Here is a 576,716-nt window from a genome sequence, read left to right as displayed (position 1 = left end):
CACTGTATTTTCATTAGCTTGTGTTGGAATGCCTTGAATCTCTATTGTATTTACCCTTGAGTACTGTTCACAGTCTTCAATGCGCTGTTTTAGCTCCAGATTTTTGTTCTTGAGTTTTATATTCTCATCTTTCAAACTCTCGATCATCCCCAGGGCCTCTTGTAACACCTTATTATATTCTTGTTGCTGTGTGATACTGTGGTCCAACTTTTCATGACACACTTCTATAGATTTTCCTAGATCACGCTCAAGTTCTTTCTGAGAATTCTTCACCAATCCAATTCCCTGTTTCATTTCCACAAGTTCATACTTCATTTCTCCAAGAGCTGTTTCTAAAGATTTCTGTGTCTTCTCCATGGTTATTATATTTACCTGTATCTCACTTAATTTACTCATCATCAATTTTATTGAATAAAGGGTTTTATTACTACAACTCTCTCTTTCAGGTTGGTTACTGTCAACAGTGCCAGCAATATCCCCCTCATGCCCGATTGTTGGGAGACTGTTACTTTTGTCAGTGCAACTGTCACATGTCCAACAAGCAGCTGTACTTCCTAAACTGTCTATGTCCTCTTTTTGTAAATGTAGACACTTATTATGAAAGGCTTTATCACATAAACCACACGTAATCCTGTTAGTTTTGTCTGACCTACTAGATGTTTTATTTTTACAGATATTGCACATATCCATTGTTAGATGAGGTTGATAGTCGCTGAGCTCCGAGAATATAGATTGGCGACACGAAGAGAGATGATGGAGCTTGAAATATTTTACTATTCCTTGAGATTGACAGCAACTGATTATATAAATACTTTCTGCAAAGATTTCATATGTGCCTACACTGGAAATATTTTAGTATTCCTTGGGACTGACTACCACTGGTTATATAAATACTATTTGCACAGATTTCACAGTTGGATACACTGGAAGTAATTTACTATTCCTTGAGATTAACTGTCGCTGGTTCTATAAATACTCTTTGCCAAGATTCAACAGTTGGCTACACTGATCCAATGTTTATCCTTTGAGGTTATGATGAAAAAACATACGATATTATAGTTCAGTATTTGACGTATAGTATACAAGAACAAACAAAATAATTATCGAAGATGAATCAGTGTAACTTACAGTTTAAGAAGAGACCACTCTCACTCTTGTGTCGCCGATAAAACCATCACAATTTCATAATACTGCGGAGCTCCCACAACACACGTCTTACACTACCATCTTACCATCTTACAACCGAGCTCGATAGCTGCAGTCGCTTAAGTGCGACTAGTATCCAGTATTTGGGAGATAGTAGGTTCGAACCCCAACGTCGGCAGCCCTGAAAATGGTTTTCCGTGGTTTCCCATTTTCACACCAGGCAAATGGGGCTGTACCTTAATTAAGGCCACAGCCGCTTCCTTCCCACTCCTAGCCCTTTCCTGTCCCATCGCTGCCATAAGACCTATCTGTGTCGGTGCGACGTAAAGCAACTAGCAAAAAAAACCTCCTCCGAAAGGCAGGGGATACCGTGGGTGTATTCTTCGTCTGCGTCCCCCACCCACAGGGGGTTGTGTGTTTGGTCCGCGAGAGGTATTTTATTTCCCTCAAGACCGGCGACAAGCCGGTTAGGACGCCCCCCCCCCTATCCACCACCTGGGACGCGCCACGTGGGAGTATCACCTCTCCCCCTGCTACGCCCCCTGATTATTATTATTATTATTATTATTATTATTATTATTATTATTATTATTATTAATATTATTATTATTATTATTATTTATGGAAGATGAACATGGGCAATAACTAGGCCAGAAACAAAGAGAATAGAAGCTTTTGAAATGTGATATTCAGAAGAATGCTGAAAGTGGGATGGGTAGATTGATTCACGAAGGAAGTGATACTGAATCGAATTGGTGAGAGGAGATCGATTTGGCTAAATTTGACCAGAAGGAGAGATAGGACACATCTTAAGACACCCAGGACTTGTACAGTTGGTTTTTGAGGGAAGTGTAGGTGGTAATAACGGTAGGGGTAGACCAAGATACGAATATGACAATCAGATTAGAGCAGATGTAGGATGTAGTAGTCATGTAGAAATGAAAAGGTTAGCACAGGATAGGGTGGCACGGAGAGCTGTATCAAACCAGTCTATGGACTGATGACTCAAACAACATATTATTATTATTATTATTATTATTATTATTATTATTATTATTATTATTATTATTATTATTATTATTACACACAGGAAGTCAGAGATAAAAACATAAATACCCTTTTCACATCTCCATCTTCACTGAGAAATTTGCAAGTAAGTTCCGTTGAATAGCCTTTTGTTAATATTGATGCAGTCATTCCGGACTCTTCCTGACTGCAGTTATCTCCGTGACGAAACATGGTAATTTGTTTATATTATGCATTTTATTACGATCAGGAAGTAATCTTATTAAAGTGTTTATCTTACTTTAATAACCCTTTTAATAGCAGGTAGCGAGTCTTTTTTGCACCAATTAAAGTTACGTTCACAGGTTAAGATCTCATTTAAATACGTCCTGACAAGACAGACACACAGTAATTAGCATCCGCTGTTTCTTCACATCGTTCAGTTGTAAAACACAAGAATGCTGCCACATTTTTCCATTACTGTGTAATAATAATAATAATAATAATAATAATAATAATAATAATAATAATAATAATAATAATAATAATAATAATAATAATACCCGTGTGGGGATTTACCGGTTACCTCCGTCGGGCGCGTCCCGTTGGAATTGGGGAAGCTCGCTGGCTCTGCCGCCAGCAGAGTCAGAGGGTAGTAGGGAAATAAAATACCACCGTGAAAAAAGAACTGGTCCCTTGCCAGGGTTACGGCGAAGACTGGTAAATGACCAGAAGCCAGAAAACATATTGAGGCAACCTCTAGGGCTAACAACCCTAGTTGTAAAAGGATGGGTACCCGTCCAAAGCAAAGTCAAGTCAAAAAGCATGATCGACACAACATTTCAAGAAACATACCCCAGGGGGTAAATCTTCGGATAAATCCCTCGTCGTGAACGCCACGGCGCACGAGTCTCGTTCGGATTCTGGGGGAGACCCGACATCATGCAAGAGACGAGTCGGAGCGTCTCGGTGTACCCCGAAGAGTCAAAAAGTCAGGCCAAAGTCTAAAACCTTTCTAGCAACTTTCAACATAAATTCACTTACACAAACTGGCAAGCTGAAAACCCTCACCAAAGCTGTTCACGAAAATCAGATATCCATAATGGCCCTACAGGAAACAAGGTACCCAGATGAAGAGATTTTTGAATCCGAAGGCTACCGATTTTTCAAGAGCAAAGCGAAGAGGAATTCTCAATGGAGCTGTGATGCTTGGAACCGCGTTTGCTGTTAGAAACAAGATCCTTAAATCGGTTGCAAATTTCGAACCTGTGAATGACAGATTGTCTATACTTACAATTAAATGCGCGAACAAAACCTACGTCCTAGTTAACGCACATGTTCCTACAAACGATAAGAACTAGTCTGATCCAGACGAAGTTGATAATTCCTGGGACCTACTGGATGAAAAATTAAACAAAATCCCCAAACACCATGTCAAGCTTCTTTTGGGTGACTTCAATGAATGCTCAACTAGGTCGTGAACAGAAGTACAAGAAAGTTTCAAAAAAAGTAACAAATAACCACATGGCAGGTACAATTATCAATCTTGAAACAAGACTTGGAAAAATCCAAGATTCAGAACTTTAACCATTTTGGGCTTCAAGTCCCTAGTTTTACAACTTCTGAGCTAGCAGCTCAAGTTTACAATTCAAAATGAGAACTATTTATTCGAGGGCAGGAATCCCTTAATTCAAGAGCGCTTGCTCCCTAAATTACAATAACTGGCCTTCCAGAGGCACTCTTTACTGTTACAAAACTTTGAAAAGAGCTTACAGGCTCTCAGTTTCTTCCAGCCTACTCAAGGCAACATCAAAATCTTATACTCTATGGCCTTTGAAGGCCCAACTTACAAACTGAAACAGGGGTATCTAGTACCCAACCTATAGGGCCTTTGCGAAAAAGAACAGGTAAAATAAACGGCCCGAACACAAACTGAATGGAGGCGTACACTGCGCTCCCAGATAATGAAAAACAACCTACAGGGCTCTCGGCCGATGAAACTGGGGCTAGTTCAGAACTACTGAGGTGGCTCGCATGGAAATGACTTTAATGCATTACAACAGAAAACAGTTATCAAAACGTAGTCACCTCAAACCAAGATGAAGGGGAGCTCGGAAGGGTAATCACTCTATCCCCGATTTACAGTTAGAGCTTTATGAAATATTTATATTAGCCGAAATAAGATTTACATTTTAGAAAGGTTTGTTACATAATTAAAGATTCGGACCTTCCCCTCGGATTTCTTGGCGGATACAGCAAGAAAGATAGAATTTATGTGGCCATTACATTGGAGATGTTCTGGTGGCCGAAGAAAGAGGCGTCCCGCCTAACACACACACTTAGAAAGACAGAGATCGATTGACCAGGTAGCCCGAAAAGGCGCAATTTATATACCCTCAGGGAAGGTTCAAGAGAATTCAGGACTAATCCGGCCGCACCCTCACAATTTTTATTGGCAAATTCAAAGTGAACACGAAATGCGGGATTGGTAGAAAATTAATTACCAAGATTTATGATTGGCCAGATTCAAAACTGGCGGAAAGAAAAGGAAGTATTGCCAATCCAAAAATAAATGAACATAGGTTCAGTTATGCAAACCTAGAAATATGAAACTTCTTAAAGTTATAAGTTCTTCCACCTTGCACCAGAGTGCATGATCAGAGTTTTTCGGTAGTTACATCAGTGGAAAAATGTCCGAACTTCTTGATGTATAGCAAAACAAAAACAAGGAGAAATTCAATCAGTTCAGGAAATTTCAGAATAACACAGTTACTTAATATTTCAGTGGTGACATCTTCTGATTAAAGTCTCAACTTTATGTAGTAGCAATTTCACATTTTGGTCGGTAGAGGAGTTCATTAAGGCGCTTATTTTGAATGAGCGGCGTTGAGGTGTACCTCCCGGTACAATAATAATTGTACGGGAGGTGCACTTACTCCGTACATTTAAACTGAGCACCTTTTAGGAGGCCATATGTAATGTGAACCTTGAACTGTGTATCAGAAGATGTTTAGAACTTTATCTTCAGATGTCTCTACTGTCCCAGCTCTGGTGGGTGGATGGTCAATCAATTTTCAAGAGATCCTTAGTATTTATAAGTTTTCTGAACTAAAGCGTTCTTAGATTATTTTGTGTGTGTGTGTGTTCTAAGGTTACTAGGCCTTCTATATCTTCCTTATTAGCCAATCAGAAATATTCTGGATATTAATTCAATTATCCAATCAAAACTGAGGGCGTGTGCAGGCCTTTGGCCTAGAGAGTTTTGGAATCTCCCCCCACCACCCCGCTATAAAAGCTGGGACTTATTGGGCCATGTTGTCTAAACCTTAGAATGCGTACGTAATGAGGCAGGCGGAAAAGCCTTGCCCGTCATCGGAAAGCCTACCAGCTCCAGGTAATGGTAGACATCTTTTAAATATATGATAGCTTCTGATACCTGACTTGAATGAAAGGTTTCAAAATTCATTCTGATGATGATGATGGTGATGATGCTTGTTGTTTAAATGGGCCTAACATCGAGGTCATCGGCTCCTAATGGTACGAAATGAAATGACAACAAAAAGTTCAAAAATCCACTGACCAAAATAAATAAAAATGTCATGAAAAATGAATGGATGGACATGAACCAAAAGAAAACAACAACAAAAAACAAACAAACAAAAAACAGTGGATCCGACTAAAAAACGGTCATAAATATTAGTATTACTGTCCAAGGGACCACTCATAAAGCATAATGCTTGATGTCTAAAGGGGTCCAAAAACCAGGTCTAAGGCCCCTTAGGATGGTATTGTGCCCTACTGGACTCTAAAGTTCCGGCCAGGCGAAAGCCGGTCTCGAACCCAGAGTACAGTAGTGAAAGAACTCTCACAGACGTGAGCTGGTGCACATAGTCTTACCTGAACACATTCCTCTTCACTCAGCCGGATAAGCGCTCTTCTCAGGGATAACATGGGGATAACGGGGCAACAAAAGATAAACACTAGGATATGTGACTACTCAGGTAAGAATTCGCTAAATTAAAATAAAATAAAATATCTAACAGAAAACATCGCTGCATTCAAGGTTTAACAAATAGGGATTTATTACATAAAATCGAATTATATACAAATATAATAGCTTTCAGAATGCTTGGTCAAGATAATGCTGAGCCTATGACAACCAGTTCACTGCCTTCACGAAAAACAGCTGTGCTGTAACAAGCATGTTACAATAGTGTAAGTAACGAAGTCTAGAAAGATGGATATCTGCTGAAATACACATCAAACAGTGATTCCCATAAATTTTACTATGCCTCGTACCATCGAACCCCGGTGCTAACAAATATCAACACAGAATGTACAGTGACCTGACTCGGTCACGAACCCTAATCCCATGACGAGTAAGGCGTAAAAGAATCATATGCAAACTATATAAAAAGGACACAACCAACATATCCACGGGTGTCAATATCAAACGGGCCAGTGTTAAAGATTAACGTAGAACAAATAGGACATAAAAAAGATCTCTTCCTGCTTTCAAAACATCAAGGTCCTCCTCCCCTTCGCACACTTGACAAGCTGCAGACGGCAAAAACCAATTCTCAAGACTGTGACGTCAAGCACCGCACCCTCACCCCTGCAACCACTTCACCAGCGACAGTCCACCTAATTGATGAGCTCAGCTGACTGCCAGCAAAAACATCTCGCCTCTCAAAATACCTCACGTAACCTGGCTGCTAAAAAGTACTCTTTAAAATACACCTGGGCGATCCGCCCTCATCTCAATATCACCAGCGATATAACTAATCTTATTTCCGCCTCCCATGGGCTCAACCTTGATAAGACAAAGACACAAATCAATATGCGATAATCACATGGCCCTAATCAGGCTTCTCTCATGCAGCCAATATACTCTCAAACTGTGCTGGGCTTTCTCATCTCAAATACATACAGTCAGCTATCTGCATAATGCTCATATCTCTCAACATATTTGGACTCGCTCGCCCTGTCAGTGAAGCTGGGTGAATTACGGGTTCCATCCTGGTCTCAACTATACGTATCTACGTCTGCAGAAACAAATGACTAAATGCGATATAATAAAAAGTGCCTGTCTGTTAGACTAACCTATTATGACCAAAGGAGTTCGATCAGGCCCATAAAAATCACACGTACGTTAAAATAATACAATCGAAATGAAATATAAACACGCTAACAAGGAATCTACAAAATATCATCTACCCTAATGTACGGGGTTCGAGCTTGAGGCCTAGCTCATTATTACCAAGAAAATTTCCTACCATAACTAATCTGTTGACTGACGGCCCCCCATATTCCTATCTAAATTTAAATGACATGCTTGAAACAGAATTGGAAAGCTCTGACCTTATGTTATCGAGGACATGACGGAGCGCCCTTCCCTGTGGACCACTGAATTTACCACATCATGATAGACTGCGGCGCTTTCATCTGATACTGTTGACCACTTGGAGTCATTCTTTCTTGTGTGGCTCCTTCGTACAGCTCCCTATGTGGTTGGAAGATGTCCCATTCGGCGTCGCGCTGATCAGGTGCTCCCAACGTTCCTGGATCGATGCCCGTTGTCGTGTTGGCTTCAGCTCCTGGTTGTGGCTTCCTCGCAATGATGATGTCAAACACTCGTTCTGACTTGATGCTGGGGTAACTGAAAACAAATTCATTCATTACAGACTGTCCAAACTCGATGCCTGTTTCCACTACTATCGTGTCTCACACGTCACATTGACCAAGTCTCGTTCAGAGTTTTAAACCTGGTACACAGTTTCTTCACTACTTTAGGTCACTGTTATTTCATCCCTTCACTCGGACAACATGTCGTTTTGAATTACTATCCTGAGCCAATATTAATTCTAGCATTTCGTCAGTAAAACCTTGACCTCACAGAAATATGAAGCTACTAGTTCATTAGTCTCTTACAAGCAATACCTCATCTCCCCATAGCATATTCTCACAGGTAAAATCTTAAATTCAGCTGAATATTCAAGTTGATTACTTACTTCCTCGCAGATACAGCAGTACTAGTAGTATGTGCAGCTCGAAGACAAAGCGTTGTTCTCAGTACCAACACGCAGTATGACGACTCGTTCAAGCGGTCTTCTTGTCCAAGAATGAGACTGATATGCCAGGCGGCCTTATTTTTATAATCCCGTATAGCGTCATCACGCCGCTTGATCGCGTGCAAGAGACGCGCGCCCGCGAAGTTTTCCCGCACAAAGTACATCATGTGCTCTATTTAACGAATGCATTTATGAGTGCAGCCCTAATGCATATCAAAATTAAGCAGAAATTATGCAGGTTGCAATTCTTGTCTCAAATCCAATGCAACTCTTCCGTAACCAAAGATATTAATTTAATTCTTTCTTCCCTCCTAATATAAGTTTGGCCGGGATCCAGGGAGCGTCCCCAATCTTCATCAAGAGGCTTGGCTTGGGACATAACTCCCTTTAATGAGGTTCTGGAGATTTCTCATAATGACGCTCTAGCTCACTTCACACAAGAACGCTTCTTCTGGACTCCTTTATGAAATATACTATAAGACAATGGCTTCGTGGGTGGCCTTGTGTAATCCCAATATCCAATACTAAAATCAATACAATTGTCCCATGAATAGTATGGTTCAGTATATGTCGCGAGTAAAGTAGAACCATGATAATATTTCTCAAGCTGCGGTACTAATCAATGGTAGCGTAAACTCACGGTGTTCCAAACATTAAGGCACTACTCACAAGTATTGTACATCGTAAAGGTAACGCAGACCTATGGTGTTTCTCAAACAATGGCGCCACTCATAGCCAACGCAAACCGATGAGGTTCCTCACCTAGGTGTAGGCTACTAATCACGAGCGCCGGTATTCCCGTGGTGTTCCTCACATAGTCGATACTAATCACTGGCAACGCAGACCTACGGTGTCGCTCATATAGTGGTACAACTCACAGACAACGCCCAGACCCGTGGTGTTGCACACATGCGTACGACTCACGGGTACTGGAAACCCACACTGAACCCCGCTTGAGTGCTACGAATCACAAAACTATTCACTATCTAACAGTGTGGTACTACTCGTAAGTAAAAGTGACCCATGGTGTTCCGCGCGTGATGGTACTAATCAAAAGTAGTTTCATAGTTCTAATACAATCAGCCCTCGGTCGCCCCTTTTAGTAGACTCTCACGACAGGCAGGGGATACCGTGGGTGTATTATTCGTCTGCCTCCCCCACCCACAGGGGGTGTGTGTTTGGTCCGCGAGAGGTATTTTATTTCCCTCAAGTCCGCCGGCAAGCCGGTTAGGACCCCCCTATCCGCCACCTGGGACGCGCCACGTGGGAGTACCACCTCTCCCCCTGCTACGCCAGCGTAGCAGGTTCGTGGAAAATTCATTCTAATGTAAATTCCTATAGTTTATATCATCTTCTAAATGTAAATTTTCAAGCAAGTCTAAAGACTTTATTCAAGTCCCTGCGGGGCAATATTAAACTTAGGGAATAGAGAGTGTTCACCCTCTTTTAATTTCCATTCAACTTTGTTTTGGGGTGACTACGATTTTGTAAAGCTTTAAAATTTACCTCTTCTTTTGGAACTTAATATTTTTCTTCATCTAGTGACAATGTGTAGTATAGGCTTAGCCTCTCTGACTTAGGGCTATAAGCCCACATAGGATCTTAAGTGATTCAAGGTATATTTCAAAAGGAATGCAAGTGTTTCGTCTCCTATCCTTTTGTTTATGGCCGATATCTTAAACCTTTTCTGTTAACCATGAAGGCCACTTATTATGGGCACTTATTGCCCCTGGTTAATTTCTAACTACTCATTGTAAGGTGAAAATCAGACTGTCGAGCGGGTAAGACAGTAAAAACTGTTTGTAATGATCTAAATTTGGATTAGGAAATTGTGGCTTGGAGAGGATAGATTCTAAGAAGTTTGGAGCGCAGCCTGCTACAGTATTAAATGAATAGAGCAATAGAGCTCTTTAGAATAAATTAACTTTGGAGCTTCAAGCTCATTCTACAACTTATTGTGTACCTGAAGTTTGATCTTCCTGTCATTTGTGCCGACGAGCTCCTGAATTATTGTTGTTGTTTATCAAAGTTTTAAAGTAAAAAAGGGAAAGAAATAAAATTTCAAATTTTAGTGTTTTAAATTATGCTACGATCTTTTCTCTGTCCACCCATTCGCCCCAGCACCTGCTTACACCTCTCAATCCACGGTATCCCCATAATAATAATAATAATAATAATAATAATAATAATAATAATAATAATAATAATAATAATAATAATTGTTGCGGCTTTTGTGTTGGCAATTTGCCTGCCGCATTTCATTTGTAACTTTCACAGTTGGCAACGTGCTGCCGCGTCCATTATTATATGTGAGACTAAACCAAATACAGTAGAGACAATACGCGACACTGAGCGAGATATCGAGGGACAGCTATTGGAGCTCACTCTAGCGGATAGACCTGAACAGTACTGATTCTCTCGTAAGAGCACGTGTATTTTTGTGTGAAGTTTTTGGTGTTATTTATGCGTTTTCAGTGAGTTGATATAATTAAATAGTAGCGTGTGTTATTCCTTGATATCTCCTCTCAACATGAGGGGAAAGGTATGTGCTGTGTTTGGCTGCAGTAATTACGAAGTAGAGAAAAATGCGCGGTCGTTCTTCAGGTTCCCTCGTGACAAGAACATGTAAATAATATTGTGTTTGCATATATATTCTTCCAGTGACAGAGAGTTTTATAGTACTTCATAATCTTCTGACCTGCTCGACCCATATTTTAACTGGCATAAAATGTAATACGCATATTTTATTGTACAGTGCAGCAGTTAACCTTCAATACCGATGTGTTGTTGTAGGTATGATCTGTGGGTTTTGAAATGTCACAGAAGTGATTTGGATAAGGTGTACAAGAAAGAAGGGACGTTACGCTTATATAAGAATTATAAGATCTGTTCAGATAATTTCCAGGCCAGCGACTTTAAAAATCCTCGACTATACAGCCAAGGGTATGTTACATTTTTACTCTAATTGTACGTAAATATTCCTCAAAGCATCACTATCGACAACATTTTCATACTTTTCTTTCTTTAATCTCTCTTCTCAGATTAAAGCCGGAATTTTATAGATTTTCTTTCTGTTAAGAGGAAAATTGTCCAGCTTTTAAATGTTAATTCATTGCATCATGTGTGTAAGGAATGTGCCGATATTTTTATTGACAAGTGCCTTAATGTGATCATCCAATGTTTTTTAAATGAGAAAAAAGACAAATCCAACCGTAAAAGTTCAGGCAGGAATGCTAAAGCTAAAAAAGTAATGCATAAATGAAAGATCAAGCCATTTCACAGCAGCCCATTTCATATCTTGTTTATGTGTCTAATTTCAGTCTTTGAATAATAACCTTTTAAATAATTCTTCATTCATTTATCCAGAATAGCTTTAGCAACTTCGAAGTTAATATCTCAATACCACTTTCTTTCTAGACGTAATTTATTTATCCATTTCCGTATATACATTTCCATTGATATTTGAATTTAACGCGATTTGTTCTGGTCAAGTCACTAGGAACGCCACCGTCGAATTGTCTCCCATTTTAGCAAGGCGAAATCCGTAAGTGTCGCGTATTGTCTCTACTGTATTTGACTAAACATGGCGACCGGCAGCAGTAGTCGCCAAGCCGCATCTTGGTGTATCTCTACATTTTCTTTTGTATATTTGTGAAAATATGTGGTATTTATTCATGTGTAATAAATATGTTAAATCACCTTCTGAGTGATGTGTTGTGTCTGCTCGTTTTGGAGAGTCTGGTCCTCCATCTGACTTGTTTCAAGTTGTTTGTGCGCCTATGGAAATGAACGTTGTTATGTACGTCCGATATGTTGATTCGTCGGTCGCAATAATAATAATACTAATAATAGCCTAATTTTTTTATATTTGATTTACGTCGCACCGACACAGATAGGTCTCATGGCGGTGATGAGGCGTGAAGGGGCTAGGAGTGGGAAGGAAGCGGCCGTGGCCTTAATTAAGATACAGCCCCAGCATTTGCCTGGTGTGAAAATTGGAAACTACGGAAAACCATCTTCAGGGATTCGTAATTTAATTGAATATGTTGGTTAGGCCTACACGGTAAATTACATTCGGAAAATGATGATTTCGATCCAAAACTTGAAGCTCTGAAGATTGATGATATTTGTTGTACTGCTCTACTGCTATTTGCTTCAGTCGGACCGAAACAGGTAGGTCTTATGGCGACGATGGGATAGGAAAGGTCTAGGGATGGGAAGGAAGCGGCCTTGGCCTTAATTAAGGTACATCCCCAGCATTTGCCTGGTGTGCAAATGGGAAACCACGGAAAATATGTTTGTTGTTTAAAGGGGTCTAGTAGCTAGGTCATCGTCCCCTAATTCTACGAGGTGCAAAGAAATGACACGATAATTCAAAATATATCCACTGGTTAGAACGTGAAACGAGTGATGATGAATAAATTACCATCATCGAAAACGGTCAGTGGATTCAATTCACATTTTTTTTATTTTCAGAGATGATTCTTGTTGTCCAAAGGGGTCCAAAATCCAGGTCACCGGCCCCTCACAATAGCAATCATTAGTGAAGCAGAACCATGGTGTTCCTCCTACAGTGGTACTAATCACAGGTAACGTAGCCTCATAGTGTTTCTCGCATGGAGGTACTAATCACAAGTAATGTAGACCCATGGTATCCACACACAATGGCACCATCCACAGGTAACACAAAACCCATGGTGTTTCGCACACAAGGATACTACACACAATCAACGCAGACCTATGGTATCCTTCACATAGTGGGACGAATCACGGGCGCCGGTATTCCCGTGGTGTTCGTTACATAATGGAACTAATCGGAGGCCACGTATACACATGATGTTGCTCACATAGTGGTTCTAATCATAGGCAATGTAGGCCCACGGTGTATCACACATACAGCAACACCCACAGGCAACGAAAAACCCATGGTGATCTTCACAAAATGGTACTACTCTGATGTAAAGCAGACCCATGGTTTTCCTCGCAAGGTGGTATTAGTCGCAAGTAATGTCGACCCATGGTGCTTCGCACGTAATGGTACTAATCACAACTAGTCTCATGATTCTAATATCATCATTCCTTGGTCGCCCCATTTAGTGCCTCTGAGGACAGGTTGGAGATACTGTGGGTGTATTCTTCGTATGCGTTCCCCACCCACAGGGAGTGTTCTGATGATGATGATGATGATGCTTGTTGTTTAGAGGGGCCTAACATCTAGGTCATCGGCCCCTATGGTACGAAACTGATGATGATGATGATGATGCTTGTTGTTTAAACGGGCCTAACATAGAGGTCATCGGCCCCTAATGGTACGAAATGAAATAACAAAAAATTCAAATTCATCCACTGACCAAAATAAAATAAAAAAATGTCATGAAGAATGAATGGATGGACATGAACCCTACAAAAAAACAAAAACAAACTAACAAAAACAGTGGATCAGACTCAAAAGGAAGGTAGTTAATTAGAGTATTACTGACCAAGGGACCAGTTATAAAGCACAATGATGCTTGATGTCTGAAGGGGTGCTAAATTCACGTCTAAGGCCCTACAGAATGCTACATGTCGCGAGTAAAGTAGAACCATGGTATTTGTCATTTTGGGGTACTGATCAAAAGTAGCGAAGACTCACGGTGGTCCACACAAGATGGTATTACTCACAAGTATTGCAATTCGTACAGGGAACGCAGACCTATGGTGTTTCTAACACAATGGCGCCACTCATAGCCAACGCAAACCGGTAAGGTTCCTCACCTAGGTGTACTAACTACGGGCGCCGGTATTCCCGTGGTGTTCCTCACATAGTGGGTACCAATCACAGGCAACGCTGACCCAAGGTTCCGCTCATATAGCGGTACAACTCACGGGCTACGCCCAGACCCGCGGCGTTGCTCACATGGGTACATCGCACGGGTACTGGAATCCACCAGGCCAGGCTTTTTACTGCAACTAATCACAAACCTATTTCGTACCAATTTAGTGATACTACTCGCAAGTACATGCAACCCATGGTGTTCCCCGCATGATGGTACGAATCAAGAGTAGTTTCATGGTTCTAATTCAATCATCCCTTGGTCGCCCCTTGTAGTCGCCTCTTACGACAGGCAGGGGATACCGCGGGTGTATTGTACATGTGCGTCCCCCACCCACAGGGGGTTGTGTGTTTGGTCCGCGAGAGGTATTGTATTTCCCTCAAGTCCGCCGGCAAGCCGGTTAGGACCCCCCCCCCCCCTATCCGCCACCTGGGACGCGCCACGTGGGAGTATCACCTCTCCCCCTGCTACGCCTGCGTAGCAGGTTCGTGGTCGACTAAGCGGGATGTTCGGAGCTGTCAGATGAGATATGTGCAAAATGATATATACGTAGTCTATAAGCTTGAGTGGAGCTTTTAAAAGTAGGAAAGATCATACATCCTGTGACAATAAAGTTCGGTGAATAGTCCTGTACTATCAACATAGATGAACAATGCACGACAGTGACCTTACTGTCTTTCGAAATAGTCCCCACCCATGACTATGCACTGCTGAGATCAGCTATACATGTCCTGGAAACTTTGCAAGAAGGCTTTGCTGTTTTGTTTCAGAGTCGTACCTGAGAGACCAAGTTTCACCCTCAGTGACAATACAGTTCAGGAAATTTGGTGTCGCATCCGCCGTTTCGACAAAATCCTGTGAACCCTCTGAACGTGCCTGCTTCTGATCGTCAGTCAAGTGACGTGGTACGAAACGAGAACACGTTTTCCTCTTTCCTAACTTCTGGGTAACGATTATTCGCACGGATTCACGGTTAATCTGCATTTTATCCGCTATCATGCGCACAGTTATTCGCCGATCGTTCGTGATTAATGTCCTCCCCTTCTCAGTGTTTTCGTTACTGACGGCTGCCGGTCTCCGCTATGTGGGCTGTCAGAAACACTTTTCCGGCCTCCTCGAAAACGGGCAAACCACTCGTACACACACTTCATGGACAGTGCTTGATTTTCATAAACACGTACCAGCATCGCATGCGTTTCTTCCGGTGTCTTTCCAAGCTTAAAACAAAACTGTACATCGATCTTATGGTCGTTCATGTTCCTGTTCGCAGTTCAGACCCAATGCACTAAACACGCACGGTGTCAGACAGATCTTACACGGCACACCTACGATGCTTAGCTTAACAACGTTGGGAGCAGGTGGTCAAAACCTATTGCTATACACGTGCAGCGTTGTGTGTCGCCAGTGTTGCCGGATCGACCTTTCTGACTTAATTCACTTTACTTTCACAGGTTGTAAATGAATTTAAAGTTGGAATTTAAGAGAACATATTGTGGCCAATTCAATTTTAGGAAGAGGAATTACGGAATGGAATCTTTATCTTGGAAAATATTGCATACATTCCCCATGTTCTATTAAATTATTAAAGAAAGGCTAAGTAAACAGTTGATAGGGAATCTTTCACCTTGGCGACATCTCTAAATTCAGATCAACGATGATTGATTGATTGATTGATTGATTGATTGATTGATTGATTGATTGATTGATTGATTGATTGATTGATTGATTGATTGATTGATTGACCGGTTGCAAGAACGCCTCTACTTTCTCAGGTACATTCTATTGCAGACTTCTTAGGCTGACTCGATTCTTCAGATTTTCCTGTATCCTCCTCAACGCGATTTACCGTAGTTTCTTTTCAATTTCGACCGTATATATTTAGATATTTTGCAAATGTACTGTAATTTTCAAATTTTCATCTGAACTGATCACAAGTTATGGAAGTCAGGGCAACCAATCATATCTGGTGTGATAGAGTTGTGCGAGATAAATGTAGTGATATTACTTGCAACACACTATCATCCCGGAATCGCGAACTATAGACTACTAATTTCACTGCGTCGCAGCGATCTTGATTTCAACACAAAATGGCAGAAACTATGCTCATGTAGGATAATATTAACCTATCTAGCCGTAGATTTGTGCCTCCGTGGCCAAGGCCTCTCACCGCTGGGTTCCGTGGTTCAAATCCCGGTCACTCCATGCGAGATTTGTGAAGCAGAGCCGGGACAAGTTTTTCTCTGGGTACTCTAGTTTTTCCCTGTCATCCTTAATACCAGCGACACTCTACAATATCATTTCATTTCATCTGTCATTAATCATTGCCCCAAAGAAGTGTGACAGGCTTCGCCAGCCAGCAGAATTCCTATCCTCGCCGCTAGATGAGGGCTTCATTCAGTCCATTCTTGACCCGGTTAAAACTGAAAACAGGCTGTGGATTTTCATTTCCATTTCAACCGTAGATTTACAATTGAGATAACGTGTATAGTCCAAATGTATGAAACCGAGCTTACTAAACTTTCTCGTGTGACTTTTGAAATTCTACGCGGGGCACACTACACGAACGAAACGAAAGACGTATTCTACATAAAAATATATATAAAACGGAAGCCTTTGTAATGTAGTGTTGCCAAATCGTATTGAAGGAAAGATGGGTAGATTGATCACAAATGAAGAAATTTGAATCTACTATTGAAAGGAGGTCGACTTGGAGAATTTTCTCCAGAAGAAGCTAGAAATTGTTCACTCTGTTAGAGGGAATTATAATGGATAGGATTTGGAGAGGGAGTTGGGGGGGGGGGCGTGCACGAATACACAAAACATAGTAGAGTTGATGTAGAATGTAACAGTTACAAATAAATGAAGAGTTAAGTAGGAGATAGGATGGCATGGACAGCTGATGGAAACAGTCTATGGACTGCTGACTTAAATGCTAAAAATTGATTTTTAAAAATAATTAGCATGTTCCTTTTTTTTTTCTCACGGTAGGTCCCACAGAGATTCACAATGTAAGCTGTATTTCGAAAAAATGTGGCAGTTTGGGTTGATAAGATCTCAGGGTTACCCTAATAGGCATGCTGTCATGAAGTTTTTTTTTTTTTTTTTTTTTTTGTTTTAAGGGGCCTAACAGCGAAGGTCATCGGCCCCTAATGGTACGAAATGAAAGAACAAAAATTACAAAGGCATCCACTGACCAAAATAAAAATAAAAAATGTCATGAAGAATGAATGGATGGACAGGAACCCAACAAAACACAAAACAAACAAAAACAAAAACCAGTGGATCGGATTCAATAGAGAACGAAAAGAACAGTATTACCGACCAAGGAACCACTCATAAAGCACAATGATGCTTGGTGTCTAAAGGGGGTGCAAAATCCACGTCTAAGGCCCCACAGAATGGTACATGTCGCGAGTAAAATAGAACCATGGTAAGTGTCATGTTGGGGTATTAATCAGAAGTAGCGAGGACTCACGGTGTTCCACAAAAGATGGTACTACTCACAAGTATTGTACTTCGTACAGGTAACGCAGACCTATGGTGTTTCACTCACAATGGCGTCACTTACAGCCAACGCAAACCTATGAGTTTCCGCACCTAGGGTACTAGTCACGGGTGCCGGTCCCAAGGGCCCCGTGGTGTTCCGCACATAGTGAGTACTAATCACAGGCAACGCAGACCCACGGTGTCGCTCATATAGTGGTACAACTCACAGGCTACGCCCAGACCCGCGGTGTTGCCCACATGGGTACAACGCACGGGTACTGGAATCCACCAGGCCAGGCTTTTTACTGCAACGAATCACAAACATATTTCGTACCATATTAGTGATACTACTCGCAAGTACATGCAACCCATGGTGTTCCCCGCATGATGGTACGAATGAAGAGTAGTTTCATGGTTCTAATTAAATCATCCCTTGGTCGCCCCTTGTAGTCGCCTGTTACGACAGGCAGGGGATACCGCGGGTGTATTCTACATGTGCATCCCCCACCCGCAGGGGGTAGTGTGTTTGGTCCGCGAGAGGTATTTTATTTCCCTCAAGTCCGCCGGCAAGCCGGTTAGGACCCCCCTATCCGCCACCTGGGACGCGCCACGTGGGAGTGTCACCTCTCCCCCTGCTACGCCTGCGTAGCAGGTTCGTGGCTGTCATGAAGTCAGAAATATTTTAAAAAATACACAGATACAGTGTGGTTTGATTTTAATAAGTTTATTTGTAGAAATACAAAAATAAGCGTTACTTTACAAATTTGATGAGAGGAATTTCAAAGGCGTTTCAGGTAGAAGATAATAGGGGGAATACTGGTTGGGTCACACTCGTAGAGACAGCTGCAGGAGTTCACTGAAGTGTCGATTAGCCCCAGTGCCCGCCATAGCCTCCCCAACCACGGCTGTAACCTCCCCATCCTCGTCCGTAACCTCCATAACCTCCGCCGTGTCCGCCATATCCTCTGCCGTAGCCCCCATATCCTCCATATCCACCATATCCACCATAACCTCCATATCCTCCGTATCCACGACCATATCCTCCGTAGCCACGGCCGTATCCTCCGTAACCACCACCCCAGCCGCCCCAACCCGTCTCTGCCGTGCCGAGGGTCTCCTCAGAGTTGGCTGCCTCCTGGAGGTCTGCGGGCAGCGCCCACGCCACAGCTACTAGCGCCGCCACCGTCAGGAACTGGAACAAGCAACAGATTTTCTTAATATCTTAAGCATACCGTAGAACAAAGAAAACTCAACAGAGTTTTAAACTGATTGGCTAAAAGCATTGTTTACGCTGAATACAGAAATTGTTTTCATTATCACGTATGGATTTGTACATAATATGTGGTACGCTGTACTAGAGTTATTTGTGCGAAACTCTGTCGTGTAGTGGCATTAGAAATGATAAAAATTGAAATTTTTACATCGTTTAAATTCTTAAATATTTATTTGCAAATTTTTTTGTCAAATATCAATTTTTTTGAACAATGGTCAATTGTGGGATAAGAAGGAGATATATGATTTACATAGCACGTCCAAGTTGTAATAATAATAATAATAATAATAATAATAATAATAATAATAATAATAATAATAATAATAATAATAATGCTATTGGTTTTACGTCCCACTAACTACTTTTACGTTTTTCACAGACGCCGGGATGCCGGAATTTTGTCCCACAAGTTTTTTTACGTGCCGGTAAATCTACCGACACGAGACTGGCGTATTTGAGCACCTTCTAAACTCACGGCTTTCTACTTCCAGTTCTCCGCGCCTACGCTGATCTGCTATTGAGCGTTATCTTTTTCCATTCATTCATTCATTCATTCACTCATTCATTCTTTCTTTCTTTCTTTCCTTTATTTCTACTTTTACAAGAGGTCAGCTCTGCAGCTCACGTCTGCGACGCTCCCATAGTGATTTCATTGGTTCTGCAGCTGATACATATTTGGGCATGCATCTAAATTAGGTATGTAATGTAATGATTTGATATGGTTGTGTACCAACACTACTCTATATACCTATACATTCTTGCAATGCACCAGTAAGAGCCATGGTTCAAATAAATAAATAAATAAATAAATAAATAAATAAATAAATAAATAAATAAATAAATAAATAAATAAATCCTGTATATTATGATTCTTGTCTACGGTTAGCGTGCTGGCCTTTGGTCACAGGGGCCCCGAGTTCGATTGCCGGCAGGATCGCGAATTTTAACTATCACTGGTTAATTTCGCTGGCACGGGGCTGGATGTATGTGTCGTCTTCATAATCATTCCACCCTTATCGTGACGCGCAGGTTGCCTACGGGGGTCAAATCAAAAAGAACTGCACCTGGCGAGCCGAACATGTCCTCGGGCACTCCCGGCACTAAAAACCATACGCCATTTCATTTCACCTCATAAGTGCAATCTGAATAGCTTAAAAGAACAAAATTAATTTAAGTACTGGTTCTAATCTCACTGTAGGCAGCCCTGAAGATGGTTTTTCGTGGTTTCCCATTTTCGCACTAGGCAAATGGACCTTAATCAAGGCCACAGCCGCTTCCTTCCCACTCCTAGCCATTTTTCTATCCCATCGTCGCTATAAGACGTATTTGTATCGGTGCAACGTGAAGCAATTTGAAAAATTAAGAAATGAGGAAGTGGTAAGGTGGAACGAATTTTCAAGAAAGTTTAAGAGAGAACGTTTTTCAATGGTATGGGCACGTTATGAGAAGGTATGACGATTACCTTCATAATAGAATTGCGGGAATGAGTGTGGAAGGGAGCAAAGGAAGAGGTCGGCCTCAAACAAGACGGGTGCATTGCGTGCGAAGGGACTTGAGCAGAAAGGACTGACGGAAGACGACGTGTGCGCCCGAGGAAGATGGAAGCGGCTCTCTAAAAATGTCGACCCCACCTGAGCGGGAAAAGACGGAGAAGAAGGAGATGGTGATGATAATGATGATGATGATGATGATGAAGGGGTATGTAAGGAGACACAAAGAGGAATTGGATAATAAACTGTAGAAAAGTGCAAAGTGCCAAATTCATGAAAAATGTGATAAGTGGTTTGAAAGGTGCAGGATACCGAGGAAGATTACATGTGAAAAGGATTATGTCCGCTGAGAATTCCAAGCGGTCATAAATGCCGCCGCTAGATGGCTATAGTGCTAAGTTGCCTGATGATGATTTCTTAAAAATGGTGCAACGTACCATTCAATTGCTTTTGTTTCTCTTTCCTGGCGTGATAAGTGTAGCATAGATTTTTATTCTATCCTATTTTGTGAATAATTGCTCTTCAAATTATAAGATATATGTATAAATATTCCCTGTGACGACGAGTTTGCCTTCATAGACAGAAGGAAGTTAATGACGAAGGTATTTGTACCCAGTGACCTACGCAAAATGTTCGAGGAAGAGGATGATGATGATGCTTGTTGTTCAAAGGGGCCTAACATCTAGGACATTGGCCCCTAAGGGTACGAAATGAGACGAAATGTTATGACAATTTAAAAATCCATAATCCTCCACTGACCAGAATTCGAGAACATGAGGAAGAAGAATGAATGGATGGATGTAAAGTTAAAACAATCAGTGGATCCGACCCGCAATGCCCCACATTCCCACAAACTAGGGTTAAACAATAGTATTACTGACTAAGGGACTGCTTCTAAAGCACAATACTGAATCGATAATGCTTGTACTCGAAATGGGTCCAAAATCCAGGTCATCGGCCCCTCATAATGGTACTTATCGCTAGGAAAATAGAACCATGGTATTTGTGATGTTGCGGTACTAATCAAACGTAGCGCAGACTTGCGGTATTCCACACATTATGCTACTACTCACAGGTAAGGAAATTCGCACATGTAACACAGACCTATGTGTTTCGCACACTGCGGTGCTATTTAGAGGCAACGCAAACCTATGGCGTTCCTCACGTAAGTGGACTAACCACGGGGACCCGCACTATCCCGTGGTGTTCCTCGCGTAGTGGGTACTAAGCATAAGCAAGGCAGAACCATGGTGTCGCTCATCCCAAGGTGTTGTTCATATAGGGGTACGAATTACAGGTACTGTAAAATGCAACTTGAGCCACACACTGCCGTTACTGATCACAAACCTAGTTTGTACCTAACATAGTGGTCCTACGCGCAATTAAAGGCGACTCATGGTGTTCCCTGCGTGATGGTACTAATTACAAGTAGTCTCATGGTTCTAATTTGATCATCCCTTGGTCGTCCCTTTTAGTCGCCTCTTACGACAGGCAGGGGATACCGTGGGTGTATTCTTCGTCTGCGTCCCCCACCCACAGGGGGTGGTGTGTTTGGTCCGTGAGATGAATTTTATTTCCCTCAAGTCCGCCGGCAAGCCGGTTAGGACCCCCCTATCCGCCACCTGGGACGCGCCACGTGGGAGTATCACCTCTCCCCCTGCTACGCCAGCGTAGTAGGTTTTTGTGGTCGAGGACGCAACGGTTGTTAAACCTTTCAAAGTAGTTTCCATGAATAGGACGTAGTTCAATTTTTTAAACATTCAAGCTGTGGCAGACGACATAATCTCTACAAAAAATCTACATTTCAAAAGCTGCCAGCATCACATACGATTCATCAGACGTAAAAATTGTAGCAGTAAAAGAATGTTACACCGACATAGAAAGGGTCCGTAAGGTGAAGTCCTAAAAAGTGGGCGGGAGGGGCATACATGCAAGAAACATTCAATCTGAACTCAATTACAGAAGAAAAATGTATGATTCATGATCCCTTACCTGGAAAGGAATAAGCAAAAATAATATTGTATGCAGATCTGTGGAGAGTGAATTGAGAACGCAGAACCTAGAATAATTTGGTGGCACTTAGCACCTTTCATATTACTAAGTTTGAATTTCCTTCAGCACCAAAATATTCCAACTTTGTCATGAAACTACCAATAATCTATGATAAGAAACTCTCATTTATAACTTTGAAACGTTTGAGGAAGAAATAATTAAAACACTGCACGTAGACTGCTTTTTAGTATTAACTTCTGTTCATAAATTTGGCACTTGCACCTTAAGTATCCAATTAATCAGACGCTAAAATCCTGACCCGATCGGGGAAAGAACTCGCCCTCTGAATCGAAGGCCACGAAGCTAACCATTCAGCGAATGAGCTGGACACCTGAAAGCTTAGTTTGACAAGGAAAAAAAAAGGAGCTGCTACAGGCGAAAGCAATGGCACATGTCTTCATTGAGGAGTGCTAGTCACGACTGGTCGTACTGGGCACCAGCTGCCGGCCGACCTTGGCCTTGACCGGCCCACCAGAGCTGTCATCAGGAATTCCAGGAGAGAGAGAAAGTGGGCTCTTGCACTCGAGTGGCATCACTTGGTGCTGTACAAACGGGGCACTAAAAGGCCTCTCAAACCAATCAGTACTCTTAAGTGTCTATCGAAGTGCTCGCCAACACATCACAGAAAAACAGATTTCAACTTCACTGGGGAACGAGCCTACATTGCGAGATTTCTGCGCTTGAATTATGCGCCTCGGCAATGAAAGGCACTGCTTTTTAATGATTCCAATGCACTACCTGAGAAATACTTGATTAGATTGTATAGATTCAGGGATCGTTTGAGGCACTCACGCTCATTTTAGTTTTAGCCGGGTGACCCTTTCTGACATCACAGTCACGCGTCTTCATGGGAAAACTTCAATCCGAGATCGACCGAGATTCGAATCTCAGCCTTCCGGGTGGAAAGCCGGCAGCTAATCACGCCGACAATAATAATAATAATAATAATAATAATAATAATAATAATAATAATGAGCGAATTGGTATTGCGGTTAGGGACGTGCAGGGAGATAGTGGGTTCGAACCCCACTGTCGGCAGCCCTGAAGATAGTTTTCCGTGGTTTCCCATTTTCACACTAGGCATTCATTGAAAATATAACTTGGAAAATATTTTTTCTTTGCTAGTGTTTTAAGTTCGCGCTAACTGAAATAGGTTTCCGGCCTCTATGGAATAGGAAACAGGGAAAGAAGCTGTATCTTATTATTAAGGTCACGGTCGCTTCCTTTCCTAGCTCATCGTCGCCATAAAACCTATGTGTCGGTGCGACGTAAAGCCAACTGTAAATAACAATAATAATATAATAAAGAAGCTTATCATCTCAAAGAAGATTTCTTTTAGGAGGAAAGAGCTAAATAAAAGCGCTCTCGGAATTCGATCAAGAATTACCTATCCCTGGAATCGCCACGCTACAGAAATGAAAGGCTCGAGTTAGAGGTGGAAATCTAAAAAGTAAAACAAGGGTTGTTGCTTCCACTGTTCTTGGCCTAAATAATCGCATTTCCTGGAGCTTTTCTAACTCAGAAAATCGTTGGAAAACGACAGAATTCACCACAAGACTCACGTGAACTTCAGCAGACAATGGCGAGCAAGCACATAGAAAACCTTGTTCATATTAAAAACCAAGAATTTATTAGCGTTTCCAGCGAGTTATTCATAAAGAATTTTAGTGCGAGGAAGTAAAGTTTTTGTGAATAGAGGGATGTGTTTCCTGAAGCGCAAATGATGGTAATTACAACATTAGTGATGATGAATATTTACAATGAGTATGAAGATTTCAACATAGACTTATGTACTGTTGACTCACAGTTACGTCTTTGAAGGACGCGATTCGTTCTCCCGCTCAATAGGCGACACGTGTTGTACGTTACAAGTCGCGGGTTGTAGAGACTCTCTACTACGTTCTTTCTGCTTGTTTTTATTTCAGGGCGAGGCTGAGATAGCACAAATACTCTTATTAGCTGACGAGACTATTTCGCCATCTTGAGCCTAGGTGGCAAGCCCCTGACCCATTGCAATATCTTTCCTTCTACAATTTGTAGTCCATTGGACAGACATTATTTAGAGTATAAAAATACATATTTCATTAAGTTCAAGAAACAACACGCATATGTTGTAAAAAAATTACGAAAAATGGCATCCGAAAATAAAATTTATTTAATCGAGGTTTCGTATTTTTCAAAGATATAAGTGAAAATAGGACGTATATCTTGTAAAATATTTTTTCTTTCGCGCTAACCGGAATAGGTTTCCGGCGTCGATGGAATAGAAAACAGAGAAGGAAGCAGTCATGGCTGTAATTAAGGTACAGCTCCCAGCATTTGTCTGACGTGAAAGTGGGGAACTACAGAAAACCATGTTCAGGGCAGCAAGTAGTGAGCTTCGAACGTGCCATCTGCTGAATGCGAGCTTAAAGTTATGCGGCCCGTATCAAGCAGCCACCTCGCTTTTGTCTTTTTCATATTATACTCCATGCGCACATTCGCTACCTTCATTTTATTATTTTGGAAACCGCAGCAAAGTTGATATTGTTGATGATGATTGTTGTTGTTTAAGGAGTTCTAACATCTAGGTCATCGGCCCCTAATGGTACTCAATGAGACGAAATGGAATAATTACAAGATTAAAGTGATGATGATGATGCTTGTTGTTTAAAGGGACCTAACATCGAGGTCATCGGCCCCTAATGGTACGAAATGAAATGACAACAAAAAGTTCAAAAAATCCACTGACCAAAATAAATAAAAAATGTCATGAAAAATGAATGGATGGACACGAACCCAAAGAACATAAACAAACAAGAAACAAACAAACAACAAACAGTGGATCCGACTCAAAAACGGTCATAAATAATAGTATTACTGACCAAGGGACCACTTATAAAGCACAGTCATGAATCAATTATGCTTGATATCTAAAGGGGTCCAAAAACCAGGTCTAAGGCCCCTGAGTATGGTACATGTCGCGAATAAAGTAGAACCATAATATTTCTCAAGCTGCGGTAATAATCATAGGTAGCGTAAACAAACTGTGTTCCAAACACTAAGGTACTACTCACAAGTATTGTACTTCGTACAGTTAACGCAGACCTATGGTGTTTCTCACACAATGGCGCCACTCATAGCCAACGTAAACCGATGAGGTTCCTCACCTACGTGTACTAAGCACGAGCGCCGGCATTCCCGTAGTGTTCCTCACATAGTGGGTACTGAAATGAAATGGCGTATGGCTTTTAGTGACGGGAGTGTCCGAGGACACGTTCGGCTCGTCAGGTGCAGGTCTGTTCATTTGACTCCCGTAGGCGACCTGCGCGTCATGATGAGGATGAAATGATGATGAAGACGACACATACACCCAGCCCCCATGCCGGCGAAATTAACCAATTAAGGTTAAAATTCCCGACACTGCCGGGAATCGAACCCGGGACCCCTGTCACCAAAGGCCAGCACGCTAACCATTTAGCCATGGAGCCGGACATAGTGGGTACTAAGCACTGGCAACGCAGACCCACGGTGTCGCTCATATAGTGGTACAACTCACAGGCAACGCCCAGACCCGTGGTGTTGCTCACATGGGTACGACTCACGGGTACGGGAAAACCACACTGAACCCCGCTTGAGTGCTACGAATCACAAAACTATTCAGTACCTAACAGAGTGGTACTACTCGCAAGTAATAATAATAATAATGTTATTTGTTTTACGTCACACTAACTACTCTTTTACGGTTTTCGGAGACGCCGACGTGCCGGAATTTAGTCCCGCAGGAGTTCTTTACGTGCCAGCAAATCTACCGACACGAGGCTGACGTATTTGAGCACCTTCAAATACCACCGGACTGAGCCAGGATCGAACCTGCCAAGTTGGGGTCAGAAGGCCAGCGCCTTAACCGTCTGAGCCACTCAGCCCGGCACTCGCAAGTAAAAGCGACCCATGGTGTTCCCCGCATGATGGTACGAATCAAGAATAGTTTCATGGTTCTAATTCAATCATCCCTTGGTCGCCCCTTGTAGTCGCCTCTCACGACAGGCAGGGGATACCGCGGGTGTATTCTAGATGTGCGTCCCCCACCCGCAGGGGGTAGTGTGTTTGGTCCGCGAGAGGTATTCTATTTCCCTCAATTCCGCCGGCAAGCCGGTTAGGACCCCCTAACCGCCACGTGGGAGTATCACCTCTCCCCCTGCTACGCCTGCGTAGTAGGTTCGTGGCAAGGTTAAAGTGACCCACTGTCAATTATTTTAAAAAAGTGATGACGAAAATGACTATGAATATAATCTGTTGATTTATTTCACAATTTTACTATAAAAATATCCGGCCCCGTGGCTAAATGGTTAGCGTGCTGGCCTTTGGTCCAAAGGGCCCCGGATTCGATTCCCGGCCGGGTCGGGGATTTTAACCTTCATTGGTTAATTGCAATGGCTCGGGGGCTGGGTGGGTTCCGCATTAGAATTCATCACAGGTAGGGCCCCATTCTTATAGACGCGCAGGTCGCCTATGCGGCGTCAACGCGAAAGACCTGCATTCGGCCTCTTCGGAGGCCGCACGCCATTAATTAATACTGTAAAAAATATAAAATAGGCTCTAAAATATATAACTTACGGTATATAAATATAATATTGAATAAGGCATATCCATTGAAGTGAAATTGTGTGTTTCATTCAAATTGAAAGTTAAAGGAAAGAATATATTGAAAATACACAAAGATAGATGGAAACATAGTATAAAAAACGCGTTTAACAATTAAAATTAAAATTAAAATTAAAAACAAACAGAACACTTTTAAAGAAGATAAAATAGGTCACTATCTCTTATAAAACGGATGGTGATGTCTGCTGACCACTCATCTTCTCGTAGAATGAGGAGGATGGTACTCGGGAGTTCTAGACTACGACGCGGATCGGCCAGGTCTACGCACTCCGTAAAAATATATACTGTCAGATGACCGACGCAAGTACACACCCTTCAGTGAGGAGCAGTGCGTTGCTATACGATAGGCGATCCGAAGACGACATAATAACACTGCTGTTATTTCTTATCCAATCGCTCTTCTCGATTCAGAAATAATAATAATAATAATAATAATAATAATAATAATAATAATAATAATAATAATAATACTCTTAGTACTCATTAATCATAATTATATTCTGCACTTTACGTACGATTTATATTATATAGATGATATGATATTTTTTTTAAAGTGTGGTTACTTTTCTTAATGGTATTACTGTTACTATTGTCCATATTATCATATTATTGTCATCAGTAGTTATTATTAAGTGTTCTAGGTTATGACTGGTTAAGTGTAAGAAAGGGAGTACATCCCTAACTTTGCCAGGATAAATAAAACATATTACTTACTTACTTACTTACCACGCTTGGACAGTATGTACATACATTGAAAAAATCCAGTGCGCCATGAACTGGAATGAGAATGGTACACGCCTACCTGTCAAGTTTATCCACAGCATTCCCTGCCTGTCGTAACAGGTGACTGAAAGGAGAGCGGGCGCTCTCAACATAGGAGCGTGAGTGGGCAACCACGGGTCCTCTAGCTAAGTCTGGTATTTCTTCGACTTACTCGTGCTAGGTTTCTCATTTTAATCTTTCCTATCCGACCTCCCTTGTTCAACTCTTGTTCTCTTCCGATCATCAGATTTGCGAGACCTATGGAGTCTTTCGTTTTTACATCCTTCGTGGCCCTTTTCTTCTTTTGCCGATACCTTCATCTTTCGACGGATCGAAATCCTGCCGTTTCCCCCTCTGATTAGTAGTCTAACGATAGGTTGCAAGCCCAGCTGTAGGTGCTTGCTCTTAAGACAATAATCACCCCCACCGAGAACAAAGAGCTGTAACGGATTAATAAAAACAAATAAGTTTGAAGCTGTATATGAATCAAGATACGCAGTCATTGCCACAGGCTTTCCAGTTTAATGTTGAATTTGAACCACGGGGACGTAGCGATTTATTTCAATAATCGCACATGCATTAGCCGGTAATTCATCCACGGCCATCTTGGTAAGCCGGCCCCCGTGGTGTAGGGGTAGCGTGCCTGCCTCTTACCCGGAGGCCCCGGGTTCGATTCCCGGCCAGGTCAGGGATTTTTACCTGGACCTGAGGGCTGGTTCGAGGTCTACTCAGCCTACGTGATTAGAATTGAGGAGCTATCTGACGGTGAGATAGCGGCCCCGGTCTAGAAAGCCAAGAATAACGGCCGAGAGGATTCGTCGTGTTGACCACACGACACCTCGTAATCTGCAGGCTTTCGGGCTGAGCAGCGGTCGCTTGGTAGGCCAAGGCCCTTCAAGGGCTGTAGTGCCATGGGGTTTGGGTTTGGCCATCTTGGTAAGGAGACAGTTACTAGGTAATTTGGAGAACACGCCTCCACCTAACAAACTTAGTTTCTCAGTCAGCCACAAGTCAGCATGTTAGGTAAACCATATTTATACTGAAATTCGACACCTGAAGGTGTGGGATTAGATAATATCTGTCGTAAATGGCGACTACAGTAAAGGGAAAATCCGCAATGGAAGCTTTCTCTGTGGATCAGTTGTGAAGTGTCGACCTCTGGGTCCCCAGGTCGTGGGTTCAAACTCGGCAGAGACAGTCGCATTCCTTGAAGAGTCCAATCGATACTCGATATCTGTGTTTACCCAACAACATTAACTAAAACCTTAGTAATATATAGCCAGAGAGTGATCTAATGCACTCTTCCACCTGGAAGAATAAAACAGAATGTCAAATTGATGATGATGATGATGCTTATTGGTTAAAAGGGCCTAACATCTAGGTAGATAGTCGCATTCCTTGAAGAGTCCAATCGATACTCGATATCTGTGTTTACCCAACAACATTAACTAAAACCTCAGTAATATATAGCCAGAGAGTGATCTAATGCACTCTTCCACCTGGAAAGATAAAACAGAATGCCAAATTGATGATGATGATGATGATGATGATGATGATGATGATGTTGCTTATTGGTTAAAAGGGCCTAACATCTAGGTCTTCGGCGCCTAATGGTACGAAATGTAATGACAATTTAAAAGTCTAAAATTCATCCACTGACCAGAATTCAAGACTTGAAGATGAAGAATGAATGGATGAATATGAATTTAAAATAATCAGCGGAACCAACTCACAGTACTGAAAGTTAAAAGTAATTCCAAACTCGATCGACCGACTAGAATTCAACCAACTTAAAACAATGATCTTGGCTGAAGTATAGTGTATCCTCTGTTTGCTGGGATATCCGTAACACAGAGCTTAAGGTCCAGCAGCCAAGTGCCGTTGCTTACTTAGCACCACCCGAGAGACACGTGTAGGGTATTTTAAGGTTATACCTATGGACGTGAAGCAACGATTGTATGTTTCCTGTGTATCCTTATTTTTGCCATACGAAATAAATAAATAAATAAATAAATAAATAAATAAATAAATAAATAAATAAATAAATCTTAAAACAATCAATGGATCCGACTCGCAATGCCCCACATTCCCAGAAACCATCTTAAAGCAACAGTATTACTTACCAAGAGACAGCTTCCAAAGCACAATCCTGAATCGATGTTGCTTGTTATCTAAAGGGGTCCAAAATCTAGGCCAATGGCCCCTCATAATGGTACTAATCGCTAGAAAAGTAAGAACCATGGTATTTCTCAAGCTGCGGTACTAATCAAAAGTAGCGTAGACTCACGATGTTCCACACATTATGACACTACTCACAAGTACTGTACGTCACACAGGTAACGCAGACCTGTGGTGTTCCTTACATAATGGCGCCACTCATAGACAATGCAAACCCAGGGTGTTCCTCACATAGGTGTACTAATCACAGGGAGCCGTACCACCCCGTGGTGTTCCTCAAATAGTGGGTACTAATCACAGGCAACGCAGACCCCTCAGTGTCGCTCATATAGTGGTACTAAACACAAACCTATTGTGTACCTAACATACTGGTACTACTCGCAAATAAAGGCGATCCATGGTGTAACCCACGTGATGGTACTAATCAGAAGTAGTTTCATGGTTCTAATTCAACCATTCCTTGGTCCAACCATTTAGTCCCCTCTTACGACAGGCAGGGGACACCGTGGGTGTATTCTTCGTCTGTGTCACCCACCTATAGGGGTTGAGAGCAATTATAGGCCTATCTTTCCCGTAAATTGTGAAAAATTTCTAGTAACTTTACTGTACGAGGAATAATACATGAGGAGCTAATTTGCAAATAGGCAATCAACACTCAAACTGAATGATTTTAGAGTTTACACAATGCGCCTTCAAACATAAGTTAACTTGGGGGATGCACACGGCTTAATGTCCTTATACAAGTTGTTGAGTAAAAGTGACTCGTAAGACTCTTGTCTTACTCAATCGTAACTGAGCCAGAACATGATTGTGCACTAGCTGCGGGGATAAGAATGATGTTTCCAAGCCTGTTGATAAGAGTAAGGACATCCTACAAGGAGTGCGCTACTCGGCTTTAGCGGAACAAGTATTCATATTAAAAAAACTGTAGGCTTAGACGAAATACTATGGTTATGAAATAATTATTAACTACCGTTGGATCTATTAACAACTCTCACGTAAACTTCTTCTTCTATTTTCTACTGCTTTTCCCACACCTGTGGGGTCGCGGGTGCGAACTGTATAGCACATGTGGATTTGGCCCTGTTTTACGACCGGATGCCCTTCCTGACGCCAACCCTATGTGGAGGGATGTAATCACTATTGCGTGTTTCTGTGGTGGTTGGTAATGTAGTGCGTTGTGTGAATATGAAGAGGAAAGTGTTGGGAAAAACGTAAACACTCAGTCCGTTGGCCAGAAGAATTAATCAGAAGCAATCAAAATCCGCGAACCGGCCGGAAATTGAACCCGGGATTTTCTGAACCGAAGGCCTCAACACGGACCATTCAGCCAATGAGTCGGACAGACAGCTCTTGCATAATATCACATTTAAATGTTAATTCAAATCTAAGATCATTCTTTTAACATGGCATAAGTCGGCGGAAGCAAGTGGCCACGGTTGGTCCGTGATCCGACAGCTCTACACTTCGACCGGCCAACCGAGCAGAGGAGGGGTACCCGCGGCTCTGCCGTGGCACGACACCTCTGTATTGTGGAGCCGGATAGGGACTTATCCCCATCGTCGGCTGTCCTGAGGATTGTTTTCCGTGGTTTTTCATTTTCCTGCACTAAGGCGAATACAGGGGCAGTTCCTAATATAGTCCACGGTCGCCAACCCTCTGACCTTCTCCGCACATCTTCTTCTCCGATGCAAATCTCCTGGCCTGAGAGACGGCGACAACGTCTAGTAGGCCCGCCTCCCCATTCAGGGGAGGAATTAAAATATTTAGTAGTAGTTTTGAAATAAATGCTTACAATTTAGAAATACAAGTTAAATTAAATACTACACTACATCTTCACAATAGACTACTATGCCTTTAAGCGTTCAGTCTGCAAGCCTCTTGAGTATTTTCTAAACGCCACAACAATCATCTATTTACAACTACAGTAGTTCTGTGACCTCGTTTAGTTCTATATCTCTTATCTATAAATCATTAGAAACTGGTCTAACCATCGTCGTCTTGATCTCCCTCTACTTATCTTACCCTCCATGTCCGAATTTTTTATTCTCATAGGTAAACTGTCCTCCTTCAATCGCTTCACATGACTCCACCACCGAAGTCGGTTTAATCGTATAGCTTCATCTATCGAATTCATTCCAAAATTAGCCTTCACCGGGTGAGTTGGCCGTGCGATTAGAGGCGCGCGGCTGTGAGCTTGTATCCGGGAGATAGTGGGTTCGAATCCTACTGTCGGCAGCCCTGAAGATGGTTTTTCGTGGATTCCCATTTCCACACCAGGAAAATGCTGGGGCTGTACCTTACTGTAATTAAGGTCACGGCCGCTTCCTTCCAACTCCTAGGCCTTTCCTATCCCATCGTCGCCATAAGACCTGTCTGTGTCGGTGCGATGTAAAGCCACTAGCAAAACAGAAAACCTTCATCTCCACATTCTGAATACCCTTCTGCCATTGTTCCCGTCCGTTTGTATCAGAAATCATTCTCGCTACCTTCATGTCTGTTACTTGTAACTTATGAATAAGATCTCCTTGAGTCCACCCAGCTTTCACTCCTGTAAAGCAAACTTGGTCTGATGACAGACCGATGTACAGGTAGTTTCGTCTGGGAGCTGACTTCTTTCTTACAGAATACTGTTGATCGCGACTCTGAACTCACTGCATTAGCTTTCCTGCACATTCATTCAATCTCACTTACTATAGGTCTGCTATCATCCTGGGAGAATACACATCCTAAACACTTGAAACGATCTACCTGTTCCAGCTCTGTATTCCCAACATGACATTCAGTTCTCTTAGGTTTCTTACCTACTGACGTCACTTTAGTCTTGGAAAGGCTAATTTTCGCACCGTACTCATTGCACCTATTTTTAAGTTCCAAGATATTAGACGGGAGCTTTCAGCACAATATGACATTACGACCAAGTCTTACAACATTTCCACCTAACTAAATCCTTCCCTATATTTGTTGTATACATTGTTTTAATGAATAACCTGTTAATGATAAATAAATATATCTAATTATCTGTCACTTTATACCTTTCAGTAGATGATTCATGTACACTATGAATAACAAAGGTGAAAGATTACAGCATTGCCTAACATCTGCGAGGAGGGAACCACGAACTCATTCTACAATTAATTCTCACTGCAGCCAAATTGTCAACATAAATGCATTGCTAGTTTTTAATAATCTACCTTTAATCCCATAGTCGCCCAGTACGGCGAACAACCTTTCCTTCGGTACTCTAGATCTACGAAACATAAAAATAACTTTTTATTCCTCTCGCAGGATTTTTCAGTTACCTGGCACATAATGAAAAATCTGATCCTGGTCTGATACCACACTGGTTTTCATCCCACTTACTCTCAACCACTGATCGCACCCTCCCTTTCAACACGCCATTGAACACCTTCCTGGTATGCTGACCAATGAAATACCTGATAAAATAATCCACTATCACTAATAAACTGGATAAAGGAGTGTGCTAACTACGTTTCATCTCGAAATATGCAATACGTCGTTTAGATTACGGCGAGCGTAGATCGGCCATGTCCACGAACTCGTGAGGATTTGTAGTGCGGGTTGCAAGACGGGACCATGGACTTCATGTTAGGTGCTATAGAACATATTTTGGGAAATTCGCAACTTCCACCTTATAAATACATTTAGATTTACGAGAGGATTCGAATATGTGGTGACTGATAGATGATCTCCAAAACCAATTCAAAGGGAAAATTGGATTCTGGTTTTTGTTCCTTAGAAAGAAGCTTCTGGTTTTCCTCCTGGATGACTGAGATTCTAATTCCGATGCATTCTCGGCTGGAATTTTCGCCTAAAAGTTTCATAATATCAGAGAGGGCATCCAGCCAAAACTCTCTGTTGGAAACATAAAATGAGCCACAGAATCCAGCAATATGTTCTATAAGCTTAAGAAAATGGCGATAACGATTTTTTGTTTGGAAGGTGCTTAACGTTAAAGCCATCAGCCGCTGATGTCATGGTATGAAATGGAGGCTTAAAATGTACTCATTGACTAGGATACACACGCAGATGAATTTAAATAACCTGAGGATCTGAACCAACAAAGCTTTATTTTAATACAATTATTTTAATACAATACATAAATATTTTTTTCAAATCTTTGTACTTAGAATTAAAAGATTCTCATCGAGGGAGATGGTGTGATTAGGAGCGCACAGCTGTGACTTTGCATTCGGGAGATAGTGGGTTCGAAACACCCTGTCGGCAGCCCTGAAGATAGTTTTCCATGGTTTCCCATTTTCACACCAGGCAAATGATGAGTCTGTTCCTTATTTAAGGCCCAGGATGATTTTTTCCCACTCCTAGGCCTTCACTATCTCATCGTCACCATATGACCTATTTGCGTCGGCACGACGTAAAGCAAGTTGTAAAAAGTAGAAAAATAAATATGATTCTCCTGATAGCAATATATTGAATTATTTTGAAAGTGAGGAGAGTTACGGCCGAGGGTTAAGTTACTGGTTTTTCATCAAGACTGGCATGGTTCGAATCCCGGCCGATGTCAGTGGGATATTTGAAATAAAATGTTACGTTCCCTGTAGTTCTGATTCTTCATGAACACTGGAAATTTTGCGGCCAAGATCACGATAGCAAATCACATATCTATAATTATTGACCTTTTCTCGAGGTTCACTATAAAGTTCTTTATGCAAAGGTACCTATACACTATATTCATATCGACGGATGAAATCACTGTCCCTCAGCACATGAGTGAAGAAGCCTACTGCGCGCTCATCAGTTTTGAGAAAATGCGCTTGGAGCTCGTTTAGATCCATACACTCCGCGAGGACGTGAACTAAAGCCAGGAAATGAAGAGATTTACTAGTGCTCATGGACTAGGAAGAATAGTCATCAATTTCATGAACATCCTGCAAGTAGTATACATCCTCATCTTCGACGGAACAAGTCTTTGCAATGAAGAAAATAACTGAAAATTGTACAACGCGATGGGGAAGACTGGTACCTGCTGTGTTATAAAAAAATAGTTTAACTTAGAATATCATGCCGCATACATTAAAACAGAAAGATGAAAAGGTATTTAAAAAGAAGATAAAAATAGGGCGTATTATTTAAATTTGACTACGATAAAATACTAGCGTTCAAATCCTGATAGATTCCAAAACAGAACATTCACCTGAATAACCACAAAGTTGAAACCTGTGACTGTTGTTTGTGAACTAGGAACAACAGGGCTATTATTGACATCTTCATGAACTACATTAAGAAAACATTGCACGGTAACTGAATTATGACGGCCCAAGCAGCTGCAAAAAGGCCAGGAAGCGTGCACAGTAATAGATTTCAGAAAGAAATGTCTATGAGATGGAAGTAAACTTTATCTGGAATGATTAAGGAGATAATTAGCGAGTGTGGGTTCGAACTTTGGACCTAGAATAACATTCTAGTCATCTGTGCAGTAGTAAGATGTAAAATGAAATTCTATACAGAAAATAGCGTATTTAAGATAAATTTTGCAGAAAAATTCAGTTTACTTGAAAAGAGTCACGATGTATTTCTACCTCAAGGTAGAATTGCGTTTCGAATAAAAATAAGCACTTTGATTTGTAAGTCTGGCATTTTTTAGTGTGCGTATTGAAGTAAAACATGGAATTTGAGTTATTTGTGATAAAATATAACGTCTTTTAATATTATCAATGTGAAATTAATGTCCTATTTTCTTAGTGTTAACAGCAAAATAAAAATACATTAAGTAAATACAGTTTTACATTAATTTTAAATTGATACAGGTTGAAGAGTAACACACGAAAAAATAAGTTTATACCGATGAAAACTCACAATAATGAAAATAAAATATACAAAATTAACCAAATTCATGTCAAGGAATCACTGAAGCATAAAACACCGAGCGAGTTGGCCGTGTGGTCAGGGGCGTACAGCTGTGAGCTTGCATTCAAGAGATAGTGGGTTCGAACCCCACTGTCGGCAACCATGAAGATGGTTTTCCGTGGTTTCCCATTTTCACACCTGGCAAATGCCGGGGCTGCACCTTAATTAATGCCCCGGCCGCTTCTTTCCCACTCCTAGCCCTTTCTTATCCCATCGTCGCCATAAGAACTATCTGTGTCGGTTCGACGTAAAGCAAATAGTAAAAAACATAAAACATGCCTGATAATTCGTGTTTTCTTGTATAACTTGCAATTACATTGTTTTTAATGACACATCCTTTTAGCATCTACTGTATGTACAATCTTGCTAGGACCCCAAAATACATTTCTGAGTTGCTGGGGCAAACTTGGGATATTTGAACTTAACAGCCAACATAATTTTCAGGCCGTTCAAGAGGGTTCATACTCGTCGGTTCAAGTTTCTCGAAGAATAAAAATAAGAAATAAAGTTTCATTTGAAGAAAATCGTTGGTTTGGGATTTCTATCGCATTTCAATGAAAAATTCTTATTTTGCGAATATCTCGCATTTTATATCGTAGAAAGGCATTAAAATTGGTTTACAGGTGATCAGAAATTAAAATACAGAAGTACAAGCCTTCGTAAGCATTTTGTGTAATATCTCTATTGCGAAAAGTTTCCACCCCCATTTATAGAAAGAACGTCAGAGATTGGCTGGAAGAGCAAACGCTGAAACGAAGGGACCACAAAGAAGAACACGTGATTTATAAAATGAAGAAAAGTATATTGAAAGGCAGTATAATACTCACCAAAAGGCGATACATTCTGGATGTTGCTTGGAGAAGAGTTGTTGCCGGTATTCTGAGTGACCAGCGCTTCGACTTGTATTTAAAGTAGCGGCCGACAAGGGAATCACCGGTCGGGTTAGATGCGTGGCTTCCCCCTCCTTTCTTCCCTCTAAAGAAGAAGAGACCAGACAGAATTCCTCCCCACCAAGTGAACCGAGACCTTGAGCCAAACCATTTTATTTAGTTTGTAGTTGACAGCTAAAGCAGGTCAAAACCAGGCACTCACCACATCCTGTTTTACTCGTAATTGAAGTTGGTCATGGCAAAGCAAGGATGTTCTCTTATTTTACATTGTTCGTTAAGTCTGTACCAAGATAAGAAGGAATACACTCACACACTTTTTCAACACTTTCACTTTCCTCTGCGTGTCACACCAAGCTCGCCCTTACATCATCAATTCTTAAGGTTACGAGATCACAAAATTATTTTAGAAGCTACAATTTTCAGTATTAGCCAGCAACATTGTTGTCCAGGTAGTATTAATCTATATAGGCCTATTATTCATACATAAAGCTATCTTCCTGCGAGTACTTTTCAAATTTTCACCCAATATTTTTTTCTTATATTGTTTTCGTCTCGAAACTCCCGTGCCGTCAGGAAGGGCATCCGGACTTGAACCCCCGACCAGAACCAAAATGAAGCTAGGTGACTCTTGCGACCCCAGAAATGCCTGGGATGAGATGAACAGAGGTAGTATTAAATAAATCTTTTTTAATTTTTTTTTTTTTTTGCAAGCTGCTTTACGTCGCACCGACACAGATAGGTCTTATTGCGACGATGGGGTAGGAAAAGGCTAGGAGTGGGTAGGAAACGACCGTGGTCTTAATTACAATACAACCCCAGTATTTGCCTGGTGTAAAAATGGGAAACATGGAAAACCTCTTTGGGCTGTTGACAGTGGACTTCGAACCCACTATCTCATGAATGCAAGCTGATAGCTACGTGACCCAAACCGCACAGCCACTTGCTCGGTGTATTTCTTTCTAATTTTGGTGGTGATGATTATTATTTTGAGAGGAAGTATAACTAGGCAACCATCCTCTATTAACACTAATCAGAGAGAAAAAATCCCAGGGGTCCGACACTTTGAAAAATGAAGGTATTGGTCAAAGATGAAGATCCACGAAGGCCATGAAAATCAGAAAACAAGAGTTGACCAAGGAAGGTCGGTAGGATATATGAAAGTGAAGAGCCTGGCACAAGTATGTGAAACCAATGTCAGGACTCAGCTAAGGGCTCTGAGGTCATTAACTCGCGCTCCCAAATTAAAAGCCCCTGAGACAGCTTTTAGTCACTTCTTGCGACAGGCAGGGGATACCACGAGTGTTATTCTACATCCCTCACCCACAGTGGGGTCTTACCTTTGATGAAGTATATAATAATAATAATCGAATGGTCTGAGCTACGTGTGCACATTATTTATTTGATGACAGCTAGAATACCTGTATGTCAATTTCGACGTTCCTCTTTATTCTTCCAGACGGCAGAGAAATGGATCTCTGTTAGTCAATCTGTGACTGAGTTTTAATTTCGTCGGGTAAACATCAAAAGTGCGACCAGAGAATTTTCACACGACGACATCGTTCGACTAGGAGCGTTGACATGTAGTGCCGAATGGACTATTTCCACCCTTCGAAAATGTGAGTACCTCTAGCGAGTTTGATGATTATGCTGATCCTTGTTGATCAAAGGGGCCTAACATCTAGGTCATGGGCCCGTAATGGTACGTGATGATGATGATGATGATGATGATGATGATGATGATTGTTGTTTAAAGGGGCCTAACAGCTGGATCATCGGTCCCTAATGGTACGAAGTTGGACGAAATGAAATGATAATTTACAAGTTCAAAATCATCCAGTGACCAGAATAAAAACGTGATCATGAAGAATGAATAGAGAGATATGAATTTAAAACAATCAGTGGACCCGAACGAGAAACTATCATAAACAATAGTATTACTGACCAAGGGACTGCTTCTTAAAGCACAATGCTGAATCGAGTATAGTTGCTGTCTAAAGGGGTACAAAATCCAGGTCAACGACCGCTCATAATGATATTTATCGCTAGTTATGAAGAACCATGGTATTTATCATGTTGCGGTACTAATCAAAAAATGCGTAGACTCGCGGTGTTCCACACATTATGGTACTAATCACAAGTATTGTACTTCACACAGGTAACGCAGACCTAAAGAGTTTCTCACATAATGGTGCCACTCATAGGCAACGCAGACCCACGGTGTCGCTGATATACTGGTACTAATCACGGGTACTGGAAAACCCACACAGACTCACCTTCTGTTGCTACTAATCACAAACCTATTGTGTACCTAACATAGTGGTACTACTCGCAAGTAAAGGCGACCCATGGTGTTCCCCGCGTGATGGTACTAATCCCAAGTATTTTCATGGTCCTAATACAATCATCCCTTGATCGTCCCTTTTAGTCGCCTCTTACGACAGTCAGGGGATACCGTAGGTATATTCTTCGTCTGCGTCCCCCACCCACAGGGGGTAGACAGAGGGGGAAAAAGAGTTAAGGAGGGATCCGTCACTTAGAAAAATGAAATAACGGACGAAGAAAAGCAAGGGCCACGAAGGGCGTGAAAATGAAAGACTCCCTAGGCCTCGAATGCTCTAATACCATCGGGGTCGGAAAAGAACAAGTGTTGATCAATTGCGGTCGGACAGGAGAGATGAAAGTGAGGAGCCTGGCACAAGAAAATGTACGCAATTCCAGGACTCAGGTAAGGCCCCCGTGGTCGCCAACCTACGCTCGTAAGTTGAGAGCCCCTGGGGTCCATTTAAGTTGCCTCTTACGACAGACAGGGGATACCGCGGGTGTATTCTACATGTGTGTCCCCCACGTACGAAATGAGACAGAATGAAATATTGCTAAAAATTTCAATTTAGTCACTGATTAGGATTTTTTAAATGATTATGAAGAAAATGATCAATTTAAAATTATCAGAGAATCTTATTCGATGTGCCTTATTTCCTTATAAAATTATTTAAAAATTAGTTTAACATGTAAAGAAATTAAATAAGACCTTGTCCTTAAAGTGAAATCATATATTTCATTGGCATGAAAAGTTAAAAAAATGAACATACTAAAAATACACAAGGATTGATAAGAACATAGTCCAGAGAATAAAACGTAATTAACAGTAAAATAAAAACTAAAAGAAAATACCACTTTTATACGCAATAAAATAGGCCACTATCCCTCAATGACAATCTACTGACTGCTCGTCATCTCGTAGAATTAGGGAGATGGTAGTCGGAAGTTTTAGATTACGGCGCAGATCGAACAGGTCCACGTACTCCATAACGATGTGTACCGCGGTCAGATGACAGCCTCAAGTACTGCACACACAGAACGCCAGAACGGGTCTTCCCCTGCTTCTCTCCTGGAAACCCGAAAGGAAGTCTTCCCTATATTCGTAGTTCATTTGTTGGAATTGAACCCGTGATCTTGGGATCCAGAAACCGGCAGTGCACCACTGATACACAAAAGGATCAATGATGTAATAATAATAATAATAATAATAATAATAATAATAATAATAATAATAATAATGTATGGCGTAGGGATGTGGCGAACTCATCGCCCAGTGGTAAACCACTGCAATCAGCCACCCGAGTATTGGCGGGAAAACCATAACTATTCGGGTAAGGAGGAAATGCCTGCCTGCAGCCGGAGAACATCTTGAGGCCCTCCAGGGCTAACAACCTTGGTTGTATGTAGAATGAGCAATTTGCTCCAAGCTAAGCTAAAGCTTCTCAAGCATGATGGTAAAACAAAGACATGAAGTTAATACCCCAGGTGGCAACTTTTCAAAGAAATCCATCGTCGCCGACAAGCGACGCATGCATCCCGTTCGGATTCTGGGGGGGGGGGGGGGGATGCAACATCAAGCTAAAGACGAGTCGGAGCGTCTTGGAAATCCTGAACAGTCACGAAAGCTGAAACCCATATCTAAGACTTTTTTGGCAACGTTCAACATAAACAGTTTAATACAAACTGGTAAGATGAAACAGCTGACCAATGCCCTCCACGAAAATAAAATCGCAGTAATGGCTCTGCAAGAAAACCGCTTCACTGACGAAGATACGTTTGAGTCTGAAGGGTAGCGGTTCTTCAAGAGCAGATCCCATAAGAGAGTAATGAAAAACACCCCTATCTTCGGTACAGCTTTTGCTGTCAACACCAGAATTCTTAAGTCAGTCTCAAATTTTGAAGCTGTTAATGATAGGTTATGCCTACTATCCCTGCGTTGTGCAAATAAAACATATACGCTAGTCAATGCACATGCTCCAACTAATGAACAAAACAAAAAAGACCTGAAAGGCACAGATAGATTCTGGAACATTCTGGATGCCAGATTAGCAAAAATCCCAAAGCACCACGTCAAGATCATATTGGGTGATTTTAATGCACAGGTAGGACGTGAACGGAAACACAGGAAAGTTGTTGGGCTCTACCCAGCACACAAAAGAACCAACAAGAATGGAGAACGCCTCGTTGAACTATGTGATAACTACAACCTCCAACTGATGTCAACACACTTTCGTCACTTACCAAGAAAACAGATGACATGGAGATGCCCAAACAAAACAATAGGAGAATTCCAAATAGACCATGTTGCTATATCTCGAAGATACAGTCCGGAAATCATGAACGTTACCGTAAAAAAGGGAATAAACATAGACTCAGACCACTATGTATCAGTAATCAAGTTTCGGCCAATCCCTCCCAACAAAAATAAGAACGAACCTACCATAATTCGCTTTGACACAAAAAAGCTCAGAGAAAGAGAGAATGAATTCAAAGAACTTGCCCGACCAGTGGAAAAAGACTTCAACAGCACAAGAAAGCAGATGATACAAGCTGAAAAAGGAGTGGCGGAAATCAAGAAGAGGAAGAAGCACACGTGGTGGAACGATAACTGCGAGAAGACCTTAGGGGATCGTCTGAATGCCTGGAAAAAGTATTACACCTCGAAAAAAGAAGAAGATTGGAAGATGTACAAAACACAACAAGCACAAACAGCAAAAATAATACGCAGTGAGAAACGCAAGTATGAAAAGGAACTACTGGACAAGATTGAGCAAGACTTTCATAGAGTTGAGACCCGTGAATACTTCAGAAATTTTAATAAGAAGGTACAAGGATACAAGGCACCTTCCCTTTGCTTTCTAAGGAAAGATAGAACTCTTGCAACATCAAATGAAGAAAACTGCAAAATCTTAGCTAAGTATTTTAACGACCTTCTAAACTGTGAAAAACCAGCCAACCCCATCAAAACAAACAAACCAGTGAGCCAAAACCTGCCATCTTCTCCACCAAATCGCGATGAAATCAAACGCCACATAAAGAGACTGAAAAATAACAAGGCTCCTGGTGAAGACTCCATGATTGCAGAACTGTGGAAACATGCCCCGGAAGAAGCAATTGACATCCTACACCAAACCATTGTAGATATATGGGAAAAAGAACAACTACCAGAGGACTGGAAGCTAGCCTTGATCCATCCTTTAAACAAGAAAGGAAATATAAGAGATGTGAACAATTACCGTGGAATTTCTCTTCTGCCAGTAGCCTACAAAATCCTGTCACTATCCATCCTTGAAAGACTAGAACAGCAAATTGAGCACAAACTCGGGGAATACCAAGCAGGTTTTCGGAAAGGCCGATCAAGTGCAGAACAAATACTTAACCTACAAACCATAATAAGATACCATATGCTGAGAGGTCGAACCTATGTATCTACATTTGTAGACTTCAGGAAAGCATACGACTCCATCGACCGTGATGTGTTGCTTAATATCCTTGCAGAAATGGGAGTCGATGAGAAACTGCTGGCGATAATAAGGGCAACACTAACTAATACCAAATCCAAAGTAAAATTCCAAGGATGTCTCTCTGAACCCTTTGAGATCAAGACAGGCGTTCGACAGGGAGATGGGCTGTCACCTCTTTTGTTCAACTGCGTACTTGAGAAGGTAATACAGGAGTGGCGAAAGACGTTAAAAGAAAGAAACCTTTACAAACCCGTAAGGATTGGGACAAAGAAAAATGGAGTGGAAATAGATTGCTTAGTGTTCGCTGATGATATAGCCCTTATGGCAGAAAATTTCGAAAGTGCAACAGAACAGATCAATGTGTTGAAGGAAGTAGCAGAACAAACAGGTTTACAAATTTCCTTTCGAAAGACAGAAGTAATGTCAAATATCAAAGATGATACGGCACAACTAAACACCAAATATGGAATGATAAACCGTGTTAGTAAATTTAAATACCTTGGGGAATGGATTCAGCAAAATGGACTTGACAAAGAGGCCATAGCAGCAAGAATTAAGAAAATGGAAGTCACTTTCCAAACCACCCGCAACATTTACAACAAAAAGTGCTTTTCTCTGAACACAAAAATTCGTCACTACAACACTGTCATCAAACCAGTATCACTGTATGCATCTGAATGCCTTATCCTGTCCGAGAAATGTTTGCTTGCGGATTTAGAGAGGAAAGAAAGAAAGATCTTACACACCATACTTGGTCCAAACTACAAAAATGGCATCTACATTAGAAAATCCAGGCAAGAAATATACTCTAAGATAGAGAAGATCACGGACACAATGCGTAAAGGCAGAGTTCGCTTCTACGGTCATATACGACGGATGATCGACTCTCGATGGACGAAACGTATCTTCAGTATATTTGACGCAAAACCAAATACGGCAATGCCATGGTACGTTAATGTCAAGAAAGATCTGAAAGAACTGGGCCTACAAGCAGAAGATGCACAAGACCGAAATCTTTTCAGAGCAGCCATCAAGACTTTTGGGACTTTCCGGGACGAAAAACGGGCAACTGGTGCTAAATGGACAGAAGAACATCGTGTTAAACACAGTGAGCTAATGAAGACGATGTGGATCAAGCGAAAGACGAACAAATGTCAGAATGTAAAGTGAGGCTTATCGTGGTCCCTAGTTGGCCGATTAGCGAAGTTGAATGAATGAATGAATGAATGAATGAATGAATGAATGAATGAATAATAATAATAATGTTTTCTCGCTCACTATTATTACGGTTTTCGGAAACGTCGAAGAGTAGGCAGTGTGCCCTGTAGTTCCATTACGTGCTGATGATGATGATGATGCTTGTTGTTTAAAGGGCCTAACATGTAGGTCATCGGCCCCTCATGGTACGGAATAAAATGAAATGCAATGACAATTTCAAAGGCCAAAATTCATCCACTGACTAGAATTTAAAATGTAATGATGAAGAATGAATGGATAAATATGAATTTAAAATAATAAGCGGATTCAACTAACAACAGTGAAAGTTAAAATTAATTCTAAAATCGATCCACTGGCTAGAATTCAAAAATATGACGATGAACAATGATCAGGAACTTTAAACAATCAGTGGGTCCGAAACGCAATGCCTCACCGTCTCAGAAACTACCTTGAAAAATTAGTATTACTGACCAAGGAACTGCCTACAAGGCACCAAAATCCAGGTCAACGGCCCATCATATTGGTACTTATCCCTAGTAAAGTAGAACCATGGTATTTCTCAAGTTGCGGTACTAATCAAGAGTAGCGTAGACTCACGGTGTTCCAAAGATTATGGTACTACTCACAAGTATTGTATGTCGCACAGTTAACGCAGACCTATGGTGTTTCTCACATAATGGCGCCACTCGTAGGCAGCGCAAAACTATGGTGTTCCTCACTACGACCAATCACAGGCAACGTAAGCCCGTGGTTTTCCGCACATAGTGGTACTAATCACGGGCACTGTAAACCCATGGTGACCCACCCACTATTTCTACTGATCACAAACCTATTGTGTACCTAACATAGTGGTACCACTCGCAAGTAAAGGTGACGCATGGTTTTCCCCGCATGATGATATTAATAACAAGTAGTTTCATGGTTCTAATTCAATCATCCTTTGGTTGTCTCTTTCAGACGCCTCTTACGACAGGCAGGGGATACCGCGGGTGTATTATACATCTGCGTCCCCCACCCGCAGGGTGTAGTGTGTTTAATCCGCGAGAGTATTTTATTTCCCTCAAGTCCGCCGGCAAGCCGGTTAGGACCCCCCTATCCGCCACGTGGGAGTATCACCTCACCCCCTGCTACGCCAGCGTAGTAGGTTCGTGGCACTTCAGCAGTTGCACGTGAAATTAATATTTCGATGATGATGCTTGTTGTTTTAAGGGGCCTAACATCGAAGGTCATCGGCCCCTAATGGAACGTGATGGACGACATGATACATGATATTTAAAATTTTTAAAATGCATCCACTGACAAGAGTTAACAAATATGGTGATGAAAAAATGAGTATGAGATTAAAACAGCAGTGGATCTAATTCGCAATGCCTTATTTCTAATAAAATAAGAGAAAATACAGGGAGAAAAGGAATACGGCATTGCCTGGTGGTGCATATATATATACTTCATTTACATTAGGCGTTAAAATAACACATTCAAATACGCAACACAAACTAAAATTAACTCAATATATTAAAAGCGCAATTGAAACAAACACACGAAGACAAAGGACATCACTAGACACGGTAAAACAGACCACTATCCCTCATAAAGCGGATGACGAGGTCTGCTGACTGCTCGTCATCTCGCAAGCTAAGGGAGATGGTACTCGGAAGGTTAAGACTACGGCGAAGATCGACCAGGTCCATACACTCCGTAAGGATGTGTACCACGGTAAGATGGTCGCCGCAGGTAGACACCGGAGGGGGTTCTCCTTTCAAAAGATGCGAGTGACTCATGATACCGTGGCCGATCCGAAGACGACATAATACCACGGCTTCCCTTCGCGAAGCCCGAAGGGAAGTCCTCCATACCTTCGTTGTTCCTTTTATCGCTCTCAGCTTATTGGGAAGTGGAATGGCCTGCCACTCCATCTCCCAATGAGACATGACCAGATGTCTCAGCTGAGAGCGAATATCACTTGCTGGAACCTTGAAAGGCAACGGAGGCAGTGTAACTGCCTCCTTGGCAGCCCGATCTGCTAACTCGTTTCCCTCGATTCCCACGTGGCTTGGGAGCCACAGAAACGTAATTCTGGTGCCGGCATCCGAACACCCGGCCAGCAGGTCCTGGATCCGCTGCACCAGAGGGTGCCGAGGGAAACAGGTATCAATAGACTGGAGTGAACTCAAGGAGTCAGTACACGCAAGAAGGTGACGGCGTTCATTGTACAGTGCGTACCGCAAAGCTCTACAGATAGCATAGAGCTCTGCTGTGTACACACTACAGGTTTCCGGGAGAGCAAAAAGAAACCTATCATTGTCGACAAAGAACGCAGAGCCCACCTTCGTATCTGTCCTAGAACCATCCGTGTAAACGACGACTGAGCCTGGATAGCGGCCAACGACGGACAGGAAGAGCCTCCGATATATCGAAAGGTCCGCGTTCTCCTTCGGGTCAGTGTGTAGGGTGCAGGATTAATTCAGGTCGCCGTACTACCCACAGAGGTACCCCACTTGGTTGTCTGACAAGGCAAGGAACCGAAGGTACGTCAAACAATCTGTAACTGCTATCTAAACGTATTCCAACTGGCCGCCTTGCTCGGGGACGAGCGGCGTACAGCAAACGGCTGCCATTGTTGAAAACGCTAGAATAGCTTGGATGAAGTGGCATCTGTCGCAAATTAGCAGCATAGGTAAGAAGCAGTTGCTGGCGCCTCTGGTGGAAAGGCGGCACAACAGACTCAGCGAGCAGGCTAGCTATGGGTCTTGTACGAAAGGCTCCCGTCGCCAAGCGAACCACGCTGTGGTGAATGCTGTTTAGCTTCGCAAGAACGCTTGGTCTTGCTGAGCCATATGCTGCACTGCCATAGTCTAAGCGAGATAAAATATGTGCCCTATAGAATCGTAGGAGCACCGCGCGGTCAACCCCCCAAGAAGTGCTGCTAAAAAACTTCATGATATTAAGATTCTTAGCACATTGCACTTTCAACTGCCGCACATGTGGCTCCCACGATAATTTATTATCGAAAAGGATCCCAAGAAACTGGTAAGTGTCAACTACAGGGATAGCTACATTTCCTAAATAAAGTTCGGGAGGAGGGTGAAGAGAACGTTGGCGACAAAAGTGGACAACACAGGTCTTTGTGGTGGAAAAACAAAAGCCACGCTCTAAGGTCCACTGCTCTACCCCCCTAAAAGCTTGCTGTAACTGTCGCTCTGCGACTGCCGTACTGCACGAGCTATAGTGCAGAGCAAAATCATCCACATATAGGGACGGTATTACGGCTGGACCAGCAGCAGCGACAATACCGTGTATGGCAATCGCGAACAGAGTGACACTAAGAACCGATCCCTGTGGGACTCCATTTTCTTGAACGTGGTATTGCGAATATGTCCTCCCTACTCGGACACGGAATAGAAGGAGGGAGAAAAAATTCGCAATAAAGACCGGCAAGTTACCTCGGAATCTCCATTGATGCAGGACTGAAAGGATGCCATATCGCCAGGTGGTGTTGTAGGCCTTCTCCAAGTCAAAGAAGGCAGCTACCAAGTGCTGTTTGCGGAGAAACGCATCCTGGATAGAGATCTCCAGGCGTACCAAGTGGTCAGCGGAGGATCGAGCGGCTCGAAAACCACATTGGTACTTGGACAAGAGTCCTTGTTTCTCCAGACACCACACGAGTCGGCGATTTACCATCCTCTCAAATAGCTTACACAGGCAGTTTGTAAGACAAATCGGTCTGTAACTTCCTGCATACTTAGGATCTTTGTTAGGCTTGAGGACAGAGATGACTAAGCCCTCTCGCCACTGAGACGGAAAATCACCCTCTATCCAGATACGGTTGAACACACGAAGGAGATATATTAGACTATCATCACTAAGGTGTTTCAACACCTGGTTATGGATGTTGTCTGGTCCAGGAGACGTGTCCTTGCAAAGCGCTAAGGCGCTGCGGAGTTCCCACTCCATAAAGGGCACGTTGTAGTCCTCTGAAGCTTGAGAGGAAAACTAAGGTGATGACGTTCTGCCTCCCGCTTCAGAGGAAGGATATCAGGATACTAATTCCCGGTGCCAGAGACATCCGCGAAAAGACTAGCGAGATGGTTAGCAATCACAAGGGGATCAGTGGCGACACTGCCTGCAATGGAAATTCCCGGTACAGAAGATGATCCTTGAATACCCGAAATCCGTCGAAGTTTCTTCCACACTTGAGATGATGGACGACACATATCTCTCCCATGAAGTCTTCTTACTTTGTCGAATAAGAACTCGCGCCTTAGCGCGGAGTTTCCTGAATGTTACCAATTTGGCCACAGTAGGCTGTCGACAGTAACGTCTATGAGCACGGCGGCGTCCTTTGATGGCTGCTGCTATTTCATCGTTCCACCAAGGAACGAGTTTTCGACGAGGAGTCCCCGAGAAGAACGGAATGGACTCCTCAGCAGCAGCAAGAAAAATTTGGGTGACATAAGTTATTTCCTTGCCGACGCTCCGCCTGATATCGTCATTAAAGACAGCTAGTGATGTGTACTTTGACCAATCAGCATGTTTAAGTATCCATCGAGGGGCACCCTCGACGGATTTATGTTTCAACAAAGTAAGGATGATGGTAAAATGGTCACTGTCACAGAGATCTTCGTGTGTATGCCACCGAAACAATGGAACCAACGTTCGGCTGCATAGACTTACGACTATATGCGAGAATATGTGCCGTAACGCACACTAAAGTGAGTTGGTTCCCCCGTGTTCAAAATACAAAAATCCAGCTCTGTTTCTAATGTTTCCAGCTCTCTCCCTCTGGGCAAGGCGTCTCAGAGCCCCATATGTGGTGATGGGTGTTAAAATCGCCCAACAAGAGGAAGGGAGGTGGAAGCTGATCTATAAGATCAGTGACATCAGTTATGTTAAGAGCTTGACCTGGTGGGAAATAAACATTACACAGTGTTGTTATGACAGGCAGCGGAACACGAACAGCTACAGCCTCGAGGGGAGTTCTTAATGGAACCTCTTCGCTGTGGGTATCAGAACGTACAAAAATGCCAACACCACCGGAAGCCCGGTGAGCATAGTACCGTTCTGTCGAGTATAATCTGAAATTTCTCAAGACCGTATGATGATCAGGTCTGAAGTTGGTCTCCTGAATACAGACTATACTCGCTGCGTATTCATTAATGAGCTGACGTAACTCAGCAAGATGCCTGTCATAACCGTTACAATTCCACTGTAACAGTGCCATAGTTTGGACTATAAAAGGAGTGTTAGGTTATGAGCGACAAAATGCTCGTAAGCCTAAACACTATCTACTTCTACATCCGTAGATATAGAGGACAGCGCGACATCCATCCCGTCATCAAAAGATGGCAGGGGTGCCGCACAGAACTTCGACGCTTGTCGGGGGCGAGTAGTTCCCCTACGAGGAGAGCGCGCAGGTTTGGGAGCAGGAGTGCCTCCTGGGGCAGACTCATACCCCCAGATGGGGGGCATGACTTCTCCTTCGCAGGGGAAAGCCGAGTGCGCTCAGCACGGGCGCTCTTCTTCCCCTTATTTTTTCGAGTTTAGACGGGCTGGGAGATGGTTTCCCAGCCCTGGTTGACGATGCCGCCTCCGCCGGCTGGGGCACGACTTTCGTCGATCTCCTAGGCGGGGGAGAGACTTAGTGTTCCCCCCTTGCTGTGCCGTCTGGGAACTGCCAGCCTGCACAGACTTCTGGTTGGTCGAAGGTGGGGTGGTCCCCTCCTTCGAGCTTTGACTAGTTGCGACGTTGCTGGGAGCAGCAACAGTCGCCTTGGGCGCAGCGGTCTGGACAGGTGTCCATGTTGTATATGACAAACCTGGAAGACTTTGAGCTATCAAGCTATAGTCAAGTGTACGGGCAGGTGTATTCGTAGAATTAAACTTACGGCGCGCTTCCTGGTAGGAAAGACCAACGAGGGTCTTGATCTCCTGGATCTTCTTCTCAATCAGGTATGTCGGACAATTCCGATCCCGAGGAGAATGAAAACCGGAGCAGTTAGTGCACTTGTATAGAGTTGTGCACTCCTCCGCGCCGTGAGCTACTCGTCCACATGTACCACATACAGACTCATTCGAACAGCGAGATACCATATGTCCGAATCGCTGGCATTGATAGCATCGCATAGGAGGCGGGATGTACGGCCTCACATCGCAACGATAAGTTGTTACCTTGACTTTCTCTGGTAACACTGACAACTTGAAAGAGACAATGAAGGAACCAGTGGCAACGTCTTCACCGTTGACCTTGCGCGTAATGCGCCGGACGTTTGTAACGCCACGGTTCTTCATGTCTTCCATCAACTCGTCGTCAGTGTTCAAAATGATGTCGCGGTGAAAGATTACTCCGCGAATCAGGTTCAAGGACTTTTGCTCTTCCACTTTGACGGGGATTTCGCCAAAGTGCTCGCACTTAAGCAACGTATCAGCTTGCAGTGCTGTACGAGTCTTTAGAAGCAAACTACCGTTGCGCATTTTTTTTGTTCCTCCAGTTCGCCGTAGACGCCTTCGATGTGCCTACTAAAAAGGATCGACTTCACCAGCTTAAAATCGTGCCCATCGGTTCTGGTAGCAACCAGAAACCCAGGGAAGCTGGATCCCATTCCTTCACGCTGCGCATGTTCCCAGGGAGTTGAACCTCTCAGGGAGCAAAAGTTAAAGACTTAGGTGGGGGACCACCCTGAGAGAGCCGACTTCGTTTGGAAGCCATGCCCGATAGCTTCCTCTCCGAATGCCACCCACTCCGATCAGGGGTCTCCGTAGCCGAACCAAGCAGCCAAGGCAATACCCACCTGGTCGTAGCAGGTACTGCCCGGGGTCCGATTTGGACGATGCCTAATACGTGATGACTGAGGCAATGAGCACTAGGACTCCCTTCCTCCATTCACCCGCAATAGCATGTACCCCATAGCGTGTGCAGAGCACTAAATATAGAGAAAAAATAAAACATAATTAATAATAATATGTCCTTCTGGCATTCGGCTGTGCGGGGACCTGTGTTGTCAGGCGGATACTACTGCCAAGGTACATGGCGCTCCCACCACGCAATGGTCCTGGGTGGACAGTTGCGGACTTCTGGGCGTAATCGCACACGTAAGAGTCCCATCTCCGGGCAGCACGCACATCAAAATTTTGAAATGGTCTACATCTGACCCTCGGAAAAGCAATAAAAAATAAAGAGGGGACCATGGCCTTATGACCCTTTAAGTCGCCTTCTACGACAGGCAGGGATTACCTGTGAATGTACTCTACCCCTCCCATCCACCGGAGGTCCAACACATTATACCAAACCGCAATCCTTGTCCGCGTCTAGGTCGCACCTTTTAGTCGACTCATACGGCAGGCAGGGGGTACCGCGGGTGTATTCTACATGTGCTACGCCTTCGTAGCAGGTTCGTGGAATTAATATTTCGCATACGAGGGGCGAGTACTACGTGAAATTCAGCTACATCCCTGCCATCCACAGAAAGTGCAGAATCTGAATCCTGCTGAATTCGCACCTCGAGTCGTATTCAGCGAATGGGTCATTCGACACCTTGCAGTCAATCCTCACTTCCCTCTTCACAGATGAAGCCTGTTTCGCCAGAGACGGAATGCTAAATTTTCACAATAGTCACGTTTGAGCCGATGAGAATCCCCACGCTACAGTTGTGAAGAGCCATCAACACAAACGTCCAGTCAACGTGTGGGCAGGCATAGTCAATGATTACGTAATAAGCCCGTTTCTCCTTCCTCCCCGTCTAAATGCTGCAGTGTACACAGTGGTGCTCAGAGATGTACTACCCATGATCCTGGAACACACCCCACTTGCACTTCGTCAACGGATATGGTTCTAACATGATTGAGCTCCACCTCACTTTGGATTGATGGTCCGTGAACACCTGGATGAGACATTCCCTGCAAAGTGGATAGGAAGGGGAGGTCCTGTTTCATGGCCCACTCGTTCACCTGATCTCACCCCATTTGATTTCTTCTTGTGAGGTCGTGTGAAAAGCCTTGTATATCAGACACCTGTCGAGACTGAAGAGTATCTCTTGGCAATAATTCTCGTTGCCTGCGACGCTGATCAAGCAACACCGGAGATATTTGAACGCGTGCGACAGAATTGTGCGAGGATGCCATGCCTGCATTGACGCAGGGGAACGACATTTCGAACATATGTTGTAAATGGAGCAGCTTGTGAAACTTGTGCAGGTAAATGGAATTAAATGAGTAGAATTTTGCTTTTGACTCGATCGTTTCCGGAATACGGTTTCTTGTCTCAAATTGATCCATTTGTCGTCCTCCATCATCCCTGAAATTTTGTAACACCATCACGGATACATCATGTGTTATTCAGCTGAATTTATTGATGAAATCACAAATTATATTCTGAATATCCAACTCCTTCGTGGCTATGGACAGTAGTACCTTCAGGCCTATATTAATATAAATTATCGCTCAGTTATCATGCCTATTCAAATAAAATAAATTGCAGTGACTAATAACAGACCTTGCAAGATTCAATTAAAGACACAGTAGGGGTGTTGCTAAGCTTTTTCACAGGCAGCTGAAAATTGATAGATACATGAAGAGGTTGTATGTCATAATATGATGATGTTTTGAAGCATAAAGGCTATAATGAAGGTATAAAAGGACGACAGGAGTTCGTGCGTGCTTCAGGAAGATCCTGTACATGTGGGTAGGAAGGTAATCTTCTCTGCTCAGCAACAGATAATTACTTAAGCTGGATTGTGTGTTGCTCTTCACGACATTCTCATTCATCATCCTCAGATGAATGATTACCTGGTAGGTGATGTGATAACAAATATATTTTATATGTTCACAGTATAACATTGAATGTAGAAGACAGCAAGAGATGCTCCATGTCAAGGTTAAGGGCCACCTTTATGGAAACTACAAGAAGGTCTACGCAGAAATCAATTATTTATTGATTGATTGATGATTGTTGTTTAAAGGGGCCTAACATCTAGGTCATCGGCCCCTAATGGTACGAAATGAGTCGAAATGGAATGACATATTAAAAATCTAAAATTCCCCACTGACCAGAATTCAAAAACGTGAGAACGAAGAATGAATGGATGGACATGAATTTAAAACAATCAGTGGTTGCGACCCGCAATGTCTCACATTCACATAAACAGACGTGACAATATAGTATTACTGACCAAGGGACTACTGCTATAGCATAACACTGAATCGATTATGCGTGCAGTCAATAGGAGGTCCTAAATCGAAGTTATCGGCCCCTCATTACGGTACTGATCGCTATCAAAATAGAACCATGGTATTTGTTCTGTTGCGGTACTAATCAAAAGTAGCAGAGACTTGCGGCATTCCACACATTATTGTACTACTCAGAGCTTATGAAATTCGACCTATAATACAGACTTATGTTTTTCTCACTTTGCGGCGCCAATTACAGGCAACGCAAACCTATGGTGTTCATCACATAAGAGTACTAACCACAGGGACCTCTCCCTATCCCGTGGTGTTCCTCATATAGTGGGTACTAATCATAGGCAAGGCAGAACCATGGTAGCTATCATACCATGGTCCTGCTCATATGGTGGTACTAATCACAGGTACTGCAAAAGCCGACCGCGCGGTGCTCCTGTGTGCTACTGATCACAAACCAATTTCGTACCTAATGTAGTGGTATTACGCACAAGTAAAAGCAACCCTTGGTGTTCTCGGCGTGGTGGTACTAATCACAAGTAATTTCATGGTTCTAATACAATCAACCCTTGGTCGCCCCTTTTAGTCGCCTCTCACGACAGGCAGGGGATACCGTGGGTGTATTATTCGTCAGCCTCCCCCACCCACAGGGGGTGTGTGTTTGGTCCGCGAGAGGTATTTTATTTCCCTCAAGTCTGCCGGCAAGCCGGTTAGGACCCCCCTATCCGCCACCTGGGACGCGCCACGTGGGAGTATCACCTCTCCCCCTGCTACGCCTGCGTAGCAGGTTCGTGGAAATCAATTATTCATAACACAGATGCTGGGGGAAGATCAGTGGCGTTGTTGCGAACAGAGTGTCTGTTCCATGCCCCATTGAGAAACAACTATATAGAATGTGATGATGTTAACATGGATATGCTTTTGGGCTTGGGGTCTATACCCACTGTGGGTGGTCGTGGAAGAATAACACCCACGGTATCCCCTGCCTGTTGTAAGAGGCGACAAAAACGAGCTCTAGGGGCTCTCAACTTGAGATCGTGGGTTGGCGACCACGGGAGTATTAGCTGAGTCCTTTCATTGTTTCAACTTGCTTGTGCCAGGCTACTCAATTTCCTCTATAACCTCCGACTTCCCTTGGTCAACCCTTGTTCTTTTACGACCTCGACGGTATTAAGGCATTCGAGGTCTAGGGAGTCTTTCATTTCCACGCCCTTCGTGGCCATTGTCTTTCTCTGACCGATACCTTCATTAGTTTTCCGAAGGTTTAGTTTAGTTTTAGTTTTTCCATTTTATGATTGCCCAGTTGTATTTCCTCTTAAAACAATAATGACCACCAGGTGTTCTATCTAGAACTAACGTCATCAATTTCCCGAACACCATTGCAACCATGGAAACCAGCGTTCGAGATCAGTAGCGCCATCCCCTCACTGTGCGCTTCCTTCCTATAACGAAATCACCTGTGTGTAGAGGGGGGTAGAATAACATCCACGGTACCCCCTGCCTATCGTAAGATCCGACTGTAATTTCGAAGATCGCATTGCTTCCACTTACTTGTGCCAGGCTCCTGACTTTCATTTTATCCCTGAAGATGGTTTACCACGGTTTCCCATTTTCACACCAGGAAAATACTGGGGCTGTACCTAAATTAATGCGACGGTCGCTTTCTTTCCATTCCAAGCCATTTCCTATTCCATCACCGCCTTAAAACCTATCTGAGTTGGTGCGACATAAAGCAAATTATAACATAAAGAAAACAATGAATGATGATGCTTGTTGCTTAAAGGGCCCCAACATCTAGGTCATCGGCTCCTAATGGTACGAAATGTAATGACAATTAAAAAGTCCAAAATTCATCCACTGATCAGTATTCAATAAGTAGTGATGAAGAATGAAAGGATGAATATGAATTTAAAATAATTAAGGATCCAACTCACAATCTGAAATATAAAAATAACTACAAAACGATCCACTGACTAGAATTCAAAAAGATGACGATGAACGATGATTATGAACTTAAAACAATCAGTGGATCCGACCCGTAATGTCGCACCTTCCCACAAACTCTTAACAAATACGATTACTGACCAAGGGAATGCTTCCAAAGCACAATCCTGAATCGATGATGCTTGTTGTGCGAAGGGGGTCCAAAATCCCTCATAATGGTACTTTTCGCTAGTAAAGTAGAACCATGGTATTTCTCATGTTGCGGTACTAATCAAATGTAGCGTAGACTCACGGCTTTCCACGCATTATAGTAGTACTCACGGGTAATATACATTGCACAGGTAACGCAAACCTATGGTATTTCTCACATAATGGCGCCACTCTCAGGCAACGCAAAGGCATGGTGTTCCTCACGGGCGGCGGTATTCCCGTGGTGTTCTTCACATAGCGGGTATTAATCACAGGCAACGCAGACCCACTGCGTCGCTCATATTGTGGTACTAACCACAGGCAACGACCAGACCCGTGGTGCTTCTCACATAATACAGTAGTAATAATCATAGGCAACGTAAGCACTTGGTGTTCCGCATATAGTGGTACTAATCACAGGTACTGGAAACCCACAGTGAGCCACTCACTGCTGCTACTAATCACAAACGTATTGTGTATGTAACGTAGTGGTACTACACGCAAGTAATCGTGAGCAATGGTGTTCTCCGCGTGATGGTACTAATCGCAAGTAGTTTCATGGTTCTAAATCAATTATCCCTTGGTTTCCCCTTTTAATCGCCTCTTACGATAGGCAGGTGATAGCATGGGTGTATTCTTCATCTGGTTTTCTCCACCCACAAGGGGTACAGGGCGGAAGAGACAGAAAAGAAAAAATTAGGGATCCGTCACTTCGGAAAATGAAGTAACGGACAAAGGAAGGCAAGGGCCACGAAACGCGTGAAAATGAAAGGCTCCCTAGGCGTGGAATGCTCTAGTACCCTCAAGGTCGGAAAAGAACAACAGTTGACCCAAGGGAAGTCGGACAGGGTAGATGAATGTGAGGAGCCTGGCACAAGTAAATGAAAGCAATGCCAGGACTCAGCTAAAGGGCCCGCAGACGCCAACCCTCACTCCAAAGTCGAGAGGCCCAGGGGCCCCTTTCAGTCGCATCTTACGACAGGCACTAGAAACCGTGTGTGTATTCTTCGTCTGCGTCTCCCACTCACAGGGGGTAAATATATATATTTTAAATTCATTCTAAGAGATTGAGAACACTTCGTGTCAAGTGAACTCCGTTCCATAATTAAAATCCTTCAACTGGCCGGGAAACGAACCAGGTCCTGGGAACAAGAGACAAGCACGCTTTCTCAACAAGTAACACTTAGGTTAGTATCATATTTACGAGGTCTAGAAAGTCTTTCACCGGGCGAGTTGGTCGTGCGCGAAGAGGCGCGCGGCTGTGAGCTTGCATCCGGGAGATAGTAGGTTCGAATCCCACTATCGGCAGCCCTGAAGATGGTTTTCCGTGGTTTCCCATTTTCACACCAGGCAAATGCTGGGGCTGTACCTTAATTAAGGCCACGGCCGCTTCCTTCCAACTCCTAGGCCTTTCCTATCCCATCGTCGCCATAAGACCTATCTGTGTCGGTGCGACGTAAAGCCCCTAGCAAAAAAAAAAAAAAAAGAAACGTCTTTCACGTTCTCAAAATTCAAGAGCCTTAGCAATCTTTTGTGGAGACGCTCATTTTTCTTTCTATTTATCGGAACTTTTTATCTCTCCTGTGTGTGGAGTCATATGATGCATTATCTGTACTCTTGCACGTCGTAAGAGGCTTCAAAGTGGGGAACAACCAAAGAATATGTATTCGTTCTCTCGTCTTCTAAACCGAAAAAATATATCCATGATATAGCGGAGAATCTGTACGAGTGGGAAATTTGTACGGCGGCGTGGGAATAGAAACTAACGATGTTTTATCAAAAACCACACCAGTTAATTTGTTTTTTATTAAGGCAACCGGGAAGTGTGAAAGGTTCAAAAATGCATTTTTTTTTTACTTTATTAAATTCTCCTAAGTATTCTGAACAAAATGGTAAGCATTTGTATATTGTTTTGTGCACATTTCGTTCTTTAAAAATATTTAAAAGGACTGAGCGTCTCTGTAAGTTGGGTTACGCCACGCCCCTTCGCACTGGTATCTAAATTTGTCTAGTAAATTTTGTGAATTTGCTTTTATGTTGGCTAGTCTGCTGCAGTGTGTGTATACGCTGCCGCGTCTTCTTTTGTTTTATATAGTGTGTTTGTATGACTAAACAAGTTGTTCCATTTGAAGTTAAAAACTTTGTTGTTGTTATAAAATAGTGATTATGCCCAGAGTCGGTAGTGTGTTAAAAAAAACGTAAATTCCAAGGGAATAAATACGCTAAGGTAAACAATTGCGAACGTCGTGTTCATTGTAACTTGCAAGTACAAAGTAGTAAAAGTGAAAATGTGCGCCTAATTATCCCAAGTTCAAGTAGGAAACTGACGTATTTGGGTGAAGAAGTTGTTGACAGTGATTCTGTAAATATGGTGCTGGTAAGGGTAATATTATTGTTAAAGATGATGCTTTTTTTAAAGGGGCCTAACATCTAGGTCATCGGCCCCTAATGGTACAAAATGAGACGAAATATTATGATAATTTAAAAATCCATAATCCTCCACTGACATAATTCGAAAACGTGAGGACGAAGAATGAATGAATGGCTGGATATGAAGTTAAAACAATCGGTGGATCCGACCCGCAATGTCCCACATTCCCAGGAACTAGCGTTAAACAATAGTATTACTGACCAAGGGACTGCTTCTGATTATTGTTGTTTAAAGGGGCCTAACATCGAGGTCATCGGCCCCTAATGGTACGAAATGAAATAACAAAAAATTCAAATTTATCCACTGACCAAAATAAAAAAAAAATGTCATGACGAATGAATGGATGGACATGAACCCTACAAAAAACAAAAACAAACAAACAAAAACAGTGGATCAGACTCAAAAAGAAGGTTGTTAATTAGAGTATTACTGACCAAGGGACCATTTATAAAGCACAATGATGCTTGATGTCTGATGGGGTGCTAAACTCACGTCTAAGGCCCCACAGAATGGTACATGTCGCGAGTCAAGTAGAACCATGGTATTTGTCATGTTGGGGTACTAATCAAAGTAACGAAGACTCACGGTGTTCCACACAAGATGGTACTACTCACAGGTATTGTACATCGTACAAGTAACGCAGACCTATGGTGTTTCTAACACAATGGCGCCACTCATAGCCAACGCAAACCGATAAGGTTCCTCACCGAGTGTACTAACCACAGGGACTCGCACTATCCCGTGGTGTTCCTCAACATAGTGGGTACCAATCACAGGCAACGCTTACCCACGGCGCCGCTCATAGCCAACGCAAACCGATAAGGTTCCTCACCGAGTGTACTAACCACAGGAACTCTCAGTATCCCGTGATGTTCCTCAACATAGTGGGTACCGATCACAGGCAACGCAGACCCACGGTGCCGCTCTTATAGCGGTACAACTCACAGGCTACGCCCAGACCAGCGGTGTTGCTCACATGGGCACGACGCACGGGTACTGGAAACCACCCGAGCAGGCTCTTTACTGGTACTAATCACAAACCTACTTCGTACCAAATTTAGTGGTACTACTCGCATGGTGTTCCCCGCATGCTGGTACGAATCAAAAGGAGTTTCATGGTTCTAATTCAATCATCCCTTGGTAGCCCCTTTCAGTTGACTCTCACGACAGGCAGGGGATACCGTGGGTGAATTCTTCGTCTGCCTCCCCCACACACAGGGGGTGTGTGTTTGGTCCGCGAGAGGTATTTTGTTTGGTCGTCAATGTACATGGAATCCTACCTATGTTCTTCAGACTCCACAGACACGTCTGAAAACCGTACCTTCGATCACATTTTCTAAAGAAAAATGAGTGGAATCACTTCGTCTCATAAAACATCGAGTCTACAACGCTGGCGGGAATCTGTAATTTGCATGTGAATCTTAATACAGTCTTGAGATGTGGCGAACGTATTGTATGAATGTTCCAAACGCTTGACAGCCAAACAAACCCTCTCTCTAGGCTCAATTTTCTTTCGTACAAAGGAGACGTTAATATGTCACAGAGCAGTTGGCTGCTTAGTCAGCTGGGAGGAACCACTTTCACTCCCGTATCCATCCCCTGTGCGGAATTTCTCTTCTCACAACATTCGCCTTGTCCAGGCACACATTAGTATTATTATGATCAAATACCATTCATCAACGACCCGGCTTCTTTCAGGCTGACTATAATTGTAATATTCATCTTATTTCTTTAATATTTCGGGTCTGTCATTTCACACTGGCATACGAATCGTACCTCTCTCTCTCACAAATTAGTATCTCAAACCGCATTGCTCATTCATTTAGAAGATTCTATGTCACCAGGTACTTCAACTAACACCATAACAGTCGCATACTAATGAAATCATGGATCGCACCTCGCGTTACGTTTTCGCCATCATCTGGTCAGCAGCCTTAATATTACAAGGAGTAGTAATACCTCCATGATTTGTGAAGCATTAAAACAAATTAACTTGAAATATTCTGACGACTCATAAAGACTAATGGAACTTGTAGTGACTTAGAACGTTTGTTAAAATATTATTACCATAAAATTTTTCACACACACAACGAACACTAGGGCCTTATGCATTAATTTCAGGGGGGGAAAATGTGGTTACCCAAACACAGAAGACAAATCCATAAAAATAACCTACCGAGCTCGATAGCTGCAGTCGCTTAAGTGCGGCCAGTATCCAGTATTCGGGAGATAGTAGGTTCGAACCCCACTGTCGGCAGCCCTGAAAATGGTTTTCCGTGGTTTCCCATTTTCACATCAGGCAAATGCTGGGGCTGTACCTTAATTAAGGCCACGGCCACTTCCTTCCCCCTCCAAGCCCTTCTCTGTCCCATCGTCGCCATAAGACCTATCTGTGTCGTTGCGACGTAAAGCAACTAGCAAAATAAATAAATAAATAAATAACCTATTAATAAAAGGCTTCACTCCCTTCGAAACACGCCTATGGTGCTCACCTCTCCTTGAATCATTTATATGCTATAGAATAAAATTATCTACAAAAATGTTTACATTTTACGGGATATGAAATTCATGCTTAGTAAATGGCATGTACTTAACATCACTGCTTGAGTCGGTTGTATTCGAGAGGTACATCTGGGGTTGTTTAAGCTGCCATCACTACGGCTTCGTTAACGGAGAATCCTCGGTTCGTCTGCTTCTGAGTCCCGTTCATGATGTCTCGAACTGTGGTCTCCGGCAGTTTGGAAGTTCTGGATGTTGCCTGAAAATTGCAGGCACACTGGCGCGGTTCTCGTAGGGTCCTCTCTTGGACTAGACGAGTCCTCTCGTACATACAAGCACATGGGAAATTTGGTTAATCATGTACTGTTTTATGCCTCATCAATTAACCTGATATGGTTAGAAACACTCATGGGTTCAAGTGCACTAACCGAGTAACGATCGAGTCTCTGTAGCTCGCTACTTATTTCCCTCTTTATACACGTCACAGTTAGTAACTTCCGTGATTTATCTGAGAGTCACCCTTTCATTCAGAAACTATTTCCTTGGTACATTACCACTTCTTATTAGTTTAATTAGCGCCTCCCAACAATGCGCTTGTCCTAATCACGGCCATTACTCACTGGTAGGACATATCGACTTCTCACTATGTTCGAGTAACCAACAGACGCTGCCCGCTCTTTAATGTTACATACATGAGCCGCTGTTAAGTCTAACAGTCTGCACTCCCTGAATATGTTAATACGAAATTTCAGGCATTTTTTATTCGCACATAACAATTACTGTTTTACACCACAGACTAATGATGTCACATGTGTCTCAGTTGAGCACGGAATGCACTTCTCTCTGACCCACTTTAAGATCAGTACCACACAACATTCTTCAGTGTGACTGAGCTACACTTGGTTCATTATGAATAACGTCGTTCCACAACGAAAGTATAAAGACTGCTTTAGAATGGAATAATGAATAGTGGACCTGGTTTGGCAGTTTCTTATATAGTGAAAAATCTGGTAAGCCACGCCTACTTGCGAAAGATCGGTCCGTTAATAGTGACTTCTCAGAGTCGAGAGGGTAATCAACTTGTAGCCCTTGCATTATACTTTTCACTGTTCTAATTTGGTGTAGATCGCATCGCTGAAGCACCCGTAATCTTGTAAGCTTTCTTCTATAATTGCCGCTCAAGTCACTGTGTCGTGGGGAAACCCCTCGTCTCTGTATCGCGGTTGGAGCTTCAACATCTGTTAGCAATTACCTACACCTGTTTGAAGTGCGTCATCATCACTGATGCACTTGTTATGTATTTCATCTATTGACATCATTGATTAGCGTTAAATACTCCGGTTCAGATGAGTCCTTCCTCGTAAATATCGATCGCTTAGATTCAAACTTTTATTATTATTAACATTAACAAATGAATACTGTGCCTTGACACCAGTGAATATGCGGGGAAATCGCTGTGAGTTTCTATTTATCGCGTTAACACACCGTAATAGACTTCGCCTTCTGACCTAAATATCCTTCTGCGCCTTGCGTGCTATCATCTTTATCTGTCGGCGAAGTGAGAGCGTTATTTCAAGGACTCGCTGTACATAGCTCCTTTTCTCTCAGTGCGCGTAATTAGACCCCCGCTCTCCGAGCTGGCGCAGCGCCATTCGTGTCCCGGACGGGGCGAAAAATGTTCATTATGACACTATATGTCGCAGAATGTCGCGAAAAACGGCAAATAATATCAGCTGGACCTCATGATGTGCCTATGACGTGGTAATGAACGGTTGACAACACTAACGTTAATTTGTGAGAACTGAGAAGTATTTTATTCTCACAAACTTCGTGGCTTTTCACTTTATTTAGCCTATACCTTCAATTTTGATGGATTGTCTATTTTTTCTCTTTTTTGGATTAAAATTAAGGTTATCTGTTTGTATTTTCCCTTAAATTAATAATCGACACTATTGAAAGTGTGATAGAGACAAGCCCACAATAAGAAATAGGTGTTGCTATTTCCTACTGCTGTATCCGTACGTGTTTGTGACAGGAACAACTTTATTAGTAAAATCATTGTACTTGCTGGCAAAGTTTGAGGAGAATGTTTCCTCATAATCATTTGAATGAGTAAAGCAGTAGTCGACCTTTTAAGTGACGATGACACATAACAAATAGAGTTCCACCTGGTAGACTTGTCATAATTATGAAGATGTACTGCACAAATCTTTCATTCACGGAAAGTTGAATTGCAAGTTTAAATATAGTAATTACTCACCTCTGCAATTTTACACCGGTCCTGGAGGTGTGTTATTATCTACTTATTCACTTAGACGTGAAATCAGAAACAGCCACCTCTAGTACCACTCACGAATGGTTGTTTGCGCTATGTGCCTTTAAACTTATGGAATCAAAGTGAAAACTGGAATTCTGAAACTAAGAATATTTTTTCAGGTTGACTTGCTGCGTTGTAACTCCATTAATTGACGGGATTCATAACAGCCCATACATCTTCTCTGACGTTTCTCTCACGCAATAACTACGAAAATAATTTTGAAGTCTGCTTTTTTATATGTCGCACTGACATAGGTAGGTCTTATAGCGACGATGGGATAGGAAAAGCCTAGGAATGGTAAGGAAGCGGCCGTGGCCTTGATTAAGGTACGACCCCAGCATTTGCCTGGTGTGAAAATGGGAAACCACGGAAAACCGTCTTCATGGCTGCCGACAGTGGGATTCTAACCCAATATCTTCCGGATGCAAGCTCACAGCTGCGCGCCCCTAACCGCACGGCTAACTCGCTCGGTTGAAGTCTGTTTACGTTTTTGCTTTGTATTGTGATTTTAATAATGATGAAGATGATTGTGATGAGTGTAGCTTCAAGAAGCTGAGCTCAGTAGCCCTGACAGGTGGTAAGTTCTCCATCTATTCCCAAAAGAGCGGAGTTCCATTCAGGCTGAAATTGATGACATTTGAGCGTGTTTATGTGCGACAACTACCGGTACTGTACGTGTCAAGATTTCTGGCCCTTTAACTAACTTCTATGGGACAAAATGCTTACACCCCAGCTTCGTCTTAAGTATACAGGGACCGAACGAGTTTAGAGTCACGCAGCTGTGAGATTGGATTCGGGAGACAGTGGGTTCGAACGCCACTCTCGGCAGCCCTGAAGAAGTTTTTCCGTGGTTTCCCATTTTCTTGATGAAAATGCCTGTTGTTTGAAGGAGCCCAACATCGAGGTCATACACCCCTAATGGTACGAGATGATCAACAATGTAATGATAATTAACATTTACCCACTGATTAGAATTTATAACACATGATGCTGAAGAAAATGATCATGAATTTAAAATAATATGCGAATCTAATTACAATGCATTATTTTATTATAAACATATTTAAAATTAGATTAAAATGCATTAATCCTATTTCGATAGCTGCAGTCGCTTAAGTGCGGCCAGTATCCAGTATTCGGGAGATAGTAGGTTCACCCAGTACCTACTAATACTACAGGCCTCACAACAGATGTGTCGTGAGGTATGTGACGTCACGAGAATAGGCAGACGTGGCCAGTCGACGACTCAGCGTTTAGATAACAGCAAGGAGAGAGATTCCCTGGCGGTAAAAGGAGGAACTAAGCATAGTAGAGGTGCCAATGTCCATGATTTCACCCCACATATGGACTATTAATTCCACGCTCAGCATAGTAAATAAATTTGATTATGATGAACTACAAAGAACAACGAAGTTTATTGATGAAAAAAAAAACGGTTAAATGTACTTCGAACCAAATTATTTTCCCTTCCCTGCCTCTTCACCTGGAGAAAAAGTGAAGTTTCCATGTTGGCACCACTGCTGTAATGAGTATCATCAAACATGGCTGCTATGTTGAGGAACATGTGACTAAATAATGCTGTGCTGAATCTGTTTAATACTGGCGTAAGGTTGAAAAATGAGTGTAGTGTATTACAGTTCGTAGAAGAATGGTGTTTAAATGTTCCGTTCGGAAGATATGGGTTAACGCAATACGCCGAGATATTCCAGGCCACGCAGAATTCAAAGGTAAGCTCAGTACTGATATTTTAAAAATTTTGTTCGTTTTAGGTTGTGAGCTCTTATTTTTCACTTAAAGGTCTAGGACGCTTGTTATACCGTATTCATTATCTCTCAAACTGAACCACGTGATAAATGTGAACATTTCAGATTTATAATATTTGAGGCTAAGACCACCCTAATTTGAACCACACATATAAAGTTGCTGTCCTGTTCCACATTTCAACTGCCCACCTTGAGATGATTATCCGTAGTTAATTAATTACCTCACTGTTTTCTAAGGTACTGGCATAACAAATTAGACTTTTCTTTTTCTTTTTAAGGTCTGTGAACTGCATTTCAGTGAGGACCAAATCCTGAGACATAGTGACTGCTATGACAGTAAGACTGGAAATAAGTATTGTGTACCTCTTCAGAAACCTCATCTGAAACAGGAGCAGTGCCAACAATAATGCCCAACTGCCCCTCTTATCTCTGTGTAGATATCAGTGAAGACCAACTTTTATCCATTTAGGAATATTTTCCTGTTATCACATATTTGTCAGGATATTGTGTAAGAGCAGTTCTTCGAAGGTTGAAGTGTGAAATTTGTAAAACATCACTAATTTTGGATAGAACAGTATCATTAACAGATGATCAAGGTAATTATGAGCTTATAAAAAGTGTTGACAGGTAGGGGGGGGGGGTTCTGCATTGTCCCAACCTAGAAGTTGTTAATGCCATTATTTTCACTTACTTGACTGTCAAAATATGAATATATGTTTATGAAGCACCGATCACAGCAAAATTTAGTTGTAACATTGGCAATATCTGTGATTAGAAAATAAGTTGTACTTCTTGTGGAGTTGCCGTGTACTCAAGATGACCATACTCATGAGAACATTCTCTCTTACATTGTAAAAACAGGATGTAACATACTCCTTAATAATGTCCAGAGTTACATAAATACAAATAGGAGGAAACTTAACAGTCTCATAGGTTAAGAGTACTAAATTATCTTGTAATAGAGTGGTTCTACAGTAAGAAGACGAAATGTTATAATGTAGGTGTACCCTGTAAACTTGGCTATTATGTTGTCATATTCCAGCCTTTAGTCAATGATAAACTGGCTCAGACATTTTCATACATGCAGTGTAGTGTAATTCAAAAAGTGTCATATTTTCAAAGTGTTCTTCAATTAATATAAAGTGTTCATTGCTATCACAATGGCAACATAACCAAAAGATGTATGTGTTCCTGCAAAGGAAAAAATCTTAAAATTTTAAAGTACTGCCTTCGTGAAGAAATTACTAGTTCACTGTCGAGCTCTATGCCAAGGTTGAAATCGAAATTAAATCACAGGATGTTTTTAATGAACCTAAATCTTTGCACAGTTTCATTAATGGGTTTCCTCAAAAATATTAGGTGCTTGCATACCCTTTTTAATGTGTCTTGTAATTTTAAGAATTAATATCTTGCAGAGACTATGGTTTGGATGCAGGATTATTTCAACAATAAAGATGGTGTGTTGGGAAGGAGATGAAGGCAAAAGAGTTGTATGAATTTGCATAGAGTAGGTTATGAATTATGTGGAAATTTTAGAACAATACAAATTGGAGACTGGTGGTATCAAAGGTGCAGCCTTCAGAAATGAAATACCTCACTTAATGATTGGCTTTCTTTCCATATTACCATGTATGCTGTTAATTATTTCTTTAAAAATATACTCCAAACCTTCGTATATTTTTATTGGCAATGAAAAAGTATTTTTCAAACATTCTTAAAATATTTTCAAATAGATACTTTTAATTTTTGACATTTTGAGTTTGAGATTACATAATTCAGTAACAGTGCTTTCATGTAATCTGAATTAAATCAGGCATTTATGTGCTCTAATTTTGTGATAATATTGAGCCCATAAACTCATATTCTGAGTGTATTGTAGTTTATTCACTGTTTTAAAGTTAGTCTATTGCCATAAAAGTCTTTTCTTCCACCATCCTAACTGTATGCTAGTTTCTAAGTTAATTTGTCTTCAACAAAATATATTTAAAAATGTTGTTGTAATTTGAGCAAAATATGCACTTATTTGAAATTTTAAATTACTTATGCTAAGAATTTTTATCCATATTATGGTAGTTTCTTAGTTAGCCTAATTTGTCTTCCACATAAAACATATTTAACATTTTTCTTGTAATTTGAGCAAAATATGTTTAAACCAGTGTGTTGGAGAGAAAGAGAGCTTTTACGTTAATGGAATGTGATTGACGGGGTTTTACTTGAAAAGTCAAAAATTATATAAATTACTGCGTCTTACCAGTAATGGACAAAAGAAATACTGAACATCTAGGACAAATGTCAGATTATTTTACTGGAAGACTTAAGGAAAATCTCAGTGGATTTTCAGTAATGTTTGTGGATTTATTATATTATTTGTATTAAACTTTGAAAATTTTGAGGGTTTTATTTCATCTAAACAACAAATGAGTTTAAACAAGTTTCCATGAGAAAATTCCCCTTGATTAAGAATTAACAGTTCAGAAATTTGTATTGATGTAATTTTTATACAGAAGAATTAAGTTATTTAACTAAAACTATGTTGTTATTGTTAAATTGTTGTATTTCCCGTTATGAATTCCAGCATAATTTCATCATCCTCTGTGAATCATTCCCTCCTTTGTATTCTATTTTTCATTTGTAACTAATTATTTCCATTGTGTATAATCTCCGATTTGTTTCTAAGTCAACACTCAGAAATATTTACCAAAATAGTAAAAATAAAATGTTCTAAATAAGAAATAAAGGAAGGTTAAAGAGTCGTAAATGGGACGAAATTCTAGTTTACTTTGGCTTATCATTAGTAGTATATACGAAGGACCTTAATTATTAATTCACATAATTATTTTATTTTCCAGTAAAATGTTAATTGATTCTTCATGAGTAAAACGTAGGTTAATTACTAATCACCAAGGGTCATAAAATTATTATTAACTAAAAAATAGTAACAATCAAATTAAAACCCCTTGTTGCTATTTACTATCAATCTGAACTTTTACCATATTTCCAGAAAACGGAGTGCGCCATCTCTCCGTCTTTCTTCTGCTTTAATTGGTCTCTGTACAATTGAAATAAATGTATTACCAATATGCTTCAATACCCTGAAAGAGCATCTTTTGAAAACGTTTTGTAAAGCAGACAAGTTCTCATCAAAGTAATTCGTTCAACAACCATTGAAGTGCCGTTGCGCGCTTCACGAGTGACTGCCTATCCTTGTGACGTCATCAGCCGTGCTGTGAGGCCTGTAGTATTAGTAAGTACTGGTTCACCCCACTGTCGGCAGCCCTGAAGATGGTTTTCCGTGGTTTCCCATTTTCACACCAGGCAAATGCTGGGGCTGTACCTTAATTAAGGCCACGGCCGCTTCCTTCCCACTCCTAGCCCTTTCCTCTCCCATCGCCACAAGACCTATCTGTGTCGGTGCGACGTAAAGCAACTTGCAAATAAAAATGCATAAAAATGAAATAAGGCATTGCTTTTGAAATGATATATGTTATTTCCTCAAGTTGAAAGTTGTAAAAAAAACACTGAAAATACACGAATACTGATTAAAGGAAGACAGAATAAAAAAGCTGTCGACAATTAGCAATCAAAAAACAAATAAAATTCACTTTTGAACAGGATAAAACAGGCCATTATTCCTCGGATGACGATGTCAGCCGACTGCTAGTCATCTCGCAGAATGAGGGAGATGGTAATTGGAAGCTTTAGACTACGGCGCAGATCCGCCAGGTCCACGCACTCCGTAAGGATGAGTAGCCTACTACGATGATGATGATGATGCTTGTTGTTTAAAGGGGCCTAACATCAAGGTCATCGGCCCCTAATGGTACGAAATTAAATGATAACAAAAAATTCAAAATCATAAACTGACCAAAAGAAGAAAAAATCGTCATGAAGAAGGAATGGATGGACATGTAACAAAAAATAACAAAAAACAAGCAAACAAAAAAATTAGTGGATTCAACTTAAAAAAAAGGATCATATATAATTTATTACTGACCAAGAGACCACTCATAAAGCAGAATCCTGAATCGAGGATGCTTGATATCGAAAGGGGTGCAAAATCCACGTCTAAGGCCCCACAGAGTGGTACATGTCGCGAGTAAAGTAGAACCATGGTATTTGTCATGTTGGGGTACTAATCAAAAGTAGCGAAGACTTACAGTGTTCCACACAAGATGGTACTAATCACAAGTATTGTACTTCGTACAGGTAACGCAGACCTATGGTGTTTCTCACACAATGGCGCCACTCATAGCCAACGCAAACCGATGAGTTTCCTCACCTAGGTGTACTAGTCAAGGGTGCCGGTCCCACGGGCCCCGTGGTGTTCCTCACATAGGGGGTACTAATCACAGGCAACGCAGACCCACTGTGTCGCTCATATAGTGGTACAACTCACAGGCTACGCCCAGACTCGCGGTGTTGCTCACATGGGTACGACGCACGGGTACTGGAAACCCACAGGGGAACCACTCTCTGCTGTTACTAATCACAAACCTATTGTGTACCAAATATAGTGGTACTACTCGTAAGTAAAGGCGACCCATGGTGTTCCAGCGTGATGGTACTAATCAATAGTAGTTTCATGGTTCTAATACCAGCATCCCTTTGTCGCCCCTTGTAGTCGCCTCTTATGACAGGCAGGGGATAGCGCGGGTGTATTCTACATGTGCGTCCCCCACCCGCAGGGGGTAGTGTGTTTGGTACACGGCTGTTACCCCAGCCATTTACATAGAATCCGTGTGTTGAACTCTCCCATGTGTGATTGTGATCCGTCGTGTGTTGCAGATCTCAACCACATAATATTGACTTGTAAACTCCATCAAGTTGCTTAAAACCGCCTATATAAAAGTTTCCACGAACTTCGAATCACCCTCCCTACCAGTGTTACAGTGATATTATCCCTCTATGCCCATGTGGCTGGGGAGCCACACAAACGTGATTCTGGTGCCGGCATCCGAACACCCGGCCAGCAGGTCCTGGATCCGCTGCACCAGAGGGTGCCGCGTTTCTCATTTTCATAGCAGGCAAATGCTCGGGCTGTAGGGCCTACCATACTTACTGTAAGGCCACGGCCGCTTCCTCCCCACTCCTAGCCCATTGACGCTATTAATCCTATCTGTTTCGGTGCGACGTAAAGCAAATCGCAGAAGAAATAAATATTAACAGGGTGTTCTCAAACAAGTAGGAAGTAATCGGGTGGTGGACATTACACACTAACACTTCCTATGGTCATATGCACTACGGTCGATCGTTTACGAGCTACGCCTGTTTGAGTTATTAGGCTATCTATAATGGTGGGGACGGGGGAGTTCGTATCTAGGATTAAGTTTGGTGTCGGGCATGCCGTTATAGACACTGCATTACTTGCCAGCATGCGGAACAAGGTTGCCATAAAATACGTGCATTGCCTGGAGTCTTATACTCTGAGCATTATAGTTTCTAAATTGACGTTTTGTCCGACTTTGGCTCTATCTGGTGGTTGTGCGTGGAAACACAGACATCCATACAATACCAAGCTGCCATTCCTAACGATTTATATCGATTGAGCGCGATTTCGAAACCTATTTGACAACTGTATTGTGTACATTCACCACGAGGCTGTCCGACTCGTTGGCTAAATGGTCAGCGTACTGGCCTTCGGTTCAGAGGGTCCCGGGTTCGATTCCCGGCCGGGTCGGGGATTTTAACCTTAATTAGTTAATTCCAATGGCACGGGCACTGGGTGTATGCGTTGTCCTCATCATCATTTCATCCTCATCACAACGCGCATGTCGCCTACAGGTGTCAAATAGAAAGACCTGCACTTGGCGAGCCGAACCCGTCCTGGGATATCCCGGCACTAGCCCCAGGGGCTCTGAACTTTGGAGCGTGGGTTGGCGACCACGGGGCCCTCAGCTGAGTCCTGGCATTGCTTCCACTCACTTGTGCCAGGCTCCTCACTTTCATCTATCCTATCCGACCTCCCTTGGTCAACTCTTGTTCTTTTCCGACCCCGACGCTATTAGGTTTGCGAGGGCTAGGGAGTCTTTCATTTTCATCCCCTTCGTGGCCCTTGCCTTTCTTTGGCCGATACCTTCATTTTTCGAAGCGTCGGACCCCTTACATTTTTTTCTCTCTGATTAGTGTTATATAGAGGATGGTTGCCTAGTTGTACTTCCTCTTAAAACAATAATCACCACCACCACCACCACCACCACTATCCCGGCACTACAAGCCATACGACATTTCATTTTTACCACGAGGCTAAGCTACTTCACTCGGCGTGTTTGGTATTAGGTACATTTCGCGATCTTTTGCACTTTCTTCAGTAATATTTGTTTTTCTTTATCTCACCAGGATAGTACATTATAGCGTAATTTACAGTTTAGCATATCATAGATGATTAAAATAACCTATAGTTATTTTTATAGATTTAGTAGTTCGGTATAGCTGTGGTCACATTTTTTTTTTTTACATCAATTTGTTGGTTAGTTTGTAGCTCGCTGTGCATACCATGTCTCAGTGTATTTCGGGAAAGACAATCGGTAAGAATGTGATTCTGAGATCAGAGAACGTTCCTTTTGTAAGCCATAACGTACTTTCTGTAACATCCCTCGGCCGAGAGTAATTTTTTATTTCTTTTCTTCTTAATAATATATTCTTGATTTAGTGCTGGATGTTAGTAGGTGTATATAGAATCTTAAATGTTTTTTTTATTTGTTTTCACTCCTGATTCATTGCCTTTTCTGAGTACTGCATTACTACTTACGAGGACTGTGGGTTATGATCATATTGCATCAGCAATTCTTGCAGGAGTAGCAGAGCGCTAGTAAAATAGGCAAGGCAATGCTCAGGTGTTTTGCGAACTCTCAGTTTAGAATAATAATAATAATAATAATAATAATAATAATAATAATAATAATAATAATAATAATAATAATATGATGATGATGATGATGATTGTTGTTTAAAAGCGCCCTGCAGGTAGGTCATCGGCTCCTAATGGAATGAGGTAAACGAAATGAGAGTTAAATCTTCAAAATGCGTCCACTGACTAGAATATAAAATGAATTATGATGAGAAAATGATCGTGAAACCAAAACAATCAGTAGATCCAATTCACAATTTCTTAATTACTGAGATAATACTTATTATCTAAAGACGTCACCGGCCTCTCATAATGGTACAAATCACTAGTAAAGCAGAACTATGATGTTCCTCGCTGATATAGACCCATGGTATGCCACACACAGGCAACACAAACCCATGGTGTTCCTCATATAATGGTACTACTCTCAGGCAATGCAGACCCATGGTTTTCCTCACATAGTGGTACGAATCACGGACGATCGCCAAATCCGTGGTGTTTTTCACATACTGTACAGTACTTATCACAGGCTACGTAGAGCCATGGTGTTTCTCATAAAGTGGTAGTACTCACAGGCAACACTGACCCATTCTGAACACAGTGGAAATGACCGGAGGAATGCACACGATGTCAATTATCACTAACAACGCCCAGACCCGTAGAATTTATTGCATAAAGGTTCTGCTCCTGTGTAACGTAGATTACGTAGACCCATGGTGTTCCGCACGTAATGGTACCGATCACATGTAATCTGATGGTTCTAATGCCATCGCCTCTTGGGTCACCCCTTTTAGCCACCTCTTACGGTAGGTAGGGGATACGTTGGATGTGTTCTTCACCTGCGCCCCCCTCACATAGTGGGGAGAATGAGAGAGAGTGGGAGGGAGAAGAAGTGATCCAACACTTCGAAAAATGAAGTACCGGACAAAGAAAGACAAGAGCCACGGAGAGCGTGAAAATTAAAGACTTCATAGGCCTCGAATTCACAAATACTGTCGGCGTCGGAAAAGAACAAGAGTTGACCAAGTGAGGTCGGATGGGATATATAAAAGGGAGCAGCCTTGGAAGCAATGCCAGGACTCAGTTAAGGGCCCCGTGGTCACCACCTGGCCCCTTTTAGTCGTCTCTTACGACACGCAGGAGATACTGTGCGTGTTATTCTTCACCTGCGCACTCCATCCACGGGGGAATATCATACTGAACGGCTGAGAAAGAACGCGAATTATTAAAATTGTCAGTAAATGAAGAGTGGTTCAGATTGTGGCAGGGACCTCTCTTCGCGTTCTCCGAAACCAATTTCTTTGTTGAAAACTTGTTATTACGAGTGAAGTCATCAACCATGATGAAGTTGCAGAAATACGGCTACAAGCCACCGGATGAGTCCGGTCAGGTAGTCAATGGCTCACATCTGCTCTACAGTAGACTTACCAACACTTCAGCGATGTGAATAGTAATACAGATTAACAAAACCATTTATGAATACTTTGCAAATAAGAAAACCAAGCCAGCATTTGTAACAGACGACGAAGGATATTCGGAACTACTCAACATTAAAACAAAGAAAAAGAAAACGTGCAATTAGAAAGGGATTTAGGAAAGCAATAATTGATGGTAAATTTTCAGATGAAGCCAAGAAGATATCAGGCAGAATATGGAAAGTAGAAAGAAAACAACACCGAGAAAGGATGAAGTTTAGGGAAGGCGAGATGAAGAAAAAACTGTTTCGAGTGGTCATAAGATGGCAAAATCGAGTGAATAATAATAATAATAATAATAATAATAATAATAATAATAATAATAATAATAATAATAATAATAATAATAATAATAATGATAATAACAATTGCACCGCGAGGGTACACCCGCCCCATTCATTCAAATGAAGCGCCTTGAAAAACGCCATCTTAAATATAAACTTGCAGCAACTTGTGCAAGGAGTTTGACATTTTCTTCACAGGTGTCTCTATAAAAATCGGATGTTATGCCCTCTAGTGTGAAGAGGAGAGATTAAGACTGCAAAGTAATTTGTTATTTTAAGGCTTACTACACTGAGTTGATTGTTATTTTTTTTTGTTGCGTTAGAGTTGTCAACACTTCGATCTCGTTCCACAAAGTTCAAAATTATCCAATGGAAATTTTGTATGTGTATTTTTCCACCAATCAACGCTTTCTTCATATTTAATTATGCAATAAAAATTGGGGGTGTGTCGGGCCTTAGCCCAGATCTTTCTACAACCTTCTTCTCAGGTATAAAAGCTGGCGATTTTTTGAGCCACATTGTCTTCTTGATCGTTCAGTTCCCTGAGTGTGTGCTAATATTGGAGGCAGAGGCGTCTTGCCCTTCATCGAGCAGTCCAGCGCAGTAAGGTAATGGCAGCCATATAGTAACTAGGTTGTAGCCTCTGAAAGTTAGCTCGAGGGGAAGGTTTCTTATCTTCAATAATGTAACCTTAAATTTCCAATCTTCATATATGACGGAGGTGGTGATGAAGTGGTGATGGTAGTTGTGGTAGTGATTATTATTGTTTTAAGAGGAAGTACACCTGGGCAACTATCCTCTATTGACACTAATCAGAGGGAAAAAACTGGAAGGGACCGGACACACTGATATCGGCCAAAGAAAGTCGAAGACCAAGAAGGGCGTGAAAATGAAAGACACCGTCGGCCTCGAATGCTCTAATACCGTTGGGGTCGGAAAAGGATAAGAGTTGACCAAGGGAGGTCGGATAGGATAGATGAAAGTGAGGAGCCTGGCACAAGTAAGTGGAAGCAATGTGAGGACTCAGCCAAGGGCCCCATGGTCGCCAATCATCGCTCCCAAGTACGGAGCCCCTGGGGCGAGGATGATGAAGAATATTGTTTTAAGGCAAAGCACTGCTGGATAACCAACCCCTCTTAACACAAATCAGAGAAAGATATAGAGGATTTCCGATCCTTTGAAGAATAAAAGTATCGGTAAAAGAAAAGGAAAGGCCACAACAGACGTGAAAATGAAAAACTTCTTCTTCTACTTCTTCTTCTTCCTCTTCTTTTTGTACCATATCCTGATTGGATATCGGCTGTCATCAGGACGATCTGGTTCTTGTTCTCAGCGACTCGGATAAGAGCGGGGGTACTGAGCCCATACTATTCTCGTAGATTCCGTAGTCAAGATATTCTCCTTTTCCCGCTACTTCTCCTTCCTTCAATTTTACAATGTAAGATAAGCTGAATGAGTCTATATTTCTCATTTCGAATGATATGCCCAAAGTACTCAACTTTCTTCTTTTTCATGTTGTACATGACCTCTAGCTTCATGTTCAGGCATTGGAGTGTTTCAGTGTTACGTACTCTGTCAACACATGATATTCTGAGCAGGCGTCGGTAGCAATCTCAAAGATCGAAGTTTTTTGGTGGTGTTCTCTGTTAGGGTCCAAGTCTCGGCACCATCAAATAAGACAGAAAATACAAAACACCGAAGTAAACGCAGAAGAAGATAGATCTTAAAATTCCTGTTACAGAGAAATTTGCTCATTCTCTCGAATGCACTCCTTGCCTCCTCAATCCGGGGTCTAATTGCATCAGCACAGTTCCAGCTGTGATGATGATGATGATGATGCTTGTTATTTAATGGGGCCTAGCATGTAGGTCATTGGCCCCTAATGGTACGAAATGAGACGAAATATAATGACAATTTAAAAGACCAAAATCCTCCTCTGATCAGAATTCTAAACGTGACGACGAAAAATGAATGGAAGGATATGACATTAAAACAATCAGTGGATCCGACCCGTAATGCCTCACATTCCAAGAAACTAGCGTTAAACAATAGAATTACAGACCAAGGAACTGCTTCTAAAGCACAATACTGAATCGGTGATGCTTGTAGTCTGAAGGGATCCAAAATCCAGGTCATCGCTTGTAGTCTCAAGGGATCCAAAATCCAGGTCATCGGCCCCTCATAATGGTACTTATCGCTAGAAAAGCAGAACCATGGTATTTGTCATGTTGCGGTACTAATCAAAAGTAGTGTAGACTCGCGGTATTCCACACATTATGGTACTACTCACAGGTAATGTAATGCGCACATGTAACACAAACCTATGATGTTCCTCACATAAGTGTACTAACCACAGGGACTCGTACTATCCCGTGGTGTTCCTCACATAGTGGGTACTATCATAGGCAAGGCAGAACCATCGTGTCGCTCACCCATGGTGTCGCTCATATAGTGGTACTAATCAAAAGTACTGTAAAACCCAGCCGGAAACACACACGGTCGCTACTAATAACAAACCTATTGTGTACCTACCATAGTGGTACTACGCGCAAGTAAAAGCGACTCATGGTGTTCCCTGCGTGATGGTATTAATTAAAAGTAGTCTCATGTTTCTAATTCCATCATCCCTTGGTCGCATCTTTTAGTCGCCTCTTACAACAGGCACGGGATACCGTGGGTGTATTATTCGTCTGCGTCCCTCACCCACAGTGGGCGTTCCAGCTGTGATCAAGTACGCTCCGAAATACTTAAAGCGTTGGACTTGCTCCAGTGATGTGCCAGGCACTGTCAGGTTAACAGGTTGAATGACATGTTTGCTTAAGACCATAACTTTTCGTGTTTAAACGCAGACCTTCTGCAGCACTGTGTTCAACCAACACAGTTTAGTAATGTCTGCAGATCTTCAACACTTGTTTTTTTTTGTTGTTGTTGTTCTTTCCTTTTTTTTTGGTTGCTTTACGTCGCACCGAAATATATAGGTCTTATGGCGACGATGGGATAGGAAAGGGCTAGGAGTGGGAAGGAAGCGGCCGTGGCCTTAATTAAGGTACAGCCCCAGAATTTGCCTACTGTGAAAATGAGAAACCACGGAAAATCATCTTCAGGGCTGCCAACAGTGGGGTTTGAACCCACTATCTCCCGGATGCACAGCTGTGCGCCTCTAACTGCACGGCCAACTCGCCCGGTTTCAGCACTTGTTGGAAGCAGAAGTGTATCATCTGCATATCGCAGATTATTTATTGTTATCACAAACATCACAAACCCGGTATCATGATGGCGGAAGAGAACAAGTGTGTTTCAGTAGGAGATGATGGACTCAGATAGAGGTCCCGTCGTCAACAACACAGTTCTCAAGTAGGAAGGTGTCGGGTGGACGCGGTTACCTTTTTCAGTCGGCTTTTACGACAGGCAGGGGATACCGTCCGTGTAGTTTACCGCCCTACCCACAGGGAAGGAACTATACCGTCAGGTTTTAATAGTTTTCTCATGGAGATATGGTTGACTTGTGTTATGGATGACGGAGATACGTGTGGACAATAAACCACATTACGTATGCTGGCGATCGAGTTTCACTATTTCCCAGAAGTAGGCAAGTCAAGGTTCTCCAAGGTGACGTCAAGTGGAGTTTTAATTTTCAACCTTGTCTCTTCCTTTATTCCCTTTCGAAAGATGCACGGATGGTCCGGGAGGATTACATTGGTCTTCTACCAGGAAACAAGAATATCTTAAGAACCGTCACTAGAAATCTCTGAGCTTTAAAGGTAATTATAATAGCATGTGGCCTCCGAAGAGGCTTGTTGCAGGTCTTTCGATTTGATACCATTTGGGCGACCTGCGCGTCTATGAGGAGGGGGTCCTACCTGTGATAAATTCTAATGATGAAGACGGTGCACATACCCAGCCCCCGAGCCAGTGGAATTAACCATGAAGGGTAAAATTCCCCATCCGGCCGGGGATCGAACCTCGTACGACTAAGGCCAAAGTCCAGCACGCTAATCATTTAGCCATGGAGCCGGAGAGTTTTAAGGGTAAGCATTCTTTATTTAAGAAGACAAGGTATTGATTAGCCCGTTCGACTGGTGCAGTGCACTTGAAGGGAAACAGTACCCAGCACCGAATTCAGCGTTCTGACTAGTAGCAATCGTGGACTTCCTTTCACATACAAATAGCATTGATCGAGCGAGTTGGCTGCACGGTTAGGATCTGGTGGCTCTGAGCTTGCATTCGGGGGATGGTGGGTTCCAATCCAACCGCCAGTAGCCCTGAAAATGGTTTTCCATGCCTCTCCCATTTTTATACCACGTAACTGCTGGAGTTACACAGTAATTAATTTAATTAATGTCACGGATGCTTCCCTCTCGATCCTAGCTACATCTCCAAGACAGACGCACGCTGCATACCTTAACTTCACTGCCCAGAATCCTTACCTTATAATCCCCAATCTACTTGTATGTACGATTTTACAGCCTTTCCGAACACTGCGAGAAAAATACCAGTGCACCAAGCGCGACACTGCTCGTTATTCATAAGCATAAATCTCAACCTACAACAATTCCTTCACTGCTGCTGCTACCCGTGAAAGAACCTCATTATGCAAGAGGTCACAGGGCCGTCAAGCCACGGAAGTTTTACACGAATATGCTCAAAATATCTCTATGGGATTAGCTCATAAAATGGCAGCAGCTCTGCTTGACGATGATGATGATGTTTGTTCTTTAAAGCGGCCTAACAGCTGGGTTATCGGCCCCTAATGGAACGAGGTGCAACGAAATTACACGATAATTAAAAATTTCAAAATGCATCCACTGACTAAAATGTAAAACGAATGATGATGAAGAAATGGCCGTGAATCCAAAACAATCAGTGGATCCAATTCACAATGCCTTATATTCTGAGATAATGCCTGTTAGAAAAAGGGGTCCAAAATCCAGGTCACCGGCCGCTTATAATATTACTAATCACTGGTAAACTGCCGCTCTAAGAGAACAAGCCGTATCTCCGTCAGTTTTGATTTTCGAGAAATTGCAAAAATAGTTTTTTCCATAGAACGCTGTAATACCAATATACCGTAATTGGTCCGTTATTGGACATTATAAATCTTCCAGCTAACTCATTCCTGGTTGCCAGCGTTTCGCCCTAGTGTGCTAAGTTGGGCTCAGCAGCTGGTAAATAGCACACCTACCAAGACGCATGGCCAGTGCATACCGTGGAGGAATGAGTTGCCTGGAAGGTTTATAATGTCAATTACGGACCAACTATATTGGTACCGAGTTCGATAGCTGCAGTCGCTTAAGTGCGGCTAGTATCCAGTAATCGGGAGATAGTGGGTTCGAACCCCACTGTCGGCAGCTCTGAAGATGGTTTTCCGCGGTTTCTCATTTTCACGCCAGGAAAGTTCTGGGGCTGTACCTTAATTAAGGCCTCGGCCGCTTCTTCCCCATTCCTAGGCATTTCCTATCTCATCGTCAACATAAGACCGATCTGTGTCGGTGCGACGTAAAACAACATGTAAAAAAATATATTAACGTCATGAATATTCAGACGTTTGGTCAATGCAGCTTGTCATAATACCTTCGTTTCTACATCAAGAATCCAATTATGTTTTTGTGTAAAAAGTGCTTTACTGTATAAATTTTGTTAGCAGGTTATGGTATGCATTCTGGCCAAGACATACTACTGTCTACTGTCATTTTCGTCGTAGCTCAATTTTCAGTATATACTGACGGAATATCTCGGAGGGCTGGACGACATCCTTCTTGCTTGTTGAATCTGTATGTTGAACATTCGTGCGTCCAATCATTAAATCCGTGATAGCCATCACTTTAGCTGTCACTTTCCCACTTTCTTGATGCCTTCACAGAGTCTTCAAAGCCTTTAAAATCGTAAACCTTGCCCCTACGCTTCAGGTGATAGAAAGAGTCAACCGACATAAACGTGTGCACTAGCTCAAAGTAGTACAGATCAATTTGCTTAGCTTTGATTTCCAATGAATTACCGATAAAAATTTTAAAAAATGTTAATATGTTTTGAGAGGAACTACCCACAAGGTAACATGTTCAGCATCTCTATGATGCAAGAAGAAAGAATGGTAGAAACTGACTATGTCCTCTGATATACCCTCGTGCCACAGTACTCCGAAAGGGTTCCGGTTTTCAGTTGTAGGTCCTAGAGGAGTAAATGATTCATTAAATGCTCTAACACATTTTGTGAATACTAGGACCTTAAATTCATTTATTCTTGAAAGCATAATCAGTTCCTGCAAGTCTGCATAAAAATAAAGGTGGTCATTTGTGAATTCCTTGTCAGAATGCCCTTTATATTTTTTCTAGCTTCACTTGCTCTACTAATGTGCAATTCCCACTCGCTGCAAGTGCCGCATCAAATTTGCAGCTGATTAACTGTGTGTTTTGGATGCTGCCGACTGAAAATTTCACATTTTTCACACTCTACATTTCCAAGTTTTATAAAGGAAATATTCATTTCCCTTAAAAGTGATCGATACGGATCGTAAGAACATGTACCCGTTCATGGATGCTGCTGTGATATCGCTAGGAAGGCATCGTCTATTTGGAGCATGTTCCCTACGGTAATGTGAAATAGCATGATAGAATGTTTCAATGTGTGCCCTCAGGAGATCACGTTCAACTTGTTCCAAGTACTTTTGATTATTTTAGTGTTTGTTGTAGATGCAGGGGAGACTTCACTACAAACGGCCAGTACGAAAGTATCAATATTTTCAGAAAAACCTAGGGTAATGGAAAATTCTAAATTCCCATGGAGGGAGTTAGATATTTTTCACCAATAGAGCAATATAGCAATAGGGTAGTTAAGAAAAAACTCTGCATACCGAAGCTCTCTCCCCTTCGTCAGTTTTCAGAAAGTAATAAAAGGACATATTTCTTCTCCACTTCGTCTCCGTTTAACAAGTTGACGAACAGTATGGCTTAAAATGACAACTTCTTTCTCTGTTTTGCTAAGATTCCAAAACTTTTCATTAATTTTCTCTCTTTGAATACGACTAAAAATCTTACTAGACTTTTGATGATGCTTGTTGTTTAAAGGAGCCAAACATCTAGGTCATCGGCCCCTAGTGGTACGAAGTGAAAAGAAAAATTAAAAGTTCAAATTCATCCACTGACCAAAATAAAAATGTCATGAAGAATGAATGGATGGATATGAATTAAAAACAATCAGTGGATCCGACCACAAAACTATCATAAAAATAGTATTACTGACCAAGGGAACACTTCTAAAGCACAATCCTGAATCGAGGAAGCTTGCTGTCTAAAGGGGCCTAAAATCCAGGTCAACGGCCTCTCATAATGGTACTTGTCGCTAGTAAAGTAGAACAATGGTACTTGACATGTTGGGGTACTAATCAAAAGTAGCGTAGACTCACGGTGTCCCACACATTATGGTACTACTCACAAGTATTATACGTCGTACGGGTAACGCAGACCTATGGTGTTTCTCACATAATGGCGCCACTCATAGGCAACGCAAACCGAAGATTTTCCTCACCTAGAGGTGTACTAATCACGGGCGCCGGTATTCCAGTGGTGTTCCTCTTATAGTGGGTACAAATCACAGGCAACGCAGACTCATGGCGTCGCTCATATAGTGGTACCGTACTAATCACAGGCAACGCCCAGACCCGTGGCGTTTCTCACAATGGTTCTAATCACGGTTACTGGAAACCCACAGTGAACCACCCTCTGCTGCTACTAATCACAAACCTATTGTGTACCTTATATAGTGGTACTGCTCGCAAGTACAGGCGACCCATGGTGTTCCCCGCGTGATGATACTAATCAAAAGTAGTTTCATGGTTCGAATACAATCATCCCTTGGTCGTCCCTTTTAGTCGCCTCTCACGACAGGTAGGGGATACCATGGGTGTATCTTTCATCTGCGTCCCCCATCCACAGGGGGTTCGCTAGACTTTTTTCGACTACTAGTTCCACACAGTGATTTCAAAACATGCTTTTCTTGAATACTCTGCTGCTATTTAACCTTTCTTTCAGAAACACTTATGTCACATAGCTTTCGCTGCTGCGGTTTGCCTGATTTTGTCAGCCTTCATCTATCCATACAGGGGTGGACCCAGGCTCTTTTCTGACGTGTGACGTCGGTAGGTCTTCTGCTATTCGTGCATCCCATATCATAGTAATAAGTTCATGTGACTATTTCCGGCCGAGTGCAGCCCTTACAAGTGAGACCGTCCTATGAGGGTGAGCGGCATCTGCCATATGAAGGTAACTGCGTGTTATTGTGGTGGAGGATAGTGTTATGTGTGTTATATGAGTTGCAGGGATGTTGGGGACAGCACAAATACCCAGCCCCCGTGCCTCAGGAAATAAACGATGAAGCTTAAAATCCCCGACCCGACCGGGAATCGAACACGAGACCCTCTGAACTGAAGGCCAGTATGCTGACCATTCAGTCAACGAGTCGGACTTGTATCCCCTGATGTTTGTCACATATCAAGTGCACCGTTCCCGCGTCCAGGTGAGGATACATGAGATCCAGACTAGCTCTTGATAAATGATTCTATCTGATTAATATTGCTGGGTTGTGGGTTCCGCTCGAGAAAGTACGCCGATGGCCTATGGTAAATCTCAACCTACGCAGAAGGACGTCTCCAACACTCTATCAGTCGGATACCATACTCGCATGTCGCTAAAATTAATCGCAAATTCCAGGTTACTACGATATTTCAAGTGATTCATACATGTTGCTAACGAAATCGCAATCAGAAAATGAGTCATTACAGCCTTATATCTAGTTCTTATACTAAATAGGCAGTAAAAGAATTATATAGTTTCACTACTCAGCTTTTATTGACTATTCAATAAATTATCAAGTAAATGTCATGTAAGATATCGTTAAAAGATGCCTCGTATAACGTAGATAGCTTCATAATGCTATAAACATCTCCATCAATTGCAATTACGTTGAAATCTAGGCCTTAATCATCGATTCATTAACCCTGGCCTGTCGAAATACTAAGTCTTAGTTAAGTAATGTTCGCAGAAATCAATTGAAAAAGAAAAATTAAAATATATAAATCAAATGAAACATATTAAATATAGTTGAAATAATTAGATGCATCCAATTGGTTAAGAATCAAAAGAAAATTATACTCCCTACTATATACATCATTTCAGATTATAGTTTCAAAATAGAATGTAAAACGCAGTGAAAATAACCAAATAAATAATTCTTTAAGATCTGGAATCTCTTCTCACTGAGCTGAATTGCTCCTCAAAGTTACTTAAAATTCTATTATTTAACCTTTAATTCACATATGACTGGTGAAACGAAAGTCACTTTGTACTACTTAACATCTGTGTCCATACACAGTAGAAAATCGTACGGGAAAGCAATGTCTGTTTTCTGAGGACTTCAATTAACTCATATGTTTGAAAATTTGCATGCATATTTCATAGGGTCTGATCTCCATATAAGCAAATTCAGGTCCACTTTAAGTCGTAATTGTTTTCAAATTAATTCTATCATAAGGCTTATGTGGCTCATTCACTCAATTATTATCTTAATCCATGGTTAAAATTCAATTTAAGTGCGTATCTGGCTGAATGTAGCATTGCCAAGTGTATTTAATTAGCTTTCTGACAAATTATACCATAAGTGGAAAAATTGGCATATTAGAAGACTCTACCTTCATCTAAAAATCCATATATGAATGACTAAGTTACCAGTGATGTGTCAAACTGCTCCCATAAAATCATGAATTAGGTTACCGTGTGTGAGAATACTTGAAAATGGTCATAAATAACTCAGTGAAGGCCTAATTATTAACGTTATTAGCCTCTTTGCTCATCTGAAGATCCTACATACTCAAACAACTTTGTGTCGATGGCATTGAGATCGTATCCTAACCTACTTTGTGTATCTGGGAATAAAAACAGCAATTGAAAACAGTACACCTAAATATATACCTTAGCATGCATAATTTGCACGTACAATCATCTCTCAGAAGACTACTATGACCAACTTTTCAAATAAAAATAAATACCACCATCACAACTTAACATCCGCTTATATTATTACTTCATTCACCATTTATCACTTCAAATATCACGTAATATCCATATTAATGCATCTCAAGCACCCATCTTATTAAATACGCTGCATATTCACCATAACCTACACATATAAAAAACATTATCCTTACCGTCATAGTATCAAAGAAAAGTGTATCACCATACTAAGCTGTACTACTATACTTCGTCGTAAACATTCCCTAAATACGATCTCCAAGCTTGCTATTCCGATAAAGCCATCACACATGTATATTGACATTCATATTATACTCTAACACTTCACTGATATCGATTAAAAATATCTATTACTTTCTCTCACACCACATTGATAAATTTGCGAACGGCTTTCACTGGTATTTTACGCCTATATATGGGATTGACTGTAACTTCAGATGAATACCTACATCCCTGTAATTACACTTCAATATTATATACGCACGCACAATGTCACAAATCATATCACACATAGCCAAAAAGTAAAGGTTTCTACTTACGAAAAAACGACTCATAGGGGACTTAACTTTGCTTATTGGGCTCTGTCTGCCATCTCGCTGTTGTTCATCGGGAATGGTAGGCCTCGCTCCATGGTTCTGCTTTAGGTAATCGGGTCCATCTCGTCTTCTCAGCTGACTACCAATCCTCCTGGGTCATCAATCTCGTAAAGCGCCACCATAGTCGGAGTAGTCTCTGCCTTGATCTTTTAGAACATCATAGTGGTCTCTAGTAAGTTAGGAACAGAATAATACAATGTATTATTCAATGTTGTCATGTTGTAATTTATCTTCGTTTCGTACTGCCAATGATATTAGAATAAGTGTGCTCTGGGCCGTCTAGTTTCGCTATAACAGTTCTAACTGTGCTACTATTTGTCAACTCTCTCGCTTGCCGAGCGAATGCGATTTTTCCGTGCTTCTTAGAAATGCACTTGACAACTGGTTGGATTCTGCTCTCTACGATGTGCAGTATCAGACAAATATAAAACTTCCAAGTCCAGTCGTGACGTATTAGTTTACCAGACTTGACGATTCCTTTTTGCTGGTCTTTAAATTTCGCGCAGATATTTCAATCTGTGCAGTTGACGTTGAACGGGCTGCCGCGGATTTTATTCTCCGTCAATAGCTGATCTTAACAACAGATAAGTTGGCTTATTTCTATACTCGACTCCGTCTTTCTTGCCGTAGTGCTGAATTGTGTCGAATGTTCTAATGGAAGTCTCTTTTTTTCTAATAATCAGTTTAAATAATCCGCTTCTGTCATTCTTTTCTCACAGCCTTCTAAGAATGGTTCTTTCGGTGACTACCGGTTGAAAAGATTATCATTTCGGCTCGTACCGATGTTAGATGCTTTCACATTGACCTTTTAATGGAAATCAGTATATTCCACGATGACTGTGAAATCCCTAATGAATCAGGGTTATATAATGCTCCTGAAGATTCAGTTCAATGCTCTGGATATAAACTTGGAGAATCACTACTTCATCCGTTTCAAAAAGCTGAACAGCGTGATCACTCTGGTTTCCACTGAAGGTAATTTCCTCCAGAGTGGAATGTAGGTCAGCAATATGATGAAGTGAGTCCCTTACCAATGATGATGATGATGATGCTTGTTGTTTAAAGGGGCCTAACATTGAGGTCATCGGCCCCTAATGGTACGAAATGAAATAACAGAGAGTTCAAATTCATCCACTGACCAAAATAAAATAAAAAATGTCATGAAGAATGAATGGATGGACATGAACCCCACAAAAAACAAAGAAAAACAAACAAACAAAAACAGTGGATCAGACACACAAAAAAAGATCGTAAATAATAGTATTACTGACCAAGGGACCACTTATAAAGCACAATGATGCTTGATGTCTACATGGGTGCGAAATCCACGACTAAGGCCCCACAGAATGGTACATGTCGCGAGTAAAGTAGAACCATAGTATTTGTCATGTTGGGGTACTAATCAAAAGTAGCGAAACTCACGGTGTTCCACACAAGATGGTACTACTCAAAAGTATTGTACTTCGTACAGGGAACGCAGACCTATGGTGTTTCTCACACAATGGCGCCACTCACAGCCAACGCAAACCGATGAGGCTCCTCACCTAGGTGTACTAATCACGGGCGCCGGTATTCCCGTGGTATTCCTCACATAGTGGGCACCAATCACAGGCAACGCGGACCGACGGTGTCGCTCATATAGCGGTACAACTCACAGGCTACGCCCGGACCCGCGGTGTTGCTCACATGGGTACGACGCATGGGTACTCCTTACCAATGTGGCAGATTCAAGCACACTAGTACATGATGGTGATGATGATGATGATAATGCTTGTTGTTTAAAGGGGCCCAACATCTAGGTCATCAGCCCCTAATGGTACGAAATGAGACGAAATGAAATGACAAATTAAAAGCCCAAAAACATCCACTGACCACAATTCAAAACGTGAGGACGAAGAATGAATGGATGGATATGAATTTAAAACGATCAGTGGAACCGACGCACAGTGCCTCACATGCACAGAAGCTGGCGTAGAACAATATAGTATAGTATAGTATAGTATAGTATAGAATATAATAGAATAAAATAGAATAGAATAGTATTACTGACCAAGGGACTGCTTCTATCGCACAATACTGAATCGATGAAACTTGTAGCCGATTGGGGGCCAAAATCCAAGTCAGCGGCCCCTCACATTGATACTTATCGCTAGAAAAGTAGAACCATTGTATTTGTCATGTTGCTGTACTAACCAAGAGTAGCGAAGACCCACGGTATTCCACACATTATGGTACTACTCACAGGTAATTAAATTCACACATGTATTACAGACCTACGCTGTTTCGCACATTGCGGCGCCATTTACAGACAACGCAAATCTATGGTATTCATCACATAACGGTACTAACCACAGGGACTCGTACATTCCCGTGGTGTTCCTCATATAGTGGGTACTAATCATAGGCAAGCCAGAACCATGGGTTCCCTCATTCCATGATGTCGCTCATGTAGTGCTCCTAATCACAGGTACTGTAAAAGCCGTCGCGCTCTGGTTTGCTACTAATCTCAAACCTATTTGGTACCCAACATAGTGGTACTACGCGCAAGAAAAATCGACCGATGGTGTTCCCCGCGTGGTGGTACTAATTACAAGTAGTTTCATGGTTGTAATTTGATCATACCTTGGTCACCGCTTGTAGTCGCCTCTTACGACAGGCAGGGGATACCGTGGGTGAATTCTTCGTCTGCGTTCCCCACCCAGCTTAGTAGGTTCGTGGTACACTAGTACAATGTTCCGGGCAATGTTCATTCTGATGATACTCTGTAACGTCAGTATGTTACTGACTGGACTGATCTTGCCCAGATTACCAGAATTACTCCTGAAAAGATTAAAGTCTTCATTATATTGAACCATGGCCAACATCTTCGCCCCTCTGCTATTTTCCTCAGCTAACAACCAAGAACAAGGTATTCCAGGCATATTTCTATTAACCTGCAAAAGAAACGTTTGTCGTAGTTAAAGCATTAAGATAATAAACAATATGTCTTATAATAACAAAGAATTATACTACATTCTGCTTTCTCACATATCTGAATACCAGTTCTCGGCAGCATTGATCAGCAAATTATCAATTATGAATGCTGTAGAAAAAACCGTGCTTACTCTCATCTAATTAAAGCTGCGCGTCAGGCGAGTCTTGATGAATCGATGCAGAAATATATCCCTCCTATTAGTTGATATAATAAAATTTTATATCGATTTAGTCCCTGTTACAGTGTTACAGTGGTGAAACCTATAATGAGTTTATCTTAAGAAAGTAAGAATTTGTCAGTGAGAGTTACCGCGCTTTTGCTTCGTATTGGATATACGGTGTTCGGCCGATTGTAGTTCGATAGTAAGCGAATAAATCGTATCACCAGGCAACTGGTGTACTTGCGGTATTTCGGCTTAATATGTGGATTTACTGCTTATTTCCTACGGGTTGCTATCAATTTAGGTAATGCGCTTTTAAAAATAATTACGAATTTGGCACGAAAATATCCAATTTAAGCCATGCGTATGCACAGATCGGTTGTGATAGCGAGATTCAGTAGGCGTGAAAACCTCACTTTTCTCAGAATGAGGAGTTACCTGTTTTGTCGCCTAGTATCGCAGTAAAGCAGAACCATGGTGTTCCTCCTATATTGTTACTAATCACAGGTAACGTAGACTCATGGTGTTCCTCGCATGGTGGTATTAATCACAGGTAATGCGGATCCATGGTATGTCACACATAACGGCAGAACCCACAGGCAACACAGGCCCACGGTATTCTCCACATAACGGCACCACTCGCAAGTAAAGCAAACCGATGGTGTTCCTCACATAGTGGTACTATCCGACTCGTTGGCCGAATGGTCAGCGTACTGTCCTTGGGTTCAGAGGGTCCCGGGTTCGATTCCTGGCCGGGTCGGGGATTTTAACCTTCATTGGTTAATTCCAGTGGCTCGGGGGCTGGTTGTTTGTGCTGTCCCCAACATCCCTGCAACTCACACACCACACATAACACTACCCTCCACCACAATAACACGCAGTTACCTACAAATGGCAGATGCCGCCCACCCTCATTGGAGGGTCTGCCTTACAAGGGCTGCACTCGGCTAGAAATAGCCACACGAAATTATTATTAAACATAGTGGTACTGATCACAGACCACGTCACTTTTGGTGCCGCTCACCTGGTGGTAATAAATCATAGGCAATGCAAAACCCACGGCGTATCACACATCGTGGTCCCACCCACAGCCAACACAAACCCATGGTGCTCCTCACATAATGGTACTACTCCCAGGCAACGCAGACCTATGGTGTTCTTCACATAGTGGTACTAATCCCGGGCAACAGCCAAACCCGTGATGTTCTTCACATAGTGGTACTAATCAGAGGTAACATAGACCGGGGTGTTCTTCATATAGCGGTACTACTCATAGGTAACGCAGACCCATTCTGAGCACAGGGGAACCGACATATTCCAGCGCAGCGAACGGCATCTGGCATATACATTAGTCCACGCAGCCGAGTCGTCGCCCCCCCCCCCCGGCATCCTTGGTGGGATACACACGATGATGATGATGATAATGCTTGTTGTTTAAAGGGGTCTAATATTTAGGTGCCCATGCTCCTTCTCGCGTGATGGTAGTAATCACAAGTAGTTTCATCGTTCTAATTCAATCATCCCTTTGTCGCCACTTATAGTCGCCTTTTACGACAGGCAGGGGATACCGTGGGTGTATTTTTCATCTGCGCCCCCACCCACAGAATGTCAGGGAGAGAAAAAAAGGAAGAGATCAGACACTTCGAAAGATGAAGTACGGGACAATGAAAGGCAAGGGCCACGAAGGGCCTGGTGTGAAAATGGAAAACACGGAAAGCTATCTTCAGGGCTGTAAATGCTGTGATTTGAACCCAACACCTCCCGAATGCAACCTTAGGGCTTCGCGACCCGAACTCAAAGCCAACTCGCTCGGTTGTTCTGCATTTGTTTTAAATGTTGCCGGAAAGTCGACATTTCGTCCGGAAATGTATTCTATAACTTGACAGAATATCTACCCACACGGGACTCTTATGGACAGTGCCGGAGTTTACACCGCGAACTTGAATCGCCCTTCAGTTGGTCATATGAAATATTAGTTTGGCTTTTCATGAATTACTTATTTCAATAAAACGCATTAGATATAGATAACAACCTAAGCCACTTTTAATGCCTAGAAGAATAAGTTATTCATAGCAAAGAACAGACATGTAGGTGGTCAGACAAAAAAGACGTTAATCGTTACATGGATAGAAGAAAAAAGACTCTTCGTCCCAGTTCAGGACGGTAGAATGATATATTATTCCAGTCAGAAGAACGAGAATATCCTACACAGCATGGTCACTACGGGGCAATCGTGTGCTAGAAGACCTTCAAGACTCTACTCGGTTATTACTTCTAGAATTCCGTGTAATAGTTACAAGATATTCTTTCTGGCATTGTTTTTGTCTATAATTTATTGTTACCACGATATGTAAAGACTACTTATGTCGTCACCGCTTTCCTTTCTTTTGTGTTTCAGGGCTATGTGGCTCAGCTTCCCGGCATTTTGAGTTAAAGTTGGCAGTTTCATTTACACTTCACTCCGGTGGTACTGGAAGGTAGCATCGTGTCTAGGATAAATTAATTATTCCGCTCCTTGGCGTCTCCGAAACTCCCGAAAGGAATTAATGAGGCGTAAAGCTAAATGCATTGTTATTAGACATGTATTTTTTATTTTTTATTTTTTTATTTTTGGCTGAATGCTCAGCGTCGAGACCTTCGGTTCAGAGGGTCCCGGGTTCAATTCCCGACCAGGTCGAGGATTTTAAACTCGTTTGATTCACCCTTCTGGTTCGGGGACTGGGCGTTTGTGTTTGTCCCAAAACTCCCTTCTTCATATTCACACAACACACCACCACCATCAACCACCACAGAAATACGTAATAATGATTACATCCCTGTATATAGGGTTGGTGTAAGGAAGAGCATTCGGACGTAAAACAGGGCCAAATCCACACGTGCGACACAGCTCGCTCTCGCGACGTCACAAGTGTGGGAAAAAGTGATAGAAGAAGAAGGATAAGTATTTCCTGTTTGGACTTTTAGTTCTGCTGTAGTGGCTGGATACAGCAGGGAAACTGTTAAAGTGTGCGTTTACTTCTTCTCTAACTGAATCAGGTATTCTTCTTGTCCTTTCCTGATGCACACGATGATCTAAATCAATAGTTCCAGTTCCTGTAACCTTGTCGTAAGCAGTACTCAGTCGCTTTTCACTCACACCATGTATGTTGCGGAAAGCAACTGCGCAATTAACTCTTTGGGATGATACATATTATCACAAAAGGTCCAAAATTCAGATTACCGTCCCCCCACACACAGAGGGTTAGAGACACAGACAATAAAAATAAAACAGAAGGGATCCGGCACTTCGAAAAATGAAGTACCGGACAAAGAAAGGGGCGGAAAAATGAAAGACTCCCTAGGCCCCGAATGCTCTAATGCCGTCGGGGTCGGAAAAGAACAAGAGATGACCAAGGGAGGTCGGATAGGATAAATGAAAATGAGGTGCTTGGCACAAGTATGTGGAAGCAATGACAAGACTCAGGTAAGGGCACCGTGGTCGCTAACCCACGGTCCCAAGATCAGAGCCCCTGGGACCCCTTTCAGTCGCCTCTTACGACAGGCAGGGTATTCCGTGGGTGTACTCTTCATCTGCGCCCCTCCCCCCACCCACAGTTTAAAGTAATTCCAAAAGTTCGTTTAGACAGGTGGATGGATTCTCACTAAACTTCAAATACAAAAGTAATCCTCCTCAACACATGTCATTCACCTCTTAATGCGAAATTATTTTGAAAATGTACAAGAAAAATGGTACTGAAATTTATAATATTGTAGTTTCCTGCATACTGTGCTCTAAACATATGATCACGTTGTTTGTACATAATCTTAGCGTTCGTACAAGGAACTATCAAAGAAACTGTTCTTTAATAACTCCGTTTTGCAGGAAGGCTGAACATCCGTTGGGGATACAAACCGCTGGGTACATGAAGTGGAACGCCCTGCCCTTGGTAGCATCAGATGTGGATCTCGTTTACATCTGAATTTTAAATATGCCTCCATATCAGAACTAACAAGAGGAAGTATGTCGTCATGCATAATAGCAGCAGATTCAAGGTTCGTGTTGCCGAGATGTGAGTTCCAAAGTTTCTAAACCAAGAGTTTCCGTGTTTCCGCTACATCGACACATTTTAAGTTCTGCTTCCTAGAGACATATTAAAGAAAACTGTATTTTCTAGAGCAAAGATTCTCTTTCGTTACTTGATAATGTGGGTCACTACAAGATTCCAGGTGATGTTTCGAAGAAACAAACCAAAAGGAACAAAAATGGCGTGATCCCCAAAGAGTGAGAACAAGAAGGAAATAAAGTGGGCCCAAAAGAAAGAAAATTTACTGCTGACGTCGTGGTGAACTGTCGAATGTTTCGTCCACGTTCGATCCCCGGCTTCGTCATGATTTAAAACTAATTAAACTAGTTTAAAGGAGTGCGTTAGGTGGCATCCAGCTTCAGGAATGTAACTGAGGAAGTGGTGGCGGTGGTGATCATTGCTTTAAGAGGAAGTACAACTAGGCAACCATCTTCTATGAGAAAAAAATTGACGGCATCCGACACTTCGAAAAATGAAGATATCGCCCAAAGGAAGAAAAGGGCCCCGAAGGCCGTGAAAACGAAAGACTCCCTAGGCCTCGCAACCTAATACCGTGGGGGTTGAAAAAGAACAAGAGTTAACCAAGGGAGGTCGGACAAGATAGATGAAAGTGAGGAGCTTGGCATAAGTATGTGGAAGCAATGCCAGGAATCAGCTAAGGGCCCGTGGTCGACAACCCTAGCTCCCAAGTTAAGAACCCCCGGAGCCCCTTCTAGTCCCCTCTTACGGCAGGCAGAGGATACCGTGGGTGTATTCTTCATCTGCATCCCTCATCCACGAGGGGGTAGCAGATGTTGTTATAAACCCAAAACTCAAACACCATTGTGCTAGAGCCTTGATGGATTTTGGTCTACCAAGGGGCCCCTGCTCAGTTCAATAGATTACGAGATTTACGTGGTCAGAGCGGCAAATCCTTCCGCCCGTTATCCTCGGCTTTCTAGACCGGGCGCTATCCCACACCCAGATAGCTCCTCCATATTGTTTCAAGTATGTTGAGTGGACCTCGAATCAGCCCTCAAATCCAGGTAAAATTCCCTGACCTTGTCAGAAATAAAACCCGGGAATCCAGTGAGAGGCAGGCTAGCTACCCGTGGGCCGCGGAGTAGGGAAAATAATGTTACACCCTTTACAATTTTGAAGCAAAGGTAAAACTGATAACATTTTACTAAACCAAGATGTAGTACTCTATTTCAGCTTTTTCAACACTAATAATAATATTGTATTAGTATTTTTTTTTTTCTTCACAATTTGCTTTACTTCGCACTGACACTGATAGGTCTTATGGAGACGATGGGACAGAAAATGGCTAGGAGTGAGAAGGTAGCGACGTGGCCTTGATTAAGATAAAACCCCAACATTTGCATGGTGTGAAAAGGGGAAACCACGGAAATCCATCTTCCGGGCTGCCAACAGTGGGGTTCGAACCCACTATCTCCCGAATGCAAACTGACAATTATAATAATGTTATTCGCTCTTATGTCTCACTAACTACTTTTTAAGCTTTTCGGAGATGCCGAGGTGATGTAACTTTTCCTCGCAGAAGAAAAATATCATAACATCAGCTGCCAGTTTTTAGATTATCCACAGGGGAATCGATTATGCAGCCGGCGAACCAATTGCCACATTCTGAGAATGGCATATTTGAGCACTTTCAACTACCACCGGACTGAGCCGGGACTGAACCCGCCAACTTGAGCAGAGAAGACCAGCGCTCTACCTTATGAGCTACTCAGCCCGGCTTTTCATTCACTTGAATATTGGTTTCCGTAGAACATTGTGTTAAGCACACCCGGTGTGATCAGATTTGTAGATCTACAACTCAAGTGACGTCACTGTGCATTAGCTGACATAAACGTGCTCATAAATTGATCTACTTCAACATTGCTGTCATGATCTACGAAGTCAGATTAGAATACAGAACGGACAGGAGAGTGAGAAGAGAAGAGACGGGAAGAGAAAGTGAATAACTTTTGAGTAACGAAACGCACACAGAAACATGAAGGGAGCAAGCACGGCGTAAGTCAATACAACCAATACTGGACCTATCTTCGAGCCCCGAGTACAAGAAGTCAATCAGTCTAAGGTGCATTAGGTTAACTACATTTACTATTTTCTAGTCATTGCCATGCCAGGAAGGTATTGCCCTCCATGAGGCATGGCTAATTAAGTGAGAGAGTTGAACTGATGTCTGGACATACGGCAATAGTTTTTTCCATTGTCACTTTTGAAAAGCTACTGTCCGCCATAAAACACGGCTATTTGTGTTCATTTACACCTTTCAAAACATGGCCCTCACCTGAAGTCTGTTGAATAGCCGTTCCAAACAAAGAGCCCACGCTAACACACAGGGTCGAAAGGAGATGTTCGAAGGTTGTGGATGTAATTGAATGGCATTTCCCAAGTCAACAGGCGGAAAGAAGGCGGCGAAAAGTGCGTGCGAACAAAATGCTTTCATGACCTTGTGATCTGCTTTCAAAAGATACGTTCATTAAAGTGAATCATGCTGGAGAATAATATTAGGTGAAGGTTCTTAACTACGAGGATTGATATATCAATGTCCTCAAGTCATTGCTAGGTACGTGACTCAGTGGGACCGGCCGTCGCCTTCTATATTCAAGGTTGTGGTTCGAATCTCACCACAGTTTGCTGGCTTTAAGAGTACTTAATGTGAGAGACCCTTGTCCTTGGAGTTACAAGACCGTTAAAGAACCCCCTGTTAGGACACCTCTGGAGAAGTAAGTATAGCCACTAGTATGTGTTATATCTTGCTATTATTTGTGCCGGGCGAGTGGCTCATTCGGATAAGGCACTGACTTTCTGAGGCCAAGTTGGCTCAGTCCGACGGTATTTGAAGGTGCTCAAATACGTCAGCCCCAGGTCGGTAGATTTACCGCCTCGTAAAAGAACACTCGCGGGAAAACACTCAGGCATCTCGGCATCACCGAAAACCGTAAAAGTAGTTAGCGGGATGAAAAATGAACCCATTTAAAACCGTTTTATAATTATTTATCCTTGTACCTTACAGTCCAGTTCTTCACCTCGAAGGTCATTTTCCTTCCACTACTTATACAATTCTCCCAGTCAACAGAAAGTAGTCACTCATCCAAGTGCAGACCAATCCAAATATTGGTTAAATTCGAAGATATCACACACACACACACACACACACACAGAGAGAGAGCTTATATAACAAAGTACTGTAATAGAAGCTTCCCGTGCAGCTTGTCCTAGGTTCGATTACCGGCTCAGTTACTAATTTTAAGACTGGTTTGAGAGACTGAAAGTAGATGATGGTGGTGATGGCAATTATTAAACAATTATTGGACTTACGTTCCACTAATTAAATGTGCAGTTTTATAAACGCAATTGTGCCGTTTTTTGTTCCTCAGAAATTTGTTACTTACCGGGAGCTTTATTGTTTTGAGGCTGGGCGTAATTGAGCATCTACACTTTCACCGGAATTAGTCGGGAATAACTCCGCCCGCCAACTGCCATCTGAGCCATTCAGCCCAGCGATCTTGGTTCTTGACCCACGCCATGACGTCAAGCCGATTATGTGATTCTTCTTCTTCTCCTTCATGCAATGAAGATGCGCATGCTTCGCTGGTCACTTGGCCTGATTATGTCACCAAAAAAAAATCCGGAAAAACATTAGAGTTGCCCTGATTTTAGACAAGATGCGTAAGACCCGACTTCAGTGGTATGTCCACGTAATGTGTAGAGAAGGTACATCTATTGTATCGACGGCACTTCGCATCACGCCATTAGGAAATAGGCCACGTGGTTGGCCCAAGAGACGCTGGCTTGATCACCTTCAAGAAGACAAGCGCGATGTTCATCTTGTCCCAAACGAAGCGCTTCATAGAACCAAGTGGAGATTAGCTTGCAAAACAGGCACCCTTCTTCATTGCGCGACAAACACTGTATTATTACTGTACCGGGGTTTCACCTTCGCCGTCCAGTTAAACTGCGCGCCTTCTATGTTATTGAACTTGAACTAATGTTATACAAGATATTTGGATTGTCAACCGCTAGATGTCTCTATCCTCGGATTCTTTCCTCCCCCTAGTGGGTAAAACTCTAACTAATTTATTAAGAAATTTGTATTGTGATAGGTGGGAAACCTTAAGTTCGTGAAGATTGTTTTGTTCATGTATCAAAGTTGTCAACACTACTACTTCTTCCTTCTTCAATAGCCAGCAACCAATCAAAAATGTTGTGAATATTTTTTCTAGACAATTAAAATTGGGGGTGGGTACAGTTATCCAGCCTATCTGTAAAGAGTTCTGGAAACTTCCCCCTGAAATGCTATAAAAGCTGGGCGCTTTAGGGCCGTATTGCCATCTTCATCGCTCTGCTCTAGCGAGTGCGGCGTGTTATTCGGAGGAGGGGCCGCAGATCGGCGTTCGGAAGGGCCAACTACTCAAGGTAATGGCAGATATTTCTTAACACGTGATAGCTCCAGGCAGATAGCTTGAGGGGAAGGTTTCAAACTTCGTTTATACATACGTAGCCTTCGTTTCATGGGTTAAATGTAGATTTTCGGCAAGTCTGAGGAATCTGTTCAAATCCCCGCTGGGAAACATGTAAACTAAGGGAACAAAGTGTGATTACCCTCTATTGATACCCATTCAACTTGGTATGGGGTGACTAAAATTTTTAAACCTCTAAATTCTTAACACATTGTTGGCATTTGATATTTCTCATTTAGTCACACCTCTGTAGAATAGGCTTAGCCTCGGCAACTTCGGGCCGTAAGCCCTGGGATCTCAAGAGTTTTCTAGAAGGAGTGCAATTGTTTCCCCTCCTAGCCTTTTGTTCATGGCCGATCATTTTAAACCCTTTCTGTTTATAATAAGGCCATTTAGACAAGGCACTCATTGCCCCTGTTTATTTGGTAGTTGTTTGTAAAAAAACTTGCTTATCTGAGAGGCTGAACTATATTAACTTTTGGAGCTCAAACTCCTATACGATGTGAGTGGAGCAATCATCTTCTATATATATAAAAATGAATGTTTGTATGTTTGTATGTAAATGACACATCTCCTCCTAAACCACTGGAGCAATTTCAATCAAATTTTGAACACTTATTATTTGCTATCCGGAGACGAGCACTGTGGGGGTAAGACACCTCTAGCCCCCCTTAGGAGTGGGGGTTAGGGGGGTCAGGTAAAAAATAATCGAAAATGGTGTCGAATCCATAGTTTTTGGGGTCGCTGGGGGTGAATAGTGACACTCCCGATTTTTTAAAAGTCAAATTTCTGCTCCCATTTGGGTGGGAGGTGAGGGGGGACTGATGATGAATGTATGTGTGTAAATGACACATGTCCTCCTAAACCACTGGCGAAATTTCAATCAAATTTTGAACACTTATTATTTGCTATCTGGAGACGAGCACTGTGGGGGTAAGCCACCACTACCCCCCTTAGGTGTGGGGGGTTAGGGGGGTCAGGTAAAAACATAATATAAAATAGTGTCGAATCCATAGTTTTTGGGGTCGCTGAGGTGAATAGTGACACTCCCGATTTTTGAAAAGTCAAAATTCTGCTCCCATTTGGGTGGGGGGCGAGGGGAGACTGATGATAAATGTATGTGTGTAAATGACACATCTCCTAAACCACTGGAGCAATTTCAATCAAAATTTGGACACATATTATTTGCTATCTGGAGACGAGCACTGTGGGGGTAAGCCACCACTACCCCCCTTAGGGGTGGGGGTTAGGGGGTTCAGGTAAAACATAATCGAAAATAGTGTCGAATCCATAGTTTTTGGGGTTACTGAGGTGAATAGTGACACTCCCGATTGTTTAAAAGTCAAATTTCTGCTCCCATTTGGATGGGTGGCAAGCGGGGACTGATATATAAAATTAAACGAAAATAGTGTCGAATACATAGTTTTCGGGTTTGTCGAGGTGAATTGTACACTCCGGACTTTTAGTATCAGGAGACAAACCACGTGGGGTTAAGACAGCCAAGGAAAGCTTAGGGGCGGGGGGGGGGCAAGGGGGTCAGATATAAAAATTAACGAAAATAGTGTCGAATCAATACTTTTCAGGGTCGCTGAGATGAATAGTGACACTCCGGATTTTTTAAAGTCCGAGTTGAGCCCCCTTTGGGGTGGGGGTGAGGGGGAGTGATATATAAAAATAAACGAAAATCGTGTCGAATACATAGTTTTCGGGGTCGCCGAGGGGAATTGTACACTGCGGATTTTTAGTATCAGGAGATAAACCACGTGGGGGTAAGGCAGCACAGGAAACCTTAGGGGCGGGGGGGGGGTGAGGGAGTCAGATACACAAATGAACGAAAATAGTGTCGAATCCATCCTTTTCGGGGTCGCTGGGATGAATAGTGACACTCTGGATTTTTTAAAAGTCCAAGTTCAGTCCCCTTTCGGGTGGGGGCAAGGGGGGAGTAATATATAAAATTAAACGAAAATAGTGCCGAATATATAGTTTACGGGGTCGCCGATGGGAATTGTACAGTCCGCGTTTTTAGTATCAGGAGGCAAACCACGTGGGGGTTAGACAGCCCTGAAACTTTAAGGGCGGGGGGTGGGGCGAGGGCGGTGAGATATTAAAATAATCGGAAGTAGTGTCGAATACATACTTTTCGGGCTCGCTGAAACGAATAGTGATACTCCGGAATTTTCAAATGTCCAAGTTCAGCCCCTTTCGGGGTGGGGGGCGATGGGGGAGTAATATATAAAAATAATAGAAAATAGTGTCGAATCCACAGTTTTCGGGGTCGCTGGGATGAATAATGACACCCCGGATTTTTTGTATCAGAAGACAAACCACGTGGGGGTAATACACCCCAAGAAACCTTAGGGGCAGGGGGGCAAAAGGGCTCAGATAGAAAAATAATCAAAAGTAATGTTGAATCCATACTTTTCGTGGTCGCTGAGATGAATAGTCACGCTCCGGAATTTTTTTAAGTCCAAGTTCAGCCCCCTTCGTGGTATGAGGCGATGGGAGAGTGATATATAAAAATAATCGAAAAGAGTGTCGAATCCATAGTTGTCGGGGTCGCTCAGATGAATAGTGAGACTCCGGATATTTTATAAGTCTAAGTTTATCCCCCTTTGGTGTGGGGGGGAGGGAGGAGTGATATATAAAATTAATCGAAAATAGTGTCGAATACATAGTTTTCGGGGTCGCCGAGGTGAATGGTACGCTTCGCATTTTTAGTATCAGGAGACAAAAATACGTGGGGGTAGGACACCCCAGGAACGCTTAGGGGCGGGGGGGGCGAGGGGGTGAGACATATATATCATCGAAAGTAGTGTCGAATCAATACTTTTCGGGCTCCCTGAAATGAATAGCAACACTCCGGAATTTTTTAATGTCCAAGTTCAGCCCTCTTCGTTGGGGGGGGGGGGGGGGGAGGGATGGGGGATTGATATATAGAAATAATAGAAAATACTGTCGAATACGTAGGCTTCGGGTTCGCTGAGATGAATAGTGACACTCCGGAATTTTAGTATCAGGAAACAAACCACGTGGGGGTAATACACCCCAGGAAACATTAGGGGTGGGGGGCGAGTGGCTGAGATATACAAATCATCGAATGTAGTGTCGATTCCATATTTTTGGGGGTCGCTGAGATGAATAGAGACACTCCGGAATTTTTTAAAGTCCAATTTTAGCCCCCATCGTGGTGGGGGAGATGGGAGAATGTTATATAAAATTAATGGAAAATAGTGTCGAATCCATAGTTGTCGGGGTCGCTGAGATGAATAGTGAGAATCCGTTTATTTTATAAGTCCAAGTTTATCCCCCTTTGGGATCGGGGGCGAGGGGGTATTGATATATAAAAGTAATCGAAAATAGTGTCGAATACATAGTTTTCGATTTCGCCGAGGTGAATTGTACACTTCGAAATTTTAGTATCAGGAGACAAACCACGCGGGTGTAGGACACCCCAGGAACCCTTAGGCACCGATGAGCGAGGGGGCTGAGATATAAAAATCATCGAAAGTAGTGTAGAATCCATACTTTTCGGGGTCGCTGAAATGTATAATGGCACTCCGGAATTTTTTAAAGTTCAGCCTCCTTCGTGGTGGGTGGCAATTGGAGAGTGATATATAAAAATAAATTTAAATAATGTTGAATCCATAGTTGTCGGGGTCGCTGAGATGAATGGTGAGACCCCGGATATTTTACAAGTCCAAGTTCATCCCCCTTTCTGGTGGGGTTGAGGGGGATTCAGATTTAAAAATAATCGAAAATAGTGTCGAAGCCATACTTTTCGTGGTCGCTGAGATGAATAGTAACACTCCCGGTTTTTTAAAACTCAAAGCTTGACCCCCTTTAGGGGGGAGGGTAATGAGATATAATAATAATCGAATATAGTGCCTAATCCATAGTTTTCCGGGTCGCTGAGATGAATAGTAACATTCCGGATTTTTAAAGTCCAGCCTCACCCCCCTTTGGTATAGAGGGTGAGAAAGGGTGAAATAATAAATTGTCAAAAATGTCCCCCTTTGGCATAGAGGGTGAGAAAGGGTGAAAAAATATAGTGTCAAATATGCCCTAGGTAATAGACGTGTGTATGTTTCAGTATGACTTTCAAGTATGACTTACTACCTGGAAAACACACTGTGGGAGTAAGACGCCCCTAGAACCACTTCGGAAGCGGGTGAAATATAAAATCCATATTAATAAATAGAAGACAGTTTGGCGCGATCTATATATACTGTACGATACATATATAAATTAAGGCATAAAAATGAAAACAGACGTGAATTAATGAGACCATTCTAGGCATCCTAGAAACTTAAAACTTGGTACCAGACAACCTGATGACTTCAGGATCCCTAAAAAAATCTAAAATTCTCAAAATTCTCTAAGAGGGACACGTTGGGAGTTTTCAAATCTGCATAAGAACACAGTCGGTGATATTTATCCTGAAGGATGACCTATACGTTTCATGGGCTTAAAAGTTTCCTGAAAGTCCTAATATTTAACCCCCTCCCCCATATCAGGATGGCAGCACAATCTCCCAGACGAGTTAGAAAATAGAAATTTGGCAAAATTAAAGCTTTTTGCCTGTAATCGATGGAAGATTTACGAGATGTTTAAAAAATAATTTTTTACCCCCCAAAAATATCGAAATATGGAGGCAATTTTAATGACGGTGCAGACTTTCCTTTCGAGGTGTTTGGTGGCTAGACGGTAAGTCGTATCACAAAACGGATGGCACAATATCCGTTAAATTTAGAGTGATCTACAACTTTGATCCTATAACTTTTTGTTGTATCTCTATCCCTTATGTTAAATTTGGCTCTATTTCTGGAATTACCTAAATTTTGCACTTTGTACACGTAAATTGATGGTTTGAGTCACTTATAGGAAAGATGGGATCATCAAATTCTACACGAATATTGGCCCACCCAGCCAAATTCTATGTTTGAAGCTGTCGCATAAGTATTTGAAAAGTAATTCACTGTGTGAAAACCTTACACAAATTTCACCCTATTCAACGGTTCTAAAATAATCTTGCCTTTAAATAGATGAGATACGAGGAAATACCATAGGGCCAGCCATTTAGATAGCTAAATGAGGCCAGAGTCGTCTTTTAATACAATCCGTTTTTCAATATGAATGCACCGTTTAGCAGCAGTTATTCTGTAAACGAAGGTGAACATGCATATACTTCCGTATGCCGATCTACATTTATTAATTTAAGTCGATTTATAGCGATCTAGAAAGGGGTGTGTCTTACATTGTAATTAATACTTTACAAATCAAAAGTGACTCTCAGCAGGAGGGCGTCTGCTGTTGTAATCAGTACTCCCCACATCGACCTTAACTAGCAATAGGAATGGGGTAGTTCTCCAACCCCTGTGTACCGTTGTAATGTATAATTCCCTTCTTGATTTCACTAGCAGAAGGCAAGAGAGCGTGCATTTTTTAAACTCTTTTACCTGATTCTCTTTATCATTAGGTATAGGTGCACCTGATTATAAACAAATTTACCCATCAAAATGTGACTGACGTTACGCATAGTGAATTGCGGCAGACAAGTGGACCTGTCGTTATCATCACAACTCTGCAACTCGCACTTTACATTGGAAACAACGTCTGCGGACCTCCCTATGCTTTTTCTCGGATAACGCCAAGAGACACGCAATTACATTTTTTTATTCACTTCATGTACAGCAATTTACTTCGATCCGTATACATTGTAGAATACCGTAGCGAAGCACGGGTACATTTGCTAGTACTCTTATAAAATAGAATAGCAAGACTAAAATGGCAATGGGTAGGACACGTAGCTCTACAAGACTACAACAGGTGGACCTCTAGGACTGTTCACTGGAGACCATGGGAACACAAGAGAGGCACTGGAAGACCCCAGAAGAGATGGCTGGACGACATAAAGCTGTTGGCTGGAACACGCTGGTTCCAAGTGGCTCAAGACCGAAGACGATGGAAGCATATGGAAGAGGCGTATATCCATCAGTGGTCTGAAATAGGCTAGAAAAGAAGAAGAAGAAGAAGAAGAAGAAGAAGACCTGTTCAGAGCTATAATGGTCATCCCTTATATCTTATCTTGTTGACAATTCTCTTTAATTTTTATCTGATTTTGGACTTTAAGTCATTGTTGTTGTGGGAGCTGACGAGCACATTTGTTGTTGTTTATTCCGATTTTCTATGTATCAAATTTTAAACTAAATAAAGAGGAAAGAAGTAAAATTTCAAAATTAAGTGCTTTGACTTATGATCTGGTCATTTCCTTGTCCGCCCATTCACTCCGGCATTTTCTTGCACCTCTGCGCTCCATGATATTCCAGTAACAATTATTATTATTATTATTATTATTATTATTATTATTATTATTATTATTATTATTATTATTATTATTATTGTACCGTGAGGTACACCTCCACTCCGCTAATTTAAAATGTGCGCCAGTTGAAACTCCTCTGCTGGAGGAAGTCTGAACTTTATCTACGCTATTAATTCTTTACCATCTCAGAAGATGTCACCACGTGGAAAATTTTGAGTTTTTGAACTGTGTCATTTTTGATGTGTTTTTGTTTCGCTTGAAGTAAGAAGTGTGAACTTTCTCTTCTAGAGGACACTACTGAAGATCAACAATAGTGCACCCTAGTGCGGAGACAAAGAACTATTTTGTTGGAGAAATTTTTATTTCAAATGTTTGTTTCTTGCTAAATTTCTTTCTGTTATTGTTTAAGTTGGCTGTATACCCCTCTTTTCCCCCTTGTTTTAGATTTATCCAATCCCGAATTTCTTTTAGTAATTTCCGACCAATCCGATGTATCTTCCCCCATCTTGGATATGTTTCTGTACCCTAGCCAATAAAGTAATTGTGGGCGGGTGTTTTCATTCCCCTAACGCCTAGAAACTTCCGCGAGAGGATTTAAACTGCTGATTTTAGGGTCTCCGGGCCACTTCTGTTCCATCTTTCAGTGTATAAAGTACATAGCAGGAGGCGGGAAGCGCCTCTTTCCTCGGCAGCAGTCATCAATAAGGTAATGGCCGATTAATAAATTCTTTCTTTGCTAGCTCAGCAGTTTAACTCTCGGGGCGGGTGCGAAGCGTTCCACCATGTAACCTTTTCCTAAAATGTAACAATCTTTCTTCTATTCTCTTTTAAGCTACCTTCTGGGATAGAGAGTGCTAACCCTCTCGAGCTCCCACTCTTATTGTTTTGAGGTGAACTTATTTTCTCAACCTATTCTTCGTTAATGTAAAACAAATTGCTCTTTTCTAAAGTCACCTCGGTAGTATGGGATTAGCCCTTGCATTAGTGGCCTAGAGCCAGATTAGGTTTTTTTAAAAACAAGTGTATTAGGAGTGCAGATTGCCTCCTCTCAAATTGTTATTTTAGAGGTCACGTAATTGCCCCTTTTCATTTAATAGACCTCAGTAGGTTGGGTATTGTACCCCTGTGTCTATGTCCAGTGAGGACAACTTGAAGGTGGAGTTTGGTGTGGCGTGGGAGAGGCTTAAATTTAAAGAGCGAGTGGCTCTTTTGAAAATTAAGTGTTGTATGCCTCGTGGAGGCTTTTCTGTGTAATTTGGAGCAAGGGCTCCTAGGTATGAATGGGGTTTTCTGCCCCTCTGTTAAAACTCGTGTTTGGGGTAAAACTGAGCTGATTGCCCAAGCTGTGTAAAATCAGGGCGCGAAGCCCAATTCCTGTAAATATTGTAACTACCCTTTTTGACTTGCTACTTTGTACCTGCCGTGCTTGTTATTTTTTTGTTTTTGAAAAGAAAATATAACCTTGTTGAATTTTAAATTAATTTTGCTTTCGTAGCTGGAGACCTATTCACACCCGCACCTTCTTTCACCTCTACCTACCACGGAAAAACTCCGTAACAAGTGGTAGCAGAGCGTGGTTGAATGGGTCTCAATTTAGCCCCTTTTGACGGCTAAACATTGTTTGTTCCGAACTCTAACTATTTTCCCAGTTGCTGGAATTTTTTGAGTTTTTTAAAATTGTTCTGTCACCATGCCCGGCCCTCGCGATGTTCTCCATCTTAACTATTTGCGCAAGGAGGAGTTGATCTATGAATTGACTATTAGAAATGTACAATCTGGAGGCACGGTTGCAGTAGACACAAACAAGCTTAGAGAGTCCCTAGATTTGCCCATTTCCATCCCCAATTAGGGAGAGAAAGAAATTGATGACTCTCTTTCCACGATCACGGAGAATATTACTGGGCTAGCTTCTGTAGTTAGTTTTTTTGATGAAAATGATCCTTCTCCTAATCAAATTAAGCGTGTGCAAGCTAGGCTATATCATTTTTCGAATAGGGTTAACGATCTGTTGTCTCGAAAGTTGAATGACGTTCAGAAGAAGGAAGCTAGTACGCTGCTTGGAAATATGTCTGAATTATCTAGCAAGGTCACTCAATTGTTAACAGGGGAGGTTCCTCCCAAAAGCGATCTACCCACCACAGTGAATGCAGGTAGTGAGGAAGCGCCTCCCAAGGGAGAAGTTAATAGGATAACCGTTGCTGCTCAAACTATCCCTGCCCCATTGGACAACGAATCTGAACGTCGTGCATCATTGAGTAACATCCGTTCTGAATTAACTTCCTTGCCATTGAAACCTTTACCTACTATGTCACCCGGGTTTAGCAGCTTGCCTCATCCATTGGCAATGTTGCTCAGAGGCATCTCTAGGTTTTCCGTTAATACCACCAGTGATGTAATTTCATTTTTAAGATTTCTAGTTGAATTTCAGGATCATGCCCTTGTGTTTTCTCTTTCTCCATGTCAAATTTTTGCAAATTATCTATCCGTATGCTATCGGTATTCTCTCAGATAAAATCGTAAGAGCCATTGCCGAGCAATCATCTATTGAGGATTTCCATGCCCATTTGCTAGCTAACTTCATCCCGGCTAGGGCCAGGTCCTCCCTTATTCAGAAGTACTATTACCGTGTACAACGCTTGGATGAAAACTTGGCTGATTTCATACAGGACATTAAGTTTTATACTAGGGTGTTTGCTCTTCATTTCCCTGAGGATCAGATTGTACAAGCTATTGTGGAAGGGATTTCACCACCCTACAGGTCATATTTGTGTTTCGCGGCGTGCCCGCAAAATTTCTCTGAACTTGAAGCATTGGCCGTCTCAGCGGAAGGAGTTAGATACGCCGATTCTTTGCGTGTCGCGAAAGAACCCCCGCCTTCCTTTAGTAATACTCGGCCTCCACCTCGCCGACCAGTCAATCCCCGTAAATGTTATGCTTGCGGGTCACCTGACCATCTGCGCAACAAGTGTCCACTGATCAAGTCAAGTGGGACAAGGAATGGAGCCGGGTCATCACAAGGCTGTTTTAAATGTGGGGCTTTCTCACATATCGCCAAGAATTGTCCCAATTCGAATAGCACCCCCTCCTGCTCAACTTCTGGTGCAAATTCCACCTATGCCAATAATAAAAAGTGACTAGTGGCTTCGGCTGAGTCGACTAATCCATCTTCCCGAGACTCAGCCCCTGGTAAACAGGTTGTAAATTCAGGGAACGAGCAATTTTCAAATTCATCTTTTGAAGGTCCCAAAGAGTGTCTTAGGATTGCGGCGGATACCCCCGCACCGGTCCCCTTTCTCAAAATTGAGTTAAATAACGAGCCTATAACAGCTCTCTTAGATTCAGGTAGTGTTTGTTCTATTATTTCGGCTGATTGGTATTCAAAATTGAAATCTGTTTGTAAACTTCCTAACTATTGTTTGTCGGCGATCCAATACGTTTCGGCTAATTCCTCTCCATTAGAAATTCTCGGTTCCTTATATGTCAAAATTCGTATTTTTCAATTCACATGGAAAGTTAAATTGTTTGTGGCCAAGCACTTGTCTTGCCCCATTATATTGGGAGCGGACTTTATTTCTCACACTGGTCTTGTGCTCGATCTTCAGAGTAGGTCTTGCACTTTCAAATTTGCCTCTAATTGTAATATCCCTCTATTAAAGTGTAATTCTGCATCATGTTCTTCTATTTCGCCTACCCAGGATGAGATGTTGTTAGACCTTAGGCATCTACCTGAGGAGCAGGCTGATAGTATTCGCAAATTGTGTCAGTCGTTTCCCGAGGTGTTCTCTGATACTCTTGGTGTTACTGACCTTATTGAATACAAAATTGAGGTCACGGATTCGATTCCTGTCCGTTTTCCACCTTATAGGCTATCTCCACCTAAAATGAAGGCTCTAAAAGAAATCATCGATCAGATGTTGAAGGACGGTATTATTAGGCCCTCTAAGTCAGCGTATTCTTCGCCTATTTTTTTTAGTCCCGAAACCCCAAGGGGGCTTCAGGCCTGTCATTGATTACAGGGCTCTCAATCGGAAGGTGGTGTTACAATCTGTGCCCCTTCCCGACCTTCATTCTTGTTTTTCATGGTTTCGTAAGGCCAAGTTCTTTACTATCTTGGACTTGAATCAGGCCTATAATCAAATTCCCCTTGCCGAAGAGTCTAAACATCTTACAGCGTTTGCCACGGACTGGAATTTATACGAATACAACCGCGTGCCTTTCGGGCTCCCCACGGGAGCAGCTGTACTCACTAGGCTACTAGATAGGGTCTTCTCCGACATCAAATTTGAGTACTTATATCACTACTTGGACGATGTCGTCGTATTTTCAGAGACTTTTGAAGAACATCTAGATCATCTGCGAGAAGTTCTCGATCGCCTTCGTAAGGCTGGGTTAACTGTTAAGTTGTCCAAGGTTGCCTTTGCTAAGCCCTCTATGTCTTTCCTAGGGCATATTGTGTCACCGGATGGTGTAGCAGTCGATCATTCTAGAACACAGGCCATCCGTGATTTTAAACCTCCCAAAGACATTAAAGGTATCGCCAGGTTCATTGGTATGGTGAATTTCTTCAGGAAGTTTATTCCTAACTTCGCTAATAGAGCGGCGCCCTTAAACCTTCTTCGTAGGAAAGGCATCAAATTCGAGTGGGGACCTTCTCAACAAGCCGCTTTTGAAGACCTTAAATTAGCTCTTTGTAATGCCCCTGTACTTGCTATGCCTGATTTCTCGAAGAAATTCATTGTCCAAACCGACGCATCGTCGTCAGCGGTAGCTGCAGTCCTTCTTCAAGAGACTGAACTAGGGAGGCGCCCCATCGCCTATGCGTCTAGGACATTGTCGGCTCAAGAAGCCAAGTATTCCATCTATGAGCTCGAAGGTTTTGCAGTCTTATTCGCCTTAGAGAAGTTCCGTCTCTATCTGGAACATGTCAAATTCGACCTGGAGACAGATAATCAAGCCTTAAGCTGGGTCTTAGGTAGGCCGCGTCGTACTGGTCGTATAGCCCGCTGGGCCATCCGTATTTCTGCCTTCCAGTTTGATGTTAGACATATCGGAGGTACCGAAAATGTTGTTGCTGATGGACTCAGCCGTATGTTTTCTAACGACGTCGAGACCCACGAACCGGTCGACAGTTCATCACCTTCCGAGTCCATACTATCTAAGGTTAATGCCATCCTAACAGATGCTCCCATGCTCTTTAGGGATATCGAGAAATACCAACGTGAAGATCCGACGCTGGCTCCGATAATGGAAACCCTTTCTTCTGGGGAACATGTTGTCCCTTATGTTCTGAGGAATGGTGTTCTATGTTGCCCTTCGAGGCATGATAAGATGATGAAAGTTGTCGTTCCAGCTGTTCTTGTACCTATGATCTTCAAGTATTATCATGAGACCCCATTAGGAGGGCATCTTGGAATCTTTAAAACTCGTGAAAAGATTCGTGAAATGTTCATCTGGAAAGGTATGGACGGTGAAATCCGTGAACTAGTAAAGGCTTGTAAATCCTGTTTGCTTAGTAAACCGACCATGTCCACCAAGGTAGGCCTCTTGTCTTCTCAGCAAGCGTCGCGCCCCATGGAACGCCTGTATATTGATTATGTAGGACCATTCCCCCAGTCAAAGGGTAATGCCAACAAGTTCATCCTTGTGTGTGTAGATGGTTTTACCAGATTTTCTTGGTTATTTCCGACTAAGCTGGCTACCGCTCAGTCTACCATTACTTGCTTAAATTCTATTTTTGCTTCTTTTGGTCCGTGCCAATATATTGTATCTGATAATGCGAAGGCTTTTACATCTAACTTATTTCGTAAATTCTGTTTTGACTTATCCATCTCTCATGTAACTACTTCTGCTTATTACCCTCAACCATCTCTGGCTGAACGGGTTAATCGTAATCTCAGGTCCGCACTTATTGCCTATCATCATGAAGATCATTCCAGGTGGGACACGTCCCTGCATTGGTTAGCTTTTGCTTTGAATTCGGCGGTTCATGAATCTCATAAGTTCACTCCAGCTTCCTTGATGTTCAAGTTTGTTCCCAACACGCCGCTCTCTAACCTTTGGTCTCTGAGTGACATTCTACCCGAGACAATAGATCCGGATAATATTAAAGATCTTTGGAAGAAGGCTAAAGCCAATCTTAAGGTATCTCATGAAAAGGTTAGGGAAAAGTATGATCGTGGACGGAGACCCACCACTTTGAAGGTAGGTGACCAGGTGATGGTCAAGAATTTTGTTCCCGCGGGCAAGCTTGCCCCCAGATTTCATGGGCCATGCATCATTCTCGATTTTCTTACGCCGGTTACATTGTTAGTAAGCAATCCAGCCACCGAGAGGATATTTAGGATTCACCTGTCCCAGGTGAAACCGGTGTAAATTTTGTGTCAACTTGCTTCATATAATTTGATAGGAATATGAAGGTTATATTTTTTTTGAGTTCCACTCTGAAGGCATTCTGCTCCTTCTATTTTATTTTATATGTAAGCATTTCTGTAAAACCTCCCCCGATTTGTTAAACTGCCATCCTGTCCTTGCCACGGCCATTACCACGCTCCCGTCTCCTGCTCCACTACACACAGTGGCTGGCTTAGATGAAATGCCATGGATATCTGCACGCCGCTGGCCCCTCAATCTCTTTACATGCCTGTGCCCTCAAAAGAAACATGATGGTCCAACACAATTCTGCCGCCTAGCTTAAATGTTTCAGTGCCCCCGCAGCCGCGCGGCGCTGTGCCGCGGCTGGGTTCGAGGACGGGCCCCCTCGGCCCCAGCGAGGACGACATGTGCACGGCGAGCCGGAGCTCTCCTCCCGGCCTAGGCTGATGTGCGGCGCACGTCCTGCTACTTGCCCGCAGCCTGTATTCCTTCACCGCGGGCGCGGCGTGTTTCAACACCACTGCTCCCCTCATAGTGCGGGCGAACGGTATCTCAGGGTACTTGAGGGGTCCGAGCGGCCTCCTTTGGACGCAAGCTGCAACGGCCGGTCTGGCCATCCAACTTCATCAACCTCAACTACATGGACAGTTACGATAAGCAATGACTACACTCGGGAATTCAACAGCAATATTTGGTGGACATTGCAAAATTTTTCATCACTTTTAAGTATTAAAAGTTTATCCTCAGAATTCTACTTCTATAAACTTAAAAACCTATTCTTCATCTGCAACAACAAAATTTTGAAACTAAATCAAACCAAATTAAGAAAATCTTATAAATTTTTTTTTGGGCAATTAATCTCCATATCTACATCAAAACTTGGACCTTGTTTTCAAACAATTTCATGTGTCACCCCGGGAGGAACTTTTGGGGGGGGGAGGTCTGTACCGTGAGGTACACCTCCACTCCGCTAATTTAAAATGTGCGCCAGTTGAAACTCCTCTGCTGGAGGAAGTCTGAACTTTATCTACGCTATTAATTCTTTACCTTCTCAGAAGATGTCACCACGTGGAAAATTTTGAGTTTTTGAACTGTGTCATTTTTGATGTGTTTTTGTTTCGCTTGAAGTAAGAAGTGTGAACTTTCTCTTCTAGAGGACACTACTGAAGATCAACAATAGTGCACCCTAGTGCGGAGTCAAAGAACTATTTTGTTGGAGAAATTTTTATTTCAAATGTTTGTTTCTTGCTAAATTTCTTTCTGTTATTGTTTAAGTTGGCTGTATACCCCTCTTTTCCCCCTTGTTTTAGATTTATCCAATCCCGAATTTCTTTTAGTAATTTCCGACCAATCCGATGTATCTTCCCCCATCTTGGATATGTTTCTGTACCCTAGCCAATAAAGTAATTGTGGGCGGGTGTTTTCATTCCCCTAACGCCTAGAAACTTCCGCGAGAGGATTTAAACTGCTGATTTTAGGGTCTCCGGGCCACTTCTGTTCCATCTTTCAGTGTATAAAGTACATAGCAGGAGGCGGGAAGCGCCTCTTTCCTCGGCAGCGGTCATCAATAAGGTAATGGCCGATTAATAAATTCTTTCTTTGCTAGCTCAGCAGTTTAACTCTCGGGGCGGGTGCGAAGCGTTCCACCATGTAACCTTTTCCTAAAATGTAACAATCTTTCTTCTATTCTCTTTTAAGCTACCTTCTGGGATAGAGAGTGCTAACCCTCTCGAGCTCCCACTCTTATTGTTTTGAGGTGAACTTATTTTCTCAACCTATTCTTCGTTAATGTAAAACAAATTGCTCTTTTCTAAAGTCACCTCGGTAGTATGGGATTAGCCCTTGCATTAGTGGCCTAGAGCCAGATTAGGTTTTTTTAAAAACAAGTGTATTGGGAGTGCAGATTGCCTCCTCTCAAATTGTTATTTTAGAGGTCACGTAATTGCCCCTTTTCATTTAATAGACCTCAGTAGGTTGGGTATTGTACCCCTGTGTCTATGTCCAGTGAGGACAACTTGAAGGTGGAGTTTGGTGTGGCCTGGGAGAGGCTTAAATTTAAAGAGCGAGTGGCTCTTTTGAAAATTAAGTGTTGTATGCCTCGTGGAGGCTTTTCTGTGTAATTTGGAGCAAGGGCTCCTAGGTATGAATGGGGTTTTCTGCCCCTCTATTAAAACTCGTGTTTGGGGTAAAACTGAGCTAATTGCCCAAGCTGTGTAAAATCAGGGCGCGAAGCCCAATTCCTGTAAATATTGTAACTACCCTTTTTGACTTGCTACTTTGTACCTGCCGTGCTTGTTATTTTTTGTTTTTGAAAAGAAAATATAACCTTGTTGAATTTTAAATTAATTTTGCTTTCGTAGCTGGAGACCTATTCACACCCGCACCTTCTTTCACCTCTACCTACCACGGAAAAACTCCGTAACAATTATTATTATTATTATTATTATTATTATTATTATTATTATTATTATTATTATTATTATACTAGGGGTACACCTTCCCCAGCTAGTTAAAAGAGGCCATGTATGTCAATAGACTTGAACTTGTAAACTCCCAGAAACTTTCATCTTCTGCTGTTAGATGTATCTACCACAGATTTAGTGGTTTCCTTTATGGACTAAAGTTTAACTACTGGTTAGAGTAATATTTATTTTTGAAGTTTATAAACCTGGTTCTGAGGATTGGTTTGTTAATTTACTGAAGTTATCAACACTTCAGCTGGTTCCTTCTAGATTGTAATCAACCTAGACCCTATCATATTCTTGGAAATATCTTCTCTAGCCAATTACAACCGCGGGTGTGTACAGAAATCCAGCCTACCAGGAAATAGTTCTGGAAGCTTCCCCTTTATGGTGCTATAATTGTCTGAAGTTCTCCCGTGCTTGGAGAGTGCGATGCGACCTAGAGAAGCAAGGGCTAGGCCTTCGTGAGGAAGATCCAGTGGCACATGGTAATGGCAGACTTTAACTGGACATGTGGTAGCTCCTGCGGATAGCTTGAGGGGAAGGTTTCACCCTCTTTTCCTTCAATGTAATTTCGTAAATGGTGGTTTTAAATTTAGAATTTGCAGTGCGCCTGAGGACTCTGGTTCTATTCCCTGCTGGGAAACATGTAATGTAGGGGAACAAAGAGTCATGACCCTTTGTGGTTTCTCATTCAACCTTGCATAGGGCGACTAAAGCTTCCAAAATCTAATTTTAAAAAAATCTTGTCTTGGCATTAATGTTTCCTCTATAGTCACCCCCGCGTAGCGTGGGATTAGCTTCTGTATCTTCGGGCCGTAAGGAGTGCAAGTGTTTCGCCTCCTTGCATATAGTTTATGGCCAGTTATGTACAACCTTTTATTATTAAGGACTTTAAGTCAGGTAGTATGGGCAATTACGCCTCTGTGTTTCCTGTGTTATTCTTAGGGTGTCTGTTTCTTTGATTTCGGTTCCCTATTGTAACAGTAATCAATGCTGGTATGGATAAACTGATGAAAATTTTAAAGTGAGGTCACCCGATGTGATCTAGTGTAATTTCTGCGTATCAAAGGAAACTGATTGCCTCCGCGAGGCTAGACTAAGTTTTTTCAGAGTTAAGACTCGTGATCAATGTACCTTCTTGGAGCAAATCCTGCTCTTATAAAATATTTGTACATGTTAAGAGCAAGATTGCTCTTTCCTGATAATGATGATGATGATGATGATGATTGTTCCGAGGTATCTGTGGAACAGCAGAGGTGAAAGAAGGTGCGGGGGTGAACAGGTCTCAGGCTACGAAATTAAAGTTAATTTAAAATTTAACAAGGTTATATTTTCTTTGCAAAATCAAGAAATAACAAGCATGGCAGGTACAGAATAGCAAGGCAACAAAAGTACAATTGCAGTATTTACAGGATTTGGGCTTCGAGCCCCGAACTCACAATTCTTGAGCAATTAGCCCAGCTTTACCCCAACACAAGTTTCAACAGAGGGGCAGAAAACCCCATTCATGCCCAGGAGCACTTGTTCCAAATTACACAGTAAAGCCTCCTCGAGGCACGCAGAACCAAATTTCAAAAAAGAGCAAACCGCTCTCAACGTTCAAGCCTATAAAAGGCCACACCAAACTCCACCTTCAAGTTGTCCTCTACGGACATAAACACAGGGGTAAAATACCCAACCTACTGAGGCCTATTAAGTAAAAAAAGGTTAATTACATGGCCTCTAAAATACCAATTTGAGAGGAGGCGATCTGCACTCCTAATACATTTTGTTTAAAACCTAATCTGGCTCTAGGCCGCTAATGCAAGGGCTAATCCCATACTAAAGAGGTGACTTTAGAATGAAACAATTTACATTACGTTAAGGAAGAAACGGTTGAGAAAAAAAATAAGTTCACCTCAATGCAATATGAGTGGGAGCTCGAGAGGGTTAAGCACTCTCTATTCCAATATGCAGCTTAAGAGAGAATAGATACTAAGAGTCTTTACATTTTAGGAAAAGGTTACATGGTGGAAAAGCATCGGACCTGCCCCGAGAGTTAAACTGCTGAGCTAGCAAGAAAAGAAGTTATTAAACGGCCATTACCTTGTTGTTGAACTGCTGCCCGAAGAAAGAGGCGCTTCCCGCCCCCTGCTATGTACTTTACACACCAAAAGATGTTACTGGAGTGGCGCGGAGACCCGAAAATCAGCAGTTTATATACTCTCGCGGAAAGTTCGAGGCGTTTCAGGAATGAAAACACCCGCCCACAATCATTTTATTGGCTAGGGTTAAGCAACATATCCCCTTTGGGGAAGATACACCTGATTGGTCATAAATTAATTAAAGAAATTCGGGATTGGCTAAATTCAAAACAAGGGGAAAGAAAGGGTTAATATTGCCAACCTAAACCATGACTGCAAGAAATTTAACACAGAACAAACTTATGAATTCAAATTTTCTCCAAAAAACAGTTCTTTCACTTCGCACTAGGGTGCACCATTGTAGTTCTTCAGTAGTGTCCTCTAGAAGAGAAAGTTCACACTTCTTACTACAGGCAAAACAAAAATACATCGAAAACGACCCAGTTCAGAAACTTCAAAATTTCCAAGTAGTGACATCTTCTGAGAAACTTGAAAATTAACACCTTAGATAAAGTTCAGACTTCCTCCAGTAGGGGAGTTTCAACTGGCGCAAAGTTTGAATTAGCGACGTGGAGGTGTACCGCCCGGTACAATGATGATGATGATGATGATGATGATGATGATGATGCTTGTTGTCTAAAGGGGTCCAAAATCCAGGTCATTGAACCCACAAACTGGTACTTATCGCTAGGAAAGTAGAACCATGGTATTTGTCATGTCGCGGTATTAATCAAAAGTATAGTAGACTCGCGGTATTCCACACATTATGGCACTACTCACAGGTAGTGAAATACGCACACGTAACGCAGACCTATGGTGTTTCTCACATTGCGGCGCCACTTACAGGCAAACCATTGGTCTTTCTCACATAGGTGAGACCCACAACGCAACGCAGACCCACGGTGTCGTCCATATAGTGGTACTAATCACAGGCAACCCCAGGTTCGAGGAATTTCTCACATAATGGTACTAATTGCAGGCAACGTATGCCCATGGTGTTCCGCATATAGTAGTACTAATCACGGGAACTGTAAAACCCTTTCTGATTCACCCTCTGTTGCTACTAATCACAAATCTATTGTGTACGTAACATAGTGGTACTAGCCACAAGTAAAGGCGACCCATGGTTTTCCCCGCGTGATGGTACTAATTACAAGTAGTCTCAAGGTTCTAATTCGATCATCCCTTGGTCGCCCTTACGACAGACAGTGGATACCGTGCGTGTATTCTTTGTCTGAGTCTCCCACCCATAGGGGGGGATGTGTGCTTGGTGCACGAGAGCTATTTTATTTCGCTCAAGTTAGGGCCCCCTATCCGCCACCTTGGACGCTCCACGTGGGAGTATCACCTCTCCCCTGCTACGCTAACGTAGTAGGTTGTTGGATCAGAGACCCTGGTTATTGTTTGAGCTGACGATCTCATTAATAATCTGTTCTATTTACTTGCTATTCTATCAATTTTAAACTAGAAAAGGAAAAGAAAAATTCCAATTTTTTTGTATTAAGATCTGCTCTAGTTAATTCCTTGTCCAGCCATTCAACCCTGACGCTTCTTATCCATCTGTGAACCAAGGAAACCCCGTATCGATGATGATGATGATGATGAAGATGATGATGAAGCTTGCTGTTTAAAGGGGCCTAACATGTAGGTCATCGGCCCCTAATGGTACAAAATGAAATGACAACAAAAAATTCAAAATCATCCACTGACTAAAATAAAAAAATCGTCATGAAGAAGGAATGGATGGACATGAACCAAAAACAAAAAAAACGAGCAAAAAAATCGTGGATCCAACTCAAAAAAGATCATAAATAATTTTTTACTGACCAAGGGATCCCTCATAAAGCACAATCCCGAATCGAGGATGCTTGATGTTTAAAGGGGTCCAAAAACCAGGCCTAAGGCCCCTCAGAATGGTACATGTCACGAGTAAAGTAGAACCATGGTATTTTTCATGTTGGGGTACTAATCTAAAGTAGCGAAGACTCACGGTGTTCCACGCATGATGGTACTACTCACAAGTATTGCACTTCATACATGGAACGCAGACCTATGGTGTTTCTCACACAATGGCGCCACTCATAGCCAACGCAAACCGATGAGGTTCGTCACCTAGGTGTACTAATCACGGGCGCCGGCATTCCCGTGGTGTCGCTCATATAGTGGTACAACTCACAGGCAACGCCCAGACCCGTGGTGTTGATCAAATGGGTACGACTCACGGGTACTGGAAAACCACACTGAACCCCGCTTGAGTGCTACGAATCACAACACTATTCAGTACCTAACAGAATGGTACTACTCGCAAGTAAAAGCGACCCATGGTGTTCCGCTCGTGATGGTATAAATCAAAAGTAATTTCATGGTTCCAAGACAATCATCCCTTGGTCGCCCCTTTTAGTCGCCCCTTACGACAAGCAGGGGATACCATGAGTGTATTCTTCGTCGGCGTCCCCCAACCACAGGGGGTTGTGTGTTTGGTCCGCGAGAGGTATTTTATTTCCGTCAAGTCCGCCGGCTAGCCGGTTAGGACCCCGCTATCCGCCACCTGGGACGCACCACGTGGGAGTATCACCTCTCCCCCTGCTACGCCAGCGTAGTTTGTTCGTGGGTAAACCCCGTATCAATTATTATTAGTATTATTATTATTATTATTAGTAGTAGTAGTAGTAGTAGTAGTAGTACCGAGTGTAGTGGCCTCACGTGTTAACGCGCTACGGCTATGGAGTCGAGCTCTGCCGTCGGGCGGCGAGTGTTTTCGAATACCACCGTCAGCTGTTCCTGAGAATGGTTTTCTGTGGCTTTCCTTTTTCGTTTCCGCGCAAATGCCAGGACTATTCCTATTCATAGGCCACAGACGATTTCACAAAGCGCCTTACCCTATTTCATTCACGATCAGTCATTTCATCTTTATTTATCCCTCAACTGACCTTGCCAGTAAAAATATCCCACTTCGTCTCCGACCTCATATCATGAACTGGGACTAAGGGGCAGACATGATATTAGTTGTAATAATTAGAATTAACTTATTATTATTAATATTGTTATTATTATCCGGCTCCTTCGCTGAATGGTCAAAGTTGTTGCCTTCTGTTCAGAGAACCCTGTGTTAGCAGATTGTCTAAGGACTCCTACGGCAAGGCCCTATTGCCCAACCAACTCCGCTGTGGTGAACGCTATTTATTCCAGTTTATTAAGAATTGGTTGACGTGCTGAATCGTTTAATATCTGGTCCTATTAAGGTGGGATAAAATGCACCTTATGCCATGAAAGAAGAACCGTGCTGTCAGACTCAGAAGATGATGCTCGTTGTCCAAAAAGGCCCAAAGTCCAGGTCACCGGCCCCTCATAATTATACTAATCACTGGTAAAGCAGAACCATGGTGTTCCTTCTACAATTGTACTAATCACAGGTAACGTAAACTCATGGTGCTCCTCGCACGGTGTGCTAAATACGGGTAATGTTGACCCATAGTATGTCACACATAATGCCACTACTCACAGGTGACCCCGACCCATAGTGTTCCTCATAGAAAGGCACTATTCACAAGCAACGCAGACCCATAGTATTCCTCACTTAGTGGGACTAATCACGGGAGCCGCTATTACCGTGGTGATCCTCGCGTAGTGAATATATTCATAGGCCACGTATACTCATGGTGTTGCTCACATAATGGTACTAATCATAGGCAGTGTAGACCCACGGTCCATCACACATTAATGTACCACCGATAGGTAACATAGTGGTACTGATCACGGGCAATACACACTCTCGTGGTGTTCCACACATAGTAGCTCCAATCACAGGTAACAAAGAACCATGGTGCTCCTCATAGGTAACGCAGATCCGTTATAAATACAATGAATACAGGCGAACCAACGCAATTCAGCGTGGCGCACGGCAGCTCCTCCCGCACGTGCTTCAGTCCGTGATACCGCACGCCCGCTCCCCCCCTCGGTGGAATGCACACGATGGTACTAATCATAGGCAACGCCCAGAACCATGGTGTTCCTCACATAATGTTATTAATCGCAAGTACCATCGATACATGGTGTTCTTCACGTAATAGTACTAATCACAAGTAGTCTTATGATTCTAATTTAATCATCCTTTGCTCACCCCTTTTAGTTGCATCTTACGACAGGTAGGGTATACCGTGGGTGAATTCTTCGTCTGCGTCCCTCACCCACAGGGGGTAGGATCAGAAGAAACTTGAACATATTCTCTTTCGTAGTGCAATGTTTTTAATATCCAACCTGCGGTTGTAAATAATTTCCTATCAAAAACATCAACCTCATGAAGAAATGAGAGTAAGTGCACTCCATCCTAATTCCACAAAGTAGTCTCAAAATTTAGTATCAATTTCGCAGCGGCGGCTTGTGACCAAATTTTCAGGGGGTTCACAACAGAATTTGTGTTCACGACTCAAACATACCAAAATAGAATGCAAATAACTACAAAATCACTTACTTAAATCATTTCACTAAAAGTTTCTTGTATGGTTGATTCTCTACTCATAATATGGTGGAACCGTTATAACCGAGGATGCATTTTCTCGAGACTAATCTGTGAGTGTACAAGAAAACTAAAATTACGACTACTGGGCTGAGTCGCTCAGGCTTTGGCTGAGGCTCTGGCTTTCTGATGCCGTGATTACGAAAACCTGTTCAGAATTAGCTACTAGCGAAATCTTCCGGCGATGTTATGCAATGCTAACTTCTGGAAGCTGTGGCCAAATACTTTTGCTGCGGCCAACAGTAACAGGGGAGGTGGCAGACCCTTGTGGTCAACTGTACTATCTCTGATTTGAGGGTGGTTGTAGACGGAAAGGCACATTCCTTACCGTGCTCCTAGCTTATGGATATATCTGTGCATAAACCACGACGTCATCTCCATGCGCATGCTTATAGTCTTAAGGTTCGTAGCATAATCTCCAGTGTGCTTCCTGGCATTGTCAGTCGAATCCAACAGCTGTCAGTGTAACGGAGCTTCGATATAAATCGAATGCTTTCGATCGATTGACGAAATCAGGTCGAAAAAAGGAAACAATTTTGAATTACTCGTATCCATGAATTCGTGAATATGCGTTACAATTGGGTGTTCACGTGCTCATGTGCTCCTGAGGGTCGCCGGACATTTGCGGTCACTGAGATGAACTTGTGCCCACTCACAGAAATTCCCCAGTTGTCACAGGACATTTGCGGTTACTGCAGCAGGGGATGGCTCTCATTAGCTTAATCTCGGGGTATGGCTATAGACATCAAATGTAGGGTAAGGTACTCGAAAAATATTGCTTACAAGACTAATTAACGAATTACGAAAACAGTACAGGCTTCTCACCTTTCAACTTGAGCAAAATGGCAAGACGTCATACTGATGATTATGATGCTTCTGCCTGGTGAAGTGCTGTTGTCACCAATAGATACTTAAGAATGTTATTTACTGTGCTTTCAAAACGAGGTTAATATTAATAGCTACTTAGTAAACTTTCAGTGGTACTTCAGCCCAAGAGGCAAGGTAAATAAAAGTCCATTACTTCAATATGGAGTGGAATTACTCGACAGTAGCATGCTGTACGATGATAAGTTTAAGGATTTCTTTCGACATAACAGTTATTACTGCTACGACGACAATATTCCCATTCCCCAACAAGGCCCCTGTACAGCATAGCAGGTATAGTACTGGTACTCCTCCCCAGTTTCATCCTGCCGACCCAAAGTCTCACGTTCCAGAACACTGCACTTGAGGCGGTGGAGGTGGGATCCCTCGCTGAGTCCGAGGGAGAAACCAAACCTGGAGGATAAACGGACTAGAAAGAAAGAAAGAAAGAAAGAAAGAAAGAAAGAAAGAAAGAAAGAAAGAAAGAAACCTAATAAGACATAGACTTCTCTCATAAATATGCTAAAAAAATAAAGACAAAATAATAAAGCACACGTATATATAGCTAAAACACACAGTTAAAATATAAAATGACTAAAAGTGTTACTTAGCTTAAAAGAGGGTCAGGCGACAACGCCAGCTTTGCCGAACTGGACCTTGTGGGAGATAGGAGGAATGGCGTTGATGGTGATGATGCTTGTTGTAAAGAGGGGCCTAACATCTAGGTCATCGGTCTCTAATGATAGGAAATGAGACGAAATGTAATGACAATTTAAAATTCCAAACTTCATCCACTGACCAGAACTCAAAACGTGATGATGAAGAATGAATGGATGACTATGAATTTAAAATAATCAGCGGATGAAACTCACAATACTGAAAAATAAAAATAATTCCAAAATCGATAGAATTAAAAAAGACGACGATGAACGATGATTATGAACTTAAAACAAACAGTGGATCCGACTCGCAATGCCTCACCTTCCAGGAAACTATAGTAGTACTAACCAAGGGGCTGCTTCCAGAGCACAATCCTGAATCGATAATGCTTGTTGTCTAAAAGAGTCCAAAATCCAGGTCAACGGACCCTCATAATGGAACTTATCGCTAGTAAAGTAAAACCATGGTATTTCTCATGTTGCGGTACTGCTTAATTAGCGTAGACTCGTGTACTCATAGTACTGATGATGATGATGCTTGTTGTTCAAAGGAGCCTAACAGCTAAGTCATCGGCCCGTAATTGTACGAGACGGAACGAAAAGACATGATAATTAACATTTTAAAATACATCCGCTAGCTAGGATTTAAAACAAATGATGATGAAAAATTATTATGAAATTAAATTGTCAGAGGATCTGTTTCGCAATGCCTTATTTTCTTATACAATTATAGCAAATATAAATTACAATGGTCTAAGGCATTGCCGTGAAGTACAGTGATATAGATCATTCAAGTTAGAAGTTAAAATAACACATTAAAATACACTAACACAAACAAAAATGCACTAAATGAAATATAAGCATAGTTAATAAACAATATCGGCTATTGTAGCTGTCCAGTCAACGAGTATACACGTGTGATTCGGTGTTACAAGAGCCACGGCTTCAATCATTTTGCGAAAGAGTCCTTTAATCTGTTCTAATTTACATGAAACAAAATACTGCCCTAAAAGTGAAACTGAATGCATTAACTGCAAGAACATAAATCGGAAAATTACTTCTAGAACAAGGTACGGACACCTGAAGACTGATCATCCTGACTCAACAACTGACTGTCCCATTTATCAAAGAATAGTAAATATAATCAAATCGAAAATCAGTTATGGCTGAAATTAATATATATCAGCAAAACTTACATAAATCTGTTGTCCCAGCGCAGGAACTCATACAAAAATCGGACTTTAAACCGAAACATGTTATAAAACTTAAATGTGTACACGAAGCGATCACCAGAGGGAACAAAGTGATTGGATTTGGTCTAAACTGTACAGTTCTTATCAATAATAATGTGCAAAACGGCGATAGACTGCTTGTCGCTATCGTAACAACTTCAACGTCCGTTTTTCAGTTGATACAATACTGTTTCCCTGACAGAGTTGTAGTAGGTGTTGACTTAAATGTTAGGACTTTCTATATATGTAATACTAGTTGTAGTACCCGGCGTTGCCCGGATAGTTTTTGAATGTTTACTTTTAATATTTGTATTACCAGTTAGTTGAGTGTGAAGTGAATGCTTATAGAATTCTTTTTGAGATGTTGATTTTACGACTTATCATGTAGTATTATAGTTATTTAGATGTATCTGACTTCAAGTTTTAGATTATTTAATTATCGAGTGAACACTAATCTCGGTCATTTTATACTATTTACTTTTAAGCCCTTCTCAGCTCCTGCCTCGATGGAGGCCGAACGTGGACTTAAACGCTATCCACAGCGTCACAGGTCGTATCAGCGACACATAAACAATGGATTTCGACATTAACATTGGTTATTTTCCTTATTTTTGCACGTCAGCCCCTCTCATTCCCCAACACCAGCGGGGGCTAGGTGTATCTGACCTCCACAGTAATGTTTTCTATATAGTAAGTCATGTGTATACCAAGTTTGATTGAGAGATATGCTAAAACATACACACATCCTTAAACTCTGTCCCTTTGAACGTTCTCAATTTTTTGCCAGTTCTCATCCGCCTGCCGAGTAGGACTGAGATTTATCTTAAACGGCATCCAGAGTGTTACAGTTCATCTCAGCGACCCCGAAAACTATGGATTAGACACAAATTTCGGTCATTTTGGTTAATATTTACATTTCGCCCCTACTTTAGAGGCTAGGAGACTCTTACCCCTAGGGTATATTTCTCCAGACAGTAGGTCCAGTATACACACATGCATCCATTCTCTCGGTCATTTTCAAAATTTTGTTTTTCACCTTTTCTCACCGCTATGCGAAAGGAGGCAGAATTTTGACTTCTAAAATAATTGGAGCGTTACTATTCATCTCAGCGACCCCGAAAAGAATGGATTCGACACTATTTTCGATTATTTCTACATCTCATCCCGTCGTAGGTGTGCTAGAGTTGTCATACCTCCACGCACTTTGTCTCCTGATAATAAGTCATAAGTGACCAAGTTTGTTTGAAATTGTTCCCGTAGTCCCGAAACGTATGGATTCAACACTAATATCGGGCATTTTCAGTCTTAATTACATTTCGTACCCTTATCTAAGGCTTCAAGGGGTGTCTTTCCCCCTTAGTATTTTTTTCAGGTATTAGGTAATATTTGCATTAAGTTCTGCTGACAGTTATACTGGAACGTACAAAAACATCCTTAATCTCGGTCATTTGGATATTTTCTGTTCTTGACTCCTTCTCACCCGCCTGGCAATTGGGGATCAACTTGGACTTAAACGACAACCGGAGTGTCACTCCTCATTTAATCGACACCTAAAACCATGGATGTGACATTATTTTCGATTATTTTATATCTAACTCCCTTCCTAACCACTCACTACAAAAGGGGCCTTAATTTGGACTTTAAAAGTCCAGAGTGCCACTATTCACCTCAGCGACCCTAAAAACTGTGGATTCGACACTAATTACGATTATTTTTATATATCACCCCCCTTGCCCCCCACCCTAAAGGGGGCTGAACTTGAAATTAAGAATTTCCCGGGATGTCACTGTTCATCTAAGCGACCCTGAAAAGTATGGATTCGACTCTATTTTCGTTTATTTTTATATATGACCCCCCTTGCCACCCGCCCCTAATGGTTCCTGGGGTGTCTTATCCCCACGTGGTTTGTCTCCTGATACTAAAAATCCGGAGTGTCGCTATTCACTTTGGTGACCCCGAAAACTACGTATTCGACACAATTTTCGATTACATGTATATATCACTTCCCCCTCGCCCCAACGCCAAAGGGTCTGAACTTGGACTTTAAAAAATTGGAGTGTCACTGTTCATCTCAGCAACCCCAAAAAGTATGTATTCCACACTACTTTGATGATTTTCATATCTCAAGCCCCCCGCCCCCACCCCTAATGGTTCCTGGGGTGTCTTATTCCCACGTGGTTTGTCTCCCGATATTAAAATTCCGGAGTGTTACTATTCACCTCGGCGACCCCGAAAACTGTATATTTGACACTAAATACTATTATTTTTATATCTCACCCCCCTTGCTCCCCGCCCCAAAGGGGGATGAACTTGGACTTTAAAAAATCCCGGGGTGTCACTATTCATCTAACCGACCCCAAAAGGATGCATTCGACACTACTTTCGATGATTTTTATATCGCACCCCTTCGCCTCCCGCCCCTATAGGTTCCAGGGGTGCCCTACCCCCACGTGGTTTGTCTCCTGATAGTAAAAATCCGGAGTGTCAGTATTCATCTCAGCGACCCCGAAGAGTACTTGACATTCTTTTCGATTATTTTTATACATCACTCCCCCCTTGTCCCCCACCCTAAAGGGGGCTGAACTTGGAATTTAAAAATTCCCGGGTTGTCACTATTCACCTAAGCGACCACGAAAAGTATGGACTCGACACTATTTTCGATTATGTGTATATATCACTCCCCCCCTCGCCCCCACCACAAAGGGGGCTGAACTTGGACTTTTAAAAATTCGGAGTAGAACTATTCATCTCAGCGACCCCGAAAAGTATGGATTCGACACTATTTTCGTATTTTTATATATGACCCCCCTCACCCCCCGCCCCTAAGGGTTCCTGGGGTGTCTTACCCCCACGTGGTTTGTCTCCTGATACCAAAAATCCGGAGCGTCGCTATTCACTTTGGCGACCCCGAAAACTATGTATTTGACACTATTTTCGATTATTTGTATATATCACTCCCCCCTCGCCCCCACCCTAAAAGGGGGCTGAACTTGGACTTTTAAAAAAATCGGAGTGTCACTATTCAGCTCAGCGACCCCGAAAAGTGTGGAATCGACACTATTTTCATTAATTTTTTATATGACCCCCCTCGCCCCCCGCCGCTAAGGGTTCTTGGTGTGTCTTACCCCCACGTGGTTTGTCTCCTGATACTGAAAATCCTGAGTGTCGCTATTCACTTTGGCGACCCCGAAAACTATGTATTCGACATTATTTTCGATTATTTGTATATATCACTCCCCCCTCGCCCCCACCCCAAAGGGGCTGAACTTGGACTTTAAAAAAATTGAAGTGTCACTATTCATCTCAGCGACCCCGAAAAGTATGGATTCGACACTATTTTCATTTACTTTTATATATGATCCCCCTCGCCCCCCCCCCCCAGGGGTGTTTGGGATGTCTTACCTCCACGCGGTTTGTCTCCTGATACCAAAAATCCGGAGTGTCGCTATTCACTTTGACGGCCCCGAAAACTATGTATTCGACATTATTTTCGATTATTTATATATATCACTCCCCCCACGCCCCCACCCCAAAGGGGCTGAACTTGGACTGTAAAAAAATTGGAGTGTCACTATTCATCTCAGCGACCCCGAAAAGTATGGATTCGACACTATTTTCGTTTATTTTTATTTATGACCCCCCTCGCCCCCCGCCCCTAAGGGTTCCTGGCGTGTCTTACCCCCACGTGGTTTGTCTCCTGATACTGAAAATTCGGAGTGTCGCTATTCACTTTGGCGACCCCGAAAACTACGTATTCGACATTATTTTCGATTATTTGTATATATCACTCCCTCCTCGCCCCCACCACAAAGGGGGGCTGAACTTGGACTTTTAAAAAAATTGGAGTGTCACTATTCATCTCAGCGACCCCGAAAAGTATGGATTCGACACCATTTATTTTATATATGACCCCCCTCGCCTCCCCGCCCCCAGGGGTGTTTGGGATGTCTTACCCCTACGCGGTTTGTCTCCTGATACCAAGTCATAAGTGTATCAAATTTGGTTGAAATCGCTCCAATGGTTTGGGAGGAGATGTGGTACAAACCCACCCACCCACATACATACAATGACTTATATATATATATATAGATAGATTTACTGTGCTCACCTTCAATGGGGGTGTGCCTGAAAAGAGCTGCACCACCTCGGGATGAGGACACGAGATTGAATATTTACTGTGAATCCAAGGATGATTTAAGTGAAGTTTTAAATGACCTCAACGAACTCTGTGGTGATTTGAAAGGCAAGACTTTCTTAGTAATGGGAGATATTAATGCTAAACATAGTGCATGTGGAAGTCTTGTGACCGATAATGGTCGAAATCAGTTTTTCGAACATTGCTCCTCCAATAATCTAATAATACTTAATGATAGACGAATTCCAACTTTCAGTAGAATAGCAGTAATAGTTTTATAGATATTAGCGTCTGTTCACCTGCACTTTTAAAACATATTGTGGAATGGGAAGTGAGTGAAGCTCCTAGTCTTTTTGATTATAGACTTATTACTATAAAAATTAAAACAGACGTAAATACAGTTAGTGTTAACCCAGGTAATTTTAGAACAAAGAATATTCAGTGGACTCATTTTCAGATGGCTGCTCAGAAACTTGAAAGAATAGCGGGACAGGTTCTAAAAGTGACTACGGGCAAACAAACTTAATGATAATTAACCTTACGCAAACGATTTATAATATCTGTGAAGCGCATATTCCGAAATTGTCACAGAAACCTGTAAACAATTACTGGTGGAACTCTGAACTAGATTGTATGACAAAGAGGGTCTTAGCATCATACAGGAGATACAAGTGATCTTCTTGCGAAATACTTCATCGACAATATGAAGAGGCTTATAACAGAATTAAATCGGATTATAAAATAATTAAAACAAAAAATGAGGCATGGATAGCTTTTTGCTCTGCACAACTGGCCAGTAACCCTTGGAACATTATATATAAAATGATAGAAAGACCTGAAAATTTAAATAATACTATCACAATCTTACAAACAGCGAGTGGGTTCACAACCAACATTCAAGAAACAGCAGAGGTACTTTTGGAAAAATTCTTCCCCGAAGAATCACAAGATAATAACTTTCAGAAATACGTCAGAAATTCCACAAAAACTATATAAGACGAGATAAATCATTAATGATTCTCCTTTTACACTTGAAGAAGTTCAACGTGTAATCAACAAACAATGTGATAATAAATCCCCAGGAATAGATGGAATTTCAGCCAATATAATAACAAATATCCAAATGTGTTGCCCAAAATTATTTCTGAATATACTCAATATGCGCCTGAAGCTTGGTGTGTTCCCTGACTGTCGGAAAGTGGCTGAAGTGAAAATTATTTCAAAACCAAATTCTTCAAACAAGGCTAGTGCAAAAGCTTATAGGCCTGTATGTCTATTGCCAGTGTTAGGAAAAATATTAGAAAAGCTATTGATTGATCGAGTTCTGTACCACCTGCGCAGTAACAATCTTTTAAATGACAACCAGTTTGGGTTCACAGCACAGAAGTCAACAGAGGATGCAATACGACTGGTACTCGAATGGATAGAAGAGGTATTTTCAGAAAAGAAGAACGCTCTGCTGATCTCGCTAGATATTTCAGGAGCGTTTGACAATGCCTGGTGGCCAAAAATATTACATCAGCTGAAGAAAAACCTGTCCTAGAAACCTGTATATAATCAGACATTATTTTAATAATTGAAAGGCAAATCTCACAATGGGCAGTACTAATTTACCAAAAATGTCAATAAAGGCTGTCCTCAAGGTTCTCCATGTAGTCCAGCATTCTGGACAATTCTATATGATGACTTGCTGACTTTGGAATTACCTACTGACCGTCACATAACTGCTTATGCAGTGATAATGCTACAAATTAGACTCTTCGAGCTAATACAGCGAGACCCCAACTAGAGTATGGTTCCAGTGTATGGGACTCTCACCAGGATTACTTGACTCAGGAACTGGAAAAAATCCAAAGAAAAGCAGCTCGATTTGTTCTGGGTGATTTCCGACAAAAGAGTAGCGTTACAAAAATGTTGCAAAGTTTGGGCTGGGAAGACTTTGGAAAGAGGAGGCGAGCTGCTCGACTAAGTGGTATGTTCCGAGCTGTCAGTGGAGAGATGGCGTGGGAGGACATCAGTAGACGAATAAGTTTGAGTGGTGTCTTTAAAAGTAGGAAAGATCACAATATGAAGATAAAATTGGAATTCAAGAGGACGAATTGGGGCAAATATTCGTTTATAGGAAAGGGAGTTAGGGATTGGAATAACTTACCAAGGGAGATATTCAATGAATTTCCAATTTCTTTGCAATCATTTAGGAAACGGCTAGGAAAACAACAGATAGGGAATCTGCCACTTAGCGACTGCCCTAAATGCAGACCGGCATTGATTGATTGATTGATTGATTGATTGATTGATTGATTGATTGATTGATTGATTGATTGATCTGAATATAATTTACAACTGGGCATTTGAAAATAAGTTGGAGTTCAACATTCAAAAAACGAGCAGAATATTAATTACGAGGAAGAGGAAAGCTGATACACCTGTAGTAGCGCGGAGTTGGTATGAACATACGCCAATCAGCATGTTTAAGAATCCATCGAAGAAGAGACTCGACGGATTTTTGTTTCAACAATGTAAGAATAGTGGGAAAATGTTCATTGTCACAGAGATCATCGTGTGTATTCCATCGAAACAGCGGAACCAACGTTCGGCTGCATAGACTTACCTCTGTGCGAGAGTATTTTCCGTAACGTACACTGAAATGAGTTGATTCACCTGTGTTCAAAATACATAAATCCGGCTCTGTAACTAATGTTTCCGTCTCCCTTCCCCTGGGGCAAGGCGCTTCAAAGCCACATTTTGGGTGATGGGCATTAACATCGCCCAGTAAGGGGAAGGGAGGTGGAAGCTGATCTATAAGGCCAGTGCCATCATTTATCTTAAGAGGATGGCCTGGTGGAATATGAACATTACCGACTGTTGCTATTACAGGCAGCGGTACCCGCACCGCAACTGCTTCCAGTGGAGTTCTTACAGGAACCTCTTCGCGATAGGTATCAGAACGACAAAATTACCCACGCCACCGGACGCCCGGTGAGCATAGTATCGTTCTGTCGAGTATAGTCTGAAATTCCTCAAGACCGTATGATGGCCTGGTCTTAGGTTTGTCTCCTGAATACAGACTATACTCGCCGCGAACTCAGTAATGAGCTGACGCAGCTCAGCAAGATGCCTGATATAACGGTTACAATTGCACTGTAACAGTGCTATAGTATGGACTAAAGGAGAGAGTGTTAGGATATGAGCGGAAAGGTGCTCTTAAACCTAAACAACATCAATATCAACATCTACATCCTTAGATGTAGATAACAGCTCGACGTCCATCCCGTCATTGACAGACGGTGATACGGACGCCCCGAACTTCGATCCTTTCCGGAAGGCGGGAAGTTCCTCTTCGAACGGAGCGCGCAGGTTTTGGAACAGGCGTCCCTGCTGACATAGACTCAAACCCTCCGGATGGAGGGCATGATTTTCCCTTCGCAGCACAAGTGCGGGAGCGCTCGGTAAGGGCGTTCCTCTTCTCCGACTTCTTTTCTTGTTTTGACGGGCTGGGAGATAATTTCCCAGCCCTGGTCGACGATGCAGCCTCCCCTGATTTGGGCACGGCTTTCGCCGACCTCTTTGGTGGGGGGAGACTTGGCTTTCCCGTCCTCCCCACCCCCCACACCCTGCTATGCCGGCTTAGGTGTTGGTTGGGTGATCTCCCTTCGAGATTTTACTCTTTTCGACTTTGCTCTCAGGAGCAACAACCGCCTTGGGCGCAGCGATCTTCACGGGTAACGATGTCGTGAAAGACGAACCTGGAAGAATCTGAGTTATCATGCTGTAGTCGAGTGTACGGGCAGGTTTAATCGTGGAATTAAACTTATGGCGCGCTTCCTGGTAGGAATGACCACCCAGGTTCTTGATCTCCTGGATGTTCCTCTCACTCAGATATCTCGGACAGTTCCGATCTCCAGGAGAATGAAGACCAGAGCAGTTAATGCCCCTGTACGGAGTTGTGCACTCCTCCGCGCCGTGAGCTCCTCTTCCACATGTACCACACACAGACTGATTCGTACGGCGAGATACTGGATCCTTCTAGAGCTGCTTCGGTGTTGACTTGAAGTCCACTATAGCCACGGCTGCCCCTGGAAACAATATACTTACCCAAGCTTTGAGATCCATCTCAGTCGCGATCAGTCCCTGTCGTCGATTTAGGGATGCATAAGGTATAACTCAACTAGGGATAGTCACCTAACTAAATAAAATTCACGACACAGACTGATTTTAAAAATTGTTAATAAAATGTATTGATCATAATTAAAGAAAAATGAAGAATAATAATGAATCCATAACTAGTGAATGTGATGTAAATTCAGCCTCAAATTTTTACTACTACATTGCCACTATGTCCAAGAGCATTATTAATAAAATAAACTTGTTTTCACATCACTGATTGACTCTTATGATAAATAAATTATTAATTAAATCGTAAAATATTTTACAATTAATTACCAAATCTGTTACTTAAATTCATTAAATTATTGTGTAGATATACACATTTGCATGGTAATATGCTGATAGTCACCATGTATAAATGTAATAATAAGTGGACGGTCATAATAATAATAATAAATTCATAATAATGGTTCATGTTTGTGGGTTACTGTAGTCACGTCCTAGATCGTGAACCATGGGCAACGGCTGAGTGGCCTAGTAAGTGGTCCTGAGAGTCGGGATACCAGTTGCTATGGAATGGGAGTGGGAATCTCGGACATATTCTGAGTCATGGCCCTCCTTGTGCTCAAGCGGCTAGGACTATACAATTCACCGGTGGTCCATAACCCGTTAGAGGAGAGATCCTCACTTGGACTATGTGCAAGTAGGGAAGCATACTGCTTCATGAATTTACCGAGCTCAGAACATTTTAAGCTAGCCTCGGACCTATGGGAGAAACAGTCTCACTCCCATTTGATAGGCGAGGGACTCCTTGGAAACAACTTGGCGAACGAAATGGAATTCGATGGGGAGCTATCAATATTAATGGGGCTTATAGCAGGAAGAAAGTAGTGATGATGATGATTATGATGCTTGTTGTTTTAAGGGGCCTAACAACTAGGTCATCGGCCCCTGACGGTACGAAATGAGACGAAATGCAATGACAAAATAAAAATCCAAAATCCTCCACGGACCAGAATTCAAAGCGTGAGAACGAAAAATGAACGGATGGATGGATAAGAAGTGGAGCCGATCCGGAATGCCTCAGTCTCAGAAACTGACGGAGAACCATAGTATTACTGACCAAGGGACTGCTTCTAGAGCTCAATGCTGAATCGATGATGCTTGCAAGTTAAAGGGGTCCAAGGCAGTCTAACCTAGTCAGCGATCGGTGACAGACGTATTGAGTTGAGGTGCCGCGAGAGCCGGCGTGGAGTGTGAACGGTGTGTGGAAAAGTAAGACGAGAGGGAAGAGGAAGATGATAGGCGTGCATCAATATCGTGCAGCTATTGGAAGATGGCAGAGGAGATGGAAGAATGAAACAGCCAAAATTAAAGGAGGTAAAGTAGAAACAAGAATGATGAGCGAGATGATACTGGTGGCAGCTGTGATTATGGTACTTCTAACCATAGGAGGTGTAGAGGTTAACCCCGGCCCAACCCCCAGTGGCAACATGAACTGGGAAGACGTGGAGGTTATAAGAAGAGTGGTGAAAGAAGTGGTGGAAGAAGTATGTCCGTTTGAACAGATAAAAAATATGATGAAAGAACAAGTGAAGGAATTTGAACATATGAGGCGTTGGATACAGGGAAAGGCAGAAGAGACAATGAACAAAGTGGAAACCAGCGAGAGAGAAATATTACTCAAAGCAAAAATAAAGGAGATGGAGGAAGAGGTGGTGAAGCTCAAAGCAGAAATTGGAGACAGTAGCCGAGAACGTAGGAAGAAATGCTTATTTATATATGGAGTGCCGGAAGACAAAGGAGAAGATAAAGTGCTGACAACCTACAAAGTGGTGGAAGTCATCCAGAAAATGATGAGAATTAACTTCAGTGAAGTGGATATTGATGATGTAGAAAGGATAGGTAAAAAACGGGGTGATAGGCCGATAAAACTGAAGTTGTTTTCCACCCTGATGGCGGAAATAGGGTTAAGAGGCGCAGATAAGATACGGAATACAAAAATTTGGATTAAAAGGGGCATGGGAAGAGAAGGGGTAAAGAATATAAACACTCTGAAGAAGCATTTGGTCCGGGCTAAAATGCAAGGGTTGAGAGCCTATATTAAGGGCCAACAATTAGTAGTAACCAATGGACTTTGGACCAGAATGTGGACAACGAAGAAATTACGAGAAATGGAAGAGAATAGGAAGGACGAAGTGTAGTGGGGAAGATTGTGAAAAAAAGGCAAGTCAAAGTCAGTAAAATGGGCGGAAACGGTCATGGAGGCAAAGAAAGAACCACAGAAAACAAGGCACTGGATCTAAGCTCGCAGCAAGAAGTAATGAACTTGACAGATGAGATTTGCAAATCGATCGAAGAAGGAACCAGCGAATTCGTAAATGAGATGAGGAAGGAGATAAGGAAGGAGACCAGGGCCACAAGGGCACTAATTAAGGAGCTGACCTCGGAGTCCCATGTGAGAGAAGAAAGGAAGATACAGGGAGCCAATGTGGGGGCGGAAACTCAAGATGTGACAAGAGCGCACAAACCAAGTGAAAATATGGCTGGGAGACAGGAAGAAGAAGCAAGAGGTGCATTGGCGAAAGGGAGAAGTCTCAGCCTAAGAGAGATATGGGGTAAAAAGAACAAATTGGACGAAGGCATAGTGACAAGAAGCAAAAAAGGAAATTTGCAGTAGAAAGTAAAGTGCTGTACATATGAGAATAGCTGAGTGTGTGTGTGTTACGCATAACTATGTCAAGAGTGACTAAATGATAAGAGTGATTAAATAGGCAAATTAGCAGGCGGTAAAATGCGTAGTGAATGAGGAAGAGAGTGATTGTAAATTGGACAGGTGTTAAGGATATCGCTAATATGTGGGGATGGCTTGCATATGAGTTGAGGGTCCTAGTTAACTGTGAGTGAATATGGTTTCATTTAAGGTGGTGAGTTGTCTGGATTCTAAAGTTAATAAATATTGTGAAATAATAGAGGCTGAATAGTGCTCAACAGTAACGCAACGTAAGGTGAATAAATTGCACACCAGCACTACAATGGAGGTAATACGAAGCTAGGTTTGCAACTTAAGTAGGATGTAAGAGAGGACAGTGCTCAAGAAAGAATGCGCTGAGTGCGAACCCGGCCGGAAGTGACATACTCTCTGTCTAAAGTGCAGATACAGTCGGACACAGCATTGTACTCGGCTCAGTAATACGTTGCCAGTTTTTAGTTTATTATGTTGCCAGTTTTAGTTTCTTTCTCCATTACTGCCATATTGCCAACAGATGAGAATACCTTGTTGCAGTAGTTATATTTGTTTTCGTTCTATCCCTTTTCTTAATAGCAATATTGAGATTTTTTGAGGTTTTGTTTTATATCTGAAAAGATATCTCTGCACCATTGCCATTTGATTATTTACATTAATATTGCCTTTGTCCTTTGTTTGTTGTTAGTTATGTTTACTTTACGAGAGTTATTATATGTGCATGCCAGCTTATGCTGCCTAGGTTGGACATTATTATTTTTCTCCCTTAATAGATCAATAAGGCTTCATTGCTGTAGATCTGGAAGAAAAATAAAGACATCTATCTATCTATCTTAAAGGGGTCCAAATTACAGGTTATCGGCCTCTCATAATGGTACTTATCGCTTGGAAAGTAGAACCATGGTATTTGACATGGTGCGGTACTAATCAAAAGTATCGAAGACTCGCGGTATTCCACACATTATGGTACTACTCACAGGTAATGAAATTCGCACAGGTAATACAGACCTATGGTGTTTCACACACAGCGGCGCTATTTACAGGCAACGCAAACCTATGGTTTTCATCACATAATGTACTAACCACAGGGACTCTTACTATCCCGTGGTGTTCCTTAAATAGTGGGTACTATTCATAGGCAAGCCAGAACCCTGGTGTCGCTCATATAGTGTTACTAATCACAGGTACAGTAAAAGCCTGACCGCACGGTGCTCCTATTGCTACTAATCACAAAGCTATTTGGTACCTAACATAGTGGTACTACGTGCAAGTAATAGCAACCCATGGTGTTCCCCGTGTGGTGGTACTAATCACAAGTAGTTGCATGGTCCTAATCCAATCATCCCTTGGTCGCCCCTTTAAGTCGCCTCTCAAGACAGGCAGGGGATACCGTGGGTATATTCTTCGTCTGCGTTCCCCACCCACAGGGGGTTGTGTGTTTGGTCCGCGAGAGGTATTTTATTTCCCTCAAGTCCGCCGGCAAGCCGGTTAAGACCCCCATATCCGCCACCTGGGACGCGCCACGTGGGAGTATCACCTCTCCCCCTGCTACGCCAGCGTAGTAGGTTCGTGGAAGAAAGAAAGTAGAACTAGCTGAGTCAGCAAAGAGGATGCATCTGGATGTGCTAGGAGTAAGTGATATTCGGGTAAGGGAAGATAACGAGGAAGAGATAGGAGATTATAAAGTGTACTTGACGGGTGTTAGAAAGGGAAGGGCAGAGTCTGGGGTTGGCTCCTTATCAGGAATACCATTGCACGCAGCACAGTTTCTGTTAGGCACGTACATGAGTGAATGATGTGGGTAGATTTGTCAGTTGGAGGAATTAGAACAAGAATTGTCTCCGTGTATTCACCATGTGAGGGTGTAGATGAGGATGAAGTTGACAAGTTTTATGAAGCATTGAGTGACATCGTGGTCAGAGTCAAAAGCAAGGATAGAATAGTGCTAATGGGCGATTTCAATGCGAGAGTTGGGAATAGAACTGAAGGATACGAAATGGTGATTGGTAAATGTGGGGAAGATATGGAAGCTAATGGGAATGGGAAGCGTTTGCTGGACTTCTGTGCCAGTACGTGTTTAGCAGTTACGAATACATCTTCAATCATAAGGCTATTCACCGCTACACATGGGAGGCTAGGGGTACTGATTTCGAATTCAGGAAATTTGTTAGGAATGTGCGAGTATTCCGGGGATTTTTTGATGATACGGACCATTATCTGATCTGTAGTGAACTAAGTATCTCTAGGCCTAGGGTAGAGAAAGTGAAATCTGTCTGCAAACGAATAAGCGTAGAAAATCTGCAGGACGAGGAAATTAGACAGAAGTACATGGATATGATTAGTGAGAAGTTTCGAACAGTAGACAGTAAGCAGGTTCAGGATATAGAACGTGAATGGGTGGCATACAGGGATGCTGCAGTAGAAACAGCAAGGGAATGCCTAGGAACAACTGTGTGTAAAGATGGGAAAAGGCGAACATCTTGGTGGAATGATGAAGTGAGAGCAGCTTGTAAATGTAAAAAGAAGGCTTATCAGAAATGGCTCCAAACAAGGGCCGAGGCAGACAGGGATTTGTACGTAGATGAAAGAAACAGAGCGAAACAAATGGTTGTTGAATCCAAAAAGAAGTCGTGGGAAAATTTTAGTAATAACCTGGAAAGGCTAGGTCAAGCAGCAGGGAAACCTTTCTGGACAGTAATAAAGAATCTTAGGAAGGGAGCGAAAAATGAAATGAACAGTGTTTTGAGTAATTCAGGTGAACTCATAATAGATTCCAGGGAATCACTGGAGAGGTGGAGGGAATATTTTGAACATCTTCTCAATGTAAAAGGAAATCATCATGGTGGTGTTGCAAACAGTGAAGCTCATGGGGAGGAGGAAAATGATGTTGGTGAAATTATGCTTGAGGAAGTGGAAAGGATAGTAAATAAACTCCATTGTCATAAGGCAGCAGGAATAGATGAAATTAGACCTGAAATGGTGAAGTATAGTGGGAAGGCAGGGATGAAATGGCTTCATAGAGTAGTAAGATTATCATGGAGTGTTGGTAAGGTACCTTCAGATTGGACAAAAGCAGTAATTGCACCTATCTATAAGCAAGGGAACAAGAAGGATTGCAACAGCTATCGAGGTGTCGCTCATATAGTGTTACTAACCGCAGGCTATGCACAAACTCGTGATGTTTCTCACAATGGTACTAATCACGGGTACTGGGAAACCCACAGGCCTACTGATTCGCCCTCTGTTGGTACTAATCTCAAACCAATTGTATACCTAACATAGTGGTACTAGTATTCGCTAGTAAATGCTACCCATTATGTTTCCCGCATGGTGGTAGTAATCACAAGCAGTTTCATACCGGTAGTTATAATACAGTCATCCCTTTGTCACTCCTTTTAGTCACCTCTCACGGCAGGCAGCGGATACCGTGGGTGTATTCTTCGTCTGCGTCCCCCACTCACAGGGGTAGACAGAGAGAAAAAAGAGGAGACCCGTCACTTCGAAAAATGAAGTAGCGGACGAAGAAAGGCAAAGGCCACGAAGGGCGTAAAGAGAAAAACTCCCGAGGCCTCGAATGCTTTAATACCACCGGGGTCGGGAAAGAAAAAGATTTGACTAAGCTAAGGTATCCGTGGTCGCCAAAACACCCTCCGAAGTTGAGAGCCCCTGGGTCCCCTTTTAGTCGCCTCGTACGAGAGGCAGGCGATACCGCCAGTTTATTCTTTGTTCTGCGTCCGCCACTACAGAGGTTAGGGTACCGTTTATTAGTGCGACGTCGTTCTCTTATAACTTCTGCAATTTGTTCGTTCCACCAAGGAACGAGTTTTCGTCGACGAGTTCCTGAAAATAATGGAATGGACTCCTCAGCTGCAGCAAGAATAACTTGTGTTATATAAGTTATATAATCGTCTACACTCCGGCTATTCTCATCATTAAAGACAGTTCATGATGTAAACTATTTGCAATGAGCACGTTTAAGAATCCATCGGGTAGGAACCTCCATGGAATTCTGACACTTGTAGTTTAAAGGGGCCTAACATCGAGGTCATCGGTCCCTAATGGCACGAAATGAAATGGCAACAAAAAATCAAAATCATCCACTGAACAAAATAAGAAAATGGCATGAATAATGAATCGATGGACATGAACCGAAAAGGAAACCAAAAAACAATAAATACACAAACAAAAAGCAGTGGATCCAACGCAAAAAGGATCATAATTAATAGTATTACTGACCAAGGGACCACATATAAAGCATAATCCTGAATCGAGGATGCTTGATGTCGAAAGGGGTCCAAAATCCATGTCTAAGGCCCCACAGAATGGTACATGTTGCGAGTAAAGTAGAACCATGGTATTTGTCATTTTGGGGTACTAATCAAAAGTAGCGAAGACTCGCGGTGTTCCACACAAGATGGTACTACCCACAAGTATTGTACTTCGTACAGGTAACGCAGACCTATGTTGTTCCCAACACAATGGCGCCACACATAGCCAACGCAAACTGATAAGGTTCCTCACCGAGTGTACTAACCACAGGGACTTGCACTATCCCGTGGTGTTCCTCAACATAGTGGGGACCAATCACAGGCAACGCTGACCCACGGCGCCGCTCAGAGCCAACGCAAACCGAGAAGGCTCCTCACCGAGTGTACTAACCACAGGGACGCGCCATATCTCGTGGTGTTTCTCAACATAGTGGGGATCAATCAAAGGCAACGCTGACCCACGGGGCCGCTCATAGCCAACGCAAACCGAGAAGGCTCCTCAACGAGTGTACTAACCACAGGGACTCGCACTATCTCGTGCCGTTCCTCAACATAGTGGGTACCAATCACAGGCAACGCTGACCCACGGTGTCGCTCATATAGTGGTACAACGCACAGGCAACGCCCAGACCCGCGGTGTTGCTCACATGGGTACGACGCACGGGTACTGGAAACCCACAGGAGAACTCCCTCTTGCTGCTATTAATCACAAACCTATTTCGTACTAATATAGTGGTACTGCTCGAAAGTATAGGCAACCCATGGTGTTCTCCGCGTGATGGTACGAATCAAAAGTATTAGTATTAGTATTTATTAATGAACTAAACAGGCGTTCAGCCCCGAATACACGTTCACAATAATAATAAATAAATAAATAAATAAATAACTAATAATAAACGCAGTCCAACCCAAGCCACCACCCTTCACCACATACAAAATAAAATGAAATGAACACCTCATCAGCCTGTTCTATGTTTACAATCTGCTGCTGGTGTTGCAACTTGCTGCTTGTTATCACTCACACGTACCCACTCATCACGCGACCTTCTTGCTTCAGCAATTCCATCACCTCTATTGTTCTCTGACCTACTCCAAAATAAGCTACACCAGCAACATTACACTATTGCATACCAAACCAGCCATGACACTAACATTGCATTCAATCTTTCAGATTCCACCTCCTACAGTACAAGTCTAAATAATAACAACAATATTCCGTCATAACATTCCAATCCACCATACCACAGCTTTTACCAATCAGCGTTAACATTGTTTCATATCATTTCAATCCGCCATAACACTCCATAATAAAATTACCTCTCCATCTCCCAAAAATTTCGACCATGCATAACAAATACCAATCACGCCTATACCAACACCTCTCCAACATCATACTCCTTCCTCCTCTCCATACAAACAAACCACAATTTACAAAATTGTAATAAAATCACCTCCCTCCAGCTCCAAAAATTCAATACTCATACCAGACACCAATACAATAATACTCTCTCCCAACTTCCACGAATTCGGCCGTAAATAAACCATCTCAATACCATACCATACATCACCCAATCATACATACTAAGCCTCCAATGCTTCCGACACCATATCTCAGCAATACAACACATACCAACACCTCTCCAACATCATATTTCTTCCTCCTCTCCATACAAACAAACCAAAATTTACAAAATGACAATAAACTCACCTCTATCCAGCTCCAGAAATTAAATACTTATACCAGACATCAATACAATAATACCACCTCCCAACTCCCACGAAGTCAATCATAAATAAACCATCTCAGTACCAAACCATACATCACCTAAATACTAAACCTTCAATACTTCCCACACCACATTTCAGCAATACAGCACCAACTCCACATTATATACCACCTCTACTTATATCACCACTTCTCCCACACTACATTCCAACGATATAACACTTTTCCAACACCACATTTACCACCACTCCTCCAACTCCAAATATCACAATAAATATATCACTTCACCATTACCACATCTCAGCCTTCACCAATTATTTACCATCATAACCTAATGAAATTACAATGAATAACCAATACCAGTCACGCATATACCAACACCTTTCCAACATATTTCTTCCTCCTATACCACTTCTCCATTACCATATTTATACCACCACTCCTCCAACTCCACATATCAACAATAAATATACCACTTCACCATTGCCACCTTTCAGCCTTCACAAATAATTACCATCATAACCTAATAAAATTACAATGAATAACAATTACTAACATATCATAAAACAAACAGACCATGCAATCCTGCCCTCTTACCCAACTCCACCTAACTAAGTACTCAGTCCCTATCTTCCCTAATCCATTAGAATTTTAACATACTATCCCCTTCCCTTATACAGATAACTATTCCACCCCCCTATTCCCCTGCCCACCCTCTAACTCACTCTCCTTCATTTTACTCTCACAGGCCTTTTTTGTCGCACAAAAATACCTGTTCAATTCACCCCCTTTTTCCCATTGTTTAATAATCCATCTCAGTATTGCGTTCTCATCTCCTCTCCCCAGTATTTCCCGATGCTCGGCACTCAATAATCCATGTCTTAACCCCCTCGTTACCTCACAGTCTCTTAGCAAGTGAAACTCATCATTTACCTCTCCACAAAGTACACACCTTGTCTTATCCCTGCCTTGTAACCAGCCTTTATTCCTTGGCAGACCTAAAAGCCACCACATCATCCCATATCGTTTTGACCTATCGACGTATCTAATATTCAACCCTGCTATCTCCTCTATTTTCGTCAAAACAGTCAGCGAATTTCTTAGTCTGCTTTCCCCCAATAATTTCTGCCTATGGATATCTCTAATTCTCCTTTCCAGTATATTCATCCCTCTCACTTCTGTCTTTGACCAAACCTCCCCCCACAGGTGTCCTAATCCTATCCTCTCCAAATATCCCTTTATTTTTTCTAACCATCCACCCTTATACATGCTCTTAAATTGCTGTACATATGCTGCCTGTAAAACTCTCCCACCTTCCTGTCTCTTTAAATTCATCCAATATCTAACTATTCTTTTCACACCCTCTGATTCCAAATCCTCCCCACACATTAATTCCGCCCCTACATTTGCTGTACACCTCGGTAAGCCCATCACTAACTTGGCAAAACTACTAACAATCCTTCTTAGTTCCTCTCTTTTCTCATCCAGCCCCCAAACTTCTGCTCCGTATAATACCCTCCCCGCGATTACCGACCTGAACACGAGTCTCAGTGTTTTGTAACTGATCCCCGGGTACTTGAGTAGCAAATTTCTGACTGAGGCTAAGGCTGCAATCCTCTATATTTCATTCTTTTGATCTGGTCACTCCAAGTTCCTTTATCATTAAAAATAACTCCTAGATATTCCAGCTTCCTTACCTGTTCCAATCTTTCTCCCTGAATTACCCAATTCCCTTCTATCTTTCTTCTTTTGTTCACCTGTACTACCAATATTTTAGATTTATTTCCATTAATTTTCAATCCCCATTTCCTCGCAAATAGCGTCACTGACTCTAAGGCCCTATTCATCGCCCCTGAAGTTAACGTCATCAATAACACATCATCCGCAAATATCAGTCCTGGCACTTCCAAACCATTAATTACTGGTACAGCCCAATTTTCTGCCCCAAACCCCTCTAAAATATCGTTGATAAATAAAATAAACAGTATGGGCGATAACTTGCATCCTTGTTTTAAACCCACCTTGGACTCTAATGGTCCACTCATTCTCCCTTCTCCCAATTTTACACAAAACCTGACGTCCCTATATATTCCTTCCACTGCCCTCAACATCTTCTCCGAAATCCCTAACCTACCTAATTTCTCTAGTAGGGCCTCTCTATTTACCTTATCAAAAGCTTTCTCAAAATCTATTGCTGCTACATAAACCGTACTTCTATCCATATTCTTATACTTTTCTAAAATAGTCTTTACTATCATTATATTATCCACTGTTCTTTTCTTTTTCCTAAATCCCCCTTGGTAATCTGTCAAAATTTCATTTTCTTCCGCCCACCCGCTTATTCTGTTCGCTAGCACCCCAGTATATATTTTACTCAAAGAATCCAACAGAGATATACCTCTATAACTGTTCACATTGTTCCTACTACCCTTTCCCTTGTATATAGGGCATATAATTCCTGTTTCCCATTCCCTAGGGTAATTTCCTCCCTCGAATATCCTATTGAATAGTTTCACCATGCCCTCTATCATTATCTCATTTTTACTAATTTCCTTCCAAAACTTATTATTTATACCATTACACCCCCCGGCCGACTTCGCTCTGGCTCTGCTTATCACTCCCCGGATTTCCTCTCTTGTGATTTCTTTATCCAAGTCATAAATTGCCACTCCCCTATTCCTCCAAATTACTTCTTCTCCCGAACCTCTCCATCTATCACCCCCCTTTTTTCCTAGTAATTCATCGAAGTGCCTGACCCATTGCACTTCCTCAATACTCGTTCTCTCCATATTCCTTCCACCCTTCATAATTCTATTAATCTTATCCCAGACTCTCTCAAAATTGTTAGTCTTGCAGTCATTATTTATGGCTTCCATTTGTTCCTCTAACCACGTCTTTTTTGTCTCAGAGATTTTCTTTTTATACTCCTTCCTCAATCTACAGAAAAACTCCCTTTCTTGGCTCCCACCTTTCCTTCTATATTCTCCTAACGCGTCCATCACCTTTCTCCGCAATCCTTCACACTCCCTATTAAACCATTCTTCTCCCTCTTTCTTATTTCCTTTTCTAGCTTTCACCTTCTGCGCTATCATCTTTATTGGATGTAGCAACAATTCCAAGGCTTTATCAGTATCATTCTCTTCTAACGCCCCTTCCCACCCATATTTCAGAAGATGTAGCTCCTCCTTTACTACCCTATTCCAATCCCGGCCCACCTTCTCTGTCCATTTGTACTTATTATAACCCCTCCCTCGTTTATCCTTTGTCTCATTTTCCTTCATTGTACACTTCTCTTCCTCTCTTTTCAGCATAACCCTCACCGGGAAATGGTGTGACTCAATCCAATCTCCTATTTCCATACTTACAACTTCCTCAATCATCCCTTCCGAGCTCAAAACCATATCTATCACACTACCCCCTTTCTCCGTAACATATGTCAATTTCCCCGTCCTGTCGCCCTCTATCCACCCATTCAGAATATACAAGTTTCCCACAGCACACATCTCTAGGAGCTTCTCTCCATAACTATTTGTAATTTTGTCCTCACTCCTTCTGCTTTCTAACAAACACATTCCATCCTCCCTACTATAAACTGGGCTCTGTTCTCCTATTCTCGCGTTCCAATCCCCAAATAACAACATATCCTCCTCCCCTGGATACATTCCCCTTATCCTACCAATATCCACCAATAACTCTTCAAAAAAATATTTATTTGCATATTCTGAATTACTAGGGTGGCAGTAAACAAAAGCTAGATTTATTTTCTTCCTCCATCCCTCTCTCCCTCCCAAATTCAATCTCAGCCATATGGTTTCCATCATATCGGTCTCTATATCCTCTACTCTTTCACTAATTTCTTCCCTAATTAGAACTATCATCCCTCCTGGTGCTCGTCCCTTATTCCTCTCTTTTCTTCTATATTTATATTTTATCTCAAACCCCTTCCATGCAATCTCCCTCCCTGTTTCCAACCACGTCTCCAAGAGTGCCACAACATCGAAACTTTCAATTACTTCCCTAACTTTCTTGTTTCCTAATTTGCTCCTTACTCCTTCAATGTTCACACATCCTATCTTCCAATATTGTTATAACTTTCCCTCCCTCCCTTCTAGGTCTCCCCCTCTATTCTTACTTCTAGTATTTATCGACCTCTCTCCCTCTGTATCCTCCATCCCTTTACGTACTTTTCCCCATATGTCTTTTAAGCTCTTACTCCTGACTTTACTCATACTTTTTTTACCTTCTTGTCGATCTGTCTCCTCTTGACCTTTCTTGTTCACTACACCACTGCACCCTGCACTCACCCTTTCTTGCTGCTCACCCCCACTCTCCCCCTCACTATTTTGGACTTCTGAATCCACCTCCCTTTGTCCTTTCTTGCTCACTGCACCTCTACACTCTCCTCTCCCAGTTTCTTGCGGCCCACTCTCACCGTCCACTTCACTATCTTGGTCTTCTGTCTCCCGGCTGCACTGCCCATTCTCTTCCGAGATGCCCTGCTCTCCTGCCACGTCCCTCCTCCTCTTCTTTTCTTCTTTCTTCTTCCCATCTTGCCTTGTCCTCTCACCACTCTCAACCCTCTCGTTTTCGTCCATTTCCTTTAGCTTAGTCACTGAATGAACTCTGACCCATCGCCCGTTTGTCACCTCCAACCTCAGACCTCTTATTCGGGCCTTTAGCCCCTGGTTCCTCGCTCTCCATAGGTGCCTATTCAAGATCTTCGCGTTTTCACTTCCTTCTCTTCCCATGTCTCCTTTCACCCCTATTTTCCGCCCTTGTAAATTCTTGCTGTTCCTTAACACAGAATCTGCCATTAAGGTTGAGAACAATTTAACCCTAATTGGCCTCCGACCTTTGATTTTACCAACTCTCTCTACATCATCAATGTCTACCTCACTAAAGTTTATCTTCATAACATCACGTATAGCTTCCACCACCTTAAATATCAGCTCAAACTTGCTCTCTCTCGCCCCTTCCTCAATACCATATATAAATATGGCTTTTTTCAATCTCTCCTGCCTGTACCCCTCCGCTTCTTTCTTCAACTTCATCACCTCATCTTTCAGATATTTCACTTCCCCTCTCAATAACTCGATTTCTTTCTCGTTATTGACCACTCTCCTGCTCGATTCCTCTGTCTTCGTTTCAAGCCATTTCTTCATGTTCCCTATCTCCCTTCTCTGCTCCTCCATCATGTCCTTTATTTCCTGCACCTTATCCCATTGACACTTCTCCTGCATAACTTCACTTACAACCACCCTGAGTGCGGCCAAATCCTCCGTACTATATTTTCCACTGGTATTTGGGCCTGGGTTTACTTCCACCCCCCCAATAACCAGTAACACTGCTATCACTGTCACCACCAGCACCGCTTCACTCATTTTCAATCCGTCCGTCACCAATCCACTCCTGGCCTCCTTCTTCTGCCTTGCCTGCCATTTCCCAATAGCGGCCCGGTACTGTTCAATGCCGACCATGTTTACAGCACGCACTTCGCAACGCAACCTCTCTCCTCGACCGCTCGAGCTAGACTGGTACGAATCAAAAGTAGTTACATGGTTCTAATTCAACCGTCTCTTGGTCGCCCCTTTTAGTCGCCTCTCACGACAGGCAGGGTATACCGAGGGTGTATTATTCGTCTGGGTCCCCCACCTACAGGGGGTAGAGAGAGAGACAAAAGGAGAAAAAAGAAGGGATCCGTCACTTCGAAAAATGAAGTAACGGACGAAGAAAGGCAAGGGCCACGAAGGGCGTGAAAATGAAAACTCCCTAGGCCTCGCATTTTCGAATACCGTCGGAGTCGGAAAAGAACAAGAGTTGACCAAGGGAGGTCGGACAGGATAGACGAAAGTGAGGAGCCCGGCACAAGTAAGTGGAAGCAATGCCAGGACTCGGCTGAGGGCCCCGTGGTCGCCAATCCACACTCCCAAGTTGAGACCCCCTTGGGCCCCTGTTAGTCGCCTCTTACGACAGGCAGAGGATACCGCGGGTGTATTCTACATGTGCGTCCCCCATCCGCAGGGGGTCCATGGAATTCTGTTTCAATAAAATAAGATAATAGAGCAATGGTCACAGTCACAGAGATCGTCATATGTATCCCATTGAATCAGAGTAACGAGAGCTCGGCAGCAGATACTTACGTCAATGCACGAATAATTGCCGTACGCCGCCCTGAAATGCGTTCTTTCCCCTGTGTTCAAAATGTATAAATACAACTCCCGTAATAATCTCTTCAACTCCCTTCCTATGGGACTAGGCATTCTAGAGCCCCATAAAAGGTTGTGGGAGTTAAAATCAACCAAGAAGAGGAATGGAGTTGGGAGCTGATTTATAATGTCAATTACGTCACTGACGAGAAGCGGCCCACCTGGAAGAAAATACACATTGCACACTGTTGCTATGACAGGCAGCGGTACTCGTACCGCAACTGTTTCCAGTGGTGGTATTAGGGGAACCTCTTCGCTGTAGGAGCCAGAGCGAACAAAAATACCAACTCCACCGGAAGCCCGGTAGGCATAATGTCGTTCTGTCTAGTATAGTAGAAAATTTCTGAAGACCGTATGATGACCTGTTCTGAGATTGGTTTCTTGAATACAGACTATACTCGCCAAGAACTGACTAATTCACTGGCGCAGCTCAGTCCGATGTCTGTCATAACCGGTACAATTCCACTGTAACAATGCCATAGTGTGGACTTCTGAACTTTAGGTTAGAAGCATCGAGATGATACGAAACCTAAACTCACATCCCCATCCGAAGATGTAGATACATACTCCATGTGCATCACCTCATCACCAGACGTGGTGATGCACGCCTTGAACTTCCTCGACATATTCCGGGGGCGGAGTTTCGTCTTACGAGGTTTCCTATGAACAAAATCTGCTACCGCAGACTCAAACGTTTCGGGTGGAGAGCGCGAGATTCCAATCGTAGGAGCGGTGTAAGAACGCCTTGTATGGGCTTTCTCCTTTTCCGTCGTCGATACTTGTTTAGACCGACTGCGAAGTAAATTCCCAGCTCTGTTCGACGATGCCACCTCCGTCGATCTCTCCAGGGAAGGAGACGTTCTTGATCGAGGGCTGGGATGAACCCGCCTTCGAGATTTTTCTTGTTGCGCCGTTGCTCACAGGAGCAACTGCCGCCTTGGACGCGGCGATCTTCTCGGAAAGTGATTCAACTGTAAATGACGAACCTGGGTAAGACTGTGCTATCATGCTGAAGTCTAGTCTCTTGGCCGGGGCATTCAAAGAATTGAACTTTTGGGGCGCTTCCTGGTAGGAAAGACCATCCAGGTCTTGATCTCCTTGATATCTTCTCACTCAGGTATACCGGACAGTTCCGATCTCAAGGATAATAAAGACCAGGGCAGTTAACTCACCTATAAGGAGTTGTTCACTGTTCCGCGCCATGAGCTTCTGTTCCACATGTACCACACTTAGAAGGATTCAAACAACGAGGTACCATGTGTCCGAATCTCTGGCATTGATAGCACCGCATAGAAGGCGGAATGAATGGCCTCACGTCGCAACGATAGGTTGTAACCTTGACTTTCTCTGACAGCACTGACAATTTGAAGGAGACTATGAACCCACCCGTGGCAACGTCTTCACTGTTGTGATGATGATGCTTGTTGTGTAAAGGGGCCTAACATCGAGGTCATCGGCCCCTAATGGTACGAAATGAAAGAACAGAAATGTCAAATTCATCCACTGACCAAAAAAATTATAATGTCGTCATGAAGAATGAATGGATGGACATGAACCCAACAAAAAAAACCAAAGAAAGGAAACAAACAACCAAAATACAGTGGATCAGACTCAAAGATCATACATAATTGATTACTGACCAAGGGACCACTCATAAAGCACGATGATGCTTGATGTCGAAAGGGGTGCAAAATCCATGTCTAAGGCCCCACAGAATGGTACATGTCGCGAGTAAAGTAGAACCATGGTATTGGCATGTTGGGGTACTATTCAAAAGTAGCGGAACTCACGGTGTTCCACACAAGACGGTACTACTCACAAGTATTGTACTTCGTACAGGTAACGCAGACCTATGGTGTTTCTCACACAATGGCGCCACTCATAGCCAACGCAAACCAATGAGTTTCCTCACCTAGGTGTACTAGGCACGGATACCGGTCCCACGGGCCCTGTGGTGTTCCTCACAGAGTGGATACTAATCAAAGGCAACGCAGACCCACGGTGTCGCTCATATAGTGGTACAACTCACAGGCTACGCCCAGACCCGCGGTGGTGCTCACATGGGTGCGACGCTAGGGTACTGGAAACACCCAGGCCACGCTCATGACTACTACTAAACACAAACCCATTTCGTACCGAACATAGTGGTACAACTCGCAAGTACAGGCAACCCATGGTGTTCCCCGCGTGATGGTACGAATCAAAAGTAGTTTCATGGTTCTAATTCAATCATCCCTTGGTCGCCCCTTTTAGTCGCCTCTCACGACAGGAAGGGTATACCGTGGGTGTATTATTCGTCAGTCTCTCCCACCCACAGGGGGTTTGTGTTTGGTCCGCGAGAGGTATTTTATTTCCCTCAAGTCCGCCGGCAAGCCGGTTAGGACCCCCCTATCCGCCACCTGGGACGCGCCACGTGGGAGTATCACCTCTCCCCCTGATACGCCTGCGTAGCAGGTTCGTGGTCTTCACTGTTGGCTTTGCGCGTGATGCGCCGAACGTGTGTCACGCCACGGTACTTCATGTCGTCCATCAATTCATCGTCAGTGTTCAGAACGAGATCACGGTGGAAGATAAATCCACAATCGAGATTCAAGGTTTTGTGCTCTTCCACCTTGACGGGAATTTCGCCAAAGCGGTCTCACATAAGCAAACGATCTGCCTGGAGCGCAGTGCTTGTCTTAAGAAGCAAACCACAATTGCGCATTTTTATGAACCTCATATTCCTCATATTCACACTCGATGTGTCGACTGGGAAGCATCGATTTAACCAGATTGAAATATCGTTCATCGATTCTGATAGCAACCAAGAACCTAGGGAACATGGAACCCAAACTAACATGCTACTCCTGTTCCCAGGGATTTTCCCCATCAAGGAATTACATTTTAAAGACTTGGGTAGCGAATCACCCATGGCAGGCTGAAGATGTTTCGACGCAGTGCCCGAAATCATCCTCCCAGAATGCCTCCCACACCGACCAGGGGCTTCTGTAGCCGAACAAAGCAACCAAGGCAATACCCACCTGGTCGTAGCAGGTATTGTAGGCGGTCCGATGTTGGATGATGCCTAATACGCGATAACTAAGACAATAAGCACTAGGACACCCTTCCTCCAATCATCCGCAATAGCATGTACCCCATAGCGTGTACAGAGTAATAAATATAGAGTAAAATAACGTATAATAATATTCGGCTATGCGGGGACCTGTGTTGTCAGGCGGATATTACTGCCCGGGTACATGGCGCTAAGAACCGATCCCTATGGGACTCCATCTTCCTGAAGGTGTTATTACGAATATGCCCCTCCCACTAAGACACGGATAGACGGAGGGACAAAAAATTCGCAATAAATATCACCTCGGAAAATCCATTGATGCAGGACTGAACGGCTGCCGTATCGCCATGTGGTGACAAAGGCCTTTTCTAAGTCAAAGAAAACAGCCACCAAATGCTGCTTTCGGAGAAAAGCGTCCTGGCTAGAGCTATCCAGGTGTACCAAGTGGTCGGTGGTCGAGCGAGGGCTCAAAAACTACACTGGTATTCGGACAAAAGTCCTCTTTTATCCAGGCACCACACAAGTCGGCGATTCACTATCCTCATGTTCCTCACTTGGTGGAATAACACAGGTCACGTATAATCATAGCGTCGCTCACATAGTGGTACTAATAACAGCCAATGAAGACCCACGGTGTATCGCACATTATGTTAACGCTCACAGGCCCATGGTCTTCCTCAAACAATGGTACAACTCTCAGACAATGCAGACCTATGGTTTTCCTCAAATAGTGGTACTAATTACGGGGATGAGCCAAACCCATGGTGTTTCTCACATAGTAGTACTAACCGCAGGCAACGTAGACCCCATGGTGTTGCGCGTAAAGTGGTACTACTCATAGGTAACGCAGACCATAGTGATCACAGTGGAATGGACCAGTAGAATACCCACGACGACCTCTTTTACAGGCAACACTCAGACTCATAATGTTCCACTCAGAATGGTACTGCTCCTATATAACGTATACCCTAACAAGGTGGTCCTAGTCGCATGTAACGTCGATCCATGGTGTTCCGCACGTAATGGACCTATTCTCAAGTAATCTCTTGGTTCTAATATCATCATCCCTTGGTCACCCCTTTAAGTCGTCTCTTACAACAGGCAGGGGACACCGTGGGTGTATTCGTCTGCGTCCCCCACTCACAGGGGTTTGTGTCTTTGGTTTGCGAGAGCTATTTTATTTCGCTCAAGTCCGCCGGCAAGCTGGTTAGAATCAACTTATCCGCCACCTGGGACGCGCCACGTGGGAGTATCACCTCTCCCCCTGGTACGAAAGCGCAGTAGGTTCGTGGGGTTGGACCCTTGGCTATCACACCATCGACTCTTAACATGAGAAGCCCAGCGGCAGCAGTCCTCTTACTGAAAATCGTTTGAAATAAGCTAACAAAGTGAAATGCATAGTCATGGAAGCCGTGCGTCCACTGTGACATTCTGCACATTCATTGTTGTGATTTCCCAATCCTCTGCTGGTGCACTTGTGATCAGTGTAATACAATAAACAAAATTACAGAGGGGAATAACTTAGAGCAGTCGCCCACTCGGTATGACGGTGCAGTAACAGGCGATTAGCTCGTTATGGCACCTTTATTCTCTGTCGGTCTCTCTTTCTGGTAGTCCGTCATTTTACTAATTCATTTTTTAACTTCCGTATGCCCATTTTCTGTTTTACTTGCCTTCATAAAATACAGTATATTTTGATAAAAATATACAGGGGAATCCACGTGAACACTTCTCACTCCCATCCACAGGCTGATAAATTCTGATAGTGTAACGGTGATCACTGGACACGTAGTTGAGTTATTCACTACCTTCACTTACTGATGATGATGATAATTGCAATTTAAAGGGGCATAACAGCTAGATAATCGGCCCCTAATGGTACAAAGTGCCATTAACTGAAAATCGAAACTTCAAAATATATCCACTGATTAGAATCTAAAACAAATGATGATGGAAAAGCGATAGTAGAACAAAAACTATCTTTGGATCCAGTTCACCATGTCTTAATTACCAGGATGATGCTTATTATCTCAAAGGGTCCAAAATCCAGGTCACCGGCCCCTCACAATGGTACAAAGCACAGGTAACGCAGACTGATGGTGTCCCTCACATGGTGGTATTAATGGGAGGTAAAGTAGACCCACCGTATGCCAAACACAATGGCACCACTCACATGTAAAACAAGCCCATGGAGTTTTGCACATAAGGGTAGTACTCACAAGCAACGCAGACCCATGGCGTTCCTCACAAAGTGGGACTAACCACTGGCGCCGGTATTCCCGTGGACTTCTTCACGTAGCGGAATTAATCAAAGGCCACGTGTACTCGTGGTGTTGCTCACACAGTGATACTAATCATAGGTGATGATGATGATGCTTGTTGTTTAGAGGGGCCTAACATCTAGGTCATCGGCCCCTATGGTACGAAGTGAGAAGAAATGCGAATACAATTAACAGTTCAAAATTCATCCACTGACCAGAATTCAAAACGTGATGATGAGGAATGAACTGATGAATATGAATTTAAAACAATCAGTAGATAAGACGCGCAATGCCTCACATTCCCAGAAACAATATTACTGACCAAGGGACTGCTTCCAAAGCCCAATCCTGAATCGATGATGCTTGTCTAAATGGATCAATACCTTTGTCAACGAACCCGCATAATGGCACTTTTCGCTAGTAAAGGAGATTCATGGTATTTCTCAAGTTGCGGTACCAATCAAAGGTAGCGTAAACTCACGGTGTTCCAAATATTATGGTACGTCGTACAGGTAACGCAGACCTATGGTGTTTCTCACACAATGGCGCCACGCATAGTCAACGCAAGCCGATGACGTTCCTCACCTAGGTGTAATAATCACGGGCGATGGTAATCCCGTGGTGTTCCTCACATAGAAGGTAGTAATCACAGGCAACACAGACCTACGGTGTCGCTCATATAGAGGTACAACTCACAGGCTACGCCCAGACCCGTGGTGTTGCCCACATGGGTACGACTCACGGATACTGGAAACCCACAGTGATCCATACTCTGCTGCTACGGAGCACAAACCTATTGTGTACCTAATATAGTGGTACTACTCGCAAGTAATGGTGACCCATGGTGTTCCCCGCGTGATGGTACTAATCAAAAGTAGATTCATTGTTCTAAGGCAAACATCCTTTGGTCGCCCCTTTTAGTCGCCTCTCACGAGAAGCAGGGGATCCCGCGGGTGTATTCTACATGCGCGTCCCCCACCCGCAGGGGGTACTAATCGTAGGCAATGTAGACGCACGGTGTATGACACACGATTGTAACGGCCACAACTAACAAATCTCATGGTGTTGTTCACATAATGGTACTCTCAGATAACGCAGAGCCATGGTTTTATTCACGTGGTGGTTCTAATCACGGGCGTCAGCCTAACCCGTGATGTTTCCCACGTAGTGTTACTAATCATAGGCAACGTAGACCCATGGAGTTTCTCAGAAAGTGGTATTACTCATAGGTAGAATAGACCCATTCTGAACACAGAGGATGCGACACATTCCAGCGCAGCGTTACGGCACATTACATTAGTCCTCGCAGCCAGATGCCCGCTCCCAACTACCCCACCTAGATGGGTTACAGATGATGATGATGATGCTTGTTTTTTAAGGGGCCTAACATCTAGGTCATCGACCCCTAATGGTACATAATGGGACGAAATATTATGAAAATTTAAAAGTCCAAAATCATCCACTGATCAGAATTTTAAAAATAGGTGATGACGAAGAATGAATGGGTATATATGAATTTAAGACAATCAGTGGATCCGACCTGCATTGCCCCACATTCCAGAAAACTACCATAGAACAATAGTATTACTGACAAAGGGACTGCATCTAAAAGTCCTGAATCGATGAAGCTTGTTGTCAAATGAGTTCCGAAATCCAGATCATCGATTGATTGATTGATGATTGTTGTTTAAAGGGGCCTAACATCTAGGTCATCGGCCTCTAATGGTACGAAATGAGACGAAATGTAATGACATCTTAAAAGTCTAAAATTCTCCACTGACCAGAATTCAAAAGCGTGAGAAGGAAGAATGAATGGATGGACATGAATTTAAAACAATCAGTGGATGCGACCCGCAAGGTCTCACATTCACATAAACTGACGTGACAAAATAGTATTACTGACCAAGGGACTACTGCTATAGCATAACACAATCGATTATGCGTGCAGTCAACATGGCGTCCTAAATCGAAGTTATCGGCCCCTCATAACGGTACTGATCGCTAGCAAAATAGAACCGTGGTATTTGTTCTGTTGCGGTACTAATCAAAATTAGCAGAGACTTGCGGTATTCCACACACTATTGTACTACTCAGAGCTTATGAAATCCGACATAGAATACAGACCTACGATTTTCTCACTTTGCGGCGCCATTTACAGGCAACGCAAACCTATGGTGTTCATCACATAAGAATACTAACCACATGGACCTCTCCCTATCCAGTGGTGTTCCTCATATAGTGGGTACTAATCATAGGCAAGGCAGAACCATGGTAGCTATCATCCCAGGTTCCTGCTCATATGCTGGTACTAATCACAGGCACTGCAAAAGCCGACCGCACGGTGCTCCTGTGTGCTGCTAATCACAAACCAATTTCGTACCCAATGTAGGGGTACTACGCACAAGTAAAAGCAACCCTTGGTGTTCTCTGCGTAGTGGTACTAATCACAAGTAGTTTCATGGTTCTAATACAATCAACCCTTGGTCGCCCCTTTTAGTCGCCTCTCACGACAGGCAGGGGATACCGTGGGTGTATTATTCGCCAGCCTCCCCCACCCACAGGGGGTGTGTGTTTGGTCCGCGAGAGTATTTTATTTCCCTCAAGTCCGCCGGCAAGCCGGTTAGGACCCCCCTATTCGCCACCTGGGACGCGCCACGGGGGAGTATCACCTCTCCCCCTGCTACGCCTGCGTAGCAGGTTCGTGGAAATCCAGATCATCGGCCTCTCATAATGGTACTTATCGCTAGTAAAGTAGAACAACGGTATTTGTCATGTTCCGGTACTAATCAAAACTAGCGTAGAATCGCGGTATTCCACAATTATGGTACTACTCACAGGTAATGTAATATGCGCATGTAACGAAGAAATGTTGGTGTTTCTCACATTGCAGCGCCACTTACAGGCAACGCAAACCTATGGTGGTGTACTAATCACAGGAACTCGTACAATCCTGTAGTGTTCCTCGCATAGTGGGTACTAATCATAGGCAACGCAGACCCACGGTGTCACTCGTATAGTGGCTCTAATCACAGACAACGCCCAGACCCGTGGTGTTTCTCACATAATGGTACTAATTACAGGAAACGTAAGCCCGTGGTGTTCCGCATGTACTGGTAATAATGACGGGTACTGTAAATCTTAATCTGATACACACTCCGTTGCTACTATTCACAAACCTATTGTACACCAAACATTGTCGTATTACTCGCAAGAAAAGGCGACCCACGATGTTCACCGCGTGGTGGTACTTATTACAAGCAGTCTCATGGTTCTAATTCGATTTGGTCACCCCTTTTGACGATTATGATGATGCTTGTTGTTTAAAGGGGCCTAACGTCGATGTCATCGGCCCCTAATGGTACGAAATGAAACGACAAACAAAGAGTTAAAAAACATCCACTGAAGAAAATAAAAAATGTCGTGAAGAATTAATGGATGGACATGAACCAAAAAGCACCAAAAAGAAAATATCATAAATAATAGAATTACTGACCAAGGAACCACTTACAAAGCACAATGAATCGAGGATGCTTGATGTCTAAAGGGGTCCAAAATCCAAGTGTAAGGCCCCTCAGAATGGTACTTATCGCTAGTAAAGTAGAACCATGGTATTTGTCATGTTGGAGTACTAATCAAAAGTAGCGAAGACTCACGGTGTTCCACATACGATGGTACTACTCACAAGTATTGTACGTCGTACAGGTAACGCAAACCGATGGTGTTCCTCACCTAGGTATTCTAGTCACGGGTGCGGGTATTCCCGTGGTGTTCCTCACATAGTGGGAACTAATCACAGGCAACGCAGACCCACGGTGTCGCTCATATAGTGGTACAACTCACAGGCAACGCCCAGACCCTCGGTGTTGCACACATGGGTACGACTCACGGGTACAGGAAACCCACAGGGGAACCAACTCTCAGCTGCTACTAATCACAAACCTATTTCGTGCCTAATATAGCGGTACTACTTGCAAGTAAAGGCGACCCATGGTGTTCCTCGCGTGATGGTACGAATCAAAAGTAGTTTCATGGTTTTAAGACAATCATCCCTTTGTCGCCCCTTTTAGTCGCCTCTCACGACAGGCAGGGGATACGGTTGACTCCGCCCCTTTGTCAGCCTCGTCACAATTTACTCCACCCATCCTCTCCTCCCTTCCACACTCCCCTATTCCTTCCCCTCCGAGTTCACTGCCGCCTCTGCTGCACAGTTACAACACCAGACTCCGAGCCAACAGAAGGGCAGCAACCAACACAACAGTAGATAACAAATAACAACTTTCAACTAACATAAAACATTATTTCAGTATCTACTGACATTTCCTGGCAAGGTTTCAGCCAATAGTATTACCTGCCGTTGCTAAGGGCCACTTACACTTTTTCAACTGATGCTCCTGTCTCACTTCATGCTGACGAATTTCATCAGCGGCCTTGGACATATTGTATTTATGACAATCATGTTTATGCTTGTGTTCACGCCCTCATGTCGTTGGCTTTATATTATTACCACTTTGGTTTTCCACTAACATTTTAAATGAACTGTTTTAATTGGAATTTTAATGGAAGAAGTTTTAGTCTCCTTCAAGATTATAGTTTAATCATTGACAGTGTTTCCATTAGCATCTTTATATGTTGTATCATTTTTCACATTTTTATGTCCCGAATTTTAATAATTGGCTAAACTTTTAGCTTCCACTTTTAATATTAGTTGTACTCTTGATGATTGTTTTAGGCTGAAGATGCCCTTAATTGAGGGCGAAACATGTCCCATTTAACTGTGAGTCTATTTATGTAACAACTGTAAGTGAAAATAAAAGTATTGAATAGGTGGATTAAATTAAAACACTTTTATTGTTGTTGAACTGTGTCTTGATTATTCATGAAAAGTTTCGAAACTTCCCCGAGGGTTTATAAAATGCGGATTTTCACGTCTCTTGGCCATTTGATCAACATCCAACTCAGTGTGTGTGTCAAGCAGGAGGCGGGAGGTGCCTGTTTCTTCAGGCAGCAGGTCTTCAGCAAGGTAATGGCCAGTTAACATCTTATTTGTTGCTAGCTCCGCAGTTTAACCTGAGGGAAAGGTCCGAAACCTTAAATATGTAACCTACTTCTCTACAAAGGTAATTCTCTGCCGGCTTATATAAAAAGTTCGTAAAATCTTTAACTGTAAATCGGAGATAGAGAGCGATGCAACTTCTCGAGCTCCCCTTCATTTTGGTTTGAGGTGACTACGTTTTGTAACTGCTTTTCTTCCTTTCCGTAATTTGTTAAATTTCCTTATTATACGAGTCACCTCCATAGTTTGGGAATAGCCCCTGTTTCAACGGCCTAGTGCCTTTTAGGTTTTAGGAATGTATATTTAGGAGTGCAAGTACAGGCCTCCATTCAATTCGGTGTTTAGGACCATTTACTTAACCTGATCTTTTTCTGCTAAGGCCCAGTAGGTTGGGTACAAGATACCACCGTTCCATTTTTTTTTAAATTTGTGCCTTGATGGCAAGTAATTGTAAAGTCTGATATTGCCTTGAATAGGCTTGAAAAACTGAGAGCGTGTCAGCTCTTTTCAAGTGTGGTAACTGTGCCTCTGGGAAGCTTGATATTTGAAGTTGGGAGCAAGTACTCCAGGGACTTGGGGTTTTCTGCTCTTGTGTAAAATAGTAATCTTTTGTAAGGTCGAGCTGAGAGCTCAGATAATGTAAAGCGAGGGGCTGGAAGCCCGGATTGCTAAACTGTCACTAAATTTTGGATGTACTTGCCTTGTACAAACTTTGTAATGGTACCTGGTATGTTATTTTTATCTCACCTAGCGAAAAGTTGTTAAAGTTTTGTTGTTGTTGATTGTTGAAATTTAAAAAATATAACGTTTGTTAAAGTTTTAAATTAACTTTGATTTTGTAGTTAGACCCATTCACCCCGGCACCTTCCTTCATCACTGCTGGTCCACGGGTAACCCCGTAACACCTTATATGACCCACTCTCAACATGCATGAAATTTCGGCGTCTCTCTGTAAAGACCTGAAAGATGACGAGATATTGATGCTGATGATGCTTGTTGTTTCAAGAGGCATAACATCGAAGGTCATCGGCCCCTAATGGAACGAGATGAACGACATGAGATATGAACTTAAAATTTTAAAAACGTATCCACTGACTAGAGTTAATAAATGGTGATGAAGAAAAATGAGTATGAGAGTAAAGCAATCACTGGATCTAATTCGCAATGCCTTATTTTCTAACACAATAAGAAAAATACAGGAGACAAAGGAATAAGGCATTCCCTGGTAGTACAGGTATATATACAGAATTTACGTTAGACGTTAAAATAACACATTAAAATACGCAACACAAACTAAAATGAAGTCAATGGGATAAAAGCGCAATTGACACAAATACACTAACACAAAGAACATAATTACACACGATAAAACACACCACTATCCCCTATAAAGCGGATGACGAGGTCTGCTGACTGATCGTCATCTCGCATGATAAGGGAGATTGTACTACGGAGCAGATCGACCAGATCCACACACTCCGTAAGGATGTGTACCGCGGTAAGATGATCGCCGTAAGTACACACCGGAGGGGGTGCTCCTTTCAATAAATTGGAGTGCGTCAAGATACCGCGACCGATCCGAAGACGACATAGTACCACGGCTTCCCTCCACGAAGCCCGAAGGGAAGTCCTCCATACCTTCGTTGTTCCTTTTATCGCTCTCAGCTTGTGGCCTGCCACTCCATCTCCCAATGGGGCATAACCAGATGCCTCAGGTGACAGCGAATATCACTTCCTGGAACCTTGAAAGGCAACGGGGGCAGTGTAACTGCCTCCTTGGCAGCTTGATCTGCTAACTCGTTTCCCTCTACACCTATGTAGCTTGAGAGCCACATAAACGTGATTCTGGTGCCGGCATCCGAACACCCGGCCAGCAGGTTCTGGATCCGCTGCACCAGAGGGTGTAGAGGGAAAAAAGTATCAATAGACTGAAGCGATCTCAAGGAGTCAGTACACACAAGAATGTTTCGGCGGTGATCGAACAGTGCATACCGCAGAGCTCCACAGATAGCATAGAGCTCTGCTGTGTACACACTACGGGTTTCCGGGAGAGCAAATAGAAACCTATCACTGTCAACAACAAACGCACAGTCCACTTTAGTGTCTGTTCTCGAGCCATTCATGTAAACGACGACTGAGCCTGGATACCGGCCAACAACGGACAGAGAGAGCCTCCGATAAATCGAAGGGTCCGCGTTTTCCTTCGGGCAAGTGTGCAGATACAGGATTATTTCAGGTCGTCGTACTACCCACGGAGGTACTCCACTTGGTTGTCTGACAAGGCAAGGAACCGAAGGTACGTGAAACAATCTTTGAATGTTATCCAAGCGTATTCCAACCGGCCGCGTTGCTCGAGGACAAGCAGCGTACAGCAAACGGGTGCCATTGTTGAATACGCAAGGACAGCTTGAATGAAGTTGCATCTGTCGCAAATTAACAGCATACAAAAAAAGCATTTGCTGGCGCTTCAGATGTAAAGGCGGCACACCAGACTCAGCGAGGAGGCTAGTTATGGGGCTTGTACGTAAAACTCCCGTCACCGGGCGAGTTGGCCGTGCGCGTAGAGGCGCGCGGCTGTGAGCTTGCATCCGGGAGATAGTAGGTTCGAATCCCACTATCGGCAGCCCTGAAGATGGTTTTCCGTGGTTTCCCATTTTCACACCAGGCAAATGCTGGGGCTGTACCTTAATTAAGGCCACGGCCACTTCCTTACAACTCCTAGGCCTTTCCTATCCCATCGTTGCCATAAGACCTATCTGTGTCGGTGCGACGTAAAGCCCCTAGCAAAAAAGAAACTCCCGTCGCCAACCTAACTCCGCTGTGGTGAATGCTGTTCACCTTCCCAAGAACGCTTGGTCTTCCTGAGCCATATGCTGCACTGCCGTAGTCCAGCCGTGATAAAATATGTGCCCTATAGAATCGTAGGAGAACCGTGCGGTCAGAACCCCAATAGTGCTGCTAAAAAACTTCATGATATTGAGCTTCTTAGTGCACTGCACTTTTAACTGCCGCACGTGTTGCTCCGACGATAATTTGCTATCGAAAAGGAGCGCAGGAAATCGGTAAGTGTCAACTGAAAGAACGACATTTCGTAATAAAGCTCAGGTTGTGGGTGAAGAGTACGTTGACGATAGAAGTGGACAACAGAGGTCTTTGCGGTAGAAAACCGAAAGCCATGATCTAAGGTCCACTGCTCCACTCTCCTAATGGCTTGCTGTAACTGTCGCTCTGCGACTGCCATACTACTCAAGCTATAGTGCAGAGCGAAATCGTCCACATATAGCGATGGTATTATTGCTGAACCAGCAGTAGTGACAATAACGTTTATGGAAATCGCGAACAAAGTGACACTAAAAACCGATCCCTGTGGGACTCCATTTTCTTGAACGTGGTATTGCGAATATGCCCTCCCTACTCGGACACGGAATAGACGGAGCGACAAAAAATTCGCAATAAATGCCGGCAAGTTACCTCGGAATCTCCATTGATGCAGGCCTGAAAGGATACCATATCGCCATGTGGTGTCGTAGACCTTCTCTAAGTCATAGAAAACAGCTACCAAATGCTGTTTGCGGAGAAACGCATCCTGGATAGAGCTCTCCAGGCGTACCAAGTGGTTAGTGGTCGACCGAGCGGCTCGAAAACCACACTGGTACTCGGACAAGAGTCTTTGTTTATCCAGACAGCACACAAGTCTGCGATTTACCATCCTCTCAAATGGCTTACACAGGCAGTTTGTAAGACAAATCGGTCGGTAACTTACTGCATACTTAGGATCTTTGTCAGGCTTGAGGACAGGAATGACTATGCCCTCTCGCCACTGAGACGGAAAATCACGCTCTATCCAGATGCGGTTGAACACACGAAGGAGATATCGTAGACTATCATCACTAAGATGATTCAACATCTGGTTATGGATGTTGTCTGGTCCAGAAGACGTGTCCTTGCAAAACGTTAAGGCGCTGCGGAGTTCCCACTCCGTAAAGGGCACGGTGTAGTCCTCTGAAACTTGAGTTGCAAAAGTAAGCCAGTGTCGTTCTGCCTCCCGCTTTAGAGCGAGGAAATCATGACGGTAATTCCCGGAGCAAGGTACATCCGCGAAATGACCAGCAATCAAGAGAGGTTCAGTGACGACACTGCCTGCAATGGAAATTCACGGTTCAGAAAGTGATCCTTGGATACACGAAATATGTCGAAGTTTAGTCCACACTTGAGATGTTGGAGTATGTGAAGGCATAGACGACACATATCTCTCCCATGAAGCTTTCTCACTTTGGTGAATAAGAACTCGTGCCTTAGCGCGGAGTTTCTTGAATATTACCAAGTTGGCTACAGTAGGCTGCCTATGATAAAGTTTATGGGCACGACGGCGTTCTTTGATAGCTGCTGCTATTTCTTCGTTCCACCAACGACCGAATTTTCGGCGAGAAGGCCCTGTGAAGGAAGCAACGGACGCCTCAGCAGCAGCGGCAACAGCAAGGGTAACTTGCGTTGTACAAGTTATTTCGCCGTCTATGTACCGCGATATATCGGCGTTAAAGACAGCTAGTGATGTGAACTTTGGCCAATCACCATGTTTAAGGATCCATCGAGGGGGAGCCTCGTCGGATTTTTGTTTCATCAAAGTAAGGATGATGGGAAAATGGTCACTGTCACAAAGATCGGCGTGTGTATTCCCCCGAAACAGCGGAGCAAATGTTCGGCTGCAGGGACTTCATACGAGAATATGTGCCGTAACGTACACTAAAGTGAGTTGGTTCCCCTGTATTCAAAATACATAAATCCAGCTCTGTTACTAATGCTTCCTGCTCTCTTCCTCGGGTGCAAGTCATCTCAGGGCCCCATATGGGGTGATGGCCGTTAAAATTTCCCAATGAGAGGAAGGTGGTGGAAGCTGATCTAGAAGATCAGTAACATTATTTATGTTAAGAGGCTGGCTGGTGGAAAATAAACTTTACACACTCTTGCTATGACAGGCAGCGGAACGCGAACAGCTACAGCTTCCAGCGGGGTTCCTAATGGAACCTCTTCGCTGTAGGTATCTTAACGAACAAAAATATCAACGCCACCGGCAGCCCGGTGAGCATAATGTCGTTCTGTCGAGTATAGTCGAAAATTGCTCAAGACCGTATGATGACCTGGTCTAAAATTTGTTTCCTGAATACAGACTATACTCGCCGAATATTCGCTAATGTGCTGCCGCAGCTCAGCAAGATGACTATCATAACCGTAACAAATCCATTGTAACAGTGTCATATTGTGTGTATGGATTTCTGCGGTTTAGGTTAGGAGCAGCGTAATGGTACCTAACCTAACCTACACTCACATCCCCATCTGAAGATTGAGATAAATGCTCCATGTGCATGCTTTTAATTTCATCAACGAAATCTACGAGAGGAGCGCGCTGGTTTTCCGGGAGGAAGACCCGCTGGCGAAGAATCAGGCCCTCAAGGTGGACGGCGTGAGGCCCAATTTGTAGGAGATGTAGAATATCGCCTGGTAAGGGCGCTCTTGTTCCCCGCCGGCGATTCTTGTTTAGACGGACTGGGAGGTGATTTTCCAGCCCTAGTCGACGATGCCGCCTCCGCCGACTTAGGCGCGGCTTTCGCCGACCCCGTGGGGAAAGGGGAAATTGTCTTCTTGCGCTGCTGTGGCGGCGTAGTTTTCTTAGCTGGGAGAGGCTTTTTGGTGGTCGAGGGCCGAGAAGTACCCGCCTTCGAGCTCGTTCTCTTTGCGGCGTTGCTCAAAGGAGCAACTGCCTCCTTGGGCGCAGCAATCTTCTGGAAGGGTGTTGCAATGGAAAATGTCGAACCTGGGAGACACTGTGTTATCATGCTGAAGTCTAGTGTCTTGGCCGGAACATTCAGAGAATTAAACATACGGCGCGCTTCCTGATAGGAAAGAACATCCAGGGTCTTGATCTCCTGGATCTTCTCCTCACTCAGATAGGTCGGACAGTTCCGATCTCGAGGAGAATGAAGACCAGAGCAGTTAGTGCACTTGTACGAGGTGTGCACTCCACCGCACCGTGAGCTACTTTCCCACATGTACCACACACAGACTGATTCGAACAACGAGATACCATGTGGCGAATCTCTGGCATTGATAGCACCGCATAGGAGGCGGGATGAACGGCCTCACATCGCATCGATAAGTTGTTACCTTGACTTTCTCTGGCAACACTGACAATTTGAAGGAGACTATGAACGCACCCGTGGCAACGGTGTGCGTAATGCGCCGGACGTTTGTCACGTCACAATGCTTCATGTCTTCCATCAATAAATCGTCAGTGTTCAGAATAAGATCACGGTGGAAAATAACTCCACGAACCAGATTCAAGGTCTTGTGCTCCTCCAATTTGAAGGGGGTTGTCGACCTTGAACCACTGTGCAAGTCCTTCGAAACAAATCACTATTGCGCATTTTATTAACGTCCTCAAGTTCACCGTATACACTTTCAATGTGTCGACTGAATAGAATCGATTTCACCAGCTTGAAATCGTGCCCATCGTTTCTGGTAGCAACCAGGAACCTAAGGAATCTCGAACTCAGACTAATACGCTGCGCTTGTTCCCAAGGTGTGGCCCCTCTTACGCAATCAAAAGTTAAAGACTTGGGTAGCGAACTACCCTAGGTGGCAGGCGGAAGTGGTTTCGACGCCATGCCCGAAATCATCCTCCCCGAATGCCACCCTCTCCGATCAGGGGTCTCTGTAGCCGAACCAAGTAGCCAAGGCAATACCCACCTGGTCATAGCCGGTATTGCCCAGGGTCGGATGTTGGACGATGCCTAATACGGGAGGACTGAGGCAATGAGCTCGAGGACTTCCTTCCTCCAGTCACTCGCAAATGCATGTACCCCATAGCGTGTACAGAGCATTAATATAGGAAAAAATAAATAAAAATAATGAATAATTAAAAATTAATAATTAATAAGAATATGTCCTTCTAGTATTCGGCTGTGCGGCGACCTGTGTTGTCAGGCGGATACTTTTGCCGGGTACACGACATTCCCACCCGCTGCTTCCTGGGTGATTACTGACACGGGCTTTCGAACGTAGTCGCACACGTAGGAGCTCCACCGCCGAGCAGCAAGCACATCAAAAATTTTGAAGTGGTCTATAACTGACCCTCGGAAAAACAATAAAAAAAGTAAAGAGGGGATCATGGCCACATGACCCCTTTAGTCGCCTTTTATGACGGGCACGGATTACCTATCGATGTATTCAGCCTCTCCCATCCACAGGAGGTCCAACACATTATACCAAACCGCAATCCATGTCCGCGCCTTGGTCGTCCCTATTTGTCGCCTCTTACGTCAGGCAGGGGTACCGTGGGTGTATTCTACATGTGCGTCCCCCATCCGCAGGGGTAGTGTGTTTGGTCCGCGAGAGGTATTTTATTTTCCTCAAGTCCGCCGGCAGGCCGGTTAGGAACCCCCTATCAGCCACCTGGGACGCGCCACGTGGGAGTATCACCTCTCCCCCTGCTACGCCAGCGTAGCAAGTTCGTGGGGACGAAGATTTTGCGTGCCGCGTTGTCCGATACAGGGCCGTCCTCCTGACCATCTCCTTAGCCAATTAGTTTTTTTTTTGTTTTCGCCCTATCTCTCCATAATGTGACCGAAGAATTGCATATTCACTTGTACGCAACTCGTCATAGACTGCCTTGTATTCCAACTTCCTGAATGACGGAATCATTTGATCGCCTGGCCGTCCATGGTGTTGTCTGTTCCTCTAACTGAAGTGCTCACAAGGTCAGTTAGAAGTGTTCAATGAACAGAGTGTCTCCATAATCAAGGAAGGGAGACATTTATTTTCGCTATTACAAATGCTTGCGACACTCTATGGGGGGAAAAATCAGTGATGCGAAAGAAAAGTAGTGTTTTTTCGTGGCCTGTTCTTCTAAACATAGTAGTGAGATGTAGTGTTCGAAGTACCCACGCACACAGCTGACAACTGGGCAGTCATCCTCTATTAAAACCACCAGGAAGAATTGAGGATGTCCGATCTTCACAGAATTAAGGTATCGGCAAAAAGAAAGCGAATGCCACGAAGGGCATGGAGATTAAATACTATCTAGAATGATGATGATATTTCTTGTTTACAGAAGCCAAACACCTAGGTCATCGGCCCCTAATAGCACGAGGTGAAAAGAAATGGGGCAGTGGGAAACTGCGCCAACACTTCACTAATGACCCTGGTCATTAGCGTCAACATTCGAAAAGTGGCAGTGGAAGTGCGCCCATGGCTAGCGGTCAGATACAGTAGGTTCCTCCCTGCTATCCTTGACACAAGTGCGATAAAAGGATATAGCTTGAAAACAATATTCACTCACCCTTGTGTAAATAATGCAAGAGCGAGCTCGAATTATTATTGTTACGGAGTTTTTCCGTGGTAGTTAGAGGTGAAAGAAGGTGCGGGTGTGAATAGGTCTCCAGCTACGAAAGCAAAAGTAATTTAAAATTTAACAAGGTTATATTTTCTTTTCAAAAACAAGAAATAACAAGCATGGCAGGTACAAAGTAGCAAGTCAAAAAGGGTAGTTACAATATTTACAGGAATTGGGCTTCGCGCCCTGATTTTACACTGCTTGGGCAATCAGCTCAGTTTTACCCCAAACACGAGTTTTAACAGAGGGGCAGAAAACCCCATTCATACCTAGGAGCCCTTGCTCCAAATTACACAGAAAAGCCTCCACGAGGCATACAACACCTTTTTTTTTTTTTTTAAAGAGCCACTCGCTCTCAAAATTTAAGCCTCTCCCAGGCCACACCAAACTCCACCTTCAAGCTGTCCTCACTGGACATAGACACAGGGGTAAAATACCCAACCTACTGAGGTCTATTAAATAAAAAGGGGCAATTACATGACCTCTAAAATAACAATTTGAGAGGAGGCAATCTGCACTCCTAATACACTTGTTTTTTAAAAAAACCTAATCTGGCTCTAGGCCACTAATGCAAGGGCTAATCCCATACTACCGAGGTGACCTTAGAAAAGAGCAATTTGTTTTACATTAACGAAGAATAGGTTGAGAAAATAAGTTCACCTCAAAACAATGTGAGTGGGAGCTCGAGAGGGTTAGCACTCTCTATCCCAATATGCAGCTTAAAAGAAAATAGAAGAAAAGATCGTTACATTTTAGGAAAAGGTTACATGGAGGAACGCTTCGCACCCGCCCCGAGAGTTAAACTGCTGAGCTAGCAAAGAAAGAATTTATTAATCGGCCATTACCTTATTGATGACCGCTGCCGAGGAAAGAGGCGCTTCCCGCCTCCTGCTATGTACTTAATACACTGAAAGATGGAACAGAAGTGGCCCGGAGACCCTAAAATCAGCAGTTTATATCCTCTCGCGGAAGGTTCTAGGCGTTAGGGGAATGAAAACACCCTCCCACAAACTTTTTATTGGCTAGGGTACAGAAACATATCCAGGATGGGGGAAGATACATCGGATTGGTCGGAAATTACTAAAAGAAATTCGGGATTGGATAAATCTAAAACAAGGGGGAAAAGAGGGGTATACAGCCAACTTAAACAATAACAGAAAGAAATTTAGCAAGAAATAAACATTTGAAATAAAAATTTCTCCAACAAAATAGTTCTTTGACTCCGCACTAGGGTGCACTATTGTTGATCTTCAGTAGTGTCCTCTAGAAGAGAAAGTTCACACTTCTTACTTCAAGCGAAACAAAAACACATCAAAAATGACACAGTTCAAAAACTCAAAATTTTCCACGTGGTGGCATCTTCTGAGAAGGTAAAGAATTAATAGCGTAGATAAAGTTCAGACTTCCTCCAGCAGAGGAGTTTCAACAGGCGCACATTTTAAATTAGCGGAGTGGAGGTGTACCGCCCGGTACAGACCTCCCCCCCCCCAAAAGTTCCTCCCGGGGTGACACATGAAATTGTTTGAAAACAAGGTCCAAGTTTTGATGTAGATATGGAGATTAATTGCCAAAAAAATTTTATAAGATTTTCTTAATTTGGTTTGATTTAGTTTCAAAATTTTGTTGTTGCAGATGAAGAATAGTTTTTAAGTTTGTAGAAGTAGAATTCTGAGGATAAACTTTTAATACTTAAAAGTGATGAAAAATTTTGCAATGTCCACCAAATATTGCTGTTGAATTCCCGAGTGTAGTCATTGCTTATCGTAACTGTCCATGTAGTTGAGGTTGATGAAGTTGGATGGCCAGACCGGCCGTTGCAGCTTGCGTCCAAAGGAGGCCGCTCGGACCCCTCAAGTACCCTGAGATACCGCTCGCCCGCACTATGAGGGGAGCAGAGGTGTTGAAACACGCCGCGCCCGCGGTGAACATATACAGGCTGCGGGCCAGTAGCAGGTCGTGCGCCGCGCATCAGCCTTAGCCGGGAGGAGCGCTCCGGCTCGCCGTGCACCTGACGTCCTCGCTGGAGAAGAGGGGGCCCGTCCTCTGCCCCAGTTGCTGCACGGCGCCGCGCGGCTGCGGGGGCACTGAAACATTAAAGCTAGGCGGCAGAATTGTGTTGGACCATCATGTTTCTTTTGAGGGCACAGGCATGTAGAGAGATTGAGGGGCCAGCGGCGTGCAGATATCCATGGCATTTCATCTAAGCCAGCCACTGTGTGTAGTGGAGCAGGAGACGGGAGCGTGGTAATGGCCGTGGCAAGGACAGGATGGCAGTTTAACAAATCGGGGGAGGTTTTACAGAAATGCTTACATATAAAATAAAATAGAAGGAGCAGATTGCCTTAAGAGTGGAACTCAAAAAAAATATAACCTTCATATTCCTATCAAATTATGTGAAGCAAGTTGACACAAAATTTACACCGGATTCACCTGGGACAGGTGAACCCTAAATATCCTCTCGGTGGCTGGATTGCTTACTAACAATGTAACCGGCGTAAGAAAATCGAGAATGATGCATGGCCCATGAAATCTGGGGGCAAGCTTGCCCGCGGGAACAAAATTCTTGACCATCACCTGGTCACCTACCTTCAAAGTGGTGGGTCTCCGTCCACGATCATACTTTTCCCTAACCTTTTCATGAGATACCTTAAGATTGGCTTTAGCCTTCTTCCAAAGATCTTTAATATTATCCGGATCTATTGTCTCGGGTAGAATGTCACTCAGAGACCAAAGGTTAGAGAGCGGCGTGTTAGGAACAAACTTGAACATCAAGGAAGCTGGAGTGAACTTATGAGATTCATGAACCGCCGAATTCAAAGCAAAAGCTAACCAATGCAGGGACGTGTCCCACCTGGAATGATCTTCATGATGATAGGCAATAAGTGCGGACCTGAGATTACGATTAACCCGTTCAGCCAGAGATGGTTGAGGGTAATAAGCAGAAGTAGTTACATGAGAGATGGATAAGTCAAAACAGAATTTACGAAATAAGTTAGATGTAAAAGCCTTAGCATTATCAGATACAATATATTGGCACGGACCAAAAGAAGCAAAAATAGAATTTAAGCAAGTAATGGTAGACTGAGCGGTAGCCAGCTTAGTCGGAAATAACCAAGAAAATCTGGTAAAACCATCTACACACACAAGGATGAACTTGTTGGCATTACCCTTTGACTGGGGGAATGGTCCTACATAATCAATATACAGGCGTTCCATGGGGCGCGACGCTTGCTGAGAAGACAAGAGGCCTACCTTGGTGGACATGGTCGGTTTACTAAGCAAACAGGATTTACAAGCCTTTACTAGTTCACGGATTTCACCGTCCATACCTTTCCAGATGAACATTTCACGAATCTTTTCACGAGTTTTAAAGATACCAAGATGCCCTCCTAATGGGGTCTCATGATAATACTTGAAGATCATAGGTACAAGAACCGCTGGAACAACAACTTTCATCATCTTATCATGCCTCGAAGGGCAACATAGAACACCATTCCTCAGAACATAAGGGACAACATGTTCCCCAGAAGAAAGGGTTTCCATTATCGGAGCCAGCGTCGGATCTTCACGTTGGTATTTCTCGATATCCCTAAGGAGCATGGGAGCATCTGTTAGGATGGCATTAACCTTAGATAGTATGGACTCGGAAGGTGATGAACTGTCGACCGGTTCGTGGGTCTCGACGTCGTTAGAAAACATACGGCTGAGTCCATCAGCAACAACATTTTCGGTACCTCTGATATGTCTAACATCAAACTGGAAGGCAGAAATACGGATGGCCCAGCGGGCTATACGACCAGTACGACGCGGCCTACCTAAGACCCAGCTTAAGGCTTGATTATCTGTCTCCAGGTCGAATTTGACATGTTCCAGATAGAGACGGAACTTCTCTAAGGCGAATAAGACTGCCAAACCTTCGAGCTCATAGATGGAATACTTGGCTTCTTGAGCCGACAATGTCCTAGACGCATAGGCGGTGGGGCGCCTCCCTAATTCAGTCTCTTGAAGAAGGACTGCAGCTACCGCTGACGACGATGCGTCGGTTTGGACAATGAATTTCTTCGAGAAATCAGGCATAGCAAGTACAGGGGCATTACAAAGAGCTAATTTAAGGTCTTCAAAAGCGGCTTGTTGAGAAGGTCCCCACTCGAATTTGATGCCTTTCCTACGAAGAAGGTTTAAGGGCGCCGCTCTATTAGCGAAGTTAGGAATAAACTTCCTGAAGAAATTCACCATACCAATGAACCTGGCGATACCTTTAATGTCCTTGGGAGGTTTAAAATCACGGATGGCCTGTGTTCTAGAATGATCGACTGCTACACCATCAGGTGACACAATATGCCCTAGGAAAGACATAGAGGGCTTAGCGAAGGCAACCTTGGACAACTTAACAGTTAACCCAGCTTTACGAAGGCGATCGAGAACTTCTCGCAGATGATCTAGATGTTCTTCAAAAGTCTCTGAAAATACGACGACATCATCCAAGTAGTGATATAAGTACTCAAATTTGATGTCGGAGAAGACCCTATCTAGTAGCCTAGTGAGTACAGCTGCTCCCGTGGGGAGCCCGAAAGGCACGCGGTTGTATTCGTATAAATTCCAGTCCGTGGCAAACGCTGTAAGATGTTTAGACTCTTCGGCAAGGGGAATTTGATTATAGGCCTGATTCAAGTCCAAGATAGTAAAGAACTTGGCCTTACGAAACCATGAAAAACAAGAATGAAGGTCGGGAAGGGGCACAGATTGTAACACCACCTTCCGATTGAGAGCCCTGTAATCAATGACAGGCCTGAAGCCTCCTTGAGGTTTCGGGACTAAAAAAATAGGCGAAGAATACGCTGACTTAGAGGGCCTAATAATACCGTCCTTCAACATCTGATCGATGATTTCTTTTAGAGCCTTCATTTTAGGTGGAGATAGCCTATAAGGTGGAAAACGGACAGGAATCGAATCCGTGACCTCAATTTTGTATTCAATAAGGTCAGTAACACCAAGAGTATCAGAGAACACCTCGGGAAACGACTGACACAATTTGCGAATACTATCAGCCTGCTCCTCAGGTAGATGTCTAAGGTCTAACAACATCTCATCCTGGGTAGGCGAAATAGAAGAACATGATGCAGAATTACACTTTAATAGAGGGATATTACAATTAGAGGCAAATTTGAAAGTGCAAGACCTACTCTGAAGATCGAGCACAAGACCAGTGTGAGAAATAAAGTCCGCTCCCAATATAATGGGGCAAGACAAATGCTTGGCCACAAACAATTTAACTTTCCATGTGAATTGAAAAATACGAATTTTGACATATAAGGAACCGAGAATTTCTAATGGAGAGGAATTAGCCGAAACGTATTGGATCGCCGACAAACAATAGTTAGGAAGTTTACAAACAGATTTCAATTTTGAATACCAATCAGCCGAAATAATAGAACAAACACTACCTGAATCTAAGAGAGCTGTTATAGGCTCGTTATTTAACTCAATTTTGAGAAAGGGGACCGGTGCGGGGGAATCCGCCGCAATCCTAAGACACTCTTTGGGACCTTCAAAAGATGAATTTGAAAATTGCTCGTTCCCTGAATTTACAACCTGTTTACCCGGGGCTGAGTCTCGGGAAGATGGATTAGTCGACTCAGCCGAAGCCACTAGTCACTTTTTATTATTGGCATAGGTGGAATTTGCACCAGAAGTTGAGCAGGAGGGGGTGCTATTCGAATTTGGGCAATTCTTGGCGATATGTGAGAAAGCCCCACATTTAAAACAGCCTTGTGCTGAACCAGCTCCATTATTTGCCCTACTAGTTTTGACCAATGGACATTTATTGCGAAGATGGTCAGGCGACCCGCAAGCATAACATTTACGGGGTGTGACTGGTCGGCGAGGTGGAGGCCGAGTATTACTAAACGAAGGAGGGGGTTCTTTTGCCACACGCAAAGAATCGGCGTACCTAACTCCTTCCGCTGAAACGGCCAACGCTTCAAGTTCAGAGAAAGTTTGCGGGCACGCCGCGAAACACAAGTATGACCTATAAGATGGTGAAATACCTTCCACAATAGCTTGTACAATTTGATCCTCAGGGAAGTGAAGAGCAAACACCCGAGTATAAAACTTAATGTCTTGTATGAAGTCAGCCAAGTTCTCATCCAAGCGCTGTACACGATAATAGTACTTCTGAATAAGGGAAGACCTGGCCCTAGCCGGGATGAAGTTAGCTAGCAAATGGGCATGGAAATCCTCAATAGATGATTGCTCGGCAATGGCTCTTACGATTTTATCTGAGAGAATACCAATAGCATACGGATAGATAATTTGCAAAATTTGACATGGAGAAAGAGAAAACACAAGTGCATGATCCTGAAATTCAACCAGAAATCTTAAAAATGAAATTACTTCACTGGTGGTATTAACCGAAAACTTAGAGATACCTCTGAGCAACATTCCCAATGGGTGAGGGAAGCTGCTAAACCCGGGTGACATAGTAGGTAAAGGTTTCAATGGCAAGGAAGTTAATTCAGAACGGATGTTACTCAACGATGCACGGCGTTCAGATTCGTTGTCCAATGGGGCAGAGATAGTTTGAGCGGCGATGGTTTTCCTATTACTTCTCCCTTATGAGGTTCTTCCTCACTACCTACATTCACTATGGTGGGTTGATCAGATTTGGGAGGAACTTCCCCAGTTAACAATTGAGTGACCTTGCTAGATAATTCAGACATATTTTCAAGCAGCGTACTAGCTTCCTTCTTCTGAACGTCATTCAACTTTAGAGACAACAGATCGTTAACTCTATTTTAAAAGTGATATAGCCTAGCTTGCACACGCTTAATTTGATTAGGAGAAGGATCATTTTCATCAAAAAAACTAACTACAGAAGCTAGCCCAGTAATATTCTCCGTGATCGTGGAAAGAGAGTCGTCAATTTCTTTCTCTCCCAAATTGGGGATGGAAATGGGCAAATCTAGGGACTCTCTAAGCTTGTTTGTGTCTACTGCAACCGTGCCTCCAGATTGTACATTTCTAATAGTCAATTCATAGATCAACTCCTCCTTGCGCAAATAGTTAAGATGGAGAACATCGCGAGGGCCGGGCATGGTGACAGAACAATTTTGAAAAACTCAAAAAATTCCAGCAACTGGGAAAATAGTTAGAGTTCGGAACAAACGATGTTTAGCCGTCAAAAGGGGCTAAATTGAGACCCATTCAACCACGCTCTGCTACCACTTGTTACGGAGTTTTTCCGTGGTAGTTAGAGGTGAAAGAATGTGCGGGTGTGAATAGGTCTCCAGCTACGAAAGCAAAAGTAATTTAAAATTTAACAAGGTTATATTTTCTTTTCAAAAACAAGAAATAACAAGCATGGCATGTACAAAGTAGCAAGTCAAAAAGGGTAGTTACAATATTTACAGGAATTGGGCTTCGCGCCCTGATTTTACACTGCTTGGGCAATCAGCTCAGTTTTACCCCAAACACGAGTTTTAACAGAGGGGCAGAAAACCCCATTCATACCTAGGAGCCCTTGCTCCAAATTACACAGAAAAGCCTCCACGAGGCATACAACACCTTTTTTTTTTTTTAAAGAGCCACTCGCTCTCAAAATTTAAGCCTCTCCCAGGCCACACCAAACTCCACCTTCAAGCTGTCCTCACTGGACATAGACACAGGGGTAAAATACCCAACCTACTGAGGTCTATTAAATAAAAAGGGGCAATTACATGACCTCTAAAATAACAATTTGAGAGGAGGCAATCTGCACTCCTAATACACTTGTTTTAAAAAAAAACTAATCTGGCTCTAGGCCACTAATGCAAGGGCTAATCCCATACTACCGAGGTGACCTTAGAAAAGAGCAATTTGTTTTACATTAACGAAGAATAGGTTGAGAAAATAAGTTCACCTCAAAACAATGTGAGTGGGAGCTCGAGAGGGTTAGCACTCTCTATCCCAATATGCAGCTTAAAAGAAAATAGAAGAAAAGATCGTTACATTTTAGGAAAAGGTTACATGGAGGAACGCTTCGCACCCGCCCCGAGAGTTAAACTGCTGAGCTAGCAAAGAAAGAATTTATTAATCGGCCATTACCTTATTGATGACCGCTGCCGAGGAAAGAGGCGCTTCCCGCCTCCTGCTATGTACTTAATACACTGAAAGATGGAACAGAAGTGGCCCGGAGACCCTAAAATCAGCAGTTTATATCCTCTCGCGGAAGGTTCTAGGCGTTAGGGGAATGAAAACACCCTCCCACAAACTTTTTATTGGCTAGGGTACAGAAACATATCCAAGATGGGGGAAGATACATCGGATTGGTCGGAAATTACTAAAAGAAATTCGGGATTGGATAAATCTAAAACAAGGGGGAAAAGAGGGGTATACAGCCAACTTAAACAATAACAGAAAGAAATTTAGCAAGAAACAAACATTTGAAATAAAAATTTCTCCAACAAAATAGTTCTTTGACTCCGCACTAGGGTGCACTATTGTTGATCTTCAGTAGTGTCCTCTAGAAGAGAAAGTTCACACTTCTTACTTCAAGCGAAACAAAAACACATCAAAAATGACACAGTTCAAAAACTCAAAATTTTCCACGTGGTGACATCTTCTGAGAAGGTAAAGAATTAATAGCGTAGATAAAGTTCAGACTTCCTCCAGCAGAGGAGTTTCAACAGGCGCACATTGTAAATTAGCGGAGTGGAGGTGTACCGCCCGGTAGAATTATTATTATTATTATTATTATTATTATTATTATTATTATTATTATTATTATTATTATGACTTGAATATTTGGCTACGAAGTGTTATATCCAGTTAGTATTTGTATTAGTATTATTATGATGATACGATCGCGTTTTTTGTGTGGCTATGTCATGACACATGTGCTGTACATAAATATTTATATGCGTATACCTGTATATATATATATATATATTGTGACAATATATTGCTGGCGCCTCAGGTGTAAAGGCAGCACACCAGTCTCAGCGAAAAGCTCCCTTCGCCAACCTAATCCCGCCGTGGTGGATGCAAGAACGCTTGGTTTTACTGAGCCATATGCTGCACTACCGTAGTCTAGTCGAGATAAAATAAGTGCCCTATAGAATCGTAGGAACACCGCGCGGTCAGCTCCCCAAGAAGTGCTGCTAAGAAACTTCATGATATTAAGCTTCTTAGTGCATTGCACTTTTAACTGCCACACGTGTGGCTCCCACGATAAATTTACTGTCAAAAAGGAACCCAAGATATCGGTAAGTGTCAACAGCTGGAAGAACGACATTTCCTAAATAAAGCTCAGGATGGGGGTTAAAAGTACGTTGAGGACAAAAGTGGACAACACAGGTCTTTGCGGCAGTAAACCGAAAGGCATGTTCTAAGGTCCACTGCTCCACCCTCCTAATAGCTTGCTGTAACTGTCGATCTGCGATTGCCATACTGCACAAGCTATAGTGCAGAGCAAAATCGTCCACATATAGCGACGATATTATTGCTGGGCCAGCAGCAGCCACAATGCCGTTTATGGCAATCGCGAACAGAGTGACACTAAAGACCGATCCCTGTGGGACCCCATTTTCCTGAACGTGGTATTGCTAATATGTCCTCCCTACTCGGACACGGAATAGACGGAGGGACAAAAAATTCGCTATAAATGCCGGCAAGTTACCTCGGAATCTCCATTGATGCAGGACTGAAAAGATGCCATATCGCCATGTGGTACCGTAGGCCTTCTCCAAGTCAAAGAAAACAGCTACCAAGTGCTGTTTGCGGAGAAACGCATCCTGGATAGAGCTCCCAGGCGTACCAAGTGGTCAGTAGCCGAGCGAGCAGCTCGAAAACCACATTGGTAATCGGACATGAGTCCTTGTTTCTCCAGACACCACACGAGTCGGCGATTTACCATCCTCTCGAATAGCTTACACAGGCAGTTTGTAAGACAAATCGGTCCGTAACTTCCTGCATACTTAGGATCTTTGTCAGGTTTGAGGACAGGAATGACTATGCCCTCTCGCCACTGAGACGGAAAATCATCCTCTATCCAGATTCGGTTGAACACTCGAAGGAGATATAGTAGGCTATCATCACTAAACTGTTTCAACATCTGGTTATGGATGTTGTCCGGTCCAGGAGACGTGTCCTTGCAAAGCGCTAAGGCGCTGCGGAGTTCCTCCTCCGTAAAGGGCACGTTGAAGTCCTCTGAAGCTTGGGTGGGAAAACTAAGGTGATGACGTTCTGCCTCCCGCTTCAGAGCGAGGAAATCAGGATGATAATTTCCGGAGCCAGAGACATCCGTGAAATGACTAGCGAGATGGTTAGCAATCGCGAGAGAGTCACTTGGGACCCTGCCTGCAATGGAAATTCCAGGTACAGGAGATGATCCTTGGATACCCGAAATCCGTCGAAGCTTCGTCCACACTTGAGATGATGGAGTATGTGACGTCATACATGACACATATGTCTTTCATGAAGCCTTCTTACTTTGTCGAATAAGAACTCGCTCCTGAGCGCGGAGTTTCTTAAATGTCACCAAGTTGGCCAGAGTAGGCTGTCTACGGTAACGCTTATGAGCTCGACGGCGTTCTTTCATGGCTGCTGCTACTTCATCGTTCCACCAAGGAACGAGTTTTCGACGAGGAGCACACGAGAAGTATGGAATGGACTCCTCAGTGGCCGCAAGAATAACTTGGGTGACGTAAGTTATTTCCTCGTCGACGGTCCGCCTGATATCGTCATTAAAGACAGCTAGTTTTGTGTACTTTGGGGGAGCCTCGACGGATTTATTTTTCAACAAAGTAAGGATGAACGGAAAATGGTCACTCTCACAGAGATCATCGTGTGTATTCAACCGAAACAGTGGAACCAACGTTCGGCTGTATATGCGAGAATAAGTGCCGTAACGTAAACCAAAGTGAGTTGGTTCCCCTGTGTTCAAAATACATTAATCCAGCTCTGTTACTAAAGTTTCCAGTTCTCTTCCGCAGAGGCAAGGCGTCTTAGAGCCCCATATGGGGTGATGGGCGTTAAAATCCCCCAATAAAGGGAAGGGTGGTGGAAGATGATCTGTAAGATCAGCGACATCATTTATGTTCAGATGCTGGCCTGGTAGAAAATAAACATTACGCACTATTCCTATGACAGGCAGCGGAAAGCGAACAGCTACAACCTCTTCGCTGTACGTATCAGAACGTACAAAAATGCCAACACCATGCCAGCATAGTATCGTTCTGTAGAGTATAGTCTGAAATTTCTTAACACTGTATGATGATCAGGTCTGAAGCTGATCTCCTGAATGCAGATTATATTCGCTGCGTACTCACTAATGAGCTGACGTAACTCAGCAAGATGCCTGTCATAACAGTTAAAATTCCTCTGTAACAGTGCCATAGTGTGGACTATAAAAGGAGTGTTAGGTTATGAGCGACAAAATGCTCGCAAGCCTAAACACTATCAACATCTACATCCGTACATGTAGAGGACAGCGCGACATCCATCCCGTCATCAACAGACGGGGGGATGCCGCCCAGAACTTCGACGTTTTTCGGGGGCGAGTAGGTCCCCTACGAGGAGAGCGCGCAGGTTTGGGAACAGGAGAACCTCCTGGCGCAGACTCATACCCCCCAAATGGGGGGCATGACTTCTCCTTCGCAGGGGAAGTCCGAGAACGTACAGCAAGGGCGCTCTTCTTCGCCGCCTTCTTTTTTTCTGGTTTAGACGGGCTGGGAAGTGGTTTCCCAGCCCTGGTCGACGATGCTACCCCGCCGGTTGGGGAACGGCTTTCGCCGACCTCTTAGGGAGGGGAGACTTAGCGTTCCCCTCTTGCTGTGCGCCTGGGATTCCCAGCCGGCACAGACTTCTGGTTGGTCCAAGGTGGGGTGGTTCCACCCTTCGAGCTTCTACTCTTTGCGACGTTGCTGGGAGCACCAACAGTCACCTTGGGCGCAGCGATCAGCACAGGTGACAATGTTGTAAATGACGAACCTGGAAGACTCTGAGCTATCATGCTATAGTCGAGTGTACGGGCAGGTGTATTCGTAGAATTAAACTTACGGCGCGCTTCCTGGTAGAAAAGACCATCCAGGGTCTTGATCTCCTGGATCTTCTTCTCACTCAGGTATGTCGGACAGTTCCAATCCCGAGGAGAATGAAAACCGGAGCAGTTAGTGCACTTGTACGGAGGTGTGCACTCTTCCACGCCGTGAGCTACTAGTCCACTTGTACCATGTACATACTGATCCGAACAGCAAGATACCATATGTCCTAATCACTGGCAGTGATAGCATCGCATAGGGGACGGCATGTATGGCCTCACATCGCAACGATAAGTTGTTACCTTGACTTTCTCTGGTAACACTGACAACTTGAAAGAGACAAGGAAGGCACCAGTGGCAACGTTTTCACCGTTAACCTTGCGCGTAATGCGCCATACGTGTGTCACGCCACGGTTCTTCATATCTTCCATCAACTCTTCGTCAGTGTTCAAAATATGGTTGCGGTGAAAGATGACTCCGCGAACCAGATTCAAGGACTTATGCTCCTCCACTTTGATGGGATTTCGCCAAAGTGCTCGCACTTAAGCAACTGATCAGCTTGCAGTGCTGTACGAGTCTTCATAAGCAAACTACCGTTGCGCATTTTCTTGAGGTCCTCAAATTCGCCGTAGACGCCTTCAATGTGCCTGCTAAACAGTATCGGCTTTACCAGCTTAAAATCATGCCCATCTGTTCTGGTAGCGACCAGGAACCTAGGGAAGCTGGATCCCATTCCTTCAAGCTGCGCATGTTACCAGAGAGTTGAACTTCTCAGGGAAGCAAAAGTTAAAGACTTAGGTGGGGGACCACCTTGAGAGGGGCGACTTCGTTTGGAAGCCATGCCCGATAGCTTCCTCCCCGAATGCCACCCACTCCGATCAGGGGTCTCTGTAGCCGAACCAAGCAGCCAAGGCCATACACACCTGGTCATAGCAAGTACTGCCCGGGGTCCGATGTTGGACGATGCCTAATACGGGATGACTGAGCCAATGAGCACTAGGACTCCCTTCCTCCAGTCACCCGCAATAGCATGTACCCAATAGCGTGTACAGAGCACTAAAAATAAGATAAATAAAAATAATTAATAATAATATGTCCTTCTGGCATTGGGCTGTACGGGGACCTGTGTTGTCAGACAGATACTACTGCCAAGGTACATGGCGCTCCCATCCGCAATGTTCCTGGGTGGGCAATTGCGGGCAGCACGCACATCAAAATTTGGAAATGTTCTACATCTGACCCTCGGAAAAATAAAAAACAAATAAAGAGGGGACCATGGCCACATGACCCTTTAAGTCGCCTTCTACGACAGGCAGGGTTTACCGGTGGATGTATCCAACCTCTCCTACCCACAGGAGCTCCAACACATTATACCAAACCGCATTCCATGTCCGCGCCTAGGTCGCCCCTTTTAGTCGCCTCTTACGACAGGCAGGGGGTACCGCGGTTGTATTCTACATGTGCGTCCCCCACCCGCAGGGGGTAGTGTGTTTGGTCCGCGAGAGGTATTTTATTTCCCTCAAGTCCGCCGGCAAGCCGGTTACGGTCCCGCTATCCGCCACCTGGGACGCGCCACGTGGGAGTATCACCTCTCCCCCTGCTACGCCAGCGTAGTAGGTTCGTGGTATGTATATTATAATCTATGTATTAGGCCGTCTCGAATTTTTGAGATGGTACATTTTGTAATGTAGTTTTCTACAAGCCTGGCCAGGCACATATAGAAGGAGGTGATCTTGATGGTAACGGCGAGTTATTGTTCAGTAGAGTTATGGTGTAGCAAGAATATTTATCTCGTGTGACATGCAATAATTGAAGACTCCATATTGAAGTGACAGTCAGTTGTTTTCAAAATGGCGGCTTTGTGATGTGAGTGTTTTTCTGTGACAGGAGTGATTAAGGTTTTGTGTGTGTTTAATTTGTAAATAGATGTTAATAAAATAATTGCACCAACTGATAGCATCTCGTGTGCGTCTTTGTGGATACGTTAGTTATCCTCTACGAATTATGTTGCATTGAGTAATGTCCATTTTAAGTGACTCGTTTCAAATCTATATAAACTTGCTAGTGACAAATATAAAGCGAACCTGGAACGCTTGATGGTGCGCGTGTAATACACGCTTAAACGTACTGCAGAGAGGGTTTGCTAGCATGATGCTCTAGTATCTGAGTGGATATTATTTATATTTGGTATTTATGAAATTTTAATTCAATATTTTATTTCTGCGTAGTATCATACTACACATTTTCTTCAACCTTCAGGACGAATATTGTCTGTTGGGTTTCCCGTAGTACAGCTGCTTACTGAGACGGGCGACTACCTCTTTTTCTCATCAGTGCAGAAGCTAGTGGTGGGTGATAGTCCGTCACTTCCCCTTAAACTGACCCCAGGGTAACAACAGACTTGACTATATGCACAGTTCAGTTGGCTTAGTTAAAGGGTCTGGAAATACCCCTGGCCATAGACGCAGTTCCACATCCCTCACGAAATGACATGATTATTAAGATTTGAAAATGTATCCACTGACTAGAATTTAAAACAAACGAAGAAAAAAATTATTATTTTGAGTTTAAAATAATCAGTGGATCTCATTCGCAATGCCTTATTTTCCGATAAAACAATAGAAAATACAAATTACGGTAGAATAAAGCATTGCCTTGGCATGCAGTAATACATCCTATATTATCCAAACCAATATTTTAAAAACATATTAAAATATACAAACACAGACCAAAACAGTGTCAGTAGAATAAGACGTAGTAAACAACAATATAAAGAATAATGTTCATATACGATCCAACAGCCCACTACCATTCATAAAACGGATGACGAGGTCTGCTGACTGCTCGTCATCTCCCAGGATGAGGGAGATGGTACTCGGGAGTTTTAGTCTGCGCGCAAATCGGCCAGGTCCACACACTCCGTAAGGATGTGCACCACGGTAAGATGACCGCTGCAAGTGCACACCGGAGGGAGTTCTCCCTTCAGTGAAAACGAGTGCGTTGAAGTACTCTCTAGGCATCGCAAACCTAAAACCGTCGGAAGAGAACAAGAGCTGACCAAGAGAGGTCGGATAGGAAAGATTAAATTGAGGATACAGATACAAGTAAGTGGAAATAATGTCAGACTCAGCTTGGAGATCTGCGGTCTGCAATGCACGCTCCCAAGTTGAGAACTTCTCAGGTCAGCTTTTAGTCACCTCTTAAGACAGGTACAGTAGGAGACACCACGGATGTATTCTAATACCCTCACTCACCGGTATCATGGGCGTCTACTTGAGTAGCCGCGAAATATGGGAGTCTATTCCAATATCCCTAAATTGAGCCACCACGATTCATTGGACTTAAGCTTCACTTCCTTTACCAGAGAACGAGTTTCTCGACCTTGTGTTAAAGAATACTTCGCATCGAGGAAGATACCGTATTTGCATTAAACATTTCTTAAGCTGCTGCTGTTTTCTCAGATAGGTGAAAGATGTGTCCTTATCCGTCAGAATATGTGAATATGTGGCGCAAGACTCTATATGATATCTAGATGTGATAGTAGCGAATCTTGTAAAGTGCATCATAAATTGCCTACAAAAACAAATAGCTAGCCTTGAACTTTGCGAGGAACTACTACGTGAATTTAAAGTAAGAGCCTAACCCAACTCGTGATCATACCGTACATGATTATAACAATCTTTCCCATCAGTCACTGCTCGTCCTTCCTTCCATATTAATATGGTCTAGTATTACATAATATAGATCTATTTACTTACACCACGTTCATCAATCAAGACGGTGATGTTGATGAGGAAGAAGAGGAGAGTATGTTTTTCTTTCTTTCTTTCTTTCTTTCTTTCTTTCTTTCTTTCTTTCTTTCTTTCTTTCTTTCTTTCTTTTATCAACAACACTTAGAGGCACAGTATCCGACGTACAGAATATATCACCCAATATTACAGCTGTAATTTATTTTTCCAATTCCACGATAGTAAGAATGCTGCTGTCGGTTTTCCCAGATCGGTAAAAGATGCGTCCTTATACATTAGAGCATGTGCATGTTTCTTGTGTTATATAAATGAGTGAATTTCAACTCTTTATTGTTGTTTGTAAATTAACTTACATCTTCGCGGGCTGAGTGGCTCAGACGGTTGAGGCGCTGGCCTTCTAACCCCAACTTGGCAGGTTCAAACCTGACTCAGTGGACTGGTATTTGAAGGTGCTGAAATACGTCAGCGTCGTGTCGGTAGATTTACTGGTACGAAAAAGACTTCCCGCGGGACTAAATTTCGGCACCCAGCGTCTCCGAAGACCGTAAATGTAGTAAGCGAGACGTAAATCCAATAATACTGTAGTATTAACTCACCTCTCAACGACAGCAATCAGAAGAGATGGATTTGCAACAAATAATTGAAAAAATAAAAATAATTCCCAGAATCAATTATTTACCTTACAGTTATTCATATACAGAACTTGCTGCTACTACTGCTCCGTCTGAAAAATAATCTAAAAATAGAACGCAATTCTTGAAAGTCTGCCTCAGTTTTGTATGAGTAAATAAGGTCAGACGCATTACTTTAAACTCGTATAGCAACCACAACAAAAATAATACTGAAACTCGATATTTCCACTATTCTTCTTGTTCTGTGTGTTATTACTTGTGATCGGAACTAGGTGTGGACAGAGTCCAGATTTACGGACGAATGTCTTTTCAGAAATCAGTCCTATATTCACTATAGCGTGTTCCTGTCGCCAGTAGTGTGGTGTGTTGTACTGTATGTAAACAAAGGTGTGTAATTAGATGAACACAAATACACAGCCCACCGAGCGAGTTGACCATGCGGTCCGAGAAATAGTGGGTTCGAACCCCACTGTCGGCAGCCCTGAAGACGGTTTTCCGTGCTTTCCCATTTCCACACCAGGCAACTGCTGGGGCTGTACCTTAATTAAGGCCACGGCTGCTTCCTTCTCACTCCTGGGCTTTTCCTATTCTATCGTCGCTATAACACCTAGACCTGTATGTGTCCGTGCAACGTAAAGCAAAATTGTAAAAAAAAAAAAAGAAAAAAATCCCAGCACCAGATCAATGGAATAAACCAGACGTGGTTAAAGTCATCGTCCTCATCTTTATATTATTGTTGTTCATCCAGTTTTTCTAATTGACAAATTTTAAAATAGAAAAGGGAAAGAAATAAAATTTCAAAATTTAGTGCTTTAACTTATGCTCTGGTCATTTCGCTCTTCTTCTTCTTCTTATTATTATTATTATTGTACCGGGAGGTACACCTCTACGCCGCGCGTTCAAAATGAGCGCCTAAAAGAACTCCTCTATCTATCAAATGTGAAACAATAATACGTATACAAGTTAAAACTTTACTCTGAAGATGTCACCACTAAAATCTGATATAATTTTGTTTTTGTGAAGTTTCCTGTACTGTGTGTATTTCTACTTGTTTTGTATGCCCTTCATCAAGACGTTTGGACATTCTTCCATAGATGTAACTGCTGAAAAACTATGATCATGCACCCTGGTGCGAAGTGAATGAACTTTTGATTTAAAGAAGTTTTGTATCCATAAGGTTTTTCTTTACTAATTAATGCTAATTTATTTTTGGGTTGGCAATATTTTTCTTTTCTTTCCACCAGTTTTGAATCTAGCCAATCCCAAATTTCTGTAATTAATTTTCAACCTATCACAGCCTTCTTCTTCGATTTTGAGTGTAACCTTTAAATCAACCAATAAAACGAGAGGGCGTGGCTTGTTTAATCTTGAATGGTCTCGAACTTTCCCCGAGGGTTTATAAACTGCGGATTTTCACGTCTCTTGGCCAATTGATCCTCATCTGACCTAGTGCGGGTGTCAATGCAGGAGGCGGGAGGCGCCTCTTTCATCAGGCAGCAGTACACCGACAAGGTAATAGCCACATAACATCTTTATTTCTTGCTAGCTCCGCAGTTTAACCTGAGGGAAAGGTCCGAATCTTTAACTATGTAACCTAGTTTTCCTACAGATGTAACTTCTGCCGGCTAATGTAAAAACTTCATAAAATCTTTAACTGTAAATCGGGGATAGAGTGTGATGTACCCTTTCGAGCTCTCCTACATATTGGTTTGAGGTGACTACGCTTTGTAACCGTTTTTTTTTCCTTTCCGTAATGTCTTAATTTATTCTTATAAGAGTCACCTCCATAGTTTGGGAATAGCCCCTGTTTCATCAGCCTAGTGCCCTTTAGATTTTAAGTGTTCATATCTAGGAGTGCAAGTACACGCCTCCATTCAATTTGTGTTTCGGGCCATTTACTTCACCTGCTCTTTTCCGCAAAGGGCCTGTAGGTTGGATACTAGATACCTCTGTGTAATTGATTTCTATTTGTAAATAGTGCCTTGTAAGGCCGGAGATCATTAGAGTTTCAGGCTATGTTGCCGTGAGTAGGATTGGAAAAGTGCTATAAAAGTGTCCCTGGGAGGCTTAATATTGCAATTTTGGGAGGAAGTGCTCCAAGTATTAGGGGATTTATGATCTTTTGTAAATTTGTGCTCTGTTGTAAATTTGAGCTGGGAACTCAAAAATTGTAAAACTAGGGGCTTGTAGCCCAAGAGTGTCAAAATTCTGAAATATTGGATTTTCCTAAGTCTTGTTTCTAATTGCCATTTTGGACCTGAAATATGATTGTTATCTCACTAAGTGAAAAGTTGTTAAGTTTGTTGTTTTTCAAAAATATAACCTTCAGTTTAAGTTTTTTAAATATTTTCTTGACGTTGTAGTTAGACCCGTTCATCCCGGCACCTTCTTTCACCTCTGTTGGTCCACGAATGCCCCGAACAATTATTATTATTATTATTATTATTATTATTATTATTATTATTATTATTATTATTATTATTATTATTATTATTGTTGTTGTTGTTGTTGTACCGGCTGGTACAAACCTACGCCACGCATTCAAATTCAGCGCCTAAAGAACTCCTTTATTGGTGAAACAGTGAAACTGAAACCACACCAACTTTGAAATGTACCCAGAAGATGACACCACTAAAATTTGATATAATTTTGTTATTGTGAAGTTTCCTGAACTGACTTTATTTCTACTGGTTTTGTTCGCTATTCATCTAGAAGTGTGGACATTCTTCCACAGATGTCACTACTAAAAACTATGATCATGCATCCTGGTGCGAAGTGAAAGAACTTTAGATTTAAATAAGTTTTGTATTCATAAGTTTTTTTACTAATTGATGTTCATTTATTTTTGGGTTGGAAATATTTATCTTTTCTTTCCGTCAGTTTTAAATCTAGACAATCCTTAATTTCTGTAATTAATTTTCTACCAATCACAGCCTTCTTCTTCGATTTTGAGTGTAACTTTTAAATTAATAAAATTGAGAGGGTGTGGCTGGTTTATTCGTGAAAGATCTCGAACCTTCCCTGAGGGTTTATAAACTGCGGCTTTTCACGTCTCTTGGCCAATTGATCGTCATCTTACTGAGTGTGTGTGTCAAAGCAGGAAGCGGCCGGCCTCTTCGTCAGCTGCTAGAACTTCGACAAGGTAATGGCCACATAACATCTTTCTGTCTTTCTTGCTAGCTCCGCAGTTTAACCCGAGGGAAAAGTGTTGCTGGAATGAAAGATGACAGAGAAAACCGGAGTACCAAGAGAAAAACCTGTCCCGCCTCCGCTTTGTCCAGCAGAAATCTCAAATGGAGGGACCGGGATTTGAACCACGGTATCCAGCGGTGAGAGGCCGCGCGCTGCCGTCTGAGCCACGGAGGTTCCGCAAATAAGTTAATATGGGAAGGAAAGCTGATTCAGAAAGTAATGGAACCAACTAGAAGGAAGAATATCCTGAACGTGGTGTTGGTAGAACCAGATGAGCTCTATGGAGAAATACAGGTAATAGACGGTATTAGCGATCATGAAGCTGTTCTTGTGGTAGTTCAAAATAAATGTGATAGAAAGGAAGGTCTTAAAATTAGGACTACTAGGCAGTACCATATGGCTAAGAAAGAAGGCATGAGGGGGAGGGGAACAGTAAATAAAAATGTAAAATGTGAAAACCTTATTATAATAGAGAAATAAAGAGACTAAGAAGGAGGTGCAAACTAGAAAGAATAGAGTTATAAAATTGCACGGGAAGTAAGGAGAAACTGAAGGAATTTACCAGCGAAGAAGTCAGCTAAGAATAACATGATGACAAGCATTATTGGCAGTCATACAAATCTTAGTGAAAAATGGAAAGATACGTATAGGTACATCAGTTCAGAAACAGGTTCCAAGAAGGACATTCCTTGAATCATTAATGGACAAGGGGAGCGTGTATGTGAGGATCATTAAAAGACAGAAGTATTCAGTATTTTGTATTCAGTCAGCAGTATGTAAAGATTATTCGCTATAAGGATAATGTCCAGATAGAGGACGTGACTAACGCTAAAGAAGTATTGAAATTTAAATATGATTACAATGACATTTAAAATAAGATACAAAAGTTGAAAACTAGAAAAACGGCTGAAATTGATAAGATTTCTGGGGATATATTAAAAGACAATGGTTTGGGATATAGTACCATATCTGAGGTACTTATTTGATTATTGTTTGCATGAACGAGCTATACCAAATGAATGGAAAGTTGCTATAGTGGCTCCTGTGTACAAAGAAAAGGGTGATAGACATAAAGCTGAAAACTACAGGCCAGTCAGTTTGACATGCATTGCACGTAAGGTTTGGGAAAGCATTCTTTCTGATTATATTAGACATGTTTGCGAAATTAATAACTGGTTCTAATTTAGGAAAGGTTATTCTACTGAAGCTCAACTTGTATGATTCCAGCAATATATAGCAGATATCCTGGATTCAGGAGGTCAATTGGACTGTATCGCGATTGACCTATCTAAGGCATTTGATAGAGTAGAACATGGGAGACTACTGGCAAAAATGTGTGCAATTGGACTTGACAAAAGAGTGACTGAATGGGTGGCTATGTTTCTAGAAAATAGAACTCAGAGAATTAGAGTAGGTGAAGCTTTATTTGTCCCTTTCATAATGAAGAGGCGAATTCCTCAGGCAGTATTATTGGACCTTTACATTTTCTTATATAGTCGTATACATGATACGAGTAAAGAATTGGAATCAGAGATAAGGCTTTTTGCAAATGGTGTTATTCTGAATAGAGTAATAAATAAGTTGGAATATTGTGAGCAACTTCAAAGTGACCTCGATAATGTTGTGAGATGGACAGCAGGCAATAGTATGGTGATAAACAGGGTTAAAAGTCAGGTTGTGAGTTTCACATATAGGAAAAGCTCTCTCGGTTTTAATTACTGCGTTGATTCGGTGAAAGTTCCTTATGGGGATCACTATAAGTACGTAGGCATAAATATAAGGAAAGATCTTCATTTGTGTATTCACATAAATACGATTGCAAATGAACGGTACAGGTCTCTGCACATAGTTATGAGGGTGTTTAGGGGTTGTAGTAAGAATGTAGAGGAGAGCGTATATAAGTGTCTAGTAAGACCCCAACCAGAGTATGGTTCAAGTGTGTGGAACCCACACCAGGATTACTTGATTCGAAAACTGGAAAAAATCCAGAGAAGAAACAGCTTGATGTGTTCAGGGTGATTTCCGACAATGTTGCAAAGTTTGAGCTGGGAAGATTTGGGAGAAAGAAGACGAGCTGCTCGACTAAGTGGTATGTTCTGAACTGTGAGCGGAGAGATAACGTGGAATGACATTATTAGACGAACAAGTTTGAGTGGTGTCTCTCAAAGTTCGAAAGATCACAATATGAAGATAAAGTTTGAATTCAAGAGGATATATTGGGGCAAATATTCGTTTATAGGAAGGGGAGTTAGAGATTGGAATAACTTACCAAGGGAGATGTTCAATAAATTTCCAAATTCTTTGAAACCATTTAACAATCGCTAGAAAAACAGATAGGGATTCTGCCACCTGGGCGACTGCCCTAAGTGCAGATCAGTATAGATTGATTGAGTATGGAACTAGAATGAGGCTGCAGAGCTAGTTCAAAATTTAGGACTTTGAAAGGGTTTAGTAAATTCACAGAACGCTGTAGGACACAACAGTCTATATTGAAGATGTGTGTAAGTATGTATGCGGGCCTATCTATTATTAATATTAATTATTATTATTATTAACGCGATTCCGTGGCTCACAGAGGCATAGGAAGTGCCTAGGTCGAATGACTGGACAGGGGAGCACTTAGAGCAAACGTTTACATTAACAAATTTTGGAAATTTTATTTCTTTCCGTTTTTAAAATTCAGAGAGAGTAATTTAATGACATAACAATGGACATTGTTATGAAAGAGCATAGCTGCTCCGAACAGGTACTATGTTATGGGAGCCTCAGTTCCAAGATACAATAGAGGCTAGCCTCAATCAAGCAAATCAGATGCTATTTACAAACTCAATTATACTCGGTAAGCCTTACGGTGATCCCACTTCATAGTGTTCATACACCGGTTGCCCCATGGTAGGCTTATCTATAAAAAGCTTTACAAACAGTTTTAAATACTGTTCTTTAAGGGAACTTACACGTAGAATCGGTTATTCGAAGGACCATAAAGAATATAAAGGTGCTTAACTACCCTTACCACAAAGGCCTTAAGAGTAAAAAGAGAAGGTTACACAAAACAAGCCATTAACAAAAGGCAAGGAGGCGAAAAATCAGCACTCCTTAACGAACGTTCGGGAAGAGACAAAAAACCTGAGTGCGCGTAAGGTTCAATGATACAGAGGATAATCCCATACTAAAAAGGGTGTCTAAAGGGAGGAAAATTTAAAGCCGAGACAAGATTTCCAAAATTTAGAAGCTAAGGTCTTTAGTCACCCAGCACGAAGTTGAAGAGGAGAGATACGAGGGTAACCTCTCGTGCTCCCTTGCGATAAATGTTTTTCACCCCATACCAAGTTGAATAGGAATCAACAGAGGGGGATATTTATTTTTCCCCTTAATTTTCATGTTTCCCAGCAGGGATTTGAACAGTCCTCAGACTTGCGCAGAAGGTCCTATATTTCAGCCAAAAAAAAAAAAAGATTAGATATAAGATTTAAGAAAACTGCTGAATCCTTCCCCTCGAAATACCCGTCAGCACAATCACATGTTTTCTGCCATTACATTATCGCGCTGGATCTCCTTGAAGCCGGCCGCACCCTGCCTCCTGCCTTCTCTAACCTCCGTCAAGTCGCACTCTCAATCTTCTTCTTCTTTTTCTACCGCTCTTCCCACACAAGGTAATGGCAGAAATTTCTTAACATGTGATTGCTCTAGGCAGAGAACTTGATGGGATGATTTCAAATTTCTTTCCTTAATGTAAAGCCTAAGTCATAGTTTAAATGTAACTTTTCGGCAAGTCTGAGGACTGTTCAAATCCCTGCTGGGAAACATGAAAATTAAGGGGAAAAAGAAATATCCCCCTCTGTTGATTCCTATTCAACTTGGTATGGGGTGACTAAAATTTTCTAAACCTCTAAATTCTTAACACTCCTTCGGCAATTAATATTTTTCGTTTAGTTACCCTTCTGCAGTATAGGCTTAGCCACTGTAACTTCGGGCCATATGCCCATTTAGATTTTTAAGAATTTTTCCTAAAAGAAGTAGAAGTCTTTCTCCTCCTAGCCTTTTGTCCATGGCCGTTCGTGGTAAACCAAAGGCCACTTAAAATGAGCATTCATGCCCCTCTTTATTTGGTAATTGTTTATAGATGATTGTGTAACAGACTCTTGAGCATAAGTGACTGCAAACACAGTATTTGAAGTTTGTACGGCATAATTTTGCCTCCTAGAATGTAAATGAGTGGAGCAAACATGCTCTTGTTAAAGTGTACCTGTTTAGAGCCATATTGCTCATCCCTTGTAAATTATTACGTCGATAATTTTCTCTATTGTACCTGATTTTTGGACTTATAGTCCGCTATTGTTATCAGAGCTAACGAGCTGATTCGTTATGCTATTTAACTGTTATTTATTCCAAATCACATTTAAAAATTAAAAATGAAAAAGAAAAGGAAAGATAAAATTTTAAAATTTAGTTCTTCAACTTATGCTCTAGTCATTTACTTGTCCGCCCATTCCGCCCGGCACCTTCTTTCACCTCTCTGTTCCACGATATTCCCGTAATAATAATAATAATAATAATAATAATAATAATAATAATAATAATAATAATAATAATACTTCAAGGTTCCTTCTAATTGCTTTCATAAACGTGGCCACAGAACTAGTTACACATAAAAGAGTATGGCGGCGTTTAGTAAATTCACAGAGGTTTGCAGACTGAACGCTGAAAGGCATAAAAGTCTACACCGCTACACCGAAAATGTATGTATGATGTATAACAGAGAAAAATATGCCGGAAATTTCTCTAATGGGAAGTTTAACTTTCCAAAAGCCAACGAAACAAAATTATATTTAAGACCCTTAAAATGGACCTAAACTTGAGTCAAACCCATTATTTTGGGAACAGAAAGCCAACTAAACGACTACGCCGCCCAGGTCGACGATCCTGCACTCTGCATAACAGAAATGATATTTACCGACAGTTGATGAATTCTGATAGTGTCAAGTTACGAACTAGAAATGAGAGGTATTTTACACACAAATTTGAAAGTTTCCTGCAATTACAGATTTCTCTCGTTTTCTACTCTCTTTGGATAAGGAAGTACTTAGAGATATCCAGGCTCCAAACACGGAATCGTGGTGACCTTTTTGATGTTCCAGTCAAAAGACAATGGACTCAACATCCGGCTTGCTGGCATGTCCAATTACAGTAGCCTTCTCATGATACATGACACGAGCCAAGGACTACAGGATGGCTTGAACCAGCGGGGTTTCTATAATAAATTGTACCATCACGCAACAGTTGCAGAAAGCTATCAGGCACTAGTAGCGGTGCAGTCACATCATACACTATAATAACCGGCACATCCGCGTGGAATGGGATGAACTAATATCCTGGACAACGCAAACATACAGAAATAATCTCAATACTAACACTATTAAAAGAGAAACACTAAGAATTAGATTACTCATCCACAAATAGACATAACATTACAGACTTCCATAATTGGGTCTGTCAATCTCCCCAACGGGGTAAGGTCAAATGGTTCACAGGGGATGCATGAAAAAGGAGACGAAAAATTAATAGGGGACTGGAATGCTGTAGTTGGTCAAGGAATAGAAGGTAATGTAGGTGTAGAGCAGGGCCTCTCAAACGCCCAAAATCTCACGTGTGAAAATTGAGGCGCAAGAGCTCCGTGCACTGTGCATCGGTTCCACTCGGCTCGGCTAGGACCAACGCTTCGTTTCTGGGCTACTCGGCTAATCTCGGCTCAACTCGGCTCTACTCAGCTAATCTCGGCTCAACTCGGCTCGGATTTGGAGCGCTACGGAGCAAGTGAGGAAGAGGGAGACAGGGGGAGCGAGCGAGATAGGCGTGGGGAAAGAGAGAGACAGAGCTATTGCTCCAAATCGAGGAATGGGACTCTGCAATCTGGGCAACCAAGCGAAGTCGTCTTTTGCACCGTGCACAGTGCATGCACCAGGCGCATTCACCCTGATAGGTCCTGGTGTAGAGTATAGACTGCGGCAAAGAAATGAAAGAGGAGGCCGGATGGTAGAATTCTGCTGTAACCATAAATTAGTTTTGATTATACTTTGCTCACAAACGACAAAAAAGGCTGTGGAGAAGAAAACGGCCTGGAGAGACTTCAATATATCAAATAGACTTCACTTAATTAGGAAGAGATTCAGAATTTAGGTGCTGGATTTCAGTATCCTCCCAGGAGTAGGCGTACTCCGGTTACAACGTGCCGTTAATGAAGGAACGCCTTTCGTAAGAAATGTTCTGATCTCGAACTTAGACATGCACATTGGAAGCATGTCTCTGAAGACGATCATGTTGGGCGTGACACTGCATGGAAGAGACCTATGGACAATAATCGCCACAGGAGGAAAGATGATAGAATGCCTTGACAGAAGGCTGAAGTTGAGTTTAGTAGATCGGATCACGATTTAAGACACAGTGCAAGTTGTATCCGTGATCATAGCCATGGAATATCAAGTTTTACGTGGAATCCGAGCCACAGGAATGCAAATTTCAGTTCAAAAATATAATATGCATTCACCGAAATTAGGCCTGTGGCTGCCTTAATGAGCAGTCAGAGACGATATGATATACTCAGCCACTAGGCCTTTTTTTTTTTGCTAGTTGCTTTACGTCGCACCGACACACATAGGTCTTATGGCGACGATGGGACAGGGAAGGGCTAGCTAGGAGTGGGAAGGAAGCTGATGATGATGATGCTTGTTGTTTAAAGGGGCCTAACATCGAGGACATCGGCCCCTAATGGTACGAAATGAAACGACAAAGTAAAAGTTCAAAAGCATCCACTGACCAAAATAAAAATGTCATGAAGAATGAATGAATGAATGAATGAATGTATGAATGAATGAACATGAATTTAAAACAATCAGTGGATCCGATTCAAAAAACTATCGTAGTTAATAGTATTACTGACCAAGGGACCACTTCCAAAGCACAATCCTGAATCGAGGATGCTTGGTGTCTAAAATACAGGTCAAAGTCCCCTCAGAATGATACTTATCGCTAGTAACGTAGAACCATGGTATCTGTCCTGTTGCGGTACTAATCAAAAGTAGCAGAAACTTGCGGTATTCCACAAATTATTGTACTACTCAGAGGTTATGAAATTCGACGTATAATACAGACCTATGTTTTTCCCACTTTGCGGCGCCATTTACAGGCAACGCAAACCTATGGTGTTCATCACATAAGAGTACTTACCACAGGGACCTCTCCCTATCCCGTGGTGTTCCTCATATAGTGGGTACTAATCATAGGCAAGGCAGAACCATGGTAGCTATCATCCCATGGTTCTGCTCATAGGGTGGTACTAATCACAGGTACTGCAAAAGCCGACCGCGCGGTGCTCCTGTGTGCTACTAATCATAAACCTATTTCGTACCTAATATAGTGGTACTACGCACAAGTAAAAGCGACCCTTGGTGTTCTCATCGTGGTGGTACTAATCACATGTAGTTTCATGGTTCGAATGCAATCATCCCTTGGTCGCCCCTTTTAGTCGCCTCGCACGACAGGCAGGGGATACCGTGGGTGTATTATTCGTCTGCCTCCCCCACCCACAGGGAGTGTGTGTTTGGTCCGCGAGAGGTATTTTATTTCCCTCAAGTCCGCCGGCAAGCCGGTTAGGACCCCCCTATCCGCCACATGGGACGCGCCACGTGGGAGTATCACCTCTCCCCCTGCTACGCCTGCGTAGTAGGTTCGTGGGGGGAAGGAAGCGGCCGTGGCCTTAATTAAGGTACAGCCCCAGCATTTGCCTGGTGTGAAAATGGGAAACCACGGAAAACCATTTTCAGGGCTGCCGACAGTGGGGTTCGAACCTACTATCTCCCGAATACTGGATACTGGCCGCAGCTATCGAGCTATCGAGCTCGGTACCACTATGCCACTACGCCTATCGTGAAGATACGTATATTAAATGAAGCTGGAGAAATATTTCATGAAATACGATTGCATGAAGATATAGACTGACAGAACATATCTAGAGCCCCAGAGGACTTGTTTAGTTGGTATATTAGGTAAGTGGGGGGTAAGAATGGTAGGAGGCGGAAAAAACGTGATAATAATGATGATACTTGTTGTTTAGAGGGGCCTAACATCTAGGTCATGGACCCCTTATGGTACGAAATGGAACATGATGATAATGATGATAATGATGCTTGTTGTTTAGAGGGGCCTAACATCTACGTCATCGGCCCCTTTGGTACGAAATGAGACGAAATGTAATTACAATTTAAAAGTACAAAATTCATCCACTGACCCGAATTCAAAACGTGATGATGAGGAATGAATTGATGAATATGAATTTAGAACAATCAATGGATAAGACGCGCAATGCCTAACTTTCCCAGAAACAATATTACTGACCAAGGGACGGCTTCCAAAGCCCAATCCTGAATCGATTATGCTTGTCTGAATGGGTCAATATCTATGCCAACGATCCCGCATAATGGCACTTATCGCTAGTAAAGGAGAACCGTGGTATTTCTCAAGCTGCGGTACTAGTCAAAGGTAGCGTAAACTCACGGTGTTCCAAACATTAAGGTACTACTCACAAGTATTGTTCCTCGTACAGGTAACGCTATCAGTTCGGTAAGGAGGCTAGTATTATACTCGTTCAGTGTCATATTGTTAAATTTCCACCATACCAGACTGAAGTTCTTTGACGATCGCTCTGCTTTGTTATAATTCATTGTACTACGCCGAAACGTATTTATTTACTTATTTTGTTTATTTATTTACAGGTGTGATTCCCATTACCACGACCATGGATGCTGCTCCAGACCACCTCCTTAACATCATTCGCTGCAAATGTACTTCACCGAGCTCGTCGTTTAAGAGCAATCTGTGTTAGTGCGACGCAAAAGCAACTTGTATAAATGTACTACGGGACGTAGCACGAGGGCTTGAAGCTGCAACAAACGCAGGACTCCGGTGCTCTGCAATCTGCAAGAATTGCGTTTTTATCGCATGCGAAAATTCGCCAGAAAGAGACTTCAATGAAGAAGACACTGACGTTGAATGCGAAAAACAGGCCAACCTCATGGACGAAATTATTTCTCGGGAGAAAGAAAACGATGAGGACATCGACAACAACACACTATCAGCGCCGAAAGATCAAGGTGTACAAACCCTGGCGTTTATTTTTAAATTAATGATTTCCAATGTACCAGTGCAAGTCAATAAGTATCTGCATTTTTGCTCTATTTGTCCTTAGGTTGGCTCTATGGCGTTGTGTGCTCACCAGCCGCTAGATGGCACCGTTGTCTACGTCTGTGGTGGGTTTCAGTGTTATCAGATCAGTACAGGTTGCGCTGTTGCGACGTAAATGTGGCCGCACCACTCTCTGTTTGCACCAAGGAAGAACAGTCTTCCGTAATCCTTTTTTTGTAGTCTCATGGTGTACCAGGAGCGGAAATTCATAGAACGGTCACCCGTCTGTTATTCAGGATCATATCACGCACTTGTTCAATACTGGCATCAGTTACGCCCGGAACTTCCCTCATCCTTCACGCACGTGTGACCCTTTTGAAACTGTTCAATCCACAGGTAAACATTTCGCAGTGGTAAAACTTTGTCCCCGTATTTTTCTGAAAATATTCTATGAATTTCTGCTCCTGGTACACCCTCAGACCACAAAGCATGGATAACGGAACGCTGTTCTACCTACGTGCAAAGAGAGAGGGGCGCGGCCATCTGTACGTCACAACATCGCAAGCTGTACAGATCTGATGACGCTGAAACCTACAACAGACGTAGACAACGGTGCCATCTAGTGGCTGATGAGCACACAACGCTACGAAGCCAACATACAGACAATTAGAGCAAAATTGCAGATACTTATTGACTTGCCCTCGTATTAGGTTAATGACATTTTATTTAATTAGGTTCATATTTGGTATGTATCATAGATATTTATTAGCACCATTGTTGTATATTTTTGTACTACCTCATATATATTCATTCATATTTTACAGTAATTTTACTTAAATTTTCTAAGCTAGGCGGGAATACATCAGATTATATTTTCCTAGGTATATTTAGTAACAATAAAACACTGATGTCTGTACTTAAACCACCATTATGTCATTGAGGGTTGGGCATCTGTCATCAGGATCATGAATAAAAATTGACTGTACAAAACCAGGCTGAAGTTCAAGTTTCTGAGGTAGGAAAATGAAAGTACCTAATACTACAAAAACTTGTATTTATAAAAATAGTTAATTAACTTGAAAATCTTGACATTCCTCAGACGATGATGATGATGCTGATGATTATTGTCTAAAGGGGCCTAATATCTTTTTTTTTTTGCTAGGGGCTTTACGTCGCACCGACACAGATAGGTCTTATGGCGACGATGGGATAGGAAAGGCCTAGGAGTTGGAAGGAAGCGGCCGTGGCCTTAATTAAGGTACAGCCCCAGCATTTGCCTGGTGTGAAAATGGGAAACCACGGAAAACCATCTTCAGGGCTGCCGATAGTGGGATTCGAACCTACTATCTCCCGGATGCAAGCTCACAGCCACGCGCCTCTACGCGCACGGCCAGGGCCTAATATCTAGGTCATCGGCCGCTAATGGTACGAAATGTATTGACATATTAAAAGTCCAAAAACCTCCACTGAACAGAATTCAAAACGTGAGGACGAAGAATGAATGGAGAGAACTGAATTTAAAACAATCAGTGGATCCGACCCGCAATGCCTCACATTCACAGAAACGGACGTAAAACAAGAGTATTACTGACCAAGGGGCGGCTTCTATAGCACAATACTGAATCAATGATGCTTGTAGTCTAAAGGGCTCCAAAACCCAAATCATCGGCCCCTAATAACGGTACTTATCGCTAGGAAAGTACAATCATGTAATTTGTCATGTTGCGGTACTAATCAAAAGTAGCGTAGACTCGCGGTATTCCACGCATTATGGTACTACTCACAGGTAATGAAATTCACAAATGTAATACAGACCTATGGTGTTTCATACATAGCGGCGCCATTCACAGGCACCGAAAACCTATGGTGTTCATCACATAAGTGTACTAACCACAGGGACTCGTACTATCCCGTGCAGCTCCTCATATAGTGGTACTAATCACAGGTACTGTAAAAGCCGACAGCGCACTCTGTTGCTACGAATCACTAACCTATTTTGTACCTAACATAGTGGTGCTATGCGCAAGTAAAAGCGATCCATGGTGTTCCCCGCGTGGTTGTACTATTCACAAGTAGTCACATGGTTCTAATTTGATTATCCCTTTGTCGCCCCTTTAAGTCGCCTCTTACGACAGGCAGGGGGATACCCTGGGTGTATTCTTCGTCTGCGTCCTCCACCCACAGGGGGTAGACAGTGAGAGTAAAGATGAAAAGGAAGAGGTCCATCTCTTCGAAAAAAAAAGTAACGGACAAAGAAAGGCAAGGGCCACGAAGGGCGTGAAAATGAGACTTCCTAGGCCTCGAATACTCTAATACCGTCGGGGTCGGAAAATAACAAGAGTTGAACAAGGGAGGTCGGACAGGATAGATGAAGGTGAGCAGCCTGGCACGAGTAAGTGGAAGCAATGTCAGGACTCAGCTAAGGGCCCCTTGGTCGCCAAACCACGCTCCGAAATTCAGAGTCCCATGGGCCCCTTTTAGTCGCCTCTTACGACAGATGGGGAATACCGTGGGTGTATTCTTCATCTGCGCCCCCCACCCACAGAGTGATGTTCCTCAGAAGAACTGTAGGCCTACATTAGTTAGTATTTTAATTGAAAATATGTTTAACGAGTGCAAATGATAGGAAAAGTAATGCTCATAAACAGGAAAGGTCTACCTACGTGATTTAGGAAAACTGGAACATGTCCTACATAGAGATAAATTGACATACTACCTAAAGAATAAAATGAATATTGCCGAGTTCAAGAAAACCAAATGTGACAGGTTATATTTTCTTAATCCTTCAAAACTGATCAAAAGTAACATTACAGTGACTGACTGGAGTTAAAGTACGCTCTCTCTTTTCTGTCCCCACCGGGCGAGTTGGCCGTGCGCGTAGAGGCGCGCGGCTGTGAGCTTGCATCCGGGAGATAGTAGGTTCGAATCCCACTATCGGCAGCCCTGAAAATGGTTTTCCGTGGTTTCCCATTTTCACACCAGGCAAATGCTGGGGCTGTACCTTAATTAAGGCCACGGCCGCTTCCTTCCAACTCCTAGGCCTTTCCTATCCCATCGTCGCCACAAGACCTATCTGTGTCGGTGCGACATAAAGCCCCTAGCAAAAAAAAATTCTGTTCCCACCCACCTCTTATATGGATTAACCGCTGATGATGATGATGCTTGTTGTTTTAAGGGGCCTAACATCGGAGGTCATCGGCCCCTAATGGAACGAGATGGACGACATGATACATGACAGTTAAAATTTTAAAACGTATCCACTGACTAGAGTTTAAAAAACGGTGTTGGAAAATGAGTATGAGATTAAAACAATCTGTGGATCTGATTCGCAATAACTAATTTTGTAATAAAATAAGAGAAAATACAGGAGACAAAGGAATAAGGCATTGCGTGCTAGGACAGATATATATACGTACTTTACATTAGACTTTAAAATAACACATTAAAATGCGCAACACAAACTAAAATGAAGTCAATGGGATAAAAGCGCTATTGACACAAAAAACACTAGGACAAAGGACATCATTACACACGATAAAACAAACCACTATCCCTCATAAAGCGGATGACGAGGTCTGCTGACTGCTCGTCATCTCGCAAGATAAGGGAGATTGTACTCGGAAAGTTAAGACTACGGCGCAGATCGACCAGGTCCACACACTCCGTAAGGATGTGTACCACGGTAAGGTGTTCGCCGCAGGTACACATCGGAGGCGGTTCCCCTTTCAAAAGATGCGAGTGAGTCAGAATACCATGGCCGATCCGAAGACGACATAATACCACGGCTCCCTCCGCGAAGCCCGAAGGGAAGTCCTCCAAACCTTCGTTGTTCCTTTTATCGCTCGCAGCTTATTGGGAAGTGGAATGGCCTGTCACTCCATCTTCCAATAAGACATAACCAGATATCTCAGCTGAGAGCGAATATCACTTGCTGGAACCTTGTAACTGCCTCCTTGGCAGCCTTATATGCTAATTCATTTCCCTCTATGCACATGCGGCTGGGGAGCCACACAAACGTGATTCTGGTGCCGGCATCCGAACACCCGGCCACCAGGTCCTGGATCCGCTGCACCAGAGGGTGCCGAGGGAAACAAGTATCAATAGACTGGAGCGAACTCAAGGAGTCAGAACACACGAGAAAGTGTCGGCGCTCATTGTACAGTGCGTACCGCAGAGCTTCGCGGATAGCATAGAGCTCGGCTGTGTACACACTACAGGTTTCCGGGAGAGCAAAAAGGAACCTATCATTGTTGACAACGAACGCACAGCCTACTTTCGTATCTGTCCTCGAACCATCCGTGCAGACGGCGACTGAACCTGGATAGCGGTCAACAACGGACAGGTAGAGCCTCCGATAAATCGAGGGGTCCGTGTTTTCTTTCGGGCTGGTGTGCAGATCCAGCATTATTCCAGGTCGTCGTACTACCCACGGAGGTACCCCACTTGGTTGTCTGACAAGACAAGGAACCGAAGGTACGTCAAAAAATCTGTAACTGCTATCCAAGCGTATTCCAACCGGCCACGTTGCTCGAGGGCAAGCAGCGTACAGCAAACGGTTGCCATTGTTGAACACGCAAGAATAGTTTGGATGAAGTGGCATCTGTCGCAAATTTGCAGCATACGAAAGAAGCATTTGCTGGCGCCTCAGATGTAAAGGCGGCACACCAGACTCAGCGAGCAGGCTGGCAATGGGGCTTGTACGGAAAGCTCCCGTCGCCAACCTAACACCGCTGTGGTGGATGCTGTTCAGCTTCCCAAGCACGCTTGGCCTTGCTGAGCCTTATGTTGCACTGCCGTAGTCTAAACTGGATAAAATGTGTGCCCTGTAAAATCGGAGGAGCACCACGCGGTCAGCTCCCCAATTAGTGCTGCTAGGAAACCTCAAGTGGTTAAGCCTCTTGGTGCATTGCACTTTTAGCTCCCGCACGTGTGGCTCCCACGATAATTTTCTGTCAAAAAGGAGCCCAAGAAATCAGTAAGTGTCAACAACTGGAAGAACAACATTTCCTAAATAAAGCTCAGGATGTGGGTGAAGAGTACGTTGACGACAAAAGTGGACAACGGAGGTCTTTCCGGCAGAAAACCGAAAGCCATGTTCTAAGGTCCACTTCTCCACCCTCCTAATAGCTTGCTGTAATTGTCGCTCTGCGACTGCCGTACTGCACGACCTTTAGTGCAGAGCATAATCGTCCACATATAGCGACGGTATTACTGCTGGACCAGCAGCAGCGACAATACCGTTTATGGCAATCGCGAACAGAGTGACACTAAGGACCGATCCCTGTGGGACTCCATTTTCCTGAACGTGGTATTGCGAATACGTCCTCCCTACTCGGACACGGAATAGACGGAGGTACAAAAAATTCGCAATAAATACCGGCAAGTTACCTCGGAATCTCCATTGATGCAGGACTGAAAGGGTACCATATCGCCATGTGGTGTCGTAGGCCTTCTCTAAGTCAAAGAAAATAGCTACCAACTGCTGTTTACGGAGAAACGCATCCTGGATAGAGCTCTCCAGGCGCACCAAGTGGTCAGTGGTGGATCGAGCAGCTCGAAAACCACACTGGTATTCCGACAAGAGTCCTTGTTTCTCCAGACACCAAACGAGTCGGCGATTTACCATCCTCTCAAATAGCTTACACAAGCAGGTGGTAAGACAAATCGGCCTGTAACTTCCTGCATACTTAGGATCTTTGTCAGGCTTGAGGACAGGAATGATTATGTCATCTCGCCACTGAGACGGAGAATCACTCTCCATCCAGATACGGTTGAACACACGAAGGAGATAGAGTAGACTATCATCACTAAGGTGTTTCAACATCTGGTTTTGGATGTTGTCCGGTCCAGGAGACGTATCCTTGCAAAGCGCTAGGGCGCTGCGTAGTTCCCACTCCGTACAGGGCACGTTGTAGTCCTCTGAAGCTTGAGAGGCAAAACTAAGGTGATGACGTTCTGCCTCCCGCTTAACAGCGAGGAAATCACGATGGTAATTCCCGGAGCCAGATACATCCGCGAAATGACTAGCTAGATGGTTAGCAATCAGAAGGGATTCAGTGACGATACTGCCTGCAATGGAAATTCCCGGTACAGAAGATGATCCTTGGATACCCGAAATACGCCGAACTTTAGTCCACATTTGAGATGATGGAGTGTGTGACGTCATAGACGACACATATCTCTCCCATGAAGCCTTCTTACTTTGGCGAATAAGAACCCGCGCCTTAGCGCGGAATTTCCTAAATGTTACCAAGTTGGCTGCAGTAGGCTGTTACGGTAACGTTTATGAGCACGACGGCGTTCTTTGATAGTTGCTGCTATTTCTTGGTTCCACCAAGGAACGAGTTTACGGCGAGGAGTCCCCGAGAAGAACGGAATAGACTCCCCAGCAGCAGCAAGGATAACTTGGGTGATGTAAGTTATTTCCTCGCCGACGGTCTGCCTGATACAGTCGTTGAAGGGCAGCTAATGATGTGTACTTTGGCCAATCAGCATGTTTAAAAATCCATCGATGGTGTTTCTCGCATGGTGGTACTAATCATAGGTTATGTAGACCCATGGTATGTCACACACAATGGCATCACTCACAGGCAACACAAACCCATGGTGTTCCTCACATAATTGTAATACTACTCTCAAGCAACGCAGACCCAGGGTTATTCTCACGTAGTGGTACTAATCACGGGCGCCAGCCAAACCCGTCGTGTTTCTCATTTAGTGGCACTAATGCCCGGCTCCAATGCTAAATGGTTAGCGTGCTGACCTTTGGTTACAGGAGTCCCGGGTTCGATTCCCGGCAAAGTCCGGAAATTTAACCATCATTGGTTAATTTTCCTGGCACGGGAGCTGCGTGTATGTGTTTACTTCATCATCACCATTTCATCCTCATCACGACGCGAAGGTCGCCTACGGGCGTCAAATCAAAAGACCTGCACCTAGCGAGCCCAACCCGTCCTGGGATTTCCCGGCACTAAAAGCCATACGCCATTTCAGTGGCACTAATCACGGGCAACGTAGACCCAAGGTGTTTCTCATAAAGTGGTACTACACATAGGTAACGCAGACACATTCTAAATACAATGGAACCGAGCAGTGTAATACACACGGTGACCATTATCACGAACAACGCCCAGACCCGCAGTGTTTCCCGCATAATGGTACTGCTCCTATGTAACGAGGGCCCATGATTTCCTTTGCAAGGTGGTAGTCGCAAGTAACGTCGACCCATGGAGTTCCCCACATAATGGTACAAAGCACAGGTATTCTCACGATTCAAACGTCATCATCACTTAGTCGCCCCTTTCATTCGACTCTTACGACAGGTAGGTGGTACCGTTGGTGTATTCTACATCTGCGTCCCCACCCACAGGAGGCATAGAGAGATAGAGAGAGAGAGAGAAGGAAAAGAAGGGATCCGACACTAAGAAAAATGAAGTAACGGACAAAGAAAGGCAAGGCCCACGAAGGGCGCGAAAGTGAAAGACTGCCTAGGCTTCGATTTCTCTAATACCGTCGGAGTCGGAAGAGAGCAAGAGTTGATCAAGGGAGGTCGGACAGGATAGACGAAAGTGAGGAGCCTGTCACAAATAGGTGGAAGAAATACCAGGACCAGGACCCAGCTAAGGGTCACCGTGGTTGCCAACCCACGCTTCCAAGTTGAAAGCCCCTGGGGCACTTCTTAGTCGCCTTGTACAACAGTCAGGTAATACCGTGGGTGTATTCTTCATCTGCGCGCCCCACCCACAGTGGTTGTGAAATGAAAGAAAGCCTTAGCAATGCTAGAATACCTTCGTAAATACGATAGAAAAAACTAGCATTCAAAGCTGTAAATCAACTCTCTTTCTCCTGCAATCTGGAAGGGTGATAGCTAGGCTATCACACGTAACTGCATTGCTCACCTCTGAGACGTGACTAACAAGACGACTCTTGCAATCCTACCCATGTTTCCGCCAACTAAACCAACTCCCTCTTAAAAATGTAGAATACCTTAAGAAATACCTCCTTTACACACACGCACGTACATGCACTAAACATCCAAGCAAGTGCACACATACACTTCAAACATGGAACCGCCTTCTGGGTCCACAGGAAACAAGGTGTGCTAAGAGAGCTTAAGCAATATCCACTTCATTCAACAAGAAACCTCGTTGTTAATGGCAGACAATGCTCAGACTAAGAGCACAGCATGTTCACTGCACCCGTATGTCCTCGGACACTCCCGGCATTAAATGAGCCATACTATTAAAAAAAACAATAACTACATTCGTGCTTTGCAGTACATGATGATGATGATGATGATGATGATGATGATGATGCTTGTTGTTTAAAGGGGCCTAACATCGAGGTCATCGGCCCCTAATGGTACGAAATGAAATAACAAAAGGTTCAAATTAATCCACTAACCAAAATAAAAAAATGTCATGAAGAATGAATGGATGGATATGAAACCTACAAAAAACAAACAAACAAACAAAAACAATGGATCAAACTCAAAAAAGATCCTAAATAATAGTATTATTGACCAAGGGACCATTCATAAAGCACAATAATGCTTGATGTCTACAGGGGAGCAAAATCCACGACTAAGGCCCCTCAGAATGGTACATGTCGCGAGTAAAGTAGAACCATGGTATCTGTCATGTTGGGGTACTAATCAAAAGTAGCGAAGACTCACGGTGTTCCACACAAGATGGCACTACTCTCAAGTATTGTACTTCGTACAGGGAACGCAGACCTATGGTGTTTCACATACAATGGGGCCACTCATAGCCAACGCAAACCGATGAGTTTGCTCACCTAGGGGTACTAGTCACGGGTGCCGGTCCCTCGGGCCTCGTGGTGTTCCTCACATAGTGGGTACTAATCACAGGCACCGCAGACCCACGGTGCCGCTCATATAGCGGTACAACTCACAGGCTACGCCCAGACCCGCGGTGTTGCTCACATGGGTACGACGCACGGGTACTGGAAACCCACCCGGCCAGCCTCTTTACTGCTACTAATCACAAACCTATTTCGTACCGAATTTAGTGGTACTACTCGCAAGTACAGGCAACCCCTGGTGTTCCCCGCATGATGGTACGAATCAACAGTAGTTTCATGGTTCTAATTCAATCATCCCTTGGTCGCCCCTTTTAGTCGCCTCTCACGACAGGCAGGGGATACCGCGGGTGTATTATACATGTGCGTCCCCCACCCGCAAGGGGTAGTGTGTTTGGTCCGCGAGAGGTATTTTATTTCCCTCAAGTCCGCCGGCAAGCCGGTTAGGACCCCCCTTATCCGCCACCTGGGACGCGCCACGTGGGAGTATCACCTCTCCCCTTGCTACGCCAGCGTAGTAGGTTCGTGGCTTTGCAGAACAGACATGTTGGATCCAATGACGTAATATAAGCTATCGGTAGCAGGCCTCGTCAGCAAAGCAGCAGCGCACCTTGCACCACCCTTAGCACAACCCCTTACCATCGACCTAAATATAGTTCAGATCACAGTTCGTCGTTGCTTGCCGTGCGGTACACTACCTCGGTCGTGAGTGTCAGTTGAGTGCGGCAGTGGTGATTAATTGTGCTTAGTGAGTGTGTGGTGAGGGAGTAGTAAGCCACGGCTGCCGCTAGTGGAGGGCCATTGGCAATGACAGGAGATATATTACTAGTGGAAAGTGAAGTTGAGCTTCCCATGGATGAGGAATCCATGTCTGATACCTCTATCAATACTGAGCAACGGCAGGTATCCCATTCAACTAAGAGTGACTAGCAACGTCTCAATACAGAAGTATCACCTCGTTCTAATGATGAACAAACTAGCCAACAACCAGCAGTGCAACAAGCAGTACCTACACTGGAATACTATAATAGGTTTCATCATGGGCCATATTTCGTATTTGTAGAATCTAAGACCGATCAGAATGTTGGGAGTTTACATTCCATGGCCCTTGGTCGCCGTTTCTATGAACAACAGTTAAATGTCAAATTCATTCAGCATAAAGGCCAAAACCGAATACAGGTGACCTTTAATAGTGCTGCGCAAGCCAATGCTTTTTTGAACAATCCCATCTTAGAAACTTTGAAAATTAAAGCCTATATTCCCTCCTCCCAAGTTCTGCGAGTGGGAATAATACGCGGTGTTGATAAGGGTATTTCAAATGAGGACATTCTTCAGCATCTCGAATCTGTGGCTCCAGTTAAATCCGTGCAAACTCTAAATCGCAGGGTTGGCCAAGACGGTGAAACACAGTATCTCCCTACGGGTTCCATTAAGATAGTGTTTCTTGCGCAAATGCTCCCTCAACAGGTTGCTTTATATAAAGTTTATATGGAGGTTGAGCCTTTTATTTTCTCTCCTATCCACTGCCAAAAATGTCAGCGATATGGACACACTATCAGACAATGTCAGGCAAAAAATTCCCGATGTGGCAAATGTTCCCAACAACATGAAACTAATTCCTGCAATGTGTATATTGCAAGCAAGACCATATTACGGGCTCTCAGGATTGTCCTGAGCATAAATATCAAGTCAAAATCAAACGGCTTATGAGTACGGAATATCTGTCATTTCCGGAGGCAAAGGCTAGATCAGCGCTTCCAGTTTATTACCCTGACCAACAGGCAAACAAATTTCCCCCCTTACCAACAAATACTCAATCTCCACCCACTAACAACCCACGAAAGCGCAAGTTTACCCAAGTTATTTTACAATCTCCATCCCCCACACCAGAACCTGGATACGATAAGCAGGGATATTTAGCCATTCTTAGGAATGAGCACGTCGCTTCAGAACGTCCTACTCTAGCATCGAGTTCAAAGATAACAGCTGAACCAGTGTTACATACACAAACTTCGCCACAACAACGTGAGCAGCGGAATCCTTTGGTCCCCCAAGCCACAAGTTCTATCTCCACGAAGGAATACCTTCAACATGAAATTCAACGTATCCTAGTGATGTTAATTCAACATTTAGGTCACGAGCCACAATTAAGTAATGTAATCTATAAATTGAGGGATCACATTATGCATATTACTACATGATCAGATTATTGCAATGGAACTGTAGAAGTGTCAGTCCCAAGCAACACGAATTACATCTTTTAATAAATGCGACACAGGCTAATCTTATTTTTCTGCAGGAAACGTGGCTTCAAACACATTTTTCCTTTCGATTACGAGGTTATCACGTTATACGCCATGATGGTAACGGTTATAATGGTGTAGCCACGTGCATTCAAAAGACTTTAAGTTATACCACGATAATTCTCCAATATCTTATCCCACATACTTATGCGGTAGGGATAGTATATAATAATATTTGTTTTCTGAATATATATTGCCCCCCTCAAATTTATATTACCCAAGGACAATGGGCACAATTTTTTGTATAATTTACAAACTTTCAACATCTCTTCATTGTCGGAGACTTCAATTGCCACCACACCGAATGGGGTTGTACAACTGATACAATAAAAGGATCATATTTACTTGTAACGTCAAATAATCACGACCTTTTTATTTTCAATGATGGCTCACCAACACGTCTTACACCTCCCGGATCCCCACCAAGCGCGGTGGACCTCACGCTGTGCCGGCTGAACATGGTTCCCATTACCACGTGGCATACCGTAGCAGACACTTACACCAGTGATCATTTTCCCATCATTATAACGTATGGTAGTAGCCCATCTGTCTCCAAATCATATGCCTCACACATAGCAAGTAACGTACGTTCATACAAAAATTTCAATATCCAAACTTATCAAGCATATATTAATCATATTCTGCAGCCTGAATGTGGCACCCCTATTACTTTTACAACTTTGGTTACTTATTTAACCCATTACTTGAACATTTGAACATGTTTCACCCGTGCAGGCCTATCAAAGTATCGAGTCCTCCCCCGGTTCACGAAATTAAATGGTGCGATAAGGAATGTCATGAACTAATCAATAACAGGAAACAGTTATTTAAGTAATATCGTCAATCCATGACACAACCTCATTACTTACTCCTACGCAAGCATATCGGAAAAACAAAGCTCATTTTTAACACCAAGAAACGTAAGGCTTGGCAATCTTTTATTTCATCCTTAACCCCTCAGCTACCTGCCACGAAATTCTGGAATGTTATTCGTATGATAACTAGAACGCTTCAATATCAACCTCTATATTCCTTTTCTCGAACGGTTTTAGAAGAATTTCTCCAAACAATCACCCCAGACTCAGCAATTCCTCCCTTTCTACCCTCGTCAACTGGTGATTCTCGCCAATTTACTATTTTGTTACAACCGATCACCTATAATGAACTTCAATCTGTTCTACATAATGTCAACAGTTCCTCGCCAGGACCAGATGCTATCACGTATATCATGCTGAAATCACTTCCTTCGCAAGCGCAAGTTTATTTACTGCACTACTATAATGGTATTCTTACGTCCCTACAAGTGCCAATACAATGGAACAACTATTTTTATAACCCCTATATAAAAACCCACCAAACGACCGAATGCACCCGAAAGTTTTCGAGGAATTGTATTAGGTTCATGTATACGTAAAATGTTTTGCAAAATTTTAATGAAAAGAATGGCGTGGATTTTAGAATATTATTCCTTGTTCCCTAGTTCCAATTTGCTTTTATGCGCGGCCGCAGTACACAAGAACCCCTTACTATCCTGATACTTGATATTCTACTAGCTAAATGGGGGAAGTAATCTACTATTGCAGTTTTTTTTTTGGACATTAAAGGTGCTTATGATTCGGTTTTATTACATATCTTACGGGACAAATTGTCTACTTATGGCTTTCCCTCCCATTTCATTTCTATTTTACACCAATTATTTACCAGTCGCATTTTAACAATTAAATCAACCCAACGTCAAATTGACAGTCGACATACTTCCCAGGGTTTACCGCAGGGATCCATACTGAGTGGAATCTTGTTTTCTCTCTATATGAAGGATCTCGAATCTATTGTAACACCGTATGCCCGGATATTAGCCTTTGCAGATGATTATGTCATTTATTGTTCACATCCTAACATTGACAATTGCAGAAACACAATATCCCATGTTCTGAGTCTTGTTTTTCGGTGGCTAATGTCTCATGGCCTTCATCTTTCCTTACCTAAGTGTGCGGCAATGGTTTTTACTCATAAAAGAGTTTTTGATAAAAGTCCTTTTCGATGATTACAGCATCCCCTTTGTCCCCCAACATTTATATTTAGTCATATACATAGATCAAAGGTTAACATGGAATCATCAAATCCAGCGTTTAAGTAGACATTCCGATCGCTATATCCACATTTTGAAAACAGTAACGAAACGTTCGTGGGGTGCTATTCCCTTGTCAGCGTTACAGTTATACCGTGCTACCTTTCGCTCTACCTTAGATTACAGTGCACACATAATAGATTTAGCTTCCAAACAAAATCTTTTAACATTAGATCGAATAAGTGTTGGTGCTCTCAAAACAACACCGACTAACGCTTTGTTAGTTGAACCCACAGAATAGCCTCTTCATATTCGCCGGTTAAAAATTGCGAAAAAATTTCTGCTCAAGCACATCAGTAGATCGAACTCTATTATATTTCCTAAATTGAAATTACTATATGAATACTATCAACAGCGTCCTCCAAAGAATCACCGATACCCTGCAATATATACGGCATACGTTGAAATGCAAAACATTCACGATTCCATTCTACGAACACCGCGTTTCATCATGTATTCATACATTTATGACATTATCATATTCCGTCCATCCATAATTACAGCTTCTTCTTGTCCACCTACCCAATCTTCACGTGAAATTAACTCGCAAAATTGTCCTCATAAGAGATTTAAAGGTTTATTACATCCCCAAGATTATCATATATTTACGGATGGAGCAAAGTCGTCTACTGGCGTAGGGGCAGCATTCTTTGATCCCCAAACCCACACAAGTTTTAAATATCCATTGCCGAATAGTCTAACTATATTTACAGCGGAACTCTATGCCATATACCAAGCACTTTTATTTGTTCAACAACTGAATTCTCGAAAAATAAATATTTTTAGCGATTCCCAAAGTGTGCTTCAGGCTCTACAATCTTTTTCACAAAGTTACAATATGTATGTATATGAGGCTAAATACCTCCTTTTTCAACTCGAGAAGTCTGTTTTTTCTATAACGTTATTTTGGATAAAAGGACATAGTAATCACGCGGGTAATGATAGAGCCGATTTAGCAGCCAAAGAGGCAAGTACTGATATCGCACATTTATTGCAAATTAAAACCCCGGTTTCCGATTTCTTCTAACATATTAAAAGGGATGCTCATCAAGCGTAGAATACACTATCGCGACTTTCTGCCGGTACGAAGGGACAACACTATTATCAATTGCAGCCCACCATTCCGAAACAACCATGGTTTGTTAATGGTACGTACACGCGACGCCATGTTATTAATATTATAAGATTACGCTTTAATCATTCGCTCACCCCTGTTTATCAATATCGATTTAACATAGCAAATAGCCCATCTTGTTCTTGTGGATATAATAATGGAGACAGTGATCATTTAATTTTTCAGTGTCCCCAATATGCGCTTCAACAGAGATTCTAATGAGGAAATTAATCAGACTTCACGTACCTTTGCCCACGCGAGTTTCAGTCTTGCTATTCCAACCTTCACCACAAATCATCACTATTCTTAACGATTATCTGGATTCCACTCAAATAAATTTGTAATTACGCTATTGTCATTCAGTTGTTTCACGACTACCTGGAAGTGACACATCTATACCCCGGTCCTTCGCACATTGGTAGCGACAATGAAATATTTACCTAAGTTCATATTTGTTGTTCCAGTTGAGTTTCAGCACCTACGATGTACACAACATCATCGTCTGACAAATGAGGCGTCCAGAATCAAAACCCGGCAAGTCCATCGAAAATGAAAAATGAGATGAAGTTGCTTTTATATGAACTTGTACGCGGGCAATTCAATGGCGCCATGATTTCCTGCAAAAGTCGCTATTTCCCTTCGAGAATGGTGGATAAAAATTAGGGTTAATTTCAAAATCCGCTAGATCCAATTGAACTTCCGCCATTGTTAGTTTTAAAACCCACCAAGTCAATTCAGTCAATCAGCACATAGAACTGCATTACCCAGGATTCCTTCATATTGCCATCAGCTGCCTTGTGTATTATAATGGGTGGTTAAGTGTTTGTTAAACATTAATATGTTTAATTTCTACTTGCATAATATTCACTGGAATAATGGATACAATGAGCTGTGATTTATAAAAGTGCTCTCCAAGCAAAGCTCGTGTGAAAACAGAAAATAAAGAGAAATGGAACGAAAAGAAAGGTAGCCTATGTGTGGTTGAGTTTATATTTTCATGAAATAGAATATAATATTATGTACAGTACTACATTGATGATGATGATGATGATGATGATGATGATGATGCTTGTTGTTTAAAGGGGCCTAATATGTAAGTCATGGCCCCTAATGGTACCAAATGAGGCAAAATGATGATGATGCTTGTTTTTAAATGGGCCTAAAATCTAGGTCATCGGCCAGAAATATCACTGAAGGGGAAGACGAACAAGAAGAATTTGTGTGTATTGAGGATGAGGATTGTGAACTAATTGCGTAAAATTTGTATGGATTTAAAAAGTGTAATCTATTCAAAACTGATAATGCTCTTATATTTTAAATATATGCATAATCACAATTCAGATCAGGTTTTCATTTCACACTTAATTCTGAGCGTAGGGCTACACGTTAAAATGCTTTCCTTCTTACCTTGTTTTTATACTTTCAAAAGCGTCCATATGTGCATTTCACTTTCGAAAACAGTTAAATCCCAGTTAACCTTACGAATGTTGTTACTTTCCATGACGGAACAATCCTATAATTTGTTGGAATGTCTCGTTTGAGAACAAAGTAATTAATGAACGAAGGATGATTTTTCATATGCAAACAGTTTTTTTTTTCATTTTCCAAAAAATTGTTTTGTGGACTTGTCGGGTTTTGATTCTAGGCGTCTCAAGTATTTTACACTATTTAATTCAATTTTAAGTGTCTCCGTGCCTCAGGCGGCAGCGCGCCGGCTTCTCATCACACACTTCCGAGGTTCATGATGATGATGATGATGATGATAAGGATGATGATGATGATGCTCGTTGCTTAAAGGGGACTAAAAGCTAGCTCATCGGCCCCTAATGGTACGAAATGACAATTTAAAAGTCCAAAATCATTCACTGACCAGAAACTATCCAAAAAAATAGTATTACTGACCAAGGAACTGCGTCTCGGAGCCGATGACCTTCGATGTTAGGCCCCTTAAAACAACAAGCATCATCATCATCATCATCATCATCATCATCATCAGGTACTGCGTCTATAGCACAATCCGGAATCGATGATGCTTGTAGTCTAAAGGGGTCCAAAATCCAGGTCATCGGCCCTCGTAATAGTACTTATCGCTAGTAGAGTAGAACTATGGTACTGTATTTGTCATGTTGCGGTACTAATCAAAAGTAGCGTAGACTCGCGCTATTCCACACATTATGGTACTACTCACAGGTAATGTAATACGCACATGTAACACACGCCTATGGTGCTTCTAACATAATGGCGCCACTCAAAGGCAACGCAGATCCATGCTGTTCCACACCTAGGTGTACTAATCACAGGGACCCGCACTATCCCGTGGTATTCCTCACATACCGCGTACTAATCACAGGCAACGCAAACCCACGGTGTCGCTCATATAGTGGCACCAATCACAGGCAACGCCCAGACCCGTGGTGTTTCTCACATAATGGTACTAAACACAGGCTATGTAAGCCTGTGGTGTTCTGCGTATAGTGGGACTAATCACAGGTACTATAAACCTACACTGATTCTCCCTCTGTTGCTACTAATCACAAACCTATTGTGTACCCAACATAGTGGTACTACTCGCAAGTAAAGGCGACCCGTAGTTTTCCTCGCGTGATGGTACCGATTACAAGTAGTCTCATGGTTCTAATTCAATCATCAATTGGTCACCCCTTTTGATGATGATGACGATGCTTGTTGTTTTAAGGGGCCTAACATCGAAGGTCATCGGCCCCTAATGGAACGAAATGTAACGATAATGTGAAAGTTCAAAATCATATACACTGACCAGAATAAGAAATGTGATGAAGAATGAATGGATGGATATGATTTTAAAACAATCACTGGATCCGACACAGAAGCTATCATAAACAATATTATTACTGACGAAGGGACTGCTTCTAAACCACAATCCTGCTGAATCGAGGATGCTTGTTGTCTAAAGGGGTCCAAAATCCAGGTCAACGGCCCCTCTTAATGGTACTTATCGCTAGTAAAGTAGAACCATGGTATTTGTCACGCTGCGGTACTAATCAAAAGTAGCGTAGACTCACGGTGTTCCACACATTATGGTACTACTCACAAGTATTGTGCGTCGCACAGGTAACGCAGGTCTATGGCGTTTCTCACATTATAGTGCCACTCATAGGCAACGCCAACCCATGGTGTTCCTCGCCTTGGTGTACTAATCACGGGCACTGGAAAACCCATACAGGTTTACCTTCTGTTGCTATAATCACAAACCTATTGTGTACCTAAAACAGTGGTACTACTCACAAGTATAGACGACCCATGGTGTTCCCCGCGTGATGGTACTAATCTCAAGTAGTTTCATGGTTCTAATACAATCATCCCTTGGTCGCCCCTTTTAGTCGCCTCTTACGATAGGCAGGGGATACCGTGGGTGTATTCTTCGTCCGCGTCCCCCACCAACAGCGGTTAGACAGAGAGAAAAAAGAAGAAAGGAGAAGGGATCCGTTACTTTGAAAAATGAAGTAATGGACGAAGAAAGGCAAAGGCCACGAAGGGCATGAAAATGAAAAACTCCCTAGAACAAGAGTTAACCAAGGGAGGTCGGACAGGATAGATGAAATTGAGGAGCCTGGCACAAGTAAGTGGAAGCAATGCCAGGACTCAGCTAAGGGCCCCGTTGTCGCCAAACCACGCTCCCAAGTGGAGAGCCCCTGGAGCGCCTTTTAGTTGCCTCTTACGACAGGCGGGAGATACTGTGGTTGTATTCTTCGGCTGCGTCCCTCACCCATAGGGGGTACAACTTGAAGTTATTGGTGAACTGTGTGTGGAAGATTCTCCGGAAAATGGACATCTAAATTATGAATGTGGCATAGAAGAATGAAATACAAAAGATTCTACGGAGAAACGAGAAGAAATGTTAAGGGATCACTGTGAGGACGTCGACAACGCAAACATTATAGAATATGGTACGAAGAGGGAGGTAAATAAAAATAAGACACTCAAGGGGCTGAAATACGTAGGATTTGATAAGACTGAATATTAGGTGGTTCAAAATCGTTGAAGAGAATCCAAGCAAGTTTCGCGTAGATGCAAACACACAACTACTAGTAAGAATTCTGAACGCAGTTTTCGTTGTGGTGGAATAACAGATGAAGAGAGAATTAAAGTATTTAGCACATCCTGAAACTTACATTCCTGCAGTGAGAAGAAAACATTCCTTCGTGGTTGGATGTTTTGAGGATGAGGAAATCAACAGAGGCCATGATTTACTTTTAAGAAAACCATCGGGTGAAAATGTCAGAGTGTGCAGAACTTTATTTATGAACACTCTAGTGATATGCGAAAATAGATTTTTAAAGGTGCACAAGCAACGATGATTGTTCTCAGTTCAATGACAGTGGGCATGCATTAGATTCAAATGAACCAGTTGCAAAAGGAAAACGGGTTACTGAGTGTGGAAAAGTGAAATAGTGGCTAGATCATCAACCTAAAAGTCCAAGTCACTACTGTAGGCCCATCTCCCAGCAGCACGCACATGAAGAATTTTGAATCGTTCTACAACTAACCCTAAAAAAAAGAGGGGATCGATGGCCACATGACGTTTTTAGTCGCCTTGTATGACAGTCAAGGATTACTGGTGAATGTATTCATCCCCTCCCATCCACTGGGGGTCGAACACATGATACCAAACCGCAATCCATGTCCGCGCCAAGGTCCCCCTTTTAGTCGCCTCTTACGACAGGCAGGGGATACCGGGTATGAATTCTATATCTGCGTCCCCCCCCCGCAGGGGGTAGAAAAGTATTTAATTAGTGTGAATGAGATTATTTAACGAATAACTCAGCAGATTCATTATATTCAAGCTTGTAATCTGATTTTTTGGAATGTTTAAACGTAAGGTACCGGTATTTGTAATTATTATGGTCTGTTTGGGTAACCTCACACAGAACACCAACGTGATGCCCAATGTAAATAAAGCCTTAACTGAAAATCACTTAAAGATTTGCTATGTGTAGTACAAACTACCGCGTGTGAGAAGAATGATAAACAATCGGCAATCCAATGTTAATCGTACGCTACTCTTGCAAAATTATTACTTCATAAAAGGGACGATTACTTCGAGATCAAACCTAAAATATTACATTCGTAAAAAGAAACCACACTTAGCCACGTAAATGAATTCTATTGTCAGTAAATATCAGAATAAATGTCACAATAATAGACAGATATGACTCATCCATAAACAATACAATCAAAGTATTTTGTATTTACGTAGTCTCATTAGTCACCTTCTGGCAGTGCCTTGATTTCCTCCAGCCAGTCTGAGTAACTCAGACGGTTGAGGCGCTGGCTTTCGGACCCCAACTTGGCAGATTCGATCCTGGCTCATTCCGGTTTGAAGGTGCTCAAATATGTCAGCCTCATGTCTGTAGATTTACTGGCACGTGCAAGAACTCCTGTGGGACAAAATTCCAGCGCCTCAGCGTCTCCGAAAACCATAAACGTAGTTAGTGGGACGTAAAGCAAATGACATTATTATTATTATTATTATTATTATTATTATTATTATTATTATTATTATTATTATTATTATTATTATTATTATTATTATTATTATTATTATTATTACGGAGTTTTGGTGGACCGGCAGAGGTGAAAGAAGGTGCTGGGATGAATAGGTCTCAACAACGAAATTAAAATTAATTTAAAATTTAACAAAGGTTATACTTTCTTTTCGAGATCAAGAAATAACAAGTATAACAGGAACTCAGTTGTATATCAACAAGGTAAGAATGTACAATTACAGTTTATTAATGGATTTTGTGCTTCGAGCCCCAGATTCACAATCCCTGAGCAATGAGCCCAACTTTACCTATACACAAGGTTCAACCAAGGGGCAGAAAACCCCAATCATGCCAAGAAGCATTTGCTCCCCATTACCCAGTTAAGCCTGCTCGAGGCACACAGAAAATGCAATTTTTAGAAAGAGCGAACCCGCTCTCAAAGTTCAAGCCAATTCAGAGGCCACACCAAACTCCACCTTCAAGCTGCCCTCCAGGCACACAAGAACAGGGGTAAAAATACCCAACCTACTGAGGCCTATTCACTAAAGAAACAGGACAATTACATGGCCCCAAAATACCAACTTGAGTGGAGGCGTAACTTGCACTCCTAATACACTTTTTAAAACCTATTTGGTACTAGGCCGCTTATGCAAGGGCTAATCCCATACTACGGAGGTGACACGATAGGAAAACTTTATTACATTACAAAAGAAGGGAAACGGTTATGAAAACGTAGTCACCTCAAAACACTATGAGTGGGAGCTCGAGAGGGTTAGGCACTCTCTATCCCAATTTGTAGTTAAAGAGATAGAATTTTATACCAAGTGTCTTTTACATTTTAAAGGAAAGTTACATGATAAAAGTTTCGAACCTGCCCCGAGGGTTAAACTGCTGAGCTAGCGAGTGAAGAAGTTATTAAAAGGCCATTACCTTATGGATGAACTGCTGCCCGAAGAAAGAGGCGCTTCCCGCCTCCTGCTACATAATCACACAAGGAAAGATGTTACTGAAGTGGCCCGGAGACCAGAAAATCAGCAGTTTAAATACCCTCGTGGAACATTCGAGACCTTTCAAGAATGAGAACCCACACCCCCCTCAATTTTATTGGCTAGGATCAAGCAACATATCCATATCGGAGAAGACATACGTTATTGGTTAAATTTTTTTTAGAGAAATTCGGGATTGGCTAAATTCAAAACAAGCGGAAAGAGAAGGGTTATACTGCCAACCCAAAAAATGACTGAAAGAAATTTAACAAAGAACAAACTTATGAACGCAAAATTTCTCAAAAAACAGTTCCTTCACTTCGCACTAGGGTGCACAATTGTAGTTCATCAGTAGTGCCATCTAGCAGAGAATGTTCACACTTCTCACTACAGAGAAAACAAATATAATTCGAAAAAGACACAGTTCAGAACTCTTCAAAATTTACAATAGCGACATCTTCTGAGAAACTTTAGAATTAACATGGTTGTTAAAGTTCAGGCTTCCTCCAGTAGCGGCGTGGAGCTGTACCTCCCGGTACAATTATTATTATTATTATTATTATTATTATTATTGTACCTGGAGGTACACATCGACGCCGCGCATTAAAAACTAGCGCCTAAATGAACTCCTCTATTGGTAAAACAGTGATATTGAAACTACACCAACTTAGAATTTTACTCAGAAGATGTCACCAATGAAATATGATGTAATTTTGTTATTGTGCAGTTTCCTAACCTGAGTGAATTTCTACTTGTTTTGTTTGATATTCATCAAGAAGTTCGGACCTTTCTCCACAGATGACACTACCAAGAAACTATGATAATGCACCCTGGTGCAAAGTGCAAAGTTTTTATTTCTAGGTTTTTGTAACTGATTGATGCTCATTTATTTTTGGGTCGGCAATATTTCCTTTTTATTTCCGCCAGTTTTGAATTTAGCCAGTCAATAATTTCTGTAATTAATTTTCAACCTATCACAGGCTGCTTCTTCGATTCTGAGTGTAACTTTGAAATTGACCAATAAAATTGAGAGGGTGTGGCTGGTTTGTTCGTGAAAGATCTCGAACCTTCCCTGACGGTTTATAAACTGCGGTTTTTCACGTCTCTTGGCCAGTTGATCGTCATCTTACTGAGTATGTGTGTCAAAGCTGGAGGCGGGTGGCCTCTTTTGTCAGCTGATAGAACTTCTACAAGGTAATGGCCACATAACCTTTCTTTCTTGCTACCTCCGCTGTTTAACCCGAGGGAAAGGTCCGAATCTTTAACTATGTAACCAACTTCAGAATATTCTTTATTTTCAGAGCCTGGCACAAATAAGTAGAAGCAAGACAGGACTCAGCTAACGGTCCCTTGGTCCCCACCCCCGTTCTCAAGTTGACAGCCCCTGGAACCCCTTTTAGTCGCCCCTTTCAACAGACAGGGGATACCGTGCGGGTATTTCATCTGCATTGCCCAATCACAGAGAGTGATGATGATGATGATGCTTGTTGTTTTAGGGGCCTAACATCGAACGTCATCGGCCCCTAATGGAACGAGATGGGCGACATGATATATGATAGTTAAAACTTTAAAACTCACAGAGAGTAAAATTTATTTTAATGTGTCATATAGCACCTCTAATTTGTCTAGGTTAATTGTAACACCATGCTGTATTATCTTAACTATTGTGTAAAATAAAAGCAACAAACCTTAAATTTAGTATTATATTCTACTTTACAGTTCGTTTCAAACAAATGCTCCGTGCAAAATACCGATTCCCTGGTCAGCAATGCAATGTGCCATTCTTGTACATTAATGTGGATCAATACATTAAAAATTGGAAAATGAGATTATGTTAGGTTTATTATTAAAAATTATGGAAATTACGTTCAAAAGTAATATAACTCGAATTGATTTGGTTAGTTTCATGTATGTGCAATTCTTTACTGCGATAAGTCGAAAAATTCACCGTGATAAGTCGAAAAAGTCCTCAAAAACCATAAAAATCAGTAATGTAACTGTATGACCACATGACTGGAAAGGATAGAAGAGTAAGAAGCTTCCAAAAACGAGTGATTTTATAGACACACGTAAATTTTCAGTCCCGAATAACTCAGAGCTCGCTTTTCTTTTGAGATGTTATACTTTTGAACCAGGCGATCGATATGCGGAAATGCACAGCAAAGAACTGAAATCTGTACCAGAAATCATAGTTCTAGTGTTCTCCGGAAGATAGGATTCACAATCCGCGTTGTACTGAGCATTGTAGCAAATAGTTTCGACTGTCTCATGCAGGTAGCAGCACGTTTGTGTGAACGATGCAAATGTGCTTCTCACTTTCACCACAAGATAGCAGAAGCGACTGCTTTTGTAGGAAGAGCAGCAGACAAACATTACTTCCATAAAAATTATATTTTTTAACACTTATAGAACAGGTGAAGATAAAACTATTTTGGTAGTTGCGCAGTACAAATGACTCCAAAACCACCAGGAAAAGAGAATCTTGAAATGATATTATAAGTATGATACGAGAGCTATGTCCACCTCTGTGGTGTAGTGTTCTTTTTAAAATACTATTTGTTCGAGGCGTCGACCTAAAAAGATCTTTTGCCGTACTTGCAGCATGTGATATGAACCTGCGTGTAATTGGAATGGAGGAAGTGTAGAGTGTAGAATTTGAGGAAGGGAACGTTAAGTACGACGAAAACACCCAGTCCCCAGGCTAGAGATATTAATCATTTACAATTAAAAACCCCAGACCCAGCCGGGAAACGAACTCGGGGCCGCCGGGTGACAGGCGGACGCGTTGCTCCCTACACCGCGGGGCCGGGCCGGTGTGGTCGTTAGTGTGATTAGCTGCCACACCCGGAGACCCGGGTCGATTCCCGGCTCTGCCGTGAAGTTTGAAAAGAGCTAGAAAGGGGTCCACTCAGCCTCGGAGGTCAACTGAGTTTAGGAGGGTTCGATTCCCTCCTCAGCCGTCCTCGAAGGGGTTTTCCGTGGCCTTCCACTTCTCCGAGCGAATGCTGGGATGGTACCTAACGTTAGGCCACGGCCACTTCCTTCCCTCTTCCTTGTCTATCCCCTCCCGTCTTCCCACCCCTACACCCCCTGTTCAGCATAGCAGGTGAGGCTGCCTGGGCGAGGAACTGGTCCTCCTTCACAGTTCCATCCCCCCTCTCCGACCCAAAGTCTCACGCTCCAGGACACTGTGCTTGAGGTGGTAGAGGTGGAATCCCTCGCTGAGTCCGAAAAAAAACCTGGAGAGTAAAGGGATTAAGAAAAAAAAAAAAGATTACGAGGTATACACCGACGTTCACGAGTTGTCGTTTTGGAAATACTGATTTGACTTCGATGTTGCAGAAAAGAAAGGAAACTATTATCACAGTTTACTAACACTGACGTAACAAACCACATTGTCCATTAACTGAGGAACTTTCTTTAATTATTCCTATGCCCTTAGGCCCTTACATGTCCTGAAACTATTACCAGCTATTTATTTTACGTCGGCCCGGCAAAGAAAGAACTTATGGCGACGATGGAATACGCTAGGACTGGGAAGGAAGCGACCGTGTAATTATTAAAGTACATCCCCAGCACTTGCCTGGCGTGAAAATGGGATACTTAGGAAAACCAATTTCGGTTCTGCCGACAATGGGATATGAACACACTATTTCAAGAATGGCAGCTCACAGCTACGTGACTCAAATCGCGTAGCTAATTCGCTGGGTCCAGAAATTATAATTATATTGTGTCTAGGTAACACGTAATTATGAGAAGTTTAAATATTGCTTTGGGGCTGGAAATAAGATTATGACGATTACGACGTTAACGATAAAATATAGGTCAGAGAACAGGATGAGTGGATAGAGAAGAAACGACTGCGATAATAATAATAATAATAATAATAATAATAATAATAATAATAATAATAATAATAATAATAATAATAATAATATGGCGTATGGCTTATTCTTTGTACCGGAAGTGTCCGAGGACAAATTCGACTTGCCAGGTGCAGGTCTTTTGAATAGACTCCCGTAGGTGACCTGTGTTTCGTGATGAGGATGAAATGATGATGAAGACGACACCTAACACCCAGCCCCCGTGCCAGCGGCATTAACCAACTGTGGTTAAAATTACCGACCCTGCCGGATTCGAACCCGGGACCCGTGTAACCAAAGGGCAGCATGCTAACCATTTAGACGACGACGATGATGATGCTGATGCCGATGATGATGATGAAGTTTGTTGTTTAAATGGGCCTAACAGCTAGGTCATCGGCCCCTAATGGTACGAGATGCAACGAAATCAAAATTAAAACTTCAGAATGTACGGTATCCACTGGCTAGAAAGTAACACGAATGGTGATAAAATAATGATTGTGAAAATCAGTGGATACAATTCACAATATCTTAATTACTGGGATGACGCTTATTTTTCTAAAGGAGTCCAAAATCCAGGTTACCGGCCTCTCATAATGGTACAAATCGCCGGTAAAACAGAACCATGGTGTTCTTCCTATAGTGGTACTAATCACAGGTAATGTAGACCCATGTCAAACACAATGGCACCACCCACAGGTAGCACAAAACCCTGATGTTTTGCACTTACGGGTGCTACTCACAAGCAACGCAGACCCATGGTGGGATTAATTACGGGCACCGGAATTCCTGTGGTGTCCCTTACGTAGCGTTACTAACTTAATCACGGGCAACATCGACCCATGGAATTTCTCAGGAAGTGGTACTACTCACAGGTAGCGCAGACCCATTCTGTACCCAGGGGAACCGACAAATTCCAGCGCAACGTTACGGCACATGGACATTAGTCCGCACAGCCGAATGCCCACCCCGCCGCCTCGATGGAATACGCACGATAGTACTAACCACAGGCAACGCCCAGACTCGTGGTGTTCCTCACATAAGGGTACTACTCCTAGGTAATTTAGATCCATGGTGTTCCTCACATGGTGGTACTAATCGCAAGAAAAGTCGACCCATAGTGTTCCTCACGTAATGGTACTAATCACAAGTAGTCTCATGGTTCTTAAATCATCCCTTGGTCGCCCATTTTAGTCGCCTCTTAAAACAGGCACGGAATTCCGTGGGTGCATTTTTCGTCCTCATCCCCCACCCACTGGGGATTGTGTGTTCGGTCCGCGAGAACTATTTTAGTTACCTCAAGTCCGTCGGCAAGCCGGGCAGGACCCCCCTATCCGCCACCTGGGACGCGCCACTTGGGAGTGCCGCCTCTTACCCCAGGTCCGCCAGTATAGAAGGTTCGTGGCTAACTATTTATCCATAGAGCTGGACATAATAATAATAATAATAATAATAATAATAATAATAATAATAACAATAATAATAACCGAAATGCTCTTGCAAAATTGTATTTTAATGTTTTGTTTTTACCCTCTTGTTCTTAGCCGTCGATATTAGGAATTCTCTTACTACATGTGCTGAGAGCTACTGGGCAAACCCTGTTTTTATATTATGACTTACAGAATGCCAACATGCATGTGTAGCAAAAAACAAAACACTTTCTTACCCTCTAGTTCGTTCCATGATACATTTTTTCTTGAACAAGCAGGAATTATTATTACTGCATTATTATTATCATTATTTTTATTGTATTATTCGTCAGGAAGATAATACCGACGACTCCGACCGTGACAATAGCAGTTCTGAGAACTGAATTACAGCAGATAATGGATTTAATGCATTAAAGGTGAGATTGATTTCCAATTTTTATTAAACAACAGTACCACACGCTTTAATTACAGTACTGTAATAAAATTACTGTATACAGTATTCAGTTCAGTAGTAATCTAAAATTGTTTCATTGTATCAAATTGCTTTGCGCTTTATTGAACAAAGCAGTGAATCTACACCAGCTGATGCATGGTTGATGAAACGGTGGCGCGACATAGCTGTACGACAGCGCTACACAAAGAAAATTCAGAAGAAAATCACTGATTTTGTAAAATGAGTGATATTATGTAAATATTTTAATATTAATAGGGGCTGCCTGGCCGAGGCGGTAAAGGCGTGCTCGGTTCGCCCGGAAGGACGTGGGTTCGAATCCCCGTCAGGAAGTCGTAAAATTTAAGAAACGAGATTTCTACTTCCGGAGGTGCATATGGCCCTGAGGTTCACTCAGCCTACACCAAAAATGAGTACCAGGTTAATTCCTGGGGGCAAAGGCGGCTAACCACTCTACCCCATCACGTGCCGAGGTTAACAATGGTTACCTTCCACTCCTCCAAAGGCCTTCATGGCCTGTACGGAGGTGCTTTGCTTTTGCTTTAATGTTAATCAACAGAGTTTGTGCATTTTTATTTCGAGATTTAACTTGCGAAAATATTTACCATGTGTCATCCAAAAAAACACGGATAGACGGGGTTCTATTGTAGTAATAATAATAATAATAATAATAATAATAATAATAATAATAATGTGGTGGAGTAACTTCCTATTAAAGTCCTTGGCCTTCCAAGACCACTGCTACCCAGCCAGATAACCTGCAAATACTGGAGTATCACGTATTACTCGGCGTTTGCGATCGGGTCCACCACCTCCATATCAGACAGATCCTCACCGTGTTTCACGAGTCTGAGCGAGCACTGCTCCCGCCCTGAAACTAAAATTTAAACCTTTGACTGGCCGGGAAATGAACTCGGTGATAAGACATAGAGCTGAAAATTACAGGCCAGTCAGTTTGACATGCATTGCATGTAAGCTTTGGGAAAGCATTCTTTCTTGATTATATTAGACATGTTTGCGAAATTCATTGCTTTGATAGAAGCCAGTTTGGGTTTAGGAAAGTTTATTCCAATGAAACTCAACTTATAGGATTTCAGAAACATATAGCAAATATCCTGGATTCAGGAGGTCAAATGGACTGTATCGCGATTGACCTATCGAAGGCATTTGATAGGATAGATCATGAGAGACTACTGCCAAATGAGTGCAATTGGACTAGAAAAAAGAGTGGCTGAATGTGTGGCCAAATTTATAGAAAATAGATCTCAAATAATTAAAGTAGGTGAAGCTTTATCTGGTCCGCCTCTGTGGTGTAGTGGTTAGTGTGATTAGCTGCCGGAGGCCCAGGTTCGATTCCCGGCTGTGCCCCGAAATTTGAAAAGTAGTACGAGGGCTGGAACGGGGTCCATTCAGCCTCGGGAGGTCAAATGAGTAGACGAGGGTTCGATTCCCACCTCAGCCATCCTGGAAGTGGTTTTCCGCGGTTTCCCACTTCTCCTCCAGGCAAATGCCGGAACGGTACCTAACTTAAGGCCACGGCCGCTTCCCCCCCCCACAAGACCCCTGTTCAGTATAGCAGGTGCGGCCGCCTGGGAGAGGTACTGGTCATTCTCCCCAGTTGTATCCCCGACCCAGGACACTGCCCTTGAGGCGGTAGAGTTGGGATCACTCGCTGAGTCCGAGGGAAAAACCAACCCTGGAGGTTAAACAGATTAAGAAGAAGAAGAAGCTGCTTTATATGTCCTTGTAACAATTAAGAGGAGAATTCCTCAAGGCAGTATTATTGCACCTTTATGTTTTCTTACACCGGGTGGTCCACCAGCCACTTGGGATCCAGTTTTATGTAACCCTTCACATTTTCTACAATTCTAAAAGACATCAGACATCAGTCCCTCTCCCTGAACCGGGGTAATATAGCGAGATGTGTCTTTAAGGGCTACAAGACAGCAGGAATCGCGAGTGCCACGTAAAACGAGTACAGATACGCAGGACACGTACTTTAAAACAGGAGGTGGATCACGAACCGGGAGCACGGTACTGTATAGAATGGGAAGTGGACGCCGTAGGTCAAGTGTCGCAGTAGCCGACATGGCAAGCAGGACCAGTGTCCAGATGCTGTAGGATCCATTGACAGAACGCCACCCGGGCATCGGAATCATGACCATGGAGCTCCTGGTGCAAGTGCAGATGGTACGGGTGAAGCCGGTGGGTATGCAATATCCACATAACAGACGCTTGTCTCTTGTGCAATGGCCCGTGTGCTGGTATGAGGGTTACGGCACATAACGTCAATCACGACCTCGTCATTGTCAGCAGACGTCACGGGATGATCTCGAACAGGTCGTGTCCTTCCCATCGATGCAGTATACCGCAGCTGTCTTTCCACACTCCGAAATGCCCGTCGGTTGTCGTCTATCCGGACAGCGTTCTTGGCACAGACGTTGTGCCTGGCATGCATTATCTCTATCTTCTCCATAGATATGTAACATATCCACATACTCGTCGCTGGAATACATCTCAAGGCAGTGAATAAATTTTGTATTGTGAATTGCGTCGATGATGATGATGATGATGATGCTTGTAATCTAAGGGGCCTAACATCGAAGGTCATCAGTCCCTAATGGAACGAGATGGATATGATACATGATATTTTAAAATTTAAAATGTATCCACTGACAATAGTTAAAAAAAAGGGTGATGAGAAAATGAGTATGAGATTAAAACAGCAGTGGATCTAATTCGCAATGGCTTAGTTTCTAATAAAATAAGAGAAAATACAGGAAAACGAAGGAATAAGGCATTGCCTGGTAGTGCAGATATAGATACATAATTTACATTAGACGTTAAAATAACACATTAAAATACGCAACACAAACTAAAATGAAGTCAACGGGATAAAAGCGCAATTGACACAAATGCACGAGGCCAAAAGATATAATTAGGCACGATAAAACAGACCACTATCCCTCATAAAGCGGATGACGAGGTCTGCTGACTGCTCGTCATCTCGCAAGATAAGGGAGATGGTACCCGGGAGGTTAAGATCGACCAGGTCCATACAATCCGTAAGGATGTGTACCACGGTAAGATGGTCGCCGCAGGTACACACCGGAGGGGGTTCTCCTTTCCAAAGATGCGAGTGAGTCACGATACCGTGGCCGATCCGAAGACGACATAATACCACGGCTTCCCTTCGCGAAGCTCGAAGGGAAGTCCTCCATACCTTCGTTGTTCCTTTTATCGCTCTCAGCTTATTGGGAAGTGGGATGGGCTCCCACTCCATCTCCCAAAGGGACATAACCAGATGTCTCAGCCGAGAGCGCATATCACTTGCTGGAACCTTGAAAGGCAACGGGGGCAGTGTAACTGCCTCCTTGGCAGCCTGATCCGCTAACTCGATTCCCTCTATGCCCATGTGGCTTGGGAGCCACAGAAACGTAATTCTGGTGCCGGCATCCGAACACCCGGCCAGCAGGTCCTGGATCCGCTGCACCAGAGGGCGCCGAGGGAAACAGATATCAATAGACTGAAACGAAAGCAAGGAGTCAGTACACACAAGAAATTGTCGGCACTCATTGTACAGTGCGTACCGCAGAGCTCCACAGATAGCATAGAGCTCTGCTGTGTACACACTACAGGTTTGCGGGAGAGCATAAAGAAACCGATCATTGTCGACAACGAACGCACGACCACCTTCGTATCCGTCCTTGAACCATCCGTGTAGACGACGACTGAACCTGGATAGCGGCCAACAACGGGCAGGAAGAGCCTCCGATAAATCGAGTTGACCATGTTTTCCTTCGGGTCAGTGTGCAGATCGAGGATTATTTCAGGTCGTCGAACGACCCACGGAGGTAGCCCACTTGGTTGTCTGACAAGGCAAGGAACCGAAGGTACGTCAAACAATCTGTAAATACTATCCAAGCGTATTCCAACCGGCCGCGTTGCTCGAGGACAAGCAGAATACAGCAAACGGTTTCCATTGTTGAACACGCAAGGATAGCTTGGATGAAGTGGCATCTGTCGCAAATTTTCAGGATAAGAAAAAAGCATTTGCTGGCGCCTCAGGTGTAAAGGCGGCACATCAGACTCAGCCAGGAGGCTGGCGATTGGGCTTGTACGAAAAGCTCCCGTCGCCAACCGAACTCCGCTGTGGTGGATGCTGTTTAGCTTGGAAAGGACATTTGGTCTTGCTGAGCCATATGCTGCACTGCCGTAGTCTAACCGGAATAAAATATGTGCCCTATAGAATCGTAGGACCACCGTGCGATCCGCTCCCCAATTAGTGCTGCTAAGAAATTTCAAGAGATTAAGCCACTTAGTGCATTGCACTTTGAGCTCCCGCACGTGTGGCTCCAACGATTATTTACTATCGAAATGGCGTTCAAGGAATCGGTAAGTGTCAACAACTGGAAGAAAGACATTTCCTAAATAAAGCTCAGAATGGGGGTAAAGAGTACGTTGACGACAAAAGTGGACAACGGAGGTCTTTCCGGCAGAAAACTGAAAGCCATGTTCTAAGGTCCACTTCTCCACTCTCCTAATAGCTTGTTGTAATTGTCGTTCTGCGACTGCCATACTGCACGACCTATAGTGCAGAGCAAAATCGTCCACATATAGCGACGGTATTACTGCTGGACCAGCAGCAGCGACAATACCGTTTATGGCAATCGCGAACAGAGTGACACTAAGGACCGATCCCTGTGGGACTCCATTTTCCTGAACGTGGTTTTGCGAATATGTCCTCCCTACTCGGGACGGAATAGACGGAGGGACAAAAAAATCGCAAAAAATACCGGCAAGTTACCTCGGAATCTCCATTGATGCAGGGCTGAAAGGATACCATATCGCCATGTGGTGTCGTAGGCCTTCCCTAAGTCAAAGAAAACAGCCACCAAGTGCCGTTTGCGGAGAGAAGCATCCTGGATAGAGCTTTCCAGGTGTACCAAGTGGTGAGTGGTGGATCGAGCGGCTCGAAAACCACATTGGTACTCGGGCAAGAGTCCTTGTGTCTCCAGACACCACACGAGTCGGCGATTTACCATCGTCTCAAATAGATTACACAGGCAGATTGCAAGACAAATCGGTCCGTAACTTCCTGCATACTTAGGATCTTTGTCAGGCTTGAGGATAGGAATGACTACGCCCTCTCGCCAATGAGACGGAAAATCACCCTCTATCCAGATTCGGTTGAACACACGAAGGAGATATAGTAGACTATCATCATTAAGGTGTTTCAACATCTGGTTGTCCGGTCCAGGAGACGTGCCCTTGCAAAGCGCCAAGGCGCTGCGGAGTTCCCACTCCGTAAAGGGCACGTTGTAGTCCTCTGAAGCTTTGGTGGCAAAACTAAGGTGATGACGTTCTGCCTCCCGCTTCAGAACGAGGAATTCAGGAATGTAATTCCCGGAGCCAGATACATACGCGAAATGACTAGCTACACGGTTAACAATCGCGAGAGGGTCAGTGGCGATACAGCCTGCGATAGAAATTCCCGGTACAGGAGATGACCCTTGGATACCCGAAATCCGTCGAAGCTTAGTCCACACTTGAGATGATGGAGTATGTGACGTCATAGACGACACATATCTATCTCATGAAGCCTTCTTACTTTGTCGAATAAGAAATCGCGCCTTAGCGCGCAGTTTCTTAAAATTACCAAGTTGGCCACAGTAGGCTGTCTACGGTAACGCTTATGTGCGCGACGGCGTTCTTTGATGGCTGCTGCTATATCATCGTTCCACCAAGGAACGAGTTTTCGGCGAGGAGTCCCCGAGAAGAACGGAATGGACTCCTCAGCAGCCGCAAGAATAACTTGGGTGACGTATGTTATTTCCTCGCCGACGGTCTGCCTGATATCGTCATTAAAGGCAGCTAGTGATGTGTACTGTGGCCAATCAGCATGTTTAAGAATCCATCGAGGGGGAGCCTCGACAGATTTATGTTTCAACAAAGTAAGGATGATGGGAAAGTGGTCACTGTCACCGAGATCATCGTGTGTATTCCACGGAAACAGTGGAACCAACGTTCGGCTGCATAGACTTACGTCTATGGGAAAATATATGCCGTAACGTACACTAAAGTGAGATGGTTCCCCTGTGTTCAAAATACATAAATCCAGCTCTGTTACTAATGTTTCCAGCTCTCTTCCCCGGGGGCAAGGCGTCTCAGAGTCCCATATGGGGTGATGGGCGTTAAAATCGCCCTATAAGAGGAAGGTAGGTGGAAGCTGATCTATAAGATCAGCGACATCATTTATGTTAAGATGCTGGCCTGGTGGAAAATAAGCACTACACACTGTGGCTATGACAGGCAGCGGAACGCGAACAGCTACAGCCTCAAGCGGGATTCTTAAGGAAACCTCTTCGCTGTAGGTATCAGAAGGTTCAAAAATGCCAACGGCATCGGAAGCCCGGTGAGCATAGTATTGTTCTTTCGAGTATAGTCTGAAATTTCTCAAGACCGTAAGATGATCAGGTCTGAAGTTGGTCTCCTGAATATAGAATATACTCGCTGTGTAGTCACTAATGAGCTGACGTAACTCAGCAAGATGCCTGTCATATCCGTTATAATCCCACTGTAACAGTGCCATAGTATGGACTATAAAACGAGTGTTAGGTCATGAGCGACAAAATGCTCACAAGCCTAAACACTATCAACTACATCTGTAGATGTAGAGGACAGCGCGACATCCATCCCGTCATCAACAAACGGTGGGGATGCCGTTCAGAACTTCGACGTTTTGCGGGGGCGAGCAGGTCCCCTACGAGGAGAGCGCGCAGGTTTGTGAGCAGGAGTACCTCCTGGCGCAGACTCATACCCCCCAGATGGGGGGCATCGCTTCTCCTTCGCAGGGGAAGTGCGAGAGCGCTCAGCAAGGGCTCTCTTCTTCGCCGCCTTCTTCTTTTCTGGTTTAGACGGGCTGGAAGATGGTTTCCCAGCCCTGGTCGACGATGCCGCCTCCGCCGGCTCGGGCACGGCTTTCGCCGACCTCTTAGGGAGGGGAGACTTAGCCTTCACATCTTGCTGTGTCGGCCGCACAGACTTCTGGTTGGCTGAAGGTGGGGTGGTCCCCTCCTTCAAGCTCTTACTCTTTGCAACGTTGCTGGGAACAGCAACAGTCGCTTTGGGCGTAGCGATCAGCACAGGTGACCATGTTGTAAATGACGAACCTGGAAGACTCTGAGCTATCATGCTCTAACCGAGTGTATGGGCAGGTGTATTCTTAGAATTAAACTTACGGCGCACTTCCTGGTAGGAAAGACCATCCAGGGTCTTGATCTCCTTGATCTCCTTCTCACTCAGATATGTCGGACATTTCCGATCCCGAGGGGAATGAAAACCGGAGCAGTTAGTGCACTTGTAGGGGGTTGTGCACTCCTCCGCGCCGTGAGCTACTCGTCCACATGTACCACATACAGACTGACTCGAACAGCGAGATACCTTATGTCCGAATCGCTGGCATTGATAGTGTACCGGTTGGTACACCTATACGCCGAACATTTGAATTTTCCGCCTTAAAGTACTTCTTTACTGGAGAAATCCTGAACTTTAACAACTGAACTAACTCTACTGGTTATCAGAGGATGTCACTGTGTGTTTTTGATTTGCTTTTGTTTTTCATTGATCAAGAAGTGTGGACATTCTCTAACAGATGTCTCTACCAAAAACTATGATAACGCACTCTAGTGTAAAGGAATGATCCTTCTTGGAGAAATGTTGTATTCATAAGTTTTGTCTTTACTAAATTTTGTTCTGTGGTTTGTGGGTTGGCAATATTAATCCTTTCCTTCCGCCTGTTTTGAATTTAGCCAATCAGTAATTTCTGTAATAAATTTTCCTCCAATCATAGCTTTCTTCTTCGAATTTCCATGTGTACCTGTTAGTCAACCAATAAAAATTGAGTGGGTGTGTCTACTCATTCCTGAAAGGTCTCGAATTTTCCACGAGGGTATAAAACTGCTGATTTTCTTGTCTCCGGGCCACCCGTATAACATCTAACTCAGTGTGTGAATATGTAGCAGGGGGCGGGAAGCGCCTCTTTCTTCAAGCAGCAGCTCTCCAACAAGGTAATGGCCCTTTAACATCTTTATTTCTCGCTAGCTCAGCAGTTTAACTCGCGGGGAGTGTTCGAAACCTTAATATGTAAACTATAAAACATGTAAACCCTTTTCCTGGTAAACATTTTTCTTGAACTTTAATTCGCGGACAGAGAGTGCCTTTCCTTCTCGAGCTCCCCTTAATTTTTGGAATTTGAGGTGACTACGTTTTCGTAACCGTTTTTCTCTTCCTTCTTAAAGTGTTAAATTTATTTTGCAGACTAGTCACCTCCATAGATTGGGATTAGCCCCTGTATTATCGGCCTATCGCCACATAGGTTTTAACAAGCTTTAGTGTAGGAGTGCAAATTCTTGCCTCAATTCATCTTTGAGTCTGGGCCATTTAATTAACCTTTAATTTGCTATTCAGGCCTCGTAGGTTGGGTACTAGTTACCCCTGTTTATTTATAAGTATGCCTTAAGGGCAGTCAAGTGTTTGTTTATGGCCTTCTGATGGGATTGAACTATTGAGAGCTGGTCAGCTCTTTCTGGTATTTTAAAAGGTGCCTCTAGGAGGCTTGACATTACGTGGTGGGAGCAAACGCTCCATGTAATTAAGGGTTTTCTGCCCTTTGGTAATTTGTGGTTGTGAGCTGAGGGCTCAGGAATTGTAATTTGGGGCACGAAGCCCAGAACTTGTTAATACCAGAAACTCTTGTTTTCGTTTGTAAAAGCATTATTGTACCTGAATTTTCATTGTTATTTCACCTAGTGAAAAGTTGTTAAATATTGTTGTCTGTTGAAAATATAACCTTTATTTAAATTTTAGATTCATCTTTCGGACTTATACTTAGACCCTTTCCAGCCCGCACCTTCTATCACCTCTGACTTCCACGGATAACTCCGTAACAGATAGCATCGCATAGGAGGCGGGATGTACGGCCTCACATCGTAACGATAAGTTGTTACCTTGACTTTCTCTGGTAACACTGACAACTTGAGAGACAATGAAGGCACCAGTGGCAACGTCTTCACCGTTCACCTTGCGCGTAATGCGCCAGACGTTTGTCACACCACTGTTCTTCATGTCTTCTATCAACTCGTCGTCAGTGTTCAAAATAAGGTCGCGGTGAAAGATGACTCCGGGAACCAGATTCAAGGACTTATGCTCCTCCACTTTGACGGGGATTTCACCAAAGTGGTCGCACTTAAGCAACTGATCAGCTTGCAGTGCTGGTACGAGTCTTGATAAGCAATTACCATTGCGCATTTTCTTGAGGTCCTCAAGTTCGCCGTAGACGCCTTCAATGTGTCTACTAAACATAATCGACTTTACCAGCTTAAAATCATGCCCATCGGTTCTGGTAGCGACCAGAAACCTAGGGAAGCTGGATCTCATTCCTTCTACAGCGCATGTTCCCAGAGAGTTGCACCTGTCAGGGAAGCAAAAGTTAAAGACTTAGGTGGGGGACCACCTTGAGAGGGGCGATTTCGTTTGGAAGCCATGCCCGAAAACTTCCTCCCCGAATGCCACCCACTCCGGTCAGGGGTCTCTGTAGCCGAACCAAGCAGCCAAGGTAATACTCACCTGGTCACTGCCCGGGGTCCGATGTTGGACGATGCCTAATACGGGATGACTGAGGCAATGAGCACTAGGACTCCCTTCCTCCAGTCACCCGCAATAGCATGTACCCCATAGCGTGTACAGAGCACTAAATATAGAGAAAAAATAATAAATAATTAATAATAATATGTCCTTCTGGCATTCGGCTGTGCGGAACCTGTGTTGTCAGGCGGATACTACTGCCAAGGTACATGGCGCTCCCACCCGCAAGAGTCCTGGGTGGTTAATTACGGGCTTTTGGGCGTAATCGCACACGTAAGAGGCCCATCTCCGGGCAGCACGCACATCAAAATTTGGAAATGATCTACATCTGACCCTCGGAAAAATAATAAAAAATAAAGAGGGGACCATGGCCACATGACCCTTTAAGTCGCCTTCTACGACAGGCAGAGAATACCTGTCAATGTATTCAACCCCTCCTGTCCACAGGAGGTCCAACACGTTATACCAAACCGCAATCCATGTCCACGCCTAGGTCGCCCCTTTTAGTCGACTCATACGACAGGCAGGGGATACCGCGGGTGTATTCTACATGTGCGTCCCCCACCCGCAGGAGGTAGTGTGTTTGGTCCACGAGAGGTATTTTATTTCCCTCAAGTCCGCCGGCAAGCCGGTAGGGCCCCCCTATCTGCCACCTGGGACGCGCCACGTGGGAATCACCTCTCCCCCTGCTCCGCCAGCATAGCAGGTTCGTGGGGAGGTGAATTCGCACAGCTACATACTTACCTGCCATAGCATGTTGTTATCGTTCGATTGGAACATACTTTGCCCTACCTGTGGTCTACGAAGCTTGGAACATGTAACCACGTAGCTAACTGACCACAGACCATCATCTGCTCATAACCCAGCACCATACCCAATGCAACGTTATATACGGTCTTTTACAGGGTTAAATAAACAAATTAGTCCGTGGAAGCTATCAAGTACGCAACCTTACAACATCCCAGGCTACTGGCCGTTAAAAGAAAACTTTAGGTGCGATTCGAACCTCGTACCTCGAGAACTGTCCACTATCACCCATCTCCCCGCCCGTTTGCCATGTGAACTACTGCGACACTTCACCTACGACGCCCACATCTCAGGCTATACAGTACCGTAGTCCAGGTCTGTGCATCCATCTCCTGTTTTAACGTACGTGTTCTGCGTATCTGTACTCGTTTTACGGGCTAAGTCCTGCTGTGTTCTAACCCGTAAACACACATCTCAGTATATTGCCCCGGTTTGAGGAGAGGGACCGGTATCTTTCAGAATTGTAGTAAATGTGAAGGGATGCATAAAACTGGATAGCAAGGGGCTGGTGGACCACCCGGAATACATCAATGATTCTATGTGTAAAGAAGTGGAATCAGAGATAAGGCTTTTTGCATATGATGTTATTCTGTACAGAGTAATAAGGAAGATACAAATTGTATGTGACCAAGGGAGATCGGACAGGATAGATGAAAGTGAGGAACCTAGGACAAGTACGTGAAAGCAATGACAGGACTCAGCTAAGGGCCCCGTGGTCGCCAACCCACGCTCTCAAGTTTGGAGCCCCTGGGGCCCCTTTTAGTCGCCTGTTACGACAGGCAGGGGATACGGTGGGTGACCCCTTCATCTGTGTCCTCCACCCACAGGGGGTTGTGGTTTTTCTTACAATGATACTAATCATAGGGAACGTACACCCGTCGTGTTCCGCACATAGTGGTACTATTCACGGATACTGTAAAACCCATACCGATTCACCCTCTGTTGCTGCTAATCACAAGTAAGGGCGACCCATGGCGTTCCTCGCGTGATGGTACTACAAGTAGTCTCATGGTTCTAATTCAATCATTCTTTGGTCGATGATGATGATGATGATGCTTGTTGTTTTAAGGGGCCTAACATCGAAGGTCATCGGCCCCTAATGGTACGAAATGAAAGAACAAAAAATTCAAAGGCATCCACTGACCAAAATAAAAATAAAATGTCATGAAGAATGAATGAATGGATGGACAGGAACCCAACAAAACACAAAATAAACAAACAAAAACCAGTGGAGCGGACTCAATGCAAATAGAAAATAACATTAATTCCGACCAAGGAACCACTTACAAGCACAATGATGCTTGGTGTCTAAAGGGGGTGCAAAATCCACGTCTAAGGCCCCACAGAATGGTACATGTCGCGAGTAAAATAGAACCATGGTATGTGTCATGTTGGGGTAGTAATCAGAAGTAGCGAAGACTCACGATGTTCCACAAAAGATGGTACTACTCACAAGTATTGCAATACGTACAAGTAACGCAGACCTATGGTGTTTCGCACACAATGGCGCCACTTACAGCCAACGCAAACCGATGAGTTTCCTCACCTAGGGTACTAGTCACGGGTGCCGGTCCCAAGGGCCCCGTGGTGTTCCGCACATAGTGAGTACTAATCACAGGCAACGCAGACCCACGGTGTCGCTCATATAGTGGTACAACTCACAGGCTACGCCCAGACCCGCGGTGTCGCCCACATGGGTACAACGCACGGGTACTGGAATTCACCAGGCCAGGCTTTTTACTGCAACGAATCACAAACATATTTAGTACCATATTAGTGATACTACTCGCAAGTACATGCAACCCATGGTGCTCCCCGCATGATGGTACGAATCAAAAGTAGTTTCATGGTTCTAATTCATTCATCCCTTGGTCGCCCCTTTTAGTCGCCTCGCACGACAGGCAGGGGATACCGTGGGTGTATTATTCGTCAGCCTCCCCCACCCACAGGGGGTGTGTGTTTGGTCCGCGAGAGGTATTTTATTTCCCTCAAGTCCGCCGGCAAGCCGGTTAGGACCCCCCTATCCGCCACCTGGGACGCGCCACGTGGGAGTATCACCTCTCCCCCTGCTACGCCTGCGTAGCAGGTTCGTGGATTCTTTGGTCGCACCTTTTCGTCACCTCTTACGACAGACAGGGAATACCGTGGGTGCATTCTTCGTCTGCGTCCGTCACCTACAGGGGGCTACAAAAGTAGAAAGTGTTTCCCAATCCAATATTAACGAGGAGGTTCTTACAAACTGAAACAATAATTTTATTTAACTAATCTTGTTTTCCTTCCCGTGTACAATAATCCCCTCCACTTCCCCAATAACTGAAGTCCATACTGAAATGATAAACGTGAAAGCTAAAACATTGTAACATGTATGATCTTCGGCCATAAAGTTAATATGCTTTGCACACCGAGATTTAATATGTATTACAAAATGTGTAATTTTTTTTTTTGGTCGTTTATCAGTACCTAACAGAAACAACAAGTACCGGTATTACGTCACGAGTAGTTTGGTATGGTCATTTTCACCATCAATTTTTTACTGATTCTGCCAAACAAATTTTAGTCGTGATAATTGTGCTTTAATGGATTGGATTTACACCGACACAGCTTACGCCTGCGTATCATAACGTAACAATTACAACTTATTATTGAGGAACAAATTGTGTAACAAATGACCGAGAATGTAAAAAGATAAACTACGTTTATACTACAGTAGCGAATTACTTAAATTATAAAAAGTATAAAATTACAGAATTTTAGGAAGTTTTATTTGGCATCACTGCTCAACTTTTTAAATTGCCCCATCTTCTTACTGCGAGCCAGAAGACTTCTGTTTCTGCTTGAGCGGCTTGTGCTGACACCTCTCCATTAATGGCTAAACTATTTGTAGCAACGCACGTAGTACATATGGTTTACCACCAGAGCACGTTACTAATGGAGAATAAACATGTTTTAGACATATGAAAACTTTGAATACCACTAGAAAAAGGTAAACAATAATAAATTCAATGATTACATTCAACTTATCTATATATTTAAAAAAATTATGAAAACTAAAGTCAGTCAGTCCGGCCATTCTATCCGGTCGATTTCCTTCATTTTTCCGCCTTCCTCAAATTATTTGATTTTTCAATTTTTTGTGTCTTTGAAGCAATCATATCTTTGGTTCTAATTGAGGTCCGGAGTTCGTTTTGGCCTAAGAACACTCAGTGGATCAAGAGCGTTCTTTTGAGGTAATAACTACTTAAATTGGTAGATTCTGAGAAAAGTTACGAGTACATTTGTCTCAAGACGAAGATCTTTGAAGGACTCTTTGACAGTTCGGCGCGTAGTGTCGTTCCAAGGAACGTTTAATTCAATTTCTTAGTGTAATGTATTTTCAAGTATTTTGTTGACATAATATTACATTCTATTACCACAGTAGATCATGCCTTTTATTTCATTAACTCGAAACTTTGCAAATACATCCGTGAGGATAGTAACGAACAACACCATACTTTGTACATTTTGGGCGGGAAACTGCTAGTTCTATTATGATTGCTGATGCTGTGATCATAGCCATAGTTTTGATTATTATTATTGTGATGCTTGTTGTTTAAAGGGGCCTAACATCTCGGTTATACGCCCTTAATGGTATTCAATGTAACAATTAAAATTTACCCACTGACTAGAATTGAATTGAAATGGTGATGATAGTTATTATGAAGTAAGAATCAGAGCTTATTTTCTTATAAAATTATTTTTAAAAAATGTCGTACGGCTTTTAGTACCGGGATGTCCCAGAACGGGTTCGGCTCGCCAGGTGCAGGTCTTTCTATTTGACAACCGTAGGCGTCCTGCGCGTCGTGATGAGAATGAAATGATGATGAAGACAACACATACACCCAGCCCCCGTGCCATTGGAATTAACCAATTAAGGTTAAAATCCCCGACCTGGCCGGGAATAGAAATCGGGACCCTCTGAACCGAAGGCCAGTACGCTGACCGTTCAGCCAACGAGTCGGACTTTAGAATAGTTTATAATGTATTAGAATGGAATAAGGTATTGCCTTTGAAATGAAATAATATATTGCATGCACTGTCTCTTTTTACAAGTTGCTTTACGTCGCACCGACACAGATAGGTCGTACGGCGATGATAGGATAGGATAGGAAAGGGCTAGAAGTTTGAAGGAAGCGGCCGTGATCTTAATCAAGGTAGAGCCTCAATATTTCCCTGGTGTGAAATTGGAAAAACACGGAAAACCATCTTCATTTAAATTACCAAACCAAACCCCTTGGCACTAAAGCCCTTGAAGGGCCTTGGCCTACCAAGCGACCGCTGCTCAGCCCGAAGGCCTGCAGATTACGAGGTGTCGTGTGGTCAGCACGACGAATCCTCTCGGCCGTTATTCTTGGCTTTCGAGACCGGGGCCGCTATCTCACCGTCAGATAGCTCCTCAATTCTAATCACGTAGACTGAGTCGACCCAGAACCAGCCCTCAGGTCCAGGTAAAAATCCCTGACCTGGCCGGGAATCGAACCCGGGGCCTCCGGGTAAGATGCAGGCACGCTAGCCCTACACTAGAGATGGGCGAAGTTGTTCTTTTTCCGGAACAGTTCCGGTTGTTCCGGTTCCGAAAAAATACTATGTTCCGAATAACAGTTCCAAAATAACAGTAAACGGTTTAGGCAGTGGGGAATTAGAAAACATTAACGAAACGAACCTCACAAATGCTCATTCTAAAATTGGTTCCTCACTGTTAGTTTCATGCTTTACTCTTAATGTCTGTAAAGAACGCTAAAATATAGTTTTTATCACAAAAAGTGGGTAATAATGAAACCTGAGAAAGAAACACCTTAATTCAATTGAATTTAATTTTCAGGTGTGATCTGTTGTTAACTGTTTCATATTTCAGGTATCTTACAGCCTAATAAATAAATTAGCTTCGACAGACATATTGACTAAGAAGACAGGTTCGTTCGTTCGTAATCTGTTTACCCTCCAGGGTCGGTTTTTCCCTCGGACTCAGCGAGGGATCCCACCTCTACCACCTCAAGGGCAGTGTCCTGGAGCTTCAGACTTTGGGTCGGGGGATACAACTGGGGAGAATGACCAGTACCTCGCCCAGCCGACCTCACCTGCTATGCTGAACATGGGCCTTGGTGGGGGATGGGAAGATTGGAAGAGTTGGCATGGAGGAGGGAAGGAAGTGGCCGTGGCCTTAAGTTAGGTACCATCCCGGCATTTGCCTGGAGGAGAAGTGCGAAACCACGGAAAACCACTTCCAGGATGGTTGAGGTAGGAATCGAACCTACCTCTACTCAGTTGACCTCCCGAGGCTGAGTGGACCCCGTTCCAGCCCTCGTACCACTTTTCAAATTTCGTGGCAGAGCCGGGAATCGAACACGGACCTCCGGGGGTGGCAGCTAATCACGCTAACCACTACACCACAGAGGCGGACTAAGAAGACAGGTACCAGTAAAATATGAAATATTTAGGCCCTGTTCAATAACATTTGGTATATTGATATCGCCATGTTTTATATATCGGTATGTATAATAGTCTAACACTTCTTATGAACAAATTAGAGTGGATAGCACAACACAGACAGCCGTAAATCGCGCTAAAAGAATACTTTGACGATGCACGTGGTTTCACGCAGCAAGAATTCATACGAATAAAGATTAAAAATCAGTGCCATGCACACTTTCGCTGTCTGTCAAAATGCTGACTGAGATGGGCGCCTCTACGTCTTACAGTTTCATATTTTGTGGGTTCCTTCCCTTTCCATTGATGCTCCAGTGCAGTCAAGTTTCAAAGAATTCCGAAGCCAGTGCAGAGAAATAGCACTCACGTTCGCCCAGAGTCGGAACAATCAGCCAACCAGGATACGGAACACTGTTCTTTCGGAACAGGGTGTTGCTAGACCAGTCCCGCCGAGTGCAGGCGATACTGAACACTGTTCTTTAGGAACAGGGTGTTGCTAGACCAATCCAGCTGAGTACAGGCGATACGGAACACTGTTCTTTCGGAACAGGGTCTTGCTAGACCAATCCCGCCGAGTGTACAGTAGAGCCCCCTTTCATTAAACATTTGTCACTAATATTATTAGTAAGAAACCAATAATATTATCTAATATTATGAGTATTACATTTCATAGATTTATTAGGTAATAATATTAGTAGATATTCCTAATAATATTTGTAAACAGTTTCAAGGAAAATATGACTTATAAAAGTTACTCATATTATTGGGATTATTTCCATGAGTGTATTTCGACTCATAATCTATATTATTAGCGAAACCAAAGCGAGTGGACCGAGCTCGATAGCTGCAGTCGCGTAAGTGCGGCCATTATCCAGTATTCGGGAGATAGTGGGTTCGAACCCCACTGTTGGCAGCCCTGAAGATGGTTTTCCGTGGTTTCCCATTTTCACACCAGGCAAATGCTGGGACTGTACCTTAATTAAGGCCAAGGCCGCTTCCTTCCCACTCCTAGCCCTATCCTGTCCCATCGTCGCCATAAGACCTATGTGTGTCGGTGCGACGTAAAGCCAATAGCAAAAAAAAAAAAAAGCAAAGTGAGTGGTATTTTAATATTTTGGCATAAAATTGTGAAGATCAGTGAACGGGTTGACTCTGATTCAAATAGTGATGAGTGAATGTACTGGTGGGAAACAAACATATGAATACAATGAGAGATTTACGTCGGATTACAGAACATCTGAATATATGCTTGATAGGAGAATGCAAGGAATGAAGCACTAACTTCAAAACAGCAGCTTCAGATTGCACTGAACTGGTTAGGTAGTGGTACAGAGTAGCATTCTGTTTCTGATATACATGGTATTTCAAAAACGACAGTCTGCAGAGTTATGTCAGCGCCAGATGACACCCTTCCTCATGATGTCGCATGTTGGTTAGCTGACTATGGCGAAATGCTGCATTTGTCATATTCACTGAACTCGGCGGTATTCCTTTAGTTCGTGGAGTACTTGGTGGAACGCCAGAAATTGATGCACCAAGTGCGTATGAACCAGCATTTGCTGATTGTTATGGGAAACATTTCTTGAATCTAATGCTCATATGTGGGCCACATTTAGAATTATACAGTTGATAGCTTGGTTTGGCGACCACGGGGATCATAGCTGAGTCCTGGCATTGCTCCCACTTACTTGTGCCACTTCCATCTATCCTATCCGACCTCCCTTGGTCAACTCTTGTTCTTTTCTAACCCCGATGGTATTAGGTTGCGAGGCCTAGGGAGTCTTTCTTTTTCACGCCCTTCGTGGCCCTTGTCTTCCGTTGGACGATACCATCATTTTTCGAACAATCGTATCCCTTCCATTTTTTATCTCTGATTAGTATCATATAGAGGATGGGTGCCTAGTTGTACTTCCTCTTAAAACAATAATCATCACCACCACCACCACTTAAAATTCTTATTGTGTTGTGAGAATTAGCCTGATAGTGTCAACGATGCTAGGGCTCTAAGGCTAAGTGACTTGAACAATAAGATGACTGATGGTTGAAGACTTTCTTCTGGTGCAGTTCTGCTCGGAGACTCAGTCTATCCTTTTATGCTCCGCTTATACCACCGGTAAACCAAGATGTTGCTAGTCCATCTCAACAGAGATTTTTAAGAGCACATAAGAAAGAAAAAGAAAGGAGGGTTATAGAGTGTGCAATAGGCTGCAACCCAAAAACTTTCCAGGAAGAACATTTCTTCTCTCACATTACCGTACTTTAAATCTTTTTACCGGTACCCATTCTCCTATGTACCGAAAGTCAGAACAACGAAAATATCAAGTGACCCTATTGAACATATGGATTAATATCCAGTTGTAGTCAAGCAATAGCTTACTGCTGGGAACAAACACAAATCAAGAACATATGCAACAAACCGATTCTAACCTCCAATTGGATCAGCTGACTAATTAACTAATGTTATGAGTGAAGACATTTTATTAGTCATATATACACCTTTATGAAACAGAATTTGGTTAACCAATAAATATTTTTATGAGTTCTAATAATATCAGTTAAGTTTTATGATACAGGACGATACAGAACACTGTTCCTTCCGAACAGGGTGTTGGTAGACGCCGAGTGCAGGCGATACGGAGCACTGTTCTTTCGGAACAGGATGCTGCTAGACCAATCTCGCGGGAGTGCAGTAGGGTTGGGCACTATGTCCCTGTTTCGGCACAAGGTGCCGGTGCACAGTTACGTTCCGCTGTTCCAGAACACCGAGTGTCAATTGTTCCGGATCATTCTCAAGCGAGCCGGAGACACTGACTCGCTGTCCCATCAGAAGCGCCGCTATGCACTGCCCTTCGCCTACTAGCTGAACTGTGCAGCGGGCGCACGGGACGCGGGACTGCAACTGCGCAGTGTAGAGAGAACTTCGAGAGGCAACATTACATGCTCCGCGCCAGTGGGAACTGGGAGTGTGCCTGTACGGAACGTGCTGTGTGGTGTGTGCCTGTGTGTAGTTATGGCCATGGTCCAACATAAAGCTGCAGGGAACGTGAACGAACAGTCGGAACACTGAAATTCGCGCCCAATAATCACGTTAAAGACTGCTTTTAGGTTAAGATTTTTCCGGTCAATATAAAATACTCATAACACGGTTACAATGGCAGTGCAGGTGTTTAAAAGTAACCAGTTCAAGAATATTTTCACCAGTTGAATGTATTGGCCTGTATTGTGAGTAATTAGTGAGTAATTAATATCTCGAAAATTTCCCTCAACACTTTCTCGGGGATTGACGTTAAACATTAATTTTGACTTTAAGGAAACTTTTAAGCCCAAGAAAAATATGGGTCGTCGCTTTGGAATTAAAAATATAACTGGATGAATACATTGTTGTACTTTCCTGCTGTTAGGCCGGGCGCACATTGAGAAGCAGTTGGCCGCAGAGCAGGGAAGAGCAGAGCAGAACACCGCGAACCTTACGAAATTGCGAAGTGGACGTGAGCGCACATTGCCACGCAGGCTCTCGTCGGTTTTCAGAAATAACATGTTTTCTTTAGACTCTGTGATACTGGGGCATCCAGTATAAAGAGGCTCTTTTTTTCTTTTTCTTCAAGCATTCGCGATTTTTCTCATTTTGTTAGTCATCTTCACAATTTCCCTTGTGTTGATGGCAACGCGGTTATTCAGCTTAAGACAATCGCAATAAAAACAACCACTTTCGCCAGTTTACAAGACTGAACGATATTTCTATGTTACCGATATTCGGCGTTCATATGGGCTAAGCAAAGAATTTAATTCATGATTATTTTTTATATTTTTTACGTCGCACCGACACAGATAGGTCTTATGGCAACGATGGAATAGGAAAGGGCTAGGAATGGGAAGGAAGCGACCGAGGCCTTAATTAAGGTACAGCCCCCCCCCCAGCATTAGCCTGGTGTGAAAATGGGAAACCACGGAAAACTATCTTCACGTTTGCCGACAGAGGGGTTCGAACCTCCTATCTCCCGAATGCAAGCTCATAGCAAGGCGATCCTAACCGCACGACCAACTTGCATGGTAAATTCATTAATAGGATCACAGTGGGGGAGAGGGAAAAATATGTATTTACAAATGTACTGCTAGATTTTCATCTAGTTGTCACAAGACACAAGATACTAAAATCAATTAACATTCACAATCTGTTGTGAACGCGTTTGCAATTATATTTGACAAGACATGATAAATGATTTTCCGTATTTATCTCTTCACATAAATGTGATGATGGATGACGGCGACGGAGTCGGCGATGATGCTCTCCATAATCAACATTAGAACTTTGTCTTAAATTCTATATGTTGCGAGAACTTGGGTCATGGATTGTTTCATAGATATATGAGGATTACATGCTTTTGTTTAACGTCGCACTAACATATCGAAGGTTTTCGGCGACGGAAGAAGGGTGGAAGATTGGGAAGGTAGCGGGCGTGGCCTTAATTAAGGTACAGCCCCAGCATTTGCCTAGTGTGAAAATAGGAAACCACGGAAAACCATCTTCAGGGCTGCCGACAGTGGGGTTCGAACCCACTATCTCCCGAATGCAAGCTCACAGATGCGCGACCCTAACCGCACGGCCACTTGCTCGGTGGATTACATTTTAGGCCTTTCTCTAAACTACCTTGTTACGCAGCGTGAATAAAATGATTTATAGCCTGGACTGTAGTGCCTTATTCCCCGAATTTACATACCGATTTTAATTAAATTCTGTTCAGCCATTTTCTCACGAACATACATACATACATACATACATACATACATACATATATACGTACATACTGCATTGCAGTCCACATGATTCACACAGTACCTACAAAACATGGCGAGACTGAATGGCTGTGGTAATTTTCTCCTCCATTTCTTAACTGCGTGACACGTGCGCAGGAAACTGTGTTTCGAAGAGATCGCGTGGTAGGCGGAAGTACGTGCAGAACCGCCCTGCTCTGCTCTGTCCTGCCGTGTCTGTCAACTTGCGATGGTGCAATGATTTGTGTGGATTACAAAAATCTGCTCTGCGCTGCACTGCTTTAGCTGCTTCGCCTGCGTCCCAATGTGCTCTCTGGACTTCGAATTCCTTCCCTCTCAACTTCCATTTACTTTCTTCAATATCTCGAAAATTTCCCTCAACACTTTCTCGGGGATTGATGTTAAAAATTAATTTGGACTTTAAGGAAACTTTTAAGCCCAAGAAAAATACGGGTCATCGCTTTGGAATTAAAGATATAACTGGATGAAAAAATGTTGACACTCCAACACAGGGCGGCACACAGCCGGTATCGACAGGCAGACACAGCCAAGGCCAACTAATCTATCTAGTGCGGCCTTGGCACAGCACGTTCGGTTCAGGCACATTCCAGCTGAAGCGGAGCATGTCCTGTTGCCTCTCGAAGTTCTCTCTAGGACGCAGTTACAGTCCTGTGCCCTGTGTCCCGTGTCTCGGCACTCTGTACCGAAGCATTCCGCCTCAAGTTCCTAATGTTGCGGAACAAGTGAATGTTCCGGTCTGCCCAACCCTAGAGTGCAGGCGACACGGAACACTGTTCTTTCGGAACAGGATGTTCCGGCGTACTGTTCACTTAGAGACCAGTTCCGAGTACGGAACAGTTCCAAAATAACTGTTGTGTTATTTTTTGCCCATCTCTACCCTACACCACGGGGCCGGCTTCATTTCAATTAAGGGTTAAAAACACATTACAAGTACACAAAGCCAGACTAGAACAGAACTAATAGTATACAAATGCTATTGAAAATTAAATACAAATTAGAAGCAAATAGAAAATTCACGTTTCAGAACACACTAAAACAGGCCACTATCATTCATAAATTGACTAATGATGGAGATGGTACTTGGAATTGTTGGACTACGGCGCAGATTGGCCAGGTCAACGTACTCCGTAAGGATGTGTACTGCGATAAGATGTCCGCCGAATGTACACGCGTGGAGGGGGCTTCTCCCTTCAGCAAGATAGTGTGTTGCTAGGTCAGAAGACGACATAATCCCACTGATTCTTTCCGAGAAACTCGAAGGGAGGTCTCCCAAACCTTTGTAGTTTCTTTAATTATTCTCAGCTTGTTTGAAAAAGATGTGGCCTTCCAATTCTTCTCCCAATGGAACATTACCAAATGTCTCAGAGCGAATATCACTGGCTGGTACCATTACAGGCAAACCACAAGTAAACAGCAACAAAATACAAAATTCTTGTACTTCGCGCTTGCCTATGTGTTCACGGTGGACAACCTAAATAAATTTCCCGAGTATATTGAAAAGCAGTGGCGTGCACTGAACCCCATCTACCCCAGTGCTGCCGGAGTAAAGAACTTCGTATTGATTGATGATTGATGATCGTTGTTTAAAGGGGCCTAACATCTAGGTCATCGGCCCCTAATGGTACGAAATGAGACGAAATGGAATGACATATTAAAAGTCTAAAATTCTCCACTGACCAGAATTCAAAAGCGTGAGAACGAAGAATGAATGGATGGACATGAATTTAAAACAATCAGTGGATGCGACCCGCAAGGTCTCACATTCACATAATCTGACGTGACAAAATAGTATTACTGACCAAAGGACTACTGCTATATCATAACACAATTGATTATGCGTGCAGTCAACAGGGCGTCCTAAATCGAAGTTATCGGCCCCTCATAACGGTACTGATCGCTAGCAAAGTAGAACCATGTTATTTGTTCTGTTGCGATACTAATCAAAAGTAGCAGAGACTTGCGGTATTCCACACACTATTGTACTACTCAGAGCTTATGAAATCCGACATACAATACAGACCTATGTTTTTCTCACTTTGCGGCGCCATTTACAGGCAACGCAAACCTATGGTGTTCATCACAGAGTACTAACCACAGGGACCTCTCCCTATCCCGTGGTGTTCCTCATATAGTGAGTACTAATCATAGGCAAGGCAGAACCATGGTAGCTATCATCCCATGGTCCTGCTCATAGGGTGGTACTAATCACAGGTACTGCAAAAGCCGACCGCGCGGTGCTCCTCTGTGCTACTAATCACAAACCAATTTCGTACCCAATGTAGTGGTACTACGCACAAGTAAAAGCAACCCTTGGTGTTCTCCGCGTGGTGGTACTAATCACAAGTAGTTTCATGGTTCTAATACAATCAACCCTTGGTCGCCCCTTTTAGTCGCCTCACGACAGGCAGGGGATACCGTGGGTGTATTATTCGTCAGCCTCCCCCACCCACAGGGGGTGTGTGTTTGGTCCGCGAGAGGTATTTTATTTCCCTCAAGTCCGCCGGCAAGCCGATTAGGACCCCCCTATCCGCCACCTGGGACGCGCCACGTGGGAGTATCACCTCTCCCCCTGGTACGCCTGCGTAGCAGGTTCGTGGGAACTTCGTATTAACATTTTCTAATTTTTCCTTAGGACGCGTTTTATAATGTTTAAAATATTGCGAACATCCAAGCCAAGTACAGGTGTCTCGACAATCCGCTCGCACTACCGCAGTTCAGCTTCTCCAGTGAGCTGGGTTTCCTTGCCGGCGCGATAGTGAGCTACCCCAGCGAAATTTAAGGTCGCTTGGGTGCCGCATGCACTTGAAGCTTCCTCGAGGCGAAGCTGTGGCCCCTCCCCCGACAACAATTTACGGCGACAGGCCAGGCTTTAATACTTGACACTCGAAGTCTTCAGCGCCACACACTAGAGACTGCAAAAATATCAACATCTTAACATTATAGCCACTTGCACATCGTCTTGCTAGTAAAAATAAAGCCAGTATATAAAATCGAATATAATATATAATAATATATTTTAGTCTTGGGTTTCGGCATGCATACAGTTTTTTCGAGCAATTCATTGATGTCACGTGTAGAGTATGTGTTCCGATAGCCGCAGAAAAATATTTAGGTTGCCCAGCATGAGCACAGAGTTAAGCGCGAATGGTTGTCTGTGATGGTGGTTTATAGTGAATTTTTGTAGTGTTCATCTTGGATTATAGGTGAAGGTTTCGTGAGTTCTGTGGCATTCTCCACGAATATAACGTGTGTTATACATCGTGACAAATAATTCCCATCGTTTGTCGTTGATGCACGTACACTCAGTATGCGAGTGAAACCATAAAACTTCTACGACGGTAAAATACCAGTTAAATTTTGCTGATTAGTTTAGATTATGCTTTTTGGGTTAAAAAAAAATCAGTTCCAGTGTATTTCTTGTGAAAACCTGACTGTACTAACACGAATCTTCACCGGATAGTAAGTACACACTCGTGTCCTCATCCTGAGGTGGTGCAGCTCTTTTCAGGCACACCCCCTTTGGAGTTGAGCTGTATGTACCATTTAAACCGCATACCAGCCCTCCTGCCATTCTTAAATTCCTGGCAGTACCGGGAATCGAACCCGGGCCTCCGAGGACGGCAGCTAATAACACTAACCGTTACGCTACGGAGGCGGACACCGGATGAAACTGTAAGAACATTGTTTAAAAACTGCTACCGATTAAGTTATGATGGTGTCGTCAGTGCCGTGAATATCATTTGGAAGTAGGTGTGAGCGTGTGGATGAAAATATTCTTGAAAGATCTTTCTCAGGTAGACCTTTCCATGAAAAGTGCAGCCTTATAAAATGGTAATGTTGCCTTTAGAGATTGTAGTGGGGCTACGATTGTTTATATTTAAAAAAAAAAATCTTGCGGCTGGGGTAATGAATATGTTCACCGTACGCCACTGTTGGTAAAGTTGAACACGTGCCATCAATGAATAATCCCAAAAACATTATACAGGCCGAAATCCAAAGATAAAATATATACTTTTATTACAATTGACGTCATAAAATAACTCTATTTTTATTAGCAAGACGATGTGCAAGTGGCTATACTTTTAAGATAATGATATTTTTATTGTAGCCTCTGATGCGTGGCGCTGAACACTTCGAGTGTTAGCTGGCCTGTCGCCGTAGAACGCTGGGAATCTCGAGGGTGGCCCACGGCCCACACCAACCCCCCGGACAAGGAGACTTCAAGTCCGTGCACCAACACAGGGACTTGAATTTCGCTGGGGTAACACTCTTTCGCGCCGGCAAAGAAATACAGCTCGCAAGATAGAGCTGAGCTGCTGTAGAGCGAGCAGATTGTCGAGACAGCTGTACTGAACTTGACTTAGCTGTTTGTAGTTTTTTAAACCTGATGAAACGTATTATAAGGAATAATAAGAAAATGTAAGTGCAAAATTCTTTGCCAAAGCAGCGCTGGGGTAAATGGGGTTCAGTGCATGGCACTGCGGCGGAAATTGGAGATCCTGTGGTTACGATCTCTATATTGACAGTCACATAAAATTCTTACTGTCTAGTAACTTGAAGCAAAATAAGTCTGCAGTAGACATAATATTCATTAGGTTTTATGTCATGTGAAACAAGACTGCAGATTTCCAGTTTCACATGATATAAACCTGAAAGAATATCATGTCTGTTATTCTGGGCCGTGAAAGCATTGCTTTAAACAAAGAAAGTCTGATTTGAGAATCGAGCCACTTTGCCCAAATATATTTGCCATTGCTACTGCCATTGCTACTCTTCTGAGAAAATATCTCTGAAGATTAACAGCATAGTAAATACGGCTTGTATTGTATCCATATCATCACCTTCTTCCTTGTGTTTTTAAATTGACAGGGGTCGGTACTTGACGTGGATTCTACTTAGTATGACGGTCGGATGCCCTTCCCTTTTTCGAGGGATGTACCCACTTCTGCGTGTTTGCATGGTGGTTGGACGTTGGCGTATGTGGCTCTGAATTTATTCTTGTCTCTGACCAAGGAAATATTCTTTAATGGTTTGGTTAAGATTGTGTCCAAAACATATCGTATGAAATGAAATGGCGTGTGGCTTTTAGTGTTGGGAGTGTCCGAGGACAAGTTCGGCTCGCCAGATGCAGATCTTTTGATGTGACACCCGTAGGCGACCTGCAAGTCGTGATGAGGATGAAATAATGATGAAGACGACACATATACCCAGCCCCCGTGCCAGCGAAATTAACCAATTAAGGTCAAAATTCCCGACCCTGCCGGGATTCGAACCCGGGATCCCTGTGACCAAAGGCCAGCACGCTAACCATTTAGCCGTGGAGCCGGACATATATCAAATGAAAATTAATGATAATTATATTACTAACTTGTTTGTGTTGATTGTTTAATAATCTTATCCTGAAGATAGCTGAATGGTATGACCACAGTCTAGAAGGAGAAAAATACGAAAAATAAATAAATCCAAAACATAGGCTAAGTAATCGAGTGCAGTCGAACGAAATCAGATCATGCAGGTACTATTAGATTAAGAAATTAAGTCTTAAAGGAAGTAGTTAAATATTATTGCTTGGGTAGTAGAACAACTAACTATGGCAGAAGTAAGGAGAACAAACAAATGCAGATAATAATAATAATAATAATAATAATAATAATAATAATAATAATAATAATAATAATAATAATAATATGTTTTATTTATTCTGGCAAAGTTAGAGGTGTACTCCCTTTCTTACACTTAACCAATCTTAACCTATAACACTCAATAATAACTACTGATGTCCGGCTCCATGGCTAAATTGTTAGCGTGCTGGCCTTTGGTCACAGGGGTCCCGGGTTCGATTCCCGTCAGGGTCTGGAATTTTAACCTTAGTTGATTAATTTCGCTGGCACGGGCGCTGGGTGTATGTGTCGTATTCATCATCATTTCATCCTCATCACGATGCGCAGGTCGCCTACGGGTGTCAAATCAAAAGACTTGCACCTGGCGAGCCGAACTTGTTCTCGGACACTCCCGGCACTTAAAGCCATACGCCATTTCATTTCATAACTACTGATGACCACAATATGGTAATATTAACAATAATAACAGAAATAGTATTAATAAAAGTAACCGCACTTAAAAAGAATCATATCTATATAATACACATCGTTCGTAGAGTACATTACAAATATATGTATAATGAGTACTATAACTACTACTTAAGAGAAAGTTTAGGAAATGTATACATTTCTAAAGAACACCGAAATATCCCCTTCAATTGAGAGGTGAAGAGAAGGCTTAGTAAGATGAAAAAGAAGAAGAAGATAATGAAAAAGAAGAAGTGTCTGTGCAAGTTTCAGGGAAGTAATGATGAAGAGGCGGAGGTGTTTTCAGGTCATAATTTGATGAGTCATGCATTTTTACCTAGTACTGTATTTTGAAACAGGCATGTTTAAAAGCTGAGCTGCTGGACATGCTTCTGACGTCCACTAGTAAGAGATTCATTCCATTGTCGGGCTGCGGTAACGGTGAATGATTTCGTGTAGATTGCTGTTCTGTGTACAGGAAGGAATAAACACATGGTGCTGCAGGATCTGGTATTTTTGTTATGATCTATGGAGAGGAGCTTGATGCGATCATGGAGATAGGCTGGTTGAGAAGTTTTAAGAATATTATGCAAAAAGCAAAGAGTATGAAGTGTACGTCGTTCTTGCAGGCGAAGCCGCCCGAGCCGAGTGTAAGACAGTGTGACATGGTCAGCATAAGGAAGTCCGCAGATAAATCTTACACACGCATGGAAGACCTTTCTTAAGAGAAAAAATTTGGTCACTTCCAACATATAGTAATTATAACAGAAAGATAGTTTTGGAGTGTGACATTATATGGAAGTAAAAAAATTAAATGGCGCATGGCTTTTAGTGCTGGGAGTGTCCGAGGACATGTTCGACTCGCCAGGTGCAGGTCTTTTGATTTGACACCCTTAGGCGACCTGCGGGTCATGATGAGAATTAAATGATGATGAAGACGACACATACACCCAGCCCCCGTACCAGCGAAATTAACCCGTTGCCAAAGGCCAGCACGGTAACAGTTTAGCCATCGAGCTGGATGAAACATGGGCAGTAACTAGCTCAGAAAGAAAGAGAATAGGAACTTTTGAAATGTGGTATTACGGAAGAATGCTGAAGATGATATGGGTAGAATCACGAACGAAGATATAGAGTGGTAAGACACATTTAAAACACCCAGAACTTAGTTTTTGAAAGACGTGTAAGCGGCAAGAATAGTAGAGGTAGACCAAGGCATGATGACAAACAGACTTGAGTTGATGTAATACTTACGTAGAAACGAAAAGTTTAGCACAGGATAGGGTGGCATGAAAGGCTGTATCGAACCAGTCTAAGGACTTATAACCCAATCATCATCCTCCCAAGCATTAGTGCAGTTTAATATTACTCATAAATCAGTATGTTGGACAGACATTCTTGCAGAAATGGTGACATTCAGCGATTATGTTTTAGATTTTGCACCTTCTCTAATAACATTACGGTTATAATTCCAGTTCTTGCAAGATTTATTTGATTTTAGATTGAATACTCAATAATAATGTTCAAAAGTAATGGATTGGCTAACTTATGATTAATATGCTTACTTCAGCAGTAATGAGTATGTGTTTTTTGCAATTTCATTTAACGGAAACAGTTAGATCTCACTAACATCCGTCATTCTTGCAATGAACCCTTAAAAATACTCCCTCCTGGAAACCACGTCGCCTTACCAGTTGTTCAGACGGTAGAAACCACCATTACATCCACTGCCACCATAGGAATCTGCCATCGAGCTCGATAGCCGCAGTCGCTTAAGTGCGGCCAGTATCCAATGTTCGAACCCAACTGTCGGCAGCCCTGACGATAGTTTTTTCACACCAGGCAAATGCTGTGGCTGTACCTTAATTAAGGCCAAGGCCGCTTTCTTACCACTCCTAGCCCTTTCCTGTCCCATCGTCGACATAAGATCTGTGTCGGTGCGACATAATGCAACTTTTTTTAATATAAAGAAAGAAGGAATCAGCCCATATCTGTCTCTGGATACGGCAGCTAGTCCCTGTGATGAATTGTGTGATGTAACTCATAGGGCCAGCTGGGGCAGATACACTGATAGGCAGAGGTGGGATTTCTATGTTATTATACAGAATGTAGAAATAAGGTAGGCCAAACATTCACAACACATTCCTCACACACATATAAGAAGAAATTAAACACATCAAACCATTTTTGATAAATGGTCGTTTGCTATGATGCAGAACGATTTTGGGATTTTGGGCTAGGATATAACAAAATTGACTGCATTCTCATGGATAATTTATTCATGCCTGAAAAGAAAATTATAAGAGATTTAACAACATAAATTTGACCCGTTATATAGGGACGGGTAGTGTTTAAACCTTGCCATACTGTGACATTTCAATAAGAAACGTGGCCACCCGGGACATCTAGCAGGTGTCGTACTCACCGTAGCATACCACAGATCAAGTTGTGCACGTCCTCTTGAGAGAGGCGATCCCACTCTTTCACAGCGACATCGATGACCTGTTATGGGAGGGCGTGGTCGCTGAGGAATAGCACGCTTCAGCATATCCCATGTATGTTCGATACAGTTCATGTCCGACGACATCGCAGGCCATTACGTTCGGGTAATGTCGGACACCTGGAGGAAAGTTTGTATCACTTCCGCTTGACGTGGTCTTACGTTGTTGTCCAAAATAATGAACTGATCGCCGATTACTTCACGGAATTGACGCACAATTGGTCGGAGCACCTTACGAATGCAACGCTCACCCATCATTGTGCCGTCAAAAGGCACAAGCGGCATTCGCTGTCCCAGCATTATCCCAACCCTCACCATGACTGACCTCCTTGGAATGTGTGCACTTTTTCGATATGCTGTAGCCTGGCACGAGATCTCTTATGCCTCCAGACCCTAGGGCGACAACTGTTGGGGTGGAAGGCGATTGGCTGGGAGTGTTCCCCCTCTGGGTGGGGGCGGTAGAATAACATCCACGGTATCCCATGCCTGTCGTAAGAGAAAACTAAAAGGGGACCCAGGGGCTCTTAACTTTGTAGCGTGGGATGGCAAACACGGGTCCCTTAGCTGAGTCCTGGGATTGCTTCCACTTCCTTGCGCCGGGCTCCTTACTTTCATCTATCCTACCCGACCTTCCTTGGTCAACTCTTGTTCTTTTCCGACCCCGACGCTATTAGGTTTGCGAGGGCTAGGGAGTCTTTCATTTTCACGCCCTTCGTGGACCTTGTCTTCATTTAGGCGATATCTTCATTTTCGAAGTGTCGGATCCCTTCAATTTTCCCCCTCTGATTAGTGTTATATAAAGGATGGTTGCCTAGTTGTACTTCCTCTTAAAACAATAATCACCACCACCTGGAAGACGATCCTGGTTTCGTCCGTAAACTGAACGAAACGCCACTCTGCACGTCCCCATTCACGGTATGCTTGGGCCCAACTCTGATGAGCAGCTCTGGGGCAGTGAAGGAGAGAGACACAACCTAGCTGTATGTTTAGTATACTTAAGGTTTGTCATCATGCGAAACTGTTTTCTGATATGTATATGTTAACTGGACGAGGGTCTGGAAACGCTTCGCTGACTTCCATGCTCTCCAGACCTAAACCCTCTAGATTTTATTAGTGGGTGCATTTGAAAGCTTTTTTTGTACTGAATCCCGGTACATAGTGTTTTTGTGCCCCTATTGTGGATGGGTGTGAAACCATACGTAGTACTACAGGGATACAGCAGTGCACCCGGGATTCAATACGACGGCGGGTACGGGCATGTATCAATACTAACGTAGGGCATTACATGAAATGATGAAGATGATGCCTGTTGTTTAAAGGGGCCTAACATCGAGGTCATCGGCCCCTAATGGTACGAAATGAACTAACAAAAAGTTCAAAATCATCCACTGACCAAAATAAAAAAATGCCATGAAGAATGAATGGATGGATATGAACCAAAAAAAAAAACAAGCAAACAAAATAACAGTGGGTCCGACTCAAAAAAAAGTTCATAAATAATAGTATTACTGCAAAAGGGAAAACTTCTAAAGCACAACCCGGAATCGAGGATGCTTGATGTCTAAAGGGGTCTAAAAGCCAGGTCAAAGGCCCCTCAGAATGGTACTTATCTCTAGCAAAGTATAACCATGGCATTTGTCATGTTGTGGTATTGATCAAAAGTAGCGAAGACTCACGGTGTTCCACACATGATGGTACTACTCACAAGTATTGTACGCCGTACAGGTAACGCAGACCTATGGTGTTCTCACACAATGGCGCCAGTCATAGCCAACGCAAACCGATGGGGTTCCTCACCTAGGTGTAACTAATCACGGACGCCGGTATTCCCGTGGTATTTCTCACATAGTGGGTACTAATCACAGACAACGCAGACCCACGGTGTCGCTCATATAGTGGTACTAAGCACAAGCAACGCTCAGACCCGTGGTGTTGCTCACATGGGTACGACTCACGAGTACTGGAAACCCACAGTGACCCTCTCTCTGCTGTTACTAAGCACAAACCTATTGTGTACCTAGCATAGTGGTACTAGTCGCAAGTAAAGGCGACCCATGGTTTTCCCCGCGTGATGGTACAAATCAAAAGTTGTGTCATGGTTCTCATACAATCATCCCTTGGTCGCCCATTTTTGTCGCCTATCCTGACGGGCAGGGGATACCGTGGGTGTATTTTTCGTCTGCGTCCCCCAACCAAAGGGGGTAGAGAGAGAGAGAAAAAAGAAGAAGAAAGAAGGGATCAGTCACTTCGAAAAATGAAGTAACGGACGAAGAAAGGCAAGGGCCACGAACGGCGTGAAAATGAAAGACTCCCTAGGCCTCGAATGCTCTAATACCGTCGGGGCCGGAAAAGAACAAGAGTTGACCAAGGGAGGTCGGACAGGATAGACGAAAGTGAGGACCCTGGCATAAGTAAGTGGAAGCAATATCAGGACTCAGCTAAGGTCCCCATTGTCGCCAACCCACACTCCCAAGTTGAGAGCCCCTTGAGTCCCTTTTAGTCGCCTCTTACGACAGGCAGGGGATACCGTGTGTGTATTCTTCATCTGCGTCCCCCACCCACAGGAGGTAGTGTGTTTGGTCCGCGAGAGGTATTTTATTTGCCTCATGTCCGCCGGCAAGCCGGTTAGGACCCCCCTATCCGCCACCTGGGAAGCACCACGTGGGAGTATCACCTCTCCCCCTGCTACGCCTGCGTAGCAGGTTCGTGGAACAGTATTACTGATCAAGGGACTGCATCGATGATGCTTTAAGTCTAAAGGGGTATAAAATCTAAGTCATAGGCCCCTCATAATGGTATTTATCGCTAGGAAAATAGAACCATGGTAATTGTTCATGTTGTGGTACTAATCAAAAGTAGCGTAGACTCGCGGAATCCCACACATTATGGTACTACTCACAGGTAATGACATTCGCACATGGAATACAGACCTATGGTGTTTCGCACATTCCGGCGCCATTTACAAGCAACGCAAATATATGGTGTTCATCACATACGTGTACTAACCACAGGGACCCGCACTATCCCGTCGTGTTCCTCATATAGGCTAGTGGGTACTAATCATAGGCAAGCCAGAACCATGGTGTCACTAATCTCAGGTACTGTAGAAGCCGGCAACGCACTATGTTGCTACTAATAACAACCCTATTTGGTACCTAACATAGTGGTACTACGCGCATGTAAAAGCGACCCATGGTGTTCCCCGCGTTGTGGTACTAATCATAAGTAGTTTCATGGTTCCAATACAATCATCCCTTGGTCGCCACTTTTAGTCGCCTCTTACGACAGGCAGGGGATACCCTGGGTGTATTCTTCGTCTGCGTCCCCCACCCACTGGTGGTTGTGTGTTTGGTCCGCGAGAGGTATTTTATTTGCCTCATGTCCGCCGGCAAGCCGGTTAGGAGCCACCTATCCGCCACCTGGGACGCGCCACTTAGGAGTATCACCTTTCCCCCTGCTACGCCAGTGTAGTAAGTTCGTGGCTTTTGTGAGTCTTTTATGGGCCAAGGATAGACGCCTTCGACGCATTCTGCTGGCAGAAGTCGGTGTCCAGTCATACCACATTCATTGTAATCAGTAACATATCTGCCTGCGACCTACCTGCAGGCCCCGTTTCGGAGCGATCCGACGTCTCTTTCTGTGTACATTATATTATTTGTCTTCTTTCTGGCCATTTTCACAATTTCTTTCAGTCGGCACTTCATGGGGATTTGGCCAGTTTTACAGCTGTACGTCCTTCTTGACGCCAATCCTATGTGGAGGAATGTAAGCACTACTGCGTGTTTCTGTGGTGGCTGGTATCTGTTCTGTTGTGTTGTTTGTAGATGATGAAATGTGTATTCAGACGAAATCAATCACTCTGTACGGTGGGGTTAAAATCCCCAACCCGCCCGGTAATCGAACCCGGGAGCCTCTGAAATGAAGTCCACTACGCTGACATTCAGCCAAGGAATAGAACTTTATTTACCAATGAATGTTTAAAAAAATTTCTGCTTTCCTTCAAATATTCCCTTAAACGGGCAGGAAGTTCGCCTAGAAGACGAGAAGGACAATTTGGTAAAATACATGAAAATACATAATGAATGAATAATAAATGTAACTTGATACGAAAGTATATTAACTAATATCCTAAACACTAACCTATAAGCGCTAACGTTCATTAATAATTTTGTATAAAAATTTTCCGACAATATATGTCAATGAATAAATATATTAATGTCTATATTCTTACAACTAGACGAGTTACTAAAATAATAAATAAATATAAAATTTTGTGACTAGTCGTAGTAGACGCCAAACACTGAGGCGACGGCATACAGGAACATGTTCTCAAATTTGTGGTATGTGTAGTTGTCTCTCTCACAGTCCCACAGGAACCTGAAGGCCGAGCACACTCCCTGGAAGTTCTTCTCTCCGATGTCCACAACGACCACAAGTTTGTACCTGAAACACACATAATACAGGACTAAGCAACTTAGCAGTTTCCTTTTGATAGTTGTCAAGGGGTTAATAAAAATAGTTTCCTTCAAAAGCATTCTTCACCATAAGCATTGTGGAGATAGTGATTTTTCACTCCTTTTTATGAAGAAGATATCTGTTAATCAACGAATTATCATAAATGATATTCACTCGCAAAGCAGGGCTGAATATTATTCAAAGAGAAACGCAACGAAAGGTTGTATCTAAAATAAATTACGGAATCTGTGATGTTTCGCGATGATGAAGACCATGATGGTGATTATTATTATTATTATTATTATTATTATTATTATTATTATTATTATTATTATTATTGTTGTTGTTGTTGTTGTTGTTGTTGTAGTAGTACCGGTTGGTACACCTATAGGCCGCACACTTGAATTTTACGCCTTAAAGTACTCCTCTACAGCTGAAATTCTGAACTTTAAAACTGAATTAATTCAACCGTTTATCTGAAGATGTCACTGCGTTAATTTCGAGTTGTTTTGGTTTACTAATTATCAAGGAGTGTGGACATTCTCTCACAGATGTCTCTACCAAAAACTATGATCATGCACCCTGGTGCGAAGTGAAGGAACTTTTCTTGAAGATATTTTGTATTCATAAGTTGTTGTCTTTACTAAATTTCATTCTTTCGTTGGTGGGTTGGCAATATTAATCCTTTCTTTCCGCCTGTTTCGAATTTACCCAATCAGTAATTTCTGTAATTAATTTCCCTCCAATCACAGGTTTCTTCTTCATTTTTGACTTGTAACTTTTAGCCGACCAATAAACGAATGTGGATGTGTCTTAATTATTCATGAAAGGTCTCGAATCTTCCACGAGGGTATAAAAGCTGCTGACTTTCTGGTCTCTCGGCCACTCGTACAACATCTGCTTAGTGTATGGAAGAACAGCAGGAGGCGGGAAGCGCCTCTTTCATCAGTCAGCAGCCCTTCAAAAAGGTAATGGCCGTTTAACATCTTTATTTTCTTGCTAGCTCAGCAGTTTAATCCCCGGGGGAGGTCCGACACCGTTTTGTTGTAACCTATACCATTTCGATGTAAAATGTTCATGTTACTTTAACTGTAAATCGGGGATAGAGTGTGCTTTATCCTCTCGAGCTCCCCTTGATTTTGATTTGAGGTGACTACGTCTTCATAACTGATTTTCTTCTCCTTCCTAATGTATTAAAATGTTCTTATACGAGTCACCTCCCTAGTGTGGGAATAGCCCCTGTTGAATCGGCCTAGCGCCACTTAGGTTTTACCAAGCTTTCATGTAGGAGTCAAGTACTCGCTACCATTCAGCTTTGTATTTTGGGCCATTAACTTAACCCGTTTTTTTTTTCCTTCCAGCGAAGGCCCAGTAGATTGGGTACGAGATACCCCTGTTCAATTATAAGTTGTGCCTTGATGGCAGTTAAGTGTAATAGTCTGTTACTGCCCTTAATAGGCTTGGACGATTGACAGCTGGTCAGCTCTTTCTGGTATTTTGAAAGGTGCCTCTAGGGTGCTTGACATTACGAGGTGGGAGCAAGTGCTCCATGTAATTAGGCGTTTTCTGCCCTTTGGTAATTTGTGGTTGTGAGCTGAGAGCTCAAGGATTGTCAAATTGGGGCTCGAAGCCCAGGATTTGTAAAGACACCTTAACTTGTGTTTTTGCTTGTAAAATTATTGTTGTACCTGAATATTCATTGTTATTTCACCTAGTGAAAAATTGTTAAATCTTGTTATCTGTTGAAAATATAACCTTTATTTAAATTTTAAATTCATCTTTCGGACTTGTACTTAGACCCATTCCAGCCCGCACCTTCTTTCACATCTGCTGTTCCACAGATACCACGGACCAATTATTATTATTATTGTACCGGGCGGTACACCTCCACGCCGCTAATTTAAAAATTGCGCCAGGTGAAACTCCTCTGCTGGAGGAAGTCTGAACTTTATCTACGCTGTTAATTCTTTACCTTCTCAGAAGATGTCACCACGTGGAAAATTTTGAGTTTTTGAACTGTGTCATTTTTGATGTGTTTTTGTTTCGCTTGAAGTAAGAAGTGTAAACTTTCTCTCCTAGAGGACACTACTGAAGATCAACAATAGTGCAACCTAGTGCGGAGTCAAAGAACTATTTTGTTGGAGAAAATTTAATTTCAAGAGTTTGTTCTTTGTTAAATTTCTTTCTGTCATTGTTTAAGTTGGCAATATTTACCCCTTTCTTCCCCTTGTTATGAATGTATCCAATCCCGTATTTCTTCTATTAATTTCTGACCAATCTGGTGTATCTTCCCCCAACTTGAATCTGTTGCGGGGTCCTACCCAATAAAGAGTTTGTGGGAGGGTGTTTTCTTTCCCCTAACGCCTAGAACCTTCCACGAGAGGATATAAACTGCTGATTTTAGGGTCTCCGCGCCACTTCTGTTCCATCTTTCAGTGTGTTAAGTACATAGCAGGGGGCGGGAAGCGCCTCTTTCTTCGGCAGCGGTCAACAACAAGGTAATGGCCGATTAATAAATTCTTTCTTTGCTAGCTCAGCAGTTTAACTTTCGGGGCGGTTCTAAGCGTTCCACTATGTAACCTTTTCCTAAAATGTAACTTCTCTTTTCATCCATTTTCTTGTAAAGCTACATACTGGGATAGAGAGTGCTAACCCTCTCGAGCTCCCACTCACATTGTCTGGAGGTGAACTTATTTTCTCAACCAATTCTTCCGTAATGTAATGTAAATTGTTATTTTCTTAAGTCACCTCTGTAGTATGGGATTAGCCCTTGCACTAACGGCCTAAGGCCAAGTAGGTCTTAAACAAAGTGTATTAAGAGTGCAAGTTCGCCTCCCCTCAAATTGTATTTTAGAGGTCATGTATTAACCTTCTTGTCATTTAATAGACCTCAGTAGGCTGGGTATTTTACCCCTGTGTATATGTCCTTTGAGGACAGCTTAAAGGTGGAGTTTGGTGTGGCCTGGGAGAGGCTTAAATTTGAGAGCGAGTGGCTCTTTTGAAAATTGTATGTTGTATGCCTCGAGGAGGCTTTTCAGTGTAATGTGGAGCCAGGGCTCCTAGGTATGAATGGGGTTTTCTGCCCCTCTGTTAAAATTGTGTTTGGGGTAAAACTGAGCTGATTGCCCAAGAATTATGTTTCTGACTTTTGAAGCCCCAAATGGGGTACCTATGTAAATGTATTTTTTTTCAATCGTGTTTCGGCTACTAAGTACCTGTTCTATTTGTTGTTACCTAATTTTGCAAAGAAAATATAACCTTGTTAAATTTTAAAATTAATTTCACTTTAGTAGCTTGAGACCTATTCACCACCCAGCACCTTCTTTCATGCATAACTACCACCAAAACACGGTAACAATTATTATTATAATTATTATTATTATTATTATTATTATTGTAGTTGTTGTCAAATATGTCTCGTGGCTGGAGGTCATCTGAAATTTGCGATATAAAATGCATGACACGATTGATTTTCTAAAACTTACCCCCTGGCAAAGACGAACATATACAGGGTCATTATTTTTATTGTTTATGTTTTATTACTGGGGATGATAATGGTGATGCTTGTTGTTTAAAGGGTCCTAACGTCTAGGTCATCGGCTCCTAATGGTACGAAATGAGTCGAAATGAAATGACAAATTAAAAGCCCAAAAACAACTGACCACAATTCAAAACGTGAGGACGAAGGATGAATAGATGTATATGAATTTAAAAAGATCAGTGGAACCGACGCACAGTGCCTCACATGCTCAGAAGCTGGCGTAGAACAATAGTATTATTGGCCAAGGGACTGCTTCTAAAGCACAATACTGAATCGATGATACCCTTAGTCGAAAGGGGTCCAAAATCCATGTTGATGATGATGATGCTTGTTGTTTTAAGGGGCCTAACATCGAAGGTCATCGACCCCTAATGGTACGAAATGAAAGAACAAAAATTCCAAAGGCATCCACTGACCAAAATGAAAATAAAATATGTCATGAAGAATGAATGGATGGACAGGAACCCAACAAAAAATAAAACAAAAACAAACAAAAACAGTGGATCAGACTCAAAACAGACCGAAAATAACATTATTATCGACCAAGGAACCACTTATAAAGCACAACGATGCTCGGTGTCTAAAGGGGGTGCAAAATCCACGTCTAAGGCCCCACAGAATGGTACATGTCGCGAGTAAAATAGAACCATGGTATGTGTCATGTTGGGGTATTAATCAGAAGTAGCGAAGACTCACGGTGTTCCACAAAAGATGGTACTAATCACAAGTATTGCAATACGTACAAGTAACGCAGACCTATGGTGTGTCTCACACAATGGCGCAACTCATAGCCAACGCAAACCGAGAAGGTTCCCCACCTAGGTGCACTAAACACGGGCGCCGGTATTCCCGTGGTGTTCCTCACATAGTGGGTACTAGGCAACGCAGACCCACGGTGCTGCTCATATAGTGGTACAACTCACAGGCTACGCCCAGACCCGCGGTGTTGCTCACATGGGTACGACGCACGGGTACTGGAATCCACCAGGCCAGGCTTTAACTGCTACTAATCACAAACCTATTTCGTACCAAATTTAGTGGTACTACTTGCAAGTACAGGCAACCTATGGTGTTCCCCGCGTGATGGTACGATTCAAAATTAGTTTCATATTTCTAATTCAGTCAGCCCTTGGTCGCCCCTTTTAGTCGCCTCTTACGGCAGGCAGGGGATACCGCGGGTGTATTCTACATGTGCGTCCCCCACCCGCAGGGGGTAGAGTGTTTGGTCCGCGAGAGGTATTTTATTTCCCTCAAGTCCGCCGGCAAGCCGGTTAGGACCCCCCTATCCGCCACCTGGGACGCGCCACGTGGGAGTATCACCTCTCCCCCTGCTACGCCAACGTAGCAGGTTCGTGACAAAATCCATGTCAGCGGCTCGTCACAATGGTACTTATCGCTAGAAAAGTAGAACCATGGTATATGTAATGTTGCGGTACTAATCAAGAGTAGCGCAGACTCGCGGTATTCCACACATTATGGTACTACTCACAGGTAATGAAATTCTCACATGTATTACAGACCTACGGTGTTTCGCACATTGCGGCACCATTTACAGGCAACGCAAACCTATGGTGTTAATCACATAAGCGTACTAACCACAGGGACTCGTACTATGCCGTGGTGTTCCTCATATAGTGGGTACTAATCATAGGCAAGCCTGAACGATAGGTTCTCTCATCCCATGGTGTCGCTCATATAGTGCTACTAATCACAGGTACTGTAAAAGCCGTCGCGCTTTCGTTTGCTACTAATCACAAACCTATTTGGTACCCAACGTAGTGGTACTACGGCGCAAGTAAAAGCGACCCATGGTGTTCCCCGCGTGGTGGTAATAATCACAAGTAGTTTCATGGTTCTAATTTGTTCATCCCTTGGTCGCCCCTTTTAGTCACCTCTTACAACAGGCAGGGGATACCGCGGGTGAACGTCTGCGTCCCTTACCCACAGGTTTTTTTGTAGTGGAGGTAGTTTTATGTGTGCTATGTGAATTGCAGGGATGTTGCAGACAGTACAAACACCCAGTCCCCGAGCCAAGGGAATTGACCATTTAAGGTTAAATTCTCCCGTACGACCGATAACGTTAATGAGCGCGACGTGCTTCTCTTATAGCTGCTGCAATTTCTTCGTTCCACTATGGAACGTGTTTTTGTCGAGATGTTGCAGAAAAAGATGGGATGGACCCCTCAGCAACAGCAAGAATCACTTACGTGATATGAGTTATATCATCGTCTGCGATGGAGGTGGGAGCTGATCTGTAAGATCAATTACTTCCTTGATATTTATGGCTGGCCTTGCGGGCAATAAACATAACAAATTGTTATTAGGACAGGCAACGAAATTCGTACCGCTTCTGCCTCCAGCTGGGTTCTTAGTGGAACCTCTTGGTTGTAGGTATCACATCGAATATATATATCTACCAGCGCCACCAGAAGCCCGGTTAGCATATTCTCGTTCTGTCGAGTATAGTCTAAAATTTGATGATGCTTGTTGTTTAAAGGGGCCTAACAGCTAGGTGATCGGCCCCTAATGGTACGAGGTTAAGCGAAATGAAACGATAATTAAAACTTCCGACTAGCAAAAGTGCAACGAGGAACCTACCAGTGGAATGCACACGATGACACTTATGACAAACAACGCCCAGACCCGTAGTGGTTCTCGCATAATGGTACTGCTCCTATGTAACGTAGACCTATGGTTTTCCTCGGAAGGTGGTATTAGTCGCAAATAACGTCGACCCATGGTGTTCCGCAGTAATGGTATTAATCACAAGTAGTCTCTTGGTTCTAGTGTCATCATCCCATAGTCGCCTCTTTTAGTCGCCTCTTACGACAGGCAAGGAATACTTCGACAAATAATGAAGTGCTGGACAAAGAAAGGCAAGGGCCATGGAGGGCGTGAAAATGAAAGACTCCCAAGCCGCGATTGCTCTAATACGTTCGAGTCCGAAAAGAACAAGAGTTGACCAAGGGAGGTTGGACATGATAGATGAAAGTTAGGTGTGTGGCACACCTAAGTGGAAGCAATGTCAGGATTCAGCTAACGGCCCTGTAGTCGCCAGCCCACGCTCCCAAGCTCAGAGCCCCTGAGGCTCCTTTTAGTCGCCTCCTACGACAGGAAGGGGATATCGTAAGTGTATTATTCATCTGCGTCCCCCTCCCACCGGGGGGTTGGCTTACGCAGGCTGTACTACCGTCTGTTAGGCCTACAGTTACGAACAACAACTTGTAGCTCGTAGGCCTACGCATGTTCTGTAACAGTGGTGTATTTCAGCCCTGGCAGACGGCAGAGTCAAATAAGAATTAGATAGAATTAGATTAGAACTTTTACTAATGAATTAATTTCGTGTGTGTATTTCTAGCCTAGTGCAGCCCTTGTAATGCAAACCCTCCTATGAGGGTGGCCGGCATCCGCCATGTGTAGGTAACTGCGTGTTATGTGTTGTGTGTGACTTGCAGGGGACAGCACAAACATCCAGTCCCATCGGAATTAACCAGTGAAGGTTAAAATCTCCGACCCGGATGGGAATCGAACCCGGGACTCTCTGAACGGAAGGCCAGTACGCTGACCATTCAGCCAACGAGCCGGACGTTTAACTCATGTCCTCATCCTGAGGTGATGCGGCTATTTTCAGGCACACCTCCCATAGAGGAGAGCTCCATGTACCATTTCAACCACATACCAGCAGCCCTCTTGCCATTCTTAAATTTCTGGCAGTACCGGGAATCGAACCCGAGCTCCTGAGGACGGCAGCTAATAACACTAACCGTTACGTACGGAGGAGGACACGTTTATTAAGTGGTATAATCTTGTATCATGCTATTAATTTGAACTATATAGGAATGGGGATATTGCAGGTCAAGAGATTCACTTGTGTAGTCTTGTAGCAATAAACGCCTGTTTGGAAACATTTAAGTTGTAACCCTTACCAAGACGCATTATCGGACAGAGCAGTCAGTACTGAGTTGTGCTCGGGGTCAGTAAAAGTTAACAGTTGCAGTGCAATCATCACATGTGTGCACATCTGAATTTCCACCATGAAACCTTTTTAAAATTTTTGATTCGTTTTTGACAAGTTGAACAAGTTAGCGTAACACTGCTAGTGCAATTGAAGCGCATAGATTACCGTTCGAAACAAATACAGAATATCGACGATAACAACAAAGGTGATCATTTAAGCGACTCAAACATTAGTATTTTCTAGTAGCAGTGTCAGGTGTCCGCAGGTAATAGGCCGATCACATTAAATTCCTCAGGTACCATGAAAGAGACCGCATCTGGCGCGCCAAGCGAGTTCTTAAAGGTACCAAATTATTAATAACCGAATTTCTGACATCCATAAGGAAAGAATTACTGCGTAAAGCTCGGGACTTCTGGGGTATGCGGCGAGTTTCGACGCAGGACGGCCGCATTATTGTTCATTTGGAAGACGGGAAAAAGCTCCACATTAGCTCACCTAATGAACTGAACTTACATATGAGGCGGTTAGGTGGATTATCGGAGTGATATGACAATTGTGATGTGCCCAGTAAATGTTGTTATTATTATTATTATTATTATTATTATTATTATTATTATTATTATTATTATTATTATTATTATTATTATTATTATTAGATTTACGTGTGTGATTGTGTGTGTGTGTGTGTGTGGTGCCTTAACCCGTAAGCATTCCATTTCTTCAGGAGATCCAGGTAAGATTTCTTTTTGTCTCAGTTAAAGCATGCCCATTAGTCAGGTAGCTACGGCATTTCCTCATGACAATGACCTCTCTAAGAATAGCACACCCCTCACTCCTTCACAGAACATAGATGCCGGTAACCTTTTGAAACAAGAGCTTTCACTATATCCTCATACTCTCCAGTGTTGTCACTTGAACAGCCTAAGCTTGCCCGCACACATTGACGAAATTCAGGCTATATTGAACAAAAATAGCCTCCATTTGATAGGTATTAGTGAAAGCTGGTTATCGCCATCAATTACAAACAACATGGTTCGTCTTGATGGCTATAACCTCTACCGCCATGATCGTACAAATAAGAGGGGTGAAGGTATTGTTCTCTACTGTAGAAATGACCTGAAGAGCCGTGTCATTTGTACCTCATCGACCGGTGAATTGCCGAGGACGGAGTTTATGTTCGTTGAAGTAGTTGCCAGTGGACAGAAAATACTTATTGGAGTGGTTTACCGACCACCTAAAGTATCTTACTTGACCGAGTTTGAAACGCACCTACTTAACTTGCTACCAGTCTATCAACATATCATTATATTAGGCGACTTCAGTACAAATCTACTTACCAAGAAATACGATACTAAGAAACTAGAAGACTTGTTTTCCTCATGTGACTTGACTATCCTTTCCTATGATCCTACAAACCATGTACGTACTGCCAACAACATTTCCCACACCTTAATAGATCTCAAAGTAACAAACAACCCTCAGAAAGTGGTAAACCGCGGACAAATTTCAGTACCGGGCGTGTCCACCCACGATCTTATATTTCTTGCGTACTCACTTCGCGTTCCAAAATATAAACCTAGGTACTTAACGTGCAGGAATATGAAAGATATCGACATCTATGAATTAAGACACGATGCCTACAATCTTCCATGGAATAGCATTTTAAATCTGACAGACATTGATGAAAAAATAAATACATTTAATTCGTTAATACACAATCTATACAACAAACATGCACCGAAAAGACAGATCAGAATATCCCGCAAACCTAATCCATGGCTAACCCCTGCAGTTAAAAATATGATGTCTCAACGTGATGCTCTTTACCGACATTACAAACGTACTCAGGACCCAAATGACTATGAACAGTATAGAATAATTAGGAATAAAACTAAACAAATCATCCGTAATCTTAAATTTAAACATGTTCGCGAATCAGTAAGTAACATAAATACGGAGAGTGCCTGGAGGCATCTCCGAACCATGGGCATAGGAAAAACACATGAACAGCTTCAGGTACCTGACATTCCACTCGACGATTTAAATGAGTATTTCACGGAAGAGAGAGCTCAGTCTAATCCGCTTAACAGACCGCGCGTAAATAACGTCCCAGCACCTGTCCCACAAAATCGCCCCTGCTTTGCCTTTCGTATCGTCAGCACTAATGAAGTTAAGAAAGTCTTGTATTCTATTAAATCCAAAGCAAGCGGTATCGATGAAATTCCTATTACTTCCATACATAATATTATTGGCGCTATTCTACCCATTCTCACCCAAAATTTTTAATTACTGTCTCAAAAACGGCACATTGCCGACAACTTGGAAGTACGCCAATGTAATTCCACTTCCTAAAAACCCAGGTTCGAAACTACTATCCGATTACCGTCCCATTTCGACTCTCCCTGCTCTCTCCAAAGCGTTAGAGCGGTTGGTATCCAGTATTCGGAAGATAGTAGGTTCGAACCCCACTGTCGGCAGCCCTGAAAATGGTTTTCCGTGGTTTCCCATTTTCACACCAGGCAAATGCTGAGGCTGTACCTTAATTAAGGCCACGGCCGTTTCCTTCCCACTCCTAGCCCTTTCCTGTCCCATCGTCGCCATAAGACCTATCTGTGTCGGTGCGACGTAAAGCAACTAGCAAAAAAAAAAAAAAAAAAACCCTTACCAGCTATAGCATCCTCAAATAATGTATATAATATGTAAGTTAAAACAAAATCAACAGCTTACCTGGAAATGGAGTACCTGGGGCTTGAAAATACATTTTCGCGCGCGATCGTAAGCGGGGCCAAAGTACAATACTCACATCTCACACAAGACTTAACGCTAAACGAAACCCCTTCATATGCCACCTGTAAGCTACTGCCATATAGCACCTAAAACGAGAACCAGCAATGTCCGGTACTGCAAGCTGGCCGGTACTGTAGGACTCTCCCTTAATACCTCTGGGAAAATCGAGGGGAAGTCCTCCATACCTTCCTTGTTCCTTTTATCGCTCTCAGCTTATTTGGCAGTGGAGTGGCCTGCCACTGCATCTCCTAATGGGACATAACAAAATGTCTCTGCTGAGGCGAATATCACTCGCTGGAACCTTGTAAGGCAACAGGGACAATGTAACTGCTTCACTGGCAGCCTTATCAGCTAACTCGTTTCCTTCTACACACAAACGTGATTCTTGTCCCGGCATGTGAACACCCGGCCAGCAGGTCCTGGATCTGCTGCACTAGCGGGTGCCGAGGAAAACACGTATAAATACGATTGTGGCGACCTCAAGGAACCGGTACACAGCAGAAAGTGTCGGCACTCATCGGACAGCGTGTACCGCAGAGCTTCACAGATAGCATAGAGCTCTGCTGTGTACACACTACAGGTGTCCGGGAGAGAAAAAGAAACCTGTCATTGTCGACAACGAACGCACAGCCCACTTCCGTTTCTGCCCTCGAACCATCCGTGTAAACGGCGACTGAATCTCGATACCGTCCAGCAAGGGACAGGAAGTGCCTCCGATAAATTGAGGGGTCTAGTGTTCTCTTTCGGGCCAGTGTGCAGACCCAAGGTTATTTCAGGTCGTCGTATTATCCACGGAGTTACCACACTTGGTTCTCTGACAAGACAAAGAACCGAAGATACATCAGACAATCTGTGACTGCTATCCTAGCGTATTCCAACCAGCCGCGTTGCTCGAGGGTAATCAGCGTACAGCCGACGGTTTCAAATATATAGTGATAATAATCACTGCTAATGTAGACCCATGGTGTTTCTGATATAGCGGTACTAATCGCAGGTAACGCAGACCCGTGGTGTTTCTCGCATAATGGTAACACAGACCCATTATGAATATGGGGAGACCAACACAATTAAACACAGTGCACGGCACGTTCTCTCGCACGGACGCAAGTCTGTGCGGGCACGCCCGCTCCCCCGCCTATGTGGGATACACACGATGGTACTAATCAACTAATCACAAGCAACGCCCAGACCCATGGTGTTCCTCACTTAATGGTACTAATCGCAAGTAATGTCGTCCTCATATAATGGCACAAATCACAAATAATCTCATTGTTCCAATTCCATCAACCCTTGGTCGCCCCTTTTAGTAGACTCTTACGACAGGCAGAAGATATCGTGGGTGTATTCTTCCTCTGCGTATGCCACCCACAGTGGGGTTTGAAAACGAGTTTCTAGTAGTAAACAATTCTTTGGGGCTTGACGCACCTTTTAGTAGTGAAAGGATGAAGATCCGATGTCAGTCAATCAATCAATCAATCAATCAATCAATCAATCAATCAATCAATCAATCAATCAATGAATTTTACGGCTATAGCCCAGGTGGCATATTTCATTTGAAGTTTATCTAGCTTTTTTTTTTTCAACGTTTTCAAAGATCTTGTGAATTTATTGAAAATTTTCCTTATAATGTATTCCAATCCCTTACTTCTCGTCCTATAAATGAATATTTGCCCAAACTTGTCCTCTTGAAATCAAACTTTACCATATTATTTATTATGTCTCCTACATTTAAAATCTCCGCTCAAGCATATTCGGCTACTTATCTCATTCCACGCCATGTCTCCGCTGACAGCTCGAAACATGCCACATAGTCGAGCATCTTCTCTCCTTACTCTCAAGTCTTCCCACCCCAAAGTGTGCAACATTTTCGTAACATTACTCCTTTGTCGGAAATCACCCAGAACACATCGTGCTGCTTTCCTTTGAATGTTTTCCAGTTCTCGTATCGACTGGTCCTGGTGTGGGTCGCATACACTGGAACCATTCTCTAATTGGGGTCTTTCGGAGACTTAAAGTATATGCCCTCTCCTTTACATAATCTCATAACCATGTGAAGATATTTGTAACCTTTCTTAACAATCTCATTAATATGATTACCCCAATTAATATCATTCGTTATATTAACACCCTACGGACTTACAATGTTCCCCACGAGGTACTATAACCCCGTCAACACAACAATTAAAATTGAGAGGATTTTTCCTGTTGGTGAAACTTACAACTACCGGGCGAGTTGGCCGTGCGCGTAGAGGCGCGCGGCTGTGAGCTTGCATCCGGGAGATGGTAGGTTCGAATCCCACTATCGGCAGCCCTGAAAATGGTTTTCCGTGGTTTCCCATTTTCACACCAGGCAAATGCTGGGGCTGTACCTTAATTAAGGCCAAGGGCCGCTTCCTTCCAACTCCTAAGCCTTTCCTATCCCATCGTCCCCATAAGACCTATCTGTGTCGGTGCGACGTAAAGCCCCTAGCAAAAAAAAAAAAACCTTACAACTTGATGTTAAATGTGTAAAAACGTCCTGTTTCCTTTTGCCGTTTATTTATGCAAGTTCTTAGGTCAGCAACCTTAAGGCCTTTCATAAATAAAAGAATTTGTGAGTTCACTGTTTGGAAAAATAGATCTGCATTCTTCAGTTCTTTTTCCCGTTTAGCAGTTGGAGGTACTGCTAAATCTTCTGTAACGTGAGGGGAAACAATTTTTACTATGTAGAAGTATGGATTTTAGAGAATATGTTAAACTTACAGGTTTATTTATGAAAAGGCGTAAGTCAATTATTCCTTAAAATTGATAATATTATTAAATTGCATTGCTGAGGAACAAACGTGCGTTGTTAAAACTTGCCAAGGACGTGAAAACAAGTGAATAGCAATAAATCTATATATTTAAAGAGTTTACTAAAAGTAGCTTTGACAAATCCGTCCGTCCGTTCTACTGGACCGATTGGCTTAATTTTGGTTTTATTCTCTCCGGAATTACCTGCCAGTGAATCATGAGACATTGATAGGTCTCTAAGTTCAGCCAACTTTGTGTAAACATAAAATCAAACCATTAAATCATCACTCCAATAATTGCAGGCGAACGCTTACCCTAACCCGCAATACATTCTGTTGCTAGGCGACTAAGACTTTCGTTAATTTTCTGATATATGGAATTTTCATCTTTTGTAATGATTACTACCTGTCAAGTCGGAGACTATGCACTTCTTCTGATCACGGGCGAGTACTATTCCTGCTAGATACTCTTTGATTTTCTAACCTTTCCTAGCTTCGAAATATATTCAACAAATGCAAAGAGTTCCTGATAAGATACATGCTGCTAAGTGACACGCTACGTACAAACAGAGCCCATCATGACATACGTCTTAGATATTATCTGGGAACACCTATCGAAGGATAATATTACCTACACTAGAAAGAGTGAGGTCATGCATCTTAAAAAAGTTCTCTGTGTGGCAAACAACGCTCCTTTTATACTAAACTATGAGCTCAGAAGACAGCCGTTCTATAGAGAAGAACTGCAATTAAAAATGTCATCGCCTTCCATGACACAATACCGAGCTTTACATCAAGAACTTCAGGATAAAAATGCGAACATATGGATAGATTTTTACCAGACAATATGATGACAATATGAATTCTAACTAGAACTGCGGCATATCATAACGCGCTTCTTATTAAATGTTCATAAAATCATTGAAAAGGTCACGCAAAACAATATAACTACGACAGGCATTTCAAGACGAGTTATCTGACTTATTTATAACGAATGCTGTGGAACAACCTGGGTCCTCAAGTATTATATCAGTTTTAAAGAAAAATATACAGGTTTGTTTATGAAAAGGCGCAAGTCAAGTATTCTGCAGAAACAAATATTACATGCTTCTGTTATGAAACTGCACCTTGAAAGATAAATCTTTCATCAAGTAAACTCGCCAAATATGTGACGGAAACAAGTTTACGGACTTAGCTTTTATCAATCGGGAATATTTATGAAGTGGTTGTTTGCCATTTCCGAACAGTTGACTTATATTACTTGTGCCCCTTCATAAATAACCGATTAATATAAAGTTCGGTGTATTATTTACCGGTCAAATCCAAGCAGTTTGACTTTGTTTCTTATCTCGCCGGCCATATCAATGCAACGTTTGGGAATTAGGCTAGGATCATATTGGACGTCTTCCAGCTGAGCCATCACCGCCTGAAGTATGAGGTTCACCTTCTCGGCAACGAATGGCCTCTTGGACTCCAAGCGGTAGGTGTTCATGAACTTGGGAGTCTATGAACACCGAACACACACACAGGTTAGACAGTGACTATAGCAAGAGAACTTGTTAAGCACTAAGCCGTGCCAAGCGCAAGGAAATAGAGCTCATCGATCGTGATCTCCTCGTCAGACCAGGGATGTAACAACCTCTACAATGGACATGTGCGTCAGCTTCAGGTGGTAGTATTCTGGACTTACATTCCCCTGATTTAAGGAGATTTATTTTGTGCATATAGTACAATTTTTAGGTATTTTAGGAGATTAGAATAACAAGACTTTAATCATACATGTAATGTTAGTAGGAGTCTGAAATCTAGTAAATATGTTAACTAAGCAATGCGCTTGCGAATTATGCCACACAAATTATTAGTTCTAAGTCTTGCCACCAGGTGAAAATATGGCGCTCCAAGCAGTCAAAACGTACAATTTTCCGTGACTCTGGCATCAGAATGTTGTACCGACGGAATTGCGTTGTGTCAGTTCCTTGCTTGTTGCAGGAACAGCCATTGCATTCAGCTTACGTGACCGTTTGGTGTGGTTTTACAAATTCCTTCCTTCTTGTCCGTTTTTCTTAGATGAGACGACCCCTCGTGGGCCTGTTAGGTGTACAGTGATATCCGCATGTTATAGGGACCTCCTCGTTTAACAGGTGATTCCAGCTTTGCAAGAACAGAACTGTGACCACGCTGTTATTTTCATGCAGGATGAGGTAACAGCACGTCGCTGCGAGAAAACGACCGCATTATCACTGGGCATTTTCCAGATGCGTGACTTCAATTCCCCCCAACCTAAATCCATGTGACGTCTGGTTGTGGGGATATTTCAAGGATCGTGCCTGTCTGGGATATACCCGGTCTCTGTCTGATCTAAAGGCTAGCTTAATGTCGCTCTGATTTCACTCGATATGTTGCGGGCAACTGTCGACCATGCCGTGTTTGTAGCCACACATCCTAATAAATGGGCCAGAATCACCGTTATTATGTATTTGATGTTTCCTGCCTTTTTCCTGCGACCCTACCACTACATAAAACAGCGCCATATTTTAGCCTGGTGACAAGACTTTGAACGAGTAAGTTTTGTGATGATGATGATAATGATGATGATGATGATGATACTTGTTGTTTAAAGGGACCTAACATCTAGGTCATCGGCCCCTAATGGCACGAAATGAGACGAAATGTAAGGACAATTAAAAATCCATAATCCTCCACTGACCGAAATTCAAAACGCGAGGACGAAAAATGAATGGATGGATATGGAGTTAAAACAATCAGTAGATCCGACCCGGAATGCCCCACATTCCCAGAAACTAGCGTTAAACAATTGTATTACTGACCAAGGGACTGCTTCTAAAGCACAATACTGAATCAATGATGCTTGTAGTCTAAACGGGTCCAAAATCCAGGTCATCGGCCCCTCATAATGGTAGTTATCGCTAGAAAAGTAGCACCATGGTATTTGTCATGTTGCCGTATTAATCCAAAGAAGCGTAGACTCGCGGTATTTCACACATTATGGTACTACTCACAACTAATGTAATGGGCACATGTAACACAGACCTATGGTGTTTCACACATTGTGTCGCTATTTATAGGCAACACAAACCTATACAGGCAACGCAAACCTAAGGTCTTCTTCACATAAGAGGACTAACCACAGGGACTCGCACTATCCCGTGGTGTACCTCACATTTTGGGTACTAACCATAGGGAAGGCAGATCGATGGTGTCGCTCATATTGTGGTACGAATAACAGGTACTGTAAAATGCGTCCTGAGCACACACTGTCGCTACTAATCACAAACCTATTGTATACCTCACGTAGTGGTACTACACGCAAGCGACCCATGGTGTTCTCTGCGTGGTGGTACGAATTAAAAGTAGTATCATGGTTCTGATTTGATACCGTGGGGGTATTCTTCATCTGCGACCCCCGAACCACAGGGGTAGTAAGTTTTGTGGCATAATTTGCGAGCGTATTACTTATTTAGTATATCTACGAAATTTCAAACTCCTACCATCTTTACCGCCCGTGCTATGCCGCGCTGAACATCGTCACGTTAATTGTGGACACCCGGTACATACATACATACATACATACATACATACATACATACATACATACATGCATGCATATATACACTGACCTACACCGTATCCCCTGCCTGTCCTAAGAGGCGACTAAATGATGCCCCAGGGGCTTTTAACTTGGGAGTACAGGTTGGCGACCAAGGAGCTCGAAGATGAGTCCCGGCATTGCTTCCGCTTACTTGTGCCTGACTGCTTACTTTCATCAATCCTACCCGGCGTCCCTTGGGTCAACTCCTGTTTTTTCCGACGGAAGATCGTCATTGTTTACTGTGATGGGTTTTATCTGTAATAACTATTTGTGGTTCTTAATTTAACATTTAGACTAGGGGTTCTTAACTTGGACGCGTAGTTAGGGAATGTCCAGTTTTCGAAGTGTCGGACCTCTTCAGGTTTTTTTTTCCTCCCGTTAGTGTTATTGGAGATTGAATGTCCAGTTGAATTTCCTCTTAAAACAGTGACCACTATGACTACCAGCACAATCTAAAAGTAACCAAAGATCAATCTGTATTTTTTGTTTTCTACAATATTGGTGGAGACACTATTAAAATATAAAGTTGGCGACAGCAGACTTTGAGGAGATAGTTTTCTAGTATTTAGTCGTCATCACATCAAGCGATGAGAAATTTGAACAAGCGATTTGACGAACACTTAGAACCGAAGTAAACACTCATCTCGTGGCTCATATTTATATCATGAGTCCATGGAGGTCCAGCAGAAAGAGGCCTCTCGAACTAAGTATTAGGGACCCGGGTTCGATTCTCGTCCAGGCGAAAATCTTTAACTGTGTATTGTACCGGTTACGACCTGTACATGCATATTGTTTGAGAGTTGATCGTATTTTATCACCACGCGTATTACTCCGTGCAAGCCTGGTTTGTTTACATTCAGCAGGACGAGCGAGCAAGCTGAGAACAGCTGTATGCGTGACGTAGCCGCAGGGGCTAGTTAGATCACCCGCCTGTCATGCGACGTGCAGCTAGCCTGAAGTCGTATGTTCCAGATTCAAGCGTCACACCTTCCGGAACATTCGATGGAGAAAAAATTTAAAACTCCTATAATAATTGTGGTAGCGACTTGAGCAACATGTCATCTTAAAGGGAATTACATAAACGTCGCAATGCTTGAATTTCAAGAAAATCCGTCGAGGGATTCAGGAGATAACCAGCTCCACGGCATATGTGACGTAGATGTCCCCAAACCAAATATAAGGAGGGCTCAATATAGCCTGATATCTCAGTCAGTCAGTGACAGTCGAGTAGTCAGCGTGGCTCTACTCGCTACCATAATCGTCGGAAGCTATCTCCGTGTGGTTATCGTCTCACTGGGGAACTCTGAATTTCCTCGAAGTCTTTATTTACGAGTGTTGAGGAACGAATTCTTCTAAGTCTTTATAAATGTGACTTGTAATATTTACGTGTGTTGAGGAACGAATTCTTCTAAGTCTTTTTAAATGGGATTTGTAATATTTACGAGTGTTGAGGTACTCTGAATTCTTCTAAGTCTTTATAAATAAGACTTGTAATATTTACCAGTGATGGACTTTAAATTTTCGCCAGTAATTATTCAAAGACTTGTGATATTTACGAGTGATGAACTCTAACATTATTCAAAATTTTCATGAGCGTAGACTTGTGATTTTCACCAGTGATTATTCAAAGACTTGTAATATTTACCAGTGTTGCACTCTAACTTTTCGCCAATGATTATTCAAAGACTTGTCATATTTAGCAGTGATGGACTGTAACTTTTCGCCAGTGATTATTCAAAGACTTGTCATATTTAGCAGTGATGGACTGTAACTTTTCGCCAGTGATTATTCAAGGACTTGGAATATTCACGAGTGATGAACTCTAAATTTGTTCGAAGTTTCCATGAGCATAAACTTGTGATTCTTGCCAGTGATTACTTAAAGACTTGTAAATTTTGCCATTGATGAACTATAACATTATTGAAAGTCTTCATTAACATGGACTTGTCACTTCCATGAGTGTTAAAGAGTGAATTCTTGAAAGTCTTGACTAGTGATTTTACTAATGGTGTGAAAACTAATTATTTAAAGTTTTCATGAACTTTGGCTTATCAATTCTGCGAGTGACGAAGAACACATTTTCGGAGTTTTGTGGGCATCAACCTCATTGTACTTGGGTAATGTGATTACCCTCAACATCGTCAGGAACCAGCGGAGGTCATCACGAGCATCGGGAATGGAATTTGAGTCGTATTCCATGCAACCAACCTGGATGGTCCGTCCGCATCTTGACGGAGTATTTGGGCATCTTCTGTAACGTGTTCCAGCCGGTGCAGCCTGGTGAGCTGGAGACCCGGGCCATTTAAAGGACAATGTGGAAAACAGCCCCTATCTACCATGAGGTGATGTGCAATTTAATATGCATTACATGAATAAACTCTTATCAAATCAGATTCAAACTTTTCTTGTAGATAGGACCCTGCCTCCTGTACCAAGCCCTAGCTATTATTCATCCAGTTTAGCCCTGAGAACTATTCCATGCTTACGTTGAAAATAAATCTTAAAGTCGGGCTCTATTACTGGTACAGTATGGTTAATTTATCTGACTCGGGGACTGGATATATGTGTTCGTCTTGTAAGTATAAGTTCATATCCTCATCGTTTCACAATTAGTTTTTATGTAGTTAGGAATGTCTAAGAGAGCGCATGCCATCTTTTTGAAAGTGGGGTTTAATCATGTCACTTTTAGAAGCCCCTCCCATAATCTAAAATTGAGACCATATCGACCAAAGCCATTGCAAGCGTTACACGAACATGATCCGGGTCGACATTTGGGGTCCAGGGAATGGTGGACCAGTAGAATGCGGTCACAAAAAATTGAATATTCACTTCACTTGGCCCACAGCGGGCAACAGCGCGCGTTCAAAACTTGTGACCGAGCGAATTGGCCGTGCGGTTGGAGTCACGCAGCTGTGAGATTGCATTCGGAAGATAGTGAGTTCAAACCCCACTGTTCAGCTGTTGTTGTTGAAGATGGTCTTCCGTGGTTTCCCATTGTCACACCAGACAAATGCTGGGGCTGTACTTTAATTAACGTCATGGCCGCTTCCTTCCTACTCCTATCCCATCGTCGTATAAGATATACCTGTGTCAGTGCGACATAAAGCAATTTGTAAATTTATATTTTTGATGGCAGTAAAGGCAGACCTGTAACTCAGACGCTTTTCAACAGAACATATACGACCTAAGCCACCATAGCTCAAATGGCAGAGCATCCGATGCGTATTCGGAAAGTTGTGAGTTCATATCCCACTGATGTCCAATTGACCATTCTTGTTCGGTACCTATCATCTCTTCGGTATGTACTATATGTACTAAAATGACTTAATAAGTTGAAAGTTTATTTCAAATTAATTGTATTTACTATGCTACCCAAAATACATACACTCGTCTCGATTTAGCGTCATCGGATCAATCGCGTTGCGGCTTAACCGCGATATCAAACACACTAAAAATGCATTATGCTCATCACCAAAAAAGTTGTTTGGTGAAACTTGAGAAGCAAAATAAAGAAAGTGTTTCTCGGTACAAAAGCAGAAAACCGTGACTGATTATTTTCAGAAACTGTAAAGTTAGGTAGTCAGAATATTTTTCTCTGTCTTATTAGTTTAAACGAAAAGTGCTGTTTATTTTTCCATTTATTAATTGTGCTAAGTGCTACTTTTACTGCAACGTACTGGGTATTGTTTATTATCATTTTAACTGTGCTTTCAGTACACGTGTTCTATTTTTAACTTTTTGCGGGTTAACAGCGATTTTAATTATCCGGGAGGCCTTAACCCTACATTATCCCGGTTAATGGAGAACTGAGTGTAAGAATTTATCTCAGAAACTCTGATCACTCCTACTTTGTGGGTTGTAACCTAGAGTGTAGGTGTCAGAGGACCATTATTTTTTTTTACAAATGTTACCAGGGAACTATATTTTGTGATGTTACAAGACGTTCTTCTTCCACAACATGAAAACAGCCCTCCTTTTGCCGATGTGCAGTTGATATGGCAACAGTATGGAGCACGCAGTTTGGTGCAGAGACTACGAAATTCTTGAACTTGCAATTCCATAAAGTGGATTAGTCACTGTGGCAGGAGAGAATGGCCACCCAGATTATGCTAATTAACATCGTGTGACTTTTACTGGAAACTGATTTCTCAGAAATCACAGGCTCTGAATCGATTACAACAGCTGATTCAACTGTCGTATTAGAAAATCGATTGACATCATTAGTAATGCTTCATCATCTGCTAATCGGTCTCTGAATTATGTATCACAGAACAAAGACACAATTTGATCAATTTTATAAAGAAATCAACAAAAGATGATGATGATGATGATGATTTAAAGGGGCTAAAGCCAGGTCCCTAACGATACGAGGTGCAACGAAATGAAACGATAATCAAATTTTATCCCCTGACTAGAATCCAAAACGAATGATGATGAGAAAATGACCATGAATCCAAAAGAATCAGTGGATCCGAATCACAATTCCTTATTTTTTGAGGTGATCCTTGTTGTCCAAAGAGGTTCAAAATCCATGTCACCGGCGCCTGATAATAATACTAATTATTGGTAAAGTAGAAGCATGATGTTCCTTCTATAGGAGTACTAGTCACAGGGAAAGAAGAATCATGGTGTCCCCGCGTGGTGGTACTAATCACATGTAATGTAGATCCAGGGTATGTCAAACATTATGGCACTACTCACAGGCAACACAGACCCTGGTGTTCCTCACATAAGGGTACTACTCACAAGCAACGCAGACCTATGAGGTTCCTCACAAAAGGTTACTAATCATATGCAACGTAGATATGGTGTTCCTCACAGAGTGGTATGGTCTACTAATCACGGGCACCGGCTAGGTCCGTGGTGTTCCTCACGGTGTTGCTCACATAGTGATACTAATTGTGCCGGGAGGTACACCTCAACTCCGGTCATTCAAAAGAAGCGCCTTAATATCTATCAAACAAAAGTGAAACTGCTACTGCATGAAGTTGGGACATTAATCAGAAGATGTCACTACAGAATAATTGAGAAGTTTGTCATTTATAAGTTTCCTAAAATACTGCCGACTGGATCCCTCCATGCGTTCCTGCTAGCTAGAGCGACGCATCAAGTCGGCCGTGCCTAAAATGATTGGATTTTTTGTTTTGTTTTGGTGTACATCAAGAAGTTAAACTTTCCTCCATAGATGTCTCCACAAAAACTGAGGTCACGCACTCTGGCGCAAGGTGGAATAATTTGTTATTGAAATAAATTTTGCGTTTATGGGTTTTCTCAAGTATATTATCTTTCATTTATTTTTTTAATATATTTCAAGGTTTGCAACACTTCCTTCTCTTCCCGCGAGCGTTGGTGTCTGGCCAATCAAAATTTTTCTGTAATTATTTTTCAGCCTATCACAGGCTTCTTGTTGGGTTTTGGGTGTAATTTTTTATTCTACCAATAAAATTGAGAGGGTGTGTCCGGATTAGTCCAGAACCCTCTAGAACCGTCCCCTCGCGTATATAAGACGCGGCCGTTCAGGCTACCTTGTCTTTTTGATCACCAAATTTCTGAGTGTGCGTGGGTGTTAAGACAGGAGGCATGGAACACCACGGGGTTCATCAGTACATCAGCCAAGGTAATGGCCACCTGTCATATTTCTCTGTAGCTACCTCCGCAGACTTACACGAAGGTTCAAATTTCTAACTATGTAACCACCTGTTTTCTAAAATGTAAACTTTGTTTCGGCTAATGTAAAATTTCATAAAAATCTTAAACTGTAAATCGGGGATAGAGAGTGCGTTACCCTCTCGAGTTCCCCTTCAACTTAGTTTGAAGTGACAATGATTTTCTAACCTTTTCTCTTTTCTGTAAAGTGTTAAATTAACCTCCATTCTAGTCACCTCAGTAGCTTGGGATTAGCCTCTGCATCATCGGGCCGAGAGCCCAATTAGGGTTTTTAATTTTCTAGGAGTGCAAGTGTACGCCTCCATTCATTTTGTGTTCGGGCCAGTAATTTAACATGTTCTTCTTTCCAAGAAGGCCCAGTAGTTTAAGTAATAGATACCCCTGTGTACAAATTGTAAATGTTAAGTTGGGCCTAGAGAGGCCGGAAGGTGTTAGATTTTGTATAATATTGCCTTGAGCAGGCGGTAAGAAATTGGGAGCGCAGTCTCCTTGGTTAATGTTGGAGAATATGTAAGCTCTTTGCTGAGATTGTGAATTTCCTGTCATAGTGAGCGGTGCCTGAGGGAGGCTATAGATTTGTAACCTTTGGAGCAAAGTGCTCTTGAATTTGGGAGATTTCTGCCCATTGTCTAAATAATACCTTTGCGAAATTGTAAATTTATAAACTAGGGACTTGAAGCCCAAAATTGTTAAATTCCCTATTCTGGGGGTTCTCTATTTTAATATCCAAATTTGTCATTGTTATTTCACTAAGTGAAAAGTTGTTAAGTTTGTTTTTTGAAAAGGAATATAACCTATGTTAAAGTTTTAACTTAATCTTTGATATAGTAGATAGACCCATTCACACCAGCACCTTCTTTCACCTCTTTCTGCTCAACGGAATCTCCGTAACACTAATCATAGGGAAAGTGGACCCACGGTGTATCACACATTCGGCACCACAGACCTATGGCGTTCCTCACCAACGTACTACTCACAGGCAGCGCAGACCCCGTGGTGTTCCTCACATAGTGGCACTAATCATGGGCAAAGCACAATCCCACAACTCATACGTAACGCACACCCATTCTGAACACAGTGGAACCAACACATTCGAGCGCAGCGCTCGGCACGTATTCCCGCTAGTGGTGGTGGTGATTATTATTTTAAGAGGAATTAAAATTAGGCGACGCTAGTCCCTGTAGCCGAGCGCCCGCTACCCCGTCCCGGTAGAATGCACACGATGGTACTAATCACAGGCAACGCCCAGAGCCTTGATGATCCTCAGAGAATGCTAATACTGCTAGCTAACGTAGACCAATGTTGTTCCTCATATTGTGGTACAAATAGCAATTAACGCCGACTCCTGGTGTTCGTCGCTTAATGCTAATAACCACAAGTAGTCTCATGATTCTAATTCCGTCATCCCTTGGTCGCACCTCCCCCCCTCCCTGTACTCGCCTCTTACGACAGGCAGCGGATTCCGTGGGTGTATTCTTCATCTGCGTCCCACACCCACACGGTGTAAAAAATGTCCCGACAATTCGAAAAATGATGTACCGGACAAAGAAAGACAAGAGCCTCGAAGGACGTGAAAATGAAAGACTCACTAAGCCTCGAATGCTCAAATATTATCGGAGTCAGAAAAGAACAAGAGTTGACCAAAGGACGTCGGATAAGATAGACGAAATTGAGGAGCCTGGCACAAGCAAGTGGAAGCAATACCAGAACACAGCTAACGGCACCGTGGTCGTCAATCCACACCCCCAAGTTGAGAGCCGCTGAGACCGCTTTTAGTCGCCTTTTACGACAGGCAGGAGATATTGTGTGTGTTTATTCTTCACCTGCGTTCTCCACCCACAGGAGATGAATCAACAATAGCATCCATTTTTCCGTGAAAAGTGACTTATCCCAACCTACATTGACGACGATGATGATGATAATGATGGTGATAATGATGATTGGAAATGGGCCTAACAGCTAGGTCATCGGCCCCTAATGGTACGATGTGTAACGAAATGCAAATTCAAACTTCAAAATGTATCCAATGACTAGAAGATAACACGAATTGAGATGAGATAATGATCGTGAAACGATCAGTGAATCCAATTCACAATATCTTATTTACTGGGATGATGCTTTTTATCTAAAGGGGTCCAAAATCCAGGTCACCGGCCCCTCACAATGGTACTAATCACCAGTAAAGCAGAACTACGGTGTTTCCCAAACAGTGGTACTAATCACAGGTAATGTAGACCCATGGTATGTCACACGCAATGCCACCACTTTCAGGTAACAAAAACGCATGGTGTTTCGCACATGATAACACTTCTGTCAGGCAACGCAGGCCCATTCTGAACACAGTGGAACCGACCAGTGATACACACATGATGACTTCTATCACAAGCGACACTCAGACTCATAATGTTCCTCACATAATGGTACTGGCCCTGTACAACGTAGACCCATGGTTTTCTTCGCAAGGCGCTACCAGTTCCAAGTAACGGCGTCCCATGGTGCTCCGCAGGTATACTAATCACAAGTAATCTCACTGTTCTAAAGTCATCATCCCGTGTTCGCCCCCTTTTAGTCGTCTCTTACGACAGGCCGGGGATACCGTGAGTGTAGTCTTCATCTGTGTTGCCCAAACACAGGGGCAAAATCAACAACAGAACGCATTTTCTCTGTGGAAATTGACTTATCCAACCTACATTAATAACTACTGGTTCAATCACGGTAATAGCCTGCTTGATACAACTATTATTAACTTACCTTCGCAGTCCTTTCCAGGTAGTCGGCAGGTGTGCTGTATTTACGGAACGATAGGATGCTCCCTGCTCGAGAACCACCACGTTTATCGCTAGATATACGTCGTAACTGGAAAGCAGAGACAATTTACAATCACTATTTATCGTTTTAATTATGATGGTCATCATTTGAGAGCTCTTCTGATATTGAGGACAGTATGCGAAATAGAAAATACAGTTTTGGTAGTAATCATTGTTATATTTTCTTGAGGAAGAGTATCAACTAAGAAGAAGTGGAATTCTTAAGGTAGCATACCTTCACCAAATGTGTAAGGGCATTTTAAAATTGGAATTAAGTCATGTTTAGCCCTGTGTTGAACAGTGTACCTGTATGGCTTATTACGTTATTACCCTTCTCCATCTATTACTAATGGGAGGCAGGTTGGTCTTGGTCCTTGTTGTGGTAGCCATCTAGGAGTTTTAACCAGGATTTCAAGCTATACACACGATTGAGATATAGCTCTCTATATTACTGCGCGTTTTCCCCGTTTCTTATCCCTATTGGGGGGAAAGTACTTTTGTAAGTGCCTTTATTTACAATTTTATTTTCTCTTGCTTGCAAATTGCCCCTGTGTGTGTAAAATTTAAATTATTCTGTTCGGTGCATGGCTTGCTCATTTTCCCTCTATCTTATGTATGATCTTCATCCTCACTAGTGTCCGGCTCCATGGCTAAATTGTTAGCGTGCTGGCCTTTGGTCACAGGGGTCCCGGGTTCGATTCCCGGCAGGGTCGGGAATTTTAACCTAATTGGTTAATTTCGCTGGCACGGGGACTGGTTGTATGTGTTGTCTTCATCATCATTCCATCCTCATCACGACGCGCAGGTCGCCTACGCTTGTCAAATCGAAAGACTTGCATCTGGCGAGCCGACCTTGTCCTCGGACACTCCCGGGACTAAAAGCCATACGCCATTTCCGTTTTTTAAATCCTCACTAGTAATTGGGAGCGATTATTAATCATTACTACAGTTTTTCTAAAACCTATTATATTTACTTGTTTCATTTAATTTCCTGTGGTCAGTAATCTTATTACACTCTTTCTCTTAGGAAGGCTATTACCTTGTATTCCACTCTACTTAGTTCTGTATCGGTTTGTATTATTCAACGACGAAGTTATTATAACTGAAAATAGTAAAGCAAAGTCATCTCCGTACAGGCCATGAAGGCCCCTGGAGGAGTGGAAAGTAAAGGCTTCCACTATCCGTAACCTCGGAACTTGATGGGGTAGAGTGGTTAGCTCTACGTCGGGCCACCTTTGCCCCAGGAATTAACCTGGTACTCATTTTTGCTGTAGGCTGAGTGAACCTCAGGGCCATGTACACTTCCAGAAGTGGAAATCTCGTTTCTTAAATTTTACGACTTCCTGACGGGGAATCGAACCCACGCCCTTCCAGGAGAGCCGAGCACGCCTTTTCCGCCTCGGCCAGGTAGCCCCTTATTATTACTGAAGACTTCTGGTATGTTGTTAATTCTTATTATATGGTATGTCAGAGATGTTGTAACTTACTGAGAACGAAATACTGTTTCCGAGCATGTTACTGGCCGTTTTCCTAAAACGTATTATCTCACCTTGCTCGATTTAATTACCGATGGCCAGTAACCATAAATAATGCCTTTCAGTTCTGAGGGCTAACAATTTGTAGGTAACCACACGTAGCTCTGTACCACTCCTCTTACAGTGGGATACCATCATATCTAAGTATTACTTAACTACGAATTATCGTTCTGTTGTAAACATTAAATTAAATTAAACATTAAATTAAGAGTTGAGAAGCGGGTGAGTTGGCCGTGCGGTTAGAGGCGCGCGGCTATGAGCTTGCATCCGGGAGATAGTGGGTTCAAATCTCACTGTCGGCAGCCCTGAAGATGGTTTTCGGTGGTTTCCTATTTTCACACCAGGCAAATGCTGGGGCTGTACCTTAATTAAGGCCACGGCCACTTCCTTCCAACTCCTAGGCTTTTCCTATCCCATCGTCGCCATAAGACCTATCTGTGTCGGTGCGACGTAAAGCCACTAACAAAAAATATTGAGAAACTCGTGTGCTTTGTGACGGTGAGTAGTCACGTTTTCATCGTCCGATTTTATTTTCTTGTCGTCTTAAGCAGCCTACACACATACATGATTCGGCGAACTTGGTCCTCTTCAAAGTTCACGAACCAAGATCGCTTTTGCGTCCTACGAACTATGTTCATGGCGAACGTGGATTTCTGTCGAGTTTGAAAACTTGGTTCGTGGAGTTGCCAGCAATGAACAATGTTCACGCGTGTGTAGTGAAGGGTGCGAACATGGTCTTCCTGTCAACTGTACAAACCGGCTTTGACCGTCTGAGTCGATAATTAATTAATTAATTAATTAATTAATTAATTAATTTATTTATTTATTTATTTATTTATTTATTTATTTATTTATTCTAATTAATCTTCTGGATTCTTAAAATATTCAAAATTCTACTCGGATTGTGTATCATTAAGGTGATGATCATGATGGTGCTTGTTGTTTGAAGGTGCCTAACATCTACTGGTACCGGGTGAGATGGTCGTACGGATAAGAGCGCGCAGCTGTTAGCTTGCATCCGAGAGATAGTGGGTTCGAACCCCACTGTAGGCAGCCATGAAGATGGTTACCCCATTTTCACACAAGGCAAATGCTGGGGCTGTAAGGCAAATAGCAACAAAAAGCATCTAAGGATACGAGGTGGAAGACATGATATGATCAATAAAATTTCAAACTGATTCTACTGACTAGAATTTAAAACAAATGAAGAACAATGATTGTGAGCTTACACTAATCAGTGGATCTAATCCGCAACGCCTCATTTTCGGTAAAATGATAGATTAAGAATCAGGCATTGCCCTAACTTACAATATTATAATCACGCAAATTAATATTTTAAAAAACACATTATAATATAAAAACACATATTAAAACACAGTCAACCACTGCTTCCCTCCAAGAAACCCGAAGGGAAGTCCTTATTACCTTCGTTATACCTTTTATCGCTCTCAGATTATTTGGAATTGGAATGGCCTGCCACTCCATATCCAAATTAGACATAACCAAATGTCTCAGCTGAGAGCGATTATCACTTGCTGGAACCTTGTAAGGTAACAGGTGCAGTGTAACTGACTCCTTGGTAGCCTTACCTGCTAACTCGTTTCCGTCTACACCAATGTGTCTTGGGAGCCATATAAACGTGATTCTGGTGCCGGCATCCGAACACCAGGCCAACAGGCCTTCGATCCACTACACCAGAGGGTGTCGAGGGAAACAAGTATCAATAGACTGTAGCGAGCTCAAGGAGTCAGTACACACAAGAAAGTGTCGGCTTTCATCGGACAGTGCGTAGCGCAAAGCTTTACAGATAGCATAGACATTTGCTGTGTACACACTACAGGTATCCGAGAGAGCAAAAGTAAACCTATCATTGTCGACAACCAACGCACAGCACACCTTCGTGTCTGTCTTCGAACCAACCGTATAAACAAAGTCTGAACCTGGATACCGGCCAACAACGAACAGAAAGATCCTTCGATAAATCGAAGTGTCTGAGCTTTCCTTCGGGCCAGTGTGCAGATCCAGAACTATGTCAGGTCGTCGTTTTAACCACGGAGGTACCACACTTGGTTGTCTGAGAAGGCAAGGAACGGAAGGTACGTGAAGAAATCTGTGACTGCTGTCCAAGCGTATTCCAACCGGCCGCGTTGCTCGAGGACAAGCAGCGTATAGACAACGGTTTCCATTGTTGAATACGTAAGGTTAGCTTGGGTGAAATGGCATCTGTCGCGAATTTCCAGCATACGATAGAAGCATTTGCTGGCGCCTCAGGTGTAAAGGCGGCACACCGGATTCAGCGAGCTGGCTAGCAATGGGGCTTGTTCGGAAAGCACCCGTCGCCATCCTTACCCTGATGTGGTGGATGCTGTTCAGTGTCTGAAAGACGCTTGGATATGCAGAGCCATATGCTGCACTGCCGTAGTCTAATATGGATAAAATATGTGTCCTATACAATCGCAGCAGCACCCCGCGGTCAGCTCCCCAATTTTTGTTGCTAAGACTCTACAAAATATTCAGCTTCTTGGTGCATTGCAATTTTAACTGCCGCACGTGTGAGTCCCAGGAGCCCAAGAAATCGCTTTCAATTACGGGAAGAACGACATTTCTTTAAAAAAAGCTCAAGTTGCGGGTGAACAGTACGTTGCCGACAAAAGTGGACAACAGAGGACTTTGCGGTGGAAAACTAAAAGATATGCTCTAAGGTCCACTCTTCACTCTCCTAATAGCTTGCTGTGATTGTCGCTCTGCGACTGCCATATTACGCGAGCTACAGTGCAGTGCAAAATCATCCACATATAGCGAAGGTATTACTGCTGAACCAGCAGCAGCGACAATACCGTTTATGGGAATCATGAACAGAGTGACACTAAGAACCGATCCCTGTGGGACTCTATTTTATTGAACGTGGTATTGCGAATATGTCCTCCTTACTCGGACACGGAAAAGACAGAGGGACAAAAAATACGCAATAAGTACCAGCAAGGTACCTCGGAATCTCCATTGATGCACCACTGAAAGGATACCATAGCGCCATGTGGTGTCGTAGGCCTTCTCTCTATCAAAGAAAACAGTTAGCAAGTGCTGTTTACGGAGAAACGCATCCTGGATAGAGCTCTCCAGGCATACCAAGTGGTCAGTAGTCGAGCGAGCAGCTCGAAAACAACATTGATACTCGGACAAGAGTCCTTGTTTCTCCAGACACCACACGAGTCGGCGATTGACCATCCTATCAAAAAGCTTACACAGGCAGTTTGTAAGACAAATCGGTCTGTAACTTCCTGCATATTTAGGATCTTTGACTATGCCCTCTCACCACTGAGACGGAAAATCACCCTCTATCCAGATTCGGTTGAACACACGAAGGAGATATCGTAGACTATCCTCACTAAGGTGTTTCAACATCCGGTTATGGATGTTGTCTGGTCCAGGAGACGTGTTCTTGCAAAACGCTAACTTCCCACTCTGTAAAAGGCACGTTATAGTCCTCTGAAACTTGAGTGGCAAAACTAAGGTGATAACGTTCTGCCTCCCGCTTCAGAGCGAGGAAATCACGATGGTAATTCCCGAAGCCAGATACATCCGTGAAATGACCAGCCAGATGGTTAGCAAGCAAGAGAGGTTCAGTGACGACACTGCCTGCAATGGAAATTTCCGGTACAGAAGATGATCCTTGGATACACGAAATGCGTCGAAGTTTAGTCCGCACTTGAGGTTATGGAGTATGTGACGTCATAGACGACACATATCTCTCCCACGAAGCTTTCTTACTTTGGCGAATAAGAACTCGCGCCTTACCGCGGAGTTTTTTTAATGTTACCAATTTGGCCATGGTAGGCTGCCTACGATAACATTTATGGGCTCGAGGGCTTTTTTTTTTGTGATAGCTGCTGCAGTTTCTTCGTTCCGCCAAGGAAGGAGTTTTCGGCGAGGAGACCCTGAGAAGGAAGGAAGGGTCACCTCTACAGCAGCAAGGATAACTCTTGTTATATTAGTTACTTCGCCGTCTACGGTCGACGTGGTATCGGCCTTAAAGGCAGCTAGGGATGTGAACTGTGGCCAATCAGCATGTTTTAAGAATCCATCGAGGGGTGCCTTGACGGATTTTTGTTTCGTCAAAGTATGGATGATTGGAAAATGGTCATTGTCACAAAGGTCGTCGTGTGTATTCCACCGAAACAGCGGAACCAATTTTCGGCTGCATTGACCTACGTCTATGCGAGAATATGTGCCGTAAAGTACACTAAAGTGAGTTGGTTCCCCAGTGTTCAAAATACATAAATCCAGCTCGGTTATTAATGTTTCCAGCTCTCTTCCCGGGAGGTAAGGTGTATCAAAGCCTCATATGGGGTGATGAGCGTTAAAATCGCCCATTAAAAGGAAGGGAGTTGGAAGCTGACCATAAAATCAGTGACATCATTCATGTTAAGAGGCTGGCCTGGTGGAAAACAGATATTACACACTGTTGCTATGACAGGCAGCGGAACGCGAACAGCTACAGCTTCCAGCAGGGTTCTTAATGGAACCTCTACCCTTTAGGTATCAGAAGGAACAAAAATACCAACGCCACCGGAAGCCCGGTGAGCATAATGTCGTTCTGTTGTGTATAGTCGAAACTTTTTCAAGACCGTATGATGACCTGGTCTGAAATTTGTTTCCTGAATGCAGACTATACTCGCCGAATATTCGCTAATGAACTGGAGCAGCTCAGCATTATGCCTATCATAACCGTTACAATTCCGTTGTAACTGTAACGGGAGGTACACCTCAAAGCCGCGCATTCAAATAAGTGCCTTAATGAACTCCTCTATTGGTCAAACAGTGGAACTTATGACACTACAAGTTGGAAATTTAATCAGAAGATGTCACTACTAAAATACTAAGTGATTTTGTTATCGTGAAGATTCCTATACTGACTGCTATTCTTGTTTTGTTTGCCATTCATCAAGAAGTTTGAACATTCTTCCACAGATGACACTACCAAAAAGCTATCATCATGCACCCTGGTGCAAGGTGTAAGAACTTATAATTTAAAGAAGTTTTGTACTTCTAGGTTGTCAATAACTGATCTATGTTCATTTATTTTTGGGTTGGCAATAATTCCTTTTCTCTACGTCAGTTTTGAATCTAGCCAATCACTAGTTTTTGTAATTAATTTTCAACCAATCCCACATTTCTTGTTCACTTTGTGTTTACGTAATAAAAATTAAGAGGGCGTGTCCTAATTAATCTTGAATAATCTCGAACCTTCCCTGAGGGTTTATAAACTGCGGCTTTTCACGCTTCTTGGCCAATTGTTTGTCATCTTACTGTGTGGTGTGTTTAAGCAGGCGGCGGGTGGCCTCTTTCTCCCGTCAGCAGAACATCTATAAGGTAATGGCCACATAAAATCATTCTTTCTTGCTACCTCCGCAGTTTAATCTGAGGGAATGGTCCGAATCTTTAACTATGTAACCTACCTTTTGTAAAATGTAAATTTTCTTTTGGCTAATGTAAAACTTAACAAAGCTTTAATTGTAAATCGGGGATAGAGACTGAGTTACCCTCTCGAGCTCACCTTCATCTTGGTTTGACGTGCCTGCGATTTAGCAACCTTTTTTCCTATAATGTATTACAGTTATTTCCATGCGTGCTCCGTCAAGTAGCTTGGGATTAGCCCCTGTTTCTTCGGCCGAGACCCCTTAGGTTTTAAGATTGCATTATCTGGAGCGCAGTGTACGCCTCCATTCAGCTTGTGTTCGGGCCGTTTATTTTACCTGATATTTTATCGCGAAGACCCTGTAGGTTGGGTACTGGATACCCCTGTGTAGAAACCAGTTTATTCGTAAATTGTGGCATGATGATGCTGATGATGATGTTTGTTGTTTAAATGGGCCTAACATCGGGGTCATCGGCCACTAATGGTACGAAATGAGACGAAATGAAATAACAACTTAAAATTCCAAAATCCTCCACTGACCAGAATTCAAAGTATGAGGACGAAGAATGAATGGATGGATGGATATGAATTTAAAACGATCAGTGGATTCGATCCTCAGTGCCTCACATGCACAGAAGCTGGCACAAAACAATCGTATTACCGACCAAGGGACTGCTTCTGTAGCACAATGCTGAACTGATTATGCGTATAGTCGAAACGGGTCCAAAATCCAGGTCGTCAGCCCCTCATAGTGGTATTTATCGCTAGGAAATTAGAACCATACTATGTGTAATGTTGCGGTACTAATCAAAAGTAGCGGAGACTCGCGGTATTCCACACATTATAGTAGTATTCACAGGTAGTGTAATGCGCACATGTAACACAGACCTATGGTGTTTCGCACATTGAGGCGCTATTTGCAGGTAACGCAAACCAATGGCGTTCCTCACATAAGTGGACTAACCACCGGGACCCGTACTATCCCGTGGAATCCCTCACATAGTGGGAACTGAGCATAGGTAAGGCAGAATGGTGTCGCTAATCCCATGGTGTCGCTCATATAGGGGTACGAATCACAGGTACTGTAGGACCACCATCCTGATTCACAAACTGTCGCTACTAATCACAAAACTATTCAGTACCTAACATAGTGGTACTACACGCAAGTAAATGCAACCCATGGTGTTCCCTGCGTGATGGTACTAAGTAGAAGTAGTTTCATAGTTCTAATTGGATCATCCCTTGGTCGCCCCTTTTAGTCGCCTCTTACGACAGGCAGGGGATACCGTGGGTGAATTCTTCGTCTGACTCCCCCACCCACAGAGGGTGTGTGTTTGGTCCGCGAGAGGTATTTTATTTCCCTCAAGTCCACCGGCGAGCCGGTTAGGACCCCACTATCCGCCACCTGGGACGCGCCACGTGGGCGTATCTACTCTCCTCCTGTTACGCCTGCGTAGCAGATTCGTGGAAATGTGGCTTGAGGGGCCAGAGATTGTTGTAATGTTGCTTTGGGCAGGCTTGGAAAACTGAGAGCCTGCTAGCTCTGCTTTCAAAGTTTTGTAACTGTAAAGTGTGCCTCTGAGAGGATAGATATTGTGATTTAGGGAGCAAGTGCTCTTGAATTAGGCCTTTTTCTGCCCTTCACTAAATAATACTTCTTCCATTTGTAAAATTGTAAAACTAGGGGCTTGGAGCCCAGAATTTGTAAAAATCACTAATCTTGGACCTTCCTAGACTTGTCTCAATATTGTCATTGCACCTGATGTTTCATTGTTATAAAACATTTTGAAGTTTGAAGTTCTAAAAGAAATATAACCTTCAGTTCAATTTTAAATTTTGATTTTGTAGATAGACCCATTCATCCCAGCACCTTTTTAACCTCTTTCTGCTCTACGGAAAAACCCTGTAACAGTAAGGCTTCGGCCACAGTGCAGGCGGCGAGCGGAGCGTTGCCACTATCAAAAAGTTGAAGAGTGGGGAGGAGAGAGCGCCTGTGTGGACATCTAGCGAGAGTCAGTAAGCGGCGCGGCGTCTCCCCTGCACACAGTGATTAGATAATGGCAGTTTCAAACGTTTCTCGTTTGTTTCTGGTTTTAGATTTTTTTAAAAAATCTAAACTGAAGAATTCGACGCAGGACTAGGAGAGAATTTCGTAATCACCCAGTAAATAAATAACGTGAAATGCATGGGGAGTTTCACAATTTATATGGAGAACTTAATTGATTTCCTGCTAAGATTTTTCAAATATACTTTATGTCCATTCAAACTTTTGACTTTTTTCTAAAACTTAAGGCGCGACTGGAGAAGCAAGTCACCAACTTCCAGAGACCCATAAAAGTCAGATGTAATGACGAACACAAGTTTTCATATCGCCAATATATTACAAAGGATAATGATATTAATTAAACAATAAAAATAGGGCGTATAATAATAATAATAATAATAATAATAATAATAATAATAATAATAATATGATGCATTAAAGACAATAATGTTTATGTCCATAACCGTGATTGATTTTTAACTGTATTTATCTGGTATTTTTAAGATCGTTCCAATCTCTTTCCGGGCTTCCCTTGTCACTATTAGGTTTTCGACGTTCTTCTCTCAGTCGTTCCATAGCAAAGTTCAGGTTTGAACTTCAGAAATTAGCACTTACATCTCCTCTCCTGTTAACTCACGAACAGTCATTGCGGGCGGCGCAGCTGAAATCTCAAACAGGAGTGAGCGGCTGGCGGCAGGCAGCGTTGTCCTTGAGCCAACTTCCCCTCCAAAATGACGCGCCGCTGGCACTATGGCCACATGCATTTGCTAACGCAGGTTTGAGTCTCATCTTTGCCGCCACAGAACGCAACGCTCCGCTCGCCGCCTGCACTGTGGCCGAAGCCTAACAGTGCCATATTTTGGGTGTGGACTTCGGAAGTTCAGGTTAGGAGCAGCGTAATGCTACCTAACCTAACCTGCACTCACATCACCATCGACGTAGTCCGGGGACGGGGTATCCTCCTACGAGGGGAGCGCGCAGGTTTTCCAGAAGGAAGACCCGCTGGCGCAGAATCAGACCCTCCAGGTGAGGGCGTGAGGCCCCATTTGTAGGAGATGTAGAAGAAGCGCCTGGTGAGGGCGCTCTCCTTTCCCGCCGTCGATTCTTGTTTGGACGGGCTGGGAGGTGATTTTCCAGCCCTGGTCCATGATGACGCCTCCGCCGGCTTAGGCGCGGCTTTCGCCGACCTCGTAGGCGAAGAAGACGTAGTCGCGCCCGTCGGTTCTCGTAGCAACAAGGAATCTAGGGAAGCTGGATGGAAAATAACTCCACGACGTAGTCTTCTTCCCTTGCTGTGCAGACGTAGGTTTCTTAGCCGGCACAGGCTTTTTGGTGGTCGAAGGCGGGATGGACCCGCCTTAGAGCTCATTCTCCTTGAGGCGGTGTTCACAGGAGCAACTGCCGCCTTGGGTGTAGCAATCTACTGGGAACGTGTTGCAATGGAAAATGACGAACCTGGGAGAGACTGTGCTATCATGCTGAAGTCTAGTGTCTTGGCCAGAGCATTCAGAGAATTAAACTTGCAGCGCGCTTCCTGGTAGGAAAGACCATCTAGGGTCTTGATCTCCTGGATCTTCTTCTCACTCAGATAGGTCGGACAGTTCTTATCCCGAGGAGAATGAAGACCAGCGCAGTTAGTGCACTTGTACGGAGGTGTTTCCTCCGCACCGTTAGCTATTTTCCCACATGTATCACACACAGACTGATTCGAACAACGAGATACCATGTGTCAGAATCTCTGGCATTGACAGCACCGTATGGGAGGCGGGATGTACGGCCTCACATCGCAACGATAGGCCGTTACCTTGAATTTCTCTGGCAACACTGACAATTTGAAGGAAACTATGGAAGCACCTGTGGCAACGTCTTCACCGTTGACTTTGCGCATAATGCGTCGGACGTGTGTCCCGCCACGGTCCTTTATGTCCTCCATAAATTCATCGCCAGTGTTTAGAATAAGATCACGGCACAAAATAACTCCACGAACCAGATTCAAAGTTTTGTGCTCTTCCACTTTGACGGGGATGTCGCCAAAGTGGTCGCACTTAAGCAACCGCTCTGCTTGGAGCGCAGTGCTCGTCTTTAGAAGCAAACCACCATTGCGCATTTTCTTAAGGTCCTCAAGTTCACCGTATACAACGTCAATGTGTCGACTGAAAAGAATCGATTTCACCAGCTTGAAATCGTGCCCGTCGGTTCTCGTAGCAACAAGGAACCTAGGGAAGCTGGGACCCAGACTAATACTCTGCGCTTGTTTCCAAGGTGTTGACCCTCTTACTCAATCAAAAGTTAAAGACTTGGGTAGTGAACTACCCGAGGTGGCAGGCGGAAGTGGTATCGACGCCATGCACGAAATCATCCTCCCTGAATGCCAACCACTCCGATCAGGGGTCTCCGTAGCCGAACCAAGCAGGCAAGGCAATACCCACCTGGTCGTAGCAGGTACTGCCCGGGGTCCTATGTTGGACGATGCCTAATACGGGAGAACTGAGGCAATGAGCACGAGGACTCCCTTCCTCCAGTCACTCGCGATAGCATGTACCCCATAGCGTGTACAGAGCACTAAATATAGGGAAAAATAAATAAAAATAATTAATAAAAATATGTCCTTCTGGCATTCGGCTGTGCGGGGACCTGTGTTGTTAGGCGGATACTACTGCCCGGGTACATGACACTCCCACCCACCGCTTCCTGGGTGGTTACTGACACGGGCTTTCGAGCGGACTCGCACACGCAGGAGCTCCATCGCCGAGCAGCACGCACATCAAAAATTTTGAAATGGTCTACAACTGACCCTCGGAAAAACAATAAAAAATAAAGAGGGGGCCATGGCCACATGACCCTTTGAGTCGCCTTCTACGACAGGCAAGGATTACCTGTGGATGTATTCAACCTCAACATTCACAGGAGGTCCGACACATTATACCAAACCGCAATCCATATCCGCGCCTAGGTCGCCCCTTTTAGTCACCTCTTACGACAGGCAGGGGATACTGCGAGTGTATTCTACATGTGAGTCCCCCACCCGCAGGGGACAGTGTGTTTGGTCCGCGAGAGGTATTTTATTTCCCTCAAGTCCGCCGGAAAGCCGGTTTGGACCCCCCTATCCTCCACCTGGGACGCGCCACGCGGGAGTATCACCTCTCCCCCTGATACGCCAGCGTAGTAGATTCGTGGAAAGTGGGGAAAACACAAAGGATCTAATGCAAGGTCATACAGTGACATTACTGTTGTAGCTTAGCCTAACATAAACCTAACCAGTATATAGCTTAGCATGTCAATAACATACCAGGATACTAGACTCTTGTGAAGGTCTTCTTCCAGGAATTATTGTTCTGCTCATTAACCCACCAGTCTTGCTTCCAACACTCCCTTGAGGGGGCTTGAACTGTCTTGCGAGACGCATGGATGGTGAACCAGACACATCGGTAACGCTGCTGGACAGGGGCATCATGTGCGGCTGAAAGTGGACACTAGCTGTCCCAGACTTGACAGATAACGCAGGGAGACTTGACTCTTCACCATACCGTGCAGGAAAACCCGCTGCCTCCATCATTCCACTAGCTATTTTTTCTACATCTTCCATAGCTTTATCTGGAGGTCTTAGTTTATCTTCCGGCTCTATAAAGCTGGAAGACGTAGTTGAAAGCTTGCTCGTGCTCCTCCGCGATGGCGCCTCTGAGCTCTCCGAGGTAGAAGCTTGTTCCTCACTCCTATCCACAATGACCTCCAAGTCCGGCTTCACTGCTCCACTTGGGGTCTTTTGTGCCTCCACTACCGACGGCGTTGCTTTTGGAGTTTGTACCGCTGACGGTGATGGCTTGGCTCCCTCTTCCTCTACTGGCGGTTCTCCAGGCGCGTGCTCTCCAGATGGTGTCTCCTTCACTGGTTGTACTCCTGATGGCGATGCTTTTGGAGAATGCTCCCCTGATGACGATTCTTTTACTGCTTGCTCTCCGGATGGTGACAACTTCACCACTCTCGTTCCTGAAGGTGAAGCCTCAACCTCAGCCTCCTCGGGAATTGGTTCTTCTGTTTCAAGCCCTCCTGACGGCGCTTCTTCACCTCTAGGTTCGTCGGAAGGTGGCTCTTCGGAAGGCGGTTCTCCGGAAGGAGGCTCTCCCGAAGGAGGCTCTCCCGAAGGAGGCTCTTCGGAAGGAAGCTCTCCGGAAGGAGGCTCTTCGGAAGGAGGCTCTTCGGAAGGAGGCTCTTCAGCTGGTTGCTCTTCTGATGCTGCCTCGGGTGGTTGTGCCTCCTCCTCTGGAACGGGCGCATCAAGAACTTGCTCCTCAGGAACATTCTCAGGTCCGTCTGCCTCGACACCTTCGCCAGCTTCATTTTCCGCCATCTATCGCTGTAAAAGTAAATAAGATATTCCGTTATCATCAGCGGGACAAATAGCGAAATAATGATTAATGATGCAGATTGTGATACCGGGCCATATTAAAACACATTATATATTCTGGAGTTGAATTTATAAAACTCAGTAATTTATAAACAAAAGAAAATACCGCTCACGTAAATACATTATTAATGAAGAATCTTCCCCTTCCTCAATTCCTAATAATAATAATAATAATAATAATAATAATAATAATAATAATAATAATAATAATAATAATAATAATGTAGATTTGTTTCCTTAAACAGAGGAATTGCAACGATTGTTAGGTACACCCCAATGGGTGATCATTGTTTCAAGTGTCCTAACATCTAGGTCATCGCCAATTCCCAATGAAAGATGAAACAAAATGAAATGATAGACTAAAACTTAAAATATACCGACTGACCAAGTACAATGATACGAAAATGATCGAGAATTTAATACAGTCAATAGTGTAAGCGCATCGGACTAAAAGTCACCCCTGGCGAAATCATTACAATCTTCGTTTAATGCCATATAACTCCAACTCTGGACTTGATAACCGCCTGGATTCAGTTAGGAAATGGGGCCCCAAGGTTGTGCCATTCGCCGAGGATTTGATCACGCAGTTCCACCAAATTGCAGGGATGCAGATGGCGACGTCTACCCGCTGCTTCAACATGTCCCACAGATTTTCAATAGGGTTCAAGTCAGGTGATTTTGCAGTCTAATCGCTGATGATGATGATGATGATGATAATGCTTTTTGTTTAAAGGGGCCTAATATCGAAGGTCATCGGCCCCTAATGAAACGAGATGGACGACACGTGATATGATAATTAAAATTTTAACATGTATCCACTGACTGGAGTTTTAAAAAAGGTGATGAAAAATGGTTATGAGATTAAACCAATCAGTGGATCTAATTCGCAATGCCTTATTGCTTATAAAATAATATAAAGTACAGGTGACGAAGGAATAAGGAATTGCCTGGAATGCAGATATATATATATAAAATTCAAGAAGATAAAATAACAAATTAAAACACGCAAAACGAACTAAAATAAAGTCAATGGGATAAAAGCGCAGTTAACATAAAGGCACTAGGACAAAGGACATCATTACACACGATAAAAAAGAACACTACCCCTCATAAAACTGAAGACGATGTCTGCGGACTGCTCGTCATCGCGCAGGTTGGGGGAGATGGTACGTGGGAGATTTAGCCTACGGCGCAGACAGACTAGGTCCACGCACTCCGGAAGGATGTGTACCACGGTAAGGTGATCGCCGCAAGTATACACCGGAGGGGATTCTCCTTTTAATAAATGAGAGTGCGTTAGTATACCGTGGCCGACACGAAGAAGACATAATACCACTGCTTCCCTCCGAGAAGCCCGAAGATAAGTCCTCCATACCTTCGTTTTACATTTTATCGCTCTCAGCTTATTTGGGTCAGGAGTAACCTGCCACTCCATATCCCATAGGGACATAACCAGATGTCTCAGATGAGAGAGCGAATATCACTTGCTGGAACCTTGAAAGTCAACGCGGGCATTTTAACTGCCTCCTTGACAGACTTATCTGCTAGCTCGTTTCCCTCCACACCCATATGGCTTGGGAGCAACAAACGTGATTCAGGGCCAGCAGGTCCTGGATCCGCTGTACCAGAGGGTGCCGAGGGAAACAGGTGTCAATATATTGTAGAGAGCTCAAGGAGTCAGTACACAGAAGAAAGTGTCTGCGCTCATGGGACAGTGCGTACCGCAGAGCTTCTCAGATGGCATAGAGCTCCGCTGTGTACACACTACAAGTTTCCAGAAATGCAGAAAGAAACCTGTCATTGTCGACAACGAACGCACAGCCCAACTTCGTTTTTGTCCTTGAACCATCACTGTAGATGACGTCTGAACCTGGATACCGACCGACAACGGACAGGAAGAGCCTCCGATAAATCGAAGGGTCCGTGTTTTCCTTCGGGCCAGTGTGCAGATTCAGGATTATTTCTCGACATCGTACTACACACGGAGGTACCCCACTTGATTGTCTCACCAGGCAAGGTACCGAAGTTACGTAAAACAAACTGTGACTGCTATCCAAGCGTATTCCAATTGGTCACGTTGATCGAGGACAAGCAGCTTGAATACGCAAGGATAGCTTAGGTGAAGTGGCATCTGTCGCAAATTTGCAGCATACGACAGAGGGAGGTGCTGGCGCCTCAGGTATACAAGTGGAACACCAGATTCAGCGAGCAGGCTAGCTACGGGACTTGTTCGAAAAGTTCCCGTCGCCAACCTAACCCTGCTGTGATGGATAATGTTCAATCTCGCAAGAACGCTTGGTCTTACTGAGCCATAAGCTGCTCTGATGATGATGATGATTTTGATGATGATGATGCTTGTTGTTTAAAGGGGCCTAACATCGAGGTCACCGGCCCGTAATGGTACGAAATGAAATTACAACAAAAAGTTCAAAATCATCCACTGACCAAAATAAAAAAATGTCATGAATAATGAATGGATGGACATGAACCCCCCAAAAAGAAGGAAACAAAAACAGTGGATGCGACTCCAAAAATACCATAAATAATAGTATGACTGACCAAGGGACGTGGATGCTTGATGTCTAAAGAGGCCCAAAATCCAGCGAAGACTCACGGTGTTCCACACAAGATGGTACTAGTCGCAAGTATTGTACATCGTACAGGTAACGCAGACCTATGGTGTTTCTCACACCAAGGCGCCACTCATAGCATACGCAAACCGATGAGGTCCCTCGCCTAGGTGTACTAGTCACGGGTGCCGGTATTCCCGTGGTGTTCCTCACATAGTGGGTACTAATCACAGGCAACGCACACCCACGGTGTCGCTCATATAGTGGTACAACCCACAGGCAACGCCCAGACCCGTGGTGTTGCTCACATTGGTACGACGGACGGGTACTGGAAACACACAGACCAGCCTCTTTGCTGCTGCTAATCACAAATCTATTTCGTACCTAATATAGTGGTACAACTCGCAAGTACAGGCAACCCATGGTTTTCCCCGCGTGATGGTACGAATCAAAAGTACTTTCATGCTTTTAATTCAATCATCCGTTGGTCGCCCTCTTTAGTCGCCTCTCACGACAGGCAGGGGATACCGCGGGTGTATTATTCGTCTGCGTCCCACAGGCGGTAGTGTGTTTAGTCCGCGACAGGTATTTTATTTCCTTCAAGTCCGCCGGAAAGCCATTTAGGACCCACGTATCCGCCACCTGGGACGCGCCACGTGGGAGTATCACCTCTCCCCCTGCTACGAAAGCGTAGTAGGTTCGTGGCATAAGCTGCTCTGCTGTGGTGTAACCTAGATGAAATATGTGCCCTATAGAAGCGTAGGAGCACGTGCGGTCAGCTCCCTAATTAGTGCTGCTAAGAAACATCAAGAGATTAAGCCTCTTGGTGCATTGTGCTTTTAGCTGACGCACATGTGGCTCCACGATAATGTACTATCGAAAAGGAGCCGAAGAAATCGGTCAGTTTCAACTACAGGAATAGCGACATTTCCTTAATTAAGCCCATTAGGTGGGTTAAGAGTACGTTTCCGACAAGAGTGGATAACAGTGGTCTTTGTGGTGGAAAACCGAAAGCCATGTTCGAAGGTTCACTGCTCCACTCTCCTGATAGCTTGCTGTAATTGTCCATATGCGACTGCCATATTACGCGAGCTATAGTACAGAGCAAAATCATCCAAATATAGCGACGGTATTACTATTGAACCAGCAGCAGCAACAATACCGTTTATGGGAATCGCGAACAGAGTGACACTAGGAACCGATCCCTGTGGGATTCCATTTTCTTGAACGTGGTATTGCGAATATGTCCTCCCTACTCGAGCATGGAATAGACGGAGGGTCAAAAAATTCGCAATAAATACCGACATGTGACCTCGGAATCTCCACTGATGCAGGAATGAAAGGGTACCATATCGCCATGTGGTGTCATAAGCCTTTTCTAAGTCAAAGGAAGCAGCTACCAAATGCTGTTTGTGGAGAAACGCATCCTAGTTAGAGCTTTCCAAGCGTACCAAATGGTCAGTGGTCGAGCGAGCGGCTCGAAAACCACACTGGTATCGGACAAGAGTCCTTGTTTCTCCAGACAACACACAAGTCGGTGATTTACCATCATATCAAATAGCTTACACAGGCAGTTTGGAAGACAAATCGGTCTTTAACTTCCTGAAAACTTAGGACAGGAATGACTATGCCCTCTCGCCAATGAGACTGAAAATCAAACTCAATCGAGATTCGAATATACACACGAAGGAGATATAGTACGACTATCCTCTCTAAGGTGTTTCAATATCTGGTTATGGATATTGTCTGGTCCAGGAGACGTTTCCTTGCCTCCCGCTTCAGAGCGAGAAATCACGATGGCAATCCCCGGAGCCAGACACATCCGCGAAATGACTAGCTAGATGGTTAGCAATCGACAGTGGTTCAGTGACGACACTGCCTGCAATGGAAATTCCCGCTACAGAACATGATCCTTGGATACCCGAAATACGTCGAAGTCCACACTTGAGATGGTGGAGTATGTGGTGTCAAAGACGACACTAATCTCTCGCACGAAGCTTCCTTACTTTGCCGAATAAGAGCTCGCGCCTTAGCGCAAGTTTTTTTTTAATGTTACCAAACTGACCACAGTAGGCTGCCTACGATAACGTTTATGGGCACGACGCCTTTCCTTGATAGCTGCTGCAATTTCGGCGTTCCGCCAAGGAACGGGTTTTTGGCGAGGAGTCCCCGAAAAGGAGGAAATAGAATCCTCAGTAGCAGCAAGAATAACTCGGGTGATGTAAGTTATTTCCTCGCCGACGGTCCGCCTGGTATCGTCGTTAAAGGCAGCTAGTGATGTGTACTTTGACCAATCAGCATGTTTAAGAATCCATCGAGGAGGAGCCTCGACGGATGTTTGTTGTAACAAAGTAAGAATGATGGAAAAATTGCCACTGTCACAAAGATCGCCGTGTGCATTCCACCGAAACAGCGGAACCACTGTTCGGCTGCATAGACTTACGTCTATGCGAGAATATTTGCCGTAACGAACACTAAAGTGAGCTGGTTCCCCTGTGTTCAAAATACATACATCCAGCTCTGTAACGAATGTTTACAGCTCTCTTCCCCGGAGGCAAGGCGTCTCAAAGCCCCATATGGAGTGATGGGCGTTAAAATCTCCCAATGATAGGGAGGGGGAAGCTGACCTATAAAATTAAAGACATAATTTATGCTAAGAGGCTGGCCTAGTGGAAAATAAACATTACACACTGTTGCTATGACAGGCAGCAGAACGCGAACTGCTACAGCCTCCAGCGGAGTTCTTAGTAGAATCTCTTCGCTAGGTATCAGAACGGACATAAATGCCAACGCCAACGGAAGCTCGGTGAGCATAATGACGTTCTGTCGAGTATAGTCGAAAATTTCTCATGATCGTATGCTGACCTGGTCGGAAATTTGTTTCCTGAATACAGACTATACTCGTCGAATACTCACTAATGAGCTGGCGCATCTCAGCATGATGCCTATCATAACCATACAATTCCACTGTAGCAGTATCAGAGTGTAGGTGTGGACTTCTGCGGTTTAGGTTATAAGCAGCGCAATGCTACCTAACCTACACTTACATCCCTATCCGAAGATGGACATAAATGCTCCATATGAATCACCTCAACACGATGCCCAGTACGGGAGGACTGAAGCAATGAGCACGAGGACTCCTTCCTCCAGTCATCCGTAATAGCATATACCCCATAGCGTGTACAGAGCATTTAAATATAGGTAAAAATAAACAAAAATAATGAATATGTCCATCTGGCATTCGGTTGTGTGGGGACCTGTGTTGTCAGGCGGATACTACTGCCCGGGTACATGACACTCCCAACTTCCACTTCCTGGGTGGTTACTGTTCCGGGCTTTCGGGCGTAGTCGCACACGTAAGAGGTCCATATCCGAGCAGCACGCACATAAATATTTATGAATTGGTGTGCAACTAACCATCAATAAGAATAAAGAGAGACATGGCCACATTACCCTTTGAGTCGCCTTCTACGACAGGCAGGGATTACCTGGGGATGTATTCAACCTTAACATCCACAAGAGGTCCGACACATTATACCAAACCGCAATCCATATCCGCGCCTAGGTCGCCCCTTTTATTCGCGTCTTACGACAGGCAGGGGATACCGCGGGTGTATTCTACATGTGCGTCCCTCACGCGCAGGGTTCAGTCCAATCGAGATGTAATAGAATGGGGGAGTTTTTTTTTTTTTTTTTTTTTTTTTTTTTTTTTTTTTTTTTTTGAACTTGTCACATATGCGTGCAGCATGTTGAACTTTGCTGTTGTCATCTTGGAAAATCGGGGAAACAATAGCATACTCATCATACAGATGTTGAATGATATGTAAAACCTTCTCTTCCAGAATATTTACATAATCATGCTGGTTCGTGTTAGTGGTCACCTCAGTGAGCGCGCCCAATCCATGATATGAAAAACACCCCCAAGACATCACGGACCCACCTCCGGCTTGAACTTCACCTTGCACACATCCAGGATGAAATGCTTCATTCACCCTTCGGTGCACTCGACGACGTGCGTCATTGGAATGCAGGCAAAAAATGTAATTCGTTAAACCATATTACGTTTCTCTAGTCAGCTACCGTCCACATTTTGATTACTAGCACAACGTAGGCGCGCAGCTTTATGCGCCTCTATGAGCAATGGCCTCTTGCGAGGTGACCGATTCCAAATTATCATTACATGCAGTTCCGTCGCAATGTTCTCTCTCGCTTGATGATGCTTGTTGTTTTAAGGGGACTAACATCTAGGTCATCGGCCCCTAATGGTACGAAATGAGACGAAATGCAATTACAAAATACAAATCCAAACTCCTCCACTGACCAGAATTCAAAGCGTGAAAACGAAAAATGAACGGATGGATATGAAGTTAAAACAATCAGTGAAGCAGACCCGCAATGCCTCAGTCTCAGAAACTGACGGAGAACAATAGTAATAATGACCAAGGGACTGCTTCTAGAGCTCAATACTGAATCGATGATCCTTGCAAGCTAAAGCGGTCCAAAATATAGGTTATCGGCCTCTCATAACGGTACTTATCCCTTGGAAAGTAGAACCATGGTATTTGTCATGTTGCGGTACTAATCAAAAGTATCGTAGACTCGCGGTATTCCACACATTATGGTACTACTCACAGGTAATGAAATTCGCACAGGTAATACAGACCTATGGTGTTTCACACATAGCGGCGCCATTTACAGGCAACGCAAACCTATGGTTTCCATCACATAAGTGTACTAACCACAGGGACTCGTACTATCCCGTGGTGTTCCTTATATGGTGGGTACTAATCATAGGCAAGCCAGAACCCTGGTGTCGCTCATATAGTGCTACTAATCACAGGTACCCTAAAAGCCTGACCCACGGTGCTCCTGATTGCTGCTAATCACAAACCTATTTGGTACCTAACATAGTGGAGCTACGCGCAAGTAATAGCGACCCATGGTGTTGCGTGATGGTACCAATCACAAGTAGTTTCATGGTCCTAATCTAATCATCCCTTGGTCGCCCCTTTTAGTCACCTCTTACGGCAGGCAGGGGATACCATGGGTGTATTCTTCGTCTGCTACCCCCACCCACAGGGGGTTGTGTGTTTGGTCCGCGAGAGGTATTTTATTTCCCTCAAGTCCGCCGGCAAGCCGGTTAGGACCCCCCTATCCGCCACCTGGGACGCGTCACATGGGAGTATCACCTCTCCCCCTGCTACGCCAGCGTAGTAGGTTCGTAGGTTCTCTCTCGAACAGGTTGGGATGGACCTTCGGTCATTGACTGCAGCAATTCCTGTCGGGTTTGGAAACGATTTTGCTTCACAAGCCGTGTAACGTTTCTCGGTCCCTCTCTGTCAGAATCTTTTTCTGATCACAATTTGGACGTCGTGTTTCGTGGCTACGTGTAGTGTACGAGTGCTTGTAGACACGCTGAACAGTCGGCTGCAAAAGACCAACAAATCCGACAACTTCACTCACCGTATAGCCATGGGCACGGCCAATCACGATTGCCCCCTTTTTGCCACTCTATCATATCCTTACATCTACCCATGTTGACGTATAATGTCTGCTTCAGACATCTAAGTCTTACTGGCCGTACTGCTTTATGCTCGCGTAGAGAGAGAGCGCGTGCGTTTGTGCGTGCGCAGTAGAGTGACTAACTTTTTGTCCAGTGAATTTATGAAGAGAGAGTGTGAGTTTGTTAGTTTGTATGTAACGGAGAATCTTAGAAAAATTGAACCGATTTTGAATTATATTTTTACCATTTCATCCTTAATAATGGTTGAAGTTTAGAGGGGCTTAACATCTATGCCATCAAACCCTAATGATACTAGATGTAATAATAATAATAATAATAATAATAATAATAATAATAATAATAATAATAATAATAATAATAATAATGATTGTACCGGGGATACACTTTCTCCGTCCCGTTGAAATGCGCGCCTCCTAGAAGGTCATCTGTGCTATGAATCTTGAACTAATGTAATACAAGGTACTTCGATCTGCAACCATTAGAAGTCTCCACCATCGGTCTACGTGCCCCTTCCGGCGGGATCAAGGACAATTAATTCCTAAGGCAACTTCAGTTTTTGAAGGTGGCAAACCCTAGGTTTGTGAAGATTGTTTTGTTCATGTGTCAAGTTATCAACACTCCTAAACCAGTATTGACACGAGAACGGGATGTTCCCTATGCACTTCGTGAACGAGTTGAAAGAGAGCTGGACTCACTAGAAGCAGCTGGGGTCATATCTCCTGCCCTGCATCATCAAGTGACTGGGGGTCGCCGTTGGTCGTCATTCCCAAGCCAGGTGGAGGAATTAGATTATGTGTTGATTACAAATGTTGTGTAAATGAGAAACTTGTTGCTGAAAAGTACCCCATAAGGCGAATTGATAATGTGTTGAACAAATATTTTTGTAAATTGGACTTGTTCAAAGCATTTCTACACTTGGCAGTTGATTATGAAAGTGCTACAATCCAAACTATATCTACACATCGTGGAACATAGAGAATGAATCGCCTAAGTTTCGGAATTAAAACAGCGCCATCCGAATTTAACCGAATCATTTCACAAATCCTCAGGGGACTTCCAAAAACAGAAGCCTATTTTGACGACTTAATCGCACACGGATCAACTCTGGAGGAGTGCACACACAATTTGCGATTATGTCTGAAGAGATATTCTGATTTTGATCTGCATGTCAACCGAGCTTTCTTTCTTTGAAGGGAGAATTGAATATTTGGGCCATGTTATCCAGCATAATACCATTAGTAAGTCCCCAGAAAAAGTTAGAGCTGTTAATGACATGCCTCATCCTACAAACGTTGATGAACTACGCAGATTTTTGAGACTAATCACATACTACTCCAGGTTTATACGCGATTTCTCCACCATGTCATGTCCATTACGGCACCTGCTCCGCAAAGGCCAACGTTTCATATGGACTTCGGAATGTGAAACCGCATTCCTCAAGTTAAAAGCAGAGTTGTGTAGCGATAGGGTCTTAACGCCCTATGATCCGAAATTACCAATAGTTCTGACGTCAGATGCAAGTCCAACAGGTGTTTCCGCTGTCCTTAGCCATCTAACTGATGGAGAATGAAGGCCGATTGCGTATGCATCACGATCACTGACTGTATCAGAAGAGAACTATAGCCAACTAGACAGGGAGGCTTTGGCAATAATGTTTTCTGTCAACCACTTCTACGCCTATGTTTTTGGCAGGCACTTCACACTAGTGACTGACAATGAACCGCTAAAACGTATGTTTAAAGCTCTACCACAGATGACATCTGCTCCTCTACTACGATATGCTTCGTTCTTGTCGGGATTCGATTACACAGTTCAATTTAAGAAGGGTGCAGAGAATCAAAATATTAATTGCTTATCGCGGGCTTCCCTACAGCAAGTCCATTCTTCAACAGATATATCCACTGGAGATGAAGTTAAACACTTATTTACGCACCAATTTTTTCAAATTTCAAGCGAACGAATCACATTTCGCACCATCCAGGATGAAACACATAAAGATCGTGAACTGAGTAAACTTGTTTTTGATTTACAGAATGAACGGATGGTTTCAGAATATACTTTGAATGAGGGTGTGCTGTTTAGACAAGATAGAGTTGTTATCCCTGCCAGACTAAGAGATCAGGTTTTAAATGAACTTCACGAAACTCATTTGGGCATTATGAAGATGAAACAGGTGGCCGGTCGCTACGTCCATTGGCCTAGAATTGATCGAGACATTGAACGCCTAGTAAAAGGATGTCAAACATGTGCATTGACAAGAGCAAATCCACCAAAATCACCAGTGAATCCATGGGACGAACCAAAAGAGAACTGGGAAAGAGTGCATTTTGATTATGCAGGGCCTTTTGAGAACTGCACCTTTCTGATTTGTGTGGACGCCAAATCGAATTGGGCAGAAGTGCAAATTTTACGAGATACACCAACAAGTACCTCCACAATCGTGTTGCTAAACCGTATATTTGCTTCTCATGGATTTTCAGCAAGCATTGTCTCAGATAATGCTGCCATTTTTCAGCGCAATGATTTCGCACCTATTGTTTAACAAATGGAATTTTTCAAAAATTCATTGCACCTGGTCACCCAGCCACTAATGGTTTAGCAGAACTACATGTTTAAATATTGAAGAATCGTCTCCGTTCTGCCTCAGATGATAATGTCCAAATATACGAGAAAATACAAAAGATTCTGTTTCGATACCGTGCTACACCTCTTTCATGTGGAAAGTCACCAGCAGAGTTATACCTGAACCGAAAAATGAGGATTCGCCTTGATGCTTTCTTCCCTATCCGACCTCAACCTTCATTATCCGTAGCCAAACCAGGACGATCGTTTCAAGTGGGGGAGAGAGTCCAGGTGCGCTTCTTCTGCAGTAATAAGTACACTTGGAAATTTGGAAAGGTTGTAAAGAAATGTGGTCAGCGACACTACCTAGTTATTTTGGACGAATCAGGAAGGACACTGAAACGCCATATTGACCAAATGCGCGGGTCACTGATTCAACCTAAATCAGTTACTTTTGGACCAGCCCAGAAATAAGACGTACCTATACCTCCAGATTGCCATGTCTCGGTTAATTCTGATTTAACAGAATCACCACGCCAAGATCCAGCTGTTCCAGTAGAAAATCCATCAACCCCAGATACGGCAGTGACTCCACGACAGAATCCCGATGTTCCGACAAATGCACGTGTCCGTAGATCATCAAGACATACTCGACTGCCTGTGAGGTTCCGTGATTTTGTTTTGTGAACCAACTCAGATCGACTGTTCTGTGAGAAGTGAAGTACCTTTTTCAAAATTCCATAGATTATCCGTTCTCCCTCTTTTTTAATTCATCTATATTCCTTATCTGACAAATTCACAGCTTCAAAGTGTTTATTTAAAATTCAGTGTGTAACACATTTCTAAGTGGGGGAGACAGTAGTGTATTTTTAAAAAATACAGTGAGTGCGCTAGTAACAACAGCGTAACGACACAGAGATGTATACTCTCTGGAGAGAACAGCTGTTCTTCTCATTGGAACATTCATTGTAATGAATAGTTACGCAATGCTGTGCAACAAATGCATATCCTAATAAAATAATGTTAAGTACTGGATAAGTATATTCAGTAGTGCGTTAAGAACAAAACACTGATGATGATGTTTGTTGTTTAAAGGGGCCGAATATCGAGGTCCAAAGTTCTCCACTGACCAGAATTCAAAACGTGAGGACGAAGAATGAATGGACGGACATGAATTTAAAACAATTAGTAGATGCGACCCGCAATGCCTTACATTCACAGAAACTGACGATAAACAATAGGATTACTGACCTAGGGACGGCTGCTATAGCATAACATTGAATCGATGATGCCTGCAGTCTAAAGGGGGTCCAAAATCCAAGTTAACGGCCTCTCATAATGGTACTTAACGCTAGGAAAGTAGACCCATGGTATTTGTTATGTTGCGGTACTAATCAAATGTAGCAGAGACTCGCGGTATTCCACACATTATGGTACTACTCACAGGTTATGAAATTCGACATATAATACAGTCCTATGGTTTTTCTCATATTGCGGCGCCATTCACAGGCAACGCAACCCTATGATGTTCATCACATAAGAATACTAACAACAGGGACCTGCACTATCCCGTGGTGTTCCTCATATAGTGGGTACTAATCATAGGCAAGGCAAAGCCATGGAAGCTATCATCCCTGCTCATATGGTGGTATTAATCACAGGTACTGCAAAAGCCTACCGCACGCTGCTCCTGTGTGCTACTATTCACAAACCTATTTGGTACCCAATATAGTGGTACTACGCGCAAGTAAAAGCGACCCATGACGTTCTCCGCGTGGTGGTACAAATCACAAGTAGTTTCATGATTGCAGGACAATCATCCCTTGGTCGCCCCCTTTAGTCGCCTCTTACGACAGGCAGTGGATACCATGGGTGTATTCTTCGTCTGCGTCCCCCACCCACAGGGGGTTGTGTGTTTGGTCCGCGAGAGGTATTTTATTTCCCTCAAGTCCGCCGGCAAGCCGGTTAGGATCCCCCCCCCCCCGCCCTATCCGCCACCTGGGGCGCGCCACGTGGGAGTATCACCTCTCGCCCTGCTACGCCAGCGTAGTAGGTTCGTGGCCTTAGTTATAAACCAATCAGGAATTCTGTGTAAATTTTCTCTAGCCAATTAAAAATGGGGGTGTGTACAGGCACCCAGCCTATCTGGAAATTTTTCTGGAAACTTCCCGTCGGAAATGCTATAAAAGCTTGGCGCTTTAGGGCCATATTGTCATCTTCATCGCTCTGATCTAGTGAGTGCGACTGTCGTCGTTCGGAAGGCCCGGCTACTCAAGGTAATGGCAGAAATTTGATGATGATGATGATAATGATGATGATTGTTGCTGTTTAAAGGGGCCTAACATCTAAGGTCATCATGCTCCTAATGGTACGAGATGGACGACATGATATAATAATTAAAAGATTAAAATATATCCACTGTCTAGAAATTAAAACAAAGGAAGAACAATGATTGTGCTAAAATAACCCACTGAGAGAACTTTCCCGCATGAAAAGTTTGTGCACCAAGGTAAAGACTATCAGCATTTTGCCCTTGAAAAATATAAGGATTTTAATTGCCTAAGTTCTTTGAAAGGATATTTACAGATATTAAACTCTTGAACGTTTTTCACTCTTCCAAAATGTTGCTAGCTCCTCAACCGCCAAATCAACGAATTGGTGATGATGATGATGATGATGATGATGATTTTTAAAGGGGTCTAACAGCTAGGTCATCGGCCCCTAATGGTACGAGATGCAACGAAATGAAGGATAATAATAACTAACTTCAAAATGTATGCACTGACTAGAATCTAATGAAATGAAATGGCGTATGGCTTTTAGTGCCGGGAGTGTCCGAGGACATGTTCGGCTCGCCAGGTGCAGGTCTTTTGATTTGACTCCCGTAGGCGACCTGCGCGTCATGATGAAGATGAAATGATGATGGAGACGACACATACACCCAGCCCCTGTGCCAGCGAAATTAACCAATTAAGGTTAAAATTCCCGACCCTGCCGGGAATCGAACCCGGGACCCCTGTGACCAAAGGCCAGCACGCTAACTATTTAGCCATGGAGCCGGACACTAGAATCTAAAATGAACGATGATGGAAAATGACCATGAAACAAGAACAATTGAGAGGATCCAATTCGCAATGTTTTATTTTCTGATTATGATGCTTCTTGTCCAAAGGGGTCAAAAATCCAGGTCTCCAACCCCTCATAATGGTACTAATCACTGGTAAAATAGGCCCATGGTGTTCCTCATTGCCAACGGCCATACCATGTTGAATACACCGGTGTTCCTCATATAGTGGTACTTATCACAGGTTATGTAGATTCCTGGTGTTCCTCTCATACTGATACTAGACCCTTGTTGTTTCTCAGATAATGGTACTACTCACAGATAACACAGGCCCATGGTGTTCCTCATATAGAGTTACTAATCTCAGACAACGCAGGCCCATGGTGTTCCTCATATAGAGTTACTAATCTCAGACAACGCAGGCCCATGGTGTTCCTCACATAGTGGTACAAATCCCAGATAACGCAGACCCATGGTGTTCCTCACTTAGTGGTACAAATCACAGGTAACGTTGATGTCTGGTGTTCCTCTCATACTGGTACTAGACCCATGCTGTTTCTCACATAGTGGTACTAATGCCAGATAACGCAGGCCCATGGTGTTCCTCACATAGTGTTACAAAGCGTAGATAACGTCGACCCATGGTGTTCCTCACATAGTGTTACTAATCGCAGGTAACGTCGACCCATAGCGTTCCTCACATAGTGTTACTAATCCCAGATAACGCAGGGCCATAGTGTTCTTCACATAGTGTTACTAATCCCAGATAACGCAGGCCCATGGTGTTCCTCACATAGTGTTACAAATCGTAGATAACGTCGACCCATGGTGTTCCTCACATAGTGTTACTAATCGCAGGTAACGTCGACCCATAGCGTTCCTCACATAGTGTTACTAATCCCAGATAACGCAGGGCCATAGTGTTCCTCACATAGTGTTACTAATCCCAGATAACGCAGGCCCATGGTGTTCCTCACATAGTGGTACAAATCACAGGTAACGTAGATTCCTGGTGTTCCTCTCATACTGGTACTAGACCCATGCTGTTCCTCAGATAATGGCACTAATCCCAAATAACGCAGGCCCACGGTGTTCCTCACATAGTGTTACTAATCGCAGGTAACGTCGACCCATGGTGTTCCTCACGTAATGGTACTAATCAAAGATAATCTTTTGGTTCCAAGTCCATCATCCCTTGGTCGCCTCTCTTAGTCGCCTCTTACGATAGGTGGTGGTGGTGGTGGTGGTGGTGGTGGTGGTGGTGGTGGTGGTGATTACTGTTTTAAGGGCAAATACAACTAGGCAACCATCCTCTCCGTAACACTAGAGAGAAAAATGAAGGGATTCTACACTTCGGAAATTAAGATATCGGCCAATGGAAAGCAAGAGCCACGAAAGGCGAAAATGAAAGACTTCCTAGTATTCGCAACCTAATACCGTCGGGGTTGGTAAAGAACAAGAGTTGATCAAGGAAGGTCAGATTTGATAGATGAAAGTGAGGATCCTGGTACAAGTAAGGGAAGCAGTGCCACGACTCAGTTAAGGGCCCCTTGGTCGCTAACCTACTCTCCCACGTTGAGAACCATTGGGGACCCTTTCAGTCGCCTCTTACGACAAGCAGGGAATGGCGTGGACGTTATTCTACCGCCCTCACCCACAGGGGCATCTTACGACAGGCACAAAATACCGTAGGTGTATCCTTCATCTGTGCTCCCCACCCACAGGAGGTAGAAGTGGTTAATGATGAGGGCAATGGTAAAACAGGTTTTACTTCTCAACGGTACAAGTCATTTTTTTGTAAAATTAAATGTATATTTGAAATAATATCATAAGTTGAAAAATAGTTAAAATGGGGTAGTGACATCTTCATTCAGCTCATTTTTCCTACACCATTCCAAGGACTATATTTAATGAGAACAGTAAGCGCAGCCAATTCAACATATCCTTAAAACCTAATCATTTGGATACGTACCCACCATTTGTTGTACTGCTGTGGTAGTAAAATATTTGGCGGATATTCAGTGAAGTGTTTCAGTTTCTATCGTTTTGACAATCTGATATCCCTACAGAAAAAGCAAGTGGGAGTTTTACGACGTTGGAAGATGACCTCCATGCATCGGTGGCTTGATAATGTTTTATTAATGATCGGGACTTACATTCACTCGCCAGCACATCTATAGCAGTCAAGCTGCATAGCACATGATTAGCATTACTATCATTAGCGATTATCTCGTACGGCTAAACAATAGCCTCATTATAGCATTTATCTCCCCCGTAACTATTATCATATCAATATCTTGGTACAGCCTGCAGGACATCCCACGTGGAAATCTTAGAACAATACCAATGCAGGTACTATTGACGTTATACATAAATTAATTCTCCGCTAGTTATATAAATCGATTATAAGGAAGGGTCCTATATTTCGTCCCCTTAGTAGATTTGGACTTGTAGAAATGCAGGAATGTTATGGACAAGGATGGAAATTGGTATATATATTACTGAATATGATGATGATGATGATGATGATGTTTGTTGTTTAAAAGGACCTAACAACTAGTCCATCGACCCCTAATGTTACGAGGTGTAAGAAAATGAAAATGAAAACTTCGAAATGTATCCACTGCTACAGTCTGAAACGACTGATGAGAAAACGATCCTGTAACAAAAACAATCAGTGGATCACTTCACAATGTCTTAATTACTGGGATGATGCTTATTATCCAAAGGGGTCCAAAATCCAGGTCACCGGCCCCTCTTAATGGTACTAATCACTAGTAAAACAGAACCATGGAGTTCCTCTTACAGTGGTACTAATCACAGGTAACGTAGACTCATGGTTTTTCTCGCATGGTGGTACTAATCATAGGTAATGTATATCCATGGTATGTCACATACAATGGCACCACTCGCAGGTAGCACAAACCTATGGTGTTTCGCACATAAGGGCACCACTCACAAGTAAAGCAGACCCATGGTTTTCCTCACTTGGTGGAACTAATCACAGGTCACGCATACTCATGGGGTCGCTCGCATAGTTGTACCAATCATAGGCAATGCAGACTGACTGTGCGTCGCACATTATGGTAACGCCCACAGACACATTCCTCACATAATAATACCACACTCTAGCAACGCAGACCAATGGTTTTCCTCAAATAGTGGTACTAATCACGGCGCCGCTACTCCGCATGCAATGCAGACTCAGGGTGTTGCACATAAAGTGGTACTAATCATAGGTAACGCAGACCATACTGAACACAGTGGAACGGACCAGTGGAATACACATGACGACCGTGACTACGTGATACCGTGGGTGTATTTTTCAACTGCGTCCCCCACCCACAGGAGGTATATTACTGAATATATTCTCCACTTACGGGCAATGTGTTCCTAATTTCTTCCCCCAACAAATTTATTAAAAGTGCAATTAGTTTTAATATATTTTTCCTTTATAACCTAATAAATCATTATAAGTTTCGTAGTTTAGTTTTTGTTGTGCTTATGTCAAATATTAAGTATCTTACGTTATTGAAGTTTCATTGTAACTTACCCCCTCCCGGGTATACCATGATCTTGACGTCGGTGTGGAGGCTTGTGTGCTTGTTGATCCCGAGGGCTGTACCAGCTCAGGGTTACCCATGTTTAGAGGCATTTTTTCGCATTAACGATAAACGCGACAAAAAATATTTTGAAGCGATTTTGCGATATCTTTACGAATCATATGTTTCTGGTTAACAAAATATGGATATTATGTTCGCGAATTAAAACGAATTAAAGCGATAAGGCCATTTTCAAGCGAAATTCAATTATTTCGCGATAAGCGCGATATTACAGTGAAATCTGTAGTGAATAACGAACTTGACATTTTGTTCCAAGATTATGTATGAAAAGAAAAGGAAGAGTGAAAAATGATTCATCAACAGGAAAGAAATATGCTATCTTTAATGTTCTGGAAAATCTCTTTACGACATGGCATTAAAGAAAAGGGGTTGGCTCCGGGTTACTTGCGAAACGAAATATTTGGTATGTTGTTCTTGTGGTGGCTGGTAATCCCACCCCAGCCTGTCTCCTCACGGCATTGTGCGATCCTGGAATCCCTAATGATGTCTACAAGCAGCACAATTGACTGGTGTATTTCGGCTTCGTGGTCAGGTAAAATAAAGAAAGTGATCACATACATTAGTGAAGATGGGTCGCTCGACAAGTGTTACGGTGCACAGCAGAGCTAAACAGTGTGCGAGTGAAGGTTTATACGTTTCGAAAAGCAATATTTTAATGTGTAAATGTTGTAATGTTCGTATCGAATGGGAGAAAGAAGATACTGCCTCAAAATATTGTTTTAAAAATAAGGAACATTCAGAACGTACATTTAGCACTCCAACAGTGAAACGGCAGGCAACAATAGAACTCTCATTAGATATGCAAAAGAAAGCTAAGAGTGAAAAAAATAGAATTTATTCACGAAACAACACCGATGCTACTCAAAGCCAACATCCCGCTGGAGAAGGTAGACGACCCTGCAGTCCGGAAATGGCTTCAAAAGTATGTACCAGGTATGTACAGTCTATCAATTAAACTTCCACAATCAACAATCAGTGATAGTAATCAAACCTTTAATGATTAATTTTAGAATTTCATTAAAGTGAAATTAAAGCGATACGGCAATATCTATTTCGCGAAATAACGCGAAGATTAGTATCCTTCTCGCGAAATTGTTCAAAAATTAATGCGAAAAAATCGTGCCTCTACCCATGCTGTATTGCCCTCGGTGTAGGGCCAGACTAACGAGGTGTCTGTGCTCTTTATTTTTCATTACTATTTCTACCCTTCTATCCTCACCTTCTTAAATTTCATTCCTCTTCCTGTCCAGCCAATCGCTCTGCCTCAGGTAGTTAACTATGGAGGTTTAACCTTCCCCAATCACAAGTTTCGGGTCGTAGCGAGGTGATGCAGGGCTACTGGGAGAGTAGTTCTTAGCGAACCTACTTCCGTGTATGTGAGGCTTGCCCGTTGTCCATCTACGACCCCCATATCATACATGTGCAATTTGAGAAAAAAAATAATAAATAAATAAATAAATAAATAAATAAATAAATAAATGAATGAATGAGTGAATGAATGAATGAATGAATGAATAAATATATAAATAAATAAATAAATAAATAATCGTTACAATTACACTATAACAGTGCCATAGCGCGCAATTTTAAAAACATATTTAGGTTATAAGCGGGGAGACTAATTTATCCTAAATCCAAACATCCGTGTATGTTGAAGATTGTTCGACGTCTATCATCTCATCAGCTGACGAAGTGATGAAGTGATGATGATGCTTGTTGTTGTTTAAAGGGGCCTAACATCTAGGTCACCAGCCCCTAATGGTACGAAATGTCATGACAATTTAAAAGTCCAAAATCATCCACTGACCAGAATTCAAAACGTGATGATGAAGATTGAATGGATGGATGAATATGAATTTAAAACAATCAGTGGAACCGACCCGCAATGCCCCACATTCCAAGAAACTAGCGTTAAACAATAGGATGACTGACCAAGGGACTGCTTCTAAAGCACAATCCTGAATCGATAATGCTTATTGTCTAAAGGGGTCCAAAATCCAGGTCATCGGCCCTCAGAATGGTACTTACGTTAGTAAAGTAGAACCAAGGTATATGTCATGCTGCGGGACTAATCAAAAATACGATTGACTCGCGGTATTCCACACATTATGGTATACTCAATGGTAATGTAATACCTACATGTAACGCAAACCTATGGTGTTCCTCACATTGCGGCGCTACTTACAGGTAACGCAAACCTATGGTGTTCCTCACATATGTATACTAATCAGAGGGACTCGTATTATCCTGTGGTGTTCCTCACATTGTGGGTGCTAATCGTAGGCAACGCAGACCCACGGTGTCGATCATATAGTGGTGCTAAACACAGGCATCGCCCAGACCCGTGGTGTTTCTCATATGATGGTACTAATTACAGACAACGCAAGCCCGTAGTGTTCCGCATATAGTGGTACTAATCACGGGTACTGTAAACCCATCCTGGTTCACACAGTGTTGCTACTAACCACAAACCTATTGTGTACCTAACACAGTGGTACTACTCGCAAGTAAAGGCGACCCACGGTGTTCTCCGCGTGAAGGAACTACTTACAAGTAGTCTCATAGTCCTAATTCGATCATCCCTTGTTCGCCCCTTTTAGTCGCCTCTTATGCCAGGCGGGGGATACCGTGGATGTGTTCTTCGTCTGCGTCCCCACCCACAGGGGGTTAGCGCACGAAGTAATTAAAACCGAGTGCTTCTTCGACGCATTCTGATGGCCTGGTCTCTTTCCACACGGGCAGCGCGCAAGTCTTATAGCAGACGTACCTGCTGGCGCTGACAGCTCCCCTCCCGGTTGAGGGCTTCCTTCTTCCCCGCCTTCATTTCTTGACAGACGGGTTGGGAGATGAATTCCCAATTCCGGTTGACGATGCCACCTCCGCCGGCTTTAGCACGGCTTTACCAATCCTCTTGGAGTGGGGGCAGGGAGATTTTATATTCTCCCCCTGCTGTGCCGGTTTAGATTTCCTGGCCGGAGGGTAGGGATTTTTTCCCCGTTCCCAGGAGGGGTGGTGGAGCGCCTGGTGTGAGCTCGCTTCTTCCCCACTTTCTGTTCATGTCTGGAGGGGCTGGGAAAAGAATTCCCAACCTCGATCGACGATGTTACCTCCGACGGCTTGGATGTGGCTTTCACCGATCTCTTGGGAAAGTGAGCAATTGCCGACTTAGGCGCAGTGATCTTCGCATGAGGTACTGCGGGAAGGAACGATGAACCTGGTAAGCTCTGTGCTACAACGATGTGTTGACAGGTGAATTCAGGGGCTTAAACTTACGGCGTGCTTCTTCGTCGGAAAGACCATCCAGTATATTTATCTCCTGGATCATTTACTCGCTGAGATAGACCGGACAGTTACTATCTCGAGGGGAATGAAGACGACGGGAATTGGTGCACCTGTTCGAAAGTGCGCACTCCTCCGCGCCATAAACTTATCTTATACATATACCACACACAATCTTTGATGATGATGATGATGATGCTTATTTTTTTAAGGGGCCTAACATCTAGGTCATCGGACCCTGATGGTACGAAATGAGACGAAATGCAATGACAAAATAAAAATCCAAAATCCTCCACTGACCAGACTTCAAAGCGTGAGGACGAAAAATGAACGGATGGATATGAATTTAAAACAATCAGTGGAACCGACCCGCAATGCCTCAGTCTCAGAAACTGACGGAAAACAATAGTAATACTGACCAAGGGACTGCTTCTAGAGCTCAATACTGAATCGACGATGCTTGCAAGATAAAGGGGTCCAAAATATAGGTTATCGGCCTCTCATAATGGTACTTATCGCTTGGAAAGTAGAACCATGGTATATGACATGGTGCGGTACTAATAGAAAGTATCGTAGACTCGCGGTATTCCACACATTATGGTACTACTCACAGGTAATGAAATTCGCACATGTTATACAGACCTATGGTGTTTCACACATAGCGGCGCCATTTACAAGCAACACAAACCTATGGTTTTCATCACATAAGTGTACTAACCGCAGGGACTCGTACTATCCCATGGTGTTCCTTATATAGTGGGTACTAATCATAGGCAAGCCAGAACCCAGGTTGTCGCTCATATAGTGCTACTAATCACAGGTACCGTAAAAGCCTGACCGCACGGTGCTCCTGATTGCTACTAATCACAAACCTATTTGGTACCTAACAAAGTGGTACTATGTGCAAGTAATAACGACCCATGGTGTTCCCCGCGTGGTGGTACTAACCACGAGTAGTTTCATGGTTCTAATCCAATCATCCCTTGGTCGCCCCTTTTAGTCGCCTCTTACGACAGGCAGGGGACAACGTGGGTGTATTCTTCGTCTGCGTCCCCCACCCACAGGGGATTGTGTGTTGGGTCCGCGAGAGGTATTTTATTTCCCTCAAGTCCGCCGGCAAGCCGGTTAGGACCCCCCTATTCGCCACCTGGGACGCGCCACGTGGGAGTATCACCTCTCCCCCTGCTATGCCAGCATAGTAGGTTCGTGGCACACAATCTTTGTCCGAATCTTTGGCACTGATAGAACTGATAGGAGGCGGCCAAGGTAATTACACAACTGGGAGGCGGCTTTCTGCCGTGTGGGAACCCGCGTTGTCACGCGGATACTACTGCCGAGTACATGGTGCTCCCGCCCGACGGGCTGGGGATACCGTCTGGGTTCTCGAGCGTAGTCACACACGTAAAAGTCGCTTCCCCAAGCAGCGTGCCCATCAAATTTTAATTCGGTCTACAGGCAATCGTCAAGAAACAATATACAAAAGGGGATCGATGGCGACATGCCCCTTTTTAGTCGCCTTCCACGACAGGATGTATTCAGACCCTCATATCCCAAGAGGTAGAATTCATGGTCCCAAAGTCACACTCCATTTCTGCGCCCAGGTGGCTCATTTTAGTCACCTTGTACGACAGGCAAAGGATACCTTTGGCGTATTCTTCGTCTGCGTCCTCCACCCACAGAGGGTGAAATTGGAAGTCATGCCAGACTCAGAGTAAGGTCATCACGTCTCGCTCACATGACAAGTTCATCTGGAGAAGCATACGTGTAGAAGGTACTGTAATTCATGAACATTAATTGTATAAAGTCTTTGACTCTGACTAAAAAAAGTTCTCGGGAAAGATGACAATGGTTTTCGATCAAATTAAGGTTTCATCAAGAAAGGAAATGTTATTAACAATCGAGATATTTACCATGAACTTTCAGCAGGTCACTAAATGTACTCAGTCTTCGTCAAATCCTGGATTCCGTTTCTAAGTTACTGAAGGAGTTATTGTTGCTCACAGCACCATAGATGCACTTCAGGATTCACGAATGGATAGTCCACGGGTTGTATAAAGTATAAGGCAGCAGAGTACAACGCTGACGACCATGCAGATACTACACATTTTCAGACCTCTCCGAGGGTCGATGACTTATCGGAACTTATAGTGTAAAAAAATCCATGTTCGTTACTGCTGATGCATTATCATAGAAACGATGTTTCTAGTTTTGCCTGAAATTCGAACCATAGTTGTCGTTCTCATAAAGAAATAACAATAACCTCTACCACCACAATCCGAACCACAGCGACATAACGGGATGATTTATTCCTAGAATTCAACTTGTAGTAGCCGGGATTCGATTCCCAGCCGCCTTTGTGAGAAACCAGCTATTACAATACAGAGACGCTAACGTTAATCTGTAATACGTGATAAGTGAAGAAGGAAAAATTATTATGACTTATCTTGATGATAATGATGCTTGTAGTTTAGAGGCGCCTAACATCGAGTCATCGGCCCGTAATGGCACGAAATGAAATGGCAACAAAAAACACTAAATCATCCACTGACTAAAATAAGAAAATGGCATGAAGATTGAATGGATGGACATGAACCGAAAAGGAAACCAAAAAACAATAAATAAATAAACAAAAAACAGTGGATCCGACGCAAAAAAGGCTCAGAAGAAATAGTATTACTGACCAAGGGACCACATATAAAGCATAAACCTGAATCGAGGATGCTTGATGTCTAAAGGGGTCCAAAATCCATGTCTAAGGCCCCACAGAATGGTACATGTCGCGAGTAAAGTAGAACCATGGTATTTGTCATTTTGGGGTACTAATCAAAAGTAGCGAAGACTCACGGTGTTCCACACAAGATGGTACTACTCACAAGTATTGTACTTCGTACAGGTAACGCAGACCTATGTTGTTCCGAACACAATGGCGCCACTCATAGCCAACGCAAACCGAGAAGGTTCCTCACCGAGTGTACTAACCACAGGGACTTGCACTATCCCGTGGTGTTCCTCAACATAGAGGGGACCAAACACAGACAACGCTGACCCACGGCGCCGCTGATAGCCAACGCAAACCGAGAAGGTTCCTCACCGAGTGTACTAACCACAGGGACTCGCACTATCCCGTGCCGTTCCTCAACATAGTGGGTACCAATCACAGGCAACGCTGACCCATTTTGTCGCTCATATAGTGGTACAACGCACAGGCAACGCCCAGACCCGCGGTGTTGCTCACATGGGTACGACGCACGGGTACTGGAAAACCCCCGACCAGGCCATTGGTGCTACTAATCACAAACCTATTTCGTACTAACATAGTGGGACTACTCGCAAGTATAGGCAACCCAAGGTGTTCCTCGCGTGATGGTACGAATCAAAAGTAGTTACATGGTTCTAATTCAACCATCCGTTGGTCGCCCCTTTTAGTCGCCTCTCACGACAGGCAGGGGATACCGTAGGTGTATTATTCGTCTGGGTCCCCCACCCACACGGGGTAGAGTAAAAAGGAGAAAAAAAGAAGGAATCCGTCACTTCGACAAATGAAGTAACGGACGAAGAAAGGCGAGGGCCACGAAGGGCGTGAAAATGAAAAACTCCCTAGGCCTCGAATGCTCTAATACCGTCGGGGTCGGAAAAGAACAAGAGTTGACCAGGGGAGGTCGGACAGGATAGACGAAAGTGAGGAGCCCGGCACAAGTAAGTGGAAGCAATGCCAGGACTCAGCGAAGGGCCCCGTGATCACCAATCCACACTCCCAAGTTGAGAGCCGCTTGGGCCCCTGTTAGTCGCCTCTTACGACAGGCAGGGGATACCGCGGGTGTATTCTACATGTGCGTCCTCCACCCGCAAGGGGTAGTGTGTTTGGTCCGCGAGAGGTATTTTCTTTCCCTCAAGTCCGCCGGGAAGCCGGTTAGGACCCCCCTAACCGCCACCTGGGGACGCGCCACGTGGGAGTATCACCTCTCCCCCTGCTACGCCAGCGTAGTAGGTTCGTGGATGACTTATCTTAAGGGCACTGATATCATCACCTTTGGTCTCTGGTGCGTTGAAATGATCTGGAAAGGAAAAAATTACCGAATCATTAAGTTGAAAATAATGATGATGATGATGATGATGATGATGATGATGATGATTACGGTGGTGATGATGGTGATGATTTTGATGATGCCCGTTCTTTACAGGGCCTAATGTCACGGCCATAGGCCCATCGAGACGAAACGAAATGAAATAATCGACTAAAATTTACCTACTGAATAGGATAGGTATAAAAAACATAAAGTATGAAAATGCGTGAAACAATAAAACTAGTCAGTGGGACTTGGATTCCATGCACCATTAGTTTCTATCCACCTATTCATATTATAGATTTACAAGTCCCGCTATTTTGCTGAATGGCCAGCGTTGGGGCCTTCGTTTCAGAGGGTCCCGGGTTCGATTCCCTGCTGGGTCAGGGATTTTAATTGCGTCTGGTTAATTCTCCTGATTGAGGGACTGGGTATTTGTGTTAATGCCAGCACCCTCCTATTCATATTCATACAACACACCACGCTACCAAACATCAATGAAACACGCAATAATGAGTTTATCATTCCATATAAGGCAGGTGTCAGGAAGGCCATCCGGGCGTAAGCGAGGACCAAATCCATGTTTTATGGTGCTGGTGGTTATTGTTTTAAGGGGAAGTACAAACGGTCAACCATCCTCTATTAACATTAAAAACAAGGAAAAATGTGAAGAGGAACGATACTTCGAAAAAGATCGTGTTTTGAATTTGTTTTACGTCGCACTGACACTGATAAGTCTTATGGCGACGATGGGGTAGGAAGGGCCTAGGAGTGGGAAGGAAGCAGTCGTGGCCTTAATTAAGTTACAGCCCCAGCATTCGCCTAGTGTGAAAATGGGAAACCACGGAAAACCATCTTCAGTTCTGCCGACAGAGGGGTTCGAACCTACTACCTCCCGCACGCAAGCTCACAGCCGCGCGCCCGTAACCGCACGGCCAACTCTCCCGGCCTTCGAAAGAGTATCGGCAAAAGAAACGCAAGGACCACGAAGGGCATGAACATGAGAGTCTTCTACGCCTCGAAAATGTAATACAGTCGAGGTCGGGAAAAAACAAGAGTTGACCAAGGCAGGTCGGGTAGGAAAGATGACATTGAAGAGCATGGCACAAGTAAATGGATAAAATGCAGGATTTGTAAAGTTCATGATGATGATGATGATGATGATAATGATGATGATGATGATGAAGCTTGTTGTAGAAAGGGGCCTTACATCTACAATCGGCCCTTAATCTTAGGGAATGTAATGACAATTTAAAAGTTCAAAATCATCCACTGCCCCGAAAATAAAAATGTGATGAAGAATAAATGGATGGATATGAATTTAAAACAATCAGTGGATGGGACCCAGAAACTATGATAAAAATAGTAATACTGACCAAGGGACTGCTTCTAAAGCCCCTCATAATGGTACTTACCGCTACTAAAGTAGAACCATAGTATTTTTCGTGTTGCGGTACTGATCAGCAGTAGCGTGGACTCACGGAGTTCCACACATCATGGTACTACTCATAAGTATTGTACTTCGAACAGGTACCGCAGACCTATGTTGTTTCTCAAATAATGGCGCCACTCATAGGCACCGCAAACCCATTGTGTTCCTCACCTAGGTGTACTAATCACGAGCGCCGGTACTCTCGTGGTGTTCCTGGAATAGTGGATACTAATCACAGGCAACGCGGACCCACGGTATCGCTGATATAGTGTGTACTAATCACAGGCAACGCAGACCCACGGTGTTGCTGATACAGTGGGGACTAATCACAGGCATCGCAGACCCACGGTGTCGCTGATATAGTGGGGACTAATCACAGGCAACGCAGACCCACTGGGTCGCTGATATAGTGGATACTAATCACAGGCAACGCAGACCCACGGTGTCGCTGATATAGTGGGTACTAATTACAGGCAACGCAAACCCACGGTGTCGCTGATATAGTGGATACTAATCACAGGCAACGCAGACCCACGGTGTCGCTGATATAGTGGGTACTAATCACAGGCAACGCAGACCCACTGGGTCGCTGATATAGTGGATACTAATCACAGGCAACGCAGACCCACGGTGTCGCTGATATAGTGGGTACTAATCACAGGCAACGCAGACCCACGGTGTCGCTGATATAGTGGGTACTAATCACAGGCAACGCAGACCCACGGTGTCGCTGATATAGTGGGGACTAATCACAGGCAACGCAGACCCACTGGGTCGCTGATATAGTGGATACTAATCACAGGCAACGCAGACCCACGGTGTCGCTGATATAGTGGGTACTAATTACAGGCAACGCAAACCCACGGTGTCGCTGATATAGTGGGTACTAATCACAGGCAACGCAGACCCACTGGGTCGCTGATATAGTGGATACTAATCACAGGCAACGCAGACCCACGGTGTCGCTGATATAGTGGGTACTAATTACAGGCAACGCAAACCCACGGTGTCGCTGATATAGTGGGTACTAATTACAGGCAACGCAGACCCACTGGGTCGCTGATATAGTGGGTACTAATTACAGGCAACGCAGACCCACTGGGTCGCTGATATAGTGGATACTAATTACAGGCAACGCAGACCCACTGGGTCGCTGATATAGTGGGTACTAATTACAGGCAACGCAGACCCACTGGGTCGCTGATATAGTGGGTACTAATTACAGGCAACGCAGACCCACTGGGTCGCTGATATAGTGGATACTAATCACAGGCATCGTAATCCCGTGATGTTCCGCATATAGGGGTACTAATCACAGGTACTGGAAACCCACAATGAACCGCTCTCTGCTGCTACTAAACACAAACCTCTTCTGTACCTAAGAGAGCGGCACTACTCGCAAGTAAACGCGACCCATGGGTTACCCCCCGTGATGGTATTAATCACAAGTAGTTTCATGGCTCTAATACCATCATCCCTTTGTCGCCCCTTTTCGTCTCCTCTTATGATAGGCAGGGGATACCGTGGGTATCTCCTTCGTCTGGGTCCCCCACCCACAGGGGTAGAGAGAGAAAAAACGATGAGATGATGATGATGATGCTTGTTTAAAGAGGCATAACATCTAAGATTATCAGCCCCTAATGGTACGAGATGGACGGCATGATTAAATAATTACAATTTTATAATGTATCCACTGACTAGAGTTTAAAATAAATGGTGATGAAAAATGATTATGAGAATAAACCATCAGCGTGTACCAGCCGTACCGTCGATTTCTGGTACAAGTAACACATAAACAAGAGATAGCAAATACCCTTAAAAATCGTTTAAAAACTTAACAGGAAAATACTCACCACACTTGTGAATCATCTGGACACAACCCAGAGAGAACTTGGACCGAAAGCAAAGTTTTGGCACGATAAGAAATAAACAGAAGTTTTGAGAGAAAAACACAACTTATTTCTCCTTTAAACCAATAATAATTTAATTAATATATCATTTAAAAGAAGGTTACATTTGATTGAGACAAGAACCTACTATTTAAAAAACCTACGGTGCACCTTTTAAGGAAAAATCAAATTGACTAAGAAACTAATTAATTAATTAATTAATAAAATTAAGACCGAATAAAAATCAGAATATGTTTTAGTAGAAGTGAGGAAGGTTCATAAATAAACATTTTTTCCTAGAGATAGTTACACTTGAAATGACGATTAAGTTCAAAGTATTCACAGGATTTCCTTCTTTTTAGTTTACTACAAGACGTAGTAAAGGGGAGGTCACGAGATTTTTCCAAAGGAACCGGGCCTCAAAGGCCACTACAGGAAGGTAATTAACGCGAACGGAACGCAAGTCCAAAGGCAGAAATGGGACACTATGTTTAACATAAAATAAGTCACAATAACAACCCAAAAATTCACCACACTTCACCAAAGAAAGAACGAAGCAGCACAATACACTGGGGACAGGCCTACACAAATTAATTATCCATCATCAAGGATTAAGAGTAAATCCACTCAAACCACAAGGGCCACGCCCACTTCAAATCAATTAATAAATGTGAAGGAAAAAAGCAAACCCAGCTCTAATCATACGGGACACGCCCACGCAAATTAATTATTAAACATCAAGAAGTAAGAGCAATCCAGCTCGAATCTTTAAGGGCATCGCCCACCACCATTAATTAATCATCAATCCTTCTAACAATAGTTCCCATGGTAGACAACGGTTGCCATGGAGACGACAACTTGTACAATAGTCACAGAAGTAAAAGAAAATTTACATTAAGAAAAAGAAAAATCAGGGAAAGAAAATTTAAAGTAAGAAAGAGATTCCGATCCCCGGAGAAAATCCCGTGGTTTCAATCGTTTTAGTGGATGACTTCACATTATCAATTCTGTGTCATCCCTCATTAATAAAATTTCATTATAATAATTTCCATAACACTTAATCATTTTATGATCCGAAACAGAAAAAAACATTTACAACGAAGCATCTTCTCAAAGAAAAATGTAGAGACCTAGACAGGTTTTGGAGATTTCTTCCTCCCGTACGGAGGTTTAAACTGTGCAGTCAATAAGCCGATAACTCATATACGTTTCAAAATGTTAAATTTCATTTAAACTGAAGATCTTTAAAAATTGATATCCACAGGACGGCATGAAATCGCCAATTTAAATAAGTTTCCATGACGAGGCAGTCCAGCTCCAGGAGAAAAAATAATAATAAACTTGAAGAACACGACTTACTTTTAGTCCTTGGATAGGACATACGCTTGGCGTCAGCAGGGAACTTAGTAATCACGACATCATAAAATCGAGATATAGCAAAACATTAGCTGCGGACGCCCACTCCCAGGAAATTAGGGAAAACTTGAGGGCATAAAGCCCTCATCCTTTACAGGGTATCCAGGCATACTGAGATAGTTCGACGCTTTACAGACGAGCCATCGCATAACACCACTAGTCTCCTACATGGCTAGCAATGCTCTAGAAACGCGCCAGCGAGCAACGCGAAGCAGAAACTGGTTTGATAGTGAACGAGCCTCGGGAGAGAGACTCGCTCTACAGCTGGTCCAACACCGGTTCGGAAAATAACAAGAGATAGGAGGGAAATACATCGTATATAAACGATAGAATATAACTCCGTACGGAGAGGATGCAATTAAACTTAGCAGCATAAGCCGCACAGGAAATAATATTAGAAGCAATTCGGAATTAAATAATGTCGCCTGTGGTGAGACGGCGAACTGGAAATAAGCATTGTGTTTTGTGAAATTATATTATTGAGGTCGGAAATGTAAACTATTTACCTCTTATTTTGAAAGTCATTGATTATAGTATTTCTTAATATGTTGTTTTACCATTTGATATTTTGGACAGATCAAGATATTATTTGGAACTGTAAATGAACATTGCAAGATGCGAGAATTATTTTTGAAGAGATTTTTGTATTTAAATTTAATTCAGTTGTGTTTCATGTGTAACATTTATATTAATTTCAAGAAGTGTGAAGAAAAGACATTCTGGATGTTTTAATGTAACTTGAAGTATTTATTGAAAATTTATTTTTTAATTATTGTATGAAGAAAAAGTACTGAAGGTATTATCATTACATACTTTGTATGTCAAAAATTGTAACATTGTGCGTTGGCAAAGCGCGTGCGGTACATAACTTTTGGATCAATGAGTACTGCACATGGATAGATTAGGTGATGCAATTTCTCTTGCTTCAGCAAGTTAGGAAATGGCCATATATGATCATGCAATTGGATTGGTCAGCATTACGAACTTTCCCATTGGCGAAAAACGGGAATCTAGAGGAATTCGGTGTCCCATTGGTTAATTGTGATTTGTCCATGTCCGGCCTTAGGCCGGCTTCGCGTACTCGGGGACTTGCTCCGCCTTGGGTTTCCAGTTCCTCACGGTAAGTGATAAGTAATTGCCTTATCTATATATTTAAAAAAAATGATGAAAACTAAAGTCAGTCAGTACGGCCAACCTATCGGGTCGATTTCCTTCATTTTTTAACTGAAAGGTATTCATGCACAGATTTGTCATCAGGCACTATAAATCACTTAACTTTCGCCTTCCTCAAATTATTTGATTTTTCAATTTTTGTCTCTTTGGAGCTATCATATCTTTGGCTCTAATTAAGGTACGGAGTTCGTTTTGACCTAATAACACTCAGTGGATCGAAATCTTTCATTTCAGCTCTTAACTATTCAAACTGGTTGATTCTGAGGAAAGTTATGAGTGCACATTCAATTTGACGTCCCTTTTCTTCAACATTTTTTTCTCACTGAAGCAATTAAATCTTTCGTTCTAATTGAGGTACGCAGTTCGTTTTGTTCTAAAAACACTCAGTGGATCAAGCGCTTTCTTTTGAGGTAATAACTACTTAAATTGGTAGATTCTGAGAAAAGTTATGAGTACATTTGTCTCCATGACGAAGATCTTTCAAGGACTTTTCAACAATTCAGTGCGTAGTGTTGTTCCAAGGAACTTTTAATTCAATTTCTTTGTGTGATGTATTTTCAAGTGTTTTTGACATAATGCTACATTCTATTACCACAGCAGAGCATGTTCTTTATTTTATTAACTCGAAACTTTGCAAATACGTCCGTGAGGATAGTAACGAACAACATCATAATTTGTACTTTGCGGGCGGAGCCAGCGGGAAACTGCTAGTATTTATTTAAATCGATTCGTGTGTTTCAGACCTTTTCCACTTACAGTAACTTCCGTAATTATGTAGAATTTTATTTTGTGCGCCGGAGTTTCCTCTAGTTTACCAGATTCACCGTAATCGAGTTCCTGTAGAACTTCGCTGTTAGGCTAATCCGTTACATGTTGTCTTCGCAGGCAAACGTTTTCTGGCTCAATGTTTTGTTATTATAGGTAAATGTAACCTTCTCTCTTGAATAACGTATTGTATTAATTTTGATTCTTTTGAGGATGTCTCCATTCACTCTGCGAATCCTTGATGAAAGGTTTTGCATTTATTTTGAAAATTAATTGTCAACTACTCTGCCATTAACTTGTGTCTTTGATCGTAATTGTATCCGATTTGTCAAAAGTGTTAAGTATCAGCTGCTCTGTGATTTAACGTTGTTTATTTTAATTTTTCATTTTTTATTTTGAATATATTTGAGTTTCGAGGTTGATGATCGTGAACCTTTCCTTCCCCATTACGGCATACGTTCCCATGGACCTCAACAGGGTTCCTGCACCTTCCAGGCTCCTGTCCATAGTTGTTATTATTAGGCCTGTAAGTGTTTCCTTGCATATGGTTTGATTTTGCGTATTTATAGTCTACCGTTGTATTTCCGAGCTTAGATGTGATACCGCCGTAATATTGAGATTTTCCTCATTTCCCTATTCATATTATTAAGTGTCAATGTTGTTTTTCTATTTCCCCAATTTAATATTATTATTAGTTCATCTATGCGCTAATTATCTCGATTGCCGCTACAGAATATAACTCAGCGGACGGAGAGGATGCAACTAAACTTAGCAGCATAAGCCGCACAGGAAATAATATTAGAAGCAAGTCGGAACTAAATTCCAAAGTGACACGGATTTCAAAGGCAAGATAGCCGGGCCTAAAATGTAGTGAAGAGAGGCTAAACACGCATCCCTTCTGGGACAGCCTCCCGTCCGAAAGCTCAAGATAACCTCCTTCCTTGTACACTGATCTAAAAACAAACTAAATTTCAGAAACAACTAGTCCACAGGAGATAATGATCACTGCACCAAGTCCATCATAATATACCTCTAAAATACCTAGTTTCTACTCATTTTCAAGTACTAGTATCAATTACAATACCTAAAGCAGTCGAATGTTCGGGGAACACCACTCCCATATATATAAGTTCAAAACGTAGACCATGCAACAGAACCTTTTACGAGTTTTAGTTAAATGATGATATCCTAGGGTTAGAGACAATGAGATTCAAGACAAGGATAACATTGGCAGCTACAGTTGGAGACCTCTAGTTCAATCACATTGTGTGGTCCGGATAGGTTTGTCATCAACAACCGAACTATAAACAATACCAAGCCAAGAATAATACTAGGATAGAGGAATAAATACATAATGACATCTTCATTAACACCATAGGAATAACGGAATAGAAAATGGATAAAAGAAATTCAGGAGGGAAAACCAATCTGAAGTCGCATAACCCCCAACTTCATAGAATTACCAACAGTATTTCTTCACACAGACAGCCGATTAAATAAGAAAAAGCGATGAAATCCACCTTAAACCAGATGACCATCAGGAAACTAGGAGCAATGACCCACTCAACATAATTTACCGGTTGCCTCTCAAGGCCTATCCGGTCTATTTAATAAATGATAAGCACATCACCCGGTCGCTACACAGCTAAACAGGTACCTCCTCCCATTCCCCCAGGAGACTAGGTAAATAAAAAATGTGGCAGGACGATAGAGAATGCTCAAAAGACAATGAAGAAGAACGGAACACAACCAATATAGCCCATAAACCATCAGCTTGGCGACTTCAGTACCGCCTAGGGAGGACTAACTAGTCCCATACCTAACTAGTAACCCCACGGAACGGTACGATGATCAAACAACCATGTCAAAAGACACCAGGAGATCCAATGAAGAAAACAAAACGCCATATATTGACAGTTAAACATTAACTGAGCTTTACAGAAATACAAATTAAACACATGACGACGTCAGATCAGCAGGTAATGCAGTGAGACAGGAAGTGAAGAAACCAGGACACATGAAACAAACAAGTTACTTTAGATAAGTTAAAATTATTCCATCAGAGCTATTACCCATGCAAGGGTTTATTCCCAAATCTACAAAGACACAAGGTAGAATTAAAGGCAACACACCACCCATACCTGACATGCAATAACAAATCAATTACACAATACAACAACACAACCATGATGACGTTCAACGAACATGCGTCAGCCCAAGAGGGATTAAAGGACCACTACTTTCCTCAACGACATACCATGAAACCATCATGCCCACCCCCAAAATATAACCCCAAAAACCAACTCATGGTACCAGAACATCACCCAATACAGGACCAAAACCAAACCTACTAGGCTAAAAGGATCACCACTCCTCAAGTTTAGGACCTCTCTTGCACAACACAAGACCACAATGACAGTAGATAAGGTAGGGGGACCCATGGAATCCACAACTCAAAATGGAACACGATAAAATAACAATAGGTTAGCAGAACTTTTCCCAAGAAGGATTCCAGGACATCAGGACATAATGACTGCGGCAGCGCACCAAACTATCTAAGCAGAGAACGGACAAACATAAGAAGAATTAATTCATCAACCAGCATTTACACCAAGAGGACAACATGATAAATATTTCAGGATAAACAAGTTAAGTTAATTAGTCACCATAACAGAACGTTCACAAGCAGTAAACTTGAGGCAGGCCATTCATCAGATGAATACTCTACAACCAGGTGACAAACATAACCAAGACGAGGGCACAGGATCCATAGTCCATATTCCACAGTGAGAAAGGATGAACTAGTAAAGAGTCGATAGGTCCAGGCACAAGGTCAACAAGTCACCCACTATAATACCAACTAACAGTGATCAACCATAACCAATAACCCCTCAATAAATGGATGACATGGGTGAAATAACTCGAACCACTGCCTAGCAACTCACCAACTCACACTATGAAAAAAGGGTAAAATGGAAGACCATTCACGCAATACGCATACACCAGCCTCACAATCAGCACCGATTAGCAAACGCACAGCATAAATTGGAGCACATCACCAGCGACAGGTCGTGTAACATCAGAATTAGTCACCTACAGCTTGAAAAAGTTTCAATACCTAGTTAAGATCACACCAATAAATACTTAATGTGACCGAGCCACAAGTTACCGCAGAAGGATTAATAAGCTTTAACAATTCAAACATAGTTACAACCCAACGGTTACTAAGACACCAAGCTCCACATTTAATCCATTCCTTGCTTAAATAATTCACAACAGTTAGGTTTTAATAAATTTAGAAGAACCCGAACTGGCATGATAATAATACCGATTAAGCGATAAGTTAGTAGAAGCCATAAATATTTACGTACAGCGCAGGTAAATTGAGCACAGACTAACCACATAAAACCATAAACAGTCAAAGTAGAAGGCATTAGACAGTAACGATGGGAGGAGGTAACAAATCACCATATATGTCGGTACTTTACCGCTTATACATATAGACAAACACTCGATGGTTACGTCTAAGGTTAGGTTAAGTACAGGTACAGTTCACACGCCAGATACAACGCAGTAGAACAATATTAGATGATAATGATTGTTGTTTAAAGGGGCCTAACATCGAAGGTCATCGGCCCCTAATGGAACGAGATAAACGACATGAGAGATGATGTTAAAATTTTAAAAACATATCCACTGACTAGAGTTTTAAAAAAATGGAGAAAAATGAGGGTGAGATTAAAACAATCAGTGGATCTAATACGCAATGCCTTATTTTCTAATAAAATAAGAGAATCTACAGGAAAACAAAAGAATAAGGCATTGCCTGGTAGTACATAATTTACGAGAGACGTTAAAATAACACATTAAAATACGCAAAACAAACTAAAATTAAGTCAATAGGATAAAAGCGAAAGTGACACAAAACACACTAGGACAAAGGACAGCATTACACACGAGAAAACAGTCCACTATCCCACATAAAGCGGACGACGAGGTCTGCTGTCTGCTCGTCATCACGCAAGATAAGGGAGATAGTACTCGGAAGGTTAAGACTACGGCGCAGATCGACCAGGTCCACACACTCCGTAAGGATGTGCACCACGGTAAGATGGTCGCCGCAGGTACACACCGGAGGGGGTTCTCCTTTCAAAAGATGCGAGTGAGTCAAGATACCGTGGCCGATCCGAAGACGACATAATACCACGGCTTCCCTCCGCGAAGCCCGAAGGGAAGTCCTCCATACCTTCGTTGTTCCTTTTATCGCTCTCAGCTTATTGGGAAGTGGAATGGCCTGCCACTCCATCTCCCAATGGGACATAACAAGATGTCGCAGCTGGGAGCGAATATCACTTACTGGAACCTTGAAAGGCAACTGGGGCAGTGAAACTGCCTCCTTGGCAGCCTGATCTACTAACTCGTTTCCCTCTATGCCCATGTAGCTTGGGAGCCACAGAAACGTGATTCTGGTGCCAGCATCCCAACACCCGGCCAGCAGGTCCTGGATTAGCTGCACCAGAGGGTGCCGAGGGAAACAGGTATCTATAGACTGGAGCGAACTCAAGGAGTCGGTACACAGAAGAAAGTGTCGGCGCTCATTGTACAGTGCGTACCGCAGAGCCTCATAGATAGCATAGATCACTGCTGTGTACACACTACAGGTTGCCGGAGGAGCAAAAAGGAACCTATCATTGTCAACAACGAACGCACAGCCCACCTTCGTATCTGTCCTTGAACCATCCGTGTAGACGACGACTGAACCTGGATAGCGGCCAACAACGGACAGGAAGAGCCTCCGATAAATCGAAGGGTACGTGTTTTCCTTTGGGCCAGTGTGCAGATCCATTATTACTTCAGGTCGTCGTACGACCCACGGAGGTACCCCACCTGGTTGTCTGACAAGGCAAGAAACCGAAGGTACGTCAAACAATTCGGAAATGCTATCCAAGCTTATCCCAACCGGCCGCGTCGCTCGAGGACGAGCAGCGTAAAGCAAACGGTTGCCATTGTTGGACACGCAAGGATAGCTTGGATGAAGTGGCATCTGTCGCAAATTTGCAGCATATGTAAGTAGAAGTTGCTGGCGCCTCAGGTGTAAAGGCGGCACACCAGACTCAGCGAGCAGGCTAGCGATGGGGCTTGTACGAAAAGCTCCCGTCGCCAACCTAACCCCGCTGTGGTGGATACTGTTCAGCTTCGCAAGAACGCTTGGTCTTGCGGAGCCATATGCTGCACTGCCGTAGTCTAACCGGGATAAAATGTGTGCCCGATAGAATCGCAGGAGCACCGTGCGGTCAGCCCCCCAATTAGTGCTGCTAAGAAACTTCCACTGCTCCACCCTCCTAATAGCGTGTTGTAATTGTCGCTCTGCGACTGCCATATTACGCGAGCTATAGTGCAGAGCAAAATCGTCCACATATAGCGACGGTATAACTGCTGGACCAGCAGCAGCAACAATACCGTTGATGGCAATCGCGAACAGAGTGACACTAAGGACCGATCCCTGTGGGACTCCATTTTCTTGTACGTGGTATTGCGAATATGTCCTCCCTACTCGGACACGGAATAGACGGAGGGACAAGAAATTCGCAATAAACGCCGGCAAGTTACCTCGGAATCTCCATTGATGCAGGGCTGAAAGGATACCATATCGCCATGTGGTGTCATAAGCCTTCTCTAAGTCAAAGAAAACAGCCACCAAGTGCTGTTTGCGGAGAAACGCATGCTGGATAGAGCTTTCCAGCCGTACCAAGTGGTCAGTGGTGGATCGAGCGGCTCGAAATCCACATTGGTACTCGGACAAGAGTCCTTGTTTCTCCAGACACCACACAAGTCGGCGATTAACCATCCTCTCAAACAGCTTACACAGGCAGTTTGTAAGGCAAATCGGTCGGTAACTTCCTGCATACTTAGGATCTTTGTCAGGCTTGAGGACAGGAATAACTATGCCCTCTCGCCACTGAGACGGAAAATCACCCTCCATCCAGATTCGGTTGAACACACGAAGGAGATATAGTAAACTATCATCACTAAGGTGTTTCAACATCTGGTTATGGATGTTGTCCGGTCCAGGAGACCTGTCCTTGCAAAGCGGTAGGACGCTGCGGAGTTCCCACTCCGTAAAGGGGAAGTTGTAGTCCTCTGAAGCTTGAGAGGCAAAACTAAGGTGAGAACGTTCCGCCTCCCGCTTCAGAGCGAGGAAATCAGGATGGTAATTCCCGGAGCCAGATACATCCGCGAAATGACTAGCGAGATGGTCAGCAATCAGGAGGGGTTCAGTGACGATGTTGCCTGCAATGGAAATTCCCGGTACAGAAGATGATCCTTGGATACCCGAAATACGTCGAAGTTAGTCCACACTTGAGATGATGGAGTATGTGACGTCATAGACGACACATATCTCTCCCATGAAGCCTTCTTACTTTGGCGAATAAGAACTCGCGCCTTAGCGCGGAGTTTCTTAAATGTTACCAAGTTGGCCGCAGTGGGCTGTCTACGGTAATGTTTGTGAGCGCGACGGCGTTCTTTGATAGCTGCTGCTATGTCTTCGTTCCAACAAGGAACGAGCTTTCGGCGAGGAGTCCTCGAGTAGAACGGAATGGACTCCTCAGCAGCAGCAAGAATAACCTGGGTGATGTAAATTATTTCCTCGCCGACGGTCCGCCTGATTTTGTCGTTAAAGACAGCTAGTGATGTGTACTTTGGCCAATAAGCATGTTTCAAAATCCATCGAGGGGGAGCCTCGACGGATTTGTTTTTCAGCAAAGTAAGAATTATGGGAAAATGGTCACTGTCACAAAGATCGTCGTGTGTGTTCCCCCGAAACAGCGGAACCAACGTTCGGCTGCACAGACTTACGTCTATGCGAGAATAAGTGCCGTAACGTACACTGAAGTGTGTTGGTTCCCCTGTGTTCAAAATACATAAATCCAGCTCTGTTACTAATGTTTCCAGCTCTCTTCCCCGGGGGCAAGGCGACTCAGAGCCCCAGATGGGGTGATGGGCGTTGAAATCGCCCAACAAGAGGAAGGGAGGTGGAAGCTGATCTAGAAGATCAGTGACATCATTGATGTTAAGAGCCTCACCTGGTGGAAAATAAACATTACACACTGTAGTTATGACAGGCAGCGGTACGCGAACAGCTACTGCCTCCAGCGGGGTTCGTATTGGAACCTCCTCGCTGTAGGTATCAGAACGGACAAAAATGCCAACACCACCGGAAGCCCGGTGAGCATAATGTCGTTCTGTCGAGTATAGTCGAAAATTTCTCAGTACCGTATGATGACTAGGTCGGAAATTTGTTTCCTGAATACAGACTATACTCGCCGAATACTCGCTAATGAGCTTGCGCAACTCGGCAAGATGCCTATCATAACCGTTACAATTCCATTGTAACAGTGCCACAATGTAAGTGTGGACTATTGTGGTTTTGGTTAGGAGCAGCGTAATGCCACCTAACCTAACCTACACTCACCTCCCCATCCGAAGATGGAGATTCATGCTCCACGTGCATCTCCCCGTCACTAGACGAGGTGAAGCATGCCTTCAATTTCTTCGACGTTGTTTTGGGGTGGGGTTTCCTCTTACGAGGGGAGCGCGCAGGTCTTCTAGAAGGAAGACCCGCTGGCTTGGAATCAGGCCCTCCGGGTGGAGGGCGTGAAGCCCCATTCGTAGGAGAAGTGGAAGAACGCCTGCTAAGGTCGCTCTTCTTCCCCACAGTCGATTCTTGTTGAGACGGGCTGGGAGGTGGTTTCCCAGCCCTGGTCGACGATGCCGCCTCCGCCGGCTTGGGCTCGGCTGTCGCCGACCTCGTGAGGGAAGGAGAAGTTGTCTTCTTCCCCTTTTGTGCCGGCGTAGGTTTCCTAGCCGGCACAGGTATATTGGTGGTCGAAGGCCGTACGGACCCACCTTCGAGCTAGTTTTCTTTGGCTTGGGCGCAGCGATCTTCTGGGCAGGTGTTCCAGTTGAAAATGAGGAACCTGGCATGGACTGTGCTATCAAGCTGAAATCAAGTGTCTTGGCCGGTGCATTCAGAGAATTAAACTTACGGCGCGCTTCCTGGTAGGAAAGACCATCCAGGGTCTTGATCTCCTGGATCTTCTTCTCGCTCAGATAGATCGGACAATTCCGATCCCGAGGAGAATGAAGACCAGAGCAGTTAGTGCACTTGAACGGAGGTGTACACTCCTCCGCGCCGTGAGCTACTTTCCCACATGTACCACACACTGACGGATTCGAACAACGAGATACCATGTGTCCGAATCTCTGGCATTGATAGCATCGCATAGGAGGCGGGATGTACGGCCTCACATCGCAACGATAGGTTGTTACCTTGACTTTCTCGGGCAACACTGACAATTTGAAGGAGACTATGAACGCACCCGTGGCAACGTCTTCACCGTTGACTTTGCGTGTGATACGCCGGACGTGGGTCACGCCACGGTGCTTCATGTCTTCCATCAATTCATCGTCAGTGTTCAGGACGAGATCACGGTGGAAAATAACTCCACGAACCAGATTCAATGTTTTGTGCTCTTCCACTTTGACGGGGATGTCGCCAAAATGGTCGCACTTAAGCAATTGATCGGCCTGGAGCGCAGTGCTCGTCTTCAGAAGCAAACCACCATTGCGCATTTTCTTCAGGTCCGCAAGTTCGCCATATACACCTTCGATGTACCTACTGAATAGGATGGATTTGACCAGCTTGAAGTCCTGCCCATCGGTTCTGGTAGCAACCAGGAACCTAGGGAACCTGGATCCCAAATTTAATCGCTGCGCCTGTTCCCAAGGGGTTGCCCCCCTTAGAGAATCCAAAGTTAAAGACTTGGGTAGCGAACTACCCGAGGTTGCTGGCGGAAGTTGTTTCGACGCCATACCCGAAATCATCCTCCCCGAATGCCACCCACTCCGATCAGGGGTCTCTGTAGCCGAACCAAGCAGCCAAGGCAATACCCACCTGGTCATAGCAGGTATTGCCCGGGGTCCGATGTTGAACGATGCCTAATACGTGATGACTGAGGCAATGAGCAGTAGGACTCCCTTCCTCCAGTCACCCGCAATAGCATGTACCCCATAGCGTGTACAGAGCACTAAATATAGAAAAAATAAATAAAAATAATGCATAATAATATGTCCTTATGGCATTCGGCTGTGCGGGGACCTGCGTTGTCAGGCGGATACCACTGCCCGGGTACATGACACTCCCACCCGCCGCGTCCTGGGTGGTTGCTGGCACGGGCTTTCGAGCGTAGTCGCACACATAGGAGCTCCATCGCCGAGCAGCACGCACATCAAAATTTTGATTGGTCTACATCTGACCCTCGGAAAAATAATAAAAAATAAAGAGGGGACCATGGCCACATAACCCTTTAAGTCGCCTTCTACGACAGGCAGGGATTACCTATGGATGTATTCAGCCTCTCCCATCCACAGGAGGTCCAACACATTATACCAAACCACAAACTATGTCCGCGCCAAGGTCGCCCCTTTTTGTCGCCTCTTACGACAGGCAGGGGATACCGCGGGTGTATTCTACATGTGTGTCCCCCACCCGCAGGGGGTAGTGTTTGGTCCGCGAGAGGTATTTTATTTCCCTCAAGTCCGCCGGCAAGCCGGTTAGGACCCCCCTATCCGCCACCTGGGACGCGCCACTTGGGAGTATCACCTCTCCCGCTGCTACGCCATCGTAGTAGGTTCGTGGGAACAATATTAGAACCAGCAAGTTCTCATATAATATGTTGGTACATACGCCGCCTAAGTACAAATGCCAGGAAATCAAAATAACCATTATGTTAAGTCTGAGAAACCAAACATAAGCCCAGGACGAATAATGTTATAGTGTGTTCCCAGAGCACAAACTATCACTCATAATCACGTATTAAACAAAAATCTAAATGAACTTCACACGAAAGATAAATGATCACATAAGCTCACCAAGTAAAAATAAAATTAATTCAAACGGAAATAGTAGACAGTTTACACAAGTAGGTAGTAAAAAATATCCAACCAGATAACCAGTACGAAGTACACAGAGCAAGCCGCTAACAGTGGTACACTCGTGGCCGGAAGCCAATCGATCCGTGCTCAACTATAAATAGTTTCAGAAATTCCAAGATTTACAAGAATACCGTAAAATTCTGAGTAATTGACAACATACAAGATTCACCAATTTATGAAGAAAAGAAGAGGAAAAGATACAGGGCACCTGAAAACAGGAGTTCTTTCTAATCGCGTCGTTCCGATCTCACTGTCCGAACAGGTTGTCAGTGGTCGAGAAAGAACCTCGAGATTTACACAAGCAACAATAAAACTTACGCAAATAATTTTCTCGCTTCCTTGGCGCTGCTAACTGCATATCCAACTCATCTTCACTGGATAAAGATTCAACGAAATCCCCATAACTTTTATTCTTTTTTGCTATTTAATAATTAGTCATTTACTAATTATTACTAATTTATTATTTTTCTTATTTATTATTTCTACTGATCAATTCACAAGTACCTTAACAGAATTCATTAACATATTTAGAAACTAATATTATCGCTTAGAGGTTATGGCAATGTGAGAAGAACAAGGAACAGAAGAGGAGTGGAAATGCACGTGGTCTGTCCAGTGAGTTTCCTCCCTCGCGCATATATTCCACTGCGCATGTCCGTACTACCGGTTCATGCCACAGGCCACGGACGAGTTCTGGCGGTCAGTAACTGCAGTTTGAGGTCTGTTGGAACGCCCAATTTGAGTACGTGCAACAGTCCGTGATTGGTTTGGTGTGTGTTGGAACGCTTTCTCTCAACTGCGCATGCATCGGACGGTCAGGGACTCGTGTTGGAACGAACCTAATATCAACAAAAACAAAAAACAAAGAAGTTCACAGAACAACAGCATCTAATTACCAGCAAAATCATCGGGAGGTCTACAGAGCAATCGTTCGGAGATGTGAGCAGAATAATCCAGGAGGACGACCGGAAAGGCGATCTCTTCCATGGAAGATTAAAGCTTTTTCTGGAATGAAATATGACTCGGAGATAGTTTATGAAACTGATAAAGTCGTATCCCTGGGCACTGTGAGTCATAAATGCCTATACTGTAACGCCCTTAAGTTTGAAAAAGAGTCACCTGGTAAGTGCTGTAGTGCTTGTGAGGTGCAGCTTCCGGCTTTTTTTGCCTCTTCCTGAGCCGCTCTACAGTTTGATCAAGGGTCTGGATCCTGAGCGCATACACTTCATGGACTGCATTAGGAAATGCAATGATTGCTTTCAAATAATTTAATTTGGAGCGAAAAAAGTTATGGAAGATGGGTTTTTGCCAACTTTCAAAGTGCAGGGTCAAGTGTATCACTTAATTGGTAGTCTCCAACCTTTGAAGACCCTCAATTCCTACAGATTCATTTTGTTGGAGAGGATGATAAAGAGGCGCGCTTAGGATGCACCAACTTCCCTAATGTAAAGCACGGTCCGGTAAAACAATCACAGGCGATGTTGCGCCATAATAACCCGCACATGAAGGATTTAAAATCTACTCTCGAGAAAGTACCTCCATTTTTTTTTTTTGCTAGGGGCTTTACGTCGCACCGACACAGATAGGTCTTATGGCGACGATGGGATAGGAAAGGCTTAGGAGTTGGAAGGAAGCGGCCGTGGCCTTAATTAAGGTACAGCCCCAGCATTTGCCTGGTGTGAAAATGGGAAACCACGGAAAACCATTTTCAGAGCTGCCGATAGTGGGATTCGAACCTACTATCTCCCGGATGCAAGCTCACAGCCGCGCGCCTCTACGCGCACGGCCAACTCGCCCGGTCCTCAAAATTTAAAACACTTCGAAGTTGTAATACACGCTGATATAAAGCCAGCCAATGCTCATAGAGGACGATTTAATTTACCGACAGCAAGTGAAGTAGCACTGGCCGTAGTTGGACAACAGTTTGAAAAACGAAATATATGGTAACAAATTAGAACACATCAGTGAAGTGCACCGTTCGCATGATGCCTTGCAATATTCGCTACTTTTCTGTCGTGGTGAAGATGGTTACTCCAATGGCATCTCTCATATTGGCCCAAAAACAAAATTACTCCTTCGAAAAACAGTTTCTGCATTAAACTTTCATTCTCACCGCATAATGATCAGACATATGGAAACCAACCATTTACTGATCTGCCGAACTCTTTTTAGTCAATACTTAGTTGATATATACGCAAAATATGACACAGAGCGATTAAATGTCATTGGAAGCAACCTGGAGCAGATCAGAGTTGAAATTGCATACATCTTAAAAAGAGATGTCATAAGAAGACAAGATACCGATGTCACTCAGCTTGGTCAGATGATAGAACTTCCGTGATCTTTCACTGGATCACCACGGTATATGCATGAAAAGACCCAGGACACCATGACATACGTTCGCTATTTCGATTGTCCTGATCTATTCATCACATCGTTTACTTGTAATCCTCGATGGAAATAAATTGCAAGTGTATTACTATCGGTACAAAAGCCTTATGAACGTTATGATATCACCGCTAGGGTATTTCACTTAAAACTTAAGGTGTTTTTGGCATTACTAACAAAGGTGAATTTGTTTGGGGAAGTGCGTTGTTTTATATATTCCAGTAAGTAGAAAAAGCGTGGTTTTCCTCATATACACATATTGTTGTGGCTACAACAACGCATTTCTCCAGATAAATTAGATGGTATTATTTGTGTAGTGATTCCAGACTCTACAAAAGATCCTCTCCTTCATGAAATTATCAAGGCAAATATGATCCACGGGCCTTGCGGTAAATTAGATAACAGAGCACCCTGTAGGATAGCAGGCAGCCGCAGCAAGAAGTTTCCTCGACCTCTCAAACAAAAAACTCAAACAGCAGAAGAAGGACACCCACAATATCGACGAAGAGCTCCAGGAGATGGTGGTTTCACTGTTGAAATCATTAGCATGACCCTTGACAACCGGTGGGGAGTGTCATATTATCCTGTTTCTTCATGTATTTCCGGTGCTCATATTAATTTGGAATACTGTAACTCTGTAAAGTCCATCAAATACATGTGTAAATATGTTAATAAAGGGAGTGATCAGGCAACATTTAGTCTTGAAAATGACAAGGCCGAATTAAAACTCTATGAGAATGGTCGATACATAAGCAGCTGCTGGCTGGAGAATCATGGCTTTTCCCATTCATGGGAGGTACCCGGCAGTCTTCCATCTTGCTTTGCATTTAGAACATCGACAGCGTGTCTATTTTACCCCAAATAACTCCAATAACTTGACAAATATGATTAAAAATTCACCAAAAACTACTCTTTTTTAGCATTTTTTGACTTATGCAAAACAGATTATTTTTGCAAAAAATCCTTCTTCATGTTGAAGTTCCCTCTCACTATATGTAGAAAAGTAATAGATATGAGGGAAGGAAATGTGGAAATGACGTCAATAGCTAGCCAAGAATAAAGAAAGACCGGACTTTAGGCAGAGCAGATACCATCCACCCTAATAACACCTTGTGTTATTGTCTTCGCCTTTTACTTCAGGTGGTGCGAGGCCCCACATCCTTCATGGAATTGAAGACTGTTAATGTAACGATTCAACCCACATACCAGTCGCCATGTAAGGCTCGAGGCTTGCTAGAAGATGAAAGGCACAGCGATGCAACTATAGAAGAAGCTAAGCTTTGCCATTCTCCGTTTAGATTAAGCGTACGTTTTGCAGTAATGTTGATATTTTTTCAATTGTCAGATGTTTTAAATCTTTGGGATAAATACAAAGATAGCCTTTCTGAAGATATGCAGCATCTAATGGAATCAGAATTGATGATGATGGTGATGATGCTTGTTGTTTAAAGGGACCTAACATCGAAGGCCATCGGCCCCTGATGGAACGAGATGGACGACATGATGTGATATGATGATTAAAATTTTAAAACGTATCCACTGACTGGAGTTTAAAAATGGCGATGAAAAATGATTATGAGATTAAAACAATCAGTGGATCTAATTCGTAATGCCTTATTTTCTAATAAAATAATTGAAAATATAGGTAACAAAGGAATAAGGCATTGCCTGGAAGTACAGACATGGAGTCAGAATTAAAACATGGAAATGTTCACCTAATTGTGAATGAAGTATACAATAAATGCTTGGTTTGTCTTGAAGATACAGTGCTATCTTTGGGAGAGCGGTGCCTACAACACTATGGTTTACCTCAGCCATCAAGATATAAAGCAGTCTTACAAAACACAGACTACCTCCGGGAGATGAACTACGATCCAAATATTTTAGCCCAGGTTGTAAATGCTAACGAAAATTCGTTAAACGATGAACAGTCCTGCGTTTATGACCAAAAGTTATGCATCGAAAAAGACACTGGCCAGACATTTTTCTTAGACGCTCCTGGGGCCATGGAAAGACATTTGCCATAAATGTTTATTGGCAACAATACGAACAAATCGTGGGATAAGCTTGGCTATTACTTCTTCAGGCATTGCTGCTACGCTGCTGGAAGGAGGTAAAACAGCTCACTCTGCTTTCAAACTGCCCTTGAATATGTTACGGTTATAGACACATATGTGTTATATTTCCAAACAGAGTAACATAGCGCAAGTTTCGAAAGAGTGTAGTAAGTTAATAATTTAGGATGAATAGCCCACAAGGGCGGATTGGAGGCTCTCAGTAGAACATTACAAGATATAAGAGGAAACGATAGCTTGATGGGAGGGGTTACTGTGCTGTTAACTGGAGATTTTCGCCAAACATTACCCGTTATCTTAACCCTAAAAGGCAATACCACAAACGTGGTTTACAAAGAGGTTCTTGGGTAAATGAAACTCAATTTTTCGGTAAGTTTTTGATGATGATGATGATGATGCTTGATGTTTAAAGGGGCCTAACATCTAGGTCATCGGCTCCTAATGGTACTAGACGGACCACATGATATAAGTAAAATCTTAAAATGTCTCCATTGACTAGAATTTGAGACAAATGATGATGAACAATGACTGTGAGTTTAAGATAATCAGTGGAACTAATTCGCAATGACTTGTTTTCGGTAAAATGATAGATTATAGTAGAATAATACATTGCCTTAAAATGCAATAATATATTATGCAAATTAATATTGTAAAAAACACATTAAAATATACAAACATAGACTACTTATCGCTAGTAAAGAAGAACCATTGTATTTGTCATGTTGCGGTACTAATCAAAAGTAGCGTAGACTCACGGTGTTCCACACACATTATGGTACTACTCACAAGTAATGCGCGTTGCACAGGTAACGCAGACCTATGGTCTTTCTCATATAATGGCGCCGCTCATAGGCAACGCAAACAGATAGTGTTCTTCAACTAAGTGTACGAATCAGGGGCACCGGTATACCCGTGGTGTTCCTCACATAGAGGCGATTAATCACAGGCAATGTAGACCTACGGTGTCCCTCATATAGTGGTACTAATCACAGGCAACGCCCAGACCCGTGCTGTTTCTCACAATTATACTAATCACGGGTACTGGAATGAAATGTCGTATGGCTTTTAGTGCCGGGATATCCCAGGACGGGTTCGGCTCGCCAGGTGCAGGTCTTTCTATTTGACTCCCGTAGGCGACCTGCGCGTCGTGATGAGGATGAAATGATGATTAAGACAACACATACACCCAGCCCCCGCGTCAGTGGAATTAACCAATTAAGGTTAAAATCCCCGACCCGGCCGGGAATCAAACCCGGGCCCCTCTGAACCGAAGGCCAGTACGCTGACCGTTCAGTCGGACATCACGGGTACTGTAAAACCCATACTGATTCACCCTCTGTTCTTACTAATCAGAAACCTATTGTGTACCTAACATAGTAGTACTACTCGCAAGTAAAGGCGACCCATGGTGTTCCCCGCGTGATGGTACTAATCACATGTAGTTTCATGGTTCTAATTCAATGATCGCTTGGTCGGCCATTTTAGTCGCCTCTTTCGACAGGCAGGGGATACCGTGGGTGTGTTCTTGGTCTGCGTCCCCTACCCACAGGGGTTAGACAGAGAAAAAGAAGGAAAAAGAAGGGATTCATCGCTTCGAAAAATGAAGTAACGGACGAAGAAAGGCAAGGAACACGAAGAGAGTGAAAATGAAAGACTCCCTAAGTCTCGAATGCTCTAATGCCATCGGGGTCCAAAAAGAACAAGAGTTGACTAAGGGAGGTCAGACAGAATATTTGAAAGTCAGGAGCCTGGCATTGGAAGCAATGCCAGGACTCAGCTAAGGGTCCCGTGGTCACCAACCCACGCTCCCATGTTTAGAGCCCCTGGTGCCCCTTTTAGTTACCTCTTACGACAGGCAGGGTATACCGTGGGTGTATTCTCCGTCTGCGTCCCCCAACCACAGGGGTTTCACTGCTAATAATGGAAGCATTTTTAAGGACACCGTGTATGCATATGTTATAATCTGGCCGAATATTGTATTTTAACAGAAGGTCGATGCTCCAATACGAAGAAAAAGTACTGATGTGATTGACATTAGATCACTTAAAACACCAATCGTCATATTCATCAACATGAACGTGATGCTCCTAAAATTCTGCACTGAATGTCACTACCTGGCAGTCGCCCCCTTGAAGGTGAGGCTATCTATCAACTTAAGAACACGTGTTTCCTCTATTCCAGATAACGAATGTGTATCACACAATTACCTATTTGAAGAGATGCCCAGGATTGCTTCTACTGACTACCAAGTGATACTTGATGACATCACTCATGCATAAGTCATGTCGCTGCGCGGAATTTCCAAGCGAAGGGCGTATCCAGCCTTCAACTAGTACAAATTACTTTGATTTCACGAGATAACCTGGGGAAACCTCCTGTAGTGTATGTCCTTGGTATGATTGTTAGTCCCAGTGCTCCTTAGGAGGTGGTCCTCAAACTGACATTTGCTAAAAGCCTTTTATTCTGCCGTCCCATCAAGGAGTATGAATAGTAGTTTCGTGTCTGTGTGGCCAGGTTTCAATGCGCGAACCTGCCATGAATTTATACTACTTAGCTGGCAGATAAGTAATGAAATACATGTTGATTTAAAGGGACTTTACTTCAAGTATATCATGATATAATGGAAGATAAAAATGTAAAGTTGTAGTTCTACGTGACTGTTGATATCGTGACCATACTCGCGGGACCACGGTCATTGTCAAATTCCGAAGAAAGACACATAGGGGTATCTGAAAGAAAAATACCGAGATTCATATTTTGTCCAGGAGAAGAGAATAGAGCCTAGATGTTACAACTTTCAAGAATAGAATAGAATCGATGAATCCCATCTCCCAACTTCGGATCACCTGAAAATGGAGAGGGAGTAATCATTTACTGTAATCCGAAATCTCCTTTGATATATGCATTCTCTTCCTTATTACTACATTAAACATTACAGCTAAATATGTTAAATATTTCAACTCAATTTTAATTGTATATTTCTACGTTTATTTATTTATTTATTTATTTATTTATTTATTTATTTATTTATTTATTTATTTATTTATTTATTTATATTCTAGATGTCAACAGAGTTATATAGTCTAGGACAAACCTGTATCTGTATTAGTGCATACTTTTGGGTCACAAGTCTTTATAGAGTTATCCTAGAATTACAATATAAATTTTGATGAATTACGAGTTCTTGAATGAATGAATGACTGACTACATGAATGAATGAATGCATGATTACATGACTGAATTGTGTTCATGCATAAATGAATAAATAAACACTCTTCTCATCCAGTCACGGATAGCCACCAACAGGGGAGAGAGTATTCGTTAGTGAATGATGGAATGAATGCTCTCAGCCTACCGCTGCGGAACCCGACAGTTAAGGATGAAGATGACTTTGATGCTTATTGTTTAAAGGGGCCTAACATCTAGGTCATCGGCCCCTAATGGTACGAAATGTAATGAGAATTTGAAAGTCCAAAACTCATCCACTAACCAGAATTCAAAACGTGATGATCAAAAATGAATGGATGAATATGAATTTATAAAATAATCAGCGGATCCAACTCACAATATTAAAAAGAAAAAACCATCGCACTACAGCCCTTAAAGGGCCTTGGCCTACCAAGCGACCGCTGCTCAGCCCGAAGGCCTGCAGATTACAAGGTGTCGTGTGGTCAGCACGACGAATCCTCTCGGCCGTTATTCTTGGCTTTCTAGACCGGGGCCGCCATCTCACCGTCAGATAGCTCCTCAATTCTAATCATGTAGGCTGAGTGGACCTCGAACCAGCCCTCAGGTCTAGGTAAAAATCCCTGACCTGGCCGGGAATCGAGCCCGGGGCCTCCGGGTAAGAGGCAGGCACGCTAACCCTACACCACGGGGCCGGCAACTCACAATATTGGAAGTTAAAAATAATTCCAAAATTAATCCACTGACTAGACATCATAAAAGAGACGACGAGCAATGACTATGAACTTAAAATAAATCACTGGATTCGACCCGCAGTGCCCCGCCCCGCCTTCTAATTCAATCATCTCTTGGTCGCCCCTTTTAGTCGCCTCTTACGACAGGCAGGGGTACCTAGGGTGCATTTCTCATCTGCGTCCCGCACCCACAGGGGATCAAAGAGAGAAGAAAAAGAAGGGATCCAATACTTAGGAAAATGAAGTACCAGACAAAGAAAGGCAAGAGCTACGAAGGCGTAAAAATGAGACTCTCTAGGCCTCGAATGCCCTAACACCGTAGGGATCGGAAAAGAACAAGAGTTGACCAAGGAAGGTAGGACAAGACAGGAGCCCGACACAAGTAAGTGGAAGCAATGCCAGGACTCAGCTGAGGGCTTCGTGGTCGCCAACCCACGCTTCCATGTTTAGAGCCCCTGGGGCCACTTTTAGTCACCTCTTACAAGAGGCGGGGGATACCGTGGGTGTTGTTCTATCTCCCCCACCCGCAGGTGGTGGACTCAACTAAGGGCCCCGTGGTGGCAACCCACTCGCCTAAGTTGAGACCTCTGAGCCCCTTTAGTTGCCTCCTACGAGAGGCAGGGGATACGGTGGATGTGTTTTTCATCTTCATCCCACCCACAGGAGGAGGGACAAAGAAAGACAAGAGCCATGAAGGGCGTGAAAATGAGACTCCATGGGCATAGATTTATCTAATACGGTCGCGGTAGGAAAACAACGAGAGTTGACCAAGGGAGATCGGATAGGATAGGTTGAATTGAGGAGCCTGAAACAAGTAAGAGGAAGCAATGCCAGGACTCAGCTGAGAGCCCCGTGGTTGCCAATCCATGCTGCCATGTTTAGAGCCCTTTTGGCCACTTTTAGTCATCTCTTACGAAAGGTAGGGTAGGCTATACCGTGGGTGTTATTCTACCGCCCCTACCCACTAGTTGGTTCCATTACTTTCTGACACAGCTATCCTTCCCATAATATTTTATTCACCATTCGTTGGTCATGCTTACGGTCATCCGCACTTCTTTCCCAGTTAACATTTGACAAGTCCAGATCACCCGCTACAATAACGTTCCTTTCTGTGTCGTTCTACACATAGCCGATTATCTTATCAAATAGCCTACTTCTGCATCAGAGTCTGCAGGGGTAGTCCCTTTACCGTTATTAAAAACTCATGAACTTAAAATAATACACTGACTTATTACATTGATATTGCCTGCTGTCATGTCTTGATGGATACAGTACTTTTGCATCCACACTTGGCACAGGCCAGAATAAAGTGTATCTTTACTGAAGTCCCAGTCTCATCCATGGCTGTGACTATATGAAAGCTTCTGGGGCAGGGTGGTGCTAAGTAATGACATTCGGAGCACAACTAGTGCGTTTGAGTGTTATGCAAGGTGTTGCTCATAGGGTTAGTCGTGCTGCAGTACCACTTTCCGGCTCAGTGGGGAAAGCAATGGCAAACTACATCACTCCCCATCTTGCCTAGTACGCCTCATTTGCTGCTCCCATTGGTTTTTGCTGTTTCCTGGTAACCGCATAACCATTGGTGGTGTTATTTAAGGATCCAACCAGCCTCTGGGCTGATCACCTAACAAACATACATTACATTGATCCCCCTGTGGGTGGGGGCGGTAGAATAACACCCACGGTATCCCCTGCCTGTCGTAAGAGGCGACTAAAAGGGGCCCAGGGGCTCTCAACTTTGGAGCGTGGATTAGCGACCAAGGGGTCCTTAGCTGAGTCCTGGCATTGCTTTCATTTACTTATGCCAGGCTCCTCACTTTCAACTATCCTCTCCGACCTCTCTTGGTCAACTCTTGTTCATTTCCGACCCAGACGCTATTAGGGTTGCGAGGGCTAGGGAGCCATTCATTTTCACGCCTTTCGTGGCCCTTGTCTTCCTTTGGCCAATATCTTCATTCTTCGAAGTGTCGGATCCCTTCCATTTTTCCCTCTGATTATAGAGTTATATAGAGGATGGCTGCCTAATTGTATTTCCGCTGAAAACAATAATCACCACCACCATCACCACCACTTATTACATTGAAGTTTCCTAAGGTCCCATATTTTATTTACATTTTCAGGATGCCATGTTGTTTATACATTGCCTCTGGTTGCTAAGTTCATAGTTACGGCCAAAGAACTTCCTTATGCTAAGTCCATAGCCCAAGCACGGTTTCGGTACCTTGTGATATTACCCTAAGTGTACTACCCTATGAAGAAAAGTATCTGAGTGCGTCCTAGAGAGAACAGCATCTGACTGTGAACAGAGTCAGTGCCAGCCTTGCCAGGTCTCATATACACCCCAAAAACATCAAGTTGCTGATTATATTTGGAGATGAGTCCTACACCTGGTATTTCATGTTCCCCATCCTTAACTTTCTCGTAGCTTACAAATTCTTCTTTTACCAGTGTAAATGATGATGATGATGATGATGCTTGTTGTTTAAAGGGGCCTAACATCGAGGTCATCGGTCCCTAATGGTACGAAATGAAATAATAAATAGTTCAAATTCATCCACTGACCAAAATAAAATAAAAAAAATGTCATGAAGAATGAATGGATGGACATGAACCCAACAAAGAAACAGTGGATCAGACTCAAAAAAGATTGTAAATAATAGTATTAATGACTAAGGGACCGCTTATAAAGCACAATGATGCTTGATGTCTAAAGGGGTGCAGAATCCACGTCTAAGGCACCACAGAATGGTACATGACGCGAAAAAAATAGAACCATGGTATTTGTCATGTTGGGGTACTAATCAAAAGTAGCGAAGACTCACGGTGTTCCACACAAGATGGTACTACTCACAAGTATTACACTTCGTACAAGGAACGCCGACCTATGGTGTTTCTCACACAATGGCGCCACTCATAGCCAAAGCAAACCGATAAGGTACCTCACCTAGGTGTACTAACCACAGGGACTCGCACTATCCCGTGGTGTTCTTCACATAGTGGGTACTAATCACAGGCAACGCAGACCCACGGTGCCGCTCATATAGCGGTACAACTCACAGGCTACGCCCAGACCCGCGGTGTTGCTCACATGGGTACGAAGCACGGGTACTGGAAACCCCCCAGGCCAGCCTCTTTACTGCTACCAATCACAAACCTATTTCGTACCAAATTTAGTGGTACTACTCGCAACTACAGGCAACCCATGCTGTTCCCCGCATGATGGTACGAATCAAAAGTAGTTTCATGGTTCTAATTCAATCATCCCTTGGTCGCCCCTTTTAGTCGCCTCTCACGACAGGCAGGGGATACCGTGGGTGTATTATTCGTCTGCTTCCCCCACTCACAGGGGGTAAAGAGAGAGAAAAGGGAAGAAAGAAGGGATCCGTCACTTCGAAAAATGAAGTAATGGACGAAGAAAGGCAGGGCCACGAAGGGCGTGAAAATGAGACTCCCTAGGCCTCGAATGCTCTCATACCGTCGGGGTCGGAAAAGAACAAGAGTTGACCAAGGGAGGTCGGATAGGATAGACGAAAGTGAGGAGCCTGGCACAAGTAAGTGGAAGCAATGCCAAGACTCAGCTAAGGGCCCCGTGGTCGCCAATCCACACTCCCAAGCTGAGAGCCCCTTAGGCCCCTTTTACTCGCCTCTTACGACAGGCAGGGGATACCACGGGTGTATTCTACATGTGCGTCCCCCACCGCAGGGGGTCCCTACCTTCTACCCACCCGCTAGTATCTACAAATCTCACTCCCAATTTCCCACATACCCACTCCATAGTCTCATTTGAATCCCCATTAGCCTCCATTCAATATCCCTCCTACACAGTATCCCATTGTTAACAATCTCTGCTTCCTTAAACTTTCTCCAAGCTGCCATAACCAGATTCCAAACATCTCCAACTATGTTAGTACCAATTTCTGCTTGCCTTACTTTGTTGGTACCAACACGGAAAATTACCACCTTCTCCTTACCGGTACCCTCCTCCCTCGCTTCAATTTTCCTCAACATCTGCCTTAACCTAATTTCTGTATAACATCCTACCCTGGTTCACTTTCCTTCACGTATTTTCCCACATGCCTGACAATTGTGTCAGCCATGACGAGAGCTTCAACCCCACCCTCACTATATCCCTTTCACACCTGACCTTTGTAATCTGTTGTTCTGTGCCCATGTCTGCAGACTTGTAGACCTTCTTTGTAAGTCTATGAAAGAGCAAAGAAATCTGCTTATGTCTTTATTAATTGAGTGCCTGCGTAAGAGAAGGGGCTACCCACTAAAACAACATTTCGAGATAAATAAGGTTTTATTAAATTATACAAAACACACACCAAAATAGAAATGTTAAATATAGTAATATAGCCTTTAAATTAATGACATTTCAGTGTAATTCAGAAACTTAAGAGTAGAATAATATTTTAATTTTAATTGTTAATAGAACTATATTAGTTTAAAAGTATTGTTGTGTGCAAAGAAGATAATACTATAAATTAGGAATTCCCCAACCCCCATCTTGGTTTTCAGTGCCATGATCTTAATTCACTTTCTCAGTAGTTGGTTTGAGGCTTAACTATAGTCCGTGATGCACTGCTGGAATGTATGGCAATGTACGCAGGAACTCTCTGTGTTTTAAGTGCTTAATATCTTTTCCTGATCGGCACAGGGTAGTCAGGTTTTCCAGTGCTTGTTTCAACACTTCGTTTGTAAGCAATAACATTTCATATTTTCCGAAAACAACCTGCGAGGCCAAAAAAGAACCAAAATATGACTGAGGCGTGTGGGTTAGCCCTTTCTCTTACTAACTGTACATCTGATTCCTAAGTTCTTCATATCTCTGTGTGTGTTTGGACCGACAAGGAAATATCCCACCACCACAAGTAGTACACAGGATTGCTAATAAATACCAGGACTAAGCAAAAACACAATGAAACAATTTTCTGAATTTTTGAGGGTTAGCCCCATCTCTTACTCGGACTCATTGGCTCACGTTGCTGTACGCCGCTCGTTTGAACAAATGGTTAAAATCTTCTGAACCCCTGATGGAAGTACTTAAATTGTAGCTTGCATGCCGTATCCTTCAGTTGATCAAGGCCCTCAGAATCTGGGCCGTAGGTTCTGGTGCTGGCAGTAAGTATGAATATCATTGTAATGAGTTTACCAACACATGCACACACTATTAAAATGTAGAGTAATGTGTTAACAGGTGTGCTATGGGGCGTGGATGTTCGCAATTACGCATGCCTTCCGTGTCCCGAGAGGCAAGGACATTGTCAATGTTGCATAAGAACGCTCTTGAGTGGGCGAAAACACAGACATGCTCATTCGTTATTCTTTGAGAGTCTGCAACAGACTAAACATGGATAACACCTAGACACCGCCAGATAACTGGGAATTCTTTTGAGACTATAGCATCCATGATGAAGAGGTACAGCAGAATGATAAATAATAATGTTATTTGTTTTACGTCTCACTAACTACTCTTTTACGGTTTTCGGAGACGCCGAGGGGCCGGAATTTAGTCGCACAGGAGTTCTTTTACGTGCCAGTAAATCTACCGACACGAGGCTGACGTATTTGAGCAGCTTCAAATACCACCGGACTGAGCCAGGATCGAACCTGCCAAGTTGGGGTCAGAAGGCCAGCGCCTTAACCGTCTGAGCCACTCAGCCCGGCGGTACAGCAGAATGTTGGAGTATACAACCATTTTGTGACGCTAGTGGAGTCCTGTAAGAAGGACCCAGGGATAGGTGATGATGATGATGATGATGATGATGATGATGATGATGATGATGATGATGATGTTTGTTGCTTAAAGGGGCCTTGGTCATCGGCCCCTAATGGTACGAGGTACAACCGAAGTCAAAATTTAAACTTCAAAATGTATCCACTGACTATAGGCCTACTCTAAAACGAATGATGATGAAAAAATGACCATGAATCCAAAAGAGTCAGTGAATTCGATTCATATTTCCTTATTTTCAGAGATAATGCTTGTTGTCCAAAGGGGTACAAAATCCAGGTCACCCGCCCCTCATAATAGTAATCACTGGTAAAGCAGAACCATGCTGTTCCTCGTAAAGTGTTACTAATCACAGGTAACGTAGACTCATGGGGCCGATTGCAGAAACGATGACTAGTTTTAAGCCTTAGACATCGTCTACCTAACCAACGCCTAAATCGTTCACGATCTTCCATTGCATAAAGAATGTTCAGTCGATGTTTAACTAGACATCCCTTAAAGTTTCAATTTTGGTTTGAAAATGGATACAGAAGTATCCTTCATGCAACTCTTTGCTTGTCGCAACCAATGAAATTCGCCGGTGCGCGCGCCGAACGCCAGTCAGCTGTTTGTCTTCCTACACATTACTCAAATATGGCTGAGCATGACTTGCCCACAGATAAGAGTATCGCTTTCGGTGGAAATTAAATTTTATAATACCGACACTAAAGCGACTCGGCACCGTACGGGGAAGTGTAGCTTTCATTATAGCGTTGTTACAGTGAGTGTAATCTACTCATAAATACGGTAGCTTCGACGAAGGGAAGATGAAGCAATAGTAACGTGTAACCGAGTGTGTTGTACGGGCCATATAGATGTAGCTTGCATTCTGGAGATCGTAAGTTCGAAACGCATCATCGGCAGCCGTGAAGATTGTTTTCCGTAGTTTCCCTATTTTTACACCAGGCAAATACTAGGGCTGTTATTATGGCCACGGCTCTTCTTCCTCAGTCCTCTTTAAACAATAATCACCACCACTTGCCTTTTCCTACCTGATAGTTGCCGATGATATATATAACAATCCCATACAACCTACTTTTTAGTTTTTACTATTATGTGTGTTTACTTGGCAGTAAATATAAGTGAATCCCTCTTGATTGATATATGTGACAGCCCTCAGACGATCGGGACACGTAATTCTGATATGTATGTAGTCGAAGTGGCCTATAATTCCATGGAAATTACCTCATGTATATAATAAAATATATCGGTTGCCAAGAATTGTATTCAAGTTGACAGTTACCGGACTGTCACTTTGTCAGTCTCAAGAAACAAGTCTCTCGTAAAGCGAAACCTTATTTTATTGTTATCTCCCCGTGCATGTCAAACGAATTGCTCGATTTAGCAGCGGGCGACCCACAGAGAGGCCGTCGGACTAACCTTTCTTTCCGGAACCGTTTCAACATGATCATACAAATTACATATTTTATGGTACATAACCTCTAATTGTGATTCACTCCTCTCATTTGAGGTTAAACAGTGCTCTCGGCAGTGTTTAAACATGACCGGTCGAGCATCGGTTTTAGACAGTGTCTAAGTGATAAATAACGTCTCTGCAATGCGGCAGCCATGCTTAGGCATTGTTTAACCGTAGACATCGTCTAAATACCGTTTCTGCAATCGACCCATGGTGTTTCTCGCATGGTGGTATTAATCACAGGTAAATATACACCCATGGCATGCACACACAATGGCACCACCGACTGGTAACACAAGCCCATGGTGTTTCGCACTTAAGGGTACTACTCACAAGAAACACAGACCCAAGGTGTTCCTCACATAGTGGGACTAATCACGAGGGCCGGTTTTCCCGTGGTCTTCCTCACATATAGAGCGTTCCAACCTTAAATTGCAGTACATCAGTAATGGGATAATTCCGTCTCTTTCCTTCTCCCATGTTTTGCGGGTAGCGCTGTCTTACTCTAATGCAGCGGGTTTGCCAAATATCCGTGAATAAGAATGTTATCGGTTAAAATGGTTGAATATCGTGTTATGTACAGAATTTCAAGGCGCATTTGATGCCGTTAACAAAAAAAAATGTAAAAAAATAATTTAGTGTGAAAATGGTAATATAATGGAAAGTTTCGCCAAATGCAAAATCTTCATTGCATAGAACTTATCATGCCATAACTCCTATTTTATATTCATTATTTTCCTAATTTTTTCACTGCTGGTAAAGAAACATTTCAGCTCGATGTAGATAAGTTTATTTTTAAATTTAAATGATAACAATAAGCAGTATATGCGTTTATTTTCAGTCATGTTCAGGGAATTTTATGTGTAGGCACGAAAAAGTCAGTCGCTGGCCAGCGTCTTTCCTATTGAATTTGCATGGGGGGTTAAAGCGAGGCAAATGGTCTTCAGATTTGGAAGTTATTTTTAAAACAATCCCGAAGTTCCTATCTTGCTTAGTTATTAATTTGTGACAGGAAGAATATCTCCTTGAATTTTGGTTTCGCGCGTGACTCGGCTGGCTGTCTGGCTGGCTGGCTGGCTGAAGTACCGGTAGTGATCTCCCAAACATGCGCTTTTAACATTTCCAGACAGTCGCATGCAGTGCAGTGCTCATTTCGTCAGTAGTATGTATAATAGTGATTAAATACATATCAGTGACATATGTACAATTCTTGAGGGAAAGTGTATTTCGTTTGTGTGGTTCGTGAGTTCATGCGCGTGCGTGGGGATCTAATTTCGAAGAAAATGTGCAGAAGGATCATGGCGTGGTTAAAGCAAAGCAAACGCTCTTCGAATATGGAAGTTATTTTTAAATCATACCTCAAGTCCCTATCTCGTTATCTCTTAATTTATGACAGGGAGAACGTCTCGTTTGTTTACGTTTCACGAGTGACTCGGCTGGCTCAGCTTTTAAATATACTGGCAGCCGTGTGCAATGGTGATTTAATCAGTATTATAAGATTGATTAAATAAAGATCAGTGATATATATATATATACTATTTAAAGGCGTGTGGCCTCCGAAGAGGCCGAATGCAGGTCTTTCCAGTGTTGACGCCGCATAGGCGACCTGCGCGTCTATATGAATGGGGCCCCTACCTGTGATGAATTCTAATGCTGAAGGCGGCACACACACAGCCAGCCCCCGAGCCATTGGAATTAACCAATGAAGGTTAAAATCCCCGACCCAGCCGGGAATCGAACCCGAGGCCCTCTGGACCAAAGGCCAGCACGCTAATCATTTAGCCATGGAGCCGGACAAGATCAGTGATAAATGTATAGTTCTTGAGGACAAGTGGATTGTGTTTGTGTAGTCTGTGTAGTTGTCAGTTCGTGCTCGTATATATAGTTCTTAGTTCGAAGAAAAAGTGCAGAAGGATGTATAATGGATCGTCAAATTAAAAAGAAACGTTCCGTAGGTAAACTCAGGGGAAAAGAACGCAATATTATAATGAGTGTCCTGGATTATTTTTTAAAGACTATGGATATGAGCAGCGCAATCAGTAAACAGCTAAAGCTACAGGTTGTTCCGAAAGAACAATCTATGCTGTAAGGAAGGAACACACACATGGTCCTTTGCGAACTCTAGGAAAAAAAAAAAAAAAAAAGAGAAGGACGACAGAAAAATTAAATATGATGAAATTGTTAGAAGTGGATGCGTCGGGCGGTTCACTCTCTTTTATTTGCTAACATACCACCGACATTGAACGTGATTTTGAGTCGCGTAAATGGAGAGGATTCTTTGCCACGATTTTCCAAAACTACGTTGTATCGCTTCTTACATGGTATAGGATTCCGATATTTAAGACGGGGTAATAAAGCAGCTTTCACTGAAACCGATGAAATTATTAATTGGAGGCACAGATATCTCAGGGGGATAAAACGTTTGAGGGCACAAAATAAAGCTATAATTTACACAGATGAATCATGGGTAAATATTGGGCAGACAATGACAAAAGAATGGAAGGATACGACAGTGAAAAGTGCACGGCAGGCCGCTTTTGAAGGGGTGAGTTCGGGACTGAGGCCACCGAAAATCCGAGGACCGTGATTTGCCTTAGTCCACGCGGGTAATGAACATGGTTTTGTTCTAAATGCTGAACTAAAATTTTTATGCCATAAAAACATAAGACAATTGGGCAAATTACGTGAACGAAGTAAAGAAAAATGAAAAAGTTTTGTGGAAAGCAGACGAATTGCAGGACGATGTCGACGATGAAAAGTTTTTAATACGACTTTCTTCATCGTCCGGATCATCCTCAAGTTAATCTCTCGAACCCAGTTCATCCAAAGTGGGAACATCAGGCCTTGCAGAAAGGATAGAAGGTGTACGTCCAATGTCTGAGAGCAACGCCAGTGATTAAGGTATGTTGTATTTATTTTACCATCCTACAAATATTAATTTATGAATGAATGAACTTAACATTACAAAATTACAAACGAAAAATGTGGAACTGTGACGCCCTGTTTGAGTCACACTCGAGCGTGATCTTCACGAGTCGATTTCGCAACAGCGCGCTCCATCTACGCTGTACTGCAATTTAAGGTTGGAACGCTCTATAGTGGAACTGATCACAGGCCACGTATACTCATGGTGTTGTTCACAACGTGGTACTTATCATAGGCAATAAAGGCCCACGGTGTATCATATATTATGGTAACACCAAAGGCAACGCAAACCCACGGTTTTTCTCACATTATGTTACTAATCACGGGCGCTAGCCAAACCCGTGGTGTTTCGCACATAGTGGTTTTGATTGATTGATTGATTGATTGATTGATTGATTGATTGATTGATTGATTGATTGATTGATTGATTGATTGATTTTGTTGTTTAAAGGGGCCTAAAATCGGGGTCATCGGCCCCTAATTGTACGAAATAAGACGAAATGATATGACAACTTAAAAGTCCAAAATCCTCCACTGACCAGAATTCAAAACATGAGGACGAAGAATGAATGGATGGACGGATATGAATTTAAAATGATCAGTGGATCCGACCCACAGTGCCTCATATGCACAGAAGATGGCACAAACAATAGTATCGCTAACCAAGGGACTGCTTCTATAGCACGATGCTAAATCGATTATGCTTATAGTCGAAACGGGTCCAAAATTCAGGTCATCAGCCCCTCATAATGGTATTTATCGCCAGGAAAGTAGAACCATGCTATGTGTAATGTTGTGGTACTAATCAAAAGTAGCGGAGACTCGCGGTATTCCACACATTATGGTACTATTCACAGGTAGTGTAATGCGCACATGTAACACAGACCTATGGTGTTTCGCACATTGCGGCGCTATTTGCAGGCAACCTAAACCTATAAAGGCAACGCAAACCTATGGCGTTCCTCACATAAGTGGACTAACCACAGGTACTCGTACTATCCGGTGGAATTTCTCACATAGTGGAAACTGAGCATAGGTAAGGCAGAACCATGGTGTCGCTCATATAGGGGTACGAATCACAGGTACTGTAGGACCTGATTCACACATTGTCGCTACTAATCACAAACCTATTCATAGTGGTTTTAATCACATGGTGTTTCTCATAAAGTGGTACTACTCATAGGTAAAGTAGACCCATTCTGAACTCAGTGGAACCGACCGGTGGAATACAGTACATACGATGACACTTATCACAACCAGTGCCCAGACTCGTAGTGTTCCTCGCATAATGGTACTGCTCCCATGTAACGTAGACCCACGGTTTTCCTCGCAGGGTGGTACTAGTCGCAAATAACGTCTACCAATGGTGTTCCGCGCGTAATGGTACTGATCACAAGTGTGTCTCATGGTTCCAATGTCACCATTCCTTGGTCGCCCCTTTTAGTCAACTCTTACGACGGTCAGGGGATTCGTCTGCGTCCCCCACCCACAAACAGAAATTCACACAGTACTGGCAACTTCATAATCACAAAATTACGGTAGTGACCTCTTCTGAGGAAAAGTTTAAGTAGGTCTAGTTCCAAGTTCAGTGTTTCTCCTGTAGAGGAGTTCTTATTGACGCAAGATTTAAATGTGCGGCGTAGAGGTGTACTTCTCTGTACAATTATTATTGTTTGAAGGCCATCGGCACCTAAAGTATAATATGAGATAACTGCTTAAAATGTATGTGTTAACCAAGATAAACGCCTATATGAAGGTAAAATAATGAATGAATCTGATTCACAAAGCCTTATTTTACATTGTTCTGTGTGATTTCTGTCAAGCGAGTATTGTTACGAAAGTTGCAAATTTTGGGCTGGGTAAGACTTGGGAGCAGGGAGACGAGATGCTGGACTAAGTGGTACGTTCCGACCTGTCAGTGGAGAGATGGCATGGAATGAAATTGATGATGATGATGATGCTTGTTGTTTAAAGGGGCCTAACATCGAGGTCATCGGCCCCTAATGGTACGAAATGAAAGAACAAAAATGTCAAATTCATCCACTGACCAAAAAAATAATAATGTCGTCATGAAGAATTAATGGATGGACATGAACCCAACAAAAAAAAACAAAAAAAAAAGGAAACAGACAACCAAAATACAGTGGATCAGACTCAAAGATCATACATAATTGATTACTGACCAAGGGACCACTCATAAAGCACGATGATGCTTGATGTCTAAAGGGGTGCAAAATCCATGTCTAAGGACCCTCAGAATGGTACATGTCGCGAGTAAAGTAGAACCATGGTATTAGCATGTTGGGGTACTAATCAAAAGTAGCGAAACTCACGGTGTTCCACACAAGACGGTACTACTCACAAGTATTGTACTTCGTACAGGTAACGCAGACCTATGGTGTTTCTCACACAATGGCGCCACTCATAGCCAACGCAAACCAATGAGTTTCCTCACCTAGGTGTACTAGGCACGGATGCCGGTCCCACGGGCCCCGTGGTGTTCCTCACAGAGTGGATACTAATCGAAGGCAACGCAGACCCACGGTGTCGCCCATATAGTGGTACAACTCACAGGCTACGCCCAGACCCGCGGTGGTGCTCACATGGGTACGACGCACGGGTACTGGAAACCCCCAGGCCACGCTCATGACTACTACTAAACACAAACCAATTTCGTACCGAACATAGTGGTACAGCTCGCAAGTACAGGCAACCCATGGTGTTCCCCGCGTGATGGTACGAATCAAAAGTAGTTTCATGGTTCTAATTCAATCATCCCTTGGTCGCCCCTTTTAGTCGCCTCTCACGACAGGCAGGGGATACCGTGGGTGTATTATTCGTCAGCCTCCCCCACCCACAGGGGGTGTGTGTTTGGTCCGCGAGAGGTATTTTATTTCCCTCAAGTCCGCCGGCAAGCCGGTTAGGACCCCCCTATCCGCCACCTGGGACGCGCCACGTGGGAGTATCACCTCTCCCCCTGCTACGCCTGCGTAGCAGGTTCGTGATGGAATGAAATTAGTAGACGAAAGCTTGAATGATCATAACATGACGAGAAAGTTGGAATTTAAGAGGCCAAAATGGGTCAAATATTCATTTATAGCACGAGGAGTAAGGGCTTGGAATAATTTATCAAGGGAAATGTTCGATAAAATTACAAGTTTGCAAACGTTTAAGAAAAGGCTAGATAAACAACTGATAGGGAATCTTACACCTGGGCGACAGCGGATCATTGATGAATGATTGATTGATGTTATTGTTGTTGTTGCTCTATTGTTCTTAGGGGCTGCCTGGCCTCGGCGGTCAAGGCGTTCCTCGGTTCGCCCGGAAGGACGTGGGTTCGAATCCCCGCCAGGAAGTCGTAAAATTTAATAAACGAGGTTTCCACTTACGGAGGTACACATGGCCCTGAGGTTCACTCAGCCTACGCCAAAAGTGAGTACCAGGTTAATTCCTGGGGACAAAGGCGGTCGGGCCTAGAACTAACCACTCTACCCCACCAAGTGCCGAGGTTACGGATAGTGGAAGCCTTTACCTTCCACTCCTCAAAGGGCCTTCATGGCCTGTACGGAGATGACTGCTTTTTTTGCTATTGTTCTTGTTTGGATTATCCCTCCGTGGACGCTTTGCTCCATGCCTCTCAGTCCTGTACTAACATTTTCATGTCTACGAAACTACTACATGCAGGCCTACTCTAATCCATTTTTCATATTCATGCCTTCGTCTACTCCTCCTGTTCTTACCATCTACGCTTTCCTCAAACTGAAAGAGTCCCGAATGCCTCAAGTTGTGTTCTTCCAACCTGTCACTACTTCTTGTCAAATTATGGCAAATTGTCCTCCCCTCGCTAATGCGACTCAATATCTCTCCATTTGTCATCTTTCTAACACGCATATCGATGTTTCAGATGAGGAAATTTATTTTCATAAAGTCATCCGACTCGTTGGCTGAACGGTCAGCGTACTTCCCTTCGGTTCAGAGGGTCCCGGGTTCGATTCCCGGCCGGGTCGGGAATTTTAACCTTAATTGGTTAATTCCAATGGCTCGGGGACTGGGTATATATGTTGTCTTCATCATCATTTCATCCTCATCATGACGCGCAGGTCGCCTAAAGGTGTCAAATAGAAAGACCTGCACCTGGCGAGCCGAACCCGTCCTGGGATATCCCGGCACTAAAAGCCATACGACATTTCATTTTTTTCATAAAGTTTTCTTTGCTTGCGCTAGTCTACTCTATGTCCTCACTTCTGCCATCACTGGTCACTACCACCGAAGTAAAAGTACTCTAATTCCTTTCAAACTTTATTTCATAACCTTATATTTCATGGATCACGTGAATTCAATTATTATATTCTTCTTCTTCTTCTCTCTTCATTATATCCGACTATGGAGCGCGACTGAACTTATTTAGCTGACGCCGTTAATGTTTCTTCTCCCAAAATTTCTTTATCTTCTCGTTGTGGCTTTTCTTGAATTTTTTTCTGACCAGTTATTGGTGGCGATAGTGTGTAAAGCGTTGATTGACGACTAATTTTCTGAACTTATGTCTATATAATACAATGGCATCTGTGGTGCCTATTTCCTGAACATATTTTCCAACTAAGAGCAGACAATTGTATTACAGTATTATTCCTTCTTTCTTTCTTCCTTTCTTTCTTTCTAATCTGTTTACTCTCCAGGGCTTGTTTCCCCCTCGGGCTCAGAGAGGGATCCCACCTTTACCGCCTCCAGAACAGTGTCCTGGAGCGTAAAACTTTCGGTCGGGGTGATACAACTGGGAAGGAGGACCGGTACATCGCCCAGGCGCCCTCAACTGCTATGCTGAACAGGGGTCTTGTGGAAGGATGGCAAGTTTGGAAGAATAGACAAGGAAGAGGGAAGGAAGCTGGCGTGGCCTTAAGTTAGGTACCTTCGCGGCATTTACCTGGAGGAGAAGTGGGAAACCATGGAAATCCACTTCGAGGATGGCTGAGGTGGGAATCGAAACCCCCTCTACTCAGTTGACCTCCCGAGGCCGAGTGGTCCTCGTTCCAGCCCTCGTGCCAATTTTCAAACTTTCGTGGCAGAGCCGCGAATCGAACCCGGACCTCTCGGGGTGGCAGCTAATCATGCTAACCACTACACCAGAGAGGCAGATATTATTATTATTATTATTATTATTATTATTATTATTATTATTATTATTATTATTATTATTCATCACCACAACTTTAAGATATCCCCATTTGGATGGAGGCGGTAGAATAACATTCCAGATATCCCCAGCCTATCAAAAGGGGAGACCAGTGACTCTCAAATTGGAAGCGTGGGTTTGCGACGACGGTTCACCTGGCTGACTGAATCTGGCATTATTTTCACTTACTTCTGTCAGGCTCCTGGCTTTTATCTATCCTATCCGACCTCTTTTGGTCAACTCTTGTTGTTTACCGTCCATTACGGTATTAGGATTTCAAGGCCTAGGAAGTCTTTATGGCTCTTACCTTTCGTTTGGCGATATCTTCATTTTCAAGTGTAAATAATGTTATTTGCTTTAGGTCCCACTAACTACTTTTTTTGGTTTTCGGAGTCGCCGAGATGTAGGAATTTTGTCCCGCAGGAGTTCTTTTCCGTGCCAGTAAATTTACCGACACGAGGCTGACATATTTTAGCACCTTCAAATACCCCCGCACTAAGCCAGGATAATAATAATGTTATTTGCTTTACGTCCCGCTATCTACTTCTACGGTGTTCGGATACGCCGAGGTGCCGGAAATTGATGATGATGATGCTTGTTGTTTAAAGGGGCGTAACATCGAGGTCATCAGCCCCTAATGGTACGAAATGAAATAACAAAAAATTCAAAATCATAAACTGACGAAAAGAAAAAACCTCAAGAAGAAAGAATGGATGGACATGTAGCAAAAAAAACAACAAAAATACGAGCAAACAAAAGAATTAGTGGATTCAACTTAAAAAAAAGGGATCATATATAATGTATTACTGACCAAGGGACCTCTCATAAAGCAGAATCCTGAATCGAGGATGCTTGATGTCTAAAGGGGTGCAAAATCCACGGGTAAGGCCCCACAGAATGGTACATGTCGCGAGTAAAGTAGAACCATGGTATTTGTCATGCTGGGGTACTAATCAAAAGTAGTGAAGACCCACGGTGTTGCTCATATAGTGGTACAACTCACAGGCTACGCCCAGACCCGCGATGTTGCTCACATGGGTACGACGCACGGGTACTGGAAACCCACAGGGGAACCACTCTCTGCTTCTACTAATCACAAACCTATTGTGTACCAAATATAGTGGCACTATCGTAAGGAAAGGCAGCCCATGGTGTTCCCCGCGTGATGGTACTAATCAATATTAGTTTCATGGTTATATTACCTGCATCCCTTGGTCGCCCCTTGTAGTCGCCTTTTACGACAGGCAGGGGATACCGCGGGTGTATTCTACATGTGCGTCCCCCACCCGCAGGGGGGTAGTATGTTTGGTCCGCGAGAGGTACTTTATTTCGCTCAAGTCCACCGGCAAGACGGTTAGGACCGCCCTATCCGCCACCTGGGAGTATCACCTCTCCCCCTGCTACGCCAGCGTAGCAGGTTCGTGGTGCTAGAAATTAGTATCGCTGGAGTTATTTTACGTGCCAGTAAATCTACCGACACGAGGCTATCGTATTAGAGCACTTTCAATTATCACCGGACTGAGCCAGGATCGAACGTGCTAAGTTGGGGTTAGAAGGCCAGCGCCTTAACCATCTGAGCAACTCAGCCCGGCTAAGCCAGGATCGAATCTGCTAAGTTCGATTCAGAAGACCAGCGCCTCAACCGTCTGAGCTACTCATCCCGGCGGAGTTATCGTGTTTAAACACCTTGAAATGTTTCCGACAAAGCGTTATTGAAACCAACTGAAGGACTGACTGAGTGACTGCGCTGTGAAAGTCAAATTCTCACTTTAAGTATGATTTCGGTTTTAAACGTCCTGACATCTACCATACGTCATTGGCTCCTAATTACATGTTACGATAATTTAAAATTTTCTCCGTAGGATGAAAATATAAATTATATGAGTATTTAATAATAGGTGGGTCTGGAAAGCAATACCCTAATTTATCACATAAAATGGTTAAAATATGAAAACATGCAAAAAAAAAATCTTCATAAAGACACTGATTTTAAAGAACACTCATAAATATTATAAAAAGTAAGAAGCTATAATCGAACTGAAATTGAAACCATTCACCAAGCGAATAAATTTACTTTTGTGACATATAAGTCAGACTTTATGTTGCCTAGCGACATCGCAATAACCTACGCATCAAGGTTTGCCAGTAACAACCTGTAATAGACAGGCTGATTTTAGAAACATCAACTTTCCTCCATACAACAAAGTATATTTTATTATTCGCTTTACGTCGCATTAACTAATTTTACGATCTTTCGCAGACGCCAAGTAAAAGAATTGTATCCCATAGAAGTTTCTTTGCGTGCCGGTAAATCTACCGACATCAGGCTGACGCATAAGTGGTGGTGATTATTGTTTTAAGGGGAAGTGCAACTAGGAAACCGTCCTCTATAAAACACTAATCAGAGAGGAAAAATGGAAGAGATCCGACACTTCGAAAAATGAAGGTATTGGCCAAAGAAAGACAAGGGAGACAAGGGCAACGAAGGGCGTGAAAATGAAAGACTACCTAGGCCTCGAGTGCTCTAATAACGTTGGGATCGGAAAATAACATGAGTTCACCAAGGGAGGTTGGATAGGTTAGATGGAAGCGAGGAGCCTGACACAAGTAAGTGGAAGCAAAGCCAGGACTCAGCTGAGAGCCCGTGGTCACCAACCCACGCTCCCAAGTGAAGAGTCCCTGGGGACCCTTCTAGTCGTCTCTTACGACAGGCAGGGTATACCTTGGGCGTTATTCTACAGCCCCCACCCACAGGAGGAGGGCTGACGTATATGAGCAACTTCAAATACCACCGCACTGAGCCGGGGTTTTCGACCCCGACGTCAACATGAATTCAGAATGTTAACTCTCAACTACATTAATTATTAATGATGATGATGATGCTTGTTGTTTAAAGGGACCTAACATCGAGGTCATCGGCCCCTAATGGTACGAAATGAAACGACAAAAAAATCAAAAACATCCACTGACCAAAATAAGAAAAATCGTCATGAAGAAGGAAGGGATGGACATGACCCAAAAAACAAAAAACAACAAAAACGAGCAAACAAAAAATAGAGTGGATCCAACTCTAAAAAAAAGATCATAGATAATTTATTACTGACCAAGGGACCACTCATGCAGCACAATCCTGAATCTAGGATGCTTGATGTCTAAAGGGGTCCTAAATCCAGGTGTCTAAGGCCCCTCAGAATGGTACATGTCGCGAGTAAAGTAGAGCCATGGTATTTGTCATGTTGGGGTACTAATTAAAAGTAGCGAAGACTCACGGTGTTCCACACAAGATGGTACTACTCACAAGTATTGCACTTCGTATAGGTAACGCAAACCTATGGTGTTTCTTACATAATGGCGCTACTCATAGCCAACGCAAAACCCATGAAGTTCCTCACCTAGATGTACTAGTCACGGGTGCCTGTCCTACGGGCCCCGTGGTGTTCCTCACATAGTGGGTACTAACCACAGGCAACGCAGACCCACGGTGTCGCTCATATAGTGGTACAACTCACAGGCAACGCCAGGACCCGTGGTGTTTCTCACAATGGTACTAATCACGGGTACTGGAAACCCACAAGGGAACCACTCTCTGCTGCTACTAATCACAAACCTATTGTGTACCAAATATAGTTGTACTCCTCGTAAGTAAAGGCGACCCATGGTGTTCCCCGCGTGATGGTACTAATCAAGAGTAGTTTCATGGTTCTAATACCAGCATCACTTGGTCGCCCCTCGTAATCGCCTCTTACGACAGGCAGGGGATACCGCAGGTGTATTCTACATGTGCGTCCCCCACCCGCAGGGGTGGGGTGTTTGGTCCGCGAGAGGTATTTTATTTCCCTCAAGTCCGCCGGCAAGCCGGTTAGGACCCCTCTATCCGCCACCTGGGACGCGCCACGTGGGAGTATCACCTCTCCCCCTGCTACGCCAGAGTAGTAGGTTCGTAGCGTACCGAATATAGTGGTACAACTCGCAAGTACAGGCAACCAATGGTGTTCCCCGCGTGATGGTACGAATCAAAAGTAGTTTCATGGTTCTAATTCAATCATCCCTTGGTCGCCCCTTTTAGTCGCCTCTCACGACAGGCAGGGGATACCGTGGGTGTATTACCCGTCAGCGTCCCCCACCCACAGGGGTAAAGAGAGAGAGAAAAGAAGAAGAAGAAAGAAGGGATCCGTCACTTCGAAAGATGAAATAACGGACGAAGAAAGGCAAGGGCCACGAAGGGCGTGAAATGAAAGACTCCCTAGGCCTCGAATGCTCTAATACGGTCGGGGTCGGAAAAGAACAAGAGTTGACTAAGGGGGGTCGGACAGGATGATGATGATGATGATTGTTGTTTTAAGGGGCCTAACATCTAGGTCATCGGCCCCTGATGGTACGAAATGAGATGAAATGCAATGACAAAATAAAAATTCAAAACCCTCCACTGACCAGAATTCAAAGCGTGAGGACGAAAAATGAACGGATGGATATGAAGTTAAAAACAATCAGTGGAGCGGACCCGCAATGCCTCTGTCTCAGAAACTGACGGAAAACAATAGTAATACTGCTTCTATAACTCAATACTGAATCGATGATCCTTGCGAGTTAGAGGGGTCCAAAATAAAGCTTATCGGCCTCTCATAATGGTACTTATCGCTTGGAAAGTAGAAACATGGTATTTGACATGCTGCGGTACTAATCAAAAGTATTGTAGACTCGCGGTATTCCACACATTATGGTACTACACACAGGTAATGAAATTCGCACATGTAATACAGACCTATGGTGTTTCACATAGCGGCGCCATTTACAGGCTACGCAACCCTATGGTGTTCATCACATAAGTGTACTAACCACAGGGACTCGTACTATCTCGTGGTGTTCCTTATATAGTGGCTACTAATCACAGGCAAGCCACAACCCTGGTGTCGCTCATATAGTGCTACTAATCACAGGACCGGGCGAGTTGGCTGTGCGCGTAGAGGCGCGCGGCTGAGAGCTTGCATCCGGGAGATAGTAGGTTGGAATCCCACTATCGGCAGCCTTGAAGATGGTTTTCCGTGTTTTCCCATTTTCACACCAGGCAAATGCTGGGGCTGTACCTCAATTAAGGTCACGGCCGCTTCCTTCCAACTCCTAGGCCTTTCCTATCCCATCGTCGCCATAAGACCTATCTGTGCCGGTGCGACGTAAAGCCCATAACAAAAAAAACTAATCACAGATACCGTAAAAGCCTGACCGCACGGTGCTCCTGATAGCTACTAATCACAAACCTATTTCGTACCTAACATAGTGGTACTACGCGCAAGTAATAGCGACCCATGGTGTTCCCCGCGTGGTGGTACTAATCACAAGTAGTTTCATGATTCCAATCCAATCATCCCTTGGTCGCCCCTTTTAGTCGCCTCTTACGACAGGCAGGGGATACCATGAGTGTATTCTTCGTCGGCGTCCCCCACCCACAGGGGGTTGTGTGTTTGGTCCGCGAGAGGTATTTTATTTCCCTCAAGTCCGCCGGCAAGCCGGTTAGGACCCCCCTATCCGCCACATGGGACGCGCCACATGGGAGTATCACCTCTCCCCCTGCTACGCCAGCGTAGTATGTTCGTGGACATTAATTATTTTTCATTTGCATTTGGTACCGAAAATTTCAACCTTTGACTTTAACTAGCGTCAGTGTCTTTGATTTACCAACAATTCTTAACTGGTGCCAGTAACATCACCCGTATGCGATGTGCTTTGTCATACGATTTTTCACGATATTACGCAAAGATTTTAATGTTGAAAGACCGATCAATACTGCTTACTAGCCATGGATACATATTGCAATGCGTAAGTATAATTGTACGACCTAGTTTGGTAATGTATTTGAGGTTAAGCCAGAAGTACTCCTGAAGCCTGTGGTAATGTGTTGGTGAGAGCCTACAGAATTCAGGTACAGCCCCAACATTTAACCGATGTGAAAATAGGAAACCACGGAAAACCACATTCAGGGCTGCCGACAGTGAGGTTCTAACCCACTATCTCCCGAATATGATACATAGATTACGTAGAGACGAAGGGGTTAGCACAGGAGAGGATGGCATGGAATCCTGCATCAAGCCACACTTTGGAGTGATGTGTGTCCAACCATCGGCGCCGGCAGAATTACTTTCAAGGGAGGAGACAAGCTGAAATCGAAGAGGAGGTGGAAAGGCAGAATGGCGAGTTTTTAAGGTATTGAGATCGTAAGTTACCTCGCGACTTCGTAATATCCAAAGAATCAACGTTTGCCAGAAACAACCTGTAATAGACTTGAATCAAATGCAAGTATTTTCTGCAGTTTTTACTTATTCACTTTTTCTTCATTTGGTTAAAAATGCACCTATAAAACGGGTTTACGAAGTAACAAGAGCTATTTCTCTTCGGTTATGGTAAGTAAACTCGTGTCCTCATCCCAATGTAGTGCAGCTCTTTTCAGACGCACCCCCAATGGGGTTGAGCTGCATGTACCATTTCAAACACGTACCAGCCCTCGTGCCATCTTAAATTTCTGGCAGTACCGGGAATCGAACCCGGACCCGTCAGGACGGCGGCTAACAACACTAACCGTTACGCTACGGAGACGGACTTCGGTTATGGTTACAGAGGGTTTTGATGTTGATTATGAAAGCAAAAAAGCAAAACAGCAAAACAAAGCAAAGTCATCTCCGAACAGGCCATGACGGTCCTTGGAGGACCGGGCGAGTTGGCCGTGCGCGTAGAGGCGCGCGGCTGTGAGCTTGCATCCGGGAGATAGTAGGTTCGAATCCCACTATCGGCAGCCCTGAAGATGGTTTTCCGTGGTTTCCCATTTTCACACCAGGCAAATGCTGGGGCTGTACCTTAATTAAGGCCACGGCCGCTTCCTTCCAACTCCTAGGCCTTTCCCATCCCATCGTCGCCATAAGACCTATCTGTGTCGGTGCGACGTAAAGCCCCTAGCAAAAAAAAAAAAAAAAAAAAGGTCCTTGGAGGTGTGGAAGGTAAAGGCTTCCACTATCCGCAACCTCGGCACTTGATGGGGTAGAATGGTTAGCTCTACGCCCGGACGCCCTTGCCCCCAGGAATTAACCTGGTACTCATTTTGGGTGTAGGCTGTGCGAACCTCAGGGCCATGTGCACCTCCGGAAGTGGATATCTCGTTTCTTAAATTTTACGACTTCCTAACGGGGATTCGAACCCACGTCCTTGCGGTCGAACCGAGCACGCCTTTACCGTCTCGGCCAGGCAGCCCCTTTGATGTTGATTATAGAAGATGTTAAGGATAAATATAAATAAACGTATTGTTTTCGTACTTTATTTCAGTTTTAATAGACTAGATTTTCGAAAGTTTTATTGCATGTTCATCAACTTTTATGCATTTTATAAAAATGGGATACAACGGGATCCACTCAGCCTCGGAAGGTCAACTAAGTAGACGGGGTTCGATTCCCACCTCAGCCATCCACAAGTGATTTTCCTCTTCTCCTCCAGGCAAATGCTGGGATGGTACCTAACGTAAGGCCACGGCCGCTTCCTTCCCTCTTCCTTATCTATCACTTCCAATCTTCGCATCCCCCCACAAGGCCCCTGTTCATCATAGCAGGTAAGGCCGCCTGGACGAGGTACTGGTCCTCCGCTCCAGTTATATCCTTCGACCCCTAGTCTTACGATCCAGGACACTGCCCTTGAAGCAGTAGAGGTGTGGTCCCTCGCTGAGTCCAAGGGAAAGGCAAACTCTGGAAGGTAAACTGATTAACAAAGAAAGAAAGAAAGTTCCACAATATACATCCATTAGTACGACACTTAGGCAGTGAATTGCCTCGCAGATCTTCTTACTTCAATCAACGTTTGTCACAAGCGCACAACAATACATATTGTCCCTTCCAATTTTGTTTTTAGTCACCTCAGACTAGCGCAGCCAAGACGTATTTTCCCACATGAACTTCCCCCAGGCTAGGAATATTCAATAGCGAACATTAATCACTGTTTCCGGAACTCGAGATGTCGTTTCTTAATCTCTGTGCGTGCGCCAGTACAAGAATGCCAGTCTGCGGTGTTCTTCACGGACAAGTGCCACACCACTCAAGCTGTCTGATTGCTGTCTTCTGAGCTGAATGACTAACCGCACTACGAAATTAACATTTACATGATTTTAGCATTTACATTCTCAGGCGTTCATAGTGGCCCCATGTCTAAAGAAGTTTCAGGAACTATGCCACGGACAGTGGGAACGAGACACTTCATAACAGAAACGACCTTGCAGGCTGTCTCTTGATATACTTCTCTAGATACGAAAGGAGTGCAATGTTACGCACCATGTCCAACCTATAAATCAAAATATCGACTTTAAGTTTGAAATTCTCGGTAACGAATATCACTCCTTCTCTCAATAACAACCTTGTTTAAAGGAGCCTAAAATCTAGGATATCGCCTCCTGATGGTATGAGATGAAATGAAATTAAACGATGACTTAAATTTTAACAAAATTTTCACAGATTAGGATTAAAATTATAATGATAACGAAAAGGACTATGAAATTTTTAAAAATCAGTTGTTCTAATTCGCAACGACTTATTTAGATAAAATGATAAAAGATCAAGTCCGCCTCTGTGGTGTAGTGGTTAGCGTGATTAGCTGCCACCCCCGGAGGTCCGGGTTAGATTCCCGGCTCTGCCACGAAAATTTTAAAAGTGGTACGAGGGCTGGAACGGGGTCCACTCAGCCTCGGGAGGTCAATTGAGTAGAGGTGGGTTCGATTCCCACCTCAGCCATCCTAGAAGTGGTTTTCCGTGGTTTCCCACTTCTCCTCCAGGCGAATGCCGGGATGGTACCTAACTTAAGGCCACGGCCGCTTCCTTCCCTCTTCCTTGTCTATCCCTTCCAATCTTCCCATCCCTCCACAAGGCCCCCAGTTCAGCATAGCAGGTGAGGCCGCCTGGGCGAGGTACTGGTAATTCTCCCCAGTTGTATCCCCCGACCAAGAGTCTGAAGCTCCCGGACACTGCCCTTGAGGCGGTAGAGGTGGGATCCCTCGCTGAGTCCGAGGGAACAGCCGACCCTGGAGGGTAAACAGATGATGATGATGATGATAAAAGATCAAAATGACAGAAAATTACATTATTCTTAAAATTTATTTTTATGCCGCACCGACACACATAGGTCTTATGGCGGCCATAGGATAAGAAAGAGCCAGGAATGGGAAGGAAGCGGTGATGGTGGTGATTATTGTTTAAAGAGGAAGTACAATTAGGCAACCATCCTCTACACAACAATAATCAGAGAGAAAAATGGAAGGGGTCCGATATTATGAAAAATGAAGGTATCGACCAAAGAAAAAGACAACGGCCACGGACGGCGTGAAAATAAAGACTCCCTAGGCCTCGAGTGCTCTAATACCGTCGGGGTCGGAAAAGAACACGAGTTGACCTAGGGAGGTCAGATATGATAGTTGAACGTGAGAGCCCAACACAAATAAGTGGAAGCAATACCAGGACTCAGCTGAGGACCCCGTGTTCGCTAACTCACTCACAAGTTAAGAGCACCTGGGATCCCTTGTAGTCGACTCTTACGACAGGCATGGAATATCGTGGGTGTTCTTCTACCGCCCCACCCAAAAGGGGTTGGGAAGAAAGCGAACGTATTTTCAAGTAAGGTACAGCCCAAACATTTGCCTGGTGTGAAAATGGGAAAACACCGAAGTCCGTCAACAGGGCTTCTGACAGTGATGCTCGAACCCACTATCTTCCGAACGCAAGCAGATAGCTACGTGCCCAAGCCGCACAGCCACTTGCTCGGTGTTCTTGATGATGATGATGATGATAGTTTTTTAAAGGGGCCTAAGATGTAGGTCATCGGCCCCTAATGGTACGAGGTGGAACGAAATGTTATGTAAGTTAAATGTGTCCACTGACAAGAATTTAAAACCAATGAAATAAAACATGATTACGAATTTAAAATAATTAGTGGATCCAATTCGCAACGCATTATTTTCGTCTAAACTATACAAAAATAGATTAACGTAGAATAAGGCATTACCTTGAAGTACAATCATATGCATCGTTCAATTTTAAAGTTATAAAACACATAAAACATACCAAAATACTCAAAAGCAACTAAAATGCAGTCAACAGAAGGAAACGTAGTTTACAAAGCAATTAAAATTAAAAACGAAAAGAAAAAAGTTTATACACGATAAAACAGGCTTCTATCCCCCATAACATGGGTGACGAGGTCTGCTCACTGCTCGACAGATCGTAAATGTGGGAGATGGTATTCAGAAGTTTTAGACTACGGCGCAGATCGGCCAGGTCCACACATTTCGTAAGGATGTGCTTCTCCCTTCATTAAGTAGGAGTGCGTTTCTATACCGTGACCGATCCTAAGACGACATACTACCACTGCTTCTCACCGAGAGACCCGAAAGGAAGTGTTCCATAACTTCATAGTTCCTTTAATCTTGTCCGGCTCCATTGCTAAACGGTTAGCTTGCTGGTCTTTGGTCACAGGAGTCCCGGGTTCGATTCCTGGCAGTGTAGCGAATTTTAAGCATCACTGGTGGTTAATTCCGCTGGCTCGGGGGCTGGGTGTATGAGTCGTGTTGGTGACCATTTCATCCTCATCACGCGTTTGGGCGTCTAATCGAATGACCTGCACCCGGCGAGCCGAACATGTCCTCGAACATTCCCCCCATTAAAAGCCATACGCTATTTCATTTAATTTAATCGTTCTCAGCTTATTTGGTCATATCGTACCATTTCTGCAAGTAAAAGATCTCTGCTGGCACATTTGGTGTTCACCCACTTCACTTCCCAACTCTGGTTTCGTTAAGTCAACCCTCCCGTTGTACGTTGTTGCACCCTGAGGGAAAGGAACTGTTCTTTCTTCCTTCCTTTCCTTCTTTCTTTCTTTCCATAGTAACAAGTAGGTTGCATGCTACAAAGAATAAATCTTGTCTCCACCTGCACATCTTACGAGCCGGACGGCTTGGCCCGTGTCCAGCCACCACGGCTAAATAATTCTAGCACCTGACTCACTCTCAAGGCTAACGTCATTGTGCAACCGTGATCCACATTCGGTTCAAGGTCAACTATGATTGATACAAAGTCAGGGTCAAATCTGCTTATGTTCACGGAACTAGTTGGAGCAACTTCTTTTTTATACTGTGATATCAGCACCCTGTTTCTATTGCTGTCTCGGCAGCTCCGGTTAGAAACGGCGCAGGAATGTTCCTGAAGCTTAATAATAATAATAATAATAATAATAATAATAATAATAATAATAATAATAATAATAATAATAATAATAATACTTTCCCAAAACACCAAGATACGTCATTATGGAACAGTTCTGAATCCAGTAGTTCTATATACAGCCGAAACCCTGTTTCTAAATGCCAACAAAGGACTCCTTGAAGAACTGGAGTAAAAAGAACGCAAAATTGTGAGAGGAATCTTGGGATCCAAGTACAGAAATAGAATCCATCAAAAGAGATCAACGAGGAAGTCTACAGCAAAATAGAGAAAATTACCTACACAATCAGAAAAAGACGGGCACGATTTTACGGTCATCTGAAAAGAATGGACGGAAGAAAGTTAACTAAAGAAATCTTTCACTTTTTGATTCAAACCCCGAAACCACAATTTCCTGGTTTAGAAATACCAAAGAAGACTTGCAAATGCTACATATCTCAGCTGAAGACGCCCTTAACAGAGATATCTTCCGCAAGGAAATATTGACGAACGGGCTAAACCGAGACGAGCAACCGAAGAGAAGACACGGTGCCCCTTGGACAGAGGAGCGTAAGCAGCCCCACTCACAAAGAATGAGGGAAATTTGGACTCTAAAGAAGGCCAAGTTCAGTGTCAAATGCAACAAGACTTAACGTGGCCCTTGATGGCCCCAGCGAATTAATTATATATATACAATATTAACATTTTTCTATCATCCTCTACTGGAAAAAAATTCACACCAGATGCAATGCTTGAAAAAATAATCTCCTTTGGGATAGAGTTGTTATTTATTTAATTCATTCATAATCGATTTTGGAGAACTATGGACCACGTAAATAACTCTTCATGATTTTTGTTACCGTGGTTTCGTGGACCAGCAGAGGTGAAAGAAGGTGCCGGGATGAATGGGTCTAACTACAAAGTCAAAGTTATTTAAACTTTTAACAAAGGTTATATTTTCTTGAAACAACAAAATTTAAACAACTTAGTGAAATAACACTGACCCAGCAAATTAGACACAAGACTTCGAAAGATCCAAGATCACAGTTTTTAAACACACTTGGGCTATAAGCCCCTAGTTTTACAATTTTGAGCTCCTAGCTCAACTTTTACAAATTATTCAAAGGGCAGAAAGCCCCTAATCCCTGGAGCACTTGCTCCCAACTTCAAATATCAAGCCTCCCCAGAGGCACAGTTACCACACTAGAAAAGAGCTGACACGCTCTCAGTTTTTCAAGCCTATTTTAGGCAATACCAGAAACTTACAATTATTTGCCATCAAGGCACAACTTACAAAAAAAAAGAAACACGGGTATCTTGTACCCAACCTACTGGGCCTTAGCAGAAAAGAACAGGTTAAGTAAATGGCCCGAAACACCAAATTGAATGGAGGCGTGTACTTGCACTCCTAAATATGCATTCTTAAAACCTAAAAGGCACTAGGCCGATGGAACAGGGGCTATTCCCAAACTATGGGGGGCGACTCGAATAAGAATAATTTAATACATTACGGAAAGGAAGAAAACCAGTTACAAAACGTTGTCACCTCAAACCAATATAAAGGGTAGCTCGAGAAGGTAAATCACTCTCTATCCCCGAATTACAGTTACAGATTTTATGCAATTTTCACATTAGCCGGCAGAATTTACATTTTAGAGAAGTTGGTTACATATTAAAGTTTCGGACCTATCCCTCGGGTTAAACTGCGGAGCTAGCAAGAAATAAAGATGTTAAACGGCCATTACCTTGCTGAAGAACTGCTGGCTGCTGAAAGAGGCCCCTCCCTCCTCCTGCTTCACATACACACACTTAGTTAGATGTTGATCATATGGCCAAGAGACGTGAAAATCCGCAGTTTATAAACCCTCGGGGAAGGTTCGAGACCTTTCATGAATAATCAAGCCACACCCTCTCAGTTTTATTGGACCATACAAAATTTACACTCAAAGTCGAAGAAGAAATCCAGGATTGGTCGTAAATTAATTACAAAAATTAGCGATTGGCTGGATTCAAAACTGGCGGAAAGAAAAGATAAATATTGCCCACAAATGAATGAACGAAATTTAGTAAAGAAAAACTTATGAATACGAAACTTCTTCCGAAAAAGTTCTTTCACTTTGCACCAGGTTGCATGATCATAGTTTTTGTAGTGACATCTGTTGTAGAAAGTCCAAACTTCTTGATAAATGGTAACCAAAACACGTTGAAATTCACACAGTCCTGGAGACTTCACAATCACAAAATTAAGGTAGTGACATCTTCTGAGTAAAAGTTTAAGGAGGTCTAGTTCCAAGTTCACTGTTCCTCCAGTAGAGGAGGTTTTATTGGCGCAAGATTTAAATGTGCGGCGTAGAGGTGTACCTACCGGTACACTTTTAATTTTATTTGACGCTAGTATTCCTTTATTCTCTTGCTTGCAGCTTCTTTTCTTTCAGCCGTCCAATGTTGTTTCTCCTTGGTCGATGTTTCTGGCTCTAAGGAACCCCTGAAATGCGTGGAACTTGTTTCTGAAAATGGTTGTGTTGAGGATGTCTTGCTCCATGATGTTCATTTCTTGCATATCCTTCCTAGTGTTAACGAACCGTTTGTCGTAAGGGTTGCCTTTTTTGTTGGGTTTGTTGAAATGGTTAAAATAATTCTTAGTGAGTCGATCGTTGAACATTCCTAAGCATTTAACCTTTCGTTTGCTTATTGTATCGGAAATCCTGCTGCATGCTTTGTATACTTCTTTGTTACTGCGTTATCGGTATGTGTCAGCACATTTTTTTGGTTTGAGAATTTTTCTTAAAATCTTTTTCTTCTTCTCGATTTATTCAATGTCTTTTCCGGTTGTTAATCCTATATTCTGAAGCACATAGGCACTCTGGTTGAATTACTGCTTGATAGTGACGTACTTTTCTTGTTGTAACTTACGTGTTTTTCATAAGATGGAATGCAAGCTGGCTCTCTCGCGGTTTTCTTCTTTATCAAGCCCGTTAGGCTGTAGTATCTCAGGAAGTACCTGAATTCAACAACATTATTTTTTCTTATTCTCCTCAGTTGCCATTAAGTACATCGGGGCTTCTTTAATGTTGGTCATGAAATGGGTCTTTTAAAACGGTATCTGCAGGCGGCCGGTTTTACACTGCTATTTCCTCCGAAGTGTGAACTTGCATTATAGCTGACCCGATGTTCTCTGAGAGCAGCATAAGATCATCAGCGAGTGCTATGCAATTGATAGCGATGTTTTCTTTCTTGTACCCTATTCTTACTTGGTCCTTAGTGCCTTTTTTCTGCGAGTAATTTTCCCCATTCTTTAATGATCTTGTCCAGGACAGAAGTGAACAGAAGTGGGGATACGCAAGCTCCTTGTCTTACGTCTGCCTTGACTTCAAAGGGTTTAGGTATCCCACACATGAACTTAACCTTTAAGTATGTGTTTGATAGGATCTCCTTTATTAATTGCAATGTCTTGTAATCTGTGCCCATTGCTTTACGGATATCATACATTGTGCTGCTATCGATTGAGTTATGTGCCTTCCGAAAGTCTACAAACACTACTACGAATTTCTTGCCTCTGGCAGCTCTGTCCTTCAGTACTGTCTTGATGTTCCAGGTTACTTTGTTCCACACATGATCGTTCTTTCGGGAAGACTGCCCGGTATTCGCCGATTTGGTGTTCGAGTTGTTGTTCTAACCTTGACAACAGTGCCGCGGATAGGATCCTCTATGTTTCTTGAAGTAGCGAGATGCCTCTATAGTTATTAACATCTGTTCTGTACCCTTTCTTGTGTAGTGGGTCTATCAGTTCTAACTTCCAACCGTTGCACATCTTACCAATGTCAGAGATTTCTCGCATTAACTGACACAGTTTCTCAATCATTTGGGGGATCGCATGTTTCCATAGTTCGGACGTTATCGAATCTTAACCAGCTACTTTATTGTTCTTGAGTTTCTTAATCAGATTTGTGATTTCTGCTTCATCTGGCGGTCTTGAGTCTGGGTTCTGTTGTCCGTGTTCTGTAGCGAACTTCTCTTGTGGTACTCGGCAGTTAAGTAGATGTTTAAAGTATTCCACCAATATTTGGTAATTTTTTGTTGTTGTTTGTTGCGAAAGTGCTATCCTCTTTCTTACAGCACAAGCTGGGTGGTTGGTATTTAGAAAGGTTCCTCTTAAATGTCGTAAAAAAAACCCCCGTGTTCCTCCTTTGGAAATTCTCTTCTATTGCAGCCAGTTGTTCTTTATCGACTTTCCTTTTCCCCCCTCTTATGATCTTAGTTGTTGTTTTTCTTTGCTTTTGGAGCTATTGTAATCTCTTTTTACAATTTGCTTTACGTCGCACCGGGACAGATAGGTCTTATGGTGACGATGGGGTAGGAAAGGCCTAGGAGTGGGAACGAATCGGCCGTGGCCGGTACAGCCCCAGAATTTGCCTGGTGTGAAAAGGGGAAACAACTGAAACCATTTTCAGAGCTGCCGACAGTGGTACTCGAACCCACTATCTCCCGGATGCAATCTCACAGCTGCGCGTCCCTAATCGCACGGCCAACTCACCCGGAACTTGTAATCTTCCTATTTCTTTGATGAGTACCATCTTTTCCATCCTTGCAATCTGAGTGATGTTGCCTGTTCACATCTTTCATTTCACCATGGATGTTCGCGTATTTTCTTGAGTGTTGCTGTTTCCTTCGCTGCTTCTACCAAGGTCTGCTGCGTCTGCTTCCATTCAGTATTTTCAATTTTCGTCAGTTACTGTTCTGTTTCAGCTTTAGAGTGTCGAACTTTTGTAATCTAATATTTGTGCGTTTCCTATTAATGCTTGGAATGAACTTTACCTTGATGGTTGTTAGTAATGATCTGTTTCTATGTTGGCTCCTTTCTTTACTTTAACGTTCATGATTTCCATTTGGTTTCTATAGGAGATTGCAACATGATCAATTTGATGTTCCCCTAGTAGTTTGTTTGGTGACGCCCACATCGTTTGTTTCCTAGGAAGCTCCTTGAAGAGGATGGAAATCAGTTTTAAATTAAACTTCCTACAAAACTCTATAAGCATTTGTAATTTTTTTGGTTCTTCTATGAGCTGGGTATTCCCCGCGATTTTCTTGTAGGCTTTTTCTCGTCCTACCTGTACGTTAAAATCTCCAAGTAGTATTTTCACTTGATTGTCAGGGATTCTTGAAGTCGCCGATTCTAGTTCTTCCCAGAAGTCGCCAACCTTTCGTGGGATGACTCCATTGTGGTAATTAATTGGAGTATGAGCATTAATGAGGGTGTACCGTTTCTTTGCGCATTTAATTTTTAATAATGAGAGACTTCCATTTGGGGACTGGAAGTCTGTAACTGAATTTAGAATCTTTTAGTTGATTACAAAAGCTGTGCCTAAGTGTAGCATGTTCTTCACGATTCTTATGCCAACATTACCTTTTAGGATTCTGTAGTTGCTAGATGCCATCGCGATATCGTTCGTGAATCTTGTTTCTTGAAGTGCCACGATCAGCATTTTTACTGGTTCACTACGTCAGTGAGTCGTTTGACTTTCCCTGTTTTTAGGATTGGATTTATGTTCAGTGTTGGTTTAGGTTTTAATGTTCGTGTATTCAGATTTAATGCGTGGGATGGCAAGGGGTTTCCTACACGCTCCGACTCGTCTATGCATGCTGGTTTGGGGCCTTAGAATCCGATTTCCCAAGTGCACTGCTCATGGCAGTGGTGGATTTCCTTTTCAGACTACCACTTGGAGTAGTTTCCGAAAGAAATGTTTCCATCATGCGACTTGTTGGAAGTTGTTGGGAAAGCCAACCGAGGTCAGCTCGAATACCACTAAGGTTGTAAGACTTAGTCTTGCTCCTTTCCAGTAGATGTGTCTGGATAGTAGACACTGTTGGGGATATATGATTCTTCCACCTTCTCCATCGTTGAGGCTGTAGATTCATCTCCTGTTGAAGCTGTTGGTCGTCTTCTTCGTCTCTAACCCAAACAAGAGGCCGTTACAGAGCGTTATCATCTGGAGCCATATGAACACTGCTTATTTTTTACGAGGTGTTACTCCTCCCCTCCTCTTTTCTCAACCGGGCTAGGGACCGAATATGGCGGAATTTATTTATTTATTTACTTATTTATTTATTTATTTATTTATTTATTTATTTATTTATTTATTTATTTCGTATTACCAATTGAAATATGCCTTTACTGGCAGGACCTAGTGTTTACAGTGCACTATGTCTTCTGGTATAGGCTAGAGCAATTTTGTTACTTTCATTGATCTGTCTCTGTCTTATCCTTGGCTTTGACAAAATGAAAGTGACTGAGGTATGAGCGATGCTAGTAATGCCAATCCTTATGCAGCCAGTCCCTGCTATGAATGGTGTGAAAATGTTGCTCATAGGGTCGGTTGGTGCATGCATTTCAGTGGGCTTGGCAGACTGATATGTAATAGCAACTTCTGGCTCTGTGAGGAAAGCAACGGGAAACTACCTCACTCCTCATTTCCCTAGTACGCCTCTTCAGTGATGCCTAGGCCATCTATGACAGCTGATGGCAGAGCTGTTGAGGATCCCACCAGCGGAATCGCTGACGGACTGAACATACATACCAATTGAAATGTTTCTCCAATTACAGATGGCTTAGTCAGTTCTCTTTTGTTGTCTAGGCCTGCTACAAGTTCTGTTACTAGGCACAAATTTCAAGATAAAGAGAGGCATTGTCATGATTATGCTAATAAGAATAACGATGCTGTTAATAACAGTTATAAAGGAAAAGGAGAAGAAGAAAAGAAGATATCAATGTTTCATTGCCATTAGAGCATTATGATTTTACTTCATTTTCTAAGCCTCCTACACATTCTGTCGCTGTGCAAACGTCTCAAGAAGAGATGCAAGATGAAGTGGAAGAAAATTTCAACGCTTCATTGCTATCGAAACAAGTTAAGTTTGTACACGGAAACGCTACTGCTGAAGCACGTATTACATCAAAACAAGTCACTATAAATCAACTGTCTGCATATAGGCTCAAAGGTCACAACAAGCCTCTGTTACCCTATGTAAACGTAAGATACTGTAAAGATACCAACGTACTCGTAAAACGTTTGCAATTGCTAAGAGCCTATCAAGATGCTGGTTACGCAGCGTAAAAAGCAGATACTTTGAAATAGAGAAAGAATTACGTCGTGTAGGTATTACTGAGAAATAGCTCTCTGTCGACAGTACAACAGCCTAAACACCTTCCTACATTCCCAGCGCTTACCCTCACCTAAGTCATCCTTCTGTAGTATATAGTCGATCGAGTAGCTATATTAGTATAGATTATATTCCAAAATTCTCCCTTCCTTACGGTGTTAACTCCGCCTCTAGATGTAGAGCCCCACGAACCTGCTACGCTGGCGTAGCAGGGGGATAGGTGATACTCCCACGTGTCGCGTCCCAGGTGGCGGATAGGGGGGTCCTAACCGGCTTGCCGGCGGACTTAAGGGAAATAAAATACCTCTCGCGGACCAAACACACTACCCCCTGCGGGTGGGGGCGCACATGTAGAATACACCCGCGGTATCCCCTGCCTGTCGTAAGAGGCGACTAAAAGGGGCGTCCAAGAGCTGACTGAATTAGAACCATGAAACTACTATTGATTAGTACCATCACTCAGGGAACACCATGGGTCGCCTTTACTTACGAGTAGTACAACTATATTTGGTACACAATAGGTTTGTGATTAGAAGAAGCAGGATTTCCAGTACCCATGCGTCGTACCCATGTAAACAACACTGCGGGTCTGGGCGTAGCCTGTGAGTTGTACCACTATATGAGCGACACCGTGGGTCTGCGTTGCCTGTGATTAGTACCCCCTACGTGAGGAACACCCTGGGGCCTGTGGGACCGGCACCCGTGACTAGTACACCTAGGTGAGGAAACTCATCGGTTTGCGTTGGGTATGAGTGGCGCCATTGTGTGTGAAACACCATAGGTCTGCGTTACCTGTACGAAGTACAATGCTTGTGATTAGCACCATCTTGTGTGAAACACTGTGAGTCTTCGCTACTTTTGATTAGTACCCCAACATGGCAAATAGCATGGTTCTACTTTACTCGCGACATGTACCATTCTGTGGGGCCTTAGACGTGGATTTTGCACCCCATTCGACATCAAGCTTCCTCAATTCAGAATTCTGCTTTATGAGTGGTCCTTTGGTCAGTAATAAATTATATATGATCCTGTTTTTGAGTTGAATCCACTAATTCTTTTGTTTGCTCGTTTTTTTGTTGGTTTTTTTGCTACATGTCCATCCATTTCTTCCTCATGACGATTTTTTTTCTTTTAGTCAGTTTATGATTTAGATTTTTTTGTTGTTATTTCATTTCGTACCATTAGGGGCTGATGACCTCGATGTTAGGCCTCTTTAAACAACAAGCATAATCATCATCATCATCATATCGCACCCTCAGAACAAGACTGTCGTAACTCCCTAAAGTTGAATTTTAAGTTACGAACACAATAAAAACTGATATTTGTCCTCTATCGAACAGTAAAACTGTTGTAACTGTAAGTCATACCATACCATTCAAAACACGCAAACAACAGTTTTTAGGTTTTGTGAATTTGTAGAGGTATATACTGATAAACTGTCGTAAGTCGTTGTGTGTGGGGCACATTATTATTGTCTGTAGAGTGTTGACAGTGTTATGCTTTCTATAGAAAGACAGTGTTGTACCAAGGCACTGGCAAGTTGCGATTGTGTAGCGAGTAAAATTCCACAAAGTGATATAGATGCAATAATGTCCTGTCGAGATTGCAAACGTGTAGTCTCAAGTAGAGGATCGTTACTCTGTCACATTTCTTCTGGCAAATGTTGTATTAGTGTAATTGAAAGAGCAGAAGTGAATGCTTCTAACTCGCATATGATGCATGTTGATACCGATATTTGGCCATCTCAAAGAACATACATAGACCTACTGCCGTGTCCACTAGAGGCCGAGAGAAATGCTGATTTAGAAAAAGCACTTGGAGGTAACGATATTAAAGTATGCGATTTTTATCTACAGTATGTCCTTCAGGCACAATGTAGTGACCTATCAGTGTTTTATTATAAACGACGGCTAAATGTGCACAATTTCACAATTTTTGATAATGCAACCAAGAAAGGTTATTGCTACCTTTGGAATGAAGCATCTGGTAAGAAAGGAGCAATAGAAATTGCATCCTGTGTCTATGAATATCTCAAATCCATTGAGTGTAAAGACATTATGTTTTAAAGTGATAATTGCCCTGCACAGAACCAGAATAAGTTCCTGGCAACAATGTATCTGTATGCAGTGGATATCATTCCAAACCTACAATCCATAACCCACAAATATTTAATTGTAGGAGATACACAGAATGCTGGTGATTCTATGCATTCCTGCATAGAGAAGCAAAAGAAAAGAGCTTTAAGGAGTGGTCCAGTGTATGGGCCTGCGCAGTGGACTGGAATCGTAAAATGTGCCACGAAAAGAGGGACAGAATATCAGATCAGAGGGATGAATTACAATGAATTCCATAACTCGAAATTAACTGACGAAATGGGTAGCAACTACACAGTGAATGATAAAGGAGAATCAGTCAAATGGAACGAAATTAGAGTGTTGAAAGTTGAAAAGGGCCAGAAGTATACTCTATGCTACAAGACAGACTTCGGGTGTGAAGAGTGCAATTACATTAATATTAGGGGCCGTCAAAGGGAAGAAGATCAATTCGAACACAATTCAAATACTCCTGCCTACAAACGACAACCGTGTATCTCATCTGAAAAGAAGAAAGACAATGTCATTGTGTGATGGAAATACAGTATAATACCAAGAGAGTATCATGCTTTTAACCAATCATTGCCAGTTTCACAAAGTAAAGTTTATAATACTATTTATTCTTTTTATTTTAAGCATTTATAGCCCATTTAATATTAGGACAAATGAATTGTAATATTATTCACTTTAATACCATTTTATTTAAATCCTCATGTCTCAACTCACTGCTATGCATTTCCTACTGTACTGTACGACTGATGTAACTTCTTCATTTCAATAATATATCAACACATAAACTGTCGTAACTATAGTTTGTTGTTTATTTTATGCCTATTTTTATACATTGAAGGTAAACAGTTACATTTCCGGGTGCCAGATTGATATACAAGTGTGAGTATCTAGTGTCTATCTTCAAACCCTGAATTTTGAAGTGCATTCAAAATCGTTTATCACAATTTACTCAAAACAGTGATTTGGTAGTTACGACAGTCTTGTTCTGAGGGTGCGATATGTAGAGCCAGTCTCAAGTTCGGATAAAGAGAGGAGTGGCACCCTAGTCAAAAAGCCCGTTATCCCTATGAGGAGGGCGTGGTAAGGTGGAGGAAGAGTCCTTTCGTCCTTTTGCCCGTTTCTAGTCTTGTAAACATTACAATAGACCATGAAATAACTCTAGTGTTTAAATCTATATTCAAAAAATATTTCAATCAGACAATCAGTGTTCTAAACACAAAAACACCTGTTGTGTCAGCATTCTGTCCTACTATGCAGTAGTTTATGAGGCTAAGAGTTCGATTCGTAGAAGTAAATCCTTCAAGGTTATATCAATTCAAAACACCTGTCGACTTAAAATGAGTGTCGCCTAAGTAGTCGTCCCTAAAATGAAGGTAAGTTAACAGTATACATTACCAATCCCTCTTACAGCTCATTTTATCTGCATAATAGTAGTGATCATTGATTTAAGAGGAAGTACACTTCTATTCCTCTCTCTCGCTTGTAAACAAAGTTTCAATCCTATGAATTTTTATCGTGTTAAAATAGGGTTTGAAACCATAATTTTTCTCTTTAACAAATATGATGTAGAACAAAAGTATCCCCTGCTAAGTAGTAAAATCATTTTATCTGCACAGTAGTAAGTAGTATAATACAGGGATTCGGCCGCCACCTCCACCTCGGGCCCTCGGGAGAGGCCTCCACCTCCCGCGGGAAATTTGAATTTTGGCGGGAGATTTGAATTTGTAAATAAAGCCACGTGCTTTTTGACAGCTGTCATCGACAACAACGCATCGCTAACCTCACTGCTGCCATCTTGACGGGCCTAAAACTCAGTGGTACCAACTTAACCTTACTAGCGCGAGATTTGAATCGGTAAACAAATCCACGTGTTTTTTGACAGCCACGTGCTTTTTGACAGACAACAACGCATCGCTAACCTCACTGCTGCCATCTTGACGGGCCTAAACCTCAGTAGTACCAACTTAACCTAACTAGCGCGAGATTTGAATTTGTAAACAAAGCCACGTGCTTTTTGACAGCTGTCATCGACAACAACGCATCGCTAATCTCACTGCTGCCATCCTGACGGGCCTAAACCTCAGTGCTACCAACTTAACCTCACTAGCGCGAGATTTGAATCGGTAAACAAATCCACGTGATTTTTGACAGCTGTCATCCGCTATCTTTAAACTACAGAGCACCGTGCTGCCAACTTTATCGCAGTAGCTGCAAATTCGTCACCTGTCATCCGCAGTGCTACCATCTTAACGGGCCTAAACCTCAGTGCTACCAACATAACCTCACTAGCGCGAGATTTGAATCGGTAAACAAATCCACGTGCTTTTTTGACAGCTGTCATCCGCCATCTTCAATCTATAGAGCACAGTGCTGCCCTCTTTAGCTACTTACCATTGTAATGTGGTGGCGGATAATTTGAAAAATGCTTTTTAACAGCAGCTATCATTGAGCACCGTGCTGCCCTCTTTAGCTAGATACCTTTGAAATGTGGTGGCAGACAATTCTACGTGACAGCAGCCATCTTTGAACACAGTACTGCCCTCTTTGTGGTGGCGGCAAATTCCACGTGCTCTTGTTTGGAAACAAACTCACGTGTTTTTTCTGACAGCTGTCATCCGCCATCTTGCATCACAAACCTCAGTGCTGCACTCTTTAGCTAGATACCTTTGAAATGTGGTGGCGGCAAATTCTACATTCTCTTGTTTGGAAACAAACCCATGCGCTTTTTTGACAGCTATCTTACGCCATATTTAATCTAGAGAGCACCGTGGTGCCCTCTTTAGCTACTTACCTATGAAATATGGTGGCGGCAAATTCTACGCGCTCTTGTTTGGAAACAAACCCATGTGCTTTCCTGACAGCTGTCAACCGCCATCTTTAATCCAGAGAGAACAGTGCTGCACTCTTTAGTTGAAATGTGGTGGCAGCAAATTCCACGTGCTCTTGTTTGGAAACAAATCAACGTGCATTTTCGACAGCTGTCATCCGCCATCTTTCATCAACAGAGCACCGTGCTACACTCTTTAGTTGAAATGTGGTGGTGGCAAATTCCACGTACTCTTGTTTGGAAACAAATTCTACGTGCTCTTTAGCTGTCATCCACCATGTTTAATCCGGAGAGCACCGTGCTGCCCTCTTTAGCTACTTACCTTTGAAATGTGGTGGCGGCAAATTCTACGCGCTCTTGTTTGGAAACAAACCCATTTGCTTTTCTGACAGCTGTCAACCGCCATCTTTAATCCAGAGAGAACAGTGATGCACTCTTTAGTTGAAATGTGGTGGCAGCAAATTCCACGTGCTCTTGTTTGGAAACAAATCAACGTGCTTTTTTGACAGCTGTCATCCGCCATCTTTAATCAACAGAGCACCGTGCTGCACTCTTTAGTTGAAATGTGGTGGTGGTAAATTCCACGTGCTCCTGTTTGGAAACAAATTCTACGTGCTCTTCAGCTGTCATCCACCATCTTTAATCAAGAGAGCACCGTGCTGCCCTCTTTGTGGTGGCGGATAATTTGAAAAATTATTTTTGACAAGCAGCCATCTTTAATTAACAGAGCATCGTGCTGCCCTCTTTAGCTACTTACCTTTGAGGCGGTTAATTTGAAAAAATCTATTTTACAACCTGCCATCTTTAATGAACAGAGCGTCGTGCTGCTATCTTGCGGGTAATTTTTACGTCACAGCTGTCATCCACCATCTTGCATTGCTAACCTTAGTGCTGCCCTCTTTAGCTACTTACCTTTGAGGCGGACTATTTGAAAAAAAATCTGTTTGAAAAGCTGTCATCCGCCATCTTACATCGCAAACCTCAATGCTGTACTGTTTAGTTGAAATGTGGTAGCGGATAATATGAAAACATTCTTTTTTGACAAGCAGCCATCTTTAAACTACAGAGCACCGTGCTGTTATCTTTATCGTAGTAGCGAGCAATTTAAAATCTAGATGCTTTTTTCTAACAGCTGTCATCCGCCTCATCTTTAATCTAGAGAGCACCATGCTGCCCTCTTTGTAGTGGTAGTAAATTCCACGTGCTTTACAAACCTACGTGCTTTTCTTGACAGCTGTCATCCGCCATCATTAATCAAGAGAGCGCAGTGCCGCACTCTATGTGGTGGCGGATAATTTGAAAAATTCCTTTTTTACAAACAGCCATCTTTATTCAACACAGTTACCGCTATCTTACATCGCTTACCTCGGTGCTGCACTCTTTAGTTGAAATGTGGTGGCGGTAAATTCGAACAAGTTTAACCATACATCGGGGGGGGGGGGGAGCTAGAGTAAGCACGTGCTGCAGTGATGACGTCATCATGCATGTTTAGACTTGTCCGTTTTTTTAAGAGTAAGTCGGTGTAAAGGAATGTGGTGGCGGTAAATTCGAACAAGTTTAAACATGCATCGGGAAAGCTAGAGTAAGCACGTGCTGTAGTGATGACGTCATAGTGCATGTTTAGACCTGATCGTTTTCTTAAGAGTAAGTCGGTGTAAAGCAATGCAATAAGTACAACATTTTTGAATGCGATCAAATATTTATTTACAAATGTACTACAACAATGTTCGTTTTTGTTGCTGACAAGGTTAGTATGCTTCTTAACAACGTATGCTTCTGAAATGCCTCCTGCAACATTCAAATTAAACAAAACATTTAGAAATATATTATACTAAGTATGTTATGCTTCACAGAGATCATATACTTCTTATCTTGTTGTTATTCCTTTTCGGAATCATCATCATCATCATCATGAGGTACTAGAGAAAGTTCATTTATACACTGTTTACAGTGTTCAGTCCTCGGTTTGGTCCATCCCAGTCATCATCACCATTTTCTCCTCGATGCTTGTAATGTCGTTGACAATTTCTGCATAAAGCTACTTCGATCGACATCTTACTGTGTAGAGGAATGATGTCCCAAAAATTATGAACGTAAGAGGCAGCGTACGTAGATAAAAATCATGGTGGTAAGTATTGAATAAGATGTTTCGGCATCGACGATCTATGTTCATAGAACATCTTAATAGCCTCAGTCACTCGTGTAAGATAAATAAGATGTTGCGTATGAGCATGAAAACAGCATGCACATTTACAGTTTTGTTCCATAGCGTACGATGTCGAAGCACACACTAATGAAAATGGTAAAGAGCTATTTATAGTCTCGTAACAATATTCGTTAGCGGATGGTAAGTAACATCACTCATATGAATAATAAGACAATAGGCTGCTGTGTTAGCAGGAATGTTTTCAGATGTTTCAAATTCTAAACGAATATCAACTGGAGATTCTTTTATAGATTCTTCATGATAAGAGCAGTCTATAACTACAATCGGTGCTTTATTTTTAAATTCTTGAGGTGTAAATAGCGGACGATCTTCTTTCTGATAATACGATGATTGAAATTTACAAAACATGTCATAGAGCATCCCAAACTTATTTTTCTCGAAGTTAATGTCTATGTTTTCGTAGGGATACGTAATTCCGTTGAGATATAGTCTAACGTGTCTTAATTTACAGTGATCAAACAGTGAGCTATCTTTTTCGTGATTGAATTTACGATTAGTTTGAAATCCAAAAATAATGTACAAGGGCTTCTCAGTAAAACGTGATGTTTTAACAGCCCAGCTATGCTTGTTTGTAGGTGGTAACACAGGATATTCATGCTGCTCCCAACTTAAAACGTATAGGTAATGGTGCATCATTTTCTACAATCTTGAGCAATCGAAGTTTTTCACGATCAGATAAGGTTACATGTGGAATCCTCCACAGTATACGATGAAGTGTTATTTTCGATTCTACTGGTGTTTCTACTGCTTTAATAGAATTGTAATCACTTCGATCACGGATTAGAATAAGCTCTTGTTTTGCGTTGATTATAATACGTGTAAAATCTTCTGCGAATCCAAAAATATGTTTCAGTGATAACATACCCGTAAAAGTTCCATCCTCATTAATCATCCAGTTGTTAGTAGCTTTTGGACACCATCCAGCCATCCGCAAAAGATTACTTTCTTCATCACAGAAAGAAGGGTAGAGTTTCATTGCACTTGTAATACCAACATTCTTCGTTCGATCTATTTCAACATTATTTACTTCATATCGCGCTTCAGAAAAGAGAAAATCTAGAGCAGGGTTGTTGAGTTGTGAAGTGCTTGGTCCACTTCCACCAGACTTTTCTAGTCGTCCTTCAATATAGAGGTAGCTTTCGTGTGGTAAGGTGTATACATCTTGCTGATTAATAATAAAATGAATTTCATCATTGTTATTTAATCCAAACGTAATAGGTTGATAGGAATGAAGCTCACTTCGTACTACACCTTCACGACTTTCTACTGTATTCGTAATGTCTAGCATTTCTTCCATTCTGTTGTAGTAGTGTATATCCTAAATCTTGAAGTATCTGCTTATGGGTATCTGTTAACTCGATGAGTCTCTGCACACATGTAGTATGTCTTCGGAATGTACACCGTGTTTTATGGGTGGTTTTCATACTGGTTTAAGATGTAGTTTGTAAGCTACGTACGCGTGCTGATCTAAATGAATAAGCTGATTATGTTTATTTACAAGTCTAAGAGTAATGTTGCTCATGTGTTTTACAGACACAGGATGATAAAGAACTACTGCTGGTTTCTCACAAATAGTATATCCACGTTCCTCTGTAACAATAAAGTCGTGCAGGACGTGGGAAGGTTGTAGATTACTATTCAAGTCTGTAATAATATTACAAGTAATGTTTACATTATAATCATCGAAGAGTTTTATAGGTTGATCAGACTCGTACGTTCGGTAGGAGCTCCCTCGATGAAAATCCAAGCAGTGGTCCAATCGAATCAGGTTGTGATTTGAAGTCAATCTTAAATGATGATTCAATAACATATTTATGTGTAATGTTGCTTATAGTGATTGAGAACTTGTATTTATGATTACTAAAACTATCTTCCCCAAACTGATCAATTAACGTACATTCAATATAGTCGTGAATATCGTCTACTGTATAACTACCTGAGGGTAGTGTTAGCACATACTCATCGTAATAGTACTTGTTTACACCATCACGCACATTATAGATTTTATTGTAGCTTTCAAACGATACTAGTCCAAGACTATGCGGCTGATAGCCAAATTCGATTGGTGGATTAAAATAGACGGTTGTTTCAGGTCCTTCTCCACGTACAGCAAACGTTCTTTCACTGTTCGTCATCACCTAGACACTAATGCACTTTCTCTACTGTCTGGGTTTGATATAAGAACATAAGACATAATCGTCCGCACATGCGTGTATTAAAGTTTTGCACACGGTTTTTATTGTAAACAATGTCTGCACTGCTTCCGAAATAACGTATGAGCTCAAAAGGAGGAGGTAAGTCCCCATAGCTATCAAAATACCATACTTTAGATTTACGTTTTACATAAGCAACGTAATGAGTTCCAGGTCCACGACTGTCGTCCAAGTTAATTACGGCACATTCACGTTCACGTGGGCGCGCTGGTAGTTGATCGCGCATATACACTCCTCGAAAATAATGAATTCTAGTTGTTTAGCAAACGTAAAAACATCATGCGTTAGAGCTCGATGTGGCAGTGCATTCAGTAGACGTTTTTTGGAGAAATGTAGATACCAAGCCCTTTCTTGTATGGCGCTAGCTTCATGTTCACACTTTTGCCTCGTAACGCAATTGCCTCCATCGTCTTGTTATGACGTTCACTCTCTTTCAACTGTTGTTTCGCTTCTTCTACAGCTTTGACAGTTCTCGCTACAGCACTAGCAGCACCTAGCAATGACCCTAAAGCTGTTAAGCCAGCAAAGAGCGCAGGAAGAAATCCTCCTCGTTTTGGTACAGGAATAATTCGTGCACGTTTACTAAATATTGCTCTGCACTTTGGAGAAATTCTCGCTCTTGTTGCGCGTAACGCCTTAGTAATAGCTACACGAGGATTGTATTCCCCTCGAATAGCTTTATGCGCGGCCTTTATAACATCTTTCCAACCAACAGTTTTTACTTTCTTCTTCTTCTTCATGTCGTTTGGATATCGTTGTTTCACCATGCTGTACACGACTTTACTAGTCAAGAGCAAATCATAAACTAACCGTTGCCTCTTGTTTCGTTTAATATATACATATTACTATTACGTACTTTATGATTCAGTTATGAAGATTATAAAGCAGCAAGACACACTACCTGTTACCGACATTGTACCACATCTCTTACCTAGTTCTAGTACAACTACAAGAAAACGTCATGGAACGTTGTTTCCTTTTACTGTTCGATGTATTATATCAGGTCCGTCGGGATGCGGGAAAACAAATCTTTTACTCACACTTATTACTCCTGTAAATGGTGTACGCTTCGAGAATATTTACGTTTTCGCAAGGTCACTCTATCAGCCGCTATATACTATTCTACAAACTGTAATGCACGATCTAGTTAATGATGGAATAAGAATTTTAAATTTAATTCGCATGAACAAGTACCATCACCAGACGATGTGCTTCCTAATTCTCTTATGATCTTTGATGATGTCGCAACAGAACACCAAAACGTTATTCGTGCATTCTTTAGTATGGGTCGGCATAAATATGTTGATTGCATCTATTTGTGCCAAACCTATTCTCGTGTGCCTAAGCAGTTGATACGCGACAACGCAAATGTTATTGTGCTTTTTCGGCAAGATGAGCGCAACATGCGACATGTGTATAACGATCATGTTAACACTGACATGACATTCGATGACTTTAAACGTATGTGTGCTAAATGTTGGTCATTACACCGTTACAGATTTTTAGTTATTGATAAAGAAAGTGATGTACAGCATGGACGATATCGCATGGGTTTCGATCATTTTATATGCATTAACACAGAATTACAGTAACTACTTGATTAAAAACCATCATCATGTTAACATCTAGCAAGGAGATCACAAAACATATCATCCAAGCTCGAAACAATATTCGACGGAAATTTAAAGAGCTTGAACGTATTCAAGCAGACACGGATTTATTTTTAAAAACACAACTAAGTACACCACTCAAAGAAATTTTTAATTCTACTTCATTGCCGCAGTCTACTTCAAGGTTTGCTTCTATGCAAACATCATATCATAAAGAGAAGCATGAAGAAGAAGAAGAAAAGCATGAACAAGATAAGGAAGAGAAGAAGCAGGATGTAGATCAAGAAGAGGAAGATAAGGAAGAAGAGGAAGAAGAAGAACTTAATGATACATCACCATTTAAGCGTGTTGAGTTTTTAACTACAGACGTTATTGCTGAAACACCTACTACATCGACGCAAAATCTACCATCTTTGTCTGAGGTTACGATTACACCAGAGTATCGCAATCAGTTTAGAACATTTATTCAAGATACCTATGGATCTCTCCTTGCACCTTATATAGAAAAACTTTTTACAGGAAAAACTGACACTACCTACGGAATTCGCTACGAAGATGACTGTTTCTGGATAGGAAATTCAAATGATAAGATTAATAACAACAAATTCATTGTAAAAGGTGTTACCTATAAGCCTACGAAAGGACCCTTAGAACTTCTTTTCTCACGAATACCTGACAAGGATATAATTTTACAAGATGATCTTAAACAATATAAAGCAATACTTATTGCTACTGACGCAACACGACGTAATTACAAGAGAACAGAAGCTGTAAATGCGAATAAGAGTTACAAGTATTGAGAGTTTATTTCTAAGCTGTTTCCGACTGCACGTAGTCTTGATGTTATCTACAAGCCTTTATTGCCTTATGTAGATGTAAGATACTGGAATGACCCAAACTTACTCGTTGAACGATTACAACTTTTAAGAGCATCGCAAGAGGCTGGTCACACTGGTCACGGATCAGAAATTCTAGAAATAAAAAGAGAACTACGTTATGCCGGTATTATTTTGTAATGGCTCGTCAAGAGAAGATCTCACCTGTAAAGGTAAACATCGCACATGAGTTACATAAACCAGCACGTCGCACCTACTTTCGCAGACGCGTTATTACACGAGGAAAAGATGATCTCTGGCAAGCAGACTAGTAGAAATGATTCCATATGCCTCTAGTAATAAGGGGTATAAGTATCTACTTACTGTTATCGATGTGTACTCGAAGTTTGCTTTTGCACAACCCGTGCATTCTAAAACAGCAGCTCAAGTTAAAGAAGCATTTAAACATATTGTTGAAGAATCGAAACGCTGCCCAAGGCTTCTTCAAACTGATCAAGGTAAAGAGTTTTACAACAAGGATTGTTCTTCTTACCTCAAGTTACTTGGCATTCAACACTACTCTACGATCAGCAATCTCAAGGCAAGTGTTGTAGAACGCTTTAATCATACACTCAAAACAATGAGGTGGCGAGAATTTACAGCACAAGGTTCATATCGTTGGATTGATCTGCTACCTAGACTTTTATCTACCTACAACGAAACACCTCATCGCACTATCGGATCAAAGCCACGTCTTGTGACAAAGAATACACCTCGTATAAATGCTATTCATCTTGTAATTAAAACAGCTGATCCACGTCGCCATCGCTTTAAAGAAGGTGATTTTGTTCGCATCAGCAAACACAAGTCTATCTTTGCAAAAGGATACACACCTAACTGGAGCACTGAAATTTTTCAAATCAGAAGTGTTAAGCTTACTAATCCAGTTACGTATTTACTTCGCGATCTCAGAGGACAGCCTATTGAAGGAGGATTCTACATCGAAGAACTGCAGAAAACAAATTATCTTGATGATGATGATGCTTGTTGTTTTAAGGGGCCCAACATCGAAGGTCATCGGCCCCTAATGGAACGAAATGAATGACATGAGACATGAAGTTAAAATTTTAAAAAGTATCCACTGACTAGAGTTAAAAAAGAATGGCGATGAAGAAAAATGAGGGTGAGATTAAAACAGTCAGTGGATCTAATACGCAATGCCTTATGTTCTATTAAAATAAGAGAAAGTACAGGAAATCGAAGGAATAAGGCATTGCCCAGTAATACAGATATTAACACATAATGTACGTTAGACGTTCAAATAACACATTAAAATGCGCAACACAAACTAAAATGAAGTCAATGAGATAAAAGCGCAACTGACATAAACAACACTAGGACAAAGGACATCATCACACACGATAAAACGGACCGCTATCCCTCATAAAGCGGATGACGAGGTCTGCTGACTGCTCGTCATCGCGCAACATAAGGGAGATAGTACTCGGAAGGTTAATACTACGGCGCAGATCGACCAGGTCCACGCACTCCGTAAGGATGTGTACCACGGTAAGATGGTCGCCGCAGGTACACATCGGAGGGGGTTCCCCTTTCAGTAGATGGGAGTGCGTCAAGATACCGTGGCCGATCCGAAGGCGACATAATACCACGGCTTCCCTCCGCGAAGGCCGAAGGGAAGTCCTCCATACCTTCGTTGTTCCTTTTATCGCTCTCAGCTTATTGGGAAGTGGGATGGCCTGCCACTCCATCTCCCAATGAGACATAACCAGATGTCTCAGCTGAGAGCGAATATCACTTGCTGGAACCTTGAAAGGCAACGGGGGCAATGTAACTGCCTCCTTGGCAGCCTGATCTGCTAACTCGTTTCCCTCTATGCCCATGTGGCTGGGGAGCCACAAAAACGTAATTCTGGTGCCGGCATCCGAACAACCGGCCAGCAGGTCCTGGATCCGCTGCACCAGAGGGTGTCGAGGGAAACAGGTATCAATAGACTGAAGCGAACTCAAGGAGTCAGTACACACAAGAAAGTGTCGGCGCTCATTGTCTAGTGCGTACCGCAGAGCCTCACAGATAGCATAGAGCTCTGCCGTGTACACACTACAGGTATCCGGGAGAGCAAAAAGAAACCGATCATTGTCGACAACGAACGCACAGCCCACCTTCGTATCTGTCCTTGAACCATCCGTGTAAACGACGACTGAACCTGGATAGCGGCCAAGAACGGACAGGTAGATCCTCCGATATATCAAAGGGTCCGTGTCTCCTTTCGGGCCAGTGTGCAAAATCCAGGATGATTTCAGGTCGTCGTACAACCCACGGGGGTACCCCACTTGGTTGTCTGATAAGGCAAGGAACAGAAGGTACGTCAAACAATTCATAACTGCTATCCAAGCGTATCCCAACCGGCCGCGTCGCACGAGGATGAGCAACGTACAACAAAAGGTTGCCATTGTTGAACACGCAGGGATAGCTCGGATGAAGTGGCATCTGTCGCAAATTTGCAGCATACGTAAGTAGTAGTTGCTGGCGCCTCAGGTGTAAAGGCGGCACACCAGACTCAGCGAGCAGGCTAGCGATGGGGCTAGTACGAAAAGCTCCCGTCGCCAACCTAACCCCGCTGTGGTGGATACTGTTCAGCTTCGCAAGAACGCTTGATCTTGCGGAGCCATATGCTGCACTGCCGTAGTCTAACCGAGATAAAATGTGTGCCCGATAGAATCGCAGGAGCACCACGCGGTCAGCTCCCCAATTAATGCTGCTAAGAAACTTCAAGAGGTTAAGCCTCTTGGTGCATTGCACTTTTAGCTCCCGCACGTGTGGCTCCCACGATAATGTACTGTCAAAAAGGAGCCCAAGAAATCGGTAGGTGTCAACAACTGGAAGAACGACATTTCCTAGATAAAGCTCAGGATGAGGGTGAAGAGAACGTTGACGACAAAAGTGGACAACGGAGGTCTTTACGGCAGAAAACCGAAAGCCATGTTCTAAGGTCCACTTCTCCACCCTCCTAATAGCTTGCTGTAACTGTCGCTCTGCGACTGCCGTACTGCACGAGCTATAGTGCAGAGCAAAATCATCCACATATAGGGACGGTATTACGGCAGGACCAGCAGCAGCGACAATACCGTTTATGGCAATCGCGAACAGAGTGACACTAAGAACCGATCCCTGTGGGACTCCATTTTCTTGAACGTGGTATTGCGAATATGTCCTCCCTACTCGGACACGGAATAGACGGAGGGACAAAAAATTCGCAATAAATACCGGCAAGTTACCTCGGAATCTCCATTGATGCAGGACTGAAAGGATGCCATATCGCCAGGTGGTGTCGTAGGCCTTCTCCAAGTCAAAGAAGACAGCTACCAAGTGCTGTTTGCGGAGAAACGCATCCTGGATAGAGCGTACCAAGTGGTCTGTGGTGGATCGAGCGGCTCGAAATCCACATTGGTACTCGGACAAGGGTCCTTGTTTCTCCAGACAACACACGAGTCTGCGATTTACCATCCTTTCAAATAGCTTACACAGGCAATTTGTAAGACAAATTGGTCTGTAACTTCCTGCATACTTAGGATCTTTGTCAGGCTTGAGGACAGGGATGACTATGCCCTCTCGCCACTGAGACGGAAAATCACCCTCTGTCCAGATTCGGTTGAACACACGAAGGAGATATAGTAAACTATCATCACTAAGGTGTTTCAACATCTGGTTATGGATGTTGTCCGGTCCAGGAGACGTGTCCTTACAAAGCGCTAAGGCGCTGCGGAGTTCCCACTCCGTAAAAGGCACGTTGTAGTCCTCTGAAGCTTGGGTGGCAAAACTAAGGTGATGACGTTCTGCCTCCCGCTTCAGAGGGAGGAAATCAGGATTGTAATTCCCGGAGCCAGAGACATCCGCGAAATGACTAGCGAGATGATTAGCAATCGCGAGGGGATCAGTGGCGACACTGCCTGCAATGGAAATTCCCGGTACAGCAGATGATCCTTGAATACCCGAAATTCGTCGAAGTTTCGTCCACATTTGAGATGATGGAGTATGTGACGTCATGGACGACACATATCTCTCCCATGAAGCCTTCTTACTTTGTCGAATAAGAACTCGCGCCTTAGCGCGGAGTTTCTTAAATGTTACCAAGTTGGCCACAGTAGGCTGTCGACGGTAACGTTTATGAGCGAGACGGCGTTCTTTGATGGCTGCTGCTATTTCATCGTTCCACCAAGGAACGAGTTTTCGGCGAGGAGCCCCCTAGAAAAACGGAATGGACACCTCAGCAGCAGCAGGAATAACTTGGGTGACGTAAGTTATTTCCTCGCCGACGGTCCGCCTGACATCATCGTGAAAGGCAGCTAGTGATGTGTACTTTGGCCTATCAGCATGTTTAAGAATCCATCGAGGGGGAGCCTCGACGGGTTTATGTTTCAACAAAGTAAGAATGATGGGAAAATGGTCACTGTCACAGAGATCATCGTGTGTATTCCACCGAAACAGTGGAACCGACGTCCGGCTGCATAGACTTACGTCTATGCGAGAGTATGTGCCGTAACGTATACTAAAGTGATTTGGTTCCCCTGTGTTCAAAATACATAAATCCAGATCTGTTAGAAGTGTTTCCAGCTCTCTTCCTCGGGGACAAGGCGTCTCAGAGCCCCATATGGGGTGATGGGCGTTAAAATCTCCCAATAAGAGGAAGGGTGGTGGAAGCTGATCTATAAGATCAGCGACATCATTGATGTTCAGATGGTGGCCTGGTGGAAGGTAAACATTACACACTGTTGCTATAACAGGCAGCGAGATGCGAACAGCTACAGCCTCAAGAGGGGTTCTTAATGGAACCTCTTCGCTGTAGCTATCAGAACGTACAAAAATGCCAACGCCTCCGGAAGCCCGGTGAGCATAGTATCGTTCTGTCGAGTATAGTTTGAAATGCCTCAAGACCGTATGATGACCAGGTCTGAAATTGGTCTCCTGAATACAGACTATACTCGCTGCGTACTCACTAATAAGCTGACGTAATTCAGCAAGATGCCTGTCATAACCGTTACAATTCCACTGTAACAGTGCCATAGTGTGGACTATAAAAGGAGTGTTAGGTTATGAGCGACAAAATGCTCGTAAGCCTAAACACTATCTAGTTCTACATCCGTAGATGTAGAGGACAGCGTGATATCCATCCCGTCATCGAAAGATGGCAGGGGTGCCGCCCAGAAATTCGACGCTTTTCGGGCGCGAGTGGGTCCCCTACGAGGAGAGCGCGCAGGTTTGGGAGCAGGAGTGCCTCCTGGCGCAGACTCATGACTTCTCCTTCGCAGGGGATGTCCGAGAGCGCTCTTCTTCCCCTGTTTCTTTTCTAGTTTAGACGGGCGGGTAGATGGTTTCCCAGCCCTGGTCGACGATGCCGCCTCCGCCGGCTGGGGCACGACTTTCGTCGACCTCCTAGGGGGAGACTTATTCTTCCCCCCTTGCTGTGCCGGCTGGGAACTGCCAGCCGGCACAGACTTCTGGTTGGTTGAAGGTGGGGTGGTCCGCCCTTCGAGCTCTGACTATTCGCGACGTTGCTGGGAGCAGCAACAGTCGCCTTGGACGCAGCGATCAGCACAGGTGACAATGTTGAAAATGACGAACCTGGAAGACTCTGAGCTATCAAGCTATAGTCGAGTGTACGGGCAGGTGTATTCGTAGAATGAAACTTACTGCGCGCTTCCTGGTAGGAAAGACCATCCAGGGTCTTGATCTCCTGGATCTTCTTCTCACTCAGGTATGTCGGACAATTCCGATCCCGAGGAGAATGAAAACCGGAGCAGTTAGTGCACTTGTATGGAGTTGTGCACTCCGCGCCGTGAGCTACTCGTCCACATGTACCACATACAGCCTGATTCGAACAGCGAGATACCATATGTCCGAATCGCTGACATTGATAGCATCGCATAGGAGGCGAGATGTACGGCCTCACATCGCAACGATAAGTTGTTACCTTGACTTTCTCTGGTAACACTGACAACTTGAAAGAGACAATGAAGGCACCAGTGGCAACGTCTTCACCGTTGACCTTGCGCGTAATGCGCCGGACGTGTGTCACGCCACGGTTCTTCATGTCTTCCATCAACTCGTCGTCAGTGTTCAAAATAAGGTCGCGGTGAAAGATGACTGCGCGAACCAGGTTCAAGGAATTATGCTCCTCCACTTTGACGGGGATTTCGCCAAAGTGCTCGCACTTAAGCAACTGATCAGCTTGCAGTGTTGTACGAGTCTTTAGAAGCAAACTACCGTTGCGCATTTTCTTAAGTTCCTCCAGTTCGCCATAGACGCCTTCGATGTGTCTACTAAACAGGATCGACTTCACCAGCTTAAAATCGTGCCCATCGGTTCTGGTAGAGACCAGAAACCTAGGGAAGCTGGATCCCATTCCTTCACACTGCGCATGTTCCCAGGGAGTTGAACCTCTCAGGGAAGCAAAAGTTAAAGACTTAGGTGGGCGACCACCTTGAGAGAGCCGACTTCGTTTGGAAGCCATGCCCGATAGCATCCTCCCCGAATGCCACCCACTCCGATCAGGGGTCTCTGTAGCCGAACCAAGCAGCCAAGGTAATACCCACCTGGTCATAGCAGGTACTGCCCGGGGTCCGATGTTGGACGATGCCTAATACGGGATGACTGAAGCAATGAGCACTAAGACTCCCTTCCTCCAGTCACCCGCAATAGCATGTACCCCATAGCGTGTACAGAGCACTAAATATAGAAAAAATAAATAAAAATAATTAATAAGAATATGTCCTTCTGGCATTCGGCTGTGCGGGGACATGTACGGCAGTTTCTCACAGAAGGTCTTTTACCTAAACTCACGTGTTCATGATGTATACTACACGTTTGAAGCTCTGACAAAACAGGATCTTGGGTCCACTCACGAGGCACCTTATCCCAAAACTTCTTTACAGGATTCGCAGCTACATTAACCAAAAATGCCTTTGGTAATGCAATTAACTCTTCTTCAGTAAAAGTGTTGAGTTTCTTTTTGCATGCATAAAACTTTACGATCGCCTTTTCAACTGCGTTACACTTAGAGTCTGTTAGAAATGACATGATGTCTTTACTCTACAAATGTTTCTTTTACACAGCAGTTTACATATGTTGTTCACTTCCCGGGATGCACCGCAACACAACTAATCAAAGAGTATGCATACATGTTGTAAAGACTGTTTACTTGTTTCTCTACTATGCTCTTTCGGAAGAGTTTTAAATGATGGGCACCCCAATTCATGCATGTCGATAATTTCACACGATGATGGTAGAAAATCACGCAACCATTCTTTCTTTTCACAACCCTTTAAAAGAATAATATCTGCTCTTGACAAATGTGTATTCATCATTAAAGGTAGAAAACGATAAGGTATTCCTTTTTCTTCCCACTTCAAACCGAAATAGTTTTCAATCCACTGAGTTTGCTTTTTATCTTCATCTGTTTGCAAACAGTAAAGGAACGGTGGGCTAAATACTAAACCAACAAGTTTTGGTGCCCACAACACACTGCAATCTAACACAGCCACCTCTTTAAACACAAATTTGTTTCCGTTTACTTTAAAGACTTGCACATCAACTATAAATGTTTTCGTCATGTTTGCACTCCACTCTCTATCACTGTTTCTCGAAGACTAAAGCCTTTAGTCAACGAACGGGTTTAAACATGCACACCTACAATAACGTCATCGCTGCATTACATGCACACTCTTGCTTTTATGATGCATACTTATTGCATTCTTTTTACCTAGTTACTCTTAAGAAAACGAACAAGTCTAAACATGCATGATGACGTCATCACTGCAGCACGTGCTTACTCTACCTCCCCCCAACGATGTATGGTCAAACTTGTTCGAATTTACCGCCACCACATTTCAACTAAAGAGTGCAGCACCGAGGTAAGCGATGTAAGATAGCGGTAACTGTGTTCAATAAAGATGGCTGTTTGTCAAAAAAGAATTTTTCAAATTATCCGCCACCACATAGAGTGCGGCACTGCGCTCTCTTGATTAAAGTTGGCGGATGACAGCTGTCAAAAAAGCACGTAGGTTTGTAAAGCACGTAGAATTTATTACCTCTACAAAGAGGGCAGCACGGTGCTCTCTAGATTAAAGATGTGGCGGATGACAGCTGTTAGAAAAAAGCATCTAGATTTTAAATTGCTCGCTACTACGATAAAGATAGCAGCACGGTGTTCTGTAGTTTAAAGATGGCTGCTTGTCAAAAAGAATGTTTTCATATTATCCGCTACCACATTTCAACTAAACTGTACAGCATTGAGGTTTGCGATGTAAGATGGCGGATGACAGCTTGTCAAATAGATTTTTTTTTCAAATAGTCCGCCTCAAAGGTAAGTAGCTAAAGAGGGCAGCACTAAGGTTAGCAATGCAAGATGGTGGATGACAGCTGTGACGTAAAAATTACCCGCAAGATAGCAGCACGACGCTCTGTTCATTAAAGATGGCAGCTTGTCAAATAGAATTTTTTCAAATTAACCGCCTCAAAGGTAAGTAGCTAAAGAGGGCAGCACGATGCTCTGTTAATTAAAGATGGCTGCTTGTCAAAAATAATTTTTCAAATTATCCGCCACCACAAAGAGGGCAGCACGGTGCTCTCTTGATTAAAGATGGTGGATGACAGCTGAAGAGCACGTAGAATTTGTTTCCAAACAAGAGCACGTGGAATTTACCACCACCACATTTCAACTAAAGAGTGCAGCACGGTGCTCTGTTGATTAAAGATGGCGGATGACAGCTGTCAAAAAAAGCACGTTGATTTGCTTCCAAACAAGAGCACGTGGAATTTGCTGCCACCACATTTCAACTAAAGAGTGCATCACTGTTCTCTCTGGATTAAAGATGGCGGTTGACAGCTGTCAGAAAAGCACATGGGTTTGTTTCCAAACAAGAGCGCGTAGAATTTGCCGCCTCCACATTTCAAAGGTAAGTAGCTAAAGAGGGCAGCACGGTGCTCTCCGGATTAAAGATGGTGGATGACAACTGAAGAGCATGTAGACTTTGTTTCCAAACAAGAGCACGTGGAATTTGCCACCACCACATTTCAACTAAAGTGTGCAGCACGGTGCTCTGTTGATTAAAGATGGCGGATGACAGTTGTCAAAAAAGCACGTTGATTTGTTTCCAAACAAGAGCACGTGGAATTTGCTGCCACCACATTTCAACTAAAGAGTGCAGCACTGTTCTCTCTGGATTAAAGATGGCGGATGACAGCTGTCAGAAAAGCACATGGGTTTGTTTCCAAACAAGAGCGCGTAGAATTTGCCGCCACCACATTTCAAAGGTAAGTAGCTAAAGAGGGCACCACGGTGCTCTCTAGATTAAATATGGCGTAAGATAGCTGTCAAAAAAGCGCATGGGTTTGTTTCCAAACAAGAGAATGTAGAATTTGCCACCACCACATTTCAAAGGTATCTAGCTAAAGAGTGCAGCACTGAGGTTTGTGATGCAAGATGGCGGATGACAGCTGTCAGAAAAAAGCACGTGCGTTTGTTTCCAAACAAAAGCAAGTGGAATTTGCCGCCACCACAAAGAGGGCAGCACTGTGTTCAAAGATGGCTGCTGTCACGTAGAATTGTCTGCCACCGCATTTCAAAGGTATCTAGCTAAAGAGGGCAGCACGGTGCTCAAAGATAGCTGCTGTTAAAAAGCATTGTTCAAATTATCCGCCACCACATTTCAAAGGTAAGTAGCTACAGAGGGTAGCACTGTGCTCTATAGATTGAAGATGGCGGATGACAGCTGTCAAAAACGCACGTGGATTTATTTACCGATTCAAATCTCGCGCTAGTGAGGTTAAGTTGGTAGCACTGAGGTTTAGGCCCGTTAAGATGGCAGCACTTTAGATGACAGGTGACGAATTTGGAGCTACTGCGATAAAGAGGGCAGCACGGTGATCTGTAGTTTAAAGATGGCAGATGACAGCTGTCAAAAAGCACGTGGGTTTGTTTACCGATTCAAATCTCGCGCTAGTGAGGTTAAGTTGGTAGCACTGAGGTTTAGGCCCGTCAAGATGGCTGCACTGAGGTTTGCGATACTTTGTTGTCTGTCAAAAAGGACGTGGCTTTCAAAAAAAACGCGTGGCTTTGTTTACCGATTCAAATCTCGCACTAGTAAGGTTAAGTTGGTAGCACTGAGGTTTAGGCCCGTCAAGATGGCAGCAGTGAGGTTAGCGATGCGTTGTTGTCTGTCAAAAAGCACGTGGCTGTCAAAAAACACGTGGATTTGTTTACCGATTCAAATCTCGCACTAGTAAGGTTAAGTTGGTACCACTGAGGTTTAGACCCGTCAAGACGGCAGCAGTGAGGTTAGCGATGCGTTGTTGTCGATTCCAGCTGTCAAGAAGCACGTGGCTTTGTTTACAAATTCAAATATCGGGCCAAAATTCAAATTTCCCGCCAAAATTCAAATTTCCCGCGGGAGGTGGAGGAGGCCTCTCCCGAGAGCCCGAGGTGGAGGTGGTGGCCGAATCCCTGTATTATACTACTGTAGTATGATTTTTATTATGTTACGGTAAATAAACATATTTTTTCTGTTGCATGTGTTCGAATCCCGCAAAATACATCTCCTTAGGACAAAGGTACCCTCTGCTAAGTAGTAACTAAAGTAATTTTATCTGCAGTGATTGAGAAGAAGTATGTCGGATAGAGATATACAACATTTGTAATTCTATGTGCGCGCGTTGATTGCATAGGAGTGCGACTGTATCAACAGAGATATTAATCTTATAATGTTTTGCGTTATAAGTTTTTCTGTTCTGAACACTAATAGCCAACATGTTTTGTCTTGTTCTACAATCAATTCTAGTGTGTGCTAATTGTAACTTGTCTTGACGAATAGACACATACAGCACAGTAGCGATAACAGTTTTCTGTTTAATATTCAACATGTTATGTCTTGTCGTATAAAGGCATACAGCATGTCAATTCTATATTTTTGCAATTGCATTCTGTAACTAGATTGAACCTGTTTTGTCTTGTCGGATACAGCATTTGCTCATCCTACAATATTTTTGCATGCTGAAAAATTATTACCCACTCCTTACCGCCTCCTCCTCCTACCTCTCCCTCCTAAATCGAAAAACGTATGCGACAAGGACAACGCTACATAACGTAAGTATATTTGTTTGTAATGTAACGTTCAATTCAAGAAGTATCTGTCTGTAAGAGGAGGGATTGAACTAACCTAAGTAACTGAAAAGAGGAGCCCTTTTGCCCTTTTACCAGGAGGAAGAGCTCTTTTTCCATACAGATAAGGAGGAGCCCTTTTGCCCGGAAGAGGAGCCATTTTGCCCTTTTGCTAGGAGGGGAGCCCTTTTGCCAAACGGACAAGGAAGAGCCCTTTTGCCTTTTCGCCAGGAAGAGGAACCCTTTCGCGCTTTCGCCCTGCAGATGAGGAGGAGGTGTCCTTTTTTCCCATTTGCCCTTTTGCTAGGAGGATCCCTTTTGCCATTTTGCTATACGGACGAGGAGGAGGGCAGCTGTGTCCCTTCGGAGGAGGAAGAGGCCATAAGAGCCTATGTATAGCCGCCATCTTGCGCAGTAACCCCTGAGCTAGCTTTCTCAATAAGAGCCTGTGTATAGCCGCTATCCTCTGCAAGCGCCCTTAAGCCGTCTCCTAAGAGCTTATATATAGCCGCCATCTTGCACAATAACCTCTGACCCAGGTTCTAGGAGTTAGTCTCATAAGAGCCTAGGTATAGCCGCCATCAGGCGCAAGCGCCCTTAAGCCGTCTCATAAGAGCGTATGTATAGCCGCCATCTGACGCAGGAGCCTCTAAGCTAGCTTTCTCCATATAAGCCTGTGTATAGCCGTCATCATGCACAAGCGCCCATAGCCAACATCTTTCACCATAAGAGCCCATGTATAGCAGTTATCTTGTGCAATCGCCCATGGCCGGCATCTTTCTCCATAAGAGCCTATGTGTAGCCGCCATCTTGCGCAAGCGCCCTTAAGCCGTCTCATAAGAGCTTGTGTTTAGCCGCCATCTTGCGCAGTAGCCTCTAAACTAGCTTTCTCCATATAAGCCTGTTTATAGCCGCCATTTTGCGCAAGCACCCATGTCCGTCATATTTCTCTAAAAGAGCCTATGTATAGCCGCCATCTTGTGTAATCGCCCATGGCCGACATCTTTCTTCATAATAGCCCATGTATAGCCGCCATCTTATGCAATCGCCCATGGCCGGCATCTTTCTCCATAAGAGCCTATGTATAGCCGCCATCCTGTGCGGTAGCCTCTAAGCTAGCTTTCTTCATAAGTGTCTGTGTATAGCCGCCATATTGCGTAACCGCCCTTAAGCCATCTCACATGTGACAGTGCATAGCCACCATCTTGCGCAAGCGTCCTTAAACCGTCTCATAAAAGCCTACGTATATCCGCCATCTTGCAAAGTAGCCTCTAAGCTAGCTTTCTCCATGTGAGGCTGTGTATAGCCGCCATCTTGCGCAGTAGGTCCCTGAGCCAGCTTTCTCCATAAGAGCCTGTGTAAAGCCACCATCTTGTGCAGACGCCCATGGCTGGCATCTTTCTCCATAAGAGCCTATGTACAGCCGGCATCATGCGCAGTAGCCTCTAAGCTAGCTTTATCCATATAAGCTTGTGTATAGCCGCCATATTGCGCAAGCGCCCACGGCCATCATCTTACTCCATAATAGCCCATGTACAGGCGCCATCTTGTGCAATCGCCCATGGCCGGCATTTTTCTCCATAAGAGCAAATGTATAGCCGCCATCTTTCGCAAACCTCCATGGCCGGCATCTTTCTCCATAAGAAGCCGTGTACAGCCGCCATCTTGTCCAACCGGCGTCGGGAAGGGCATCTTGCCGTGAGACTAAATATAGCCCTTCAAAATGGCGGATGTGAGGTTAGGCTCACTCTCCTAGGCGTCGGCAAGGACAACTAGCCGTTAAAATGAGGTTAGGGCCCTCAAGATGGCGACTGCGAGGTTAGGCTCACTCTCTTATGCACAATTTGCAAATCGGCTTAGCCATACTACTATACTAGGGGCACTGACCTCGGGTCAATGACCTCGGTGTCGGAACCGGCCTAGGTACATTACTAGGGGACAATGACCTCGGTGCTGACTCAGCAGAAAAGTTCTGACACTGCGTATTTAGAACCGGCCTAGCCCTACTACTCCATTGTGTTCCAATATAATGGTGCTACTCACAGGTAACACAGACCCTTGGTGTTCCTCACAGAACGGCACTATTCACAGGTAACGCAAACCCATGGTGCTCCTCATATAACGGTATTATTCACAGGTAAAGCAAACCCATGGTGTTCCTCATATAACGGTACTAAGCACAGGTAACATAGACCCATGATGTTCTCCATATAGTGGTACGAATCATAAGCAAAGCGGACCCGTGATGTTCCCCGCCTAGTGATACTAATCTCAGGTTATGCAAACCCATAGTGATCCTCCAAGAATGATACTAATCAGAGACCCATGTTGTTCCTCACGTGATGGTACTAATCACAGGTAATCTCATGGTTCCAAATCCATGAACAGTTGGTCGCCCATTTTAGTCCCCTCTCATGACAGGCAGGGGTTACTGTGGGTGTATTCTTCGTCTTCAACCCCCACGCACAGGGGATCAGTAAGTATATCTCCCACAATTTATTCACATTTGGAACGTAGTTGCATCTTTCTACCTGCTACCACACAGTAATGGAGTCGTGTTGAAAATCACCAGGTTTATATAAACCACCTTGTACATTGGCTGAATCAGTCGTAGGACAAAAAAAAATCAATTTTCACGTGCCATCTGTGATATAGATTTTAATTCGAAGCTCAGTTTCACATCAAGATAATATAGCCAAAGCTATTGTAAACAGAAACTTCAGTGAGTTCGATGATGATGATGATGATGATGATGTTGTTTAAAGAAACCATTTAGGTCATCAGCCCCTGATGGTATGAAATGTAATGACAATTTAAAAGTTCAAAATCACCCACTGACCAGAATAAAAATGTGATGAAGAAGGAATGGATGGATATGAATTTAAAACAATCAGTGGATCCGACACAGAAACTATCATAAATAATAGTAATACTGACCAAGGGAGTGCTTCTAAAGCACAATCTTAATCGAGGACGGTTGTTGGCCAAAAGGGTACAAAATCCAGGTCAACGGCCCCTCATAATGGTACTTATCGCTAGTAAAGTAGAACCATGCTATGTCATGTTGCGGTACTAATCAATAGTAGCGTAGACTCAAGGTGTTCCACACATTCTGGTACTACTCACAAGTAATGTACGTCGCACAAGTAACGCAGACCTATGGTGTGATGATGCTTGTTGTTTAAAGGGGCCTAACATCGAGGTCATCGGCCCCTAATGGTACGAAATGAAAGAACAAAAATGTCAAATTCATCCACTGACCAAAAAAAATAATAATGTCGTCATGAAGAATGAATGGATGGACATGAACCCAACAAAAAAAACAAAAAACGAAAAAAACAACCAAAATACAGTGGATCAGACTCAAAGATCATACATAATTGATTACTGACCAAGGGACCACTCATAAAGCACGATGATGCTTGATGTCGACAGGGGTGCAAAATCCATGTCTAAGGCCCCACAGAATGGTACATGTCGCGAGTAAAGTAGAACCATGGTATTGGCATGTTGGGGTACTAATCAAAAGTAGCGAAACTCGCGGTGTTCCACACCAGACGGTACTACTCACAAGTATTGTACTTCGTACAGGTAACGCAGACCTATGGTGTTTCTCACACAATGGCGCCACTCATAGCCAACGCAAACCAATGAGTTTCCTCACCTAAGTGTACTAGGCACGGATGCCGGTCCCACGGGCCCCGTGGTGTTCCTCACAGAGTGGATACTAATCAAAGGCAGCGCTGACCCACGGTGTCGCTCATATAGTGGTACAACTCACAGGCTACGCCCAGACCCGCGGTGGTGCTCAAAAGGGTACGACGCACGGGTACTGGAAACCCCCAGGCCACGCTCATGACTACTACTAAACACAAACCCATTTCGTACCGAACATAGTGGTACAACTCGCAAGTACAGACAACCCATGGTGTTCCCCGCGTGATGGTACGAATCAAAAGTAGTTTCATGGTTCTAATTCAATCACCCCTTGGTCGCCCCTTTTAGTCGCCTCTCACGACAGGCAGGGGATACCGTGGGTGTATTATTCGTCAGCTTCCCCCACCCACAGGGGGTGTGTGTTTGGTCCGCGAGAAGTATTTTATTTTCCTCAAGTCCGCCGGCAAGCCGGTTAGGACACCCCTATCCGCCATCTGGGACGCGCCACGTGGGAGTATCACCTCTCCCCCTGCTACGCCTGCGTAGCAGGTTCGTGGGGAAGTGAAGTGGCCTGCCACTCCATCTCCAAATCGGACGTAAACAAATGTCTCAGCTCAGAGCGAATATCACTTGCTGAAAACGTGTAAAGCAACGGGGGCAGTGTAACTGCCTCCTTGGCAGCCTCGTCTGCTAACGCGCATCCCTCTACACCCATGTGGCTTCGAAGCCACATGAACGTGATTCTGCTGCCGATATACGAACACCGGTCAGCAGGCCCTGGATCCGCTGCGCCAGAGGGTGCCGAAGGAAACAGGTATCAATAGACTGTAGCGAGCTCAAGGAGTCAGTACGCAGAATAAAGTGTCAGTGCTCATCGGACAGTGCGTACCGGTGAGCTACACATGTATAATAGAGCTCTGCTGTGTACACACTACACGACTGAAGCTGGATAACGGCCAACAACGGGCAGGAAAAGCCTTCGATAAATCGAAGAGCCCGTGTTTTCCTACGGGGCGGTGTGCAGATCCAGGATTATTTCAGGTCGTCGTATTATCCAAGGAAGTACCCCACTTGGCTGTCTGACAAGGCAAGGAACCGAAGGTACACCTAACAATCTCTGACACCTATCCAAGCGCATTCCAACCGGCCGCGTTGCTCGAGGACAAGCAGCGTACAGCCGACGGCGTCCATAATTGAATACGCAAGAAGGATAGCTTGGGTGAAGTGGTATCTTCCGCAAATTTGCAGCATACGACAGAAGTATTTGCTGGCGCCTCAGGTGTCAAATGCATCGAGCTGACCAGCAATGGAGCTTGTACGAAAAGTTCCCGTCGCCAAAGTTACCCCGCTGTGGTGGTTGCTATTCAGTTTCGCAAGAACGCGTTGCCTTGCTGAGCCATATGCTGCACTTCCGCAGTCTAACCTGGATAAAGTATGTGCCCTATAAAATCGTAGGGGGACCTTGCGGTCAGCCCCCAATTACTGCTGCTAAGAAACTTCAAGACATTCAGCTTCTTGGTGCATTGCCCTTTTAGCTGCCACACATGTGCCTCCCACGAAAATCTGCTTTCGAAAAGGAGCCCAATTAATCGGTAAGTGTCAACTACGGGAAGAGCGAAATTTCCTAAATAAAGCTCAGGATGTGAGTGAAGAGTGAGTTCCAGGCAGAAGTGGACAACAGAATTCATCGCGGTTGAAAACCGAAACTATGTTCTAAGGTCCATTCTTCCACTCTCATAATAGCTTGCTGTAATTGTCGCTCTGCGTCCGCCAAAGTATGCAAGCTATAATGCAGAGCAAAATCATCCACATACAGCGACGGCACTACTGCTGAACCAGCAGCAGCGACAATTCCGTTTATGGCAATCGCGAACAGAGTTACTATAAGAACCGATCCCTCTGGGACTCCATTTTCTTGAACGTGGTAATGCGAATATATCCTCCCAACTCGGACACGGGATAGACAGAGGGTAAATACCGGCAAGTAACTTCGGAATCTCCACTGACGGAGGATGTGGTGCGATAGGCGTTTTATAAGTCGAAGAATACAGCCACTAAATGCTGTTTGTGGAGAAATGAAGCCTGGAGAGAACTCTCCACGCAAACCAGGTGGTCAGTGGTCGAGCAAGCGGCTCGTAAACCACATTGCTACTTGGACAAAAGTCCGAATTCCTCCAGACACCACACAAGTCGGCGATTTACCATCCTCCCAATAAGCTTACACCAACAGTTAGTAAGACAAATAGGTCTATATCTTCCTGCATACTTGGGATTTTTGTCAGGCTTGACGACGCGAATGACTATGCCGTCTAGCCAATGAGATGGAAACTCCCCCTGTTTCCAGATTCGGATGAACACACGAGGAGATATAACAGACTATCCTCACTAAGGTGTTTCAAGATCCGGCTATGGACATTGTCTGGTCCAGGATACGTATCCTTGCAATGCGTCAATGCGCTGTTGATTTCCCACTACGTAACGGAAACGTTATAGACCTCTGAAACATTACTGGCAAAACTGAGGTGATGACGTTCTGCCTCCCGCTTCAGAGCACGGGAATCACGATGGTAATTCCCAGAACCAGACACATCCGCGAAATGGCTAGCTAGATGGTTGGCAATCGAGAGTGGCTCAGTGACGATACTGTTTGCAATGGAAATTCCCGGGACAGAAGATGATCCTTGGATACCCAAAATACGTCGAAGTTTAGTCCACATGAGATGATGGAGTAAGTGACGTGATAGACGACACATATCTCTCCCACGTAGCTCCCTTACATTGGCGAATAAGAACTGGCGCCTTGGCGCGAAGTTTTTTTAAGCGTTACAAAATTGGCCAGAGTAGGCTGCCTACGACAGCGTTTATGAGCGCGACAGCGTTCTATTACAGCTGCTGCAACTTCTTCGTTACACCAAGGAACGAGTTTTCGGCGAGGAGTCGCTGAAAGTAGGGAATGAACTCCTCAGCAGCAGCAGGATGATGATGATGATGATGATGATGATGATGATTGTTGTTTAAAGGGGCCTAACATCGAGGTCATCGGCCCCTAATGGTACGAAATAAAATAACAAAAAAATTCAAATTCATCCACCGTCCAAAATAAAAAATGTCACGAAGAATGATTGGATGGACATGAACCCTATAAAAAAACAAAAACAAACAAACAAAAACAGTGGATCAGACACAAAAAAAGATCGTGAATAATAGTATTACTGACCAAGGGACCACTTATAAAGCACAATGATGCTTGATGTCTATAGGGGTGCAAAACCTACGACTAAGGCTCCACAGTATGGTACATGCCGCGAGTAAAGAAGAACCATGGTATTTGTCATGTTGGGGTACTAATCAAAAGTAGCGAAGACTCACAGTGTTCCACACAAGATGGTACTAATCACAAGTATTGTACTTCGTACAGGTAACGCAGACCTATGGTGTTTCTCACACAATGGCGCCACTCATAACCAGCGCAAACCGATGAGTTTGCTCTCCTAGGTGTACTAGTCACGGGTGCCGCTCCCACGGGCCCCGTGGTGTTCCTCACATAGTGAGCACTAATCACAGGCAACGCAGACCCACGGTGTCGCTCATATAGTGGTACAACTCACAGGTAACGCCCAGAGCCGCGGTGTAGCTCACATGGGTAAGACGCACGTGTACTGAAAAACCACCAGGCCAGGCTCTATACTGCTACTAATCACAAACCTATTTCGTACCTAACATAGTGGTACTACTCGCAAGTACAGGCAACCTATGGTGTTCCCCGCGTGATGGTACGAATAAAAAGTACTTTCATGGTTCAAATTCAATCATCCCTTGGTCGCACCTTTTAGTCGCCTCTCATGACAGGCAGGGGATACCGTGGGTGTATTCTTCATCTGCGTCCCCCACCCACAGGGGGTGTGTGTTTGGTCCGCCAGAGGTACTTTATTTCCCTCAAGTCCGCCAGCAAGCCGGTTAGGACCCCCCTATCCGCCACCTGGGACGCGACAGGTGGAAGTATCACATCTTCCCCCGCTACGGCTGCGTAGCAGGTTTGTGGCAGCAGCAAGAATTACTTGTGTTATGTGAGTATCTTCGCCTAGTTTCTTCGTTAACTGCAGCTAGTGTTGTGAACTTTGGCCAATCAGCATGTTTAAGAATTCATCGAGGACGAGCCTCGACGGATTATATTTCAACAAAGTAAGAATAATGGGAAAATGGTCACTGTCGCAGAGATCATCGTGTGTATTCCACCGAAACAGCGGAACCAAAGTTCGGGTGTATAGACTCACGTCTATGCGAGAATATGTACCGTAGCGTACTCTGTGGTGAGTTGGTTCCCCTGTGTTCAAACTACATAAATCTAGCTCTGTTACTAATGTTTCCAGTTCTCTTCCCTAAGGGCAAGACGTCTCAGAAATCCATATGGGTTGATGGGCATTGAAATCGACCAACAAGAGCAGGGAGGTTGAAGCTGATTTATAAGATCAGTGACATCATTTATGTTAAGAGGCTGGCCTGGTGGAAAATATACGTTACACACTCTTGCAATGACAGGCAGCGATACACGCACCGCAACTGCTTCCAGTGGGGTTCCTAGAGAAACCTCTTCGCTATAAGTACCAGAACGAACAAAAATACCTACGCTGTCGGACGCCCGGTGAAATTTCTCAAGACCGTATGATGACTTGGTCTGAAGTTTGTCTCATGAATACATACTATACTGGCCGCGAACTCAAAAATGAGCTGACGCAGCTCAGCAAAATGCCTGCCATAACCGTTACAATTCCACTGTAACAGTGCCATAGTGCGAACTATAACTGTGTTAACTTATCAGCGACAAGATGACCTTAAACCTGAACACTATGAGTATCAATATCTACATCCGTAGATGTGGATGACAGCTCAACGTCCATCCCGTCATCGACTGACGGCGGGACTGACGCCCAGAATTTCTACGCTTTTTGGCGGCGGGAAGTCCCCCTACGAGGGGAGCGCGCGGGTTTTGGACTAGGTGTACCTGCTGGCGCAGACTCATACCCTCGAGATAGAGGGCATGATTTCCCCTTCGCAGGAGAATTGCTGAAGCGACCTGTAATGGCGCGCCTCCTCTCGGCCTTGGCTTCGGGTTTAGACGGGCTGCGAGATAACTTCCCAGCCCTGGTCGACGATGCCTCCTCACCCGGCTTGGGCACGTCTTTCGGCAACCTGTTGGAGCGGGAGACTTGGCCTTCTCCTCCTGCTGTGCTGGCTTAGGACTGCCAGTCTGCACAGACTTCTGGTTGGTCGAAGGTTGGGTGGTCCCCCATTCGAGCTTTTACTCTTTGCGACTTTACTCTCAGGAGCAACAGTCGCCTTGGACGCAGCGATCATCATGGGTAACGATGTCGTGAAAAACGAACCTGGGAGGCTCTGATCTATCATGTTGTCGTCGAGTGTACGGGCAGATGTATTCGTGGAATTAAGTATACGGCGCGCTTCCTGGTACGAAGGACCATCCAGGGTCTTGATCTCTTGGATCTTCTTCTCACTGAGATATGTCGGACAGTTCCGATCCCGAGGAGAATGCAGACCAGAGCAGTTAGTGCACTCCTCCGCGCCGTGAGCTACTCGCACACATGTACCACACACAGACTGATTCGAGCAACGAGATACCGTAAGTCAGAAACTCTGGCATTGATAACATCGCATAGGAGGAGGGATGTACGACCTCACATCGCAATGATAAGTTGTTACCTTGAGTTTGTCTGGTAACACTGACAACATGAAAGAGACGATGAAGACACAATTGGCAACGTTTTCACCGTCGACTTTGCGCGTAATGCGTTGGACGTGTGTCACGCCACAGTTCTTCATGTCTTCCATCAATTCTTCGACAGTGTTCAAAATGAGGTCGCGGTGGAAGATGACTCCGCGAACCAGATTCAAGGACTTGTGTTCCTCCACTTTGACGGGGTTTCGCTAAAGTGGTCGCACTTAAGCAACTGATCGACTTGCAGTGCTGTACGAGTCTTCAAAAGAATACTACAGTTTTTCTTGAGATCCTCAAGTTTTCCGTAGACGCCTTCAATGTACCTACTAAAAAGGATCGATTTACCTGCTTAAAGTCGTGCCCATCAGTTCTGGTAGCAACCAGAAACCTAGAGAAGCTGGATCCCATTCCTTCATGGAGTTGAATACCTCAAGGAATCAAAATTCCGTGGGGGACCACCTTGGGAAGGTCGAAGATTTATCGATGCCATGCCCGAAATCATCCTCCCCGAATGCCACCCACTCCGATCAGGGCTTTCTGTAGCCGAACCAAGCAGCCAAGGCAATACAAACCTGGTCATAGCTGGTACTGTCCGGGGTCCGATGTTGGACGATGCCTAATACGGGATACTGAGGCAATGAGAACTAGGACTCCCTTCCTCCAGTCACCCGCAATCGCATGTAACCCATATATGTACAGAGCACTAAATATAGAGAAGGAGTAAAAAACTATTTAATAAATATATGTCCTTCTGGCATTCGGCTGTGCGGGGACCTGTTTTGATGATGATGATACTTGTTGTTTAAAGGGGCCTAACATCTAGGTCATCGGCCCCTAATGGTACGAAATGAAATGACAACAAAAAATTCAAAATCATCCACTGACCAAAATAAAAAAAATGTCATCAAGAAGGAATGGATGGACATGAACCAAAAAAAACAAAATAACAAAAAACGAGCAAACACAAAAACAGTGGATCCAATTCAAAAACAGATGATGAGTAATTTATTACTCATGATGATGATGATGCTTGTTGTTTAAAGGGGCCTAACATCGAGGTCATCGGCCCCTAATGGTACGAAATGAAACGACAAAGTAAAAGTTCAAAATTATCCACTGACCAAAATAAAAAATGTCATGAAGAATGAATGAACGAATGAATGAATGAACATGAATTTAAAACAATCAGTGGATCCGACTCAAAAAACTATCATAGTTAATAGTATTACTGACCAAGGGACCATTTCCAAAAGCAAATCGAGGATGCTTGGTATCTAAATGGGTCCAAAATACAAGTCAAAGGCCCCTCAGAATGGTACTTATCGCTAGTAATGTAAAACCATGGTATCTGTCCTGTTGCGGTACTAATCAATGGTAGCAGAGATTTGCGGTATTCCACACATTATTGTACTACTCAAAGCTTATGAAATTCGACATTAATACAGACCTATGTTTTTCTCACTTTGCGGCGCCATTCACAGGCAACGCAAACCTATGATGTTCATCACATAAGAGTACTAACCACAGGGACCTCTCCCTATCCCGTGGTGTTCCTCATATAGTGGGTACTAATCACAGGTAAGGCAGGTCCATGGTAGCTATCATCCCATGGTCCCGCTCATATGGTGGTACTAATCACAGGTACTGCAAAAGCCGACCGCGCGGTGCTCCTGTGTGCTACTAATCACAAACCTATTTCGTACTTAATATAGTGGTACTACGCACAAGTAAAAGCGACCCTTGGTGTTCTCCGCGTGGTGGTACTAATCACATGTAGTTGCATGGTTCAAATACCATCATCCCTTGGTCGCCCCTTTTAGTCGGCTCTCACGACAGGCAGGGGATACCGTGGGTGTATTATTCGTCTGCCTCCCCCACCCACAGGGGGTGTGTGTTTGGTCCGCGAGAGGTATTTTATTTCCCTCAAGTCCGCCGGCAAGCCGGTTAGGACCCCCCTATCCGCCACCTGGGACGCGCCACGTGGGAGTATCACCTCTCCCCCTGCTACGCCTGCGTAGCAGGTTCGTGGGGGGACCACTCATAAAGCACAATCCTGAATCGAGGATGCTTGATGTCTAAAGGAGTCCAAAATCCAGGTCTAAGGCCCCTCAGAATGGTACATGTCGCGAGTAAAGTAGAACCATGGCATTTGTCATGTTGCGGTACTAATCAAAAGTAGCGAAGACTCACGGTGTTCCACACAAGATGGTACTACTCACAAGTATTGTACTTCGTACAGGGAACGCAGACCTATGGTGTTTCTCACACAATGGCGGCACTCATAGCCAACGCAAACCGGTAAGGTTCCTCACCTAGGTGTACTAACCACACATCCCGTGGTGTTCCTCACATAGTGGGTACCAATCAGAGGAAACGCTGATCCACGGTGCCGCTCATATAGCGGTACAACTCACAGGCTACGCCCAGATCCGCGGTGTTGCTCACATGGGTACGAAGCACGGGTACTGGAAACCACTTGGCCAGGCTTTTACTGCTACTAATCACAAATCTATTTCGTACCCAATTTAGTGGTACTACTCGCAAGTACGGGCAACCCATGGTGTTCCCCGCGTGATGGTACGAATCAAAAGTAGTTTCATGTTTCTAATTCAATAATCCCTTGGTCGCCCCTTTTAGTCGCCTCTCACGACAGGCAGAGGATACCGTGGATGGATTATTCGTCTGCGTCCCCCACCTACAGGGGGTAAAGAGAGAGAGAAAAGAAGAAAGAAGGGATCCGTCACTTCGAAAGATGAGGTAACGGACGAAGAAAGGCAAGGGCCACGAAGGGCGTCAAAATGAAAGACTCCCTAGGCCTCGAATGCTCTAATACCGTCGGGGTCGGAAAAGAACAAGAGTTTACCAAGGAAGGTCGGACAGGATAGACGAAAGTGAGGAGCCTGGCACAAGTAAGTGGAAGCAATGCCAAGACTCAGCTAAGGGCCCCGTGGTCGCCAATCCACACTTCCAAGTTGAGAGCCACTTGGGCCCCTTTTAGTCGCCTCTTACGACAGGCAGGGGATACCGCGGCTGTATTTTACATATGCGTCCCCCACCGGCATTGGGTAGGGACCTGTTTTGTCATGCGGATTCTAGTGCAAGAGTTCATGACGCTCCCACCCGCTGTTCCCTGGGCAGTGACAAATGCGGCATTCGGGCGTAATCGCACACGTAAGAGCAGCACGCACATCAAAAATTTGTAATCGGTCTACTACTAAACCCCAAAAACAATAAAAAGTAAGAGGGGACCATGGCCACATGACCCTTTTAGTCGCCTTCTACGACAGGCAGAGATTACCTGTGGATATATTCATCTCCTCCCATCCACAGGAAGTTCAACACAAATCAAACCGCAATCCCTGTTCGCGCGTAAGTCACCCCATTGAAGTCGCCTCTTACAACAGGCAGGGGATACCGCGTGTGCATTCTACATATGCGTCTCCCACCCGCAGTGGGTCATGGTAAGATGACCGCCGCATGTACATACAGCGATTGCGGGGATGGGATGTGCTTCTTCCTTCAGTAAGCAGGAATACATTGCTGTACCGTAGCCGATCCGAACACGACACATAATACAACTGCTTCTTTCCGAAAAACCGAATAGAATTCGTTTATACCTTCGTAGCTTCTTTCATCGTTCTCAGCTTATTTGTGAGAGAGGGTCTTGCCGCTTCATCTCCCAATGGAACATAACCTAATGTCGCAGATGCGATCGAATATCACTAGCTGGAACCTTGCAAGGTAACGGGGGAAAATAATGTGACCTCCCCCTTGCATTTCTACCACCTAACTCGTTTCCCTCTACACACATGTGACCTGGGGTCCACAAGAACGTACATACGAAGATTAAAGAAGGGAAGTGCACCAGGTGGAATAGTTGCTAGCTGTACGTTTTTATCCGGAATTACGAACATACTTTGTTCATTGAGTTAGAACGGTTGAGTTACTATGGGCAACCGAAACTTGCGTTACTGTCATTTGTGGATCATTTATGGCTATTTACATGGCGAATGTTCTTTCTCACACGTTTCGTTGGCAGTAAATACTTTGTAAGACAAGACTTACATCTCCAGCGTCTCGATAGTAGAGATAAATGTATTAGTAAGCAACTCTGTTCCTGCAGGTGATAGCATCTTACTGCCCGGCAGCGAAACTCGTGAATTGGCGAACAACCAAGCTTTTTGTTCGTGTGAGGAAACATGCCGACCAAGCACTGTACACTATTTTAATAGCAAAGTAATAAAGCAGCTTGATCAGATTTCATCTGTTTCGCACGATATTGTGTAATTTGTCCTGTGTCTTAGTAATGTCCGATGTGCTTCGCTGCGCATGAAATTGACGAGCATGTGTGGACTTTGATATCTCCGAACAAAGTAATAGCAGTTCTGAAATGTTAACTAGGAGGAAGAACGATAGATTAGCATAACTATTTACATATCAGAACGTCGTTCTGTTCATAGGATTTAATTATTCTACCTTGACGAAGTAGAAGAAGAAGACGAATAAGAAGAAAATGATGATGATGATGATGATGATGATGATGATGATGATGATGATTCTTGTTGTTTAAAGGGCCTAACATCTAAGTCATCGGCCCGTAATAGTTCGAGGTGGAACGAAACGAAATGAAAATTAACCTTTTTTTAATGTAACCCTGAGTACATTTTAATGAAAAAAATGATGAACAACGATTATAAATATAAAATAATCTGTGTATCCAATCCGCAATGCCTTATTTTCTGAGTTGACCAAGGGAGGTCGAAAACGATCGATGATAATGAGGAGCCTGTTACAAGTAAGTGTAAACAATGCCAAGACGCAGCTAAGGTCTCCCTTGGTTGCCAACCCATTCTCCCAAGTTCAGAGCCCGTGGAGCCCCTTTTAGTCGCCTCTTACAATAAGCAGGGGATACCGTGGGTGTATTTTTCATCTGCGGTCCCCAACTCACAGGGGGTGGTGACATTCTTGGTAACGAGTAAATGCAGTCCGCTACTCTTAATTTTATACGATACAGTAAGGCAATATTTTTGAGGAAGGAGATCGCAATAACAACTCGCATGACAAAACAGTGTAACACTTCCTGGTTTGAGCACCACTCAGACGATTTTCAAATTTCCTCTGCAAGAACGCATGTTTATCCCCTATGCGCAACAAAAATATCCTACGAGGGACTGGCGAACAATTTGGAAGAACCTTCAAAGTAAGTGGTTTCCCATTGGGTGGCGTACAACCGTCTATGAGTACATCAATCAGATTATTCCCACGGCCGAAAAGTTGCAGCAGCATGGACTTAGTCCCCACGATATATGTTCGGAATATCAAGAGCTTGACACAACAGAACATCGCGTATTCCAGTGTGATGTTGATCTAGGTTATTGGCCCCTAATGGTACGACCCGCAATGCCCCACTTTCACAGAAACTATTATAAACAATAGTATTACTGACTAAGGGACTGCTTCTAAAGAAAAATCCTGAATAGAGGATGCTTGTTGTCTAAACGGGCCCAAAATCCAAGTCACCGGTCCCTCATAATGGTACTTATTGCTAGTAAAGTAGGACCATGGCATATGTTATGTTGCGGGACCGTACTATTCAAAAGTAGCGTAGACTCACGGTTTTCCACACATTATGGCACTACTCACCAGTATTGTACGTCGCACAGGTAATGCAGACCTATGGTGTTTCTTATAATGGCGCCACTCGCAGGCAACGCAAACCAATGGTGTTCCTTACCTAGGTGTACTAATCACGGCCGCCGGTATTCCCGTGGGGTTCCTCACATAGTGGGTACTAATCACAGGCAACGTCCAGACCCGTGATGTTTCACACAATGTTACTAATCACGGGTACCGTAAGACCCAAACTGATTCACCCTCTGTTGCTACTAATCACAAACCTACTGTGTACCTAACATAGTGGTACTACTCGTAAATAAAGGCAACCCATGATGTTTCCCGCATGATGGTATTAATCACAAGTAGTTTCATGGTTCTAATACAATCATCCCTTGGTCGCCCCTTTTAGTCACCTCTTACGACTGGCAGGAGATTACCGTATGTGTATTCTTCATCTCCGTCTCCCACCAACACAGGGGGTATATTCCAGTTTAGAAGTGAAGAAGTGATAAGGAGGTGGGTCCAGAATAAGTGCAGCACCATAAGTGGAAGTAATACATCAATACGATAATGTTGTGTTTTGGTCGTGGCCCACCCGTTACGCTTAGTTGCGATCGTTCGGCCAGGACAGAAAACGAACGCATTCTACATGTAAAAAGTAGAATATATTTTGAGTTATCCCTATGAATCTTGTCAGCAGAGAAAATCTTAGCAAGAAAGCAAATATAATACAATTATTTTTCAAGGCGCCTCTACTCTTCCTAACGGTGACCTGTTCACAATTTTCTTAGGTGACCTGTCTAGAGATATCTTCTCAACACGCCCACACCGCTGCAACGACCGATATTTCTAGACAGTCCAGAATATTTTACTTTAAATTTCACTCCTCCATAACGTAATCATTTCGAGGCGAGAAGTACGCACACTTTCCATCTCCACAAGTCTTACACAACTTTTCTTTCTTTTTTAAACCCGGTGTCCATCTCCGCGCACCATAGGTCAAAATCTCCCTATTATGATAAGGAGTATCAAATTGGTAGCTTCCTTCTACGTTTGCTTTACAAAGGAGAATATTAAGTGCCTTATTCAAATCTAGACGTCATCGGTATTGTTAGATGTATCTGCTAGGGCAGGTGGAGACAATCACACCACTCTCAGCTGCAGTTCACAAGCATAAGGGTGACCAGTTCGTTTATGCTCCTCCTCTAGGAGGAGAGAACCTATCCATGTCGTCACCAAACTCAATAACGCTTAAATTTGGAGCTATCATGAGATATAATGTTTAAGCATAGTTAGAATTATCTTAATCACGTTGATTTACCTCTAAAAAAATCACTACCACAACTACCACCCTCAGCAAAAAGAGCATAGTTACAATGTTAATTAACATATAAATAAAGGCAAAAAGGTCGCACTTGATTATCAGCGTTTCTTGATAATTATGCGTGCCATACATAGACCCCTAATACTGGTCTGAAGGTTTGCCTTTATACTTTTCTTTCAGTATCTCTCTGTCTGTGTTTCTAAAATTGGAAAAAGGCTAGGCAAAATCACCCAATATCCGTATCTGGCATCTACTCATTCACAGTTGTGCTACAGGGATCGTATATCTTCAAGGTCGTCACATGGAGTAGGAGTTTATTGGGCGATCCAAACAGTTAATATCGAATCGAAATTTGCGACCGTTTATGTCATAGGCATATTTAATGTACGGCAGATAATAACGGATATATTAGCAAAAACGGAATTATCAGCAGAAGCGCCGAGACACACTGGGTGCATATCACTTCGGGATAGGGTGATTCTTCAGTCCCAGCGCCAAGCCGTGATCAAAGGAACTACAGTATGTTACTTGGAAGCAGGAGCAATTTCGACCTATTAGGGCACTGAACTGTACTATAAAATACACAGGGAAATCGTCATCATTCTGCCTACATTTGGTTCAGATGGACCTTACTTCACATTCTGGCACACGCTTCCGCAGGAAAAAGACAACTTTAACATGTAATTAACCTGTGCATCGAGCTATCGCGAAATTTCAAGGAGTAAACATGTATTCCATTGCACAAAGCCATTCGAAGAACGAGTAAAAATGTTAGTAATAGGAATGTTATTGGTTTTACGTCGATGTAGTTAATTTTACGGTGCCAGAAATTTGTTCAGCAGCGGTTGTTTTACGTGCTGGTAAATCGCCGTTACGAAGCCTGCAGATTTTAGTATTTCCAAAATAGATGATGCTTGTTGTTTAAAGGGGCCTAACATCGAGTTCATCGGCCCCTAATGGTACAAAATGAAATGACAACAAAAATTTCAAAATCACCCACTGACCAAAAGAAAAAAATCGTCATGAAGAAGGAATCGATGGACATGTAGCAAAAAACAAAAACAACAAAAACGAGCGAACAAAAAAAAAATAGTGGATTCAACTCAAAAAACGGATCATATATAATTTATTACTGACCAAGGGACCACTCATAAAGCAGAATCCTGAATCGAGGATGCTTGATGTCGAAATGGGTAAAATACACGTCTAAGGCCCCACAGAATGGTACATATCGCGAGTAAATTAAAACCATGCTATTTGTAATGTTGGGGTACTAATCAAAAGTAGCGAAGACTCACAGTGTTCCACACAAGATGGTACTAATCACAAGTATTGTACTTCGTACAGGTAACGCAGACCTATGGTGTTTCTCACACAACGGCGCCACTCATAGCCAACGCAAACCAATGAGTTTCCTCACCTAGGTGTACTAGGCACGGATGCCGGTCCCACGGGCCCCGTGGTGTTCCTCACAGAGTCGATACTAATCAAAGGCAACGCAGACCCACGGTGTCGCTCATATAGTGGTAGAACTCACAGGCTACGCCCAGACCCGCGGTGGTGCTCACATGGGTACGACGCACGGGTACTGGAAACCCCCAGGCCACGCTCATGACTACTACTAAATACAAACCCATTTCGTACCGAACATAGTGGTACAACTCGCAAGTACAGGCAACCCATGGTGTTCCCCGTGTGATGGTACGAATCAAAAGTAGTTTCATGGTTCTAATTCAATCATCCCTTGGTCGCCCCTTTTAGTCGCCTCTCACGACAGGCAGGGGATACCGTGGGTGTATTATTCGTCAGCCTCCCCCACCCACAGGGGGTGTGTGTTTGGTCCGCGAGAGGTATTTTATTTCCCTCAAGTCCGCCGGCTAGCCGGTTAGGACCCCCCTATCCGCCACCTGGGACGCGCCACGTGGGAGTATCACCTCTCCCCCTGCTACGCCTGCGTAGCAGGTTCGTGGCTTCGCGAAAATTCAAGGAGTAAACATATATTCCATTGCACAAAGTCATTCGAAGAACGACTAAAAATGTTAGTAATAGGAATGATATTGGTTTTAGGTCGCACTAATTAATTTTACGGTGCCAGAATTTTGTTCCGCAGCGGCTGTTTTACGTGCTGGTAAATCGCCGTTGCGAAGCCTGCAGATTTTAGTATTTCCAAAATACAACTGAACTGAGCTATAATTGAACCCACCAACTTGGACTCAGAAAGCCCAGCGCTGTATCGTCTGAGTCACTCAGCCCAACATGTTAATTCTTACCCACAAGGCTTTGGTTCTTATGCAAGATATATTCCCCTGCTACAGATTGTAAAGTTAAGAAGACCAATACTTAAAGCCCAGAAGACATGTATAATTTCAACAATTTCTCTGTACTGGTACCCTGCGGTTCTCCCTACACATGACACTACACTACATGCTTTTACTTTCTACTTCAAGATTATAATTACGTCGTCAAGTGACAAATCCACGGCTTGGAGCTTCGACAGACCTTCGCACGCAAAGGTGATGTAATCTGACGGCTTCCTGCGGGCGGTCGAATTTTGAGTGAGCATCACGAACGCATTTCCTGCGAATCCGATCTGCGCATCTGACCTTGGCACGCACACTTGAGTTGTCAGAAGGCCAAGGGAAATTCCTGTAAGCCCAAAGAACTCCATTCCGTTTCCCAATGTTCTTTTCCTATTAGAGTGAAAGACCGCGGGTAGATTTGTATCTCATAGACATGAACACAGGCATTTGGATGAATGGTTAGCGTAACGGCCTTCTGTTCAAAGGGCACCAGGACTAGAGGCGGACCGGGAATTTTTACCCCATCTGGTTAATTTCTCTGGCTCGAGCAGTGGGTGTTTGTGCTCGTTTTAATACAGACTTCTTCATTTACACACAATAGTGAATACATCCTCCCACGTGGGACTGGCGTCAGGAAAGGCATCGTGACGTAAAAATTAGCTAATTCCATACAAAGTGCCGATCGTAGGTAATTCGGAAAATGCCAGGAACCAGAAGAAGAAGATTATCTTAAAGGAAACTGGAGAAAGAGACTGAACAAGTATATTAGTTACAATAAATATGTTATATCTTTTACGATCCACTAAATACATTCCAAGACGCCGAAGTGCCAGAATTTTGTCCCATCGGAATTTTTCCCCACACGAGTTGTTTTATCTTCGTCATCATCATCATCATCATCGGCTGGTAAAATTCCGCATTCTGTCTAGAGACTGTGTTATACTCCTACATGGAGCACACAAATGCGTCTACTAAACAAGATAGACTTCACGAGATTGAAGTCTTTCCCATCGTTTCTGGTTGCAACCAGCAACCTAGGGAAGCTAGATCCCATATTTTCACGCTGCGCTTGTTCCCAGGGGCTTGCACCTCTCAGGGAATCGAAAGTCAAAGACTTGGGTGGCTGACCACCCTGAGTAGGCTGTAGACATTTGTTTCCAGCCATGCTTAGGATCATCCTTCCCCAATGCCATCACTCCGATCAAGGGCCTCTGCAGCCAAAACAAAACCCACCTGGTCGTAGCAGGTATTGCCCGGGGTCTGATGTTGGACGATGCCTAATACGGGCTCACCGAGTCATATGCTCTAGAACTCTCCTTCTCAAATCACCCGCATTAGCATGTACCCATAGCGTATTCTGAGTAATAAGTATATATTTAAAAAATAAAAAACTATTAATAATATGTCCTCCTGGCATTGATTTGGTCTACAACTAATCCTCAAGAAAATAGGAAAAATTAAGAGGGCCACATTATCATTTCAGACGCCTTCTACTACAGGCAGGAATTACCTATGGATGTATTTAGTCCCTCCCATCCACAGGGGGCACAACACATGGTACCAAAGCCACAATCCATTTCCTCACATATGTAGCCCCTTTCAGTCGCTTCTTACGACAGGCAAGGGATACCGTGTGTATTCATCGTCTGCGTCTCCCACTCACAGGGGTTCTAATACCAAACTCGGCAATCTCCACTCTTGGAGGAAATTGAACTGACAGTGGGTAATAATAGTTCAAAGCCTTATCTTCCATATCCTCATACGTTCCGTAGCATACTTGACTTTCTCCCTGTTTTACGAAGACAGGAACTTGTTGACTAAGAGCAAGCACGACAATCTCCAGACAATGTTTCGCTACAAAGACGGCATTTTCCATCAAAGCCAATCGTGCAATAGCACCGGTATCACGTGACACAGCTGCTGTCCTCACAAAGAACGGGAGAAAACATTTTGATGTTCCAGTGTATTTTTTCACTTGTGTGCTTAAACGATTACACTTCAAATGTGGCGGGCTAATGTGAATACAAGAGCATTAAAGAATGGAATTGCCAGTGTTGCTATAGTATCACCACGGAAGGCGAGGAGGACACCGTCACAAACAAAAACGTGGAAAAGACATGTAGCGAAGAGTTTGAGGTTCGTTCTATTTTCTATTTTGCATTATATTCTCCATAAGGTATTGCAAGGTATGTGTATGATTCTATCATTTCGGTTAATTATATTACGTTATTTCACGTCTTTGTAAGTGTTCCTCTAAATCGTTGACGGAATATCCTAAGTGTGGCCACCACACAAAAGCATTCCAGCGCTGTAAATTAACAATGAAAGACATCCAAACATTCCATGGGGTATTCCATCATAGCAATAATAAGCCGAATCTATGTACATTTACTAATAAATGAAGTATTGTTCCGCGGTTCCCATTTCTAGGCATCGCCCTAAGAATGGAGAGTATGCAACGAAGCAATCCAAACGAAATTCCATATCAAACGGGGTCCTGAAATTATACCTGTATGCCAGAAAGTATTTATAGATATCCGTGGAATTACCACACACAGGGTAGGGTAACGCAGACCTATGATGTTTCTCACATAATGGCGCCACTCATAGGCAACGCAAACTCATGGTGTTCCTCACCTAGGTGTATTAATCACGGGCGCCGATATTCCCGTGGTGTTTCTCTCATAGTGGGTACTAATCACAGGCAACGCAGACCCAAGGTGTCGCACATGCCCAGACGTGTGGTGTTTCTCGCAATGGTACTAATCACGGCTGCTGGAAAACCCATACTGATTCACCCTCTGTTGCTACTAATCACAAACCTAGGGTGCACCTAACTGAGTGGGACTACTCACAAGCAAAGGCGACCCACGGTGTTCCCCGCGTGATGGTACTAATCACAAGTAGTTTCATGGTTCTAATACAATCATCCCTTGGTCGCCCTTTTAGTCGCATCTTACGACAAGCAGGGGATGCCGTGGGTGTATTCTTCGTCCACGTCCCTCATCCACAGAGGTTAGATAGAGAGGAAAACGAAAAAAACAAGAAGGGATCCGACACTTCGAAAAAATGAAGTAACGGACGAAGAAAGGCACGGGCCACGAAGGGCGTGAAAATGAAAGACATCCTAGGCCTCGAATGCTGTAATACCATCAGGGTCGGTAAAGAACAAGAGTTGACCTAGGGAGGTCAGACAAGATAGATGATTAGTGATGATCCTGACACAAGTAAGTGGAAACAATGCCAGGACTCAGCTAAGTGTCCCGTGGTCGCCCACTCACGCTCCCAAGTTGAGAGCCCCTGGGGCACCTTTTAGTCACCTCTTACGACAGGCAGGGGATACCGTGTGTGTATTCTTCATCTGCGTCCTCCACCCACTGGGAGGGAAAGTTCCGTTGAAGGATCTCCGTTCTCTAATAGAGGAAGTGTCCGCTAAGCTACAAATTGTCGCCAGCATTCCGCTTGCGTGAAGATCCGTGTGGGGGAGGCCTTATTTTGTAGAAGGTAGGAACCTGTGCTATGTCGATGAGCATAACTATATCACAAGTGGCGACCGTGACAGGTCTAATATGAAGATATTTTATCTATGGAGACAACGGAACATGAACTGGAACGAGCGGCAGAGCTACGTAAATGAAATGAAATGTCGTATGGCTTTTAGTGCCGGGATGTCCCAGGACGGGTTTGCCTCGCCACGTGCAGGTCTATCTATTTTACTCCCGTAGGCGACCTGCGCGTCGTGATGAGGATGAAATGATGATGAAGACAACACATACACCCAGCCCCCATTCCATTGGAATTAACCAATTAAGGTTAAAATCCCCGACCCGGCCGGGAATCGAACCCGGGACCCTCTGAACCGAAGGCCAGTACGCTGACCGTTCTGCCAACGAGTCGGACAGAGCTACGTAAAGTAATACGGACAGAGTTTACGAGTCAACTGACCTGCCTGAAAGGTGAAATGGTGACGCCCAGATGACAGCTGATGAAAGGAAATGCTCATGTTTCATCTTCTCCTGCAGCTGGTTGGTAGGTCTACAAATTGACGTCGGCCAAGAAGATTTGGACGACGAATGTATTCTTGCCGATGACAATCAACGTTAATTCCTTGATATAGAGGTGAGTGATGATAGCATTCTAACTCCGGGAAACATCACTCAAGACATCAATGCTTATAGCAGTGTAGATCTTGTAGGCAAGAGAAAAGTCAAACTACCAAACTTAGAACCAAGAATATTTGATGGTGATCCGCATATTGCGCCGGAAGATAAATTTCAATACTTAATGTAAGCTACCGTGAAAGGGTCAAGCGCTCGAGAAATCACTGAAAGTTTTCCACCTATTACGGAAAATTATGCGGAGGCTGTTGGATGTTTAAAGAGCATATTAGGTAGGGATGATTTGCTACTTGAAGTATATTTAAGGGAGTTATTATCCTTAGTTCTTAAGAAAGCTTTAACTCCTGGAGATGGCAGTCCAATGTGCAACATTTATGACAATTTGGAATCTAACATAAGGTCATCTGAAACCATAGGTACTGCAACAGGTAAGTGTGCATCTATGTTACAAACTTTGGTAGAGTCATGTTTGCCTGAGACATTTCTCAGGGCATGGCAAAGAAGTTCCAACTTTGCACACCGATGATTCAAAAGATAGGTTAGACTATCTTATGCTATTTCTCAAATGAGAAGTAGAAGCCAAGGAATGGATCAGTTTCGCAATCCCAGGTTTTGGAATTAAAGATAATAACAGGAGTAAAGACCAACCAAAATTATCAGAGCAAATAGCCACTGTATTTTTTCTGTGCATCAAAACGATGCCCTAAATTGTTTTAAGGCACAACAATTAGCTCTAACCAAGAAACAGAAAGTACTAAAGGTGAAGGGTGGGTGATTTAAGTGCTCGTAGTTTAAAGGGGACTGATGATGATGATGATGATGATGATGATGATGATTGTTGTTTAAAGGGACCTAACATCGAGGTCATCGGCCCCTAATGGTACGAAATAAGACGAAATGGAATGACATATTAAAAGTCTAAAATTCTCCACTGACCAGAATTCAAAAGCGTGAGAACGAAGAATAAATGGATGGGCATGAATTTAAAACAATCAGTGGATGCCCGCAATGTCGCACATTCACATAAACTGACGTGACAAAAGAGTATTACTGACCAAGGGACTACTGCTATAGCATAACACAATCGATTATGCGTGCAGTCAAAAGGGGGTCCTAAATCGAAGTTATCGGCCCCTCATAACGGTACTGATCGCTAGCAAAGTAGAACCATGGTATTTGTTCTATTGCGGTACTAATCAAAAGTAGCAGAGACTTGCGGTATTCCACACATTATTGTACTACTCACAGGTTATGAAATTCAACATATAATACAGACCTATGTTCTTCTCACTTTGCGGCGCCATTTACAGGCAACGCAAACCTATGGTGTTCATCACATAAGAGTACTAACCACAGGGACCTCTCCCTATCCCGTGGTGTTCCTCATATCATGGGTACTAATCATAGGCAAGGCAGAACCATGGTAGCTATCATCCCATGGTCCTGCTCTAATCACAGGTACTGCAAAAGCCGACCGCACGGTGCTCCTGTTTGCTACTAATCACAAACCAATTTCGTACCTAATGTAGTGGTACTACGCACAAGTAAAAGCGACCCTTGGTATTCTCCGCGTGGTGGTACGAATCACAAGTAGTTTCATGGTTCTAATACAATCAACCCTTGGTCGCACCTTTTAGTCGCCTCTCACGACAGGCAGGGGATACCGTGGGTGTGTTATTCGTCTGCCTCCCCCAACCACAGGGGGTGTGTGTTTGGTCCGCGAGAGGTATTTTATTTCCCTCAAGTCCGCCGGCAAGCCGGTGAGGACCCCCCTATCTGCCACCTGGGATGCGCCACGTGGGAGTATCACCTCTCCCCCTGCTACGCCTGCGTAGCAGGTTCGTGGTTAAAAGAGACTAACATCCAGTTCATCGGCCCCTAATGATACGAATTGGACGACATGATATGATCATTAAAATTTTAAAATGTACCCACTAACTAGAATTTAAAACAAAACATAATGAAAAATGATTGTGAGTTTACAGTAATTAGTGGATCTAATTCACAATCCCCTATTTTCCGATAAAACAATGGAAAATATAGATCATGTTAGAATAAGACATTGCCTTAAAATGGAATTATATATATCATGGAAATTAATATTAAAAATACATTAAAATATACAAACACAAACTAAAACACAGTCAATAGAATAAAAGACAGAAACAATAACAGCGGTAAAAGTAATTGTATGTGATATACGTTACATCTAGTGTCCTTATGTAAAAAATAAACCCAGTTTTTTTGCATCACGTACAGAGTTGTTCACAATTCCGTCTTATGTTTATGCTAATGAAGTTTCGTTGTTGTAAATGAGGTTTGGATTGGTAGTATATAATGCAGATATGGACATGTCTGAGAGAAAATATTGTATGTGCTCTGTTTTTTTTTTGGGGGGGGGGGTAGGTAATCATACAGTATCACCTGAAAAACAATTAGAACAGTTGCAGTTCGCGCATGCGCAATGTCAGGCAAGGTCAAAACGCCAAGTTCGCGTTTCTCCGTAGTCTGAGAAGAGAATCAGAGAACGTGTGTCACGTCTTTGTCTACAAGTTACAACGTGCACTTGAAGTCGATTGAGTGAATAAGTGAGTTAGCTTGTGTTAAAATGGCAAGTGGCAGTGATGTTCGGAGGCGAAAATATGTGAACAATCCCAACTCTTTCTGTTATAAATGTAGCCGGTGTACAATTAAAGGGGAGAAGCGAAATATTACGCCATTTATAAAAAAGCCTGTACTTGGCATATTTTAACATAGAGGTAGGTGATAAAGACAAGAATTTCGCAACCCATATTGTGTGTAAAACGTGTGTAGAAAACCTACGACAATGGTACAATGGGTTGTTGCCGTCAATGCCATTTGGAAACCTAATGGCTTGACGGGAATAAAGAAATCATTTTGACGAATGTTATTTTTGTGTATGTAAAGTGTCCGGGTTCAATACGAAAAACAAGAAGCACATTGTGTATCCCTGCCTTCCATCTGCCATAACCGCCGTACCAGATGGAGCTGATATTCCAGTCCCTAAACCACCAGAGCGTGTGTCTTCGTCATCTTAAAGTGCAGAGGATGGTGATGGATGATGATACCTTTGTACCGGAGGTTGAGGATAAAATTCCACGTCTTTAAAATCAGTGTGAATTAAATGATCTTGTGGGTGACCTAGGCCTCGATTCAGTAGACAGAGTTTCGCTTCTGAACATTTTAGAGGAATTCGGAGTTGACAGAAAATCAATCAATCAACATAATTAGCCAAACTCACACTCACACAAAGTCCAGAGTGAAATTTATTGGAGAGATATCAGATCATGAGATACGATTAGGTTCAAAGCACGAAGAGGCTCGTTGATGACATAGCAATCCTCAAGTATAGAGACTGCCTTAGAACAAATCAACCTTGTGAAAAATATAGCAGGAAAAGTAGGACTTCAGATATCTTTTGAGAAAACTAAATTCATGACTAATGCTAGAGATTCATCCACAGCGCTAAAAACAGAGTACAAAAAAATATCAACAAAGTCAATAAATGTTGCCATTGATACTTTCACGTTCCGTACTTATAGACATGATATAGGATTTTGAGCTTATGCCGTGTCAAGAAAATAAGGTGAAATTCTTTACGAAGATATACATCGGCCAAACATGCCGGTCCATTGGTACACGTATCAAGGAACATGAATGTAATATTCGTCTTAACCAGCCAGACAAATCAGCAATAGCTGAGCACGCTCTATCGTCGGGCCATGATGTCATGTTCCAAGATGCTCGAGCTCTTGCCCGCACTAGACACTACAGGTCCAGGATTGTACGGGAAGCTGTGGAAATACGTAGAAATCCTAACAGTTTCAAGAGGGACACTGGCTATCAATTAAGTAATACCTGGTTGCCAGCCATTAAGGATTTACCTGGGTAGTTCCCTTCCCTGTCCCCTTCACTATTGTTATTTTGTCTCGGTATTTTCCTAAGTACACATGTTATGTGACCCTCTTAGACTGATTCTGATGGTTCCGTCAGCTCCCGCTTCGAACGCTAGCACTGTGCCGCGTCCGGGGAGCCATCTGGTGACGAATGAACGTAACATTTCCACTTCTATTATAACGTCCAAATTCAAAGCTCATTGTTTAAGAAGCCATTCTCGTGGACAGTCGAGATTTTCTTCTGATGATGCAGAACACAGTTCTCTGCGAAAGAATTTCACCTTATTTTCTTGACACAGCATAAGCCCAAAAGGCTAAGTGAAATTATTCAGATTAATGGACTTGTTAAGGAAGCAAACAGATCAAAAGCAAGAATACTGTAACCAGCGTACCAACTCACTAAAGATACCTACAATAAGAATAATCTCTCAAGGAAAACTAAAATCAAATACTACAACAAAGTAATCAAACCAGAGGCTGTATGCTACAGAATGCAGGTTATCTATGAAAAGCGCTGAAAACAGAGGAGATAAAGAGAAGAAAAATATTAAGGAAAATCTGGGGACCATTGAAAACGAAGGAAGTGGACTTTAGAAATAGGAGAAATGAAGATCTATACAAGGACGAAGAAAATGAAAGGATGTCAGAAACAGGAGAATTACATTTTTTGGTCACATTATGAAGATGGATAAGAGCAGATTGATAGAAACGAGTGTGTAACCATGTTTACAAGAGCAAGAATAGCAACCAGTGGATCCACGGAATTGAAAGCAGAGATTGGAATAGCAAACGATATAATACACGACAAAACAACTTGCAGAAGAATGATTAAAAAAATTCCAAGGATCTCCATCCAGGAGAAGACGAAGATGAAAGGTAATGACGTCTGGACACAAGAGATGATGATGACGATGGTGCTTGTTGTTTAAAGGGGCCTAACATCTAGATCATCGGCTCCTACTGGTACGAGATGGAACAAAATGACATGATAATTAATATTTTTTTAAATGTATCCACTGACTAGAATTTAAAACGAATAAAGATGAACAATTATTATGAATTTAAAATAATCACTGGATCTAATTCGCAATCTCTTATCTTCTGATGAAATGAGGACACAAGAGAGAAAAAACAGCAAAGTGAAATGATGGAGAACTATTGGATGTCAAGAAAAGAAGCGTCAAGATGAATGCACAGGGCTACTTTCCATGGTACTTTGATGGCCAAAATCGAAAAGAAGACGATGATGGTTTCCAAGTTGTACTTTCTCTTAAAACAGTAATCATCACTGTACCGGGTGGTACACCTCCACGCCGCTAATTCAAACTTTGCGCCAGTTGAAACTCCTCTACTGGAGGAAGTCTGAACTTTATCTACTGTGTTAATTCTCAAGTTTCTCAGAAGATGTCCCTACTTGTAAATTTTGAAGTTTCTGAACTGGGTTGTTTTCGATGTATTTTTGTTTTGCCTGTAGTAAGAAGTGTGGACATTCTCTTCCAGATGGCACTACTGAAGGACTACAATTATGCACCCTAGTGCGAAGTGAAAGAACTGTGTTTTTGGAGAAATTTTGAATTCATAAGTTTGTTCTTTGTTAAATTTCTTTCAGTCATTGTTTAAGTTGGCAATATTAACCCTTTCTTTCCGCCAGTTTTGAATTCGACCAATAAGGAATTTCTGTAATTAATTTTCCACCAATAATGTATTTCTTCTTCATCTAGTGTAGGGGTTTTCGTTGTTAGCCAATAAAATGATTGTGGGAGGGTGTTCTCATTCCTGAAACGCCTCGAACTTTCCACGAGGGTATATAAACTGCTGATTTTCGGGTCTCCGCGCCACTTCTGTAACATCTATCAGTGTGTAAAGTACGTAGCAGGGGGCGGGAAGCGCCTCTTTCTTCGGGCAGCAGTTCAACCACCAGGTAATGGCTGTTTAATAACTTTTTTTCTTGCTAGCTCAGCAGTTTAACTCTCGGGGCAGGTCCGAAGCCTTTTTACCATGTAACTTTCCCTAAAATGTAAAGACACTTGGTATCAATTCTATCTTTTTAAACTACATATTGGGATAGAGAGTGCTTAACCCTCTCGAGTTCCCACTCATATTGCGTTGAGGTGAACTTATTTTCTCAACCGTTTCTTCCTTAACGTAATGTAAATTGTCTCCTTCTATAAGTCACCTCTTTAGTATGGGATTAGCCCTTGCATTAGAGGCCTAGCGCCAAGTAGGTTTTAAATAAAGTGTAGTAGGAGTGCAAGAACGCCTCCTATCAAGTTGGTATTTTGGAGGCCATGTAATTGACCTGTTTCTTTACTTAATAGGCCTCAGTAGGTTGGGTATTTTTACCCCTGTTTTCATGTACTTGGAGGACAGCTTGAAAGTGGAGTTTGGTGTGGCCTTCGATAGGCTTGAACTTAAGAGCGGGTTGCTCTTTCTTAAAATTTGTTTCTGCGTGCCTCGAGGAGGCTTTACTGTGTAGTTGGGAGCAAGTGCTCCTGGGCATGATTGGGGTTTTCTGCCCCTTTGTCGAACCTTGTATTTGGGTAAAGTTGGGCTAATTGCTCAAGAATTGTGAGTCCGTGGCTCGAAGCCCAAATTCTGTAAAAACTGTAATTGTACATTCTTAAATTGTTGATATTCAACTGTGTTTCTGTTATCCTTGTTATTTCTTGATCTTGATAAGAAAATATAACCTTGTTAAATTTTATCTTAACTTTAATTTCGTATTTTGAGACCTGTTCACCCCCGCACCTTCTTTCACCTCTGCACATCCACAAAACTCGGTAACAATCACCATCAAATGTATGACCTTATTCCGTTAAAGATCAAAATTCACAAGCTGTCAACCTCAAAACTAGAGTTACAAACATCGGACTAAGGTTCACATAAAGGCGTCAACCACCTTGAAATTAGTCAACAATGCATGTCCGGTGCAATGTAACGCAGGCTCAAGTCCAAGGTAGGCAGGCACCACGCCCTTGCTCTTGAAAACTGAACCCTAGGGCGTGGATGCAACAAGATGAGGTATAAATATCTGAGGACCACAGCAGTGTGTTATTAGTTCAGCCAGTCTGTACTATCCCAATAACAACACCAACATGAGATTCCTTGTAAGTACCATGTGATTTAATTTTGCTAGAAATATTACTTTACAACAAGAAGACAAATTCTAAGTAGACATAGCTACAAAAAAAGGTTTAGCAATCCATAAGCTGCTGAAAATTCTTCAGTAAACAAACGGAGAAAAACAGAGGGTTAAAATCGTATCAACAGCTATAAATTTAATGTGACATTGAAGCTCAGTTGAATAATACCACATTAGAATATCAGTAAGACATGTCCGATTCCTTGACTGACTGGTCAGCGTTGAGGTCTTCGGTTCTGACGGTACCGAGTTCACTTCGATTCCCGGCCGGGCCGGAGATTTTAAACTCGTATGATTAGTTCTTCTGACTCAGGGACTAGTTGTTTGTGTTTGACTCAACACTCTTCTCTTCATAATCATACAACACACCACACCACCGGCCACCACAGAAACACACAATAGTGATTACATCTCTCCATATAGGGTTGGCGTTAGGAAGGGCATCCGGCCGTAAAACAGGGCCCAATATAAAAAATATATATGTGTGTGTGTGTGACACAATTCGCACCCGCGACCTCACAAGGTGTGGGAAAAGCGGTAGAAAAAGAAGAAAAACATCAGCAAGAGATAATAATAATAATAATAACAATAATAATAATAACAATAATGATCACTAAAAACCCTGGCACAACAGCTCATTAAGGGCCTTGGCTTGCCAAGACGACTACTACCCAGATGCATGGTCTTCAGATACTGGAGTGGCACGTGGTCACCGTGACGTCTTCATCCGTATTGCTAGATCGTACTCAAATAAGTAAATTAAAATTTAAGACACCTGAAACAATGATTATCTGTCGGTTTCTATCGTAATGATAACCCTGGTGGTGGTACGTAAACTCGTCTCCTCATCTACTTTTTTTTTGCTATTTTGCATTACGTCGCACCGACACAGATAGGTCTTATGGCGACGATGGCATAGGAGAGGCGTAGGAATGGGAAGGAAGCGGCCGTGGCCTTAATTAAGGCACAGCCCCAGCATTTGCCTGGTGTGAAAAAGGGAAACCCCAGAACACCATCTTCAGGGCTGCCGACAGTGGGATTCGAACCCACTATCCCCCGGATGCAAGCTCACAGCTGCGCGCTCCTAACCGCACGGCCAACTCGCCCTGTTATCCTCATACTGAGATGGTACAACTCTTTTCAGGCACACCTCCACATACCAGCTCTCCTGGCATCTATAAATTTTTGGCAGAACCGGAAATCGAAATGATTATTGTTTTAAGAGGACGTACAACTTGAAAACCATCCTTTCTTAATACACTTTTTTTGCTAGTTGCTTTACGTCGCACGGATACAGATAGGTTTCATGGCTACTACGGGATACTAAAGGCCTAGGAGTTGGAAGGAATCGGCCGTGGCCTTAATTAAAGTACTGCCCCAGAATTTGCCTGGTGTGAAAATGGGAAACCACGGAATCTTATCAAACTAAAAAAACCATAAAATATATACGCAGTGCTGAGTTTTGAAAATGAAGGAAATGCCGAAATGACTCTTAACACATCAAATGGCAATGCAAGTTCCTAAGTAACAGAACACTCTCACACATAAAGCGAATAAAGATAACAGCAGTATTATCGTCATTGGCTGGTATGAGTTCGAGCGTTTCCTGCCGTAGGTCAGATAGACGCACTCACTGAGGAAGGTGGTGATGATTATCATGCGTAATAACTATTGCAGGAAAAGTTAGAAGGAAAGGAGTTGTACCTAAGGTTCGAAAAATTCGAAATTCGTAAATATGCTGGGCGAAGAACAGTAGAACTAAAAGATATAGACTATAGGTCCTACTCTAGAGAAAACGGTTAAAGTGATATATTGATGATTGTGATCCTAATCCTGGTCAATGTCCGTCAGATTTTTCAAAGTTGAAAATTGCATGCCAGTAGTTAAAAAATTTAAGTAAAACTCGAAGTCCTATGCCATATTATCAGACTATTAGTAAGTTTCATAAGACCCCTAGTTTACTTGCTTGCGAAGTTTCCTGGTGGTGACAATTATTCTTTTAAGAGGAAGTCGCACTAAATAGAGGAAAACCGGAAGAGTTCCGACGCTCCGAGAAATGAAGGTATCGGCAAAAAATGAAGGGCCACGAAGGGCTTGAAAATGAAAGACTCTCTACGGCTCGCAAACCCGCCAGAGTCCGAAAAGAAAAGGTGTTGTGACCAAGAGCTATCAGATAGGAAGGGTGAAAGTAAGGAGCCCGGTACAAGAAATCGGAAGCCATGCCAAACCCAAGCTCCCAAGATGAGAGCACTAAACGTTGGCGTTTCAGTAACTTCTTACACAGGAAGGGGATACCATGAATGTAATGTATTCTATCGTCCCCACATACAGCGGAATAGTAATTCTGTGGAAGAAGGCAAAATTGCCTCTAGCTTTGGATAACCAGTCTCTAAACCACCAGTCATGAGCACCTATATATGAAATACTTCGATCTTTAGTCACGGTACACTAGAGGAAGGCAGACTACAGAACTCATCCTTCTTAGTAGCAAGTATGTTTGTAGTTTCAGTAGCAGATCTTCATTTACTGAGCTATTACCTTCCACCTTCCTCAGTCAGCCCTCACAACAGGCAGAGATTACAGCAAATGTATTGCAATTCCCACCTTACTAGCAGAATAGAAAACGATTGCAGAAGTTTATTTACTTTTTGCTATTTGCTTTACATCGCACCGACATAGATAGGTGTTATGGCGACGACGGGACAGGAAAGGCTTAGAAATGGGAAGGAAGCGGCCGTGGCCTTAATTAAGGTACAGCCCCAGCATTTGCCTGGTGTGAAAATTGGAAACCACGGAGAACCATCTCCAGTGCTGCCGACAGTGGGGTTCGAACCCACTATCTCCCGGATGCGAGCTCACAGCTGCGCGCCCCTAACCGCACGGCCAACTCGCTCGGTACGAAAGCAGAGTTTTAGTCTCCAGACGAATAAGGATGCGAGTTTGAGAAAGCAATGTCATGTAAATTATAACAAACTCGGATGAGTCCAGTTGCTTTACGTCGCACCGACACAGATAGGGGAGGGCTAGGAGTGGGGAGGAAGCGGCCGTGGCCTTAATTAAGGTACAGCCCCAGCATTTGCCTGGTATGACAATGGGAAACCACGAAAACCATTTTCAGGGCTGCCGACAGTGGGGTTCGAAGCTACTATCTCCCGAATACTGGATACTGCCCGCACTTAAGCGACTGCAGCTATCGAGTTCGGTATACTCGGATGAGTGGCTCAGACAGTACAAGCACTGGCCTCCTGAGTCCAAGTTGGCGGGTTCGATCCCCACCTATTTGAAGGTGCCAAATACACCAGGTAGATTCGCCGGCACGTAAAAAACCGTTTGCAGGACAACATTTCGGTCAACTCAAGAGTTTCCGAAAACCGTAAAAAGAGATATTAGAACAGAACCAACAGCATTATTTATTAAACGATAGGACTTATAGACGTCAGAAGCGGTAATAGCGACCGGGTCGTATGAAAGCATGAGTAGATCAAACACAGGCAGAGAGAATAATAGGAGTGAGGCACAACGTAGAGGAAGATTATACTGGGTCAATTTTGGTGCCCTGTACAAGTATGCACCAAAACATCTCACCAATTGCAAGCCTAGTGATGGCCTACTGTTGAGCAGCTCTGCACAACTCCTGGCCAGCTATGCTCTACAATATTGTAATACAGCATACAGGGTGTTTCTATATTCCCATTACAGACTTCGTCGGCTTGCAGTGGGGACCAAAACGGTTAAGTTTAGCATATGAACTTGTGTCCGGAAACGTACCGTCTTTCCGCTACCTGTAAAAACCCCACCATAGCACATGTTCAAATCTTCTGCATTTTACGCGTCACTGAATAGAGTACGTACGTCATTGAACGATCGCGTGATGTCTCATTCCCATACAGATTTGTTGACATTCCATGCCATTCAGTTGAGTGTGTGATCCACACGGAGACGTGTTGTACTTGCTGTTGTGCTTGGGATTTTCGTTCATACTACAGTACAGCAGTAATAATTTACTGCGTACACAGCAGTAAGCTGTACGTACAGGTCGTAGTGGCCCGATTGCTTGGCCTGCACGTTCACCCGACTTGACACCGCTAAACTACTGACTATGAGGTCACACGAAAACTTTAATGCGAGACCCCTGTGGAATCCGCGGAAGACCTACTGGCGCGGGTTATGGCTGCGGCGGATGTTGGAGGACCAGGAATTGGTGACCGTGTGTACGAGAACATGATACGTAGGTACCGTGTCTGTGTTGACGTCGGTGGTCGTCACATCGAGCCCCACCTGTAATTGGACCCAGACGACAAGCAGTAGGTGTCGGACAGATCGCCGGAATGCGGGAGCTGTAAACGTGTGTTGTTGTAGTTTCTTGCGGGTAGTGGGAAGACGCTACGTTTCCGGACACAAGTTCCTGTGATAAATTTAGCCGTCTTGGTCCCCATTGCAAGCCCTGTAATGGGAATTTAGAAACACTCTGTATTTCAACTCAACATCTTTGTTATTGCAGGCTATTGCTCTGTTCGTGCTGGTAGCTGTAGCCATGGGCTACGCAGCTGAAGAAGCCAAGGAGAACCTGAAGACTTCCGAGGCGGTCTATGTGGCTTCGCCCTATGCATACGCCGTACCTGCTGCTGTTCCCTATGCCGCCTACGGAACCGTTGTCTACCACCGCTGATGTACTTGGACTGTGACCGTCTTCCTCTTCAAATGCTTTCTTCTAAGACTTTGTACTCTTCTTTCTGACCTTCATTAAAGCTTTGTCTCTTAAAATTTTTGTGGTATAACCTTGAATTTTACACTGAAAAATGTAATCCTGTTCCCAGTTAGGAAGCATCACAAAGGAAGCTATTCTTCAAGCGTTGCCAACATTACCCCATAGTAATGTTATTTGCCTAAAAAGAAAATATATAATCTAGTTTTTACAATTTGCTTTACGTCGCACTAACACAGATAGGTCTTATGGCGACGACGGGATAGAAAACGGTTATGTGTGATAAGGAACCGACCATGGTCTTAATTAAGGTACAGCCCCATCATTTTCCTGGTGTGAAAATGGGAAAACACGGAAAACATCTTCAGGGTTTCCGACAGTGAGGTTCGATGACGATGATGATGCTTGTTGTTTTAAGGGGCCTAACATCGAGGTCATCGGCCCCTGATGGTACGAAATGAGACGAAATGCAATGACAAAATAAAAATCCAAAATCCTCCACTGATCAGAATTGAAAGCGTGAGGACGATAAATGAACGGATGGATATGAAGTTAAAACAATCAGTGGAGCCGACCCGCAATGCCTCACTCTCAGAAACTGACGGAAAACAATAGTAATCTGACCAAGGGACTGCTTCTATAGTTCAATATTGAACCGAGGATGCTTGCAAGCTAAAGGGGTCCAACATATAGGTTATCGGCCTCTCATAATGGTACTTATCGCTTGGACAGTAGAACCATGGTATCTGACATGGTGCGGTACTAATCAAAAGTATCGTAGACTCGCGGTATTCCACATATTATGGTACTACTCACAGGTAATGAAATTCGCACAGGTAATACAGACCTATGGTGTTTCACACATAGCGGCACCATTAACAGGCAACGCAAACCTACGGTTTTCATCACTTAAATGTACTATCCACAAGGACTCGTACTATCCCGTGGTGTTCCTTATATAGTGGGTACTAATCATAGGCAAGCCAGAACCCTGGTGGCGCTCATATAGTGCTACTAATCACAGGTACCGTAAAAGCCTGACCGCACGGTGCTCCTGATTGCTACTAATCACGAACCTATTTGGTACCGAACATAGTGGTACTACGCGCAAGTAATAGCGACCCATGGTGTTCCCCGCGTGGTGGTACTAATCACAAGTAGTTTCATGGTTCTAATCCATTAATCCCTTGGTCGCCCCTTTTAGTCGCCTCTTACGACAGGCAAGGGATACCGTGAGTGTATTCTTCGTCTGCGTCCCCCACCCACAGGGGGTTGTGTGTTTGGTCCGAGAAAGGTATTTTATTTCCCTCAAGTCCGCCGGCAAGCCAGTTAGGACCCCCCCTATCCGCCACCTGGACGCGCCACGTGGGAGTATCACCTCTCCCCCTGCTGCGCCAGCGTAGCAGGTTCGTGGACAGTGGGGTTCGAACCCACTATCTCCCGAATGCAAACTGACAGCTACATGACCCAAACCACGCAGCCACTTGCTCGGTTTTAATAAAATTAATTAAAGTCAATAAGATTAGGACAAAATAAACTGAACCAAAGTGCATTAATAAAGATCTGTAATCTAGTGATAAGTTTTATGATTTCAAAACCATATGCAAAATATCGAGATCATCGGCCCCTGATAAATACATTCCTATTTCTGTTCATTTCCGCGCCGATAGAGATGAGGTGGTATGTTTGATGATTAAAAGGTGCAACGAAGTGCAAATTAAAACATCACAATGTATTCACTGACGAGATTCTAAAACGAATGGTGATGAAAAAAGATCGTGAAACAAAAACAAACATTAGATTCAATTAACAATGTCTTAATTACTGGGATGATTCTTATCTAAACGGGTTCAAAATTCAGGTCACTGGCTCCTCACAACTGAACTAATCACTGGTAAAGCAGAACCATAGTGCTCCTCCTATAGTGGTACTAATCATACGTAACGTAGACTCATGATGCTTCTTCCATCGTGCTACTAATCACAGGTAATGTAGAGCCACGGTATGTCACATACAATGACACCACTTGCAGGTAACACAAACCCGTGGTGTTTCGCACATATGGGCACCACTCACAAGCAACAAAGACTCATTGTGCTCCTCACATAGTGGGACTAATCACGGCCGCCCGTATTCCCGTGGTGTTCCTCACTTGGTGGAACTAATCACAAGCCACGTATACTCATGGTATCGCTCACATAGTGCTACTAATCATAGGCAATATACACAAACGGTGTATCAAACATTATGGTAAGGCCCACAGGCAACGCAAACCCTTGGTGTTCCTCACATAATGGTACTACTCTCAGGCAACGCAGACTAGTGGTTTTCCTCACATTGTGGTACTAATCACGGGCTCCAGCCAAACCTGTGATGACTCTCACACAGTAATAGGCCTACTAATCACAGGTAACGTAGACCTATGGTGTTTCTCATAAAGTGGTACTGCTCATAGGTAAAGCAGACCCATCCTGAACACACTAGAAACGACCGGTGGAATACACGCGATTGCACTTATCACAAGCAACGCTCAAACCCGCAGTATTCCTCACATAATGGTTCTGCTCCTATATAACGTAACGTATATCACTGGTTTTTTCTCGCAAGGTTGTACTAGTCGAAGTAACGTCGACCCATGGTGTTCCGCACCTAATGGTACTAATCACAAGTAGCCTCAAGCTTCTAATGTCATCATCTCTTGGTCGCCCCTTTTCGTCGCCTCTCACGACAGGCAGGGGATACCGTGGGTGTATTCTTCATCTTCTTTCCCCACCCGCAGGAGGTACTGGTAAGTTTCAGCACCTTCGAATGCCACCGAACTGAACCTAAATTAAACCTATCACTTCAACGTACAAGGACTGCGCTCTACTATCTGATCCACTCAACTTAGCATCTGCAAATTGAAAACCAGTGGTCGTAGGAAACTAAGACTTCCTAACAAGGCGACACTCCGGAGACAAAAATCGATATCTTGGTCATTTTGGCGATTTCCTTCTAGTGACTGTTGTGCCACACCAAGTTCGTCCTTGTGTTGCACCATTCTGACGTCGCTCTCGCGGCAATGTCTCGAACGTATCAATTTGTAATATTCCCAAACATGACCTATCTTTAGCTTTTCTTTGATAGATGGCGTCTCATGCCATCAATATCTGACGAAACATTTCTCTCTTGTGACACTCTTTGCCTTCCGCTCTCTGCGAGAGAAAACAGTGTCTGATGCGAGGAAGGTGATGTTGATTGATGTTTGTTGTTTAAAGGGGCCAAACATCGAGGTCATCGGCCCCTAATGGTACGAAATGAGACGAAATGAAATGACAACTTAAAATTCCAAAATCCTCCACTGACCAGAATTCAGAGCATGAGGACTAAGAATGAATGGATGGAAATGAATTTAAAATGATCAGTGGATCCGACCCACAGCGCCTCACATGCACAGAAGCTGGCACAAAACAATCGTATTTCCGACCAAGGGACTGCTTCTATAGTACGATGCTGAATCGATTTGCGTATAGTCGAAACGGGTCCAAAATCCAGGTCATCAGCCCCTAAGAATGGTATTTATCGCTAGGAAAGTAGAACCATGCTATGTGTAATGTTGCAGTACTAATCAAAAGTAGCGGAGACTCGCGGTATTCCACACATTATGGTACTATTCACAGGTAGTGTTTCGCACATTGCGGCGCTGTTTGCAGGCAACGCCAACTTATAAAGGCAACGCAAACCCATGGCGTTCCTCACGCAAGTGGACTAACCACAGGGACCCGCACTATCCCGTGGAATTCCTCACCTAGTGGGAACTGAGCATAGTTAAGGCAGAACCATGGTGTTGCTAATCCCATCGTGTCACTCATATAGGGGTACGAATGACAGGTACTGCAGGTCCCCCATCCTGATTCACACACTGTCGCTACTAATCACAAATCTATTGCGTACCTAACATAGTGGTAATACGCGCAAGTAAATGCAACCCATGGTGTTCCCTGCGTGTTGGTACTAATTACAAGTAGTTTCATGGTTCTAATTGGACCATCCCTTGGTCGCCCCTTTTAGTCGCCTCTTACGACAGGCAGGGGATGCCACGGGTGAATTCTTCGTCTGCCTCCCCCACCCACAGGAGGTGTGTGTTTGGTCCGCGAGAGGTATTTTATTTCGCTCAAGTCCGCCGGCAAGCCGGTTAGGAACCCCCTATCCGCCACCTGGGACGCGCCACGTGGGAGTATCACCTCTCCCCCTGCTACGCCTGCGTAGCGGGTTCGTGGGCGAGGAAGATGGAAACGTCAAGCTACAAAATGATTGCACTAGATTTTGTGTGTTTTATCAAATGGATTTATCGTCCACCCTACGCGTCTCTTTGCTCAGAGTGAATGATTTTGATTATATAGAATCTGCTTATTTTATTCTTCGGGATGTAAGGTATTTATTTTGAATTTTGGCATGCCGTAGTTGTGCTGATTTCGTGTACTGAGACAGGTTTTTTAATTTTCATTTGCTGCAGTTTTTATTTGTTTCTCTTGTGTGCATTAGTTTCTCGTACAAATTATTCAATATGTGGAAACGGAAGATAGCTCTGTGTGAATGACGTGTATTTGCCTGTTGTTCTGAATTGAGACCCTATGCTATGTTTTCTTCGTGGTTATGGCTGGCTGAGCTTGTGTTGGTGTTGATGTTGCGTTAACGACAATGTTGTGTAATTCATGTTCGGCCTAGGAGAGGCGATATGAATATGTCATTTAGCGTGAATACTGGATAAAGGTCATGATCGTAACTGGATGAACCTATCTATCATGCGGCGATGCCTTGGTTACGACCTGGTAAGTTTTAATCAAGCTCGTGGGCCAGTGATCTTATTTATCATGCAGAACGAGTTTTCTCGTAACGTGTCTTGATAGTAATATTCACTTTATCCTGCACACATTTAGTCTCTACACGGTGTGTGAGTGAGTTGGCGTGGCTCTATTTGTTTGAATATACGTTATTTTTCCGTATCTCACAGGTGTCTATTTAACACCACCCTTCGTTTTTATATTTGCTTGTGTTCTCGGCTTACACGCCGGTTTGATTGTTTATTTTAAGGATTTGCTCTCCATTTTATCTTTTCCACTGTTGAATACATTTAGCGATTTCGTAACTGTGGCAACCTCTCATCTTTTATATATTGTCCTTCTTTTTTGCTGCTTGCCGGGCCATCTTCCCGGTGTTCCTTTGTTTATTGTATGGGGATGTGTATCCTTACAGGTGATTGTTGTAAACCGCGCCTTTTAAAATAAGATACGATTTGAACACGTGTCTGCTATTACCGAAAGCTCGTTTGTGTGATTTGAGAAAGTAAATATTTGCTTTCATTGTATGTATCCAACTTCACGCTTTGGTGAAAGAAATGCTTCGTTCCAAATAATTAATTACTTAGCGAAGAAAGAGGTATGTTCTGATTCTAATTGTAATTGCAATTCGCAACGTTTCCTTACAATTTTGTTAATATCTACCAAACGGCACTTATTATGGGAAACACAACTGCGCGTTTTAAAGCCCCTTCGTCTGTGATACGGAAGTAATCTCTTTTCTGTATCCACTCTTAATTTTTGTTCATTTTACGTTTTTATTTGAATTCCTACTTGTATTAATAAATTTATGTTTTTGATCCCATTCTTTTATTTGGGGGTGCGGCTTATCACCTTTCTGCTTCTTATCGTTGATTGATGAGGTACGAGTCCAGCTCCGGGCTGTTTTTAGGCTGTTCCGACCAGTCCACGAGGTAAGTATTTGTGTTAGTAGGTGTGTGGGCGGTGAGGGGCACACTGTAATTGAAAGGATTGAGTCTCTTATTTCTTGTCACAAAGTTATTCAGTTGAATTCAAACGATTTATCACGCTTTGCTGTCCAGTCTGCACACAGCAGAAATTGGCGTGGCATCTGCTGAACTGTTTTGTTAGGTAATGATGTCACTGTCATGTTTCCATTCAATGCAATTATGCATCCACGAGATGGACCAACAGCCCCCCGCGCACTCCCGATATATTTATGCAGAATCCAGCTGTACGATCTGCCATATTTCTGAATTAATATATAAAGCATGTTACGGACTAATATTTCAGTACTCGACTGTCATTGAGCAACATTGTACTCACGTACTGGTATTCTTGATGGTACTACAATAGTGCCGACAACTATATGTTTTGTTATTCTTGTATGTAATTCTCCTTTGTGAGTCCTGTGGTGGTAGCCAGTACGTTTACTTTTGTGAAGTACGCGGGCAAGTAACCTCTTGTAATTATGTATCAAGATACTATTATTATTGACAGATAGTGTGCTGTAATAACTGATAGCTTGTATCCAAGGGAATAAACAATATGCGTAAACATAACTCAGCCTTAAGTAAGCGACGAATTGCTGAAATATTGATAGGAAAATGATGGGGATCAGTTATTACCGAACAGGAGACTCCATTGAAGAAGCCAGGGACAAAAAGTCATGAAATGTTATCGGAAGCAGATTGTTCTCAACAGTAAAGTGTCGTATCGACTTCAAGCCATGTATGTCCTGCACCTATAGCCAACAAACATCACACGACAGAAATTACAATCCCTATAACTTCGACTGAGGAAAAGTTTAATTGTGAAAAACAAGATGTAGGTGAATCACTTTCCGCTCCTTGTAGAAGAAGAAGAAGAAGAAGAAGAAGAAGAAGAAGAAGAGACAAGCTTCCAGATTTACCAGTATTCGTACAGCAGCTGCTAAGAAATAAAAGGAAGGAAAACATACGGTTCTGGTGACTTTTAGGTAATGAATAAGGAAGAAAACATCATTTGAACTTTGCTTTAAATTTCCGGCCAATTGTAATTTTTCATTTAAATCCCATTTTTCTGCCATAATATTCTACCAAATGTAACAAAATTTGTATGGCATATGTATCACAGCTATATTAGGAAACCTGCGTATGGAATTTTTGATTGCAGAATTTTTTCAAGTAGTAGGGATTTTAAAGTCCAAATGAAGCAATTAAATGGCGTAGAACATAAAAATTACACAAACTTTAGTACGATATATCTCCGTATATAAATTATGTACAGAAAAATCGATACGTATTTCTTTTTAAAGAAGTATTATCTACTTAATTACAAATTTCCATTAAAATGTTAATTAAATTTCATAAAAAAGGGGAATTAAAAAATTCAAATTACATTTCAAAAATATATTTCGGAAAAACTACTAATTGTACATGTTGGTGAGATTCCCACAAAATTTCTTGAAAATCCATGCATTAGGTAAAAATATTTTATCTCAGGAGTGTCGCCTTTTAGGCAAATTATTCCGCTGAGCGATAAAAGTAGAATGTGAACACTAAACACCTTTTATCAAGATGACTCATGGCAACAAGTGAGGTAAATGAGGAAAGATTAAAGTGCTGAAATTATAGATCACAACCGCCGTAGCCTTACTTATGGTACATCCCCAGCATTTTCCTGATGTGAAATTGGGAAAACCACGGAAAACCATCTTCAGGGCTGCTGACAGTGGAATTCGAAGAACCCACTATCTCTCAAATACTGGATATTGGCCGCACTTAAGCGACTGCCACTATCGAGCTCGGTAACACAAAGAATTGTACTGAACGTAAATATCTGGCGGTATTAAGGACATACAGTAGAATATGTTCCTAACTTTCAAGCAAGAATCATCTTCATTTTGAGCGTATAATCTTTGGAATTTTTAAACGTTCATGCGTTGAACATTGTTCTTTTAACTTTCTTTTAAACCCTGTTCTACTTTCTGGTAAAACAGCAATCACCACTATAACAACTGGGTAATCATCCTCTCTTAATACTAATCAAAGGGAAAAAGGTAAAGTTCTGGTACTTCAACGAATGAAGATATCGGCAAAGGAAAGGGAAGGGTCACGAGGGGCGTGAAAATGGAAGTGTGGAAGGTAGCACAAGGAATTGGAAGCCATGCCAGACTAAGCTAGGGGTCGCGTTTCCAAATTTAGAGCCCCTGCGGCTCCTTTCTCAAACAGTCTCCAATATGTAAGATTTTTTTCCGGGTTAAACTATTTGTAATGATGATGCAAGACATGTTTTATTTTGTCTTTTTTGTTTTTTTTAATTTGCTTTACGTTGCATCTACACAGATAGATCTTATGGCGACGATGGGATAGGAAATGCCTAGGAGTAGGAAGGAAACAGCCGTGGCCTTAATTAAGGTAGAGCCCCAGCAAATTGCCTGGTGTGAAAATGGCAAATCACGAAAAACACTTAGGGGACACGGCGTGTAAATTCTACCACCCACACCGAAAGCAAGAAGAAGTGAAAAAATCATTCTTCTTTTCAAAATTTCACAGCTTAAGAGAAACGAGAGGAGTTCTGACAAGAAACATTCATTTGGAGTGCATCCAGCGTCATGTATCGAGATCAGCCGCTCCACAAATGGTGATGTGCCGGCTATCAGTCATATACAAGGACGAACCACGCCCTAAGTGTTTCAACACTTGCAGAACGTGACACGAGGATAAATAGCACATTGTTCCCTCCACGCACGCCTCAGACCCGCAACCAAGAGCTAACCGGGAATTTTCTAACATCAGTGTCCTTTCTCCCAAACAGTTTAACAGTTTAACAGGGTTAAACTACTTGTTAATGATGATGCAAGAAATGCTTACTTTTGTTTTTTGGTTTTTTTACAATTTGCTTTACGTCGCACCGACACAGATAGGTCTTACGGCGACAATGGGATAGAATAGGCCTAGAAGTACGAAGGAAAAGACCGTGGCCTTAATTAAGGTAGAGCACCAGCATTTGCCTGGTGTGAAAATGGGAAATCACGGAAAAACATCTTCAGGGATGCCTACACTGGGGTTCGAACCCACTATCTCCCGGCTGCAAGCTCACAGCTGAGCGCCCCTAACCGCACGGCCAACTCGCCCGGTGAAATAAATGTTAATTGGTACACAATTAACATGAGAGACTAAAAATGTGCGCTGTGACGGCGTGGAGAGCCCATGTTCCCGCACTGGGACGCCGCGGAATAGAACTTATTTTACAATTTTATTTTTATTTTTTCAAAGTAGTGCAATAGGATGCGACGTTTAGCAGTTTCTGGATTGTTCTAGAGGCTCGCCGAACTTTCTCGGTAAGCTATATTTGTAAATAAATAGCTCTCATTGTTGTTAGTGGTGGTGGTGATTACTGTCTTAAGGGAGAATGAAACTGAGCCACTATCCTCTACTAACACTAATAAGAAGGAAAACCGAAGAGGTCCGACAATTCGAAGAATGAAGGTATTGGTAAAAATAACAGGAAGGGCCACGAAGGCGGGAAAATGAAAGACTCCCTAGTCCTCGCAACAAAATAACATCGGGTTCAGAGCAGAAAAAGAGTTGATGAAGGAGGCTGGACAGGAAAGTGAGGAGCCTGGCACAAGTGGAGTAATACCATACTCAGCTAGAGGAACCTTGGTCGCCAACCGTCTCTCCCCAGTTGTAAGCAACTGAAGGTTTTCCTTTTGTCACCTCGTACGACAGCCAGGAGATACCTGTGACGGAATTGAGGGCACGCTGGAGTTGGGGGGCCCTGGAGCAACCACCCTATTCACAGAATGTGCGTCACTGTGATTTCAATCTGTTCCCCAACTAAAGGAACCAGTACGAGGCGGCAGCGGCGGCGGTGGTGGTGGTAACTGTTTTTAAGAGAAAGTACAAATAGGCAAGCATCCTCCACTTATCCAGTAATCAGGAGACAGTGGGTTCGAGCCCCTCTGTCGGCAGCCCTGAAGATGGTTTTCCGTGGTTTCCCATTTTCACACCAGGCAAATGCCGGGGCTGTACCTTAATTAAGGCCACGGTCGCTTCCTTCCAATTCCTAGGCCTTTCCTATCCCATCGTCGCCATAAGACATATCTGTGTCGGTGCGACGTAAAGCAAATAGAAAAAAAAAAATAGCATCCTCTACTAACAGTAATGAGGGAGGGGGGAATGGCAGGGGTCCAACACTTCGAAAAATAAAAGGTTTCGGCCAAAGAAAGACAAGGGACACGAATGGCGTGAAAATGAAAGACTCCTTAGGCCTCAGAATCTTAATTACGTCGGGGTTGGAAATGAATAAGAGTTAACTAAGGGAGGTCGGATAGGATAGGTGAAAATATATAAATAAATACATAAATAAATAAATGTAAATGCAAGATACAATAAAGAATAAAGGAAATGACATACATCCGCCAAAAAAAAAATCGGTGACGATGGTACTGGAAATGGTTCGAACTATGAAAGTAGTGGTCGTGGCCTTAATTAAGGTTCACCACGGCATCTGAGTGATGTGAAACACCATTACTAAAATATCATTTTCAGGGCGGCAGACCCACCAACTCCCGAGTCGCATCTCATAGCTATACAAACCTTACCGCGAAGCTCTCTATTACGTTTCCACTTTTAGAATAATGATAATATTCAACTGTGTAGCGGTTAACTAACCATTTCAACAATCAAATTTTCAAATACTTGTCTTTCCGATAGTGACTTTACGTCGCAGTAACACAGCTTTTTGGTAACTCTGAGATTCGAATGATCTAGGATTAGGAAAGTACATATCTGCCGTGGACTTAACTAAAGTATATTCCTGGCATTTGCCTACTTTAAAAATGGAAAACCATTGAAAACATTTACGCAAACTGAACCCACCATCTCAAGAATGAAAGCTCGGTAATTTTCAAATCATCGAATTGCCAAGTTAAAAGAAAGTTCAGTCAGTACTGTGTATTACCCAAAACTGATGGTATATTCTAATCTACATCAATACAATGAGATCGTAAACTAGTGGAGGCAATTAAATCTGTTTATGTCGAGCGGTAAATGTCATGTCCTTCAGATGCTACGCATTGCTCTCTGTAATAGTTGTACCGTCAATTATGTTTAGAAATAAGCTTGATACTCATGTAGTTTTCTGAGAACATCAAGGGTAATGCAAAAATTGCATGTCAAAATTGAAAACAGGTTATCTCAAACCACACAAATTCATTTAATAATGAATACTTGTCAAGTGACAGGCAGACTTGTCATTCATCGAAATGAAGATCATCTATTCATAGCCATGACTACAGCTCATTTCGATTTTTGATCGTTTTGAAATATATTTAGCCATATTTACAAACAATTGACTTAACTGATTGATTATAAGTAAACCAAACTCAATTTTGCGAAAAAGAAAAATGAGAATGCTGGTTTCACGTCTAGATCCCCTACATTATATAATGGGCTCTCACAACAATATGCACTTCATAAGCAGGTGACTATGCTTTATATAAGCCTATTCATCCTCAATCATTGTTATGAGTACCTTGGTCTAGATACATGCTATTAGTCTAAGAACATTTAGCACACAACACTCGAAGGATAAAACGTATCATAAAAAGTAACTACGCTTTTATCGGGCTCAACTTTCTCCAAATAAAACGCATAGCCGAACGCACAAGGAAAGATCCTTGAGGATGATGTGGTATTATGGATCTAGAAACTGAAAGCAAGTTATCTCAAACCATATAAATAAATTGGTTGTTTCATCTCAAGATGATTTTCCATGGATCCCAATTTTCACACTGAGCGAATGATGGAGCTGTACCTGGATTATGATCACGGCACCCTTTTCCCATCTCGTTATTGCCAGAAAGGCATCTGAGTTAGAGGTACATAAAAACCAATATCAAGACGAAACAAATAACAAGAAATGACCATGGAAGGTCAGAAATAAATAAAAAATTGAACTCGCTGTCAAGTAAGTTAAAACATGCTACACTCAACTAGTAGTTTCGTGATTAGACAGTTTGCATTTTATGACGACGGGTTGTCTTTGCAGGTCTTGTGCTGTTCGTAATATTTCGTGCTAGGTTTCATTGAATAACGTAAGTCTGTGGTGGTATTAACACCGTTGTGACGAAGATTGATTGCCAATTTCTTCCCTTCCAGCATGCATCATTAATCGCAGGACTTAAAACTTTGTATCATCTATTGCATGCGACGTATTTTAACATCGCATGGTGTTAGTGTGAAATACTGTGCCCATATCCTTCCTCACTTTATAGTGGTCTTTTGTCAAATGACTAATCTTGAAGAAATGAAGTCGTGGTAGCTTAATGAGTGAAGTGTTGACATTTCAACTGGAAGGAATAACGAAAAACACTTTGGATATCAAGAAAGATGTTAAGTGTTGTTGATAACATGTAAATCACTGTACGTCTAGTCAAAAAAATAAGCTGCCACCAAGTAAGTTGGCAGTGCGGTTAGGGTAGCGCAGCTGTGAGCTCGCATTCGGGAGATAGTGGATTCGTATCTCATTGTCGGCAGCCCTGAAGATCGTTTCCCATGGTTTCCTATTTTCACGCCGGGCAAATGCGGAGATGTACCTTATTTAAGGCCACGGCCGCTACCTTCCCAATCCTAGCTTCTTCCCATCCCTCCGTCGGGATTATACTGGGCTAGGATTTAGTGTGGGATACTTGGTTTAAATCTGGCTTGTGAGGAGAGGGAGGAGACATTTAATTATTTCTGCAGTGGGGAAGGATTGCGGTGGTGTCGGGTGGCTTAGGTTTAAATTTTGGTTAAAATTTGGGAGATATGTGGTGTTCGTTTTTGGGGACTGAAATTTGAGGTGCTTATTGCCATTATAACGGTCCTTGACTGCCTTTTTAAAGTAAGGACAGCCCGGAGAGGAGGCTGCGTGATTACCTGAGCAATTGGCACATTTAGGTTGATCTCGTGGAACGGGGCAACTGAATGGTGGTGATTGTCTCCGCATCTATTGCAGCGGGTATCGTTGGGACAATTTGCAGCTGAGTGGTTGAGCTGTAGGCAATTGTAACACATGAAAATCAAGGAAGAGTGTGAACTACTTTTGGTTGGACTGTTTCGACTATTGTTGGAAATAAATGGCTTTTTGGTATCTGGCGGAGGGGTGGATTGTTGTGTAGATACTGGAGGCTGTTTGGCAGTACGTACAGGTTTGTTTGACTTTGATTGATTGGCGTGATTTCTTGGGTGCGGCTCGGTTTGATTCGGCTTGTTGGATTGTTTCCGGCTCGAGGCTTCGGGGCTAGGTCTCTCCGATGCGCACTCTGGCGTGGCTGTACGAATTAAGGTACAGCCTGGTGTGAAATTGGAAAACCACGGAAAACCATCTCTAGGGCTGCCAACAGTGGTGTTCGAACCCACTATCTCCAGAATACTGGATACTGACCGCACTTAAGCAACTGCAGCTATCGAACCCGGTAATTACTGTTTTAGGAGGATGTACAACTAGGCAACCATCCTATATTTAACACTAATCAGAGTGAAAGAAAGGAAGGGATCCGATACTTTAGAAAATGAAAGTATCGGCTAAAGAAAGACAAGAGTCACGAATTGCGTGAAAATGAAAGATTACCTAAACCTCGAGTGCTCTAAAAATACCGTCGGGATCGGAAAAGAACAAGAGTTGACCAAGGGAGGTCGGATAAAATAGATGAAAGTGATGATGATGATGATGATGATGCTTGTTGTTTTAAGGGGCGTAACATCGAAGGTCATCGGCCCCTAATGGAACGTGATGGACGACATGATATATGATATTTAAAATTTTTAAAATGTATCCACTGACAAGAGTTAAAAAATATGGTGATGAAAAAATGAGTATGAGATTAAAACAGCAGTGGATGAAATTCGCAATGCCTTATTTCTAATAAAATAAGAGAAAATACAGGGGGAAAGGAATAAGGCAGTGCATGGTGGTGCATATATATATACTTCATTTACATTAGATGTTAAAATAACACATTAAAATACGCAACACAAACTAAAATGAAGTCCATACGTTAAAAGCGCAATTGAAACAAATACACGAAAACAAAGGACATCACTAGACACGGTAAAACAGACCACTATCCCTCATAAAGCGGATGACGAGGTCTGCTGACTGCTCGTCATCTCGCAAGATAAGGGAGATGGTACCCGGAAGGTTAAGACTACGGCGAAGATCGACCAGGTCTATACACTCCGTAAGCATGTGTACCACGGTAAGATGGTCGCAGCAGGTACATACCGGAGGGGGTTATCCTTTCAAAAGATGCGAGTGAGTCAGGATACCGTGGCCGATCCGAAGACGACATAATACCACGGCTTCCCTTCGCGAAGTCCTCCATACCTTCGTTGTTCCTTTTATCGCTCTCAGCTTATTTGGAAGTGGAATGGCCTGCCACTCCATCTCCCAATGAGACATGACCAGATGTCTCAGCTGAGAGCGAATATCACTTGCTGGAACCTTGAAAGGCAACGGGGGCAGTGTAACTGCCTCCTTGGCAGCCCGATCTGCTAACTCGTTTCCCTCGATTCCCATGTGGCTTGGGAGCCACAGAAACGTAATTCTGGTGCCGGCATCCGAACACCCGGCCAGCAGGTCCTGGATCCGCTGCACCAGAGGGTGCCGAGGGAAACAGGTATCGATAGACAGGAGTGAACTCAAGGAGTCAGTACACACAAGAAAGTGACGGCGTTCATTGTACAGTGCGTACCGCAAAGCTCTACAGATAGCATAGAGCTCTGCTGTGTACACACTACAGGTTTCCGGTAGAGGGAAAAGAAACCTATCATTGTCGACAACGAATGCACAGCCCACCTTCGTGTCCGTCCTTGAACCATCCGTGTATACGACGACTGAGCCTGGATAGCGGCCAACGACGGACAGGAAGAGCCTCCGATAAATCGAAGGGTCCGTGTTCTCCTTCGGGCCAGTGTGTAGGTCCAGGACTATTTCAGGGCGCCGTAGTACCCACGGAGGTACCCCACTTGGTTGTCTGACAAGGCAAGGAACCGAAGGGACGTCAAAAAATCTGTAACTGCTATCCAAGCGTATTCCAACCGGCCGCGTTGCTCGAGGACAAGCGGCGTTAAGCAAACGGTTGCCATTGTTGAAAACGCAAGGTTAGCTTGGATGAAGTGGCATCTGTCGCAAATTAGCAGCATACGTAAGAAGCATTTGCTGGCGCCTCAGATGTAAAGGCGGCACACCAGACTCAGCGAGCAGGCTAGCTATGGGGCTTGTTCGAAAAGCTCCCGTCGCCAACCGAACCCCGCTGTGGTGGATGCTGTTCAGCTTGGAAAGGACACTTGGTCTTGCTGAGCCATATGCTGCACTGCCGTAGTCTAACCGGGATAAAATATGTGCCCTATAGAATCGTAGGTGCACCGTGCGGTCAGCCCCCCAAGAAGTGCTGCTAAGAAACTTCATGAGATTAAGCTTCTTAGTGCATTGCACTTTTAACTGCCGCACGTGTGGCTCCCACGATAATTTATTATCAAAAAGGATCCCAAGAAATCGGTAAGTGTCAACTACAGGGATAGCTACATTTCCTAAATAAAGTTCAGGAGGAGGGTGAAGAGAACGTTGGCGACAAAAGTGGACAACACAGGTCTTTGTGGTGGAAAAACAAAAGCCACGTTCTAAGGTCCACTGCTCCACCCTCCTAATATATTGTTGTAACTGTCGCTCTGCGACTGCCATACTGCACGACCTATAGTGCAGAGCAAAATCGTCCACATATAGGGACGGTGTTACTGCTTGACCAGCAGCAGCAACAATACCGTTTATGGCAATCGCGAACAGAGTGACACTAAGGACCGACCCTGTGGAACTCCATTTTCATGAACGTGGTATTGCGAATATGTCCTACCTACTCGGACACGGAATAGACGGAGGGACAAAAAATTCGCAATAAATGCCGGCAAGTTACCTCGAAATCTCAATTGATGCAGGACTGGAAGGATACCATATCGCCATGTGGTGTCGTAAGCCTTCTGTAAGTCAAAGAAAACAGCTACCAATTGCTACCAACATTCAAGGCACTGTTTGTTTAAACACACAAGCTAAATTTGATATAGCGATAAAAATCGTTATATTACATGCTCTGCGGGAGTACATTTCTTCTCTTTTTCAAGAATTTTTCTCCATCCCGGAACAGTATTATACAATATTCTAAACACAGTGAAATCGTTTACATTTTGCATACTTACTTATTCTTTCCGTCTTTGTTCCTTGGAAAGGAACTCTTAATAATTTTTAAAGCATTTCCTTCAAACGCATTTTAAAAATAGTATATCTTCTCATCGATTAATGTTAAGATATTTAATCATATTTCTATTACATATTCTATTCAGTAACTGGAGGAGGTATTTGATCCGATTCACCATAATTCTCAAATTTAGGAATAGTTGTGTACCATAGACTTCTTCGATAGGCCCTATCGGGACCCTTGAAGCTTAAATTCTTTTGTCTTCTCACATACCTCTCGATCAAGTATTTCCATCACTTAGTGGGTCTTCCTCTTATTACCGTTCAGGATGTCAGAGTTTTACAGAGCTGTGAGTGACCTAAATAGCAACAGGGCACCTGAAATTGATGACATTCCCTCTGAATTACTGACTGCCTTAGGAGAAACCAGCATGGCAAGGTTATTCTATTTAGTGTGTAAGATGTATGAAACAGGAGAAGTCCCATCCGATTTTCGGCAGAATGTTGTTATACCTATTTCCAAAAAAGCCGGTTCTGACAAGTGTGAAAACTACCACGCCATTAGTTTAGTATTTCATGCCTGCAAAATTTTAACACGTATTATTTACAGAAGAATAGAAAAAACAAGTTGAAGCTGAGTTGGAAGAAGATCAATTTGGCTTCAGAAGAAATGTAGGAACACGTGAAGCAATCCTGGCTTTACGTCTGATCTTAGAGGATCGAATCAAGAAGGACAAGCCCACGTACATGGCATTCGTAGATCTAGAAAAGGCATTCGATAATGTTGATTGGAACAAGCTATTTAAGATTCTGAAGGTGATTGGGATCAGATACCGAGAACGAAGAATTATCCATAATCTGTATAAAAATCAGTCTGCAGTGATAAGAATAGAGGGCTTTGTAAAAGACGTAGCAATCCAGAAAGGAGTGCGGCAAGGCTGCAGTTTGTCACCTCTCCTTTTCAATGTTTACATAGAACAGGCAGTAAAGGAAATCAAAGAGAAATTTGGAAAGGGAATCACAATCCAAGGAGAGATTTGAGATTTGCGATGATATTGTTATTTTATCTGAGACTGCAGAAGATTTCGAGAAGCTGCTGAATGGTATGGACGAATTCTTGGGTAAGGAGTACAAGATGACAATAAATAAGTCCAAAACAAAAGTAATGGAGTTCAGTCGAACGAAGGCAGGTGATGCAGGAAATATTAGATTAGGAAATGAAGTCTTAAAGGAAGTGTAGATGAATATTGTTACTTGGGTAGTAAAATAACTAACGATGGCAGAAGTAAGGAGGACATAAAATGCAGACTAGCACAAGCAAGGAGGATCTTTCTTAAGAAAAGAAATTTGCTCACTTCAAACATTGATATAGGAATTAGAAAGATGTTTCTGAAGACTTTCGTGTGGAGCGTGGCATTGTATGGAAGTGAAACATGGACGATAACTAGCTCAGAAAGAAAGAGAATAGAAGCTTTTGAAATGTGGTGTTACAGAAGAATGCTGAAGGTGAGATGGATAGATCGAATCACGAATGTATACTGAATCGAATTGGTGAGAGGAGATCGATTTAGCTAAATTTGACGAGAAGAAGAGATAGAATGATAGGACACATCCTAAGACACCGGGTACTAGTTCAGCTGGTTTTTGAAGGAAGTGCAGGTGGTAACAACGGTAGGGGTAGACCAAGGTATGAATATGACAAGCAGATTAGAGCAGATGTAGGATGCAACAGTTACGTAGAAATGAAAAGGTTAGCACAGGATAGGGTGGCATGGAGGGCTGCATGAAACCAGTCTATGGTCTGATGACTCAAACAACACAACCGTTCAGTTTCCACTTCTTTTCTCTCACTTCGCTTTCTATATCCATAGAATCTAGCTAACTGATAACAAGTCTTCGGTTAAGACTCAAGAAAGTAGCTGAACTGCCAGCGGGGCGGCCTAGACCGCTCCCGAAATCCAGGGCAACGTAAACATATTCATAGCTTATGGTAACATTTACCTTAAGTTGAGCCTCGCCCGCGGAACTTCATATGATCGGTTATGTCGTTGTTATGAAGGACGGGGTTTATGAAGTGAGTATAAATACGATGGTTTAGGGCAGAGAGAGCACAGTCTCAGCAAGAACACAAGACAAACCTCCAAGATGAACAAGTGCTTTGTAAGTATTCTACACATTACATTTGGACAGTTTCAAGGAACCAGGTCCTAAACTGTATCTTTGTAAGAATTCTCTTAGCACATTACTCTGTACCTAGAAAGTTTTGTAATCAAACATGTCGAGCGCTCAAATAGAACTATAGAACTAGGACTTACTTTCGTTGCCGAGCGGGGAAGTCTGATCTGCAGTAGTGCTGAGAATCTGCATTATTTGGAATTAAAAGTGCAAGCTTGTAGTTATTCGATCCTGCTGATGTCGTAATCTCAGTCATTGGACCTGCAATTTTACATGGAATTCAAACCACATGTCTGGCCATAGCTCTGTATACTGATTTGTGTAAAGACTAATACTCTCAGGGACTAACAACTTGTCAGCCGTGTTGTGCCGACCATGGGACTTTAGCTGTATAACAAGCAAGTTTGGCATTTTTTGTGACAGTTGATATTGTGTCAAGAGCGCGTCAGATTTTGGAATCAGAAACATGGAGAAGTGATATTTATCGGAACTCGAACTGCACCCACCTTGGTGAGAAGCCAGGGACCAAGGCGACAGCGATTTGAATACCACCCAATGTATGTGCGCACTATCTGGACATCATTGGTTCGATAACAGTGCTGACAGCGATTTACTTGGGTGTATTTCAGTTTCAGGTTTCACGTTCAGTCAAGGTGCAAATGCTAGCACGGTGTGTAACTTTTAGTCTTAGGGCTGCTACTAGTGGTGGTGGTGGTGGTGGTGGTGGTGATTATTGTTTTAAGAGGAAGTACAACTAGGCAGCCATCCTCTTTTAACATTAATTCATTGAGAAAAAATGGAAGGGGTCCAATATTTCGATAAATGGAGGTAACGTTATCGGCCAAAGGAAGATAAGGGACACGAAGGGCGTGACAATGAAGGACTCCCGAGGCAGCCATAAGATCATTGTCGGGTCGGAAAAGAACAACAGTTGACCAAGAGATGTCGGATAGGAAATATGAGAGTGAAGAGCCTGACACAAGTAACTGGAAGCAATGCGAAGTCTCAGATAAGGGCCTCGTGGTTGCCAAACCACGCGCCGCAAGTTAAGAGACCTTGAGGCTCCTTTCAGTCGCCTCTTACGACGGGCAGGGGATACCGTGGGTGTTATTCTACCACATCCACCCACAGGGGGTAGGACTGCTACTACTGTTGTTTCATCTGAGAAGCTTGGGGCATCGTGTTCTTAGTGTCTAATAACTTTAGGGGATTCAATATTCAGTAGCTTTTCAGATATCGTGGGATGGGAATGATCTCGGACTGAGAAGGAAGCGTTCCTGGCCTTGATGAAGGCACAGCCCCATCATTTTCCTGGAGTGAAGATGAGAAGTTGATGTGTTGTCTTTATTAGTTGTGGTCACAGAGCATGTATCGCAACAACGACTTAAATAATTGCTGTTGGATACATTCTTAATGACGAATTATGATGTTTTAAGGCGGAAAACAGTGGATTATTAGCCGTGCTTGATATTAACTGAGGGACAAAAAGGAAGTGGTCTGATCCCTCGGAGAAATGATCGTTTGGAAGTGGGTAGAACAACCCATTTTAGGAATCTTTTGATGATATTCTCCATCAGTCTTCATCTTTCTTTTTGTCCACTTCGGTAGCGTAACAGTGTTATTAGCTAACGTCCTCAGAGGCCCAGATTCGATTCCCAGAACTGCCACACATTTAAGAAAGGCGGGAAGGCTGGTATGTGGTTTAAATGGTACATGCAGCTCACCTCCACTGGGGATCTGCTGAGAAGAAACAGCTGCACCACCTCGGGACGAGTACACACGTTTACTTTTATATTTCTTTTCTTCCAAGAATGTTGCATTCTATATTGTTGTCAAAAATGTTCGTACCTCAGATGATACCCGAAAAATAGTCCTCACCTTTTCAAAGTTATTATTGTCAGAGACAGCTTCATCTTCAACTTTTCTCCATATCAGCGAGTCTCTGGCCCGGGTACTTTTCATTATTCTTCACCATACACACCCACTTGACCTAAACACAGCCTACTAAATTATAAAACCTGCCCCATCGTGAAAGGGAGGCGTGCCGGAGGCCCTGGATTCGTTTCTTGGCCATTCGCGTATTTTAATTCTAAACTGCGGACTCGAACGCAGTTCACTCAAACTTAGATGAGTTTATCTGAGGAGCTGGCTGACATGATAGGCAGCGGATCCGTTCATTAGAGCGGGCCGATGACCTAGATGTTAGGCCCCTTTAAACAACAAGCATCATCATCATCGTCATCATCATCATAATCAAAGCTAAGTAATACGTCTGTAGATGTGGCATTCCAATATATGCAGGCTATCTAGGTGCCCAGCAGTCGTCTTCCCCCGTAACGAGCTGTATGTTCCAGGGTTTTTAAATTTCATTTTAAAGTACACAATAGACCGTAGGTAAAACATAACCAACATGGATTCACCAATTATGTCATGTTACGTTATTCCATTGTTAACATTTATGTTGTTCCCGGTCACTAGCTAAAAGCAGTCAAGATTCTCTTGTACGTTACTCTTGACATCGGGGTCATAGTCGCAGGACTCCACTTTTACATAGAATTCGAACCACAGGGCGCGATTATCCATTTCAAATATCCCCACGCACTGGGCGGGATTCAAGCTGCAATCGCCTTAAAGGGAAGCCATTAACCATGCTGCTCTGACTTTACAACAACCTCCTTCCCCAGGTGAAGGAAATGGGTTTTAGATATTTGCTTATGCAATGCTCGATAAGTAAAATACTTTTTTTTCACCCTCCTCTCAGGGCTTTGGCCAGATATGAAAAAGCGCATAATCATATGGATGCCTTGATGATGATGATGCTTGTTGTTTTAAGGGGCCTAACATCGAAGGTCATCGGCCCCTAATGGTACGAAATGAAAGAACAAAAATTGCAAAGGCATCCACTGACCAAAATAAAAATAAAATATGGCATGAAGAATGAATGGATGGACAGGAACTCAACAAAACACAAAAGAAACAAACAAAAACCAGTGGATCGGACTCAATACAGATCGAAAATAACATTATTACCGACCAAGGGACCACGTATAAAGCACAATGATGCTTGGTGTCTAAAGGGGGTGCAAAATCCACGTCTAAGGCCCCACAGAATGGTACATGTCGCGAGTAAAATAGAACCATGGTATGTGTCATGTTGGGGTATTAATCAGAAGTAGCGAAGACTCACGGTGTTCCACAAAAGATGGTACTACTCACAAGTATTGCAATACGTACAAGTAACGCAGACCTGTGGTGTGTCTCACACAATGGCGCAACTCAGAGTCAACGCAAACCGAGAAGGTTCCCCACCTAGGTGTACTAAACACGGGCGCCGGTATTCCCGTGGTGTTCCTCACATAGTGGGTACTAATCACAGGCAACGCAGACCCACGGTGCTGCTCATATAGTGGTACAACTCACAGGCTACGCCCAGACCCGCGGTGTTGCACACATGGGTACGACGCACGGGTACTGGAATCCACCAGGCCAGGCTTTAACTTCTACTAATCACAGACCTATTTCGTACCGAATTTAGTGGTACTACTCGCAAGTACAGGCAACCTATGGTGTTCCCCGCGTGATGGTACAATTCAAAATTAGTTTCACGGTTCTAATTCAGTCAGCCCTTGGTCGCCCCTTTTAGTCGCCTCTTACGACAGGCAGGGGATACCGCGGGTATATTCTACATGTGCGTCCCCCACCCGCAGGGGGTATATGGATGCCTTGGTTAATTGGAGTTTTATTACCCTTCGTCAATAAAAGAGTGCATCTCTATGCTCATATAACGGTGTGTGGCCTCCGAAGAAGCATTGTACAGATCTTTCGAGTTGACACCTTATAGGCGAACCATCAGAATTAACCGATGAAGGTTAAAATCGGAGACCCAGCTGAGAATCGAACCCGGAATCCTTGATACATGGCCGGCTCCAATTAGCGATGCAGCTGGACCAAATTCGTATCCTCGTCCCGATGTAGTGCAGCTCTTTTCAAGCACAGCACCAACAGAGGTGAGCTTCATGTACCATTTTAATTATATGTCTCCTGCAAATCTTAAATTTCTGGCAGTACTGGGAATCGAACCCGGGCGCTAGCCGTTATGCTACCGAGGCGGACATTTTTCTCACACAATAACAGGAACTTCAACCAATCAACAGCTGTCTATTGCCGTAGAATAATAATAGCATCGCACCTGCCTTCATCAGAAAAATCTTCATAGATTCCTTGCTACATCGTGCTTCAGTTGTCTTCAGTAATACATTTAGGTAACTCTGTTTTACTGACGAAGCCGACAGCTCACATATTTAGAATATATGATGATACTGATGATGATATAAGGGCCTAACAGCTAGGTGAACGAAATTAAAATTAAAACTTCAAAATGTCTCCGCTGTGTAGAATCTAAAACGAACGACAATGAAGAAATGATAGTCAAATAAAACCTATCAGTGGATCTAATTCACAATGCCTCAATTGATGATGATGATGATGATGTTTATTATCTAAAGAGACCCAAAATCCAGGCGACCAGCCTCTCACAATGGTACTAATCACTAGTAAAACAGAACCATGGTGTTCCTCCTACAGTGGCACATATCACAGGTAACGTAGACTCATGGTGTTCCTCGCATAGTGATACTGATCACAGGTAATGTAGACCCATGGTATGTCACACACAATGGCAGCACTCGCAAGTAACACAGACCCATCAACTAGAAGTAAACGGTAATCCATAGTGGTGGTGGTGATTATTGTTTTAAGAGGAAGTACAACTAGGCAACCACTAATCAGAGAGAAAAAATGGAAGGGATCCGACACTTCGAAAATGAAGGTATCGGCCAAAGGAAGACAAAGGACACGAAGGGCGTGAAAATGAGACTTCCCTAGGCCTCGCAATCTAATGCCGTCGGGGTCGGAAAAGAACATGTGTTGCTCAAGGGACGTCGGATAGCATAGATGAAAATGAGGAGCCTGTCACAAGTAATCGGAAGCAATGCCAGTACTCAGCTCATGGGCCCGTGGTCGCCAACCCACGTTCCCAAGTTGAGAGTCCCTGGATCCCCTTTTAGTCGCATCTTCCGTTAAGCAGGGGATACCGTGAATATTATTCAACCGCCCCATCCATAATATTACTCATTTTGGCTGTATTGTGTATATTAAACTCGCTAGTTTGAACTCTCTGGTGTGTTTCAGATTCTCGTCCTGGCCGTGCTCGCCATTGTCGCTGCCATCTCTGCACTGCCCTACCCTCTCCCTCAGGGCCAGGCTAAGGAGACCCTGAAGGGTGCTGAGACTGCCTTCCTGGCGTACGGTGGCTATCCCTATGGTGTCTATCCTGGAGTCTACCACACTGCAGGCTATGTAGTGGGATAGAGCCAGAGGCATCGAGGAACCTGGAACAGATCATAATATCGACATGGACAGCGAGATTCCCAACACTTTTTCACTCTTATGTTGTAAATACCTTGTGTACTTTTATGAAATAAATCATTAAAATTGTTTTCAAAAAATTCTAAGTAAGTCATATATCATTGAGTGTGAGATTATATTAGGAATAACTAATTTATAAGCTAACTAAACAAAAAGAAGAAGAATCTTCTTAATTTCACGTCCCACTGACCACTTTTATGGTTTACGGAGACGATGGAGAGCTGGAAATTTATCCCACAGGAGTTCTTTTAGGTCCCAATAAATCCACCAGTACAAGGTTGGCGTACTTGAGCACCTTCAGATACCATCAGATTCGAAAGAGAACATCACGGAAGTGTCACTATAGTTTCACTGAGACAGAACATATTAAGGAACATGCAAAAATTTTACGGACGAAAATTCACAGGTTCCCTAGAGAAGTGACTCAAGCGTCAATTATCTTCGTATATCAGTATTAATCAACATATGTACACAGTTCATATGTAAGTCATATGTTATTAACCAGGCATATAAACGTAAGTCCACTGTCATTTATGTATATGGCAATAACATAATTTACAATTTTAAGTGTAAATTATGTTGGTGAGTGTGTTCAGTGATCAGAATTACACAAAATATATCAAGAACAAGGATGAGTACTTACTGCCTAAGTCACAAAGCAGCAAAAATGCTTTACAACTGACATTTATCCTCTCTCTTGTAAAAAGACTAAAATGACCCTTACGTAGATTTAGCTCTTGGGTACAGTATGTGCATGTATTTAGTTTCTCTCTTTCAAAATAATAATAATAATAATAATAATAATAATAATAATAATAATAATAATAATAATAATAATAATAATAATAATAATAATAATAATAATAATAATAGTGTTTCAGTCACGCAGGTGTCACCTTGTATTCCGGAGATAGTTGGTTTGAACGCCAATGTCGGCAGATCTGTACATTCTGTACCTTAGATCTAAACCAATGTAGTTCACATTTTAGTCATTTTACAGGAGAGAGGATAAACGTCAGTTGTAGAGCATTTTTTTTCTGCATTGTGACTTAGGCAATAAATGTTGATCATTGTTCTAGAAATATTCAATGTAATTTCGATCACTGAACACATTCATTAAATAATTTACACTTAAAATCGTTAATTATTATATTATGCTGATGATGCTTGTTGTTTAAAGGGGCCTAACATCCAGGTCATCGGCTCCTAATGGTACGAAATGAGACGAAATGCAATTACAGACTATTAATCTCATTAGTGAATCCGTATTGTCGGTTGAACTTCTTGCAAAATTGTACAAAATTTGTTTAATCCTCCTAGTCAATACTAAATATTTTTACGCCCAATTAAGACGAAAGTTCACACATAAATAGACATGTTTCGACGCATTGGGTCATCCTCAGTAAGACATGTATGATGCATTACAAGCATAGGAAACACAAAATAAAATAGTTAAATATTCTAAAAATCATGATAAAGGTTATAAAACTGTGAAATATTGATCGTTCAAACAGTCTTGAGCTGGAAGTCTTTCTGTTTCAGTGATACCAGTTGAACCACACCAAAGGACAACAAATTAAAATAGTTTTGTACAAATACGAAATGCAATGATAATTTAACCCTTTATCGGTTGCTGGTAAATATATTTACCACTTGGGTTTCCATAGAAACTGTTACGGTGGTAATAACCTAAGTAGATGTAACTGTCTGATTTCTAGTCTAGTAACGCTCTATGGTAAGAATATTTACCACTTTTTCCGAAACTCGCGCTTCACGGCTGTTTGAATCGTTCCACTTCAGGATGTGGTACATATGTTTACCAGAGAGCGCCACTTGAACTTCACTCGTATAAGCATTGTGTTGCCCGTAAAATACAGCTCATTTTAAGCGAGATACTGGATTTCCATGATTTATATAAGGCAACAATATATATTTTTGAATATTTTGATTATTTTTTGAACATAGATTTCATATTTTGTGATAAACTTCGAAAGATTCTATCCAAATTATCATTGGCCTACACATAAAGTACCAAGAAAGGCGAAATAGTGTGCTCGTTTTGAATATTGATAACGTACTCATTTTCAATGCAATTGGTAATATAAATATAGGAAAATAGACTTCAGAGCTTCTAGTTACATGTTTTACATATGCCGTTTCGTACAATATTCTGGCCAACATATTATATTCACTAATATGAAAACATGCAGCAAGAATGTAAGGCAATGGACGTACGTTTTATCAGTCACAAGATGAATTAGCTTCCCAAATTATGAAAAAAGGGATTTATATTCAAACAACACTTCAAGTGTATTTCGGAAAAAAACATATATTTAGTCCATCGGTATGGCATTCAGTTCCTCTGAGTTCAGGGGCGTATATAGAAAATAATAATGAACACATTTTCAGGGTAATTATGGATGTAAGAATAGACTGCCTCATGTGGTGGCTGAAATCAGGGCTTCCCACAAGGATATATATTGGGGGGGATATATCACAAAATTCCCCTCGCTCCCCTAAGCACTTGCCTGCCTGAATGCATATTTATGCTATTTTGTAAGATATTCTTATACGTTCTTCGAAATTAATTTTAGACAATGACTTGTTTTGAATCGTTTAGTTTGTATGGAGAACTATGTGCCTTAGTTCTATATCTGTGGTATTGTTCCAGCAATGCCTTTTACGAACAAAGGCCTCTCAGAAGAGGCTATCATCAATTTCATCACAGACCCCATGATCCCATGTTTCTAGTGCCAGAGGCAGTGTGGCATTTATAATTATATGTACTAGTTGTTCCATGCTTTCCATCTGCATTTTGCTCCTATTATTTGCAAAACACAGTGGAAAGTAGTCATGTAAGCAAAGTGAGAAAAAAATCCTAAATGCTCTCTGGTAAAAATACTTATCACCCCAGATCGCATAATCAAACAATGTATTGACTCAGATTTTGGTCAAAACCTAAACAGTAGACCTCAATGACATGGTATTTAATCAAATAAGTAATATATTTTGTTCCCCAGGGTTTTGCCCTATAAAGGGTTAAAAGTACAAAGTTCATTCACTGACCAGAATTCAAAACGTGATGATGAGGAATGAATGGATGAATATGGTTTTAAAACAATCAGTGGATCCGACCTTCATTGCCTCACAATCCCAGAAACTATATTACTGATCAAAGGACTGCTTCCAAAGCACAATCCTGAATCGATGATGCTTATTGTCTAAAGGGGTTCAAAATCCATGTCAACGGTCCCTCATAATGGCACTTATCGCTAGTAAAGTAGAACCATGGTATTTCTAAAATTGCGGTACTAATCAAAAGTAGCGTAAACTCACGGTGTTCCAAACATTAAGGTACTACTCACAAATATCGTACGTCGTACAGGTAACGCAGAATAACGGTGTTTCTCACAAAATGGCACCACTCGCAGGCAATGCAAACCCATGGTGCACCTCACATAAGTGTACTAATCACAGGGACTCGTACTATCCCGCGATGTTCCTCACAAACTGAGTACGAATCACAGGCAACACAGACCAACAATGTCACGCATCTAGTGGTACTAATCACAGGCAACACAGACAAACAATGTCACGCATCTAGTGGTACTAATCACAGGCAACACAGATCAACAATGTCACTCATATAGTGGTTATGGCAACACAGACCTACAATTTCAAGCATATAGTGGTACTAATCACAGGCAACACAGTCCAACAATCTCACGCATATAGTAGTACTAATCACAGGCAACACAGATCAACAATGTCACTCATATAGTGGTTCAAATCACAGGCAACCCAGACCAACAATGTCACGCATATAGTGGTACTAATCGCAGGCAACGCCCAGACCTGTGGTCTTTCTCACATAATAGTACAATCACAGGCTACGTAAGCTCGTGATGTTCCGAATAAAGTGGTACTAATCACAGGTAATGAAAACCCACAGTGAACCGCTCTTTTCTGCTACTAATCACAAACTTATTGTGTACCTAACATAGTGCTACTACTCGCATGTAAAGGCGGCCCATGGCTTTCCCCGCGTGATGGTATTAATCACAAGTAGTTTCATGGTTCTAATTCAATCATCACTTGGTTGCCCCTTTTAGTCGCCTCTTACAACATGCAGGGGATAAAGTGGTGTGTTTTGCATCTGCGTCCTCAATCTACAGGGAGTAGAGAGAAAAAAAGAAGAAAAAGAAGGGTTCTGTCACTTCGAAAAATGAAGTAACGGACGAAGAAAGGCAAAGGCCACGAAGGGCGTGAAAATGAAAGACTCCCTAGGCCTCGAATGCTCTAATAGCGTCGGGGTCGGTAAAAGAACGAGAGTTGACTACGGGAGGTCGGACGGAATAGATAAAAATGAGGAGCCTGACACAAGTAAGTGGAACCAATCCCAGGACTCAGTCAAGGGCCCTGTGGTCGCCAACCCACACTCCCCAAGTCTCTGGGGATCCCTTTAGTTGCCTCTTACAACACGTTGGAGATACTACTATGGATGTATTCTACCGCCCCCACACATAGGGGTGAGAAACTGGTTGGTGTCCCCCAACAGACCTCCCATCGTCTGTCACAGATAGCCTAGGCGTCACCGAAGAGGCGTACTGGGGAAATGAGGAGTGAGTTAGTTTCCCGTCGCTCTCCTCACCGAGCCAGAAGTTGCTATTACACATCAGTGTGCCAAGTGCAGTTAAATATACAGACTAATCGACCCTATGACCGACACCTTCACGCCAGTCATCACAGGGACTGGCTGCACAAGGACTGGCATTACTAGCATTGCTCATAATTCAGTCACTTTTATACTGTAAAAGGAAAGGATGAGTCTGAGGGAGGTCAATGCAAGTAGCAAATTTGTTCTTGCCTACACCAGAAGACATGGTGTATTGGTAACACTATGCAACCCCCCCCCCCCTCCACTCCCCAGCAAAGGCGATGATCAACTTATCAAGACAAATGTTTATTTATAAAACATAAGACTTTTTCCTCGTTTGGTAAGGTTTGGTATACTCTGCCAAGAAAACTCAGTAAAATGGTCAACACAAATATTTTCGTCTCCACTGACCCTGGTAATTAATGAACATAACACTAACGGTACTGTTTGTTTACATACACAAGCTAAATTTGATACAGCGATAAAATTCATTATATCACATGGTCTACGGGAGTACATTTCTTCTGTTTTTTCAAGAATTTATCTCCATCCCGAAACAGTATTATACAATATTCTAAACATAGTGACATCGTTTATATTTGGCAGATTTACTTATTCTTTCCGTCTTCGTTCCTTGCATAGGAACTCTTAATGATCTGTAAAGTATTTCCTTCAAAAGCATTTTCAAAATAGTACATCTTCTCATAGATTAATGCCAAGATTTTTAATAATAGTTCTATTACATATTCAATTCAGTAACTGGAGGAGGTTTTTTTTTATCCAGTTCACCATAATTCTTCTTCTATAGGCCCTATCGGGTCCCTTGAAGATTTAATTGTTCTGTCTTCTCACATACCTCTCGATCAAGTATTTCCATCACTTCGTGGTCTTCCTTTTATTACCGTTCAGTTTCCGCTTCTTCGTCATCATTTTCTTTCACTTCGCTTTTGATATCTGCAGAATCTTGATAACAGATAACAAGTCTTCGATTAAGACTCAAGAAAGTAGCTGAACTGCCAGCGGGGCGGCCTAGACCGCTCCCGAAATCCAGGGCAACGTAAACATATTCATAGCTTATGGTAACATTTACCTTAAGTTGAGCCTCGCCCGCGGAACTTCATATGATCGGTTATGTCGTTGTTATGAAGGACGAGTATTATGAAGTGAGTATAAATAAGAGGGTTTAGGGCTGAGAGAGCACAGTCTCAGCAAGAACACAAGACAAACCTCCAAGATGAACAAGTGCTTTGTAAGTATACTACACATTACATTTTGACAGTTTAAAGGGACTAGGTCCTAACCTGTCTCTTTGTAAGAAATCTCCTAGCACACTACTCTGTCCCTAGAAAGTGTTGTTATCAAACATGTCGAGCATTCAAATAGAACTAGGACTTAATATCACTGCCGAGCGTAAAAGTTTAATCTGCAGTAGCGCTGAGAATCTTCCTCGTTTGGAATGAAAAGTGCAAGCTTGTAGTTATTCGATCCAGCTGATATTGTAATCACAGTCATGGGACCAGCAATTTTACATTATTTTCAAACCACATGTCTGGCCATAGCTCTGCGTACAGATTTGTGTAAAAACTTATACTCTCAGGGACTAACAACTTGTCAGACGCGTTGTGCCGACCATGAGACCTTAAGTGTATAACAAGCAATTTCAGCATTTTTCGTGACAGTTGATATCGTGCCAAGAGCAGATCAGATTTTGGAATCAGAAACATGGAGAATTGATATTTATTGGAATTCGAACTGCGTCCACCTTGGTGAGAAGCCGGGACCAAGGCGACAGCGATTTGAATACCACCCAATGTATGTGCGCACTATCTGGAAATCGTTCGTACGATGACAGTGCTGACAGCGATTTACTTGGGTGTATTTCACTTTCAGGTTCCACGTTCAGCCAAGGTGCAAGAACAGAAGACAAACGTTTAATGTTAGGGCTATTACTAGTGGCGGTGGTGGTGGTGGTGATTATTGGTTTAAGAGGATGTACAACTAGGCAACCATGCTCTATTAACATTAATTCAGAGGGGGAAAATGGAAGGGGGGAGATACTTTCAAAAATGAAGGTATCAGCCAAAGGAAGACAAGTGCCACGAAGAGTGTGACAATGAAGGACTCCCTATGCCGCCATAAGTAATACTGTCGGGTCGGAAAATAACAACAGTGACCAGGAGATGTCGGATAGGATTGGACAGATGAAAGTGAAGAGCCTGACACAAGTTGCCAATGCCAGGACTCAGCTAAGGGCCCCGTGGTTGCCAACCCACACTCCCAATTTAAGAGACACTGGGGCACCTTTTAGTCGCCTCTTACGACAGGCAGGTGAAACCGTGGGTGTTATTCTGCCACCTCCACCTACAGGGAGTAGGGTTGCTACTATTGTTGTTTCATCTGAGAAGCTTGAGGCATCTTGATCATCAGCCGCGTGTTCTTAGTGTCTAATAACTTTAGGGGATTCAATATTCAATAGGTTTTCAGATATTGTTGGATGGGAATGATCTAGGACTGACAAGGAAGCGGTCCTGGCCTTAATGAAGGCACAGCCCCACCATTTTCCTAGAATGAAGAAAACACTTGATCTTTGTTAATGTGGTGTCTTTATTGATTGTAGTCCCAGAGCATGTATCACAATAATTAAATAATTGTTGTTGAATACATTCTTAAAGACGAATTATTATGTTTTAAGGCGGAAAACAGTTAATTATTAACCGTGCTTGACATTAACTGAGGGAGGAAAAAGAAGTGGTCTGATCCCTCGGAGAAATCATCGTTTGGAAGTGGGTAGAACAAGCCATTTTTAGGAGTCCTTTGATTATATTCTCCATCAGTCTTCATCTTTCCTTTTGTCGACTCCGGTAGCGTAAAGGTTAGTGTTATTAGCTAACGTCCTCAGAGGCCCAGATTCGATTCCCAGAACTGCCACACATTTAAGAAAGGCGGGAAGGCTGGTATGTGGTTTAAATGGTACATGCAGCTCACTTCCACTGGGGATCTGCTGAGAAGAAACAGCTGAACCACCTCGGGACGAGTACAGACGTTTACTTATATATATCTTCTCTTCCAAGAATGTTGCATTCTATATTGTTGTCAAAAATGTTCGTACTTCAGGTGATAACCGAAAAATAGTCCTCACATTTTCAAAGTTATTCTTGTCAGAGACAGCTCCATCTTCAACTTTTCTCCATATCAGCGAGTTTTTGGCCCGGATACTTTTCATTATTCTTCACCATACACAAACCCAAAAGCAAAGCAAAGCAAAGCAAAGGCCCTTGGAGGGATGGAAGGTAAAGGCTTCCACCATTCGTAACCTCGGCAAGTGACGGGGTGGAGCGCTTAGCTCCACGCCCGGCCGCCTTTGCCCCCAGGAATTAACCTGGTACTTATTTTTGGTGTAGACTGAGTGAACCTCAGGGCCATCTGCACCTCCGGAAGTGGAAATCTCGTTTCTTAAATTTGACGACTTTCTGACGGGGATTCGAACCCACGTCCTTCCGGGCGAACCGAGCACGCCTTTACCGCCTCGGCCAGGCAGCCCCAATACACAAACACACTGGACCTAAACACAGCCTACTAAATTACATAACCAGCCCCATGGTGCAGGGGCGGCATGCCGGAGGCTCTGGATTCATTTCTCGACCAGTCCGCGTATTTTAATTCTAAACTGGGGACTCGAACGAAGTTCACCCAAACTTAGATCAGATTATCTGAGGAGCTGGCTGACATGATAGGCAGCTGATCCGATCATTAGATCGGGCCGATGACCTAGATATTAGGCCCCTTTAAACAAGAAGCATCATCATCATCACCATCATCAGAGCTAAGTAATACGTCTGTAGATATGGTATTCCAATATACGCAGGCTATCTAGGTGCACAGCAGTCGTCTTCGCAAGCCAAGGCTCATAACAAGCTCTATGTTCCGTGGATTTTTAAATTTTATTTTAAAGTACATAATAGACCGAAGATAAAACATAACCAACATGAACTCACCAATTATTTCAGGTTAATTGTCCCACTGTTAACATTTATGTTTTTCTCATCTGAGATCAAGTTTGGCCAGCCCACGGTCACTAGCTAAAAGCAATCAAGATTCTCTTGTACGTTACTCTTGACATCGGGATCACAGTCGCAGGACTCCAGTTTTACATAGAATTCGAACCGCACGGGCGCGATTATCCATTTCAAATATCCCCACGCACTGGGCGGTATTCCATCTGCAATCGCCTTAAAGGGAAGCCATTAACAATGCTGCTCTGACTTTACGACAACCTCCTTTCCCAGGTGAAGGAACTGGGTTTTAGATATTTGCTTTATGCAATGCACGATAAGTAAAATACTTTTTTCACCCTCCTCTCAGGGCTTTTGCTAGATATAAAAAGGAGTGCTTATTATTGCTATAACGGGATATCTCAAAGATAGTATAGTAGTATTTTCTGAATTTTCAAAAAAGTTCACTGCTTACAAAAAAGTAATCGGCTGAAAATTTCAACAACGTCTCCGAATACAAGAACGACTGAAAGGGATATCTTGGTTAATTGGATTTTATTTACAACTCGTCAATAAAAGAGTGCATCTCTATGCTTATATAATGGTGTGTGGCCTCCGGATAAGCCTTGTAGAGGTCTTTCAACTTGACGCCTGATAGGCGAACCATCAGAAATAACCAATGAAGATTAAAATAGGAGAACCGGTCGAGAATCGAACCCGGACTCCTTGTTATATGGCAGGATCCAACTAGCGATGCAGCCTGACCAAATTAGGAATCCTCGTCCCGAGGTAGTGCAGCTCTTTTAAAGCACACCCCGGATAGAGGTGAGGTTCATGTACCATTTTAATTACATGTCTCCTGCAAATCTTACATTTCTGGCATTACCGGGAATCGAACCCGGACGCTAGTCGTTATGCTACAGAGGCGGACATTTCGCTCATACAATATCGGGAACTTCAATTAATCAACAGCTGCATATCGTCGCAGAATAATAGTAGCATCGCACCTGCCTTCAACAGACACATCTTTATAGCTTCTTTGCTACATCGTGCTTCAGTTGTCTTGAGTAATGCATTTAAGTAACTGTGTTCTGCTGATGAAGTCGACAGCTGACATATTTGGAGTCTATGATGATATCAGTGATGGTGTTCGTTGTTTAAAGGGGCTAACAGCTGCGTCATCGGAACCTAATGGTGCGAGGTGAACGAAATGAAAATTAAAACTTCAAAATGTATCCACTGTCTAGAATCTAAAACGAATGATGATGAAGAAATCATCGTGAAAAAATCAGTGGATCCTTTTCACAAAGCCTTAATTACTGGGATGATGTTTACTATCTAAAGGTATCCAAAATCCAGGTCACCTGCCCCTCATAATGGTACTAATCACTGGGAGGTAAAACCATGGTGTTCCTCCTAGAGACGTACTAATCACAGGTAACGTAGACTCATGCTGTTTCTCTAGTTGTGGGTAGGAAAACAACAAGAGTTGACCAAGGGACGTCGGATAGCACAGGTGAAAATGAGGAACCTGTCAAAAGTAAGTGGAAGCAATGCCAGTACTCAGCTCATGGGCCCGTGGTCGCCAACCCAGGTTCCCAAGTTGAGAGTCCCTGGATCCCCTTTTAGTCACATCTTCCGTTAAGCAGGGGATACCGTGAGTATTATTCAACCGCCCCATCCATAATATTACTCATATTTTGGCTCTGTTGTGTATATTAGACTCGCTAGTTTGAACTCTCTGGTGTGTTTCAGATTCTCGTCCTGGCCGTGCTCGCCATTGTCGCTGCCATCTCTGCACTGCCCTACCCTCTCCCTCAGGGTCAGGCTAAGGAGACCCTGAAGGGTGCTGAGACTGCCTTCCTGGCGTACGGTGGCTACCCCTATGGTGTCTATCCTGGAGTCTACCACACTGCAGGCTATGTAGTGGGATAGAGCCAGAGGCATCGAGGAACCTGGAACAGATCATAATATCGACATGGACAGCGAGATTCCCAACACTTTTTCACTCTTATGTTGTAAATACCTTGTGTACTTTTGTGAAATGAATCAATAAAATTGTTTTCAAGAAATTCTGAGTAAGTCATATATCACTGAGTGTGAGATTATATTAGGAATAACTAATTTATAAGCTAACCAAACAAAAAGAAGAAGAATCTTCTTAATTTCATGTCCCACTGACCACTGTTACGGTTTTCGGAGACAATGGAGAGCTGGAAATTTATCCCACAGGAGTACTTTTAGGTCCCAATAAATCCACCAGTACAAGGCTGGCGTACTTAAGCACCTTCAGATACCATCGGATTCAAAAGGGAACATCACGAAAGTGTCAATATAGTTTCATTGAGACCAAAATCATTCGACAGAACATATTAAGGAAGATGTCAAATTTTGATGATGATGATGCTTGTTGTTTAGAGGGGCCTAACATCTAGGTCATCGGCCCCTATGCATTTATGCATTTATTGCCCAAGTCACAATGCAGAAAAAATGCTTTACAACTGACGTTTATCCTCGCTCTTGTAAAAAGACTAAAATGACCCTTACGTAGGTTTAGCTCGGGTGTATAGAATGTACATGTATTTAGTTTCTCGCTTTCATAATAATAAATATTTAATTGCGCACAATGTGCATGAATACAAGTATTGCACTGACTCACAAAAGTTTCTCAGAGATTCTGTTCTCAATTTGCACTTTAGTACATGGTATCTCTTACAGAGTTCACCACATCTTCTGCACTTACAGTCATGGCAGGGGTCATGAAATTTCTTGGATTCACACAGTTTATGGTGAAATCCATGCACGGCGAGCCTTGTTGATATATGTCTTAATTTATAACATCCTTGCATCCACTCTAAATTAATCATTGCGTCACTGAGGTAAAAATCGTCCGATATGTTGTTCCTCTTTTGAAGAAGTTCCTACAGTAGTGCCTTATACGCCGCGGTGGTGGGAAGCAGGAACTTCAGACGCAGCTCTTCTACATAGAACAGTTCTCTTGTCAGTACGTAAACGAGGCGCGAAGGAGTGTACTTGAATAGACAAAGTACTCTTTTAAGAAATACTGATTTTACATTCTCTAAACTTTGCAATTGTGCCTTGGGAAGATGCACCCATATGTTTTCTATTCCGTAGGACGCAACTGGACTGACTTTGAGACGAAACAACTCTATGGCCGTCGTCAGTGACAAGCTGCTGAGAAGTTTGATGTCACCCATTGCTTTAATGGCCGCGTTTAGTCTTTCTTTGACATGAAGGGAAAATTGTTTTCCAGCCGATTGAAATGTTATTCCCAAGTACCGGAAACTTGATACTGATCTTAACTGCCGGTCCCCATAGTAAAATGTTCCCTTCTTGCCTCCTCTCCTAAAAGTCATCGAGACGGTCTTATCCTCATTCAGTCTCAGCTTAGTATCTTCTGCCCATTTACTCACTTTCTTAAAATTACTTTGCAGACCAGACTCTGAGATGGACGTTAAGGCCATGTCATCTGCATACACGAGTAATTTGACATTACTAGACGTTATCGATTTTGTAATGTCTGCCGTTGCAATAATGAAGAGCAAAGGACTCAACGGGTCATCTTGGAGTACACCAATAGTTTGTAAAATAGGACCTGATCTGGTAATGCCATCACTGATTTCTATCCAATTGCTGGTGGCTTTAATAATAATAATAATAATAATAATAATAATAATAATAATAATAATAATAATAATAATAATAGTGTTTGAGTAACGTAGCTGTCCCCTTGCATTCCTGTGATAATGGGTTTGAAATCCACACTGTCGGCAGATCTGTATATTCTCTACCTTAGATCTAAACCAATGTAGTTCACATTTTAGTCATTTTGCAGGAGAGAGGCTAAACGTCAGTTGTAGAGCATTTTTTGCTGCATTGTGACTTAGGCAATAAATGTTGATCATTGTTCTTGATATATTTAACGTAATTTTGATCACTGAACACATTCATTAATAGTTTACACTTCAAACCGTTAATTATTATTTTATGATGATGATGCATTTTGTTTAAATGGGCCTAACATTTAGGTCATCGACCCCTAATGGTACGAAACGAGACAAAATGCAATTACAGACTCTTAATCTCATTAGTGAATCCGTATTGACGGTCGAACTTCTTACAAAATTGCATAAAACTAGTTTAATCCTCCTAGTCAATAATATATATTTTTACATCAAATTAAAACGAGAGTTCACACATAAATAGATATGTTTCGACGCGGCATTGGGTCAACCTCAGTAAGACAAGTGTGATGCATTAAAAACGTAGAAAACACACAAAATGAAATGTTAGTCATTTTCTAAAAACCATGATGAAAGTTAAAAAAACTGTGAAATGTTGATCGTTAAAATAGCTTTGAGCTGGAAGTATTTCTGTTTCAATGATACCAGTTGAACCACACCGAAGGACAACAAAATTGACGAATCCCATCTTTTTCTTCTCTTTTCTATCTCTTCCCCCTGAGGGTGGGGGACGCAGACGAAGAATTCACCCACGGTATCCCCTGCCTGTCGTAAGAGAGACTAAAAGGGGGAACCAAGGGATGATTGAATTAGAACCATGAAGCTATTTGTGATTAGTACCAGCACGCGGGGAAAGCCATGGATTGCCTATACATGCGAGTAGTACCACTATGTTAGCTACACAATAGGTTTGTGATTAGTAGCAGCAAAGATCAGTTCACTGTGGGTTTTCAGTACCTGTGACTAGTACCACTATAACAGATGAAGAAATACAAGGGCCACGGAGGGCGTGAAAAAGAAAGACTCCCCAGGCCTCGAACGCTTTAATACCTTCGGGGTCGGAAAATAACAAGAGTTGACCAAGGAAGGTCGGACGGGATAGTTGAAAATGGGGAGTCTGGCACAAGTAAGTGGAAGTAATGCCAGGACTCAGCTGATGATGATGATGATGATGATGATGATGATGATGATTGTTGTTTAAAGGGGCCTAACATCTAGGTCATCGGCCCCTAATGGTACGAAATGAGACGAAATGGAATGACACATTAAAAGTCTAAAATTCTCCACTGATCAGAATTCAAAAGCGTGAGAACGAAGAATGAGGGGATGGACATGAATTTAAAACAATCAGTGGATGCGACCCGCAAAGTCTCACATTCACATAAACAGACGTGACAAAATATTATTACTGACCAAGGGACTACTGCTATAGCATAACACAATCGATTATGCGTGCAGTCAACAGGGCGTCCTAAATCGAAGTTATCGGCCCCTCATAACGGTACTGATCGCTAGCAAAGTAGAACCATGGTATTTGTTTTGTTACGGTACGAATCAAAAGTAGTAGAGACTTGCGGTATTCCACACACTATTGTACTACTCAGAGCTTATGAAATCCGACATATAATACAGACCTATGTTTTTCTCACTTTGCGGCGCCATTTACAGGCAACGCAAACCTATGGTGTTCATCACATAAGAGTACTAACCACAGGGACCTCTCCCTATCCCGTGGTGTTCCTCATATTGTGGGTACTAATCATAGGCAAGGCAGAACCATGGTAGCTATCATCCCATGGTCCTGCTCATATGGTGGTACTAATCACAGGTACTGCAAAAGCCGACCGCGCGGTGCTCCGGTGTGCTACTAATCAGAAACCAATTTCGTACCCAATGTAGTGGTACTACGCACAAGTAAAAGCAACCCTTGGTGTTCTCCGCGTGGTGGTACTAATCACAAGTAGTTTCATGGTTCTAATACAATCAACCCTTGGTCGCCCCTTTTAGTCGCCTCTTAAGACAGGCAGGGGATACCGTGGGTGTATTCTTCATCTGCGTCCCCCACCAAGAAGGTTTATTATTTTATTGCCATAAAAATAAAGTGGCAGTGGACTATCGTTTATATGATGATGATGATGATGATTGTTGTTGGTGATGATGATGATGATGCTTGTTGTTTAAAGGGGCCTAACATCGAGGTCATCGGCCCCTAATGGTACGAAATGAAATTACAACAAAAAATTCAAAAAATCCACTGACCAAAAGAAATAAAAATATCATGAAAAATGAATGGATGGACATTAACCCAAAAATAAAAAAAACAAACAAGAAACAAACAAAAGAACAGTGGATCCGACTCAAAAACGGTCATAAATAATAGTATTACTGACCAAGGGACCACTTATAAAGCACAGTCCTGAATCGATTATGCTCGATGTGTAAAGGGGTCCAAAAACCAGGTCTACGGCCCCTCAGTATGGTACAAGTCGCGAGTACAGTAGAACCATTATATTTCTCGAGCTGCGGTACTAATCAAAGGTAGCGTAAACTCACGGTGTTCCAAGCATTAAGGTACTACTCACAAGTATTGTACGTCGTAAAGGTAACGCAGACCTATGGTGTTTCTCACACAATGGCGCCACTCAGAGCCAACGCAAACCGATGAGGTTCCTCACCTAGGTGCACTAAGCACGGGCGCCGGCATTCCCGTGGTGTTCCTCACATAGTGGGTACTAATCACTGGCAACGCAGACCTACGGTGTCGCTCGTATAGTGGTACAACTCACAGGCTACGCCCAGACGCGTGGTGTCGCTCACACGGGTACAACTCACAGGCAACGCCCAGACCTGTGGTGTTGCACACACGGGCACGACTCACGGGTACTGGAAACCCACACTGAACCCCCCTCGAGTGCTACGAATCACAAAACTATGGAGTACCTAACAGAGTGGTACTACTCGCAAGTAAAAGCGACCGATGGTGTTCCACGCGTGATGGTACTAATCAAAAGGAGTTTCATGGTTCTAATCCAAGCATCCCTTGGTCGCCCCTTTTAGTCGCCTCTCACGACAGGCAGGGGATACCGTGGGTGTATTATTCGTCTGCCTCCCCCACCCACAGGAGGTGTGTGTTTGGTCCGCGAGAGGTATTTTATTTCCCTCAAGTCCGCCGGCAAGCCGGTTAGGACCCCCCTATCCGCCACCTGGGACGCGCCACGTGGGATTATCACCTCTCCCCCTGCTACGCTTGCGTAACAGGTTCGTGGATGATTGTTGTTTAAAGGGGCCTAACATCGAGGTCATCGGCCCCTAATGGTACGAAATGAGACGAAATGGAATGACAAAAATTAAAAGTCTAAAATGCTCCACTGACCAGAAATCACAACATGAGGACGAAGAATGAATGGCTGGGCATGAATTTAAAGCAATCAGTGGATGCGACCCGCAATGCTTTACATTCACACAAACTGACGTAAAAGAATAGGATTACTGACCAAGGGACTGCTGCTATAGCATAACACTGAAACGATGATGCTTGTAGTCTAAAGGGGGTCCAAAATCCAAGTTATCGGCCCCTCATAACGGTACTGGTTGCTAGGAAAGTAGAACCATGGCATTTGTCATGTTGCGGTCCTAATCAAAAGTAGCAGAGACTTGCGGCACTCCACACATTATTGTACTACTCACAGGTTATGAAATTCGACATATAATACAGACCTATGTTTTTCTCACTTTGCGGTGCCATTTACAGGCAACGCAAACATATGGTGTTCATCACATAAGAGTACTAACCACAGGGAACTTCCCCTATCCCGTGTTGTTCCTCATATAGTTGGTACTAATCACAGGCAAGGCAGAACCATGATAGCTATCATCCCATGGTCCCGCTCATATGGTGGTACTAATCACAGGTACTGCAAAAGCCGATCGCACGGTGCTCCTGTGTGCTACTAATCACAAACCTATGTGGTACCTAATATAGTGGCACTACGCGCAAGTAAAAGCGACCCATGGTGTTCCACATGTGATGTTACAAATCAAAAGTAGTTTCATGTTTCCAAGACAATCATCCCTTGGTTGCCCCTTTTAGTCGCCTCTTACGACAGGCAGGGGATACCGTGGGTGTATTCTTCGTCGGCGTCCCCCACCCACAGGGGGTTGTGTGTTTGGTCCGCGAGAGATATTTTATTTCCCTCAAGTCCGCCGGCAAGCCGGTTAGGACCCCTCTATCCGCCACTTGGGACGCGCCACGTGGGAGTATCACCCTCCCCCTGCTACGCCAGCGTGGCGGGTTCGTGGTATCGTTTATATGGCTTTATGTTTCATGAAATGAATGATGAAATGTAACTTATGTTTGTTTAGCTCTCAGGTATAAGATATATTGTAGTGTGACTTACACAGAAACACTCCTTACAGTGTGCGCAGCAAAGAAGTGACGTAGATGACATTACACGCGTCAACAATGTTCCAGTCAAAACAAAAGTTAACAGATGTACTGAAGGTAGATTGTTTAGATGGTTTTTTTAGCAGGAATCCAGATTTTAAAAATGCGACATCCTGCTCACATTCATAAAATACAAGTTCGACATCATTTTCCTTCAACGGTGTATTGATTTGTTTGAACAGCACTTGATCAGCTAAAGTTGGTTCAACGTTTGAAATCAGGAATTTCCCCAGCAGTAACTTTACATCTCTTAAGTATCTAAGTCTCTCTTCAATAGAGCAGCACACACTAAGGTATACACGAATCAAGTCGCTGCTTTTGTTCCTACTCTCTATTTCCTGCGTGCTACATGGCCTTGAGATGAACTAACATTTCCAATTTGTACTGTATATACATTGCAAAGAATATAACAAGCTTTAATTTCAAAAAAATATATTTTCGATTTTATCTAGCGTATCTGAAGCAAAATTTTCAATTTAGGAACGTACGGAAACAACTGTATTATAAGCCCTATGTCTCATCAACCTACGAATTTCCGAACTCAATATTGTGGGGCCATACACTCCTTAAAATGCCCTATCGACCACTCCTGGTCTGAATTGGAAACTACATCCCATTTCCTTATGAGCCAAGCAAGATAGAACCTGCCAACTTGAGCTCAGCATGCCAGCACTCTAACGGAGCCACTCAGGGCGACAAACCGAAATAGGGAAACCTTATCTTCACTAGTGTCCAAAAGTTAAGCATAAGTTACGAGTAAGCAGGGCAACAGGAAATAGACCGCAAATCGCACGACATGTGCACCTACCAACCTTACATGTTCGCTCTGTATAGGAAAGGAGTGTTCCCTGCTTTGACTAGCGGCGTAACCGCAAAGTAAACAGAGCCAGTGCCTGCAACCCATATTCCCTCAATCGTGTTTGCCCTCTTATAGCGTGTGAAGTGTAGCCTCGTGGTGAACGTGACAACATAATGGCACAACGACGCCATTTGGATCCTGTTTTGCAGGGTAGAATACTCGGCCGCCTGGAAGCAGGTCAGACACAGACCGAAGTCGCCGTATCCTTGAATGTGCCATAAAGTGCCATTTCCACGCTTTAGAGACGATTTCGAGACACAGGAGATGTTATTCGTAGGCCAGTATTAGGTCGACCAAGGGTAACCACCCCCACAGCAGGACCGATATCTGGCCTTAACCGCCCGACGAAATCGGAGTGCACCTGCAAGACAATTGTCGGCGGAGCTTGCAGCCGTCTCAGGGGTTGCCGTTTCCGGGCAAACTGTGTACCGGAACCTCAAAACAGCAGGGCTGTTTACCCGACGTCCAGCGGTGTGCGCCCCGCTCACTACAGCACAGAAACGGGCCCGTTAACTGTGGAGCCGTCAACATCGAAACTGGATCATGAATGAATGGAGGCATGTGTTCTTCGCAGATCAATCCCGCTTCAGTTTGCAGAACGATTCCCGTCGCAGAGAGAACCGAGTAGCCGATACAACCATAAGAACATCGTGGAACGGGACCAGTATGGTGGTGGTGGCGCCATGGTGTGGGGCGGAATCATACTGAATGGCCGTACGAACCTGCATATCTTCATGGGTGGTCCGAGGAACACTGTTAAAGCTCGGAGATACAGGGATGAGGTACTGAGACCACATGTTCGACTCTTCAGACGTGCGGTTGGTTCTGACTTCCTCTTAATGGACGATAATCCCCGACCACACCACGACGCTCTGGTGGATGTAATTCTGGCTGGGGAAGACATTCATCGCATGGACTGGCCAGCGAGGTCTGCAGCTCTGAATCATATAGAAAATGCCTGGGATGCATTGGGGAGACGAATTGCATACCGTCAGCCTCCACCAAGGACACTCCAAGACCTTCGCATTGCCCTTTCGGAGGAATGGGATCGGCTGCCACAAGAGCTCTTCGACCATCTGATAGATGACCATGATGCTTGTTGTTTAAAGGTGCCTAACATCGAGGTCATCGACCTCTAATGGTACTAAATGAGCTGAATTATTATGACAAATTAAAAGTCCAAAATCCTCCACTGACCAGAATTCAAACCCTGAGGACGAAGAATGAATGGATGGATAGATCTGAATTTAAAACTATCAGTGGGACCGACCCACAGTGCCTCACATGCACAGAATCTGGCACAAAACAATAGAATCATCCCTTGGTCGCCCCTTTAGGCGCCTCTTACGATTGGCAGGGTATACCGCGGGTGTATTCTACATGTGCGCCCCCCCCCCCCTGCAGGGGGTAGTGTGTTTGGTCCGCGAGAGGTATTTTATTTCCTTCAAGTCCGCCGGCAAGCCGGTTAGGACCCCCCTATCCGCCACCTGGGACGCGCCACGTGGGGAGTATGACCTCTCCCCCTTCTACGCCAGCGTAGTAGGTTGGTGGCCATCTGATAGGGAGCACACCATGTCGCTGCGAAGCATGTGTGGCCGGTAGGGGTAACCACACACCCTATTAACAGCATATTTTGTTGTGGAAGACAACGCCAAGTTTTGTTAGTTGTTGTCAAAGGTGTAACTTAGCTATCAGAACCTTTCTGACACTGTTTTTTTCGACAAGTTGTGTGACATGGTGTGTGATTCAGCTTCCGTTTTTTCAGCACTCCGTCTGACATTCCTATCAGGCGGTATGGCCTCGTTAAGTGATTATGCATAACTTCTGGACACTAGTGTAATTTCATGTAGATATTATTCTAGGCGTTCAAGGAGATTAATTACGTGACACTGCAAAAGTTTAATTAAATGTTGCGCATCGGGAACGCAATCTTGAAACTTAACCCTAATACAATGACGTCACAATTATGATTAATGATCTCAGTTTATGGCCGATGACTTGGTTACCCAATTGCCGTGGTAAACCTTGCATCATCTACAGATAAAAACATGCAAGTGAGGAGTTCTCAAATTAGATACTTCAGGAGTAAGTACGACGTAGATATTTTACCTCCAATTAGCAGTAGGTCCTATTAATGATTAAAATTACTGTTTAGAGCCTAATAACTAAATCATCGGCCCCAAGTGGCATGATCTGAAATGGTTATTTAAATTTTACCCTCTGACCCACTGGATGAGCATGCACTTAAGTTTAATCAGTACGTCTGATCGCAAAGCTTTACCTTGCATAAAAAGATTAGAAATTTTTAATAAAGTAACAATTTGTTTTACATCGCACCGACACACATAGGTCTTACAGCGACGATGGGATAGGACTGGGAAGGAAGCGGCCATGGCCTTTATTACAATGGGAAACCACGCACAACCATATTCAGGGCTGCCGACAATAGGTTCTAGCTCAGCATCTCCCGAATGCAAGCTCACAGCTGCGCGACCCTAAGTGCTCGGTCAAGTAAGATAAAATTTAAGAAGATATTGACTTAAAATTAAACTGAATATTATCACAAAAGGTTGAAAAGTAAAATCAAATGTAAAACTTATACGGTATGATTTATTTATTACTTATTATTTATTTATTATTATTTATTCTCCAAGGAAGGTAGCCCTATTTTACCTAAAAGTATGCTGGGGCTACAATTTATACGAATACATTATTACATAGTATTAATGTATTACCTAATAGAACAAAATACTGCTAAGAATGAGTTAAAATCCTTATCTAGGAGAAACATATCCAAAAGCTGAAGTACAGCACCTTTTCACAAATATACCAGACACTGGCTGGGAAATAATTACATTTCAGTAACTCAGGTGACCGAACAAATTGTTACTTTTGATAGCATACAGTGGACAACAGAAAATTAAATGAGCTACTATTTGTTCTGACTGGCACTTAGAAAGGTATGCCTCAGGTGATTGTATTTTAAACTGTTGAAAATAACTTCTAAATTTACCATGTCCAGATAAAATAATAATAATGTCCCACTAACTACTATTTGAAGGTCTTCGGAGACGCCGAGGTGCCGGAATTTAGACCCGCAGGAGTTCTTTTACGTGCCAGTAAATCTACCGACACGAGGCTGGCGTATATGAGCACCTTCAAATACCACCGGACTGAGCCAGGATCGAACCTGCCAAGTTGGGGTCAGAAGGCCAGCGCCTCAACCGTCTGAGCCACTCAGCCCGGCGGTGTCCAGATAAAAAGCCGTTTAAAAGGAAAAGAGTACTTTAAAGTAAATCTATTTACATTAAAAGAAAATAAAAATAACAAGAAAATGTTTCATTGTTAAAAACAGTAAAACAGACCACTATCCCTCATAAAATGGATGGTGAGGGCTACTGACAGCTCAACTTGTGTGATAGAGGAGGGACATCATGTTCGGAAGTTCTAGACTACGGCACAGATCGGCCAGGTGAGACCAGCGCCACAAATACACACCGGGGTGTCCTCTGCCCCAAGTAGCAGAGCATTGCTATACCGATGATGATGATAATGATGATTGTTGTTGTTTGAAGGGGCCTAACATCTAGGTCATCGGCCCCTAATGGTACAAAATGTAATGTCAATTTAAAAGACCAAAACTCATCCACTGACCAGAATTCAAAACGTGATGATGATGATGATGATGATGATGATGATGATGATGAAGAAGAAGAATGATTGGATGGATGTGAATTTAAAATAATCATCGGATCCAACTCACAATATTGAAAGTTAAAAATAATTCCAAAGTTAATCCACTGAACAGAATTCTAAAAGAAAAAAAGACGATGAAAATTGATTGTGAACTTAAAACATTCAGTTGATCCGACCCGCAATGCCCCAACTACCCAGAAACTATCTTAAATCAATAGTATATAGGCTACTGACCAAGTGGCTGCTTCCAATGCACAATCCTGAATCGATGATTCTTGTTGTCTAAAGGGGTCCAAAATCCCGATCAACGGCCCCTTATAATGGAACTTATCGCTAGAAAAGTAAGAACCATGGTATTTCTCATATAGCGGTAATAATCATAAGTAACGTAGACTCACGGTGTTCTACACATTGTGGTACTACTCACAGGTAATGTAATACCCACAGGTAACGCAGACTTATGGTGTTTCTCACATTACGGTGGCACTCATAGGCATCGCAAACCCATGGTGTTCCTCATATAGAGGATACTAATCACGCAGGTCTGCGTTGTCGCGACGCGTGGTGTTTTTCACATAATGGTACTAATCACAGGCAACGTAAGCGCGTGGTGTTCCACATATAGTGGTACTAATTACGGATACTGTAAAAACCATACTGATTCATTCTCTGTTGCTATTACTATTAATCACAAACCTATTGTATGTACCTAACATAGTAGTACTATCATAAGTAAAGGCGACCCATGGTGTTCCTCGCGTGATGGTACTAATTACAAGTAGTCTCATTGCTCTAATGGCATCATCCCTTGTACGCACTTCCCGCGTCCAGGATACGTGACGTTAAGATATCTTGACTAGATCTCAGGGTTCTTTATTTCTATCTTCATACATATTTTTAACGTGGCATTGAAACAACGCTCATACGCTATATAGATCTGTCTATCATCAGGATTGATGGGCGTCTCCATCGGACGTATCATGAAATTACAAGTAAATGGATAATTCTACAGCTTAAATCTATGTTGACCTTCGTTATAATGGAAAACATCATATAAACCTTGACTAATATCATTTATTCAATAAAATAATAATTACGTAGATGAAAAAGGTGAAATTGTGAAAATAAGTTTTGAATTTAATTAATTTTCGTTCTTCTGATATATAGTAATCATCTATGCTCATACTATCTGCATTGATCATGCTTTTAGGTTCAAATATCACAATTGAATTAGGTTATTGATTATATTTAATGAAATACCCGCAAAACACCATTTGTAAAAGTTATAATCTTCGGCTATCCAGAACAAAAACCGAAGTTATGGCGTGGCAAGCGAAATACCCTATCAGAGCGAAGATAGTAATTGACAATCAACCAGTAGAACAAGTCACAAATTTTAAGTACCTTGGTTGTGAAATATCTTTTAATGATGATGACGAGGTGAAGAAGAAGCTTCATCGATTTAAATATATGTGTGAGACAATTTGCCGAACACTGAAAGGGAAAGTAAGAGAAGATACTCGACTTAAATTCTATAAGACTATGGCTGTACCAACTTTGTTATATGGAAGTGAGACATGGGTGGATAAAACAAGCTATAGGAATAAAATACAATAATCTGAAATGAGATTCCTACGATCAGTGAAAGGATACTCCCTAAAAGATAAAATACGAAATGAAAAGATAAGAAAACAATTAAATATATTCTCAATGAATGAAAGAATATTCCAAAACAGGATAAATTGGAAAAACCACGTTCTGAGGATGGATAACGACAGAATCCCAAAACTTGCCCTGGAATACCATCCTACAGGAAGAAGAGATATTGGTCGTCCTATGAAGAGATGGAATGAAATCTGATATCGGAACAGGCTATTAGCCTAATCCATGAAGAGGAAGTAAGTAAGTAAGTAAGTAAATACTCGTAAAGAAAAATAATAAATTGCATCTCGGCCTGGGAAGTTATCGGTTATCTCGATCTGAAGGATCATTCTGTACATCATTTTTCATTAACTTTCCTTGGGGCAAGCTTTGTTAATTCTAGATTATTATTTTGGTTTCTTAGCCTTTCGATGTAAGCTTCTGAAAAATATAACTTTCTCACTCGACAACACAAATCTGCTTCTATTCACATTAAAATTTTTACATTAACCATCATCATATTTTAACGTAAATCATCATTGGGTGTATATAACAAGGTAATAAGATTCTCGAATGTGACAAAATATATATCGATAAATGACCTAATGTTCGAGTTATTTTAAGTATCATTCCTAGGGAAAATCATTTTTGAAGACACTATGTAAATATCTACTCTCAATTATATTTATCATACAATATGATAATAATTATCCATGTTAATCTACATTATGCCATCATTATTTGGGAAAAATAGGATTCAAAATAGAAACATTAAGTAAAAATATCCAAGTGCATAACCAATCAATCTTATAAGAATTCCTTTTGATGACCATAATCTACAATAACATTTCATGTATGTATAACCACGTCACCATTAACATAGGATAAAAATTCTCAGTCGATACACTGTAATTGCATAATAAACATATATGATCCTACTGTGCGTCAATATTCCTTTCCTATCTCTTCGAATAAATCATTTATCTCTCATATTTCGTCGTAGCATTACATGTTGAATCAATACATTCTTCATTCTCAACATATAACATCGTTATGTCTTTATCATAACTCATTTTACCTTACATCACTTCATATTCTTTCACATATTTCACCTATATATCATATCTGACGCTCAAATAAACTTATTCCCAAATATTCGTAGTATCGAATCAGTATCTTCTCAAATAACATCAACATGTCTTCAATCTGCCATCATATCCATAATTAACACATATCCTAATTTATTATGGTAACATATAAACTCTACATATTATAATATCACTTGGCATTGCGTATCGAAGTTCCTAAAATTATCCCTCTTATTAACATTTCACATATGATACAGAATAACATGGCTAATTGGGATTCTCGGCTTTCACTGGAACATTATTATCACTTTATTACATTCCCTAACTGGGGTTAGTCTTATTATTTTTATGAAGACTACCTCTTCCCTTATATCACTAGCATAAATAACCACTCGCGAGAATCGAATGCAATTTAACTCATTCTGAAGACTCTAAACACATATCGGTACAACTTTTTCCAACCCTCACCAGCGCAGAACCGCTGTTTAATGTGCATTTGTCATTGGGGATGTGTAAGTCAGTTCTTGGCGACTGGTACCAACTGATGTGACGTAATTAGTTCCTGGTATCAAGTTTAATGAGTTTCTAGTATGACGCAGGTACCAACTTGGGTGATGAAGGGGAGGGGCACTTACTGCGCGCGATGTATAATTATTCTTCGTTGTTATGGAAAACAACAAAGTTTTGAAAATGGACGTCGCTGTATGTGGACATTAAAAATAACCAAACCCCGTAGCACTACAGCTCTTGAAGGGCCTTGGCTTACCAAGCGACCACTGCTCAGCCCGAATACTTGCAGATTACGAGGTGTCGTGTGGTCAGCACGACGAATCCTCTCGGCCGATATTCTTGGCTTTATAGACCGGGGCCGCTATCTCACCGTCAGATAGCTCCTCAATTCTAATCACGTAGGCTGAGCGGACCTCGAGCCAGCCCTCAGACCCAGGTAAAAATCCCTGACTTGGTCGGGAATCGAACCCGGGGCCTCCGGATAAGAGGCAGGCACGCTACCCCTACACCACGGGTTTGCGAACATTGCTGTGTAAAAATAGTAGATTTTACACAACTCCAAGAGTTATTATCATTTTATCATAATTCATCACGAGGGAGAGGAAATGTGAAAAATGCGGACATGCCACCAAACTCAGCGTTCGTCGAGGCAGCGAGTTATAATTTTTAGGTGCTCTCGCAGATACATCAGTGTCAAGTGTGGATGGTGGGCTAGTGCTAAAAAAATACGTGCTTCGAGAAGTCGAAACTTTCCTTATTTGATATAGGATATTTTTTAGTTCTTTGGTGCACTCTACCAACAATAAGATACGCTGTTTTAAAGAGCGAACTAGGTTTCAGTGACAAAACTGTGGTAGATTAGAGTAGCTTTTGCCGTGAAGTTTGCGTGGCATGGGTGGATCGCAACAGAAAAGAAATAGGTGGACCGAATATTACTGTGGAAATAGAAATTCGGCAAGTCTAAATACCACCGCGGCAGGTACATAACAGGGCAATGGCTATTCGGCGGTGTTGAAAGGGACGATCACACGAAGTTTTTTGTTGTTCCAGTAGAAAGTCGAAACAAGGATATGTTGCTGAAAGTTATTAAAGAGTGGGTATTGCCGGGGTCAATAGTAATTTCCGAATGCTGGAAAGCTTACGACTGTTTGGAGGACGAGGGGTACGTTCATCTTAGAGTCAATCACTCTATACAATTCATTGATAGCGCCAAGAGCGGACCTGTTAACAGGAGGAATAGGAGGGTGATGCCAGATAATAGGTCTTCTGTACATACGCAGAACAGTGAAAATATATGGCGACATTTAAATCACGACACGACAGTTCTTCTGTTCCGACATTTGGGAGGAGGAAACATTATTTCATCGGCTGAATTCCTCTTCAAAAGTGCCTTTCCAATACAGGACAGAGTTCACAATTTCTTCCTGACAGCTGCTGATCTCTACTCTCCTCTCCATTAAGATGGGTTCAATATCGGTATAAATCTTTATTTGTTCTATATACTTCTTTATGTGTGTGTATGAAATATTTCTCCTGTATTTCTTTTCCCTCGACCACAGTGTACCGCTACCTCGGAACCATTTTAAACATGTTATTATTTGTATTTCTCATTGATATTGAATCATAAATGCCGGTATTTACAAGAGTTACAACAGCGCAAATTATGCATTATAGTGTGGAGTTCAGAAATTACTGTATCCCTATATTGGTCTGGATAGGTTAGGTCCGGCTAGTGACAAAACCATTGGTCTGTGATCAAGCAAAGGGGATCTGGGGGCTTAAGATCCGAGGTTAGAAGACGCGAAGCGGCTTTAGACCTCTATTTTTTATTCTCATAAAATCACAGGTGGCGCAATCTACGCTTTATAGTGTTGAGATCCGTAATTACAGCATGGCTGCCTCTCAGCAATTTAAACATATTGTTATTTGTTTTTGGTATTATTTAATCATGGCTGGCGGTGGCACGAAAGGACTCTGCCATTGGCTGAAGATTTGCCCTATGAAACGTCACTCCCGTAATTCAACACAGCGAGATGTTATTAATTTTATATGCTTATTCTGTCAATTCTTCCTCCGGAGTACTTTGCCTGTAACATTGCCTCATCATTTTAGGTCTCGCTATCTTGAATCATGGGAGCGACGTTTTATTGGCGTAATCTTCAACCAGTCGCAGAGTCCATTTCCGCCACCGTCAGCTATGATTATTATGTTACTGTGGCGGCCAGTGATTAATTCATGAACTGATTGATTGATGATTGTTGTTTAAAGGGGCCTAACATCTAGGTCATCGGCCCCTAATGGTACGAAATGAGACGAAATGGAATGACATATTAAAAGTCTAAAATTCTCCACTGATCAGAATTCAAAAGCGTGAGAACGAAGAATGAATGGATTGACATGAATTTAAAACAATCAGTGGATGCGACCCGCAATGTCTCACATTCACATAAACTGACGTGACAAAATAGTGTTACTGACCAAGGGACTACTGCTATAGCATAACACTGAATCGATTATGCGTGCAGTCAAAAGGGGGTTCCTAAATCGAAGTTATCGGCCCCTCATAACGGTACTGATCGCTAGCAAAGTAGAACCATGGTATTTGTTCTGTTGCGGTACTAAGCAAAAGTAGCAGAGACTTGCGGCATTCCACACATTATTGTACTACTCAGAGCTTATGAAAATCGACATATAATACAGTCCTATGTTTTTCTCACTTTGCGGCGCCATTTACAGGCAACGCAAACCTATGGCGTTCATCACATAAGAGTACTAACCACAGGGATCTCTCCCTATCCCGTGGTGTTCCTCATATAGTGGGTACTAATCATAGGCAAGGCAGAACCATGGTAGCTATCATCCCATGGTCCTGCTCATATGGTGGTACTAATCACAGGTACTGCAAAAGCCGACCGCACGGTGCTCCTGTGTGCTACTAATCACAAACCAATTTCGTACCGAATGTAGTGGTACTACGCACAAGTAAAAGCAACCCTTGGTGTTCTCCGCCTGGTGGTACTAATCACAAGTAGTTTCATGGTTCTAATACAATCAACCCTTGGTCGCCCCTTTTAGTCGGCTCTCACGACAGGCAGGGGATACCGTGGGTGTATTATTCGTGTGCCTCCCCCACCCACAGGGGGTGTGTGTTTGGTCCGCGAGAGGTATTTTATTTCCCTCAAGTCCGCCGGCAAGCCGGTGAGGACCCCCCTATCCGCCACCTGGGACGCGCCACGTGGGAGTATCACCTCTCCCCCTGCTACGCCTGCGTAGCAGGTTCGTGGAATTCATGAACTATTAAACTCCTTGACTAGTTTTATTTGTTCCATATTTTCTCTGATTTTTATATTCTAGTATTCTTTGGTTCTAACCTAGCCAACATCTGGTACCAATCTTTGTATTATCTAGTTCCAGTAATAAATGATGATTATTAAAAAAAGAAAAACTACATCTGGTGACGCCGACATGATCGAAAGACGGTAACATGAGTACATAATCAATTACAAAGGCCGCAGTTGTATTTACACATGTCCAATCCAACCGTAAACAAAGAAACAATCGCCGGCATGGAAGTTTCGCTGGTATCGGTAAAAAATACCACAGTTTGGGCGTAAGAACGTCAAATTTTGGTTTTTACTATTTGAATCCCAATTTATCACCCCAAATATAACAAATGAGGTAACCAAATATCATTATATCTTAGGATCTCTCGACAGTAAAATTGCAGAATTAATATCCGACTACATAACCAAACCTTTGTCGACCACGCCGTGTAAGGACTTGAAAGCAAGTCTTACCGCAGAATTTGAAGAGTCAGTGACCTACAAGGTAAAAAAGTTACTTACGGAAGTAGAGTTAGGAGACTTAGAGAAACGCGTGCTCTGGCAGGTTTTCAAATAACCGACGATTTTTTAAAAAAATTCTTTTACAACGACATCCCACCAATGCACGATCTAATCTAGCTGCTAGCCAAGATGTAAGTCTTGATGCTATGGCCTCCATGGCCGACAAAATTATAGAAATAACACCACCTGGCCAGTTCATGTATAACACTGAATTAGTAGCTCAATCATCACATGACGAAAGATCTTCATGTCCTGAAAAGCAACTTTCTGAGGTTATAACTTATATCCAAGAGCTCCCAATCCGATCACCAACAGGGGATAGATCCAAATAACCTCGGCTCATCCCCAAGTATTCCATTTGCTGGTACCACTGCAAGTTCAAGCAGAATGCTGAAAATTGCACTCAACCATGCTCGTTTGTTCGTCAACCATCTACGAGTAGTGACACATTGCCGGAAAACATTTAGGGCCATCACTTGGCGCGGCACAAAGTGAGCAGGCTGAATTATCCCGCCACCTGTTCATAACAGATCGCAATATAGGGCTAAGATTTTTAGTGGATTCTGGAGCCGATGTCTCAGTTCTACCCACAACCGCAATAGAACGCAAAAACATTCAGAAGAGGCAACTCTATGCAAGCAAATGGTTCCACAATACACACCTATAGCGAACACCTACTTAACCTTGAAATAGGCCTTCGGAGAAAATTTCCATGGCAATTTCTTCTAGCTGATGTACGCCAACCTATTATTGGAGCTGATTTTTTTGGGTTAATTTGGCCTCTTGTTAGATGTTAAGTCAAAGCGATTGACAGATAAACTCCACTCTCAAGCACAAGCTTTATAAATTCAACAAGTCACAACTCGATCCTCTTGATAGATCCACAGCACAAGTATCGGGATTTATTGAAGAAATTTCTTAACCTCCTCACTGAGAAACCTAATTTCAACTCCCCCGGAGTTACTGTTCACCACACAGTCATCACCATGGGAACCCCCCCCCCCCACTGCATGCACGAGCCAGGCGCCTACCACCAGATAAACTCCCACAAGCAAAACTGGAAGTCCAAGAGATGATCAATCTCTATATATGTCAACCTTCTAAAAGCTGCTGGTCCAGTCCTCTCCACTTAGTCTCTAAAAGAAATGCAACTTGGCGCCCTTGTGGGGATTATCGTGCACTCAATGCCATCACAGTAATCGACCTCTATCCAGATCCTCATCTGCAGGATTTCAACAGTCAACTCTCCAACAAAACATATTCTCCAAAGTTGATCTCATTAGAGCTTATCATCACCCTGTTGCACCAGAAGGCACCCCAAAGACATCCGTCATTACTCCATTTGGTCTTTTTGAATTTTTGAAAATGTCATTTGGACTACGCAACGCGCTGTCATGAAGCCAGGATTACCTGTGCGCTGTTTTCAGTCTATTGATATCTGTTTCCCGTGATGGACTCTGGTTCAATGCATCCAAGACTGCTGTCCGAATTGTGGAAAGTAACAACCAGAATTACATTTGAATTACCTCCAAGCTACAAGGATATAGCGGAAAGCGCTTTTGCTGATACGATTGTTAAGGAGGCAGTCAGGTGGTGGTGGTGATTATTGTTGTAAGAGGAAGTGCAACTGGGCAACCCTCCTCTATATAACACTAATCAGAGAGGAAAGGGGACCGACACTTCAAAAATAAAGGTATCGGGCAAAGAAAGGCAATGGCCCCAAAGGGCGTGAAAATGGTAGACTCCCTAGGCCTCCATACGTAATACCGTCGGGGTATGAAAAGAAAAAGAGTTGACCAAGACAGGTCGGATAAGATAGATAAAGTGAGGAGCCGGGCACAAGTAAGTCGATGCAATTCCAGGACTCAGCTAAGGGCCCCGTGGTTGCCAATCCATACTCCAAAGTTCAGAGCTAAGGAGGCAGTCCTATTTGTTTTACAATTTCCAGCCAGGGATGTACGTTCTAGACACCTCATTTCCCTAGTACGCTTCTTCAGTGATACCTAGGCCAACTATGACAGCTGTTGGCGTAGCTGTGGAGTGGTGTTCTCCGCCTGGTGGTACTAATCACAAGTAGTTTCATGGTTCTAATACGATCAACCCTTGGTCGCCCCTTTTAGTCGGCTCTCACGACAGGCAGGGGATACCGTGGGTGTATTATTCGTGTGCCTCCCCCACCCGCAGGGAGTAGTGTGTTTGGTCCGCGAGAGGTACTTTATTTCCCTCAAGTCCGCCGCCAAGCCGGTTAGGACCCCCCTATCCGCCACATGGGACGCGCCACGTGGGAGTATCACCTCTCCCCCTGCTACGCCAACATAGTAGGTTCGTGGATATATTGTAAATAGACCCATTCCACCCAGCACCTTCTTTCTGCTATCCCCTAAAACACGCTAACAGTTATGATTATTGTTTTGATGATGATTGTTGTTTATAGGAGTCTAACATCCTGGTCATCGGCTCGATTATTGTTTTAAGAGGAAATAAAACTAGGTAACCATTCTCTATATAATATTAACCAGAACGAAAAAGAGGAAGGGATCCAGCACTTCGAAAACTGAAGGTATCAGCCAATGGCGGAAAATGAAAAGCTCCGTAGGCCTCGATACCTAATACCATCAGGGTCGGTAAAGAACATGCTTGCTTGATGATGATGATGAAGCTTGTTGTTTAAAGGGGCCTAACATCTAAGATCATCGGACCCCGGTAAAGAACAAAAGTTGACCAAGGAAGGTCGGATAGCATAGGTGAAAGTGAGGAACCTGGCACAAGTAAGTGGAAGCAATGCCCTGACTCAGGTAACGGCACCGTGGTTGCCAACCCACGCTCCCAAGTTAAGAGCCCCTGAGGCCCATTTTAGTCGCCTCTTACGATTGGCAGGGAATACAGTGGGTGTTATTCTACCGCCCTCATCCGCAGGGGTTCGAAGATGACATAATATCAATGCTTCTCTCCGAGATATCCGACGGGAAGTCTTCCAGACCTTTTAGTTCCGTTTATCGCTCTCAGCTTATTTCAAAGAGGAGTGGACCGCCTCTCCAGCTCCCAACGGGGCAGTGCCAGAATTTGGCTGCCCCATGATGTAAGTTTTCTAGCACGTTCTAGTGCTGAGACAAACAGACTGTGTTTTTTACTACAGAACACACGGAACATCCAGAGATGCACTCTGCGTGCAAAGTGACGGTCATAGTTTCAAAGTCGAGAGTCCAACATGGTCATCTCTGGATTAAGAAAAAAATCCATAGAGAACCGCTTTCAGGATGATCAAGAGTGAGATTGGAACCTACATTTGTACTCAACTGTGTCACCTAGAGCGGAATAAATACACCTTTTCCCAATCCCCGCAGAGTGTGTACAGTCGAAACCGTTTATAGCAACATCTATCGGTCCCGTCTAAATCCTATATAAATACTGTATTTAAAAAGTCGCTTATTACGACATATCGCACAAAACGACGTGTTTTGTCACATTTTCGGATAAATGTATCGGCTACAACGTCCAATGTTGTGATTTTTGTTTGTTACGCATTTGGGGTTTCCTGACAACAACATAACGCTTATTATTGTAGTTTTCAAATCAGTCTGTTCAATAGTCAAGGCAGGCATCCCTGGCGACGCAAAAGAAAAGAAAAGTGTTTAATACTGAAGAAAAGTCACATATAATATGGCAATTAGAAAATGAGGAAACAAATGTCAGCATCGGGAAGGAATTGGGAGTATCACATTGAACATTTTCTACAATTTGGCAGGACAGAGAGGAAATAACCCTCTTATCAAAGAAAAATCTTCAGCAATCAAGTGATCCAAATCATCTGAGCACGAAGATATTGAAGAATTTTTACTTAGATGGTTTAAGCAGCAAAGAATAAATAATCTACCGATCAATGGACCTACAGTATTCTGCAAGCGAAGGCCAATGAAGTTCCTCGTAGTCCTACTCCACAAATACTGTACTGAACTCTAAATAAAGTACGTATTTCAGTTACGTTTTTGAAGTTTTAACTTAATTCTTTTAATTAACCACGTAACTGTGGAGACATTTTTACCAAGAGAAAAACTGGTTTGTCCAACTTTCGGCTATAGATACCTGGATTTACACTCCCGACGGGGTCCTTAGAACCAATTTCGACTGAAATTCTGAAAAATCAGGAGAACACTAAATAGAGGGTAGAATGTGTCTAGAACGCTGGACTAATGGACAACTTGAACTAAGCATATACAACAATACAAAGATTAATTTTTCTGCCAGTGCAAGCCTGTAGTTTTGCCGGCGAGTCAAGTTCGCTAGTCAGTAATCAACTTAAAAATATGAAGGCGGTACGGGATGGGTGGCGTTCATCACGTTCGACCTGTTCCCACCAGAGGGCAGCAAGATCATGGTCATATCTATTGTTGTATGGGAAGAATGCCAAGTTCACAGATATTTTATTATCTGGATAAACCAGTGCCCTGGGGTTTAATTACGAATGAGAAGTTTTTACCGCCCTACCGAAGTGCATTGCTCAATTTACTACTCTCCAGCAGAGAAATTATAAAGTCAGTATATTCGTCATCATAATCATCATCATCGATGGATTAGAGATGGTTTGTCCGACTTACGATTCCGGCTGAGAGGTAGATAATTTTCACAGACAGAAAGATGACTCTCCACGTTATGAGCGCTCACATGTTTGATACGTTTTAACCGACTTCAGATATGACATAATTTAAACTTTCTGCATGCAAATTTCAACGTTCCTTTTTATTCTATCACATGACAGAGAATGGATCTCTGACGCGTGATTTATGGCTAATTTTGAGTTAATTTCCTTGGATGAACTCCAACTATGACACAAGAGATTTTTCACAAGCCGACATCGTGTACGACATGGAACGTCGAACAGACTTATTTTTCGTCCTACCAAATCAAATCAAAATGTCTGAACATGGGCCTAGTAGCTGACGCCATATTATTATTATTATTATTATTATTATTATTATTATTATTATTATTATTATTATTATTATTATTATTATTATTATTATTATTATTATAGTTGCTTTACGTCGCACCGACAAAGATAGGTATTATGGCGACGATGGGACGGGAAAGGCCTAGGAATGGGAAGGAAGCGGTCGTGGCCTTAATGAAGATACAGCCTCAGCATTTGCCTTGTGTGAAAATGGAGCACCACGGAAAAACTATCTTCAGGGCTGCCAACAGTGGGGTTCGAACCCACTATCTCCCGGATGCGAGTGCACAGCTGCGCGCTCCTAACCGCACGGCCAACTCGCCCGGTGTCAGTATTATTATTATTATTATTATTATTATTATTATTATTATTATTATTATTATTATTATCGTAAGGACTCATCCGACAGGTTACAGGCCTTCTGACCTCGTGCCATCTAGCAGCGAATCGGACCTCTAATGGATGAGTTAATTTGCAAGTCACCAATTGTCTGATGAACTTTTGTATTGAAAAAAGAAAAAGAAAAGTAAAGCAGGTTCCCAGACTCGAAAAAGCCTTAGTCTTTTCGGACTAGCCTCAACGAGACTGTTAAAAAGTTCTGGAATGAAATTTAAATTGTAGTTGAAAGACGCGGAGGTTCCGTTTGTAAATTTCTTAACTTCCAGAGAGGGATGAAGTCCGCGTCATTCCAGGAGAACTACGCACGCCTTTTCCACCTGGGTTAGGTTTTCAATTACACATACAAAGTAACTTGTGTCCAGATACTGTCTTTGGGATCTGAAGACCTCCATGAACCATGCTAGTGCCTCATGAGGATGCAAGTGATGCCACCTCCGGCTGGAACTGTGCCAATCACGAAGACTTCCGCGGCGTAACAAACGATGCAAGTTCAGGGCCATCTCTGTTGGTATGAGCACAGAAGAAATCCCCAGAAATTATTATGCGTCTGTGTTGACTTTCTGGTGAAGGTCATGAATGGATGCTCTTCAGATGTATAAATACCCTGAGGACAGAGACTGGGGCATCAGTCATTCCTGTATCGCAGTCCAGTGCATACACCACACCAGCAGACATCATGAAGTTTCTCGTAAGTATGGTTTTTCTTTGTTACAAATCATGCTATAGTGTTAGTACGTAAAAGAAACCCGTCTACAAATACTGAACCGACAAAGTCACAACCACGTGCTTGTTTTCAATTTGATACTATTTATTGAGATAAGTTCTGAAAGGGTTCTGAAATAAGGTTTTCAAGAAGAAGGAAACATGTAAGGGTTTCATTTACTCTTATACGGACTTGTGCGATGAGAACGTTCTATAGGAGAAAGCAGAGAAATCTCTGTGCAAGTCAAGAGTACTCGCAGATGAAGGCTTTCACTATCCCCCTGGTGTATTCCCTGCCTGTTCTAAATGGGGTCGGTAGATGCAGAGTGGATCTGGGCCCATAAGTGGCCACGGCTGGCCCGTGGTCCAACAACTCTGCACTCCGACCGGCCAACCGAGCAGAGGAGACGTGGCCACGGCTCTACCGTAGCTCCACGCCTCTGTATTCGGGAGACGGGACAGGTCTGGGCCTCATGGCTGGCCCCAACCGTCGGCTGTCCTGAGAATAGTTTTCTGTGGTTTTCCATTCTTCTGCACTAAAGCGAATGCCGGGACAGTTCCAAGTATAGGCCACGGCCGCCAACCCCCTCACCTTCTCCGAGCATCTCATTCACCGTAACAAATCTCCTGGCCTGACAGATGGCGTCACCGTCTAAGAGGCCCGTCTCTCCCTTCAGGGGAAGGATGAAAACGTTTTAGTAGTAGTCCTAAAAGGCGAGTTAAAGGCGAAATCAGAATCTTTCAACTTGGAGCGTGGGTTGGCGAACACAGGTGCCCTTGCTGAGTCTGACATTGCTTCTACTTAATTATGTCAGGCTCATCACTTTAATCTTTCCTATCCGACCTTCCTTAGTCAGCTGTTGTTATTTTCCGACTCCGACGGTATTAGGTTTGCGAGGCGTAGGGAGTCACCCATTTGTACACCCTTCGCATCTTTTACCAATACCTTCCTTCTCCGGAGTGTCCGCCCTCTTCCACTTCCCTCTGATTAATGTTAGGACAGGATGGTTCCCTAGCTGTACTTCCTCTTAAAACAATCACCACCACGATTGCCGTTTCCGATGTCCACAACGTCGGTACTAACTTACCCGTAGAGAGTGGTTAGCTCTATGCCCGGCCGTGTTTCCTCCAGGAATTAAACTGGTAGTCATTCCTAGCGTAGGTTGCGTGAACCCGAGGACAGGGAGTAAGTAGATGTAGAAATGGTGTCTTTCTCAATTACTTGATTTACTGCCTTGAAATCGAACCCGATTCCTACCACTCCTTTAGCCGTTCAGCTAAATCTCAGTTTGGCAGCCTTCAGCAAGTCTTTTATGTAGCCAATTCTATGACATACCTAGGTATAGCTGTAATACTTAGTGCTCGGGGATTTACTTCACATCAGATTAGGATATCATGGTGGACGTATATCCATTTTTCTATAAGAAAGGTAATAATAATAATAATAATAATAATAATAATAATAATAATAATAATAATAGTATAGCCTCAGCTACCGTGTGCAAGCATTATAATTTGAGACAGTCTGCTTCCTTGCTCGTTAATTTCGACTATGCAGAGTAAATGGAATCTCTATAGAGTGTCCATGTCTGAGTTTTAGCCAATTTTGTCGGGTAAACACTAAACGTGTTACCAGAGATTATTTACATGCCGTTACCGTACGACATGGAGTGTCGAATGGACTTTTATCCGCCCTTCAAACATCCGACTACCTCTGCCGGGTTTGAACCCACTATCTTGGGATCCGGAGGCCGACACTCTACCACTGATACACAGAGTGAGCTATTACAAATGTTACATAATCAGAAACACGGAAGATTACTGTGCGTAAACTAGCCCGAGTATGGAGGAGAAATTTGTTCTCTTGAGGCACGGACGTATTACAAAAAGCTGTTTGTAAAGGTGTTTGTGTGCAATGGCGCACTCGATAGAAGTGAGACATGGAGTAATCCAGCGAGAAGAGCAGAACATAAACTCTTCTAAGAAGATAGCATACAAGAACGGTGGAAGATAGTATTTCGTTTGAAAAGAGGAGCTTTCGGGATGAAAATATATTTTTTTTAGGGCACGTCTTAAGAAATCCACCGTATTAAACTAACTTTCTGTAGCTTATCTCAGTTATTTGTTGGGTCGCTGGAGTCATCCACGCTCATTTTCCTTTGACCGGGGTTTTAAGACTGATGCCCTTCCTGACGTCACGTGATTCTTGAGATGATAATCTCGGCTCAGGATCGAGCGGGATTCGAATCTCAGCTTCGCGGTGGGTGGGAGGCCACCAGCGAAGCATTTGAGTTAATTGGTTGCCTACGAGACATGCAAGGCCGGGAAATGTACGCTAATTCTGAGCATAAAAACCGTCCCCTACCAGGCACCCAGTAGTGCCATCGGACATCTCCACATCGCACTATAAGTTTTCATGTGCTGTAATGCATTAATATTGAGAGAGGCCTTTAATACATTTAGGTCCAGATTTCACGTAGTGTTAGTGTTCAGACGAGCTACAAGTAAGTTTCATATGTATTATTAAATATGACTTTTTGTTATCGTATTGCAAATCCGATTCTTCAAATAAAATAGAGTTTTCATTCGTTTCCTGCCGATCCATTTTTAAAAGAGAAATGGAGAACTGATATTTTGAGACGGGGGTTTGGCTGTAATTTGGCGTCCTGTTGTCACCGAGGACATCATCTCTCTTTCTTTTAATGAGCCCTCAGTCTTCGTAGGTTCTCCCTCCTAGAAAGAGGAAAGAGTCACACCTGTAATCAAGCGTAGAAATGTACCAATTCAGAAACCAGATGCTTACACGTATACTGTAACACCAAATAAAGTAAGAAGACAGTGTTCCACAGATAACGATTGTGGAAATATAATGTCTTCGTCGGATTACATAAGTAACAAAAATGCAATTGGAATTCAAGTTTTATTCTCACTTGCTGACCATAAATTCTGCACTCCAAAAGCGAAGTATATACTGAAAGGACAGTCAGATTACCGACTGAGACGAACAGTACGCAGGCTAAGAAATACAATCCTGGAAGAAAGTTGAGATTTCAATATTTGACAAAAAAAAATATTAAAATAAGAAAAGATGGTGGAAATAGGAAAAATGAAAGCATTGAACAAATAGTTTATGGGAATAATAATTTAATATATGCAGGAATAATCTTAAACATTTCTGTCCTTTGGTGAAGAAAATCACTCATAGGGTATAGATTCAAGAGGTCAGTTCACTGCCTCCGACGTCCAAATTAAATGACTTATGTTAGCTGTTCAAAGTGAGAAACTGGAATATCGCTCCATTACGAATGCATGAATCTGACATTCGTGGGGAAAAAGTTCGGATTCTTTATCATTGGGGAAATGGCTCTCAAGCCCAGAGTACACAACGACCGTGTCTTGACCGGTTTCTAGGATAGAGCCTACTCCAAGAATGAACTTGACGACAGGATTGTAAACAGGCTACTTTGTTCTTTGTTTTGGGGGCTATGGAAGTCTATTTGGATTCCCGTGGCTTCATATTTCACTCGCCAATTAACGGGACACAAATGCACAAATTAATTTTGAAGATGTCTGAAACTGGAAAAGAGGGGATTTTCAAATTTAGTGGTGGGTAAATGACAACACTATACTGTAGGCCTACGGCTAATAATGACAGTCCAATGATGTGATTCTTTACGACGCAAGATGGTGGAGCATTCCGCTACCCTTCAAGAAAATTACTTTACTTACTGCAAAACACTTCGAATTTTAGCCGTCATTCCTTACGTTATCTAGGCTATGTGATTTTTTTAATCTCTTCAAGGACGTTGCAGTATGTGGCCATTACACTGTTAGCATAATAATTACTCTCTGAGTTCATTTACAACCAGAAAAACTCCATAAGTGCGAAATTGGGTATTTAACCTATAAGTTTCAAAATCCTACAAAAGCCGTTGATTTTTTAAAAAATTCCTACCATTGAAATATTTCCCAACAAAATAAAGAAAAAGAAATTGTTTCTGAAGGGGAACTTAAATATTTACTCTTCCAAAATTCATTGACGCATTTAAATGTGATGAGTGATCAGAGAGCGCGGGCTGCAAATGTCATGAAAAAGGCTTGAAACAAATTTTCGACAATGAAGCTCATAAATATACAGTCCGACTCGTTGGCCGAACGGTCAGCGTACTGGCCTTCGGTTCAGAGGGTCCCGAGTACGATTCGCGGCGGGGTCGGGGATTTTAACCTTAATTGGTTAATTCCAATTGCACGGGGGCTGGGTGTATGTGTTGTCTTCATCATCATTTCATCCTCATCACGACGGGCAGGTCATCTACGGGCGTTAAATAGAAAGACCTGCACCTGGCGAGCCGAACCCGTCCTGGGATATCCCGGCACTAAAAGCCATACGACATTTCATAAATATACAGATGCACATGACCTGGAAAAAATTTAGTTCGAGACAAAGCCATTAAGCCGGAAAATTTTTAAAATGTGAATCATACCAGCAATTATCACGTTAAGTCATTAATTTACTCCCGTAGTTCCGGTACCGATACCAGACTGACCATTTATTTCATTTAACTGTGCCTAAAATAATTCCATATTTTACTTAAACGTGCTTTAAATAGCGTAAAATAACTCTAAATCCTTTATAAATGATCTTGACTTGTTTGTTTTTAGTTTTTAGTTGTACCTACGTCCGTCAAAATCAACATGTTCTATGAATTTAATATAGTTCACGCGAAGTGCATAGCACGATGTTAAGGCGTCTAGCGGATTATCGTGAAATTACTTGCGACGCGCAATTCTATTGCTCCACTTCCCGGCTTTGTATATCCCGTAGGCAACGGTTAATCACACATACCTCCCCCCGTCCGGTCTCATATACTGTATTCATGGTGTAAATTATTGTTTTAAGAGGAAGTACAACTAGACAACCATCCTCTTTATAACTCTAAACAGAGAGAAATAATGGAAGAGATCCGAAACTTCGGAAATGAAGGTATCGGCCAAAGAAAGACAAGGGCCACGAAGAGCGTGAAAACGAAAGAATCCCCAGGCGTCGAAAACCTAATACCTTCGAGGTCGAAAAAGAAGAAAAGTTGACCAAGGGAGGTCAGATATGATAGGTGTAAGGTGCCTGTCACTCAGCTAAGGACCCCGTGGACTCCCATCCACGTCACCAAGTTCAGAGCCCCTGGGGCCCCTTTTAGTTGCCTCTTACTGCCCCCACCCACAGGGAGTGAAGAGGTCTGACACTTCAAAAATGAGATTATCAGCAGACGAAAGTGTACGACCATTAAGTGCGTGAAAATTAAATATAACTTGTGTCTCGCAAACCCAGCGCCATCGGGGTTGGAACATAACAAGAGTTGACCAAGCGAGATTAAATAGGAGACCGATACGAGTAACTCGAAGAAATTATACACTCACTTACAGGTCCACTGGTCTCACAAGTTGAGAGCTCCTTTCAGTGATGAACTGTACTTATTTCTGGAGGGAAGAGTAGGAGGAGGCCATGATAGTGGTAATGGTGGTGATCCAACGATTAACAGGAAGTACAAATGGGAAACAAACATCCTCTAGTAACGCTAACCAGAAGAAAAATGGAAGAAGGCCTATATTTCAAGGAATTACGATAATTTTTTAAAAAAGGAAAGGTCCACGAAGGGAGTGAAAATAGGACTCCCTAAGACCTCGAAATTCTAATACCGCCGGGGTCGGAAAAAAAACAATATTTGACGAAGGAAAGACGAATAGGAGGGATGAAAGCTGAAAGCCTGGTACAAGTAAGTGGATGCAATGCCAAAAAATCAGCTAAGGGCCCCGTGATCGCCAACCCATGCTCCCACGTTACGAGCCTCAGGGTCGCCTTTTAGTCGCCTCTCACGATAGGCAGGGGCTACTGTGGGTGTTATTTTAGCGCCCCCACCCACAGAGGAACTTGAATTGAAGTGAGAATTCATGGAGTGCCACTTCGGGGATGACCAATGGTTAGGATTTACGTAAACCCACTATCTTTTTAATAACGTTAGTGAGGCTGACTATATAGCACCATACTCCAGTCCAGACACCATTAGACCTGTAAGAATTTGTAGAAGGTTCAACAGAACCTCATCATTGAAGGATGAACTGTAGGTAGTAATACAGGAAAATATAACTTTGGATTCACGGAGATGTGATATCAAATAAACTATACAATAAACAATTTTACATGCTGGTACAGAAGAGATGATAATGATTATGATGATGATGGTTGTTGCTTCAGACTTGGGAGAAAGGAGACGAGCTGCTCGACTAAGTGGTACGTTCCGAGCTGTCAGTGGAGAGATGGCGTGGGAGGATATCAGTATACGAATAAGTTTGGATGGTGTCTTTAAAAGTAGAAAAGATCACAATAAAAAGATAAAGTTGGAATTCAAGAGGACAAATTGAGGCAAATATTCGTTTACAGGAAGGGGAGTTAAGGATTGGAATAACTTACCAAGGGAGATGTTCAATAAATTTCCAATTTCTTTGCAATCATTTAAGAAAAGGCGAGAAAAACAACAGATAGGGAATCTGCCACTTGGGCGACTGCCCTAAATGCAGATCAGTAGTGACTGAGTGACTGAACAGGCCACTATTCCTCACAAACAGATGGAAAGGTCTGCTGACTGATCGTCATCTCGTAGGACGAGTGAGATGGTACTCGGAAATTTTAGACTACAGCGCACCCCGGCCAGGTCTACGCACCCGTAGGATGTGTACCACGGGGTACAGAAGACATTTTGAATATTATAACGAGAATTGGATACACGCGACATTGTATGAATTGTATACAAAATGGGAATCTAGTGGAGGAATAAATATTTATGGGAAGGAAAACTGAAAGTGGTTTCATGCAACACGTATAGTATGTAACCATGTCTTCGGCAATCGAAATTACTATGTGAAAAGTAATTAAAAATTTGAAATGAACATGTTAATGTTACACAGGGCTGACAGACGTAATTATTGCAGAAGATGGTATTAATATTGCTACCAAAATTACTCTAATCTCACTGAATGAAATATATTATATTGATAAAGACCAAACCGTGCAAGTCAGTTTGAATAAGAACATGAAAGATCGTGAAGCATAACGTTTTGCAATATTTTTATTTTTATCAAGTAAATGGTTGAAATAATTCCTATGCCATACGTTCCCGTTTGATTTTCGACATTCTACACAATTTCCAGTCATTCCATAAAATACTAGCTTTTCAGTAATGCCGGTAGCATACTTTATACAGCACAATTAGACAGTTATGGCATTACTACGTATATAAAACGATTAATTACTATGTTTCCAGCCACTTACATAAAAAGAAATAACAAATTTCCTTAAATGTCTTTATAATACTTCCCAACAATCAAATAATACAAGTAACTCCCAATTTACTTGCCGCAACATGAATGAGCATGCACGTGGCTGGTCTATTGTTTCGACTGAGAGCTTCGGACATTTAGCGCTTCTGACAGAAAATAATTATTGTCTCGGCTATCACGAAAAATCTTACATTTGTTTAAATGTATAATAAGTGAGCGATACAAGATTAGTAAGCACTCTTGATTGAAGTCTTAGTTGATACACCCCTTGAGCAGCAGATGTCATCAATTCATGTGTAACAGAGAAGTAAACAATAACCGTATACAAACTCAGTTTATCGGAGGTGGTGGTGGTGGTGGTGGTGGTGGTGGTGGTGGTGGTGGTAATTGTTGTTTTAAGAGGAAGTACAACAAGGTAACCATCCCCTCTGAACAAATTAAATGTAAAAATGAACATAAATTTTAAAAAAATATTTATCGTACGGAAGAATTAGAAAATTAATTTTAAATAATAATAATAATAATAATACCGGGCGAGTTGGCCGTGCGCGTAGAGGATCGCGGCTGTGAGCTTGCATCCGGGAGATAGTAGGTTCGAATCCGACTATCGGCAGCCCTGAAGATGGTTTTCCGTGGTTTCCCATTTTCACACCAGGCAAATGCTGGGGCTGTACCTTAATTAAGGCCACGGCCGATTCCTTCCAACTCCTAGGCCTTTCCTATCCCATCGTCGCCATAAGACCTATCTGTGTCGGTGCGACGTAAAGCCCATAGCAAAAAATAATAATAATAATAATAATAATAATAATAATAATAATAATAATGAAAAGGACCTTGAGAACATGAAATTTAGAACCCCTTGATTAATCCACTCTCACACATAAAGCGAATAAAGTTCAAGTGTCTCCTGCAGACTGAGGTTCCGTGTGTGAGGATGTTAGACATGGTGAATTCTGCACCACAAAAACACACTAGGGGGGGGGGGGGGAAGGGCGTTACCTTCCCTCTTTAGGAGATACCAGTGCGTAGGTCTCCCATGATCTTCCTCAATCTACATAAAACTACGGCACTCTCCGTGATGGCCGGAAAAAGGGCCGCTACATTGCAGTTGTCTTCTTAATAGCTCTCAGCTTGTTGGGAGTTTGGATAACTAGCCACTCCGATTCCCAAGACGCCAAGATGACTGGACGAAGCTGAGAATAACTATCCCTAGCAGGTACATCCGTAGGTCTGGTTGGTGAAAGTACCGCTTCTTTTGCGGTTTGATCCGCAAGTTTATCTCTCGCAATCTCAACGTGGCTTGGGAGCAACGCGAAAGTGATTCTGGTGGCAGCATCGCACAACCTGGCCAGAAGTTGAACAGAATATATAATAACTTGAGACACCTAGAACTTGTTTGGTTGATTTTCTGAGTAAATTGTCGGTAGTGACCAATATGGCAAATAGAGATTGATGATGATGATGATGATGATGATGCTTGTTGTTTTTAAGGGGCCTAACATCGAAGGTCATCGGCCCCTAATGGAACGAGATGAACGACATGAGATATGAAGTTAAAATTTTAAAACGTATACTCTGACTAGACTTTAAAAATGGTGATGAAGAAAAATGAGGGTGAGATTAAAACAATCAGTGGATCTAATACGCAATGCCTTATTTTCTAATAAAATAAGAGAAAATACAGGAAACAAACGAATAAGGCATTGCCTGGTAGTACAGATATATACACATAATTTACGGAAGACGTTAGAATAACACATTAAAATACGCAACACAAACTAAAATGAAGTCAATGGGATAAAAGCGCAATTGACACAAAAAACACCAGGACAAAGGACATCGTCACACACGATAAAACAGACCACTATCCCCTCATAAAGCGGATGACGAGGTCTGCTGACAGCTCGTCATCTCGCAAGATAAGGGAAATGGTACTCGGAATGTTAAGACTACGGCGCAGATCGACCAGGTCCACACACTCTGTAAGGATGTGTACCACGGTAAGGAGGTCGCCGCAGGTACACACCGGAGGGGGTTCTCCTTTCAAAAGATGCGAGTGAGTCAAGATATCGTGGCCGATCCGAAGACGACAAAATACCACGGCTTCCCTCCGCGAAGCCCGAAGGGAAGTTCTCCATACATTCGTTGTTCCTTTCGCTCTCAGCTTATTGGGAAGTGGAATGGCCTGCCACTCCATCTCCCAATGGGACATAACTAGATGTCTCAGAGATGAGAGTGAATATCTCTTGCTGGAACCTTGAAAGGCAACGGGGGCAGTGTAACTGCCTCCTTGGCAGCCTGATCTGCTAACTCGTTTCCCTCTATGCCCACGTGGCTTGGGAGCCACAGAAACGTGATTCTGGTGCCGGCATCCGAACACCCGGCCAGCAGGTCCTGGATCCGCTGCACCAGAGGGTGCCGAGGGAAACAGGTATCTATAGACTGAAGCGAACTCAAGCAGTCAGTATACATAAGAAAGTGTCGACGCTCATTGTATAGTGCGTACCGCAGAGCTGCACAAATAGCATAGAGCTCTGCTGTGTACACACTACAGGGAGAGCAAAAAGAAACCTATCATTGTCGAAACCGAACGCAGAGCCCACCTTCGTATCTGTCCTTGAACCATCCGTGTAGACGACGGAACCTGGATAGCGGCCAACAACGGAAAGGAAGAGCCTCCGATAAATCGAAGGGTCCGTGTTTCCTTTCGGGCCAGTGTGCAGATCCAGGATTATTTCAGGTCGTCGTACGACCCACGGAGGTACCCCACTTGGTTGTCTGACAAGGCAAGGAACCGAAGGTACGTCAAACAATCTGTAACTGCTATCAAAGCGTATTCCAACCGGCCGCGTTGCTCGAGGACAAGCGGCGTACAGCAAACGGTTGCCATTGTTGAACACGCAAGGATAGCTTGGATGAAGTGGCATCTGTCGCAAATTAGCAGCATAGGAAAAAAGCATTTGCTCGCGCCTCAGGTGTAAAGGCGGCACACCAGACTCAGCGAGCAGGCTAGCTATGGGGCTTGTTCGGAAGGCTCCCGTCGCCAACCGAACCCCGCTGTGGTGGATGCTGTTCAACTTTGAAAGAACACTTGGTCTTGCCGAGCCATGTGCTCCACTGCCGTAGTCTAACCGGGATAAAATATGTGCCCTATAGAATCGTAGGAGCACCGTGAGATCCGCTCTCCTGTTAGTGCTGCTAAGAAACTTCAAGAGATTAAGCCGCTTTGTGCATTGCACTTTTAGCTGCCACACGTGTGGCTCCCACGATAAATTACTATCGAAAAGGAGCCCAAGAAATCAGTACGTGTCAACAACTGGAAGAACGACATTTCCTAAATAAAGCTATGGATGAGGGTGAAGAGTACGTTGACGACAAAAGTGGACAACAGAGGTCTTTGCGGCAGAAAACCGAAAGCCATGTTCTAAGGTCCACTGCTCCACCCTGCTAATAGCTTTTTGTAATTGACGCTCTGCAAGTACCATATTACGCGAGCTACAGTGCAGAGCAAAATCGTCCACATATAGCGACGGTATAACTGCTGGAACAGCAGCAGTAACAATACCATTTATGGCAGTCGCGAACAGAATGACACTAAGGACCGATCCCTGTGGGACTCCATTTTCTTGAACGTGGTATTGCGAATATGTCATCCCTACTCGGACACGGAACAGACGGAGGGACAAGAAATTCGCATAAACGCCAGCAAGTTACCTCGGAATCTCCATTGATGCAGGACTGAAAAGATGACATATCGCCATGTGGTGTCATAGGCCTTCTCTAAGTCAAAGAAAACAGCTACCAAGTGCTGTTTGCGGAGAAACGCATCCTGGATAGAGCTCTCCAGGCGTACCAAGTGGTCTGTGGTGGATCGAGCGGCTCGAAACCCACATTGGCACTCGGACAAGAGTCTTTGTTTCTCCAGACACCACACGAGTCGGCGATTTACCATCCTCTCAAACAGCTTACACAGGCAGTTTGTAAGGCAAAACGGTCTGTAACTTTCTGTATACTTAGGATCCTTGTCAGGCTTGAGGACAGGAATGACTATGCCCTCTCGCGACTGAGACGGAAAATCACCCTCCATCCAGATTCGGTTGAACACACGAAGGAGATAGAGTAGACTATCATCACTAAGGTGTTTCAACATCTGGTTATGGATGCTGTCCGGTCCAGGAGACCTGTCGTTGCAAAGCGCTAGGGCGCTGCGGAGTTCCCACTCAGTAAAAGGCACGTTGTAGTCCTCTGAAGCTGGGGTGGCAAAAGTAAGGTGATGACGTTCCGCCTCCCGCTTCAGAGCGAGGAAATCAGGATGGTAATTCCCGGAGCCAGATACATCCGCGAAATGACTAGCGAGATGGTCAGCAATCAGGAGGGGTTCAGTGACGACACTGCCTGCAATGGAAATTCCCGGTACAGAAGATGATCCTTGGATACCCGAAATACGTCGAAGCTTAGTCCACACTTGAGATGATGGAGTATGTGACGTCATAGACGACACATATCTCTCCCATGAAGCCTTCTTACTTCGGCGAATAAGAACTCGCGCCTTAGCGCGGAGTTTCTTAAATTTTACCAAGTTGGCCGCAGTGGGCTGTCTACGGTAATGTTTGTGAACGCGACGGCGTTCTTTGATAGCTGCTGCTATGTCTTCGTTCCACCAAGGAACGAGCTTTCGGCGAGGAGTCCCCGAGTAGAACGGAATGGACTCCTCAGCAGCAGCAAGAATAACTCGGGTGATGTAAGTTATTTCCTCGCCGACGGTCCGCCTGATATCATCGTTAAAGGCAGCTAACGATGGGTACTTTGGCCAATCAGCATGTTTCAAAATCCATCGAGGAGGAGCCTCGACGGATTTGAAAATAGAGATTAGAGTATATGTTGGATGCACTACTTACATAGAGATGTGTAATATGGTATCGGGCGCTGAATCAGCACAGCCTAAATGGACTGATAATCCCAACCACCAATAATAACATTCTCATTTATCAATGTTTATTTCTTTGTTTCAGACCGCTGTGTTCCTGCTGCTCGCAGTGTTCGCCCTAGCCACCGCACTGCCCTTCCCCGCCAACCCAGCGCCACAGATGGCCCCACGAGAGGGAATGCGGGGATCGGAGACGTCCTACCCGTACCTCGTCTACCCTGCATACTACCCCATCGCCTACTGGGGCTGAGTTACAAGCCTTCACCAAACTGCCTGCTGTACCCATGACGTCTCGCTCAACAATGGACTAACCGCTTTCTCTGTAGCAACATAGTGTAGTTTCTACAAATCACTCAATAAAGCACATATTTTACAAGTTAAAATAATTAACTCTTATTTTAATTGTACCCTTAGCAATCTTAAAGAACTCCGTTCGTATTCATTTTCATAGAAAATTATTCATATATTGCTAACTATTGGTCACATTCTACGGCATGAGGAGTTCTTCTGTAACATCACCGAGGGAAGAATTTCCGGGAAAAGAAGAAGAGGACGGCCCAGTCTTCGGCGAATTCTGGGCTGCTTTGAGCCACTTCTACTGATGGTTGATCCCAACAAACAGAAACCAATCACTTATTTGATTAACTCATTACGTATCATAATGTTTGATGGTAAACCTGTCGTCATGATTTTGATTTTGATCCTACCGGGAGAGCTGGTGGTGCGGTTAGGGGCGCGCAGCTGTGAGTTTGCATGCGGGAGATGATGGACTATGTGAAGTCATAGACGACACATATATCTCCCATGAAGCCTTCTTACTTCGGTGAATAAGAACTCGCGCCTTAGCGCGGAGTTTCTTGAATGTTACCAAGTTGGCCGCAATAGGCTGTCTACGGTAACGTTTGTGAGCGCGACGGCGTTCTTTGATAGCTGCTGCTATTTCTTCGTTCCACCAAGGAACGAGCTTTCGGCGAGGAGTCCCCGAGTAGAACGGAATGGACTCCTCAGCAGCAGCAAGAATAACTCGGGTGATGTAAGTTATTTCCTCGCCGACGGTCCGCCTGATATCATCGTTAAAGGCAGCTAACGATGAGTACTTTGGCCAATCAGCATGTTCCAAATCCATCGAGGGGGAGCCTCGAAGGGTTTTTAGTTCATCAAAGTAAGAATGATGGGAAAATGGTCACTGTCACAGAGATCACCGTGTGTATGCCACCGAAACAGTGGAACAAACGTTCGGCTGCATAGATTTACGTCTATGCGAGAATATGTGCCGTAACGCACACTAAAGTGAGCTGGTTCCCCCGTGTTCAAAATACATAAATCCAGCTCTCTTATTAATGTTTCCAGATCTCTCCCCCTGGGGCAAGGCGTCTCAGAGCCCCATATGGGGTGATGCGCGTTAAAATCTCCCAATAAGAGGAAGGTGGAAGCTGATCTATAAGATCAGTGACATCAGTTATGTTAAGAGCGTGACCTGGTGGAAAATAAACATTACAAAATGTTGTTATGACAGGCAGCGGAACGCGAACAGCTACAGCCTCGAGGGGAGTTCTTAATGGAACCTCTTCGCTGTAGGTATCAGAACGTACAAAAATGCCAACACCACCGGACGCCCGGTGAGCATAGTACCGTTCTGTCGAGTACAGTCTGAAATTTCTCAAGACCGTATGATGATCAGGTCTGAAGTTGGTCTCCTGAATACAGACTATACTCACTGCGTACTCACTAATGAGCTGACGTAACTCAGCAAGATGCCTGTCATAACCGTTACAATTCCACTGTAACAGTGCCATAGTGTGGACTATAAAAGGAGTGTTAGGTTATGAGCGACAAAATGCTCGTAAGCCTAAATACTATCTACTTCTACATCCGTAGATGTAGTGGACAGCGCGACATCCATCCTGTCATCAAAAGATGGCAGGGGTACCGCCCAGAACTTCGACGCTTTTCGGGCGCGAGGGGGTCCCCTACGAGGAGAGCGCGCAGGTTTGGGAGCAGGAGTGCCTCCTGGCGCAGACTCATACCCCCCAGATCGGGGGCATGACTTCTCCTTCGCAGGGGAAGTGAGAGAGCGCTCAGCACGGGCGCCCTTCTTCCCCTCCTCTTTTCCTAGTTTAGACGGACTGGGAGATGGTTTCCCAACCCTGGTCAACGATGCCGCCTCCACCGGCTGGGGCACGACTTTCGTCGACCTCCTAGGGGGGGGGGAGAGACTTAGTCTTCCTCCCGTGCTGTGCCGGCTGGGAACTGCCAGCCTGCACTGACTTCTGGTTGGTCGAAGGTGGGGTGGTCCCCCCCTTCGAGCTTTCACTATTTGCGACGTTGCTGGGAGCAGCAACAGTCGCCTTGGGCGCAACGGTCTGGACAGGTGTCGAGGTTGAAAATGACGAACCTGGAAGACTGAGCTATCAAGCAATAGTCGAGTGTACGGGCAGGTGTATTCGCAGAATTAAACTTACGGCGCGCTTCCTGGTAGGAAAGACCATCCAGAGTCTTGATCTTCTGGATCTTCTTCTCACTCAGGTATGTCGGACAATCCCGATCCCGAGGAAAATGAAAACCGGAGCAGTTAGTGCACTTGTATGGAGTTGTGCACTCCTCCGCGCCGTGAGCTACTCGTCCACATGTACCACATACAGCCTGATTCGAACAGCGAGATACCATATGTCCGAATCGCTGGCATTGGTAGCATCGCAGGGGAGGCGGGATGTACAGCCGCACATCGCAACGATACGTTGTTACCTTGACTTTCTCTGGTAACACTGACAACTTGAAAGAGACAATGAAGGCACCAGTGGCAACGTCTTCACCGTTGACCTTGCGCGTAATGCGCCGGACGTGTGTCACGCCACGGTTCTGCATGTCCTCCATCAACTCGTCGTCAGTGTTCAAAATAAGGTCGCGGTGAAAGATGACTCCGCGAACCAGGTTCAAGGACTTATGCTCCTCCACTTTGACGGGGATTTCGCCAAAGTGCTCGCACTTAAGCAACTGATCAGCTTGCAGTGCTGTACGAGTCTTTAGAAGCAAACTACCGTTGCGCAATTTCCTAAGTTCCTCCAGTTCGACATGGACGCCTTCGATGTGCCTACTAAACAGGATCGACTTCACCAGCTTAAAATCGTGCCCATCGGTTCTGGTAGCGACCAGAAACCTAGGGAAGCTGGATCCCATTCTTTCACGCTGCGCATTTTCCCAGGGAGTTGAACCTCTCAGGGAAGCAAAAGTTAAAGACCTAGGTGGGGGACCACCATGAGAGAGCCGACTTCGTTTGGAAGCCATGCCCGATAGCTTCTCGCCGAATGCCACCCACTCCGATCAGGGGTCTCTGTAGCCGAACCAAGCAGCCAAGGCAATACCCACCTGGTCATAGCAGGTACTGCCCGGGGTCCGATGTTGGACGATGAATAATACGGGATGACTGAGGCAATGAGCACTAAGACTCCCTTCCTCCAGTCATCCGCAATAGCATGTACCCCATAGCGTGTACAGAACACTAAACATAGAGAGAAAAATAAAAAATAATTAATAATAATATGTCCTTCTGGCATTCGGCTGTGCGGGGACCTGTGTTGTCAGGCGGATACTACTGCCAAGGTACATGGCGCTCCCACCACGCAATGGTGCTGGGTGGACAGTTGCGGGCTTTTGGGCGTAATCGCACACGTACGAGGCCCATCGCCGGGCAGCACGCACATCAAAATTTGGAATGGTCTACATCTGACCCTCGGAAAAATAATAGAAAATAAAGACGGGACCATGGCCACATGACCCTCTAAGTCGCCTTCTACGACAGGCAGGGATTACCTGTGAATGTACTCGACCCCTCCCATCCACAGGAGGTCCAACACATTATACCAAACCGCAATCCATGTCCGCGCCTAGGTCGCTCCTTTTTGTCGACTCATACGACAGGCAGGGGGGCACCACGGGTGTATTCTACATGTGCGTCCCCCACCCGCAGGGGATAGTGTGTTTGGTCCGCAAGAGGTATTTTATTTCGCTCAAGTCCGCCGGCAAGCCGGTTAGGACCCCCCCTATTCGCCACCTGGGACGCGCCACGTGGGAGTATCACCTCTCCCCTGCTACGCCTTCGTAGCAGGTTCGTGGAATTCTGATTTGATTTGTCCATCCCTCATGTGACTACTTCTGCTTACTATCCTCAACCATCTCTAGCTGAACGGGTCAATCGTAATCTGAGGTTAGCTCTTATTGTCTATCATCACGACGATCATTCTAGGTGGGACACGTCCCTGCATTGGTTAGCTTTCCCTTTGAATTCGGCGGTTCATGAATCCCATAAATTTACTCCAGCTTCTTTGATGTTCAAGTTTGTTCCCAACACGCCGCTCTCTTGCCTTTGGTCTCTTAATGATATTCTACCTGAGGCAATAGATCCAGATAATATTAGAGATCTTTGGAAGAAGGCTAAGGACAATCTAAAAATTTCTCATGAAAAGGGTAGGGAAAAATATGATCGTGGCCGGTGGCCCACCAATTTAAAAGGTAGGAGACCAAGTTATGGTCAAGAAATTTGTTCCCGCGGGCAAGCTTGCCCCCATATTTCATGGGACGTGCACCGTCTTGGATTTTTTAACGCCGGTGATATTGTTAGTGAGCAATCCAGCCACCGAGAGAATATTTAGGGTTCACCTGTCCCAGGTGAAACCTGTGTAAATTACTTGCTCCTTGGATTTTTAACTTCTTGTAAGAGCCCCAAAAGGTTAAATTTTTCTCTAAATCCTAGGCCTTCTGCCCCTTATAGTGTTACATTTCGTTTTTTTTTTGTTTTTTTGTTATCTGCTCTGTATAAATTTTGTGAAACCTTCCCTGAAGTTATTCTGCTGCCCCCTCCGTATGGCCATTACCAAGCTCCCGTCTCCTGCTAAACCACACTAGTGGAATTGAAATTAAATAAAAGTTTCCACGCCGCTGGCCCCTCAGCCTCAACCACAAAGACTGTACCCTAGAAAACATTAATATCCGACAAAAATTCTGCCGCCGAGATCTTACTGTTTCAGTGCCCCCGCAGCCGTGCATCGCCGTACCGCCACTGAGGTGGGATACGGGCCCACTCCACTCCAGCGAGGTCAACTTGTGTACGGCACGCCGGAGCCCTCCTTCCGGCCAAGGCTGATGTGCGGCACACCACCCGCAAGCTACTTGTGGACTGTAAACAAACGTCGCATCTGCGGCATGCAGCACGACTACCCCTCTCATAGTGCGGAAGAGCGGTATCTCAGGGTACTTAAGGGGTTCGAGCGGCCTCCTCTGGACACAGGCAGCGGCGGCAGGTCTTGTCGTCAAAATTAAGCGACAGATAATGTTCTTCTTCAGCTACATGGACACTCTATTTCTACAATTAATACGGCTTTGCTTCAAATCAACCTTTGGTGAACTTAGAATTTTATTTTTCCTTTCAAGAATTAAAGTTTTTTTTTCTGAATTCAACTACTACAAACTTTTAGAGACCTTTCATCGAAAGCTACTACAAAAAGTTCTAAGACTGGATTTAATTTAACCCCACTTATATCAAACAACGTCTGAGACCTAAAACTACTGAAAAGTTATATTTTTCACCTAAATTCTTCAACTCATCAGCAAAAAAAAAAAAAAAACTTGGACTTTGTTTTAAAACAAAATTTTGTTTTCTTCAGTGTCATCCCTTGGAAGGACTTTTGGGTGCTTGCTGATGATGATGCTTGTTGTTTTAAGGGGCCTAACATCGAAGGTCATCGGCCCCTAATGGTACGAAATGAAAGAACAAAAATTACAAAGGCATCCACTGACCAAAATAAAAATTTAAAATGTCATGAAGAATGAATGGATGGACAGGAACCCAACAAAACACAAAACAAACAAACAAAAACCAGTGGATCGGACTCAATAGAGAACGAAAATAACATTATTACCGACCAAGGAACCACTTATAAAGCACAGTGATGCTTGGTGTCTAAAGGGGATGCAAAATCCACGTCTAAGGCCCCACAGAATAGTACATGTCGCGAGTAAAATAGAACCATGGTATGTGTCATGTTGGGGTATTAATCAGAAGTAGCGAAGACTCACGGTGTTCCACAAAAGATGGTACTACTCACAAGTATTGTACTTCGTACAGCTAACGCAGACCTATGGTGTTTCGCACACAGTGGCGCCACTTACAGCCAACGCAAACCGATGAGTTTCCTCACCTAGGGGTACTAGTCACGGGTGCCGGTCTCAAGGGCCCCGTGGTGTTCTTCACATAGTGAGTACTAATCACAGGCAACGCAGACCCACGGTGTCGCTCATATAGTGGTACAACTCACAGGCTACGCCCAGACCCGCGGTGTTGCCCACATGGGTACAACGCAAGGGTACTGGAATCCACCCGGCCAGGCTTTTTACTGCAACGAATCACAAACATATTTCGTACCATGTTAGTGATACTACGCGCAAGTACATGCAACCCATGGTGTTTCCCGCATGATGGTACGAATCAAGAGTAATTTCATGGTTCTAATTCATTCATCCCTTGGTCGCCCCTTTTAGTCGCCTCGCACGACAGGCAGGGGATACCGTTGGTTTATTATTCGATAGCCTCCCCCACCCACAGGGGGTGTGTGTTTGGTCCGCGAGAGGTATTTTATTTCCCTCAAGTCCGCCGGCAAGCCGGTTAGGACCCCCCTATCCGCCACCTGGCACGCGCCACGTGGGAGGATCACCTCTCCCCCTGCTACGCCTGCGTAGATGGTTCGTGGAGGACTTTGGGGGGGGGGAGGTCTGTACCGGGCGGTACACCTCCACGCCGCTAGTTCAAATATTGCGCCAGTTGAAACTCCTCTACAGGAGAAAGCCTGAACTTCAACAAACCGTATTAACTCAACGGTTTCTCGGAAGATGTCAATACAGTAAAGTTGGTAATTTTGAAGTGTTCTGAACTGTGTCTATTTCGATTTGTGTTTGTTTGCTCCGTATCAAGAAGTTTGGACATTCTCTAACAGATGTCTCTACCAAAAACTATGATGACGCACTCTGGTGTAAAGGAATGTACTGTCCTGAAGGAATATTGTATTCCTAAGTTTTGTTTTTACTAAATTTTGTTCTGTGGTTTTTGGGTTGGCAACAGTTATCCTTTATTTCCGCCTGTTTTGAATTTAACCAATCTCTAATTTTTGTAATTAATTTCTGACCAATAGTGTCTTTCTTTTTCGATGTTGATGTGTAACTTTTAGCTATCCAATAAAATTGAGAGGGGTGTCCACTCATTCCTGAAAGGTCTCGAATTTTCCACGAGGGTATAAAACAGCTGATTTTCTTGTCTCGGGGCCCTTCAGTAACATCTAACTTAGTGTGTGTGGAAATGTAGCAGGGGTCGGGAAGCTACCTTTCGTCAAGCAGCAGTTCTTCTACAAGGTAATGGCCTGTTAACATCTTCATTTCTTGCTAGCTCAGCAGTTTAACTCTCGGGGAGGGTTCGAAACCTTTAGTATGTAACCTACCTTTTTAAAATGTAAATTATTTTCTGTCTATGTAAAATCTATAAATTTCTTTTACTGTAAAGCGGGGATAGAGAGTGCCTCTCCCTCTCGAACTCCCCTTCATTTGGAAATTGAGGTGACTACGTTTTCATAACCGTTTCTTCTCTTCCTTAAAATATTAAAGTTTCTCATACGGGTCACCTCCTTAGCTTGGGATTAGCCCCTGTGTTTCGGCCTAGAGCCACTTAGGTTTTAAAAGTGTATTTAGGAGTGCAAGTTCACGCCTCCAATCCCTTCTGTACTTTGGGCCAGTAACTTAACCTGATGTTTTGTTTTCTTCATGCGAAGGCCCCGTAGGTTGGGTATTAATTACCCCTGTTTCCTTGTGTGCCTTAAGGGCAGATAGAAGTGAAGTTTGTTGTAGCCTTTGATAGGCTTGTAAAATTGAGAGCGGGTCTGCTCTTTTCCTTAACATTGTAATTAGGAGCAAGTGCTCCTTGTACTTACGGGTTTTCTGCCTTTTAGCAATTTCGGTTGTGAGCTGAGAGCTCAGAAATTAAACTTGGGGCTCGAAGCCCAAATCTTGTAACGAACTGTAATTTGTTAATTTGTTGATCTGCTACTTGGTACCCGTTATACTCTGTTAATTGTTGATTTTGTAAAGAAAATATAACCTTTGTTAAAGTTTTAAATTAACTTTAATTTTGTAGTTGAGACCTATTCCAGCCCGCACCTTCTTTCACCTCTAACTACCACGGATATCTCCGTAACAGTACTAACCAAAGAACCGTGGTATTCCTGACATAAGGGACATGGGAAAATTAGATCCATGGTGTTCTTCACATGGTGGTACTGTCAACCCATGGTGTTCCTCACGTAATGGTACTAATCGCAAGTAGGCTCATGGTTCTAATGTTATCATCCCTTGGTCACCCCTTTCAGTCGCCTGTTACAACAGGCAGGGGATACACTGCAATAGCAAAACACCTCGTTTCCACCTCTAAAACAACAAGGAATAAACTGACCACGAAATGGGTTAAAACTGAGCTTAAACGGGCAAAACGAGAAACACAACCGAACGCAACCTATTCACAACCTTTCACATTACAAGAGGTCGATGGGGGATTAAAATCACTCCGAAATGGCAAAGCTGCAGGACTAGATGGAATGTACCCAGAACTACTAAAAAACTGTGGTCCAGCTACAAGAAGATGGCTCGCTGCATTCTTCAGCTCCATACTTCAGTCAGGAAGACTTCCCCCAACCTTCAAGAAGTCAAAAATTATTGCCCTTCTGAAACCAGGAAAGGATCCAACTCTCCCACAAAGCTATCGACCTATAGCTCTACTCTGCGTCACCTACAAGTTATTAGAAAGACTGATACTAAACCGAATAGCACCAGCCATCGAAGCATTCCTTCCAGTTGAACAAGCAGGATTTCGACCCCGCCGTGACTGCAGTGACCAAGTACTGTCCTTGACCACATATCTGGAGGTTGGTTTTGAGAAGAAAGAGAAAAGCGTCTCTGTCTTCTTAGATCTTACAGCTGCATATGACACAGTCTGTAGGGAACGTCTTATGCTTAAACTGATTAAAGCTGTTCCTTGCTTAAAAATTACTACACTAATTGACAGAATATTAAGCAACCGACTATTTCAAGTTCACTCAGAACACAACAGAAGCAAATTCCACAAAGTCAACAATGGTCTGCCTCAAGGGTCGGTTCTATCTCCTACTCTCTTCAACTTACACATCCACGATCTGACTGAAACAGTGTCCCGAAAGTTCATATATGCGGACGATATTTGCCTTACAATTCAACGACCCAACTTCGCAGAAGCTGAAATAGTTCTTAACCGAGACCTTGAACTGTTGGATGACTACTTTCAAAGATGGTACCTTCATCCCAATCCACAGAAAACAGTGACATCTACATTCCATCTGAACAACGCAGAAGCAAACCACCATCCAAGGGTATTCTTCAAGGGCCATGAACTACAATATTGTGCCAATCCCAGTTACTTAGGAGTAACATTGGACAGGTCTCTTACGTACAAAAATCACCTGCAGAAAACCGCCAACAAACTAAAAAGTCGTAATAACATTCTCCAACGATTGGCTGGAACTTCCGGGGGAGCGGATGGAAACACATTAAGGACAACATCTCTGGCCTTAGTCTATTCTGCAGCAGAATACTGCTCTGGTGTCTGGCTTAACAGTGCTCACACACAGCTAGTAGATTCACAACTTCGTCAAACCATGCGAACCATAACTGGTATACTTCGTGCTACACCGACCCAATGGTTACCGGTTCTCAGCAATATACTACCTCCACATATCAGGAGACAGAAGGCCCTTTTTCAGCTATGGACCGGAAAGCTAAAGAATGAACATCTACCTGTTCATGAGGATATCAGACAGAAATGCACACGCCTGAAGTCTCGCCAGCCTGCTGGGAAGACAGCCGTGAAGATAACATCTAGCGAATTCAACCCCACCTCTAAATGGTTAACAGAGTGGTCTTTATCCGCACCTCGGGCAATAGTGGATATTAATAACCCATCCACAAAGCTGGCAGGCTTTGATCTGCCACGTTGCACCTGGAGTAGACTAAACCGCATGAGATGTGGAGTAGGTAGAACAGCATCTACTTTACACACCTGGGGCTGGTCAGTTTCTCCATACTGTGATTGTGGGGAGGTTCGACAAACAATGAAACATGTAGTGCAGGAATGTCCACTCCGTGCTTTCACTGGCACCATGGAAGACCTCAACTCAGCAACACCCGAAGCAGTGAAGTGGGTGGCGGGTTTGGACATTCACATTTAGTGACATGTACATCACTCGCACTCAGTGTGTATATATGAACTGTCAGAGTTGATAGGTGGATAGCGATGTAAATATATTGCGTTTTCTTCTTGTACTTTCAAACTTTGTAAATTGCTTTCTTTGACTGTATAGATATGATAATTTGTATTTACTTTCTACTCATCTTTCACTGGTTGTGTAAATAGTTTATAGGTTGTCATTATTCATCATACGCCAAACAAACAAACAAACAAACAAACAAACAAACAAACAAACAAACAAACAAACACGATTCGGAATATTTGAATGCAGTAAATGCTCGATTACATTGAGCGAGTTTACTAGGTTCTAACCGGGGGGGTTTAAAACGGGCGAGTCAGCGAAGAAATGCAAAATATTCAGAAAAATCATTATCGTCCACATTGTTGCAACATAAGTGAGTCACTTAAGTTTATGTAGGAGGTCCACTTATAGCAATAAGTGAGACAATTAAGTGGATAATATGAAATGAAACCTGGCTTATAAGGGGCACTTATGTGTAAGTACTCTCTATGAATTATTCGGCCCTAAGTCATTGGATGGTGGGTATATAACATTGAAGTAACTAGCATGCTTAAAACACTTTTGATTGTGAAGTGTTATTCATATTACGACCGGGAAGCAGATCGGGGCAAAATGATATAAGTTCTAACGAGGCATGGTAGTGGCTGCTAAACGAAAGAGACTTTCAATTTCTGGAACTATCAGCGTGTTCAAAGCGGAGCTAAGGATTTCAGCCACATTAACAGGATGACATGATACTTTTTAGCCACTTATCTTCAATCTAGTTCTGGATTTGAGCCATTGAAATGATGATGATGATGATGATGATGCTTGTTGTTTTTTTTGCTAGGGGCTTTACGTCGCACCGACACAGATAGGTCTTATGGCGACGATGGGACAGGAAAGGCCTAGGAGTTGGAAGGAAGCGGCCGTGGCCTTAATTAAGGTACAGCCCCAGCATTTGCCTGGTGTGAAAATGGGAAACCACGGAAAACCATCTTCAAGGCTGCCGATAGTGGGATTCGAACCTACTATCTCCCGGATGCAAGCTCACAGCCGCGCGCCTCTACGCGCACGGCCAACTCGCCCGGTCTGCTTGTTGTTTAAAGGGGCCTAACATCGAGGTCATCGGCCCCTAATGAAACGAAACGAAATAACAAAAGAAATACAACCACCATTGACCAAAATAAAAAAATTTAAAAATCGTCATGAAGAAGGAATGGATGGACTTGAACAAAAAACCAACAACAACAAAAAACGAGCAAACAAAGAAATAGTGGATCCAACTCAAAAAAAGATCATAAATAATTTATTACTGACCAAGGGACCACTCATAAAGAACAATCCTGAATCGAGGATGCTTGATGTCTAAAGGGGTTAAAAATCAAGATCTAATGCCCCTCAGAATGGTACATGTCGCGAGTAAAGTAGAACCATGGTATTTGTCATGTTGGAGTACTAATCAAAAGTAGCGAAGACTCACGGTGTCCCTCATATGATTGTAATACTCACAAGTATTGCACTTCGTACAGGAAACGCAGACCTATGGTGTTTCTCACACAATGGCGCAACTCATAGCCAAAGCAAACCGATGAGGTTCCTCACCTAGGTGTATTAGTCACGGGCGCCGGTATTCCCGTGGTGTTCCTCACATAGTGGGTACTAATCACAGGTAACGCAGACCCACAATGTCGCTCATATAGAGGTACAACTCACAGGCAACGCCCAGACCCGCGGTGTTGCTCACATGGGTACGACGCACGGGTGCTGGAAACCCCCAGGCCAGCCTCTTTACTGCTACTAATCACAAACCTATTTCGTACCTAATATAGTATAGTGGTACTACTCGCAAGTACAGGCAACCCATGGTGTTCCCCGCGTGATGGTACGAATCAAAAGTATGGTTCTAATTCAATCATCCCTTGGTCGCCCCTTTTAGTCGCCTCTAACGACAGGCAGGGGATACCGTGGGTGTATTATTCGTCTGCGTCCCCCACCCACAGGGGGTAAAGAGAGAGAGAGAAAAGAAGTAGAAAAACGGGATCCGTCACTTCGAAAGATGAAGTAACGGACGAAGAAAGGCAAGGGCCACGAACGGCGTGAAAATGAAAGACTCCCGAGGCCTCGAATGCTCTAATACCGTCGGGGTCGGAAAAGAACAAGAGTTGACCAAGGGAGGTCGGACAGGATAGACGAAAGTGAGGAGGTTGGCACAAGTAAGTCGAAGCAATGCCAAGACTCAGCTAAGGGCCCCGTGGTCGCCAATCCACACTCCCATGTTGAGAGCCCCTTGGGCCCCTATTAGTCGCCTCTTACGACAGGCAGGGCATACCGCGGGTGTATTCTACATGTGCGTCCCCCACCCGCAGGGGGTAATGTGTTTGGTCCGCAAGAGGTATTTTATTTCCCTCAAGTCCGCCGGCAAGCCGGTTAGGACCCCCCTATCCGCCACCTGGGACGCGCCACGTGGGAGTATCACCTCTCCCCCTGCTGCGCCAACGTAGTAGGTTCGTGGCCATTGAAAAGAATGTGCTTGTAGAAAAATCTTATTTTGTTTCGTTGGCAGTAAATTTAGATAGCATAACTTCCTGTTTCACTTATTCAATCTAGACTGTCTAATACGGTAAATCCTCTTACTGTGGTTTTTTCAGATCAATCAAAAATATGTTACTAGTATATAAAATTTCTGACGAATTAAATGAAACAGAGTTCGCACTTTTATTATTTAAGGAGATATAAAAGTTGAAATAAAATTGCTTTGATAGCTCTGCACATGGTGCAGTTAAACATTGTGCATTCAACCTTCGGAATGTACTGTAAATAACATTCACAAAAGGCATATAAAATTTGGTTAACATATGTATTCAACCTGAGGAACGTAAATTCATGCACGGTACATTTATGCATGATAATCCATTACATATTCTATTTACCATATTTTCACCATCTATAATCAATAAGTCTTCTCTACAATTGCTACCTCCTTTATTGACCTCCAAAACTGCATTAACCTTCAGTTCAATAACTAAGACTACCTTCCACAACCTGTAACTACCGGTTTAAACATTTAGCCCAACAAATAACTGCTTGGAAATTCAAAGAGAATGGCTGAAATTATTTACAATCATTTTCGTTATCAGTTAGCTTATATCCTGAACGACTCCTTAGTCGAATGGCCAGCATTGAGGCCTTCGGATTCCCGGCCTGATCGGGGATTTTGATCGCGTGTGATTAATTCTTCTCTTTCGGGGACTGGGTGTTTGTGCTTGCCCATCACTCTCATCTTTATATTTAGACACCATAGCACATTACAAACCACCACAGAAACACGCAATGGTGATTACATCCCTCCACACAGGGTTGGCATTATCAGGGGTATCCGGCCGTAAAACAAGGCCATATCCATATGGGTAACTCAGTTCACACCCACGACCCCACAGGTGTAAGAAAAACAGTGGAAAATGAAGGAAAAGTTATCTGATCTCCAGTATACAGAATTCTGACGTAAATCCATTGCACATGTTGAATATTGCTTCAGTCACTCAAGATAGTCTTAATTTTTTAAAGTCGTGATTAACAGATTCTAGGCGTGTACACAAAGACATACTTACAAATAAGGTTCCCCAATATTTTCAAAATCTGTTGATTTTGCCTTGGACGAATACCGTAAATCGACTTCTTTAATGGCCAGGAAGAAATAAATGCAGGTGTTGTATTTTGCATGCTGAAGGCCTTGGCCTTGAGTATCCTGCCGGGATGTGGTAATCCACTATACATTGATACAATTACTGGAGGTAGATGCCAAGTCCCGAAACCCGTCCTCGTTTTTCACAGCAGCCGGAAACATATCGCCAATGTCAAGGTCTAACCACTTCTGCCAACTGCATGCGTGTGTATGTTGAATTCTATTGCACTTCCTAATCCAGTACGTGTAAGATATCGGAGGAGGGAAATGTATACCACTCATCATCCATGTATAATAATAATAATAATAATAATAATAATAATAATAATAATAATAATAATAATAATAATAATAATAATATTATATGCTTAGTACCTAGATTTTAACAGACGCCTGAGAGAAGATAGCCAAGAAGAGGAAGTAAATCTGCAGACAGAGGTCACAGTAACTGAAAATTCTTACATCTCAGCCGACTACGCTCGGATCCGATTCCGCAACAACATTGAGTCTAGAACATAACTACCTAACCACCTGCAATATTTGTATTTATGATAGCCTATTATTCTATGTATGGCAATGATTATGGTGATTATTGTTGTTTCAAGATGCCCTAAAATCTAAGTCATCGAACTGTCTTGTATGATGATGATGATGATGATGATTATTATTATTATTATTATTATTATTATTATTATTATTATTATTATTATTATTATTATTATACGACTACTTCTGTCATGTGTGAACCATCGATCCTGAAAACCACAAAGAATTATAACATATTTCATAATGACGGTCCAATGAACGAAAGTTAGCATTGTTTATCCATCTCAAGAACTCAGACAGACCTTATGACTACGATGGGATAGGACAAGGCTAAGACTAGAAAGGAACAATAGGCAGGCACATAGACTGCTTGGCCCCTGTGGGTGGGGGACGTAGACGAGGAATACACACACGGTAACCCCTGCCTGTCGTAAGAGGCGACTAAAAGGGGCCCAATGGGCTCTCTAATTGGGAGCGTGAGTTGATGATGATGATGATACTTGTTGTTTAAAGGGGTCTAACATCTAGGTCATCGGACCCTAATGGTAAGAAATTAAACGAAATATAACGACAATTCAAAAGTCCAAAATCATCCAATGACCAGAATTCAAGATGCGATGATGAAGAATGAATGAACGGATATGAATTTAAAACAATCAGTGGATCCGACCCGCAATGCCCCCATTTCCCAGAAACTAGCGTTAAACGATAGTATTACTGAGATAAGGACCGCTTCTAAAGCAAAAAACTGAATTGATGATGCTTTTTGTCTAAAGGGGTCCTAAATCCAGGTCATCGGTCCCATGGCAGACCCATGGTGTCGCTCATAGTGGTACTAATCACAGGTACTGTAAAACCCACCCTCATTCACACACTGTCGCTACTAATCACAAACCTATTGTGTACCTAACATAGTGGTACTACGCGCAAGTAAAAGCGACCCATGATGTTCCCCGCATGGTGGTACTAATTACAAGTAGTCTCATGGTTCTAATTCGATCATTCCTTGGTCCCCGTTTTAGTCACCCTTTACGACAGGCAGGGCATACCATGGGTGTATTCTTCGCCTGCATCCCCCACCACCAAAAGGGGTATGTGTGTGGTCCGCGAGAGCTATTTTACTTCGCTCACGTCCGCCGGCAAGCCAGTTAGGACCCCCCTTTCCGTCACCTTGGAAGCGCCACGTGGGGGTATCACATCTCCCCCTGCTAAGCCAGCGTAGTAGGTTCGTGGGGAAGCTTGAGTTGGCGACCACAGGGCCCTTAGCTGAGTCCTGGTATTCCTTCAACTTTCTTTTGCCCGGCTCCTCACTTTCACCATCCTGTCCGACCTCTCTTGGTCAAAACATGTGCTTTTAAAACAACGATGGCATTAGAGTATTCAAGGTCTAGGGAGTCTTTCACTTTCACGCCCTTCGTGGCTCTTGTCTTTCTCTGCCCGGTACTTCATTTCTCGAAGTACCTGATCCCATCCATCTTCTCTCTCTCTGAACCCCTCTGTGGGGGGGAGATGATGATGATGCTTGTCGTTTTAAGGGGCCTAACATCTAGGTCATCGGCCCCTGATGGTACGAAATGAAATCACAAAACAAAAGTTTTAAATCATCCATTGACCAAAAGAGAACAAATGACATGAAGAATGAATGGATGGACATGAACCCAAAACAGTCAGTGGATCCTACCCAAAAACTACCAGAAAGAAACAGCGTTACCGACCAAGGGACCACTTTTAAAGTACAATGCTGATAATGATGATGATGCTTGTTTTCTAAAGGGGTCCAAAATCCTGGTCAACGGCCCCTCATAATGGTACATGTCGCTAGTAAAGTACAACCATGGCATTTGTCATGTTGGGGTACTAATCAAAAGTAGCGAAGACTGACGGTGTTCCACACATGATGGTACTACTAACAAGTATTGTACGTCGTATAGGTAACGCAGACCTACGGTGTTTCTCACACAATGGCGCCACTCATAGCCAACGCAAAGCGATGAGGTTCCTCACCTAGGTGTACTAGTCACGGGCGCCGTGGTGTTCCTCACATCGTGGGTACTAATCACGGGCAACGCAGATCCACGGTGTCGCTCGTATAGTGGTACAACTCACAGGCAACGCCCAGACACGCGGTGTTGCTCACATGGGTACGACTCACGGGAACTGGAAACCCACAGCCGAACCACACTGCTGCTACGAATCACAAACCCATTTCGTACCTACTATAGTGGTACTACTCGCAAGTAAAGGCGACCCATGGTGTTCCCCGCGTGATTTTACTAATCAAAAGTAGTTTCATGGTTCTAAGACAATCATCCCTTGGTAAACCCTCTTAGACGCCTCTCACGACAGGCAGGGGATACCGTGGGTGTATTTTGCGTCTGCGTTCCCCCACCCACAGGGGGTAGAGAGAGAGAAGAAAGAAGAAGAAGGGATCCGTCACTTCGAAAAATGAAGTAACGGACGAAGAAAGGCAAGGGCCACGAAGGGCGTGAAAATGAAAGACTCCCGAGGCCTCGAATGCTCTAATACCGTCGGGGTCGGAAAAGAATAAGAGTTGACCAAGGGAGGTCGGACAGGATAGACGAAAGTGAGGAGCCTGGCACAAGAATGTGGAAGCAATGCCAAGACTCAGCTAAGGGGCCGGTGGTCGCCAATCCACACTCCCAAGTTGAGAGCCCCTTGGGCCCCTTTTAGTCGCCTCTTACGACAGGCAGGAGATACCGATGATGATGATGATGATGCTTGTTGTTTAAAGGGGCCTAACATCGAAGGTCATCGGCCGCTAATGGAACGATATAAACGACATGAGAGATGATGTTAAAATTTTAAAAAACACATCCACTGACTAGAGTTTATAAAAATTGTAATGGAGAAAAATGAGGGTGATATTAAAACAATCAGTGGATCTAATGCGCAATGCATTATTTTCTACTAAAATAAGAGAATATATAGGAAAACTAAAAAATGAGGCATTGCCTGGTAGTACATAATTTACGTGAGACGTTAAAATAACACATTAAAATACGTGACATCAACTAAAATGAAGTCAATGGGATAAAACCGCACGTGACACAAAACACACTAGGACAAAGGACATCATCACACACGATAAAACAGTCCACTATCTCTCATAAAGCGGACGACGAGGTCTGCTGACTGCTCGTCAGCACCCAAGATAAGGGAGATTGTACTCGGAAGGTTAAGACTACGGCGCAGATCGACCAGGTCCACACACTCCGTAAGGATGTGCACCACGGTAAGATGGTCGCCGCAGGTACACACCGGAGGGGGTTCTCCTTTCAAAAGATGCGAGTGAGTCAAAATACCGTGACCGATCCGAAGACGACATAATACCACGGCTTCCCTCCACGAAGCCCGAAGGGAAGTCCTCCATACCTTCTTTGTTCCTTTTATCGCTCTCAGCTTATTGGGAAGTGGAATGGCCTGCCACTCCATCTCCCAATGGGACATAACAAGATGTCTCAGCTGGGAGAGAATATCACTTGCTGGAACCTTGAAAGGCAACGGGGGCAGTGTAACTGTCTCCTTACTGCCCCCTTGGCAGCCTGATCTACTAACTCGTTTCCTTCTATGACCATGTGGCTTGGGAGCCACAGAAACGTGATTCTGGTGCCAGCATCCCAACACCCGGCCAGCAGGTCCTGGATTCGCTGCACCAGAGGGTGCCGAGGGAAACAGGTATCTATAGACTGGAGCGAACTCAAGGTGTCAGTACACAGAAGATAGTGTCGGCGCTCATTGTACAGTGCGTACCGCAGAACCACACAGATAGCATAGAGCTCTGCTGTGTACACACTACAGGTTGTCGGAAGACCAAAAAGGAACCTATCATTGTCAACAACGAACGCACAGCCCACCTTCGTATATGTCCTTGAACCATCCGTGTAGACGACGACTGAACCTGGATAGCGGCCAACAACGGACCGGAAGAGCCTCCGATAAATCAAAGGGTCCGTGTTTTCCTTTGGGCCAGTGTGCAGATCAAGGATTATTTCAGGTCGTCATACGACCCACGGAGGTACCCCACTTGGTTGTCTGACAAGGCAAGGAACCGAAAGTACGTCAAACAATTCGTAACTGCTATCCAAGCGTATCCCAACCGGCCGCGTCGCTCGAGGACGAGCAGCGTACAGCAAATGGTTGGCATTGTTGAACACGCAAGGATAGCTTGGATGAAGTGACATCTGTCGCAAATTTGCAGCATACGAAAAAAGCATCTGCTGGCGCCTCAGGTGTAAAGGCGGCACACCAGACTCAGCGAGTAGGCTGGCAATGGGGCTTGTACGAAAAGCTCCCGTCACCAACCTAACCCCGCTGTGGTGGATACTGTTAAGCTTCGCAAGAATGCTTGGTCTTGCTGAGCCATATGCTGCACTGCCGTAGTCTAGCCGAGATACAATATGTGCCCTATAGAATCGTAGGAGCACCGTGCGGTCAGCCCCCCCAAGAAGTGCTGCTAAGAAACTTCATGATGTTAAGCTTCTTAGTGCATTGCACTTTCAACTGCCGCACGTGTGGCTCCCACGATAATTTACTGTCAAAAAGGAGCCCAAGAAATCGGTAAGTGTCAACAACTGGAAGAACGACATTTCCTAAGTAAAGCTCAGGATGTGGGTGAAGAGTACGTTGACGACAGAAATGGACAACACAGGTCTTTGCGGCAGAAACCCGAAAGCCGTGACTTAAAGTCCACTGCTCCACCCTCCTAATAGCTTGCTGTAATTGTCGCTCTGCGACTGCCATACTGCACGAGCTATAGTGCAGAGCAAAGTCGTCCACATATTGGGACGATATTACTGCTAGACCAGCGGCAGCGACAATACCGTTTATGGCAATCGCGAACAAAGTGACACTAAGGACCGATCCCTGTGGGACTCCATTTTCTTGAACGTGGTATTGCGAATATGTCATCCCTACTCGGACACGGAATAGACGGAGGGACAAAAAATTCGCAATAAATACCGGCAAGTTACCTCGGAATCTCCATTGATGCAGGCCAGAAAGGATGCCATATCGCCATGTGGTGTCGTAGGCCTTCTCCAGGTCAAAGAAAACAGCTACCAAGTGCTGTTTACGGAGAAACGCATCCTGAATAGAGCTCTCCAGGCGTACCAAGTGGTCAGTGGTGGATCGAGCGGCTCGAAAACCACATTGGTACTCGGACAAGAGTCCTTGTTTCTCCAGACACCATACGAATCGGCGATTTACCATCCTCTCAAATAGCTTACACAGGCAGTTTGTAAGACAAATTGGTCTGTAACTTCCTGCATACTTAGGATCTTTGTCAGGCTTGAGGACAGGAATGACTATGCCCTCTCGCCACTGAGACGGAAAATCACCCTCTATCCAGATCCGGTTGAACACACGAAGGAGATATAGTAAACTATCATCACTAAGGTGTTTCAACATCTGGTTATGGATGTTGTCCGGTCCAGGAGACGTGTCCTTGCAAAGCGCTAAGGCGCTGCGGAGTTCCCACTCCGTAAAGGGCACGTTGTAATCCTCTGAAGCTTGGGTGGCAAAACTAAGGTGATGACGTTCTGCCTCCCGCTTCAGAGGTAGGAAATCAGGATGGTAATTCCCGGAGCCAGATGCATCCGCGAAATGACTCGCTAGATGGTTAGCAATCGCGAGAGGGTCAGTGGCGACACTGCCTGCAATGGAAATTCCCGGTACAGGAGATGATCCATGGATACCCGAAATTCGTCGAAGCTTAGTCCACACTTGAGATGATGGAGTATGTGACGTCATAGACGACACATATCTCTCCCATGAAGCCTTCTTACTTTGTCGAATAAGAACTCGCGCCTTAGCGCGCAGTTTCTTAAATGTTAGCAAGTTTGCCACAGTAGGCTGTCTACGGTAGCGCTTATGAGCGCGACGGCGTTTTTTGATGGCTGCTGCTATTTCTTCGTTCCACCAAGGAACGAGTTTTCCGCGAGGATTCCCGGAGAAGAGCGGAATGGACTCCTCAGCAGCCGCAAGAATAACTTGGGTGACGTAAGTTATCTCCTCGCCGACGGTCCGCCTGATATCGTCAGTAAAGACAGCTGGTGATGTGTACTTTGGCCAATCAGCATGTTTAAGAATCCATCTAGGGGGAACCTCGACGGATTTATGTTTCAACAAAGTAAGGATGATGGGAAAATGATCACTGTCACAGAGATCGTCGTGTGTATTCCACCGAAACAGTGGAACCAACGAGAATATGTGCCGTAACGTACACTAAAGTGAGTTGGTTCCCCTGTGTTCAAAATACATAAATCCAGCTCTGTCACTAATGTTTCCATCTCTCGTCCCCGGGGGCAAGGCGTCTCAGAGCCCCATATGGGATGATGGGCGTTAAAATCACCCAACAAGAGGAAGGGAGGTGGAAGCTGATCTATAAGATCAGCGACATCGTTTATGTTAAGATGCTGCCCTGGTGGAAAATAAACATTACACACTGTTGCTATGCGAGACGCGAACAGCTACAGCCTCAAGAGGGGTTCTTAATGGAACCTCTTCGCTGTAGCTATCAGAACACACAAAAATGCCAACGCCACCGGAAGCCCGGTGAGCATAGTATCGTTCTGTCGAGTATAGTTTGAAATTCCTCGAAACCGTATAATGACCAGGTCTGAAACTGGTCTCCTGAATACAGACTATACTCGCTGCGTACTCACTAATAAGCTGACGTAACTCAGCAAGATGCCTATCATAACCGTTACAATTCCACTGTAACAGTGCCATAGTGTGGACCATAAAAGGAGTGTTAAGTTATGAACAACATAATGCTCGCAACCTAAACACTAACTTCATCTACGGCATCTACATCCGTAGATGTAGAGGACAGCGCGACATCCATCCCGTCATCAACAGACGGCGGGGATGCCGCCCAGAACTTCGACGTTTTTCGGGGGCGAAGAGGTCCTCTACGAGGAGAGCGCGCCGGTTTGGGAGCAGGAGTACCTCCCGGCGCAGACTCATACCCCTCAGGAGGGGGGCATGACTTCTCCTTCGCAGGGGAAGTCCGAGAGCGCTCAGCACGGACGCTCTTCTTCCCCTTCTTCTTTTCGAGTTTAGATGTGCTGGGAGATGGTTTCCCAGCCCTGGTCGGCGATGCCGCCTCCGCCGGCTGGGGCACGACTTTCGTCGATCTCCTAGGGGGGGGGAGACTTAGTCTTCCCCCCTTGCTGTGCAGGCTGGGAACTACCAGCCTGCACAGACTTCTGGTTGGTCGAAGGTGGGGTGGTCCCCCCCCCTCGAGCTTTGACTATTTGCGACGTTGCTGGGAGCAGCAACAGTCGCCTTGGGCGCAGCGGTCTGGACAGGTGTCTTGGTTGTAAATGACGAACCTGGAAGACTCTGAGCTATCAAGCTATAGTCAAGTGTACGGGCAGGTGTATTCGTAGAATTAAACTTACGGCGCGCTTCCTGGTAGGAAAGACCATCCAGGGTCTTGATCTCCTGGATCTTCTTCTCACTCAGGTATGTCGGACAATTCCGATCCCGAAGAGAATGAAAACCGGAGCAGTTAGTGCACTTGTATGGAGTTGTGCACTCCTCCGCGCCGTGAGCTACTCGTCCACATGTACCACATACAGCCTGATTCGAACAGCGAGATACCATATGTCCGAATCGCTGGCATTGATAGCATCGCATAGGAGGCGGGATGTACGGCCTCACATCGCAACGATAAGTTGTTACCTTGACTTTCTCTGGTAACACTGACAACTTGAAAGAGACAATGAAGGCACCAGTGACAACGTCTTCACCGTTGACCTTGCGCGTAATGCGCCGGACGTGTGTCGCGCCACGGTTCTTCATGTCGTCCATCAACTCGTCGTCAATGTTCAAAATAAGGTCGCGGTGAAACATGACTCCGCGAACCAGGTTCAAGGACTTACGCTCCTCCACTTTGACGGGGATTTCGCCAAAGTGCTCGCACTTAGGCAACTGATCAGGTTGCAGTGCTGTACGAGTCTTTAGAAGCAAACTACCATTGCGCATTTTCTTAAGATCTTCCAGTTCGCCATAGACGCCTTCGATGTGCCTACTAAACAGGATCGACTTCACCAGCTTAAAATCGTGCCCATCGGTTCTGGTAGCGACCAGAAACCTAGGAAAGCTGGATCCCATTCCTTCACACTGCGCGTGTTCCCAGGGAGTTGAACCTCTGAGGGAAGCAAAAGTTAAAGACTTAGGTGGGGGACCAACTTGAGAAAGCCGACTTCTTTTTGAAGCCATGCCCGATAGCTTCCTCCCCGAATGCCATCCACTCCGTTCAGGGGTCTCTGTAGCCGAACCAAGCAGCCAAGGCAATACCCACCTGGTCGTAGTAGGTACAGCCCGGGGTCCGATGTTGGACGATGCCTAATACGGGATGACTGAGGCAATGAGCACTAGGACTCCCTTCCTCCAGTCACCCGCAATAGCATGTACCCCATAGCGTGTACAGACCACTAAAAATAAGAAAAATAAATAAATATAATTAATAATAATATGTCCTTCCGGCATTCGGCTGTGCGGAGACCTGCGTTGTCAGGCGTATACTACTGCCCGGGTACATGACACTCCCACCCGCCGCATCCTGTGTGGTTGCTGGCACGGGCTTTCGAGCGTAGTCGCACACATAGGAGCTCCATCGCCGAGCAGCACGCACATCAAAATTTTGAATGGTCTACATCTGACCCTCGGAAAAATAATAAAAAATAAAGAGGGGACCATGGCCACATGACCCTTTAAGTCGCCTTCTACGAAAGACAGGGATTACCTATGGATGTATTCAGCCTCTCCCATCCACAGGAGGTCCATCACATTACACCAAACCGCAATCCATGTCCGCGCCAAGGTCGCCCCTTTTTGTCGCCTCTTACGACAGGCAGGGGATACCGCGGGTGTATTCTGCATGTGCGTCCCCCACCCGCAGGGGGTAGTGTGTTTGGTCCGCGAGAGGTATTTTATTTCCCTCAAGTCCGCCGGCAAGCTGGTTAGGACCCCCCTATCCGCCACCCGGGACGCGCCACGTGGGAGTATCTCCTCTCCCCCTGCTGCGCCAGCGTAGTAGGTTCGCGGAATATATGACTGAATTAGCACCATGAGACTACTTGTGATTAGAATCACGACGCGAGGAACACTATGGGTCGACTTTACTTTCGATTAGTACCGCTATGTTCGTCACACCCTAGATTTGTAGTTATTAGCATCGTGGGTGTGTCACTATGGGTTTCTAGTGCCCGTGATTAGTACCACTATATGAGGAACACCATGGGTTTAAGTATCTCCTCTCCCCCTGCTACGCCAGCGTAGTAGGTTCGCGGAATATATGACTGAATTAGCACCATGAGACTACTTGTGATTAGAATCACGACGCGAGGAACACTATGGGTCGACTTTACTTTCGATTAGTACCACTATGTTCGTCACACCCTAGTTATTAGCATCGTGGGTGGGTCACTATGGGTTTCCAGTGCCCGTGATTAGTACCACTATATGAGGAACACCATGGGTTTAAGTTGCCTGTGATCAGTACAATTATGTGAGGAACATCGTGAGTCTACGTTACTTGTGATTAGTGCCATTACATGATGAACACAATGGTTCTACTTTACTAGCGATTAATACCATTATGAGGGGCCGGAGACCTGGAATATTTTTACTCCTTTAGCGAACAAGCATCATCGATTTAGGATTTTTGCTTTGGAAGCAGTCCCTTGTTCAGTTATTTTATAGGAAGTTGTGGTATTGCTTACGTTCATAATCATTGTTTATCTTCGTCTTTTTGAATTCGTCGGTGGATGGATTTATGTATTATTTTAACTTTCAGTATTGTAAATTATCTCCGCTGATTATTTTAAATTCATGTTCATTTATTCATTCTTCACAATCATTTTTTTTTTAAATTTAGGTCAGTGGATAAATCCTGGGTTTTAAGTGACATTACATTTTGTCTCAACTCGTACCATTAGGGGCCGATGACCTAAATGTTAGGCCCCTTTAAACAACAAGCATCATCATCATCATCTTCATTATCTAGATTGCCTGCGCGTCAGTAAGACTATCCGTGTTACAAACTGGATCTCTGCTTGGCGATCTATGGCTGACTTTTAATTTACTTTGTTGAGTAAACACCAAAGGTGACATCAGAAATATTTTCATGTCGACATCGTACGGCATGTGGAGTCGAATGGACCTTAAAAATCCGGCTATCTCTACCGGGTTTGAACAAGCGATCATGGGATCCAAATGCTGATACTCAACATTTAGTCCACAGCAGAAGCTTCCATTATGTAAATTACTGTGATACAATCGCTCTAATCACTGTTAATGGGCCGTCATACGAAATTCTTGTTGTTGGTGTTGTTTGGATCATCAGTTCGTAGATTTGTTTGATGCAGCTCTTCGTACTACCCTATCCACTGCTACCTTTCTCATTTTATGTAACTCCCACATCGAGTCTAATCCATTTGTCATATTCATGCCTTGGTGTGCCCCTACCATTCTTACAGCCTACACTTCCCATAAAAACCAACTGAACAAGTCCTGAGTGTCGTGAGGTGTGTGCCCCTGCGGGTGGGGGCGGTAGAATAACACCCACGGTATCCCTGTCTGTCGTAAAGGTCGACCAAAAGGGGAGCAGGGGCTCTCAACTTGGGAGCGTGGGTTGGCGACCACGGGGCCTTCGCTGAATCCTCACATTGCTTCCACTTACTTGTATCAGGCTCCTCACTTTTACCTATCCTATCCCACCTCTCTTGGTCAACTCTTTTCCTTCTACGACTCCGAATGGTATTGGAACATTCGAGGCCTCGGGAGTCTTTCATTTTCATGCTCTTCGTGACCCTTGTCTTCATTTGTCCGCTACCTGCATGTTTCGAAGTGTCGTATCCCTTCCATATTTTGCTCTCTGATTAGTGTTATACAGAGGATGGTTGCCTTGTTGTACTCCCTCTTAAAACAATCATCACCACCACTCTTGAGATGTGTCTTATCATTCTATCTCTTCTTCTAATCTATTTTTTTTCGAATCGTTCTCCTCTCACCAATTCTTTTCAGGGTCTCTTCATTCGTGATTCGAGGTACCAATCTCGCATTCAGCTTTCTTCTTTAACACCACATTTCAAAGATTCTATCCTCTCTCTGTCCGAGCTAGTTTTTGTCCATTTTACACCTCCATGCAATGCCATAGATGGAAGTCTTCGAAGACATTTTCCTTTCAGGGATTGATGTGAGAAAGTTTTTTTGAAAGGCCTTAGCTTGTGATAGTCTGCATTTTATGTTGTTTTTTATATTGCAGTCTTTAGTTTTCCTACTACCCAATTATCAACATCTATCTACATCTTATAAGACTTTATTTATTTTCATGTTGTAGCCCTTCCCCTAGACCGGGGCCTCTTAAACGCCCAAAATCTCACGCGTGCAAACAACGGCGTAGAGTTCCGTGCACAGTGCATCGGTCCCACTCGGCTCGGCTAGGACCAACGCTTCGTCTCTGGGCTACTCGGCTAAGCTCGTCCTAACTCGGCTCAACTCAGCTCAGATTTGGAGCGCTACGGAGCAAGTGAGGAAGATGGAGACAGGGGGGAGCGAGCGAGAAAGGTGTGAGGAAAGAGAGAGACAGCGCTATTGCTCGAAATCGAGGAGTGGGGGTCTGCACTCTGGTCAACCAAGCGAAGTCGTCTTTTGCATCGTGCACAGTGCATGCACCAGGCGCATGCACCCTGAGGGGCCCTGCCCTAGACAGTTCCCATACCATTCAGCGATTTCTCCAGATCTTCTACAGACTAAGATAAAATGAGAATATCATCGGCAAATTTCAGAGTTTTGATTTCCTCTCCTTCGATTGTGATTTATTTTCCTAATTTTCTTTTGATTTCTTTCAACGCCTGTTCTATGTAAACGCTGAAGACAACTTTCAGACCTGCCTCACTCTTTTCTGAATTGCTATCTCTTTTTATATCCTTCAATTTTTATCATTGCAGACTTTCTCAGCATTTGACCCTAATCACCTTCAGAATCTTACATAGCTTGGACCAATGAACGTAACGAATGACCTTTCTACATTTACGAATCCCATTTATTCGATCCCTTCGGATCATATGTAAAGTCACGATTGTTACAAGAGATGAGAAATAGTGATGATGATGATGCTTGTTGTTTTAAGGGGCCTAACATCGAAGGTCATCGGCCCCTAATGGAACGAAATGAAGGACATGAGATATGAAGTTAAAATTTTAAAAAGTATCCACTGACTAGAGTTAAAAAGGAATGGTAATGAAGAAAAATGAGGGTGAGATTAAAACAGTCAGTGGATCTAATACGCAATGCCTTATGTTCTATTAAAATAAGAGAAAGTACAGGAAATCGAAGGAATAAGGCATCGCCCAGTAATACAGATATTAACACACAATGTACGTTAGACGTTAAAATAACACATTAAAATGCGCAACACAAACTAAAATGGAGTCAATGAGATAAAAGCGCAACTGACATAAACAACACTAGGACAAAGGACATCATCACACACGATAAAACAGACCGCTATCCCTCATAAAGCGGATGACGAGGTCTGCTGACTGCTCGTCATCGCGCAAGATAAGGGAGATAGTACTCGGAAGGTTAATACTACGGCGCAGATCGACCAGGTCCACGCACTCCGTAAGGATGTGTACCACGGTAAGATGGTCGCCGCAGGTACACACCGGAGGGGGTTCTCCTTTCAGTAGATGGGAGTGCGTCAAGATACCGTGGCCGATCCGAAGGCGACATAATACCACGGCTTCCCTCCGCGAAGCCCGAAGGGAAGTCCTCCATACCTTCGTTGTTCCTTTTATCGCTCGCAGCTTATTGGGAAGTGGGATGGCCTGCCACTCCATCTCCCAATGAGACATAACCAGATGTCTCAGCTGAGAGCGAATATCATTTGCTGGAACCTTGAAAGGCAACGGGGGCAGTGTAACTGCCTCCTTGGCAGCCTGATCCGCTAACTCGTTTCCCTCTATGCCCATGTGGCTGGGGAGCCACACGAACGTAATTCTGGTGCCGGCATCCGAACACCCGGCCAGCAGGTCCTGGATCCGCTGCACCAGAGGGTGTCGAGGGAAACAGGTATCAATAGACTGAAGCGAACTCAAGGAGTCAGTACACACGAGAAAGTGTCGGCGTACATTGTCTAGTGCGTACCGCAGAGCCTCACAGATAGCATAGAGCTCTGCCGTGTACACACTACAGGTGTCCGGGAGAGCAAAAAGAAAGCGATCATTGTCGACAACGAACGCACAGCCCACCTTCGTATCTGTCCTTGAACCATCCGTGTAAACGACGACCGAACCTGGATAGCGGCCAAGAACGGACAGGTAGATCCTCCGATAAATCGAAGGGTCCGTGTCTCCTTTCGGGCCAGTGTGCAAATCCAGGATGATTTCAGGTCGTCGTACAACCCACGGAGGTACCCCACTTGGTTGTCTGACAAGGCAAGGAATCGAAGGTACGTCAAACAATTCATAACTGCTATCCAAGCGTATCCCAACCGGCCGCGTCGCACGAGGATGAGCAACGTACAACAAACGGTTGCCATTGTTGAATACGCAGGGATAGCTCGGATGAAGTGGCATCTGTCGCAAATTTGCAGCATACGTAAGTAGTAGTTGCTGGCGCCTCAGGTGTAAAGGCGGCACACCAGACTCAGCGAGCAGGCTAGCGATGGGGCTAGTACGAAAAGCTCCCGTCGCCAACCTAACCCCGCTGTGGTGGATACTGTTCAGCTTCGCAAGAACGCTTGGCCTTGCGGAGCCATATGCTGCACTGCCGTAGTCTAACCGAGATAAAATGTGTGCCCGATAGAATCGCAGGAGCACCGTGCGGTCAGCCCCCCAAGAAGTGCTGCTAAGAAACTTAAGGATATTAAGCTTCCTAGTGCATTGCACTTTTAACTGCCGCACGTGTGGCTCCCACGATAATTTACTGTCAAAAAGGAGCCCAAGAAATCGGTAGGTGTCAACAACTGGAAGAACGACATTACCTAGATAAAGCTCAGGATGAGGGTGAAGTGTACGTTGACGACAAAAGTGGACAACGGAGGTCTTTGCGGCAGAAAACCGAAAGCCATGTTCTAAGGTCCACTTCTCCACCCTCCTAATAGCTTGCTGTAACTGTCGCTCTGCGACTGCCATACTGCACGAGCTATAGTGCAGAGCAAAATCATCCACATATAGGGACGGTATTACGGCTGGACCAGCAGCAGCGACAATACCGTTTATGGCAATCGCGAACAGAGTGACACTAAGAACCGATCCCTGTGGGACTCCATTTTCTTGAACGTGGCATTGCGAATATGTCCTACCTACTCGGACACGGAATAGACGGAGGGACAAAAAATTCGCAATAAATACCGGCAAGTTACCTCGGAATCTCCATTGATGCAGGACTGAAAGGATGCCATATCGCCAGGTGGTGTCGTAGGCCTTCTCCAAGTCAAAGAAGACAGCTACCAAGTGCTGTTTTCGGAGGAACGCATCCTGGATAGAGCTCTCCAGGCGTACCAAGTGGTCTGTGGTTGATCGAGCGGCTCGAAATCCACATTGGTACTCTGACAAGAGTCCTTGTTTCTCCAGACACCACACGAGTCTGCGATTTACCATCCTCTCAAATAGCTTACACAGGCAATTTGTAAGACAAATCGGTCTGTAACTTCCTGCATACTTAGGATCTTTGTTAGGCTTGAGGACAGGGATGACTATGCCCTCTCGCCACTGAGACGGAAAATCACCCTCTGTCCAGATTCGGTTGAACACACGAAGGAGATATAGTAAACTATCATCACTAAGGTGTTTCAACATCTGGTTATGGATGTTGTCCGGTCCAGGAGACGTGTCCTTGCAAAGCGCTAAGGCGCTGCAGAGCTCCCACTCCGTAAAGGGCACGTTGTAGTCCTCTGAAGCTTGGGTGGCAAAACTCAGGTGATGACGTTCTGCCTCCCGCTTCAGAGGGAGGAAATCAGGATGGTAATTCCCGGAGCCAGAGACATCCGCGAAATGACTAGCGAGATGGTTAGCAATCGCGAGGGGATCAGTGGCGACACTGCCTGCAATGGAAATTCCCGGTACAGCAGATGATCCTTGAATACCCGAAATTCGTCGAAGTTTCGTCCACACTTGAGATGATGGAGTATGTGACGTCATGGACGACACATATCTCTCCCATGAAGCCTTCTTACTTTGTCGAATAAGAACTCGCGCCTTAGCGCGGAATTTCTTAAATGTTACCAAGTTGGCCACAGTAGGCTGTCTACGGTAACGCTTATGAGCGCGACGGCGTTCTTTGATGGCTGCTGCTATTTCATCGTTCCACCAAGGAACGAGTTTTCGGCGAGGAGTCCCCGAGAAAAACGGAATGGACTCCTCAGCAGCAGCAAGAATAACTTGGGTGATGTAAGTTATTTCCTCGCCGACGGTCCGCCTGACATCTGCGCTAAAGACAGCTAGTGATGTGTACTTTGGCCAATCAGCATGTTGAAGAATCCATCGAGGGGGAGCCTCGACGGGTTTATGATTCAACAAAGTAAGAACGATGGGAAAATGGTCACTGTCACAGAGATCATCGTGTGCATTCCACCGAAACAGTGGAACCAACGTTCGGCTGCATAGACTAACGTCTATGCGAGAATATGTGCCGTAACGTACACTAAAGTGAGTTGGTTCCCCTGTGTTCAAAATACATAAATCCAGATCTGATAGGAGTGTTTCCAGCTCTCTTCCTCGGGGGCAAGACGTCTCAGAGCCCCATATGGGATGATGGGCGTTAAAATCACCCAATAAGAGGAAGGGTGGTGGAAGCTGATCTATAAGATCAGCGACATCAGTGATGTTCAGATGCTGGCCTGGTGGAAGATAAACATTACACACTGTGGCTATGATAGGCAGCGAGACGCGAACAGCTACAGCCTCAAGAGGGGTTCTTAAAGGAACCTCTTCGCTGTAGCTATCATAACGTACAAAAATGCCAACGCCTCCGGAAGCCCGGTGAGCATTGTATCGTTCTGTCGAGTATAGTTTGAAATTCCTCAAGACCGTGTGATGACCAGGTCGGAAATTGGTCTCCTGAATACAGACTATACTCGCTGCGTACTCACTAATAAGCTGACGTAACTCAGCAAGATGCCTGTCATAACCGTTACAATTCCACTGTAACAGTGCCATAGTGTGGACTATAAAAGGAGTGTTAGGTTATGAGCAACAAAATGCTCGTTAGCCTAAACACTATCTAGTTCTACATCCGTAGATGTAGAGGACAACGCGACATCCATCCCGTCATCAAAAGATGGCAGGGGTGCCGCCCAGAACTTCGACGCTTTTCGGGCGCGAGGGGGTCCCCTACGAGGAGAGCGCGCAGGTTTGGGAGCAGGAGTGCCTCCCGGCGCAGACTCATATCCCCCAGATGGAGGGCATGACTTCTCCTTCGCAGGGGAAGTCCGAGAGCGCTCAGCACGGGCGCTCTTCTTCCCCTTTTTCTTTTCAAGTTTAGACGGGCTGGGAGATGGTTTCCCAGCCCTGGTCAACGAAGCCGCCTCCGCCGGCTGGGGCACGACTTTCGTCGACCTCCTAGGGGGGGGAGACTTAGTCTTCCCCCCTTGCTGTGCCGGCTGGCAGTTCCCAGCCGCCACAGACTTCTGGTTGGTCGAAGGTGGGGTGGTCCCCCCCTTCGAGCTTTGACTATTTGCGACGTTGCTGGGAGCAGCAACAGTCGCCTTGGGCGCAGCGGTCTGGACAGGTGTCTTGGTCGTAAATGACGAACCTGGAAGACTCTGAGCTATCAAGCTATAGTCGAGTGTACGGGCAGGTGTATTCATAGAATGAAACTTACGGCGCGCTTCCTGGTAGGAAAGACCATCCAGGGTCTTGATCTCCTGGATCTTCTTCTCACTCAGGTATGTCGGACAATTCCGATCCCGAGGAGAATGAAAACCGGAGCAGTTAGTGCACTTGTATGGAGTTGTGCACTCCTCCGCGCCGTGAGCTACTCGTCCACATGTACCACATACAGCCTGATTCGAACAGCGAGATACCATATGTCCGAATCGCTGGCATTGATAGCATCGCATAGGAGGCGGGATGTACGGCCTCACATCGCAACGATAAGTTGTTACCTTGACTTTCTCTGGTAACACTGACAACTTGAAAGAGACAATGAAGGCACCAGTGGCAACGTCTTCACCGTTGACCTTGCGCGTAATGCGCCGGACGTGTGTCACGCCACGGTTCTTCATGTCTTCCATCAACTCGTCGTCAGTGTTCAAAATAAGGTCGCGGTGAAAGATGACTCCGCGAACCAGGTTCAAGGACTTATGCTCCTCCACTTTGACGGGGATTTCGCCAAAGTGCTCGCACTTAAGCAACTGATCAGCTTGCAGTGCTGTACGAGTCTTTAGAAGCAAACTACCGTTGCGCATTTTCTTAAGTTCCTCCAGTTCGCCATAGACACCTTCGATGTGTCTACTAAACAGGATCGACTTCACCAGCTTAAAATCCTGCCCATCGGTTCTGGTAGCGACCAGAAACCTAGGGAAGCTGGATCCCATTCCTTCACGCTGCGCATGTTCCCAGGGAGTTGAACCTCTCAGGGAAGCAAAAGTTAAAGACTTAGGTGGGCGACCACCTTGTGAGAGCCGACTTCGTTTGGAAGCCATGCCCGATAGCATCCTCCCCGAATGCCACCCACTCCGATCAGGGGTCTCTGTAGCCGAACCAAGCAGCCAAGGCAATACCCACCTGGTCGTAGCAGGTATTGCCCGGGGTCCGATGTTGAACGATGCCTAATACGGGATGACTGAGGCAATGAGCACTAGGACTCCCTTCCTCCGGTCACCCGCAATAGCATGTACCCCATAGCGTGTACAGAGCACTAACAATAGAAAAAATAAATAAAAATAATTAATAATAATATGTCCTTCTGGCATTCGGCTGTGCGGGGACCTGCGTTGTCAGGCGGATACCACTGCCCGGGTACATGATACTCCCACCCGCCGCGTCCTGGGTGGTTGCTGGCACGGGCTTTCGAGCGTAGTCGCACACATAGGAGCTCCATCGCCGGGCAGCACGCACATCAAATTTTGAATGGTCTACATCTAACCCTCAGAAAAATAATAAAAAATAAAGAGGGGACCATGGCCACATGACCCTTTAAGTCGCCTTCTACGACAGGCAGGGATTACCTATGGATGTATTCAGCCTCTCCCATCCACAGGAGGTCCATCACATTATACCAACCGCAATCCATGTCCGCGCCAAGGTCGCCCCTTTTTGTCGCCTCTTACGACAGGCAGGGGATACCGCGGGTGTATTCTGCATGTGTGTCCCCCACCCGCAGGGGGTAGTGTGTTTGGTCCGCGAGAGGTATTTTATTTCCCTCAAGTCCGCCGGCAAGCCGGTTAGGACCCCCCTATCCGCCACCTGGGACGCGCCACGTGGGAGTATCACCTCTCCCCCTGCTACGCCATCGTAGTAGGTTCGTGGAGATGAGAAATATACACTGACTGACAGTGACAATGCATCACCAAGGAGGAGTGGTTCGAAAGGGATGAAAGTTGGGGGAAAAAGCAGAGACAGCACGGATGAATAATTGATGTTTATTTCAAACCGATATGCAGATTACATAATGCGCACGGCATCGACTCAGTAGGATGTAGGACCACCGCGAGCGGCGATGCACGCAGAAACACGTCGAGGTACAGAGTCAATAAGAGTGCGGATGGTGTCCTGAGGGATGGTTCTCCATTCTCTGTCAACCATTTGCCACAGTTGGTCGTCCGTACGAGGCTGGGGCAGAGTTTGCAAACTGCGTCCAATGAGATCCCACACGTGTTCGATTGGTGAGAGATCCGGAGAGTACGCTGGCCACGGAAGCATCTGTACACCTCGTAGAGCCTGTTGGGAGATGCGAGCAGTGTGTGGGCGGGCATTATCCTGCTGAAACAGAGCATTGGGCAGCCCCTGAAGGTACGGGAGTGCCACCGGCCGCAGCACATGCTGCACGATGCGGTGGGCATTTAACGTGCCTTGAATACGCACTAGAGGTGACGTGGAATCATACGCAATAGCGCCCCAAACCATGATGCCGCGTTGTCTAGCGGTAGGGCGCTCCACAATTACTGCCGGATTTGACCTTTCTCCACGCCGACGCCACACTCGTCTGCGGTGACTATCACTGACAGAACAGAAGCGTGACTCATCGGAGAACACGACGTTCCGCCATTCCCTCATCCAAGTCGCTCTAGCCCGGCACCATGCCAGGCGTGCACGTCTATGCTGTGGAGTCAATGGAAGTCTTCTGAGCGGACGCCGGGAGTGCAGGCCTCCTTCAACCAATCGACGGGAAATTGTTCTGGTCGATATTGGAACAGCCAGGGTGTCTTGCACATGCTGAAGAATGACGGTTGACGTGGCGTGCGGGGCTGGCACCGCTTGGCGGCGAATGCGCCGATCCTCGCGTGCTGACGTCACTCGGGCTGCGCCTGGACCCCTCGCACGTGCCACATGTCCCTGCGCCAACCATCTTCGCCACAGGCGCTGCAACGTGGACACATCCCTATGGGTATCGGCTGCGATTTGACGAAGCGACCAACCTGCCCTTCTCAGCCCGATCACCATACCCCTCGTAAAGTCGTCTGTCTGCTGGAAATGCCTCCGTTGATGGCGGCCTGGCACTCTTAGCTATACACGTGTCCTGTGGCACACGACAACACGTTCTAAAATGACTGTCGGCTGAGAAATCACGGTACGAAGTGGGTCATTCGCCAACGCCGTGTCCCATTTATCGTTCGCTACGTGCGCAGCACAGCGGCGCATTTCACACCATGAGCATACCTCAGTGACGTCAGTCTACCCTGAAATTGGCATAAAGTTCTGACCACTCCTTCTTGGTGTTGCATTTGCTCTGTCAGTCAGTGTATATGCAAGACACTATAGAGGAACAAATGTAGGAAATTCAAAATTATCAAGCCAAAATTCATATCATTGGAGACTGAAAATAACTCAGTAATCTCTGCAGGGATTTGTTGTTGCCTTGCTCATGATTTCAAAGAATGCATTAAAGCAGAATTGCATTCCAATCTATTGTTTGCAAACCAATTCGGTACGACAGGGATACCGGTAATGGAGACTTTTCCTCTTAAAGACACATACTTCTCTCGAGAACAATACACATCGAACGAGTTTCACTTTCACACCAGCCCCAATAACAGCCCTGCTCTATCCCATCAGCGTCATAAGGCCCGTCTGTTGCGGTGCGATATCATTTTTTAAACCAACTACATTATGCTGCCCTATACCGTCAAATTTCTCAAATGGAAATGATTCCTGTTTTACAGGTCAATCAATAGGGCTTGGTTCCTGATGAAATGGAAATTAAAATTTATTCGCTGACATATTGCAAATTTAAGTGAAAATGAAGCCAGAAAGAACGGCAATTTAGGCATTATTTTAATGAAACAATGAACGAGCGATTTTTTTTTTTTTTTTGCCATTTCCCTTTTGTCGCACCGACACAGATATGTCTTTTGGCGACGATTGGACAGGAAAGGCCTAGGAGTGGGATGGAAGAGTCCGTGGCCTTAATGAATGTGAAAATGGGAAACCACGGAAACCATCTTCAGGGCTGCCAACAGTGGGGTTCGAACCCACTATCTTCCGGATACAAGCTCACAGCTGCACGACCCTAACCGCACGGCCAACTCGCCCGGTCTAATAAAATTTAACAAAGCATTCATACATAAATATCTGTCCAGCAAAACATTATTGTAAACATTCAATAGGCTTTATTTTAATAAAACTGAACGAAAGAGCGAATACATTTTAATAAAATTAAAAAAGCATTCATATTTTAATATCATTCTAACAATGCTATATTATTAAAATCAGCATATTTTAAAACCTGTAAAAATACGATATTATCAGAGATTCAATTGAAACAATACAAATCAGAAATAAAAGGAGCAATATGATTTAAATGGGTCGAGTACAAATTCATGTTAATATGACAAAAGTGGATAGTACAGACTAAAAATAGTTTGATTAATAATTCGTGATGATGATGATGATGATGATGATGATGCTTGTTGTTTTAAGGGACCTAATATCTAGGTCATCGGCCCCTGATGGCAGAAAATTAAATGACAAGTTAAAAGTTCATAATCATCCACTGACCAAAATAAAAAATGGCATAAAGAATGAATGGATGAATTTGAATTTAAAACTATCAGTGGATCCTACCCAAAAACAACCATAAAAATTAGTATTACTGATCAAGAGACCACTTCTAAAGCATAATCCTGAATCGAGGATGCTTGTTGTCTAAAGGGGTACAAAATACAGGTCAACGGCCCCTCAAAATAGTACTTATCGCTCGTAATGTAGAACCATGGTATTTGTCATGTTGGGGTACTAATCAAACGTAGCGTAGACTCACGGGTGTTCCACATATAATGGTACTACTCACAAGTATTGGACGTCGTACAGGTAACGCAGACCTACGGTGTTTCTCACATATTGGCGCCACACATAGGCAACGCAAACCGATGGTGTTCTTCACTTAGGTGTACTAATCACGGGCAAGGGTGGTGTTCCTCACATAGTGGGTACTAAGCGCAGGCAACGCAGACCCACGGCGCCGCTCATATAGTGGTACTAATCACAGGCAACGCCCAGACCCGTGGTGTTGCTCACGTGGGTACGACTCACGGGTACTGGAAACCTACAGTGAACCACTCTCTGCTGCTACTAATCACAAACCTATTTCGTACCTAATATAGTGGTACTACTCGCAAGTACAGGCAACCCATGGTGTTCTCCGCGTGATGGTACTAATCGAAAGGAGTTTCATGGTTCTAATTCAAGCTTCCCTTGGTCGCCCCTTTTAGTCGCCTTTCACGACAGGCATGGGATACCGTGGGTGTATTTTTTCTGCGTCCCCCACCCACAGGGGTTAGAGAGAGAGGGAAAAGAAGAAGAAAGAAGGGATCCCTCACTTCAAAAAATGAAGTAACGGACGAAGAAAGGCAAGGGCCACGAACGGCGTGAAAATGAAAGACTGCCTAGGCCTCGAATGCTCTCATACCGTCGGGGTCGGAAAAGAACAAGAGTTGACCAAGGGAGGTTGGACAGGATAGACGAAAGTGAGGAGCCCGGAATGCCACGCTCCACGCGATAGAGTTCAGTAACTTGTTTCTAATACATATGAAAAAAATGAAAATCCACAGCTTGTTTCAAGTCGTTCGACCGGGTCAGGAATGGAATGAATGAATGAAGCCCCCATCTAGCGGCGAGGATAGGAATTTCGCTGGCTGCCGAAGCCCGTCGCACTCTTCTGGGGCAATGATTAATGAATGACAGATGAAATTACTGTATATTGGAGAGTGTTGCTGGAATGAAATATGACAGGAAAAATTGGAGTACCCGGGGAAAACCCGGTCACGCCTCCGCTTTGTCCAGCATAAATCTCACATGGAGTGACCGGGATTTGAACCACGGAACCCATCGGTGAAAGGCCGACGCGCTGCCACCTGCGCCACGGTGGCTCTTCATGATACAGTCCACATTTAATGTAATTTATTGCATCCTACAGGAATACATCCCAATTGCAGCTGCATTCTTTGTGATATAAAATTAAAATTACAAATAATTGTTACTTATTATTACCTAGTCTAATGTAATTAAATCTAATCTAATCCAACATAATTAATCTAATCCAATATATCATGATATTATGGGCTTGAGCTTACAAGTCATTATTCCAAAAGAGCGTAATGTACTGTGTATATATTGTTATGTTCTAATTATTATATGTTTATTCTAGTCGTTAATTCTTTTAGAAATATTGTCTTGTTTGTACCTACTGAAATACAAATATATATTTTTCAGAGATGCACTGTTATGGTTACTGGGAAGTCTAAAGTGGCGAATTTTGATGGCCGTATGGTCTAAAATTTTATTTTAAAATGTTAAATTAAATCTTGAATTTGGGCGCGGTATATGGAAATCAAGGAAGTGGTGATGATGATGATGATGATTGTTGTTTAAAGGGGCCTGACATCGAGGTCATCGGCCCCTAATGGTACGAAATAAGACGAAATGGAATAACATATTAAAAGTCTAAAATTCCCCACTGACCAAAATTCAAAAGCGTGAGAACGAAGAATGAATGGATGGACATGAATTTAAAACAATCAGTGGATGCGACCCGCAATGTCTCACATTCACATAAACTGACGTGACAAAATAGTATTACTGACCAAGGGACTACTGCTATAGCATAACACAATCGATTATGCGTGCAGTCAAAAGGGGGTCCTAAATCGAAATTATCGGCCCCTCATAACGATACTGATCGCTAGCAAAGTAGAACCATGGTATTTGTTCTGTTGCGGTACTAATCAAAAGTAGCAGAGACTTGCGGTATTCCACACATTATTGTACTACTCAGAGCTTATGAAAATCGACATATAATACAGACCTATGTTTTTCTCACTTTGCGGCGCCATTTACAGGCAACGCAAACCTATGGTGTTCATCACATAAGAGTACTAACCACAGGGACCTCTCCCTGTCCCGTGGTGTTCCTCATGTAGTGGGTACTAATCATAGGCAAGGCAGAACCATGGTAGCTATCATCCCACGGTCCTGCTCATATGGTGGTACTAATCACAGGTACTGCAAAAGCCGACCGCACGGTGTTCCTGTGTGCTACTAATCACAAACCAATTTCGTACCTAATGTAGTGGTACTACGCACAAGTAAAAGCGACCCTTGGTGTTCTCCGCGTGGTGGTACGAATCACAAGTAGTTTCATGGTTCTAATACAATCAACCCTTGGTCGCCCCTTTTAGTCGCCTCTCACGACAGGCAGGGGATACCGTGGGTGTATTATTCGTCTGCCTCCCCCACCCACAGGGGGTAGTGTGTTTGGTCCACGAGAGGTATTTTATTTCCCTCAAGTCCGCCGGCAAGCCGGTGAGGACCCCCCTATCCGCCACCTGGGACGCGCCACGTGGGAGTATCACCTCTCCCCCTGCTACGCCTGCGTAGCAGGTTCGTGGAATCAAGGAAGTAAAGGAACTCAGGATTATAAATTTGCGAATTTATTAGTTTGGAAATGAAATACATTTCATACTATGAAGAGCACAAAAATGACATTTTACTGTACTGTAATTGCTTTTCGTAATGTTTCATTACAAATCGTTTCTGATTGGTTGAACTCTGCTTCACAGTGACGTAAACACGGATAGTCAGAAAGATCATGAATCAAGTTGCACCAAACTTAACGTTGTTGAATTGTTTATCCGCCTGATTGCAGCACCTTAGTTCGTACTCGTGTTCATTCCCAGCCCAAGTGTTTGCCGCCATCATGATAATGACTAATGTATAGGTTAATTCATTTCCCACTGATAAAAGTCGCATATATATCGCATATATCATAAAGTTCGTATTACATTGATTAATTCAGGAACACAGGACCATGTTTACGACTATGATGGCTCAGTGGACTTACATCTTTCATAGCAAGGCACAAACAATAAAACAAGAATGCATAGATAAAACATGGACTATCTGCGTTCACATGAATCAAAGTAATTTATAATTAAATTCATTTAATTTAAAATAAGTAAATTCACAATAGTATGAAATAAAATGTTGTACACAACAGCCACTAAAGTGATATCTACGTTACTCGTTTCGAAATTCCGCCGTCGCCTGAGGCTCTACCGTAAACATCTCACTCGTAACGTTAAAGAGTACTTTTCGTTGGGTGGATGATCGAGACGTTAGGCCTCTATAAATAACAAGCATCATCATCACTTTCCGTGGCTATAGAGTAAATAAATAACTACTACCGCATATTTATGCCTTCGATCTTCTAAACTACCGGGCGAGTTGGCCGTGCGGTTAGAGGCGCACAGCTGTGAGCTTGCATCCGGGAGATAGTGGCTTCGAACCCCACTGCAGCAACCCTGAAGATGGTTTCCTGTGGTTTCCCATTTTCACACCAAACAAATGCTGATGCTGTACCTTAATAAAGGCCACGGCCGCTTATTCCCACTCCTAGGCCTTTCCTATCCCATCGTCGCCATAAGGTCTATCTGTGTCGGTGCGACGTAAAGCGAGTTGCAAGTTCTAAACTCTCCATTTTGAATTTAGAAAAAAGCTCTTTGTACGAATCCATATAATCATAAACCTATTTCGTACCTAATACAGTGGTACTACGCGCAAGTAAAAGCGACCCTTGGTGTTCTTCACGTGGTGGTACTAATCACATGTAGTTTCACGGTTCGAATGCAATCATCCCTTGGTCGCCCCTTTTAGTCGCCTTTCACGACAGGCAGGGGATACCGTGGGTGTATTCTTTGTCTGCCTCCCCCACCCACAGGGTGTGTGTGTTTGGTCCGCGAGAAGTATTTTATTTCCCTCAAGTCCGCCGGCAAGCCGGTTAGGACCCCCCTATCCGCCACCTGGGACGCGCCACGTGGGAGTATCACCTCTCCTCCTGCAGGTTCGTGGCTGAAAAATAACACACATACATATAGGCTATACATAATAAATGCGTAACACTTTGTGTGAAACAGAGTTACAATCAACATAACGCCCCTGTAACCACTAACGTGATAAGAAACATTCGTGTACTATTCGTCAATGGGCATAAGTAGATAATTTAAACAAAAAAACAATTAAATTTGAACACGGGGCGCAAAACAAAATTTTGAAGCTGCACGTATTAATATTTCGTCCGCATGCATTGCAGTAGTTAAATACTCTCGAATGCCATGCGCAATCCAGACCAGGAAGATCTTTTTTTTTTTTTTTTTTTTTTACAACTTTACGTCACACCGACACAGATAGGTCTTATGGCGACGATGGGATACGAAAGGCGTAGGAGAGGGAAGGAATCGGCCTTAGCCTTAATTAAGGTACATCCCCAGCATTTCCCTTGTGTGAAAATGGGAGACCATGGAAAACCATCTTCAGGGCTGCCGACAGTGGGGTTCGAACTCACTCTCTCCCGGATGCAAACTCACAGCTGCGCGCCCCTAACCACACGGCCAACTCACCCGGCAGACCAGGAAGTTGGAATTCCTTAAAAGCAGTACCATACCCGATAATGTGTATGTTCCATGTGCCTTTTATTATGCGTTTCCTTGCGTTTTTCTACAACTTTCATAGGGTGGAAATAGCTCCTTTGAAACAGACAGTCCTCCATTTTCATCACATAGGGACTGTTCACCAAACTGGGACAGAGAATTCAGCAGTATAGTTAACTAAACCAATGATTGAACAGCGAAGAATAGTAGCGCTGAAACTCCAAGTGGTACCACAGAGCTTCCAGACGAATAAGAGTATGGCAAAAATTGCTGGGAATCTGTTCTGAAATAAATACGTAATTATCAACTACAATGGATATATTACGGAGAATGTATAAACTGAAACAGACGTACTAAATCAGGACGTATCAATACCACTCATCTCCTAGGAGATAAGATATTCCAAGAAAAAGGGGAAAGAGGTTGGTTTTAATAACTTTCAAGAAGAAAGGAAAGAACATTCAAATGATGATTTACTTTCTTAGATTCGTTCAGTTTCTTATCCTCTATTTCGTTTATTATAATTTTCAAATCAAAGGCAGTGTATCAAACAAGTTGCAAGTTCAGCAATAAAATTAGCAAGGGTTACATACCGAAAAAATATTGGCAAGTTCTTAACTCCTATCGCGGATGTGGGCCACCCATTACGGGAGTAATTAACATTGAAAATTCCACGAAAACTAAATGAATGCGCATAGCGAGTAACCCTGGGCCTAGTAATGGTGCCGTAGACATCCCACGACCTAGCGACACAATGTACAGCGCTGAAACTCTAGCCACACCCTCTCTCCCGAGGCCGGAACTGATGAGTACCAGGTCGGCTTGTGACGTTACCACGACTAGAAAAAGTGGAGGAACTCATTACACCTCAAGGGCAAGGGCAGTATTGGAGTATAAATAGGGACCATCACGAGTAAGGAGATACAGTCTCAGCTGAACAGATCCTGTGACACCAACTTCAACATGAACAAGTACTTCGTAAGTAATCCACTTATAGTTCTCATAAGAGGTTATCTCAGAAGAGATGATATTAAATTCTGTCTTACTGCGGCCTCTGCTTGATATCTAAGGGATATCCAGCGGTTTTCTATTCTTTCAGCTCTCAAACATATCACATTTATCATTCTCTCTCTTTTAGCTCTTCGTCATAAAGTAGCAGTGCTAATATCTGAATTCTAAATAATAATATATTATTGGCAATACATTTATTCTACTACTCTCTGTTTTGGCCTAGAGTAGATCTTACCCGGAGGTCCAGGTTCGATTTCCGGTTCGTCCAGGGATTTAAATTCTGGACTCAGACCTGGAACAAAAGCTGCAATAATAGTTACACACATACACATTAACTATACCTTTCAGCACTCAGTCTGCAAGCCCCGGTGAATTAACGAAACACTTCCTCAATCCTTCATTTTTAAGTATAGCTGTGGGGTTTTATTTAGTTTTATGCCTCTCATCTGTAAATAATTAGGAACTGAGTCTAACCATCATCGCCTTGGTCTCCCTCTACTTCTCTTACCCTCCATGGAAAGTCTATTGTTTTCCTAGGTAACCTATCCTCCTCCATTCGTCTCACATAGTCCCACCAACCAAGCCGGTTTATGCGTACAGCTTCAGCTGTCGAGTTCAATCCTAACTTAGTCTTTAGTACCGTCCTTCATTGTTTCCACCTGTTTCTACCAACAATTATTATCGCTACGTTCATGTCTGCTGCTTCCAAAAAATAACATATCCTAAATCCACCCAGCTTTCACTCTTGCACAGCAAATTCGAACTGGTAACATGCCATTGTAATAGTTAGTGGAACGTTAAACTAATATAATATTATTATTTTATCTGTAAGAGGTTACGATTCCGAAACTTACATATTGAAAAATATAAGTGGATCAGCCAAAAGGTACTGTCATTGACGCTCTTATTTCTGCAAATACTTATTAATGAGTGAATTGGTGATCAATTAGAACAGGTAGCATTTTAAAGAACCAACCACGTGGAGGTTTTTGTGTGGAGATAGTTTTTGTTATAAGTGAAACTATGTTTTTTAATCTACTGGATTCGAAAATAAAATAAAGCTCTTCCTGTATTAGACAGAATGCAGCAGCCATCTACATGCCATGTAATACCTAGCAGTTACTTGAGAAAACGTTGGTGGTGATGGTTTTCAGAGGAAGTACAACTGGTCAGTCATTCTCTATTAACATTCATCAGAGAGAGAGCGGGGGGGGGGGGGGGGATGCAAGGGACCCGGCCCTTCGGAAAAAAAGTATCAGCCAAAGAACGACAAGGGCCACGAAGGGCGTGAACGTCATGAAGGCCTCGAAGGCTCTAATACCGTCGAGGTCGGAGTAGAACAAGAGTTGACCAAGGGAGGTCGGATAGGATAGATGAAAGTGAGCCTGGCACAAGTAAATGGAAGCAATGCCAACACACAGCTAAGGGCCCCGTTGTCACCAATCGACGCTCCCAAGTTAAGAGCCCCTGGTATTTCAAACATCTCTTACGACAGGCAGAGGATACCGTGGACGTTATTCTACTACCTCTACCCACAGGGAGAATTACAAAAGAAAAACAGGAAGCTAAAGGGAGTAATTTCTAATACAGTGAAGAACACGAATTTTAACCCGCTACTCTTCTATGTTTAAGGGGTCATACAATGGGATTATCAGTCGCCGCTGATTTTTATCAGAAAAGACAGATTAAGAAGGAAGGGACAATCATGTAAGGAAGGACAAAATAAGCTCTAGACCTAGAAAATCTACTACCGTCAGGATCCAAAATTATATTATTTGCTTAACGTTCGACTGAACTGATGATTGCCCTAGCAAACGCCAGCGTTAAAGAATTTTTTCAATAATAATAATAATAATAATAATAATAATAATAATAATAATAATAATAATAATAATAATAATAATAGACTAATAATAATCAACTGCCTCATCCAATCCAAACTCAGTCAGTATTTCAACTAGGCTTCAAGCCATTTATCAGGTATCCTGAAGCGGAGTTTGTTCCGATAATAATAATAATAATAATAATAATAATAATAATAATAATAATAATAATAATAATAATAATAATAATAATACAAGATGGTGTAGCATCTTTCAGACACACTCCCAATGGAGTGAGCTGCATGTACAATTTTAATAATATAACAGCCCTCCCGCCATTCTTAAATTTCTGGCAGTATCGGGAATCGAACTCGGACATCTAAGGACGACAGCTAATAGTAATAACCGTTACGCTACAGATATGGACGTATTATTATTATTATTATTATTATTATTATTATTATTATTATTATTATTATTATTATTATTATTATTATTATTATTATATTTGATGCAAAACGAAGTTTATATTTTACTTGTACATGTGTTATTGCAAAAAGAAAATAATACAAAAGAATGAAACTGGATATGAAGACATACTGAAAAGGCTAGAATATCGGCCTATGAATGAGGTCGATTAGAAAACCGTTGACTAAGGATAATCTGGTAGAAAGAGTGTCTGGTTTAAGTAAATTGAAGCAATACAGGACACCTAGTTTAAGGCCTCTCATTAAGGGACTGAGGGCGCCATTGGTAAGAATGATCTCATCGCACTATAATCAAACAGAATGAGTGCTATGCCACACATCGAGAGCCACTCACCTCAATGGCAGAAATACTGAAGTCTCTTTAAGCAAGAGAATATTAACACCTTCTATGGCAGGAGCTGGATGGTATCAAAAGTACTGACTTGAGAATTTTAAAAAATATTGCTGTAGCAGAGAAGTGATTTAACAAAAGGCTATTTTCTGATTCCCACTATCAAATGTTTTGTATCCTCCATCGGCCGTTCGCGAACCCTCAGAGGTACGCCTCTCCCACATATTTAAAATGAAGGTATACCCTTCCGTGCGAACAGAAATGGAAAGAGAGGTGGAAATATCAGAATGGTACAAACATAAAGTACATTCGGCATCTCGCAGAATGAGTGGACAACTTGCCAGGTAGTTATAGAGTCCTATAGAGATCAACTATGTCTATGCACGCATTCAACGCATATTTAAATAAATAGTTTAAGCTAAGTTGGATATGAACCCGACGATATAACTCTGCATATGAATCGGTTTCAGCTTAAGCCGTCAAATGAAGGGGATAGAGAATAGGTAGGTTGACAAAACGCAACCATGTAGGATTAAAGTAGTAAAGAAAGAGGCGGTGACGGTGGTAGTGATAACTGTTTTAAGAGGAAGTACAACTGGGCAACCATCCTCGGTTAACACTAATCAGAAGCGAAACCATGAAGAGATACAATCCTTGGAAGGATGAAGATATCGGCACAAGAAAGGCAAGGACCAACAATGCACGAAAACGAAAGATTCCTAATGTCTCATAAACCTAATTCCCTCGGGGTCGGAACAGAACAGGAGTTTACCAGGGGCGACGGGTAGGAAGATGAAGGCTAAGAGTCTGACACAAGGAACTGGAGGCAATGCCAGACTCAGCTAGAGGACCTGCGATCGCCATTCCACGCTCCAAAGTTCAGAGCCCATGGGGCCCCGTTTAGTCGCCTCTTACGACAGGCTGGGGATATCATGGATGTATTTTACCAACACCATCCACATGGGGGAAGAAAAAGTAGACCTAGAAGAAGAAGGTAGACTTAGTATTTAATTACCCCGTGGTAAAAGGCATAGAATCATTACGAGCCGACATTCCCGACATCTTCATTCTTAGAAAGATCGGATCTGTTCCTCTTTTTAGAAAAGGGGTTATCAAGGCTGTACTCTCTTGAAGATATAGCTTCTAGGCTATAATTAAAATGTAATAGCCGTTATTATTATTATTATTATTATTATTATTATTATTATTAGTCTATTATTATTATTATTATTATTAATATTAACAAGAATAATATACTTCATCTATCTTAAATGTGTCCTTTGTTTTTTAGGTTGTTCTGATGGCCATGCTTGCCTTCGTGGCAACTGTATCAGCCCTGCCCTACCCTGTGCCCTTCCCAGGCCCACAGGGCCAGGCTGCCGCCCCCAAGGAGGCGCTCAAGGGCTCTGAGGCAGTGTACGTCGGCTACGGCTACCCCTACTATGGCGGAGTCTACCCAGTCGCCTATTACGGCTGAGTTGTCAACAACCCCTACATTGGACTGGACCACCCGATGACGACATAGACAGCCCCTCTACTAGCCTTTTTCTCTTCCGAAGCGTACGCTGTAAATACTACCTGTACCACACCTTGTGATTAGTGCAATCTATTAAATCTGTTTTTATAGAACTTTCTAAAACGTTCCAAATTATTTCACACATTCCTTGAACTATATACCAGCAAAACCTATTATAACCAACCAACCTGCATAATTTAAACAAAGGAAATCTATTCTTCTGAAAAAAAAAAAAGAAAAAAAATGTGATATATTCCAATATCTATTCATTTCATCGCCTTTGCATTAGACTGTCTGTTTGTTGCGAATGCGTTTCTAAACGGTTAAACATATTCCAACCAAACCCTAAAGTTGATAATAGTTCACATGACATTTTATAAATCACAAAAACCACCAGGTGTTCACAGGAGACCTAAACAGCTATCGAAACGTTTTCTGTGTTATTACTGATGATGACGATGATGATGATGATGATGATGATGATATTGATGATGATGCTTGTTGTTTAGAGGGGCCTAACATCGAGGTCATCGGCCGCTAATGGTACGAAATGAGATAAAAACAAAAAATTGAAAAGCATCCACTGACCAAAATAAAAAAAATGTCATGAAGAATGAATGGATGGACATGAACACAACAAAAAAAAACGGTGGATCAGACTCAAAAAAGATTGTAAATAATAGTATTAGTGACCAAGGGACCACTTATAAAGCACAATGATGCTAATGGCACTTATCGGTAGTAAAGGAGAACCATGATATTTCTCAAGCTGCGGTACTAATCAAAGCGTAAACTCACGGTGTTCCAAACATTAAGGTACTACTCACAAGTATTGTACGTCGTAAAGGTAACGCAGACCTATGGTGTTTCTCACACAATGGCGCCACTCATAGCCAACGCAAACCGATGAGGTTCCTCACCTAGGTGTATTAATCACGGGCGCCGGTATTCCCGTGGTGTTCTTACAGATTGGGTACTAATCACTGGCAACGCAGACCTACGGTGTCGCTTGTATAGTGGTACAACTCACAGGCAACGCCCAGACCTGTGCTGTTGTACACACGGGCACGACTCACGGGTACTGGAAACCCACACTGAACCCCACTCGAGTGCTACGAATCACAAAACTATGGAGTGCCTAACAGAGTGGTACTACTCGCAAGTAAAAGCGACCGATGGTGTTCCGCGCGTGATGGTACTAATCAAAAGTAGTTTCATGGTTCTAATACAATCATTCCTTGGTTCCCCTTTTAGTCGCCTCTCACGACAGGCAGGGGATACCGTGGGTGTATTATTCGTCAACCTCCCCCACCCACAGGAGGTGTGTGTTTGATCCGCGAGAGGTATTTTATTTCCCTCAAGTCCGCCGGAAAGCCGGTTAGGACCCACCTATCCGCCACTTGGGAAGCGCCACGTGGGAGTATGACCTCTCCCCCCGCTACGCCAGCGTAGTAGGTTCGTGGAGGAAAAATATTTCTTCGAGTTATCAATTTAGATATTGAAAACGATGATTATTTTATAATAACGTAGGTGTAGGGGTGGTGTAGGGGTAGCATGCCTGCCTCTTACCCGGAGGACCCGGGCTGGATTCCCGGCCAGGTCAGGGATTTTTACCTGGACCTGAGGGCTGGTTCGAGGTCCACTCAACCTACGTGATTACAATTGAGGAGCTATCTGACGGTGAGATAGCGGCCCCGGTCTCGAAACCCAAGATCAACGGCCGAGAGGATTCGTCATGCTGACCACACGACACCTCGTAATATGCAGGCCTATGGGCTGAGCAGCGGTCACTTGGTAGGCCAAGGCCCTCCAAGGGTTGTAGTGCCATGGGGTTTGGTTTGGTTTGGTTTGGTAGGTTTTATTGATTAATGTATAATTGATACTGTCAATACGATATGAAAATGATATCATGCAATAACGATTATTATTATTATTATTATTATTATTATTATTATTGACATGATAATTGATATTTTCAAGGGGCTTAACATGGAGGTCATCGGCTCCTAAAACGAACTAAGAAAATGAGCAACAGCTCACAAGAAGATATCGCTATTTCAGTTGTAATTATGGGTATACAGTATACTGAATACTGAAAGTTATTACTGAGCTGGATGTTGCTGTTATTTTGGCTAGAAATGTGTTCTTCAACAGAGCTGCATAAGAGGGTGCAGACCTATAGCATGAAGTCGTGGTGCAGACTCCCTGTTCAACCTTCGCCATTGCAGAAGATACTTTAGAACAAAATATCCCATTCTTTATTACTCAAAATAGCTTAAATATTGACCGTTTAACACCTTCAGTTTGAATCAGATACCAATTATTACTTGAGGTGATTTTCTTGAACTGTGAGGGCTAAAACTCTTAAGAGATGAACTACCTGAACAGTTCACGAAAACCTAAACAAACTGTTAACAGTTTATCAATCCGCCTACAGTATTTGGTTTGATCATGATGATGATGATGATGATGATGATGCTTGTTGTTGAAAGGGGCCTAACATCTAGGTCATCGGCTCGTAATGGCACGAAATGTAACGACAATTAAAAAGTAAAATCTTCATCCACTAACCAGAATTCAAAACATCACGATGAAGAATAATCAGCGGATCCAACTAGCAATACTGAAAATGAGAGTAATTCCTAAATCGATCCCTTGACTAGAATTCAAAAAGACGACGATGAACAATGTAGGTATATGAACTTTAAGCAATCAGTGGATTCGACTCGCAATGCCTCACCTTCCCAGAAACTAACTTACTACAATAGTATTAGGCTACTGACCAAGGGACTGCTTCCAAAGCACAATCTTGAATCGATGATCCTTGTTGTTTAAAGGGGTCCTAAATCTAGCTCAACGGTCCCTCATAATCCCTAGTATAATGGCGTATGGCCTCCAGAGAGGCCTGGTACGGGTGTTTTTTCTCGTAGACGGCCTATTAGGCGATCTACATGCCTGTGAGGGCCCTACCTAGGATTATTTCTAATCCTGAATACGCCACACACACCCAGCCCCCGAGCCATTGGAATTAATCAGTTAAGGTTAAAACCCCCGACCCGGCCGGGAATCAAACCCGGGACCCTCTCAACCGAAGGCCAGTACGCTGACCATTCAGCCAACGAGTCGGATATAATCGCTAGTAAAGCAGACTCATGGTATTTGTCATGTTGCGATACTAATCAAAAGTAGCGTACACTCACGGTGCTCCACACATTACGGTACTAATCAAAAGTATAGTACGTCACACAGAAACGCAGACCTATGGTGTTTCTCGCATAATGGCGCCACTCATAGACAACGCAAACCCATGGTGTTCCTCACATAGGTGTATTAATCACGGGCGCCGGTATTCCCGTGGTGTTCCTCACGTAGTGGGTACTAATCACAGGCAAAGCAGACCTAAGGTGTCGCTCATATAGTGGTACTAATCAAAGGAAATGCCCAAACCCGTTGTATGTCTCACATAATGGTACTAATTATAGGCAACGTAAGCCCGCGGTGTTCCGCATATAGTGGTACTAATCACAGGTACCGTAAACCCACAGTCAACCCACTCTCTGCTGCTACTAATCACAAACCTATTGTGTACCTAATATAGTAGTACTACTGCAACACTCCCCCCTTCCCTAGCGATATTCTAAGACGTAGAATCATGCGCACGTAGGGAAAAACGAGGCGTGATCCGCGACTAGAAAAGGCCAGCAGAGAACAGCCTTGAGCTGGAATCGATCCTCATTATTGATGAATAAGGATATCAGTCTAAACTACAGCAATAAAATTAAAATAAAATTTTAATGGAGTTTTATTGATAAACTAAGATTGGAGCAGAAAGGTAAAATTGTGATGTCAATAACATTAAAAAAGGCCGAAAGATTGTAGCATAAGCATACCTCGTTCAATGGATGTCTGAACATTATAGCCTGAGTGCGGCGTTTTTACACTCCAGGATAGAAATGAATATTACCACAAACTTGCCGCCTCACATATTACCAAGTTACATCATGTGCAGGTAATTATACAGCTCACACGGCCCAACTAGGTCGTTCTTTTTACGAGATTTACTTCATTAGCAGCATATCCCCCATTGCACTCATTATCAACACAACAACAACAGTCATAGCACATCACAATAAAAGCTCCATGCATAATGGGGGGGGGAAGTAAAACCAAAACGTTAGATAATAACACGCCAGAGAGAGAAACGTCTCTGGACCAAAGAAGTGAATTAAATCGAAAGGAGAAAACACAGGCATTCGCATAGCCCAACTGAATAAAAGTAAAAAATCACGGCTGGCTCACGGGCAAGCAAGCGCCCAAGACAGAGACCAAGATGGAATAAGCAATACTGTACCCAGAACAAACAGAAGGTACAGAAACAAAATCATAAACGAAAATACACTGACCGATACATCGTCTTTCCACTCCCCTCACTCACACCCGCGCACCCGCGCACCCAGGTTCACACACACATGCCAGCACGGCAGGCAATAGGAGCGGTAGCTCCAATTTATAAGGCAGAACACCAATTCATATAGGGTGACTCACCTGGTCACGAACTACAGGTATCGCATTCACCAGACAGCAGTGTGCACGACGCAAATAATAATACAAAGGGGTCGGATGAATCCCGTACTCATAACCATCATGTCACGCGCCTCGTACGACGAGAATGAAGCTTCCAGTCGACACGGAGAGCATACACATAAATTATGGCGAAATACCATACGATGCAGTGCACATAAACAGAACCAAATTTTGAGACCCAGTTTTTACTAACATGGCATAGTCACAAACACACTAACAGTCACACGTCCCATTCGTGCGGCATGGGGTGGGAAAACGCATATCAATCAGCTATATTCAATGGGGTGAATAGTACTAGTAAGAAACGTAAAACCAAAGTTAAGCAAGAATTAACGTACCTCCAATATGAATAATCAAAGCGTTAAGCTGCATCCATTTATAAGATAGGAATACAGCTCTGCTCTGTGCGGGCTCCATTGTTAATTAATCTCTCATAAACAAAGCAAAGATTCCCTTAAAGAGATAATACTCCTCGTCTCGCATAAGGATCTTCCGTATTTATATCAGACAGTGCTCCTCTCTCTACTGCTTCATCAGAAACGCATAAGATATTCGAATTGAGGCCATAGGAAGCCATTTACATATTTTAAAATGGTCAAATTTATGAACATGCTACTAGGCATGGTTCACTACTCGCAAGTAAAGGCGTCTCATGGTGTTCCCAGGGTGATGCTACTAATAACATGTAGTTTCATGGTTCTAATTCAATCATCCCTTGGTCGCCCCCCTTTAGTCGCTACTTATGACAGGCAGAGATTACTGTGAGTGGATTTTTCGTCTGCGTCCCCACCCACAAGAGGTATAGATAGATAGAGAGAGAGAGAGAGAGAGAAAGGACAAAAGAAGGGATCCGTCCCTTCGAAAAATGAAGTAACGAACAAAGAAACGCAAGGACAATGAAGGGCATGAAAATTTAAAATTCCCCAGACCCTGAATGATCTAATACCATCGTGGTCGGAAAAGAACAACAGTTGATCAACGGAGGTCGACGAGGATAGATGAAAGTGAGGAGCCTGGCGAAAAGTAAGTGGAAGCAATGCCGGGACTCAGCTACGGGACCCGTGGTCGTCAACCCACGCTGGCAAGTGGAAAGCCCCTGGGGCCCCGTTTAGTCACCTCTTACAACAGACAGGGGATACAGGGGGTGTATTCATCTTCTGCGTCCCCAACTCACAGGGGGTGTAGCCATATGTGAGACAAATGCTACGTTTGCAGCTGTCAGATTGATGGTGGTGGTGATTATTGTTTTAAGAGGAAGTTCAACTAGGCAACCATCCTTTGTAGCTGTCACATAATATTCCGAAATGTAATGCACTGTGAGACAATCTTGATGATGATAATGACGCTTCTTGTTTAAAGGGCCTAACATCGAGGTCATCGGCCCCTAATGGTACGAAATGAAATAACAAAAATTCAAATTCATCCACTGACTAAAATAAAATCAAAAATGTCATGAAGGATGAATGGATGGACATGAACACTACAAAAAAACAAAAAACAAACAAAGAAACAAAAACAGTGGATCAGACTCAAAAAGAAGGTAGTTAATTAGAGTATTGATGATGATGATGATGATGATGATGCTTGTTGTTTTAAGGGGCCTAACATCGAAGGTCATCGGCCCCTAATGGAACGAAATGAGTGACATGAGACATGAAGTTAAAATTTTAAAAAGTATCCACTGACTAGAGTTAAAAAAGAATGGTGATGAAGAAAAATGAGGGTGAGATTAAAACAGTCGGTGGATCTAATACGCAATGCCTTATGTTCTATTACAATAAGAGAAAGTACAGGAAATCGAAGGAATAAGGCATTGCCCAGTAATACAGATATTAACACATAATTTACGTTAGACGTTCAAATAACACATTAAAATGCGCAACACAAACTAAAATGAAGTCAATGAGATAAAAGCGCAACTGACATAAACAACACGAGGATAAAGGACATCATCACACACGATAAAACAGACCGCTATCCCTCATAAAGCGGATGACGAGGTCTGCTGACTGCTTGTCATCGCGCAAGATAAGGGAGATAGTACTCGGAAGGTTAATACTACGGCGCAGATCGACCAGGTCCACGCACTCCGTAAGGATGTGTACCACGGTAAGATGGTCGCCGCAGGTACACACCGGAGGGGGTTCTCCTTTCAGTAGATGGGAGTGCGTCAAGATACCGTGGCCGATCCGAAGGCGACATAATACCACGGCTTCCCTCCGCGAAGCCCGAAGGGAAGTCCTTCATACCTTCGTTGTTCCTTTTATCGCTCTCAGCTTATTGGGAAGTGGGATGGCCTGCCACTGCATCTCCCAATGAGACATAACCAGATGTCTCAGCTGAGAGCGAATATCACTTGCTGGAACCTTGAAAGGCAACGGGGGCAGTGTAACTGCCTCCTTGGCAGCCTGATGTGCTAACTCGTTTCCCTCTATGCCCATGTGGCTGGGGAGCCACACAAACGTAATTCTGGTGCCGGCATCCGAACACCCGGCCAGCAGGTCCTGGATCCGCTGCACCAGAGTGTGTCGAGGGAAACAGGTATCAATAGACTGAAGCGAACTCAAGGAGTCAGTACACACGAGAAAGTGTCGGCGCTCATTGTCTAGTGCGTACCGCAGAGCCTCACAGATAGCATAGAGCTCTGCCGTGTACACACTACAGGTGTCCGGGAGAGCAAAAAGAAACCGATCATTGTCGACAACGAACGCACAGCCCACCTTCGTATCTGTCCTTGAACCATCCGTGTAAACGACGACTGAACCTGGATAGCGGCCAAGAACGGGCAGGTAGATCCTCCGATAAATCGAAGGGTCCGTGTCTCCCTTCGGGCCAGTGTGCAAATCCAGGATGATTTCAGGTCGTCGTACAACCCACGGAGGTACCCCACTTGGTTGTCTGACAAGGCAAGGAATCGAAGGTACGTCAAACAATTCATAACTGCTATCCAAGCGTATCCCAACCGGCCGCGTCGCACGAGGATGAGCAACGTAACCAAACGGCTGCCATTGTTGAACACGCCGGGATAGCTCGGATGAAGTGGCATCTGTCGCAAATTTGCAGCATACATAAGTAGTAGTTGCTGGCGCCTCAGGTGTAAAGGCGGCACACCAGACTCAGCGAGCAGGCTAGCGATGGGGCTAGTACGAAAAGCTCCCGTCGCCAACCTAACCCCGCTGTGGTGGATACTGTTCAGCTTCGCAAGAACGCTTGGTCTTGCGGAGCCATATGCTGCACTGCCGTAGTCTAACCGAGATAAAATGTGTGCCCGATAGAATCGCAGGAGCACCACGCGGTCAGCTCCCCAATTAGTGCTGCTAAGAAACTTCAAGAGGTTAAGCCTCTTGGTGCATTGCACTTTTAGCTCCCGCACGTGTGGCTCCCACGATAATTTACTGTCAAAAAGGAGCCCAAGAAATCGGTAGGTGTCAACAACTGGAAGAACGACATTTCCTAGATAAAGCTCAGGATGAGGGTGAAGAGTACGTTGACGACAAAAGTGGACAACGGAGGTCTTTGCGGCAGAAAACCGAAAGCCATGTTCTAAGGTCCACTTCTCCACCCTCCTAATAGCTTGCTGTAACTGTCGCTCTGCGACTGCCATACTGCACGAGCTATAGTGCAGAGCAAAATCATCCACATATAGGGACGGTATTACGGCTGGACCAGCAGCAGCGACAATACCGTTTATGGCAATCGCGAACAGAGTGACACTAAGAACCGATCCCTGTGGGACTCCATTTTCTTGAACGTGGTATTGCGAATATGTCCTCCCTACTCGGACATGGAATAGAAGGAGGGACAAAAAATTCGCAATAAATACCGGCAAGTTACCTCGGAATCTCCATTGATGCAGGACTGAAAGGATGCCATATCGCCAGGTGGTGTCGTAGGCCTTCCCCAAGTCAAAGAAGACTGCTACCAAGTGCTGTTTGCGGAGAAACGCATCCTGGATAGAGCTCTCCAGGCGTACCAAGTGGTCTGTGGTGGATAGAGCGGCTCGAAATCCACGTTGGTACTCGGACAAGAGTCCTTGTTTCTCCAGACACCACACGAGTCTGCGATTTACCATCCTCTCAAATAGCTTACACAGGCAATTTGTAAGACAAATCGGTCTGTAACTTCCTGCATACTTAGGGTCTTTGTCAGGCTTGAGGACAGGGATGACTATGCCCTCTCGCCACTGGGACGGAAAATCACCCTCTGTCCAGATTCGGTTGAACACACGAAGGAGATAGAGAAGACTGTCCTCACTAAGGTGTTTCAACATCTGGTTATGGATGTTGTCCGGTCCAGGAGACGTGTCCTTACAAAGCGCTAAGGCGCTGCGGAGTTCCCACTCCGTAAAGGGCACGTTGTAGTCCTCTGAAGCCTGGGTGGCAAAACTAAGGTGATGACGTTCTGCCTGCCGCTTCAGAGGGAGGAAATCAGGATTGTAATTCCCGGAGCCAGAGACATCCGCGAAATGACAAGCGAGATGATTAGCAATCGCGAGGGGATCAGTGGCGACACTGCCTGCAATGGAAATTCCCGGCACAGCAGATGATCCTTGAATACCCGAAATTCGTCGAATTTTCGTCCACACTTGAGAGGATGGAGTATGTGACGTCATGGACGACACATATCTCTCCCATGAAGCCTTCTTACTTTGTCGAATAAGAACTCGCGCCTTAGCGCGGAGTTTCTTAAATGTTACCAAGTTGGCCACAGTAGGCTGTCGATGGTAACGTTTATGAGCGCGACGGCGTTCTTTGATGGCTGCTGCTATTTCATCGTTCCACCAAGGAACGAGTTTTCGGCGAGGAGCCCCCGAGAAAAACGGAATGGACTCCTCAGCAGCAGCAAGAATAATTTGGGTGACGTAAGTTATTTCCTCGCCGACGGTCCGCCTGACATCATCGTGAAAGACAGCTAGTGATGTGTACTTTGGCCAATCAGCATGTTTAAGAGGGGGAGCCTCGACGGGTTTGTGTTTCAACAAAGTAAGAATGATGGGAAAATGGTCACTGTCACAGAGATCATCGTGTGCATTCCACCGAAACAGTGGAACCAACGTCCGGCTGCATAGACTTACGTCTATGCGAGAGTAGGTGCCGTAACGTACACTAAAGTGAGTTGGTTCCCCTCTGTTCAAAATACATAAATCCAGATCTGTTAGAAGTGTTTCCAGCTCTCTTCCTCGGGGACAAGGCGTATCAGATCCCCATATGGGGTGATGGGCGTTAAAATCGCCCAATAAGAGGAAGGGTGGTGGAAGCTGATCTATAAGATCAGCGACATCATTGATGTTCAGATGCTGGCCTGGTGGAAGATAAACATTACACACTGTTGCTATGACAGGCAGCGAGACCCGAACAGCTACAGCCTCAAGAGGGGTTCTTAATGGAACTTCTTCGCTGTAGCTATCAGAACGTACAAAAATGTCAACGCCTCCGGAAGGCCGGTGAGCATAGTATCGTTCTGTCGAGTATAGTTTAAAATGCCTCAAGACCGTATGATGACCAGGTCTGAAATTGGTCTCCTGAATACAGACTATACTCGCTGCGTACTCACTAATAAGCTGACATAACTCAGCAAGATGCCTGTCATAACCGTTACAATTCCACTGTAACAGTGCCATAGTGTGGATGATATAAGTAGTGTTAGGTTATGAGCAATAAAATGCTCACAAACCTAAAGACTATCAACATCTACATCCGTAGATGTAGTGGACAGCGCGACATCCATCTCGTCGTCAACAGACGGCGGGGATGCCGCCCAGAACTTCGACGATTTTCGGGGGCGAAGGGGTCCCCTACGAGGAGAGCGCGCAGGTTTCGGAGCAGGAGTACCGCCCGGCGCAGACTCTTACCCCCCAGACGGGGGCATGACTTCTCCTTCGCAGGGGAAGTCCGAGAGCGTTCAGATCGGGCGCTCTTCTTCCCCTTTTTCTTTTCAAGTTTAGACGGGCTGGGAGATGGTTTCCCAGCCCTGGTCGACAAAGCCGCCTCCGCCGGCTGGTGCACGACTTTCGTCGACCTCCTAGGGGGGGAGACTTAGTCTTCCCCCCATGCTGTGCCGGCTGGGTACTGCCAGCCTGCACAGACTTCTGGTTGGTCGAAGGTGGGGTGGTCCCCCCCTTCGAGCTTTTACTCTTTGCGACGTCGCTGGGAGCAGCAACAGTCGCCTTGGGCGCAGCGATCAGCACAGGTGACGATGTTGAAACTGATGAACCTGGAAGACTCTGAGCTATCATGCTGTAGTCGAGTGTACGGGCAGGTGTATTCGTGGAATTAAACTTACGGCGCGCTTCCTGGTAGGAAAGACCATCCAGGGTCTTGATCTCCTGGATCTTCTTCTCACTCAGGTATATCGGACAGTTCCGATCCCGAGGAGAATGAAAACCGGAGCAGTTAGTGCACTTGTACGGAGTTGTGCACTCTTCCGCGCCGTGAGCTGCTCGTCCACATGTACCACATACAGCCTGATTCGAACAGCGAGATACCATATGTCCGAATCGCTGGCATTGATAGCATCGCATAGTAGGCGGGATGTACGGCCTCACATCGCAACGATAAGTTGTTACCTTGACTTTCGCTGGTAACACTGACAACTTGAAAGAGACAATGAAGGCACCAGTGGCAACGTCTTCACCGTTGACCTTGCGCGTAATGCGCCGGACGTGTGTCACGCCACGGTTCTTCATGTCTTCCATCAACTCGTCGTCAGTGTTCAAAATAAGGTCGCGGTGAAAAATGACTCCGCGAACCAGGTTCAAGGACTTATGCTCCTCCACTTTGACGGGGATTTCGCCAAAGTAGTCGCACTTAAGCAGCTGATCAGCTTGCAGTGCTGTGCGAGTATTTAGAAGCAAACTACCGTTGCGCATTTTCTTAAGGTCCTCAAGTTCGCCGTAAACGCCTTCGATGTGTCGACTAAAAAGGATCGACTTCACCAGCTTAAAATCATGCCCATCGGTTCTGGTAGCGACCAGAAACCTAGGGAAGCTGGATCCCATTCCTTCACGCTGCGGAAGCAAAAGTTAAAGACTTAGGTGGAGGACCACCTTGAGAAGGACGACTTCGTTTGGAAGCCATTCCCGATAGCATCCTCCCCGAATGCCACCCACTCCGATCAGGGGTCTCTGTAGCCGAACCAAGCAGCCAAGGCAATACCCACCTGGTCGTAGCAGGTACTGCCCGGGTTCCGATGTTGGACGATGCCTAATACGGGATGACTGAGGCAATGAGCACTAGGGCTCCTTTCCTCCAGTCACCCGCAATAGCATGTACCCCATAGCGTGTACAGAGCACTAAATATAGAGAATAAAATTAAAAATAATTAATAATAATATGTCCTTCTGGCATTCGGCTGTGCGGGGACCTGTATTGTCAGGCGGATACCACTGCCAAGGTACATGGCGCTCCCACCACGCAATGGTCCTGGGTGGACATTTGCGGGCTTTTGGGCGTAATCGCACACGTAAGAGGCCCATCTCCGGGCAGCACGCACATCAAAATTTGGAATGGTCTACATCTGACCCTCGGAAAAATAATAAAAAAAAATAAAGAGGGGACCATGGCCACATGACCCTTTAAGTCGCCTTCTACGACAGGCAGGGATTGCCTGTGAATGTACTCGACCCCTCCCATTCACAGGAGGTCCAACACATTATACCAAACCGCAATCCATGTCCGCGCCTAGGTCCCCCCTTTTAGTCGACTTATACGACAGGCAGGGGGTACCGCGGGTGTATTCTACATGTGAGTCCCCCACCCGAAGGGGGTAGTGTGTTTGGTCCGCGAGAGGTATTTTATTTCCCTCAAGTCCGCCGGCAAGCCGGTTAGGAACCCCCTATCCGCCACCTGGGACGCGCCACGTGGGAGTATCACCTCTCCCCCTGCTACGCCTTCGTAGCAGGTTCGTGGAATTAGAGTATTATTGACCAAGGGACCATTTATAAAGCACAATGATACTTGGTGTCTGAAGGGGTGCTAAATTCACGTCTAAGGCTCCACAGAATGGTACATGTCGCGAGTAAAGTAGAACCATGGTATTTGTCATTTTGGGGTAGTGATCAAAAGTAGCGAAGACTCACGGTGGTCCACACAAGATGGTACTACTCACAAGTATTGCAATTCGTACAGGGAACGCAGACCTATGGTGTTTCTCACACAATGGTGCCACTCATAGCCAACACAATCCGGTAAGGTTCCTCACCTAGGTGTACTAGTCACGGGCGCCGGTATTCCCGTGGTGTTCCACACATAGTGGGTACCAGTCACAGGCAACGCTGACCCACGGTGCCTCTCATACAGCGGTACAACTCACAGGCTATGCCCAGACCAACGGTGTTGCTCACATGGGTACAACGCGCGTGTACTGGAATCCACCAGGCCAGGCTTTTTACTGCAACTAATCACAAACCTATTTCGTACCAATTTAGTAATACTACTCGCAAGTACATGCAACCCATGGTGTTCCCCGCATGATGGTACAAATCAAGAGTAGTTTCATGGTTCTAATTCAATCATCCCTTGGTTGCCCCTTGTAGTCGCCTCTTACAACAGGCAGGGGATACCGCGGGTGTATTCTACATGTGCGTCCCCCACCCGCAGGGGTAGTGTGTTTGGTCCGCGAGAGGTATTTTATTTCCCTCAAGTCCGCCGGCAAGCCGGTTAGGACCCCCCCTCTCCGCCACCTGGGACGCGCCACGTGGGAGTATCACTTCTCTGCCTGCTACGCCTGCATAGCAGGTTCGTGGTGAGACAATCTTAACCCACTTTCACCCTATTCAACGTTTCTAACTCAATCTGGAACATTAATAGATGAGATACGAGAAAACTTCATAGGACAAGCCATTTAGACAGTTAAATGCGGCGTCTTGTGGTACAATCAGTTTGTCGATATGACGTACAGTTTAGCAGCAGTTTATCCGTAAACGTTCTGCAATATTGTAAACATGCGTATATATTCGTATGTTGATATATTCATTGATATCGATTTTTAGCGATCGAGAAATTGTGAGTCTGCTACTGTAATCAATACTCCCCACGTCGACTTTGACCAGTGGTAGGAATGGGGTCCTTCTCCAACTCCCGTGTAACTGGCATTACAACCCAGCCGCTGGCTGTCCGGCCCTGATACATTGTGAAAAAGTAAAAAAGAGAGGAGAGAACAGTAAACAGAGAACCCTAAAACAATATATTCTTAAAAATTTTCAACTTCAAATTAATAAGCATTCCCACCTCCTCTACAGCTAATACCCTCCCCTGCCTTCCCCTCACAGCTAGTACCTCTAATTCAAATGCAACCAATAAACCCATAGCCACACCCACTCTTATATCACTCCCTCCAATGGCTCCTCACCGATAGAATACGCGCAGTAATACACTCTCCTCCATCTCTCCCGCCAATAGCAGCCCCCCTCCAAATACTACGAACAAGCCAATAATCACGCCTCCGCAAACAGTTACCCCTCCAACACAAACCTACAGCTACAACACCCGTAGTAAGAAGTCTACAGTTCTCAATAAAATTAATTCATAACGTACAAGCTACCTTCACCTCGTCAAATGGTAAGTATACACGATCTCCGCTAAACTTAAAAAAAAAAATCTTTTCACACAATTAATACCATGTTTCTCGTTTCCTTTTACAGATTCAACTGTCAATAAACTCATATTCTTGACAACATTTTAAATCGCTTCAAATTGAGATGGTCCACAGAGGTCCAATTTTAACACTGTTCTTCAACCTTTAATCTACAACTTTTTATCTTCTCATCAATGTGTTCTACATTTCTACCATATGCCTATGACTTTCGTCTTTTGTCTCCTATAAAGGAATATAGTGATCTCTTGACCAGCCTTCAACATTATTTTCTCAATATTACTTTTTGAATAAATATGACTGATCGTCATTCTCGTCAGAGTCTAATTGTAACCGCCAGTCGGTCAACTTAATTTTATAGCAATCTCACTACTTGTTCATCACAGCCTGTTGCTTTGTCCATTTTATTTGTAATAGCAACCTTTTAATGTCAATAATTTTAAAACCTTCCCCTTTGTAATTCTTCACATTGTAAAGAAAAATGTAAACCAACATTGTTACTTTTAATGTTAATTTTAGTCTAAGTCTCTTCAAGACTTTTTAAATTAATTTCATCTTATTATATGTTATTCAAGTGATTATTTTTATTCCAAGGTTAGGACAATGGCTGATGATGTCTTCATACTAGGCGAAACATGTACCATTTTAGTTAATAGATCAATGTAAATCATCCAAGACAATGACTTATTGTATTGATTAGGTGGTCAATTTAATAAATAACTTACCGTTATTATTCTAATCAAATATCATCAATACGGATCAAAAATTATATGTATTACATGTAATACTAATGCCAACCAGGCAATGACAAAACCTAACAAGTATTTGAACCTGAGAATTAAAATAGGCAAGATATCTAAAGATATTAAGTTAATTAAAGATTGCTTAAAATTAGAGTTGGTACCTAAGTTTCTTATATCTTTACAAAGAAAAGTCCATCCCTATTCAAAATCTTATGCCACTCAAAAGAAAGTAAACAGCATATGGTTGAAAAATGAAATTAAGCTATTGTACAAGGAAAAATCTCTAAAAAATTAATTCCACTTGAATGGAGTTCACTTTTAAGGTACACTGACCTTAAATTATCATACATATTAGATAGGAAACAGAAAACCCTAAACCATAAATTGTTTTGTTTACAAGAAAACAAACGCAAAACATCTAACCAAAATACAAACAACAAAGGGTCCCCTTCCCATTTTACTAACATTCCTACCACAATTAACCTATCTAATACGGCATTCTCTAACCAAGAAATGAATCTATTAGATAAAGGTATCAAACATAATTGACCTAATCACAAAAAAAGCAGAGGACATTATCACTACCATCGCTGAAACCGAAACTAATATCAATAAACAAATCCCGATTGATAAACAAAATGACTTACGTTATGAAGTAAAAGAGAAACTCTCAACATTGATTAATGAGATAACTTCTAACAATAACTACAACGTCTCAAAACAAATTCTAAACCTGAAACCCAAAGTCCATAATAACAATGTAATTACAAAAGCAGATAAGGGCAACACCATAGTAATAAAGAAAAAACAAGATTACATTAATAAAACTGAAAACTTTTTCTTCAAGTAAAACCTATACCTTAATTAAGAAAGATCCAACAAAAAATACAGCGTAACTTAAAGAACCTTCTCAAAACTTCTACTTTCATTTTAAATGATCAAGATTATCAGAAATTAACTGTAATGAACCCAAAATTACCTACAGTCAGATCATTGCCCAAAATTCATAAAAAGGAGGTATATTAGCCGATATATACTTATATATACATTAATAACATCAATGGACTCTGTCTTTGGCATCGCTATGTCGATGATACCATAGCAATCATAGATAAACAAATCATCAACAGCGATAACATACTATCATTTCTCAACAATTTGGATAATAACATTAAATTCACTAAAGAGGATGAGATCAATAGCTCTTTGAATTTCCTAGACATCAAAATCACACGAGTATCAAACAAATTCGACTTCCAAATATACAGAAAACCTACCTTTTCTCCAACAACCATAAAAAATGATTCTTTACATCACAACTCACATATAAAAGCCACTTATCACAGTCTAATATATAGAGCATTAAAAATTCCAATGCCCTCTACTAATTTAAAGAAAGAATTACTGTTCATTAAGGAAATAGCTAAATTCAACGGATTTAACACAGATATAATTGACAAAATCGTCAACAAAACCAAATTAAAACTAGCTAATAATTTAACTCTATTGAAACCCGTCACACCAAAATACGCTAAATTCACGTTCACTAACCACAAGATTTATCCGATAACCAATCCATTAATGAAGCACGATGTAAAAATAGCCTACACAACAACAAACACTAATCGCAATTTATTTTTTAATCATAACTCCATTAACATCACATCCTGGATCAGGAATATATAGATTGAAATGCTCTACATGTAATCTTTCTTATGTTGGCCAAACTGGCCGCAGTTTCTCCACCAGATACGCCGAACATTACAATGCTCAAAGACACAATAAATTCTCCGCAATGGCCAACCACATGAGGGAAACAGGACATAAATTCACTATAATAGAACAAGACGTTCATATTCTCAAAAGAGTCGATAAAAGTGAACTTATGACAGAATACGAAAATGTATTCATTTTCCTCGACTAACATTTCAATAAAGATAAGAACCTAAATGACATTATTGATTTAAAAAACCCTTATATGAACAGATTTTAATTATATTACTATATTCAATTCCCCTCACCAATATATTCTTAACAAGTTTCAACCTCAAATTAATAAGCATTCCCGCCTCCTCTACTACATTCCCTTCCCCTCACAGCTAGTACCTCTAATTCAAATGCAGCCAATAAACCCATAGCCACACCCACTCTTATATCGCTCCCTCCAATGGCTCCTCACTGATAAAATACGCGCAGTAATACACTCTCCTCCTTCTCCCCAACCAATAGCAGCTCCCCTCCAAGTACTACGAACAAGCCAATAATCACTCCTCTGCAAACAGTTACCCCTCCAACACAAACCTACAGCTACAACACTCGTAGTAAGAAGTCTACAGTTCTCAATACACTTAATTCATAACGTACAAGCTACCTTCACCTCGTCAAATGGTAAGTATACACGATCTCCGCTAAACTTTAAAAAAAAATCTTTTCACACAATTAATACCATGTTTCTCGTTTCCTTTTACAGATTCAACTGTCAATAAACTCATATTCTTGACAACATTTTAACATCGCTTCAAATTGAGATGGTCCACAGAGGTCCAATTTTAACACTGTTCTTCAACCTTTAATCTACAACTTTTTATTCTTCTCATCAATGTGTTCTACATTTCTACCATATGCCTATGACTTTCGTCTTTTGTCTCCTATAAAGGAATATAGTGATCTCTTGACCAACCTTCAACATTATTTTCTCAATATTACTTTTTGAATAAATATGACTGATCGTCATTCTCGTCAGAGTCTAATTGTAACCGCCAGTCGGTCAACTTAATTTTATAGCAATCTCACTACTTGTTCATCACAGTCTGTTGCTTTGTCCATTTTATTTGCAATAGCAACCTTTTAATGTCAATAATTTTAATACTTTCACCTTTGTAATTCTTCACATTGTAAAAAAAATTAAACCAACATTGTTACTTTTAATGTTAATTTTAGTCTTAAATCTCTTCAAGACTTTTTATATTAATTTCATCTTATTATATGTTATTCAAGTGATTATTTTTATTCCGAGGTTAAGACAATGGCTGATGATGCCTTCATACTAGGCGAAACATGTACCATTTTTAGTTAATAGATCAATGTAAATCATCCAAGACAATGACTTATTGTATTGATTAGGTGGTCAATTTAATAAATAACTTAATATTATTATTCTAATCAAATATCATCAATACGGATCAAAAATTATAATTATTACATGAGAACAGTATTGCCAAACTATGGCGATTTGAAACTATACATATAACCTTATAAACACTGTTATGAAATTACAATGTGCCGTATGATTTTAATATTAAATCACTGAAACCAATACGCTTCGACGATTTGATGTTATTGTTGTAATTAAAGTTATTTTACCGCAAAAGGATAGAAAGAGTTCTGCTTGTGGTAGAATAATTGTCACAGTTTGCAATGCCTGACGTCACTGGCGCGCCAGATTTAACATTTAACAGCAAGCGACAATCACCGTTCATGTCGCCACGAGCCCTTGTGCTGCTAGTGATAATGATGATGATGATGATGCTTGTTGTTTAAAGGGGCCTAACATCGAGGTCATCGGCCCCTAATTGTACGAACTGAAATGACAATAAAAATTCAAATAAAACACTGACTAAAATTTTTAAAAAATCATGAAAAATGAATGGATTGACATGAACCCAAAAAACAAAAACAAACAAGAAACAAACAAAAACCGTGGATCCGACGAAAAAAAGGTCATAAATAACATAATTACTGACCAAGGGACCACTTATAAAGCACAGTCCTGAATCGAGGGTCCAAAAACCAGGTCTAAGGCCCCTCAGAATGGTACATGTCGCGAGTAAAGTAGAACCATGGTATTTGTCATGTTGGGGTACTAATTAAAAGCAGCGAAAACTCACGGTCTTCCACACAAGATGGTACTACTCACAAGATTGTACTTCGTATAGGTAACGCAAACCTATGGTGTTTCTCACACAATGGCGCCACTCATAGCCAACGCAAACCGATGAGGTTCCTCACCTAGGTGTACTAACCACAGGGAATCGCACTATCCCGTGGTGTTCTTCACATAGTGGGTACTAATCACAGGCAACGCAGACCCACGGTGTCGCTCATATAGTGGTACAACTCACAGGCAACGCCCAGACCCGCGGTGTTGCTCACATGGGTACGACGCCCGGGTACTGGAAACCCACAGGAGAACCCCCTCTTGCTGCTACTAATCACAAACATATTTCGTACCTAATGTAGTGGTACTACTCGCAAGTACAGGAAATCCATGTTGTTCCCCGCAAGATGGTACGAATCAAAAGTAGTTTCATGGTCCTAATTCAATCATCTCTTAGTCGCCCCCTTTAGTCGCCTCTTAAGACAGGCAGGGGATACTGCGGGTGTATTCTACATGTGCGTCCCCCATCCGCAGGGGGTAGTGTGTTTAGTCCGCGAGAGGTATTTTATTTCCCTCAAGTCCGCCGGCAAGCCGAATAGGACCCCCCTATCCGCCACCTGGGATGCGCTACGTGGGAGTATCACCTCTCCCCCTGCTACGCCAGCGTAGTAGGTTCGTGGTTACCTGATTTAATCCTAATACAGGATTGTACAATGAAGTCTCATCTAGCGCTAAGGTATAGAAATGCATAGGCTTGTGTTACTTTTTGATTGACAAACTTGACCATATCGGTCCTGCAAAACAATCGAGTAACCGTCATCTGCCCTGACGGAACATGCATAGCTAAAACATTTTTTAATATATATTACAACGATGACCATATTCAGTGCAACAAAGAGTTATAACTTCCAAGGATATCAAATTGGACGTAAGATAGTAGTGTCAACACAATGCAATCAGTGACAAGTAACATTTCATCAGTGGTCGACACAGCTAGTGGATCCAGCCAGGATAATGATACACGTTGTATGAGTGCAAAGGACAGGAGGAATGAGTCGACGATTCAAGAGTGTTATTAAATATGTTCCATGCCTTACGTGTCGGGTTACAACAGGCATTATTATACACAAATGCAAAGTGTACATATAGTATCTCGAGTTGGGGTTAGAAAGGACAATGCTTAATGTTAATGTGATAAGATGTTATATCTTGAGACTTAGGTAAGGTAGATTTTGATGTAAATACGCTGACGAAGGGAGCTAATGCTCCCGAAACATGAACGTACAAATTATTCAACATTAAAATATATTGACAGGGCGGACCAAACAATCACCCGTTGTACGTATTGTTATTGTTACTTTCTCATGCAATTCTGGGACATGGGAAATGATTGATTTCGGAATATTAATGCGAACAAGTTGGATGTCAAATACCTCTCTTAATCCCATATTGCCCAACTTAAAGTTAATATCAAATCGCCATGATCTGAAGTAACGAAGAAGCAGAGAAAAGCCACCCTCCAACCCACTCCACCGGCTAAGTGGCAAAAGGTGATAGGGTCCTATCTTTCTGAGCCCTCTTCAGCGGGTTCGATCCCGGCTCAGTATATTGGTATTTGAAGGTATTGATATACATCAGTGCTGTGGTGGTAGATTTACCGGCCTGTAAATGAATTCCTCCAGGGCAAGACATCCAGCACCTCGCCTCAAAAATCCCAAAAGTAGTTAGTTTGACATAAAAGAGATAACGTTTCTCTTAGGTCTACAAACCACCTGAGCTAGGAATGTGTGTCAAATTATTCTAAAATGGATTAATAAATAATGAACTCTTTAAAATCGTTGCCTTTACTACTCGTAGCGCATTGCGAGGTGCAGTTCTATCTTCTAAACATGGGTTATTGTTTACTGAATAAAAATGTAAAAAGTTCAGTGTTACTTCAACTGCTATAAATTAAATTCTGCTCCTCCCTCGTACAAATTTTTGTATTTATCTCCTTTTGCTGGTGGTTAAATGTCACATTATGACGCTTGGGTTTTCCGCGATTGTAAGACGGGAAAGTAACAGCAACAGTGACCTGAAGTATAACAACGAACCTTGACAAGAGTTAAAATGGGAAACCACGCAAATCCACCTTCAGAACTGCCAACAGTGGGGTGTGAACACAGTAACACTAAAGAAAGCTCACAGCTAATACATGCAGGTATCGAGAAGTTCTAGTAGAGTAAAAACTCTCAAGGGAGTGAATTGTGAATTGCTTGATGAATGTGGTGAACGAGGATACATAGTAATTTATTTATTTATTTATTTATTTATTTATTTATTTATTTATTTATTTATTTATTTATTTATTTATATGTCATTTACTGTACACACCGAGCTCGATAGCTGCAGTCGCTTAAGTGCGGCCAGTATGGAGTAATCGGGAGATAGTGGGTTCGATGATGGTGATGATGATGCTTGTTGTTTAAAGGGGCATAACATCGAGGTCATCGGCCCCTAAGGGTACGAAATGAAATGACAACAAAAAGTTCAAATATGTCATGGAAAACAAGAAACAAACAAAAAAACGTGGATCCGACTCAAAAACGGTCATAAATAATAGTATTACTGACCAAGGGACCACTTATAAAGCACAGTCCTGAATCGATTATGCTTGATGTCTAAAGGAGTCCAAAAACCAGGTCTAAAGCCCCTCATTATGGTGCATGTCGCGAGTAAAGTAGAACCATGATATTTCTCAAGCTGCGGTACTAGTCAAAGGTAGCGTAAACTCACGGTGTTCCAAACATTAAGCTACTACTCACAAGTATTGTTCCTCGTACAGGTAACGCAGACCTATGGTGTTTCTCACATAATGGCGCCACTCATAGCCAACGCAAACCGATGAGGTTCCTCACCTAGGTGTACTAAGCACGGGCGCCGGCATTCCCGTGGTGTTCCTCACATAGTGGGTACTAATCACTGGCAACGCAGGCCCACGGTGTCGCTCATATAGTGGTACAATTCACAGACCGTGGTGTTGCTCACATGGGTACGACTCACGGGTATTGGAAACCCACACTGAACCCCGCTTGAGTGCTACGAATCACAAAATTATTCAGTACCTAACAGAGTGGTCCTACTCGCAAGTAAAGGCGATCCATGGTGTTCCCCGCGTGATGGTACGAATAAAAAATGGTTTCATGGTTCTAATTCAATCATCCCTTGGTCGCCCCTTTTAGTCGCCTCTCACGACAGGCAGGGGATACCGTGGGTATATTATTCGTCTGCCTCCCCCACCCACAGGGGGTGTGCGTTTGGTCCGCGAGAGGTATTTTATTTCCCTCAAGTCTGCCGACAAGCCGGTTAGGACCCCCCTATCCGCCACCTGGGACGCGTCACGTGGGAGTATCACGTCTGCCCCTGTTACGCCTGCGTAGCAGGTTCGTGGATAGTGGGTTCGAACCCCACTGTCGGCAGCCCTGAAGATGGTTTTCCGTGGTTTCCAATTTTCACACCAGGCGAATGCTGGGACTGTACATTAATTAAGGCCACGGCCGCTTCCTTCGCATTCCTTGGCCTATCCTATCCCATCGTCGCCATAAGACCCATCTGTGTCGGTGCGACGTAAAACAAATAGCAAAAAAAAAAAAAAAAGAATTACATCTTTTAGCGACTGTAGTAACTTATCCTATAACTCATTTTTGTTAGTGCTAAATACGATGAAATAAATCTAATAAAGTAATATAAATATTGAAAGCGTACAAAATAACGTAGACCAACTTAAAATTATGTTAACCTATGCTAGGCTATTTATATACCCATGGACTTCATAAACAATTTTCGTGCGTTAATAGGGAATTGGTCATGTAAATGAGAGCTCGTATCCTTTGCCTTTGTGGTTTTGTGCTTAATCTCTTCGATTTCTATGAGGTATGGCCATTCTTTGCCGTAGGTATACTGTATGTTCTTGTAATTTGGACGAAGGCTTCTTCATTATTTTGAGTATTTTCACGTGAGATTTTATAGTTGTTTATACAAACTATCAACCAATACATTTCTTAGCTGCATTTATAAACTCTTGGAACGAGTCCTTCTTACAAGGATAGCACGCTCATCGATGCTGTAACCCCACCGGAACAAGCTGGTCTCAAAAAAGTCGAAGCTGCATTGACCTAGTTTTGGTCCTTACCACTTGTGTAGAGGCAGGCTTTCAAAATATGTTAGAATCAACAGTTGGCTTTATCGACCCTACAAGTGCGTAGAAACATGGGTTGTTTCTTAAAGTGCTGGAAGTAATTCCCTGTTTGGAAACTGAAAATCAAACCTCCAACATGCTTTGTGAAAGTGAGTTTGAAGTATTCATAGGTGATTCTAAAAGACGTAAACGAAAACTAAATTATGGTCTACCTCAGGGACCTGTGCCAGAACCGAAGTGTAGGGGCAGCGTGCCTGCCTATTACCCGGAGTCTCCGGGTTCGATTCCCAGCCAGGTGAGAGATTTTTCCTGGATCTGAGGGCTGGTTCGAAGTTCACTCAGCCTACGTGTTTACAATTGAGGAGCTATCTGACGGTGAGATGGCGGCCCCGGTCCAAAGAGCCAGTAATAACGGCCGAGAGGATTCGTCGTGCTTAACACCCGACACCTCGTAATCTGCAGGCCTTCGGGCTGAGCAGCGGTCACTTAGTAGGTCAGGGCCTCTTGGGGCTGTTACGCTATGGGTTTTTCAGGGACCTGTATTGGTCCCAGTTTTCTTCAACCTCTACATTCATTACTTGCCACCAATCACAGCTAACAAGTTCATTTACACTGATGAAATTGCACTGGTAGCTCAAAGTAGAAATTTTTTGGATGGAAAAGGCACTCTTTCATCAGACTTGGACGAAATTGCAGTATTCATCAACTCTTGGCGATTGATCCCAACCACTGAAATTTCATGTTTCCATCTCTCCAAACGCCTCTCAAACTATGAGAAAACTCTCCAATTCGGTGGTGAAAAACAAAGGCACAACCCGTATCCAAAATATATAAGAGTTACCTTGGACAGAACTCTGTGCACAAAGATAATTTCACCAAGCTCTCTCATAAAATGGTTACAGGAGTAACATCCTGCACAATCTTTGTAGCAGTTTCTGGGAAGCCTCGACTGACTGCTTACGATTAACGAGTATCAGTATTATCTACTCTGCAGCAGAATACTGCGCTGCTGTGTGGCTGGAATGAGCACATGTACATAAAGTATATTCCAAGTTGAATGATAAACATGCGTTACATAACTGGTACCCTGAATTTAACCACCCACCAATGGTTGCCCGTACTCAGCCATATCCCTCCAACCCACCTGAGAAGAAAGGAAGCTCTGCTGAGAGAAGCTAAGATGATTTGTATATCTCCCTCATTACCAGTTCACCAGAAATTTTCTTATTCAATGCCACAGGAATGCAGCCTCCGAGGCTCAGGCGGCAGCGCGCCGGCCTCTCACCGCTGGATACCGTGGCTCAAATCCCGGTCACCCCCTGTGAGGTTTGTGCTGGAAAAATCGGACGCGGGACAGGTTTTCCTCCGGGCATTCCGGTATTCGCTGTCATCTTTCATTCCAGCAAACACTCTCCATTAGCATTTCATTTCATCTGTCAGTCATTTATCATTGACCCAGAGGAGTGCGACAGGCTTCGGCAGCCGGCACATTCCGTATCCTCGCCGCTAAATAACGCCTTCATACATTTCCAAACCTGACCCGGTCATTGGCTGGAAAACAGGCTGTGGATTTTCAATGCCACACGAGTTCGATTTAGAATATTGGTAAGCGTATTGGCCAGTCAACTCATGCCGGATCATTTCAAACTAAATCAGTGTTGGCAGTATGAATGGTCAAATGTAACATCTGGAACTAGAGCTCCTGAGTTAAACCCAACAAAAAATGGCTTCCCCTACAAAGAAAATTGATGATAATGATGATGATGATGATGATGATGATTGGTGTTTTAAGAGGCCTAACATTGAAGGTCATCGGCCCCTTATGGAACGAGATGAATGACATGATATATGACAGTTAAAATTTTAAAAAGTATCCACTGACTAGAGTTTTACGAAATGGCGATGGAGAAAAAAGTGGGTGAGATTAAAACAATCAGTGGATCTAATACGCAATGCCGTATTTCCCAATAAAATAAGAGAACATACAGGAAAACTAAGGAATAAGGCATTGCCTAGTAGTACATAATTTACGTAAGACGTTAAAATAACACATTCTTAATGGAACTTCTTCGCTGTAGGTATCAGAACGTACAAAAATGCCAACACCACCGGAAGCCCGGTGAGCATAGTACCGTTCTGTCGAGTATAGTCTGAAATTCTCAAGACCGTATGATGACCAGGTCTGAAGTTGGTCTCCTGAATACAGACTACTCGCAGCGTACTCACTAATGAGCTGACGTAACTCAGCAAGATGCCTGTCATAGTGTGTCATAGTGCCATAGTGTGGACTATAAAAGGAGTGTTAGGTTATGAGCGACAAAATGCTCGTAAGCCTAAACATTATCTACTTCTACATCCACAGATGTAGAGGACAGCGCAACATCCATCCCGTCATCAAAAGATGGCAGGAGTGCCGCCCAGAACTTCAACGCTTTTCGGGGGCGAGCAGATCCCCTACGAGGAGAGATGATGATGATGATGATGCTTGTTGTTTAAAGGGGCCTAACATCGAGGTCATCGGCCCCTAATGGTACGAAATGAAACGACAAAGTAAAAGTTCAAAATTATCCACTGACCAAAATAAAAAATGTCATGAAGAAGGAATGAACGCATGAATGAATGAATGAACATGAATTTAAAACAATCAGTGGATCCGACTAAAAAAACTATCATAGTTAATAGTATTACTGACCAAGGGACCACTTCCAAAAGCAAATCGAGGATGCTTGGTGTCTAAATGGGTCCAAAATACAAGTCAAAGGCCCCTCAGAATGTTACTTATCGCTAGTAATGTAGAACCATGGTATCTGTCCTGTTGCGGTACTAAGCAATGGTAGCAGAGACTTGCGGTATTCCACACATTATTGTACTACTCAAAGCTTATGAAATTCGACATTAATACAGACCTATGGTTTTCTCACTCTGCGGCGCCATTCACAGGCAACGCAAAACAATGATGTTCATCACAGAAGAGTACTAACCACAGGGACCTCTCCCTATCCCGTGGTGTTCCTCATATAGTGGGTACTAATCACAGGTAAGGCAGGTCCATGGTAGCTATCATCCCATGGTCCCGCTCATATGGTGGTACTAATCACAGGTACTGCAAAAGCCGACCGCGCGGTGCTCCTGTGTGCTACTAATCACAAACCTATTTCGTACCTAATATAGTGGTACTACGCACAAGTAAAAGCGACCCTTGGTGTTCTCCGCGTGGTGGTACTAATCACATGTAGTTGCATGGTTCGAATACAATCATCCCTTGGTCGCCCCTTTTAGTCGGCTCTCACGACAGGCAGGGGATACCGTAGGTGTATTATTCGTCTGCCTCCCCACCCACAGGGGGTGTGTGTTTGGTCCGCGAGAGGTATTTTATTTCCCTCAAGTCCGCCGGCAAGCCGGTTAGGACCCCCGTATCCGCCACCTGGGACGCGCCACGTGGGAGTATCACCTCTCCCCCTGCTACGCCTGCGTAGCAGGTTCGTGGCCTACGAGGAGAGCGCGCAGGTGTGGGAGCAGGAGTACCCCACATGGGGGGCATGACTTCTCCCTCGCAGGGGAAGTCCGAGAGCGCTCAGCACGGGCGCTCTTCTTCGCCGCCTTCTTTTCTTGTTTAGACAGCCTGGGACATGGTTTCCCAGCCCTCGTCAACGATGCCGCCTCCGCCGGCTTAGGCGCGGCTTCCGGCGACCTCGTGGGGGAAGGAGACGTTGTCTTCTTCCCCTTCTGTGCCGGTTTAGGTTTATTAGCCGGCACAGGCTTAGTGGTGGTCGAAGGCCGGGGTGCACCCGGCTTCGAGCTCGTTCTCGTTGCGGCGTTGCTCGCAGGAGCAACTGCCGCCTAGGGCGCAGCGATCGTCACGGGTAACGATGTCGAGAAAGACGAACCTGGAAGACTCTCAGCTATCAAGCTATAGTCGAGTGTACGGGCAGGTATAGTCGTAGAACTAAACTTACGGCGCGCTTCCTGGTAGGAAAGACCATCCAGGGTCTTGATCTCCTGGATCTTCTTCTCACTCAGATATGTCGGACAATTCCGATCCCGACGAGAATGAAAACCGGAGCAGTTAGTGCACTTGTATGGAGTTGTGCACTCCTACGCGCCGTGAGCTACTCGTCCACATGTACCACATACAGCCTGATTCGAACAGCGAGATACCATATGTCCGAATCGCTGGCATTGATAGCATCGCATAGGAGGCGGGATGTACGGTCTCACATCGCAACGATAAGCTGTTACATTAAATTTCTCTGGTAACACTGACAACTTGAAAGAGACAATGAAGGCGCCAGTGGCAACGTCTTCACCGTTGGCCTTGCGCGTAATGCGCCGGACGTGTGTAACGCAACGGTTCTTCATGTCTTCCATCAACTCGTCGTCAGTGTTCAAAATAAGGTCGCGGTGAAAGATGAATCCGCGAACAAGGTTCAAGGACTTATGTTCCTCCACTTTGACGGGGATTTCTCCAAAGTGCTCGCACTTAAGCAACCGATCAGCTTGCAGTGCTGTACGAGTCTTCAGAAGCAAACTAACGTTGCGCATTTTCTTGAGGTCCTCCAGTTCGCCGTAGACGCCTTCGATGTGCCCACTAAAAAAGATCGATTTCACCAGCTTAAAATCGTGCCCATTGGTTCTGGTAGTGACCAGAAACCTAGGGAAGCTGGAACACATTCCTTCACGCTGCGTATGTACCCAGGGAGTTGAACCTCTCAGGGAAGCAAAAGTTAAAGACTTAGGTGGGGGACCACCTTGAGAGAGCCGACTTCGTTTGGAAGCCATGCCCGAAAGCTCCCTCCCCGAATGCCACCCACTCCGATCAGGGGTCTCTGTAGCCGAACCAAGCAGCCAAGGCAATACCCACCTGGTCATAGCAGGTACTGCCCGGGGTCCGATGTTGGACGATGCCTAATACGGGATGACTGAGGCAATGAGCACTAGGACTCCCTTCCTCCAGCCACTCGTAATAGCATGTACCCCATAGCGTATACAGTGCACTAAATATAGAGAAAAAAAATAATTAATAATATGACCTGTGTTTTCAGGCGGATACTACTGCCAAAGTACATGGCGCTCCCACCCGCTATGGTCCTGGGTGGGCAGTTGCGGGCTTTTGGGCGTAATCGCACACGTAATAGGCCCATCTCCGGGCAGCACGCACATCAAAATTTGGAATGGTTTACATCTGACCCTCGGAAAAATAATAAAAAATAAAGAGGGGACCATGGCCACATGACCCTTTAAGTCGCCTTCTACGACAGTTAGGGAATGCCTATAGATGTATTCAGCCTCTGCCATCCACAGGAGGTCCAACACATTATACAAAACCACAATCCATGTCCGCGCCAAGGTCGCCTCTTACGACAGGCAGGGGATACCGCGGGTGTATTCTGCAGGTGCGTCCCCCACCCGCAGGGGGTAGTGTGATTGGTCCGCGAGAGGTATTTTATTTCCCTCAAGTCCGCCGGCAAGCCGGTTAGGACCCCCCTATCCGCCACCTGGGACGCGCCACGTGGGTGTACCACCTCTCCCCCTGCTACGCCAGCACCTGCTACCTATGGTGTTTCTCACACAATGGCACCAATCATAGCCAACGCAAACCGATGATGTTCCTCACCTAGGTGTACTAGTCACGGGTGCCGGTATTCCCGTGGTGTTCCTCACATAGTGGATACTAATCACAGGCAACGCAGACCCACGGTGTCGCTCATATAGTGGTACAACTCACAGGCAACGCCCATACCCGCGGTGTTGCTCACATGGGTACGACTCACGGCTACTGGAAACCCACGGGAGAACCAACTCATTGCTGCTACTAAACACAAACCTATTTCGTACCTAATATAGTGGTACTTCTCGCAAGTACAGGCAACCCATGGTTTTCCCCGCGTGATGGTACGAATCAAAAGTAGCTTCATGGTTCTAATTCAATCATCCCTTGGTCGCCCCTTTTAGTCGCCTCTAACGACAGGCACGCGATACCGTGGGTGTATTTTCGTCTGCGTCCCCCACCCACAGGGGGTAGAGAGAGAGAGAAAAAAAGAAGAGGAAAGAAGGGGTCCGTCACTTCGAAAAATGAAGTAACGGACGAAGAAAGGCAAGGGCCACGAAGGGCGTGAAAATGAAAGACTCCCTAGGCCTCGAATGCTCTAATACCGTCGGGGTCGGAAAAGAACAAGAGTGGACCAAGGGAGGTCGGACAGGATAGACGAAACTGAGGAGCCTGGCACAAGTAAGTGGAAGCAATGCCAAGACTCAGCTAAGGGACCAATGGTCGCCAATCCACACTCCCAAGTTGAGAGGCCCTTGGGCCCCTTTTAGTCGCCTCTTACGACAGGCAGGGCATTCCGCGGGTGTATTCTACATGTGCGTCCCCCACCCGCAGGGGGTAGTGTGTTTGGTCCGCGAGAGGTATTTTATTTCCCTCAAGTCCGCCGGCAAGCCGGTTAGGACGCGCCTATCCGCCACCTGGGACGCGCCATGTAGGAGTGTAACTTCTCCCCCTGCTACGCCAGCGCAGTATGTTCGTGGAATAAGAAAATTATTGTCTTATCTCAACAGATTGAGAACCAGGCATGGTCACTGCAAATACTTGCGTCATATGTTGGAGTGGATAGAAGTCCAGAGTATGATGCAATGAGGAATAACAGACCATGGACCATCTCTATCAGCGCTGCCCTATACATTCCTAAACGGGATGCCCGAGTGGCAACAAAACTTGGACTTGTGAATTTTTTCAATATTTGTAATCACTAGACGATTAAATAAATAACTGATATAAAACCCTGGTGTGCCTTTCTACCATCTGGAAGGCAATCTAGTTATGTATACTGTAACTCTACTTTCGTCCTGACAGCTCACTCCATGGCTCACACGATAGGCAACCCATCGAGCATATCTGCGTTCCAACTGCCTACTACTGAGAGAGAGATAGTTCATTGAATCCTAGTGTCCAGGATGCCACAGACTTTCAAATAATGTATAAACTCACATACTTTTGTTTATTAGTTCGTTACTTCTTTTTAATTTTTACATTATATAACTACTGTGGGTCACTTTGAGGATCAAAAAAACATCCGTTGCTATGACCTCTAACGAAAATGAACTTCCAACTGACTGATAGTGACAAATGTCACTTAATGCAAGATTGGTCGATGGGGGAGCGCAGCGCTAACAAAATATTTTATCTGGCCTCTGCTTGTTTTTCTTTTGTTCTGCTGAAGTGTGCTGCTATCTAACCGACCGGTATTATGTCAACAATCGAATAGTGCTGTTAACGGCTGCCAAGTTGTCATCAGAGTGACCTAGACTGCTTATTTGTGAAGTCGTGAGCGCTGCGTTAACACCTCGACCGATGGTGTTCAGTTTGAATTCTAAGTGATGTTGTGTCGTGATCATTGAATTAGAAGACTCCGAGTAGATGTTTTGAGTTCATTGTTTGCTATTTCAGTGCACATGAAGTTACATGTAGTATTCATCAGGAACTATGGATCGTTCAAATGCTCATGTCATCCAGTGGCTGTTGGAAAAATCTGATAATG

At 43.3% G+C, this 576,716-nt stretch overlaps 2 protein-coding genes and 4 long non-coding RNA genes across 6 annotated transcripts; 3 read left to right on the top strand and 3 right to left on the bottom strand.

The window, feature by feature from the left end:
- Positions 1-18,224: 18,224 nt before the first annotated feature.
- LOC136872469 (uncharacterized) lies at positions 18,225-36,794 on the bottom strand. Its single transcript, XM_067146282.2, has 2 exons — positions 36,637-36,794; positions 18,225-18,713 (listed from the first exon to the last, which is right to left on the bottom strand). The coding sequence occupies exons 1-2, from the start codon at positions 36,649-36,651 to the stop codon at positions 18,390-18,392; spliced, it is 339 nt and encodes a 112-aa protein (XP_067002383.1). The 5' UTR covers positions 36,652-36,794; the 3' UTR covers positions 18,225-18,389.
- A 213,311-nt stretch (positions 36,795-250,105) lies between these two features.
- On the bottom strand, positions 250,106-265,072 carry LOC136872468 (dynein light chain Tctex-type protein 2B). Its single transcript, XM_067146280.2, has 2 exons — positions 264,894-265,072; positions 250,106-250,511 (listed from the first exon to the last, which is right to left on the bottom strand). Exons 1-2 carry the CDS (start codon positions 265,070-265,072, stop codon positions 250,346-250,348), a joined length of 345 nt encoding a protein of 114 aa, XP_067002381.1. The 3' UTR covers positions 250,106-250,345.
- Positions 265,073-288,990: 23,918 nt separating this feature from the next.
- On the bottom strand, positions 288,991-547,114 carry LOC137500409 (uncharacterized). Its single transcript, XR_011018032.1, has 3 exons — positions 547,034-547,114; positions 542,284-542,340; positions 288,991-289,013 (listed from the first exon to the last, which is right to left on the bottom strand). It is a non-coding gene; the product is annotated as an uncharacterized lncRNA (long non-coding RNA).
- LOC136872467 (uncharacterized) lies at positions 425,124-430,005 on the top strand. The gene is made up of 2 exons (XR_010859914.2): positions 425,124-425,206; positions 429,743-430,005. It is a non-coding gene; the product is annotated as an uncharacterized lncRNA (long non-coding RNA).
- LOC136871675 (uncharacterized) lies at positions 487,969-500,757 on the top strand. The gene is made up of 2 exons (XR_010859783.2): positions 487,969-488,098; positions 500,457-500,757. It is a non-coding gene; the product is annotated as an uncharacterized lncRNA (long non-coding RNA).
- LOC136871674 (uncharacterized) lies at positions 541,843-546,319 on the top strand. Its single transcript, XR_010859782.2, has 2 exons — positions 541,843-542,015; positions 545,982-546,319. It is a non-coding gene; the product is annotated as an uncharacterized lncRNA (long non-coding RNA).
- Positions 547,115-576,716: the final 29,602 nt, after the last annotated feature.

This window comes from Anabrus simplex, chromosome 4 (genome assembly GCF_040414725.1).
Source record: "Anabrus simplex isolate iqAnaSimp1 chromosome 4, ASM4041472v1, whole genome shotgun sequence".
Taxonomy (NCBI): Eukaryota; Metazoa; Arthropoda; class Insecta; order Orthoptera; family Tettigoniidae; genus Anabrus; species Anabrus simplex.
Note: the sequence above shows the minus strand (reverse complement) of the source record. Positions and strands in the feature narration are given on the sequence as shown.

What these genes read in the sequence shown, in the direction of transcription:
- LOC136872468 (XM_067146280.2), bottom strand. Translation starts at nt 265,072, where the DNA reads ATGAACACCTACCGCTTGGAGTCCAAGAGGCCATTCGTTGCCGAGAAG. An exon ending in AAACTGCTTGGATTTGACCG is followed by an intron (nt 250,512 to 264,893) that starts GTAAATAATACA and finishes TGTGTGTTTCAG; the next exon opens with GTACAAACTTGTGGTCGTTG.